Source organism: Rissa tridactyla, chromosome 6 (assembly GCF_028500815.1).
Source record: "Rissa tridactyla isolate bRisTri1 chromosome 6, bRisTri1.patW.cur.20221130, whole genome shotgun sequence".
NCBI classification, from domain to species: domain Eukaryota; kingdom Metazoa; phylum Chordata; class Aves; order Charadriiformes; family Laridae; genus Rissa; species Rissa tridactyla.
This window is the reverse complement of record NC_071471.1, coordinates 63,928,925-64,416,360: the sequence shown is the minus strand read 5'-3', so window position 1 is coordinate 64,416,360 and position 487,436 is coordinate 63,928,925. Positions and strand designations below refer to the sequence as shown.

General features: G+C 42.7%; 6 protein-coding genes across 44 annotated transcripts; 3 read left to right on the top strand and 3 right to left on the bottom strand.

The window, feature by feature from the left end:
- Positions 1–17,662: 17,662 nt before the first annotated feature.
- FHIP2A (FHF complex subunit HOOK interacting protein 2A) lies at positions 17,663–54,104 on the bottom strand. 3 transcript variants are annotated; one of them, XM_054205860.1, is made up of 19 exons: positions 53,967–54,104; positions 50,402–50,516; positions 46,045–46,123; positions 43,960–44,129; positions 41,769–41,873; positions 41,298–41,420; positions 38,702–38,740; positions 36,628–36,921; positions 35,585–35,781; positions 34,300–34,414; positions 34,118–34,194; positions 33,812–34,004; positions 32,429–32,598; positions 31,385–31,528; positions 29,574–29,664; positions 27,715–27,858; positions 23,267–23,407; positions 22,077–22,180; positions 17,663–21,984 (listed from the first exon to the last, which is right to left on the bottom strand). In XM_054205860.1, exons 4-19 carry the CDS (start codon positions 44,077–44,079, stop codon positions 21,879–21,881), a joined length of 2,163 nt encoding a protein of 720 aa, XP_054061835.1. In that variant the 5' UTR covers positions 44,080–44,129; positions 46,045–46,123; positions 50,402–50,516; positions 53,967–54,104; the 3' UTR covers positions 17,663–21,878. The 3 variants fall into 3 exon arrangements, with proteins under 3 accessions (XP_054061835.1, XP_054061833.1, XP_054061834.1); XM_054205858.1 differs by lacking the exon at positions 50,402–50,516 and having other exon boundaries at positions 53,967–54,101; XM_054205859.1 differs by lacking the exons at positions 38,702–38,740; positions 50,402–50,516 and having other exon boundaries at positions 53,967–54,101.
- Positions 53,949–279,931, top strand: ABLIM1 (actin binding LIM protein 1). 28 transcript variants are annotated; one of them, XM_054205884.1, is made up of 24 exons: positions 53,949–54,084; positions 54,949–55,069; positions 56,193–56,276; positions 166,932–167,066; positions 182,602–182,785; positions 185,357–185,466; positions 201,227–201,353; positions 202,505–202,598; positions 223,552–223,639; positions 228,324–228,382; positions 230,787–230,849; positions 233,206–233,253; positions 237,261–237,338; positions 239,717–239,872; positions 244,747–244,782; positions 246,055–246,184; positions 256,263–256,367; positions 258,648–258,695; positions 260,954–261,100; positions 263,307–263,401; positions 263,536–263,632; positions 265,792–265,853; positions 266,163–266,223; positions 267,193–268,525. In XM_054205884.1, exons 5-24 carry the CDS (start codon positions 182,679–182,681, stop codon positions 267,228–267,230), a joined length of 1,749 nt encoding a protein of 582 aa, XP_054061859.1. In that variant the 5' UTR covers positions 53,949–54,084; positions 54,949–55,069; positions 56,193–56,276; positions 166,932–167,066; positions 182,602–182,678; the 3' UTR covers positions 267,231–268,525. The 28 variants fall into 28 exon arrangements, with proteins under 28 accessions (XP_054061859.1, XP_054061860.1, XP_054061861.1 ...); XM_054205885.1 differs by lacking the exon at positions 53,949–54,084 and adding an exon at positions 54,275–54,402; XM_054205886.1 differs by lacking the exon at positions 53,949–54,084 and adding an exon at positions 54,429–54,653.
- Positions 279,932–293,463: 13,532 nt separating this feature from the next.
- On the top strand, positions 293,464–363,833 carry AFAP1L2 (actin filament associated protein 1 like 2). 5 transcript variants are annotated; one of them, XM_054206814.1, is made up of 19 exons: positions 293,464–293,769; positions 335,401–335,529; positions 336,058–336,135; positions 341,046–341,137; positions 345,527–345,617; positions 351,787–351,989; positions 352,557–352,736; positions 353,304–353,393; positions 354,181–354,265; positions 355,473–355,577; positions 356,227–356,438; positions 358,157–358,302; positions 358,897–359,008; positions 359,709–359,948; positions 360,037–360,214; positions 360,455–360,622; positions 360,882–361,111; positions 361,699–361,827; positions 362,189–363,833. In XM_054206814.1, the coding sequence occupies exons 1-19, from the start codon at positions 293,754–293,756 to the stop codon at positions 362,213–362,215; spliced, it is 2,511 nt and encodes an 836-aa protein (XP_054062789.1). In that variant the 5' UTR covers positions 293,464–293,753; the 3' UTR covers positions 362,216–363,833. The 5 variants fall into 5 exon arrangements, with proteins under 5 accessions (XP_054062789.1, XP_054062790.1, XP_054062788.1 ...); XM_054206815.1 differs by having other exon boundaries at positions 293,465–293,769; positions 351,784–351,989; positions 360,882–361,063; XM_054206813.1 differs by having other exon boundaries at positions 293,465–293,769; positions 351,784–351,989.
- Positions 363,834–369,745: 5,912 nt separating this feature from the next.
- On the bottom strand, positions 369,746–397,696 carry VWA2 (von Willebrand factor A domain containing 2). Its single transcript, XM_054206449.1, has 14 exons — positions 397,668–397,696; positions 390,867–390,925; positions 390,131–390,205; positions 387,961–388,094; positions 385,309–385,418; positions 380,606–380,800; positions 380,098–380,228; positions 379,260–379,392; positions 377,468–377,523; positions 376,023–376,130; positions 374,658–375,239; positions 373,772–374,323; positions 370,576–370,698; positions 369,746–369,879 (listed from the first exon to the last, which is right to left on the bottom strand). The coding sequence occupies exons 2-14, from the start codon at positions 390,913–390,915 to the stop codon at positions 369,746–369,748; spliced, it is 2,382 nt and encodes a 793-aa protein (XP_054062424.1). The 5' UTR covers positions 390,916–390,925; positions 397,668–397,696.
- A 3,219-nt stretch (positions 397,697–400,915) lies between these two features.
- On the bottom strand, positions 400,916–428,373 carry TDRD1 (tudor domain containing 1). Its single transcript, XM_054205978.1, has 25 exons — positions 428,357–428,373; positions 427,546–427,646; positions 426,055–426,125; positions 425,709–425,856; positions 425,153–425,258; positions 423,934–423,994; positions 422,189–422,293; positions 421,663–421,845; positions 420,896–421,042; positions 419,781–419,952; positions 418,175–418,258; positions 415,924–416,100; positions 414,637–414,744; positions 413,031–413,198; positions 411,361–411,609; positions 408,918–409,040; positions 407,846–407,956; positions 407,489–407,659; positions 406,211–406,456; positions 405,588–405,704; positions 405,250–405,360; positions 403,929–404,096; positions 403,329–403,550; positions 403,172–403,218; positions 400,916–401,623 (listed from the first exon to the last, which is right to left on the bottom strand). Exons 2-25 carry the CDS (start codon positions 427,574–427,576, stop codon positions 401,531–401,533), a joined length of 3,219 nt encoding a protein of 1,072 aa, XP_054061953.1. The 5' UTR covers positions 427,577–427,646; positions 428,357–428,373; the 3' UTR covers positions 400,916–401,530.
- Positions 428,374–436,001: 7,628 nt separating this feature from the next.
- Positions 436,002–476,273, top strand: CCDC186 (coiled-coil domain containing 186). Of its 6 annotated transcripts, none has more exons than XM_054205084.1 (17): positions 436,015–436,131; positions 436,845–436,971; positions 452,272–452,965; positions 455,377–455,503; positions 457,870–457,998; positions 458,941–459,153; positions 460,628–460,747; positions 461,294–461,398; positions 461,742–461,840; positions 462,603–462,689; positions 463,499–463,641; positions 466,766–467,021; positions 467,674–467,863; positions 468,976–469,056; positions 470,122–470,332; positions 471,400–471,619; positions 472,327–476,273. In XM_054205084.1, exons 3-17 carry the CDS (start codon positions 452,286–452,288, stop codon positions 472,408–472,410), a joined length of 2,745 nt encoding a protein of 914 aa, XP_054061059.1. In that variant the 5' UTR covers positions 436,015–436,131; positions 436,845–436,971; positions 452,272–452,285; the 3' UTR covers positions 472,411–476,273. The 6 variants fall into 6 exon arrangements, with proteins under 6 accessions (XP_054061058.1, XP_054061059.1, XP_054061060.1 ...); XM_054205085.1 differs by having other exon boundaries at positions 436,026–436,131; positions 436,877–436,971; XM_054205083.1 differs by lacking the exon at positions 436,845–436,971 and having other exon boundaries at positions 436,002–436,131.
- The last annotated feature ends 11,163 nt before the right edge of the window (positions 476,274–487,436 follow it).

The window sequence follows — 487,436 nt, the reverse complement described above, 5'->3', positions numbered from 1 at the left end:
ACTATATTACACACAAGGAAGAGGAATCCAGAAGCAGTGCAGCTACCCCCACTTTTTCCTCATTCCCTGCACTGCTGAGCGAAATGGCCATGCTGTGGAAAGCCCCAGTCCAGATGAGTGGCAGCACAAAAGCTAATCACTCATTCCCACGCTTCAGCTTGACCAAACAACCTGGTGTAAAAGGCCAAAATGAGGAAATAGCATAGCAAGCATTGTTAACACTGTTCCTAAAATACTGTAAGTCCCCATTAAAAGCTTAGAACCTCTTTGTACTCATTGCCTTTCAGGTGAGGTGCATGGTAATGCATCATAATCATCACCTGTTATTAAGAAACGAAGTAACACATGTAAGAGTCGGAGGCATTTTATCGCATCTCGAGTGCTGTCTCTCTGGAACACTCACAGAGACAGATTGCATATCCTGACAGCAGTCCAAGGGGGAAAAAAAACAACTTTGGGAAGGCAACACAATCTTAATTTCTTAGAGTTGAGCCAACAGACAGATGGCAGGAACTAAACGTCCTTAAAAAAATCCCATGGCCGTGGCCGTCCTGGCGTCAGTCTGATACTCTGCCAAACTGAGAGCCCCAGTGAATGAACTGCAAGGAGCTTATAGTTGTTTCAGTCCAAAAGAGCTTAAGGGGGAAAGAATTGGAATAGATGAACTGCTGCAAAAGACAGCAGCTCAGAAAGTTGATGTGGGAACCTGCCCATTCAATACTGGCAGTGGGAGAGAGGGACTCTAAAAGAAATCTGTGATTTGATAGTCATATTAATAAGTTATTTTTCAGCAATAGCGGAACAGTTATTGTAACTGCTCCTTGGCCAGCAGATCCAGCTGCTGGAAACTTACCTCTTGCGCAGAAAACAAAGGAAAGGCTTTCCCCCACTTAAATCCTCAAAAATAAAGCTTAAATTAGATTTGTCTTGGACATGGCAGAAGCAGATTTATGGAATAGCAGCCTCTCTGCTCTCCCCTCACTAGGGCTGTCCGCACAGCACACAGTCCTGGGCAGGTACAGCCGTGCAGCACTCCCAGCCACCCATGCTGCTTGTGCTACAGCAGAGTTTAAGGATTTCTCTTTCAGATAAATCCTATTAAATAATGCCTTAGCTTTCCCCTGCGTTTTGGAGAGCAGGAAATACCAGCTGGGGGGAGGAAGGCAACCTAGAATAGCAGATTGTATTAAACAAGACTTGTGAGACTTTTTCCTCATTCTTTTAAGTACAGCTTAATGGTTCAGGTGACTAAAAGAGGATCTGCTTTCCTCTTGAGAAGGTTTCGTCCAGATTTAGCTTCAAAGTCCAACTGTTTTAACACTGAAAACTGTGGGTTTTGTGAAATTCAGCAACACAATACACTTGCTTTTCTCCAGAAAGCTTCGCATTGTCTGACCAGCAGAAAATGATAGTGGACCCAGACCAAATGCTCATAGGAAGATGCTTGTGTGTCAGAGAATCACCATCATGTCTCCAAAATCAGCTGTGTGTGCTTGGGGTCGGCAGCCAAAGCAACTGCCTTGTATGATTGTAGTAAGCCAAGCTTCAGTTCATAGGCACACGCTCCTAGATGTTTCTGAAATCTTCTGAGCTCCTTTCAGAGGTTTCATGGGGCAGGGAACAGATAGAAAGGATGACCTTCCCTCAGAAGCCCTTCCCTCAATGGGTAGAATTGGCAAAGTCTCCCACTCCTAATTCATATTTCCATCTGTCCTCCCATTGAAGGATGAGGGTGAAAACATGCCTGGGGGAAGGCTGGCCACAGACCTATTCTTGGTTTTCCCTGCATCATTCCTGTCCAAAGTGAAGGAAACATCCTGGCTGGTTACAGGCAGGCAGGAGGGCCACAAACACTTACAAACCACTGAGCTGATTAAACTTGCTTTGATCATCACAGTAATTCTGCATCAAAGATGCTGTGGCAAATCACTGCGTTGGAGCCATTTGTGAGAGAACATTTTTCTCCTCAAAGCCTGCAAGGGAGGGGGCTTTATTCCAGAGTAAAAGCTATGAGTTTGAAGCCAACTATCGGAGTCTGAGGGGTCTTCTCATTTCCACTGCGGCCAGCCTTAGAGAGCCAGTCCAGGCTCAGGGAGCAAAGAGGACACTTAAAGCCACTTTTCTACTTTCTGGTTTTGATTGCTGTGTGCTTCTTGCCTGCGGATCCAGGCCTTTGCTGTTCTGTTTACCCTTCCCAGAAGTGCACTTAGCAATAAATGGAAGATTCGAATTCAGACATTCACTCTGGGGAGAAGGTAGGTTACAATAAATAATGGTTGCAGGTTAAGTCATCCAGGTATTGTGTATGCTCTTAATGGATATCAGAGGAAAAATATGCCATAATTCTTGCAAATAACATTTTTTCCCCCAACAACGTCCATTTTAAATTATATCTCATGAGAGATTTCAGCTATTTTCTTTCCTTTCAAACACAGCTTCCCTCTGTGTTTCTGACTCTGAAGTAGAGAGCTGAATTCAAACAGCAGAGAAATCTGTTAGAAGATGCCTGGAGGTATATGTGGCTCAAAGACACTGGAACTTTATCTTCTTTTCTGGCTGCTCTGAAGTGATTGTGAGGATTAATGATTTATCTCTCTTTAAAGAACTCCTTGGAGCTACATAGTCTCAAATCAGATAAAGTATATACCATTCCCTGACCAGGCACCTGCCAATTTAGGTTTAGCCTCTAATCTGGGCACGCGTAGTTTTATAAAGATTTGACTTAAAGAAAAGTTTCTTGTGAGATATCATCAGTATTCATCAGTTTTCCAAAACCTGTATGATATTTCTTCTGAGAGCCCTGCTAGCCTGGGATTTTTTTGAGAATAAAAGAGAAATAGCAGAAATCTACCTTTCTGCTGAGAACAATCCAATACCACACCTCTGTCCTGGGTAAATCCCTTGAACAGTGTGTAGGGCTTGAGCTGGCTTCTGATACAAGGACAAAGTTTGCCTTGGAGAGTATCACAGCCATATTTCATCCTGCCCTCAGGACCAATGTAGGTTATCAGCAGGTACAGAGAAAGCAGGCAGCTCCCTCATCGAATGAACATCTGTTCAAGTTTGCTGCAAACTTACATATCTGCGCAGAGAAGGAGTAAGGGATTGCTCAGAAGCAGAAATACACGGCATTGGTCCGTAGACAAGTCTTTAAGAGGTCAATACGGGTGTTTCTGGAAATAACCAGGGACAATGTGGCCCAGTGACATTAAATCTGATTATTGACTCCCTTGTAACAAAGTCAGTGGGAGTCATCTTGGTGAAAGCATGTTTGGACTAGACACTTGTCTGATTCATATCCTTATTTATATGGATCCAAAGTGGGATTTGTTATCTGGGGTAAAAAACAAACCAAGCAGTTAATTCACATATACAATAAAAAGGAATTCACGCACAATCAGAAGTCTGCCAAATGCAAGGCAGCTCCAGAGAAAAATGACATTGTAAACCACTTCATAGCTTAAAAGAAAATAAGCTGGGCGTACAACAAGGTAGGAACCATCTGCTTGGCTTCAGTGGCAATTTCCCCAGAGTAATCATTGCAGGGGTGGATAGATCATGAAACAGAGGAATTTTTTTCCTCCTCTCGTAATTAAATTTACTGGGTTTCTGTGGAACAGTTCCTGGCACAGAGTAAGACATGTATATGTAATACCTCATCATTGTAAGGCTACATAATTACCGTGATAAACAAGCCCATTTAGTTTAGCAGAGTCTGACATTTCGCCTGATTGACAGACCTTCATTTGCTACAGATCATAAGTCCATTTTTTGTACTCATGTCAGATTTCCCATTCAGCCACTGCTCCATGCACCAAAATGCCTTTCCCTTTTTGCAGCATCCAAGATAAATATCTCTTTGATGTAGTACCAGATTTCTCTAGAAAGCTAAAATTTGAAGGGGTGACCATATTTGCTTCATTCTTCTTCATGACATTCAGACTAAGCAGTTGGCCTTTACACAGGTCTTCTCTAAAGCTGGGAGCAGAGAACATGAATCAAGGGGGCAGAGGTCTGTATGACCTTGTAATAAATTGATGATGTCCTTTGACTCGATGCTTTTGGGCCTGCACCATAAATTCTTGATCAGGATGTAAATTCAGACCTACTCCTAGTTTGCTTCTGCTGTGGTATTTGGAATTAATATTGCGGGTAGTGATTCTGTTCTAATGCAATTGGAGTTAAATATTGCTGCCAATCTAAGTACATTTAATTAAACAATATTTACAGAGCAACTGGATGTTCTGAAAACTGCAATATAGTGACCTGGAATTCTTCAAGTCCGTCTGTGCTTCCTTGCTTCCTTCCTTCCTTCCTTCCTTCCTTCCTTCCTTCCTTCCTTCCTTCCTTCCTTCCTTCCTTCCTCCCTTCCTCCCTTCCTTCCTCCCTTCCTTTCCTTCTTTCTTTCTTTCCTTCCTTCTTTCTTTCTTTCATTTCAGTACTTCCTTTTGCATTTCAGCTTCTTTTGCACTGGTAATTTAACACTGTGTCACCTCCTCACAGCTGACCTTTAGAGGACAAGAAGCTGGGACCACTGTATTGGTTATGTGCTTTTCCCCTTACATTTTCAAATAACACATATTAGATTTACTTTTATTTTCTATGTGAAATGAAACCAGCCTTGAGAGTTACACAATGTGAGAAGGAACATTTTGTTGAATCTTTTTGAAAGTGGCAAGCTTTATTTTTCATGTTCCCATGCTAAGTGGAAAAGGCCAAAAGAAATAACAATAATTGCCCAGTATTGTCTGTACTATTGATTAAAAATTAATAAATTACATGTAAAAACAAAATTTATCTCCAAGCAGTATGCCTGACAAGGAAAATTCATATTCTGGCTATATTTCCTCAAGATACATCAAGTAAAGAAACTTACTAACTCCCACAAAGCAGTTTAAAATTATGTTGATTATATATCTGTAGTGTAAATAGAGTCAGGTGAGTTGACAGAGAGAGAGAGAGGCAGACAGAGAAAAAACAGAAATAAGGAAAGAAAGATTTTTAGAATAGGCTTTTATTGTATCTTTTGCAATGTTTGATTGACTTTCTAATGTCCTCTTAAGCAGTATCATTCTGCATAATCAGAACCAGAAGGAAAAATTATCAATGAGCAAGGCAATCTAATCAGTGTTTTCCTCCATAGAGTGGTTAAAGGAACCGTATAACCTGTGACAGGGGTTAGTACTGTTCAATATCAGACCCCGCTTGGAGACACTGGTCAATCAATGAAACGAAGCTCCTTAAGGGAAGGGCAGCAGCTTGTTTAGTTGATTGTTTATGGACTCAAATTTTGGTCATCCCATCCCAACGTTAATCAGGAAACATCCCATGTTTCCTGATCTCTAAAGTCTTACACTAAATACACTACCAAGATTTTCTAAAATGCCCCACTCTCCGCCAGCGAAGAATCTGAGCCTCAAGACTCTGACAGCGTTTTTCCTTCCACAAACACAGTGAGGATTTTTGTGTCTCGTGGCTGTGGGCTGCGATGCGCCGAGGCTGGCCGGGCTCTCAAGAGGAACCTGTGAGTCCTCAGATGAACCCAGAACTTGAGATTTTGCTCCATTTCCTTTTCACCAGGCAACCTGGTTGTTGCATGTTTAGAAAACATAAATGTTAGATGAAGTTTAGTTGGACTGTGAACAACCTTCTCATTTACAGGGTAGTCCCGCTGCTTGAATCCATCCGTAGAAAGAGTTCTCAAGCTGGCGTGTACCCTAACTCGCACAGTTTTAGCGGTTTAAAGATACTTCTGTGTACATAATATTTGGGCCCAATATGACTTTTAGGGAATGCATAGCTGCATGGTACCCCCCACAGTCTTCGGTAATTTCACAAGTTCTTTATCAATCTTTTGCACTAACACAATATTTTGCATTGACAGGCTGCTTAAGAGGACTCAGATTCCAGCTGCCATTAAAATTAAGCGGAGCAAAGATGTTCCCGTCTTCTCAGCAAAGCTGAGAGGTCCGTCTGTCCATCCTGCAGGGCAACATGGTTGTGCTACAGTTCTGCAGGATATACCAGGTGTATTTAGGGCAGTAGGTGGCCTGGGAACCGGGGTAGGTGAGGAGCAGATGCATCATCCCCTTCTGTTGCCTCTGCTCTGGGGACAGATAAGCTGGGGGTGGTGGGGTGGGCGGAGAGCAACCTCTTGAACGGGCACAGCAGAAATCCCCAAGGTACTGAATCTGTGTTTTGGATCATTAGAGTGTTACAGATTTTTTTCTGTAATGCGTATTTTGAGATAAATACCAGTTGCAGTGAAGCGTCTTCTATGAAATAGTCTGTTAGAAAAGGGTCAAACTGCTGATGTACCAATTACCATTATAAACCACCACTGGCGATTGTCCACGCAGCCACGCGGAACGTGGCTCACACAAACTGCTTCAATTATGATAAAACACTCAGATATACATCGGGCTGGATTTAACGGCTGCAAAACTGCCTGGCAATGAGCAGGGTTTGCAGCCTTAGACTGATGATGAACTGGCTGCGTAAGCTTTAATTAGCCAGCGACAAGGCAGAATAAGAACAACTGTTTTACTGGTGCAAAGTAAATACTTGCTCTCCTGCTTCCCCCATCCCTGCAATTTATTGCGCACTTGAACATGTCCACATCTGAGACCCAGGGAGGCAGATGCTGGGGGAGTGAGGAAGAGGTTTTTGCAACCTGACCCCTCAGGAGGAATAGCTGCAGCTAAGCCTTTTACGCTGCCACATTTTTCTGAAATATTTATACCCAATCATCCGTAGTCGTTTACCTCATGCTCTCCTCTCCTTGCTCACCCCGAGCTGCCTTATCAGACAGCCTCCACTGTTTAGGAAGCACAGAAAAAAAGTTAGGAGTCTGAAATTAGGGAAAAACCTTTTTGACATGCATTGAAGCATCCACTAAGAGAGCTGTGGAGAAATAATTGGGCAGGCAGAAAGGGCTGGGAGTGGAGACTGGGGGATGCCCCGTGGAAGCATGTAAAGGGCAGAGTTCCCCTTGCCTCGGTAGGCCTGACTGCTGTTGATTTGAGGTGCGTACTGCTTTTCAGGACCAGTTATTAACGGCCGAGTGGTCTGGTGGGTTGTTTCACACAATCCACGCTGGATGCTTTCCCCTTGCCTACTTGCAGAAAGGGCAGGCGCAGCCTCGGGAGCAGCCGCTCACAGCAGGGACAAAGGGAAAAGCCTCAAAGCAAGCGGCAGAAACTAGGTTAGTGCTGAAATGTGTGAGTGGAAGCAGTGTTCTTATAGACATCTTACAGACTTCTGTATGTTCACTGTGTAGTGGCTGAGAAGCAGATGACACTTCTTTGCATCACTTTCAGTGAGGAGGATGCTGAACTCCCACCCTTCATGCTCTCCCCTCTGACCTGTCTAATTACTGTAGGAGAAGTGGAGCCCAAAGAAAGTCAATGTGGAAAAAAAATATGTTGGATCCTGATACCGGTGAAACTGCTGGTGGAAAAGTGCAACCTCCCTGAGGTCATAGATTTAGCTGAGAACAGCAGATTTGTCCTTTTCAACAAATTTGCAAGATGAGGTGCTTTTGCTGTGGGATTTTTGGTTTCCTTTGCTCAGTTGTTGCGGTTTTCTTACTGTGTCTAGATCCAGGCTGCCTGAAGATAACCATGGTGTTGCGAGTGATTTTAGTGTAATAGGAATTTGATCTTGAAATACACTGAGTTCACAGGCTATATAAACTATAATATTTTGTACATCTGCTCTTTATCCAGACAGCCGGAGGGCTGAAGGTACATTTCCCCACTGCAAACAGATCTGCTAAAAAGCAAGAAATAGATCTTGATTTATAGGAGAGCCACCATCGCTGATTCTGTGTTGTACCTTCGATGGGGAATGGAAGGAGAATCATGATCAAGCACACTTTATTGACTTTATTCCTTCCTTAACTAACAGGCAAACTTCTGAAAATGTGCACAGTAGCCATTTTATGAAATATGAAAGCAGGGACTAAATTACAATCCTCAAATCACCAATTCAGAGCCCTCAGAAATATTTTTTTTTTCTATTTTTTCTACTATAATTTCCGGGCTGGAGCTCGAGCCATTAATAGCAGCTACATCATTACACCGCCGTGACACTTCAGCAGCACCCTCATCCATTTCAGTCATTGATCCACTAATGTGCACCGGATGAAAAAGGAAAAGGTCCAGCTCATTCATCCTCCCCCTCCTTTCTCCTCCTCTCACCAGGTGGCAACCGCTCACCCTTTGCTTTAAATCCCGATCAGATTTCAGATGCTCAGTCTTAATTGTCTCAGTACAAGGACTGACCCCAGACAGTGAAACTAAAATTAAAGTAACGGGGCCATAGAAGCGGGTGAAATGCTACAGAAGTGAATGGATCTGCAGCTGCCCCCCTTGGCCCACAGCCTGCTGACAGCACTGGAAACGACAAGTTAGAGGTGGAGCCGTAAAGCACACTTGTCGGCACTGGCTTCTTCCTGGAATATGAAGCCAAAGCAGGAAAAGAGTAGGAGAAAGGCTAAAGAAATTAGGCAATAAATAGATCAAAGGTACAGCAACGTGCTGCTGCAGGAATGGCACTTTAAGTAGCATCAGCTGCACAAGTAATTCTGTAATTCCAGTTGCATATAGAGGAAAAAAGTATCCTTCCTATGGACATCCATGGTTAAACCACATTGCAACTCTGTGTTTATCTGATTTTCTGAGTTACAAAGCTGGAAGGTACGTTGCCTATGCTTGTAGCTTGTTGAGGTTTTCTAATCCAGCAACCTATTTTGTTGTTTTGTTTTGTTTTGTTTTTTCAATCTATCCAACCAACCTATAGGCACGTTCTTGCTTTCCCTTTTCCCTCTTTGCTTGGTACATCTGTTCTTTTGTTCTGCTTTCCCTTATCTTTATATTGCTCACTTTGGGGATCAAAGGATAAAGGAAATAAAAATCCTGTTAGTTTTCAAAGGTCCACACAGCAGTAGATAATTGGTTTCCAATCAAGCCCAGACTGTCTTTGATCTCGGAAGCCCTTGCAAAGAACATTTTGCTAAGACACAAGCATATGTGTTCTGTAGCACTACCAGGAGATCTAATTTTGAAAGTCTGCAATTACCTGTGCAGTGGCACTTATAAAGATGAGAGGGACTGATAACAATGCTGTGTTTTTATACCATCTTCCATTAAACTTGCATTAATGAGACGTAACTACACCCTTCTGAAGAGATAGTTTCAGGAATATTGCTCTAATGCTGTAGTAACAGAGGTGATGGGTTGTGCAGCAGGGTCAGGGACGGAAATGAGCTTTTTTCTGGCTCCCCAGACCGTGGTTCAGCCACGCGACCATCCTTCCTTGCCGGAGTTTGCTGCCCATTACCACCCTGGTTCATCCTTCCACCTCCGTGCAGCATTTTATGACCTTTGGCTGTGCTGATAGAACCTTTGGGGCTGTGTTGCAATGATCAGTGAAATGGCTTTGTTTGAAATATATGGCTTTCAACAAGAGCAAAACTTGATGCCTGGCAGCTAAGGACAGGAAATTTTTTAAACCAGCTTTGCCACCAGAAGAACTGTAATGTGAAAGTATACCCTTGTTCATTGTTCAAGCAATTGTTCATTGTTCAAGCAATTAATCTATACTGTCATTTTAAACTTTAATGCCCTTCACTTTACCTTCCCTTATTCACTAAATGTCCTTCTCTCTTCTCTCTCACCCACTCTTAAACCCACCAAAACATATGAAAAAGCAAAGTGTGCTCATGCTAGAAAAACATGAGATTCTCAGAGTGAAGTGACTGATCTTGGTTTTGTAGGAGTTTTTCCTTTTCTTTTTTTTTTTTTTTTTTTTTTACCTTCTTTCTTTTTATTTCTTCCCTTTTATTTTTATCTTCATACCAGGGCTGGCCACAAAAACCAGATTTTTTTTGCAGGTACCAAGGCAGAATTACGTTGTGCAAAGTGGAGAGGCAGGGCACAGGAGACACACAGGTATATGCTTACGTATGCACACCAAAATCTGTAACTGACTCTGCTTCTTTAAATAAACAATATACATTCATTTAGCTTAAAATAGGACGCCTGTCAAGCTCTTGCCCTAGAGCAACTACCAATTGCACTGTCAAAATCACTCTCTGTGGTTCTGAATAGGTTTCTTAATGAAAGAGCAGCATTAGCTCTTTAGAACATTTTGTCCCTGAAGGATGCAGCAGCAACAGCCACTGAATGATTTCTGGCTCAGACATGCTTATAAATGGTAGGAAACACAGTGGTTTAAAACATGAGTATCAGCTCCCTGGAAATGCTTCGTAACAGTGATTCAGGGAACCAAGAGACAAATGGATACTCAGAACGGTACCCACTGATGAGCACTTTGTTTCCCACGTGCACGCTGATCCCCTTAAGAATAATTATGGTGTGGGTATATTGTCACTGAAACAATGTCATAACCGGAGAATGAAATTATTTGGGACCCAATCCAAAGAAAAATATGTTCTGCTAAAATGAAATTTTAATGTCTGCTGGCTGCTAGATTAAATAATGATGAGCATCCGAATGAAATTCTGTGTTGCTATTTTTGCAGTCTGGTCATACCGACTGCCATAGTGGTCATTTGTTATTCCAGTTAAACCTGGAGGCAGTAGCAGAGTAGAATTCGACTTGGGTAGAGATGTCTAGATTCAGACCAAAGAAAAAGAGCTTTTGTTATAAAATGCTTGGTTGGAGGCAGGACTCAGGTGTTCTCTTGTTTCTTTAATAGGGATGATGGGGCTGTGCTCGGCTAAAGTCTCCAACCCAGGGCTTCAGTGCCATTTAAATGTTGAAGAATGATATTTACCAACATCATTTACCAAAGCCTCATGCATATCCTCAGTCTCAGTTCCAGACAGATTTTAGATCAAATGTCACTGTTCTTATGCAGGAAAAACCTGCAAGCAGCTTTTCCACAGCATGGAGGGTATCGGGATCAAGAACAACTATAAAATAGATGACATTTTTAATCAGAAGATAGAAGTATCTGTCCCTGCTTTGTCAGAATCTTCTCCCTGGCAGCAGGAGAATGAACTTTTCCTCGTGTGTTTGATCCTCTTTGCGTTTTTCTTTTTGTAGTTCTAAAATGTATTGTTACTGTTATGCCCCAAAATTCATCTATAGGCAAAGAGGAAAAGCATCTTATATATGAAGCCAAGAATTTATTGTAAGTATAGTTGAAATCCTTGCGGTCTGTTCCATGAGCTAATATTACTCCAGATCTAATTATAACAGAAAGTAGCAGCTTTGCCTAGGCATAAAAAATTGCAATGCTAATAATAAACCTGTTAAAATTGCTCTTCCTGCGTTCTTCCCTGTTTCCTGATGTTATGGCCCCCTTCTCCTTGGGACTCTGAGGTCAGAGCTGTCATTCCGAGGCGGAGGGGCTGCTGCAGCAGGTCATCAGCACCTGGAGTCTTTCACCAGGAGCACCATGATGTTCATGTTGATAGTTTTGTCTTCTTCACTCTGAGATCCACTTGGGTTCATTTTCGTATGCTTGTTAACTTGTTTTACACCTTTCCTCTTTCTTCGTTGCTCTGCAGCTCTGCAGCACATCTGAATTATCCCTAAAACCAGTTTTGTCCAGCTCCAGGTCTGCGTTTCTTTAACGGACCATGGGTGAGTTCATCACTGTGGGGTCTCCAGCGCGAATCCTGTGCCCCGTCTCCTTTCTCCCCGTGCCAGTATTTCTCTGCTCTAATGCTCTGAAGGCCTCAGCCTTCGTACCAGCCCCATATTTCTCTGTGTACTGCGTTACGTCGTTAGAGAGCAGAACTACAACAGTACTATTGCAGTGATAAGTAAAATAAAAGAAATTTGCCGTAGCCACCTACTCAGAAGAAAAATTGCTGTTACAGCTAAATTGAATTAAAACAAAGCTGCAGGCAGGTCAATAAAAGTTCAGATAAAGCAAGCCTGACGCGCCTCAGCCCTGAGGCCTTGCAAACTCAGCACAAAACCTGCTGCCTGTTACTAGCAATAGCAACACGATACAACAGGGCTACACGGCTGTGTTAGTATTGTGCTATTCTTAAGTTTCTCCTTTGCTTCCCGTCCAACACAGACACTGCTAACACCCAGCTTCATCCCCCAAAATAGGGAATTGCAGGCACGGGGATCAGCCCAGCATCAGGGGTTTGCTGTTCCCCTGCCTCAATGAAAACCAAGCCATTAAACGCTGCATGGGGGATTGGTGCCTCCTGGGCTGTGTTTATAAAATTTCATGGAGTCTCTGGAATAAATGGTACTGAATTAATATAAAGCTATAAATAGGTTAATCAGGTGGAATCTGCTGCTGCTGGAACACTTGAGTTACACAATTACACTGACCTTGGCTCGTGATGGTGCAAGTTTTCTTTATCGAATTTCAGTTTCACCCTGGAGAAGATCTTTACCTGGCATCTGGGTCAGCTTGCTCTTGAAGTCCATACTTTTCCACTGAAGCAACAAACCATGGGGCCAATGTTGGAGCAATTTCTTGGGGAGTTCTGGTAATGGTTCATATAGTTGCCGAGCATAAAAAGTTTCTGTAGAAAACCGAGTCAAGACTAAGAAGTCAAGCCCCTTCTGCCACATGGTTTAATACCTAAAGAGCTGAAAAGATGAATTGCACCTATATAGCTTGTACTTTAAAAAGTTAAATAAAGTCTATAGATGTAATTCCTCTGTGACAGCTTCCTCTATTAATAGACTAAGTCATCCAGCTGTCACATGGAGAAAAAAACCTATTTGTCACTCGAAACCACAAACCCAACAAAATTGCTCAGATTACTCAGCATCACCTCAGTGTGTGGATAGTAAGCAACCTGCTTAAAAATAGCTAAACAATTAGCAGAACAAGACACAGTGATTAGGGGTAAAAAGTAATACGGTCCTTGAAATGGCACCAACTGCTGCATGTGCAGGCTGCAATCATTAACATCATATTATTTAGAGTTCCCACATCAATGCTTCTTTCTGAAATAAGATGAAACAAATAATGCTTACAGGATGAGTCTATATACCATAATCCCAAACTATCCATCATAATGCACTTCCACTTTCTACCCCACAAGTAAAAGGTAGGAACTTGTGTTGCAGCTTTCCCTTCTCGGAAAAAAACAGCCAGAACATTCCCTGTCAGCATCTCACCTGAGAGACATGGACTGGAGAGCGGTCTTGAAGCTGTGGTACCATCCCACTGGTCGAACAGACCATGTTTAATCATATCAAGGCATTTATTTTTTCATTACTTAGTTTGGTCGATATTTCAAAACAAAAAGGCAACCCTATTTTAGAAATTTGGCAATTAGATTCATATCAGTAGATCAAATTGACATTTGGAATTGATTATAAAAGGGGGAAAAAAGGGTTTGTGCTCACTCTTGATCTTTTAGAACTTAAAAATAAGGTCTGATAAATCTAGTTTCCTGCATATTTGCCATCTTGGAAACATCAAGGTTTATTGTGATTTGTTGGTTGATACTAAACCAACTCCTTATTTAATGATCCAAGCTGAGAGCACGGCTCCAGAGAAGCAGACATTTAATACATATAGCATGAAACTGCTCGCACAATTTTGATGGATGATTTACCCGGTATTACTATTACTTTTCCTAAATTTCAGCAAAAAGTCAGGGAACAGCAGAATTCTAAGCTGTTAATGTAAGGTCTTATTTACCCACAGCAAAGCTGTCTTCTGGCGCCTGGCTCTGAGAGGGTAATATTTCAGTTCTCCCCGGCTTAAATGTATCTTCGCTGTTCCTGACAAGTTTTTGCCTATGTAAGCAAGGCCAAGAGATTCGGGTGACTGAATTGTGTTCCCAAATTCTTCAGGCTTCAGTTCCTTAGGAATTTATGTTTGATTATTTGCACAAAAAAGCACCATGAAAACAATAACATTTTGTGCGTTCAGAAATATGAACTATATGGAGTATATATTTCCTGTATCTATGAAATATGGTCCCCCGGTCCCTGGCTTATGCTTTACTTCTGAGGTAATGCTGTAAGATCCCCTCTGAGGGTTACGAACTCTCGCGCTTCCCTTGGTCCAAGACACCGGTTGTCCCACACCTGCTCTGGCGGACGCGTGTCCCCTGTCCCTGCGCTGAGCTGCCATCACGTACGGCTGTCGGCAGGCTCAGAACTGAGCCAGGTCGCCACTTGTGCAGACGTGCCCTTTAAATCAGTAGAAGGTGTCTCCTTAAATGTCTATCTTTTAAACACGAGCAGGCTATAGTTTTCTTCAGGCATCCCAGGAAACCCATGAATCCCATTTTTTCTTCTCTGATCATTTTCATTCCTGTTTTCCTTCTGAAAAAACGTAAAACATTATCAGAAATGCCCAAATGAGTTTGCAAAGCAGGGAGTGAAGACTTGGCATCATTTCTACAGATGGCAAAATTCCCATTGATTTCGATGCGTTCAGCTTTTCCTTCTTGATCCACCCCACCACATTTGCTACGTAGATGGGATTTCCCTTGCAGATCCCGCAGCTGGAGCTGGGGGGAAGGAAGCAGCTCCGCTTTTGTCTGCATTGTCCTGAACACTCCCCGCCTGCCGAGCTGCACAAACTGCTGACTGCAGAATCCCCAAGGTGAAGGACAACATGAAAAACATTTTCAGGGATTTGAAAGGATGGAATTAACAAGGCAGGAGAACATGAGTCTCAAAAAGCAGGATAAAGAATACACAGATTTCTTTTCTTTACGGGAAGCCGAAAGGAAAATTGGCTGGAAATATGCAGAGTGTTGATGGACATCCCATGCACAGTAAAAATAGGAGTCTCCAAAAACCTTAGGAAATAAAAATTCATGACCCAAATTAAGAACTACAAACTTGACAGGTGCTTCCTGTGGATGCGGAGATGAGGGAAGCAGAAGTGGGTTTCTCAAGTGAAGGATAATGATGATTCAGGGCACAGGTGATTTGTTTCTTCTCTCCAAGGCAGCGCAGCATGGGGGGATCCTGGCCCCGCTAATCAAGCTGTACCGCCCGCCGCCTGGAATGGGTGCCGCTTCGGCAAAGAGCTTGTTATCTAAGTGAGTCACAATTTGGAAGGCTGGAAATTGCTTTTCTCAGATTGCAGCAACTTTCCTGATTGGAGACGCTCAAGTGCATCAGGCCACCTCACTCTTTCTAGCAGAACAAATACAAGTTATTTATGAGCGGTTAATTAGCCAGGAGACTGAGGATGTAAGTGCATGTTTACTTCGTCTCCTCACCGACACAGGCTGGTTTCCTCTTGTAACATTCTATGTTTTGCCCAGTCTGGTTTTAAAAGTGCGAGGTTGCAGGCTCCTTCCACTTCTCCTGGTCTAGCAGCTTTCACGGTCAGGAAGTTTGCCTTGACAGTGAGTATCAGTTTTCCTCAATGACATTACTTCCTTCTTAATTGCATTCTGGTAAATTAGGCTCCGTAATTCCTTCAGTCTTGGTGCTCAAGGCTTTCAAATCTTTTTTATTGGGAAGTAATGTTCCTCTAACCCTAAGCCATAATTTAACTATGCTAAACTTACTTACCTCTGTTGCCCTCCTCTCTTCAATCAGTTTAATATCTTTCACTGTTTCCTGCAGAACTTCCTGTAGTCTTGGTACATGTTTTTACTCAACACAACGACTTACATTTTCAGCTGCTCCATCTCTCCGAACTGGGAATGGGATACTCTACATCCTGAAACATATAATGCAAACGTCTCAGTTCTGCTGTCCCCACCGCAACTTTCTAAAGCAGGTTTATACTTTCCTCCTAGGGCGCCCCGTGGCAGATACCCTCCCTCTTCAACACGTGTTATTTCAGAGAACTGTTCACTTTAGAATACAATGAGGTTCACCTTTTTTGAAAATGAAGATGATTAAGAAAAAGATGCTTTTCTTCACGTTCCTACAGCCTACCGCTGTTATGGGTTCCTTCCTTTCACATGTTTCCATATTTTTCAGTTCATAAAATGTTTTACCAGAGGGAAGGGACACCATAGAAATCCCTACTGAATTATGATGCCGTAGAGCAGAAAGGCAAAGCCAGCAAGATACATCTACTTCATCAAAATTACAAGACACAGACAAAGTTTTCAGCTCCGCAGTGCTATTCTAGCAGATTTTATATCACCAGCAGCATTTATTGTAATAACCAGCAGGAATTTAATGAAACATAGTTCAGAATATATACACCATCCTAGCAAGGGGAATTTAAATAGCCTGGTGAGATAGATACCGCGTTCCAAGATGCGTCTTTTTATCCTCACAGATCTGACTCCAAAGGCAATGCCAGCAACTGGTCCAAGCTTGTAAAATTTGACTTTTCACTTTCTTTTTTGGCATTCCCAAGAAGTTTATGACACCTGAAAACTTTAATCCACCATATGCTGCACTCAATTCCTAAATTGCTCTTCAGTTCTCTTTCTCACCCTTCAAAGGGAACCTCGGCTGATAAAGGATGCGCCAGGAACATACGGGTTTAGGCTGAAAGGGCTCATACAAGTTGTGACAGATTCACTTCTCTGAGCATTAATCCACTTTAATCCAATTGGATCACATACCAAACTACCAAAATCCTTGAGGCTTTGACAGCACCAGCTCTGTTAATATTTAAAGGTTAACAAATTCAGTAGATCCTGTGCTACTTGTATCTACATGGAGAACTTTGACGGAGAATCTGTAAAATGAGTTAATGAATATGAAGTAGAGACCACACACTGATAATACTCCATTTTTTTTTCCAATAGGATGTAGAGCCCCAAAATCTTGCATCAGAATGCAAGTGCCGTAACATTATCATGCTTCAATAATCCACTCATTTCAAAGATATCAAAGGAAGAGAAAAATACAAGAAGATATAAAATGTGCAATTTTGATACAACTTCTTCGTTGCTTGAGGAAGCAAAGTGTCCCTAAATCTCTAAATGCCTCATGCAGGCACAGCAAATACATGATCTGGGGTGGGAGATGACAGTCTCTGAGGCCCAAGAGGATGGGGGAAAGATGCTGAGAGCTATAAAAAAAAGCTGTCAAGTGTATCATCTTGCTGCAGCGCTCCTCTTGTTAAAGATGCAAGAGCACTTGCAGCTGTTAAATACTGAGAAGGAGAAACAGCTTAACATCCAAGTGTAGCCCTCAGAGGGGATCCTACAGAGCGATAAGATTTTTAAAAGGCTGATGAAAACCTGAAAGACACCAAAACTAGACGAGATACTAAGAAAAAATACAATTTAGAAATATATAACAACCTATGTATAAAAGCCTTTCTCAAAGGCCCTGAAGTAAGAAATGATGCTTACTCATGGACAGGACGTTTGTATCCAATTCAATAAACTAATGCTGTGACTGACGCACTCTGCCCTCAAATGCAATAGAAAACCAAGATCTTGACCGGCTGCAGTCTTGAAAGATATTAGAGCTCTAGGGAAGAGCAGACGTCAATCCGTGTTCAGGAGGAGCCCATCCCGGCTGTTTCCCTTAGCTTCCAATTTTCATGGGCCAGAGTATGCTGATTCTCTCCCAGCCCTGCACAGTGCGGCACGGCACAGCACAGGAAACGCGTTCATCCCAGAAGATGCTGCAGCGACAGACTCAAAATAAATGAAAGGACTTCAGGATCAAAGGCATGATGTAAAATGTTACAACATTTTCGGTCTCAAGGTCATCCACACAAAACCTGTTATGGATTCTGTAATAATAGAAGCAGTCTCTTCGTTGAAATTAATTTATTTTGAGAATATCCCTTTTAATCCTCCATGCATTTTTTAGCACAAAAAGTTGGTTTTTATCACAACCTCCTTCATAAAATTTAATATTGTATGCCTGGTAAGGTGGCTGTTTCAACAATTCCTCATTGGAAATCCCACACCTGCGAAACCTTGGCAACACTGTCAGTAAGTGACCTACACAAAGTTTAATAGAAAAATTTTACTCAATATCCTCTGTTTAATGTAAACAAGGCAGGAGGCAAAACAAGGAGTATATATTTTATATAGTTACACTATTTTACAGGGCACAGAAAGCACTGAGGATCATGGCTTGAAAACTCTGTATGATATGCAATATCAGATATGGATTTCCCATGTAGCCCCAAGTCTACTCCATAATCCTTCGGTTTTACCTAGCACTTCGGCTTCAGCATTTCTTTTAGCAAGACAAATAGCACTAACAAAATGTCATCTGTGAAATTACACAGCAGGTTATGGTAGAAATTACCATGCATTTGCAAAGCCGTTCCATGGTTACTTGTGCCCTGTAAAATCAAGTGCGACGATCTTTACACTAATCGTAGTGTAAGCAAGCTCGGGATTCTGGTCCTTATATATATATATATATGTATATATATACATAGGTGATGTACAACCAGACTCAAGCTGTGTATCAAGCCACAGCTTTTATATTGCACAGACAAATACAAAGTAAGAACGTTACACAGACAGGATCTGAATACCGGGAATATTACAGTCATATGAGAAACTAAGGGCAAACTTGTTCTACCAGAGCTAGCGCATGGCTTATTACAAAATTTTCTACATTGGAGTCTAAATCAAATACATACTATAAATGGAAAAAAAAGTAAAAATGTGTCTATTTACAGACATGTGCATCAGGATTAAAATGTGGTTTGGATCCGCTTTTTGAAATACAAAATTATTCTAGCATTAGCTCTCAAGTATTTCAATCTACTACTAGTGGCCGTATTTTCTAAGGTGATAAGCACTTGCATTTCCCACCGACATCTGGAGGATCTGCATTTGCTGTGAGCTTCAGGCCATACCGTTTCTCGGGTGTCCATCTCTGGGTAATAAATAACCACATACAAACACACACACACAGAAACAAAATGGGCACCTCAGTAACATGCATAGATTGGAAAGGTGAAAACATGGACCTGAACTAACTTCTAATCTTTTTTTTTTTTCTAAAAAAAAAAGTGCATGAAAAATATCACCACAAAAAATAATTAAACGAGTTCCATCTCTTAAGGAAGATTAAATCACTTTTACAAAAATAAAGGTCATTGTCACCATGTATGGTAATTAAGGGTTTGTAGGCGGCACTCACAAAAGCAGTTTAGGCTAAAGCAACTTTAGGGATTGCTTCCCTTCTGTCAGGATGGATCCATGTCTTACAAATTTATCAGCTAAATAACATTTGGTTTGCAAGAACATCACCAATGTTGCTGGAGACTGAACAATTCTTTCCTGAATTTAAGAGCGCTTATAGTTGCATCTACTTATTTTTCTCAGGGACAAGCATGAAGGAATTAGGTTTGCAGCTCGGTAGACTGTTTTGCATTAAAATGTCAGAGAGGTTGCAGCAGTCCTTCCAGAAGCTGACTGATACAATTCCTTAGTGTAATGAGCTCAGGTACCAGCGAAAACAACAACAACAGAGGTGATGTTCATGTTTTCAGTTGAGATCAGGCATCTCAAATGAAATGGCTTCCTGAATTGTCAAATTACTTGGAACGCTCGTGCAAGTTTTGTTTAACATTTCTCTCGCTTTCATTTCTAGTAGTATTATCACTTCCGGTTTCCACTGAAATTGGGACATTAGAAGTATTCTGGTACATACACTTTAAAAAAAATAAATAATGAAAATAGAAAATTTGAGGAAAGAGTAATTAAACTCAAGCAAAGCCAACAAAGACTCAAATTCAGTAAAGCATCAGCATTTGTGCTCAACAGCTTAACTTTGTTCATGTAAGAGACTGTCATTTAGGAATAAAATCCTTGAAATTAAGCTTTTCTTTAACTGCTTTGCTGAATTGGGACCTTATTTATAACAAACGTATGTATTAAACATCACTCTGCGTAGACATTTACATGTTCTAGACTGTGTGTCAGGTACGTTACCTTAAGAAGCTTCTAACACGGACTGACTGCGATACCCATCACCAAAAGTTATTTGCTACTTTCAAGGTATGGGTCTAAAGAACAAAAATGAAAAAAGTGTCACTTTTTTACACCTTACCCTACTATGCTACTAGGACCTGAAAACACTTCAGGGCTAAATTCAGCAAAAAAAAAAACCAACAAAAAAAAGAAAAGGAGATGAGGAAGGAAAACATACTTTTGTTTGCCGGATGGATGCAACACTTTGTACAAAAGCCTCCCAGTATAGGGGGCCGCTGAATACAGGTTTTATCTGCCAAAAGGTTTCCCCAGTTCCAGAACGGCTCTCTCCAGCCAAACCCGTACTGGAAGCTTTTACAGCAGGACCCTCTTCACTGCTGTGACAATTAAATTTAGCCCATTAACTGTGACACTCTTCTAATTAACCTGCTAACTTAAAAGGCCTCTCAACATCCAGGTTCCAAAAATATTAAAAACAAAAACAAACCAAACCTCAAAGGCATGGATTCAGAGCAGAGTCTGATTCTAGGTACAGTCATGTAAATCCAGAACAATTCTAGTCAGCGAGTGAAATAGTCCGTATTTGTGTATGAGCAATCACACCTGAATTGGGCATTAGCTGTGCAAATAGGAGGGGAAAGACAAACAAAGAACTACGATGTAAACACAAGGAGCTAAACTCTACCCTGCCTGCCCGTGCCGTCACGCTCACAGGAGGGGAGAGCGCTCCGACACCCCTGCGCGCAGAGCAGGGCCGCTCTCTTGCCCAAGTCGCTCAGTGTGACTTGAAGGCTGAAGCGCAGCCACTGGACCCTGCCAGTGCGTAGGTGGCAGTGAGCAGCAGGAAGTGTCAGACCTGCAGGCTGCCGTCACGCTAGAGAAATCGAAGCAAAGCACGCTGAGGTCCGAATGGCCCTCCGCTTGCAATGCAAATGCCTGGCCTGGCTGATAGTATTCACATTGAAAAAGACTCAGAGAGACACTTCTGCATCCCAGCACTATGAAAAGCAGGGGCAAATTTTGGTCCTATATATGGTATCAACGCTTTAACTGAGTTGGCATCAGTCAGTCTTTTGCTGGGCACCGCTGCGATGGTTAGACAAGCAATAAAACGTTTCTAAAAATGACAGAACGTTTATGCTTCCAATCTTCAAGGCACAAAAGATTCTTAAACCAATTCAGACTAAATACCAATTTAAATGAAATTAAAATACTGTTTCAGCAACAACTACTAATGACCTATAATTAACTTCCCTGTAAAGGTGACATGAGTCAAGCAACTAGAGTTGACAAGCAAAAACGTAAAGTAAATCTAGTTACACAGATGACCTGAAGAGCAGTCACTTGGAATGACAGATACAAACATGCTAGGAATACATACACTTCAGGTATATTTGTTACGGATGTGATGCTGAATGAGGATTAATTTCATTAGTATTGATTTTATACTGATATATCTCCTGGAGTAATCCATTGGGGAATCAAGCTCAGAGTTGTCTTTAAGATTCACCAAAACAAAAATGATTCCTCATTAATATATCCCACTATATATGCATTGGCGGATTTTTTGAACCTCTTCATTTTTAATAATATACATTTCAACTATAGTTGTGATTTCCTTTCATATATCCAACTGAAAAGAAAAAGAATTAAGACATAAAAATGTTATAAAATTACTTTGCTTTTTAAAAGTAATATGGTCACAAAAAGCAAATTGGCGCATGTGAGCCCCAGAACATACAAAAGACCCAACTCTCTAAACATAGTCATTATAACAGAACAACCAAGGTCTGATGTCTGCGGTTCTTCATGCAGCTTTGCAGCTCTTCACACAGTGGCTAGAAATGCTATGTATTGGTTTCTCCCAAAATGCCTTCAATCGTATCCTAGGTCCATTCGAATCGCTCTCTCTTGCAATGTCAACATCTGGTGAAAGTAACTTGTCTTCCAGTTCTGTCAAATGTCAACCGACACCTTGCCAGGAGGCACCACCTCTTCTCATCTGGGTGCTGTCAATAGACTGAGACGGGCTAGGTGGTTTTCCAGCCTGGCTACTCAGCAAGGCTGCTTACGGTGTAGATGAGGCGTGATACTTCACAAATGCAATCGCTGCCAGCTCTTTGCAGAACTCTTCCAGCACAATCACGCCCTCTAGTAACGTCATGTGGTCAATGCTGAGAAAGAAAAAAAAATCAGCAGAGAATCAGGACTGGCACACACAGAAACCAGCCGTGGGGCTTGGAGAATATGCAATGTATTTACTCACATGGGCCCTTCCGGCTCCAAGCCCAGCAGGCGTTTTCTGACCAGCAGAAGTTTGGGAGTGAAATCTGGGATGCGCTGGATCCTAACCATGAGGTCCCCAACGACCTGTAAAGCACAATGCCATCAACACTCACAGTTAACACCTTTGCAGTGCACCTGGCAGCAAGGTTGAATGACAGCCTTCAGTCCCCACGATGCAGACCCCCTTCGGCATCCTCACAGGCTCACAGAACAAAATGCGGAGTAGCTGCCCTGCCCCGAAAAAGGGTGAGTGGATGCAGAACGGAGAGGGACACAAAAGGATCAGAACTCTCGAGCCTTACTAGCTGTTGCCACAAATGTTACTACTTATTTTAATTATGCCAGCGATTAATTTGTCTTAGTAAATGTTGATGCAGGCAATTGACCAGTAAATTCCTGGATTTAGGGAAAGTGCAAGGGGACAGAGTGAAGATTAGATTTTGAAATGGGGAGGGCTGCTGGGAAAAAGGGAGCTAAGCCCTCCATTAGTATTGGGCAAGCATCATTAACAGGCTCCTGACCAGCTTAATAACAGCTGGTGCGTGGGGTAGGCAAGGGATCTCTGACTGAGAAGACTGCGGAGTGACAGGCACCCAGCCAGCACTTCTAGGATGCAGGTCTGGCAGGAAGAGATGGAATCAGAGAGGCAAAGGAAGGGGACTTCCGATAAATCCAGGACTTCATTGTCAAGAACAGCCTTCATCAGAAAAAGAGGATGAGCAGAGATACGCATCCAGGCACAGGGTATTCAAGAGCGTCCTTTGCTTGTGTGTGAATCGAAGCCATCTCTTCCCCATCCAGGTGCAAACCTGTACTTGGCCTGTTCTTACAGCACTACCTGACGCTGCCTGCAAGTGACAGCAATGTGACCCAGCCCAGTTTAAAGCAACCTCGTTGCCAGAGGGGATATTCTGCATCTACACAATGAAACTAAGCAAACAATTCTCAAGACATACAGGATGAAAATAAATGCTGGGAAATAAATTTTTCAATGTTTTTGGTACAAAAGGCATAATTCTGATTTTCAAATCAAGAGCATAAGTATTTATTTTCAGTGACAAACCATTTGCGAACTTAAACTAGCCAGAAACTACTAACACTAACTACAAAGTTACTAAATATATCACTGCTGTATGGCCATATGTAAATATTAACCGTGTGTTTACTCACCCTGACAATAACAGAGAAGAGAGACCTGCAGCCAGAAGCCAGGTTTACATAAGGATCCAAAAGGTATTCGTGGATATGAGGATGGGGAAACAAGGACAGTTTGGACAACACTGACGTAACTTGTAAATTTACATCATAGGGCTGAAAAAAAAAGGAAAGCACGGTGCTTAGTTATTTTCATGCTGGCTTCTTTTCATCCAGCCAGTGTTTATTCAACTACTAGAACCTTATACACAGGGTTATGAATATATAAAGATAAAAAGTTAGATAAGAAGAGAGGCCCAAAACTTCTGCTTTCCACGACAGGGGTGATGCGAATATGACAGTTAGCTATTAAATGTTATTATCTGTATAACGGCTACAACCACTTAAAGCTTTTGCACGCTTGTTTATTTTTGGGTAAGTCCTCTTCCCGTGAAACATTTCTTCAGCTCAGTAGCTAAACAAATAGCACGGACTCAGCCTAAATTAAACATCTGCTTGCTTCTCCTGCATAACTGTAAAGTATAGGAGCTGAGGAAACTGAGACACACAAATCCATGTTTAGGGCTAATATGGTATTTCTCTTCTACTTTCTTTTTTCTTAGAAAGAACCATCGCAGAAGGCCCAGTCACGTTGTGGCAGGATGCTACAGGAGATGAGACGGTCCTAGGCTGGGAAAGAAGTATGAAATTCTGAGCTGCTTCTCCACCTCCTTTCCCCAAACCAACCAAATGGGAGAGGCAACACTGTCAGATGCTGGAAGACGCTAATCAGTCTGAAGAAAAAAAACAACCTACCTAACTTTCTAGGAAAATAATAGTGCCTAGCTTAAAGGATTTTACCTAAAAGAAAGTATTTTCACCCTAGCTTCTTTATGTTTCAAGTACTTTTTTTTTTCCATCACAGTGAAAATAAGCTGACATTTAATTCAGCCCAAAATTTGCAGACTAGTGCAATTTCCTTCCATCTATTCAGTGGCGGAACAGACTACGTTGATAAGAGATGGCCAGGCATTCCCTTGGTACACACCTATGCCAGTCTGAAGACGTTACCGACACCCAGATGGCTTAACTTCACCTTATTGATTTCTCCTGAAGTGGATTACAAGGCCCTCACTCAATCCCTTTGATTGCAAAGTGGCGTAATCACGTCTAGAAGGGGATGATTTCATGGGCTCAAATTATCATCTTTATGCTCTCAAGTTAGCATCCCACTGAAGAATCAGAGCACAGATTCTTCCCTTTTCCAGATTGTAAGATTTGGAAGAATTCAGCTTCAGATTAAGACAGATATATTTAGATGTGTCTACACGTCTAAACTCGCATTAGCCTACTCAACAGAAATCTGACACTTAATACACTTGCCCACACACAAACATCTCGTGCCATCTCAGATGCTCAGATGCTGGTCTCTTGACAGTTCCACAGAGCATGGATCCTGCAAGATCGGTGTTGTAACCGGAAGCTTGTGAGACAGTCTTGGGCATCACAAAAACGGCAACAGATACCTCAGTTCAGGCAACCGAGTCAAGTTTTCAGTCAATACAGTCAAGGAAGCTGAGATGGTGATTCACTTCACACTAAAAGAGACACCTACTTGCTTTGCAGTCTAACAGCTCCAGAGACTACCGGGGCTGTTCTCACAAAATTTCTGCTGACTAGACGTAGACGCCTAACTAACATTTAGGTACGTTATTCCTGAATTCATTACCACACACTACTGCATTGCAAAGGCAGCTGTCTTATAGACCTTTTGAAGTGAAAGCACGCATTTCTCCCAATCAACGGCAGTTATTTCTGTACTTGATATTCCAATAATAGATTCATCCCAATCTTCTAACAAATGAAGCTTTCAAAGCCTGGACCAGGGATGTTATAGGTAAAAGAGATGACTACATTTTGAGGTATTGTGTAAAAGTTACTCCGCAGACAGAGACGCAAATTCCTTCCATAAAACCATTCCACTGCCTATCTAGCCGAACTGTAGAGCTGAGTCACTCAATTCATTAGGAAGCTTTGAAGCCATGAGCATTATCTGGCGTTCACAAGAAGAGAAGGAAACAAAGTAGTAACATGTGCTGCATTGTTCACAGATTGCTGTTGCGATTTGAACTAATTGAGAGCATTAAGGAAAGCTGCTTCTTCACACAGAGCTTTTATTTCTGTCCATATGTCAGCAGATTCAGTACAGGCCTTATATCAGATAACATCCTAAAAAACTGCTCTATAACTAAATTTTTAGGAAATTCTTAGGAATTCTTAGGAAACATAGAAATGTATAATAATAACAAGAAGAAGGAGCTACTGTCTAGCAGATAAGGTACTGGATTTGAACAGCCTAAAACAAGTTACTTCGCTTGTGTGCCTCAGCTGTCTTCTGTCGGAAACCAGGCAAATGATACCTACCACCTCTGCAGAGTTTTCCGACATCTACTGATAAAAACTGATAAAAACACGAGAACTACCTATAGTATTGCAACAAAGCAAAAAAGAATCGAACACTATCTGTAAGTAGTACTGTGTCCCCACTAAAGGCTTTTCCACATTTTTCACTTTGTCTGGACATTAGCACCCATTACGTCAAATTTGTCATTGATAGGACTCAGGTTTTGTTGGTTTGGTTTTGTTTTTTATGTTTTTTTTCTCCTGTGTGATTTATGTGTTTTACTGTGAATAACCCCTAGGAATTTCAGTTTGGTTTTTGCGACAGGGGTTTGGTACGATGTAAGTAATTTACCCCTTCTGTCCAATTCAGGCAGTTCATTTTAATTCTTCTGGAGTCAGGAACCATTTTTGACACCACAGATCGTAAAACTTTGCTTGACTAACCCAAATGTGTGTCATGCTGACATGACAAAGGGCACTGTCATGGGTATGTCACATGACAAGGGTATATCAAAAAGGGCACTGTGCTTCCATGCCAGCTGCTATTTTTGTTGTAATCATATGTATCTGACACTCAGGTGTTTCTTGGGGGATGTAACTTGGGTCCTTCACTTTTTTGTAATTTATGTGTCATTGCTCAGACAAGGTTTTCATATCCAGGAGGCTTGTTTTTCCTAAGAGCTGATGATGCCCCGTTGTCTTCATGACTCCGATCTATAACCACTTCAGCTAGTGAAGCATGTAGAACATGTTTACTGGTAGCAAAACCCTGAGAATACACAATATAGCAATGGAAGTATTTGGCTTTCTTTTTTGACTTCTGAATTATAAAAGTTGGTACTCTCAACCACTCTTCTGCCCTGAACACTCACAGAGCTGACCTAGGGGCTACTACTGGCTTCCTGACATGTTTCCTATGCATTTATATGTTCAAATGGTTCTTGTCCTGCTTAGGAACAGGAAATCTAGCACTACTACAGCTAATTGTTTATTCTGTAGATAGCTCCACATGCAAACCAGAAAAGAATTGTACAAACTTATGAAACTGGTCATAACTACTGCATCTGTAGCAACTCCAGCTGGTGTAACAGGGAGGGTAATCTAGATTTCCAGGGCTTGTTTCACTGGCAAGAAAAGTTATCTTCTTGATATAAAGCAGCAACGTTGACTTGACTAACTTAAGTCCACAGTTTAGACAGAGGAAAGAAACATTAAGTTTTCACACAGGGCAACCACCTTTTCACCTCCCTGAGCCTTGACTTCACTTCTCCCCAGAAAGACTAGGTCATGCAGGCTGGCTAAATACAGAAACAGACATCAGGAAAATTCACTTTCTTTAAGTTCCTTTGTACTAATCTGGGTCTGACAAGTCACACCTCCTTTTCAGAACAAGGAGCCAGTCAGATCACGTCTCATTGGTTTGCCCTTGGCAGCTATATTTTTATTATTTGAAGATAATGAAACAGGAAAAAAAACTACTTTACATTGCAGATGGAAAAGGATACCTTCTAGAAACTTTCCATGCACTGATAACAGTTTTTTCTGGGGAAAATGTTAGCAGTGACGCAGTAAGTTCTTTTCATCTTACACAGTGACATAAACTGTTTCCTGAAGAAGACTCCAGATTGAAATTCACTGAAATGTGGCAGAAAGGAGCTGTACAGTATTTTATTTACTGAAAAATGTACATGCTTTCTAAGTGTAAATGCTGGAAAATGAAAACAGAACTGACTGAATGATTCCTAAGACGCTATCTTAGCTACATCTTTTATCTTAAGGATATTCTTTTCTTACTCATCAATTTCAAGTTGTATTTCTGGTCAAGAAAACGTTTGGTACACAAAAAGGTGGCTAAAAAGATAAGAGAGTTTTTGTTCTCTACTTTTGTTAAATTGATAAACTGATCACTATAACATCCTGCAATCTAGAGAGACCTGCACCAAGGACATGGGTTATTACACAATAATATGATGCTATAATGGGCAACTGAGTGATGGGAATCCACGGGACCTTTATGGAGATTAGCCCTTTAACAGTGATGAAAGTACCAGAAATGGAATTCATAACCTGCTTTTTCTTACCTGATCAAGAATCCTGCCCATTCTTTCAAAAAGGACTTTTAAGAAGTGTCCTTCAAAAAATGATGCTTCAAAATTGCACTTTTCTAAAGATCTGGGAGATCCAGGCCACTCCCACCGTAAGCAGATGACACAATAATCCCGGAACTAGAAAAAAGTAGTGAGGAAAAGAGACTTAAACCTCCATGGAAACCATTTAATTTCCTTTTAACTGTCCACACACACCTTAAAACCATAATCTGTAGCTAAATGATAAATCTAAGCTTAAAAGGAATAGTCATTCTGAAGTAAACAGTATCAGTTTCTATGCAGGCACCTCATTTTCTTCTTGACATTCCTGCTATTAGGGTAGTTTCAGAAACAAGGAGTGGAGAACAGAGCTCCCAAAAAGCAGCTGGGGCCAAAACACAAAGCAAAGCCAACAATACAAAACCCAATCCGGGTTATTCTAAAGCAGGAATTGCATTCGTATACATTCTTGTTGTCAGTAGTTACCCCACTTTCACCGTATTATGGGTAGCTTATCTTGCTATCCGATCTTTACTCCTCCCTAATTCCCAGGACAGGAAAGGCAGGTGTATATGCAGGGGATACAAATGAAAAGTGCTTCAGGGCTTCTTCTTCCCTCTCTTTGTTTCCTACCCCCCATAACAGTCTTTCTCAACCTCTGCCTCGCTGTGGGCTGCCTGATGTCTCACTTCCATACCTTGAAAGGAGCACAGGTTATAGCAGCGAAAATAAGAAACACAGGAATAAACAGTAGCAAGAGCAAGACAAAACAGGCTCAGAAATTTTTCACTGCATGTAGCTTACCTACTTGTGCAGGCTTCCAGGAATAGAAATATGGGAGCAGAAGAGCTATTTGGATGTAATAACAGCAATAGGCAGGGCTATTCTTAGGGGGAAAATATTTTAAGAGTAGCCATATCATTGTCAGGATGCGACAGAAACCAAGTCTGTTCTCTAATAACTCCCAGAATACTCTTTTCCCCAAGGCATGAAAGAAATACAAAGATGATATGTGTTTTCTGGCATCCAAGAACAGAACATAAGGGAATATTACATCAACCTTTGTTTCCTTATTCTCTATTTTCTATTCCCTTTTTTTTCAGGAGAGACTACAGATAAAACAATATAATAAATACAGAAATCCAAGCTTCCTATCCTAAACTGCTGATATCAGAATTCAGAGGTTATGGAATTTTTGAAGTAGCTACTAAATATAGCAGTCTCAGTTACTATACTCCTTTGCATCATTTTTTCTATTCTAGAAGATTCACGGGGCTTCAATAAGAAAGCTGCAAAAGAACTGTGATTGTCCTCTGACAAAGGAAACTTTAGATTATGTTTGTAAGAACAAAACCTGCATTTATTTCAAAACAGTAAATCATAAAGCTTTCCCTACCTACCAAACCTCCCAACTTCAAACCTGAAAGCCTTAGGCTGCATGCGCGTTCTCTGTGATGAGCCTTTATTTTTAAAGTCCCAGATTGCGTAACTCCTATGCAGCATTTTAATTTCCCTTTAGTCCTTTCAAACAGCTTGGCAGGCAATTCTCCAAGAGAATGCAGATAAATGCAAAGCAAATTAAGAATCTATCTGCAGTTCAGATTTTCTCTCAGTGTATTTGTTGTATGAATATTAATGCATTTAATGTCATCCATTATTCCCACTAGAGTAATACAAGGTGGATTCACCGTCAAAAGATCTCCAAAGGTAAGTTTTCATTAGAAAATAAAAATTGAATTTTCCCATCTTCCATTACCAAAAGATGCATTTAGTAGGACTATTTATAGAACCATTTGTATTTTCTCGCAAGCATTTCAAATTCTCAAGGACTAAGGAAGACTTCACTGACTTACTTGTCTGTGGGCATCTCTGAGGTAAGTATCATAACCTGTACCCTCCACATGGTATGATGACTTAGCTTCATCAGGTACAAGACAGAGAAAACTAAAGAGGAAAAAACAAAAAAGTACATTAATGAACCCCTAGAATCTACAGAGCACTAAATCAATACTTGCTCATCATCTGTAACAGTGTACACAATACTGAATTGTCTGCCCAAGTAATCCACAGATTCTACCAGAACTTTATGAGAAGAACAGAGAATACAAAATCTATTTAAGCACATCTATTCTAACGACGGTTTATAACAACGAGTTGTATACTTCAGAACTGTTGTATCTAGCACTAAAGGTAAAAACCTCAGTGGAAGCATTTTCTGAGAATTAGCCAGACAGAATGGAGATGAAAAGGAATATTCATAACCAGGTTATGAATTTGTAAAGGTCAGACTCCATCTTACTGGAGCATATGGAAAATATACTGAGGAATAAATGAGCCAAAAGAGAAGGAGAATTACAGTTAAAATTCTTCTTAACCTACTGCATAGGCACTTTTATTTACCATAGTTTGTTGTGGTACAAAATGAACATCTAAGAACACACAGGAATATTTGCATATAAATATCCCAGTGCCAGGTATGTGGTGCAAATACTATATGTCCTTATTACTTCACCAACAGCTGACCTAAAAAGCATCAGGAAATTCTGAATCTTATTAGAGAGGAACTGTCTTTGAAAAATAAATATAAAACCCTAAAATTTCTGGACAGCAAAATACAACTCAGTCTTTGGAACCTACTTCCAAACTTCAGCTTTCTCCACACCCCAAGAACTGCTGGAGGCTCCTGTAAGATTTATGTGCAGAAATATGTAGCAGCTGACTTTTCGTATGGAGTTCATCTTATCCAAAAAAAATACAGATTTGCAAAACACTGCAAAAACTGAAAACATTTCTATTCACTGATGGAGATCACACGAGGTGAATTTAGGAGAACGTTCTTTGCGTCTTTGCTCCAAACCGTGTCCACCATAAACTATATATAGCAGTACTGGGGGAAAGAGGGCAAGAAGCAGCTATGCCATTCTACGCTGGCTGTCCTCAAGCTGTTTGCCTCTTTAGCTAACACCTTCGATTACTTCTGAGTAAGTAGAAAGGTCATCACTGAAATACCAGTGCTGCTTTGCTACCATGTATTAACAGAGCAAACAGCATTTGTCCTAATATTAGTTGCTAAGAGAATTACCATCACTAAGTTGCTTAGAGCAGAGTCTGTCCTCTTTGTGATATCCAATTTGCAGAACATCTAACATGCACAACGGTATGTTACAGGTCACAGAGATGCCCCTGGATTTTCAGGGAACAGAGGGTTCTCTCTAGCATAGCAAATATTTCCTTTTATATATGTGTTTAAGGAACTTTAAGACCTTTTAGGTTTTATGGTTTTTTCCCCCTAAAACGTTTATGGCAAGACTCCCCAGACTTCTCCAGGAAGGTCAAGTCTTGTAACAGCAGTTTAAGTATAGCAAATATTTTTGAGAAAAAAAAGTTTTATAATCAATGAGGCTTTCATCATGAATTCTGAGTATTCAACTAGACTATTAGCTGTAAAGTTCTTCTATTTTTCTCATTTATGTTGAATAATTTTTACTTATTGTAAGCTCTAATCTTTCAGGAGTAGCTTTCTGATAAAATGCCACATAATTTCCTTCTGTGGAGTCATTTTACCAGCTGGCAGAATAACATCCATTACAGCGTACATTTAATTTGCACAGTGTGTGCAGACACCCACACATTCAGATTTCTTTAAGTGTTTGTTTCAGCTTACCTATTTACAATTTTATGAACTTCAGTCTTCCCATCATTTTTTGGATGTTCTGGACTGACAGGTGGAGAAGCACTGAGCCATTCCTGAGCTGATAACGTGTTATCTGGAGACAGATCAGTAAATAACGGATCTTCCTCTAGGTCTCTGTGAGATTATATTAGACAAAATCATTATTCATAGAATGTTATGAAAGGCCTAATCTCTGGGTCAAAAGGCATGCTTTCTATTTTCCTTCTCTGAACAACTAGGATGTTTTCCAGATCACTATCATATGCATATCTTTTTACCTAATTAATATGCAGAAATACCAACCTTTACAAATACTCAACAAATTTTATTTTGAAGAAAAATCATAACTTCTGGATCTGAACAAAAGAGTAGACATTTTTGACTCGTACAAAATCACTGCATTAAATCACTTAAACTCTTTAGCCACATTTTTTACAAGAGAGAGAGTTATACTCCAGGAAATCATTAGACGTTGTTTAGATGACTCAGAAATATCTAAATTAAAATGCCTAAAATAGCTGGTGTGACTAGCTCTCACCCCTCCATGATTAAAAAAAGGAGTTAAAAGAGATACGTAGGGTACTTAAAGGACTTTACATAAAGTGTTCCAGAAAAGTTCATCCATCAAAAAATTATTCAAGACCATAAATGTAAGCAAGACACCTTAAATTATTGACTTCAAGACTAATCTCACTGAAAACAATACAAACATGCATAGACTTAAGCTAAGTAGATGCATAAGTAAATTGATATATGAAGACCTTTGAGTATCTATTGTTCTGGAAAGAGGCTTTTGATAATTTTCTTTTCTGTTACTGTTCTAAATTAACTTTTCTGTTACTGTTCTAAAAACTGCTATAAATTACTGATATAATAATTTCTGCATCACTTCTGGATATGGATTAATACATAGAGCACTCATAGTGCTATCTGTGCTCACTTTTCTTTCAATTACTGAAAAAAACCTCTGTTTTGTTTTAAAAATAAGGATCCAAGTTCCCTGTTGTGAAAACTTCCCTTAAAAGAGAAACTTACACTGCTCCTGCAATCTGTCCATTTTCTACCACATCTTTATCTTCTTGACAGAGAGGCTTGTATTCCATATAGTTTCTCTCTTCTAAATTTCTCAGAACCAAATTATAAAGGATGTGTTCATTGGGTTTTTGCAAAAGGTGCTCAAACATTCGTAAAGTCATTATGCTGATCTGCAACATAAAAAGTAAAAATTCAACAAACTGCTGCCTTACACTTTTTGCCTTTTATCTGGTTTGTACATCCTAGAACATTGCCATTACTTATTTACATTATGGAAGGAAGCAAAAATCCTTACAAAATTAGGAAATTGTTATGCTGAATGTGGTATAAACATGTATGAAGAGTTAACACATATTTGAAAATCAATATCTGGATGTATTTTTTTCCTGTAAAACAAAAACTGTTCCAAAAATCTGCCAAAATAACAATGCAAAGAACATCCGTAGAACTTACAACTTAGCTTTCCATATTACAATCAGATCCATGCTGGAAGATGGTTATCATTGTGCAAGTGCGACACAGAACAGGACTTCCAGAGAGTAATAAATACCCAGAATAAAACAAAGTAATATTGGGATATTGTGACTAGAACTATAGGCTAAGATTTTTACATGGAGATATTATGTAGGCTTTTAAAAGGAGACTGACTTTAAGCAATACAGAGACTGTTTTTAAAGACAGCTTCAGAGTGCTTAGCTTTGCAAAGAACAAGTAATTTATACAGATAACTCTGGGTGAGCAGGTAAGCATACTAAAAAAAAATGGATATATGAAGGCATAGATCTGTATTTCAGGCAAGCTTCGTTCTTATTTGAAAAAGTACAGGGTGGAGGTTGTTTCATGGAAGAAATGAAAGCAGCTCCTGAGGAGGGATTGCACCGAAGTAAATTATTTTAACGACGTCTACTGTGTGTAAAGTGCTTAAAGTTATTGTATCATCTTTTAATTGTCATTGTGTATATTCCCTGACCACACTTTATATAAAAAATAATGTTTTAAACTATACCTTATGTGATAACAAGACAGGATTGACTCAACATGGAAAATAACAATGATGCAATACATAACAAAGCATGAATTAAAATGCAATTACAGAAACTGATTTTGCCTTATCTTACAGATGAGCAAGCCGCACTAGATATACATAGGGGGCAGGCAAATTTAGCAAAGAATCTTTATTAATGCGAACAATGTGCTACCTGGAGAAAACAGCTTGACTTTCATTTTTTAAAGGGAATTTGAAGGGCTGGCAGTCCGAACTCTTCTCCTTGGCAAAAATGTTCACTGACATAAATATGAAAAGGCCTCACAATGACGTTTTTACAGACTCTACGCAAGACAGAACTGGCTGGCAAACATTGTTAAATCATTACCACTTCTCACCTCATCAGAAATATGATCACAGTGTTCGATTAATCTGTGTCGCAATGGATGTCTGTTGATATCTGCCAAAGTTTCTGGCTCTCTGTTTTCTCCAAGTATAAAATAAACTACTTCCTGCAGCAGGACATCTGAAGTCACTTGACGAACAATGCGATGCAATAGTGCCGTTGATGTGAGGATTCCGATCTCTGAACTGAACAAAAAATTTCCTGTCAGATATGTAGTGAATTTCAGCTGAAAAAAAAAAAACAACCCACCAGCTAAATTCAGATTCTGTTGGTTGTGTCTTGTAGGATTGCTACGCACGTTTGCATCAGCTGGGGTTCCATAACATCAATGAAAAATCGTTCCCGCACAGCTTTTGCCATAGCAACAGCAGCAGTCTGAAACAAAAGTACAAAATAGTATGTCTCAAACTCAAAAGCTAAGAAACAACTGGAACTACTTATTTGCTGAATATATTTGTATCATCTGCAAACATTTCAAACCTTTTGTGCTTCTTTGATGAGCTGATCACAGTAGTCAAACCATGAAAGAAATGAAATCAACGCTCTTTTCCCTGGAAAAGCAGATGCATCTTCTTTATGGCTATAGGAATCCAAACTAGAGAACACAGGGAAAAATACTTATTTAGTCTACAAGTAATTGAAGAATCCTGGACTTCATTCTTATTGAACTTAACAGAATAATTAATGATCTACTTGCAATGAAGTGAACACTAAACTAGCGTTTTTGCCAGTCTCTACTCATCTGGCAGTGCTACGATTACACAGGTTTTCTCTGGCATGCTAAAGGATACGTAGCATGTACAGCAGAACAGCTCTGTTTGTTTAAGTATTTCTTGAGTTAGAAGGGAAAACTGATCACCTAGTCTGTCCTCCCAGGAAACACAGACCACAGAAACCGAATCAATAACTCCTGTAGTCAGAGAACCATAAAATGAAGGCAATTGTTCTCCTCTACTCTGTAACAACCTCAATCAAGTCCACCAAAACCACACAAGTGAACTAGAATTGAACTAGATTGTATCTTTCAGAAAAAAGCATGTATCTCAATTTATAGCCTCTACAGAATAACAAATGCGCCATTTTCTTAGGTAAAGCAGCCCAATTATTATTTATCCCACTATTCAAAGTTGTTTTTTCCCTTCTAACTTCAAACTCCAGCCCCTAGAAATTTTGGTAGTTATTTTGCATATACCTACTTTTTGTCTCAGCACTAACAGATCACGAGCAATTCATAACAATGAAAGCAGAGAGGGGAAGAGAAGAGTTTTGAGAATCTAACATGCAAGCAGGTAGGATAACTGGCATGTAGCTTTTGCTTCATGCTGATAAGTTATGCAGTAACTCTTTCCTTCTTCTTTCTTACTGCAAAAGTTTTGCAACAACAGCCCCCTGCAACAGGTTACAGTGCTCACTGTGTACAGTGAAAAGTTTGTTTCTGAAATCCTTAACATCTGAAGAAGAAAATAATTTGTACCTGATACTGCAGCTACGCCGCTACAAATTGTTAAAGTAATTCAGTGGAAAAACCTGGCCCCTGAGGAATCTCTGCAAGGGACTGGCAGCCAAACCTGGCCCCGTGTCAGAAATCACGTGGACTCCCGAAGTCCAATGTACCACTGCGCTGTGGCTGGGATCTCAGCTCTGCTCTTGAGACTTTAGCATTGGGGTGTGAATATTTTATACATCTTATCTACCTATAGAAAACTAGTTTCAGGGAGGGGTGTAAAATCGCCTTGGGTATTAAATACAAAAATAAAGTTCTTACCCCCAGTTAATTGCCTCCACTGTTTCAATGTCTAAGGGATCCAGTGACTGAGGCAGGGCTTTGTAGAGGGTGGCCAGCCTGTCTGTCAACAATTCACATAAACAAGTGTTTTGAGTCAGGCACTTGGCAGCTGCTGGTTCTGGCAAACTCACCAAAAGCATGAGGCCTTCACAGGCCTTCACTGCTATCCGGCCGTCCTGGCAGAAGGGCATGGAAGAATTAATCAGAGGGTGAATGAAGCTCACTTGAAATCAAGAAGCAAGCACCTCCCATATAAAACCTCTCTATTTCCCCACAGCAAGCAAATGCGCTTATTTTTGTTGCCTTTTCAGTCATTAAAACTTCATTCTAGTAGATTTGGATGGTACAAAATAAAGAATCTCACCTGAATCTATGTCAAATACTATGAATGCAACCTTCAGCTTGACAGAACTAGTGCTGTAGGTCAGCTTAAGATCAACATATTAGAAAATGTAAAATATCACTTAATGATAACGAGTATATCGGTAGACTCAGTTTTCTGCTCTCAAGACTGCTGTAGGAATTACAGGCTGACCCAACCCTCCTCTAAGTTTTCTGAAAGAGTCTGAGTATGAAATTGAGGATGGAACTGGGTAAGACATGCAGCAGTTGTTTTTAAAAGAAATCAAACCCCCCAGTCCACTTATAAAAAAAAGGGGGTTTGGTTAAGTCAGTACAATTGAAAGTAGTTTTTTAAATATTCTCTTGTGGTATATTTAATCTAATGATGATCCTACGGAGCATGTCTGTGAAACATGCAGCATCCTATATAAATTGATCAAAACCCACATTATGATTAACAAACTTAATTTTCAAAAATAATATTTTTACTTTAACCTGAATTGGCAAAGAAGATTACCAATTTACAAAAACCACCTGCAAAACAAACCTCATTTTACTTTTTATAGTTAAAAACCAGCATGTACATACATGTATATTCACTCCTGCTTCCCACCTCGCAGAGCATTCAAACTATTTCATCATTTTATCACATTAAAAAGAACAAAAAAACATCAACTCACGGGACTTTTGGTGAGGTTTAGTAGAGAATTCACTAAATTATAGTCTTGATTTGGACAAACAGTGGAGGACTCGGGTGATGATGTGACATTTAGTTCATCCAGACTGAAAGAGAGATCATCCGCCTGTTGAGGGAGGTCATCTTCCTTCTCCATCTGCTCCGCTCCAGAGGCACTAGGTATTTCTTCAGGCTGAAGGGGCTGTCCTGTGTCTGTTGTCAAAGAGTCTTGGCCTTTTAGCATGTCTTCTGTGATTATACCTGCTGATCCCTTGGAAGCCATTGCTTTTAACTTACTCTGCAAAGCATTTTGTTGGAATTACATGGTTGCAATTACTGTTCATCCTGAAGCAGAAATTTGCTAAAGGCCAACTTTTTACACCATCATTTGAAGTAGTTCCCTACAAGGCTGGATACAGTAACCACATAGAATGTAATGGGTTGCAGGAGCGTGGGAGTCTTTAAACCTAGCACATTTTTTAATCTGCTAAAATTTCGCTAAGGCCTGTACCATTTTGCTTCAAGGCTGAATATGCCATCTACAAAGAGATGGCATCTTTTTCTCTCCACCACTGAAGGCACATATTCACTTGATTTGCCCACTATTTGATAGAAGTTTTTCATTTACCTTATGAGTGCACCTTTAGACCTTAGCACACACTACAAAACATCCCTTTCTAGGTCAAGGCCTCAAATTCATCTAATGTTTGAAACACCATTTCCAGTTGGAGTCATACAATTAAATTCATTCTAAACTTCTTGAGATTTTATCTTCAACAGGAAAGGGAAAAAAACACCTTTTATGACAGCAAAGTACTCTCAAGTTGTGTTTCTCGTGAAGAAAAAGTTGAGCAGATTGAATGGACAGAAGATACTAGAAGTTAGCATTGGGCACTGGATAACAGATATAACAGATCACAGAGAACCTTCTCGGAATCTACAAACCATCTCTACTTAGCCTGAAAGAAACTGTCTTCCCATAAATCTGTCTCCAGCACATAAAGGCATTTAAATTTGTGCTCTGTGATACCAAGAAGAAACTCACAGCAAGGCAAGATTCAGTGTTCTTCTGGCATAAGCACAGGTGAATAATACTTTATTAGAACCATAAATTAGACTTCAACACAAGACATTTCTTCAAGTGAGTACAGTAGGGAGACTATAAATCCAAACGGTTCCCCTTATCTATGATAACACCAAAAATATTACTAATATATGTCAAGCATTAATAATTTAAAAGAGTAACCATTTGGGGTTAATGGCGTTTAGTACATACAAACCAGCAGGTACTAACAACACAACAGTCTCGGGCAGCAAACGAGAGAACTGCTGTGAATGCTTGCTTGATAGATGTGCATTCGTTGTGGCGAATTTGTACTGAATGTTGTGATACACTCATATAACCAACTCCCTGGAGGGGCAACCCAGTGGTAAAAGCAGCACACTGCATGCTATAAAGTAAGTATGATTTTTCACTACAGCAGAAAAATTACTGCTTCCACACATATATTTTTTTTTTTTACAGTCTGAAATGCATAAGGCTGCAAAGCAACAAAAATGTGTCTGTCTGAACCACGTCTGTCTATCCCTAAATCTTCTAAAGTCTTCCAGTATCCTCCCATATATTTTAGCAATACACAGGAATATCTGAATCACAACGATGAGCTTTGCACATAAAGCAGTACTAGGGGCTGGAACTGCATTTCAGTCCTGGATTGTACACTGTTGCTGGCACTATCCAAGTAGCAGACAAGGTTGCCAAAGAGAAAAAGCTCCTTTTTTCAAAAATGACATAATATTTTGTAAAATACTTGTTTTATATTACATCAGCCTATTGCCTCATGGCTGGACTCTTCTGTCATTTGAAAAGCCATTGTTTGTTTAGCTAAGGCATCGACGAGAAGACCTAACATATATAAATACATAAATGCCCCTAGAAATTAGTCCATAGCTCATTACTCTTACGTTGGCAGGTGACACAAAGCAGTCTGTACATTGAACAACACACAGGCAGAGTTTTTGCATGTATTTAAGCTTCCTATTGTTTAATCATGCAATTCTGCAGCTTAGCTGCTCACCTGCCTCTTGTAAACGCGCAAAACAGGATCCTGAATGACCTAATAGAAAAGGTTACATAAAACACATATTCAGTGCCTTCTAGACAAAGTACTCCTCTAACTGAATTCAGCATCGACAGAGAGCAGACAATATAAAAATACGTTTTTACATTTTCGTGATACATAACTATCGGAGTTTAAAAAACTGTGGGGTATGACGCTATGTCTAGATTTATGACAGATTTAAAAAGATACACAGATATGACAGATTTAAAAAGAATTCTGTGAAAAAATTAAGTGACGTCACAGCTAATGAGAATCTCTACTTAATTCATGGTGAGAAATATAAAGCTGATAATTTGTAGTAATGAAAATAGAAGTGAACAGTGAAACTACTGTTCATTTTATAAAATGAAGGTACAACTCTTTAATGGACACTACTATACTAGAACTTGTTTAAGGTCTCAAAAGCTGAAATTGAAACACAGAGAATCAAGTGTCCCTTTGCATGGAACACTCAGTTGGAAGGAGTATCTTGCATAAGATGCGATGAGATGAGATGAGGCAACTAAGGAATAAACGAATAAGGAAAAACCATGAGGTAACAAGTTTACCATAAAATAATGGCTGAGAGAGAGGTGACAAGTCAAACATTCCTATGTATGTTCTTTCTCTCCACACAAGAACAAGGAAAACTCAGCTTAAAGAAAAGAATAAATTAAAGCCAAAGTAAAATTAACACGTGGATTTTAAAGGTTTAACAAAGTAGAATGCAGTTGTTCCAGTTCTTATTTCCAGAAGAAAAGTAACTTGCCCGAGAGATAAAGTGATGCCTTATTGGTAAAGCAATACATGTGAAAGATTTTACTAAAATATAAACACCATTCTATCAACAAACTATTTGATATGGAATCATACAAAGGAAATCCTGGGTTTGTACATACTTGAGTTTTTTCTGTTCATAAAATACTGTAGAAACTGATCAGGAAAAATCAAAGAAGGAAGCAAAACTAGCAGATACACACTGTTTTGGAGAGATGTATCTGCATTTCAGTTTACACGTGTTGAAAATTTGAGAGAGAAACGCCACACAGGATTCTGTAAATTTACCCTTTCATGTATTTGAAGGTCAGAAACAGCTATGAACTCACAACAATAGCACCTCTAAGAGGCATAGATGTGAACAATCAGAATATTCTATTCTAATAAAGGACAATTCTGCACCCCAAATACCTTATCTGGAAACAACTATCGGAAGTTGCAAAGACATATGCTTTAGGCTATGACATTTAGAATAATGTGAAGGAAACAGGAGCTACAAAAAAATGTTTTTCAGCTTGCCTGAACCCTACGGCCAGCATTTTGTGAAACCAGAGAACTCTGAAATTTGGAATTATCTGGTTTTCCATGTATGATTTTTAATATTGTGATATTGCTATTTTGGGGAAGAACACTAATGTCTGACAAAATACTTGTGGTTCTTATGACTGGGGTTCTCAGGTTTGATTTCAAGGGCATTATTTGAGTATAACAGTCGTTCAGGGGGTTCTTTTCAAACCATACAACTTACATAAATAACACTAAAAGTAATCCTGGTTTGGGCTTCTACCATATTCTGCATGTAATATATCTAGTAGTTTGCTTCTGAGTGTTTCTTATGTTTAAACGCTGTCTTTTCAGTCCTTACACCATTGCTACTGCTTGTACAACTACAGTGGATACAATCACAATCGGGGTGGTATTTAATTAGGGTAAAAATAAACTCAAGATGGATTCTTTACTACTGACTTATAAGTGATATTCATGTTCCCAATGGAAAACAACTATCTTTGCACTTTAACAGAATCTGCTGTTACAGATCTTGTTTGTGGAAAGCTTGTAAAATATTCCTTAAAGGCACTATACCTACATCTTTTCACCTGTGTATCACATGTTTAATAGATACTGTGTCACCATAGGAAACATTGCAGTGGGAGCAGGAGGCATTTCTAAATGGACTTGTACAAATGAAACTTTTATATGCTCCTCCTAAATGGGAACAGAAAGCCAGTCTAGAAATTCTTTCTCCTCCCACTCTGATTTCATCAGTGCCACATGTTAACTTTGAAGAGGGAGTAAAGATATTTGGCTTTCTTACAGATAGAAAATAATGTCATATTGTAGATTGTGAGCTGGCACTGCAGCTAGACCATATGTGCCACTACCAAATAAGGGCCCAATCCTGCAGAACACTTAGCAACTTGCAAGGTTTCAGTGCCCCACGCAATCTGTCCTTTAGTCTTTATTGGGCTGAAGACAAAACAACATAAGAAATCCAAGGTCTCCCTCACACAGTGCTTTACATTACAATTCGTATCACTACTCTAAAGGCACTTTCACTACAAAGGATAAGGACCTCATGCGGGTATATTTGTGAGTAAATGAAATTACAATAAAAATAATCAGATGTATCAAGTCTCTGAAAACAAGACAAAAACCCTTCTAATATCACAGGAAAGAAAATCACAGAGCGAATGAAAACTAAGCTATGAAGCACAATGTGATACCTCCAGTCCTCTATCAGATTTTGTCTGTGACACTGTAAATACACCTGCAAAATTTGATTTGATTTACTCACCTCAAGGAAGAAGTTGACCAGGTATGGATCCTGTTTCAGCTTTGCACATACTATGCAGAGAAACTGAATTTCTTCATTTTCTGTTGGTGTTGCCAGAACTTCACCACACAGCCTGATTAATTTCTATCACATAAAGAAAAGTGAACGATTAAGACAGGGAGTAAGTTAAGAGCTTTTTTTGAATGATGGACTGAATTCTTTTTCTCTATACATACCACAATGATGTATGATTATTGACTTGAACATTTGCTCCAGAGTTAGATTGCTATGAACAAGATTTCTTTATTACTCACGACTTACATTGCAGTGGCAGTACAAGGCTCTAATCATTAATACATTAAAACCAATACTGCACTTGAGCAGTTTCTTTAACTCAGTCGACAATGGAAGAATTAAAGGTACCATTAGTTACAGCAGAATAAGAGAAACTTGTCATACAAAAATATATTTTATTTAACATTTGAACAGTACCTGCACTGGCCTATGCACATTTATGTGGGGAAGAAGAGGTTGCCGTATTCTTCCAAGAAGTTTTGTATAAAAAGCCAAAACTTGCTGTTTCATTCCTGGAGGACACTGAAAGAAAAACAGATGAACAATAACAAAAGTGTAACAAATGTGGAGAGAAACATAGATGCAAGTTTGTCACTCAAAATGGCTAATTTAACAGCAATAATTTATCCAAAGTATTTTAAAAAAAACCATCATCTGTTAACACATTACTTTTGTCGATATTAACAGAGATCAACAAAAAATGTTGCATCGCGTTACTGTTTTCTTTTTCAAATTATTCACATTTTCAGTAAATTGCTCTAGTGAACACTTCTACCAGTCTTTCCAGGAAATATTCCCTATCAACACAGCAACGAGGGGAAATTAACTCTGAATGAATCGGCTACAGGTCTGCTGTCTTTTACGGTATTGTGTCACAAAACATCTACATGTCTACAAAAGGTTTTTAAATTCACGAGCAATTAACCTTAGACAGGTAAAGTGTTTATAAATGCACAGATGTTCCAGGACAAGAGAAAACTGTTGTATTCCCTGAGATTCAGCAGAATATAAATCACAAGTATCTTTGGAACATCCAGACCCATGTTCTGCTGTCCCTCATGCCCCATGAAAGCACTTTCTTATCTCCATGAGATCCGATTCTTGTGGTTCTTTCTGTACCTTTCCTTCTAGCTAAATTCCCCCGACTCTAATGTGCTCTACCACATTAATAAATGCTGTCATTCCAGAGGTTAATTTTAACCCACGTCATCTCCCTCATCTGGTTCACTGCACAAGTGAATGGAGCATGGGTGGCAATAGCCAGGAATGACAACTGCCTAGTTGTTCTCCTTCCAAGGTAATTATCCCCAGATTATTAATACGTAATTATCACTGAGTTGTCAAGCAATCCGTTGAAAAGAATGACAAAATGTGTACCACCAGGATGCATCCACAATAATGCAGTAAGTCTAAGTGGTTGCTGTGAAAGGATATTATTCTTTTTGCAACAGATCTTTGCAACATCTTGCAAGCGCTGAACTGTGTGTTTACTTCAGATGTATCAACTCACAAGTGGCAAAGTATAAAGACAGGCTGCACAGGAATTGCTGGTACAGGCGTATTTGCATGAGTGCAAAATGACTTCTCTCAACTCTTAGAAACATCCTACTAATTACCCACTTCACATATGTCACCATTTCATCTTGGTTTCTTGACAAAGTTTATAGATTACTGAACTAGCTGTATTTCTGAGCAAGTACTTTCAATACATCAGGTACCTTAGCCTGATTGCAGGACAGCTGGTACAGTAACAGGAGTTGTAGAGCTCTGGTCCTTCCAGAGCAAGGAATATCCCAGGCTCAGACAGCTAGTACCCCACATTGTCTATACATGTAAAATCCAGCAGACTAAAAACTCATGACAATGTGTAAAAGACTGACTGAGAATGAAACCACGGTGAGCTCCATTTATTCTTGGAACAGGATACACCACGGTTTCCTAACTGCACCTGCATCGTGATACAAAAAGTTCTAGCGCAAGGGCTGCCAAGTTAATTTTACCCCATGATCCATCCAACCCCATACATTTCAGCTCATAAGTCTGCCAAGAAAGACAGCAACAAGAATGCATCAAGACCATGAAGCTAATTTCACATGTGCCACAAGGCAGACATGAGAAGAACCAGACAAAACTGCCAAGGGCTGCATTCATACCAAAGACTTGGATGTGAAAGCTGTCTGGGGATCAGCTTAAATCAATGCTTTCTGACATGGAAGTCTTTCTGAGCAATAACTCATCACATTCAGAAAAATTAAAATTTGTATTTAATACAGCACTTTTCACCCAAGCAGCTCCCAACACTTAACAAAGGACAGAGAGGGATAACACTCTCTTGTAGAAGCCAGAAAAATTCTAGACTGAACAAAAGCTTCACAGTCAACATTATCAGCGTGGTAAGTAACAAATCTCAGGGTTCTGTGTTAGTCAACATCTCACTGGTTGTCTCACTTTGCTTACACTTGTAAAAGACTGTTATTTGTAATATGTTGGTAACGTAAGTAAACAGCTATTTGCTAGAGTTCAGTGTCCCACACTACCACCTACTGTAGAACTTCAGTCCCTTTTACAATTAGGAGCTCACACACTTGCTCTGCTGAGAAGTACATACATCAGCTTTTCCTAGTGTGTAGAGTGTCTCCAAAATCTTGTGATGTAGCAAATATTCCATACATGGTCCTGTTTCGCCTGATTCTCTCTCATTTTCTTCTTGAACTAGAATATCCAACATCTGTTCCAGGTGAGAAGGAATGTTGGTATCAGTCACGGGAGCTTTGTCATCTAAATAGAAGAGATGTGCAATTAGGAATTATTAAAATATTGTCCTCACTTTTCTTAAGTTCAGTTACAAATTTAAGATTTAAAAACAAGACCACTCGTTTAAAGAATCTTACATATAGTAAGTATGTTTTTTAACATGTCTTAAACCAAATTTTCAGAAATGTAAACTAGAATATGCATTAGGCAGATATCTAACCTTGCAATGGGGAAAAGGTGAAACGCCAAATTTCAAAACATGCATTAATTACACAGTCAGAAAGGAAAACTTTTACACCAAGCTTAGGGAGAGAAACACCCACTCTCAATCTTCCGGTTAGTATCCACCCCATCTTGATAACTTCCTCTTTGACTCTTCACATTGTATTCTGAAATCCATAAACAGCCTCTAACTTCAGCTTTTTTAAAATCATGATCAGTTTCTTTACAAACTAGATAACTAAATAAATGTTTTTTTCTAACAAAGAAAACACAAACTCCATGCTGTTTATTCTTCAAAAGTTTTTAGATTTGTCTTTTATACTTTATGCATTAAGAGAGCATTCTCTCAGACTTTATGAAGGAAAGGGTAAGACACTGATTTCATTACACTGAAGTCATGAAACTGCTGTGGATTTATGCCACTGGCAGTGGGAGCTGGCGTTAACATGTTGTTGAGCACATCTACACGTGGAGATTTCCCTTTTTGTTTTTTCAGCTAAATTCTACTTGAACAACTATCCCACTAGGGAAATGATTACTACTTCTTACGCAATAATCTAAAAATAACTGTCACTTGCATGCCAACGGCAACAAGATCACAAAGGAAAACTGCCATGTCAGAGTGATTTTGGTCTCTACCACAACCTAATCTCCAGTCAGCCTAGAGTGTTTTGCGTGAGTTTCCTAGGCATAATACTGCTCCCACTGCAGAGGAGAGAAATACAACTACTGAGTGGGAACTTGTTTTTCACAAGACATTTGAAAGCCTGGGAGAGAGGTCAGCTTTTATTCTGCACCATATAATCGCAAGTATCAGTTTTCCCCTACCACCCCGTCATTTCTACCTTAGGGAACATCACATAGCGTTCCAAAAGATGGGTATTTAGAATCAAGGGTCGAGTTTCAGCTTGTAAGAATAAATATTGATATAAACAAGATCACCAGTCCCAGAGCCAATAGCTACTCTAGCAGAAATGCAGAACTAATAAGACTGAGGAAAGCATGGTAACATTCACTTTTAAAACGTAATAGTTTAATAACTAGGACCAAAAATTAAAAAATTAAATGTTGCGTAACTGTTGTAGGAAACCAAGGAAGAGGTTAAGAAGAAGTAACTACAGTCCTATTTCATCAGAATACACATTTTTTAGAAGAGCAGAATAAGGTTTGTATAACTTCTAACAAAATGTGTTCTGATTCTGCTCACAAATTCACTTTCCAGAGCCACGTTATCAAAATACCTTTCATGGAGACAAGACATTAAAGAAAAAATACCTAATGCTGAGGCCACAGAATTCATATATGTCTGGGAAAATGTATGACCACAAAATTACTTTTGTTAAAATCTTGGAAAGAAAAAGAAAATCCCTGATGCAAAACAATAAAAGAAGTTAATAACAGGGACTACATTCCTGTAGTAGTCTGTTCAGATTAAACAGAATATGTGAAGACAGAAATTGGGTCGGACGTGAAAAGATACAATTCTCTTCGTGGTACTCAGAAAAGAAGAACTTCCCTCCATCATTGTTCATGCCTACTTTTATAGAGATGAATGGAGGTACACAATATTTTTAATTATTAATTATTATTGTTGGTATTTTGATAAGAGAAATGACTCATTTTAGCATTTCTTAATCTTTAATTTTTAACCACACTGAAATTGGGAATTCTAGTTTTCACAATAAAGACACAAACCCAGAATGTTTTCTTCTTTTACCTGATGTCTCTATGTAGTAATGGGTGATTGCTTTCCAGTGGTAAACGAAATCTTCTTGTAATGGAAGGGAAGGTGCGAGCTATGGGGAAAAAAAAAACCAAACAAAAACCAGTTAGGAATTAAATAAACATATTTCCCCAGAGATTAAATTGAATTTTATCTTATACTTGGAAGTAACCTGCTACAGACTAGAGCTACAATTCTTACTCCGCGCTCTTTTACCTTTAACAAGGACTACATACATTATTCATGACATAAGCCCCATGTCATATTGCCTGGCTTGTGAACAGCAGTAATAATCTCTGTGATGTCTCTATGACCAGACAATCTATTTGAAGCAACAAAAGCAATTGTTCATACAGCAAATCAACACTAGAAATGTGGGTTTGAATTGTTTAGATCTCAGAGTTCTGTCCTTCAAGAAAAAATCATGTTACTTTACATCTACTCTTGCTGCCCTCTTCCCTTTCTGTATGCTCTGTTCTCCTCTCTCCCTCTGCTCCCTTAAAAATACCCATTAGCTGCTTCACACAGCTTTTCCCACGCCTTTTTTTCCTGTTAACCACAACTTTTAAAAGATGATTATTTCTTTTTTTTTTGCACGAGGCCCATCCCCAGAGCTTGACATGTTGTTCTTTTTATTTAAGAAATAAATTTCTTATGTCATTTCTGTTTTTCTGGAGGAATTTGGGATGGCTGGTTGGGCATGACTGGCATCCAGGAACAACATGCTGCAAGAACGAAACACAGCCTCCTGGTCAGCCAACATCAGTACTCCTTTTTTCCCCGACCTTGAGACCTGGGTGCCCTGCAGCCCATGGCACCACAGGCGGCATGTGATAAAAGAAGGACCGTGATCATTTTACCACTCTGCTTTCCAAAGTGAGAGTTGAGGCAAACATTGAATTTACGACCACAATGTAAAATGTTCAGAGCTGGTAAAATCAGGGAATCTATAGGGAATAACCCCACCGCTCAACAGATCATATGAAGGTCTGTTGTTACTGAGGCCTAATCCTACTTGCTTGATGCTTTTTTTTGACAATCAAGTCCTCAAGTCATTCTTTTATATGTAATCCTGAAAAAAAGGATTATCACCTGACATGACGGTAGCAATGAGACCTGTGGGCAAACAGGAAGAATGCCCTGTGTAAGTTGCTGTGTCCATTTTGGGAAGAATAAGGAGCTGAAGCATCCCAACAAGCTACGGAGTCCCGTCCTTCACAGAATCACAGAGTTGCTGAGGTTGGAAGGGACCTCTGGAAGACACCTGGTCCAATGCCCCTGCTCAAGCACAGACACCTAGAGCTGGTTGCCCAGAACCATGCCCAGACGGCTTTTGAATATCTGAAAGGATGGAAATTCCACAACCTCTCCAGGAACTTGTGCCAGGGCTCAGTCACCCTCATAGTGAAGAAGTTTTTTCCCCAGAAGCTACAGATACCACATTTGAAATTAATAACTCTGAATTCCTCTAGCGTCTCCTCACAGGGCCTAAAAAGTGCTGAGTTGCCTCAGTTCTTGGACAAACAGACGCACAGGGCTCAAACATCTGTATACAGAAAAAGCCTTGGAGGTTTTCCACACCAGTCTTTTCTTTCCCTGGAATTTAACGACACTTATTATCTTGGTAAAGACGTACAGCCCAGAATATGAACAGCATGCCCTGCTGTGATAAGAAAGTGGAATGCTAATTGTTAATGACCCTTTGCACACAGGACTTTGAAACGCCAAGACTTTAAAAAAGTAGTGGTGCTTGGTAACTATCTACACCTGCATCCTGTGTGGAAATGTGCCCTCACAAATGGCAACCAGGAACTCAAACTGACATTGCTTATCCATTCCCTGACAGTCTGCGGACTCATTAAGTCTTCCATATTTCCACAGCTGGACACTGAGAGCACTTTAGCACACCAGCTACCACAGAGTAAGTATAAGGACACTGCACGCTGGACAAAACTAGTTTATTTTACTATGAAGTTTACTAGGTTATTGAAATTCAGAAGAACAACTGAATAAACTGAAGATGCAGTACACGGTATTTTGTATCATGCTTCATATGTCACTTTTGCTTCTGTAGATGTGTATTTCAAGCAATGTAATGATCATTTTGCATCTTTCTGTAAGAAAACTATACTGAAAACTCAACTCTGGCTGATGAATGGCACAGAGACGACTTTTGAGGAATACCAGGCCTTTCAGACCACTCTATTTCCATAGTAACACATGATAGATAACATTAAAAATTTATCCTTGACTGATGTCATTTTCCTCTCCACTCCTTCTGGCCTCATCTGCCTCAAGATGAATTTAGTGCCTCTGAGTAGTGCCAGGAAAAGGATTTCAATTCTCAGCACTGTCAATAATTTATCCACCGCGGGAGAGAACTGTGGATACAGACATTCTCCCTCCCACCAAACGCCTCCAGGGACTCCTCTCAGAGGTGAAGAGGTAATTCAGGGACAGGTTCTGCCCTTTTTAATTAAAATACTCAGTGATTTCACAGAGTCTTCTCTGACCAAGGACTGCAAGACAGATACAAAACAGAGATACCATTAGCGTGTGTGCACCTATGCTTTTGTGTACATGCATGGCTATTGGGAATATACAATCAACCCTGCCACCGACTAGACACAGTGACACAGAGTTGTGGCAGCTTCGCCTGCATTGGGCTACCAGACCCAGCAACTCCTAACAATACTAAAAAAAATTGTATTTCCTTACTTGTTCAGTTAAAGTATCCCCACCCCCAAATACTCCCCACTCCCCAAATTCCTCTTCCCACTGCAGATGGACCTACTATAAATCTGCTTTTTTACAGCACAGCTATTCCAGTGAACAGAGATATAACTCCAGCAATGCTATGTATTATTCTGAGAAAAGTGTTTTACTGACAGAAATGAAAAAAACCCCAAGCCTCTTAACTCAGTTATTTAGACACAAAGTCAAGGTAAAGACCAAGACTAAGACACCAGCTTAGTCCAGCTGGTATCAAACAAAGCCCAGCACTGGAAAGCATTAGAAAAACGTAACCTCCCAAACACTTAGTTGATGTGCTTTAACCCTGCTAGGACAGATAGTTCCAGGATGAAGTTGTAGTTTCTATTTTAGGATGAATTATTAGCTACCAGCTGAGATGAAATACATGTTACAGTTGCCAATCTGAGTGATCACCCTTTTGTAAAGGTACGCATACTTGTATAAAGATTCTGATGCAAAACACAATTCATTGTGAATGCCATTAATACCTGCTATTTGTCTAATTTGAAGGAATTACCTTAGAAGTGCAGTTATTCCTAGCAATTATATTAATTAATTTTGATGTAATTACATATGTTCTTATTAATTTTGAGCTATTGATTCCTAATCTCCAAGTGAAGTTCTCCTCCTTTGTGAAAAAATACCCCAACATCTTAAAGACTGCGGTGTGGGTGCTGGTATGTCAAATAGCCAAAACTCACTGCACACTACTAAAAACCAGCCCATTTGAGTAGACATTGATTAGCTCTTCCATCTGGTCCCCAACTCCAGCAGTCAAGCTTCCTGGGAGTGAGCAAACGAGTGTTCTCATTTACAAACTAAACTTAACACATGCTGCCTTATCATCCTGGTGACAAGACGTTACTAATGATCGAACCCCACTCCTTACAGAAAAGTGCTGTTCTCAGGAGAACTATAGATCTCTGACCAGAACTATAGTCTGCTCGTTATATAATCTGCCCAAAATACAGTTCCAGGTAGTTTTCAGAAGTATATAGAATTTGTGTTTAGGCAGGAAAGAAAAAATAATGTCAAGAGCAAAGAAACCTATAAATATACAGTATTTAACAGCAATTCCTTTATGCATGTAAAAATCAGTCATATTTTTCATACATGCTTTTTCAGAAGTGCAGTTCACTACTGAAAACAATGGAATCAATGGAAGCTGGTGATATCCCTCAAGATCTTTTGGACAAGTTCACAAAGTAAAGAAAACACTATAAAACAATAACGGGTACTGGCTGGTCAGATGCCAGATTAAAAAAGAAAGCGGAAATTGGGTCAAAGAGAAATGAAGGGGAAGTGCACGCACACTTCCCTGACTGAAACACGGAAAACTACAGCAGACGATGTTTTTCTTCAATCTTACTACTTTACCAGTGTGAAGGTTTGCCCCGAAGGAAAATCTGAAAAAAGACTAATGCTGGAAGGTTTACTTTATTTCTTCAGCTGCTGAAGGCACAGAGTTTATAACGGTCACTGCTTTCACATATAAAATTAAGACTGCACATGCTTGCAAGCCATGCATTAAATTTCACCATCAGAATTTGTTAATAGCAGCACAATGTTAAAACAATCAGTAATGTGAGGTCATTACGTCAAATAAAGTGGGTTCAAGAAGAAGAAATCCTGTTCTGAGAAGTTATGCAGTCAATGATTTTGAAGCAGTAGCTGTGGCAAGTGACTCAATATCTTTCAAAGCTCAGTTCTGCCTGAAAACATGAACAGAAAAGAAGCTACTTAAAAACATGTTAAGGTACTAGCGTAAGAGATACAGTGGAATCGTTGGTAGAGAGGGGTCCCAAAAATGTGCAGCAGACACCAAAATCTAAACTCACTCCCAGATACCAAAATCATGATACAAATAATCTTGTTTGACAGCAAATTGCAAAATTCAAAACAATCAAAATCATGTTTTTCCTGCTCCAGGTACGCAGCTCAAAAACATGCTTTTGAGTTCGCTATTAAGAGGAAACATCTCCTGAAAGCCCAAGTCAAACACAAACAGAAGTTCTTTGAATACTGAGTGGCCCCTTTACAGACAAGCTATTTTACAGACAAGCTACTCTAGGGAAACATGAGTGAAGAGCACAAGGTAAGAGAAAAAAGTAAGTCTAACTTGCTGCTTTGTTATTGTACACTCCATTTTTTGTGCTGCTGAGAGTGTACCACTCCTGGAATATGTTTCGATAAAAGTATATCAGAAATGCATTGCAAAGAGAAAACATTTTGGGGACAAGCCATATATAAACTGTCACAGGTTCATTAGTATTAGCAACATTTCTGTTCTGCGCTGAAGTAAGGTAACTGCAGTCAAAGACTGCAGTCCCCTCCACCGTTCTCACCAACCCACCCAACGCAATTCAATGATGCTCCGTTGGGATGATACCACAGTGGTTCTTGCTCATCTGGATGCTGCAGAGAAATCCAGAAAGGGCAAAAATATCTGAAATACTGGCAGGATTGACATATGATTAGAGGTGGCAAAAATTAGGATTCAGTTGTAATGAAAATCGAGAATATGATTTCACACACTTGGACAGTTTAGGCAGAAAAGACTAAAAGTTTTGAGTTATTCAAGGAAATAAAAAGCAACTGGTCCCTTATATTTACCTCATCACAGTCCTGCCATGAAGGCAGTCAATTAAAAAGCGGTACACTCACAGCAAGTGAAAGGCAAATATTTCTACGTGTATTAGACTGTCAACCTTTGGAACTCCTCGTCATAGTTCAGAGACATGGCATATTGAGGGTAAGGTAACAATGATTATCTAATAACATAGGAACTCCTACTATTTAAATGCATCTCTGTAAAGTCTGCAGGCCTGTGGGCCCTGAGGCAGGACAGCAGCTTTATATAAGTGATGTGCAAGAGAAACGACAGGGGAGAAGGGTTACCCGAACAATTCTGATTTAAAAGTCATCCTACCAAGGAAAGCTAAGCCCAGGCACTTCTTCAAGTTTAAATTTAAATTTAAATTTCCAGCTCAGCTGATAACTGTTCAGCTGCAACTGAATTCCTCTGGGAGGTAGGCACCCAAAACCTTTGAGAGTTTATATCTTAGCTACCAGTTCTGTTGCTGATATTCAGGGCTGAAACCAAGTCTACTCAAGGCTGAACGAGCTATACTTGCTTTGCAGCAAAAACAGCAAATAAAAATGAAGCTCCAAATTCTCTAGGTTCTGAAAACAGCAGGCAGCATCAAGGTGGACTTATCTAATATTTAGGATTTACACCAGTTTCATTTTCAGAGTAGCAAAGCTAACTAGCCCACATACTTTCATTAAAGAGAGAACGAAACAATGATCTGAAGTCATACAGCCACAAAAGCGGTTAAAAGTTTCTATTTTTCAGTTCTGTGTTTGAATTACTAGGTCAAACTTTCTAGCTAAAGTAGGAAATGTTCTTAACATCCCCTTGCTTTTGTGATCCCATGTTTCCTTCCTAGCATGTGGTGCTCGGTATTTGTCACAACCCTGTAAATGCAATTCAGCACAGTATTTATTATCAGAAGGTCCATCACAGGGGTGTTAGCAGGGTGAGGCAATTAAAAAAGATGGCCTGGTCCCTACTATCTCTACTTTACCCCTTTTCCATTCAACTTATTCATTTTTCCTATTTTTTATGGATCTCAAATAAATGCAGTTCTTTTTGTTTATTTTTTGTATGCCATCAATAATGTAAACATTCTTCTAGGAGTAACTTTTATTAGATATCTTGAATCACTAGGCCTGAAAGAATAATTTCTGCGCTCCCGTACAACTCAGTTATCCACTCTTATTCAAAACATGGCACAGCTCACCGTAACAAGATTCCTTTAGTCGGGCAGTCACTCATTTCTGTTTCTCCTCCAATGTCTATTGAAGGCATTCATATGTGGTCACAGAGAATTTTCAAATAAGTCGCTTCATCATTATTTAAAACATTCCTTTCCAATTGCCACTCTACCACTAAAAGAGCAAACTAGGAACCTGCAATTAATTAATACATGCTTAACTTGAAAACCTGAACAGTCCTGCCAAAGACTGCAGAACTACAGGCACACATAAAGTCAAGCATATGATTAAGTATTTGCAGCATGGAGGCATACATCAATGCACAAAGGGTGCCCCTCACATGAGGTAGGATTTGGCATCTAGGCTCTTTTTTTCCAACCATTTGAACCATTTTCCTTCAACACTTTCTGCCTTTGCTTTCCGCAGTATTTCACTGCCAGTTTTTAGCACCTAACCAAAGATGCACCTCTTCAAACTCCGTCCCGCAGCTGTCCTGCCTTGCGGGGAAAGGCGCTGAAAGCCAGAGACATTACTGCCAGGACCCCACCTTGCCAAAAAGCAAACAAAAATAAATCGTGCAGACAGTAAGTGACTCTTGATAAGCAGGATAAGATGAAGGCGGCCTAGAGAAATGGCAGCTTCGGAAATAGGCCGTGCTGCTTTCCTCTCCCCTGGGCGGCGATGGGCACCGACGTGCGAGTCTCCATGATGAAACCCAGCCAAACACACACAACCCCACATCCCCTCGGCCTCCCTGTCCACCCTCCCCGAGTTAAAACAAAACCGGGGACAAAAACGCTGGTTTGGAAGCGACACCACCACACAAAAGCACCGGAGAGGGCGGCTGCTGTTGTTGTCTGCCGGCCACGACAAGCAGAGAAACCCTGAGGAGTTTCCTGAATTCACTTCATTTCTTATTTGCTTCGCAGAAAGCAGCCGGCGCGGCCGGGCAGGGGAAGGGCCGCCCTCACGCCCAGGAAGGCCGGCTCCCGGCGGTGACAGCCCGGAGGCCGCTCCCGCCGGCGGCGAGGGCTGCGCTAGGGCCGCCCGGGCCCGCCGCGGGTAGCGGCCGCTCCCCGCTCTCCCGGCAGCCCCGATCCGATTCGCTCCCTTCCCGGGCTCCGCGCGGGGCCCGCCAGGGCAGCTCGGCCTCCGCCTCCCTACCCCGCGGCAGGGGCGAGCCGGAGCCGGCGAACCTGCCGGCTCGGCGGGGTCCCTCGCCGCCAGCCCTGCCCCGGCAGCACGCCCCGGGGAAGGGGCACCGCGCTCAGGGAGCGGTACCGAGCCCCCCCCAACCCCGCCGCTCCTCCCCGCGGGGCCCACTGGGCGGCTAGGCCCGGCTCGCATCCCCGGCGCGGCGTGGCGGGGCCCGCCGGCGGCCTTACCGCCTCCACGGCGTGCTGCAGGATGGAGGTGAACTTGGAGAACATCCTGTCCCGCGACTGGAGCAGCCGCTGCCGGGAGGACCGCGAGAGCTCCTCGATCCGCCGCCGCCGCTCCAGGGTGAGGGCTGCATGCGGCGGCCTGGCCGCGGGGATGGATGGGGCGGGCGGGCGGCCGCCGACTCTGCCTCTCGCTCCCCGGCGGACACCGTGGCACTGACACCGCCGGGCTGCGGCGCCGGCTGCCGAGGCTCCGGGTGTCCGCCCCGGCGCGGCCTGCAGGGGCCGCCACCCCCCGCACGCAGCAACCTGCGCCGCGGGGAGGCCCGGCCCGCTCCGCCCGGGGCCGTGGGCCCGGGCAGCCGGGAGCGTCGTCCTGCCGCCCGGCCGTGCCCTTGGCATTGTCGATCGAAGCGGGCCGCCTGTGCCGGCCCCCGGGGTGCGGGCGGTGTGGGACACAGCCGGGGCTGGGAGCGCACGGCGAGCTCGGGGTGCCCCGGGCCAGCCCCCCACCTCTGAGGGCAACCCCCGGGCACGGGGGGCTGAGGGGGAACAGGCACCCACTATCACCTCTGTCTCCGTGCGCGGAGGCCCGCCATCGGGCTCCCACAAAGGGCTCTGGGTCTACACATGCCGCTCTGTTTCGTGAGGCGGCCACCGCCTCCACCCAGGCGCAGCGGAGCAGCCTCGGTGCGGGTGGCTGAAGGCCTGACTGTCTGTCTGCTGGGACTGTTGGGATCTGTCACCATCCCCAGGGACTGCCAGGTCCTCAGGGAAACATCGAAATGCCCGGCTCCCCACAAAGAAACGTCAGGGTGATAAGCTCAGAAAGTCAGTGACATCTTGTTGCTGGATGAGAGGCCGGTGGGGTTGGTGGCATGGTCCTGGCTGACCACAGTCCTTCTGGGCATTGCCATGGACAAGCGTGAGGGGGCTTGTGGCAGTGCGCTTGTTACCTCTTTCATGGCTGTTTTTTTTTCCCCAGAGCTTTGAAGGAATCACAGAACCATAGGAGAGACGAAGAGGGCTTTACTTCACCTCAAAGCCAAATATTTCAGCGGAAAAGATCATCCCTGCCATCTTCCCATGCTGCAGGAAAAGCAGAGGTGAGGGCGGGTGAGCAGAGGTTATGAATGTAGCTGGCGGGCGGTGTGGTGTTTTGGGAACAGCTACAATTCATGGGACAGTGTTAGGGTGCTGGGCAAATGGAAGTAGGGAAACAGGGTTGATTCGGTACTGGGGGAGCAGAGTGAAATCTTAGGGAGGTGACAGACCAGTATGGAAAAGGGAAGCGAATCTGTAGTACCAAATGGAGAAAAACTTTCTCATTAGTTTTTGGAGATTAATGAACACCATCTTCCTCATATGCTAGAGCAAGCAGAGATGAATCAAAAGGCTGCTATTTAACTCCTGTGTTTTAAATTGTGTCATCTGGAAAGTCTGACTATGTTGATCCTGGGGTGAAGTCTTACTAATGGTTCTGCTGTACTGACTGTTGTTACTGCCTCCATGCTTTGCAGGCACGGAGAGCTGCAGTCCAAGTACTGTATGGAAATAAATACTAGTTGTATGTGGACACCTTTGCTGAAGTTGCTAAGGAGCAGACCTAGCTATTTTCTTCTCAAAATCCAGACATATCAAATAACATAAATTTGAAAGGCAATTATGTTTTTTTAAAAAAAAAAATTATTGTGGGTTTGTCAAGTTATATTCTGTAGATGTTCTTAGGAAATGTAAATTTTCTATGTGGGTAGTCATATGATGAAACGTATGTACCATCTCTGCGTTTAGGTAATTATTAACTGGATGGATGCTGCATTTGGAAGGTGCCTATCTTCTACGATTTAGCAGAAAAAGTTCTATTAGAGGTTTTAAGTGTGCTCTAGGAGGCAAACCCTTCTTCAGATGAATTTCAGTGGTATCTACTATAGTTGTGCAATACATCCAGATTATTATTTATATTTATTTATATTTTAAATATTTAAATACTTACATTTATTAGTATTTTTAGACTGTAAATACAGTTCAGGGGCTACATTCAGCCTACTTACATGGTTTGTATTGAACGTTTGTATTGCTTTCATTAAAAAAAGAAAAACAAATAACGTGTTGTAGATTCGAATGCAAACATGTTGTCAGCAAGTGGGCTGAGTAGTGGTACAGCTTTTCTCTCATTAATGTGAGGGTGTTTACCATGTTAATGGGGACCTTCCCATTCTCTCACTGTAGATACCATTTTGGAGCCTGCGTCGCTTCTGAAGAAAATGTGGATTTAAGGCACACGTGTTTGATGAAGGTGTCTAAGAGAACACGGTAATTTAAAATGCTCTTTTGAGTGTGCCTGGGCCTTCCCATCTCTGAGCAGCATAATGAATAAAGAAACAGTAAGATATCATGAAGGTATAAAAGGAGACAGTTTTATAACAGTGAGAGTATTCCTAAGCGTACTTCACAGTTTATGAAATCATAAGTCACCTCTTCACAGATGGTGAGGTAAAGCTTTTCTAATGCTTGAGGGCCTCTTATTATTCTAAGAGCGCCTGATGTATATAAACCCATTTTTTTAAAACAGAACATTTAATTGTGGTTGGCATTCAAGTTTTGGTTGTAAAAGTGACTTATTAGGACTTCTCAATATGAAATGCCTTGCAGTAAAGGCAGCAGAGAAAATATCACAATTGTATAATCATCCCTAAGCTTATTAAACAAATTGAATGTCTGCAAATAACCCTGCATTTACTTAACAATATATTGAGCTTGAGTTTTTAGCCATACTGCAGAATCCAGTCTGTGGTGCTTATATGTTTTGAAAATTGTAGAGATGGGGTTTTTATGCTCTTTAAAGTAATCTCAAATCTTTCAAGTGTATGGAGGTATTTCTCACTGCTGGGAATATTAGATACATACTGGCAGACCAGTAGTAATGGAAATCACTGGAAACCAATGGAAAAATTATTTCACCAGTGTGAGTGCAAAAGAATTTGGCTGAGATTACAGTCTGTTTGGATACTTCTTGTTCTCATTGGAGATGATTCAATTCGATATGACTCGGTTATGGACAGGCTACCAATAGCCTGTCATGTCATATGCAACAATACTCATGCTTGATGTTGTTTCTACTGAAATAAACACAAGTATTACTACCTATTTTAAGACTCTTGAGAGCAGAGTTCTGCTGGTTTGGGTTTGGGTTGGATTTTTGGCGAGGTAGTTCTTTTTCTGGGGTGGCACATGCAGTCAGTGTTCTGCTTGAACGTGAGTTAAGACACAGCTTGAAAGCGAGGCTATTTTAATTGATTGAGCTTTTGGGAACTTTTCTCCTTCTTACAAATTAATGAAATTGTCTAGATTAAATCAATTTAAATGGAGTGAGACAGTGAGATAATGTGCTAGCTGAAAATCTTTAGATTGATGGCACCAGGCCAGTCTCTAATGGATGTATTTGTCTACATTACAGAAGAACTTCCTGCATTCTGGACTTTTGCTTCAGAGAGGTTGAGGATTTGGAAGGTACATTTTTGTACCCCAGAATGAAAACATGCCAGTAGAGCTATGCATAATACCTGTTTATATTCTGCACAGGAATTTTTTGTGTTTATAATAACCAGATTGACATCTATGTTTTCAGTGAGTACTTGGATGAAATAAAGAATGAAGTGTTAGTGGCTCAGCATGATCTCTGCTTTTGAGGAGGGCTAAAGAGATGTTTCCAATCAACTTCATGCTTTCTGATTCTGGGCTTTATTATAGAAAGCAAGAATTCTGTGCATTGGATACTGAAGAGCATACAGTGGGCTGAAGTGCAAACTATGCTTCTCCCAAGTTTAATCAGTGTCTTATATGTAGTGTCATACATGCTTTTGTTGGCTGTCATTTTCCGTCATGAATTTTCTGGTTGTCTGTGCTCTCAGCTGTGTGCAACACCTCCCTCCTTGCTGATTTGCTAGTGGCACCACGTAATCAGCTCATGCAGTATTTCTTTAAATCCCATTTTCAGGCATTTCCTGATCTGTGCACCCTGCTCCACATCTGCACGTCTACTCCTTCTGTAGAGACATTAATTTGTTTTCTAATGGGTTAAAACTTCCTAGTCATTAACCTATTGTGCAGTTGCTTACCAGTCACATCTGCAAGTCTTTTTACGCGTCACTCATTGCTACTGTGGAAGACACGATACTGGGCTGGATGGACAAATCCGTGTGCCCAGTAGGCTATTAGGCTATGTCTTATGTTCGTACTTCAGTTACACTGTCTGTACTACCCTGCTTTAGCTTATATAATGGGTTGTTAAGGAGACCACAAGGAGGTCAGAAGTACGCTTTGTCAGTGAAATGAGACATTTCTTTTCCAAACACATCATGTTTTCCTCAAATGTTTCTATTCCACTGGAAGTGTTATAATCCAAGCTTTCCTCTAGAAGTAAATATATGAATGTTCTGCCATAGGGTATCTGCAATAATATATACAATTATATATAATTACGCAATAATATATACAATTATATGTAATTATTATAAATTATTACATATTTACAAGTGCACACAAATATATATTTGTATAATTATATTAATGTATTGCATATATGTTATTATTAATATAAATTATTGAAAACAGATAAAATACTCTCGAATATGATCCGTCAGAGCTTAGCCAATTTCACTGAAGTCTGTAGGTTAGCAGGACCACAAGTTTACTTGTTCTCGTAGCAATGTAAACTGAAGCAAAGAGATTAAGGATAAACTTCTGGGTTTATGCTATATTGCAGCTGTAATGACTGCAAGAATCTGAATGTGGTATAAATAGCCATAAAACTGTATTTTGCACCAAAATATTGGAAAAAAAATAATTTGAGCAGGCCAGCTGCTGTAAACTGGTTCCCTCAATCTTTTATGTGTGTACTTGCAGAAAGGGAAGTCTAGCAACCAGAATCTGCATGTGTTTCTGGGTAGAATTTAGGTGCTTAGCCTTGACCCTACTAAGAGATTTCTGAGTAATTTTCAGATCAGGTCTGACTGCATAGTTTGTTTTCTAATGCATAATAAGATTTCTGTGTTAGTTACATCTTTGGATTTAGGGATATAATCTGTTAATCCCTAAAATGTCATCAGATAATCTGTTTAATCATAAGCAAAAGCTGATCTTGATAGGCAATATGTGTTATGCAAAATATTTCAGGCACATTACTACTATGCAAGTATAGGAACTTTCAGGTCGCTCTTTTGCATTAGTCCGCAATTAAAAGTAGGTTTTTGTCAGAGTTTCAATTAATATATCTTCTTCCTGAGGCATAATTTAAATCTTTCATGGAGTCTGATATTAAATTTTGGCATTGTAAACCGTCTTAATTTTGAAGGACCTAAAATATTTATGGTGTGAGGTACTTGGTAGTGGCTTCATGATTAATTTTAAGTTATTGATAGCACTATTATATAGAATGGCCCAAATACTAGTGTCACAACGCTCTCCGGTGTTCACAATCCGTAGAGTTACACGACAAAAGTCCAGTGACGTTCTTCAGTATTTTGTTACACCAGGGAGGTGGCCAGTGACACCTGTGAGTTCCGTTCGTGGCTTCTTGGCAGGAACCTGCTTGCACCAGCAGAGGGCACAGATGACCTGGTTTCATCTGTTGGACACAGCAGCAAGGTTCAAAGAGACTCCCTTGTAGCTATTTTTTGTGAAAAAAACAAAAACAAAAAAAAACCCCCAAAACCCTATGTATCCTGTGTAGAATGAATTAGTATACCAACTAGTGATGTTACCTCTGGGCTTAAGTGCTGTGTGTTACTTGGCTCGTAAAAGCTTTGGTTGCTACACGACAGCAGTTCACTTGTCCCACTTGATTCTCAAATGATGTTATTTGAAGCTACAGGACTGGTTTGAGTTTACAAAGACACTGACTTACCCCCGTGGCTATCACATCCCACATGATATTTGCATCTTTGCAACAACTAAACCCCGATGAATTTAGGGAGGGTCTTGTATTCAAACACTTGCCCTTGTCAAGAGACAACTAACTAAATTCTTGTGTGATTCCCCAAGAGGTGAGAGTGACCCTATACATCACCATTGCATTATTGTACCTATAGGTGAAAGTAGAGGGAACCATCTGAACACTTCCATTTAGAATTTCATGCTCAGAAGCTATCCTTTGAGCCAAACTGCATTTCCAGAAAAAGCGTGTACAATTTGATCTTCTGTAATTCTTTTTGAGTCATCATCCCTGTAGGAACAAGCGTCTGCACTTGGATGAAGCCTTTAAGGAACTGAGCTGGAGGCACTACTGACAACAAGCAAAGCAAATGAAGTCTGTAGTAGACCCAGGGTCATCCAGAAATGTTTCTGTTCCTCATCCCTGCTCTTTTGCCTGAGGCTGCTTTGGACTGGTTTGACATTCAGTCCTCATGTTGTGAAATGCTGAAGTAAGCAGACCTGTGTTTGTAATATGCCTAATATAATGGAACCTGTTCCGGAGTAGATCTTGGAGTGGTGCTGTAATCCACTGTCCTCGATTCCTGCCTGGCAGCTCCTGTGCTGAGTGAAGTATTTCCATCCATTTGGTTTCTCTGATTTTATGTTCAGAAGCTGTTATCCCCAGTCTCTGGGCCTCCTGGGAATTCCCAGGTGGAGTCATATTGAGCTGTTATTTGTTCCTGGGGTGTAATCAGACGTGTGCAGTCTGTGTTTCCTTCTCCCTCTCCAGCAAGAACAACCAGGCAGCAGAAAACCAATTGTTATATTTGGCATTACATGTACAGCATACGTCAAAATTCAGTGTTCAGACGTAGAAATCTTGTACTGGTGTTAATCAGTTTCCATGAGCCGCTGCAAAACAATTCATCCCAGTGCTCAATGGTAGCCCGCAGAGGGCAGCCTGGCCTCATGTTTCACTCCAGCGATGTGCGCAATGGGAGAATTCAGTCATCTGCTGGCAGCTCTACTGGTGCGACTCGCTGTGGAATAAACAACTGAATGTTGTGGAGAATTAGCATCAGCCCTAAATTCAAACAGATTTAAAAGTGGACCAAAAAACCTAAAAATCGCTTGACTAAATTAAAATTTCTGGTATTTTTTTTTTTTTTTAACATATTGAAAGGAAAAAATTGCATGAGAAAACTCAGCTAGACCTGAGCTTAACTATCTCACATGGACAACAGATAAGTTTTTGGTAGATGTCAACAAGCAAGAGAAAGAAAATATCCTGAATAATGGTACCTGAATGTACTGGACAAGACTAACAGGAGAAGAAAAGTGTTTTTCTTTTTTTTCCAAATCTCTTCAGGATTCTTTGAAGATTCAAGTGACTGATCATGGCTGTAAGACTGTGCCTCTGGCTTCTTGGCCTATGTTGTTTCCTAACTGTGTCATGAGTCCTTGTGAAACAGCCATTTTCATGGGAAACATTCACCATCTCAAGGAGATTTCGTCTAAGAGGATGTGTCTACACGCAGGCATGTGCCTTAGCTGTAAAACTGAGCAGTGCCAGGTTTGGAACTAGGGGTTGCTATCTTGAGTTAGTATGACAAGGAACAAGGCATTCAGTTCCTGAAAAAGAGCCAGTACTTTGTGTCTCTCAAATCAAATTGCATCCACCAGCTAATTAAGGACGGATCTTGATGTGCTCTGAAGGGAAGCCTGTCCGCTTCTATACTTCTCAGCCAGAGGGCCCTGCAATACAGTGTTTAGAATAGAAAATACATACAAAGAAAATAGCATTTGAGGAATTAAGACAGCCTCAGCAATGTGTGAATTCCAGGAGTACGGGAAGAAACCTAAATATCTGTTATGATCAGATGTCAAATTACTCACTCATGTACTTTCACATTGATTCAGATAATTAATTTCTTTGGCCCCAAACTCTCTACCCCACATAAGCATGGCTGTTCACAGCAGAATGTATACAATTCTCAGAGTTTGGCTCATTGTCATTGCAACTACAAGTGAATTTTTGCTCCTGATTCCTTATACTTTCTCCATGTATAGAAGTGCTGAGAGATTTTGACTCTGGTTTATTCAGAATATTCTTTGCTATCCTTGTCATGTTATTCGTAAACAACTTTGCTAATGTGAACTTTGACCAGTGAAATATCTGTCATGTTTTACATTGATAGCATGAAGTAAAAGTTGCTCTATATAAAAATGCTTGCACATTTAACCAAATCCGATTGCATAATTTAGTTCAGTTTGGCCACAGCAAATGCTTTGAGGTGAAGTAGGGCACACAGTGAGACAATACCCTTACTTGTTGCATATCTGAAAACTCTAATTTATAATTAACAACAAAGGCAGTTTCTGGGATTGCCTCTGTATCTCCTGAAGGCATACACTGAATACAAAATTAGAAGAAAAAATTATTTAGGAGTTCTTATTCATGGTACATTCTTCATACGTGAGCCTGTGGGAACCTGATGCAAAACCTGATTAAGTTTCTGACTCTCAGCTCTCTGTTGGGATCTTCCTGATCAGGATATGCACATAGCGGTGATGCCGAAGTTCTTCAGCAGCAAATGCTGGCCAACATTTAGCTGATCTTTGCAAACCTGACTCTTAGAAATGATTTTGTCTTTTTGGCCCTTGTGCCCTAAGTTCCCACAGGTACGTCAGCCATTTTGATGCAAGAGCTATATAGACTAGATATTAACAGGCTCGTGTGAGGGCTTTTCCTTAACTGCCAGGATCAGCAATATTTCCTGGTTACATAAAAGCTATAGCATTTATGCGATAGCATGATCTTACATAATGTGTGAAAATTTTGGGGTTCTTGAGTCCAGTAGTCAGCACTGGCTTAGGATAACATAGGTTCAATATTATATCTTTTTGCCATTAAAGTGCATATATCGGAGACAATGTGGAGGGTCAAATAACATGCAGAGGATTCAGAAAACTGGTTCTACACAATGAAAAAAATAAGGAAGATGACTTTGGGATTTGCCTCAGTCAGGGAACTAACTTTTTGATATTTTTTTTTTTGTTTGATGGTAAAATCTCTTTATATATGTATATGCGTTGTGGGATATTTGGGGGAAAAAAACTTCAGTAAAGCATTTCTATTAATGTTTACTGTGAGTAATTTGGAGCTCAATTCTCCTTTGAAAGATATAAATGTGAACTTTTCTTAAAAGAGATTAGTGGGAGCTGCCCTTGAAGCTCACTGAAATCATTGAAAGGCCACGTATTTATGTCAATATGCTGCCCATTACTGACTAATTGCAGATTATAGTAAGAGTCTCATATTGAAAGTGAGAGCTGTCTTGCTTTCATGTCATTCATGTCACAGAGAATTATTTATTGTGAGCTTATCAAAATTCTGATGAAATCATAAGACTTAGCAATGCTGTAGATTTTGTTTCTTTCTAGCGTGACTGCTATAGATCTGATTTCCCTAAGAGCGGAGCCAGTGGAGTTGTGGTGGAGCATGTGCTACAAACTTGTAGAAAAACCCTCTAGTTTCTGTCATCCTTCAGCATCCCAGTTTCGGTTCAGTGAAAAACAGTTAAGTATTCAGGCCAGTCCTAGCCATCCTTGCTGTTTGCCTTGCCCACAGAAATTATTCTTTGAAGCCTGCTTCTGTAAGAATTTGTCTTTTGTTCCAAAAGAACCCCTAACTTTTGTCACAATTATCGATTTCAAGAGGAAACATACTGTGTTGTGTAAAGACGGGTATGTTCTGACTGATGAGTTATCTGCATCAAAGATGTCATGCTGACTTCTACCTGCTTTTTCATCCATGCTAAGTCATTCTCCCCTGATTTTAATGAAAAAAACCCCAATTTACATACAACTGATAGGATCTTTATTATTTTTAAAACTACTATCCTATTTTCCTATGCAACAAAGTGGTTCAACAGTGATGAGGGACAAACAATGAGATTATAAACCTCATTTTCCTGGGAATCAATGCTAAAAATATCAACAGTTTATTTCTTCTTTTCGAGAGGATGGGGAGAGGGTAGGGAGAAGGGCAGGGACTGTAGGGACTGGTACCAGCAAATTGTTGGAAAGCCAAAGCACAAAACTTGCAGGGACGTATTACACATATATAACATATTCCAAAGATGGTTCAGAGTCTGACGTTAGGTGTCTGAGTCTTGGTCCAAAAGCTACTGAAAAGCAAAGGGAGAGAGCCTCACCATGTTGCTGTGCAGATCACGAGTGGGACAATGTATTGGCTGTAAGAGTTCAGTAACAATGATCAATGTTTTCACACTTCAGACTCATGGGTTAGCTGGACATTATCATTCTTTTAAGAGTTTTCTGTTTACTTAATGGATGGAAAACTGAATCTTCTTTCATACACACAGAGGCCAAGTGACAGCACAGAGAATACAGTCCAATATTTAGGATACTTTTCTTTGAAGATAAAGGTTCTATTCTTTGCTCTGACATAGATTTTCTCTGTGACCTTGGGCAACATACTTAGTTTTTCAAGGGCATTTAGGCATCTGAAAATACCAATAGGGGATTTGAAGGCACCTATTGCTTGGTAAAATATAAAAATCTGTTTGGGCATTTCAAAAAAAATCCTGAGGTGCCTGTTTCCATCTCTTAAAGACCCAATACCTTTAAGAAATGTTGACCTTAGTGGATGCTTTTCCTCCAGTCTAATTTGAGTTAGAAGCCTAGGCTGTCTGTAGAGTCAATAGGAAAATGTAGGAGATAGGATCCTGCTTCCCAGTTGACTAATTCAGAAGCCTCAGGTAGATGCCTGAAATAAAACAATGTCAATCACTGCTCCTTAATGGACTTCTAAAGTAGTCAGGAAATGGCTTAGTCAATCAAACAGCTCAACAGCTTGCTGCTGCTCAAAGGGATCATCTCTTTTCCCTCTAATGGTTCCTCCTCACCCCTTCCTGGCTGTGCAGTTCTACACTTTCTGTCAGCTCCAGTGTTTATCTGAGCCTGTGGTTTCTTTCTCTATTCTTCCGTATCCTTATCTGGCAGAAAGCTAACCCAGGGCAAGAAAGCGAGCAATTCTTTGCTGATTAATGAGCTAAAGTAGTTCCTTGAGGGTTGGACCAGTGGTGTTGGTGCTGCAGTGAGAGGAGCAGGAGCAGATGGGTTGGAGTAAGAGAAGAGGGTACGTGACCACCCCTTGCAGAAGCAGCACTGAACTCAATTGGCTTGTCCATCTTATCTGATTCAATATCTCTTATCTGTGTATCTGAGGTCATCATCTGTAAAATAGTAATAATGGTGTCTCACTTCTCTGTACCTCCCTTTCCCACCCTCTTAGCTCCCTTCCGCATTCCCTAGATATTGCCAGGATCTGAGACAGCAACTGCAGAGGCTGATTCAGCTGCACACATGCAGATTGCCTGACTCCTGCTTGTGGTTAATGGACACATGTCCTCCAGAACTGCTAACTGTTGAGTTCCCACTGCAGCTTTTCTCCTTCATTTTAATTTCTCATATTCTAATATTTGTGCTAATTTCTACAAAACTTGTAGGGATGTAGAGCTTTTTCTGAATTATGCCTTTTAGGCAACTTGAATTGAAATTCTCCATATTCAAAACTGAAAATTCTTGGAGGGGACTTGATGGACAGACAGGAAAATAAAACTCTATCAGCCACAGTTCTCCGGAAATGCAGCTAAAAAGCTCTTTAATAAATGAGTACTGTGTGTGATCCATTTTAACATTCTCTAACATGTCTGTTGAACTTCTCCGCCTTAGAGATTTTAAACGGTAAATGGAATAAACTCTTTATGTTCTATAGAAATCCAAGTTACAAATGTCTTTCCCTTCCTACTTCCTAGCAGTATAAAGAAAGGAAGTTCTTCATTAAAAAGCCAATTTCTGCATGTTCCTGAACGTTTTTTTTAAAGCCATCTATTAAGTATCACGCAGGAGAACCCTTGATTGTGCTAGTTAGAAATTCACTGAAGGAAGTGCATAGGAAATTACTCAATTAAAAATACAAAATGCTGTCATACTACATTGACTGAGGAAAACCTTGGCTCTTTTGGACAAGAAGAAAAACTTGAGTTGTTTGCAAGTGGAAAACTTTATATAAATTTCAGAAAAGAAGACAAGGAAAGGAACTGTTTTTCAAGTGGATGTCAGATCACCAACCAAAGATAATTCCATAGGAGCTGGGAAGGAGAAGAACTTGAGATTTATTTCATTCCTGCTGCAGGATTCAGAAACATTTGCAATGGGCAAGAAAACAGAATGACATAGTGAGTACAGTTGAACTGAGGTGTGGGAGACACTGGGGTAGCCCATGGCAAATAGAGCTGAATGTACCTAAAAGTCACTGCTGTTGATTCATTTTTTGTGCATGTATCACCCGATGAGAAGGCAGGTGTGTGCTGTCCATTCTGCTGCTGCTTCCATGCTTTCTTACACCCTACTCAACTGGCACGATGGGGAGGGTGAGTGGCATAAAAGCACTGCCAGAGGGTTGGTCTATTAGAGCAGATACACTGGCCAGTTCCCACAAAGGCAGTGGGAATGCATGCTACATCTGTTACTAGCATCCATTTCTGCTCTGCGGACACGCTGGGATGCAGTCTTTGCCACCTCTCTTAGATACGAAGATTTTGGTAATTGTTGGGGTTTGGTTTTTTTTGATGGAAAAATTGCGTAGGCTTCTCGCTAGTATGGAGATGTATAGTGCATGGTAGAGCAGAGTGGGGGAGTGTGATTCAGTCTCTCTTGTCATTTAGTTTGCATGCTGGCTCCTCACTGAACATCACAGATTGCGCTTTCTGTTTCTGTTCATAGTTGTCCATTCTGAAATTGATAAGAGTCTGCTCTAATGTTTTAATTTCACTATTCTGATGTGGTCTTCTAACCTGTTATTCTTGACAAACTAGGCTGTTGTTTTGCTTAACTCTTGCTAGCATCTAATAAACCGGTGGCATGGGGGTTTTCTTTTTAGTGTGGCTTGGGAGTATTTGGCTTTATTGGATTGCAGGTAAGGCTACCGTGGGGAGGGGTGTCCACTAGATACTGATCTTGTTCTTCGGTGTCTTGCAGTTGGTTGCTTGCTGCTTTTATTAAGGTGCCAGGAGGAAGCTGAGTACTCTTTTCTGTGTGTTAATGCCAAGATTGTTTTGCGGACAACATTGCTATAATTTTTATGTTTATGTACTATTTACATACAGATACGCAGGCGTATAGTTGCTATGCTCTGTTGCTGTTTGGTGAGTGAATTTCAAGTTGTGCCACACTTTTCAGTGTCAGGTTATAAATGCGCTGCATTGCTGTCGAACAGCACTGAGTGATTTTAGAAGACGCGTCTATGCAGCACTTAAAGGAGCAGAATCATAGACTCATAGAATGGTTAGAGTTGGAAGGGACCTTAAAGATCATCTAGTTCCACCCCCTTGCCCTGGGCAGGGACACCTCTCACCAGACCAGGTTGCTCAGAGCCCCATCCAGCCTGGCCTTGGATGCCTCCAGGGATGGGGCATCCACAGCTTCTCCGGGCAACCTGTTCCAGCGTCAGAGGAAAGAATTTCTTCCTAATATCTAGTCTAAATCTCCCCTCTTTCCGTTTAAGACCATTACCCCTTGTCCTATCGCTACACCCCCTCATAAAGAGTCCCTCCCCATCTTTCCTGTAGCCCCTTTACGTACTGGAAGGGGCTATAAGGTCTCCCTGGAGTCGAGTCTTCTCCAGCCTGAACCACCCCAGCTCCCTTCAGCCTGTCCTCATAGCAGAGGTGCTCCAGCCCTCTGATCATCTTCGTGGCCTCCTCTGGACTCGCTCCAGCAGGTCCATGTCCTTCTAATGTTGTGGACTCTAGAGCTGGGCACGGAGCTCCAGGTGGGGTCTCACCAGAGCAGAGCAGCGGGGCAGAATCCCCCCCCTCGCCCTGCTGCCCACGCTGCTGCTGAGGAAGGTCTGGCCGTGCTTTTCCTAGCGCTGCTTTCGCAGCCGGTGCGTCTCTCCCCGAGCCCATCGCCATGCGAGGGGACGTGCCCAGCGCACCCCGCCGGTGACATTTCCCTGTAGCCCTACCCGCAGCCGACATCGCCTCATCCCTCTGTCCCCCCTCCCCTCCGCCGCCGCCCCCAGCGCGCAGTCCCGCCCCACGGGAGCCCCTGCTCCCTCCACGCCCCCCCCCCCCCAGCCCCGGCGGACACAGCCACGTCCACCCACGGCCGGGCACGGGCAGCGCAGGGCGGCGCCGCCCCGCACCGCGGCGCGCAGGGAGGGAAGGGGGGAGGGAGCGCGGCGGCGGCGGCGCGGACCCACCCGCCCGGCCCGGCCCAGCGCTGCCGCCCCCCCACGCTGTCCGCATCGGCCGCCGCGGAGGGCGCAGGGCGGTGCGGGCCGTCCGCCGCTGCTCCGCCGCTCCTCCGCTCCTCGCCCGCCTGAGCCATGTCTGCCAGAGGTGGGTCTCCGCCGCCCCGGGCTCCGCGTCTCTGCTGGCCGCTTGACCTTGCCGTGCCGCGGTGCTTGGGCGGAGGTTGCGCGGGCGATTTTCGGAGCAGGGCGGGGAGGCGAGATGTTTTTTTCCACCTCCCTCCCCACCGGTACCGTTTTGCAGCTCGGCCGGGGAAGGGGCTCCGGAGCGGGCTGCAGCAGGGCTTGGCGCCGCAGAGCATCCTCGGGGGACCGGCAGCCAGCCGCACCTGCGGGCCGGGCGGGGAGACCCGGGGGGCGGCGGTTTGGTGCGGTTTAGATGGTGATGGGAGCGTGTGTATGCAGAGAAAGGAATATGGTGGTGGTGGGGTGGGGCGGTTAGGGTCAGAACTCGGTGGTTGTTACCGCTTAGGAAATACTAAGTGATTGGTACTGGTGTGGCTGCCGGGCACTGGTGAGGCATCGGGCTCGGTCTGTCATTTGTAAAGATCCTGTTCGGGTGTGGTGGTGGTAAAGCCAGTCGTCAGATTATATACTTCTGGTGGACATTTGCTTCTGGCTTGAAATTAACATTTTGAAGTTTTGCTTCAGATTTGCATTTGTTTTAATAACGGCCTAAACTTGACTAGCCTTTGTCCTTTGCATGCGGTTGTGCGTAGGCTCTGGGTGTTTGGTAATTCTGGGCTGGGGATGAACAGATCGGCCCTCGCTGACTGCGGACCCTGTCTCGTCCCAAACTTCCGCTTCTGATTTGAGAAACTGATGCAGGTGTGGCCTAAAGGCTGATGCTTTTAGCTTTTTGATTATAGTTAGTGCCAATTAAAGAACCTGAGACACGCAGTTAAGCATTTTCCAAATGTTGTCGTAACAAAGCAGAAATACTTGTAAGCACCTCTTTCCTTTTTTTTTTTCCTTGAAGGAAGAGAGAAAATTACCTGCATAACAATGACAAGTAAAACCACTCCCTGGTTATCTCTGGATTGAAAAAATACTTTGTCAAAATTATGTATTACAAATTAACAAACCCCTGAATGTAGGGGTACGTCTTATTTGTTCACCCCTTTATTTCTCTTCATCTCCATGTATTAAATCTTGCTCAGCCTGGACCAGCTCTTTCATTTGCTTGGATTCCTGTTGATGTCCAGATGAGCTTCATGCACATGGAAGGCATCATGTGACTGCTGAAAGGTTGTCAGCATTTTGTGGTTAGGACTATCTTCCTAAAGCATCACACCCATTTTAGATATTAATAATAAATGGTGTTAGAGCAGCATCATTCTTCGTGGCACAGTATTATTCTTGCTTTTGGAAGAAGTGGACCGTATCAGTCTCCCAAGAATCCATTTCTAGAAGAACACTGAGTATATGAGCATCAGGGCTGTGCTAAGACTGCATTAGTACTTGTGGGGAAAACCCAGCAAAGCTTTATGACATGGATTACAGTGTTTGTCTTCAAAGGGGTACCTGGATTTGAGGAGGTGACAGAAAAACCTTGCAATTTCATCTCTGCAGATGACTCCCCAAAACCGAACCATCCAGATTGGGAAGCCAGGGAATATTTCCACTGGCTGTATTCCTTTTTCCTCCCCCCACCATCCCTCTTTCCTATTCATCTGCACAACACATGATGTTTGATGCCTGCTAGATTCTGCTGGAGAGCTGCCTGGAGAAGAAGGGTGAATTCTTTCTCAGCCTCTTCTCTGCCATCTATTATTTTCAGAGTAATTAATTGGAAAGAGAGAGAGAGAGTCCACAGGACTTTAGGGAAGTAGTGAATAAGATTCATAAAAGAGATTAAGATAGTAATTCCTATTGATATTTGCTTTTCAATTTTAACAAATGGACTTAGTTGGAAAATAAGTGTGTCTGTGCAAGTAAAGAGTTATTCAGTACTGAGCAAAGGCTATTTGTGTGTAAAGCACTATAGGCCATTATTATTAACCATTTTAAACACTACTGCTGTTAAAATCTTACATATTAACTTACTTTTACACGCTTCTGTGGAATGATGGGTCTTAATGACGTTACTCATGAGAATGTATCTCAAGTAAGAAGGAAGTCTTTAAGGGATTAGGGCTTTGTTCAAATATCAGGTAGGGACCCTTTGCTTATGAAGGCAGATTACCTCATGCATATGCAGTCCCATTAAAACCACTGAATCTTTAGGGTCTGCATGCTCAGCGGATGTTGATTGTTAATATTTTATGTTGTGTTAGCTGTCCAAAAGGTGATCATTATTATTCTGAATGCATCAGAGACTCGGAGCTGTTTGCTTGTTGATTATATACCGAGCATACCAAGAATAGCAAAAGAGTTAAACATTCACCTGTGCCATTTTCATTACTAAACTGCGAGAGATATTCAAGGGATAGTAAAAAACATCACAATATCATCAGTGTTCAATCTGTGCGCTCTCTATTCACCTCTTTTGCTCCAGGAGGCAGCATGGTCTAGTTAACTGACTGCAACAGATGATAGAAGAAACTCCTGAAATCCAGCGATACCTCTGTCCTTTTGGACTGTTCCTTTTAACTCTTTTGCTCTAGTTCCCTGTCGTTATTTAACCAAAAATACCCATATAGGCAGTGATGTTATGATAGATTGTAAGTCAATATATGAAGTGTAACTGATAAATCAAATCCATGTAATTTTGCCTTAAATGGAACTCCAGATGAAGAGTTTTATGCCTCCCTATTTGTACAATGGAAATAATGGTAGCTAAATTTCAGAGCAGTTGCTGTGAGGACAAATGGCTTACCTGTGCTTTAAGATGAATTTTCTGAAATATTCCTTTATTTCCTTCCACCCTTCACAGAGCAGGTTGTTGCAGCCCTTCACACCTGTCCCTCACCTCTCTCTGTTACCAAAGTGTAAGGTCTCTGACATTCTTCTACCGCTCTCCTCAGAGTACAGCTCTAGCACATGTTTTGACCAAGTGCCAGATGAAGCAGCACAGACGTGTATTCCCAGAAGCTTGAACAGATAAGCATTTTGGAAATCTGGTGATATAACTGGGAGCTGAAACGAACTTTAAACATCCCTTTTCACTTCCCTGTCAAGTTGGAGTCCTTCCCAGGGCGCTCTCATGACCTGTTCTGCGGCCTGTTGGGATCAGTGGGGAGCTGCCCTTGACGTCAGTCGGGCTTTTCAATTTTGCAGTTTGCAAAAGGCTTCATATTGTACTTTCAGCCGTTGTTAAGTAGTTGTTATTAGGACTCATACATAACTGAATTTGGGTGTTGGAGTAAGCCTTATAGATTGTTGCTAACCTAAGGGCTTGTTTGCAAAGAGCTGTAAATTCTCTGGATGAAAGACGTTTTCCTAAAGCCAAGTATAACTGTGACCTACTTGTGCATCTTATCTCAAACTGCTTAAAAACTGTCAAAACTACTTGTTATCATGAAGGTTAATGGAAAAAGGGCTATTTTTAACTGTTATAATCTTCAGTTATGCTAGAGCAAACAGGCACAAATGGGAGTGTTTGCTATGGTCAAATACGAAGATCTTTGCTAATTTTTTTTTTCTAAACGGTGAAAGAATTAGCATGAGCTGTATTTAGTCCAGTAGGCAACTTCTTCAGGAGAACATAGGCGTGTAAAATAGGAGGTTTATCAATAGTGGTGTCTTTTCAGCCTTTTTTGTGCCATAATAAAAATCACTGAATTTTGACAGAAGCCAGTGTTAAAGAAATATTATTGCTGTCTAATATTAACAGGTTGTACTGTGCTGCTCTGATGCTGTAAGTGTGGGTGTTGTAGAGAAGGTAATTACATTTTTTAGCCTACTCAATAGTCAAAGTAGTAGAGTTGTTTAGCTAAAGAATTTATTTTATACTACAGTCCTTATCTTTTCCTATTTGATTTTCTAACAAATGTAGATCAAACACTTCTCAGTCTAGACAAATAAATCACCGTTACTGCTGGTGGGAGGGAGGTTTTTTCCTCATTTTACAGGTGAGACAAGAACCGAAATGATCTTTTTCCTGAGTCTCAGAGCCAGGTCAGAACAGGGAAATTTCTGCTTTCTGGGCCTCTTCTCAGGTGCCTTGTTTGTTCTTACACAAGTCAAGTCAATAATAGATTTCTGACAGAGGGTGATAAACTTCAGCTCATTATGTTTTGCTCTGGTAACAGTTCTTTCTTCATATGCACCGCACACATCACCTGATTGATCTGTCTCACAGTTGTGAACTTCTGTGTGAGGAAATCACAAATTTTTCTGTGAGATATTTACATACTAAGTCTTGAGATTCTACATATTCCACCACTAACTTTTATTTTTCAAATCTTCTAGTCCTCCTCAAATAGCCATGGCTGCTGCTGACGATAGTGATGGTTTTGGTTGAGGTCTCTGCTGACTGGTTTAAAAACTAGCTGCTGGGAGCTTCTGGTCAACATTTTATTCTGGTCTGTGATTCTCACAGTAATATTGCTCATACCTAAAGGAACTAGCCACTTAAGAGGTGGCAATATTGTCTGCCACATCCTTTTTGAAAACTATTGCTGTGTTTTTCTAGTTGTTGTCACAGGTATTTCTTTCAGGCCTGTAATGATCTGTTATTGATTTAATTTGTGGCGTGACTAGTGCATGGCTATCACCGAACGCATGTTTAGAATAGTTAATTATTGTAGCTTTAAATGCTGCCAGCCCTAGCGATTTCCACCATTTTCCTTGGTATAACGCTCCCTAGCCTGCAGGAGCGCGTTCCTGGCAGGGTTGGGTGCTCTGCAGCATGACCTGAGACAGAGCTGGCTGTGCAGTCATGCCGACACAGCTCTTTCCCACTTTCAATACCTAGGCAGTGCAGAATTTCGAAATGCCTCTCAAGGTTCTTCTCTTCCCAGCTTTTGTCCTGAATTTCTTCTGTACTGATTTCATACTGTTATTTAATTCTATCTGTACTTTCTGTTTATTTCTTCCAAATACATGTAATGACTTTTTCTCCAGTTACTCATTTTAGGGCTTGAAGCTCAATTTAGTGGCTTAAATAGCTCAGGATCAGCACCTGGATTGTCACTGCAAGCTGTAATTGTCTGTACATGAGAATCAGTAGCTGCAGCCAAACGTTTAGAGCTTTTGTTTTGATGGGGAACAAGAATATTTTACTGAGGTATCTGACTTAAACAGTAGTATCTCTTTTAAGATGCTCCTTTTTAAGTTTGTCTCTTCATCCCATCTTTTTTTCCCCTCAACAAAGCTTAGTCTGTGCTGTTTAACTTTTGTGATTAATGAAAATTAGTCCTGAATGCATGGAAAAAGTTGCATAGACTAATGGCAACAACAAGAGGAAACTGGGACAATGAGGTAGAATCTATTTTAAATGCATGGCTTTGAAAGGAATTGCACAGAAGGAAAATAAGCATCAGCTTATGGATGGAAAAGCCAGCAAAATTGCTTTTAGTAGAAAACACCAGAACCTCATGTGTTTTGCAGTCTCTGAAAACAATCTTTTAGGGATTTTTTTTTTTCCTTTTAATAGGTTCGAATTGAATATTTTGAATTATTTTAAATCTAATCTGTTAGTAATTGAAAATGAAAACCACACATGGTTAGTTCATGTGACTGATGTAGTATTTCTTAGTTTTGCAGTGTAAAGGCAGAAACACACCGTCGAAAACAGACTTCAGTCTCTAAGTTCCGAGACCAGCAAGTAGCTCATAATTTTTTTTGTCACATACTGTTTAGGCTATCATGTAGTAGGTGTTAGTAGGTGTTGTTCTTCATTAAAACCCAAGGAAAACTCCTAGACATTTTACAGTAATAGCAGATAAAAACTCTGAGAGACACGCTTTTTTTTTTTAAATGCTCAGCCCTTATTGTGGTGTGTTTTCAGATGGAACTTCATTTTTAGAAGCTCAAACCCAAATAAGAGTCCTAATCCTGTAAACATTATTGACCATTGCATTCGGTATGTTTACCAGTCCCATATGGTATGTAGGGAAATCCTTCATTTGCAAACAAGGTTGGACCAGCCAGGCTTCAGCAAGGTACCCCTGTGATGGACAAGTCTTGCGCTCTTCTTTTCCCATTTGTAAGCCGGAATTTGCACTTTGGTGAGTCAGTTTGTTTCATGTAAACCATGAAACATGTCCACATCCACAATGCAGAGCCTGCTGTTTATGTACATGCACTGGAGTTAGACTTAAAACTTAGAGTGGCGAGTCCATAGAGCTTTAGCGAGAGCTGAATATGAGCTACCTGTCTGAGTACCTGCCCAGTTTCTCCGGTAATTGCATAGCCTTGGAGTTACTTTCCCACAGCTAGAAATGATTGCACACACTTCATGTTTGTTGAAAACTATTAATATAGAATCATAGAATCTTCATGGTTGGAAAGGACCTTTGAGATCATCAAGTCCAACCATACACATACAAGAAAACCCAAACCCCTACAATCTCTTCCACTAGAGCAGGCCCTGAAGTGCCACATCTAGACGTTTCTTAAACACCTCTAGGGATGGTGACTCAACCACCTCCCTGGGCAGGCTGTCCCAGTGCCTGACTGCTCTTTCAGTAAAGTAATTCTTCCTAATATCTAATCTAAACCTCCCCTGCTGCACGTTCAGACCATTCCCTCTGGTCCTGTCATTATTCACCTGGGAGAAGAGGCCAACACCCACCTCTCTACACCCTCCTTTCAGGGAGTTGTAGAGGGCAATGAGGTCTCCCCTCAGCCACCTCTTCTCCAAGCTAAACATGCCCAGCTCCCTCCGCCTCTCCTCATATGACCTGGTCTCCAGACCCCTCACCAGCCTGGTAGCTCTCCTCTGGACACGCTCCAGCACTTCAATGTCCCTCTTGTACAGAGGGGCCCAGAACTGAACACAGTACTCAGAGGCACAATCACTTCCCTACTCCTGCTGGCCATGCTATTCTTGATACAAGCCAGAATGCTGTTGGCCTTCTTGGCCACCTGGGCACACTGCTGGCTCATGTTAAGCTGGCCGTCCACCAGCACCCGCAGGTCCTTTTCTGCTGGGCAGCTTTCCAGCCACTCTTCCCCAAGCCTGTAGTGTTGCTTGGGATTGTTGTGACCAAAATGCAGGACCTGGCACTTGGCCTTATTAAACCTCATACAGTTGGCCTTGGCCCATTGATCCAGCCTGTTCAGGTCCCTCTGTAGAGCCTTCCTACCCTCAAGCAGATCAACACTCCCACCTAGTTTGGTGTCATCTGCAAACTTACTGAGGGTGCACTCAATCCCCTCATCCAGATCATTGATAAACATATTAAACAGAGCTGTCCTGAAAACTGAGCCCTGAGGGACACCACTGGTGACCGGTCGCTGAGAGGATTTCACCCCATTAATCACAATATGTTCATCTAAGCTCTACATTTTGAAGTGGAAGGAGGATCTGTTGTCATTATAAAAAAGGCTGATGTGTTAAAAAAAATTATGATGAGGCAGGGTGTTTTGTGGCACCAGTGTGCTCTCTGCCTCCAGAGAAGAGGTGTTGGTGTTCCTGCTGTGCTGGTGGGATTACTGAGAGATGCCTGGTGCAGCTGTGACTGAGGGGCACTCTGGACAGAAGCATGAAATAGGAAACATCCAGAAGACAACATACTCAAAGGTGAGGCAAAAGGTACTTTTTTACCCCTGTGGTATATTTGAAGTTTCAACGCACAGGGGGGTGAAAGAAGAACATCCAACTCAGTCAGCGGATTGTGAGGTCTGACTCCCTGAAGCCCTTAGACCTGTGCTTCGCTCGTTCTGGAGCTGAAGAGTGCAGTGCGTGTCGCTGTTCAGCGGTGAAGCCAACAATGTCTTTTTCTCCTTCATGGTCACAGATGTTTTCTTGGTAACTTACCAGCATGGCGCTTAGTGGTGATCCTCTTGGAGATAGGTCAGAGAAGTGAGTGGTCTTACCACAGTGGACTTTCTAAGGACATCATGACAGGAAGAAAACTCCTCGTTTACTGCTTCCTTATTAATAAAGATGGTTTATTCTATTTCTGAAACTGCACAAGATAGACAAATTTTAATCCGAAGTGCAAAGCTGAAACAATTTCTGTTAACATTTTCTTACTATTTATCATTCCCTTTGCTGTACCTGGAACCTTAACTTAGTAGTATTTAATGTGCTTTTCACTACTTTCTCCTCTAATGTAAGTCTTGTATGACTAAGGCCTGTGGGATTTCACTCAGTGGAAGGATTCTGCTTTAATTACTGTTATTTTAAATCTGATCTTGTTTCTATTGCATCAGGCTCGTATGAGGCATCTTTGATCAACAGAAAAGTCAGAAAAACTGCTGTTCAAATTACAGTTTCCTTTTAACTAGTGATGAAAGCTTTCAGTTCATTTTTGGCATTAGAAAGGCTGGGAGACAAGCAGGTTAGATAAGAGCTAAAACCTAGTTAATGATGAAGGAACGTAGCTACGAGAGTACAATAACAGCTCTGAAAACGATGTTCCAGCTCTAACTCTCTGTGACCCTACACATACAGAAAATGCCGAGCAGTTTATGCCAAAGTAGTGGCTTTCTCTGGTGTCCTAGACTCCTTGGTCTACATTTGTGGAAGAGTTAGCTTCAATAAAGGCTGTGTGAGGTGAATGAATTTCATAAGAATTAGGGTGTAAAAGAAGAGATGGATTTAGGACTTGCTGTTTCATTGAAGGTAATAATAAATACCTTGTTCAGTGCTGAGCCTATGGTCAACAGACAATGTGGAAATCAATGGTTTTGTCAGAATAAAAACCTAAAGGAGAAAACCCTTTTTTTCTTGAATGAAAGCACACCTCAGTGAAGCACACATCTAAGCACCTTTTAAATTAGGTTTGGTTGCAGAAGGAGTTGTGCTGACTATTACCCATGAAGTAATATTTTATGCCTATTAATGGAAGTTCACATAATGTGAGTATACTAATTCTCTGCCGAGGACTTTCTTTGTTCCAGTCGGAAGGGTGTGTATATGCATGAACAGGCTGTGCCGAGGTGTGTGTGTATGTCTCTGTTCCCCAAAAGGAAATCTGTAGATGTCTTGAGTGGTTTATAATGAGCAGAGCTGTAAGACCTATTACCTTTCACTGGAATTATACCCAGTTTTATTTTTTAATCTTAGTTTCATGAATATCTTCTGCATATGAATGCAGATACACAAGAGAGGATTTGAATGTTTCTATGGCCTTCTGCTGCTGTTGTATAATTTTCTCTTTTATTGTCCTAGTAAGCCAATAAAACAATTAAATGATAATCAGACAATCCACTAAAAACCTGTGGCATATGTAAATAAGAACAAAACTTATTGCAAGAAGATGATATTGTTATATAATAATGTGGTTATCCAAAAGTGTTTATTCTACTTCATGAGCTGGAGATAATCCCAAAATTATCCAGTCCAGACTTTGATCTAAGGAAGAGTAATAAAACTTTGATCATTGTTGAATTGGCAGCAGCTATAAAAAGCCTATGTCATATTTCTCTCTTAGTAACACTGGCTAAATCCAAAATAACTGATAAAAGAATTTGATGATTGCAGTTTAGGGATGTTTTCTGACTTGACCTGAAGTAATCTCTGTCCAAAAATATCCAGAAAATATTTTTTTCTATTTTCTCTTGCCAGATGTTTTGATATTTGAGATGAATGTTTTGTGTACTTAGATGTGCAATGCACATGTGGAGTCTAGTGTTTCAGAGAAAGAGGCCGTGGTTAGCTGGTTATGTTCATACATGATACAAACAATATAATTCTGATGCCATTATCTTGTTCCCATCTTTCTGAAAATGTCATTTAAAATTTAAAAACTTTAAATGGCTAATGTATATGACTGTATTATAGTTACCCCAGTGATACCATATTTCTTTCCAAGCTTGCAACATCGTAAATATTTTCCTACTCCTGTTTGTGTAGGAAACACCACTTGTGATGTTCTTCCTTTAGAACTGCAGCTGGACAGCGGCAAATTTTTCTAGGTTTAATATTTTAAAACCTAAAGGAGATTGTGGGGGAAAAAAAAAGAAAGCCATGTAACCTTTTTTTTCATCATAAACTGAGATTTTTGAGAATTCCAGAATTGTATGGGTCAACAAAGCTCACAGACTTGTACAGTTGCTTTGGTACTTTTGAGTTTCTACCGTAATACATTCAGTAAAGAAAAGGGCTGAAAACTTAGACTCAAATGGCAGTTGATTTTAGGATCTTTAATGTATTTTGTATACCTAGATATAACATGACCTCAGTCCCTAGGTAATGCAGGGCTTTTTCAAATCTGCGTGGCCGGGATGGTGAGAGGTTTGTGTAATGTTTGGTGCAGTGTTTCAAGAGTGAAGTACCATGAGAGGGCTGCAGCTTGTTCTTCCTGCGGCCAGGCTGGCCTGGCACTGTGCATTCGCCGCCTTCTGTCCAGTTTGTGGGGGTGCGGGAGTTCAGCTGGGCAAGATTCAACCTTTCCCTTCTTTTGCTGTGAGTTTTCCTGCTGTCTGGCTCCCTGCTCGGTGCAGATAATCTGCAGATCTAAAGTGTTGTTTTATAACGCTGGTCTTGTGTTTTGGGCAGTAAGTCCTATTGAGTTTAACATGTTCAGGATTTAGATTTGGGAGATTGTGTGCCTTTTTGCAATAGCGATTTCCCCTTCTTTCTCTTGTCCTCTGGTGACAGCTTTGTGGATACTGGGAGTTCTCATTTTTCCTTTCTGCAAGGCACGGAGGCCAAGCAGACCAGTGCTAGAAGATGCACTTTATCCTCTGTCCATTGTTGCCACTCCGTATTTATCAAAAGCAAAAAGACTCTGTGCCTGAAGGGGGATTAAGAATCCTACCATCTTGCTATTTATGATGCTGAGGAGGTATTTTTAGTACAGGTTGTTGGCGCTGCCGCCCAAGGGAATGGCTGGGAGAGGGTAGGTCAGGAGGCAGCCAGCTGAAGCTAATGAGCGCTGTGGCTGGAGTTGCAGGGAAGTGGTAATCCCAGCAAAGATCCCCTTGGTGGCTGGGTGCGTGCGTATGAATGTGTATGTGCACACATAAACAGATTTGGAGCCTACCTATAGAAAACAACTAAAGAAACTATAATCACCTGTGCTCGCTGCAGCCATTTGAAAGAGGGGAGGTTAATTCATGCTCTGTTCCACACAATTCCCATTCCTGAAAGATTATTGGACTTACATGGAATGTTTTTTATATCATACTCCGTCTTCATAGCTGAACCCTCCCTCCAAACGTACAGGTCCAGAAAGATCTGGATGTTGCTAATAGAGATTATGACTCAGTTTTCTAAGGAAGCGAGGTCAAGATTGAGCCTTGTCCTGCCCTTGTTAAATTTGCTTCCTGCACATTCCTCTGGAGACTGAGAAGTCAGGAGAGCAGCGGGTGAAGGAGCCAGTGAGTAACAGCTGGAGAGAGTGGAAGCAGAACAGAAGGGCATCTGAGAACGGGGAGCAAGAGAGGCATACTTACAGCAGAGTGAGGCAAGAGGATATCTGTGGAAATCCTTCTTCAAGCTGGTACAGAGGCAGAACTGACATAGACCAGAACTGTCCCTGAGTCTAAAAAAGATTAGAAGAGATGGGAGTAGAGAACACTTGGAGAGTTACAGATACCTCCCTAGTGAAAGCAGTTGTCAATGTTCTGATGTCAACAAGCTTTTTGTTTTTATTTCTTTGGTTCTTGGACACCCTAAGATGCCTAGCAGCCAAGGGGAGTGCCTTCTGGAGTAACTGTCCTTACAATTGCTGCAAATATTTTTGTGGTTTTCTGAAGGGAGCAGAAGAAAGTACTGGTTTGAAATTGCCTGAGGTAGAACTCTTAGCTGCCTAAAATCTCTGAACGCTTCACAGACTGATCTGGGAGCTGGTGCTCTGCCAAATCCTATTTTTAAGCAATTAGGTTTCTCTCCCAACTTTATGAAGTTATGCTTCTCTAGCAATATCGCAGAAGCGCGAGGCCTGGAAAGGGAGCGGGGAGCACATGTGCAGGCATATGACTTTTCAGGGGAAAAATATAAAATTAAGTTTGGTGCCATGTTTCCGTGTTTGCATAGCAAAGAGCTGATCTGCAGTGAGACAGAACAGCTCCAGCCCGCGTGTGCTTCCATCCTGCTGAGTTACGCAGTCCATGCTGCTGCTTTAAAGTAGAAGCTGCTGTTTTCCTTGAATACATATTCTGTTAACGCTTTCTTAGCACTGCAATTTGAAGTTTCAAACAGAAGTATTAAGAGATTTCCTTGGGTAATTAGGAAACCCCATCAGCTGGGGAATGTAAAGAAATTAGAAAGCGTATCACCAACAGAAGTCCTGTGCTAACTCGCTGGGAATGGATTAAAGATGAGATCAGCTGCGATGTCCTTTTGATTTCTGACATGTCTAAATAGCCCCAGAGATGCAGCCAGAACTGATCAAAAGGGTTTTCATGAATGTAACAAGTAGTTTTTCTATTTGCAAATTACATTTCATGTAAATGAAATTGGGAAGACAGGAAGAATAACTAGAAAAGAAAATAAAGTCCACAGGAATCACTGCTGCCACCTAAACATTTTAACAGTTCCAAACTTACCAGTTTTAGTCAGAATATTATCTTCCTTCATGCTGTCAGGAAAGCTTAGTTTACTTAGTGTGTTCTGACTTTCTGATTTCCAGCAATAAATGTTATATCAGAAGAGGACCACATAAGAGAGAGTGTCTGAGAGTTTTTCAGGTTCTAGGATAGAAAAAATGATGGTTTTGGCACCCATATTGGGCATGTTTGTCCATTTAAAACGCATGTTAGTGTGCCTGCTCAGAATGTCTTTCAAAGTGTGCAGTTCTTAGTAGAGCATTTATTGATGTTTCTTCCCCAGACTGTATTCCAGAAACAATACTCATCACGGACTGAAATATTTCTTGACTACTATGAGGTTTCATTTTCTGCCCCACCCTCCTTAATTTCTGCAGTGCAAAATAACCTTTAATCTTTAATTCAGCTTTTCATTCTGTCCAACATTATTTATCGCTAATATTTATGGGTTCTATAAGCATGCTACTCTTGATATTAGTTTGTCTTGGGAGTGCAAATGTTTAGCATCAAATTCATTTTCCACTAGGAACTGTAAGTTAAAAGCCTTTCTAAAATGGTTATTTTCCTGTTTTATATGTCTTGAAAATGTCAGGCATGTTGGTTGCATTTGAGCATAGTATTCTGCGGTATCGGAGGGTGACACAAACACAGCAATTTGATCTTTCCTAAGTAAGTGCTTCAAAAAATAATCAGCATGCCTTTTATTCCTGTTCTGTTTCTTGCCTGAATGACTGTTTAGAAACTTCAGTGCTTATTTTATGGGCAAAGAATATATTGACAAAAAGTATTTTTTGGTAGCGGAGCTCTTTGAAGACAGGCTATACTCTCTTGTGTTGTGTAAAACTAGAATAACTGTGGAGGCCAGCAGAGTAATTTGTGCTAATCAGAGAGATGAATTGGTCAGATTTTTGGTCATGATATGAAGTAGTGGAAGACACTGAACAGAGGAATAGTTGTAGAGACAGTTCATCCTGCCTTGAGGCAGGAAGAGGCACACAGCTTTTTTAAGTCCCTTTCACCATTATTATTTTGTAACTTTAGGGTTCTGTGCTATGGGACATATGGGTTTATTCATCCGTGTTCAGTCTGAACCCCTGTTTTGGAGACTTTCTTTAAAACAAGGGGGGTTTGCGTGTTTATTTGTATAATATATTACGTTATATTGTTTATTTGTTGATTATGTATATGTGATCTTTGGGGAATTGTTCATCCTGGCAGTTACAAGAGTCTAGGTAAAATCTGTGTTTCATCCACAATCTGCTTTATCTGATCTAGGACATGCCATATAACATGCTATCCTAGAAGGAAGGTGTGAAAATTACTTTTAGCTCTTTCTAGAGTGTTATGACTGATGTCAGATGTAGGTTAGTTCAGGGAAGAGAAGTTGTATAAAACTGGAAATTGATCCTACTCTTAATGAGTTCCGGTTCTGTATATTAATCAAAATATTGCTGTCCCTTTCTTCCTCTCTCCCTTCCTCCCTATGGGCTAAACCCTGCTCTGAACTAAGTAGCTCAGCTGAATTCTCTTGCCATCCTGGCAACCACATTGGAAAATGGCTGGAAACATGAGGAACAAATTGTATGTGCATGTGTATAGATGTTTTTATTCAGTTATTCATGATCAGCTGCTGCTGGTCATGATTCCTGGGTTACCTGAACCACAGGAAAGTACCAGTTTTTTCGCATAGTGCATAGTTTGCTTTCTAGTCATGCCTTGTCTTCTCTAAAGAAAGTGCAGTATCTGGATGTTGTTATTTAGTTTTAGTACCTCTTTGAAATAGCTTGTGTGCCAGTAGGGGCATGGAGGTCTTACCCCTAATCTGGAGCACGGTGGCATTCTGTCCTGGAGGACATAAACACTGTCAGCAGGATGAAGAGAGCCAAGAGGTTGTTCGGTAGCTAGGGGCAGAGATTTTAGCTAGGGGCAGAGATTTATAGCATGTTTTTATTACCTTTGCATCTTTTCATTACCTTTTACAAGGTAAATACCTTGTAAAAGTGAGCTCCAAAAGGCAAGGCAGCATGTTGCATTATATTTTCTAATGCTGAATTCATATTCCATCTTTGATTTAATCTGTAATTCTTTTTTTTTTTTCTTTTTTTTTTTTTTTTTGTAAGTAGAGATTTGGCAATGGCTGTTTTTCAATTTATTTGACGTTTGGCCATCTGGAGCCGAGCAGAGCTTTAGTCACACGCTGTGTTAAGTGGAGCAATGTAGGATGTAGGGGCCATATTCTACTCTAAAGTAAGCACAGTGGAATTAGCAAAGTTACATCAGGATTGGACTGGGTCTTTCAGGTGGTTGTTTGCTATGCAGGTGACTGAGAAATTTCATCTTCTTTTCTCAGCTCTGGTGTGAAGGTGCTTGGGATGCTTGGGATAACTTGCTGGACAACTAAACGGAAACCAGTCAAATAATTTTCAGTATTTTGTTTCTATCCAAGTTCAAACAAATAAGTACTTCTCCCTTGGTAATGCTCTAAGGCGCTTGGGACCTGCTAATGGCCCAAAGCTAGTGCTTACAGAGCCTATACTTCTAGGCTGCATTTAGGGTGCATCTTATTCCCTAGGTTTCTCCCTAAGCCCTGCATTGCTGTAGTTCTCTGCCCCAGCTTTTCCAGAAGGGATGGCTCCAAAAGAACAGAGTGAATATAGCTTTATTAGGTGGTTGAATGATTTACTGCTGTGTTGTGTGTTGACTTTATTTGTGTCCTGGGTGCACGGGGTGGCATTGGATTCAGTGGACAAGTTCCTTTATGTGGGTGTATTTCTGTTTCCTTGAAAATGAGGCTGTCAACAGTCTTCTGGGCAAAAGTGTATATTCCACAAACATTATTATTGGTGAGGTCTTCTCCCGTGATTGTGATGCCCAGCTTCTTTCTGGGTCACGCGAGCAGCCCATAACTGTTTTTTGTACCTCCTGAAACGAGGCACCAGTGGGCCTGTGTCTCCCATCCGCTGACTTCAAAGCAGCTTGTGTTCTTCTCCTTTTTAGGTTATGAACCTGAATTCTTTGATATCAACTCTATGTTTCAGGTGTATCTCCATGTAAGACAGAATATTAATTTCATGACGCTTTCCCTCTACTTGTTAGTTGTCCTGTGAGTGTGTTGTTAGGACCAGAACGAGATTGTTGTGATTTCTTGAAGGCAGATATCAAGGCTGAGCCTGGTTAGGAGACTGGAAATGGTGCCGTGTACAGCAGTATGAACTCTATTGCTGTTGTTGAAGTCCAGGTACATGGGAATCAAAGCCTTCTGTTGCTCCTCTCTACAGATCATGGGTGTGATTGTAACTTGCCATATGACCTGATATAACATCTTGCATTGAGATAGTTTGGGTAACAGTACGAGGGAAGTCACAGTAGCTCGAGTTTTAGGAAAGGACCTGGACGTTTTGGTGAATAGGCTGAGCCGAAATCCATATTGCTGTGACTTAATTGTTGTTAGTTCACAGGCTTCATATGAGTTTGGGTATGGCTACTGCTGCCCTGGGTATGCTTTTGATGTGGTTTTAGGCAAGCCCCAGCAATTCATTTCAGAATTCCTGTATCCTTTTTGGTTGCATTCTTGCAAATTTCTACCCAGTATGCTTCCCAGCCTATCATTGAGATTTTCTCCATGTGTGATGCAGCTGGACAGAATGAAAACCAGCAGGATTATAAATGTATATAGCTTCAGGTGTTGTCTTAATTTTGTCAACATGTAGTCTAGCTAACACCTAGTGACTTCCTTTCCTCTTGGACTTTGGTTTCTCTGCTGTAGACAGCTGCTCACAAACAGCCATGTTGGTCCATTTTACAAAACTTTGAGGATTAGTGATTTTAATGTACAGGAACTTTGGTAAATCAATGCTCCTTCATTTGGTGATCAAGCTCTTTAATAATTAAAATGATTGCCCATAGTGGTTTTCTGTCTTTCTTGATGTCCAGAAGAGCATTTCTAGACTTCACACAAGTGCTTCTATTCTTGTGCAGATGAGCTGAGGGCTGAGCCTAATGGCTTCCATACGGTGGGGTCAGGAGCTGCAGAACAACTTCCCTTTCAACGGCTCTGATAAATCTTCAGGCAGATTGTAGAAGCTGGTCTGCAAAATCACCTCAGCTGTATTTACAGGATTTCTGATTTGGTATGGGAGAAATGGTTAAGAAGTGCAAATTATGGGAGATGAATTATCATGTAGGCCACATACAGAATCACTCAGTGAGAACATGTGCTTACACTTGTGCTAGTGTTAGTGAAGTTAAGTGTAAAGTGTCTGGTTAGCAGGCATTTCCTGACACTTATGTGCACCATCGTAAATTTTATTGCCAGAAGTCAGACTGGGTGATGGTAGATGCCTTAAAATCAGTGAATTGTGGAATGAAAACAATTTGAGACAACAGTTACGGAACACATTTTGAACATGACCTTTCACCATCATAGTCATCAACTGTCACCTATGAGTTGGTCTTTTCCTTTGGGTGCAAAGTGTCATGCCAATCCAGTGAACAGAACTGCCTGTTGAGGACGTGGGACAAAAGAGATGGCTCAAGGCCTTGCCTGGCAACAGTTACTCTTATGGTCCAAACTCAGACTGGAGTTTGTGCTGTGAGGTGGCCTGCACCACTAGATTTTGGGGATTTTATTTCAGAAGCATTTATTACTTAGTTCTGTCCACTTCCTAAGTGAGCCTGAATTTGTGGTCTACTAAGCCAGTATGTAATTTAAAGTAATTTGGTCTTTATAGCAAGTCATTGTTGTTAGTGTGTGTAAGAAGACTGAGAGCACCACAATTAGGAAGTTTTTTGTCTGTGTTATCGCTGATGTTATTCAGAGCTGGCCCTAGTTCGGTGATGCTCCACTCCTAAATACAGGCGAACTCAGGCTTTCCTCAGTGCTGCAGCTTCTCTCTTACTCTGCGATTCAACATGTGAGATGCCAAAGGTTAGCATGATCTATGATGGCAGGTGCAGGTCAAGATATAAAGGACGATATATAAGATGAGGCGGTTATATCCAAGGGGGTTAGAAAGCACAGATGATAGCATAACCTAGTAATGCTGTGTTGTCCCTTCCCTGTCATCTAGTCCAGCATGCTAAGCGTGTCTCCCATTACCTAATCCAGAGTGGTGCTGTCTCATTTGCGCAAGAAGAACGTTAATGATATTTGGAATAGGCTTAAGTAGGATTTAAGTGTCATGCAGATGTGGGCTAATCCTTTGCATGGGGTTGTAGTCAGCCTTTTATGCAAACACATAGTTAGCTTTTTTCCTCAAAAGTAGATAGATAAGAAAATCAACAGTTTTGAATTACACTTGGTAGCACAGGGAATGTCACAATATCTCTAACACGCTGTCCCGAAATGATGTAACAGACATTTACCACAACATTTCGTGATGCAAATCTATTTCTAGTTAGGTGTGATGTGATTACAGAGAAAAAGAGAGAAGGGTAAACCCTTCTTTGAACAGGGTAAGTTAAAAGATAAAATCAAGTTTTCCAGCTTTACTGCTTTAAAAGAAAATATCGTTAGAAGAATCTCTGTAAATGTATTGCTCTTACCCACCCAGTCACAAATTGATATACCGGATGATCAACTTGGAGCAAAAAAAGTACAGGATAACTTACAACCAAAGGCTTGTATCGAGGCTGCATTAGGGAGCAAAACAGAGCAGGTTTAAAGCTGTGTTTGGATGACCTTCAAATCCCATCTGTGGATTTCTTTTTAGCTTCAAGTTTCAAATGTCAGCTGCAAGTAGATCATTGCACCAGAAACACATAGGCAATAAAAGATCAAGGATGTCCTCTCTTTGCATTTGTTTTAGAGGAGAGAGAACTGTGTTGCCTCATTAGGAACTGCTGTCTGTGGGTAGACCGATGTCTCTGGGAGGAATTGGGAAGTCTCGCGCACTGGATTGATACATTAATCAAGGGGGAAAATGGGAATATCTCCACTAGCTAAAATAAAAACATTAAAAATCCACTATGTTAACATATGATAACACATTGCTTCGGTCTGGTGTTTGGTTTTTATGTCATGAGGCATGAATATCCATGGCTAAGAGCTGTACAGCTTTAGAGAGTGTGGGTGTTGGGGGATGAAAGCCAAAACAATACTAGGGTATATAGATAAGTATATTTAACCAGCACTGTGATCTTTTGTCTCCTTGAACTACAGAATTACCAACAAATCCCCAAGGCAGGCTGAAAGGAGAAATCTCCCCCCATCTCCTGCTTTAGTTGTGGACTTGCCTCTTGTGCTTTCACTGCTTACATGAAAGAAATGGGGATAAAGGGGAAGTATACGCAAGGCACTGTTATTTTAGAAGCAAGAGCTTAGGTCAGAGGTTTCTGTCAGCCAGGATGATCCTTGAGTCCAGTAAAAACATACTGAGCCTTAGCTGCCTCCAAGAGGCATTTGTCAGAACCGAAGGGTTGCTCAGAGAACTAAGAAGCTGCTCTGAAGTACTGTAAAATCTTCAGGGGCTTTAATTGTTACCACTGATGTCGTTCAAGTCTGATTCCCACTGGAACTTCCTTTGTGTTAATTATGGTCCTGAGGATGATAACTTGGCAAACGCAGCTGCAGCATTGCTGTTGCCTCAGTTAATTAATCACCCAGGCTGGATTGGAGAGAAGATGTGTTTCTTTACTCTCGTTAGAAACAGCTGTAGAGAAATGGAACGGTTTTGATGACTGAAAATCCCTTTTCATCTGTGTTACAGTGTGAGGGCTGTGGGATCCTAATACTAGTGCGCAGTTCTCATATGTTCATGTTTTCAAAGGCATGGTGGTGCTTTTTCCCAAAAAAAGAAACATGAAGCACATCAAACTCTACAAAATCTTTGACTCCTCAGTACAGCTATAAGAAAAAGCTTTATGAAATAAATTAATCCAGCTTTAATAACTTTTTTTACACAACTGTGACAGGTGAAGGAGACAAATCCTATTAGAAATAAATTGAAGATACCCGGAGTGGTTTTCTTAGACAAATGTGGAGAGATTATTTCTGGGATGGCTTTGGGAATAGTTTGCATGCTCTGGTGATGCTGATTTCACTGTAGGGTTATTAGTCTTTCCTAAGTGCTGCACGCTGACCTGCTGCCTGAAACAATGCAAACATCTGAAGAATACAGCTCACAGGATTCCCAGCAAAGCCTCAGCTGTAGGAACGTGGCCTTTGAAGTGACCTCTGTCAGTTCACCCCTGCAATGATCTGACCATCTCTTTATCTGGTCCTGGTTAATCATAAGGAATTTGTTGTCTGAACTGCGAGCCGTAGCATCTGAACGTTATTTCAGCTAAACTTTGAAGCTAATGAGATGACATGTATTTACATTGCTGAACTGGGTCACTCTTTTTCTTTGTGAAATTTGATTCTGAGCGTGCTTGGGAACAGAAGTCACACTTCTCTAACACCATTGTTTGGTTGTTTAGGCAGATAAAAGCCTCAAGCTGCTTTGTGTAACATGCCTCACAAATCCTCATGTTGGCTTTTTCTAAGGCAAAAATAACTTCCAGAAATGTCAACAGAGGTGAAAAATGATTATTTTGGAGCTTGTAAATTAAACTAACTGCACTGAAGACATGTTCTTTGTATGTGCTGACAGGAAACAGAGATAAATATGATGACATATGCATAGTGATAAAGATAACTCTACAATCTGTAATTGCGTTCTTCCTTCTTTGTTAATTAACTGATTTTCATGGCATTCTTGTTTTATTAGTAAGGGATTGCAGATTTTGGTTTGTGTCCAGTGATCTTTCAGGACAGGCCTGTGGCTAAAATAGTGGTCTACATTGTCTGTCCTTGGGAGCACAGCTGAGTCTGGAATGACCTTCCTTGTATTACCTGGGAAAACCTCTTGCTGTGCCGCGTGCTTGGAGTATTCCCCGAGACGTGCTTAATCATGCTACAGAGGACCTGCCTTTGTGGTGATAAATTAAAATAAAAAACGACCTGGCATCCTGCCTTGTAGGGTGCTGAGGTATATGCTAGAAGGGCTCTGGTATCTGCTGTTGCAAAACCAGTAAGATTTGTAAGATATCTGTGTTAAGTTCAGGCTTCCTAAAAGATGTTAGGGAGAACTGCATTTTGGGAGCCTCTTGTAATCCAGAATGAACTGTTGGGAGCTGTATGGCTTTAGATGTACCTTTTCTTCCAAACAGTAAATCTAATTTCAGTGTTTTAAGATGGACGTGATCAAGGTCAATATATTAAAAATAAAAAAATAATAAGAATTTCCAAAACCATTGTCCCTTCTTTGACGCTAATCTGATCTATGAAGGCAGTGATTTTCTCAGTACTATCTGGTTTTGTGTGGTTTTTTGCACCCAGTTGAGGTCACGTACAGTGAAATTGTACTTTATGACCGAAGTAAACCTGCCTGCTCTTGGCTGCACTCGTAGGGTCGTAGGGATTTTGATGGTGATGTGTGAGAGATCACTTCCCAGGCAGATGAGGAGGCTGAAGATACACGCAGTGTGAAAATGCTGCACAGATTCCTTCCTTTGGAGTGGCCAGGCCACCTTGGGAGCCTATGGCTGGGTATGCTCTGTGGTGGACCTTTGCCGGAGCAGTATTTGGCACCATTGGTCATGGCCAAAAGTGTGCTGACAATCGTGTCTTTATTCCTACAGCTGTTTTTTTTCTTTCAGGTTTTTTTCTACTTGCTGTAGCCTATAGTGAAGATTGACCATAAAAAGCTTTTCCTTTTACTCCTTGTTTTATTATAGGCTACTTTGTGGTATGTGGTGATTCCCTGCATTAACGTCTGAAAATGTCAGTTGCTGAATGAAGAAATAGTGCTAGTAACGAGATTAAAAAATCCTGGCTTTTTTTAAAGATCTGGATTTTGATTATCAGGAATATACTTCCCATGAAAAGTTTGTCTGGTGCATTTAAGAATTAACTGCAGAAAAATCGTAAGCCCAAACTATGACAGAATCATAGAATAGAACAATAGAATCATTTAAGTGGACAAGACCTTTAAGATCATTGAGCCCAACTGTTAACCTACCACTCACAAGTCCACCACTAAATCGTTTCCCTAAGCACCACCTCTACAAATGTCTTTTAAATACCTCCAAGGATGGTGACTCAACCACAAGCCTACTCCAATACTTGACAACAATTTCAGTGAAGATGTTTTTCCTAATATCCAGTCTAAACCCCGCCGGTGCAACTTGGGGCCATTTCCTCTTGTCCTATTGCTTGTTACTTGGGAGAAGAGACCGATCCTCACCTCGCTACAGCCTCCTTTCAGGTAGCTGTAGAGAGCAATAATCCTGAGTCTCCTTTTCTCCTGACTAAATAACCCCAGCTCCCTCAGCTGCTCCTCATAAGACTTGTGCTCTAGACCCCTCACCAGCCTCGTTGCCCTTCTCTGGACCCACTCCAGCACCTCAATGTCTTTCTTGTAGTGAGGGGCCCAAAACTGGACACAATACTCAAGGTGTGGCCTCACCAGTGCCGAGTACGGGGGTGACAGTCACTTACCTAGTCCTGCTGGCCACACTGTTCCTGATACAAGCCAGGATGCTATTGGCCTTCTTGGACACTTCTGCACACTACTACCTCATATTCAGCTGGCTGTTGACCAGGACCCCCAGGTCCATTTTGCCACCAGGCAGCTCTCCAGCCACTCTTCGCCAAGCCTGTAGCGTTGTGTGGAGTTGTTGTGACCCAAGTGCAGGACCCGACACTTGGCCTTGTTGAACCTCATGCAGCTGGCCTTGGCCCATTGATCCAGCCTGTCCAGGTCCCTCTGTAGAGCCTTCCTACCCTCAAGCAGGTTGACACTCCTGGCCAATGTGGTGCCATCTGCAAACTTACTGAGGGTGCACTCGATCCCCTTGTCCAGATAATTGATAAAGATATTAAGCAGAACTGTCCCAAATACTGAGACCTGCGGAACACCACTCGTGACCGGCTGCCACCTGGATTTAATGCCATTCACCACAACTCCTTGGGCCCGGCCCTCCAGCCTGTTTTTCACCCAGTGAAGAGTATGCCCACCTAAGCCATGAGCAGCCAGTTTCTCTGGGAGAGTGCTGTGGGAAACGGTGTCGAAGGCTTTACTAAAATCTAGGTAGAAAAAAATGCACATCCTTTCCCTCATCCACCTTGTCATAAAGGAGATCAGGTTTGTCAGGCCATGCCTTTCATAAGCCCATGCTGACTGGGCCTGATCAGCTGGTTGTCCTGCATGTGCTGCGTGATGGCACCTAAGATGATCTGCTCCATAACCTTTCCTGGTACCGAGGTCAGGCTGAGAGGCCTGGAGTTCCCTGGATCGTCCTTGCGGCCCTTTTTGTGCATAGGTGTCACATTTGCTAACTGTGATTTGACAATCAACTGGGACCTCCCCGGTTAGCCAGGGCTGCTGGTAAATGATGGAGAGTGGCTTGGTGAGCACTCCTGTCAGCTCCCTCAGTACTCTCAGGTGGATCCCATCTGGCCACAGAGACTTGTGTGTGTCTCAGTGGTGCAGCAGGTCCCTCACCATTTCCCCCTGGATTATGGGGGCTTCATTCTGCTCCCCGTCCCTGCCTTCCAGCTCCGGAGCCTGCGTACCCAGAGAACAGTTGGTTTTACTGTTAAAGACTGAGGCAAAGAAAGCATTAAGTACCTCAGCATTTTCCTCATCCTTTGTCACGATGTTTCTCCCGCATCCAATAAAGGATGGAGATTCTCCTTAGCCCTCCTTTTGTATCTAATTGTCCTGGTTTGAGGTAAAAGCAATCCGGCCAAAACCACAACACTAATATATTTACAGAAATGTTTTTTTATTGTCTTTTACAGCAGTAGCCAGGTTAAGTTCTAAATGGGGAGGCATAATACCATTTTGCTAGTGTCACAAGGCTTCATTTTTGAGTAAGAACAACCTTTTTTGGAAATGTGTTTAAGCTAATTTAAATCTGTTAAAGGCTTTTTTTTTTTTTACATTTTTAAAACTGTAGAGATTCCTTTAACACTAGTTGTATTGGGTTGACCTAAGGGAAGCATTGAGTTTGTGAACTACTTTTTTTCTTTGAGGAAACCGACACTAATACACTGACACTTGACTAAGGTGGCATTTACTGTGTCTGGTCTGAATGGCTGCTGAGGAATAAACAGCGTTATTCATCCTGAAAGATATATGACAAGGATGATAAAGGGTGATGTTCATAGGTACTTTTTTATGTTAATTGGAGAGAAAGCGTTGATGATTTAGTGGGGAGGAGATGCTTATCTTCTGGGCAACTACTGATAGATAAGGTGAATCTTGCACTCAAAAAAAAATGCTTTACATTATTAGATTCGCGCTGGGAAGCCCAGCGAGGCTGGGGTGAGTGATGGGCATTGTGCTAAGTACCATTTACACACCGTGAAAGATCAGTGCCCGAGGACTTGCTAATCTAAATAGACAGCAGAAATGGAGGAGCAGTTTGCAGCCTTTATTTATTTACTTATTTTTTTAATAACACAAAGTACGTAAAGCTTTTTTAATAATTTGGACTCCAGTAAGCTGTTGTAAAGCAGCTGGACTGGCAGGCAAATTGCCGAGTTCATCAGAGAAGCACAAATAAACACAGTTCATCAAATGGATTAACCATGACATGTATTATAGGTAGACGTAAGATGTTGGAAAATGAGTGGCAGACCCTGAATCAAGTTAATAAAATTCACTTTGCATGACAGAGTAGTGGATTCTTTGTTGCAGATAAAGGGAGACGTGCCATTTTTCGGGGAGTGCTTTTAATCAGAGGTATGTGCTGGTGTTGTGCTGCATTAGGAGGGCTGTGAGACAGACTTTAATATCTGCCTGGCACATTTTTAACTTTGGCCGTTACAGTCTGCTACATAGAGAATCCATGTAAAAATGCCATTTAAAATCAATTTCTTTATTCATAGCAGAAAGTTGAAACAAAGCTACACTTTGCATGATTTTAGCTCTAATGAACCTACGGATCTGTAGCAAAGCAGTAAGAATCATGAGATTTAGACCATCGGTCTCAACTATATTTTCCACAAAACCTGAAAGCTGAAACTGATGCATGGAGGCCATCTGCCATCTTCAGATGGTGGCCACAAATTTATGTCACTTCTGAGTCTAAGTATTGAGGCTTAGGGAGGACCCGCTAAGCTTCCCTCTCACTTTGCTGCAGGACCCCACCATTAACGTTTTCTGCACTCAGAACTGCAGCCAAATAGTTTTCAGCTTTTTGTTGCCCTTCAGCTCACCCATCCCTTTTTTTGCATAAGCTCTTGTTCTTCCCTTGTAGTCAGTTCCTTGTTCACCTCTAATTTTCCCATCTTCTCCAAATACACTCATCTTTTCCTTTGTGGCACTGTATAAAATTGCTAAACTACATATAGTGAATTTTCCTCACATAAAAATAATTATCTGAAAAGATATTGGGGCACAACCTATTTTTTTAATAAATTTTATTCAAAAAGATAGTGCATTTAGGTCAGGAAACCAGGCTTAGAATTGTTTGGATCTCTGTTTTCTGTTTCTTAACCACAGCTATGATTTTTGTTCTTAGGTGTTCTTATGATATGCCTCTGATTGAATAGATCATTAATTTTTTTTGCTGAGTAGTTTCTGATTTTTATATGCTAGTCCCTTCATTGTTCTAAGATCGTCGGGTTCTGGTTTGAGCACATACACTGTGTGTAACGTGTCCCTGGTTTGGTTGGAATTTCCCATTTTGTACTAGTGTCCTGCTTGGCTTTCTTACTGTATTGCCTGTATGTTTAGCACTGGATGTTATCAAAAACTCAGGTGAAGGGATTGTTTCGATACTAGACTGCACGTACTGACCTCTCAGAGCGTTGGACCAAACTTTCTGACTGCTCTTTGCTGGGTCCGTCTCCGGTTACATTGAATACTTGTTCGGGGTTGAGTGCTTACCTGGGAAAGTATGGAGCCTGCCCGCATCAGATGTTTTTCATCCTGCCTTTCATTGTGGATAGTTTTGTGCATGTTCGTGTGTGTATTGAATCTCAGCATCCTCTGTGTCAATCTGCAAAGCTTGTAGATCTCTGGATGTCTCTAAGTAGTTCTTTTAGTTCACCAGATTTGGACTTGTGACACTAAATAGTTGCAGTCCTATGGTTGTATTTTCACTCACTTTAATCCCCGTGCTTTCATGCTGTTCTAGTGTGTAAACAGCTTACCCCTTGGGAAAAAATGAAGGTCTTTTTGCTGACAGTTTGTAGGTAGCGATTTGATTGGCATTAGCCCTCCCAGAACTCCTGTGAGATAGTTTTGCATTCCGAGCTATAAAATGGGTTTGAATGAGAGAAAGGCGAAATGACATATGGCCACTGTCAGACGTTCTTGTGTCCAAAGGAACTTGCTGCCTGCAATTCAGTTTCTGAAGTCTTCTGGAGCTGCATCTGCAACTCTTCTGCAGGTGGCCTAGCCCTGGAGCAGGTAAGCTTTCGTCTTTTTTGACTCCAGACATCAGAGCACGGTAATTGCACCTTGTGACCTCCTTGGAGCACCTCCATCCTTCCAGGTGATGACTCCAGAATTACAGGCTTCTCCTGTAAAAGGAGTGGGCAAGTGAGTTTTTCTAGCAAGAGGCTCATTTTATTTCACAGTGTAGTAGGTATAAGGAGAAATTTTAGGCTCTACAGATCTCACAGTGTTTCACAAGTTCATTTTCGTCTTGCAGAGGGGAATGCACAACCCAGATGCTTTTTCAAAGTCGTGTTCCTTCTCTGGCTCTCCCAACTCCTTTAATCACTTTTCATTTCCTTTGGCAAAGGGGGTCAGTGTCCTGCGTTAGGAGTAATTTTCTACAGCATCTGTGTTTCTCCCCCGTTAACACTGAAGCGTCGGGGGTGAGCAGTCTGCCTGTCAGGGCTAGGCTGGGACCCTCACCCCTCCCCTCGGTTGTGGAACTGCACATGCTTCCAGGCGAGAGAGTGAGCAAACTGCAGTGAACCTAAACCAAAACACTAACACTTTGCTGGACTTCCCTATACTTTACCCATTGAATCGGGCTTTTCTTTGCCGAAATAGATCTGATCTACCAGATAATGTCGTACTGAAGCAATAGGGTGGGGAGGGTATCAAGGTACTTGCATCTGTCTTGCTGTAGTGGTATTTTTCTCATTGTTAAATTTCCTTTTTCCTGTTACTATTCTTTGGTGTAATAAAAGCAGCTGATATTCAAACAGAAGAGAAAATTTTTCATAGTTTCAATAAATAATTGAAAACAATTACAGGTTTTATTTGGATCTACGCGCATCCTGTTTCTACTGCTTGTGGCAGAGAACAGCATGAGAGGGATTGTTAAGATTGTTTATATTGCTTTTTCTGTTGTCAGTGTGAACTGGTGGCCTGCTGGGATCCTGTCTCCTGTGCCCCCAGTTCTGTGTTATGGGAGAGAATCAAGTAATACTTTTTTGGATCTCTCAGGTTTGGTTAAACGCTCTGGCATGGATGGTATCCCTTTTCTCTGTCTTGCGGCCATTTGGCGGTAACTTGTTCTTTCATTCTCTCAGCAGAGCAGTCTGGAAACCTCCAGCTGATTTGTTCTATTTTCCTGCCAGTGCACAATTTCAGTGGCAGTAAGGGAGCAGGTTCCTCTTTGTTTTGCGTAGGAAAGCTCAAAACTGCAAGACAGTTTCACAGCAATATGTTACATAATACTGCGCAAAGCGAGAAGTAATTAATGTGGAGGTGGAAAAGATACCCTTACTACTCAGTGCAAAGCCGGCTTGCCTTTCCGACAAAGATAGTTACCTCCTACCTCTTCATTTCCATGAACGGCTCTCTTAGAAACCCAAAGATAAGAAAGGGTAATTGGAAAATTGACTTTAATCTTTAGCAGAATCTGGCAATGCATGCAAAAGGTTGAGGCTACATTATTCTGTCACCTCAGCTGCTTAGTATTTGGAAGCAGTGAGGAAATAAATGAAAAAAAGCCAGTGCCCCCTCCTAAAGACTGCAGAGTTCTACATTTTTCATCAGACCAGCCACATTCTCATCTCGTGCCGCACGGGAGAAAATCTGAAGTAGCATTGTGAAACTAATGGATTTTCCCAGTACAGATAAAATCACAGTGTCACGGTGTATGGGACTTAAGGAAAACTTCAGTCTGTTTAGCTGCAGTTACTACTGAGTTACTGTTATTATCACAGTTTCTAAAGAGATGAAGCTCTCCTGAAGATGTTCGCTGCCCAAGAAATGATAGAACTCCCCAGTTTTCTCTGTTATATCGTTTCTTAAGCGGCCCTTCGTAAAGATTTATTTTGCGGCAGTCTGCAAGAACAGTGTCTGGCTCAGCCTCCTAACTGATGCTCATCTGACTTAGACAATGTATAATCATAGATTAAAAATACCCTGAGCTTGGTTACATCCTAAAAATACTCTTCAAAGTTCTTAGCAGCTGTTACTAGAAATAGTTTACTATTGGCTAGGAGGTACAGTAGAAGCTGAAAATGTAAAGACTAGGTTTCATTTTTTCTCTTAAATATTCATCATGAATACTCTTCAGATGTTCAGATTGTGTGTGTTGAAGAACACATCTTCAGATGTGTTCAGATTAATATCTTGAAAGCACTTGCTCTTCTTAGGCTGGTTATAAGGACTGAAAAGGCAAGTGAAAGGGGGCAGGGAATAGGGCATATAAAAAGTACTGTTCGTTTATATTGATGGTGATGCAGGTTTTCCTGGAATGTTTTTCTGATCCTCCTGGAATGTAGTTCTGATTACTTCATGGTAAACTAGAGGGAGTTCAGAAAAAGGAGACCAACATGATCTATGCTGGAAACACATGATGAAAGACTAAACCCCCCTGGGATTATCATTTTAGGCTCCATTCTTCATCCCCTTTCTGTGTCATATCAGTAGCTAAAATTATAAATGACATAGAGGAGATAGATAAGGGCCATCTATTTTCTTTCCTCCTGACAAAAATATCAGGGCACTCAGTTAAATACAAATCATGGGGAACCTGCTGGGGGGGGGGGAGAAAATGAGAGTGCTTGGTTAGACTTTGAAACTCATTGCAACAGGCTTTTGATGAAATCGAGAAATTAGTGAAATGATGAAAGAAATTGAGTCTGTGAGACTAATCTATCCAAATGCCTGCTTTTACTGAAATTAGAAAATTATTGGTTCTGAAGTCCGGGTTATAAGATGAGGGGTTATGCCTACACATTGTCTGAAGAGCTTTGTGAGACTGAAGAAAGTATGGGAAGGTGCTACAGCTGTATCTGGTATTGCATTTTTTTAAAAGTTAAGAATAGGTTTTAGATACCTGTACACATGCTGGCCACAGTTTTGGGTGCCTGTACTGCGGACAGCCCTGGGCATGGCACCTGTGCAGCCAGAATTGTCCAAATCTCAGCTGCATTTCTTCTCTGAAATAAATCTCTAGAGATGCAGCTGATCAGGCCAGTACTTTTTCTGCACATTGCCATATTCTCCCTTGAGTAGTCTTCATATGAGCCTTCTTTGTGGAACCCTGAAAACTATGTAATTGTCTGCATCACAAAAAATGCCATCCTAGGAGTTTGTTTATCTGCAGAAACACTTTGTGTGTCCTAAAGTCCAAAGAATTGTCACTAGAGTATTAACATCAGCACAGTGGGGTTTTTGTCTGAAAAATTCTATATGTTTGCTTTTCTTTTTAAAGTTTGAGGCTTTGCTTTTCATTGTAAGAAATTACTTTAAAATCCAGAAAAGCTATGTATTATGTATTTATATAGTATTAACTTTTTTTAGAACAGTTTTTTTCTTCTTTGATTGTTCCCCCAGGACCGAATTAGCGTACGTATTTTGTAAATGTCACTTTTACACAATTTCTGCCTTATGACACATCTTTTAAAATGTGTTACGCTCTTCACAGGTGTGTTCTGAATATAAATCCAGTTTACTGGTAGACATCCTATAATCCTCTCAGTTGCCAATTCACTAAAACAAACTGTATTTTGTGGAAGTCTTGGCAGAAAGTGCCTTTTGTATACAGTAAAAACAGACGATGGCAAGCATGCTAATCACCTTAAAGAACATATTGCTCAGTCGGTACTTTTGGGGTATTCTGAAGGAGTAGCAGCATTAATCTTGTTACCACCTCCAAATTACATTCACCTTTTGCCTGTGGAAAAGATGCTTCTGTTGGCAGACCATAGACGTGTTGTGGAGTGGTGGGGACATGTGGACATGAACATGGTGTACTTTGCATGAGGGTCCAAGTGGTCGAATGTGCTGTTAAATGCCTGCTGTACAGCACCCTACAGGCAGCTGCATTTGCCCAGTGATTCCTGTTTGTTCAGGGGCTGTAGGAGTGATGGCGCTGCGTGGAAAGAGGACGCACAGGCTAAGAGCTTATCAACTGAAGGCTTGTATGCCTCCTGCCACTTGCTGGCAGTCTGAAGTGTGTCTTGGCAGCTGGTGAATTCTTCAGTCCCCTCCTATGTCTACTTTCTCTTTCTGGGCAGTGGGGATGGTGCGCTCCAAGCTATGTGAGACCTTTAACTTGTGTGTTTTGGGATTAGGAAGCTCAGGAAGCCCGCCTTGGGTAATTGCTGGTACTTTGAAACAGAGGTGCTTCCATTCTGTTAGTAGCATTTAAGAGTTTTCCATGTAAGGATTCTAAACTTCCACATGCTGTCGACTGCAAGCTTAGAAAAAGAAAATACAAAGTGTATTTCAGTTACTTATGTGTTCTTCTAGAGGTTAAATCTTCATGGAATTATGTTGTCTGAAAAGCAGTTTTAGAAACTTCCTTTTAGCTACTGATCTGTGGCAACGATAATGTTTGCATCCTGTGTCAAATAATTGATGTTCCTAATACTAAAGGTGAGATGAAACAGGCTTGGGAATGACTTACCTTTGATTTTGGAAGTAGTTTTTTATGAATCTAAGGGGCCTGGAATTACAGACACGTAAAGCAGATGTACGTTTTTCATAATCTCTTATTGACCTCTGATGAATAGAAGGGAGAAAAGAATATTTTTTTCAGGACTGTTTCTAATGCAGAGTTATTTATGTGTGCTTTTCATTCCTCTTTCCTAAACACTGACCAGTGTTCTGGTTGATTTTTTTTTTTGTTGGTTTTTATTTACTTATATATAAATTCTAAGCACGGTTAGATTGCCATACTGTTCAAGCTCAGGGAAGGCTGCCTTTAGTGGCAGATAATGCCAAAAGATGACTTCACTGCTAGCAAAATACTTGTAAGATTTGGGGCATTTTTCAAATAATTTGTTAAGTTTGTAATGCTCTCCGGGATTCGTTTGAGCAAAAGAGGATAAACAGTACATCTGCCAGTTTTATCTATTTCTTCTCATTGCAGTTTGTATGTAACTTTGCAGCAGAGTAGAAGCTTTGTGAGAGCTGGGACCATAGAATACATACCTCGTTACAAGTAGCTGCAATTATCAAACTTGTTCTGAATAATTGTTATCTATGGTATATTACATAAGGTAATCGATAATCTCTTATCTTCCTATTTTTAAAAATACTGATATTTAAAAACACTGATCTGTTTTTTAAACCACTGTGTTTTATTTCCCGTTCAAATGAGAGTAAGAAGATTACCTTATTTTTGCAGCTGCATGCAAATGAATGGTATTTCATTTACGCATTATAAAAGGGATTTGGCGAAAGGCAGACTGTACAGTAGCTGCACGGTTAGGTGACATTAGAATTAGGGAGACTGTGTTTTCTTTTTTGTTTTAAACCTTGCATCTCTTATATCCTTAATTTTTTGCTTTTGATTAATTATCAAAGTCATAAATGAAAGATGCCTAAACCTGTCTGGTCTCTTTACAGCATGGACTCTATAACTATACAAAACCTAGGCCAAAAAAAACATTTTCTGTTTTAAAGAGAGTAACCTTACCCCCAGTATTTTTTTTTTTAAAACTGTAACTGCACCATTTTGAAAGTTCAGAAGCCTAGGAGCTGTGAAAATTGTGTGTTTAATAGTTGTGTTACTGCAGTGTAAAAACCAAACAGAAAGAGTGGGCACCAACATTATAGTATACAGTTAAGTTCCAAAAAGTCGCAGAAGAAGCCAAGGTGAAACCTTGCAGTTCATATAGGAGAAACAGTGCATAAATAGGCAAATAGACGGGGTCAGCTAAGGAACTGAAAACCAGAAAGATTTAGGAATATTCCCCTGCGTCTTGGCTGTCTGGTTAAATTAGGCAGATACTGCTTATGTGGCTTTGTGTCTCTAGTGCCTAATGTTATTTTATCTTGTCTAGAAAATTCACCTGATGAGTGAAGATGTACACGTTTAATGCCAGATTTATAAGACTTTTCTCTCTGCTGTTAGAATTCCCTTGCTGTTGCCCCACGGAGTTCCCAGAATGCCTGCAACAGGGAGGAGGATTAGGCGGTTGTCAGCATCACTTTTCTTCATTTCAGAACAACTGACTTGCCATTGTTGATAACTCTGACTTCTCTCTCCTATTTTAAAAATTTAAATAATTGGTGTCCTTTAATTAAAAGAAATGCACCTTGCTTTAATCCATCGCTAGCGAAGCATACAGCTGCTATCAAGAGTCTGGCACTAATATATGTAAAATAGTATAACATGGGGTTGAGAGAATATGTATAAGCCTGTCTGTATTTCTCCAAAGATTTTAGGGTATTTTGCAGGATTTAGATATTAATATTGAAAGCTGCTTTGAACAAATTTGGGTACTCCGCTGGTTGGATCCTGCAGTGACAGTGCGATAGGAAGTTGTAAGGGAGTAGACAAGAGAGCAGCATTCTACAAAAGAAAAAGCTGGAGTACTAAAGAGTTTAAGTGAATACTTGCAAATTATATTTCTGTCTGTATGTGCATTTTTTTGCCTTGAATTTTGATTTAATTGAAATGGAATGGTGGGAGTGGGTCTTTTCTGTCCCTTAAAAAAACTTTAAAAAACGTTTGGCTAAATTTTTCAGGATACCTACTAAATTTGTGTACCATCGTTTCTGGGTGCCTATTTCAGATAGATAGTTAGAATTTGATTTTTGAGAGGTGACATACAGACTGTCTTTAATCAGGCAAAGCAAGAGATTAAATAATTTGCCTGGAAATTCTGATTTCCAGTTCTTTTGGTATCCCTGTCTTGTTCCTTTTCCACGCTGAATTGCCTGTTTTAAGCAGTGTCAGGGGCAGCCTCAGAAATATGAAAATGGTGTTATATTTGACATGCTCTCCAGGCAGCCTTCTCATCCAGTCCTGTATAAACATTCATTGACAGAAAGAAAATCATTTAAATCAAATGCTTTAAAGAAGTATGGGCTATGCATCCGTATTTGTCAACCTTTTTTCTAAATAAATAGTTCCTGTTCAACTGAAACTGTCCCTCAGAAATGTCTTAAGATTAATCTGTACCCACGAGCAGGATTACTTGCCAGCTTTACCTGAACATTTGCCGAATACTGGTAAGGTGAAAGGAGGAGCAACATCACCTATGTTTTCCTTATGCAGATATACATTACAGTCTCTGTTTTTGCCCATGAAGATGATAAGTACAAATGGGTTTGAATTTGAAACTGATAATGCCAGCAACGCTTAGAAGAGCTTTTAGAATTTGAGACTTAGTTGCAAATTACTGATGGAACAGAGTGGAGAAAAAAAAATAAACTTACCGTTTTCTCTTGAAGTCTTGTCATGACAAATAGCATTTTAGTTTCCTTAGACTTGCGTCTTTCCTTCCTTCTTCAGTCTTCTCAAGAGGAGAAGGGTGCTATAAAGTACTGGAGTACCAAAGCCAGTCAGTCTGGAAGTGGTACTTCTAGCAAGTGTTTGCCTGCCCGTTGACGAGGCTAGAACTACGCTAGAATAATAAACAAACGTGATAGGGGAAGGAAGACATAAAATTCACCCCACTGCGGGGGGTGAATTGCTTCTCATGCAATATTTGTGGTGTAAGGCAGTGTCAGACTTGACTCATCTTCGAATGAGCTTGGGCAAAGGCGAAATGATGTGCCCGGGATTTCTCAAAAAGTCGGACAGAGGTGCAGTTTAAGCTCAGACGTCTCGGATGCCACTGCAGGCTTCTCCTGACCACCTTCTTCTTGCTTTTCCGTGCTTCACTCTTGCTGCCTTTCCGCTCAGAGCTGTTTGCCCGTAATATTGGCACTTCCACAACGGGACATAGTGAAGTAATGCTGGAGACAGAGAGGATCACTATCACCCCCTCACGCGTAAACACACACACTCATGCATGCATACTTGCAAACCCAGAGTAATTTAAATAGTTGGCAGCATAAGGAGAAATTATCCTGGGTTTATGCTATTTCAGGTTTTACTGACAGTACAGCTCAGACTCCGGAGTCCGAAAAGTTTACACTCATCTGAATTTCAAAGTAACTGGTGAAGCCTTCAGTTAACACACTACCATCGAGCTGGTTTTCTGTAGGAAGTCAGCATCACACTAATTGGATCGGTGGAATGCTGCTCAACTTCTCCAGTGCTCACGGCTTTGCAGATGCATATGGCTAACTACAGATTCTTGGCATATATAAAAAAGCTACTCTTCCAATTAGTCGAAAAGGTTGTCTGACTAATTGTGTTCTTTTAGTAATTCTGTGAGAGAGAAGGTGGTGACTTAAAAATCATGATCCTAGGGAAGATGCGATATTTGAGAAAGTGGGAAATACTGCTTACAGCCTGTTGTGGAAAACATTAGGAAGATGCTTGGCAAGCAGCACGAGTTTCTTCTCAGCTTGTTTTGCCTCCCATCTGTCTGCTTGACTTTGTTCCACTCTGCAAATGTAACTTCCTTGCATTGTCAAGTGCTGAAAGGGTGTTGTTTGAAGGAAATGGTTCATAAAAACTTCATTAAAGGTTTAGGGGGAAATGGCAAGAGCAGTAAATCTGTCAAAACAGGTTATTCCTGTCCCCAAATGAGGCAGCTGGCAACCCTGGTTGTAAGGAAAAGTCTCAGTACTCAGCTACCTGATCCTTGAGCCCATTTCCAGCTCTGAAGACTTGTGTAAAGTAACAGGCTGTTTTGGTTAATTTGCTTTGAGCTCCTTCTGTAGTCTCTGTGTATAGTCTGCGCTTGAGGAGAAGCTGAGGGCTGTCGAGTGCAGCTCACATTGCAGTTGGCATCATCCACAGGATTCATCGGCGATTGCCTTTGGAGCGAGGCCTGACAGATGCGTCATTTGCTTTTGCTGCGTTTTGTGATGTGAAGGCATGGGACCCTGTCACTTCTGACACCCTGTGTTCACTGTCCCTTTCTGACCTCCACTCATGACCTAACTTTTTCAGGGGACCGGGGGTGGGAGAAAGGCTGCACCTAGCTATTGCTAGTGTTGCTCTTCTGGAGTACACAAGGCTTTTGCTGCCAAGTATTCGTGGGAAATAGTAAACAATTCCCACTTTTCTGCAGTGCTGTAACTGCAGATGGTACCTGGGTGTGCTGTCCCACTTCTATTATCAGTACAAAACCAGCTCTGGTAATGGGATTTGGGAGATAGTGAAGTTGGATGACAGGAGGATTTTAGATACGACATATTCATCAGTTGTTTGCTGCTCCTGTCATCGGCCTGAGACCTTCCTGGGGAGTTATAAGGGCCCAGAAACTTAAGCCCTGGAGAAGAAGCTAAAATATGTGAATGGAAGAATGGAAGTGCTGGTCTGAGCAACCCAGTGGCAATGTGTCACTTTCAGATATTTACTAGGATATTTTCCCTTTATCCAGAACAGTGAGTTTTACAGCCATGGTTACTTTGGTGTTAGAAACAAGAATATAACAGCCTTGTGCAAGAGGGTGTAGTGTTACAGGGGGCTCACAGTGTAATGACCAGGGAGATGATGCAGGTATGTTTGTTTCTCTCCATTTGTTCTCCAGCCTCACAGTTTGACACAGTCTGATGGAGAAACACAGGAACAATTAATCCAAGTTAAATAAAGATGTGAATTCAGAGTTGAAGGGACTCTGACTGATCTTAATTTATTCTTGTAATGAGCTAACTGAAATTGATTAAGGTCACTCTTACTTACGAATGAGAGTGTCCACAAAAGCCTTTAAAGTAATTTCTGTAATACTTTCCAAAAGTTAATTTGAGTTAATTTTCTGAAATGTCTGCAGGCAGAAAACCCATTACGGTCCGTATGTGAAGACTGCAAGCACTCAAAAATGAATCTACCTGGCTACATGTCCTCAGTGCCACAGTAGGTAATTACTGTAAAGAGGGAGACGCTGCAGCATCCCAGCGGGTTGCAGGCGGCACAGTAATGCACCCCAGTGCCACGTCCCCAGTGACCCAGTCTCTCCTCTGTGCGAAACCATTGCCTCGAGCCTGCATCAGGGGAAGGACTCCTTCTAAATCTGATAAATTTTACCTGCCTCCTACTCACAGTGTGCAGTAATTTACAGTTGCTTCGCCTTGGCTCTGATGTATGCCACCTTCACCCACAGCTGAGAGAGCAAGTCTTTAAACACTTTCTCCAACCCTTAAGCCAGGATTATTCTGTGGTTCAGCTGCTGGGTGAGACTAATGCCAGGTTCCCCAAGGAACAGAGGCACCACCTGGCCAATGAGCTCCAGTTGTCTGGCTCTGTGCCTTGAAGGCTTCCTGTGCTGCCAGATCCCGTCGGTTGGTCCCAGTGTGTAATTTTTTGTTGTTGCTGCTGTTCTTATTAGTGACTCAGCCAAGACTGTTTGGAAGAAGCTGTTATCTCCCTTTTAAATTCAGGAAGGTTGTGGAAAAGGAGGAAAGGATGGGTGCATGGGAACTGCTCTGAGCTGTTGGTGATGTTCCCTCTCCAAATTACAGCTGGAATATCACTTGTGCCACTCTGCCACGTGGAAAAATTGTTTGAGAATATTCTGACAGACTCCTTTCTCTGCTGCTTGGAGTAGAATGTTTGAACGTCTCTTCAAATTCAGTGCCCTGTCATGTGCCATTATTAAAGGATTGTGCTGGTCACAGGCACTAGTTCAGCAGCCCAGGAGATCCCTTTTATATTCAGAGCTGCCTAGAAAAGGCCTCTGCTTTTATGGGGCAATTCTAAGTGATATGCAGACGTGCTTTTTTTATCTTCTGTCTTCTCAGATGCTAAGTGCGTTGACTTCCCAAGAGTCGCAGTCCTTTGCTATTGAATTGATTGTTTCCACAATAGCACTGCTGTGGAATATGACAGCAAAGAGATAGGCTGCAATGAGGTGGTGCATTAGGACCACAAATAAAGAGCTGGTCTCCATTGTGACAGACACTACCAAGTCATAAAATATTCTCATACCTTGAAGCCTTGCTTGTGAAGCTGTAGCCACACTGGGCTGAAGGCTGAGCCCATGCATAGAGTTCTGTGTGGAAGGGGTCCAGGAGCTGAAGTCAGTGTAGACTGTGGCTGCCCGCTAATTAAGTTGTTTTTGTTCCCGCGGTGCCGGGGCTGCGTGCTGGCAGGCTGTCAGCAGCTGCTGCGTGCCAGCAGTGGGCCAGGCTGGTTAATGCCTCTCTGCTTCCCAGCATTCTCCCAGAGCATGGCGGTGCCCGTGTAGGTGTTTCTCATACCGTTCTGAGGACGGCTAAGTCTTCTCTCACGTGTTGCAAAGGCAGAGGCATTTGTCCTCAGTTCTGGAATAGATACTGTCACCTCAGAACACAATGCTTTTTCTTCTAGTCCTCTGGTGGGGCAATCAGGGACACAGCCTGGAGGTCACTTGGACTGGCAACAAGAGCTTGTTTGTCCAGCCCTAGTTTGTGAGTCTGTCAGTATTTGTTTGCAGAGACCTTACTGCTCCTGTGTGTAATGGGGCTTACGCAAGGGAAGACGTTTAAGTGTGAATTCATTTAAGGAAAGATTTGGAGCCATCTTCCCCAAGGTAGTTTTATCCTTAAGTAGAATTTTTTCCTCCTGAGCTGCAAACCAGAGTTGTCACTGCAGGCAGGTCTGGAACATGCATTTCAGCTACTTTTAAATAAGCATCTGCATTATTTAGTTCTAGCACAGGACAGTTAATTACCTCTCCAAGGCACTGGAGCCATTTAAAATATTTCCAAGGTTACTTCCAACTCACGTCCCGTCAGATTGTCTTACGATAGTTTTATTCATAGCATGCATTTAACTTATGAGAAGATGCCTTTAGATTTTGGGGTGTGTGTTTGTGTTGGAAAGCAGCACGTATTCTGGTATGGCAGAGTTGAGTAGGAAGCAGTGCCTTCTAGACATCCAGGATTTTTCATCTGCTTTAACTGCATTATATGCTAGAAGTTTTTTTCTTTTTTAAACAACTTCAATAAGACAGAAGCACTTAGCGTTTTTTCTGGGTTTAGTGTGATTTTACCCCAAAGTAACACCATTCGCGTAGAGGAGTAGTGTTTTTAATTTCTGACAGTGTGAATAAAATGTGTATCATCAGGATATAGGTACTGCTGGTTGTTCCCAGGATTAATTTTTCTCTTTTCTTATGTGATTATAATTGAAGAACAGGAACAATGACTTTCTGTGATGCCCCAGCTCGTTTGTTTAGTTTGGAAGCTGCCTGTACTCTCAAATTTGCTAAATCTGACTTTTTGGAAAATGTGACTCTCATTCTAGAGTTCCAGGAATTACTGCTTTGCAAAGTAATTGATTATAATAATGAAGAGTATGTCTGTGTTTGTTGAGCAGGCAACTAGGAAGTGAGGGGGGAATTTGTATGGTCAGATCAGCTGGAGATTTTAAAAGACAGTTGTATAAGGTATGCTGGTGCCTCTTGGAATAAGGTATGGGTGGCCTGGAGATGGGCGAAATGAAGTCTCCTATCTTTTGATACAAAATGACCTCTTTTGGATTTGGAGTCTAAAACTCAATACAGCATTTAAGGGTTCTGGTTTTGTGGTTTTGTTTCTTTTAAAAAAAAAATAAAAATTGATGGATAACGCCATGGTTTATTATTATTTTAATATTTTAGATTGATGAAAAAAGAATAGTAATTGTAAATTTAGTCCAGAGATTACCAGGAGAATTTTACTGGCACTGCAAAAGCATGAGAACAATCCAAAATGCATCTTTAAGTATACAATAAAGTTAAGCCTAGCAATGAGCTGGAGTTTAAGATTAAAAATAGCATTCAGTGTGAAGCTGAAAATAGTTCTGAGCTGGAAAAATTAGTGACACTATAATAAAGCTATCTGAAAACTGAGCTTCTGAGAATATGTGATCCATGTAAAGGTGTCTACATAAAAAGACAAATGCTCAGAGTGGAACAAAGGATTTGTGTTTCCAGTGGAGGTGTCTGTAAGATATGCGTTACCCAGCCTTTCAAACCTCTGATCAGAGACACATACTCTGGGTGGAATTTATTTTGAACTGTCATCTTTGGCAGCACAGTTGACCTTGAGTTAGGCTTCTGATTCCCTTTAGTGTACATAAACAACCTGCTAAACGGCCAAATGATTTCTTGGTGGTTTTGGGTTTTTTTTTTTCACTTTTGATTTGTCATGGAACGAATGTGAAACTCATGATAAAAATTAGTAGCATTAGTGTGGGGGTGTCATCAGTGTGCATAAATTGCTGACTGAGTGCTCAGTTAAATGCCAGCTAAATCTCATTGGCTTGTACTAAATTTTGTTCATAAAACTGTTCCATGGGTTCTCAGATGCCAAAGGGTGGAATTGTTTTCTGATTCATCTGGGATGGATGGCTAACTATAACAGCTCATTCTTTAAGCAGAAGAAACAGACCACATCTCAGCTGCTCTCTGTTCTTTGCAGGAGAGCGGATTAATTAATAACACGAGAATGAGGTGTTAAAAGGCCTTGCTGGTATCCCTTTAGTGAATATAATAGGAAAAAAATGGACAGGAGGAGTAAATTGGTACTAGTGATATAGGGGAGAGGGAGGAGTTCCCAGTTGGTGACCCAAGTGTTGGTCGTTCCCATTTAAGAGGCAGGCATGTAAACACCTCAGGCTTCTGAAATGATGAAACAGCTTTTATTAACACAAACTACTGCAAAATTTCAGCCATTAGTGGTCACCCGTTAACCTGTTCTGCGCGGACTTTGGTGTGTAGCAGGGATGCAACTTTGAACTTGAGTGTGCTTGCTGTTCTCCAAGCCAGTACACAAAGAAATTAATCTCCCATTGCATATTTATAGTCAGCCTGGGGGTTATGGACCAAATGGGTGGACTACAAGGATTTGTGAAAAACTGACTAGACCTTCAGGCTCAAAGTATCAGTGTGTTGAACGAGCAGCCTACCAGCCTGTGACAAGCAGTCATGGGGCTTGATGCTGGAGTTACTGCTGTTCAACATCTTCATCAGTGACCTAGATGGTGGGGCAGAACGCCCCTTAGCGTGTTCACAGATCACATCGAATTGGGAGAAACCATCAGTGCACTGAAGGGAAAGCAGGGCTGCTCTTCAGAGGGACTTAAGCAATCTGGAAGAATGGGTCAGCAAGGGAACTTGCGATGTTCAGCAAAGACAAATGCGGTCTTGCACACTGGATGGGACAGCCAAGCAGACTGGGAGCAGCTGGCCAGGTGGCACCTTTGCAGAAAAAGACTGGTGGGTCCTGGTGGGCAGGTTGAATGTGGTGTGCCCCTGTGACACTGGAAGCTTACTGCAGAGTGCAGTAAGATGTACAAGATTTGCAAGAACTTAGCTGGCATATCAAGGAATGTGATTACTCCCCTCTGTTCCACACTGAGGGCGTCCTCTGGAATGGTTTCCATTTTTTTCCAGTTTTACCCCCACCCTCCCGTGCAAGAAAGACCCTGACAAATGAGCAACTGAAGCACAGTGCTGATTAGGGATCTAGAGCTTGTGACCTACATGGAAAACCTGAAGGAACCAGCTTTGTGTAGGCCTTGGGAAGAGAAGGCTAAGGGCAGATATAATTGCTGGCTTCAACTATCTGAATGGATCTGTGTTTTCTATGTATCCTCCTTTCCCAACTCTCCTTGGTGCACAGAGAAAGGGTGGAAGGCAACTGTCACAAATTGCACCAAGAGAAATTTCAACTAAATAGATTTTTTTCACAATGAGTGTGCCTGAGCCCTTGATGAGATCACCCAGAGAGGTTGTGCAAGCTCTGGAGATTTTCAGAAGTTGATGGAAAAAGGCTCTGAGCAACTTGATCTGGTTCTGAAAGTAGCCCTGCTTTGGGCAGAAGGTTGAACTAGAGATTTCCAGAGGTCCCTTCCAGCTTGATTTATTCTGTGATTCTCTTTGAAGACTCTGGGATTCTGATGGCAGTCGACTGTGAATGTAGGGGCTCCTGCCCTTCAGCAGTCTGTGGTCTGAGTGGGTAGGAACAGGCTGTATGTTTTTTAGGCTCAAATCTTTTCATCCTTACTCAGATCTTATGGGACAGTAAGGATATCAGTGTGCTGCTTGTAAATAAAGCACTAGCCATAAGGCAGAATCTGATGCTGGAAGAGTTTCAGCATTCACATAAGCAATGATGTCCTCCTCCATCCCCCAAGCATTGCCTTTGCTTGTCAGGGCTCTTCCTTTTAAACTCTGTCCTTCAGATGGTGACAAATGAGTGATGGTCAATGTGAATTTCCATATCTTTCATCTCTTGTCCCACATGTAAGTCCTGGCCAGAATTCTGCGTACTTTAGCAGCAAATTTGGACAGAATGGAGCAAGGAGTTGCACTCAGATGAGCTCTTTGTCCTCCCAGTGTGTGGTTTATAATGTGTGGGGCACTGAGTAATAGGAACAGCAATGTGGAACTACTGGATAGATATGGCAGGTAAGAGTGGACATGGTTCTCAATTTCTGTCCTTTGAAACACAAGTAATGAATAAATAAATAGAACCGCTGATTCTGCGAGGCATCCTTTATGCATTTTAACTAGAGGCAAATGCCATTGCCCTACTTCTAAAGAAAACTTGCAGGTATAAAAGCATCTGAATGTGAGTTAAAAAAATAATAAATCTCCCTTTCTTTTGACTTAACAGCCTCTATCAATTTGCAGCCTGCTGTCATTTTTAATCCTGCATATTTCTAACTGTTTAACTTTCTTTACTGCTTATTTGTTAGATAAACTGAGTGCGCGTGCTCCTGAGGTCTGTTATGCTAGCACTTTCAGTTTTCTCTGCTTACCATAACAGAAGAACAACAAAAACACAAAACAAACCAACCAACCAAACAAACAAAAAAAAGAAAAAACTCCAAACGTTATTTACTCAGATTCACCAGTGGTTAACATTCTGATATTTCCAGTGAGGCTATTGACTAGACAGGTGTTGAATTTAAGGCTGTAAAAAACAGCTTTTGTTTAGGTTTCTGTATCACCTTGCTTTAATCACTGTGGCAAGAGAGATATTTTTGTGGTCTAGAGTCACATCTCTCATGCAGTTATTTCGGTAGTAATAAAATTTTAATGAAAGATTTTTTAATATAGTCCAGTAGGCTGTGATAAAAATTGCCTTGCAGCAAAAAAAAAAAAAAAAAAAAAAGAGTTATAAGGCATCATTTGAATTCTTCCAGCATTTTTGCCCGTCAACTGTGCTTTATACATAAAGCACATGGAGGACTATAAAAGCCTTTAACTGCTTCAGATTTGCCCCTTCTAGCAGATTTTTGAGCCTTATTCTTCAGTTATATTGGTGATTTACCTAAGCAATAGTTATCAGAGATATTTATTTTTTAGTTGGACTATATTGTTCATGTGTTCTCATTTTTAATATTCCCATCAGGTGCATCTGTACTTCAAACAAAAAACCAAACAAAACTGAAAAACTATCTTGTGGATTCCTGGCTAGAGTGTTCTAAGGCCTCTAGGTTCTTCATCTGGCTTTGCTACTCATCTGTGGTGTGCAAATTTAGACTAATTAATTCCTTTCTTTCTGTGTCCTAATTTTGTCTCCTGTCCAGTGGTTATCATTTCACCTGTTCAGATTTCAATTGGTACCGGAATGTTGCTATTTTTTTTACAAATCTTAGCCCAGTAGTGTCTTACCCTCAGTAGAAGCCTGTAGGCATCATTGAAATAAAAACGAAAATGTCTACGCTTCTTGTTTCCTCCTAAAACAATGCTGTGGTTATTCTGGAAATGTAGAGGATGTTAGCTGAATTGGACGCTCATTTGAAGAAATTCTTAAGGACAGAACATAACCATTGATTTATTTTTCTTTTACTCTGGGTACCGAATGCTCTTGACGCAACTTGAGCCACCAGAACAGCTTAGTGCAAGGGTGACTGGTAAGGGGTCTTTTTTTGACATGGTAGTATATAAAACAGGGCAGATGAAATATGGACAAATTCATAAGCTTTAATATTTATTCTTGAGAAATTACTAATTAAGGTGGAAGGGATTGCAGTTCGTACATGAGTTGTAAGGTGTACAAGAGAAACAAAGGGCGTCTGCTAGTGGAGTGCGCTGGTGACACACATTTGGGAGGCATATTCAGTGTCAAGTGGGAGCTGGGATATTTTACAGAGGAGTTTAGGGCAAATTGTAGAAATAGGTTGAAATGCAGTTTTATTAAGACATCTTTGTGTGCTTGGGGATTAAGAAGAAAGCTTTTTGCTGTACAGTAGGAATTTACCAGGGGGAGTGACTCTAGAGGAGAATGTTGCTGCCTTGTTTGATGACAGGATGGTGGTGGGTGGGTCCCTAAACAAGGATGTGTTGCTTCAGCCTAACAAAAGAGACAATGTACCCGTCAGGACACACATCCAAAAGTATATGACACTTGTGAAGGGAGAAGCGCCGTTTTGAATCCCTACCCTAGCCTTCCAGCGGAACTTGTAAACATGACGTGTTTTAAGTTGGAACTTGATCAGGTTCTGTAAGGAGATGTGTGGTGTTATAGCCTGTGATTGCTGACAGCTGAATGTGATATACTGGAAAGTTGCATCCGTTCCTTCTGTCTGGGTATGGTAATTTTCTGCTCAGTGCCACACCTAAATTTCTTATAAAAAAGAACAGTGAAGACTTGGCTTTAGAGATTGCATTAGCGTATTCATTTAATTCTTGAAAAGGATGTAGTATCACAAAGACGCTGGTAAATTAACTTCCATTTTAAAGACTCCCACCAGGCCATGTAGGAAACCAGCTGCTGAGAATGGGCACGGTCTCAGGAACCCCTAATACCGAGTATTGCTCACGTCCTGCTGTGTCACGTCGCGGACTGAGGAGTTCCTGACCTGACAGTCAGGTGTGATGTGGTGTAGTAAAAATCCTGACACAGGAGGAACATTTGCAATATTGACTGCTGCCCGTCACTGTTTATGCTGTGGGCCAGCAACTTCTACATTTTCATGCAGGTTTTTATAGAGAAAATTGTTTTTACTTCCCTGTTTTTCTGTGTCTCCTTGCAGAGCATAAACAGAACCCCGCCTCACTGAACAGTACTCAGAACCTAAGAAAAAGTTTTCACTGACATTAATGAAAAAAGTGGACAGGAAAAAAGGAGGCTCTGTTTAAACTGTCTTCTTTTTTAAAAAGACGCTGTTATCCTTGCAATGACGTACACTGAAAGTAGTCTTCTGCATTTCTACTCTGTTTTAGCTTGCTGTAGCAAACATTCATATGCGCAAGATACCTGCCTGAGCATCCCTAAGTTTTCTTCCATGTACAGTGCTTACAGGCTTTATTTTAGTGTCATAGAGACGAATTTTTTGCTTTCTGACAATCTTTACAGCTATTACTGTGAATTAGTCCTTCAGCCAGGCCTTTCATTTAGGTCTTAGCTGACTTCTTTGAGGGTTAAGAGTCCTCCTTGAAAAAATCAAGGATGTAAATATTATTCTCCCACTGACAGAATGTAAATATTTCACTTTTCCTTGAGAATTGTTTGGCAAGTGGGTCACAGTTGTAACCAACTTGTATCAAAATGGGGACCATTCAAAAAAAAGGTGTGGTAACTTTTTTGAAGGCAATGATGGAAACAAGAGATCAGGATTTCCGTAATGTAGCACATCATTTAGTAACTCCCCAAAATTGAAAGAAAAAAGATGGCAAGAAATCAGGATTCAGATTATCAGCTGGTGTAAACTGATCCCTCCACTGACATAATCTTTCTCAAAGAGAACAGGTTTTTTTTAGTATCAGGGGACAAAATCAACCATAACTAGCTGAAGATCTGGCCCAGAGTTATTTGTTGTAAAGATGTGTTAAATGCCAGCCTCTGATGGTACTAAAAGTCACTCTAAGCTTAACACACTTTCATTCTGAAAGAAAAAAGCCATTTGCTTAACCAACAAGAGGCCAATAAAAAATAGGATTATAGAAAAGTTAATTAATGGGATGATTTTAATAGGTCCTGTTTTGTTTCTTGGCAACAGAAAGCATATGACAGTCAAGTGTCTGCCAAATGTTTTATCTTCATGTTATCCATTTGTGATCCGTTGCCTGGCGCCTGAATTAAAAGCCAAGTCAGGGGAAAGCAATCAGTATCAGCAAGTTCCCAAGCTACCTTTGTGTGTGGAGAAGCAGAGGGAAGTTGCACGTTCTTGGAGCTTTGCAAACACTTAGCTTAGCTTAAGGAAAGACAAAGTTGTTAAGTAAATCTTTAAATGAAGTGTAATGGGAGACTGCCATTTTAGTCTTGGAAACTATTTAAAAGCTCAGTGTATCACAACTGGAATATTTGCGTTTCTTGCAAGTGTACATTGAAATCCCAGTCGGATTGACTCAGCCTCCTTCCTTCCCTCATGGATATGTTGGGGAGCATCCAATTTACTCCTTCTCTTTGCCTCCTGATAATGATTGTAAGGACAAGGATGCCTGGGCTTTTTCATCAGGGCTGTCACTAGCTCAGTGTGTGACCTCGGAATACAACTTGGCATCTATATGGGTGGAATTTTTGAAACTAGATGCCTAAAATTAGACATCTAAAAATAAACAGCTTGTATTCTTGCAGATGTAAACTCTCATTTCAGATTATTTTGTTGGAAAAATCTGGCTTCTATTTTTGTTCACCTGTAAAACTGAGTGGTGTTGAGAGACACGATAAAATATTCAAAAATCTTTGTGCAGAGAAAGCATGTACCAAATGATTCTTCACTTTATTTTTTTTTTAGTTTTGTTTTGTTTTGTTTTGTTTTGTTTTGTTTTATTTTGTTTTATTTTATTTTATTTTATTTTATTTTTTCCTGAGGATTTACAACTTTTGGCCTCAACCTGATCACATCAGCAGATGATGGGCTTAAAAGCAAAAAAAGCTATTTTGCCCATGTTTCTTCATATAACACTAGAATACAGGATGGACTCACTACTTCAGAGTGTAAAGGAATTAAAAGGAGGGATGTATTCCAAAAGGAATTAGAAAAAAAATAGAGAGAATAGGTGCATTGGTAGCTGTTAAACACTGATTTGGAGGCAGTCTCCGGCTAAACCACCATTTTGCTGCAATGTGAGAGAGAATCTAGAAGGATCGCTCAATATTTGCCCTGGTTTATAATCTTTTTCCCTTAAGCACTTCCTCTTGACTACTAGCAGGGGCATTGCAGGTTTTAGATCTTTATTTATGCCTTACCTAATTAAAATACTGTGCAAGTTAATTAATGTTTTTAAAACATTGAGATCATCAAATGAAATGGATATGCAAGAATTTCAAATGATGTCTGAAGGGGGAGGGAAGGTCTTTATCTAACTACAGAGATTCAGTGTTCTGCCGTTGGCCCAAGTCTCTCTCATAATGAATTTATCCACAGGCTGCTGCACTGGATTCTGGAGATGTCTGAGTACTGGTAGTCCTGTATTAATATAGGCCTCCTTTTAAACCGTGTGACAGCTTACAAAATGCTCTGGGATACACTAGGATGAAAGGTACATAAATACATGTAAAATGCTATAATTTAGATGCAATTAGCAATGCACAAGAAAGGAGTGTTTGCCTGGCTGCACTTTATATGTCTATGAAGTTACATTTTCTGGAGCACGGAATACCTGGCATTAACACTTGTTTTAAGCAGTTACACTTGAAGATAATTGCTGTGCACAAGCTCTGAGGAAGTTATTGTAAATCTGTTTCTGCTGTGAGACAGAGGCATTGACAGTGGTGCAACAATTTCACAGGATGGGGAAAAAATTCTGCAGGAGTCACTACTGGAAGCGGTAAATGAGAAGGAGAATTACTAGCAATCAGGAGTCTCGGCCCAGATTGGGAGGTGAGGGAAATTGTTAGCTGAAGTAACAAGGAAGAGTCTGCTTGTAATTTTCCTCCTGTGATCTCTTGGTTCTGCTGCTGTCACTTACGAACCAGCTCTGGTGAAAGGGCTGTGGCATCTGCAGGAGCTGAGAAGGGGCATTTTCTGTTATGTGGAACTTGGAGTGAGAAGAAATAAGGAGATAAGCTATGAAGGAACAGGGTAAGTTAATTTCCTTTGATAAGAGCTTATTGGTCTCCTTTAAAGTCTTTTTTTTTTTCTTCTGTGGTTTTGTTTTGTTTTACAAACAGAAGGTGTAATGGCTAGACCATTGGGTTGGGATTCATGAGACCTAGATTCAGTTTCTAAGCTGGGCATAGAGTTTTGTGGTCCTGGATTGATCATTCAGTTTGCCTGGTGTTTTCCTCCTCTGTAGTATGGAAAGAACATCTCAACAGGGATAAAATCTTCCAGGGAGCAGGCTGACCTAATACAGTCTAATGTTGTGTAGGAAGAACTACTTTCGAAACTTGAAGAAGAAATTGTGATGCCTTGCGTGTCTGCCACTAGACACAACAGGAATGTGCTGCCTTCATGGACCCGTGGCTCTCTGAAGTGGCTGATGACATTTGTGATTAGTAGGTTTTCTGATAGTAGGTAGTTTGTGATTGTGGGCACTTCTGTTTGGGTTGCATGGAGTCTGGAGGAAAAAAAAAAAAGGCAATAAAAGAAAATGAAAATCACACAAACAAGCTCTTAAATTTAAGAAATGTCAGATTGTTGGTCTCTCTAATGGACTCATGGAGAACGCTGCTGTCTTTCTGTTCTTCTGGCACCAGTGCAGTTCTACATATCCCTTGCAGCATGGGGATTGATTATTCTCAGTCATTTTGTAGGAATGGCAATAGGCCTGAGAACTGTGTAGGATGGAATAAGCTAAATCCGATGAAATTGCTGGAGAACTAATAGCCAGGAAGTCTCTGCTGAGCTTCAATAGCCAACGAAAACATCTCTCTGCTGAGCATAATTGACTGCAGTATTTCACAGTCTTGTCACTTGGCAAGTGGTTTTTTTCATGGGAACAACATACAATGTTTATGGCAGTAAACTGGCAGGTTTCAAATTCTCGGGAGTTTCTGGAGGTTAGACCTTCAGCATGAGGAAACACGTACAGAAATTCCTGAGATGGGACTCGGGACTAGTACAACGTGTGAGAAGTGACCACTTCTCACATGGTGTACAAAACTACTAGGTGTGGTCAGTTAATTTAACATAAATGAAAATCAACATATAATGAATTGTATTACAGAGGCGATGTGTATGTACATGCATAGCCATATAGAGGACTTCAGTATTCATGTGGCTCGAATATAGCTTCTAATGCTATAGCTACTAATAAAACATAGCTGGTGCGAGTGTGATGGCTTGTACAACATGTAGATGTGTATTGAATCATTCTCATCTTCCTCCTCTTTCATCTCTTCACCTAAACAAAAAACATATAAATGTGGTTAACTGCAGAAGTCACACTGGCATGCTTCAGGAACCTGTCTCTTAATGAGAACAGAAGAACTTATTTCTGGACCCATAGAGCTCCTTTTCACAATTATATATGAGACATATACACAATATGCAATTGTATCTAGGAGCAGAGTAAATAAAATAAATTAGTGCTAGTGGTCAGCACTTCCTGGGAACATGATACTTAATTTTTTTTGTCTGTAGAAGAGGAATAATTGTATCTGCTTACCACATCAGAGTGGTAGTAATGGTAATTAAAGCGTGGAGTGCTTTGATTATTAAAAAGAAGAGTGGGGGCGGAGAGAAAGCAGTGTTTCTGATGAGCTAATCGGTTTCAGTCAGGCATGTTAAAGTCCAAACGGAGTGAACGCCCTGTCCTGCACTCCACTTAATTTGGCAGCAAATAAAATGTATAAAGCCAGAGGAGGAGAATGCCAGACTGAGAATAAAGGTAGAGAGACCAGATTCTGTGCCTGTGTTTACATTTGTCTGTGCGTCTGCATGAGTGTGTATTTTTAACAAGCTGGCTGAGAAGATGACAGTTCATTGTGGGAAAAATGAAGTCAAGAGTTCAGGAAATTCAGGATTTAGTGTTTGAAGCAGGGAATTAAAAGTAGTTGGCCAAAATTTGGTTGGATTTAGCAGTTCCCACCCAAGAACCTGAAAATTTTTGTTGGTTTCTGGCATCTTTTCATACATGTTTAGAAAAGAAATTTGCCATCTAAAGTGAAATCTTAGGGAGAAAATGGGATTTTTGTTACAGCGGAATCTTTCAGCCCATAATAATGTACAGAGGAGAGTATGTGTGTTCTAGAGAGGGCTTTGGGTTGTGAATTGTTAGCTTCTGCACCTTGTGTTTGGCTGCTTTTCGATCTCATTTCCTAGGACATGGGAGTTATACGACTGCTCTGTCAGTCTTCCCTCTCTCCTCCGTTCAGGGAAACAGAACTTAAAGGCATAAATCAGTAGTTGGGGTGCAGGAGAAAGATTGGGAGGGTGAAAGAAGAGAGTGTGTGGTTTAGGAGGTATGGGTGGAAATCAAAGATATCGAAGCAGTTAAGGAAGACAGCTTAAGGGTTCTGTGGATGGATTTAAAGGACACAGAACCATAGAATGGTTTGGGTTGGAAGGAACCTTAAAGGTCGTCTAGTTCCACCCCCTGCCCTGGGCAGGGACACCTCCCACCAGACCAGGCTGGTCAAAGCCCCATCCAGCCTGGCCTTGAACACCTCCAGGGATGGGGCAGCCACAGCTTCTCTGGGCAACCTGTTCCAGTGTCTCACCACCCTCACAGTAAAGAATTTCTTCCTAACATCCAATCTAAATCTCCCCTCTTTAAGTTTAAAACCATTACCCCTCATCCTATTGCTCCACTCCCTGATAAAGAGTTCCTCCCCATCTCTCCTATAGGCTCCCTTTAGGTGCTGGAAGGGGCTATAAGGTCTCTCCGGAGCCTTCTCTTCTCCAGGCTGAACAACCCCAGCTCTCTCGGCCTGTCCTCACATGGAGAGGAATTGGGAAAGCAGACCAATGGAAAGGAAGTGAAAGTATTTCTGGGAATAGTATTGCCAAGAGGATGTCACATGGAGGCAGGGCAAACCCGATGGGTGTTGAGGATGTTGGAAGAAAATCTGACAGGAAAAAAAAAGATTAATTAATTCAGCTGCTCATGGAACAGTTTGTCTCTGGATATGTACAACTGCGTAGAAGGAAATGCCTGGAAGTCTCCACTTACAGTCAGCCTAATTGCCTCTGTCCGGGGGGTGTTGTGGGAACCTGGGGAAGATGCCTGGGACATTGGCTTTCCTTGCTGTATAAGTGTGCGTGGAAAGAGGCAACAGTGTTTCTTTGATCCCCATTTTACTCTTTCATTTAGGTGCAATATATCCGTGCAAGAAAAGCAACAGAGTGGAGATGAGACACAGAGTCAAATAGAAAACAGTCTCAGGAAGAAGTCAGGTCGGTTTGCAGTGAACCTTTGAGGCTGGTTAGGATCCTTCTGTGTGAAAAAAGTTATCGATAATAACAGTTGCTTTGAGGCGGTCGATACATTGGAACACGTCACTGTTTGAAAGGCAGCATACCATGGTCCTGATGACTAATAGAATATCTAGAGGAAAATACTCACTCTTCCTTTAAACTGTTTGGGAACACAGACACACCTATTTTGCTGGGGCCACTCCCCGTAGTACTGTTCAACCCAGGAAATACGAGGAGTAGAGCCCTAGGGTGAGCCACCTCTGGAGGATCTCGGTTGTTCCTCCAGCTTGTCATCTGGACCCTGAAAGGCTGTAGCTTTTGAGGTCCAGAAAGAAACATTACTGCTTGGGAGCACAGATGGAACTAGAAATACATCAGAGCTCCACAAACGGCAAAGGTTTGTCCTGGGCTATAGCTCTGCTTTGTAAATCTCTACTGATAGATTACGTAGGTTAAGCCATCCACAGGACATGAGGTTTTGGATTTACAGAAGGAAGACAGGCTGAGGCAGTTCTGTTGGACTGAAACTGGGATGTTTCTGATAGAGCAATTTCTTTATTTTAGTTTTTTTCTCTTCGCCGATTTAACAGTTAAACACCGTCCCAGTCTGGTGTATTTTATGAACGGTGGACTTTGTTACGGGACTGAACAGCGCGTGCACCCACGTGCTTCTCCCCTGGACTGGATTTTTTAATATATGGAGCAGAGCACAACTCAGGCTTATTACCCAGCTCTGTCTCCACGTCCATTTTTGTGAGAGGTACTTCACTGCTGTTCCGCAGTTTCTCTGTCTTCTAGGTAAAGGTGGCGGCAGCTATTGCTATTGCTGTGGGGTAGGTTCTGTGTAAAGAGGTTTTAGAATTTTGTAATGGAAGGTGGCATAAAATCTCAAAGCTTTGTTGATTAATGCTTTGAATGAGAAGCTGATAACCGATCTGTTTTCGGTGCTGTTGAGGGCAGCTTTCTTTGGAATTTAACCTGAGGAAACGTTGCTGTACAATCTGTGACTTACTGCCTGAGCACACCTACGAGTTCTTGGCCGTCCCGCACCCCGCTGTCACTGCTGTTTGCTTGTGCTCAGAGAGACCGGCAGCAGGATGCGGAGCAGCTGGTGCTGGTGAGCAGTATTTTTCCTTGTTCAAAGGTGCTGCAGGTATGACTGTGCAGCGCAGAATGCCAGCGTGTAGCAACCTGCAAGGAAGTTACCAGGAGAAGATAAGACTCAAAGTGTCTTGCTTCTAAATGCCAAAAGCACATTCAGCAGAGTTTTGGTGGTAGGTTACAACAAAAAGTGATACAAGGTGGATACTCTTGGATAAGAGGCATGCAAATCTTAGTTTGCTTAGTAAACATTTCTCTTTTTTTATACCACAGTCTTAGAAAAAAGGCGGGGGAAGAGGCGTAAGTGTAAAAAGCTATATTTAGCTTTCTTGGTAACTTAAGTGTGGGTAGTTGCTTTCTCTGTTGTGCTCGGACAGATAAATAAACCCTTGGGGTACCCATTTGGCTTCAGGGCTTACAGCTGGAAGAAGTAAAGTCTTATTTTTTTCTCTGCATTGTCTAATCCAGTATTTGTCTCTTAAAAATACTGTCTTACACGGATATCATCTATCTTTATGGGTCTGGAGTTTCAATAATGTGCAGGTACACGTATTAAAGAACTGTATACATCTCTCTATGAAAAGTATCACTTCACCTTAAAAAATCCCACAACCCAAACTTTTTACCAACTGTTTATAACAACAAAAAAATATTTTTTCCATTGCTAATTTAGTCTTTTTAGGCCAAGCGCTTAACCTAATGTTGAACTAGATACACCTGTTCTATTTCTGTTGTTTCTCTCAATGTGTGCTGAATTAGGTGTGCAAAATGACTTCTTTTTCCTTCCTTATTTCTTTACTATTTTATTTTTAAAATACTATTTTGGACTTATTACACTAATATAAATTAATCTCCACAGAAGCACAATGCAATAGCAATTGGTTAAAGTCAGCTGTTTCTATATTGTTGTGATGTGGGAAACTGCCGTATCATGATGTGAACGACCGAAGGACCATTTGTCCGTGTCCGGTGGGGTTTCATTCTAGTGAGGTCAGGCTGAGAGTCTGGTTCTGCGTTCCTGACCAGATATACTGAGAGCTGCGGAAGTCCGACTCTGTCTCTGCCTGCTTTGGCCAGTGCAGCTGACCTCTTGTGTGGATGTGGAAATCTCTTCTCACTGCCGGGTCCTAGGAGATAAACTCCTGATGGCGACACTGATAACGCAGAGGAGAGAAGATTGATTACTTCTCCCCGCTTCTCTAGATGTGTGCGCTTTCTCTTCCCTAGCGTTAGGAGGAGGTTGAGTCTATGCCTCTAATCTATAGAGGCATATATAGAGAGATGTAAATTTAATATATAGAGAGATACTTTTGGGGATAATAGTTTGTCATTTCATTACAGTGGGTAATGAAAGCAAATTTTTCTTTTAACTTTTGTTTTTAATCAGTTTGACATGCTGGGTTTCACATTCTAGAAAAATGATGCAGTGATTTTTTTTTTTGTCAGCTGTCTATTTGGAGTTGGAAAGACTGACCTTATTCTGATGATAATCCAGTAAGCAGCTGGAGAACTGAAATTTTTTACTTCTTCAGAACCAATTAATTGATTCTAGGAAAAGTATTGGGAGGATTTGGATTCTAAAGAAAGCATAAATGTGGGGAAAAAAACTCGATAACAAAACAATCAGAACACCACTACAAAATAATGCATTATCTTGTAATTCATTCATAGTTACAAAGGAAATAACTGAAAGCTGCCAAATACTTTCAGTGTGAAAATATGCATAACATATGTTTATAACATAAGGTTCTCTACTGAAAGATCCTGTGGTGGTCAGCACCTGTTTTAACTGATTCATCTGAAAATATTGCTCAGTGCTGCTAGAAGTTGTTCATTAATCAATTTTTTTTCGCACAGCCTGATGGGTTGGCTGGCTTGCCTACTTTCTTTAGGTGGTGTTGTTATTGTTGTTTTGCTATTCTCAGTTGCAGAACTATTCCTAAATCATACCAGGGCAAAATTTCAACCGAAAAACTGAAGGTGCATAGAGAGTGTTAATACCAGAAGGGATGTTGAAGCTGAACTACATGGAAAAGGCATTATTTTTCTTGGTCATTGATTTGTGTCAGTGGTAAGTCTGGATATTAAACAAGTACCACAGTGGCAATGTCAACACAAATAATAGAAAACTAAGCTTTGCTCTAGACTGAGGGAGTGTTTACACTTAAAAAAAACCCAAACAAACCAACTTCCTAGTATGCACTAGTAATATTTGTTTGCACTCCACATAAACTAAAGAATCAGACCTCCCATTGTGGAGTAACTGTATAGATACAACATTTAATGTATTGTAAGTTCCAGGAGGTATAGAGACTCTGTTATGATGACTAAGAATGCGGCGGCAGATTGGCCAGGGACATCTTGACTTCACATTATGTTTTACTTACAGTTTATTTAATAATAATTAAAACCCCACACTTTTGTTTCAAGTTCATCTGCTGGAAAATCTACTTTTGTTAGTAGACCACGACACATGACCTTAACTGGCAAAAACAAATAACCTCAATAGATGGCATTTGCTCAAGCAGTGGCAGGATAAGATCAAGAAATTCTTGCTGAAAGAATACTGCTGTGAATGGTGGTTGCAAATACAGTAGGGTAAATATCAAAAAAGCAGTTGACATAGCGGACTTAGATTCTTTGTAGCTATTCCATTTGACTCATTCACCATTCCTATCATTTATGATACCACTGGAACAATTTTTCCCAGTGTTGTAAGACGGAATTTCCTACCTTCTATTCCAGAATTGTAGCTTGCTAGATGCCGAATGCTCTCTGCTTCCACTGCAGGATCAAGACTCTTGATTTAGCACTATCTTTGAATAACTCTCATAGGATTTGATAGGCCCAGCTTCACAGGGAACATGTCAGGGAAATATCATGAGATAAGGCCTGTTCTGTGTTGAGTGTCACTGGTAAAGAACAAACCCAGCTGTACCTGTCATCAAGTCAAGGACATGTTTCTCCTTTTCAATCTCCTGTCAGTTTTGGAGCTTTGGTGTGGTTCTCTGACTGTTGCTTTTCCTGTTGGTGACAGATTACAGAGTTTATTTGAGTGAATCTACTCAAATAAACTATCAAGAAAACAAGCAAAAAATAATAATAAAAATAAAGGCAAAAAAATCAAGAAAAAACAAGCAAAATGAGGCCGTGGGGTACCCAAGAGGACCAAAATCTCAGTTTATCAAATACTAGTAATTACAGGGTATGTTTTATGTAATTTCCTGTAATGAATAAATTGAACTAAATTCCGAGTCTTTCATCTGCCCCATCAATGTATTTTTAGATGTGTGCGGGCCTCAGTTTTGCCTGTACAGAATGTGATCCCCGTGTGAGAAGTGAGCTGCGCATGGAGTCATAATTTTGCTTAACTGACAGTTTTTAATGTGGCTCTTGATCACTTGTGTGTGTGTGTGCAGCTGATTTAACCAGAAGATAGTGCTGACCACAAGAGGAAGGGTTCAACTGTGCTGTAGGATTTATTTAATTACAAAACAAAGATTAGCCAACACAGCATATTTAAAGCTGCTTTTAGTAGGAATGTTGGCAGTGGATGAACTGATCTGATGTCATTTCTGGCGTCCTGTAGCAGTGCCATACTTTCCCCTATATAGAAAGGTAACCTCCTATTCTTAGTTTTGACAGACATTGACAAAAAGTTTGTACTGGCTTCTGGTAGGTACCTAAATTAGTCCTTATAGTATGACAAAGGAATCTCTTTTAGGGCTTCACTGAAGCTAGGAGGGGTCACTATGACTGCAGAAGTTATCCTTTTAGAGTTATGCCATGCTCCAAGAATGGCTGTGATGTTGGAGACCTTGAGGGTTTGATGCAGCAAGAGAAATACTCAGTTCTTCTTACCATCATGTGTGCTGGTTCTACATCTGCAGTAGAAGATCCGCTGTTGGGAGAGAATGGGGAATGTTAAACTAAGATGTCCAGGAAGTCCTGCAGTGACCTAGAGAAGGCTTTCTTCTAATATACGTAATTCTTTGTTCGGTGTTTGAGTAAAGTTGCTGTGTACATTTCTGTAATCATGTGACTTGTCAGAAGAGAGAGTGTAATAATATCCAATTTATTTTAATACATAACAAGAGGAGTGGTGCTTTCTTTGATGTCATGCATGTAACACATCATTCTTTACAAAGGTACAAGAAATAAATACAAGGATTGAAACAACACTGAGCTTTCAACTTTGATCTCTGCTTCCCAATTTATTTCTGTCTCAGTTACCATGAAGTTAACATTGTGAAGAGAATGTCACAAAGAGTTTCTCCTCTCAGCTGGAAGAAGAATGTCAAAGTTCAAGAAAGAAAAAGTCAAGAAAAAAATCTGATTAAAGAAATTACATTATCTTGAAAGTCTTTGCTCACTTGAAGCTACCTTTGTGATTGTCTGAAAAAGCAAAATGAATATGAAACACAATGGGGAGCTATTTTAATGAACCATCTCTAGCTCTTGGGGACTCTAGCTAATATAATTTGGTTTTGATTTTTTTTTTATTTATTTTGATTGTTGTTCTTTAAGTGGTTCTTTACAGGCTGTTAGGGGATGAACTGTTGACCAGAAGTAAATAAAAGAAAATCAAAAGTTTTAAATGATTTTCCGTAGTACTTCCTTGCTTCTCAAATATCTGTTTAAATAAAAGGTACCTAAACATTGCTGTGGAGTAGAAAAAAAAAGCCAGTTTCCCACTGAATATCTGAAGGACGGCCAGCTTCTGCCAGGATCCTTTTTACTAATTATTCCCTAGAGTGGTTTAGGCGTCTCTTTAACTTCAAGCATAGTGCACGGCCCCACAGAAGTCCTGGGATTATTTATAAGCTTTGAGATAGGCCAACACTTCAGTCGTTGTTGAATCATGCACTCTTGGGGGTGCAGCAGGTTTTTTTATTTATATTTCATATAGCTCTCACTAAATCCTAGCTACAAAATTGCATCAGTTGTCAGCAATTACAGTTGGGTTTTTTTCCTACGTGTAAGTAAAAAGGGTTGGTTTTGCTGTAAGAATACATACTGCAGTGTTCTTGACATTATAGATCAATAGATTAGCCTTGTGCTGCCAGGAAATAAAATGCTGAGCCACCTCATCTTATAATAATGCAATAGATGGATCCATTAATGGATCCATTAATGCACACACTGTTATTTTTTGTCTGAAAATAGTCGAGGGCAGAGATTTTTTTTTTTCCCATGACTAGTCTGAAATCAACATTGGAATCGATAAAGTAAGGTAAATAGCCTTTGGTTGAATCATGCCTTTTGTCACAACCCGATAACTGCACTCTTCTAGTCACAGCAACCAGAGTTAACAGGGATTTTGCTTGTTTGGGGCAGAATAGCTAAAAATGGAATTTTCAGATCAGAGAAGATGTACAGAATTAGTTATGTTTGCTTTCTCTGGTAACATGATTCTCCAGGGGAAATGAGCACTTTTGTTGTTAAATAAGGGCTGCAATCTATTGGAAAATCATTAAGAAATATGGTAATGAAGTTGGAAGGTAATTAAGATCAAGGAGAAGCACTCGGCTACGCATTACATGACCTCTTTTTTTGATGCTGACCAGTTAACTCCCTAGTGTTATTATCTGTGGTACTTCTATAGTTTCCCTTATCATAGACTCTGAAAACTTCAGTCTTTAATGTACCTATTGTTACAAATCCCTCGTGAGGGGGGAAAGTGATCTGGGGAAACGCAATGAAAGAGATTAAGGGAATGGCTCGGGGACGAACAGCAAGTCTGTGGGAGAGCAGAGGCTGCATGTTTCTCAAATCCCAGATTGGCATTCCAGCCCTTCAGCCTTACTTTCTTACTCTTAATCTCACTATTTATTAATAATCTGAATATTTGGTTATGGAAGCAGATATTTTGGTAGCTGTGATGGCATTAAATGCTAAAAACGGATCCAGCAAATAGTTTTGCTGTTTATTTACATAGACTAGAATAAGATCTCCATAGACTGTTCTGGATGTGGCAGTAATTCATCTGGATGTTAGTCACATTCTTCCTGGTACTAGTTACTTGTAGCATCATACCTAAGGCCTTTGTTCATTAAAAGGAAAAAAAATCAGCACTGCAGGTGCAGTGTCACGGGAATCGCTCTTCATTCCTGGGTAGTGGCAGTAGCCAGCCACGAACAGGGCACAGCGGTAAATGGAATGGAGACCTGGGTGAAAAAATGCCTTTAGAGATAGGTGTTGGAAAGCAGGGACACTTCAAGATTCAGTAAATGTAATTATTTTTTTTTATACAGCCAGAACTGTTTGCAGAATTCATTTTGCATGAAGATCAAATCATGGAAAGGGAGTGATGAAGCCACTTAGTTTGGTTCCTTTGGCAGATCGAGGTTCAGTTCTGAGTACATGAATTTTCAGCTTTCTGCTTCCAAGGGCACTGCCCGTTCTGTATCACAGGTTGGGGATTTAGTCGTCTGTCTCAGCTTTAAACCTGGTAGAAGAGATAATTTTTAAAATGAAACTGGATAACCTTCACAGATATCCATTTCCTGCAAAAGGTAGAAAAATCATTTGAGAACCCTTTTTGGTAGATTTAAAAAAATGTTTCAATTGGTGAGTTTGGGAATTACAAGGAAGGTCAAAGTTGGGTGGTTTTTTTTTTAAGTTTCACAGAACAGTAACGTAGAAAGAGTATTTTGTTTTATGATAGTGAACTTGAAGTTCTACAGATTGTTTTGTTTATTACTTTTAGATAAGCTTAATTGATACTTTTTAAAAACATTTTATGTTTATTTATTTGCAGTATTCTTAGTGGAACTGTATTATCCTATAGAGAAACTATGTAGGTATGAATTTCATTTAAACCATTCTTCCATTTAGAGTGGATGTGTATCTGATCCCTGACGGTGGCCTATACCTGATGCTCGAAAGGAAAGTTTTAAGGCTTTCAGAGGGAGTAGGCAGTACTTTGCCAAATGACAGTATTGGGTGTTTTTTTTCCCCCGGCATCATTTAAATATTTCGTTTGGTGATTGATTTTTCTGTGTACTCTTTCAACCCAGGTAATAATTGCACATCGTGGTAAACGGCTGGTGCTGCTCTCGCTTTTGTCCAAGAAAAAGATGATTAGATGTAATCTCAAGCATTATTGTTCAAATATTTTTGTTTGTTTAATCTTAGTGTGCACTGCTTCGCTGAAGGATAAACTTGGTGGATGCTGGGGTTTAGGGAAGTGAGTCAGATTCAATTTCTGAACGTCCAGCAAAGGGAAAAGCATTCCCAAGAGCTTGTTCTGCTGCCTGTCCAGCTCTACAATGCACTGCAAAGCTGGGCTTTTGTTATCAAAGGCTCATGTGCCATGAGAGTTATCATACGTAGTTGATAACAGGAAGCTGAGCACAATGGTTTAATTCAGCTCAAAGATTTTGCAAATGTCATCAGTTGGGAAAGGAAACTGTCACCGTGCGGTCATAGTTAAGTCTCAGATAGAAATGTAGTACTGTTTGCTCTTGTGTTTTTTCTCGGTTGCAAATTGTAACAGAAGAAGAAAGGGCGAGGTGATGTTTCATGTATGTTTTGGAATGAACACCGAGAAGAAATCAATACATAAAATAATGTTTGCTTTCTTATTTCTGAATTAGTTTAACAAAATAACTTGTGCATGCAGATCTTGCTGATAATGTATAAAAATGAGATGCAATTTGCAGTGTGCCACCTCGGGAGGTCCCCAGGTGGGTTTTCAAAGAATTAATGATTGATGCGGTGTGAGATGATACAAATGTAGCTCCATCCTCCTCAGACTTGAAGGTGCTACTGTCCTTTCACACAGACATTCACGGACTTCATGGACTTGACAGACGTCGTAACAGTTCTTCAGTGCCGTGTTTTGCGTGTGTGCGCTGCGAAAACAGGTGTTTTGGATGCAGTTTGGCTAATGAGTAGTTAAATGTCAGTTGTTATAGCAGTGAAGAAAAATTTTGACTTGGCGGCTTGATAACAAGCTTATGTGGGAGATTCACGCTTATTTGGGTTGCTCAGCTGAGTTGTAACACAAATCGTTTTACTTTTGTTACCACTTTAACCTGAGCTAGCCCTCTTCAGCAGGCCACTCTTTTTTTGCCAGCGTAGACGTGCCCTGTGGCTTTGTGGTCTTTGTGTTCCTCCTGCAGTAGTACAGCTTACTGTACAGAACCCTCTGTGGGTTGAAGCCAGGAAAGTAATTTGGTAGAGACCTGTGGACTGTAAAATTCATATCTGTGTGGATCCTTCATAGACTTTAGCACAATAAAAAATACCAAAGCCTCTGAGTTCTTTTTAAAATATATCTTATGCTTAGATTGTTGAAGTAATATTAAATATTAGTAACTAGGCTTTTCAGTCTGTTGTGAGTAAATCTTACATGTAGATGTACTAGCACGGATCTCTTTTCAAAGTAGCTACTTAGTAGGAACAGTACTTAATACAGAAATCCGCAGTCATTATATGATCTCTACTAAATATTTTTTCATGGGTGGATATGATCTTAGTGAGGAAGCGCCACGCATTAAGTGAATGGAGGAAAAACAAGTGCGATGGGCAAGGAGCATGTCTGTTCACGAGGAACAGCTCTTCTTCATTGGTAAGGGTCGCCTGAGTCGAGAGAGTGTAGCCCAAGCCATTCTGCAAGTATTTAGCTAGGTGGGTGTCATTGATTGTGTGATTTGTAGTGGATTTTCTTATGCTTTTTCTCCCCTAGTTAGTCTGATGGTGCTCTGCCTTTGTCTCTGAAGAGCAGAACAGAGACAGGTATGTGTGGCTACCACCGTTGGCCAGGAGCAGGACTGCTGAGTCAGGTCTTGTGTATTTTCTTCTCAGCCAAGATAACAGCAAGATTAGATGGGCTTTGTGCTCCCATGAGTGAGCCGAGGAAATACCCTCCTCCTGTTGCTCCTGGCCGTGGTGCCGTAGTTCTGAAATACATTGCACTAGAAAGTACCAGAAGATGTTGTGATGTTAGTACCTGGGCTCTTTTTCTGTCATAGCCCCCAGCATTGAGAAGTGGCACATGGTGATATATGATGAAGTAGTGGTGCTCTTGTGGCAGCGGACATGTCTGCTTGCTGGAGTATGTTATAACACATTTCAGTAGCGGTAATTCTATTTCTGGGTTTGAGCTGGGTCAATATTTCAAATGTCTCACTGATCGGAGCATAATCCCAATGTTATTTCCCCATCTGCAGCAAGAGAACGGATTTTGTTGCAATTTGAAAACATTTTCTGTGAACTGGCGGAATATAATAAGCTGGGATGCTTTTTAAGGACTAAAACATGATTACTTCAAAAGCCACAAAGTAGCTTTGCACTACCGGTTTTTAAAGCTCAGCAAATTTTAAGTAGTACCTGAATTATTAATGGCGATAAATTGGAAGAGGAAGCTCTGTTGTCTTATCAGTCTCAAGCAAGCAGTAGTTGGTTGACTCTGCAGAGAAAGGCAGCTCCTTGTGAAGCGATGAGTGAAGAGGTCCTTGGTGAGGAGCCCTACAGGGAGAATGGCTTGTGTCAGTACGCCCAGAAGATGACTGCCTGTTTTGGACATTTAGGTAAAGAAATTAAAGATGTGCATGTGGACTTTTTGCTCTGCGTTATGTGGATGAAGTGTTTCCTCAAATTTACAGTAAATAGCTGGGTGTTTTGTACGTCAGCCTGCAGTTCTTCAGTAAGTAAATTGTGTTTGTCAAAAGTGAAAAAGCTGCATGGATGGAGTCATTTCATCACAAGTAGAAAGGTTTTGTTTCTTTTTTTTTCCTATGTGAACTTCAATGTTGGAATGATTTTTTTGCTCTCTCTTGCTTGCTCGCTCATTTTTCATTTATGTGAAGGCCCCTTTTTTTTTTCCTTTCTCCTTACTCTCAATATCTGTGAGAATTCTTACGTGGGAAAAGGAGATAATCCTGTTGCCTTGGACAGATGCCTGAAACATTATCTGGGGCTATCTACCTATGCAATAAATGTGTTACCCTCTGAAGTGGTATGAGGGAAAAATAAATATTTTTTTTTTATTTACCTTATTATCTGTGCTTTTATTTTGATTTTTCATTGCAGCTAGGCTTTGCTGAACTAGTACGACTGACTTCAATGTCTTGGGTTTTTTTGGTTGGGTTTTTTGTTGCTTTCAATGCAAGAATAAAGTCACTCTGAAATGCATTTGCAGGAAGTTTAATTCCGGTGGCAGAAGCAATTAAAGACAGCATTAGTGCACTACACATTTCTGCCTTTTATTTAGCTGAAGGGACAGTTTAATCCTCAGTGTTGCTCGGGAGTGTGGAAGAATATTTCTTCTACTATGATTTTAGCCCTTGGTGTCTAATTTTTGCTATTATTCAGTGCCTACTATTCTGTTGTGCAACTTATTTGTGGATTGCAGTCAAATTTTTTTGTTACTTCTGTTGTCGTTCTAGTAGCATTAGTACAGAAGCCTCTATGCCTGGTTGTATACGAAACACATATGTATTTTTAGCATCCGGGCAGCCAGTTGGTTTGGTGAATTCAGAGGGGATGGAATAGGAAATGGTCTTGAGAAGGATGAAAATATTTATAAATATAATATTTATAAAGTTGGTGATGAGATAAAATATTTAAAGTAGATAATCTGCCTAATTCCTGTCTGATACCCATTCCCGTCTGAAAACCGCCAGTCTGGAAGGTGCCCATACCTCAAACTGTGCTCTGGGACGCCTCGAGTCCCCAGCACTGAATGCTTGGATTAGGCATGGCTTTGAATTGGCAGTGATTTAAAAGTATTTTGCTACTTGGCAGATCCTGAGGAAATTTCCTCAACACTACTTCTGGGTTGGGCGCCCTGGATTCCTGAGAATGTGTTTCAAGAAACATAAGGACAGGGTTGTGCCCTTGTGTTTTCTGCCTTTTTCTTTTCTCTTTAGCAAGAATATGAGAAATCAGTCTTTTCCATTTAATTGAGTGCTTGACTTAAGTGGTAGGAGATTGCCGCTGTGTTTTTGATTCTGTCTGAGGCTAAATCCCACTGCTTAGTAACAGGGTGTTATACGAGATGTCTCAGGCCTCGTCCTTTACCTTGGACACCAGGATCTGACCCTCAGACCAACTGCTCCAAACAGCCCTTCGTCTGAGTCGGGAAGCCACTGTGATGCTTCCTGGCCTTGTTTTGCTTGCTTCTACCTCTTGTATCTTCTCAGATTAATTAACAGGATGGAGGCTCTTTAAAGATATACCCTGTACTTAACAAAAACACTAACAACAAATGATATTGCTTTGTGTTACAAGCAGCAGCTAGTATGTGGTCTTTGAGATTGTGGTTATCAGACAATGACAGCAATAGCCAGGGCTGGAAAGGGGCATCGTTAGAGTAGTCTCTCTCAGAGGAAAAAAGACCTTATTTTTAATTAAGCAGGATGCTTCTACAGTGACGTGTCAGGGTCACAAAAGGCTCGTCTAAACTGAACTGTTCCCATGGCCCCCCACCAAACCCATGCGTCTTGGTGGCGGAAGGTGCCTGGATTGCACTTCACTATTTGAAATAGCATTGGACCCTTCTCAGCGGTCACAGGCCGACTGCTTCTGTAGTGGAGATATCGTGGGAAAAGGGTGCTGATCTTTGCTGCCTCCCAAGCTAACGCTGGAGTTGTTTCAACCTGCGGAAGTGATTCCTGCCAAGTGCAGGAACGGATCCCTGCGTGGGTGAAAGGGGGTTCAGCCTCTCGTGCCTTTGCTCTGGCCTCTCGCCTCTATCACTTGGTTGCAACTCTTCTGGGCAAACTGCAAGTTAAAGGAATCGATAGAGGCTTTGTACAGCTTGTATGGTGTTTCATTATGTGGGGGCAGATATTGCAGTTTCTTCTGACTACTGCTACACAACAGATCGTACTAGTTTAGTACTTATTGCAGTGGCTGGTGTAACGGCTGTCTGGGTGAATATAGCTGGAGGGTTGGAATCAGTATGGCTTCAACAGAACACTGGGAGTCAGTCTTTAACTAGAGCATTCAAACCCCAATGAAGGACAAGCTTTTCTTCTAGGGTTTAGGCAGCCAAGCTGTAGCAAAGGTTGCAATAGTTTGAAAAGTTACTGCAGAGCTCACCTTTCTGCTTTCTGGGGGTTAACTTCCGCAGCAGAGTTAATGTCGGGGCAATGTGTGCTTTTGCCTCACCTATCTCAAAGGGCAAAGTCCACCTTGACGTGTTGGTGAGGCTGGATAGTTGGCACTGCTCTTGTCAAGTGTCAACATCCTTCACCGATTATCCAGCGGCAAACGATACCCTGAGAGATACTTGTGTTAGGGTGCATCCGGCCGTCTCCTGTGAGTCATCCCGCTGCTGTAAGCACAGGGTGGTGATCCACCTTCAGTTGAAGTGCTGGAAGCTTTTGGAGTTTCAGAAGAACAGTCTTTTCCACTGAGTGGCTGTGGTGTGCAGGTCAGTAGGTTGTGAAATCTGGGAGAGATTGAAAATTGCTGCAAAGCTTCACTTCCTAGGGGGAATACTTAAAAAACAGGGTTTGCTAAGATTTCTGATCTGGTAGAAGATAACTCTGAGGTAGAACTTGAATTGCTGTGTTTATGGACCCTTCCTCAAATATCCATAAGCATCACCCCGTTAAAATTAATACAGTAGTGCAGATTTATTCTGGCTTTGTCCCACTGTGTCCGTGATTGATTATAAAACCCAGGAGAATGGCTCTTTAAGGGGAGCTGTGATTTCGGGCTTGTTTTCAAGATAATACAGAAGTCATACTACTTGGAAAATAAAAAGCAATTGACCTTATAGGAGGTGTGTAATAATAGATGATCAGTCTGGATTTGTGAGATGATGTTTTCTCTTTAAAATAGTAAATAAAGCAGTCTTCTCTTCAAAGCCTGTCCCCATCTGTAGATAGTGCTTGAACTCTGTGTTTTGAGGGAGGAATTAAATGACAGTTTCTTGCTGTGCTCAGTTAGCCTGTTGGTGGGTTTTTTCACCTTCTGATTTAGCAAAAGCCTTACTGGAAGCAGTGCAATTATTACACTGGGTCATTTTGCAGTTATAGGCAACTTCTGTGTGTTAAGGGGAACTGAAAGCTTGGACCAAACACTGTGTAGTTGTCTCTGGAAGTTTGGCTGAATAAAGAATCTGAAGTTGTCTCTGAGCAGGTCCTGGTCTGGGGTCTACCTGTAACTTTCTCTTACAGACGATGAATATTGGTTTAGGTTGTTTGTTTGTTTTGGTTTTTTATCTTTCACTTTGGAATTTCCTGTGAATTTCCAGTGCACCGTTGATGATTAACTCTGCCTTTACCCGGGGAGAAATATTCATTAGATGATTAGATTAGCAAATCACTGGAATTGGATTAATGTAAATACTTCTTCCAAGTGAAGCAGGAAGGGCTGGCAGAGTATCTGCAAAGCTTCTCCTGTCAGCTACACAGGAAAGCGGAGGGGAAGAGCACAAGCAAACCAACCCTTAATAGTTAGGAGAAAGCCGAAGTGCTTTTGTTTGGAACAGGCAGTGAAAGCTGCAGAAAGGATTTCTCCAAAGAAATCTGCTTATGAATTAGTCCTGGCCAGCCTTTGCACATTCTTCAAAAAGGAGGACCGACATGCTCTACCTTTACTATAACCTTTCGCCATAGCACACGTACAGAGCCAGCATGGCACAGGGGAATGGGAGATTAAATGCACAGATGTGCGTTTGTAGCTTATGATGATGATTCTTCCGTAATAAGATTTCTGACACAGCAAGGTTTTTTTGATTTTAAACTAATCCTCTTATGTACCTCAGTTATGTTCTTTCTCTTGTCCTGAACATTAATCTGATTTTCAGATACTCTTTATGGTTTTGCTTCTGATTTTTGCATTCCCAGGGATGAGTTGCAACTGATTACAATAGTTTTAGATGGCAGTCACCTGACCAAGCATACTGACATAATCTCTTGAAGATAATCACTAAAAATATATCTTCCTTAATCTCCTTTGCTGGATAAGAGAAAAAGAGAAGGATTGGTAAGGGCAGTGTGCCGGGAGTAGTAGACGGACTACGCACACTACGAGTTGCTTTCCCCAGCTGCTTCCGAGTAGAAATGCTGCCTTTCCCCATCTTAAACAGCTTTGGGAAGCTGTGTGGGTCAACTAAAACGGAAGAATTGGTGCTGGAAAAGGTGAAATTCCGAAATTCAGTCAAAAGGATGTCGATTATTGAAGATGGGGATATCGCAGAGGTCTTGTATCTCATTCCTAAGCAGAGCTTGCTGAAGCAGCTGCCCTACTTGAATCCAGATGACTACTACTTGTGCGAGCGGTTATTTGACACTCCTGAGGATCTGGGTAAGTGAGGACAGGCATCCGATCTTGATTTTGGGTTGGTGAATAGGCTAAATTGCTTTACAGTTAGCTTATTTTTTGTGTAGCAGCAAGATGCTTTATGACAGCAGGTGTGCTCAGGTGTGGAGAAATATTTGTCACTGACAGAGAGGAGAGAAAGAAGAATAAAAAGCCAAATTAGAATCTGAATAGTCAAAAGTAGTTGATGGGTATAGGTGCAGCGCTCTCTATGTGGCCATCCTGGGAGAAAGGGGGCCTTAATCTGCAGAAGTACTCGAGCTGGAAACATACCTTTTGAAAGCACAACGTCCTGTGGTGGTGTGTTCCAGAGCTTTCCTATGGGTTTTATGAAAGGATATTCCCTTTTGTTTGTTTTAAACCTATTGCCAAGTAGTTTCCTTTGAAGCTGCCTCATTTTTCAATTGGAAGAGGTGATTAAAAAAGTCTTTCTGCGTTCATCTTCTTCTTGTCACTTGTGAGTTAATCAGAATTCTGTTGTATCTTTTATGCAGGTACCTCCTTTTCCAAGATAAGCAGTCCTAATTTATTTAGATGCTCTTTCTGCAGGAGCCAGTCCATGCCTTTGATTATCCTTTTTACTTTTATTTTTCTAATTCTATTGTAATCTTTGAAAAATTGGGGAACAGAACTGTATTCAACACGTAGCATAACGTAGATATATGTACAGTTGTAACAATGCTCTTTCTTCCTCCCAGTGGTTCCTACAGTTTGGTTTGTGTTTTTAATTAATATTAAACACTAGTTTATTCCTTCATGGAGCTATCGGTGGTGAGAGGACTTAAATCTGGAATCCATCAGCTTAACTGATTTGTTACAATCTGTTAAAAATTTAAATTAAAAAAAAAAAGTTTCTGGAAACTCCAATGTATGAAATTAGCTATAAATGTTAATCTCAAGCTTTCAGATAAATTCCAAAGAACCTGCTTTATGGACCTCAGTTTGATAACCTGAACTGGTTTTGTGCTGGAATTTTGCCTGTACTTAGCAGATGAAGAAAACTGCTACATATTTGTCACTCTGCTCAGCCCCTCAAAATGTTAGTACTGAGTGGTTGGATATAGTAGGCAAGTATTTTTCAAAGACCTACTTTCAGGTTTTTTGTTTCAACAGTGCCAGATAACACTTTTTTTTTCTGCGCAAATAGCTTCTTGCTACTCAGCTCTGTACCTAATGAACCGTAAGAGTATACTGGCCAAAACCCATATACTGTTTTGGATAGTTACTGCTTCTGAGTAATCAATTATTTTAAAACTAAAATTTTAATTAAGGTGTTGCCAAAACATGAAGCAAATATACAATATGGCTGTGAACCAGAAAAAGCAACTATCGTTATGCCTTGCCAGCCCCCTCCAGTGTTTCACATTGGTATTCCGGAGAAAACCTCTCCTGACAATTTAGGCATTTTTATAAATCACGGTTAAGGGTAGAAAATTAATTGAATGAATAGTGACCAGCTGTATGATCAATCCAGGCAGGACTCCAAAGAAATTCTTTGCCATTCGAGCAGGCTGGGAGCCACCGTTTTGCACAGGTGCAATTTTCTTCTAATTTGTATGGGGCTTAAATCAATCTAGAAATCACAATTTTGCAGTTCTTCACTGTCTTTGTAAGCAAGCACAAAGATAGTGGGACAGGTTCTCATTAGCATTATGCTGCAATAGATAATGCAAATAACCATTGGGGCTTTTTTCCTTTCATCCTACAATTTGGGTGCTATTCAGTAGGATGGGTATTGCGGTCCTGCTTTCCAGCGCCACAAATAGTGCTGGCTGAAATGTCGCAAGGTGTCTGATGTCTCAGCTTTACTTAAATTACGATAATTGGAATCAGAATCTCACCTGCTTAGAACAAAAAAGTGGAATGGTTATTGAAATCGGGATGGTTGTAAAAGCTGTATGTGACTTTAAGATGCGGAACGCATGAGTCTGTCCTTAGGCCATGTGCCTGCTTGGGGATTATGGTGCCTCAAGTACTACAAGATTTAGCAGCTTAGATACCCTGCTGAAAGACAGTTGCTGTCTGTATTTGGCTTTTCAAACAGAGATTAGAAATTACTCTGTTCAAGGCATTTGGAGACTCACTAAATATTTTCCTTGCTGCTCTAAGTGGAATCATAACCATCAGGAAAGGTCCATATTTTAGGTTTTGGAAGGTTAGGAATTATTAACAAGTGCAGAGCTATTTAGTATTCAGGAAGTGAGTCTCTTGGGTCTCCCTGTTTTAACCTGTGACTTGCTTTTACTTGGCACACATATGATGAAATTCCATCCCCTTCATAAGGGGAATGTTGCAGGTTAAACTTGTCTCATCAGGATAAACGGTGGCATGATATTGACAGTTAAGAGTAATCAAAAAATCAAAGAAAAAGGGAGTTCAAAAGAGGCTTTGAATTACTGAAAGGCTCCTCATTCTGCATTTTCCTTGAGTTCATTTGGCCAAAGACTGATGAGCCACCTTCCCTCCCGTTTCTAGGAGAGGTGTTAAGGGGCTGCTTCCCACAGGAGGGATTTCTGGCCGCATGCTTTGCTGTAACAAATCTGTCTTAGCCTAGAAGGGCTGACTCAGCACGTGGCTTTGATTCTCGGGAGGCCAGGCTCCGATACAAAGGATTCTGTGGAAAAATGCCTGATGTTCAGGACTAGCAAAGTTGAAAGTTGGTTGCAAGAGAGCAGTGGAATTTTAAAGCGAAAATTGGCTTGTAACTGTGTGATGTTGGTTCTTGTATGAGATACTGTCATCTGTTGCTTATACAGATGAGACCGTGTGCACCCCTCCAAACTGATCACTCTTTGGATGCGACACCTGAGGGAAAGGAGATATGGACCATATTATCTAACTGACCTCCTGTATGAGTTTAGTAACTGTTTATGTAACAGTCTTAATTTAAAGCAGTGCTTGTGAGAATGGCTGCTTGTGTTGGATCAGTCGGACGTAAAGGAAGACAAAAGGAACCTGAGAGGATGAGAGAGGCATGGAGGGGACCCAGAGAGCATTAAAACGACTTAGTGGTGAGCCAGGGAGCAGACTGGACTGCTGCAGGAAAATTTATGAAGCACTGAGACCCTGTTTACTCTTTGCTGGGTTAAAAACTGACTGGAGGGCCAAGCCCAAAGAGTTGGGGTGAATGGAGCTAAATCAAGTTGGCGTCTGGTCATGAGTGGTGTTTCCCAAGGCTCAGTACGGGGGCCAGTTCTGCTTAATATCTTTATCAGTGATCTGGACGAGGGGATCAAGTGCACCCTCAGTAAGTTTGCAGATGACACCAAGTTGGGTGGGAGTGTCAACCTTCTTGAGGGTAGGATGGCTCTACGGAGGGATCTGGACAGGCTGGATCAGGTTGGACTTGATGATCTTAAAGGTCTCTTCCAACCTAAATGATTCTATGATTCTATTGCTCTCTCCAGCTTCCTGAGGAGGGGAGGTGCAGAGGGAGGTGCTGATCTCTTCTCCCAGGGATAAGACGTGGGAATGGTTCAAAGCTGTGCCAGAGGAGGTTTAGACCGGACATTAGGAAGCATTTCTTTACCAAGAGGGTGGTCAAACGCTGGAACAGGCTTCCTAGAGAGGTGGTCAATGCCCCAAGCCTGGCAATGTTCAAGAGTCATTTGGACAATGCCTTTAATAACATGCTTTAACATGATCAGCTCTGAAGTGGTCAGGCAGTTGGACTAGATGGTCTTTGTGGGTCCCTTCCCACTGAAATAGCCTAGTCTAGTCTGTTCTATGAGAAATGGGAGTCTGGGGAAAAGAAGGTCTGATTTTTCTGGGAGGAGGGGTTCAAGAGATCAACATGGTGATGTGAGGGAAGACACAGAGGTAGGGTGTTCTCGAGAGGAATGGGCTTTACAGATTCGAAATCAAAGGTCTGATTATAAAATACCAGCTGCAGCATAAGAATTTCAGTCTTTGCCCACTGTTTTACATCTAAGTTCCCACGCATCAGCTTGCTTGCATCAGTGGGGTTTTCTTGCTGCGTTATGGCAAGAAAGCTAGAGCCCCAGCTGGGGAAGCGAACAGACACCGTTTTGTGCCCCAATGGCATTTCCATTCTTAGTACCAAGGAATGCCCAATATCACCCTGAACACCAGTCCCTGTTGTTACCTTGAAAGAAAGAAGGCAGGCACAGATGGGAAAAAAGAATTCCTATTTTAATCTTTGGTCTTACTTGCCAATGGTGTTCATAGTAGCTCCCCACAGAACGTGTACTTAATGTGACCTACAGCCATAGGATTTTAATGGTGCTGTGTGAACTTGTCAGGTGTCCAAAGCTAAGCAATTTTGAAGTGGTGATATGAGAGAAAAAATCCAGGTTCTGTTGGCACTGTAGTAGGTTGGTACTCTTGCAGTGCTGAGAGGTGCTGAACAGACTGCTCGTGTACTTCCAATAAGGGGGTTCTTCTTTTTGATAGCTTTTCAAATGTGTTCCTTCAAGTGAGCAATCTCTCCTGGCCTCAGTCCCTATAATTAGTTTTTTTTAATAATACTGATTTACAGATTATATGATTGAATAGGGAGCATGCTTTTAAAGTTTGTGGATATCCAGGTTTAGAAGCATTATTGCATGGCGGTGTCTGAATTCAGAATAGTCCTGATAAGGCAGCTAGGTGGTTTGAAATCATGCAGTTGAATTTTGGTGAATGAAATGTAAAGTGTTGGACTTGCACAGGTAAGAAATGGAAAATAACTAACACTACTCCAGAAAAGCATATGGGAGATAATGATACTTATCACAATGTAAATATTTACAATTTTATAATTATGTAAATATTTACTTATCACAATGCTGCAAAAAAAAATCCATTCTTTTTCCGGGATGTGTTAGCAGGAGATCTGTACAGCAAGGGACATGATAATTTTTCTCTGTTCCTGAAGAAGACTCTGCTGCATACTGTCTCTAGGTTTGGACATTGCATTTTGAGAAAGATACTGATAAATTGGGGAGAAACTAGTAGAAGGGAGTGAGAATAGCATTAGGAAAAAAAACTTATGAGAAAAGATTAATAGAATTAGGTTTCCTCAGTCTAGAAGAGTGAAGATAAGTGAGGGATTTAGTCAATCTTCAGATGAATAAGGGGCTGTCAAACGGAGATGTATTCTGTATTGTCCTGAGAAGCACAGAGAGATTAGGTGCATTTGCAGCAGGGAAGATCCAGTTTGCATAATGTGAACTAACTTTCTAGATACAGAGGCAGAGAAGCGGAGGAACAGTTTGCCTAAGCACGTTGTGCAAACTTCTTGGAGTGTTTTATGAATGTCACAAAGGATGTAGGTGCTTGAGCCTACCCAGCACAGGAGTGTGTGATCTCTTGAGTCTTTTAGACTCTCTTTCTGTGGTTACAGATCACTGTTAGCTAAGGACCTGGTTGAGTGCAATGGTATTTGCTTATTTTTTATTCTTGTCTTGAAGAAGCACATGGTCCTGGTGTCTTCAGATTTTGGGAAACTGCCTTTCTCCCTCCTTGAAGTCCCATTTTTCTTGGGACAGCGTTGCAGTAGGCTTATTGTGCTGTGTGCTTTACGGACCAAGCATGTTGTTGAGTTGAGGTTTTCAGCCTGGGAGCAGCCTCTCTCTTTCAGGTGCTTTTCACCAGCTCTGGAAACTGCTTGCAAACCCACTATGATACTAGGGCATCTCTGGAGTTCAGCATGAAGGGTCGCATGTCCCTGATAAGGACCAGCCAAGCACAGCTAAGCCTCTGTCTCCTGGGCTCCTGCAGTCGGCGCCATTCAAACAATGACCATCACGGAGTGAGAAATCTTCCTTTTGCGCGTGCTGCACAATGCCTCGGTATTACCAAGGACTTTTTTCACAAACAGGGCTCACAGGTGAAAGTTCTCCCTCTCCCTCCTTCTCTCTGTCTTGCTGATAAAAACTGCTTTCTTCTCTGCCCTTTACTACAGTAACGGTGCTGATGTGGTTTTGGTCCTGCCATGACAGCATGTGTTGAAGGTGGCGTTGCTTATTTCATCAGCTTTACCAGGCTGGGGTGGTTTTTCACTGCTCACCTGTTAGATCTTAAATGCAAGCAGATGTTTCTGCTTGTTTTACTCCCAAGATTCACAGACTGGCTGCTGTGGGAAGAGTTCACCTGATGCAATTGCTTCAGTTTTGTCATACTACAGATACATCTGCTTGTGAAAAATGCTGAGTAGTGGTTTCATGTTTGAGTAAGAAGTATAGCTGAAACTCCCTGTCTGTGCTAGGCCCTAAAAATCTTTGCTTCTGTAAATAAACACAATTAGCTTGATATTTTTTAAAATCAAATTTAAAAAGAAAAAATAATTAATTACTACCAGTTCTTCATTCTCTGCCCGTTTGCAGTATCTCTACTCCAGTTCAATCACTGCCACATTTTTACCTAAAATATTTGCATTTTTACTGTCTTCTTAACCCTTGGCCTCCTGTTTCAGCTTTCTGCTGGCTGTGGGACAAGTTGTTGCCAGTGTTCAAGATCAATCCAAGCTAATTTGCTTAGTAGTACATCAGTGGTTTAACATTAATCTGTATTAATGATAGCATGGTTTAGAGCAACTGAATTCACCTCTGTAGGGCTCACTGCTCCCTCTGCCTAAACTCTTTGTTATCTGTTATCCCATAAACAAGAACAACATTGCAGTTCATACCTTTACTAGATGCTAGCAAGAGAGATGAGCTATATCAGCTTTAAGTAGAAAGAAATAATGAAAATCATAGAATTATAGAATGGGTTAGGTTGGAAGGGACCTTAAAGATCACCTAGTTCCACTCCCCTGCCCTGGGCAGGGACACCTCCCGCTAGACCAGGCTGCTCAAAGCCCCATCCAGCCTGGCCTTGAACACCTCCAGGGATGGGGCAGCCACAGCTTCTCTGGGCAACCTGTGCCAGTGTCTCACCACCCTCACAGTAAAGAATTTCTTCCCAATACCTAATCTAAATCTCCTCTCTTTCAATTTAAAACCATTAACCCTTGTACTATCACTACACTCCCTCATAAAGCGTCCCGCCCCATCTTTCCTGTAGACCCCCTTGAGGTACTGGAAGGCCACTATAAGGTCTCCTTGGAGCCTTCTCTTCTCCAGGCTGAACCACCCTAACTCTCTCAGCCTGTCTTCACAGAAGAGTTGCTCCAGCTCTCTCATCATCTTCGTGGCCCTCTGTGGTCTTTTGGTTTCCTCTGCGGCTATATACACGGGCAATAGCAGTAGTGTGAAGATTGTTAAAGGGAATTGAAGCAAAGATGTCACTTGCTCTGTGCCTCCATAATACCGAGGGGTGATGGCAGCTCTGACCGGAAAGAGCATATTGTGGCTACACATCCCCCACTGTTGTTTACAAGGAGTCCTGCTTTTGTTCTCTATCTGATTGAAACTTCCTCCCCTGCGTCTGTCATTTGCTGTTGTATAACCTTGGTATTTTAATCAAATAACGAGAGAGAAATGCCGTCCCCTTCCTGGGCAGGGCTGAAGCAGGACCGCAGGTGTGGCTTGCCCTCCACCGCTTCACGTGGCAAGAGAGCGTCCCCTCTTCCCGCCGTCTGTGGGCTTGCAGAGCCACCACAGCCTCCTGCAGGCAGGACAGACACAGGTAAATCTGAAATCTGAAAAGTTCTAGCCTTTCTGCCAGTGGGTAAAATACCAGTGGCACTGGGATGGAGAATACAGAAGTTGCTATTTCTTGTCCTCTGAAAGCTGTTCCTGGGGCTTGCTCTGCTTATCCAAAAGATGAAATACTGGGAAAACTTCAGAGCAGAGAGAAGAGCATGGGAAATGCTGTCCTCACTCGCTCCAACTTTGACTTTGGGGCATGGAGGGAGTAGAAGAAGAGAGAGAAGCTTGGTACATGGTCTTTTTCCTTGCTTCATCCACTCCCGTACGTGCCTTCCTCCTGCTGGCTGGGGAGAGGATGAATGCTAATTGCTGTTGGCTCCTTCTCCTCCTTTATGCCTGAGAGGTGGGGATATCGCGAAGTAGACTTTTGTATACAGAGACCTTAAAAGTGGCTTTTAGTTTGAGAGAATGACAGATGTTTGTTAGACCTCCGTGGGCTTTTTTTCGGTAAAAGGGCAAATAGTTCATGAGAGGAGAAGGAAAGAAAGGGAAGTGGGAATGTTCATTACCCAGGTGATGCAGACAAGGTGAAGCTGAGAGGGAAAGAAAAAGATGTTAGAATGGGAGATTAGGATTGCAGTTTTTGCATTATCCTGCTTTTGATTTTTCAGTTCTTTTCCTTTAAAGAGCAGGTCTTTATGGTGGGAAGCAGAAACTGTGGCACCAGGGAATGTTTGTCACTGCTTTGTTACCACATGAATTAGACAGTGGAACAGTAAAACATAGAAGCATTAAACTGTAAAATGCAAAAATATAAACCCAATTAACTTATCGGTATACATCAATGCTTGGAAGATTCAATATTGTTTGTTTATTTTTTAAGTTGGCGAACTCTCCTTTGAAATATATGACGCCCTCCTTTGGAGCAGAGCACTAAGCCATCCGGTTTGGTGTAAACTGACTGTGAGCAACTCCTTACGCAGCAGCAGCAGCAAAATAGCTTTTGTAGTTTTCTTTTAAAAATTCCAGTCGGTGTGCATGTTGAAATCCGTTACGCCTACAATGTTTTGATTAGCAATTTGTTGTAGGTCTGCTTAATATTTTTGTGACGATCCTACTGTTGAAACAGCAACAAATAATATAAAAGAAAGATTCAAATATGTAAGTTTTTACATACTGAAGTAAGTGACCTCCCTTGTTAGCAGATAAAATCACAGAGACACTAATAGAAAAGCTCCAGAAGCTGGAGTAAGGTGGTACAAAAATTTGTTTGTTATTAAAGCTTGTTTGGATATATTAATATTACACTATGTAGCCAAGGTGTATCTACTTAGAAAGCATTATTTATTTATTATTTTTTTTTAGGTCCTCTGTGGTTCATTTTGACTGGGAAATAACTGTGGGAGTGAGATACATTTATAGAACAGATTTAGGTGCCTTTTTTTTAGACCCCTATTTATAGGTTAGTGTGGAATCAGAAGAGAAGGAATTTTTCATCTGGCACAGTGAAAATTGATTAGTCCAGTTTAAATGGTGGTAAAGGGTGTTTTAAAGGGTGGTATATATCCAGGGTCCACGTGATGGGTGGCCTCATCTTCAGGGATGGCGGACTAGCATTGGTGTGTGCTTTGCGGTGTGTTGTATTGCTGAGGCATACGCTAAAGGTTGATGCTTAGTGAGATACTCTGCCACGTCTCTCGAGACTGCAAAACAAAGAACTTGTTTCTTTGCGCTGCAGATTAACTGATCGGTGGGAAGCTGCTTCGATCAGGTGTTTCATGGACCTCTCATGGAGAAGCTCTTTAGACTAGTGAGTCTTTACTGCTTTCTTGATGATTTCACTCCCCAGACAGGCTGTGGGGGTTATTCTGCAGAGTTAATCCAATTCTGAGGTGGATTATCAATATCAAATCTCCTTAATCTTAGGGATGCACTGTAAAGTGTGACGCTTGCATATATGCTTTCCTGTTGGGGATTCCTGCCTTCGTGCAAGTTATTTGCCTTTTTCATCAGTAGTTGTGGTTACTGTCAGTAATGGTTACTGAAAGTACACTCATGGTTTTATCAGCAACAGTTCTGCTTGTGGTCATGATTTGGCTAGGTGGATTCAATTTATAGCAGGTGAAGAGGGGTGATTTTATATGGCAGTTTTAAAAAAAATACTGAGTTTGAACCACTGTCACTACAGTGTATTATACTATATTTCAGTTCAGTGTCAAGTATGTGTGCATAGTGTAAAAGTTCACCCAGGTGTTGAGAAAGCATGATCTCCTTTGTAAGGATTAGCGATAACGTAAGCAGTCTGGAAGCCAGTTATGATATCAATAATATAAATGTGTGTGCAGAGGTAAATGTTTGTGCATACCTGCAGTCAGAAGATTACCCATCAGTGAGCTTTGTGTATTTTTGGGGCCACTGCAAAGAAGTGTAAAGTAACCATCTTTTCTCATCTGTTTCTAAAGATGATCTGAAGGTTTCAGATGCTTTTTACATAAGGGTGTGTGTTATAGGCTTCTTAATGTTTAGAGCAAAGCCAAGTGTCCTTGTTTCCTTATTTTGTTTTGCAATAAATTAGCCATTGCTCTTACTATTTTATCTGTATTTTGCAGGCTAATACTGTTATGCAGAATAGCAGCTTACTAAGAAAATCTTGCAAGAACCTCAGAAAATCAGATTTTGTTTTAAGAAAGTCAGACTTCTTGATAGATCAAAACCTGAGAAATGTTTTATTCCGGAGGAGTCTGATTTGGAAGAATATTAAATAGTTCTGTTAAAAAAAAAAAAAGCACTAAACCCCCAAGTCCTGGCAGATCAGAATGAATACACTATGTATTTTGCTGAATCAGGGAATGTATTTGGTAAATTTTAATTTCATTTACTCTAAAAGAATGATGACACGTGATTGTAAACATCAGTATTACAGGCTGATTGTCTTCAAAATAGCATGACATAGGCTACAAAGAAAAGCCCACCGTAGTGGAAAAGTTGTGGGTAGGACCCAGACCAATCGGGCGTTATTTGCTCGAACATCAGTCTTATCAATAAGGATATCGTGATTATCCCAAGATGTCGGGTTCCATGACTGTAATATGTCCTAAGAAAGAACCATATTCCTCTCTGGTGGGTGTGTATACTCTCCTCTAGACTGTTTAAAGCTTGTGATAGAGGGTCTGAAGTGGTGAGGTCAGTCAGTGGGGCCTTCATAGCTCCTTAACATTCTGCTGGTTCCACACAGGGCAGTGTGGTGAGGAGACAGGGTTAAGGAGAGGTTGGCAGCCGAGGGCCATTGCACAAGCATGAGGTCATTATAGAGCAAAAACCGTGTGGAGGGTATAAAAATGCTACAGGATGACATGACTGCCGTAAAGGAGCTTCCCCTGAAGCCTTGGGAAGACTAGCAGATTTATGGAGGGGTACTGTAAGAACCTGGAGAGGCAAAAGAGCAACACATGCAAGAACAGTCTCACTAAACACCTTCTGTCTTTCTTCAGGAGCAAACACCCAGCTACTCACACCTAGTGTGGGGGACAGTTTTGTCAGGTGCAGGCTGAATTCTGCTCAGCAGTATGTCTGGGTGAATCTGAAAAACTCCACCAACATCATCAACTTTGCCGAGTCAGTTGCCTGCCTTCTTTCATACTACAGACCTTAAGGAGCACCGCTGCTGGAGCCGTTTTCAAATGATGGAAAATGTGTCAGTTGTCCAAGTGGATGAGGGTGAGGCGTCAGAGGAATAGACTGCTGGAGCAGGGTATGTTCAAGGGGAACAGAAGCCAGGAAATACTTAATCATATAGCTTTTGAGAATGCTAAAACTGGAAACTGTAGGTTTCCCCATCAGGGCACTGGGACCGCTGCTGGGGCACACGTCTTTTGCAAGAAATCCCACTTTGACACTATTGGTTTTCCTCTGAGCAGGCACAGTTAAGTCAGGATAACAGTTAGAGCAGGTCACCTCTTCTTTAAGAGCATTAGAGAGTGGGATTTCCTTCCTGGAGAAGGGACCAATTTGCAAAATGCCATAATCAAGACTTTATGGAAGTGATGGCTCTCAGTTGACCTAGGTTGTACCGTGGTTAAGCTGTGGAAGCCCGTGGCAGCCTTTCTTGTCAAAACTGTTTGTGCCAGGCTTTTTGCCGGAAGCAAGGACATTAAACAGAGGGTATTTTCCTGGATGTTATTTAATAGAACAACTTCTCCCCTTTCCCTTTCTGTTTTCTAGCAGACTGTTTCCTTCATTAGTTGATGAACAAGAGATATTGGTCAGTTTTGAAGAAACTCTATAAAAACTGTGCGCTGATACTTCTAAGCCATGATCTCATCTGTGAAGAATGAGAACAAGATAAAAATACAAAAGCCAGCTTTTAAAATGAGAATAACAAATCTTAAATCATGGCTAAACTGCTTAGTATCTTACACATACTTTTTCAACATTATCAAGGTACAAGAAAAAGCAAAACAAACCGGTTTAACTCTTTGCCTTTGTGTAGTGATCTCAGTCGTGCCTCTTGCTGAAAGCTCAGGATGTTTTTCACCAGAAAATAACAGCAACGTAAGCGTGTTGTTTAGCTCTAGTGTATTCATTGTGACTCTTCACTCACACCCTGTTCAAGGAGAGATTCTCTATTTAATTTGTGCAGTGCAAAAGGTTATTTAAAGAAAAAAGGTTATTTTGCTTACCTGTAAAATATGCTCCTTTAAATAACAATAAGTCCCGGCAATTTGTTTCTAGAATTGCTATGTATTCCTCTTTCACCTCCAGTTTAGGGTATCTGAGTAGATTCTGAACTGTATAGCAGGGTAAATTTTAGTCTGCAGGCTTAAAACAATGAGGTTAAAACTAAAAACCCTCCTGGTGTAAGAAGATTTTATTTACAATACCAACTTCTGCTCTTTCTATCTCTTTACGCAGGAGTAAATTACATTTGACTCCTAAATCTCCAGTATAATTTACTGCAGTCTGTATTTTTAAATTTGTGTTTATGCACATGCTGTAGTCTAACATCGCGGCTTTCCATGGCTGAATGATGTGAGGAAAGGCTTCTGTTCGGCTGCGGGTGAGATGAGATACAGCAGTGCTAATCTCTAGCACATGTGAAAAATGGAGGTAATGAACTCGGAGAACAGAAAGTCCAGATACCGGCAGGCAGCTTCTGTGTCAGCAGCTGCTGGAACAAAAAATGAATGGTAATCATTGCGAGCCTTTTGAGGGTGTCTGAGGATGACGGGAAGGGGTTAACAGTGTCCATGCGTGTGTATCCATAGGCTGTGCTCTGCACATCGGATCAAATATTTATGAATGAAGGTCAGATGTGCCCCTTTCAGGAGGCTGTCCCCTAACTGTTTACAAAATACTGCTTGATAAAGAGCACAGCCAGGTTGAGTTACAACCTGACATCTCTCATGTGTCAGATATGTGACATCATGGGTTATGCCCCAGCGTTGGTGGGGTTCAGCCCGGATCCCCAACTGAGCCTCAGGCGCTATTAATAGTAACACACTGAGTCACAGAGGCAGGAATGTCAGCCTGCCTGCGCTGCGCTTCTCTTACACGTTAGACTGCTAACAATAGAAAGCCAGCCTAGATTTGTTAGAATGGAATAACTATTTTTTCCCCCCATGCATGTGCCTGAATCTCTGTGTCTCTCTCTCTCCATCTTAGTTGTTTATTTATTACAGAATGTCACTGAATAAGAGGGATCTTTTGGGCGAGGCAGATTGACTGGTTTCATTTTTTCTGTTGTTCTGGGTGGCATTGATACAAAACATTTTGAATTTATTTACTGCAAATATTTTTAACGCTGGATGCATGCTCTGATTTTTTTTTTTTCCAGCAGGTATCAGCCATCTGCTGCTCTGTCTGGCTGGTGCCCACAGCTTGTTTCTTTACGTTAATTTCTCTCTCCCTACATATAGTAGCAATGAGAAGGAATGCCCTTGTGGAGGTGTGAGCTCCAGTTCAAGTCCAGCTCTCAAAAAATAGGGGTTCCTTCAGCTCTGGGCCGAACCATAGCTTTTGCTTTAGGGTGCAGTATAAATGTAATTGCACCTCCATCATGTAACCTAAAGCACGTTTTGCATTGAGTTGTGGTCAAGTTGAAGCTACAGCCCAATGAATCTGCCTATAATCGAGCCCAGAATATCTTTATATTTGATCCAGTTTGCTACTGCGGAGGTCTCCTCTGTCTTTGGCAAGTCAGTTCATTTCCCTTTTGTCATTTTCTCTACCTCTAAATCACAAATACTAAAATTTACTGTCCAAGCAAAGGCGTGATGGTGTAGGTTTGTATTGGTGAAGTCGCTGGTAGCTAGCTAAAATGAGGAATTAAGTCATTTATAAATAAGGAAAAAGTGGCTTATAGTAGTAGTGATAGAGGTTCCCCAAAATTCTAGTTATGGCAGTATATATGTGTTAAAAATAATACACGTTAAGTGGTTTTTAATGGGCATTCAGGGTTTTGGTTAATCATATTTCCAAGCTTTTCTTCATATGCTAACGAAAGAAAAGCTTAGTTTCTCACCTGACTCTGACCTGTATCTTTCGATAGGAAACAGAAATATTTTGATTCTTGCTATAAAATGATGAGACTTGGCAATATTGTAAAGAGTTGGTTTGTTTAGTTTTTAACATCAGCTTACTGACCAGTCCTTTCTCAGGTAGTGCCTGGAAAAAACATAAATCGGAAGGTCAGTTTGATGCCCGGATTTAACACCAGTGCTTTGTCTTGTTGGGGGGTGAAATTCACGTGTAAGTGCTGCTGTTTCAGTGTGCTGTTCTCTTCTCAGTTCCCTGAGTACTTATGGCTATCATCTCAATAACGTCAGAGGAGTTGTAGTTTACAACTATTTGGTATTTCAGAATACGGCGCTGACCTTGACTCACAGCAAAAATTTCATCCGTGGAACTCGTGGCAATGCTTCTAAGCCCAGGCGCTTGCTGAGTGGTGACAGTTCTCATTTTTATAATTTTTATTGTTATTTCAAGGAAGCGAATAGAGTCGGTATTCCCAGCTTGCAGAGATTATGTGTTACTCTCCTCCGTGCTATGGTCAGAAGGCATTGCGAGACTATTTATTAGCATGTTCTGTGGTCTGGTAATTGGCGTTTGGTAAGAGGTTTAAAGTAAAACCAGGAGTGGGTAAAGCAGTGCTCACCATAGAAAAGCCACTGTGCCGCAGCCTGCCTCAGCACTTGTTCATCTTGTGTTTCCCCCCTTGATCCTGGCTCAGTTTGAGTAAATAAAATATTAGGAAACTCATAAATGCCACTTTAGCTTTCTGCGTGCGTTTGAACAGCTCTCCTGTCCTCTCTCGCATCGGCTCGCGTGCAGTCTTTTGCCAGTCATTCGGGAGCGAATTGCTTTGCCAGCTCGGTTCTGCGAGGGCAGAGGAATGCAAGGTGGTGTCAGTGGCTGGAAATGAGGGACGTTGGAATTCGGCATTTGTTCCACAGCAGCAGCTGTAGCGGGTTGTTTCAGCACAAGGGGCAGAGTCCGCAAGCAGGGTAGGAGCTGCCATTAGCCATAGGAGAAGACCAGAGTGGGAGAAGATAAGAGGCACAAGAAGAAAAGAGACAGTGACGAACAGTCGGACCTGATCAGATCTTGTGGGAAACTTCACTGAAGAAGAAAATTATCTGGAATAAACTGCCGCCTATTTTTTTTTCCTAAAATCCACCTCAGCCAAACACTGCTGGATAAAAGATTGTGTTTAAATTCCTTCAGCTAATTCTTGCTGCTTCCACTAAGAGGAAAATTTGTTTGCCATGGTGAAAGAAAAAGGTAATTATATTTATTGATAGACTGGAGCTGAAACAACCTAATGTGCCAGCCATAATCACCTGAGGTTTAAACCTTCAAATTTAAAACGCAGCATGCTTTGATTGACAGTTGTTGTTTTCCTTTCTATAAAAGTGATGTGCCAAAACCTGCAGTGGATTGCATTGATTATCTTTGTACCTGTTTTAATGAGGGGAGAATCTGGAACACACCTAATTTAGAGTGTTTGCACAGCTGGGTGCCTTCTGTGTGTACATGTATTATTTTTTTTCATGTGATTTAACCCAAGTTTGCTGTTTTTACCTCTATTTTTTACAGTTCAAAGAGCTTTGGCCACCAAAGCAATTACCTGAAAATTTTAAAGCTAAACATTGATATATTCAGCAAGTTTGGACTTGAGAGGGTCATATTTTACCTTCTAATGAAAAACTGGATTATATGGGATTTTGCTTAATGTTTGAATTTTGCAGCAATAAATTAGATATCAGTTTCAATTACCTATAAATAACATTTTAAGCCTGCTACTGAAGCATTTACTAGTCAAAGATTTTAGAAATGGTTGTGGGGTCTTTCCTTGCAGTAAGAGCGGTCTGTATCATTCATTGTGTTACGAAGAGGTGAAACATGTTCTGAATTGTATTTGAGCAGCGGGGTGTCTGAGGTTTTGGAGCATTATGTTATCACAGGTACATTCAGACTTAGTCTCTGTTTTGTGAAGAGGAGGATCGGTGTTTACTTTTCTGAGGGCTCTGTAAAAGATAATGTGGGATAAATTCAAACTAGGGAAGAAACAGGAATAAGAAGTAGTAATGTTGCGCAAGAGTGAGCAGTTTTTCAACTCTGAACACCCACATTAAGTTTGGTGTTTGTTTTTTTTTTTAAATGCTGTAAATGAAACAAATTAAGTTAATTTAGCTTCATAGATGTTTAGATTGAAGAGAGCAGGACAAATGCCTCAGTAGCCTGCCGTAGTGTGTCAGATGTATCAAGAGAGTTACAGTCATAACCATTATACAGTCTACTGATAATTTTTGTTGACAAAAAGCATTGGCCCAACATAAATAGTATTGGCTACTTAGCAGATTGGAGATTCATTACTTCAGATTTGCAGGATCATTTTTATAATATCAGTGACGAACTGTTGACCTGCTACCAGTATCAATAAACCATACTAGGGATGATTTAAGTAGCTATTTCACCCCAAATCCTTGAAACTGCAGGTTTCAGAATCATTTGAATCAACTATGCCACTCATCTTTTCACAAGAGTACGTGTATTATCATTCAGCTTATAATTGTTGCTTGTTTTCTAAGACACATTTTGAAATTGGGCAGCTGGTTTTCTTGAAGCGTACATAAAATACATGTAGCCTTTTTAGCTGTGTGTTCAATTTTGGTCCTTTGGTACGTTTCTGCTCCCCACCCAGCTGATGCTGAGTTGGCTGGGCTCCCCGTTTTACATGGGGCTGCACCGTAGGAGTACTCTTTAAATACAATTTGGCATCCTACACCATGAAAGGTGTCATATACCTGTAAGAAAATTAAAACAAGCCTGTCCTTTTTATAAAAAATGTCAGGGAGAAAACCTTCTAGAATTATGGGAAAAGACAATAAATGGTTGAAAATGTCCAAGACTTGTGTTTAAATGGCTTCATTTCCCCCTCCCCACCAAGTTTAATGTGTTATTTACAAAGGCTATTAATATTGGTGTCGGATATATTTTTTTTCCTGTTCACACAGATAATGGGCTAAAATAACTAAATGCCGTCTTTAATTTTGTTGTACAATTACTGATATTTCACATCTCATGGCTGCAGAGTGTGAAAGGATAGGACCTGTTTAGTATTTTGCTTCTGTACCTTATTACTTTCAAATAATTTCTCCAACAAACTTGGTGGGTTTTTTTCTTATGTCTTTTGTTTGTCCCTTGCTGCTTTTTTTTTTTTTTTTTCCTTCCCCCTGCTTTAGTCAGAAGGTCAGGAGTTATTGCTAGTTTGAAGCTGCTACAGATATCACCGGCTGGAGTGATACGCTTGCAAAACGCAGGCCAGTACAGTACAGCTGGTACCTTCCCTTCCAGCCGCTGCCTGAACTGCTGTTTGAACAAGCTGAAAATGTGTTCAGTCCAGCGTCAGTTCATAAACATGTTAACTAGGCACTGGAGGGGCTGGTTTCAACTAGGAAAAATGCAATTCCAATTCACTGAAGTGCAAAATGGTTAGTAACAGTTTTTAGCAAATTAGCACGCTTCATTATGCTCATATTGTAGGATGATTTCAGTGTCTGCCTGGTCAGTTCATACACAAAAAAAATCCTGAGGCCAGGGTGTTTTCTGCTGACACCAAATGGCACTTCCTAAATTGTGTTTGACTGATACCACATTTTCATGACTCTGACTGTGTACTTATCTATTTTCAATTACCAGCCCTTATTATCTAGTAAGTCACCTAAATTATTGTCACTGCGTTGCATCCAAGGGCAACTTCCTCTCTTTATATGCTGTAACAGAAGAAAGTTTACATACGCATATGCATGTCTTCTTATTAATTCTCTTCTGCAATTTAAAGTCTATATTGAATAATCTGCATTCTTAGTGCTTCTATGTTGTGGTGGATGTATGAATCATGAGCCTGCTAGCCACATTGGTGGATGGTGTAAGTGTCCTAGCTTCATTTTTACCTCCATTAGTTCACATAAGCTGAGGATTTAGCCGTGGTTCTTGATTTCTTGAGCAGTTGATAAGAAGATGGTCCTAGCATTCACCTACTAGGCTGTGAAAGCATATTGGGAATCATCTTTGTATGTGGTGAAATCTTGGAGTGGATCATACATGGGCAAACCTATGGAAGTGGATTAGTATCTATTCATGTCAAACTTCTCCATGCTTGGAAGGATAAGAGGAGAAAACAGGAAGGGCTGAAGATTTTTTGGATTAAGGTACCAGTTACGGAGGCTTTATGATTTCTGTTCTTCATGTCCAGATTCTGTTGAAGGGCAGGTGCTGGCACCTACTGGGTACCAAGTTGCAGTAAGCTAGATGGTGTTCCCATGTTCTCACAACTGTCTCTGTGGGTATTCGGTTGGTGCTGGCTTTCCCTGTTTGCAACACAGAAAATGTAGTGCACCAAAATGTTAACAACGTTTCTCATATGATTTGGCCTATGGTCTAGTTCAGTCTTGCAGAGAGATTTAGTTCCTGGTTACTTTTTTTTCATACTTTTGGTGAAGCATGATACTGATACCCCTCAAGGTTATGACCAAGAGGACTATTTTTATGTTTGCAGTAGCTCCAGTCTTGTCTTCTCTTCCATTTGCATATCCCAAGAGCAGTGAGTCTCCAAATCAGCTTTTAGTCTAACTTTTTCATTTGATATAACTGCTTTAGATGGGATGACGCTTGAAAAGCATGCAAAATGTTACCTGTGTGTTAATTTAAAGGTGTTCTCTATCTGGAAGACTCTCTCCCCAGTGCTCTGTGTATTTGCAGTCAACATTTATTCCCAGTGTGAATCAAGAAAACATTGAATAATGGGATTTGTGTCCTGACGCTGTCTCAATGTCATGGTTGTTAATGAAACATAGTCTTGATCTGAACTCATGACTTTGGAACTTTTAACCCCAGGTGACCTGGGAAAGTCTCCAAGTTTGTTGCTTTTGGGGCACATTATGAGATTATACAATCATACTTCGGCAGGGGGGGATGACTTTATTTCTTGTTGCTTCAGTTTACTTAGTTTTAAATTTATTTCTGCTTGACAGTTTGCTTCTGGGGCTGGAAATTTTGGGTTTTGTTTTGATTAAGTCAATGTGCTACCTTCTACAAGTCATAGAAAAGGCATTTTGTAAATATGCATAGTAGTAGTTGTTAAAAAAATACTCTTGTAGTTAAAGTACTAAACTATAGAACGGTTCTGTGTTAGAGACTCTTAAGGTGACCTCGGGGAAGTAATTTGATCTCTCCTTGTGTTAATCTGTAAAATGAGGATAAGAACATTCCTCTTGTCTGCCTTGGTTATTTGAATTAGAGGTCTTTGGAGCAGAGAGTTTCTTTTACTTTGTTTCCCTGCTATGACAAGGAAATCTTAGCCTTAGGATTTAACTACTTCCCCTTGTACAAAAAAAAGAGTCCAGTGGTATTTGAATACCTTATAAACATCTTATTACTTTTTAATACAAAACTGTAAAGGAATTATGTTTTTATTGGCAAATTTATGGTGTTGCTTGTTCTGTACTGTCTCCTTCTAAATTTATTTTTAATATTAGGTTTCAAATTGCAGTTCTGGTGTGCAGCATTGATAGTGAGAGAAACAAAAATAACCAAGGAGATGCCAGCTCAGGCACTGCATGTTTGCTGGAGATTTTTTTTTTAAAATAGCACTTAGTTCACACGAGGGTACGAATATTCAAATCCAAAGAGTCAGGCGAGCACAGTGTGCAGTCTTGCCGTGCCTGGTGGCTTCCCGTGTTTCCCAGTAGTGAAATTCCATACATTCTTTGCATCCCAGTTGCATGTACGAGCCAGCTCTCTGAAGATACAATGGCAGCTATTTTATATTGAGAAACGAGAGAACTTGTGCTGTTGATCTCACTGGAAGGGAGGGCTTAGTGGTTTTAGTCATTAAATTAGAGACTACAGAGTTCATGGGTTCAGGCAGCGGTAGAGGTAGTTAAGCTCTTCCTCCATCTGAAGCAGTCAGTGTTGTGGGCCAAACCCCCTAGTTTTGAGTAGGGGAGTTTCAATCAATTTAATCTATTGGCAATTAACAGACTTTTAATTACTGATTCTGGTGTTGAAAATAAAAGCAAGCAAACACACGCTTGGAGAAACACACCTCAGCTTCCCTCTGGACACTTCTCCTTCCCCTTTCTGGTCTCCAGTCCCCATGGCACACATTGTACTCGGGACCTTTGGTGAGGCGAGTGTGGCGCAGGAGGCTGGGGTGGATGCGCTGTCGTTCCTTTCATTTTGTTGGTCCTTTTTTCTTACTCAGCTATTTCACCATGGGTTCCTCTGTTCGCCCCAGTCCTTTTGGAGTCGTACCTCCTCTTGAGTCTCCTCTCTGTCCCTGCTTGGGGCAGCTGGTCTACCCCAGGATTTCTCCTGCCCTGCTGGCTCTCCTGCCCTGGCATCATTTTTGTTTCTCTCTTACCCCTGCTTTGGTGTCTCTCCTGCACTGGCATTGTCTCCTGTTTTTCAGCATCCCTGGTGCTCTGGCATCTCTCTTGCATCTCCTACCCAGTGTCCTTTCAATTTTTACTGCCCTTTTCTATGTATATGTTTTTGCGGAGGTGCTATATGCTCCTCTGGTTCTGTTTTGATGTGCAATGGGTCCGTTTTGTCCATTGCTGAGCTGGTTGGAACCAACTGTGACCAGCATAGTGCAGTCCATGACCACCTCCTACACATCACCACTGCAGCACCCTTGCTACCAAAGCCCTGCTGGTTATGTTGAATACAAGTGAGTAGACTACAGATTATACTGTTGGTTTTCTTGGAAAAGAATTCAAAAGGCAAGGCTTTTAAAGATAGAGCCTTGGCATAGTGAAATTGTGCATGTTTGAAATAAATTAAGCTAGGGCAATGAAATATTTTTCCAGAGGGGAAGGTGGGAAGCTTGGTAGGAAAGAACTTGCAAGTTAGGATGGTAATTTGGCCTGCCACTGTAGGAGAGTCTGTTCTTTTTGTGGAAAAATTAATGCATACCAGGGGAAAATACCAAGTTCCACTAATCAAAATGTGCTTTGCCCTTTGGGTGGGAGAAACCAGAGAACAGGATTTCGTTGTTTCTGAGGGCAATCCATAACTAATTTTAAAAGGATTATTTATAACAAAGTTGGTTTTCCACCTAGAGAACAGTCAGTATCCCCAAAAGGATGATTAATCCTTGCCTTCGTTGAGCCTGGATAGCTTTCAGGCTCACTAGGGATCTGGCTGAAGAGAACACTCAGGCGTTGTCTTAAGCCTATTCTGTTCAGCAGAGTATCTCGTTGACTCTAATTGAATCACTGGGATTTAAAGCTAAGTAAGTGCTTCAGCGTTGTCTCAAAGTTGGGCTCCATTCTTGGAGGCTTTGTGATATTTTTGAGCAAAGTCATGTATATTATTAATGGTGGCCATTTTGCGTGGTATGTTAGCTGCATTGTTGTGTAAGAGACAACAATGAGAGAAATAATGCTGGCTTTTATATGGGCTTATAATGAGGTGCCGTAAGCCCAGAAATGATAGGTGCCTTGTGTAGGTCAATAGCGTATGTTACCTGTTACTATGTTCCATATAGACAGGAAAATAGGAGCAGGAAAGCTGAGGAATCTCCTCAAAGCTACAAAGTGAGGAGCGAGTGCTAAAGTAAGGTTCAAACCAAGTAACACCAGCTGTTCAGAAGTGAAGTGTTTTTGCGTTTATGCTACATGAGAGCCTAATAGGCAAGGGTCTATGAACAGCCTCAACGGGATAGCTCTCTAATTCCCAGTGCTGTCAGCACCAGTTCCATAGCCTAGATGTTAGTATAATCTATGTGGCAGTATTGTAGAACTTTGTATTAGTTAAGGTACAGAAGCAGAATCTTAAAATTATGTCAAATTATAATTGAATTAAAGAAGTGATACAAATATAAATGCAGCCTTGCAGAACAGTGAGTAATCTTTTATTACTCTGGGTCAAGCAAAATTCAATAAATGTCTTGTTTGTTCAAAGAAGCAGTTGTATTTGTATTTTTTTTTCTCCAAAGGCACCTCAGAACAGGATTTGATGGCTTTGAGAGCATCTACTGGCTATCCAGCACTTGAAGTGCCAGCCAGAGAAGAGGCTGTATTCAGGAGTACTGTATCGGTCGTTAGTGCTTTCTCTGTGATAGTCCATACCATGTAGTGTTAAAAGTTGATAGAGTTTCAGAGCACACCATTATTTATTGTTGAAATAATATACCTCGAGGAATTTACTTCTACACTGCAAATGTTTGTAAGGTCAGGGTGGCAAGATGGGCACACCAGGGCACCCAGGGCAGGGCCTCTGAAATAAATGTCTGCTTTACCAGCACCGTACCTGCGACGTGAAGAGTTATGTTCCTCGTGAATGTGGCTGTCTAGTTTTAGTTTGAGGCTGTGTAGCTCAGTCTTTAGAAATGCCAGAAGTGAGGGCGGTACTAAATGACGGGCATTTACAAGATCCTTGATTGAAGGAGAGATTGTAAGTGTGGGGGACAGAGCTTCCATGGTTTAAAAATGATGGCTGAGGACAGGTCTCTGCAAGGGTCTTGTACGAAACCCTTGGTGAGATCGCTGGTGGTAACTGAGGGGAGATTTTACTACAGATTCTGTTTTGAAAGATCCTTGTAACAGGCCTATTTCTGTGTGGGCTTCCCCTTATCTTTCATACACACATCAGACTGCAGCAGTGATGTGTCATTATGAAGATGCCAAAAGGCATCTGGGAGACCACTGTCTTAAACAGGTCAGTAGTCCTCCTCAGATAATCTCAGGGTAAACAGCAGGAGAACTGGTTTTTAAAATTAGCATTTTTGTATTGACTTACCTCGAAAGGGAATTCAGTTCCTTTTGCTGTATGGAGTACTTTTGGCAGCCTCGAAAAAGGGAGCATAGGGGAACTCTGACTAGAGTTTGTTGCTGCTGACTAAAATCCCCACGTGGGTTGCTGTTAAGGTAGCTAAAAGGCCTGTTTGACATTGAGTGCTATTACGGGTAACCGCCACTCACCAGTAAGCCAGAATTTCCATGCTGTCTGGAAAAAGCAGTTGCTCTTTCTGCTAACTTCAGCAACTGCCTTCCGTGCAGCCTTGAGGACCCTTCAGGATTTGCAGTGAATAATTTGACGCTTCTGTTTATTCATTGTTTTGAGTAAGATTTTGATATGGACATCAAGTGATGCGTATGAGATGGTTGCTCAGGTTACTCTTAGCAGCTCTTGAATTTCTAATTACTCTATTATTGTCCTATGTAATAAAAAAATCCACCCAAAACACTCTTTTGAAATAGTGACTGGATCTTCTTGTGTACGACGGTTGTCTTGGAGGCATAACTTAAAATTATTTTGCCCTTACAAGGCTGATCAACAGTTGCTACATGTTACAGACTCGCAGAGGTTCGGCGTGAGAAACATACGCTAAGCACGATCCTCCAGTCCTTCAGTAAGGAGTTTTGAAGGGTGAATTGATTATCTTGAAATACTGTCCCTTAGTAAGTCGCTCTGTAAGTAAATGCAGAGAACTTTTGCAGGTGTGATGAAGATCAATAAGGGCATTCTCAGAACACTAGATAAGACAGTCTGGCTTCACTATCTTTTTATCATCCAATTTGTATCGTGATCCATTTTGTGAAAAATTACTATGTGCTAATGTAGAAATATGGCAGACTATATTCACTTTATGCTTCTTCCCTTTCGTTTGCTAACCACTAATCAGTAATCCATCTGTTAACAATCATGTTGAGTAATGCAGTTTTGGATGCAAAGACTGGCTTAGCTTAGTCAACATTTGTTTCCACATCATCTGTTTCACAGCACATCTTAGCTTGCTGCATGCTTCATTGTAAGATTAGTGCCTTTTCATTTCTGAAAATAGTTTTAAAACTGCCAGTTGCTTTCCCTGTTTGAGCTTAAAACAACTTCTGATCCTACTCAATTAACAAGCTGTACATGACTCTTCTTTGAAAGGATTATAATTTTTCTTAAACAGTAATTGTCATATAAGATCTGTCACTAACAAATATAAATGGAATAATTTTGTCAAGTTATTTTGTTTCTGGAGTATAGATGCTATAGAATGTGCTCTTGTTCACCTACCAAGTGAGCAAAGGCAAACGTGTGGACAGACATGGTGGAAGCTGAGCAAATGAAGGATAGTACTGCTGCTGTTTTAGAGAATGACAAGGAAGGGACCTTAAAGATCATCTAGTTCCAACCCCCCTGCCCTGGGCAGGGACACCTCCCACTAGACCAGGCTGCTCAAAGCCCCATCCAGCCTGGCCTTGAACACAGCATCCAGAGCTTCCCTGGGCAACCTATCCCAGTGCCTCACCACCCACACAGTAAAGAATTTTTTCCTGATATCCAATGTAAATCTACCCTCTTTCAGTTTGAAACTGTGATCCCTTGTCCTATCATTACACTCCCTGATAGAGTCCCTCCCCATCCTTCCTGTAAGCCCCCTTTAGGTACTGGAAGGGGCTATAAGGTCTCCCTGGAGCCTTCTCTTCTCCAGGCTGAACAACCCCGACTCTCTCAGCCTGTCCTCACAGCAGAGGTGCTCCAGCCCTCTGATCATCTTTGTGGCCCTCCGCTGGATCCGTTCCAACAGGTCCATGTCCTTCTTGTGCTGAGGACCCCAGAGCTGGATGCAATACTCCAAGTGGGGTCTCACCAGAGCAGAGTAGAGGGGCAGAATCACCTCCCTTGACCTGCTGGCCACACTTCTTTTGATGCAGCCCAGGATGCGGTTGGCTTTCTGGGCTGCAAGTGCACATTGCCTGCTCATGTTGAGCTTCTCGTCCACCAGCACCCCCAAGTCCTTCTCCTCAGGGCTGCGCTCAAGCCGTTCTCCACCCAACCTGTATTTGTGCCTGCCATGACCCAGGTGCAGGACCTTGCACTTGGCCTGGTTGAACTTCATGAGGTTTGCATTGGCGCACCTCTCAAGCCTGTCACGGTCCCTCTGGATGACAGTCTGTGATGTAATCCTCAGTGCGTCCTGATAAAGTTATAACCCTTGAGTAAATGCAACCAAATTTTCTTAATCTCTCAATCACTATCCAAAGCATGGCAAACTGGATCCATCAAGCACATTTATTTTAATCATGGATCAATCACAGGTTTATTCTAGCATATAGACCTTTTATATATGTTGTAGAAGGTGATCACTTTTCAGATATAATCAAGCAGGTGCTGGTGTTAAATATTTCCCTTAATACTGTACCGTTCATATGCATAAATCTTTACAGGGCTCAGGCCTTAGGCCCTGATCTTGCAGGCTGTTCTGTGGGGAATTAATTGCAGCATCAAAGTTCTAGATAACGGAAGAGGGTTGGGGGGAGGATAGGAAACAGCAGGCAAAATACAAAGAAAATAATCGTGTTTGTAGTTATATTCTAAAACTATGAAACAAATGGGATTTTTTTTTCCCTGCTATGTTTTGAAGCTCATTATTTCCCAGCCTTTTTACGCATTTGTATGTGTGTGGCACAAAGCTTTTTATTTGTAAATAGCATAGGAGTCTTCCCACTTTGATTTCAAGTTACAGTTTTTAGTGTTTTGGGTTATTACCTGGCACTTACCTTTATAATTTTTTTATTTCATTCTATAGTTGCATCAGCTCTAACTGAAAAATTGATTTCTGCTATTGAAATCTTTCCATCCTATTTTCATGCAAATTAACTTTTATATCTTTACTTACAACGTTTTCTATGAACTATCCTAACCTGTCATCCTAGCTTAATTAGTTAAACTTTTTAAGTCTTTATCACTTATTTTTCCTGTTAAAGAATCTATTTCTCAAGGTAGCAATGCACCCCATTTCTAGGCTAGACACGTGCCTTGTCCTCTGTTGTTCAGTGTTTTGTGAAAATCTTGCAGTTTCTACAGTACCTGCCAAGGGGTGTGTAGTGTGGAGTGGAGAGAAGTGATACAAATCTGTTCGTTACTGTCTTGTAGTCAGCCCCATGTCTGGCCATGAGATGCTATTTTGAAGGTGAATACCTCTGCTGTACTTTGTTTATTCTAGCTGAAGAACTGGGGCTGAGAAGCATATGTTATGGAGATAATTGATTAGGATACATAAGAAAAGTATTGTTTTTTCTTAGGCGTTTCCCTTGTTAAGAAGTAGAGCGTAAGAGAGAGACAGAGGCCTGGGGGATTAGTAGTACTTCTTTCTGGATCTAAACCAGAGCAGGCATGGGTTATGCTATCCATCTTCCCAGGACTTTCTCACATAATCCAGCCTTCTTCCTTGCGCTGCAATACTTGCTAAACTCTAACTTCCATCCCACCAACACGCCGAAAAAAGGAGTGAGAGTTAACATGGGGGAGAGCTGCTGGTGTGCTGTCGGTATGAATTTGTTGGCCAGCTGGTATGCTCTGACATGTATATATATATGTATGTGCCCTGTAACACTGTGATTAGGGCACTAGCTTTTACAGTGCCAAAAGACATACTGTCCTGCTGTGTTCTGATTGCTACTGTGGTCCTCTTTGCATGTGCAGCCTGTTTTCAGCGGCAGGCTAATTGTAAGGGGAAAATAACAATACTTTTATGGACAATATCAGAAAACATTTAAAAATTATGGCAAATAACTATAAGTTTAGGAATTTTTTTTCTGGCTTTTTTAAAAATAGCTACTCTGGTTATAAGTAGACAGCAAAATTAGTCTTAAGACAAATTGGCACACTGTAGGAGTAATACAGATAAATTTACAGGGTGAGAAAGTTTTATAATGAGTCTTCAGATAGGATTTGAATGGCAATAGTATGAGCAAGCTACAGTCTAGGATTTTGGCTTTTTCATACATGTATGGGCATGCAGCTCACTATTATCTCTTTATGGGAGTGCCTCCTTCCGCGATATCGTGGAATTCCCAAAGATCCCTGTCTGGTACCTGTGGCTAGTGATTGCAGCAACTTCTTTATCTGTCCTTGACAGCTGGGAGATTTGATTTCACTCTCAGTCACTGTTCTGTCACCTTAGCTGATACGATTCTTACAGATTTAAGATTCAAGAACTGAGTCTGCAGATAAGCAAAATGACACTGCCTTTTTCATCCCATCTTTTTAATAGATGTGTCAGTAACTCCTCAAGACTCCACTTTCTGAAAGAGGAATTCCTCAGAGAATGTACAGGCTACAGACAGGCAGGCTTTACAAACCAGAGGTTACAGACATTCACCTCTGCGAGAAACACAAAGGACAGGAGAGAATTACTACTTCTCCTCTCTCTTTACAAAGAGAGCACGGAGAAGAAGTGATAAGCCAGATCTGGTTCTTGAACTTTGTTTGCTGGTGTCTCTCTGGCCTTTCATCCCAGAACAGCTTTTTTTTCGCAGCTCGTCGTGCTGTGCATGATGCCTACCTGCCTACCTCTGTCCTCTCCCAGGCAAGCGGCTGCCCAGCTGCAGTAGCAGTACAGACGCTTGACAGCGCTTGACTGAGGGAATTTTTATTTTGAAACATTCAAGTTTTGAACTTCAAATCCTTTATATTAATTTAATTAATGATGATGTCCGCCAAAGCTGTATCAGGTATTAGAGAGAGATGTCAGAGAGCACTGGTGCCTGTAGGAAGATTTGGTTGCGTTTACTGCCTTGGCAATCTCTGGCACAGCCATCTTATCTTCATTCCTGAAAGCAGAAAGGAATGAGGAAATTTCAAACAGGCTACCAAAACACTATGCAGTAGTTTCACACCATTAAATCTTTGCTTTATTTTTCCTTCTTAATAGTTCAGTCTTCAGCCAAGAAAACACAGCAGCCAATTGAAAGTTAGCATTTCAGAGCGTGCCATCTGTATTAGGCCACTCTTAAGATAAAAAGGACACGGCTGTCAAATCCAGAGTCCCCTTGCCTGTGCTGCTATGGGCACAGCATGGTCTCGGTGCTGTGCAAAAGAGCCCAGAGGTTGTGGAGCTGTAAGTCATAAAATTGTATATCCTAGTGCGAGCTTTGAAGTTACACCTGCTACAACATGGTTAGAGTTGACTGAGCATAACTCCAAGTTTATTTGAGAAGGTACGCATGCAAACGTGAGAACGACAAGCATTCACTTTTAAAAGAACAATGGCCTACATCTTCCTCCTGTTTAAATTTAGAGGAAACTGCTTTTTACTTCAGTTTAGAGCAGAACTGAACCCAGCATATTCTGCTGTGACCTCTGCTTTGCAGCGTACGTGTAACAAGGCGTTTCCCAGAAGCTTCTTTCTGACTTCCAATAAAAAGCTGAAGTATTCTGTGGCTTGCAGCAGAGACATGGAGTCTTGCCAGCAGGAATCTGCAGCTAAGAACCACTTAGCTTGAGCCTTTGGTTTCCTAACGGTTCGGTGTTCAGGGAGAGAATCATCAATAAGGGAGGCTGCAGTATTTGTTTTCTGTGTGTTCTTTTATTCAACAACCGTTACTCTTCAGGTAGTTGCTGGAGTTTCCTTTTCAGAAGGGTGTGGTATGAGTACCGAGGTCCTTTTTCTGGATGATGCAGCAAAACATGTAATTGCTGTTAAAACTTTGTACAATGATCTCCTTTCTGTAAAGAAGCACTGACAAGACAGTTTTAAACTTTGCCCTGCAAATTACTTGCTTCATTTTGCTCAGAAAGTGCATTCGGTTTCTCATATGAACATTGGGTTGTTATTGGTCTTTTCTATCTCTTTCTTTTTAATTGTTTCTTTTTCTTTGCAGATCTGGGATTATTTTGAGATGTTTTGGTAAAATGCATAAGTGAGTACTCTCAGGCTGGTAGAGTTGCTTTGAATTTACATCAGTGTAGTGCAGTTGATAAATGTAATGAAATCAACATTGCATGAGTCACAAGGGAACGTAAGGAATGACAAAAATCCTGGTGATATGTGCGTGGAGTGATGTTAGCAAAATCGATACTCCAGTGACAAAGACTGTCTTCCTCATAGAAGAAGGTGCTATTGATTTTTATTTTTTCCCTTTTCTTTTCCCCCCGAGTTAAACAATGTAATCTAGACTTCCCAGGTGTTCCAGTCAGTGTACGTGTTACTCTGGGTAAATTGGATATTTAATGGGACATTGATTTGTCTTATTGGAAACCTAAATGAGTTTAAGGAAGCATTAATTATTCATTTAAGCTGGTTTGTAAGCAAGAGTGGAAGTCTCAACCTAGTTTGTCTTGAAAAGTTCTTCTGTGTATATCTCATGTTATACACCTTTACATATTTTGTGTATGTTCATTAATAAAAATAAAATAAAAAAAAAGTCTCCAGGCAGTGCCCAGCAGCATTGGAAGTTAAAACTGTTACAGAGCAACCTGAAACTTTTGAAAAGTTTTATTGATGATCTCTTGCAATTGGTCTCTGTAAAATTGTAAACTTAGACTTCTACAGGTACTGTAGCTTCCGTAGTTAATCTTGGAGAGTGCTGAAGGAACAAAAATAAGACTAAATATTCAAGGAAATTGTTGCACCTGTTTGATCTGTATCCCTGCTTCCAGCATCCCTTTATTTAAGTGTAGACACTGCACAAGTTTAACTAGAGCCGGTTTAAAAAACCAGTTCACTCAGTAGCCTAGGTACTCTTGATGGGATGACATTTATTTGAAACTAGATCCATTGTGTTAGTGGGCGTTTACACCTTGCTGATGTGAGCTAGACCGATTGATACACTGTGTTCAGTCTTACACAAAAGGATGCGTGCACCTTGTTATACTGGTTGGGCTAAACGGATATAAAATCACATCTTGACTTAATCTGACATGATTTGTATGTAGACAAGTCTCAGTTCCCATCAGTATACTGGCACTGGTAAATACTTGACTTGTGTTTATATTACACTACCCCTGCAGTAAGTGTGAACTTTATGATACGAAGACGATTATGAGCCCCAGTACTGAACCAAGAACATGTTGCACTGGTGGCATCTCTCAGAAAGCTGTTAATTTATGTTCTTCTAATTTGGAAGATAGTCATAGTGTTAATATATTTGGATTGGAAACTTCATTAAAGGCAACGCAGCTCCTCAAGTTAGTGTTTGTCTTCTGACGCACTTCCCAATGAATGCTGCTTCCAGAAGTGTGGCGGATGTGGCATATGTGATCGTCAGGACTGTCTTAGGTGCTTATGTGACTCTCCATCCCAGTGCCTGGGAACCTGGTCATCTGTATTTATTCTCACAGTAGGGTGAGACTGACAGCGCTGGTACACCTGGTGTACAGTCAGGGACATTCAAAGCACGGAGAAACTAAAACATTCAGATAACCTCATTTTCAGCTGGTAGGTTACAAGCTCAGAGACTTGTCTGAGCTTCACTGTCTGACTTCAGTCCTTTAGAGTTAAGGGCATGCCATCCAAAGAGCCCAGATATCTGTTGCAGAGCAGGGGTTGGAACCTGGGTTATCCAGATCCTACATTAATGTCCTGTCACCGATTATACTGGCTGGAGTCTGGTTTTGTCTTAGTCGTGATACAGAGTTGCCTTATTGCAGCATTGCTGCTGGCACATGGTACCTGACAATATACCCTCTAGCGTGCGGTTGGTGTGGGGAGGGTTGGTGCAGGCAGAGCCGGAAATATTTGCTTTGTCAAGATGTGAAATGCCCGTACAGGGATGAGCCTGGCTCCTAGCTCAGGGTTTTCAGATGCAAAGCAGCTCACAACTTAACAAGTCCAGTAAGCTGGCTGGGCTTCAGTCGGAAACATTTAAATAAGCTGCTTGTAAAGGTATTCCTCTTTCTTTTTCTTTAGTTCCCTGTTCCGTCCTCACTGGTGACTATAAAGGGTCACCATCTGCTGCTGGGAAGCCTCGTGTGTATTGCATGTATCAAAAGGAAAAAGCTCGCAAGCAATTCCTTGCAGTAGAACAAAAATCGATTACTCAGTCTTGACCTGCAATGCCAAATTGAGGCCAGTAAGACAAGCACCATAATTAGCTGCACTTAAGAGATCAGTCTTGGAAATAGCAACTAGCAGTATTTGTATTCATTTAAATGGCTATAAAGGCAGAACTGGAAAAAAAGGTCCATCATTGGACGAGTGTTAAAAACGTTTATTTGCTCTCTTGTAAAGAGCAAAAACTTGTCTTTCAGATCAACACCAGAAGATCAGGATGCTGGCATATGTTAGGGCGCCCTCCACATGTGGGTTTGAGAGAGAGGAATATTGCAGGTACAGATTTCAAACTGCAGCATTTAAAATCTAGGGAGCATTTGCCCAAATCCTTGATCCAGTTCCTCATTTGAGCAATTTAAAAATTCTGTTACCTTTTCTTCAGTTGGCATCAGGCCTGTCTCAGGCTGTCTGGATCTAAGAGGAAATTTTCCTCATAATAATTTAAGTTGCTAGCACTTGTCTCTATTTTTGTCTCTTATTTTCTTTCTTTCTTTCTTTCCCATTGCATAAACTATGTGTTTCCTTGGTTACAAGTTAATAGTTAATACTCTTGTTTGGAAGAATTATAACTTCCACTCCAGAAATAGTATTGCATTGCAGACTATTAGGTGAGGTTCACAAAAGGCAAGGCGTTTACTGGGCCCTTACTTCAATGGAGCTACTAATTGAAATACTGGTTTGCACTGACAGCTGCATTCTGTTTACCAGTATGGGCTGAATAACTGCTTAAGGGAAATAGTTGAAATGAGGCTACCAGAGCAGGAGGTATTAAAAGCTTTGGGCTTGAGTAGTATTCATCCACCACCTTTGAAGATTTGAGGGGTGGGGGGTGAAGAACAAAATAGCAGCTGTCATATTAGTTTGGCTAGACTTACAGCAGAAATTATTGCTTGAAATATTTGTCATCCTCTGTTCTTGATGCTGTTACTCATAATACTGTAATCACGTATTAGGCTTTTTTATTATCAATCTTGTATTTATATAATGCAGAATGATAGCAGCATTTCTTCACTGAGGCATTTATAAAGGAGAGTAATGTAGAAGGACTTCGTGAAGCCGTGGGACTTTTTCCCTAGAAATTCATTGAGGGGGAGGTGCAGTAAATATGAGCAAGGTATCTGTTATGTTGCTGCATAAGCAGTGACCTGAAAAAAAGCATAATCCTGTCTGGGGAGATGTTAGGACTTGATCAGGAAAGGAAAAAGAGAGATCCAGAAAACACCGACATAAAATAATGATGATTCCCAGTGACAGTGAGAACGATGTAGGTGTATCAGCAGTCAGTCCTTTGCTGATAGTCCTGTCCAGGAAAAGCAGGACAGGAATGGTATAGAGACAGAGGCGTGGGTAGAGAGGTATGTTTTCTCAGAAACGTTCTGATGAGCATCACTGGTTTTAGAACAATATTACAAGGAGGATAACTTTCCCCTGCTAGAATGGGATGTGGGAGGGAGATTTGAAGGAACATCGTTTTCTTTGGGAACATTCTGAGTAATACTTTCCATTTCAGACAGTACAGTTGGGACTCAGTCTTGCTCTGGCTTACACCCGTGCATTTCTATTGGGGCCCGAAGCTGCCACAAGACACATTGGAAGAGAAAGTTAAACATTTTTAACAGAAGCCAAATGTAGAGCAATAAAACTTTTATTATGACAATGAAATACACAATAAAGCTGACACAAACCTTTCCTGTTACTATCCAACCTCTGCTCAGGGCTGTGGGATAGCTGATCAATTACCAGTACCTGGAATTTTGTCTCCCTGACTATATTGCAAATGATTTGGTCGTTTCTATAGACTCATAATATCCCTAATTTGCATGCAGAGAGGTGTTTCTGCTAGAAGTAATGGGAGTAGAAACAAATAACTTTTGCTTCTTTTCTCTTCAGATGTGCTTTCCCTATGATAGGTATGTGCTGTAGCAAAATGGAGGTGTTTGTAGTTTTTATTTAATGTAGTCATTTGTACGCAAAGTCAGGCTACCTGCTTCATCTGTTTTCCCAAAACATGATTTGGATTTGCTTTCCTTTCATTCTGTTTGCTGGGATTGTGTTCTTTCTTGGATTAAAATAGCCCAGTTCTTGTTGCCTTGTGTGCTCATTGAATGGTTTACACACACTCGTGTTCTTGGAAAGAAAAGCTTAGGCAGTCTGAAACACTTTGTGGCACTGAAACCATGGAGGAAATTTTTCCTTGTCTTCCATGGCAGCCTCAGTGGAAAGAGGTACTAGTTGACGTGAATGGCTTAAACTACTGGGTTATGAAAAGGCTGTATTTAAAATAAGTGATGGTGACTTTTTAGATGAACATAAAACATGAACAGATACATTTTTATCGTGATGAAAAGTGTCTGAGAACACAGATTTATGTACAGCAGAGAATATTATTTTTGTCTGGGTTTAAATCATATCTTTTTTCTTTACAGTGGCCCATCCTCAGGAGCCTCACCACCCCTCTGAAAAGCCGGTCATCCACTGCCATAAATGTGGGGAGCCATGTAAAGGTGAAGTACTCCGTGTTCAGGCCAGACACTTTCACATCAAATGCTTCACCTGCAAAGGTAATACCTTGATATTCGTCTGTTAGAAATGAGTCAATTTGTGCAAATGCACCTTGAACCAATGGTGAGAGGTCACTGCGATCTGCCAGTTACAGGATAGTCAAGTTGCTCAGTATCTGAAGGATTTGTGGGTGGGGAGGGTAAAGAATGGGTGTCGAATGGCTGAATCACACATATACAAGCAGGAAGGTGATCAGCACCACACAGAATAAATTTAATATGCAAACATCTACAATTTAATTGAAAGATTATATGAGACATTTGATTTTGGGCAGGATAGATTTGCCACCACTAGAAGACTCAGAAGAGCATGTTCTGCTCTGAATACTTAAATGCTCGTTCTTTTTCTTTTCTTCTGTTCACTGAGTACAAGCTACAAAATAGATAATTGTACCTGAAAGAGATGAAAAAAATGTTATCTTTCTATTAATATTATTTTCAGTTTTATTTGCTTCTCACAGTTCTACGTAGACAGTCAGTTTCACATATTTCCCGAATAGTGAATTAAGACATTAGACTCTGGCTGCTTTCCTGATTTGTTTATTAGTTTTTCCTGTTTATTTGGGAAACAGTGGAACAACACTAAACATGCAAGATGAAGTGCTCTATGGAGAATCAAAAAAACATAGGAGGAGAAAGTATAGTCCTAGCAGCCACTCAGAAATCCAGCGTAAATAGCTGAGTTGATTTCAATTGTTGTACTGTATGTATTTCCTGTTATTTCCATTATGAGGTGAGCGTATGTTGAGATTGTATAGTGTGATGTGGTGAAAAGAGATTTAGCATAAGAATACTTAGGAAAATTCTGTCTTTTTATAGTTCTTGTTCTAAGTGCTTTTTCAAGAATTTGGATAAATCTGGATTGGTTGGTTGGGGTTTTTTTAGCTGTTAATAGCAACCACTACATTTTATTAGGGATAGTTATGAAAATTAAGCTCCTTTTAATTGACTTGATTGCTGAAAGTAAGTACCTACGTTAAAAAAAAAAAACACAAAAAACCTCCTTGATGGATACTAAGATCCAAGAGAAGCATGCAGGGTGGTCGCTGAGGGCTGCGTCATCCTTACAGAAGGGAAAGGGGCAGGAGACAAGGGATATCTCTAGCAGCCATGCTGACACCATGACCCTTGGAAAAAGAAGCTGGAGCTTTTAAGTTGAGTGGCAAAAAAATTATTCTTTACTTAGTTTTCTTGTGGTTGGATTTTGCCTGTGGGCCTCCCTGCCTCTCTAGGTCTCTACCTCTGTGGGACCTTATCCTCTGAGCCTCCCGCTGCTTCAGGCCACCCTGTGTGAGCCTCCCTCCCTTTCCGGCTCCCCCTCGCTTGATCTCCCATGCTTTTTGGGCTCCCTGACTCTCTGGGCCTTCCTTTCCATGGGCTGGGATTTTCTGGGGCTCCCTCTTTTATGGAGGCCTCCCCTTTTTTGGACCCTCGTTTGTCTGGGGACTCCACATGTGAGCGCCCACTGGCTCCGGGCTTCATTGACTCTCTTGTTTCAGCCTCTGAGGGCTTTGAGTCTCTGTGCCTCCCAGTTTTTTGGAGGGCAGCCAACCATTTTGGGCCACAACTCCCTACAAGCCTCCGTGATGTGAGCCTCCCACTGTTTTATTGGCTTCCCATGGTTTTAGTCATCTTACTCTTTTTGGGCTCTGCTTCCCCTCCCCCGTAGGCCGCACACACGCACTCATGGGTCTTCCACGGTGAAAGTCTCTCCCCTCTCACTGGGTCTCCCCCTCTGTGGGCCGCCATTTTCTGTGCCTCTGCCTTTTGGCCTGGGACTCGTAATCTTAAGGACCTCCACTCTGTGAGTCTCTCCCACTCTCTGGCCCGGCTGCTCACTGGGCCTCCACTCTGAGCCTCGCCCTCAGGTGTAAGTATCTCTATACTTTTACATCTGTATTTATATTTATTTGCCTAAAAGCTGTAAGGGAGCCGCATGGCAGGCAGCTGGCTTCCTGCAGAGCTTTGTCCGTGTCAGGAGAGGCCTCTGGCCGGCCCCAGTTCTGTGAAGGTTCTACGGCTTTGGCCCCCTCAGAGCGAGGACCTGAGGAGCTCTCAGCACCTTCTGCTCATGCTGCTGAGCCCTCTGTGACCACAACAAGGACTCGCTGTGTTTGTGGCTTTTTTTTAAAGAGGGGTTTAATGAAGCATTAAATAATTGTAAAGTCACTCTGTGAAGTCATCACCTTTGAAGATGAGTGTTCTGAATCAGGAGGTAATCCTGACTCCCTCATACAGTTTCTGTTTAATGGACAACAATGCAGAGTTGGCTGAATTAAATAACTCTCTCACCACGGTATGTAGGATGAAAGGTGAAAATATGGAGAAATATATAGGCCAGGGTGAAACAAGGGAAGGGTTGCTCCTTGTGTGCGCCTGCCACATTCCGTCCTAGCATAGCATAGGACAGATACAGTGTCCTATAGGGCTTCAGGCTTGAGGTGAACATGGCAGAGCTGGTGGTGAACACAGAGAAAGGGGTAAATCAGAATAACTGAGTAACTAAAACAGAGTAGCAGAATCTTTACTTCGGAGTTTTTCACTTCCTCTAAACATAAGTTGCCTTTTCTGAAAGTCCCTATCTAGCATGCGTACTGCAGACTCAGACTTCGAAAAGTGCCTCAAGCCCAGTCCCTGAGTTGCACTTAGGTTTTTCCTGTTCTAAATGTGCGTGGATTAGTATAGTAGCGTGATTGCTATAACTCTGTGCTTCTGCTTCCTAAATAGATGGGATATAGCAGAAACTAGGGATATTTGGTTTTGTATCTTACTAAAGGTTTATTTAAAAAGTCACTTGAGTTATTTGCATGCTGAAAAATGAGTGGCTAGAATCTAAGAAATTCTGTGTTTGTTTTACCTGTGTTTTTTAGTTAAATACAGCTGGATAGCTCAAAAAATACTTAACTTTCTCATGGATATTGATGGCTTTCATCTGTGTCAAACTGGAATGGTATCAGGCCATCATGGAAGGCAGAGAGGAGCACTATCTGCACTATTCCTGAAACGCTTGGGCTAACACCTATGCCTTTTTGATTACACTTGCTGCATTTCAAGCAGCGCTTGATGTCATATAATCCCTAAGCAGTTCAAAACCAGCAACGAGTTGTCTGTTTTACTGTTTCTGCCCGTAGTGAGTTAGTGGTCTCAATTTACAGAATACACTGGATTAGGGTATTTCCAGCAGCAGGCCAGCTGAGACTCTGAGTCATGAAGGAGAACAGTAATTCAGGCCAGGTGGCAAACAGGGTGCCTAGGACGTCCTGATAAAGCAAGGTGGCAGATGAAACTGGGCTCTGGAATTGTTCTCCTGCATGAGATTAATCTTGTTGGGTTTTGGGGGTCTAATTTCTTCTTTTGCTAGTTCCTTAGTTACTTACTCATATGCTGCTTGTGTGCTTTGACTGTTCTGTGGCAAGGCTGGGTTTACTAGGATACTTTTGTTTTTTAATTATTTTTCCCCTCCCCTAGGGCAGTATCTGAACTCATTGTGACTTCTGTTCAAGGAGGTATTTCCAAGCTGATGACAGTTTAATATTCTGTAATATTATTGACTTCATGACTGCTTGCATAAAGACAACCAGAGAAAGGAGTGCTATAGAAATATCTCTCTCTGGTAGAAATGAAACTATAATTTTTATCATTAGCTTGTTAAGGGAACATTGACGTTGTGGAAGGTGACTGGTTGTATGTGTTTGCTTATTGTTTAGGAGAGAGGGGTGCCAGTGTGGCTTCTGCCTGTCTGTAGTATCTGCACATCCCAGTTTGAACTGAGAGGGCCCGTGCTGAATCTTAGAGACTTTTCTCTTGCTGTTCATTCAGTCTGTTCCTTATTAGTTGGGTTTGCCAATAAGCAAGTGTCATCTTTTTTGTGCTCATTTGTCCTTCACTGAGAGGAAGGAGAGGAGGGTGTGTGGGTGGTTGCTCCAAGTCCTGTTTTGAATCTTATACCTGAGCTGCAGTGCTTGTTTATTGTTGGTTTTTCATATTTAAGTGAATGCACTTTTTGTTTAAACCGTATAGTTATTTACTTATATTGCATGTTGTCTGACCATATGGTTCATACAAGTGGGACACAGATGTTCAAGTAAGCACTTTTTTCCTCTTAATCTAATGGATTTTTAATTTGACATGACGGCGACTCTACACAAGGTGGAGTTAAACCCCCTCAGTCTATACAGGATGTTGTTAGCCAGAGGAAACAACTCCTGATACTGGGACCAGAATGTACCAGACAACCAAGCCACCTGTAGATGCAGCTTTTTCCTTTTTGTATACTAAAGTTTGGTCTCGAGACTTCAATTCATATGTCTACAGCGTGAAAGACTCGAACAAGTGCATACCTGTCTGACTGCTGTCATACTTGCTGAAAATGTTTAAACTTTCACTGACAGGCTCGGTCTGATAGTCTAGTGAAGGTGTGGAAAAAATCCACTTCCTCATAAAGCTGTCACGCTGTTTGGATAGTAGCAGGGTTTCAGTGTGAACCTGTTCTTATTTTGCTCTGCATGGGATTCCTTTTTTTTTTTTTTGGTTGCCATCCATGCTCTCAACTTTGTATTTACATCAATAAGCGTATTTGATATGATCATAATGCTGCTTCCCTAGGTTATGTCAGAGGCACATAAGCCCTCCGTGATTGCTTGGCATGCGTCAGTGGTGGTTGTTGCCCTGCAGGAACACGGTGACTTAAGCCTTCACGCTGCATCAGCCAGCTCAGGACATCCATATGTGTCACATAATGTGATCAGACAATTGTCTTCCCCTGTAGTTTGGTGCTGCGTCCATCTTTGGAATTCTTCTTAGAACAGGGTAACTGCTTCCTGACAAAGATGGCAAGTAAAACTTTCACCGATTGATGTGTTCCCATACTCCCATGATAAGGTGCAGCTAACTGTTTCTCCCTGCCTGTTGAGAACCAAGTGTATACAGCTGGTTTGTCCTTTCTGCCTGGCAAGGCTGGCTCATTCTATTTGTGGCTCCAGATAAAAGCTGATAAAAAAAACCAGAGCGCTGAAAACGGTGTGGCCTGTCCCCCAGAAGGTGAGCTCTGCCGGCCTCTCGATAGGCAAAGAATCTCAGGCAGGCAGCAGCTGACTCGGAGATGGAGTTAACAGGGGAATGATGGACAGGGGAGGGATAAGAGACGCTTAGGAGTGCAGATCCGGGAGCACTATTCAGAGCAGTTGTCTTTGGCTGTTTTGTAACAAAGTCACTTAGCTTGCTAAGGAATTACACTGTTGTGCGTTACAAGTGCAAGATTAATTGGATTCTGCGTTATTTCCGATTATAATAAATAAGTTTTAATTTCTATTTTACCAGGAGTACACTACTCTTACCACACCAACTTTTTCATGGTTACCAGGCAATGGAAGCAACAGGCTGAGAGGAGGGGAGGGTTAGGTGAGGAGTTTGGAGGGAGAACAGACTGAGCTGGAGCCCTCATTGTTTTACTTTTTGTCTTTAATAGCCATTAACATTAACAAGAATGAATTAGAAGCTTATAAAGAAGTAAAAAGTTTCTATGTACATGAATAACTTTTCTGGAAAAACTAAGACTATTCACTGCAATGTCTTTTACATATGTAAATGTGGGTGGGGTCAGGCCCTAAATTATGATCTGCATGAGCAGAGATTTTAATATCTCAATTTAAATTGTGATCTGATACAAATGATAATTTTCTATTATTGTCAGTTGATTACAGTTCATTTTACCCTATTGCATGTACTAGGAGAGGAAACTTTTGAGGTTAGCAAAATTGCTATAATAAGACTTTATTATTAAGCTTGTGATTCATCTTCTGGGTTAGAGGGAAATGCTGGTTTCAATACAGTGTATTGCATAACAGAACAAGCTTTAAGCTTTCATAGTAACAACCTACAAGTTTACATAGCTTGATTTTGGTACATGTAGAGATAGGTTGCATTATCTTAACAAGGTGATGTATTTCAAATAGTAGACAGTGTTCCTGTTCTTCATGTTGAACATAAATTGGAAAACATAGTTAGCTTCCATATGGTAGCCTAAACTAAAAAAAAAAAATAAACCTCATAAATAAGTAATCTTGCCATGAGAATATGGATGGTGTCCTAAAGTTTTCTAGTCCTCACTATGTGGCATAAATGTCTGTGATTTGATTCAGCTGTGCCAGGTGGAAATGTTTCACTGTGTATGAATGTTTTACATGCTATAACAACATCAGATATCAAAAGGCAATTACTAGCTAATAGTCTTGCTAATTATAAGGCAAAGCCAAGTCTTGGCACACAGGAAGCATTCCACACACCCAGAGTATCCCATGGAGAAGGAACTCTTAGGTTCTGTTAAAACATTGGTATAAATTAGCATAAAACAGTTTCTTAATTGTGGAACAAATGTGCTAACTTTCCACTTTTGAGTTAAATGTCTTTGAAGCTTATTTAGGAAAGCCCACACCAATTTGTACTTCCAGAATCCTTTGTGGTATGTTTAAGTTCCAGGAATGGGTCTGTTTCTTTTATGTGATGACTTTTGCAAGGCTACATCATCTGTAGCTCAATGAGCTTGACAGGGAAGGGGGAGGGCTCCTAAGTTTAGATTTTGGGATGCTCTGTAATCTTTGACTTTGAACTGGATCTTCCTCCCTTGAAGGACTGGGAAGAAGTTAGGGTCATGTAAGCAGACACCGTATCAACAGGCTGGAATGTGTTTTAAATCATTAGTTCTTTGACCTTTGATCTGTCATCAGATTCCTTCAGTGGCGGCAGGAGGAGGCTGCAAACTGTCTGCTGGGAAGTTAGTGCTATTAATAGTTCAGTGTCAGTGGATGGAAAGTTTAAATATGAGGACATTTTTGCAGTAGATCTCCAGTGCACTGTTTTAAAGATTTCTGCATTTCCACAAATACTTCTGAAACAGAGACTGGTCTCTGGACATGGTAATGTATCTGGTGGGTAGAACGTGCTTCTTCCTGACCATTAGGAAGTTGTATGAGGTCCCCTGAAGCTCTGAATCACTGAACCAAAGAGCCGCCTTTACGTAAAAGCTCTCCAGGCTTGTAATTCTCTTTCAGTACACCATGGTTCTGCTTGCCATCTTGTGAACTCCCTTTTTCAGCTTGGTTATTGAAACAGCCTTTAGCATTATCAAGTCTTTTGATTTTTTTGCAAGAGTGTTTGTATTTTCTTTTTCTAAACCTCGGCTTTCATTTAAAGAAGAGGGCATTTCTAGTCATTACAATATAAAACATTGGAAAATATGAACCTGAAATGCTCTAACAGCAGAATACAAATAAAAAGGACAGAAATGTTACAATATCCTGGTTTGGATAGTCAGGACTTCGGGGATCTGACTCAAGATCTTGAAGGATTGCAACTCTGCATCCTTTATCGATGGCAGAAAGTTCCATGGAGGCAATCAGGAAGAGTAAGTTGAGATTTTAAGGGTGAAAATGAGCGAAATACTTGTTGCTGAAGAAACAAGTACACAAACCAAGTGAAAAAGGGGACATGCTGTTAACTGTGTGCACAGGGGGACCTTATGAGGCACAGTGAGAACATGTTTAGGAACAGCAAATCAGGTTTGAGCAATTTAGAAAATCCAGGGAGCGATGGCATTCTGCTGTTCCCAGGAAGCTATGGAGGTTAAAGTTTCTCCCATGACAGGAAATGGGATTCAGATGTGAATTCATGTGTTCAGGTAGCTTGATATGAAAGCAGCCTCAGTTGCAGCTGTGAGAGTAACTGCCCTTTCTATATTCTTATATCTTAGCTGCTGCGTCTTGAAGCCTGTTCTTTTTCTTGCAGTGATTCCTATTGGTATTTCACTTCAGGTGCAGGTAAGGGCCTGGGAAGTTTGCTGTAAGATACCTTGATTTCTTGCAAAACGACCCTAACCCTCCCATAAGCAGCAGGGAGAGGTCTGTCTCTACTTGTTTGCAATAGCAATGCCCTATTTAATTTGGGCCTTTTTTTCCAAATTATTTTTTCTATTTGCATATAAACCCCTGAATTGTTAATTTTTGCTTTAGATGTTGTCAGGAAAAAAAATCCCAAGCAGTTTCATCCCATTCTAAAGTGGATCCTTGTTTTACTCTTGGGGTTTTGATGCTGTTAATGGCAATTGGTTGACACTGATCTTAGTTTAGCTGGGCCTGAGGTCTCTTTCAGTGACCAAATATTTGACAGGAAATGAAATTAATTGCACTACTTGGCTGATATTGATGAATGCTGACAGATGCCACGTCAGATTTTAACAAGCTACTGGATCCCTTTGAAAGTAGAAGGTCAGCAGGATGCTTTGCAGGTGTATGAGTGTGGCAGAACATCCTTACGAGAATTTGGAAAGTTGCTTGGGTTTGTTGTCAATGTATCCTTCATTTGCCTGACTTGTTTCATAACTCTATGGATGAGGTAGATTTTGGTTTTGTTCTATTCTTAATCCTTAGTTTGCTTATTTATAATCTTTTTGGAGAGATCTCTCATCTAGATAGTTACATTTTAACTTTGACATTTTTCCACCGATTGCATTTTCTTCAGGGTTCATTTCCCACAGACCCGTTAATTACTTTGATCTCCACCTAGTGCTTAGTTTAATGTGAAAGGTGTTTTAAATGGTTGAATGATTCTTGACATTGTTTCCATCCTGGTGCACAAAACATTGATATTTCATTTGGGAAGCTGTCACATTGCTACATTATATATGGCTGTTGTTTGCTTGCTGTTGGGCTCAGGTACTAGCTATTGTCAGAGTGCTAGAAAGACTGAAATATATGCATGTCAGGTGCAGGCAGGACAGTCTTCCTGTGCAGTATTGTTTGTATCTCCAGTGTTAAGGAGAAAACCAAAGAAAGCTGACCTCGTAGGACTAAAGGCAGTATCATGGTGTTGATTGGGAAGTTGATAACTTAAAATTCTGAGCTCATTTGAAACTCAGTCATCACTAGTGGTTTCAGCTGAGTGAATGCTTGCATTAAATGCTTAGGAGTTTCATTTAGGTACCCCACTGAGAGTTACTTGTGTCATAATGACAGTGGCATGCATTAGTCATGCAGGCAGGACATTTGGAATGTTTTTCATTCGATAGGTGTTTCAAGGGAAGAGGAGAAGGGCCTGGCTGGAGATGAAAGGATGCTTCTCATGGGCATCCCAGAGCCATTTAGGGGAAGAGGGGAGAAATGCAGTCTCATCTTTTACTCAGGAGGTATTTTAGCTGCTAAACCTTTCTTCCAGCTGGTGACAAGATAAAAAAGCAGATCTTTGATCTGCATGAGGATAGGGAGGGTCTACAGAGAGACTTGGATAGATTGGATTGATGGGCCAACATTAACGGTATGAGCTTCAACAAGGCCAAGTGCCAGGTCCTGCACTTGGGCCACAGCAACCCCATACATCTCTACAGGCTTGGAGTGGCTGGAGAGCTGCCTGGCAGAAAAGGACCTGGGGGTTCTAATTGACAAGCAGCTGAATATGAGCTAGCAGTGTGCCCAGGTGGCCAAGAAAGTCAATGGCATCCTGGCTTGTATTAGAAATAGTGTGACCAGCAGAAGTAGGGAGGTGATTGTCCCCCTCTACTCAACACTGGTGAGGCCACACCTTGAGTACTGTGTCCAGTCTGGGGCACCTCAATACGAGAGAGATATCGAGGTGCTGGAGCGAGTGCAGAGGAGGGCAACGAAGCTGGTGAAGGGCCTGGAGAATAAGTCTTATGAGGAGCGATTGAGGGAGCTGGGACTGTTTAGTTTGAGGAAGAGGAGGCTGAGGGGAGACCTCATCACTCTACAACTGCTTGAAAGGACATTGTAGAGAGGTTGGTGCTGGTCTCTTCTCATAGGTAATTAGCGATAGAACAAGAGGGAATGGCTTCAAGCTGCAACAGGGTAGGTTTAGAGTGTTCATTAGGAAAAAATTCTTCACAGAAAGAGTGGTCAGACACTGGAATAGGCTGCCCAGGGAGGTGGTGGAGTCGCCATCCCTGAATGTGTTTAAGAGTCGTTTAGATGTGGTGTCAAGGGATATGGTGTAGGGGAGAACTCTGTAGAGTGGGGCTGATGGTTGGGCTCAATGATCCCCAAGGGTCTTTTCCAACCTGAATGATTCTACGATTACCTGTGTTTCTTCCATGTATATAAAGCTCTTTTGACTTCCCAGGGTTATTTCTAAAGCCAATCTGTTGAAAAGAGATTCCAGAACCACTGTGAATGCTGGACACAGTTCCAAATAGCTTGGATCAAAATGCGTCTCTCATCAGTGTATGGCAAAAAAAATCTCCAGTGACAGGAGTGTGACAAACAGTTTTCAGGATCACTGTTACAGCTTTTGCAAATAGCTGTATGCAATTTCTTAATGGTGCTTTGTAATCTTTCTGCAGTGGTAGCGCTGCAGCATGGCGTCTGCAGTTTAGCCTTCTCATGTGGTCTTCTGATGATACTTTGATGTACGTTCATTCTTTAAATGACTTAAGGAACCAGAGGTTATGCCATCAAGAAAAGCATTTTATTCTTCTTATCAACAAAGGCAGAGAAAGACTTACTTCATTTGAAATGTGGAAACTTTAAACTTTAATGAGAACACGAACCTTGCTTTCGTCAATACAGGATTTGTTAAGCTCTCTCTCAGGCAAAAAAAAAGAAACAGATTTTTCCTGTATATTTGTTTAGATGTAGATGATAAACTGAAACATTGCCAAATTCCTTTCTTCCTTCAAACAAGAAATCCATTATGTCCTAAGAAATAAATGTTGTATGAATATTTCCCCACTTGAGAACAGCACCATTGTTCTATGAAGCTTAGAAATACAAGAAAGAAATAGAACCCCAACAGGAAATTGAATTTTCACCTTGTTTAATGCATGGTGACGAAGCGGATCATTAAATTTTTGTTAATGAATAGCATTCACTTATGCAAACTGAGAGCCCATGCTCATAGAGTCTGCTTGTGTGGCTTTGTTTCTTCAGCGTTGAAACAATTTTTACTTAGGGCCTGGTTTTTCAACTCTCACTGACAATAACCCTATGGAAATCCTACATAATGCTCAGTAGGATCAAATCCTACTTCTATGCACTTTGAAGAAATCTGATCTCTTCCTTTTCATCATATCCGTTAAACCTTGGAAGTGACTCAAGAATGATCTGAGTCCCTTGGAGATCACGGGCAATTGGATTGCTCTTGAGCAGCTGCCTTTTGTTGTAATAGCCCAGGCTTGCATACGCACAGCCTGTGGCTTTGAGAGCTGACAGCAGCACTGACGATATCTCCAATCCTTTTGTGCTCCAAGGATGCAAAATAGTAGCTCCAGAGAGTAGTTCAAGAGAGAAAAAGCTTGTAGGTCTGTGATTTCCGTATCATGTAAGGCAGGACTGTATTCCAGCTTATTCCATTCACAAGAGAGGCAGGATGGTCTGTTTGGAATATGAAATCCTTTGATATACAGACTCAGAAAAAGGTTGGGCTCCTCCAGGAGCTCTTGAAGATAATGATTTTCTTTTTTTATTTAAAGAAAAATGCTGATTTATTTTTGTCTATGCTTATGGTACCTCAGAGAATAGAAATGCTTCCCAGTGTCTCCTGTTTGGGAAGGGAGGTTTTGGTCATGTAAAATGGAATTTCTTCCTTCATATCGAGTAGGAAGAGTTCTGGGGAAATGTTATTCTCCTGTAGAAGTATTTCCATGTGATGGATGTTTACAGAATACTTCTCTCCTTTTGCCATCTCAAGCATGATTTGTGCATTGCGAGTGGCTCCACTAATTAATTCTTTCCATCAGCATGGGAAAAAATAAAAGAACATAATTTGATGTTTCCTATTAGCTGTCGTCACTTTGGTATTCATTTTTCTTCGATGACGTGATATTTGTATCACAGCAATTACCTAGATCACACTATTGGGATTTATTGTACGTACGTAGTGATCACAGCGGGTGTCTCTTTGTTGCCTCTGTTTGTGGCATGAACGATGCTGGGCAGATGGTCTTTCTTTTTAATAAAAACAATCACGATTCATCCATCGTTCCGGTGGTATTTCTACAGTGGTCATAAATATGTGTGCTAAGGCAGTATGTTTAAGCTTGAGGGGATTTGTTGTCAGAACCATGACTTCTGCACAGTTGCAAAAAGGAAAAAAAAAGCAAGCTGTTTAAATCCCTTCCTTGTTTGCACACCACATTGTACACCAAGTGTGGATACAGTCATGTTCATCCTTTATGATTTGATCTCTGACTCAAAGTGAAAGCAGCCTGCTGGAACAGCATTTTTCCAACCATGGATGTTAATAGCCTGAGTGACCCTTGTTTTGCCCACGTAGCTTAAAGCTGTGATTAGGGATGGGAACACATGTGCTAAATTGTCTGCAAAAATCCGTTGTAATGTGGGGTTGCCAGGACTTGTCTTTAATTCTTGCAGATTGGTGTGTGCTTCCTGCTGTGAGTACGCCAAAGATGATGGATCTGCTGGTGGTTCACATCAGAAGCAGTTCTGCTTGTGCCTGAATTCATGACTTGCCAGTATGAGAGAATTTAACTTATTCTGAGTTACTGACAAAAAGAACGAGAGATTGGGTGGAAAGGAGACTTTGTAAAGAAAAGGGCAATAGAGGGAGCTTCTTTTTAATAACAGTAATTGCTGTCTTTAAAAGACTTGCCAAATAATTTTATGCCCCATTTTCATCGCAAGGCTTGAATCCCTGTGGCCATGCAAAAGGGATGGACCTTAATAATTGTGAATGCTTTCATTCAAAGTTTGTGGTGTTTTTTTGCAAGCAATGATCTGCCACAGACCTCTGTATGATACATTGATACATTGAAGCTGGATTTTCAGAAGAAGCTGGAACAGAGGTTGCATTGAAAGTTACTTTTGATCATCCTATCTTATTAGACCCATTCCTAGGCAGGTAAGGAGAGCCATCATGACTAAATGAGTTTTTCAAAAGGTGACTCATCGGTAGAACTGGGGACCATGTTAAAAAGCCAGAGAGTTCATATATGCAGCTTCTGAGGCAGATCCAGCACCATGCTTAGTGCCTTCAGCATGAAGGTGAAATATGTAGAGGCTTGGACATTAAAGCTGCAAGCTGAATTACAAACTAAAGGAGGTTAGGAAGAAATTCTCACACAGACACATGAGTACTCCATAGCTCCTTACGAAATTTAGCAGCTTCTGAAGCATATAGTATTGACTGCTTCATGAGAATACTCCAGATCATACAGCGTAACCACAGGATCTAACAGTCTGAATACTGACGTAATCCCTAACACCTTTTTGGCATTAAATTAGAATTCTCAATTACTCCATGATCTAATTGTAAGGATCCACCAAAGGTAACTTAGGGAAGCAAACCTATTGTAAGTAGGCTTAGGCTTTGCCTCTGGAGCTCCAGTGCAAAATGCCTAGATGGTCCCCAACTCAGGAAGAGTCTGAGGTGAAGTGGTGATGTGGTGTAGAGGTCACAATATGTTCTGCCTAATGGTTAAACAGTATTGTACCATTAGTTTGAAAATAATATTTTAAACAAAATGGCGATTGGTAGAAGAAAACGGAAGAATGAAAGAGGGTTTTTTTCTGTAGGTGTACCTGAAAACCATCTTAGAGCATTTTGCAGCACTATAATAGAGCCTTAACAATAGTTCTCTGTAATTCTCCTCAGTCACTGGTAATTGAGTTTTGTCTGCTTGTGGATTTAATGCCACCATGAAATGTAATTTGTTTGCACATGAAATATTAACGTTGTTCTATGCAGAAATGTGAAACCGGAAAAATTCTAGCACTGACACTGCTTCAATTCTAAGTTGTGTTTTACTGTATTCTGTTTATTGTTATTCTATTAATTATTGTTACGGTAACACTCATTAGACTTCTGAGACTTGGCAACAGGCAAACACAGAGAATTTGCAATCACTGCCCCAAACACCTTGCGATTTCAATTTTCAAGGCAGGTAGCTAATAGGATAGTAGCGCATTGCAACAGGGCAGAGAATGAATGTTGTGCATGACATTGTGCTTGGAATTTGTGGCAGAGAGATGAGTTGAACCCAGCTCCCCTGATAATCTTCCTGTAATTCATATTTTAATTTTTCAAGGACTCAGTAACTGCAGGGACTTAGAACGCTGCTTCTTTATTTTCCCTTAATAATCAGAATTTCTGATATTCGATATTTCTGATACTTGATCTGAATGTACTTGAATGTTCTGAAGAGGGATGAGATGGAATTGCTTGCAGAGTAACAGTTAAGCTAGTATCCTAGACCACTGTAGTTTCTCTTACTGAATTACACAGATACAGCAATATACAGAGGAGCAGTAGGAGTGGCTAAAACCAAAGTGCCTGGGAGCTGTCATATATATATATATATGTATTTGTTTAAGAATTTAACTAGCAGCTCCTATTTATGCTTTCTTACTGAGGTGAATAAAGAGAACTTTTAAAAGCTTGCATGAAGCAAGTAGTATTTTTGGTGCTAGATAGGTGAACATTAGATAGGTTCAAGTCCTTTATTCACACGGAGATAAAGCAGAAGTGTTAAATTCAGTCTCCCATGGCTGTTCTGGGATGGATTGCTTGCTTTCTCCTGTGTTGACCAAAAATGTCAATGTAGCACTATGAATATTTTTTTTAAAACAAAACAGGCACCTGGTTGTGTTGTATTTTGGTTTGGGTGAATAAGCATTTAACAGTGAAAAACTGTTTATCTTAATCCATGAAGTACAGGGAGTATAGTATGTGAAAGACTAACAGAAGACCAATGCAGATTAGGCACTCAAAGGTAATAGTAGTTTTTGGGATATTAATTTGTTCAGAATACAGGGGGGGAATACGCTATATTCAATATACTGTTGTATAGTTTGGCTGCATATATCAAGAAGTATGTATAGTGGAGATGTGGCTAGATTTTTAATGCTTTATTGTCTCTTCACTGCAGCTTATTCCCAGTATTTATGTCTAAATCAATACTGTAAAATCCAACTGAACATTTCAAAGATCATACTTTTTAGAGCAAATGAAAAATATTAATGCAGCAGTGGTGAAGCTCAGTGTTATCTGGGGACTGGAGGAGTTAATCTAAAACACACAACATTTCTAAAATAGTCATTGTTTCAAAAAGACACAGCACCTGGAAAGCTTCTTAAAATAAAGCACGTGGTTTCAGGAAAAATGTATGCTAGTGTATAACATAGTAAAATCTGTTCTATTTATGGAATCATATATTTTCTTCTGCTCACCTCCAGTTCCAGAAGTGAAAGAGAGATTGCATTGCTACAAATAATTCTGATAACATGATTACTAGAAGATTGGAGGTAACTGAGGTCTTGGCCAGGACCAAGCACATGGAAGTTATGATTATGTAGATTCCTCCAAGGAGAGTCTTTACTACAAGCTCTCTTGTAGCCAGAGAATACCAACCATCTGTTGGGATGTCAAGGCATATAGTGATAGGAGGAGAAAGTAAAACTCTGATAGAAGGGAGCAAGACCACCAGGGTCATCTCATTTGTTGGCAGCATAGACTATTGCTGACATCCTTAGTAGGTATATTTTTCCAATCTGTTTCTGTGGTTTTTATCTTTCAGTGTGTGGCTGTGACTTGGCACAAGGAGGATTTTTCATTAAGAACGGGGAATATCTTTGCACCTTGGATTACCAGCGCATGTATGGTACCCGCTGCAACGGTTGTGGGGAGTTCGTGGAAGGCGAAGTAGTGACAGCTCTGGGAAAAACTTACCATCCAAGCTGCTTTGCCTGTACTGTTTGCAAGTAAGTCATCCCTTTCAACTAACGTGACATTAACCTAGCACAAGGAAAACAGGGGAGAAAGTATCACCATGAGACACAAAGCTCAAGAGGTATTTCTCTTTAGGAAGCCTTTGGTTTAAAAAGATCTGCTCCAAGTCTGACTTTGATGGTCTTCGAAGTACCACTCATTTATTTGGGGGATGCAGCTTCTCTGTTACCTATAGTTTCCTGTTCTCAGAAACTTACTGTCACATATGAAAGAACTAAACATCAGGCTTACATGTTCAGATGACGGACACGGGTTAGGTGAGCTCAGGTGATCAGCTCAGCTTGATAGGAGAAACGAGGTAAAACAAAATTCTGGATGCTACAATAGAGAAGTCATTTGGACTACAAGAACAGTTAAACAATTGAAAACATACTACCAACTCACTTTCACATCATGTGGCTTTGAGACAACTGTGGTCCCCGTCTTCTTCCCAAATACCATTTCCTGTCCCCAGTAAGAGAACCAGGGAATAAAAGGAAGATAGCTAAGGCTATGTGGATGGGACAAAAGGTGACATTTTTAACTTTTATTTTTGTTTAAACTCTCACTATTAATTCAGAATTTAGGAGACTACTGGGCCTATGTTCTTCATGATCTCATAGCAATTCTATACTTGAAAATCTCAGCTGAGTTTTACAGCCTGAACTGAGCCCAAAGCCTCTATGCATAGTGTTCTCTATGAGCTGGCTTTAGGCACTGAGGCTATGCTAGAATTTAGGCTGTCTTAGCATGTACCTTGTTTGCTATCAGTATAATATTTTGGATACACTAGGGGAATAAAGCTACTGTAGGTTTTTATAGTAGTGGCACATTTTTATAGTACTAAAAATAATCTAGACATAAAGTGAAATTTAAGTGATATGGTGTCATCATGATTCTACAAAAAGCCAACTGTGTTATGTGTATACTTACTATTTACGAAGCTGGAATGAAAATGACCATCAGGCTGTTCATTTCTGCTGTTCTCAGCCCTGCAAGTAAAACAGAACTTTTCTTAAATAAGTTTCAGTGTAATGCCTGAGGGACACATAAGAAGCATCAGATAGAGATGTAAGTAGATTTCATAGAGAGGGAGGACCCAAAAAATGGCCTGCTCCTTTGTAGTCTTGGAGGGAAATAGGGGAGTGCAGTTCTCCAGAATTCAGAATCTAACACAGTTGAATGGTCTAAAACTTAATGCAGGAGGATGACGTGAACAAGAAAGGCAAGAATCTACGTTCTGAGATAGTACTTTGTTGGACATCCCATCATATGATGTGTATGGGTATTAGTGGGTAGACTTGCCAGGTGCTACCCTAATCTTTCATGGCTATCTCTGATGAGTACTTTGTCCTATAGCCTGGTACATTTTTTCAAGACCTTTTCCTTTGGAAGTATTTTGATTGTTTTTCCATTTGATTTTAAATAACGTGTGAATTTACTGCGTGTCAGTAATCACATGATGTGTATGTTTCAGATTTATTTCCCAAGGACAGTGTGAAAGTAGATGATGTAGTATGAAACATGACATCACTTTTCTGTATATAAACTTACATCAATCATTTTATGTTGAACGAACAGATGAGTCATTGGAATAGATTCATGAAATACAGTATTGCTGATGATTTATTTATGGCTGACTTAGGAATGGCAGTAGAAGGGAAAGTAGAACAATGCCTTAAGCATTTTGTTTTGTGGGAACAAGCAGATGTTCATCTGTTAAGCACACTTTTTGAGTGAGGTGTGGTGTAGGGGGGTCTGTACTTAGCAGCTAAATCTACTTACTAAAGATTCGGAGTTATTAAAATTCTCATTTTAATGACGTGCTCATACAAAATTTTGTTCATGCTCTGTTTTATACACCAAATAAGAGCTAACAGCGATGTCAGCTTCTGCCTAACACACATTCTTAACATTTTGTTAACATTTTTGCAAATAATCTTAAACTTCCATAGCGCATTCAGCCTTTACCTTTCTCCTAACATCATCTGCACAGGTGGAGCAATTACAGTGGTGGTTCTGTAATGTAGATACCTATTTTAAAGCTCTAGGAGAATGAATGTGGATAACATTTCATTTTTTTGCAAACTGCTACATCCACTGTAGTATAGTCATATATTTCATTGCTGAATACAGATGAAATTAGTGTATTTATGAGAGACTAGCTCCATATTCCTTCACTAGCCTCAAGCCCAATTCTGATTCTTCCTTTGAGTTCTCTTGTGTACCGTTTGCTACCCACAGCATCACGCTGAGACCATCATAAACGTAGCTGTTGTGTCTAAGGAGATTTCACTGCCGTCTATTCTTTAGATAAAGTATGTTTGATTGCTTTTTTAAACCAAAATATAAGGCAAGTCTAACCTCTGCTCTGCTTGCATCCATGGATTGGATTTCTTCCAGTGCCTGGCTTTGCCAAGGCCACATTGCAGAAACTATTTGGCCTGAGTTTCTGTAAAATATTGCTTGCACTGGGGGAAGGCAGCAAAATCAAGGCATAGGGAACAGAGGAAAATTTCTGGCATAACCTTTGCTAAGATACATTTTTCTCTTTAACTCTCCAGGCGTCCATTTCCACCAGGCGATCGAGTTACCTTTAATGGAAGGGACTGTCTCTGTCAGATGTGTGCTCAGCCAATGTCCTCCAGTCCGAAAGAATTGTCTGCCTCAAGCAGTAAGTATGCCATCTTCTTTCTGAAGCCTCTCGCTTTCCCAGGCTGATAGTCATTTAGTTGAAACTAATTTAACACAAACTTTTGGGTTTGTTGTTTTCTTTTCCTCACCTTTAGAAATACAAACTATCTCTGGGAACCATGTTTTTTCTTTCTTTTTTTTTTCGTCATTGAAAGCGTGTGGTACTACAGGTGGGAAGAGACACTTACACATTTCAATATAAAAACCTGACTTTTTCCCCATGACTGCATTTTTTAAAGGGCTGGTTTTTCCTTTTATAGACACTTGAAAAGTAGTTAACTGATGAAACCTAAGGTTTCAGAGTTGATAGATTCCCTTTTTTTCATGTATAATTGCATAGATTTAAGTATTCAAAAGAGGACAAAGTCAGAGGAAATTAAATTTCTTCTACTGTTTAACACTTTAATTTAATTAAATTCTCCTTCAAAAGGAGTACCGCCAGGATTATGCTTCCAGTAGACTGATACCACAATGATACTGTGATTAGAACCCCAAGAAACTACTATAAAAAAGAGAGAAAGCAACTTAAGGGGAAAGGGAGAGAATGAAGAAGGTTTGGGAAGAAATTAAATTGGTTTGCTGTTGGGTTTTAATGCTTTTAGAAGATAATTTATAAATTAATGATATTAATCTCTGCCTCTGGTTGTTAATTTTCTTAATCTTTGGGGTTTTCTGATTTTTTTTCTCCAACTGGTGGATTGTACTCAGTGCTCTAGTCTGTAATGACTTATCCAGTATAGTTTTATAATTCAAAATGGTTACAGATTTCCTTGTGACACTAGGTAGTTTTCCACCAATGTTGGCTTCCATCAGGGCGACACTGTGTATTTTGTACTGGTACTTGGCTTTGAGATCCTAGGATTATAAAGCGCAATAGCGTTTGTGCCCAGCGGATGAGTCGAGTAAATCTCAGGTTTTCTGATTTGCCTGAGAATATGTAATCAGACACTTACTTAGCAAAATAAAAAATGAGAGACTTTTTTTTATCATGCCTTTCATGTTAAGTGATACTTTTCCACTATAACTCTGGATTTGGAGATGAAAATGCACAGGCCTAATCAGTTAAGGAAGAATTTACGAACCTGAAAAAAGGCTTACAAAGACTTAAAAACCAACACAGGAATGTATGAGCTACTTCAGGCACTCAGAGAATCCTTCTTAGACAAAGGAATTGTGTGGAAATTGTATTTGGGAGGCATAATTGGCAAGGAACTGCGAGGCACAGGGACCTTGGACAGTACTGACATTCTTTTTCTGAGCATGTCACGGCACTGGCTCCCAAACGACTGGTCTTTAATGACAGAAGTATCTGGGTCTCACTACATCTGGTTCTCAAAAAGTGGCTGACTTCTCCAACAACGTGACTGGCCACTTCCCGGATACGTGACTCCAGGTGTCAAAATCTCCCCTAGCAACTGATAGGCTAAAGTTGTCTAATAGTGAGCAAGCAAAAGAGCTGAAGAGTTGCTTCCTGATAGCCAAAGTCTCTGCTTGAATTGCTGCTTGGGTTCCACACTGAAGTCATGGGTAGCAGGGATTATAAAACAATCTTCCCTGCTACTTGCAGTGAGATTTATTTTTTCTTTTAAATCAGAATTGGGTCCTGCTGCTCAAACTGCCTTACCAGTACACAGCAAGAGAGCTCCTGCTCGTAACAGTTTAGAGTGCACTACTTCAAAATCTGCAAACACCTGCCACTGTGCATCTTGCTCTTCTATGGACAAAGACTTGTAGAAAAATATCGTTTCCGGTCACTTTAGAGCAAAACTTTCCAAAACAGATAAACAGAAGTGAGACCAGAATGCATTTCAAAGTTCAGAAAAACTCAATTAAAAGAATACTAATGAATCGTCCTCTGTCTTCAAAGACATGCCAGCTGCTGCTTTAGCTTTGTGCAAAAGTTGACTTAGATACGCTGGCACTGAAGAGTAAATTTTAATTAGTGTAAGCTGTTCCAGATTGCTTCCACGTCTCTCCTGCTGGCTGAATCAGACACATCATTTCTTTTCTACCACTTCGCCCCTTTCTGAAGGGATTTTTTTTTTTTTTAATACAAGTTCTTTTAGAAAAGAATCTCATTCGTGCTATGCATCTATTTTATATCCTATATTGCCGTCAGTTTCCTCTGATTACTTCCAAGTAGATTACTAGAGGAGGCTTTCCTTAAAACAAAGTAAGTTGGAAGTGAGAAAATTCAGTAGACTGGAAGTATATCAGGTTTGATTGGTTTATATAATGTAAAAGGAAGCCTTCTACCCACTAGAATGTCTGCATTAATGTTGACATGCCATTTTCTTATTTCCGTTGCTTCACATAAATTAAAGGCTTATTGACAGCTTTTCTTGTATGACTTCAAGAAACACCAAATGCCTCTGCATACAGGAGTTAACATCTTGAATAACACTGTTTTATATTACACACCAATGAAACTCAGAAGGAAGAATACTGAATAATTAATTTTCCTTTTTTTTTAATATTAGTTGGATCCATGGTACTTCTTTACCTTATTTATATTAATAATATATTTATTTCACTGCACATTTATTACCTGGAATAATTACAGCTATTTTCCTGAAGAACCATTTCAGTGACTTTTTTTTTTAATTTTAATTTTCTAAGACAGTATACAGATGCTATAGAGTAATCATAATTCATAATTTAGTCAACCCTATTCTTCAGACGCTCCTAGATGTACACAGTGCACTAGCTTTGGGGTATTCATTTATTCAGCAGGAAATCTAATACCAAATACCTGTGAATAGCTTTGCAGACAAATGAAATCAGTGGTGTTCGTTTTTGTTATTGTTTTATTTCGTATGACAGCTTGATAAATGAGATGTGATCTGTAAAGCAAAGTGACTGGGACAGATGTAGAGCAGCACAGAAGCAGGGGACAGCTAGATAACACTGACTTAAAATGTGGTGTTGATGGCTTGAATAGGTCAGGGTTTTCAAGGTTCTGCCAAAGACAGGAAGTTATTTTTTTGGGGGCCCGATAAAGGAGTAGTATTAGGTAATGTATCTTGGGAATTACTATTTATGTTTTAAACAGTGTCCAGGGTTTTTTATACAATGTCATGATTGCCTGGTTTGTACTATCTTAAGCTCTTTCCACTTTCTGTTGTCTTCTAACTACATGCATACACACCTGTGTTTGTTACGGTCCATATTGTCTTTCCAGAGAAGCGGTTGTGCAGGCATCTATTATTTCTAAATTTTAGGCAAGACTGCAACTTGTATGCTTGGCTATTTGGCGATGAGTGCCCTGCTTCCCCCACCCCTCACCCCCCACCTCCTTTTAATTAAGATCTCCTGTATTGTGTCTCTGTTCCGTATATGACAGCCTCATTTCACTGTCCCTCAGCATTTTGTATCACATATTTAGTGGACTGTTTTTGAAGGCCACCTTTAAAAACCTGCAAATTATATGTATTTTTTCCTAATTTCATGCTGTAATTTAGAGTGAAGAAGAGTCAAACCCAAAGTCGTAAAGCCATAAAAATTAGAAAATTTCTGGGTTTTAACTTGTGTAAGGAGAAATTCAAGAACCTAAAGTCTGCCTAAATCCTTGCTCTTCATCCATGTTAGTGTTAGGTACCTTTGAAAGACTAGTGTGAGCTTTATAATACGTCTTTCCAGCCCCCAGCATCTCAAAATATTTTATTCCCCTGACGGCCAAATGAGTAGTGACTGAGGGTACACACTCTGGGTTTCTATTAGTATTACTGTGTGAAGCAGAGGCAAGTAGATTGGCCACATTCACAGGCTTACCCTCTTTGATACTTCTCCATTTGGGCATTTTATCAGTGAATTCTCACCAAGGTAGCTGGTAAGTGAACCTATGCAGACATTTGAACCGAAAAATCCCTGGTTTAGTCAGATCTTCATTTTAAAAAATACAACACCGGCTTGCATTTCTTCTTGAACACACAAGAGGTGTTGTGGAAAGTACAGCTGAGAGCAGAGCGACCATAGAGAGATCCCCCACACTCGGGGTAGGAACATGAGGTGGTGCCAGCAGTCTGTGCTGGTGGAGCTCGAAGCGGCAGTCTTCTGGCTCAGGGATCGTCTTGGAAATTCTGAAGACTCTATGTCTCTTTGCACAGTTAATACATTTCCCTCTTCCTCAGAGATTTTTCCCTTAGGCATTCCACTTCACTATTTCCGTGGTAAAGCGCTTCAGTAATAAGAATGTTATTTCTCCACCTGACATTGAGCCCTTTCTCTGTTGGTTCCTTGTCTGGGTGCTGGTAAGGAAGTTTTTGTTATTTCTGATTACCTTTTTGCTGAAAGGTTGGATCATTTTAGTGATGTGCATGAACTAATTAAGAAATTGCATTTAAAATAGAAAGTGGGCTTTCTAGATGGATAGGAAAAAACTCCCTATCTGAAAGAAACGGAATCGTTACAATCACCTAGCAAGAATTTTCATTTGAAAAATTTGTCTTCTTTTAAAATAGTGGTGTTTCACAGTTTCCTTTTTTTCAGTGAAATAGATACTTGTGTCCTATATATGCCGAGATATCCGAAGATGATGCTATTTGGAAAGAAGCACAGGGAAGATATGTCGACTCCCCTTTCTTTGTTAACAGTCTCTCCTGTGAGTTAGGAGCATTATAGTACAGCCAAGATGCGGACTAGAGTTTTCAAAATGGCCAGTGTTACATGTGCATAAATAATCTTTGGTGCAGCTGTTCCCCGACCAGCCAGTGTCCACGTGGAGATTTCACAATACTGTTTTGTATGTTTGACCTTGTCTGGTTTGCACATTGTGTTCTGGTTCAAAGAATGTAAGTTCTCTGGGACAAATGCTTTCATGCCTATCAGTACAGAGTCTAGCAGAGTTGGATCCTGGCTCACAACTGGGGATCTTAGCTCTATTGTGATATAAATAATAAGCTTAATGCTTAATGAACTTGTGGGAGAAAGATATCTTTGTTAATTGTTCAATAGCCTTATCTCTTCAAATAAGATGCAGTCAGTAAAGCTCCCAGTAAATATCTGAAACTTCCAACAAGGTTTCTGGTAATGCTGAAATAGAGCAGAGCCAACATACATACCTTACCTGTTGAAGAAGCGGTGGGCAGGAAAAAATGGGAATCATCTTTTGCCTCACTGCCCAGAAAGTAGGGAGAAAGTGAGATTGTTTGGCAACAATGAAGCACCAGAATGGAGATGATGTAAATCTACTTTGCCGTCCTCCTTTAAAGAATCTCTAATTCTTAATGCTTAGTGATATTCAGGATAACCGTCCTTTCATTAGATAAAGATATAGGTGGTTGTTGCCGGTATTCAGAAGTAATGTCTGAGCTGATTTACAGGCATCACAGACTTCTCCACTAGAAATGAGCTGAGTGGATAAAATGGATGCAAAATTCCTTTTAATCACAGTTCTTGCAAGAAGTCTGCAGCTAGGATTTGTAACTGTTTAGCCACATTTGACTCAGTTTTCATTATTTTGTTCTTTATCATTTTATTTTTTTTTCCTGAGCTGTCTGAAAACTCCTTCAAGTCCATAGGGAAGACTTAAAAAGTGAAGGGGAAGAGTTTGCTGGCTGTTTGTAAGCAAGCTATCTGCAGTGAATTTTGGCTTTAAATGGTATTAAGCAACATCCAACACATGATTTTGAGCTCATTCTTAGGAAATAACCTACAATTTCACACTGTATGTCAAAGCTTCATAGTATATGCGTATTGTACAAATACTTGGCAAAGATGTGGATAGACTTAGTGAGTAAGACACTGAGCCCAGTTTTGCCTTAGGGGATGCACGTTTACAGTATCCATAAACTTCATCAAATGCCCCAGGGACCTTAGATGGGCCCAACAATTTTGGTTTTGAACATGCATTTTTAAAATGGAATTTTTAAAATCCTGTGTATAATTTTGAACCTTAAGGGTTTAATATTTTTTGTGTACTAGAACATTACGATTTTCTTGTTTTCTAATTCCTGGGTTATCTGCTAAAGATACAGAAACACTTACATAATCTTTGTGGCATTCAAGCTGCATACCTATGTTTAGGTACTGGAGATTCCGTTGAGAATTTTGTGGACTTGACAGAAGGGGCTTATGTAGTCCCATATCTCTCTTCTTTATTGTTTGTTTACTGTAGAATAAAGACATACCACAGACATCATTGTGGACTGATTCCAAACACTGTGATTTAAATCACTGATTTTAATCATGGTTTACCTAAGAACCCAGGGAACCTTGATTACAATAACTGATTGTAACCTTGTTTTACATTTAGAGTTTTAATTATAAAAGGCTAATTGATAAGCATGAGGATACTCCATATCTGTACATGTTTACTTAAACTAATATAGCTCTGCATAACTTCATCATCTTCTTTAACATCTATATTTTTCCCTAATGACTATTTTTGCTCATAATTTATTCCAAGCTCTATTTGAATCGAAATTGAAAATTAGTTAGAATGCATAAAATAGCAGTGTGGATATTTTTTATTTCAGAAACTACCTGAAATCTGCTAGGCACATAAAGAAAGTAAATGCATTTAAATTAATTTTGGAACTGCTAATTTGTTGAGGGTCTGTAGCTTATACAGCTGCTTACTTTGTAGCACCATGACCTTAAAGATTTTAAAAGTGGCAGATCTCATCATACCTGATTTTGTTCATAGATAGGAAGAGGGAAGCAAGTTTCTTCTCTGTGTTTTCAAGATTGCATTTGGATTTTTAACTTGGATTTAACTAAATTTAAAATTTTAAATTTTGTTTTTAAATAAAAGCCTTTATTTTTTAAATATCAGTATTTAATTCTCCTTACTTTAAATTTGATTGTAATAACCCTGCAGGGTAACTACATTTATGACTTAATGTATTGAGCATATAGTGGGTCTAAAATTTTACTGTGCCCCCCTTTTTAAGAATAAAATAAGCAAACAAATATGAATGAAATGATACAAAATTCAGCGAAATGATGCAAACCCAAGCACAGTTCCTTTCTTGCAAAAGCCATTAGATTATGTCTAAGAATACACAGCTCTTGACAAATCCTTCCAATGACACTGGCCCATTTGCATGATTACTCCAAGAAGATTTATTCTTTTGAAGAATGTTTGCAATTTTTGAGGCATTTTCATCATTTGAATAGCTTTCTTGGATTAATTTTAGTCCACGCTTATGTTTTATAACAATGGCTAAATTACTCAAGTAGCCTCCATTTATTCATCTATCTCTTATTTTACAATAATAAGAGATTATTGGTATTTTCACTGATGCTTTAAATTTGCCTTAGATCCTTCTCTGGAGGAGGGTATAAAGCATTGTTACAGACTTTTGGGTGGTAGAGACAGAGCAGCGACTGTATTGAGAATATAGTTGTGGCAGGGCAGAAAGTTTCTGATTTACAAGTTTTCTATAAGAAAGTGTTCTCCTTCATAAAAATTACTGGTTTTCAGGAAGGTGTTTTCAGTCTGGTTTGCCTGTTTCTTTTGTATACTTTTGTGTTACATGTAAATTAGGCAGAAACAATTGTGAATAGACTGTATGAGTGTACTAAATATCAGTTCTTATTTCTCTAAGCGTAACCCCATCTTGAACTTGGAAATCAAAACATTCCATCTCCTTAGCTTTTACCAGAGAAGTACTAATCAAAAGGTAATTCCAAAGAAAGTTTTGGGGAAAGTGAAAGGAATTTCTCAGTAGCTTGGAAAACACAACTATTGTAGATCTCCAGAGGTAAGAGTATCTGGGAATTGTCATATTCAGAAAGCTTGCCAGGTGGTAAGTCAGGAATCAGAAGTCACTTAAAAAGAATGTGAAAAGTGAATTAGTTGTTAGCTAGACCTTAGTTTGCCATGGGTTCTCAGGGCATAAAAACCTTCCTAAAAGTTGTCGTATCTTTCATTCCTGTTGTTGGAGGTTGTACCCTGTTGGAATTGCTTCTTTTCCAAAAGTAACAATTGAAAATTACCCAAAATAGTCTGCAGATGACGAGACACAATGTACTATCCATGAGATGGGTATTAAACAGTGAAGCTCATTTGCTAACCGAGCAATTCACTTGGGGGACTGCAAGTTGGAATTCTGAATTTGAAATCAGCTGGAATTCTGAACTATAGTAAAAGAAATAGAAGGGTGAACACTAGCCTCAGCTTAGATGTATCGGGCTGTGGTTTATCCTTCCGAGTTGTTTTACAGCTGGAACTTTTGGGGTTGTAAGCTGGAAAAAAAACCAACCAAAACTCTTCTCTTAGATAGTTTCACATTTGCTCTTTCTTCCTCCTTCTATTTCATTTACCCTTTGGTTTTCAGGTCAGACACCTGTATGAAAGATTGGTTTGAAGAAGGGACTGAGCTTCATGTTACGGGAAAAGGCTAACTTGGTGGTATGTTGCTTGCAGGGACAGTTTGCAGGAGTAAGAGGTTAAAAAGTCAATTGGTTTGGCCTCCTTTGGGAAGGAGGTGTAGAAAGAAGGGGAATTCTGTTTCCTTTTCCTATGTAGAAGACTAACACAAATGCTTATATCAATGCAAAGGGGAAAAATAGAAACTCCTTTGATAAAATAATGTCGTGTTAACAGACTAGAGTTGGGGAAGAGCATTCATATTTCCAAATCACTTTAAATTGCATTGGATGATGAAAGCGCTATTTACAGTAACGATATATCCAAGATGTATTAACCTGTTTTTCAAAAAGGCAAGTCAATGTTAGGCACTCACAGATGGTTAATGGGGACTTGTGTTGCAAGCAAAGAATGCCGTTTCGTGCTATTGTGATTTCTTTCCATGTTTAATCAACTACAATAATTCTATTTTCTTTAAATATTTATTTTGAAAATATCAATTTTTCCCAACTTGCCATTTATAGTAAACCATCAAAGCTATACTTACTTCCCATGGGAAGTTTATTTCCCTCCATTGTATGCACCCGGCCTCTTATTGTTAGATTTCAGGAGTACAAGGCTGCCTGCATGGGTATGTTTTGCCTTTAGCGAAAGGGCAATAGTGCATTTTGTTCTGACAAACATTTCTTATCCTTGCATTGGCAAAGAGGAAGGGTCTGGCAGCAGATTTCTTGAGTTACATACTCTGATCTAAATCCTGGATGTGAAATTCCCAATATTGTATGTCCTTCTCTGACTTGGAGAACTCATCACTGCCCTGATGATCAAATGGTTATGCTTTAAACATTGAAAGCATTTATCGTACTGTAAACAGACAGAATGAGTTTGGTTTTTTAGCTTTGACAGAAATATCTTGATGATCTGGAAAAGCCTGTGTGGTATCTGTCACAGTCAGTCAGTCTGTCTGTCTCACCTCTGTGCCTGGCAAGATCATGGAGCAGATCCTCCTGGAATCTCTGCTAAGGCACATGGAAAATAAGGAGGTGATTGGTGACAGCCAACATGGCTTCACCAAAGGCAAATCGTGCCTCACAAATTTGGTGACCTTCTATGATGTTGCCACAGTATTGGTAGATAAGGGGAGAGCAACCGACGCCATCTACCTGGACTTATGGAAAGCATTTGACACTGTCCCGCACAGCATCCTGGTCTCTAAATTGGAAAAGCATGGATTTGATGGATGGACCACTCAGTGGATGAAGAACTGGATAGATGGCCGCACTCAAAGGGTTGCAGTCAGTGGCTCAATGTCCATATGGAAACCAGTGACCAGTGCTGTTTAACACCTTTGTCAGTGACATGGACAGTGGGATTGAGTGCACCCTCAGCAAGTTTGCCAATGACACCAAGCTGTGTGGCACGGTCGACACGCTGAAGGGAAGAGATGTCATCCAGAGGGACCGTGACAGGCTTGAGAGGTGGGCCAATGCAAACCTCACGAAGTTCAACCAGGCCAAGTGCAAGGTCCTGCACCTGGGTCATGGTAGTCCCAGGCACAAATACAGGTTGGGTGGAGAACGGCTTGAGAGCAGCCCTGAGGAGAAGGACTTGGGGGTGCTGGTGGATGAGAAGCTCAACATGAGCAGGCAATGTGCACTTGCAGCCCAGAAAGCCAACCGCATCCTGGGCTGCATCAAAAGAAGTGTGGCCAGCAGGTCAAGGGAGGTGATTCTGCCCCTCTACTCTGCTCTGGTGAGACCCCACTTGGAGTATTGCATCCAGCTCTGGGGTCCTCAGCACAAGAAGGACATGGACCTGTTGGAACGGATCCAGCGGAGGGCCACAAAGATGATCGGGGGCTGTGGAGCACCTCTGCTGTGAGGACAGGCTGAGAGAGTGGGGGTTGTTCAGCCTGGAGAAGAGAAGGCTCCAGGGAGACCTTATAGCCCCTTCCAGTACCTAAAGGGGGCTTACAGGAAGGATGGGGAGGGACTCTATCAGGGAGTGTAATGATAGGACAAGGGATCACAGTTTCAAACTGAAAGAGGGTAGATTTACATTGGATATCAGGAAAAAATTCTTTACTGTGTGGGTGGTGAGGCACTGGGATAGGTTGCCCAGGGAAGTTGTGGATGCCCCATCCCTGGAATTGTTCAAGACCAGGCTGGATGGGGCTTTGAGCAGCCTGGTCTAGTGGGAGGTGTCCCTGTCCATGGCAGGGTGGTTGGAACTAGATGATCTTTAAGGTCCCTTCCAACCCAAACCATTCTGTGATTCCCTGTGATTCTGTGATATTGTCAAAACTTTTAACTTTAAATCAAGGCTTTAAAAAGCATGGCCTGATCTGTGGTTAAAGGGTGACTGAGGAAAAATTGGTCCTCCAAACTCTATGAGAAATTATAATTGTGCAACCTTCAAATTGCCACAGAAGAATTATTGGGATGCAAGTTGTTTTCCAAGGTGGCTAAGAGTTATTTACAATTAGAGATTTCTTGACCTTGACTTCAGTGATAATATTTGCCTCTCTTCACTTCCAATTCGCTGTTCCGCGTAGCTTGCTCTTTAGGTCCAGCTATGCTTGACAGTGTATTTCTGTGTAAGTCCAATGAAAATTTGTTTGTTTCTTTTAAAAATTAAAATATAATAATGATAAAAGTCCCCCTCATTCTGCCTTGCTTTACCTGTTTCAGGGCAGAAGCTTGCTGGTGTTGTCTTTACTGTGTTTTATAGGGACTGGAACACTAACAAAAGTAGTGTAAAAACAGTATTACTCCTGTGACTCAAAGAGGTTGTGGCAGCTTCAGACTTTATCTAGACATGTGTTGCTTACTAATGGCCATCAGGATCGAAAGGAACTTTTTGGTGACTTAATTATGCATCATCAAGTCAGGCTGCAATTAGCTCTGCTCACGGAGCTAACCTTGCACAGAGCAGAGTTAGTACACTCACATAAAACTCTCCCTGCGCATGAGTTGCATAACCACGTTCATTAGGACTAAAGCAGGTAGAGGTGATTTCCCTTTCGTAAGTTATATGGGGTGAGCAGAGAATGTGAAATAAAGATATAATTGCTAGTAAATTTTCCAAGCAATCCAAATGGGAGCGGGTAAAGTCATATGCAGTGTGCTTAGGGTTAATACAGCTGTATCAGCTCCGAGCCCCCGGCCTGTGCTGTGATCAGGGCTCTCTGCTATTGGCTGAGAGCAGGGGAGGGAGGCAAAGGAAGAAAATCCAATGCTTAATTTAGGCAGTGACGAATGGGTTGCTGTGCAGGATGCTTCACTCCTGGATGTCTGGGGTGATGCAGATGCTAGAAAGGGAAATGCATTTTCTCATTGCATCTTTACAAGCATGGTGTCATGGGTGGCAGCTCACCCTGGGCTACATCTTTTAGTGAGGCTACTTAAGATGCTTGGGAGGTGGAGGTCTTAATCATATGCTTATCATAGTGCCATGGTACTTTTCCTTGTCCTGTCCCCCTACTTTTCCATGCTTTTGGGCTGGCTGACTCCACATCACAGTCCTTTTGTCCAGGCATTGGCACTTGCTTTTGTGTCTGGACACATCAAATATGACATCCTTCTGGGCTATTTTATTCCAGAGCTGTAGCTTAAATATGTTAGGATTTATCTTCAGAGTGGGCAGGCCTATACATAGTATGTGAAGTCACAACAGGTATGTTTAAGCATCTCTGGCAGAGAATCGTGTGAGAAGCTTTCGCTTGGCTAAACAACGGTGCTGTCATCTAATGCTGTTATGAGAGAGAGTGAATACAATTTTTTATACGCAACGTCTGAGCAAGTGGACATTGATTGTCGAGGCTGCAGCTGCTGGTGTCACAGGCGGCACAGGGAGGCTGCACTGTGATTTGGGTAACTATCTGTCCAGTGCTCTCAGATAAAATCTTTTTCCCTGCTTAGGATGGATTTTGGGGGGAATACATTGTTTTCCTGGCATTCCTGGATAACCTTATAATGATTGGGTCCTTATTTAAGTCATACTGCAGTGCTTTTATTGCGAAATGGCTGTCATACAGCTGAAGATTCTGGGGATGGACACGACACATATGAAGTTACTTCCCATTTCTTATGAGAATCAGTGCCACGGAATGTTTCTACTCTTAAGTCTTGCTTCAGCTCAAGTGTAATTTCACATAGTGTTTTTTGTGGTATACTTTTCCTTAGACCATATGTGCATATAGGAACTGTACCGGTCATTCTCCATTTTACCAAATACACTACATGCACTTTCCTCCTCCTCCTCTTTGTTATACTGGCACAGCTGAATGTGTGGATGTCCAAGGAATATGAGTAGAGAAGAATCTGGGTTATATGACAAAAAGAAAGCACAAGAAAGCTCAAGGTCAAGGGGTGCAGTCTGTTAGACCCAGGTATGAAAACAGAGAGAACCACGGTGGGAATCATTACACAAAATTTTGGGAAGGATTTTCAGATTTTTTTAGTACAAGTCTGCTCTGGCATATGGTTGCAGATCTCATGGCCCCTTTATTTGCGGTGTGCTGGTTATAGGTTGTGCTGATGCAGATTGTGCTTAGTGTGATCCTGAGATCCTGCCTGCATATGCTGTGTGCTGATGATATTCAGCCGAAGGCTTTAATGTGCCTCATGCAGGCCTGAGATCATAAATAGCTTTTATTTGTAGAATTCAGATGAACAAATGGTCTTTTCTTAGCCCAGCCCAGCCTTATTTGCTTTCTATTTTAGGAGATAATGATAATTGCTAGCTTTTCATGTATATACCCGACTGTTTTGCCAGAGTTAAAATCAGGTTTAGTTAAAAGCCGTCTCAGCCTATTAAGACAGTACTGGGCTATTAGTTTACTTTGGTTCTAGACATTCAGCATATCAGTGATATTAGCAGAATGGAAATAAGGGTGTTAATTTACTCTTGCAAAACACTTCAAGGAATCCAGAACGAGTAAGTAGATGTATTGTTGCTATAGAATAATAAAAGAATGTTATCAACCCCTTGTATCAAACGTGAGCATAAGAGTAAGTGCAGCAACACCACCTTTGGCTTACAAGAAGCAATTAAATAGGCAGGGAAACTTCATGGATCCCTACTTTCTCCATGTAACTGGTTTTGGCACCAATAAAGATACTGGACTTTTGTGTAAGGCAGTTTTTCTATTCTGACTGCTTCAGAAACCCAGTTAGAAGCAAAACTAAGTGCTTTAAAAATCTCTTCCTTGATTCAGTATCTGAGAAATTTCAGCTTCCTGAAAGCTTCTTCGATAAAGCTGAAAAAAACTCATGGGAAACACAGCAGATTTTTTGAGGGATTACTGTAACAGGGAATATATCACAGTTTGGCAGGACCCCAGGTCAGGGATGTGGAAGCTGGCGCAGGAGGGGGAAGCAGCAGCGTTAGGAAGCTGAAAAATGGGTGCTCTTGAAAGCTGCAGTTCAGCACCCACTGAGGCTGGAGGAAAAATCCCATTTGTTGTCACAATTGAAAGGCAAATTTGCATGGTTTCAGGTTTAGCATAAGAAAACACAGACGGGAAGGGACTTCAAGAGATGGTCTAGTATCCTCCCACAACCAAAGGCAAGATCAGCATCCCAGAGCCATCCTGACAGATGTTTGCTTGTCCCCTCCTCAGCTTCATGCTGGGAATTCCAGAGCCTCCCTCAGTGATCTGTTCCAGCCTTTGCTGTTGTTCCGGAGTGGCATGGAGCCTTGAGCTGGCACGGAAGAGCAGAGGGATCTGTTACATGCTGTCAGTCCTTGTCATTTCGTGATTTCAATTTGTAACATTTGTCCTCTAGAGCAAAGTCCTAGTATTAGGACATCTCAGGGCTGCTTTTCAAGTCCAAGTTGTGTCAACAGTCCATGACTTGCATTTTATCACAAGATACCATGGTGCTTAGTCCCTTTTTTTCTTTAGGGATTTTAGAAGGGGAAGAATGCTGACAGGTAGAGGGTTGTGCTGCAAATGGTGACTTGGATAGCAGGAATGCATGGCATTCCTTTTGGGGCTCTCTTGGTCCATTATCCAGCAAACAAACGACAGGCCCTTTCGTGTGAAAAGGAGTGACTCCCTCATAATCAGTTGTGATAAACTTGGGCTCACCCTTTTGCAAGGTGTAGTGTTGCCTGGGCTGTAAACCCACAAGGAGATGAAGGTTTTCAGGTTGTACCTGTTCAGTCAGCTTGAGCAGTGCAGCCAGGATGGTCTTTTCCCTGGGCTTTACTGCCCAGATTGTTCTGTTACTGTTGGTCTCAATTTGTTGCTATTTGTTGATGTTTCAGGCACGTGGAGAGGATGTTGCATTCACCAAAGGAACACTGAGTTTGGGGATAATAAAATATGGAAAATCCTTTGTTCCAGGCTGTCTCCTTTGTGGCTTCCATGTGTGCCTCAGCTGATGGACATTCCCTTTCTGCTTCACTGGTCTTCCAGGCCTTCTCTTCCCTCGGTCCCTCTGTCCCCTGAGGCTGGGCACAGAAGCTGTAGCACAATCCTTGCAGTTCAGTGCTGTCTGCCACATCAGTCTCTTCAGATCTTACCATGTGCTGAATTCCCCCTTACCAGGAAATCTCTTTGAGTGTTTTATGTTTGAATGGAGAGGAATGGGAGCTTGGGGCTGAGCCAAAGATTTCTGGTGTGACATAAGACGTTGTGGCATCCTCTGGGACAGAGGGCATTCAGGGCTCCTGGCTTCAGGTTCACACTGCCATCAAAGAGTCTTTCAGAATTGCAGTAAAAAGTGAGTGTCAACTACCAAGGTAGTACCAAAATCCCTGCGAAAGATTCCTTATGCCTATTACAGACACCAAGAACTACAGTTTCCAACACCTGCAGGTGGAGGACAATATGCCCTGCCATGCAGCCGACACTGCTGTCAAACTGCTGTCACCCTTGCCTTGGGCCCTCCCTGAAAAAAGGTCTCTCCCCCTGGTCCCGGCTGAGATGTGCCACCGCCCTTGAGTTGGGTGGACACTTTGGGCTTTGCTGCCACCCAACGGGGAAACGCAGCAATCCTGATGATGCTCACCCAGGCCTCCTTATTTAGCTTCATGTAAGCAGTCAAGATTTTGCTAAAAGGAAAATCTTGAAACAAACATTGATTGCTTTAGAAGACAGGAACTTTTCTGAGTGATAATTTAGGTAGCTCATTCCTAGCAAAATCTGAAGTTTGTACAGAGCTTGCCTGGCAGTCTTTGAATCATAAACAGCATGAAAACCAGAAGAGGTACTTTCCCTCTTCTGCTGAGTATGTCTATAATGATGAAGACTGAATCTTCATACAGGACTCAAGAATTGTCTGAGGAAAGGAAGACGTATCTCTGCATTGGTGTGTAATTCTCTCATTTGGTTACCAAGTGTAGCAATTGGTGGATGGTTAATGAGGATTAATGAAACAAGTAACATCAACAAGTGGATTTGTTTGTTTATTTGCAGATTGTGCTGGCTGTGGAAGAGACATAAAAAATGGACAAGCATTGCTGGCTCTGGATAAGCAGTGGCACCTGGGGTGCTTTAAGTGCAAGGCCTGTGGGAAGGTCCTAACTGGGGAATACATCAGCAAGTAAGTAACCTCTGCATCTCTTCTGCACTCTTGGCATGAGTTTGTGGTGCCAATGAAGAAGAGCTTGCAGTAAAGTTAGCCTTTTGAAATCCAGGTTTTACTACCTTTCTGTATACACCAAAATCTTTGTTCCCATTGAGAGCTGAGTTGGGAAAGGAAAGTAAACTGAAAAGAGCAACTGAAAACTGGTGTTTAATGATAGTAGTCTATATTTAATACCAATACAGAAGGGGATATATCTCAATGTTCCCACAAAGGATTAGGTGAATTCCTGCATGTCATTTCTGTGTTAGCCAGATAAAGCTTTGTGCCATTTTGCATCCAAACATGTGAAAAAAGTAAGAACCTGTCCATTTCTTGTCTTTGCTAGAGAATAGAGTAAATGTGATGCAGTGATTGACCTGACACTGTGTTTCTCATCCCCATACAAGAAACTAACAAAGAGAGTTTTGAGCAGAATGAAGTGTAGAGAAGGAGAATGGGGAAAAACAGTGTAATGATAAAATAGAGGGAATGAAGATAGATACAGTCTCCGTTCCCCCCATAAAGAGAAAAATCAGGGAAACAATGTATGTTTCACAAACCTGCCATTAAAGGGTTTATAATATTTAATAAAAAGTAGCATCTGCAATTTCTCAAAAGAAGTTCAGTGCCTGAGAAATACTCCTAAACTGACTAGTATTTCCACTTTTACTATATGGTCCTTGTTCATACTAAAAGACTACATAACCTTACACTTACAAGTTACTGCTTATACTCTTGCAGACTAACAAAGATTTTTTTTCTGAAGTCAACAAAAAATATATGCCTATGATAAAGACTCGGTTCTCCTCTCATCTCCCTGGACATAGTTCCACTGATTCCCTAGAATTGCACCACCTGTAGGTGGAGGGGGTCTGTTCTAAAGAATGAGGTACACTTCGGTGGTTTGTACTGGATGCCTTTTTTCAATGGGAATTTAAGGCATAATTCTAAGAGGCACTAATGAGAATTTTTTTTTTCTTATACTACAAAATATTTCCCTTGAATTCACTCCCATTTTGGTGTCACTGTGTGTAGGAGTTCCAGACTGAAGACAAGGGAAGAGTGTAAGTCATGCTGTAACCTGTTTCTGAAAAGGTGGTTTGTAATTTGTGGATTTTCTTTTTCAGAGATGGCGCTCCTTATTGTGAAAAGGATTATCAAGTTCTTTTTGGAGTCAAATGTGAAGCATGTCACCAGTTCATTACTGGGAAAGTCCTAGAGGTAGGTGTTTTGTAAACTAGAGTTTAAGAATTGGGCCATGCCCCATTATGTCTCATGCAGTTATGTCTGGCACTAGGCTGTATGGGTTGACTTCAGCTTCAGTGGTTTTTAATAATGCACTTCTGGAAAAAAAGCCTTTGCATAATAAAGTTTGTGGAAGAAATGGGGAACCACGAAGAACTTCAATTACAGGTGTATTTTGTGAACAAGAAACTGGATGTACTGGATGTTTTACAGTGAATAACAGAAAATAAACCTCAAAGTACTACAGAAGTAAAAGCAGCTGGAATTTGCTAGTTGAATGTGTATTACAGGTTCTCTTCTTTGTGTCCAGTCTACTACATATATAAGATGTGTCAACCCTCACGGTTACAGGTTTGACATAGAAGTGGTAACAGCTTGTGATTTTAGTTCTGGAGGTTTCTCTGGTTCAATATTCAGAATGTTAACCAGGATGGTAGCACTAAATGAGGGACTCAGAACATGTGTGGACACCTGGTCCCTTTGTCACTCCATCTACTGAAAGGAAGTACAGTTTTTTTAATTAGCCAGGCTCTTAGTCTGGCTCCTTTGCAATGTGTATCTAATTCCTTTGGAGACCCGTACAGATAATTAGTGAGAACAGTCTGAGTTTTCCCTTGAGTAGGAAGGCTGTGTCTCTGGCTTGAATCTAGTGGTCTACTACCATCTGCTTATCTGTTCCCGTCTACTGGTGACTACAGTTTAGTACTATGTATTGGTGACACCATAGTTGCATTCCAGTGCAGGAAGCACTGCAGGAGAGAAGTAATTGGATTTGTGAGCTTGGGAAGCATAAAATAATTCTAAAACTGTTTTAGATGCACATGATAAGCGCTCTAACATACAAGCAATGCAACCTATTCAGAGGCATGGAGATTAAAATGATAAAAGAGGAGGTTATTGAAGTCTGTGGAGAGCTGGGAAGAAATAAGATATTCCTATTTGCAGCCTTTTGTGTAGTGGATATGACTCTAGCAAGGTTGCACTCATGTTACTAGTGAGAAAGAAGCCTAGCTTTTTGAGAGGATCGTGAGCTGTATCTTTTCAGAATCGATTAAGTCAAGACTAAGGAAAGATTAGTTCAACTGAACTAGGATTTAGCTGTTCTTCATAATCTAAGCTAAAGTTTGTGTTATCAGAGACATTGTGTCCGAGGCAGAACCTTAATGCAGTCATTTTGGCCCCAAAGTTGGTTTCTTACTCCATAGTTCTTACTCTTCTGATGGATATTTATTATCAGAAGAAGAGACAACATTTCACTGAAGCAGTGAAACGTGTCCGGCCCCTTGCAAGGATCCACCTCTTCTAAGAGTCAAAATCATACCAAAAAAAAAAAATTTTTTTCCATTTGAACTAGCCCCTGCAGAATCAGAATATGTTGATCAATTAGAATCAGATCCTTTGAATGATCTTACCAATACATGGAAATATTAAGCATGCTAAGTTCTGGGTAAGACTAGAAATTTTGCTTGAATATTTGTGGCTTTCATTGATTATCAGAGGCATAACCTATAATAATACAGTAGAGGGCAGCAGTAGTTCTCAATATGTAACCAAGACCAAACTCCTCTAAAGCCTGTAGAAGTTGAATTACTCATATAGTGCCACTCTTTTGTGATCTGTTTAAATGACATTTGAAGGCTGACTGCTATCTGAAAGGTGTAGAATGGACGAGTCCTTGAACCTTTCACCAAAAAAAATTAGTACTGTGGCCGTTCAGACATTGGCTTAACTGCATTACAGTATACATTAGCAGCCTGGATAGTCTATCAGTAGAGTTCTGCAGGTATCATCTGGGAATGCAGATGCAGGAGAGACATTCAAGCACTGTCTGTCATTAAATGGCGCTTAAAAAGATTAGAAGATACAGGTGAGCAGCTAACATTCAATAGCTAACAATCAGAGCAATTTATCAGAAGTGTGGGCTGGTTTGGCTCCTTCTAGAACCCTTTTATGTTATTGGAGATGCACAGTTCCAATGCCTCTAAATTAGACTCAAGGAACTAATAAGTCAAAACTTATGATGAGAAGAATCATGTGTCAGCACATGTGTCCCTTTTGGGCAGAAAAGGTAGCCTAAAGGATGACATAAATCCTCTGGTGACAACGGAGATGAGAGAGCGGAAGCAGCCATGGGGCCATGGAAGATAATTCACAGAACAGGATGCCACAGTTCAGGGCAGGCAGCAGACCTATTTGAGGCAGGACAATTAACAATCTCCTTATCCGGTACAGGAAATCACCCACAACCTTTCAGTACACCTGAAGTTTTAATTTAGATAAAGCTTGAGATTCTCACAGGAAGATTACTGTTTTCTTTGTTACTTTGTTTTCTTTGGCAACGTTTCTTTGGCGAATTTGGGTATTTTTGATGATTTATATCATGTGGGTTGTCTCTTGTCCTGCTGCCTCTCTTGGGAAGGAAACCACATTCTTGGTGTGAAGCAGCACAACTATATGAATTGTCTAGGTAGAGGTTATGGCATCACTGACCAGCACAAGGTATACCTACTAACTTCTGGTGGGGAAAAAAAAAAACAACAAAACACTTTGTATTTTGCCTTTGTTAATAAAAATGGTGGTAGTAAATTCACTGATCAGTATCTTTCATTTTATTTGTCAATAAAATAGTTTGTTATGTCAGGAGCAGAGTATGCTGTTTCATCATCTTCATCCAAAGAAATGGTTAGAAGAGGCTGGAGGGAAGCATATAGTACATTGTATACAAACACTTCCCTCTAATGGATCAGAAGTGATTAGCAGCATGCCATGATAATGCTGCTTTATTTTCTGCTTATTGTATCTGGTCCAGTCTATAGAAAAACTGACGGGAAATGAAAGCATGAAACTTAGCTTTGGGTTCACAGAGGCCGATGATATCTATTTTTCCAGTAAGAGTTCAATTTTTTAATTTAAAGAGAAATGGAAATTATTTGCAACTTTGCAGGCTTGGAGCTCCTGCTCATTTTTGTCCCTCAGTATGGCTTAGCAGCCCTGAAAAATCAGGCATTCAGCCTTCTGCAGTGAGCAACCAGCAAGAGAGACAACCATGCCTCATGTGGACCTAAGAGTCCTCATCTCAGAAGCAGCGATGCTGGGCCCCTGGTAGGTGCCCTCAGCACAGCCTGTCAGAAAGGCCAAGGTTTGAGTACAAGCCTTGAGAGGATGGACTTCCACCAGATATTCTCTAGAGGAGATCCCTCTGCTCACTTTAGAAATACATTACTAGAAAACCAGCACTTATTTTACTAGTATCCACATATCATGGAAGAATGCTCTTTTTTCTAGGACAAAGATCTAACAACTTTCAGTAGCCATGAAACTATGCAATAAAAATACCATGTGCATTTAAGTCAGCTCAGATATTTCTCATGTATTATTTGGCACGTAACTTGCTGTGACAAATAGTCACAGATGATAGATGAATACATGCCAACACAATAATGTGGTAAGTATCCAATGTGCAATAGATATTGTAACTTTCTTGAGCATACCAGATACTTTAATACCTGAGTATTTCACAATGTTGTTGTCAAGGCAACAGAGATCAGTGTTCTTCCTTGGGTTTCTCCAGCAGAAAAGAATCTTTATTTTTGAAAAAATATTAATTTCCAATTAACTCTGGTGAAAAAAATGTTTTTATCAGGCAATAATCAGGACTTTCACATAGACTTTCCAGTAAGCTATTATTTTCATAGCTTCAAGGCTAGCCTATTGAAAGATGCTCATCTGCTTCTGATCCTGTGAATTTCTGCATAGACATGTAACTCCACAAACCTAAGTAAACTTGACATATTTAGCTATTTCAAGAATCATAAAATGGTTTTGGTTGGGAGGGACCTTAAAGATCATCTAGTTCCAACCCCCTGCCATGGACAGGGACACCTCCAGGTTGCTCGAAGCCCCATCCAACCTGTCCTTGAACACTTCCAGGGATAGGAAAGATGCTGGCCTAAATAATTTATGTCTAATGTGGTTATCATACACAATATAACTATTCCTCTAGGGCTTAATTCAAAATATGTTAAATCAATGAGAAGCTTTCCATTGACTTCAGAGAATGGTGGATCATGCCTATATCCATGTAATTAATCTCTGCTTATCCAAAGTGTTTTACAAACCTTCTCTAGTGGTACTCTTTTAGTTCTGCAGAAAGAAGACATCAGGGCAGAAACAGGTGGATAATTTGCATGATGTCATACAGAAAGCCCGAAAATAAGATTCAGGTCTTACGATTTTCACTTTTTTTGGCTTGTTATTGGTATGAACAGGATTGAATCTCATGATCTAGAGATCGAGATGCATGTGTCTACTATCAAATCCCTCAGCCATCTTGCTACTCTACCCATTTATTTTTATAATACTGCTTGCTTAATATTCATGTGCAAATAAAAAGCCACGGTGGGATTTCTCCTGGCTGCGCATAGCTCGAGTTCCTGTTCTGATGGGCTGCTGCCTGCCCTGTGTTTGTTTCCTGTGCACTGCTGAAACTTGCACCCCACCTTGTAAGTGGTGGCATAATGCCATTTTAACAGATGGACTTGAAAAGAGAAATGCCAGGGCAGCAGAAGGCTCCCTTGACTTCAGCCTGCAAGGTCAACTTCTAAATGTGTTTTGATATTGTAATTTATGCTGAGCTTCCCCTGATTTTAAAGAGGAGTAGTAATTTACAATGTGGTATTTAATGTGAAGGAGGTTTAGTACTTGTAGATGCTGTTACTGTAATGTCAGAATTTTAAGATGGCTCATCTGTGCTGCAGCTAACTCGGAGAGATGTCGATTCTGAGACACCTTGACGTCCGAAAGTAGAAATAAGTAACTATAATTATAGGGGGTAAAAGCCAAAAAAGCAGTGAAAGCTGCTATGGTTGTGTAAGGAAACTGTATCCATATTTAAGAGGCAAAAAATGTGAACGAGAGGAGCCTGTAAGTTTCTTCAAGTGTTGTTTTCAGAACTAGGTTTAGAAACATGTGCTGTGAGGGATTCATACGAGCTTCTGCTGATTCTTCACATGTGAATGAGTCTGTTCTAAATAAATAAATAACAAATAAATGACAGTAACAACATTGCTGGTTCCCATAGGAACTATAAATGATTTATTTGAACAACACCTGTTTATGTTGTCCAAGGATGTGCCTTCTGCCAGCGCTTAACCATGCAAGTGACTTTGCTCATATGAGTATTAGTATTCAGATTCTTCAGTTGATTGACTTTCAGGAAAACTCAATAGCCTACGTGTTTAAGTAATTTATTTTAAGGAGGTTTAGGCTCACAGCTCACATGAAAACATCACCCTTCTCTGCAAAGATCCATGGAGTATAGAGTTTAGTTAGGTACTTCAGTACGTTCATGCATCTGATCCTGTGTTCTTATACCCGTACGCTTTGTAGATTGAGAGTCTCTTAAAACAGATTGAGATTTATTTCAATTCCATTCAGAAATGTTAAATGAAAAGCTAACATTTATTGTTATGCTGAATGTAATGTTTAGCAAGGCTGTTTTCATAGTGGTTATGCAGGAAGTATCACAAAATGTGTCATTTACTGGATTTTAATGATGCAACCTGTACTGGTAATACAGGTTGAGGTGATGTAAAATTTTAAACACTTTTATAAATGAAGCAATTGATGAGTTGAACAAAGACTGGTGATGTGGTGGATCCAAACAGGTTTGGATTTGGTGGTATGTTAAAGTTATGATAAAATAACATCCCTGAAGAATGCATTACCAATCTGTTTTCATAGTACTAGACATCTGCTGTTTTGGGTGTCTCACAGGCTTGGGAGAGACTTTGCTCTTAACCAGTATCTCCCAGTCCCTGTTGTCATCTTCACACACCATAAAAATGCAGGGGAAAAGGCTACAGAGCACATGAGAAGAAGCTGTGGAGTTCGGTGCATGCTTTGTTAGTGCTGTGATTTGCTTTGTTTGTGTCTAATTTTACTGCTGTTACAATAAATGGGAAAACATGAACATGTTGCCTGAATGTCCCAGGTAAATGGTAAGAAAAAGCAGAAGCGTGTGCTGTGATCGTTTGCCCTCTTAGTCAGACAGGTATATTCTGCAGTCCACAGCATTTTTTTTGATTACGGAAAATACCCGTCAAGATAATCAGATAGGGTCAGTGCACAGGGCCCACTGTAAATTCATCAGATGTTCATAGAGTGTGTCTGAAGCATCATCTCACGCAAAATGTGCAAATAAGCTAAAGGGATACACATACCAGCATGAAAAGTGGTCCCAGCACTCTGCCTGCTGTAATCTGGACTACAGTACAATCTCACTGTAGCTCTTTCTGACAAAACTAGACTAACACCCAGGAGGCTGTATAAATTCTTCAGAAGCCGTGGAAGTAATATTTAATGACTTCCAAAGGAAGAGAGCGCTGATTTCATACTCACCAGATGCCTCTCCCCAAGGGAAAAATGTTCTGAGTTGTACTGACATCAAATTGTGACACACAAGTGATGAGAAATGGTCCTGCCCCTGCCTGGGCCGGTGTTCTTCCCCCTTTGCTTTTTACAGAATGGGCTGGCTGAGTTACTGCTGGAGTGGGTTTCATGTGCGGGGAGGATTATTTGCTTGTTTTGGTGGGTGTGTGCAGGAGGGCGCGCGAGTGCGAGCAGAGGAGGAGCGAGACTCGGGGCTGGGTGCAGTCCCAGGCACTTCACTCTGAGCTGGTTCGATGAAAACACAAGGCATCTGCACATTGCTTCTGGTAAAATTTGAACAGAGCTGAAGGGAGTTTGCCTGCCAGGCTGAGGAGGGAATGGATTTAGACTGAAGAATTATTGTCAGAAGGTAAACCCCTTCCTGTGAAACGAGTTTTGAATTGGAAGGGGTCATGGCATTCTTTTGGGGGGGATAAGGGTGTGCAACTTTGTGATGTGACTGAATAGTTTGCCAGTGGTGTCATAATTGGGTACTTGTACTTTTGTTCCTGTGCACCAGAAGGATTTTTTTAAAAGGCTGTGAGTAATTCTGTGGTTTAGATAAAGAGTGCAGCTAACGTATTTTTAAACTGCCAGGAAGAGAGGAGAATGGCACAGAGCTTGGGCTGTTTCTGATTGCAACTGATTGCTGATGTATGGAGGAACAATACAATTCTTTATCTCAAATAATTCTTAATATAGTTTGTTGACTCTTTTGATCACTTCTGGAGATTTGTTGCGTTGAAAAAAGGTTATGGTTTGTTTCCAGTTTCCTTGCCTTTTTGCTGAGAAATGTGTTTTATCAGTTAATGTAGAATGATTATTTTTTTTTTTTACTGATGTCGACTTTGTTTGCATAAAAATGGGGAAATGAAAAGTTTAATAATAACTCAGGATATGGGTAAATGGTTGAGACAGGTTGTCTATGTAGCTGAGTAGCAGCATAGATTTAACTAAATTTAGACTACTGTTCCCTGATGAAAAATATGCTAGATGTAATTGCCTAGAAAACCACAGCATGCAGAGGGTCAAAAATCTAGAATAAAGATACTTCCAGAAAAATAACATAAATGTTTCATGTCAAAATCTTTCTAACTAACACCCCCTCCCCCCCAAAAGATTGAATTTGTCAAGAGGGATATCTGTAGTTGGGAAAGATTTGACACATAAAGATGACAAAAGAGTGTCTGAAGTTGACAGAGCCCTAACAGAAGTTCAGTTGCTATGGCAGCATAATCACAAAGCATTAACTTCTCAGCAGTGGTTTGGAAGCCATCCTTCAGTCAATTTGAACATCAATAGGAAGGGGAGGAATGCTAAGAGGATGTAGGGACGGTGAATAAGAAGAGCAAGTTGTAACAAGTAATTTGAAAAAATAACTAATTAAAGCTTCCTTATTGCCACAGAGAGATTTGTGAAATCTTGCAGGTGCTTATAAAAATATGGCTTCTCTGTATAAATTGCTTTCTTGCGGACAGTGTTGTTGATTATGATCTATATTTCCTAGCACAGCATCTTTAGCTTTTGCCTTTTTGATTTAGTTAAATATTCTATAGTGTGTTTTATGCAATAAATATTACTGAAAAACTTTTGCAGGCTGCTCAAAATACTTTAAAATGGCATTTCGGTAGAGGCTTTTATATTAGCATAAAAAGTATCTTGCCACCAGCAGCAGCCTTTGTGACATACAACCATTGCATGTACTACAGTAAAATACAACAGGTCCTTAAAACAAGTAGCTTTTTCATGTCTTAGAGTAGAAGAGTAATTTACCAAGATTACTTTTTTTTTTTTTTTACATAGCTGTATTGAGAATTCAATTGCATGGTTGTCATTGCAGAACATGTCTTGTTCTCCTCTTGGAACAGTCTCCTTTAGGGAAAACATAATATTCCATTTTTATTTTGTATCTCCCATTGCTTCTTCTGTTCAGCTTTTAAACCATTGCATTGTGCTAGTGCTACTTGACACAATCACCCACAACAGAGATACAAAATTAATAATGATTCCTGCACCAAAGTGCTTGCACCGAAAATAAAACTTCCTCCAGTGTCACAGTCTCACTGTGAATTGGGATTTAGTGATAGGGGAGCGTGAGAATGGACTCTGTAGCAATACAAAATTATTTCAGCCGGTTACTTTTTGTTTCTCATGGACTGAGATCACAATGAAAAATGGAAAAGTGGTGAAATATTTTTTTGCAGGATTGTGATCTTTCATTTTTAAGCCCTGATTTAAGTCCTGCTATGAGTGGAGAGTTTGCTACTGACTCCTAAAAGAGCAGGATGGGACTTAGATCTGTTCCCCATAAAACGTAATTGTTGGGAAGAATGCAGCAATAACATGTTTGAAACTTGAGAAGAGAAGAGCTTGTTGGGGCAAGTCTGTAGCTGTCACCTGTTTGTAACAGGCTCCATCCGGGTATTGTGCTCAGTGTTCGCCCTGTGAGAACTCAGCCCCCTCTCTCTTCTGTCTGCTTTGTCAAGGTGCTTTCCTTGGCCGGGGCGGGGGGGTAGAGGGGAGAAAAACAGAAATGAAAGATATGTCTGGAATCTCTAGGGACTTTGAAGTCCACAGAATTAACACCTGTCTTTGCTGAGCAGGTGCTTTACAGATGAAGAAATATAATACATGTGAGTATTTTGTGGGTGATTAAATGTTTGAAATGACTACCTGGAGCACAAAATGGGTAGATTTTAAATACATGCTCATGCTACATTAGAAGATCATACAGGTCTAATAGTTCTTTGCATAGATATCTGGGATGCATGACATTCATTATAAGCCTTTTTCTTTGTAAGAGAGGGGAAAAAAACACATAGAAAGAGATGCACCTTTTCATCACAAGCAACACAAACACTCTGGCATTCAAACTGTGAAAGTAGCTTGGGATGTTTTGTGTTTTGCAGAGGTCTCTGAAATGAGCATCATAAATTGTTTGAGTATGCTCTAAAATGTTAAGAAATTGACTTTTACATGTAGGATTTGGAGAGAGAGATTTGTTATGCGTACAGATGGAGCTGCTGCTACTTTGAAGTCTGTAAAGTAGTTGCATCTTGGCTGGAAAATGTTTTTTCCTAGCAGAGAGGAGAGTAAGAACTGAGGCAGTCAAAAACTTTAGTCAGACTTAACCTCAGCAGCACCCTTGAACTACTGCTGAGGCAACAATCGTGGAGCCCCTGTACTCAGTTGAAAACTGAATGGCACCAAATGATGTTAGGTATGCCTTTCTGCTTTATGTCCATCACCTCTTTCCTGTTCATCACCATAGTCATATGTTCCATCATAATTATTTTGTTGAAGTAGTTTTCCTGTGGTAACTAGAAATCTTGATTTTATACAGAGCTGAAGAAAACAACGTAGGATGTAAAATCCTTGTGTCTTGGCCCTGACAAACATACTGTGATGGGATTTTTATGTCAGCTAGGATTCAAAAGTACGTTTGCATAGTTTTGCATCTGTAATTGGAAATCACATGTATCAGCAGTGAGAAGACTGAAAAATAGGACAAAAAAATGTTGGTGGTCTGACATTTATTCAAAGTTGTTCTATTTGAAGAGGAGACAACTGTTTCTCTGCATCAACTATCCACTGGTTACCTTGGTGTCCTTTGATATTTCCATTTTAAATTTAGTGTAACATAAACACGTTGGCTAGAATTGAAAAATGAGGATTCCTGAGAAATGTCTGGATGTAGTCAAATCCAGGCTCCTAATTACATATGAGTGACTCTGGAGTTAAGAGCAATGTGATTGGGAAGAAAAACATTTGAAGAAAATCTGCCCCTTCCCTAGATTGTCATCTGTTGCTTGTTGTGACCACTTGCTGGAAGAGGCTTCCAAAGGTAGCAGGTAGCATTGCAGTTAATCAAGGGTAAAACCCGTTCTTTAGACTTTTTAAAGTGCTATCGGATCAGAATAGTTGGAATGACAATGACTTTTAAGATCAGCTTGCTACAAGAGCAGGCTATAGTCACTAAAAGAAAAAATATTCCCTGCTTAATTCGATCCTAGCATGTTCTCCTGTTAGAATAATTTGTGATTCTACCAGGTACAAATTAGCATAAATTGAGTGTTTCGTGTCTACTTTGTTCCTTACAGGCTACCTTTTGCTTTATATTCTCTGGTTATTTTCAACGGATGTACTGTGTGTGACCTCATGCTTAGTTTCTTTCCCCCCTCATTTGGCCCTCACAACTTTTATTTCTCTGTTGTTCTTGGGACGCTCCCTCTGAACCGAATGCAGACATCAGAATGGAGACTAGGCTTTGCTAAATCGCATGCCAAAGGTTGCACAGTTCCTGAAACAGCTTTCTGACAGAAAACTGGAAAGACAGTTTTGTGTTAGATGAACACGAAAATCAGCTAGAGTTATTTGGATCTAGTGGTGTGCTACGTGGAGGTCCAGCAGGGCTGGGAGTCTGAGAGTTTGAGTTCTCTGCTTGGCTCTGCTGCAAGCATTAATTGTCATCCAAGGTGAGTTGCTTAATCTTTCAAGATCTCACTTTCTTCATCAATAGGAAGTGGTTAGCACTTGCCCTCTGAGTAGGTTAACATGACTTTCGCCAAGTGCTACACTGACCTCTTCTCTCAACCTTCCCCATGCTGTAGAGCCCCGACTCAGTGCCGGACTCTCTGGGTCAGTAGCAATTCCAGTGCTGATGCAGCACACCTGACCCCAGAACTTCTGGTGTTGCATTTGAATTGTCTGTCTGAACCACAAGCGACATCAACAGAAGCTCCATCCTAGCAGCAAAGCTCCTTCAATACTAGGAATTTTGCTACTTGGCCAAGACAGCTCTCGGTAAATTTTTCAGTGTGAACTGATTTAACTCTATTGGAAGTTTTTCCAGTGGAACCTTAGACTCTGACTTTAATTATTCTGCTGGTTTGGTTCAGACCTGTGCTCATGAAAAGCAGCTTGATGCATGTGTGAAAGCTGCTCTCTATGTAAAGCCCTTTGGAATGGAGGTCAGGGGGACTGCTTGACCTTCTTTTGTCAAAATCATAGAGCTTTTCCCTATGAACCAAATAAAAACTTATACTTCGGGCAATTATCCTGCAGTGTGATTGTAAGAACACAAATTTTCCCTCTTACTGCTTAAGTTACCTTTACTTTTTAGAAACTTCATCTGATTTCCAAGTTAAATTTGTGTAACCAGCTTTTTGATGTTCTTATAGTTTTTTTTTCAGTGGGATTGAAAAGCTCATGCTCTTTCCTGCTATTATCTGCTTTCTTTGCTTTTAATCGCCTGTCCGCTGTGAGCTAATCATCTCTGAAGCCTCTATCTGAGTAATGATTTGACTCTGAGTCCTTCAGGTTTGCAGCTTAAGGCTTATGTTGTTTTGGTGGTTCTCCATTCATCTCTATTCTGTGAACCCAATGCATCCCCTCGTCCGTGTTATAATGGTGATGTTGCAGTATCTTTATATTCTTTGTATACGTTAAATGCTCAGAAGGGCCAGCTGTTTCAGGTACTCAGAGAGCATTTTCTGGGAGATTATTAATGATGTTCTCAAACCACATCTCTCCGTTGCTGTTGCCCACCACATGTCCCTCAGTCTCACAGGGCCTTGCTTTCTTAAACATTTTATGTTATGTTAGACTATTAAAACATACGTGTTGGCTTTAGATAGCTTAAACAGGCCTTGTCTTGAGTCATCAGCAGATTTACCAGGAAAGGTTTTGTATTCTTGTCTTGGCCAGCAGTAGAGGTGCCTCATGGTGTGGGTAGAAGGAAGTCATCTCTGAGGGGTCTGGCTCAGCAGAGCCTCCCCTGCTAACACATCCATCTGTCAGAGAACTGCCCTGCTAAGGTTTTCTTAAGGCTTCTGAGTACAGATTATTCAGGTCTCCCAATACGTAAATGTTGAGTCATGGCAAACACTATTTAAATAAATCTTGCTCAATAAACAGTATCAAACAGGAAAAATAGGTCTTTCAGCATTGTCAAATACAGACCAGAAAGATACATGTCCTGAATACTCCTGCCTTTTCTGTGTCATCTTTCATCATTTTTCATCTACAGCTCACAAGGGATCTTTGCATGATCTGTGATTTAAAAAAAAATAAATTCTTTTTTGTCCCCATCATGCTTTAATAAAGACTCTTATGTCTTTAAACATATTTTCCATAGTTATTTCCTTGGTAACTTTAGCGTTCTTATCAGTTATCTTTATTTCTAACTTCATGACTTAGTCATTGCCTTTTTTTCTTTTATTGTTAGTTAATAGTATCTCAGTTCATATGATTTTTCTGTGCATCGAGCATATGGACCATGATAACTTTTTGTTTGTATTTTACAATACATAATTTGGGATTTGCAGTAGGAATTCTTAAAAATTCCTGAGTATTCTTTTATGGTTACTTTAAGATCTAGGAATATGTATGTTCCTTTAAAATTACATGTGCATGTATATATATGTATGTGTATGCACATATAACTGCTCTTTATTTCAGTCTGTCTACAAATGCAATCAAATCGTGATCAGAATGTAGATAATTGCAAAGCAAATAACCTTTTAATGTTAGGATGAGGTCTAATATGTATTACCTGCTGTCAGGTTTCTGATTTATAAAGTAATTCTCTTGGGGTTTTTTTAAGATACAAAGGAGATTTGTTACTGACTTTTCTAGATAAATTTCAGCAGGTTGAAGTCAGCTATAGTTCTAAAGTGAAAGTTGTTTCTGAAAACTAGTAATATCTCAGCCTTCCGAGACACTTTCCATTGTTTTGGAGATATTGTTGCAGCACTGCAAACACAACTCCACTTAACGTGATCTGCTAATGCATATACATCAATCTCTGTTATTAGAAACTCAGCCAGAGGGATGGGTTGAGGGACTAACAGTGTCTTCATGCAGAGAGTTAAAAGGAGAAGCGTGGTTGTGTTTCACTCTTGGAACTCACGTATTCCTGCTAACTCAGTGGTGCTGTTATCACCTAACAAAAGAAAACATGAAGATGACTTGGAAAGTGGGAGATTCCTGGTGTTACAGAAGATTGCATATCATATGCATCCGATGCATAATCTACTCCCAAAACTCCATGCTGTCCCTTGACTTGTGCCATATAACTAACACTCAGCACCAAACCAAGCTAAGGGCTTTACTTTGCTTTCAGCAGGCTGGAAGCTGGGGCTGGAATGGCTTCCTCGCCTTGCTGCAGGGAGACTGATCACTCCACTGTACAGCTCAGCAGACCTACACAAAAGTCTTGGTAGTCAGTAGAGGTGTTTTTCTGGCTAGTTGAGACAAAGTTATAGTTACACCAGTATTAGGCTGTTTGAAAAGTCCTCTGGCGCTGTGGTGAGGTTACTATAAAGTAGCTTTGCCGGTTGATTCTGATTCTAAACTAATCCAGCAATATGAATGTGTAATCAGGTCTTTAAGTGAAGTATCTTTTCATGTCAAAAATCCATGCTGGACAAAGTGCACACAAAGTAAAGGAATATTTAGTTCTCTAATGCTTTTTGAAACTTAAAGATCACAGAAGACATAGAAAGTCCACACCTGTACTTATGAACTGGACCTGTTCCAGCATTGTTGAGAAATATAGGAGGGATTTGTATCACGCCTTGCCAAATACTTGCTGTTGAGAGGTTCAAAATTAAAAAAAAAAAATCTGTGCAATAAATACCGTTTAAGAGAGGATCTTGCCCTCATATGTACCTAAAATAAGGGTAATGAAGGCAGTGAATTCACAGATTTGTATTGTAATTAGATTAGAATGAAACTTTATCTCAATATATTTCGTCTGGATTGTTTCTGATTAACTACATGTTCAGTCACTGGGATTAGATTTCTCTGTGCATAAATGTAACCCAGGATCTTAGCAGAGGTGGTGTTGAAATCCTGGCAATAGGCAATAAAGCTGTGTTTGCTATTGCTTTGCTCCTCTGTACCGCCCACAGTATTCTAACCAGCCACTTTGGGCTACTGGGGGTACATTTCTTAGTTGAGTGGAATTACTGTCTTTGTACTGACCTCTTGCTGTCAACTGTGTAGGTAATACAAGTTCTTAACTTTGGTCCTGTGTGTAGCAATAGGTGGATTTGCCCCATGAAGACAGAATGAATAGCTCCCATAAAGACCATAGTTGGAAGTTAAGCATTTCACCTGTGTGCGCAACTTGCTCAACATTGGATGTTGCAGGAAAGTAAGATCTCAAAGAAGAGCTAATAACTGCAAGGATCTTAGTAAAGTAAGTCCAGCTGATAATCAGCTGCCATGAGGACTTTCTTCATGCCAGCAGAGCAGTTGCACAACTGGGGATTTAGCCTGAATCATTACTCACATCTTTACGGAAAAATTATATTCCAAGCAGCTAATAATTGCATTGCTATTAGCAGCAGCTACTGGGTATGACAATATTGTATGCTGGCGGAATTAAAACTAATAACTTACAAAGTTTATTATAGTCCGTCTGGTAAGGAATATACTAGTATGATATTGGCAGTCGCTGTCGGGATGCTGGGAAGTATTTTTGTATAAAAATCAGAAACCAGGCATGAATTAACAGTGGAACTGTTGACAGCAGCAGGACAGCTGCAGTTTTGGCTTACCTAAGGCAGCACAGCAATCAGTGGAAGGCTTTGAGGGTCTTCGATGTCTCTTGCATGCACGTTGTCATTCAGATTTACAGTCACGGCCTCACGCTCCATTTCCCACCGTCCCCCAGTGTGGTGTCTTGTGTCTTGCAGCCCCATCAGCCTGGGAACTGCCAGTGTGAGCTCCGCTTCCTGCTGCTCCGTCCTCTCTCAGGTTGAACAGAGACTGTGCTGAGAGCTGTTTCTGTTGAGATATTGTGACAGTTGTGTTAAAAACAGCTTTAGAAGGTCCTAGTTCTAAAGATACGTATCAAACAAGGATTTATCAGGCTAGAATATTTTCAATGTTTAAATTGTATTACACTTTCCTTCCTTTGGTAATAACAGAGAAAATTAACATAGATTTTGAAGTCCTTTGGAAGCAAAGGAGCTGCGCTTTTATTTTTGTATCTGAGCACAGATATTTGTAGTGACTTGCTAAACAGATAAGAGCCTGGGAAAAATGAGTGGACAGTTTGGGTCAGGATGTTATTAGAGGCAATTTTTGGTCTTTATAGTGTTTGTGCTGTTCCAGCCGCTCGTGAGATCACAGAAGCATGCAGAGAAGGAAACAATGGAATTTGATGTTATACTGAACATCAAAAAGGGTTGAAGGTTCTGTGACCTCTGCACATAATTAAAATAAAGCTTCACTGGAAAATGGTAGGCTACTGCCATGGTTCCTGTTTTAACAATTCACAACATTCCTTTAAGGGGTTTAAAAGATGAGTCCGAATTATTCTTTATGCTACTCCGTAGTCGTTAAGAGAGTTAAGAAATCAGGTCATTCTCCTCAGACTCATGGTAGAACTAAATATTTGATTAGGTTTGTCCATCAAATGGGCCCATTATATGTGTTCATAAAAATTTTAAAAAAGGAAAAGGAGGGGGGAGGGGGGCTTTTACTTTTAAGTGTACTCTTTCAACTACATAGCAATTTTTGTGGTATTTAAATAATATTAGAAAAGTAAAGCTTTCTACATGTTTAATAGCTGTGTGTCAGGTGACTGCTAAGATATCTTTGAATGGAGAGTGAGTGCAGCTGTGCAAATGTAACGCAACAAATATGCACTTAATTGTGTCCTTTGGCCAGCAGAAAATGTCTGTTGGTAATTAGTTCTTCCTCTACCAGACCCGCTGGCATGTGAGCTCTCCTAGCGGGATTCTTGTTATTGTTCTCTCTGGCTCTTGTTCACTGTTGTTCTGGAAGGAAGGACAGAACTGAAGGCATGAGTAATAGGAAATCTTAAGCTCTCACATTCACCAAAGAGGAAAACATTTATTTAATCAGACTAGAGCTCTACAAGCACTCAGAGAATAAAAGTTAGTCTTGTGGAAAGTGGGGACAGAGGGGATGGAGTCAGTCCTTGGCTTTTGAAGTACTGTTGCCATGGGGTTAAAACTGTAAGTGTGCTCAATGCAGGTGCTGTTTTTTATGCTGGGTTTCTGGGGCAGGTTGTATCAGCTTGCATGCTGCTTTATTTGTAGCTGCCGGGTTGGAATCGTTCTTGCGATACCCATCATTGCCTTCCTTGACACCTACAAGTAACGGTACAGTTTTGGCTTCCAGAGGTCCCCAAAGGAGTCTTGATATAGTGAAGCCAGATGAGTGTTGTGAACATTGTGAAGAGGTTGGAGCACCAGCGGTATGAGAAGGGCTTGTACAGGAGCTCAGTGCGTTGTGTTTAACTGGTGCTTCAAATACCTCCCTACCACCCAGCCTTTCGGTTTAGCTTTTAAACTGTGAGAGTTCTCTTTAAGTTTGATGCAGGCAGTGTGTAATGCAATGGCCATGTTTGGCAACCTTTCTCATTCCGGATAATTGTACAAGGTTATTACCCGCCGTTAGAGGGAGCCTTCAAAGCCCTCTGTAAACGGTACACAGTGCTTTTTAAAATGGCATTGCAGGCTGGTTTAGTCAGGAGGATTTGTATGTCCGAGTTGAAGTCATTTGAGAGAATAGTCGGCTGGAAGAAGGCTGAAAATTGATAGCTGCTGCATCCGAAAAGGTGATCTATGAAAAATTTGTTTTCTCATTATCAACTATTATAATAGGCCTTGGTAATGTTATAATACATAAGAGAGCTTGTACTTTTGCTTATGTTACTTGGGACATGTCCTCTGCAGAGTATACACCGCCAGCTCCCCTATGTAGCCCATCATCCATGAATCCTCGTTACTGTGCCTCCAACCATCACATGTAAGCCCTAGAGGAGAGGTGATTACATGGTTTTATTCTCTGAACTGGTCATGAGGAATACATTTCTGTAATGGTTTTCCTTGGTAGTGCTTCTCCGAAGTATTTTATGAAGGACATTAAATGTTACTTAACGTTCTTTGTAGACTGGGAAATGGAAGCTCAGTGTTGCTAAAGTCTTGAAATTATCAGAATAAATAGAACCTGAATACTATCTAAAATAACATTAAAACCTATTTTCTGTACATGAATATGCATATACAATACATATTGGGTATAGTATATATATTTAGTAGTATACAGAAAATAAATAGAATGCATATATCGCTTGTCATCTGCAAATCAGTGAGACTTACAGAACCATGGAAAGCTACTCAAATTTAACATCTATATATTTAAATTAATATCAACACTTATAATATACATTTGGCCACTGTTCCTTCATTCCGCAATTCTAAGGCTCTGGAAGAGTTTGGTAAATGAGTGTATACTACTTTTTTTTTTTAAATCTAAATATTTCTGTCTACTGTGTTCAAATGGGATTTAATCTAAGAACCTATTTTAGATTTGTCAGTGTGGGTAGAAGATAAATAGGAAAGTCAGAAGAGATTGTATATTGTTTTAAATTGATGACTGATGTTCTTTGCTTCTACTGCAAATGCAATTGCCAGTTGATTGAACAGAGAATTTATAGGCAGTGACAGTAACACGTAGGTTTAATCACAGAATCACAGAATGGTTCATTTGACAAGAAATTGCTGTCAATTCATTAAATTCCATTTACGAATTTGTATGCAAAGTAAGAGTAATACTGTTCAGTATTATTTTGGTTAGTTTTAGCACTTCTAGCTAAGCAAAACCAGGCTGTTTACAGCAACTTATTCAGCTTATTCAAACTTAGTTTAGGGACAGTCCTCTAAGATATGAGTCATCGTTTGCATTTGATGGTTTGGATTTTCTTGAAGGCCTCAACCAGAGCTGAAATAATTCAGAAGGGATCATAAGCAATATGATGGATCAAAACCTGGTGGCTGCATAGCTGTATTTTGAACAAGAAAGTGATTTGTTGCTGCTGGCAGGGTGCAAGATGCCATATGAGAAGTCCTTGTGTAGCAAAGCTAACTGTAAAGGATTTCTGGATATGAAGTGAATTTGAGAAGGGGTAAGGAAAGCTAGCCATAGTGAGAAGACAAGTGGCGTTAACCCTCTTGCACCTTGGCTGAAGAATGTTCTAGGCAAATGTGCACTGAATTAATGTAATGTGTTACTGCCAACGGGATTGAGATATAAACCTTACAGCCCACAGCACAGTAGCATAAGATTACAGGAAGCTGCATCGGACATATTGAATGACGGTTTAGTAGCCTGAGAGCTGGGCAAGAGCAGATGTGTAAAAAGTGTGAATATTTCATCCCCTTGCAGATCCAAATGGTTTTCCTAATACATTATAAATGACTGATTTTTAGCAACCAGTTTCCTCAGATGATCATAGCAAGTCAGGCATGGCAAGATTAGCCCTGAGCTAGTTGAGATGCAGATTGTTTTCCAGTGGATACCCACTAAAGGAAGGCTTCTGCTCCCGAGTCATAGAAACATTACTGAGGTGAAAAACTCATGGAATTGGTTTGGAAGTGTTCAGCAGCAACTACAACTGCTGTGGTATGTAACTCCCCAAAACCTCTCCATCTCCAGTGCAGGATGTGTTAGTACTTTGACCTAGCAAGCTTGTGTTATCTGGGGTGTGGTGTTCATTCATCATCACTCATGCTAGGCTAAAATTTGGCCAGTTGTTTCAGCCTTGGGGAAAGATTCAGTAAACTTGAAATCGGTCTCTCTGGCTGTTTTGAACAGACATGTGTACGTCATTGAAACTCTATTCTCTTGACAGTAGCGTAACAGAAGAGTACCAGAAATTTGAGCTCTGTTAAGCAGTGGCACAGTTACACTGCAGAGATATTCCTTAGTTGGATGAGACAGGCAGAGCCCAGAAAAGACTCCTGTTTTATTATTTCAAATCTGTTTTTCAGTTATTGTCTTCCTGTTTGGAGAAGGTCCTTTCTGGCAGTGATTCAGCCTTCTTAGGAATTTTTTATATCTCATTAACTGGGAGCAGTTCCCAGGACATCAGATTTGCCATCATCTTCAAATCAAATACGCCTGAAATCACTTGTGACAAGCAGCTTTGTGGGCCCCACTCTGCTGAAGAACTTCAAGAATGCTCAAAAGTTGGGATTTTTTTTTTTACTGAACGCAGATAAAGTTGCTGTTCCTCTGCATGTACAATATTGTTTGCGTGAAGCAGAAAGTGCAGAAAAGGATGTCAGCTTCTGCTGAGTACTGAGCTATCTGAATTTGTGATCTACATTTGAACCCTGTTCAATATTCACAGCCCTAAGCTGCATATATATATATATACACACACAAGTACTTGTTCTTTGTATGTCTGCATTCAAGATCAAAATAGCTGTGGTTTGATGCCAGCGTTACATTTCACACACGTTTGGAGTTTCTTAATTTTCTTTTTCTTAAATTCCAGTCTTGAATGGAACTGATGGGACACCTCGGGGGTTAAATAATTGCTAGAGAGAGTCAGAGACAGAGAGGACAGTCAGTAATGAAAACGATAGAAAGAGAGTGAGCTTTAACTGTGTTTTTCCTTCTCAGTTCAATATTGGTTTTGTTGCTGCAAGTCAAGCATCAGTTCCCTGTTTCCTCCTTCATTAGCTTTTCTTCCTTGAATAGGCACATCTTGTCGTGACCTTTCATTCTTCCCTTTACCAGAGCCCCTTTTTTGCCTGGTAAGTCTAAATCTGCTGTGCAAAAAATAGCAAATCAGATTAGTCTCCCTGTTTGGCTGACGCTGCCCTCTAAGGAGCAGGAATCAACAGCAAAGGCATTATCTGAGTAAGAGAAGTGCAGGTTTTTTGCAACTGAAGAGTGAGTGTGTGGGTAAACTAACAGCACACTGAGTCCTCTTCTCTGGCCTCGTATTGCTGAAATTCCTGGGTGGGAATTGTTCTTAGTGATAATGAAAGATGATTGATAGTCATGTCCACAAACACCACTGTCTCTATGAATAGCTACCTTTCCCAACCTTCCCTACACTACTACACTACTAAGGTACTACACTACTAAAGCAGGAACAAATGAGAATGTCAAAATTAAATGGTGCGGCTTTACCTGTAGAAGGGCAAGGAATGAAATGGCAGGTTGAAAACTGTTGTTCATTGTCTAAATTCATCCATAACAATGGAGCCACTGAGAAAATATGTTTGAGAAAATGAGGAGGCAGCAGTTTTACACAAATATCTGACTGCAGTGTGACATTCATTGCCTTAGTCTGTCTAGATGGAGATTTAAGAAGGTGTTGGGCAAATCATGGAGAATAGTTAGATTATGATGTATCCTCTAGTGACGAAATCTTGATTACTTGAATGGGAAGGTGTGAAGAGGTGTTCTGTGTTGTCCATTCCCTTTATCCCAAGTAGTCGCTGCTGGCGCCTGTTGAGGACAGGATACCGGACTAGATAGACCTCTGAACTGAAGCAGTGTGGCAGATCTTGGATTCTTGTAGCTCTTGTCACATCATGAAGGCAATGTTGTATCATACAGGTGAACTAGAAGAAAAATGGCAGCGGTCTGTCGGCAAATAATGAGTACTCACAAAGCAGTGCAATGTACTGATCCCTCATTTCCCTTTTTTATTTTTGTTCAGGCCGGTGACAAGCATTATCATCCAAGCTGTGCACGATGCAGCAGGTGCAACCAAATGTTCACAGAAGGAGAAGAAATGTATCTGCAAGGTAAGGATGTCTCCACTCCAAAACAAGAAAAATGGACTTTGTAATTTTTCTGTCACAGACCTCAGGAGTTTATAAACCATCTCCTTGTAATATGGGCAAGGAGGACTTTAGCCATCCTGTCTTCATTACAGCGTTCTCATGCTTTTTCACTTGATACCGTTTCACCCTAGTGGGTGGTCCTAATGGTGGCTTTGCAGTGACTCTGCAGCCTAGCTGCGGCAGACCGGTTTTTTCAAAAGCTGAGTAGCAAAAATGAAATTTATTAGTCTGCCTCTGAATTTGGCATCTCACAGATAGCTTAGCACACAGGCTGGTATATGAGATACCAGACAAAGTTAGAGCATTTCCCCTGAGTTCTGCTGATCAGTTTCTCTGCTTTTCTGGACCACACTCCAAACTGTAAAAGGCAATGGGAAAACTTCCAAAAACTGCAGTGAGCTTGTTTTGAATCATGTAGATCTCATTCCCCATGTACATTGACAAATTGTCTCCTCCAGTTCTTAAATCATATTTGCTTGCCTTGCCTATTTCCTTTTTATCTAGTCACATCTCTCTTTTTATTCCCTTTATTTTTATGTCTTTCTATAGTCATTTCTTTATGTTCATTTTCATGTCCTGTTTCTTATTAACAGTATTACACTCCCAGGTATTGCTGGGCATGGTTTTTTTTCATAATCTTTTCACATAAAAAAGAACGTGCTCTTTTCTTTCATGGAAAAGTATCCTTGATCTGAATTCTACCTGCTCTCCCAGAAGGTAGCACGTTAACTCTTAAGGTTAAGGTTAACTCTAGCTGTAGTATTAATGTTGGTAGAAAGACTTATAATACCTATTTTTGCAAGCCAGAAATCAAAGTGAAAAAGGCAGATACATATTGGGATTTTGTGTATTGTGTTTATGTTAGAAAACTTGCTTGATATACCTGAAAGGACTGTAAAAGAATGGGGGGAAAAAAGTGAAAGTGTGATGACAGCCACAATCCTGAGAAATTCCCTCTGGATGAATCCTGCAATCCTGAGAAATTCATTCTGGATGAATTCCAAAATAAGACAATATTAAGGAATTCCTTTGAAGCTTACTTATGTTATTTTGTAGTTTGTCCTCCCTAGCAGTCCATCTCTCTCATCTCTCACCGACCTTACACCTTAGTCATCTTATTCCAGTTGTGTGCAGAACTGGATCTCAAATTGTGTAGCAGCTCTGCAGTGCAAGAGCAAGAGAGGCTGAAAGAGGGCTGGGTAGGAAGTGCTGCTTTCTGGTGGCAAATTGGAAAGACTAATTTGAAAGCAGCAGTTACAGCATCTGACAACTGGTAACCTTCTTAGTTTGCTCTCATCATAGGATGATAAAGTACAGGCAGAGTTAAAGGTGAGCATCAGTTCATCCTTCGCTGTTATTAATAACAGCTATTTGCAACTGATGCCATTTGCACCAGTCTAGCAGAGAGTTGGAGTTCAGGCTGTGGTGTAAATTTCTGCAGATCCAAATAAGACAGAAAGCATTGCTTCTACGTAAACAAGGCTAGATTTTCTCCTGGCCAAGTTCAGGTGATATGAAAGAGGAGAGGAGAGACACCTGTCTCCTCGATCTGCCATCATTCTCTTCTTGGCTGTATCTCCCTTTCTGTGGTTGTGAATTGACGTTCTTCATGCTCACTCTGTCTCAGAGGAGGAGCAGCCCAAGTTGCATTGCTTTCTTGTTCACAAGCTGTTTTCTGCCTGAATAATGTTATTGCTGAGTGTGGTCCAGACTGTCCTGCCAAAGCTTTCCTTGCTGAATTCAGCATGTTTGCAAGTGTAAGGGACCTAAAAGCCTTTCCTGTGCAAAGTTGTTAGTTGAAATGTATATCCTGACTCCATCCAAATCGTTTACCCTAGGGTGCAGAATAAAAGCATTCCAAGCATTTCTCTGAAATAAAAATACAAAACCACAGCACTAAGGCTAGAACCAAAATCCCATTATTGATAAAATAAATGAAAATGGGCAGCTTCCATCTCACTTCGAATTGTCCTCTCCACAAGACTTGAAAGTACTGTGTTGGTATTGCTTTGTATAACAGAGAAGCCTAGCAGGCTTGTGCTAGCTACTTGTGTTAGAAATGTGTGGAAAACCTGCAAAAGGAGAACATGGTAAAAACCAGCTATCTATTTTGGAGCTTTCTATGTTAAAGATGGTTTTAATAGTGCTAGCAAAAGCACTCTGGCTTTGCCCTGCTCCAACACAGGACAATGAAGAGGAAGCAGCATCAGAAACTTTCTCTTTCCCATTGACTTCCTATTACTGTATGGACTGCCCCAGAAGACTGGTGCTGAGCTAGGATGTTGCTCAGCATTTAGAGGGATGCTTCACTTCCTTCTCACACAGGCTTCCATCCTTATTCAATGTGTAAATAATAGCCCAAGTTACTGATTTTTAGAGAGCTGTATGTTGAAACGATGGTATGTACGAAGTAAAAAGCTGAATAAATGAACATGTTGGTTGGTGTCTGCCAAGTGAGCAAACAAACATATGTTAAGGATGGGAATAACCATGATTTGATGAATCCGGTAGGAAAAAGTGCAGCGACGTAGCTTGAGAATTTGCACTGTTCCAAGCATTTAAAAATATATTGATATGTTTGGATGAATAAAATCTACAGTTTTTAGGTGGCTCAGGGTTCAAGATCATGACAAATATTTACATTTAACTTCTTAAGCCTCCTTTATCTGATTTTGGTTTTTAAATTTCATGTATTTCAAACCTCTTATCATTTTGTGGCAAAAAACCCCAAAAAACAAACAAACAAACAAAAAACAAAAAAAACCTATAATACTTAGCTAAGTTTCACCATGAAAATGATATCCAGACTCCCTTGCATTTCTTGTTCACTTTCAGCAGATCCAGCCTTCTCCTGAGGTGCGCCTAAAATTGTGTCACTTTGTGCTAAATACTGCCTGAAAGTGCAGTGACAGCTTTTTCTTTGACGGTGGGGGTGGTTTAATAGAAAAGAACTGAGGTACAGAGGAAGAGAGATCACTTTTTCTCAGCGTCGCACAGGAAGCTCACAGCTGAATTTTTCAGAACTGAACCTAAACCTTCTGAGTTTTAGTTCATCAGCCTTGTAACATGAACTCCCGTCCTCCTGAGAGCTTGGATCTGTCTGACCTCCTAAGCGAACGCACAGGGCATGCTTCTCTCCTGATCTCGCAGGCCCTGTGGGGTCCTGGCTCTGAGGCTGCTGTTTGTTTACACAGAAGGCTGTTGGTTCACTTCTCCCTGTTGTCTGATCCTTTCCCCCTGCCAAACGCACAGTTTCTTCTTCCTCGGCTGAGACTCAAAGCCAAACATCTCAGACCCCTGATCCGGAATCACAGCGTTCTCTCCAGTGTCCTGATGATGATTATACTGTGTGCTGCTGGGAAGTGAAATCATTCCTGCTGGTCTTCACTCCTGTACTGAGCCATGCAAGGGCTCATTAGAACAAAATTTCCAGGGGCCCTGACCCGTACCTCTCCTGGGCTCTGAGGGTGGGGTTTCCTCTGGCTGCACTTGAGCTAATAGTCACCAGCAGGAGTCCTGGACTTGGCTCCGTTTGGTTTCTTTGCGGACAGAGTGAAGAGGTGATGTTCCCCCCTGCAGACAGACAAGGCTCTGTATTGGCGTTGCAGTGACTGGAATGGGGTTTGAATTTGACTGCAGCTGCCGTCTGTGTTAAAAGTCAGCATTAGCTTCTGCTCCATTTCAACTTGGCTGATACCTGCCAGCAGCTTCCCAGTAGTGACCGCAGTTTACACTCTGTTCCAAGGTAGAATTGAAATGTGATGGAAGTGCCCCTTGCCCCTGACACTGCTTGGCCCTTGGGGACAGCTGGATATTTCTATTTTTACAGCATAAGAGAGAATCCCATGTTTTGGGACACAAACAGCAGAGACTTTGCCTTTTTTAGTAGGATGTGTAGCTGGAATATGCCCTGTGGAAATGCCAGTGCAACACATGCTGCTGACCTTGCAGAGCCAGGGGTAGAAATTATGTGTGTGCCAATGGCAAGTACGGTACACGCTGATCTGCAGAGAGGCTCTTTCACATGCTGCTTTGTACCACCTGCCCCGTACTGGCCTCTCCACCTTAGTGCAGTGGGTGAGATACCGCCCTGACTGCTGTGTTGTGAATTTTCTAATTCTGCTTTTCCTGTTGCATTTTGCATAAGTGTAGGGGAGAAGTTGTCTGAGTAATACTTTACAGTAACTGAATATGACACCTATTGCTCAAGGAAGTCGTAGGATTTTCCGCGTATTAATGGACTTAGAATCTGAACTTCCTTTTTATGCAGTACATAAGGGGAGAACAGATCAGGTAACCGTGGCCCAGAGGAACCCTCTGTCTTTCAGTTCCTCTGACTGGTGCTTGCTAACTTGCTGTTTGAGGCTGCTCGAGTTTTTATTAAGAATGTGTGCAAAATGCTTTGACAGCCTCAAGAAAAGACTGCTGTAGATGGGCCAAGGATTTGAATATTATTTTTTTTGTTTCACTTGTATTTGTGATGAGCTAGAATTGAAAGTTAATTACTTGCATAGTTCATACAGATTCACCATCTGATGCAATGAAGGGATTCTCTTTAGTAACTGATTTGTTGTGACCAGAAGTCACCTGCTTTACTCCGAATAAAGATTTTTTTTTTTTTTTTTTTTTTTTTTATTTCGCTCAGGTTCCACTGTCTGGCATCCCGACTGTAAGCAATCCACTAAGACTGAAGATAAGCTACGGGTAAGCTGAATTTGTGGCCATGATACACCAGATATTTTGCCCACAAAATAACTGAATGATGTTTTTAAGAGGGTGACTTTTCCCCATGTGTTGTTTTTTTTTTTTGCATAGCTGACACCACTCTGGCAGAATAAACAGTGGAGGCACTTCAGAGGTATTGCTCTGATTTTTGGGCTCACCACATTCACATGCCTGTCTCAGTGCACTGCCTTAAAAAGAGTATCATTTCCTGACATGCAGACATGGCAAAGTCACTAAAACACTTCATTTCATATCTCAGTTATTGTGAGAGAGACTCTTAAGGAGAAAATGTGAACATGGCAAATGCTACAATCTATTTTAATATTTTTGCACATCTGTATAATTGCTCTATAGTTATCCCCTGTTCTGCATGGTTATTTACAGCATTTAGACAATATGGACTCTTCTTCCTGTGCCATCCAGATAAACCTCAGCCTAAAGTGATCCAAATTTGAATGCCAAGAGCAGTTACCCTTGGAGCCACCTCAGTATATCCAGGAAAACTTTCTGGATCAAATCCTTGATGGCAATAATGCTGCACTGATATATGGTGGAGCCTGCATTTACATGCACGAGGCAATTCTAAGCTGATTAATTCACTAATTCATCTTCTGGACAATTTGGTCTTTTTGATGTCTCAGTCCTTCAAACTTTCGTAATTTTTCTGGATATGACTATTAGAGAATGTATATGAAGAAAATGTCTTTCAGACAAGGAAACTAAGAGGTGCTGACATGGAGATACTTCCTTTAGAATTTGTTCAGGTGCACTGGTCTGTAAAACATCCCCGCAGAGAATTTACTAAGATCGTAGGTAATGTGCAGATAAATTCTTGTTGAGCAGAGTTCATGTTAGTGTGGGCTGTACTGATCATACAGAAGTATAAATGGCCCTAGATGGGCATGGGATCTGTCACGGCCAAGCATCACTGTAGGTACCATCCAGCATTTCACATTTTTCTGTCCTGACTTTCTATAAGAAAATGGAAAATTCTGCCAGACTGGATTTTCATCCTCATTTAACGATTTGAATGTAAGACAGTGTTTTGGCCCTCTTCAGTGTCAGAACATTTGTGCTTTGTAGTGAATGACTGGGGTACAATACCTCCCTTTCACTTGGACCCAGGAGTCTTATCAAAGCACTTCTGACTACATTGCTGCCCTTACAAACCTTCTCCAGATGACCTTATAAATTAGTTGGCTTATTTCCATTCGCCATGGAAATGGCCAAAGTCCTTTTCAAATATTTTCCTTTTTTTCTGTCACACATTCAAGCGTGTCAGTCTTTTTCCCCCTCAGCTAATTTTAATTGAAGTGAATGAAGTAAATTAATTCATCCACCTGCAAGACTTTGCCTAAGTGAGTTCTTACAGGAAAATGAAGTGAAGCGGAAGAATGCATAGTAAGGGAACATCTGAGAAATGTTATGGCACAGCTATCCAAGATCGCCTCGTTCCTGGATGAGAGTTTCTTTACAGAGGTTTAATATGTCTTTAAAAGGCATTGAGAAATGCACTGTACTGAAGCTAGCTGGAGGGATGGAGAATTTTTAGCTTCAACTGCATATCACAGGTAGTCTCTATCTACTCTGGTGCAAAGTCAGACACCTTATTTTAAAGTCAGTTTGAGTTCACTTCAATGACTTCGACGCATGTTTCATTCTGCTGACTCGAAGGCAATAGCAAACAGGTAGGTACAGAAAAAGTGAAACTGGGGAAACTGTGTGCTATTTGAACTTGTCACCACTAAATTATGAACTGTACTTTGATTGACTTTCAATTTCTTGATGACATACATTTAGACCTGATGTGAAAATCAGAATCTGGTTTGTGACTTGACAAATACATGATATAGCCACTTTCAGGGTAAGGCCTAGATTTTCTGGTGGTTCTGCAAAAAGCCAGTGACACGGCCTCTTTGCTCTGCTGGGTTTCCTTTCCCCGTAGAGCAAAACAAAACAAAAAACCCTTTTATCATTGAAATTGCTTTAGAAGTTTTCAGCAAGTTCTGTTGTCTCTCAGTAACTGAATCGTGATATAAACTAATCAGCAATCTAGCTGGTCAAGATCCGAAAGGGACTTCGTAAAAACAATGGTTATTTTAGATCTTCCTCCCACTGGATATTTGTGGAGGATTACAAAGCCAAAACAAGCAGAAAATAAAGCAACCATATATATATTAAAAAATATACATTGCTTAGGATTTTTTAAACTGTCTGGTGGTTCATGATTCTGCAGGGATTAGTAAGTAACATAGATGATATAACACACAGTGTTATCTAGCAAGTAGGTATTAGTAACTTGGTTGAAAAAAAGAGCTTAACCATTGAGCTAGAGCAACTGCTTTCCTTTTCACTCTTTTTTCCCTTTTGTGTTTCATGACAGCATTCCTCATCTGAGTTCTTTTATCCAAAGAGTCTGGTTCTTCGCAGGCCACGCTCTGCAGAGGTTTGCTGTTGTGTTTTCATAGTGTTGATAATGGTCTTCTTTACTAAGAAGATTCTTCATTATTGTCATTTGCTGCGCTTGCTACTACTTCCGCCACACAGCTTTCCTGCTATCACTTGCCACCTTGGGCACTGACGCTGTATTTTGCATCATGTGGTGCAGTGTTGTTTGTTAATTCTCACGTTTTTTATTTTGTTTAATTAAATGCTTAATATTAATTTTTTTAGATTCAGATGAGCTTTTGGGGCCTGTATTATTGTTCTTCTGGTGTTACAGAAAGCAGTTTGTCTTCTAAAACAAAAAATTAGAGTGCAAATATGAAGCAAATGAAAAAGGTGAAAAGTGATGATTAAAAAGAAATAGTTTTTCATGAACAATGGCTCATGCTTTTGAGAAAAAAAATCCCATTAGTTGAATCGGTTACTTTTTTATATGTGTTGACCAACTACATATGAATACTTTAGTTGAGAATATACTTACAGAATTCCAGGTTTGGACATGTTCTATGTGCTGCCTGAGAGCATTTGCCTCTCTCTGACCCAGGGCATATCCACATCTGAGGTAGGAGGTCCTCCCTGTCCTCTTGATTCTGGACCTCCTACTTTCAGACTTCCTTGAGTTCCTTACAGTGCTACCCACTTCCATTTCTTCTCCTTCAGGACAGTGCTTATTGATTAGTTGTGCCTGCTGTGGGGGGACATGTGGCTGTACTGCATGCAGACGCACCTGAGGTAGCTTTCATTTGATAACGAAGTAAGAATGTACTGGCGTGGACTTGGTACAGGCTAGCAGTAGGCAGCCGGACCGATAAGAGTCCATGCCACTGGATTTCCATTGTGTCTGCTCATGCTGCCTTCACATCTCTAATTGCAAGGTAGGCATATTCGTATCATCAGTCAGGGATGTTTGTGTTAGATGCAGTCCGCAGGATAGCGTTACATGGTTGAACCCAATGCTGTGATTCAGTGGGAGTTCATGTGCCCTTTGTCCTGCACAGTACATTCGTCAGTTAACTTTGGATGTTTCAGTGCATTAGCCACTCTTGAACACCGCCCTCTCTACAGAAATATGTATGAAGAAAATACAGCTATAAAGATGGGTTACCAATGCCCCTAAGGAGGGCAGTGTCTCTGCAGTCCTAGGCTTTATGGAATCAAATGTTGGAGTCTGAGAACATCAAACTGTGGGACCATTTCACTCATCTTTTAGACCAGTGTAGTGGCTTTTTGCATTCAGCTTAGTATGCAAGAGTCTGAGTTTCTGGTGCTGAAATCTGTGAGCCTTAGAATTAAAAAAACAAATCCTATCCAATGTATTAGAAAAATATGCAAGGCAAAATAGGAGCAGCACATATCAAAATAAAGGTATGGTCTCTTTCTTGTTTTGTAGACCGTGCAGGACACAAATAGCTTAGGGTCAGGTGAATATCCTTTTGTGTAAATTTGGTCAGTATTAAATTCTGCTTAGATTTACATGCTGATTATATAAAGTGTAATTCAAGTCAGATTTTGGCTTCAAGTGTAGACACCAAGATACTATCATTGCTGTTGCTGTAAAGATGAGCTAAGGGCTGGAATCTTCATGAAGATTGTAGGTTGAAAATTGCAGAGTGAAATCCTGTGAATTCTCTGAGAAGTTTGCTGTTGAATTCAGCATGTTCTGGACTTCTCACTTTACTTTCTTCTCCTTTCCACTTAACTTACTCTTGGTGAAGGCTATGTTTGCATGAGTAGTCTTGTAAAAGTTTGTTTGGTAGCAATGTGCCTTCAATGATTATCTGCTGAAAATTCATTCTCCTGTCTGGCCTTTGTCTAGAAAGGAAAGAAAGATTAGTTGTAACCTATTAATATGTGTGTCTGTGTGAATTTAAAGTAAACCTTATGACTAGTTTTGTCTTGATGCATACAATGTGTAGATTTTTTAGGCAGAGAAATAATGAATGCATGCATTTGAAGGAAACATGCAAGGAGAAGGGTACAGTTTAACTAGTGACAGTTTAACTAATGAATGCTCTAACACTAAGGGTGTTTTATTGCTCTTACATATGGCCGCTGAAAATTACTGAAATCCATAGGAAGCCTGTGTTTAATGAACCCTGGTTGCAAGTGCTAAATAACAGTAAAACCTTGCAGTAGATGAAGCAGGTAGTCAGAGTGGCAAGTGTTGTACTGAGAACACCGAATTCCTTGCTATTGCAAAATTGTATCTATCTGCCTAGTAGAATAAATTACATCTTAATCTTCTATTAGTTTATTTATAAACATGCTTCTCTCAAAGTAGGTTCTGAAGTTTAGAGAATTTGCTTAAGCTATAATGTTAAATGTTATGAAGTGAAAACATATTCGTTCCTCTGCAGCTATTATCACCACCTTGCATAATGAACTCTATCAAAAAACTAAGGCAGGTACTGTAAACAACGCTGACGATGCCTTTGTTAAGCAATAGTGCATCCGTTTGGCCAGATGTTCTTTGGATCAGTTTTGATTTGGTTGCCTGCATCTATAAGTTTTTGTAGAGCATGATTCTGAACATCTGCACTTGAGAAAGCCAGAGCCACCACATTCTAGCAGCATCTAGATGATGTGAATGGCTCTAGTGTGAATTATTGTTTTTTTAAGAAGTTATTTCTTTAGATGGTGTGCCGTGCATGATGACATGACAAACTGAGGTAAATGCAGATGAACATCTTAAGCTTTGCAATCTAATATTAAAATAGCAAGTTTATCAATTTGGGGCATATGCATGGGTGATACGATAATTGAGCATTGAAATTTACAGTGAACCAAATAGGATGAGCATGACAGTTGGTGTTACCTCTGCCCATCTGCAAATGAAGTTGGTAAGGAACTTTTGCACTGAAGACAAATGCATGGAATGAAAAGAAAAAACATAAAAATAAGAAGTCTGTGATAAAGTGGGAAATACTAAGAAGTCTTGCAGATACTATAGATGCTTTGTGATCTGGGTCTTTCCTCTAGCTCCTTTAATGATATGCATGAATTTCTATTGACTGAATTTCTATTGGTTTTTTCATGTACTTCATAGACTTCCTGTATCTGGTACAGACATCCCGTATTGATATATTTACTACTGTTCCATCCATTTGGGTGGAAGAGAAAAGAAAAAAACAGATGACTCTTCTACTGTCAGAAAATGTGGAGAAAGGCCATGCACCACAAGAAAGGAAAAAAACATTAGTTGTAGTTCTTCATAGAAATTTGCTTTAAATTTCTCTGCACAAAGGTGGCATTATGAAAAGCTCTGTTTGAATCCTACAAGACCAATCATATAAAGTGTGGTCCAGTTCTGTTTGTAGAAGAAGTAAGGCAGCTTAACTTATTTTGTCGCTGGGTAGAACAAGTGTCACAGGACTATTGTGGTGGAAGGAAATACTTTTAAATTAATGCATTAGTATTAAAGGATGTTTCCTCTAATTTCTTTACTGGTCTTCTTCCAACAGTGTGTGCAAGATAGATATGCTCGCATGACATCTCCACTGAAGGTTAAAGGTTAAATCAGGGGTAGATGCTATTCCTGTTTCACCTGTGCTGTGATCGGCTCTCCTCTAGGGTGAAATTTACACCCCATTGCAGTTACATCAACAGAGAATTTGACCTCCAGTGTGTCTCTTGCCACCTGTTTGAGATATAAAGTCACAGCAGTGGCGCACAGGGTCAGGGATTCTAGACTGCTAATGAAGATGTAATGTACTTTCTAATAAAAGCCATACCCTGACACAGATTTTCAGTCGGGAGGTATTACAGGTCTCTTAGGAGAGGAGCCAACCATAGCAACTAAAAGTATGCCAAAGGAACAGCTTATATCAAGGAATCTTTAGTGTATGTTTGTTAAGGCAAGCAGCACAAATGTTTTTAAGTGCAATGCAATTGTCTTTAGGGGAAAGTGCAAAGCTGTGAAGGATTCCAGACCATATGGGAGCAGCAGAGTAGGAAATAGCCATCTGCGATGGAAACAGCCTGTGTAATTCAAAACAAGAAACAGGGCAAAGTGAGGCAGGAGGGGTGAGTAGATGTAGAAGTCCTCTTTTTCATGCACTGTCTTCAGGGGTATGTCGTAAACTTAAGCAAGATATGGGACTGGGGGCAAACAGAGGAGCCACAAAGTTCCAGGTCTGCTTGGATTAAGCTGCTCAGGAGAGGAACGGTGTGTGCTCAGGCAGTGGCTGGCAGGACGGCGTCCCGCCCAGGCAATGTGGAGCTTTGCAATAGACTGAAGGTAAAATTTATGTATGCAGGAAGAATTACAGAAAATAGAAAACTGGTTTTAAAGGGTGTCGTATCTGGCTCATGGCCGTGTTAATGGGATGGTAACGAGGAACCTGGAGCAGAAACGCAGTGAGGAAATGAAGAACAGATGCTACAACTTGCCAGTCCGTTTGAAAACTGCTCCTGTGCTCCGGGGTTAAGAGCACTAAAGAAAGCTGTTAGCAGGATGTCTTTGAAACTATCTTCTTAAGGTGTCTAACTTTATTAAACAAATTCACTGAAGTGATAAATGCAGGTGAATTTTCCCTTTGCTGGAAAGGTTTTTAGCAGTGACATTAACAGATGAGACTAAGGAGGTGGACTGAAGGCTGAGAGTTTCTTGTTTTCTGAAGTGATTATAAAAGATCCGGAGCAAAGAGCAACCCAGAGGCCTGCCAGGTGGGAAGAAGCCGTAACTGCCTCTAACGCTTGGTTTCCTACAACAGGGAGAATTGAGCAGACAAAATTCTTAAAGTATGTCTGCCAAAAGCCAGATGTAACAGAAACACCCCTAACAGTACCTCAACTACTTAATACTGTTCCCTATGTTGTAATGAAAACAATTGTTTTCCATAGCAACTGCAGCAACGTGTTACATGTCTCTCCGCTCAGACAGTGGTGTGAAATGGCAGAATGGAAGGGGGAATAAAGGGAATAAAGTGTTTCTCAACAACCGCCAGATTTTCCAGCTTAATTCTTGTAACGTTTCCATGAAACAAGTGGTTGTTGTTGATTTTTTTTTTTTTTTCTTTGATTGCATCATGGGAGGAGCTTAAGGGCAGCTGAGAAATTTCTGTTCCCTTTTGGGATGTAGGAATTTGCAGATACAGAGAGAAAAGGAAAGAAACACATAAAGGTCCAGCTGAGAAAGTATTCTCAGACATGCTCTGGAGAGGATTTGTGACTGTGTCAGGCCATGGCCACATCTGCTCTCTGTTTGATCTGAGTCTTCACGTTTTTTAGTGGAACGTGTTCAAAGCCTTTTATTCCTCTGACCCTCCCTGAATGTGGTGATTTCATTTCCACAAATGAAATCAGATAAAGCCTGCTGGATCATCCGCGACTAGTCTTCAGTGTTTTTAATATGGATGGTTCCAATAGATTTCCTGGCTATGAAATAAAAGGTAGAGAGACTCTAAGGCCTGTTGAAGGATCCTTTCGGGAAATGTATGCTGAGAGAGAAAAGAAAGGTCCAGTAGCCTTGTTGTGTTCACTCTAGATATTTCCTAAGACAAATCAGCGAGCCAGGCTATCAAGCCTTGTATCTCTTCAGTATGTGCCTGAAGGTCCCTTAGTTCAATGTCACAAGCTGACAAGATAAGGACTATGTACAAAGATTTTATTTTCAGTGACGTTGAAGTATCGCAGTGCACTAGTGTCATCAGAGTCATTTGCTAATGCGTTGCTTTGTGATGGGATTTGGTTCTTTGCAGTCAATTAGGGAGCAAAAATTGTTCACAGCTTCTCAGTTGCTCTGTAGGGGTGTGACTGCTCTCATGAATTTCAGTTTGCAGGACATTGTCATTAAACATCAGCACTTTTGCAGTATGGGGAATCATGATGTTTCAACCAAGGCTTTAGCTTTCATGTTGCATCTAGGTTGTGCTGCAGATGTAGGGAACAGCTCCAAGCCAAGGATTTCTGGTCCTTCTACTTAGGAGGACTGAATTCTGTTCTGTATTCATAATGGCAATCGAGTGATTGAACATCTGAAAAGCGATAACGTGTGTGCTGTGCTCTCAACAGTTTCGTCTGCTGAACTGCTGATACCTTTAGCTGTTTGTGAACTAATGTTTTGACAAAATGACCAGCAAGGCTATCCTGGACTGTACTTTGTATGGCTCCTTGCAGTGTCTCTGGCAGGTGTTGTTTTGTTTTGTTCATTATTGTTGTCAGTCTTTTACATTGTATGGTTTAGAAAACCTCTTTTCCCCTCTCACAGCACCCCTTCCCCTACCAAAAAAAAAAAAAGCCCACCTGACTCACCAGATAGATTGTGAAATTTGCCAGAATGCTTGCATTTGTGTTGACGTTTTTTCCTAAATTCAATTAATTTCAAGATGTATGCAGATTTCTTCACTTAAAACCAAAATTACCAATGTGAGTGGCTTCAGGTTGCTCTAATAAGTTACTTTTTGTTTTTCAGCCTACAAGAGCATCATCAGAAAGCATTTATTCCAGACCAGGTTCCAGTATACCTGGCTCTCCAGGCCACACTATCTATGTAAGTATTCCTTCTGATGAAAAAGCTGCTGATCCCTTGCTTGCACTTGAAGTACTCCACGCTGAAATAACTTTTATACTGATGCTAATGCCTTCATTCTAGTGAGTGGGTAAATTGTTAACATTCTTGTCATGACAGGTGTATTTTTTATAACTATAGAATTCATAAGCAGGGTAGGCCTTTTCCAGGTCATGTTTCCCTTGGAAAGATACAGTAAATCTCTTGAAGTCGCTTGGTGATGTGAAGAGGGACAGAAGGGGTGCATCAAGAAGAGTGTGGCCAGCAGGTCGAGGGAGGTCATTTTTTTTCTTGGCAGAGAAGTTCATAGGAGCAAAAAATTACCATCTTTTATGGCTGTACTAACCCAGTTCTAAGGGGGAAGAATATCAACTCAGATGTACTTGGGTGAACAACTTAACAGCTCAGCCTTCTCAAACTTGCTGTATTTCCATGCATATAGCCTACACTTCCAAAAACTCACTTCCATTTAAGAGTCCTGTTCCTTGAAAGTCCATTTAACTTTTAGCCTCATACTAAAACATGCTCTCAGATAACCTGCACAAAACCCGAGGCAGAAGTGGAAGATAACAGCTAAGGAAGAAAATCACAGGCAGACAAGTTAGTGAGAGAGAGGCCGTTATTAGGGGAGCAAAGATGAAGGTATGCTGGGAAGAAGAGGCAGACTACAGGGCAAACATACTTTTCTGTTACCAATGCATAATGCTCAATCACTGGTTTTATAGATAGCCTTATGTTTATATAGGTGAAAAGGTAGTGTAAGATACAGAAACTTATCAGGTACATATATAGTAATGCAGAAAAATTACCAAAATTACAAATGTCGAGTCCTGGGTTTGAGTTAAATACTACTTGTTCAGTGCATTTCAACAAGAACAACAGCAAAAATTAGCTATATTAAAAATATTCACACTGTAGACATCACAACACAGAGCATGTGCTGGAGAACTGCCATTCTGCTGGAAATATCAACTTCATAAGCTGTAGCCTATGAAATTTAAGTGCTGCTCAACAGCACAGTCTGTAGGGCAACATGATGGCCTAGACCAGGGTCTACAGAAATATCTACAGTAATTTATATTGGATTAAGAATTATCCAGACATATTTGCAGCTCATTACAATGTAAAAATATTAGAGAAATGACGTACATTAATATACCTACGTGTTTTAAGGGTTAAATTGGCTTAAGGTATTTTATTATATCTGGTGAGTAAAAACTAAACAGATTTGAGGCTATTTTAGAAAATGAATTTCCGAACTATTTCAAACCTTACTTATTTATCAAAAAATGTTTTGTATTGTTTCTGATATACGGCATCGTGTAAGAACCAGCAAGACCAATGGTTGTTAGGAGAGCTTGGAAGGTAAATACACTTTAATCTGAAAATACTACGTGCTAGTACTCAGGAAGAGCAGAACTGAATGCGAGTAGAAACAGATCAGCCTTGTTTCCTTGTGCAGCCTACTACGAATAAATAAAATATCTAGTAGAAGAGTTGAAAACCAAGTTGAATATTATCTTTCAGTTTTAATCATCAATTGTGTTTCTGTAATATAGGTAAGAATGTATGACATTTTTTAAGGAAATATATTCGCTATCTAAACTGTAAGTAGGGCGTCTTTCTAGCTCCTTCTAATGAGTGCAGCTGTCTTTGGAACTGATTTCCTACTTCCTCTTTTTAACTAGTCAAGAGCTCCTTGCAGTTTTAGTGGGTAACTATCTAGTGGACAAGATACTAAGTAGTCAATATTAGTACTATGTAGTAAGCAGCATATGCCTTAGTCAGAAGCTTGGGTATAGGCTGAGTGATGAATGCGGTACGATAATTTCAGTTGGGAGTTTGGATACCGAGTCCTGACAAATATTCCTGCTTGCCTTTTTATTTCCTTGTAATAAGTTGTATTTCCTCTCGTGTGCACAATTGTAATATGAATTTCTGTCTGTGGTCTTCTGCATGGAATCCTCTCATAATCTCTGTAAGCTGCAAACTAAATTAATTTTATCACACATTTTATATATGGGAAAACAAGAGCAGAAAGGTGAAAGTACTTGCCTGAGGCCACAAAATGAGTCATTTGCAGAGCTGAATTTTCCAGCTCACAACTGGGGAAAATAAACTTTTGTGTTAGATCTATATATGCCATGTCTTTCTTTCCTAAACTGAGAAAGCACTGTGTGCTTTTGCAGAGGAGGCCTATTGGAGAAGAACAAGAAGCAATTACTTCGCATGCAGAGTGCCAAAAAGGGTTTTCCGTAGCAACAGCGTGACAACAAATACACAAAAATCATAAATTGTGTAAAACAGAAATTACCAGTGCATTTGTGTAAGTTAATTTATCTTCTGTCTTTGACCTTCAGGCAAAAGTAGACAATGAAATCCTTGATTACAAGGATTTAGCAGCCATTCCCAAAGTCAAGGCCATTTATGACATTGAACGTCCAGACCTAATTACTTATGAGCCATTCTACACTTCCGCCTACGAGGACAGACAGGAGAGACAGAGTCTTGGAGAGGTAATGAACCGACAAGCCACTCATTCTGCTATACGCTTTATTCAAAGCCTGCTTCGCTTCTATCCTCTTTTGAAACAGTTTCTAATTGACACTCCTAGATATTGTTGCTGCTGCTGTTCACAGTGCTTTTTGTCTGTTTGATCTGGGTTTAATGGGAACAATCATGATGATGCCTCATGTGCGAAACCGCACAATTAAACACCTACATTAACAGCAGCCACTGGCAGAGGAATGGCCGGGGGGAGGCTTGGAGGCTGTCTGTATGTGCATTCTTGTAACTCACATGGATGTCCTACTCTTCGGGTACAGCAAAGTCCAGAATGTGAGGCAAAAGCCAACCTGGTGGTGTGCCGTGGAGCACCAATATTCACAGGAGTGTGGTGTACTGTTCTATGGCAGTAGATTAAGAGCAGCGGGATGCTTTCTCTCACACGTATTAAAGGGAAATATATTTAGGGAGCACGTTGCCAGACACTGGATAAAATGTGAACTAGGTCAGAATAAAGTGTTCTTCCACCTGGGAAAGCAGGTTAGTTGTGTTATGGAAATAGCTGCCTCACATTTTAAACTGCTGACATTTAATAAGATGCTTGTATTCTGCAAAACGATAGAAAAAAATGATTAATTTATTCTCTTAAATTTGTATTAAAAGATATCTTTCAGGTTGTAGGGTCCCCCGGTTTTCTCAGGTGAACTTCCATGCCTGGAATTATAATTTACATGGTTCCAGTGCAGATCATGAAGCAGGTTTTGGCATGTAATACCATCTGACTGTAACTCAGACTTCCTGAATGCAGATCTAAATGGACATGGAAATGGGTTTACTTCCTTGCAATCTCAGTGACTTTACTGACTGTAACTGAATTGAGTATGAAGATGAGCTGAGGAAAAAGAAAGTACACTAAATCATTTAGGCACCAATGGTCTGAAGATGCCCACATCAGTGACTGATAATCTGCTTTCTTAGCAAAATGTTTTGCCCACCAATAGATCAGAGCTGCCTCAGTTTTTCTCCTTTGTTCTTTAATGTTTTATAGGATTAGTCTTTTATATTGTTACATGAGCTGGAAATTCAGGAGACTGTTCAGCTGGGGAGTAAGATAAGAGATTAACAGGTCAGAATATTACAGAATTTCCCCCCTCAAGTTTATATTGGTAGTGAATCCAGCTGACATCTGGTTTAAACCCACTGTGAGATGCATTGGTGACCTCTGAGCAGTTCCAACAGGCCTGACCCATTCCACAAAACTCTCTACAAACACAAGTCTCTTGTTAGTCACAGAGGAGGAACTAATCTCACCCGGAGAAGGTGAACTATTTGTTAATCGTTAAGGGGAAGCTTCTCACTGACAAAGCAGTGTGTTGGAAGCTGATAAAGCAGGAAGGTGGAAGCTGTCTGCTGTTATGCTTTTTCTGGGGATAAGCAAAAACCTTTGGGGTTTTCTTACCCCATATTTTCAATCCAATTAATCTTTGGTGACCACAGAAATTTGTTCTGGGAACAGAAGGGCTCTCACCTTCTTTTCAGAAGATCTGGGTTTTCCACCCAATGCTACTGCTGACTTCTGTCACCTTGGGCAAGTTACCTCACCTCTTTGTACCTGTTTCTCCTCCCTTCCCTTGCCCTAATGAGAACACAAGCCCATTGGGGTGGAGTGATCTCTTACTTTGTGTTTGTGTTGTGGTAATTGAGTGGCAACAACCTTGGTACATAATACATCAGTCACCATCATCTTTAAAAAGCAAAGGAGGTGACGGGTTTAGTCATGGCAGGGATTTGCAGACTTTGAGTGATTTAACCTGCGTTCTCTTCCCAAAGTGTGTGTATGTGGTGGTGTTAAATAAAAGGGGAGCCTGAGTTTAATCTTCTACACTAGAATTGCCCTTCACCGTGATTTTAAAAAAAAAAATCACCAAACTCAGCTAGGAAATATTTCTGGGCATGCAAGGGAGATGTGCGAGAGCCACCAAAATTAATCCAGTAGTGGAGACAAACCTTAATTACAGGGAATGGGCTACAAGAAAGTTATAAACTTTAACCATAGAAAGTGAGAAAACACAGCATGAGACTTTCCTCTGTATTGCAATGGAAGGGAAATGCTTTGAAAAGTTTCTAACTCACGATCTCTCTTGTTCAATGAAATCCCAATCTGGTTTTTCTGGAAGTCTGTGATGAAGAATGTTTTCATGTAGCACCATCTAGCGGGACCAGGCATTTTAGTTACAGACCCACCAGCAGCTGGCGGGGGAGTGAAAGGGGGCTCATGAAGAGGTGGTTTAGCTTCTAATATAAAAGAGACTAAGATATATGAAATTGAGATCTGTAGATGAATTTTCTTCTACTGAGACTGACCCTAAATGTAGTGGTAACGTTTCCAGAAACTGTTAATTATTCAGGTTCTTCATGTCCTATAACTTCTGCCCTGCTAGCAGCAACCTCATTAGCGCTGAAATTGTCTTTTCTTAGCTCTGACGTTTGCTGCATAAATATTGAAAGAAGCAGCATTTTACCTGTGTGTCCTTTGTTTCTAGTATTCTGTCTGTTGAAAGCATGGAATGTCTGTAACAGTTTTCAGTAAACAAGGTGTTGTAAAATTAGAAAAGATTTTTTTTCTAATGTGATAGAGGCTTCAAAATGGAGCAGGCACCCCCCCAGTAGTTCAATAAAAAGACAGTTAAAATGAGGTTGGTACACAATGCTGGAACTACCGTTACAAAATGACACCTGTAAAAGTTTTCAGAAATTTCCCAGAGCACAAAATGACCTGTCTGAGTTCAGGTATTAGAGCAACCCCTTAGATCAAAAAGTGACAGAGCATTGAGCCTGTTGCAGTAAGTAGAAGTTGTACTGCAAATTTGGTCAGAACAAGCTCTCTCCCCGGACTTTTTTTCCTTTTTCCTTTTTCCTTTTTCCTTTTTCCTTTTTCCTTTTTCCTTTTTCCTTTTTCCTTTTTCCTTTTTCTTGTCTGAATTCATCACTCTGTATTTAGAGCTTACTATTCTGGAACTGAGCCGTTTCTTCTCAGTCTGCTGCACAGTGTATTTCAAACTGACTAGTGTAGACTTCTGTGATAGACCAGATTTTAAAAGACCTCATAAACCCTGAAGAACCGAGCATTTTGTGGCAGACTCAGAGTTTGAGATATGGCAGTTCATCTGTGCATGATAAAACAGTAAGTTGGCTGCAGAGTGTGGTTCCATTTCCCAAAAAGCAACGAGATGATGTCAGATAGTGATGGAGTAAAAGTACATGAAAGGTCGGTCATGGATTCAGCACGTTACTTTCTGGGATGCCTTCCCAGTCTTAGATTCCTGTGACTACCTTTTACAGTAGTCAGTACCTTAGCATCTAGGCAACCACAGCAGATTATAGAAATTTGTTTATTTACAGTAACACATAAGTAACTAGTACAAAAATATGGGAGTGCACATCACAACATGTGCTTTTTTCATTCATATTGAAAGTTTTAGATTAGCTCTCAGGTTTTGTGGAGAATGATGCTACAACGCCCTGTGTATGGTATGTTTCGTGTGGAGCAAAGTTTCTATGGCTGCTGCTATTAGATCCTTAACGAAATGGTGTTTTGCTGTATCAAACTTGTGCAGTTATAAGGATTAGGAAAACAAGAATGTAAAAGACATTCAAGGCTTTGATGGGAAGTAATGAAAGCAGTCTTTAAAAAGCTTTACGGAAACTTGCTGAAAAGGAGATGTTCTGTACCCAAATAAGAAATGTCACTCCTTTGTTTGGATACTTTGCAGCCACAGTCTCACCAGCTCCATGGGAGTTAATGGTCTCTCAATGCAACATCTGTAGCTGGATATTTATTACCAGAAATTCTGCATACATTTTACGCTACTGCTGTTGTATATTACTGTAACAGACCAGAATCAGCAGTTTTACTTCTCAGACATTATCTTAATAGCTGCATCATTCTATAATAATTGTGGTCTTATTTAAAAGAATAATCTCTTGCCCATTTTATTATGGCAATTAAATAATACTGAAGTTTAGTGCATAAAGAAAATAATTAAATCCTGATCTTCCAGCTTCAAATTGTCTTGTGATTAAAGGTCACGTAACTGGTAATTATACATAGCCTTTATTCTTGTTCATACCATCAACGTATGCATGATCTTATGCTTCATTTCTAAAGGTATTTCTTGCCTCGGTTTCCCTATCTCTGCAATGGAAACTTTTCATAATGTTGTGCATATTTCTGCCCACTGGCCTTTGCGCAGTTCTTTCAGTATACACGCTTGTAATTCCTGTCTGTTCTCCTTACGTACCCATTGAAGAACACAGACTTAAAGGAGATCATATCAAAGAAACGTTGATGACAACTGCGTACTCCTTTGCATGGGTATGAAATGTAAGGCCTTGGGGAGAAGCACATCTTTGCCGGAGTATGTGTGTTGGAGGGAAAACATGCTTCATCCTGGAGTTTCTTCTGTATTTCTGATGCCATGCAAAGCTCTGAGTTAAGATTATTTACTTTTGATTTCCACTTTAAAGATTTCTTCGTAACAGGCATGGTTATTAAATTAAGAACCCTTTCTGATTTTGATCTTCACAGCTATGTTTTAATTACCACAATGATTAGATGGCTGAGAGATGATGTTGCATGATATTTGACTGAATTAATCACGCTTATAAAAATTCTCCCAGAAACTTTAATTGCTTCAATGATTTATGGACCTGTTCCTGAGCAATGTGGAAAAAGCAAGTTGCAGTGCTGCGATGGCCTCAGTAATTTCTACATTGCTCTTTTATGTTGCCTTTATCTGTGTATCTGCAGCAATGTTTAGATTGCCATTTTCTGGACCAGCACATGCAATGTTCTTTTGGTAACCTTATTTTTATGTCTTTGCAGTCTCCGAGGACATTATCACCTACCCCTTCTGCAGAAGTAAGTTTGGTGCAACCTTTGGGGGCAGTATCTTACTGTGATTAGAATTATTCCCTTCAGCAAATGCAGGTGTTGATTTTGTTATCAGTCTGATCCATCTCTGTTTGCCACATAGACGTGTTTTCTGAATATTGAAACATAACAAAAAATAACTCTAAAAAGAAAACATTAAGTTCTTATTGAGAGATTGCACAAAAAGATGAAGCTACCACTCCTACCCATTTGTTGTCTGTAAAGCACAGTTATTTCTCCAGCAGAGGTCACTTCTTGTATATTCGTCCTTCTTGCGGCACAGGCAGACTCGTATCTCAGGAGCTGGATGATTTACATGAGCTAAAGTGCTGCTCTAAGCATCTAAATGTTAAGCCATGTTTGCTGCTAAAACATGTTCCATTTTGTTTGAAGAAAACATAACTAGGGTTTGGTTTTGTTTTGCTTTTCCGTAGCAGTTAATTTGAACATCAAAATAACATGCCACATTTGGGAAGTCACTTGTCAGACTACAACAGATGCCACTGCAGAAGCATTATATTTTGGGGTTGGGGGTTGTTGCTTGTTTGCAACGTAGAAGTTGTCATGGTTGCTACATGTTAAAAAAGTGACTATAAAGTTTCTTGTAAATCTTTGTGCATTAATATCAGTCCTGTCCCTTTTGTCCTGGTTTGATTTGGGGGGTCTTGTGGGGGTGTTTATTTGTTTTGATTTTTTTGATTGTTTGTTTGTTTAATTGGCTTTTTTTCCCCCGAGAAACCAGGTAAATTGAATTATATACAAGAAAGGGTCATGTTTTCAGATACAAAGGGGTAATAAATACCTTTTGATGTATCAGGCAAGACACGTGGTAAATTAAGCCACCCAGAGCTCCGTGCTGTAGCTGTTGAACTCCTGCTGGTCTCCAAGTTAGGTAGCTGAAGGCTAGCTCATGTGTCTTGTGGCATACACTGCATACTCTGAGTGTACAGACATACTCTGAATGAGCTTCCCTTATGGAGTCACGGGAATGTGGGCAAATCTAGGATTGTATAGAATCTAATAGAAACTACAGGTGGAGTTGGAGCTTTCCAAGATTGAACTCCAACCCAGACTATCAAAATGGATTGGAGTCTTTGGAACAGATCATTAGAGAACAGTAATAGTGAAGTAGGTTGAAAGCTTAAGGGATATTGCTATTTCAGTAGCTTCTGCAGATGTCTTCAGATCCGTGGAAGTTAAGTGCTGCTAAAAATGTGTAATGTACATTTACATTTATTAGTGAATGCTTCTGTTCTACAGGGTTATCAAGACGTTCGGGATCGCATGATTCACAGGTCTACTAGTCAGGGTTCCATTAATTCTCCAGTGTACAGTCGTCATAGCTACACACCCACCATGTCACGTTCCCCTCAGCATTTCCACAGACCTGGTAAGGGCAACTGCCTTAGAAGTTTATGTAAAACTATTGTTTCTTTATTATGTCACTTACTGGTGATGTGAAGCACTTGTTTCTCTTAGCAGTGAAAATTTAGGATTGAAAAATTGTTGCGTATTTCAATATCTTCTTTTGCACCTGTTCTTTTGTTCTTGATTGATGCAGTCTTTTGCACTAGGGTGATGAGTGTTTCTTACATCATAAATATGGGTCATCTGGGGTTTTTTCTGATTAATTACATTTTAAATCTCTGTATGTTTCTGAAAGCGAGCAAAAATTTGCAGCAGTGAATCACAAACTTCATTCTGGAATTTGGGAAAAGTATCGCATATTGGAAAGAAAAATTATGGCTTGACTTTACAGAAGTCAGTAATGTAGGATTGCTCCCTCCTAAAAACCAATTCATTTAAAGATTGGTGTAGCCATGGAATCTCACATTCAGAGGCAAAACCCCCAAATATTCCAAATTGCTAGTCATTTTTTAAAACAGACTCATGGTTTGCAAAGTAGATTTCTTAATTAAGGCCATAGGCAATTGCCTGGGATCATTTAAAAAACACAGACTTCATTTCCTAGTTTAGCAGTGATGTACGAGTTCTGTGTACAATATAGAAAATGTACAGGTCATTCAGGGTCCCAGTGCACGCAAAATTACCAGTTATGTATATAAAAGCAAGGTATGAAAACGAACTGTTCATCCACACCCAAACTGCATAAAAATTTATCTCTAAATGCTATTCATTGAATACTTTTCAAGACTGATTTTATTGTTTATGGTAATGAATTACATCTTTGTGATCTGTTTTTAAATTAAGTGATACAATTGTGCAGTTCCATCTTCCTTGGTGATTACAGCTGAACAGTTCGGATGCCAAAAGCCCGTATACAATAGGAGCTGCATTTTTAAAATTAAAGATTTATAATAGAGCCACCACTGTGGAACTTGAATGCTGTAGCCGTTTCCTAGTGGGGGTGGGCTGAAAGCAGCTAATTGTGTCTGTCAGTGAATGCCTTATTTAAAGGACCCAAGGGAGGTGGGACAGAAGCAAATTGTGTCTGATACTTAGTGCTGACAGCATGACTGTGTTTTAAGATGACGTTACAACTGAAACCGAAAGAGACTTAAAAGTGTGAAAAAGCTGCAAACTTTTGTTTCTTGATTCTGGCAATTCTGGGGGGATTTTTCCATTTGTATCAGTTGTATCAGGGATATGAACAAATCCAGGCCCTGTTCCAGACTTTACTGTGATACTTTATTGTCTGTGTTCAGTCAAGGACCTTCCCCAGAAGCAGTCTCTGTTTATGTAACTCTTGTGATGGGCGGATGGGCTCAAGCCAGAGTTTGGATCTAAATGTAAAATCTTCAAAAGTTTGCAGCCTGGGGGATTTTCTGAGATGATATTTGTTCAAACTTATCTCTGTTCAGATGATCTCATCTTTGGCTCACCTGTTTGTTTCTCATATGACACAGAAGTAATTCTGTAGAACTTATCATTTTGATCGTTGCTGCCCTGCTTTGGGGTAATTGTTAATGCTACTGTATCATTTTCCTACGTAATTATTCATGTTGAATAATAGCACATGTATATTTACCATTTTTCTCATAATGACACTTCTTATCACCATGTTATTTGCAAGAATAATTTCTCTGTGAATAAACACAGTGGCCCCAGATAACTTCTCTTTTGCTCCCAGCTAGCCCTTGAGAAGGAAGTGAACCTCTGTGTTGACGTTGTCAGCATAAGGTTCTTCAAAAATTTGAGTGCTACAAGTTTTGGAAAAGTTTGCAGCCTTTTCCTCCTGCAGTGCTCTAGCTGATCTTGGCAGCATTTTTGGAATGTCTTAAAACAATAGAAAACAGCTTGCATGCCTGTTGACTGACATTTTTTCGTCAGACACTTTTCAAAACAGCTGCTTTCTTAACTAATTGAGCGTCAATGTGTGTGGTGTTTGCATGCTGGTAGCAGGCTACTTTTTGGTAACAAGGCATAGATCAGAAGCTCGTTAAGCCAATAAATGTTATGCCAAATTAGCAATGCAGTTCAATCTGAGCCTCTCTTTCTTCTAATACTTCCTGTAATTTTGTCTAACATTTATGAACCCTTCTGTAGGTCTTTAACCTTTTTTTTTCTCCTTCCTTCTTTTCAGAATCCTAATTGTTCAATGCCTTTTTTTCCCCCTTCCTTTGAAGCCTCCTTCCCTGCCTTTCTCTTATTGTTTTTCTTTGTTTTCATTTTGTTCTGCCCCCCGATTCCCTGCTGCCGCAGAGCTGCTCTCTACTGGTGTGCAGCGGTTGTCATACCTGCGCACTAGCAGTCTCAGCTCCACTCACCATGACTCCCGCCCCAACTCCCCTTTCCGACACCACTTCATCCCCCATGTCAAAGGTAAGGAGCCAGGCCTCCCCAGGGAGTACCCTCCAGGCTGGAGATATATTAGCATTCTGTCAAAGCTAATAAGGTGTATCTCCCTAAGGTTGTCATTGGCTGTATAGCTGAGCATGCCTCGAAATGTGCCGTTACACTTAAAACGACGTTAGAGTAGACATAATCTCCTTTTTTTCGGAGGAAATATGTCATTTCTAAGGGCCCTAGTTGAAGAGTCATCAAGCAATTACCTATTAGAAATATACAGGAAAGCATTATCATTTACTGTTCAGAACCTATATTTGCCTAATTTAGCTTCTTTCTAAAGCAGTGCATAACAATCACTACAGCAGTTAGCATATCAAATTTAATTATTATTTCCACGTTCTTAAAACATGCATTTAAAAATTGACTACAAATCTTGCCTGGATGAGAGCAAGGTGATTGAAAATATGGAGAAGTAAAGAAAAAGATTATATAAAGATCAGTGGCAACGAGGAAGTTAATCATTGCTAATGACATTGGCAATAATTAGTGCCCAACGAAGTAAAACTAAAATCTCTAGGCCTCTCCTCAACTAGTGAGAATCAGCAGACTCTGCTGAAGGCAGTAGAGTTGCGGGGATTTACACTACCTGAGGATCTGGTCATTTCTCTTTTTTTCAAGCTGTTATTTTCCATGGTTTGATTTGGGGGGAGGGTTGTTCTTTCATTGTGTCCCTTCAAGGAGCTTGTTCAGCTCAATAAGCTTTTAGTTTTGTTTCTTGCTTTCTGTGAATGTGGTTTTACTTTTATTTCTATTGGAGCACTCTCTGGCTGTGCCATCTCTTCCACTGGGGGAGAAGGTCATAGCTTATATCACCTACGAAAGCTCAAAAAGAGGCAGCTGAGTAGGTTGAACGTCGATTCTATTCTGGCACCACTGTAGGTAATCATAAACCGGAGATAATAAAAAACAGTTGCAAGGAAGTTGTTGCCATGATCTTTCAAGAAATGCTAATAGATCTCAATGTTACAGCTCTTCAAGCATTCAGGTCACCATTACTAATTTTACTCTTGCCTTTTCGTAGATAATTTTTGTTAATATGCACTTTCAACTTTCCTACTATGTCACTATAAAAAAAAAATCACTTAAAAGATTGGGACCCTTAAAAATAGATACACTGCTCATTTCAGCATGCAGTTAATTCATAATCCTTGCAATTTCAACATTTCTTTGCTGTAAATCCAAATTAATGCTCACACTCTTTCAAGTGGCATTTTCATTCTTTTTCTGTTGAGAAAATAGCTTCTTCAACAGACAAATCAGAAGAACTATTGGAAATCCATGCCTGTTGTTTTCAGATTTCAAAGAATTACCTGACATGTAGATTAGGCGTGGGTCTCAGTTATTGGTACGAAAGGCCAAGTGGGATTACAAGCACTGTAGACAAAGGGGTAGGTATGGTTCTTTTCAGATATGTCACATAAGACATTGTAAGATTCCACGATTTTCTGAAAATTTTACATTAAGGTCTTAGGCCTGGACAGCATTTATGTGTCATAACTCAGCAAAGCTCCTAAAAGCTCAAGTCCATGTCACTGTGACAGCGTACACCATCTGAGGACGCGGTACATTTGAGAAGGGGCAGGTAGCGGGTACCCCCATCTTGTAATTTGCATGGCTGAATTGAAAGAGTAGTCTTTTAATAGTTGGTTGAGAAAAAGAAGCACCTTCTTATTGTGACCTTTTTAGTGCCTAGGGTAATGTAGTGGGAATACCCCCATGATTTTAATTTATTTTTGTTTTTCCTCCCTGTGGGGGAAGGCAACTACTCAAAAAAAACCCAAACATACACTTTCGCGGTTCAGTTCAACACTGCAAGCTGAGTTCCCTCAGAGCATTGACCTAAACTCAGATTTATAAAACTTACACAGCTAAATTAATTTGGGGTATTTTTGGTAACGATCTGGAAGAAACGTGAAATAGCGTTGCTGAGTTCTCTGGTGGCATGGAGACTGGGAGAACAGCAGTCAATAAAGAACATGAGCAACAGTTTTCTCAGTGAACAGGGTAGCCAAACGCAAGCCGTGCTTCAAAGTGATGTTGTCTGTCTGTACATGGTGGGGAGAGCAGTGACCCTGAAGAGGATTTGACTGTTCCCGTAGATGGGTGGATAGGACAGCAGAAAGAGATGCTGCAGCTGAAGGGCTAAGTAGAGATTTTAGGTACTTGAATAAGATCTACAGGGAACTGAATTGGAAATTCCCCAGTTGCAGCAGGATGAGTCACATAAGAAACACTGCAGAAGCTTCAGAGAAGCGCCATCAAGTAATTCCGGATTTCATAGTGAAAAAGTTATGGCTGTTAATGTATTAATACTATCAAATGGAAGGATTTGGTAGGGAATTGTTCAGTGTCTGTCTATCTGTGTGGCGGGAGAAGGTTCTCCCGCATAGCAGGCAAAGATACAATAAGATCCTATGTTACACTTAAATTAGATAAAAATCATCATTTCTCTGACTTGTTCAAGGTGAGAATAAGTAGCTATTGAAACAGCTTTGGAAAAGTTTTTGTCTTTCTATTACTACAAAATATTGAGAGGTACAAAAGGTCAAAAGGCCTGAAGACCTTTGTAATGATTCCAGCGTGTTAAGTGACCAACGAAGCACTTACAAAACATTAGACGAACAAATGTTCATAATGTTCCCTAAGTCAGAGCAAATTCTGGCTTCTCCTGTAACGGGAATATGATGGAAGATAGTGCTTAATCAGATATACTCTGAAAATACACATAGTTTATATATGCATTTATGTACTAACAGTGCACATGCACTTAAAGACAGGATGACAGGGACTAGTCATATTTTTGTTAAATAAACCTCTCTACCATTACAACGTGTAGATGTAAGTATTTTCACAGGAAGAGATAATATAGCTTATCCAGTATTTCATTCGGGGGCGTTCTGGAGGCCTTTTTAAAAAATTTGAGTAGTATTGAATGAAGTCCAGTTGCACTATATGGTGTGTCCCCTTCACTACTTGATGTTCATAAATGCATATTTTGTTACCAACTGATGAGGTTGATCTGTGTTTCCCACATGGTTCTTCATTTGCCCTCCTTGCACACCACGTGTGTCCAAGTGTCCCCTTTTTACATCTGTGTGGCAGAAAAGAGAGATTAGTCTGGCACTGGCTGCTCCTAATGCAACTCCCTGATATTCTTATCTGTAGGGGTTTGTCTTAGGTATTCTAGGTGTCTGTTTTCAAAGTTTAAAGAACTGCATTATTTTACCCTGGAGAGTCGGCTAGGGAATTAGACCCTTGTGAATATATCTGAGATGAGAACTATAGCATTGCGGGGGTTAATTAGATGTGGTAGGTACATTTGCAGTGATTCGAAGAAGAGGTATCTTGTGGTCTCATTTGTACTTAGTTCAGCCTTTCTCAAAGCCAATTGTACTTTTAGTAGGAAGGTGAACTTGGTGTAAATTTTTAAGAAAGATTTCATAAAGCTCTAGTTTTGGATATTTTTCTTTTCCTTTAGGAGTCAGAGGATATGGATCATGCCGAAACTGCTTTGGTAAAGGGGCATAGTTTCCAAACAGCATAATGATAAGGAAAGTGGCACATGACATATTATGCCTGTGTTATTTTGTATCATCAAGCCAGAAAAGGACATTTAGACCAGTTTCAGCGTGTTTTCATGCAACATAATGCTTAAACAAGCATAACGCTCAAGCTTTGTAGACAAGGCCAAATGTAAAGAACTTTGAGGAGTGAAGTGGCTAAATGTGCCTCAGAAAGTCTTAAGAGTTGGTTGGTGTAACATATATGTTGAACGAGCTGGAAGAGGGTGTAATAGGCATGGACTTAGACTTCATTTAACCTCATTTGGACTCTCCATTGAATTTGTTCTTGTCTCAGTAAAGTACTGTCTTTGCTATGAAAGAATCAAAACAAGTCTGTGAATGAAAGAAACCCTGACCCTACTGAAATCAGAGACAAAACTCTCATTGAGAGCCAGGATTTCATCTCACATGCCTAGAATTTTTCAGAGGCATTCAAGAATATTGCAAAGCCCCCGTAAGATTTCCACATAAAAAGAGCTCCAAAGCAATGTGTATTTCTCTGCTCGCAGACCTTCCCATAAGGAATCTACCCACCTTCATAGTGAATCTGGGCCTTGCTTTTCACAGGTTCCTGCTTTCCTTCCTGGAGGCAGGTCTCTGAAATCAAATGCTCTCTGTGTGTGATAACTATTTCCAGGGTTTTGTGGTTGCAGCTAAAAGCTCTGCTCTGGAAAACAGGCGCGCTTTGGCTGTTTCATGGCTTTCAGTTTTGTGCGGGAAATAAGAGCCACGGGTTCGGACAAGATGATGGATGATAGTTTGACAAAACCTGAATAGGACTTACGGTTTCAGGTGCTGTTCAGCTCTTTTTCCTATGTCTATTCAGAAACAGAGCAACTAAACTGCAAGTTGACAGAAGGCTCAGTGTTGGTTGCATATGGGATTTTTGGCCTGATTGTGTGAACTTGTGAATCCCACAGTGAGCCCAGTGGTGAACACTTCAGAAGGCAGCAGGAACCTGCATTACGAGGTGCTGTGTATAGGCAAACAACTATATTCCTGGCTGCTAGGGCAACCTCCTTAGCAAATCGAGCTATAGAAAATGGGAACTACCTGATGGAGCAAACAGAATGAAGGAAAAAAAGCCTCTGAATTTCACTTCTGAGGCTGCTGCGCTCAAGTGATTGATTTTTTATATTAAAGTTACTCCGTTATCTCTTAACATCCCCCACCCACCTACACAAACGCACCTTCAACTTCCTGCCAGGGTGTGGGAATTAGTTTCTCCTACAGTGTCAGTGAACTGGAATACACTTGTTGCTTTGTGGAGTTAACGCTAGTTATGGCATATCTGAGACAGTAAGAGAGACTTTTCCTGTGTGGGCACAGCAAGGAACCCAAATTCAGAGGATGCCCAGCCCCTCCTTTTATGTAAAGCTGCAAGCAGGCCGGCCATGGGGCCCTGGGAGGCAGGTGCAGGCAGGCTGGCAGCTCTGCTTTCCTGTGTGCCCATGCACGTTCCACAGATGCTGGCACTGCTTTCATAAATCGTGGGTGATTTTATAGCAGCATCTGAAGCACTTAAGCCTCATTATTAGAGTGGGCTCCTCCGGGATGAGCTAATGAGAATCTAAGTAGATGTACCATTCCCTCCTGCAGTGGTTGGAAGTAATGAGGCTGCTATCCTAGACAGTGTAAAGGGGAGTCATTTGTCAGTACTAGTAGGAGTCATTAGGAAGAGAGAGATTGCGCAGGAACCCCAGGAAATACAAGCCAACAGAGATATCTGTAAAGCAACACGCGCAGGATGATACCACACTAATTGTCTGCCTTGTACTGTATGCATTATACAGCATTACCAGTTCTCTACAAACATTATTTGTGTACCAGATACAAGATTAGCTGGTGTACATTGTGTGGATGTGAGCATGCTTATTTGTGTCTAGTTGAGATAAAGAGGTGGGTACAAGAAGAGTTTCTTCCCTGTATTTGTAGCATTGGTGACAGAGGCATTGTAAATTGAACATGCTCACATTTTGACTACCAGTTCCCAACAGGTGAAATGTACTTGTGACTCCTCTGCTACAGCAGTCCACAGGTCAATAAATCCCATTTGATTCTTCTCTTTCATTGAATAAACTCATTGCCAGTGGAAGCGGAAAGGCAGAATGACATGTTTCTATAAAGGTTATAAATTTTAGAATTGATTATATCTTGAGGCCATCTCAATACTGTATTTTTTCCGCATAAAACAATGATTTTGCTGAAAAGTAATTCATCATCTCTCAATAGAAACAAAAGACATGATTGAAATCATCTTAACCAAGTTAGGTGTTTCACCATCACAGTATTTCAAAGGCCGGACAAGTAGAACACAATATTGGAATTGCCAAGTAAAGGACCATAAAGTGAGATATGACAATATTATTTTAAATAATTGTTCATACTGCTTTTCAGAGTTAGTAAACCTAGCACTCGGTATTACCGGGCCAGAAGCTCAGCATTGCTGCACATGAAATAGAAAACCACCATCAACTCTTGTGGTTGAAAGAATGTCGTGTTTGGGGGATATCATGTACATTAAGTCATTGAGGGCTGAAATCTGAAATATCCAAGTGGTAAATATAGAATTTTGTAGATGCATTCTTCTGGGCAAATTTTGTACAGCCAAGACCCCTGAACTGTGCATGTAATTTTTAAAACAAGTATGTGCAGATGGATTAACTTGAGTACTGGCAGAGGCCTCTGTGGCACATCTCTCTCAGGAAGGTTTGTAATGAGTATTTCTTTTCTCCCTTCTGGTGCGTTTTACATTGGCAGATGACTGTTCAAGTAAAAGAGGAACTTTTGTGTAAAGTGTAAAGAAAACTTCCTTTTTCCTCCCCTCCCCCCAATACGTACATAAATGTGATGAGTCCAAGGTTTTGGGTCCTCTAATGGGACATAGGAAACCTGTAGCTGAAAGGAGACCTGCTTTATAGCCCTCCTCTACTTGTGTGTCCCCCCCTTTTTTTTCCTTGCTTTGTTAATCAGCTTTTCCAGGTTTTTTTAAGCCCTCGTGCATACCTGAAAAATGTAAGGGGTTTGATGTTCCCCTGCTTTTCACCGCCACACACACCCATGTAAAATAAGCATCCGTGTGGACAGATTTTGCTTCTGCGAGTTTGCACTAGGGTGAAGAACGGCAGCAATGTTCTTTTATGGTGCACACACAGTCATGTGTTTGGATATCTGGCTGTTAAGTCTTGATGCTTGGGGATCAACCACCATGTTCTGCAACAGCCCTCTTGCCCTGACACACACGGGAACTTTCAGGGACGTTGGATTGCTGTGGTGGATTATTAGGAGGCAAAGAAATAGTCCTGGTAAGAGCAGTCCTACAAATGGAACAAGCCGTGTGTGCAAAATGGAATTTAAGGTTTTAGACATTAGATTCAGATTTGCTAAATCAGCAGTGGCGAAGTATTGTCACCAGAGCCAAATTTGTCATTAACAGAGGTTTGGGGTGGTACCAATGATATGGGCGCAGCCACCAGATGGGCTGCTTAGCTTTACAAATTATTTTGCTATATCACAAATTTCCTACTAGAGAGCTAAACCAATGAAAGAGTGTGCATAAACAGTTATGGCTTTTGACATGGGCCAAATGACCTAACAGCTATTTTCCATCTCTAGCTTCTGTATGCTTTTGGTTTAGGGAACTGTAGTGACTGCTTCTGCTTCTATCTGCTTGGGAGTTGCTTTCATTTTGGGTTTGCATATCAACTACTATGCTCTGTGCCTGCGACTTTTAACTCCAAATATCAGTCTCTGTACTAAATCATTGCCAAGTAACCTTCCATTCTTCTTTTCCACGCTGCCCAGCAAATCACCAGCTGTGAGCACACAGCCCCTGCCTGCATGCCATCAGAATGAGTCTGAGCTGCTCAAACGTCAATTCCAGCCTGAATTTTTTTCTCTGCAGGAATATCAGGAAAAAAAAAAAAAGCCATCAGGGCTACCAGTTCTCGTTATTGTTTGTATTTATGTTTTTGGTTCAACTTCTTTTGTCCCTGGAGGTTTTGATTCCAACAATTTCGTTTGGGTTTGATTGGGCTTGCTTTTTTTTATTGCTCTCCCTCTTCTCATTTTGTTTTCTCCATTCTTTCATTGGAGGCAATGAGCCGTCCAGCGGTCGGAACTCCCCTGTCCCCTATCGGCCCGACAGCCGCCCTCTCACTCCAACTTACGCTCAGGCCCCTAAACATTTCCATGTTCCAGGTAGGAGCTGGCACTGTATGTGTCTCGGTGTCCTGTCACAGTGTAGAATGTAGCCTTTGTAACTTTTGTCTTGTCTCCATCGCTTCACACTGTTTACCATGGGGTGCACCCGCAGGGTTTGGAACTGCTCCAGGCTTCCTGAGAGGAGCAGTGAGTTAAGAAATGGGGGGTCAATTGTGATTTTTACCTATTGTGTTGGTCAGGTGTATCACTGTTAGAATGCCTTGGGTTTCGGGGTCTGTTGATGGCCTGTGAGCTGGATATGAGCTACGTAGGGCTTGATTTTTCTCGCAGTTACACCAGCTGGGCACTGGTATAACTCCGCTAACTGTAGAGGAGTTGGTGTTCATTCACAGTGACACGCAGAAAAGATGTGAGCAGTGAGCTATTACGTATGTTGTTCATTCAGATTGTTGTGACTTGTTTCGGTCTTGCACCAAGCAGTTCTAGTTTAGTGTTCCCTTTTTTTTTAAAGCAGATGAGGATGTTTCTTTACTTGTTTTGTGCAATGGCTTGATATTCTCAGAGAGACCTGCAGATCCACAAGCATATGTATGCCTCAGGACATCCTCTCCATAAAGAGCAGTCTCTGTTTTGAAGTGAGCCACACAGTTGTTTCAGCCTTGGAGAAGCTCATCTGTCTTGGATTTTGATTAGATGAGGGTGGTGTGTCCCTAGCGTTGTGCTAGCTGAAAGCCTTATTATATCCAGTTATTCTTCAGATTCCCTTTGGTCTAGTATCCCTTCGCACTGCCAGAGGTTACTGCCCTTCCTCAGATCTGGCAGATAAACTTCTTTTTCAGTCAGTGTGACCTGGCTTGGCTAAAGTAGGCTGTTTTAACTGCTTAACCTGGCACACTTTGACTTGCGTAAGCTAAAGCACGCTTGCATGAATGGCTCCGAGTAATAATCTCTAGTGTGGTGGGAGAGTTGTCCTCTTCAGCTGGCACAGTGCAGCCTCAGAAGGAGCTGTGTTCCTGTTCTTCTTACAGCTTTTCTGGTATAGATGTGCGCAAAACTACTGCATGACTTCTCCTGTAATTTTTATACCTATTTGCTGGTCAAGTAGCCATAACAGATCGCTAACAGGAATGAAATACCTCAGTGTCTTTGTGTGCAACGAATTTGCCTGTTTAGTCAAGGGTGTAGGGTTCTGCAGGGTAAGATTTGCCTCTCTCTCCACAGATTTCTAGGGTTAACGTTCCTTAATGCCAAAGGCTAAGTTGGCTGCTGTAGCACTTTAATTAATCTGCCGTACACAGCATGTATTTCTAAAATGCTTTTTCATCTTCCATTCTAATGTAACTGAAAACTTTTTTCAGGCAGCATGAAGTAGCAAAATGGGTTTCTGACATTAATTTTCTAGTTCCCAATATCTCATTTTGGTCTTCTAATAAGATTTTGACAGATTTTGCACTGTAGCATTGATTTTGGATTAACTTTTGTATTTGTAGCTGTGCTGAATACATGAAGTGTTGGCTTGGGTGGGAAGGTAGTTTAGAACAAACTGGTTCCTGTCTTAGATCATTACTTGTAAAAATATTATATATATTAGGCATGCGATAGATTTACTGCATTAGAGTTCCAGGAAGTGTTTTTATTTAGATTTACATTGATAAAGTGCAATGTGGAGGGCTTTACATAAAAAAAATTACAAGAAAGAAATGAAATCTGTCCTTGTGGTTTGAGAATTCATAGTACATCAGTTAACACTGTATAAAGTATCCCTTTGACTCACTGAAGTGTAGCTGTTGTTGACTGTTCAAAACAGTGTATTAGGCAGCTATTTTGTTCTCTGGGTTTTGAATTGAATTGTAGGCTCACTGCATACTCCTCTACTCAATCCAGGCTGTGAGTTGGAAAGAAACTTGAGCTGTTATGACTGAAGCACAATTTTCCATAAAAGTTATTTGGGGTAATTTTCCCCAAATGGCTTGTATGTTCACCATTGAAGTGTCTTGCTTGTTTGCATTTCTTCTCTAACTTTTGTCCCACTGATAATCTTCTGAATGTTTAAAATGTTCATGTCTTGGATGCATCCACATGTTACAGAATCGTCTTCAAAGGACTTCATACCACATGTCTTTTGACTTTTCACTTTCTCTTACATTTTCTTTTCTTTAAATAATCTGATTCTGTACGATACTAGAAATAGCTCTTTGGCTTTTTCTTGTGCTACATCCTTGATTTGGTCTGTCTATTGTTTAAGTGTTGGAGTTATCTTTATCTAGGGTTGAAGTAGTTTTCATATTCCCATTTTTCTGTTTCTCAATTTCACAGATCAAGGTGTCAACATTTACAGAAAACCACCAATCTACAAACAACATGGTAAATGATCTTTCCCTTTTTATTTCAAAACTGGAGTGTCAACTAAATTTAAAGGCATGCAGACTAGTGAAAAGCATTCAGTGTTTACTGTGTAGGCATTAAAAATTAGTAATCCAAGCTTGAAACAGCTGTTACTGCACGTCCTGCTGAGTGGTTATGTTTCAAAGCATGTTGTTTCATTTGGATCATATGGTTTAAATCTTGGCCACACTGTTATTAATGGCAAAATTGCCATTAACTGGTATTTTACTGTCTCTTTAGCATTATGATGCCTTTCTGTTTTTCACTTCTTACAGTTTATATTTTCAGAATACAGGTATTGATCATGTTAAAATGGATTAACTACAAACTGCTCTTTGACAGGGACTTCATGGAATATCCTTATTTTAAATAGACAAAGTACAATAATTTATTTCAACAGCTAAGATGGAGATGTTATTATCAGACTGGAATTCCAAATGTACCTGTGGCTTTAAATAAGAAAGAATCTTTAATTATTGAAGATAATATAGGTGACTTATCACTGACAGGGATAATTTGATTCTCAGGCCCTGTGATGTAGCTCAAGTTTTCTGGTTTTCCAGATGTTTGGATTCTGAGTTGGACTGCAGTATTACTGCTCTGATCTTTTCAGTGTAGGTGTTGTTGTAGCAAGTCTGGAATAACAGTGGTGGCAGAAGCCCATTGCGTTGCCAGTCTTCAGGACTGCGGAACAAGGTCCCTGTTATAATGGCGTGTGTTCACTCCTCCCTTCTGCTCTGAATAGAAAACTTTGAACAGGAGACGATTTTTACGTGATGTGGTGAAAGGCGGATGACTCCACTTTTTAAGGACTTTGAGTTTGCATCCCTTTGCAGACAGTTTATCCAACGAAATGTATTTAGCGTTAAGTAGCAATTTAGCAGTACTCTACGGGGTTTAGATGAACAGTTGGCTGAGAGCCATTTGGGCTGAGAGGATTAGGAAAGTCCGGGAAGTCCGTCCTGGAGCGAGCGTTGCAAGTGACACTGCTGTGGTTTTACATCAAGGTTTTTTCCTCTTTCTTTTTTGAGTTTCAAACCATATGCTCATTTTGGAAAAAGTCTTAACATTATTTTTGTTTATTTTTACGGTTTTAATGTATCTCCTCACCTCCCATTAACATGTGAATGTTTAACCACTGACATCACCAATTCTAATACGTAAGTACTGTTTGAAGTCATGCTTTTATAAACTCTGACCATACCTGCAACTATGCTTAGAGTCTCCCAGTCATAAAATGCTCAGACATCCCAATGATATCTAATACTGATGTTCCTAAACTGCCCTGAAAGTGTTGGATGAGCAACACAATGCTTCACTTCATTAACAGATGTCTTTCTGTCTAAAAAAAATGAGAAAGGGAAAAAAAAAGTCCAGAATCCTTGCTTCTGGTACGATAGCTTCATATAAGAGAAGGTGATTTGAGCCTAACAGTTTGCAGATAAGAGGTCATTAAGGCTGGTTTTAATGTAAACTGAATCCTATTGGATTTAATTGTTTTGAATGTCAAGAAGTGAAAGCCATAATGCACATCGTCACATGCTTTTAATAGACTTTGGCTTAGACTGAAATCTTAAGTGGATGCCCCATTGCTGAGATTTATCGGTGAGGTTCATTTCATTGCAAGTGCCTTTCCCTGCCAAGTTGATCTGAATGGAGTTCAGTATTTATTAATAAATTCACATCTGCTTTTGCTACTACTGCATGCTACTAAGCAAGGGCATGCAGCAGAAAAAAATTCACTGATTAAATAAACATTTGTTTCAGATTTCTTTTTTGTTTTGCAGCTTTTCACAGAAACATAGGAAATAAGTAGCATCAGTAGAGTTAAAATTAATGCTGGTCCTCTGAACTGTTTGTTTTCGTGCCCCAGAGAGAAGACAGATCAGTACATAAATCTGATTTCATCTTCATTAATAATCAGCTGTCCTTAGGAGATATTGGCAAATACTGTTAGATTGCATTTTCGTACTCTTGCCTAATCATTCTAACACTGTGTAACCCTGATTTGGGGTTATTTTGGGGGTAGGGATAAGGGAGGAGCGGAAGGTTTGATTCCAATCTATTGACAAGAGAAAGACATTACTTTGCTTCAGATTGCAATTAGAAAAGCAAAACATGAAAATGTTTGCTTTTGAAAATTAACTTCTTGTAAAGTATAAAATTTTGCCAAAATAAGGAAGACCTTTATATTGATACATATTATTACATAGCTAAGTTCCCTGATTGCCATCTAGATGCAGCTGCTTTGGCAGCACAGAGCAAGTCCTCCGAGGATATCATCAAGTCCTCCAAGTTCCCAGCAGCTCATGCACCAGCACCCAACGAGATACCAAAGATTGAGACGGACCACTGGCCAGGTCCTCCCTCCCTTGCTGCCATAGGTATGCAAAAAAAAAAAGTGATGCAAGAGATGCGGCTTAAAAGGTACTGGTAACCAAAGTAGATTAATACTGGAGCTGTAAAATGGGTAGTGAAGATCGCACGCCTGTGGCGATCCAGGTGTTTACCACAAAGTGCAGTTCTTCTGGTGAGACCTCTGAGTGTCTGTGAATTTAAAACTATTGAACAGCACTGAGAAGAGGTTTCATTAAAGGGCTTTGAAATTGGTCACACAGATATTAACACATAGACAAATTAGGTGAACTCCTGTGCAGTAGTTTAAAAAACGCGTGTCACGCAAGCCTGACTTCTTTCAGTTATTGTCTATTTAGTCTTTTAGTCCTAAGATAATGGCAAATATTCCACAGAAAATATGATTGCTTCCAACCACACGTCTATTTTCATGGCAAGAAGCAATGATAGAAGTGGAACAGTTAATGGACTAAAAAAGTCCTGATTTTCAGAGTTACTGTTTCTACAGACTATGTATTTTTCTTCTGTGTTGTTGCACTACAGGTATCACATTTTCTTTTCTTTAAATCATGTGCATGATCATTTTTAATTTTTTTTTATTTGTATTTTTTTCTCCGTTAATTTTTATTGACCCCCCCCATAGCATAAAATAAGTTATCTAGCTTGGTTCATTTATGAAGTCATATCTGAAAGACTGAAGGTGTTGCCTGTTTCAGGTTTCCACGAAGGAGTGTATGGTTTTCAGCACAATGGGATTTTCATAGAAGTGCTGGGAGAGAAGACCCAGGGTGGGAGAGCTCAGTGACCAGTTGATGGGGCTGCATATGTGGCAGCGATTTTTTGATAATGTCCTTTATATAGGATTGCAGCCTGACAGACGTTACAGTCACAGCGATAACATGGACATGCTCGAAACTCCCCTGACAATGCCTGTGATAACTATGCCATTATTATGCCGTATCTCTGAGGTGGAGCCTTTGTTGGAAATCTTGGCTCTCAGCTCAGTCTCTAGGCAGTGGATGGCAACTTTTAATAGTTTCCAGTAAAACTGCTTTGTATATTGGCTATCAGGTAATTTTGTTACACCTTAGAAACTAAATAGAACTGTTTGGAAACTGTAAAGATAAAAGATGTGCTCATGGATATATTTTATTCAGAAATAAAAAGGCATCATGCAAGATGAATCACTGAAGAACAAACCCACAAGCCCCAGGTTTTTCAGCTTGTTGTCTGATTTTCTCAGTGTCATATTTTACTTACAGGACTAGAATGAGCTCAGATGACAAAAAGAAAAATAATGAGTATTACTGCTATTGTACTGAAAAGTCTTGCAAAAGCCTGAGTCACCAAACAAAAGAATACATCATTTAAATTCAAATAAGTAATTTCTCCAGAACTTTTTGTCTGTCCCCCATTAGCATCAATTTAACACTGCTGTACAAAAACATGTAATTGACACAAACCTTCTGTTACTGCAGTTGCAAAATTTAGTCTTCATTCGAATAAACCACTGAGTTTGTCTAGCATAAGATTGGTGAACAACTTTATCAGGATATAGCCTGTGCAGAAAAAAATACAACTGCTGTCTAAATACTTGCAGCAATATCATATTCTATATATTCATGGAGGTGTCCTGATGTCCAAATTGGACCATTTCTTAAGAGTGCTCAAGAAAATAAAGATTATTCAGTAAAAAGAAAGAAACTAATGTAGAACATGAATTGGTTTGCTTCCTTTTAGACTAAAAATAATGCCTTTTTTATTCTAAATATGAATTTAGGAAATTAATGTAGTTTAATTTTCCATTTGAAGTGTTAATTCAGGTTCACTTTTCTGAGGCTAGATAAAAGTATCAATGTAAATCAGATTTTACGTTTTCAACCATGGGTACAATTACTGTTGCCATTAAAGCCCCATGTTTCCAGAACTAGTAATCTGAGCTCCTTTTTCTGTTACATTGATTCATGGATTTTATATCCAGGACCGTTGCTTGGTTGGAAACCCACATGCAGTTTAACTTCTTGTTAATTTTATAAGCAGCCTGATAGCCATAGGGCAGGTTATCTGAGAGAGTTTTATTAAGGATGATTTTTGAAATAGTCTTTTGAGTCTGCAAGAAAATACTGCTTTGTTTATTCAGTAAATTAAACTGACTAGTACTTTCTAGCATTGAAATCTTCAAGCTGCAGTCAAACTGATACACAAAGCTCTCTCTGTACTGTGGTTTTATGGAAGCAGGAGCTGACATGAGACGCAGATCAAGTGGAAGAGAGGAAGATGATGAGGAGCTACAGAGACGCCGGCAACTGCAAGAGGAGCAGCTCATGAAGGTGGTTATAAGCTTGTCTTCATGCTGTTTCTGAACACCATCCTAAATGTGCCCCTTTGTTTTCTGTAACCAATTTCTACTAATGCTTCGATCGGCTTTGTTTTACTGATGTATTTTTTTAATTGCCATTTATAGCTCAACTCTGGTCTGGGACAATTGATATTGAAAGAAGAGATGGAAAAGGAGAGTCGCGATAGGTCAGCCCTCTCTGCCAGTCGTTACGATTCTCCAGGTAATTCATGTAGGCAGTAAAGCTAATAATGAACAGTGAATAATGAACGCCACATATACACTTACCAAGCAGTCTCCCAGAAGACAGACCACTGTGAAGACTGCTTGATAGATGTGTATGTGATGTTGTCCCCTGAAAGAGCGGCCTGATTCATTAGCTGGTTTTGGTGAGAGGAAAAGTATCATGGTTGTTTTTTAATTAGAAGAAGTAGGAGGTTGAGGATTTTCAGGCAATTTTAAGGAGAGAGATTTTCTAATATAGATAAGGAGTGAGGTAAAATATTCGGCACCTATTACATCCCACATAGGCTAATAGGCTAGGTTATTAAATTACAATAACACGTTTTGCTTAAACTGGTGCTTCCCTGTCACTGTTTTGTTTCTCCTCCCGGTGACAGCAAATCAGCAATGTTTACCAGTAGGGCTGCATATTCCAAACACAGCCAGTGTTTTGGCCTGGGCTGACATTTTGATTGGGATCCAGAAACAGAGCACAAAAGTCAACTTTGGTTAATTGGTGGCTTAGATTCTTGGCCTCGTTGCACATTTTTATACACATCTGTGGCCTTCTCAGATCTCTAGGGAAGAGTTTGGGAGTTTTATTTCACTCTCTTCATCCACCGGTCATTTTAGCACAGCAGCTGTACTTTGAGCCAAGAAGGGACAAGATGAGTCTCTTTGGAGTCATCCACTGGAGTAGTTGCCAAGCAAACTAAGATTTCCTCGTGTTCCCTGTTGTGTAAGTGTGTTGCCTCTATTTATGGTCATGGAGAAAATGTTTGTGGCTCTCCCTCACTACCTGTAATGTTTTCAGGGCCAGAGTCTACCTGCTCAACTCAAAGCTTATGACTTTTTATTAACCTTAGCACAAGTTGGAGGACTCCTTTATTGGAGGTGCATCCGTCCCTCTTTGCAGTGGTAATCAGTGCAGTCATCATTTGCCTTTCGTGCAATCACTGGTACCTTTCCTAAAGGTGTTTGTTGCTGGCCACAACAGTGCCTCAAGTTCTACACTCCCTGCCTTTCTGTGATAAAAATAACATTTAAAAAACAAAAAATTGCATTCTTATATGGAGGATCTTGTCTAAAGTGGCTGTATTAACTGTAGAGGTGCTATTGATCATTATGCTGACTCTGTTTCTATTTGTCCATCTTTTTATCTATATTTAAAAACACACTCTTAACATTTCCACGTTGTCTTTATCTTACTTATGCAATTTCTGGGGTTGGTGCAAATGCTAAGTTAAATGCCCTCAGACACCTTAGTTCAGTTTCATTTCAGATGAAAGCAGGAGTCACAGAGGTCTGTTGAATCATGTCATGTTCTCGGAAGTGTCACATTACATACAGGATAACTATAATTTTGGATCAGGATGCCAAATTCTCAAACTTGTTTGAATTCACTCAGCGCTGCCCATTCTGATCATTCTCCTGGTGAAGTCAGTACCAACACATCTGTCAATTACAGTATTACAGGACCAAAACTAATAGCTTTTTCTCCTGCGTAGCAAAAACCAGCAAGCTGAAGCATGCGTATACAGAGAGAATAGAGTGTGCTAGCCATATGTATCTTGGCTTGTGCAGTAGCAGAAGCTGGGAGAATAAGTGCAATAATAGTTGCAGTAGGAAAGATCGAAAGGAAATTCATGAAAGGTTCAGAGGGATATAATGATATATAAACCATGCGTGCCACGTAGGAGAATGGGGTTGACTGGACCTTGCTTGGGAGACTTAACAGGGAACCTATCCAGTCAAACGCTGCTGATCTTGGATTCCCCTTGTCCTTTATCTTGGTCCCATCATAAGGTGCACAGCAATACTTCATCTAGCCAGGGACTAAAGAGTTATTTTGCCCTGTTGTCTGATCCTTGAGGATTACTTTTAGCTCAGTGGAAAGCCTGGCAAATCACAATGTCCCTTCTTGATGACCTGCCACCACAGCATGATAAAGCTGCATGTAACTTCCAGAATGTATGGAAGGTTGTGGTGATTCTAGGGCAGAGGTGTTCATTTCTTAAAGTCAGTGTGTCGCAGTTGGTTATGTATATGCTTAGCTCTTTTGTCTGTGTTTTTTTATGCTAGTTATTCCTCAGATGTTCTTGGTTTTGAGTTTCTATGGTATTTTTCCAGTAAAAGATTTTTCCCTTCCTCATTCAACAGCACATGCTTCAGCCTCCAAAACCTCTTCTCTCCCTGGCTATGGAAAAAATGGACTTCACAGGGTAAGGAGATGGAGATTTTGAGAAGCAAAAGGTGGCTTTAATTATGCATGCTATTTATTTCCATATTAACTGTATTGGATTTTCAGTTTGATCAAGATTTCTTACAAGACCATCTGAAGTCAGACAAAACCTAATTTCCCTTCCCACAAACTACATTGTTAAGAAGGCAGGAAAGCAATGCAAGAAACGTTGTGAAAATTGAGGTGGGGGGAGAAAGGATTAAAGCAATTTGTTACTCCCCATAAACCAACCTGCTTGTGAAGTCATGAACCGTGAATTTATGTGTGTGTCCCTTTTTTCCTGTTACAGCCGGTGTCTACAGATTTTGGTCAGTACAACAGTTATGGAGATGTGAGCGGTGGTGTTAGAGGTAAGGCTGAGGAGCCTTTTTACATGCCACTTCATTACTGAACATGTTATGATGTTTGATCATTTCTGCTGTTTTATTTTAAGATTGTGGATTTGGTTACTTTGTATTTGCTCAGTACTTCTTAACTTCCTCTGGTAAACTTAACTCAAACTCTGCAAATACCAAAGTTTGGGTTTATTTTGCTAAATCTGCTATGTGGAGCTGATCCTTGTTTATCCCAAGGGACTGCCTTAGCATTGGTGCATATGGAAAGCAGGTGACGTGTATATTATCAGGAACATGTACTGAGTTCTGTTACGGTGTTTTCTTTCTCTGAAAATTACCATCCACGACACGGTCTGAAAGAAAGTGCCACAGTGAAGGAAGGAGGATAATGCCTTCTAATCCCTGTTGCTGCTTATTATTTTCATTATGACTTTGAGCTAGGTGTGATATCATTCATTGCATAATAAAAATTGATCATATTTATGAAAGTTACGAAACTTTGAGAGTTAATGTTCTGAAATGGTTTGAGCTGAGAGAGTCTAATTATCTCCGAAGTGAGATTGATCCCGACTATGTTAGATACAGGCATCTCCTGTTGGTGCTTGTGTCTCCTTATAGACTGTGGAGGAATATAGATAGCCACCTGATGGCAGAGGTTGGGTGAGGTGAATCCTGCTCTACACATTTGAATTTTAATTGGATATTTATTCACTTGATTGTGGCTTTGTGTCTCTTAATATTTCCAAAGTGACTTGATTTTCCTGAGTGAGAAGTCTGCTCAAAATGAAAAGGGCTGTAGTGTTTGTAGTGTTTGACTCTTTACAAACTAAATCTAAAAGTAGGAAGGTTGCTGGCCTTAGAGAATCGGGCGTGATTTTGAAATGATCAGGTAGACCAGAAGACACAAGGATTATCTGATAGACTGTGACTGATTCCTGTTCTTCCACACTCTAAAGCTCATGAAATTTCTCTTTTGCTTTTCAGATTTCCAGGTAGAGTACAGGTTTTCATCCATCAACTGACAACAGAACCAAAAGCATCTACTTTCTTGTTGAAGTTTGAATTTCTGCTACAGGGGAGGGTTTCTTAAGACAATAGCTTTGATTTTCCTGCATGTTTAAGCATAATCGCCAATGTAGACTCTTACTGACCAAAAAAATGGCACAGCCTCAGATTCCTCCTTGTTACCTCCCCAGAGCTGGGTTGAGACAGCTCACACCAGTTCTGTGACTTGCTCTGTAACATCCACTGTCTGTTGATATATGAGTTACCTGTTTTAGTCCTCCCTGGACAGATGAGGGTGGATTTATTTCCAGCCTCCCTAGTACTGACCCCAGAGACGTAGAGCCTCTTCTGGAGGCAGTCTTCTCCCATACCAGGAGCCTCGAACTCCACATTTTTTCCCTGGAATTTGCTCTCCAGACACGATGTCTGATCAATAGTTTTCTACAGTGCTGCCATCACAGATGAGCCAGTAAGAGGCGTGCTTGCGAAAATAAACCCTTTTACTCCAAATCCTGTCCGCAGGGTTTTTTCCAGAATGCTTTGAGTCTGGCTGGCTCCTCAACACGATTGCAATTTAAGAAAGAGTTTAATTACTTGGATAGTTTTGTTAATAGCGTATCAAAATCATGATGATTGGAAAGAGAATAAGATTATGGGAGGAGAGAGGACTTGTCCGTGTATTGTGATCAAAACGTTATTTCGTCAGGAACAGTACCTGTGTCAAAACAGTACCTTTTTACCCTATCCCTGTTTGTGTTTGTGGTAAAAATTTCCTATTGTAGAGACAAAAAAAAAAAAAATCCCTCACCTGATATAGTAAGTGGCAGGAAGGAAAGCCCAGAGGTGTAAGTGCTTTGTATGCTGTTGGGTGGGATCTGAATTAATGCTTCTGCATATTTGTCTAGGGAAGAACCCTATTTAGTCACTGGGGTGGGAAAGGGGCCACTGCTCTCTTGGGGTCCCCAGGTCCACTTGGGAAGTGATGTTGGTAGTCTCGGTGGGGAGCTATTGCCAGCCTTAGCAGTGACAGAAGGCTGTGGTGACAGAGAGGATTGAAGGATCCCTCTGCATGCCTCAGAGAAGTGGTAAACAGTAGCCGTGGCGAGGATCTAAATGATAAGACTAAATATTAAGACTTGAAAGAAGTCTCAGGGCAAATTCACCTTTGTTTTCACCACTATTTGAGTGCCTTTACCCTCTGTGTGTGTAACCTTTGTGTCTGATGTATACCTGTATCTGATGCAGTCCCTTCCGGATGGTCATGTCCCTGGAATGAGAATGGACAGAGGAGTATCTATGCCTAACATGTTGGAGCCAAAGGCAAGTGCAGATATTATTCACTTTCCTTTAAGACAGTGTAATGCAGATAAAGTGCAAGAAATGTCTGAGTTCCCTTGTTTTTCTTTACCTCACCTCAGTCCCTGCTCCTTATGTGCCAAACCTCTCCCTTTGTTCTGGAGTTTGCCTGTTACAGGTGTTAGTACTCAGGCAGGCTGAGGGCAGCCCAGGTGTGCTTCTTGGGTTAAGGAGGCCTTTCCAGAGACAAAACAAAGATACTGAAGATGCTCAATAGCTAGTTCTCTGTCAAGCTTCCACCAGCCAAAACAGGAGACCAAACTCAATGGGAAAGTCTCAGACCCATCAGGTTGGAAAAGTGATGCAGAGTATTGTGGCTCACAACACACTGTTGAGGCTGGCTTGATTTAAAAACTAATTAAATACATGGATCTTTGTGTCAAATTGGAAGTTAGAAACCTACGTGTCTGTCTGGATCTGTTTTTTTAGCTCTCAGCACTGTTAGCCTGACAACCTTTCAATAATGTTGAATTTCTCATATGAGAAATTCTTCAGTAGATTTATTGGAAAAAGAGGCAATGTCAGCTGAATATAATTTAAAACGCTTTTGCAGCTATGCCTAGAGATATCTGAGTCAAAAATGAACATAATACACAGATTCAACCAGGGCTATGTTTTAAATCTTAAAACTTTCTCTGTTGCTGGTGAACCTTCCATGAAATCATGATTTTGCCAAAGTTACAGGGATCAGCATTTCTGCAGTTGTGAGGAGCTCTTTTTGCAAACCAGATATTACTACTTGTGCTTCCGAGTCACCTCCAGACAAACTGTACAAGGCAATAACCCTAGCTTTATAAGCTGAGTCCCCACTGCAATGTATATTATCAAGTGTTTTTATGTATTATATAAATAAGACCTTGGGGACATCCCCAGCTCCTGAGATACTACTTTTTATTCCAAATAATTTCTCTTTCAGTGCAATAGAAATTCTTACAGCCATCACTGCTGTTGATGCACCCAGTGATTTGGAATGTTATTTTGGGTGACAAATTCTGTCAGTATTATTAGTGATAAAATTTATGAGATTTTTTGTGAGATAATATATCACTTGCTGTTGACGCTTGTAAAGGTGATGCCAGACCTTCAGCTTGTGTGAATTGGCAGTATTTTTATTCACGTCAATGGTCCAACACTGACTTAAACCTGATGAAGTAAAAGAAGCCAACTCAAAGTCAGCACGAAACACATGAAAAGTGAAAATTAATATACTTAAGAATGACCAAATCTTACCAAGTAGTTCTCCAGAAAGGACAGAATTTGTGCATCCTGCCACCCCAGATTGAGACATGCCTTGTTGTGAATATCTAAATTATAAAATGTACTTATGACTGTAGATCTTGACTTAAACTCTGCCTGTTTAAATATGAAAAGTTACATTTTAGTTTCCTATAATGCTGTATATGGTAGCCGTTTCCAGTATCATACATAAACAATGTAATTCAAAGTATAGACTTAATTGTACAACTGTGACAATGTCAAAATCTCCTAAGAATCATATCTTACAATTGGTATGTAAGCACACGTTCTTTTAATCATTATTACTTACAATAAACTCAGTGGTGTGTTCATTGATGCCTGAATCTTATTTATTATATTTCTGAAAAGTTCGTTGGGATAATTGTTGGCAATGGAATGACTTAATTGCCTAAATGTGCATAGAAGTTGATTAGGTTGAATTTTCTTCTGATGTTAAAATAATTGAATTAATAGCATTTGATAATAGCTCCGCTGTCTCTCTAGGAGGCTTTTGGGGGTCTCACTCTTGTTCCCAATGGGCAAGTAAAACGAGACCCATAAATAACGGTAAAGGCTGAGCCAATCGCTGCTGAAGTCTGTAGAAAAACTTCATTGGCTTCAGTAGGGGTTGGATGAGAACCTCACCAGGAACACTCTTTTCCCGCTCAGCAGAGACATGCAATGAGAAGGGCTACAGAGGGGCTCTGTCAGATGGAACATGAGCTCTCCTAAGTCATTCCAGGCATTTATGGAAGTGTCTGCCCAAGGAAAAAAACCCTAAACCAGAGTTTTATTTGCCAGGGATGATTCCAGAAACTGATTTTAAGGCACATGGTTTTCTGAAATCCTTTCTAAGCAGCATTGTTTCCGTTGGATTAAACTGATTTGGCACCCACTGACAGTAAACATTTTACTTCAAAGAACCTGTAAAATAAAAGTAAAATAATTTCTGCATTCAGGAATTGATTATTGGCCAATAACTGATTTGTATAAATTCTGGATGTTCTTTGCAATGTAAAAGGAAAGCGAGGGAAACGTTAATGGGAGATGTGCTGGACACAAACTCTTCTGAAGTAGATGAAGACGTGTAAGACAAATATTTCTACAAAATTACCTCCGTTAATCCATGTATGCATTGCACAGCCACCAAGCACAGTGGGTAGTTGTTTGAATTCTTTGACTGTCCAAAAAGGCAAGGAAAATCATGTAGTGAATCTTGATGAATGCAGTGGCCCCCACTGATCAATATTTTGCTTATTCAGAGTTGCTGCTTTTTCTGATGTACTTTCATGTGGTTCATTTTTAAAAGTCCACTAAGTGTCTGTTTCATTAGAGCTGTCCACACTTTGGCAACCATGAGTTGGGCCAATAAGTGCCAAATTTATTTACCTTAATAAACTCTGGATGAGAAAGCATATTGACTAGAGAGGACTGTCTGACCAAAGTCAGCTGTATTGTATCACCATGAATAGGGGTAGGCAAGTACGCAGTGGCTTTACAATATAAGGCCGTTTGATACTAACAAAGTTCTTGCTGTGCAACTTTAGGGGACAAAAAGTGCTGTGATTTCCTTTGAAAAAGGAAATGTTTGTGTGGTTATGAAAATGAGACACATTGTGTTCTTTTTGCTTTAGAATGTAAATACATCTCTTTTTCCCCCTTTTATACATTGTTAACAGATTTTTCCATATGAAATGCTCATGGTGACCAACAGAGGGCGAAATAAAATACTAAAAGATGTAGACAGAACCAGGCTTGAGGTAAGAGAAGCAAGTTCCTAAATGCTCTTTCCTGCTTTCTTGAAGTTGTTTGTTGTTGCACACTTGAAAGCTCAAACACTGAAGTGTGGGCCCCTGTTCCACTGGGAAGATTTCTCAGGACTAAGCAGGGAAGGAGGAGTGCAACAGCTGCATCTCCACAAACAGTGCTGGGCCAGGAGTCCCACATCTCTGTTAATATATACTTTGAAATGGGTAAAAAGCCCAAAAATTGGTGAAGTGTTTCGTAGTCGTAGGATCCATACTGGAATGGAGCAATACTTTGTTTGATCTTGGATCATTTTTTAGCTAAGAGTCAGTGTCAGCCATCCTTGAGGACCAAAAGTCTAACTTTCTTTAACTCCTCCACGAGTCCTGTGAGTTGGCCGATATCCAAAAATATAAGGATTTAAATCTCTGCCAACAAATAAAAATTGTTTACAGCTTTGTGGATTAGAAAGACTTAAGCACCCAGTGAAAGGCTGGGGATGTTTAAGTCATTCGTAGTTAGTTATTCTTCCATGGAGATAAATGGAAGGGGCCATAAAAATTTGGGTAAGTAACCATTTATGCATATTTTTAGACTAGTAGATATGTGATCACTGATCAGAATTCAATGCTGTGTTACATTAGTGTCAGAGGGAGACACTTTCCCCATCCAGTGCACTCGAAAGCAGCTGAACAAGAAGTAACTTGTGCACAAGACAGCACCAAAAAATGTTTCATTGGCAGTAGAGAAATGTGCTGGACAGTTAGTCTGGGCAGACATCATCCTTCTCAGAACTTCAAATGTAGCATGTCAACCTGCAGCCTTTCTGCAAAGCTCTCCTGAAACCCGCTGTCTGGGCGAACGTTCCTATATAGGCGGAGGTGACTGGCTAAAGCCTGGCACAGGGGCGTGCAGGAGCTGGTTCTGTTCTCTGATCTGTCACTGCTTGTTGGCTCGCTTCAGACAAATCATTTTTCTGTCTCTTGCTTATTCAGCAACTGAAATAGTTCTCCTGGTTTCCTTTGTAAACTTCTCAGACTTAACAAATTGCAAAATGTTATTGGTTCACTGCGCACCCGAGTTCATGAGGATTTGGATATGTGTTTTGCCAAAGCTTTATTATTTTCTGCAATGGCTCTTACGCAGTGACATGAAATCCCTAAGGCACTCCTGTCTCTTCTTGTGTCTCTTTGGCTTTGACTGACCATTGCCTTTTCTCCTTTTTTTTTTTTTCTCCCCCCCCCCCTTTTTTTTTAAAGCGTCACTTAGCTCCTGAAGTTTTTCAAGAAATATTTGGCATGACGATACAGGAGTTTGACAAGTTACCTCTCTGGAGACGCAACGACATGAAGAAAAAAGCAAAACTCTTTTAATCTCCCTTTAAACAAACCAACAAAAAATGATGCATAGGATATTGTATCGTACAGTCCAAACTATTTGGAAGCAACTACTTATCCACCAAAAAGGGAAAATCGCATAGTGGCACCTCTGTACACAGCAATTGAACAAGACGAACATTTGCCCTCCTGGAACACAGAGGCAAAATATCTGGGCTCAGAAACAACAGTGATAGTTTTCAGAGGTGTTGACCTGTTACATGATATTATACAAGATAGGAAACTGTTCTGTTCTTCTCCCTCAATGATATTCCCTTTACTTCTCTCCACAATACGATGGACTTTATTGCTAGAGCCAGGAAGTGCCCTTAGGATGCCTTGTAGACTAAAGTAGTTGTAACCACTCCAAGAACTGGAAAAGAATATATATATATATATAAAATATATATATATGTATGCGTGTCTGCGTGTGTGCGCACATGTATTTATATCTATCCATCTATCTGTGTGTGCGTGTATGTATGTGTATACATGTGTATATATATGGAGAGGAAGAGAGATGCTCTGTAGTGAAGGAGAAGCCCTTTGTAACATATCCACATGGTCACATTAAGTCTTTCACACAATTATTTCTTAATTGGCACTCTTTTGAAATGGCATCTTCTTCATGTGATACAATCTGCAAAGGTGGGCGCTCCGCTCACTTTCAGTACATACCAGTTGAATTTCTGGAAAATGGACTCCTTGTACTTGTATATATTTGCTAGGATATAGGAAGTGAATTGCTGTGTCTGTTGTCAGTCTTCCCTCTTCCACACTTTCTGCTTGAATTAATAAGGCTGGATCTTAACCAGTCATTTGGATAATTTAGGATCACTTAAGTAATGGGAACGATGGAGAAGAGTCAGTTTTCTTGTAATTTAGTCCAGGAGATGGGTGGATGGGGGTGGGGGTGACAGAGTGAGAAAATGCTTTTTTAAGTGTGCCCTGGTTCGCACCCAGAGATTTCGGGGCAGACTCCCTGCTAGTACTTACTAGTACAGCTCATCAGACTGCAGGGGAGTTGTAGGATTTTACATTAGCAGGGAAATGGTTCTCTGCAAGCTAACACACAAATGCATCCCTCTGTGGGAGGAATGTTTATGAATTAAAAGGTACCATCAAGGTGCCATGCTCTGCCAATAGAGGCTTTTTGATTAAATTGCAGTTGCTGTTGTCAATATGGCACAGTGCATGGGGCCAAGCACTCTTTTTAGTTAATGTAGTTTTTCACTTGTGCTTGGAAAAGAGGGCACAGACTTTTTTTTTCCTCTCTTGAAGCATCTAAGCTCCAGCCTTGGTTATTTTTATTTCCCTTTGTGCCTGACTTGGTTTTTGAAGACAGAGTAATCATGCAAGACAGTTTCTGAGCTGCATTGAACTCCTTATTGCTTTCAGTCTTCTTCCAATATGCTGCAGCATAAAAAACTGCCTGTATATACCTTAACTGCTTCTGGGCAAGTCCTATACAGAGGAGGACATGAGCACCAAAGTAACTGAATGAATGCATTGTGGCTGCAAGGTCAGCTTTCTCTCTTCCTTGGTGCTTAACTGCCAATGCATACTGCACTTATGAGCCCGTCTCCTCATACGGGAGAGGGTCATTTAGGTTCTGTGTCTGTCAAAGAATATCAAGGTTTCATTTTTAATGCAGAAACTTTTGGCACTGGAGACATCAGAACCTTTGTATTTTCTGTTATATGAGACATCGGTGTTAAAATCTGGAAGTCAGGAAGGGGAAACACTCCTATGTAGTTGTGAGATTCAGTGTCACTGCGTTGAGTTCTCTATATCACCAAATGGCATTTCACCATGAAATGTGCAGGACAGCCCAAATCCTGCCTCCTCTTTGCTGGTTTAGGAAGTCCTGTTGCAAGAGATCACTGTGGTTCCTTTGATAAAATCAGAGTTGAAGATTCAGTTTATGAGAGACAGATAGAAGGGGTCAGCACTTGCTGCTCCATGTCCCTAGAGCTAAAGGAATGGTGAGTCTATGGGACAAGCTGGAGAATATGCCACCATGCAGGTCTGGTATCACAGTCCCCACTGAACAGAAGTCCTCAGCGAACGTCCTCAGCGAACGCTGTGACACACGCGATTGTGAGTAAGCTCTCTGGACTTTACTGGGATTGCAGCAAGGATTAGTTCAACATGTTTTACTTCATTTTTCAGAACACGCATCTGAAAGGGTTTTAGAGGAACACTGAGAAGTAAATGGGAATGTTAGGTGCCCTGGCAGTTTGAGATGCATTTTTGAGTGGCTGCTGAAACCAAATCCATATGAAGAAAGAAGAGCAGTGTTTTACAGTCACAGGCATTCTGAATGCTGGAATCTCAGAAATTCAGTGTTTGTCACCCACAAGGTGTGGCTTAACTTTGAAATGAACACTTGAGTTTTAATGCATTTAAAATACTAAAATTCTCCAAATTTTGTCAGCCCACCTCCTATAGACAATACTGTGTTGCTGCCTCTCAGACGTAGCAGGTATTATGAGTCTTTTAGCGCAAGTCACCTTGACAATAAACCTTTTTGATCCGAAGACTTGCTCTCTCAAGGATGTGAGCTGCCAGTCTGCATTTTTCTATCCCCATCTCTAGATTACTATTGAACTTCTCACAGCATATATGAATACGCTACCCAGTCATTTCAGAAATGACTAAGCCAGCTTGTTTTCTCTCCCTCCTCTCCAAAAAAAAAAAAAAAAAAGAAAAAAAAAAGAAAAAAAAGTTTAAAAAAAAGAAAAAGAACCCAGCCTCCTAGCCTGTGAAGAATGACAGGGTAATTTGTATCTGCCTCATCATCTGAGAATTTAAAGCTGCAGTTGTAGCTTGGGAAGGAATGAAAAGAAGCCAGCTTAAATTCTGCAGAAACAATTGGGCCACTGCTGGTTCACATCTCACTGGTGTGGAACACAGTCAGTCAGTTCACAGTCCTCTGCACTAGACTTAATACTGCTTTATTTCTGATTGAGAATGTGAAGGGTTTTCTGAGCTTCAATTTCATGCCTATAGTTAATTCCCCTTAACTACCCCAACCATCTACATGTAGACACACCCCAGGAGATCACCTGTCCATAAAACCCACGTTGAGCCACGGGGGGTGGGGAGGTGTTTTCTGCAGTGGGCTGGTAGCGATTGTCACTGCAACATTTTCTCTTCTTTCATCTGCCCTTCCCACCTAATAAAAACAGAAATGTAACCCCAGGAGGAATTTTCTTTGTAAGCAATGAATCATTTTCCTAGTATCAATAGGATAGTATTTTCTTGGGCAGTTCTTTGTAATTCCCCTCTTTAATACTCTTTTGAGACATGTCAGGGATTGGACTGTGTTCTTTAAAGGTCCCTTCCAACCCAAACCATTCTGTGATTCTATGAATATGCCTTAAGTACATGCTTATGTCCTTCTATCTCCTGCAAGCCGTTTGAGCTTCTGATAAAGTCCCGTCACACTCAGTGCTGTCAACAGAATGTCATTGCCAGGAGGACTGCAAACTGGGTGCTTTTGTCTTGTTTTTTCCCCTTTTCTGCTTTAGGAGTGATGTAAGAGCAAAGACCTGTCAAAACGTTGCTAAATAACCACACGTGTGCAAAATGGGCTTATGTACACATGCAGGTTCTCAAACACAGGTGCACGTGTAGCACCCACACTCCCCATTCGGAGTTGAGATACTATGTGAGTAGTTAACCTGGAATTTCCAGTTAGTGTGTAGTGTTGACTAGATAGCGGTCATTAAGTTACGAAGGTTGTCACTTGCATATGTGCTTGTGTCTGCGGGGCTTGTGGCTATCTGTGATGTATTGAGTGTGCAAAAGGCAGGGTCAGTTTCCCACATCATGGAAGTGCCAGGTTGGCCACAAGTGATACCATCTAAAACGCTTCCTCAGGCGTATGTGAACACTTGCAGCAGCCATCCCTGGCGGTGCTGAGCTGGAAGGGTAACACCCTGTGCAGTAGTCTTCGTACTAATGGGGAATCCAGAGATCTGACTTCCTGGGTCTTGTGCCCTCTCCAGATACTGGTCTGATAATTTCCGTATGAACAACTAGAGAACTGTTCTGCGTTACAGTGGGAACAGCTGGCCATACCCTCTATACTTGTGCCTTAACTTAGCGTAAGTTCCAGCCTACTGCAAGTCAGAAGCTGAAATAAATACACTGAAATAAATATGTTGTTTATCATCTCTTAAGACAGTAGAATTAAGCCAACTGGAAGAGCAGATTTGGGAATTACTAAACTGTCCACTATTTCTCAATGAAGCAATGTGATCTATTGTGGCCTCAGTTCAGGAAGCTGAATGTAGCATCTCAACTCTGCCAGTTTCCTATCCCAAACCTGCTAAACTTTCTGTACAACTGGAAAAGTAAGTTCTTATGAAGCTTGCTCCCAGAATTTCTTTTTTCTTTTTTTCCCCGTAGTTGTTTGTTATCATCTCATGCTGGTGTCATTTAAGACAGGTTTTAGTGGCATCTCAGAAACGTACTTGTTTTCAGTTTCATTAGTAGCCTTTCATTATGTATGGTTTGTGATGCGTTGTGGACATAGCTGCAGCGTGCTGTGAAAGGTTAGACTAGGAAAACAGTAAGTTTCTTAATAGCTGTATGTGGGACAAGCTAGCTCTGTGGCTCCGGAAGTGCTTTTACTTCTGCAAAGGTGTCATCTCTTCTCACAAAGCCCTCTAGTCCGAAGTCCTTGGGCCCAGCACTGAAGTGCTCTCTGCCCTTTCCCTGTTGCGATTCAGAAATCCTTTCTCAGCCATGCAGTTCAGACGTCCTGCTGTTCAGGGGAGGTCACCAGGACTCTTGCAAAACTTTTGTAAAAAGTCTGTTACGCTGAAATTAGACACATTTTAAAGGGAAAGCACATCCTTGCAAGCCATACTCCTCCTAGTGTATTTATGCCATGTCAGGTAATAGCGATGCATGGAGAAGGGTTAAGTTCTGGGAAGAAGGGCTGGCATAAGTTCGATTTCTCCAGGGTTTGCCACGGTGGTGTTCAGCGGACTTAGAAGAAAACGCAGGTATGAGCCTGTGGTACTTATTTCAAATTGGGGAAGTCAAGTTTGGAGCCCCCAGCTTATGAGCATCTACGCTGAAATTAATGGTATAAAGCCATTACAAGTGACAGAAAAATTAACCCCCAAACCCCCCAAAATATGAACATCCCTTAAACTCATCCTGGAATGACTTATCTTGGCTCATCCTGACTTAGGGGGAGATCTTGGCATATTTGGGCCGTAGCCTTGTAGAACAGACGAAATGGAAACCGGCCTTGCTCCCACTCTATGATTCATTGTGTTTCTTTGGAATGTATTTGTGGAGGAGGATGTCCACATCCTGGAAGTTACCTATGGCAGTAAAAAATACCAATTAATGATAATGCTGATGCAATAAAACATGTGCAGGAAACAAGAAAATCAACTAATCTGTCCTGAAATGCCAGTCATCTTTCCATGTCAGAGAGACCCTTAGGGATGACTCCACAGCCCCCATCCCCATTCAGGTAGCCCCAGGTCATGGTCCAGTTTGTGCCCTGTCAAACTTTTTGGCCCTGTCAACACACCTGCTGGAGTCCAGCATAGTCTTCAAGGTAGACGCATAGCAGGGGCTGGTTTTGACAATATGTGGTATGTTTTTACCCCATTGCTGCGTAATGAAGAGCTAGAGAGAGCTTCTGAGCACTGTGATAGTAGTACAATGCACCTTTCTCTTTTAATGTAACTTATTGCTGTGGGTTGCAGGACTGCTCTGCCTGGTGAGTTTTGCCGTGTGATTCCTCCCACACACCTCTTTTGTGCTTGGTAAAATAAGAAACAAAAAAAACTCTATCACAATGCAAAGATACAGAGTTTTTAGTCCGACAGCTCTGCTGGCAGGAGCTATGTGATGCGTGCATTTGGCAGGGAGAGAATAAGTATTATTAATTTTAATGTAAGCATCAGTGCAGGAAGTGGGAATATAATTGGCCATTAATGTTGTTTGCCTGTATGCAAAATAAATTATTTGTTGCCCAGAGGGCTTCTAACAGGGAAATAAATTTCTGCTAATGATTTGCTAAATAACGCTTGTCCAAGTGAAGAGGTAATCCTTCCACGTGCATTGCTATCTTTCTTTTGAGGTGAAAAGAGACGACTGAAGGCAAACAGTAACCTGTTCTGTCAGGATCGCCACAGTTAACACAGGTGTTGCTCCCAGGACTTGCAAAGCTGAGGCCCACCGGACCTTGCTCCTAGGTGTTAGGAAATTAAGTATTTCAAGCAGCAGAAGCAGCTATGGGAATTCCAGCGGTGCCTTACCAGGCTGAGTCTCTAGCTCCCTTAGGCGCTTTGACAGGTCCCTCTGGACACTTGCCTGGGCTTTTGTCACACTGCACCTTTCAGAAAGCACTTCCCCCCAGATGCAAACCCACTGAAATCAGTGGAACCTCTCACTGACATCCCATACGCTTTGGAGCAGGCCCTTTCTCGGCTGGCTAGACCAGGAAAGCCTCTGGCTGCTGTGTATGCTCACAGCAGTGAGCTCTGTATGCCACTACCGGCTCAGTCCTGTCCAAGCAGTGTGGCTTGGTCATTGCTGACAACTCTTCCTGTAAGGGGGCCTTACAGCTGGGAGCTTTTTTTTTAAGCTTTGGAAACTGAAACTAATTTTTCAAAGGTGTATTTTCCTTCAAATCAGTAGATTTTGGCAATAGGATTTTTTATTATTTTATTCTTGTTTTCTCCTCCTTCCACACGTTACAAACCAGCGTTTTGGGGAGGTGTCCCTGTGTTTTCCATTCATCTGTGAGACAGCTCTCTTTCTGAGTCTCTGTAAAAGTGAATCAATGTCTTGTCTGTACAGTAAGTCTGCTTGTATGCATAATGAAAAGTTGAGCTGGGTTGCCGTTCTGTACAATTAGTGTTTCCACTGTCATACCGCAAACAGCACATATTGCACTCCTGTGCCACTGTAATCTGCATCACTGTTGTACTCAAGTCAATGAATAAAGTTTGGAGCTTTATTCTTAATCGCTGGATTCATGTTGCCTCATTTATTTGTGGTTTTTTTTTCATCTTGCAGAATTATATCAAAGTCTTCTCACAAAACAGGATGTGCTTTCAAGAGAGAGAGAGAGAGAGAGGGGTGAGGCATGAATGACCAGAACAAGACAGATGAACGGTTACACAGCTCCAGTGAAATTTATGATAAAAGGTTTGAAAATGCGCACCAGGCTTCCTGTAACTAAGCCACTAGAAATAGACATTCATACAAACCACATAGGAGTGTTAATTTTATGTGGTCAATTTGTGGTTTAAAAGGAGCTGAGATATCAGCAAGGTCAACTGGGTCATGCTGTTACATCAGCTTCACAGGCTAAATGGTTTCCTTTCTTTATCCTTGCAAGTCTAGCTAAAATTTTAGTCCCCAACTTGAAAAGATATTTATGTGTCTTAGTTAAGTCTTTGCTTAATTACCTGGAGTTGTAACCCACCCAGCCTTGGTTGGGGTGTAGAGAGTAGAGGACAATGCCATTCAAGGAAATAGGGCTATAAAACACCTATGAATGTGCTGAATGCCCGAGTCCCCAGCAGACTGTAGTGGGAGCAGAATTAAGCACAGTGCACCTCAGAGGAATCTCTAGCAATTCCTGTCAGTGCCTCAGAAGGCAGACATGTCGAGGGACTTCACTCGTTATTGCATGTAGATATCCCCTGGAAAAGGCGGCACTCATACACAGCTCTCTAGATGACCTGCCGAACATCTTCCCTGAATTAATTTGAGCCTCCTGCAATTATGGGACCTGCAGCAACCAGAGCTGGAGCCTCATTAGGATTGGCCTCTGGGCTTGTTTGTTAAAGGGGAGGGAGGTGTGGTGGTGTTACTATTTGAAGTGAAGCCACTGGGAATCAATCCTAAAAAAAAAACCTTAAAGGGGGTGGGAAAGAATCTTGCTTCAGGCAGTTGATCATCTGAGCTGTAGCCCTCCGTTCAAGGGCAGGAACGATGCAGCGCTCATCCTGCACAGCGTCCTCGAGCCTACAGAAAGCCCCTGCAGCATCGAGATCTGTGCCCTGCAGATAACACGTTCCCCATCTCTTCCACTCCTCAGCCCTCTGAGACTCATCCCTGCCTTGCCCTACCTTGATACTTTACACAGGTTCTCTCTCGGAACGAAGGTGGAGTCTCCCCCAGGGTTTTACTTCAGTGTACTGCATTGGGTATATGTAAGGATTGAGTCTCAGGTTCCTGCTTGGAGAGACAGAGGTGGGGAATTCAACACCACCATGAAGTTAGCTGTTAGGAAAGTTCGTATCTTCCCTTCCCAGGCCATGCCTAGATTTTTGTTGTGTTATGTTTGTGCTGGAACTTACACAAGAGAAACTTTTCTGTGGGTAAATCCACCAAAGCTACTTGGAGGCAGTTAGATGCTTCCTTTCTTTGGATGGCTTACTCCAGAGATTGTACTTTTGCTGTAGGCAGGACAAAATCAAATCAAAGTCAGAAAATCACATTCATCCATTGCAGCTGCTGGAAATATGACACGGTGAGGGGCAGAAGCACACTGAAGCAAAATATTTAAACCCAAGTTTTTTGTTATCTGTATTGCTGTAGCGCCTAGCTGTAAGAGCCCCAATCCTGAACTGGACTGTTGGTAAGTATAGGGTGGAGATGACCCCTGCTTTGAACATTTAATGGTCTAATTTTCAACAGGCATGTAGGCCCATGGACTTCAGCAGGTCAGCACGTGTTCCAGTATCCCTTGTTTCTCTGTTCCCTCCATGTTTATAGGCATTTCTTGCCCAGCCACTTCACAGCCTTCATTGCTGTCAGACCAAGTATGAATGAGAACATAAAACCCCATTTTCTATCCTCTTCTTTCTAGCACCAGCACTGGGAAACTTCAGGGTTTTAAGGAAACTGTTTCCTCTTGTGAGCAAACCCCAGTTGATAGCACATGGTGCTGTGCACATTAACGGTGGGAAGTGCTGGGCAAACCTGAGCCAGAGAAGAGTTAGGAAGACACAGTGATGGTTTTAAATGCCTGCCTGTTCATCTGGAAGGCAAACATAGAATCTAAGCGCGGCCTTTCTTCAAAAAAGTTTGCACTGTTTAGTTCCCCTTCCCGTGGACATCAGGGAGATGTTTCCTCACTGCTCAGCAGGGCAGGACATTGCTCCCCACCTGCCTGCAGCCCTCAAGCCGTTCCATGTTAGGTGCTCTCTGGGCATCTGCCGGTAGCCTCCCTGGGCATCTCCACTCAGGTAGGGAGCAGGGAAGGTCTCTGCATGGAGTATCTGCTTACACAAGTGGAGGTCTATCTGTTGATGCTGGGAATTTTCTAAAAAGTTTCCCAACCATAGAACAGAAAAAACTGAAGTTTCCCTTTTGAATCAGTCTCACTTACTCTTGAAAATCCACTGCCTGAGTCTCGGCTCCTTCCCTGTAGTGACAGTCACCTTGTGGTGCCAGCCCTAGGACATGTCCTGCCAGCCCACGCTCTGGAGGTCCTAAGCAGCACTTCCCCAGCTGGGGATCTTTGACCCAGCAGTTTAGTGGCGCGGTTGCTCCGTTACGGCCTCTCCAGCCCAGAGCAGTTGGGAATATTATTGCCATAAATGCGCTCCTATGTGTAGAGCAAATTCACGAGGATCCATTCCAGTCATCAGCTCCACAGTGAGACAGTGACAGCCAGCCTAAGTGCATTTTTAATTTCCCTTCAGTTAAATACACAAGGCCAGTGAAATCTAAGTCCAGGGTTTCTTTTTTCTTTTCATTTTTTTTTTAATTGTTAGACCGTTTTCCCCTGCTCCCCTCCTCCCCACAAATAATGTGAGGTTTATGACCCCTGAGTAATGACTGTGGAATGCACTGCATCCTACAGCCATCCCAAGGCATCTGGCAATGGGAATCTTCACAGCATGTCAAAAATACACAGATAATACCACTGTAAATAGCTCAGATCAAAACAAGTCAAATGTCAATGCTAATTTGCTGTCAAGTATATAGCCCAAGACCACTTCCTCCTGCAAAGAGAAACCCAGTTCCCAAGTGTGACTTGCTCTGCTGTCAGAAGCAGCTTGTTCCCTACCAAAAATCTCCCCAAACTCTGAATGAACAAGAGTGGGGGTTTTCCCCTTGCGGTTTTATTTTTCTGTAGCTTTTGTGCCTGTCTGCTGCCGAGTCCAAGTCTGGGAAATTAAACTTCAGTTTTGCCTGCCATTTTTCTATTGTAAAAAAAGGACTCTTGGGAGAGATATTTACTGTTTTCTATGGCTCAGTCAGAGGGTGAGAGAGAAAAGTTGTTCCAGGAGTTCCCATTACAAAGCATTTTTTCACATAGGCTTACTTTTATTTTTTAAGGACTGGGAGATTAAAGAGCCGGCAGCACTGGAACAGGAAGTTTGCTGTACGTCCAAAGGTCAGGTGGGTCTCAGACAGCCACTGGTTCCAGCTCTCTTTTATATACACACTGCAGATTAAAATGTACACCCCGGACTGGATGTAGTAGTCGTGGTAGTGATGGGAGCCCAAAGGTTCAGGGGAAAGGAAGAGAGGGGGAGCAGGGAAACGGCACAGCGCAGTCTCTCCTCGGGCTGTGATTTCACAAGACAAAGCACTGGGCGGCTGTTCAGCGAGCTTAAGGTATTCCCACGCCCCGACAGCTTTTTCCTGCCATCAGATATGTCAGCATGACTGCTTGTGGGGTCGCTCTCAGTGACATTCGGGAACTGATCCTGCTTAAAAAAACATTTTTTACTTTTTATTTCATTGCATAGAGTTGGGGTTTTTTTTCTTTTTAAGTGGAGTCAGTTCCCTGCTTCGATTTAAGCAGTGGCCTCACAAAGCAGTTGTGCTGGCATGAAAAATGGGGTGGGCACAAGTGGACAACTGGGTCTGAAGAAAGAGTTAGAACAGAACACGTTAAACCGCGAGGGATGTTGCTCACTTTGTATCGTGAAATCACAGGCTCAAGTCCATGGCAGAGAGGGCAGGTGGTCGCCTTCCTGTAGCTCCTTCAATTCCAGCAGTACCATCGCACCTTCTGTTACTAAGAAGTCAATTAAGACGGGTATAACTGTATGGGTGTTGAGGGGGAGGGAGAATGGGTTGAGCCCTGAGACCCGTACAGTCTGCGCTAGATTAACGTCCGGAGCCGAAGATGGGAGAGAGCCTCTGCTGGGCACTTGTGTCTTGGTGGGTGTTACGATGTCTTTGCTAAAACTGGAGCAACACTGTTTGGAAGTCTGGAGAAGGCAGTCTCCACAGATTTCCCTTAGTGAAATTCCCAGTCTTCAGCTGGCAAGAGTAGGGGGGCTGGATGTAAATTAATACTGCATCCCCAGGTAGCCCAGTGAAGAACCATCAAAAGGCAAGTCAGGTCTGGCGGGAGCTGACTGACTTGGAGCCTTACTGTGCTGGTGGATGTCTCCACATCATGCTTGGGAGTAGATCCGGTGCTTATTTGCTATTATTTGGGCTATCCCTGGCCCCATAGCACCAGGTATTGGAGAGGAGAGTTGGGGGTAGAACCAACCCTCACTTCCGGACTAGCCCAGTAAGGCTGCCAGAGGGAACAGTGCTCCCCTTGGCTGATTCTTCTGGATTTAGGCTGGATACTGCAGAGAAAACAAAATGCAGCTGAGCCCATTCAAGGAATTCATTGACAAATGCTTTAAGGTCTTTAAGTGAACCTAAGTGTTTGCTGTGAAACAGGAGACAAGCTAATAATTGAAACAGGTTTTACAATGAATGAACTGCTGCTGAGAAATGCCTGCTTTACAGCCTTGATCCCGTGCTGGATGTTAAATGACTGCCAGGAGCAAACTCTGCGGTGTCTCAGTTAGCTCTTACCCTAATTATCGTTTACAGAGGAGCCCCAGCTAGATGAATGAGGAATGCAATATAAAGGACTGCAGTAAGATTTATCAATGCGGCTACATGAATAATTCCCCTTGCAATGATGCATTTAAGAGCATGGATATTGTGGGAGGAGGAAAGCCAGTGTTTGATAGTTTGAATCATAAAAAGTGTGTGTTTTGGTTTTTTTGTGTTTTGGCTTTTGCCGTTTCCTCTACCTGCCCCCCTTCCAAAAAAGAAAAATAAAGGTTTAATCCTCTTACTGGCCAGGTTCGTGAAACAACAGTAGGTAACTGAAAGTAAACTTCTGCTGAGGCCAGTAAATATTGGATCATCTAAATGGTCTGCCACGGTGCTCAGGCAGCCCCGAGCACGCCGCTTCAATGCTCTGATGTTGCCTGAACTCTTGGCACTCAAGGTTTGGTTTTTCCGTAACTAACTAATTGTTCAGCTTCCTGAAAAGTGCGTTTGTGCTCTTTGTCCCTCGGGAGCGATCCCAGCAGAGGACCCTCTGGAGAATTTTCCTGTGTTCTGCCAGCTCAAGCAACAATGGAGTTACCACCAGGGTAGGCAAATTGCCCATCTGAGTGGAGGGAAAAGCTAGCTGAAAAACTGACGCTGTGAGGAAAAAATGAGTAGCTTTTACTCATATCAGCAAGCCAGCCAGCCTCCACGTGCAGCCAGCCGTGTGCCAGTCACTAGTGCCGGCACAAGGGAAGGGGTGAGGGAAGGCATTGCCATTCAGTGGCAACATGTTTTTAAGCAACTTGAAAACACCTCTAGCAGTGCAGGTCCCTAGAGACATAAGCTGAAGTCACCGCGGCTGCTGTCCTGCCAGGCAGCCCTGGCCGTTCCAGGTCTGCTGAGGGCCAGGCAGACCATATGGAGGCCATGGTGGAAGACTGCCCTGAGCCACCATGACTGTGGGCAGAGGGAGGGCTCTGTCCTATGCCACTTTCCTGCCACCTGGGTCTTCAAAGGAACTTGGAAACCATTCATTGAAGACTGGAGTCAAGAATGAGCCTTCGGGAAGGCATCTCCCTGGAGACAATCTTGCCCTAGTAAGGGCTAATGCTGCCCAAAGGATCCCTGCCTCTTGCTGCTGCCCCCATTCTGCTCTTGCCTCTGGAGTCAAGGGTGGGGTCATTCCTGTGACTTCCTTTTCCCCACAAACCCTCCTCTTCTTATCTTTTCCTTCTTTCCTCAATCAGATTGTTACATGTGGAGGAACAGGTCCATTACCCTGCTTTATCTTTGCCTAGCAGACTCCTAGCAGTCTGTGTCTGCTCCCATAGGCTTGGCCCTGCCCCACCACACGTCCTGGGTTTCAGCTTAGCCTTCTCCTCATGGGGACACCCAGGCAAGTTCACCCAAAATTAACTAAACTAAATTTACTAATCAACCCCCACCCTGGGCATTTTCAGCCTGAATTAAAATGTCTTTAGTCAGATTAGCTCACTGTGGAATGGAGTAAACCAAAGCAAATTAAAGACACTTAGAAACTGAAGGTTTGGTAAGATGTTCTGCAGGTCTCATGGGAGGTACTAAAGCCATTACTGCTCTCCAGCTCACCACCACTCTTCTGCCGTATGTCACCACCTCAAGCTGCAGCACTGAAACAAATGAAAGTGTGAGCGCTGCGTGCAGACACAGGCGGGTTATTTCAAGCAACCTTCCTTGGTGGTTGAACTGTGGTAGGTTTCTGCTGAGAACAAAGTACCACGACAACAGTATTTGATGAGTGGCCAGTGAGAAGCAAGAAGGGGGCAGAACCTGCACTGAACAGGCTCCTGGACAGGATCTCTTGATATAACATTAGTACTCAGCATTGACCGTTAGCAGAAACCTCTTCCTGTAGCAGGAACCCACATGTCCCCTTACTGTATCTGTCGGTGGAGAAGACTGGAAAGGTGCTGTCCAAGATGGACCATGTGCACTTGTATAGTCACCTCCCACCCTACATTGTCTGTTGTGGCTGGAGCTCTGAGCTCCCTGGGGATGGGCAGAAGATGGCTTGGATGTACAGGGTCCTCAGGCATTACGGGACACTTTGCTCCTGCCTCTTGTGCATGAGATGACACACCTAGGTTGCCTAACTTAGCCGGTGGTGACATTAGTGGCCTGTGCCCCTGGGCGACTCTCCCAGTTGCTCCCCCCCTCCAAAAAACCCGTTTCTGGGCACCTGGCCTGCAGTGTGAAACAGCCTTTGTGTGATATTTTGTCAGCTACAAATAATTGAAAAAGGCCTACATAAAGTCCTAATTGTGTCACAGAACAGGCTCTTCAGTCATCCATCTTCCTATTAAACTTGTGAATTTCAGCTACTCAGCCCTGTTGGAGTTATTTTCCCCTTCCCCTCCTTCTTCTTTTAAGCTTCTATTTATATTCTCTCAGTTGTCTCTGCCAGAAGATCTCATGTGGATACATTAGGCCTTTTCAAAAGGAAAGTTGGATTACAGCGATTTTTCTCCCCGTAGGACACAACAGCTTCATCATTCATAACAGAGCAATACACTATAACTTCATTATAGATGGCATGAAGCTGGCCTATTTAAACGGAATACTTAATGATAGTCGGGAAGGCAGGAGAAATTCAGCTCCATGGGTCTACGTGGGAAAAGGGAAGCTGCATTTTTTGGTATTTATTGAGACGGATTTCTTGGCTCTTAATTAAATCTCTTTTCACAGGAACAAAAAAAAAAAAAAGTTGAAGATTTGACTGACATTGGGTGAGAGCTGTTACCTGGTAGTTACTTCCACTTTGGTAGTTTGACATACCCCGAGATCTAATATTAATAGCAGACGTGGGGGCTGGGGAGGAAACTTGGACTCCTCCATAGTACTTAGCCTCCACTGAAACAACTTGCAGTTTGTGGTGCTCTCCTGCATGGACCACAGGTTCTCCTTCTTTTCCCTTTCCCACTTCAGCAGCGCTGACCTCAGAAGTGTGCTCTGCTTATTGACTTTGGCTGAGTAGAAGTGGTTTAGGCCTAAAGAAAAAGCTGCGGACTGGAAAAACCTCCTTTTTGGGTAAATGCCAGAATAAAAGGCCTTCTGTGAGCTCGCAGTTGACATCAGACCACAGTTTGCCGTGATGATGGGGGAGGCTTAAACAAATCCCAGGGAAAATGTAGCATGATGTAAAAATTAATGTTTTCCCATATTTTGCTAGAACTAGTTTTTCCTCTCGCCCGGGTAAGTTTTAGTGGTGCTGAAAGGTGGCAGGAGTTCAGCTCTGTCGCGGCGAGTCCTCCATTGACAGCTTGATACTCCACCCAGGTTTTTTTGTAACAGCTTGGGAGAGATTTTGATCAATATTAGTTTACTGGTAAAATCCGTAAGTGTGGATGAAATTTCTAATATTTGTTCAGCTGAAAGCCATGATTTCCTACCCAATCCCCTCAAAAACTAGCATCATGGTTTGTTATGTGTCAGAAATCTGTATCAGAAACTCATAGGAAGCTGAAGTCCTGTGAGTGTTACATGCCGGAACACCGTGTATTGATCCCCGATGAGGCCTGCTGGTGTGAGCATCCCCATGTGGAGTTTGGAGGGGGGGGAACAAAGAATACTTTTTACTTGTGTTGAACGCTGTCAAAGGAAAGCTGAGGGACTTCTCTGGAGGAGGAAGAGGGTCTGAAGTGGAAAATAAATGCAAGGAAGAAATCGCCCTGGCTGTTGAGCGCACTGTCTGGTCAGCATGTCTCATACTTTGGCCAGAAGAAGGTACTCTAGCTGTCGGGGGAAAGAAAACAATTCGTGCTATTAGAGCTCCCTGTAATTTGGTCTAGAAGCAGTTTGGACTCAACAACTGAAAAGGATATGTCAAAGAACGGGAAGCCAAGAGAAGCTCATCAAAAAGACATCTGGTCCTGCTGTCCTTAATAGGAAATTCCCCCCTCCCTCCAGCCACCCTCTTCCCAGCCATGCTCTTTTGAAACAGTTAATGTCTGAGGGAATCCAAAACATTGCTGGAATGTATCAGCCACTAAGCTTTTGTATAGCTGAGCAGCTAAACAGCTCTGGGTTTGTTTGTGTTAGGGCTGATTGTCTTGCCTTTCATCGGTGAAAGTCAGAAATGGCTGGACAGAAGTCAGCAGAGCAACACCAGTGCGAGACCAGTTGAAGCTGGGGAAGAATTTGGTCATCTCTTTTATGGCCAGAATCATGAAGCACTTCACAGGGAAACAAGAAGACCTCAAAGGGACACCCATAGACAGGATGCTTGCAGATCTTGTAAGGTGGAAGATCTATGTCCTGTTCTCCAACAGAGTACTCACTCCTCTTCCACCGAGTTTTGCTTGCAACAACCGTGCTATCCCAGAGAGTGTCCCATCTGCCTCTCTGTTTCTTCTAGACCTTTCTTCACTGACTGAGCTCTGGCAGGCTCCCAGTGCCTTCCTGGAACTGAAGAACTAGTCTGGTCTGCTATAAAGCACCCATAAAGGTTATTTTTGGGGAAAGAGGTTTCATTGCTGCTCATGCTCCTGAGTTGATATCCTGGGATCCTTAACACATTTCTGCAGCAAGCCACATGGCAATGTCATTTATGATGGCTCCTCTCAGAAAACTGTGTTCCCGGGGCCTGGGTGGCTCAGGGTTTCGGCACGGGATGTGGAGTCTGACCATATGAATCAGGACAGTTAGTGGTGTCCAGCTGTCACAAAACCCACCTCAGCTCAGATTTCTCTTGTCAACTGCTCTGAAATAGACTGTCCACAGGCACGTTCCATCCTTATCTAAACAAGTACCTGAGATGATAATTGGAGGAAAAGAGGACAGCAGTGCACCACCATTGATCTGAGCACATCTCACTGCTAACCTTAGGCTGCCAAGCCTTCTTCTTTCGCCAGCTGTCCTCCAGGTGCCTGCACACATGGAGTATTTGACATGGCTCCACATCTTTCAGGAGCTTAACGAGACCAGGTTAATTTTACTTCTGACTGAGCTTGGTCTAAACTCCTTTTCACTGCCTTGATAAGTGTATGGGGAAGAGAGAAAGAAAAGCCCTTTGAAACGATAGATACCCTTCATGCATGGAGGAAACTTCTACCTTTTGTTCTGCCAGCTGAAATATTTTCCCTGAAGACGGGCAGAAGCCTAGCCACTATGGAGTGCTGCAGTTGTGATGAACAACATCTGGGAGAAGATACCCCGGGGAACAGCTCCGCACAGTCCAAGTCAGGTGTGATTCTTCCTGACAGTCTCCATCAAGCATAACTTCTCTGAAGTTGGTGGCACCTGCACACAAGCTCTCATGGGAGGATTCCCTCCAGCTTTCACAATGGAGACGTCCGTAGCTTTTACCAGCCTTTGACTCATGCTTACAGCAGGGAACGAGCAAGTCAAGTGCAACCAAAGAGAAGAAAGTCATAGCAAAGATTTAGACGAATCTTAGGCATTAAAGACTTCGCTGATGCCAAAAGGTAAGTGTAACAGCAATAATATTAATGAAGCAATGTACACCTGCTTAGTGTCAATATCTGGGAAAAAAAAAGAAAAGCATTTAACATTGCCAGTGAATAAAAGAGAGGGGATCACGCTTCTGCACAAGGTATTTAGCAAATGATTACAATTGTTTAGAGAGAGACTTATAAATTTATACTTGATTTAGAGACTTGATTGGTTTAGAGACTTACAAATTTATACTTGATTCCTTCTCTGTTTCACAGAGCAAAAGTGCTTTATCACTCTGCTTCACAGGAAGCAAAAGTGATAAAATGACAGGATGTAAGGCCAGAGAAGCAGAATCACATTGGTTGAAAGCCACAGCGTGGTACTTGAGAACTTTAGCCAAAGGTGATAATCTCCCTAGTGGTCAGACTGTCTGTTAATACAGCATGAATATGCGGGGAAAAAACCAGTAAAACATGTAATCTATAGTACGACCCTCTGCAGTGAAGGGTAAGAAGTCAGCCACATAGAAAAAGAAAAGGCTTGAACAGGATGAGCTTGGCCCTCAAGGCTTGTCACGCCTGAGTCATCCCTAATAATGATCATCACTAATAATAACCAGGGGAAAAGCAAGGAGTACATGGGTACACAGGTAGATGGCTGTTATTTTATCAGCTTCAAGAAGCTCCACCAGGAAAACCAGTACGCAAGTATTCGCTCTAGCTGAACATAGTGGCAAACATCCAGACTTCAGCACCAACTCTGGGAATATTAATTCCTTGCACTAAGCAGGGTCTGAGTATTTCCATTTTATTAATCCCCAGAACACAACAGCCTGTTTGAAAAAGAGTATCCCAAAGTATTTCAGGTACTTCCTACTGGAAGAGGAAGGGGACAAACAGGAAGAACTTGTATTCCTCTGGCATTAGTATTTGTCTCATTGCTGCTTGCCCAGCAATTGCCATGGGGCTGGCCAGCAGTCCTGGGATTCCAGAGCATCCTTATCACAGCCAGGAGAGGAAGGACAGGACAAGCAGGGGATGGAAAGGCTCTGGGGCCCGAAGACAGGAATCACAGGTATCTGACGTCTTGATCTTTCAAATCGTCTTTAATTAGTTTGTTTAACTGGTATTATCCTTAATTAGTCTTGCTGAGTTCAGAATGACTACTCACCTGCTTCAAGATACAGGCACACTTCAAAAGTTTGCAAGAGTGGGGCTTACCATGCTAGATCTTGAAAGCTAGAGCCAAACGGTAGCTGGAAAGAGCTCTAAGTTGGGAAATATTCCTACATGACAGATATATTTATTTAACCTGTGTTTTCTCCAGTCACTGAAGACTGCTATCTGCTTGCTGGATCTGATGGTTCAGGCGTTCGGCTTGCCTGTCTGTTTGTGCAGTAGTTACGTACTGGCAAGAGACGAGACGTGCTCCAGCTTCAGCTTCCTTGAGTGGCAATAGCCCTTTATCTGTGCTTGTTCTCACATGGCAAGGTGCCATGCGGCAAAAGTCACTTTCCGGTTCCACCAGACACACAGATCCTCTGGGAGGTGTCACCCCCATCAAGTGCAGCCTGGGAGGGTGGGGGGCAGGGGGGGCACGCAGGGACCCGATGAGCGGCAGGACAGTGCTCTTCCAGCCCGGCAGCTCGCTTCCCTTGTAAGCCAAAAAAGCCTGGTTAGGGATATATTCCGAAAATGTGAGGGGGCCCATATGATGGAGGCTTGGTGGTTTTTTCTACATACATGGCACTAACATTTCCTAAGGCTGCCTTGGACCACAGATGTCAATGGCGTGTGTGCTGCCTGGCCCAAAAATTGGGAAGTATGTATCTGTGAGCCTCTTGTTGACTTTGTCTAACTGCCTTCTCCTTGCTGACACCATGACCCAGCTATCGCACAAAACAGTGATGCTCCCCCTGCCACCTTACTCAGATGGACGTGTGGAAATTAACATTTGAGAGTACTCCAGGCTCTTTAGATGCGGGTTGATGGCCAAGAGCTTGTCTTACAGAGAAGAGTCAGTGTGCAAAGGGGCTGTGTGGTTTGGGGAGTCCACCTATCTGCCCCTCAGCTCTCTGCAAGAAAAGGTTCGTTTCCATTGCAGGCCACACCACCATCTTCCTGTCCACACTTCAGCTAAGTTAAAGTGTGGCCCCTAAGCCAGGCCCCAGCTCCCTTTTGCCCAGACACCAAAGCCTGTGAGTTCCGTGAGGGTCAAGGCAGTGGGATGAGGATTAACTTCAGACCAGTGTGACCTTCTGTGACCCTGGTGTGACCTTCATCCTTCAGTGGAAGGAAGACTAGATCCTCACACAGACAGCCAGTGGATATGGCTCTAGTGCGTGATGCAGAGCTGACTTCTGGATCCTTATTTTTCATCTCCCAAGGAGAGCTGTTGATTTTCTGGGTAACGGTTGTATCTCTTTCCATGGGAACAGTGGAGCTGCCTGTCCAGGTCAGACACCCAGCCTCTCCTCTTGCCAGAAAGGCCTTGTAATAGCCAGGTATGTCTCCCTTGTCTCCACACTAATGGCTGAACCTTAATTCTCAAGAGAAAAACTTCCTCTATAATCCTTGTGTACCTTGTCTATTGTAACTTGTTTTCCTTATTGATATAAACATTAATTTTCTGCAGTGTCTCCAAAATATTGGCTTTGGGACAGGACCTATGCCTTCTGTTGAGGTAAGACTGGATGCCCACTTCTCCATTTGTCATTATTTGAGCACTTTGGGGACACTAGGTCTGTCTGTGGTGGTGGGAGTCGGGCAAGAAAAACATTACAGGAATCCAAGGACAGGGACATCTTCCTGTGAGATCTGCTCTGTCCAGGAGGCAGCTCCTACCAGGAAGCCTTAGTGAAGCCACTGGAAAGGGAAAGTGCAAACTCACTGGCTCGGGGTTACCACCAGCAGCTGCCCTGGGAAGGTGGAAGGAGAACCTGACTTTTCAGTCCGCCGGCCCAGAGCGGGGCAGGAGGTGGGTCGCTGGCTGGCTCTGCCTGGGGTCTTGCCACCGGGAGCCACCGGGAACACACACGGCTCTCCCGGGATGACCAGGGCCTTTCTCTGAATGTGCCCAAAGCCCTGCTGCAACCAAGCACCGTCCTCGACACAGGGACGCCAGCGCTGGGGAGCAGCAAGGGGCCCCAGGAGCCACCCCACGGCCTCAGCCCAGCGCCCCAGGCACCCTCCTCCTCCTCATCTTCCTCCTCCTCATCTTCCTCCTCCTCATCTTCCTCCTCCTCCTGTCACCCGCCCTAACTCTCCTCTTTTCCCAGGGGACCGGCAGCCGGAGCGGCCCCACGCCGACGGGGAGGAGCAGTGCCGTGCCGCGCCGTGCGGGACAAGACTCGGGGCCGGTCCCCGATCCTCCATCTCCATCCCGGACCCGGGTCCCCGTTCCCCACCCCGGAGCCCCGATCCCGGCCAGCTCCGCGGCTCCGGGGCGGGGCGGGCGGGGCGGGGCGGGGCGGCTCGGCCCGGCCGGGGGATCCGCCGCCGCCGGAATAAGAGGCTACAGGAGCGCGGCGGCGGAGCGGAGCGGAGGTCGCGCTGTGTCCCGGGGCTCCTCGGGAGCCGGTGGGCTGCCGTCCCCATGGACAAATACAAAGGTGAGGCGGCGATCCGCGCGTGTCCGCGGTCCATGCCGTCCTGCCCGCCGTGGGGGGCACGGCGTTGGTGGGGAAGGGTCTGTGGGGGGGGGGGTGGCAGACCCGCTGACACGGGGCCGCTGCGGCTTGCTGTCCCCACGCGTGGGAAAGCGCGGCGGCGGCGGGCTGCGGCGCTCCGGGGGCGATGTTTCCCGAGAGTCAGCTCCCGGAGAAGGGGGTCGCCGCGAGTGGGGCCCGAGCTCAGTTCTGGGGCGATTGTCCGGCTCCGGAGAGGAGGAGGTGGCCAGCAAGTGGGGAGGGGAGCCAGCTCCTGAAGGGGAGGCGATCTCAGTGAGTGGGGCCAGGGATCGGAGTCCCAGCGAGTGGGGCTGTCGGGGAAGCGGTGCCCGTCAGTGGGGCCGGGGACGGTGTGGGGATGTGAAATCCCCCTGTACCTGCCTCGGGCGCTGGGCAGCGAGGGAGGAGCCGGGGAGACTCGTTTTACACAATCTGGGGATTTTTTTTCGCTACTTAAAAGCAGCGTTTCGTTTCGTTTTCTGCAAGCCCCTGAATTTGGCTAACGTTGCCTGCTCCGTCTTTCTTCCGAAATTGCCCCTCTGCGCGGACTTCCCACCCTCCCGGGTTTAACAGGCACGACATTGAGTGTCCTGTTTTCTAAATGCAAATGGGTTTGGTGGTTATGGAGAGGGGAGCTGAGCTGCCTCCCTGCTTTCTCCCTGGCAGATCCCGTCCGGGCTGGTGGTCACCCACGGCCCATTTATTTCCCCGCAATCAATGGCTCTGACGCTTCCTGTGCGTTGCTCCTTGGTCATTATCACCCAGAATGGCTCATCTCGGATCTGTAGCGCTATGGGCAGCTCTTGGAAACTTCTCAAACTCAAGTGCTCCTTGCCAGCTGAGGAGGGAGGAGGTGGGGCGAGGTGCCCAGGCATGGGACAGTTGGGCGCGTGCGGGCATTTTGCCATTTCTGCTCCTGCTGATGTGCTGGTGGAGGAGGTGGACCCAGCACTGGTGTAGCACAGAATAAGTCTGCAGTAAATGTTACCTGTTGAGAGGAAATGTGGCTCTTTTTGTAACTGCTGTCCTCCGTATGGAGCTTGAACATTTAATCAGGGAACTTGGTACTAGACAAATATATTCCTGCCTGACCCCACTGGGACTTGTTATGGTCAAACTGGCAAGGTTTGGTTAGGTCTCAGCAGATGCAGTCAAGCTAATAGCCGTTATTCCCTAATCCTTCTTTGGTGGGGACTTTATATGTCAAGGTATCATATTGTGGGCAGTTAATATTTGCCAGGACTGGGTTGTTGGGGGGTTTTTTGACTATGCAAGTACTTAGTATTCTGACAGGGCTGGCACTGTGCTGCCTGTTGCATTTTGATCCTTTTCCTCCTTACAATCGATACTTTATGGGCCTGATAAGCACAATAGTAACATACTGCAGAAGTGATGTTAAAGATTATATTACAAGTCAAATACTGTGTAGTTTTTTGTTGCATGGTTTGTTTTTTTTTTTCCTAGTGAGGTCTGTACAATTCCATTCAGTTCTAGTAGCAAAGGAGTAGATTCATTAAGATTCAGCTATGTTTTGTATATTGTCTTTTTAAATATGCACACTACTCCCTCAGAGCAGCGGGGATGTGTTCTGCACATGTGTAATGAATAGCAAGTGCAACTGATTGCGGAGCCTTGCCAGTCCTTTTTGTGTTACTGGTAACGAATGTGCGCGCGTGGGAGTGGGTGTGCATTAATGAGGGTACGGAGGCATCTCCAGCTCTGCAGGGCAGCCGCAGGTGATGGCAATAGCTCATTTAGTGGGTGGGAGGTGTCTCCAGCATGATGGGGTGGCTGGAGTCACCTGGGGATGGTGAGGCGGGTGGAGAGGAAGGGCTGGGCTGGGGGAGAACGTGTGGGAGTTGGGAGCCCTGAGGAGCAGGTGGAGAAGGCAGGCAAGTAAGCTGTTAATAAGCACAGGGGATATGTGCCTGTTCTGGTGGGGATATCTTGTTGCTGCCATGGCTGGTATGGGGAGCCTTCATCCTTGCCACTAGCCAGGCAGAGCACTTGTGCAGGGAAATGCTGTAATGATAGTGATGAATGGACTCAAAGAGGGCTGTTGAGCAACAAACTGGTGTTCTGGGAGGAGGAATAGGACTACAAGATCATTCCTATTACTTAAGAAATGAAGGTTGCAAGCATCAGCAAACAGCAATGTTTCTTTCCCTTAAACACAGGCAGGGATGTGCTTTAATCCAAGCTGTAACCTGGCAGATACGAGAGGTGTCCCTCCTGTTTCAAAGGCAGGGTGAAGCTGCCACAGGAATCTGGTCGGGTGGAGTGTGCAGGGCCAGTTGGGGTGCGAGCCTGGGAGGCCAGGGCTGGTGGCCGGCAGGGTGGCACCTGTGGAGCGGGAAGAGCTCAGGCTGTTGGACTCGCGTGGTGGGAAGTGAAGGAGGGATTGTGAAAGTCTCCTGGGAATGGCTTTCCTTTCCCAGCCTCTGCAAATGGGGATGCAAGGCCAGCTGCATAGGAAGACATGGTCTCTTGACTCCTGGTAGGCTATTAAAGCTCTGAAGGATGATCTTGGTGTGTGGCAGGGTGGGTTTTTTTCTGCCAGGCCACAGTAAAGAGTGTCTTCTCTCATTGGTGAAGACACTCTTTAAAAATCTACTTTCTCCCTGTGCTTAAGGAAGTATGTGTGAGGCATAAAGAGCAACAGACCCAACAGGGGTCTCCTTGCCCTGCATAGCAGATGTGGCTGGCTGGCCTGTGACCAGCCATCTCCAGACCCTGGATGGGGGGGAAGAGGTGCTGAATGCACTGAGGGGTGTGCTGGTGGCACCCATACTCATCCACCTGTCCCTGTCAAGTCCTCTCAGACCAGCTCCTTGTCACCACAGTGACAGGTGATTCCCCTGTGATGCAGCCCCCATGTGTGTAGTCTAAAATGTTAAGTGATGTGAGCCTGGAGAGGTTTGTAAGATTATTATTGTATTTTTAATGTGTTAGAGCTCTGTAATGGAAATGAAAGTGACTTGCAGCCCAGTTCTTCGAGGAAAGGTGTTTGGCATTCTTGTTTTAGTGTCGCTGTTGAGCAAAGACACAAGCTTCGCTTTTTTATCTGAGGGTCTCCCAGGGCTCATGTTTGTGGTGCTCCTCTAAGGAGAGGAGCATTGTTTGTCTATGGAGGAGAGGGTGTCTTCTTAACAGAAGCCAACAGGCTAGTGTTGATAAGGATTAAAATAGTGACTTGGTAGAAAGACAAGGTGCTTGCTTGCTAGTTAACGTGTTTTAACTGGGAGGGGAAAGGGGTGTGAGTCTGTTTGGGACTTGGGCACGTGTTCTCTTTAACAAGTTCTTACAAATACAAGGAGATATGCTTGGGATTAAGCCGCAAAGTGTAGACATGGATGAAAGACACAAGCCCACTTAAGAATCTGAGGCCCTTTGTAAACTCTTGTTAATCAGTTGGAAATGGATTGATTCATATTAACATGATCTAGGCTCTATACAAACATATGTGGTTTCCTCTCAGCTGAGCATCAACACAGCTGTTGTGTTTAGCTAATTGTCTTGGTGTAATTGGCAACTGAAGAAAACAGGGCGATGTACTGCCCTGTACCAAATCCAATACAATTTTCAGCTGCTGGGCTGCGCCTTCTTTGAAGTGCAGATGAAAATTAATGTCCTGCATAACCTCATAACATATACATTAACTCTCACTTATGTGCGAGTGGTGAGTTTTGGAGATGGGAAGGGACTTTGTTGGGGAATAGGAAGCAGGACTGCAGAGTCATTTACTCAGCAGGGATTTAGGAGATGAAGCCTTTTTCTGTGACTGAAACCACAGCCTTTCTCAATTATACATCTGCTGGGTCCACCCTACCAAGCCATCCTACACTGTCACCCATGCCAGTGTAATATTTCTGTCTCTTCTAGCACAGCTGCATTTCTTATGTAAACAGGGCACCTGAGGATGCTCTGAGTTGTGTTGGGTGCACGTGAGCCTCTCCACAGCAGGACAGGCTCACTGAGATGGGCACGAGACTGTGGGGATGCTGGCTTCAGCCCCATTTGATGAGGCTTGCTCTCTGTGTGTGTGTGTGTGTGAGTGCCAGGTCTGGAAATGCTTCTTTTGCTGCCTCCAAAGGAGTCACTGGGGCTTTCTCCTTCTCCTGAGTGTAAGGGGCAGGGATCCATGCAGTGGGAGCCACTCTGGGGTCTGTGCTCTGTCTGTGTCAGTACCATTGCCAGGAGCCTGCTCCTAACGCTATCAGTGCTCACACGGTAGCTTGAGCTCTCTTTGGGCACGTGCTTTTGGAGTCCTCCTGGCAAGGCACGAGCCCTCGTTTTTCTCATGTGGTGTTGACTAGTGTGTCAGGCAGGTCTCACTCCTGTTCCTCCACACGCCTTCGCTGCTCCCCTTAGCAGGCTCTGTGTGCCCTGTGCCCGGCCAGGGACCAGAGATACCATGTGAATGAGTTTATTGTTCAGGGGTTTTCACTGATCGCTTGCATTGAGCACCTGCAGCCCAGGAACACAGGGAGTGTCTATGCAAAAATGCTTTTATTGCTCCCAGCAGTGGTGGTGGACTGGGGGCAAGCAGGCAACTGGGCAGCCCAGGCTCCGCAGGGCTGCGCACCGAAGCACTGCAAGCTTTTAAATCTAAATTCTGGGTGCTTGCTCAGCTGAATACTCGCTCAACCATGTTTCCATCTGAACATACATGTGAAGGATCTAAATGACTTCACTGAATTCCTTAGGATTTTATGGCAAATCCAGGACCTGAACCCCAAGCTCCCTAGCCAGTGACCAATGCCTTCCTTACAACCATCCTGCCTGGACCAGGGGAAATTAGGGATGCTGTTCTCTTGAGAAGTCCCTGTAAACCCCAATTAATCTGGTGTACCCTCTGGAAAGGCAGGAGTCATCTGAGGCAGGGAAGTGCATCTTCAGGCAAGAGCAACCAGAGGGCCCAGAGCTGTAGGGGACGTCTTGGGGAACCAGAAATCAGAGGTGCATCTGTGATTAAAGATGGTGTGTGTGCTCTGCATCTGGGACATAGGTGTTCCTCTCCGAAGGTGCCTGGATGAAGCATGTATCCAGACCGAGCAGGTAAACTGGGATCCTGCAGTCACACAGCCGGTTTGACGACCTGTGTGGTGTTGTTTACTTCGTCTTGGAAGTTGAGTCATTTGTGCTTTTCTCTTGGGTCAGCAGACAAGACAGACTGGTCCAGTCTGTGCTGCAGTGTGTCAGCACAGCTCTGTGGGTCAGAGATGTGTCTGACATGGCCTTGCCCCAAGGAGCTGCTGGTGCAGGTGCCGATGGAGCCAGTTTCTGGGCTGGAACCACTTATTTGGCTCTGGTTTGGGGGTGGTGGGGAAATGTCAGTGAACAGGCAGTGAACAAGTTCCCTGGCAGTAGCCGGGAGAAGGTGTTTTCATCGTAAGACTGATGCTGCAATTTGAAGAGAAGTAAAACTTGGGAACTTCTTGTTGTGTGCTATAGTGTAAAACCTGTGTAAACTGGAGGAATGACTGGAAAATTTCACAAAAGAAGAAAATTATTTAGAAATGTTCAGTAGGAAGGCGCCGATCTGGTACCCGAAGTTCTTATTTAAAAAAAAAAATAATAAAAAATTAATTGAATCCAGGGAGCAGAGTTTTAGGAGGAAAAAAACCTCTAAAACAAACACAAGTTGCTAAGGGTGGCCAGAAGAGCTAAGCCCTTTGAGAAGCTGCAGCGAAGCAGGGCTGCTGCCGTGCCTGCATGCACCCCTTCTGCAGGGATCAGCCTTCGGTCCCAATCCGGCTTCCCGCTCCGGCTGCAGCAGAAAGAGAGAACAACTGGAGCCGAAACCACTGAGAGCAGTTAAATTTGTGGCTGGTGGGCCAGGATGGGCATGGGAGCAGCTGTCGCTGAAGGCGGCGCGAGCGTGGTAATTCCTGCTGGCAGGGAGGGCTTGGCTTGCCATGTCCCGGGCTGGGGAGCAGCAGTGGAGGTCAGTCCGGGCAGCGCAGGATTCGTGGTGTGGCAGGGTGCTGCAGAGGGGAGGCATGGGAACTGCACTGGTTTTGTCTAAAGTTCAAAATATGAGGGGTCAGGACTTGCTAAAATACTTATTTTATTATTATTTTTTTTTCTTCCTGCTGACCTATTGCCTTCTTCGTGGGCAAAATTCCATAGAAAGCATGTCTGAGGATGGTTTGGTGTATGGCAACATTGTCTTTGGTTATAAACAGCTCTGTCTGGAAGTAACTGTCTCAGAATTATGGGATCAGACTGAAACTCCCACATAACGTATGGACTTGGCCACTTGCAATTTAATAAAAGCTGTTATTTTCCCCCCTTGGGTGGACTGTGCTCTGTCTTGCATAAAGGTTTTTCTGATGTCTCTTTCTCTTTTCTTTTTTCCTTTGGATCCACTTAGGATGAAAGTGTAGTGCAAGGCTTAGAAAAAGCCTGGGAAATAGGGATCCACAAGCTTTAGCTGCCAGTTCAGCCCGTGGGCTTCTTATTTCTGAGCGTAGGCATCTCCTCCTGAGATAACCAGGAGCAGCAGCCGCCCCCAGGATGGGGGCGATGCATGTATTTTCCCACTTACTCTTGTGACTTAGACTAAATCTTTTAAAAAATATCCTTAGACTCCCAACCTCACTAATAATGAATGCATTTAGGCTCTCCAGAGTCTTTGGCACTGAGTTTGGGGTGCAGAGGTGGGCAGCTAAGCAGTGGGGATGCTTTTTGAAGAAGTTTGCATAACACTTTGGCAGCGCTGCTTTGAAAGAGGTGGGTCTGAGCCAGGAGATTCTTGCAGTTCATGCTCAAGTTGTGGCTTGAGCCCTTCCCTCTTGGACTGAGTTTGATGGGGAGCAAGTCTTGGGCTGCTGTGAGGAGAGGATCTCCTTCCCGGAGCCTGCGTGTGCTCCAAGGCAGCCAGCTCAGGCAGGTGGCGGGGGGAAGTGTGTGTGCAGGCTCCTGTGAGCTGAGATAAGGTATCTGCAAAGAAATCTCTGATCCCAAATAGCTCTGCAGATCTCATCGTTGCTATTTATCACTACGAAGTATGACAACTATTAAGGCTTGGGAAGAAAGAGCTGGCTCACAGAGAACATGAGTTGCACAAGGTTTTGCGATGTCACTAGTGGCTTTAGCTGAAAGTCTCTCCACAAGTGTGTGTGAAAAGTGGAGTTTTCTTCTGCTGAGGAATGCAACAGAGCCAGCTGCAGTCCCACAGCCTCCCAGTAGTGCCATTGATTTGTCATTTCTGTGGAATAAGCCAGTACATGTGTCCAGTCAGTCCCAGTACCAAACAGCTCTCACTTCTGGTGGTCCCACTGTGAATGAGCTGAAATCAGTAGTAATGCAGAGATGCTCTTTGGTGTCTGCTGGTTTCATGCATGCAGTGGCAGCAGTTAGGTGGCCACCCCTTGTGGTAGCAGGATATCACAAATGTAGACGTTGGGGCTGCCTTTAAAAGCAGAGATGTGTCAAGCCCAGACTTTCGCAGTGACTTGTGACGGCTGGAGGCCATCTGCCCCATCCATCCCATCAGCAGCTTCGGCCCTGTGTCTTGGCTGCGGAGCATGTCCTGTCTTCTTGAAGACACCAGATTTAAACAAAGGATATTTTCTGTTTTATTGCAACCTCTGAAAATCTGCCTTGTAGTCTTGAAGGGTGGGAACTTCTGCGCTTCTTATTGTCATACTTTTCAGACTTCTCCATCGCCCTGGGGTATACAGAATCAGGCAGAGAGCTGGGATTGTAATGTACAGTTCCACATCTGCTATAGGATGGCCTGATCTTGGCAGCTGCTGAGGTATGGTAAAGCCCTGCTGGAGAAGGGAACTGCTTGGACTAATTGGGCTCAATCTACAAAGCAGCTGAGATCTTTCTACCTTGCTGTAGTTAGTTGGGCTGAGGGGTGGGAAATGCGTCCATCTCCTCTAACCACAGCCGAGTTTCTGGTCCCTGTTAGGAATTCAGGGCCCACACGCTCGTGGGTGAAAGCAGCTAGTTTTGGTAAAAGAAGAGGAGTTGTGCATGAAACCAAATGAACTAGGTCTGAGTGGAGATGTGATGCAAAGGCAGGCAAGCCTGGCTGCTACCTGTGGGTGGGGAGCCATCCTTCCCAAGCCTGAGGCCACAAAAGAGCAGGCCACGTGCTGAGACGGGTGGCTCTCATTCCACCATCTGTTGCTGCACAGGTCTCAAGTCTGCTGGGCAGCATGGTGGCTACGTGCTTTTTCTCCTGAATTTTTTTCAGGCCATGTGGGTGGTTTGCCTCACCTGGGACATGTTGCGGTGGTGCCTGGGGCTGTAAGTGTAACCAGTGCTGGGGCTGCAGGCACTTTTGGAGTTCAGCAACCTCACCTGTCTCATTGAAAGATGGTCACAAGTACCCCAGAGCAGCGCCCAGTCACCAGTGAAATGTGTGTGTGACTGTTGTGGGTGGTCTTGGTTTTCCCTTGCCCCGGTATCTGTGCTTCCCTCTTCTGTGTTGCTTCCTTGAGCAGCAGATGAATGCAGTTGTTGGTGACTCTCAGCCTATGCGCAGTCGTGGTATCTCTAAAAGCCTCTGAAACAAGTCATCTCTGCAGAGCAGCTTCTTGTGTGCTCTGCCTCCATCACCTCACCAGTTCATCTGGTGACACCTCCTTTGGCCGGTCTGTGAGAAAGATGTAGGCAAATGAGAGGACTAATGGTCCTAATCAAGTGTTACTGGATTCCGTCTATAACTTAACTAATCGTAACACTGAGGCGTTAATAATGCAATCCCAATTCTGTACCCCAAGCATGCACAGAGCTTGTCTGCTGACAAGGATCTGTCTTGTTGCGGGACCAGGGTTGTGTGGGATAAGGAGCAACCCAAATCTTCTCTGAGGGTTACGGTGAAGATGCACTCACCTTAATACAAACCCAAAAGGTCATGTTTCTTCTTACTGATTAGAAAATAGAAGTCAGCTACCATGCCATTCAGCAAAGCAACACTTGTAAATGATTTATGCTTGAGTTAAGCATGGTATTATTTTATATAAACACAGTTCTTATTACTGCTTCAACTTTATCCCATCTTCGCTTTTCCAGTTATATTATAGGACGCATACACTTGTATCCATGCACGGCGTCTTTCAACCTTCTCTAACGAGCAATGCTATCTGATGATATTATCTAGTTGCCATGTCAGTTTAGTTTGCTGCAGCTAGAGCTTGGAAATTGTTCCCCCAGTGAGATGATACTTCTTGGAAACTAGGTTGTCTTTCAGGTGCTGAAAGGAATTACGGACTTGTTCGGTACTGGTTGTCCTAATGCAATACTGTACAGCCCCTGTATCTGATTAAAGTGTGTCAGAAACATATCAATGCTTCCAGATGTGGTTTGGCTTATATCTGAGTCTGTGTGAACTCCAAGGTCTGGTTCTAGGAAAATTCCTCAGTTTTGTAAATCAGTCTTGAAGTGTATTTATTATGCTAGCCTATGCTATTGATTTCTGGGATACGGAGTTGTAATTCTGTCTCTGATCGTGATCCGTGGCTATTGAGACACTGTTAATGTGGCCTGTCATCTGGGTGCTTGGATCATGGTAGCTAGTCACACTTTCAGCTCAGTGTGCTCTTGATTTACTCACCTGTATATGCCAAAATACTGATCAAATCTATTTAAATGGGTTACGCTGGCTTATCCTGATCCAGCAGAAACTGGCAATGTATGAAGCAGAACAGACCTGGGCGAGCATCTAGTTGCTTTAAGGCTGTGTCTGTTAGCACTCTGCACTAGTTAACTTCAGTGAACGTCGTTTTCGGATCAGGTTGTTCAAGCAGATGCTCTCTTTGAGTGTAGAAGAGGTCTATTTCTGGAAATTGAAGTGGGAGTTGGCGGGGTGGGGAGAAGCAAAATGGCAATCAAAATTCCCGTACGCTATCCTAAAGGCTGATTTCCCATGTCTGGCTGAGAAGAGAAACAAATGCTTTCTAGACCCAGGAGGATCAGCATTCCCCAAAAAAAGAATGATTTATTTTTAATTCTGATAGTTCACTGGAGCTCTTAAACCAAAAGAGCAATGACAGCTTTATGATACTGCTCAGACGAAGACCCTGGGATGCTGTAGGAAGGGGGTAGAGGTACAGCCGGTCATCCACACCGCCTGTGAGCCCAGCCCAGCCTGAGCACAGCCGGGCGCTGGGGCAGCATCCAGGAACACGGCACAAGATTTAACTTTCATGTTTCTTTGGACCCACTACGTCAGCCTTCCTTCAATTCTTTGGCTTAAATAATGACATCCCCCTCACGGTTATGTGCTGGGTTTTTTGTTTTTTTTTTTTTTTCACTCACCACTGGTAGCGTTTCAGCTGTGGTGAGTCTTTTATTCTTGTGGTGGTCAGTCACAAGTCCCACAGGGATGGCAAAGCCACGGGGACCAGCAGGGGCACAGCTGGGTGTCGAGCACAGAGAACGGTACTCGTGTGAGAGGGTTTGAAGATCATAGGTAGGGTGTCCTATTAGTGCTGGGCACGTCACAAGATGGAGTATCCTTGGAGTTAACGTAGGCTGTTTACTGTGAAACTAGTGTTACTCCAAAACCAGGATAAGAACCGTGGACTGTTGTGTACCACTTCCAGATCCCACGTACTTTTGTCAGTTGGCTGCTTGGTGTCTCTGTTAAGAAATGTGTAGGTCTGGAAGATACTCCAATGCTTTCTTTAAGGTATTCTTATGACGTTTAACTCTGGTCAGACAACCTCATGCTGACACTCCTGATTGGCTACAAAATCTTTGCAGTCTGCTTTTGTTCCCATGCCGGACCGAGGTTTTTGTTGGAAATGCTCTGTTTTCAGCATATGTTCTTGTTTTTCCTGATAAACAACAATGTCTGTTGGCCCATATTTAGAGGAGGTGGGAAGGGCCAAATTCATTCCTGGTGTCAGTCCAGCGTAGTCAATGGGCTGACCACAAGGATCAGACTGGATCTAAGATTTATATTAGGTTTACTGCAAGCTTTACCGATTTTTATCGATACATTACTTAACCATATTTCTGGTGCAATCGATAAAGGTGCCTTTGACATGCCAGAAAATCTAATTTTAACATAACAAAAGCTGACTCCTGATAGAGGAGGAACGCAGAGCTGGCAACTCCTTTGCCAAACAGAAATGCTAATGGTTCTGGGTGCTAATAGCACAGACGCGTCTGACCCTTGCTCCAGACATAATTATTTGAACCGTGAAAGATGAGGAGGCTCTACCGCACTGGAGACGCTCTTTATGAAAACGCAGCCAAATGATCTGTGGAGATCTCAGCAAGGGCTGAGGGCCCCTGGTGTTGAGGGGTGCGGAGCTGATAGTGGAGCTTGCACCACAGCACAGACTCCATCAGTCCACGACATCTTCAACTTCTCTGATGGCTTTGGGCTGGAGCTTCTTCAGCTGCTGATGAAATGGTGCTCCTGAGACTGTTTGCTAATCCCAGATTATGGGGTGGAATTTCAAATTTTCTTTCAACCCTTGATTGTACGACTGCCTTCCCTCCTTCATACGTTCACTTTTTGTCTGTTATTCACAAACATGCAGACTTGCTCTCCCATAGTACAGCAAGAAGGAAGCAAAATATTCCATTTTGAATATGTAAAGGGAGCTGCTGCTTAGCATAGACAGAGCTGGCTTCTAGATGAAAGTGTCAAATGCCAAACTGTTTTGTTTCAATTTGAGCAGGAGAAGCTTTGATCTAGAGGAGATGACTCAGTAGCAGGGAACAATTCTTTATAGTGAGTTTAGAAATAAAACGCTAAGATTTGAGGCTACGATGGCTTTGACACGTCAGTCATAGTGTATATTATGTGAAAATGAAAACCATAACATCTGAAATGAAGTGTGGAGGCTTTTCTGAAAGAAAAACCACACTTCTGATGTTGGTTGCCAAGAGCTTCCTGAAGCCAGAAAGGACTGGGGATGGGGGAAGATCACTCCAATTGAGATAGGAATAATGAGCAATGTGGACAAACCAGGAAGGGGAAAGACTTCCTGCAGCACAGCTCAAGCCAGAGCTGTGGCCAGGATGAAAATTTGGGTCTCCTTGCCCCAGGTCAGGCTCCATAATCCATGTATGCTGCCTCTTCTTCACCCTGACTTGACGTGTCCCCTTTGTCACCACTCGTAGCACTCTGGATGAGAAGGCAGACGTGGCCAGACCCAGCTCAGTCACAGGGTCAGCTCCAGTTGCGTGGAGCAGGGGTGGCCAACTTCTTGCTACTGAGCTGCTTTTATTTGGAGCCAGGTGTCCGGACCCAGATCAATGCAGCTGTGTTTTGTGGCACTGCAGCTGACCGAATAAACACAGCTGGACCCGGTCTGGGTCTCTGTGCCTGCCGCAGCGCACAGGCGTAGAGGGAGCTGTGCGACTTAGTTGGCGTGCTGCGTGGCCAGGATCCTGGGGATGTGGTGAAACGCATCTGGCTCAACACAGCAAGCTGTAGGCAATTCTTAGTATGAACTGGTGTTCATTATTTCTGCAGCTTTATTCTAGATCCAGCCACAGACCTACATTTTGTTCTGTGCTACTGTCCTCTATATGCTAGCAACAAATGGGTGTCTACCTGGAGACAGCTTCAGAGAACACTTCTTCATTCTTTTTGGTGACTGCATGCAGTAGGTGATGGAGACTTCTTTGCACAGTCGGAGACTTCTTTGCACAGTCAGGGACTTGTGAAGTCTCCTGCTATCTAACAGCTTATTCCTGCTGAGAAGGATGTCCCAGCCCTCAGCATTACAATCCCATCTCCTTGCCTGCACCATCTCTGGCATTCGCTCTCCTCCTCGCTCTACCAGCAGACAGCTACTAGCTTTTTGCCAGGTTATTTTTCTGCTGGCTTGGCTCGCAGGCAGACTGGGCTGCAATGGGAGCAGGAGCAGCGTGCTGGGAAGAGGGACCAGTCTGGGTGGTGATGCACTGTTAAGTGGGCTCACTTGGGATGTCAAGGATGTGGAGGTCCTTCAGAGATGCCTGGCAGCAGGGACTTCCTTGGTCTGCATTGTAGCCCTCCCTAGTCACATGATCTGTTATAAAATTGTAAACTGATTAGATAGCCCAAGCTATGCAGGAATAGGGGTGATAAAATTGGAGAAGGAAAAGATCCTTTAGATCATCTAGTTTATCCCATGCTCCAGAAACTGTATGTCTTCTGGCATTTTCCCCATTTAAATGTGGAATATTCTAAGTGGAGTGGCTTGCCTCAGTTCTCTCAGGGGTTATTCCATGGTCTGTGAGGTGTCTTTACTCTTAGGGATATGATTTATAAGGGCTGTGAATTATTAGTATTGGATATATATATAATGGTAGAGTAAGATAATTTCCTTTCTCAGCATGGCAAAAAGTCCTGTTTTCACTGATGCCAAAGAACAGCCAGTGCTGTGATGTGAGAACTGGAGAAGGCATGTCCATACCAGGGAATGTGCTGAGGATGCAGCTATCCATGTTGCATGCTGTCACCAAATTGAAACCATCCTGGGTGTCACAGCCAACCTGTGCTCAGCAGGCAGCTGCTGTCCTCCCATAGGTCACCATGCAGTTGGTCAGGCTCATGCATGTGTGAGCGCGGAGGCTGTGCTTGGAGATGGTTCAGAAGCTCAAGGCTTGCAAGCAGAAAGTGGGAGAGAGTGTGGTTGGAGGGAAGCAAGGTCCTCACTGAGCTGGCCTGTGGGCGGGCGGCAGGGACTACCCATGCTTGGCTAGAAGGGCTCTCTATGCTTGCCACAGCTCATGGGGAAGTGGGCAGGGAAGCCCTGTCTGCCTCTGGAAGGGCGTGCAGGTGAGGGACTGACCTCTTGTTGGTGTGGTGCAGGGCTGATGGATTGCATCCCTTCCTTGAGGAGAAAGGAATGGGGTGGCAGGTGCTTTCACCCTGGGGTGTATGGGAGGGAGATGGCACCTGCTGCCCATCCTACAGCAGAGAGGGCTGAGAGCTCCAAGGTGTCACCAAATCCTTCTCTTCCTCTTCCAACTTCCCTTTGTACGTATCATTACTATGGTTTGTTTTGCTGATGCATTTCCAGGAACTACCACAGTTTTCAAAGTCCTTGTAAAGACCAGAAGGGGGATGCTTTCTATGAAGGTTGGAGGAGCAGATGATTGCATTATTATTTATTCCTGTATTTGCTATAAAGCAGTACTGTGAAAATTAATGGCTTTACCCAGTGGCACCATGTGAATGTTAAAGGAAAAACATTTCCTTGTGAGTAGCACTGGCAAAGTGTATATTAGAAAAGAGGCTGGGAATGTGGGCTCCAGTCCTCCAGGAGATTGCCAAAAGGACCTAACCAGAAGTTAGGTGTGAGTGTTATCCGAGTGGAGCCACTGGGAACTTGTGGTACTGTCACCTCTTGACAGAAACAGTTCTGTCTATTGAGTGAGAGTATTCATCTACAGCTAACCTTTGCAATCAGTTGGGGTTTTTTTTGCACAACTTCCCAATCTCATAAAAATTGATTTTTATGAATTATAAATAGCAGTAAATGTGCCTGAAAACTTGGGTGCCATATCAGTTATTAACTACTCTTAACCTATGTTGAGACAAAATGTAACTTCAGTCCAGAACTGGCAGCAATCATCAAAGCTATAGATGTGTCCAATGCTGCGGTCTTGTCATGGAGGTCTCTTCTGGATGGAATGAAATTGATGTGATAAACATTGTATCAAAAAAACCAAAACAAGTCTGTAGAAATTTCTGCTTACAGTGAAGACTATAATTTTAAGTATAGGACAAAGAGAATGAATAATACATCCAGCAGGGAACAAGGAAATCATGTAGCAACTGCAAAAGATCCAAACATATGGAAAATTCAATTCTATGGAGAATTAAGTCACTATTATGTAATTGGGATCAATGGAAATGAGCTGATGTCAGTATTGGACTGGCTTAATGCATGGATGGAAAATTGTGTCCTCTCAGAGAGACCTGCTAATAGGAGTGGAAGCTCCATGCACGCTGCATTTCCATTAACTTTCCACATACCTAGGAGGGGCCTGATCCAAACCTAGCAGAAGTAAATAGGGTTTTCACTAACCTGAAACTGATTTGGGGTCTAAACCTAAAAGATCCGTAGAAGATGGCAAACGGGAAGAGCCTGTGATGAACATCTACCTCATACTGGTTGTTTGGGGTGAAGCTTACCCCTTTCTTTCCATCTGTCTGAGCCTTTTGCACTAGAGGCTACCTGCTCGTTCCTTCAGGCAGGCCTACAGTGGCCTTGGAAAGCCCTTGCCCAGGTAGGGATTCCCTTCCCGAACCCTCAGCTGTGGACTGGAAGGGGCTGTAGCTGGCTGCAGGAGTGAGGGCTGTGCCCAGAGCATGGAGACTCCAGCAGTGTTGCACACTGATAGTGTTGCAAAAGTGCCCAAAGACCACCCAACCACCTTATAGCATGACTGTGATCCCACGAGATGGAGCATGTGGTGGGGAAGGGGTGTAAAGCAGCAGAAAAGGCCCTGCAGCTGCACAAGGTGTCCTGGAGGGGATCATGCAGCCACCGCACCCAGGAAGGTCCTGTGCTTGGTTTTCTGTTGCGACAGCAGCAGCAGTGTTTGGAGCTTGTCCCTGAAAATAAGCCACCATTAGCCTGGCGGCTGTGCAGGAAACACCAGAACATGCTCTTTGGGGCGAGCACAGATGTGGAAGCACACCATGCTGCAGAGCCTCCCTCCTGGAAGAGCTGCTTGGGCTCAGCACAGCTGAGCAGCCCCACTTTGGCCACCAGTTATTGGGCGCTTTGCTGACCCTGAGAATCCAGCCAAGCATCCTTGTTGCTGATTCGAGAGCCAGGAGGAGGTTTTTGGAGGTTTCTAGGGTTTGGTGGTTTTGTGTGTTGCGATCCTTCTGGTTTGTGAGTGAGGATAATGAGGAGGACGCGGCATGTAATGGTTTAATGAGAAGTTCGTGCTCTGGGTACCTCGGACATTAAGATAGTGGTCAGGGCACTGCACTGTGACTTACTGAAGGTGCAGGTTAGTGATGAGATTCAGCCACATATTAACTAGAAGGGATCTTCTGGTGGGAAGCAATGGGCTTCATGAGGGACTCTTCCCCACATGAAATAGGTTTAATATTCTGGAGTGTTACTGTGTAAGGAAACATGCCTCTGAATCAACAAATTAGGGAAAAATGTCAGCTGTTAAAGGTTAGTGATGGAGCAGTTGCATGAAGTGTGTGGGTGGTTTCGAATTAACAGATGCCAGAGGTGGGGAGAGAGTAATGTGTAAAAAAGGGATGGGATATTCTGACCTTTGACAGTTTCCAGTCCAGTGAGAGCCTGAGGGGAGTGGGCGAAGTGAGTGTGAGGTCTCCAAGGGTGCTGTCACAGGAGAGGATCTGAACACCTCACACCCCCTGGAAAGGGGAGCTGCAGTGTGGGCCCTCAGCTCTTCCCCTCGCCGGGCACTTCTGCTGCTTGCTCTGTGCCTGCCCTGACAGTCGACCCACCCTCTGAGCCAATTCACCCGGCCAACCTAGTTGCGGGGGGGGGGGGGGGGCGGAGAAAACCCACAAACGAAATTTTGTTGCTGTGTATAACTTGCAGTGAATTAGAGCTGAGGTGGGTCCGCTCAGGGTGTGAGGGATGCCATCCCAAGTGCAAGGGAGGGCTGAAACTACGTAGCCGAAGGAAGAGGCAAGAGGAGCACAGGGGTCTCGTTAGCTCTATGGGCTCCTCACTTGGAAGGTTTCTGGGACCCTGAAATAACGTTGATATTTCCCAAAGTGAACTCTTGGAAAGGATATAGAGGGGGCTATGACGCGAAGAGAGCAGACTTCAGTTCCATAGATGCTTTTCTGCATTTCTAGTAAAGCCTGTTCAGCTTAACTCCAGAAATGTTTTCTGTGCTGTGGAATAATCACTCTTAAAATGGTGCTAGAGAGGTGAAGACACCCTTGGCTTTCTGAGCAACGTTAAAGTGATTGCGTCTACTTCCTGCCCTGCAACTATGCAGATCCGCTGAAAGTTGGCCAATGTCTTTCCTGAGAAACAGCTGCTCAGAAATTTGGGAGGAAAAATATTTTATTCCTCGCGTTCTGGCGGATTTGAGGCTCACCAGCTGGTTGCGAAGCCTGCCAAGGCTCTGTGCTGTTGTGGAAATGTACAGTAACTGGGCATAAGTAGCTCTAAGCCCTTTTTGGACTTAAGTGTGAAAATGTCTTAATGCTGGGAAGCTGTTGAATGTCTCTTTCAAAGTAGAAATAAATCAGAAGGGAATTGCTCTGTCTGCCAACAAATAAACTCATTCTGGGGAATTTACCGTTGCAGTTTCCACAGCACCTCCTGGGCTCTGCCTGTTGGCTGGAGTTGTCCAAGCCCTCCAAGGCCCTCATGCTGTTAATGTCGGCGTTTGAAATATAATATTCAACCTAAACCCACTGTTCTTAAATTGGAGTTTTGACTGATTTTTATCCATAACTTGTGTTATTTCAATTTGAGGACCGAATGCTCGCTGTATTGAGGAGAGTCTCCCATTGACTCCAAGGAAATTAGACTCTTGTTCTAGCAGGCTGGGTTAAACAAGGAGAAGCAGACAGAAGATTTCTGTCAAAACAACTTTGCACTGGCAAATGGAGTTTCTGTCAGTGTTTTCAGTTTTTGGTTTTTTTTTCTTTTTGCCCCAAGTAAACTGTTCTGATTAGCTTTTCTCAACTCCCTTCCCACCCACAACATAGAGAAAAGTTGATATGAAGGATTTTGTTTTACTGCTGTAAAGCAAGTATTTTCTTTGTTGTAAACTGAAAAGAAATATGTTTGCCCCGGTCTTAAAGCCTGTCTCTGGATGGAAAACTGGATATTTTGTGGCTTAGGATGCAGTGGTGGTACTCAGCCACAGGGGCAGCCTTGTCTGGCTCAAATGTGTGCCCAGGTTGGGTTGTTATCATCCGAGGGGGTGGGCTTGTAGATAAGTAAAGAATTAGCTGGATTTTTGGGCTGAAGAAGAAAGATTGTGGGTTTTACTCTACCTGAACTCCTGCCTTCACGTATGTGGGGAGGGCCCTTGCCTGCAGGGAATGGTTGAAGGCTACATGAGCTGCACTTAGCCATTTTGTGAGAGTTCTGCGTACGCATCCTATCTGCTCTTATCTCGGCTCAGGAGCTGCCTGTGTGTGGCTTTTACAATGGGATAAAGATTGTGTGTGCTGCCAATATAGTAAAGGATCTCCAGGTAGACTTTCTTCCTCTGGTTGGAACAGACCAGTCTCCTTGTAGTAACCCTGCCCGTTGGTGAAACTCAAATCAAGGTTTCCTTAACGTAAAGTGAATTTTGTTCTCTTGGGATGTAGTTCAGGCTGCAAAAGGCCAGAGCTTCTTTGGATCTCATCCAAGACTTTAACAAAGCAGCATCAACCTATTTGTATGCTTTTTTTGTATACGCTATACCAAATTTCTGGACAAGATGTTCTTCTAATCCTATGAAAAGAAAGGTCAGGAGAGAGAATGTGTGATGCACTGGTGGGAGGCATTCAGATGCTGCCAAAACGATGTGATGTAATTTGATACAGCGCCAATGTTTCAGATGTAAACTGAATGCAGGTGAATGCTGATTAAAATGAACCTGCACAATATCTATCTACTGCATCTGTTGTTTGGTTTAAGGTAGCATCTAGAAATACAGGAGAAGGAACCAGATTCTATCTGTCTGGTGATATATGAGCACTCTTATCTCTGTATTTTAGACCTAAACCAGAAACGCAAACAACCCACAGATATGCAATGTTACTTACTCTAAATAACCTTAACAAGAACCCCAAATGCACCTTACTGCTTATGGTTAGTTTTTGATGAGTAGACAGCTTGGGGAAATGTTGACTTTATTTATTACACCCTATCATCTTGCAGTCTTGAGGTGTGTAAAACTTGGATAAGATAACAGCCCCTAGGTGGCTGAGGGGAGAGCAGTGGATGTTGTTTACCTTGACTTTATCAAGGCTTTTGACACTCTCCCATAGCATCTTCATAGGCAAACTGGTGAAGTATGAGTTAGAGAAGTGGACAGTGAGGTCAGACGAAAACTGGCTGAACTGCCATAGCTCAATGGGTTTTGACTGGTGACACAAAATCTAGCTGGAGGCCAGTTACCAGCGGTGTGCCCCAGGGGTCAATACTGGGGCCAGTACTGTTGAATGTCTTCGGTAATGACCCAGCTGAGGGGGCAGAGTATGTCCTCCGCAGTTTTGTAGATAACACAAAAACTGGGAGGAGTGGTTGATACTCCAGCTGGCTGTGTTGCTGTTAGGAAAGACCTCACTAGCCTGAAAGAATGAGCCAACAGAGACCTCCTGAAGTTCAAGAAAGAAGGGCAAAGTCCTGCCCTTGGGGAGGAATAACCCCATGCACCGGTACGTGTTGGGGCCAACCAGCTGGAAAGCGGCTTTGCAAAAAACCACTTGGGGGTCCTGGTGGACACTGAGTTGAACGTGAGTCACGAGTGTGCCCTTATGGCAACAGGCCAACAGCCTCTGGGGCTGCGATAGGCAGAGTGTTGCCAGCAGGTTGAGGGAGGTGCTTTTTCCCCTTTATTCATCGCTGATGAGACACATGGGAAATGCTGGCTCAAATGCTGGCCTTCCTGGCACAAGAAAGAAGTGAACATACTGGAGGTTGTTCAGGAAAGGGCCGTGAAGATAATGAAAGGATTGGAGCATCTGTCACAGGAGGGGAGGCTGAGAGGGCCGGGACTGTTCAGCCTGGAGAAGAGTTCAGGGGGATCTTATCCATATGTATAAGTTCCTGGTGGTGGTGGTGAGTAAAGAAGATAAACAGGCTTTTCTTAGTGGTATCTGGTGAAAGGACAAGAGGGAATGGGTACAAACTGGAATACAGGAAAATTCCATTTTAACATAAGAAAAAGCTTTTTTCCCGGTGAGGGCTGTCAGAAATGGGAATGGGTTTCTCTGCGTGACCTGCTGCAGCTGACCCTGCTCCAAGCAGGGGCCTGGATTAGACAGTCTCCAGAGGCGCCTGCCCACCTCATCCATGGGAGGAGCGAAACCTCTTGGTTGTCAGCGCAGTCCCTTTGAAGGGATTTCTGTGATCGGTGAGAAATCCGGGATGGAGCGTGCATTACTCCAGCCCTAGCAGCTGGTCATGTTAGGTACACCCTTAGTAACAGGGGAGGAGCGTGCAAACCATCCTACGGTGCCTCTCCATAGAGGCACAGTCTGTATTGGTCAAGGGAGTTTTAGCTTCCTGGAGCAGGGCCTGTGTTCCCTTAGCACGTGACACAGCTGCATGGATGAACACCCACCCCATCGTACTGCATCGACTTTTGGCACACTCCAGGTATCTGTGAACTTGTGGCTCTTAAGCTATTCTACAGATGAAAATCTGTAGTGTTGAGAGAGTATTGTCAGGGCTGGGAAAAGAGGCTTTTTCTGTGCTAATGGATTTATTGCTTCTCTGATTTCCTCGAAGCACCGCTAAATGTGTCATGCAGAAAGGTGGTTTCATCAGCAGCTCTGCTTAACTGTAGGGAAAACACTATCTTATTTGACTGGTTCAACATGAAGTCTCTCTTGGCAGGTCAGGCGCTTCCCAGGCGCTCCCAAGCCGCCGTTTTCTGTTCCTTTGGTGTGAGCAAAAGGTGAGCTCCCACCCCTGGCCAGCTGTGGTTGATGTGGGCAGAGCTGCTGGCCATGTTGCCCTTGAGCTCAGCCAAGCACGGTGTTTGCCATGTCAATCCTCCTTGGCTGCCCTCTGCTCTTAGAGGTTTGGAAGTGTCTCTGGGATGTTCCTCTCCAGAGGATCTGGCATGTCATGTCTCCTATGCGTGCTGGAGTTCAGCTGGGCAGGAGGGACTTCTAGGGGAAATGCACATCTGTTATTCCTTAAGCATGACCACTGTCAAGGTTTCCATCCCTCCAGAAAAGCAGTTCTTAGCCAAAGACTCGGTAACCTCTGATTTTTCAGGAGGAGAGGGAAAGGGAGTAAGTCTTCAGGATAACTGACTTTTTTTTTTTTTTAAACTGAAGAGATTAGTTTTGTTTTAAATTACAGTATATTGAGTCAGTGTCTTTGACACCCACAGCTGTGTGGAAGGAAAGCTGCTGGAGGACTTGGTCGGGCTGGATCCCACGTGTCTTCTCTAGCTGGGTGCAGGATGCACCTTGCAAGGAACCTTGCACAGCCGCTCATGGAGGATGCCGCATGGCTCCCATGCCTGGCTTTGCTTCTCCAGCGGGAGCATTCCTGTCAGAGGGTGCGTGTCTGCCCAGCAAAACAAATGACATTGTTTTCACATGGTGTAAAACCGCTCCCTCCACCTTCCCCTGCACCGCTGCCCGTATCTCGGCTGTAAATCCTGAGGGGAAGCAGCAGGCTGAGTCATCTGGCACCATGTGTGTATTTACAAAACAGAAAGGCTGGAACACTGCAGAGGCCGGGAAGAGAAACCGATGCACAAAAGATCTTGGCCAGAGGTGGTAGGTTCCCCCCACACTCCTTGCCTGTCCTTGGGCTTGGTTGCTGACACAGATCACCAGGTTTCAGCTGTGAGGTGATTGGTAGGAGCCGGTTCCAAAAAAAACCTGCCATTGATGAGGCATCAAACTGTTGGGCTAAATTTGCTTGCATTTTCCTTGAAAAACCTTGTTATGTGAGCTCAAGGCAGGGACTGCAGCATCAGCATGGAAAAAGACTTGCACTGGGAAGGGCTTTGAAGATTTGCGATGCCCGCAGCCAAGATAAGAGGGTTGGTTGTGTTCACCCCACAGCACCCAATGTGGCGGGGTGGCTGCCGGGGTAGCCCTGGCCATTTCATCTGCTCCTTGCATTACCTGCAGCCACCTAACTTTGATCTGGCTTGCACACAGGTAAGGGAGAGGGAGCACCAGGGCCGCTCCTGGGGCTGCTTTGCGGTGGGGTAGGGCTTGCAGCCTGTGCAGAGACACAGAGGGACCGACACAAGCCTGGCCCTGCACCCTCAGGGTTAGCTGGTTGTTTTGCAGCCTCCCCATGTTCCCTCCTCTCCCTTTTCCTCCTGGAATAACAAAATCAGAGCAGGGAGGTTTGAGTTGCTCTGCTGGGTCTCTCCTTCCTCTGCCTGCTCCCGCAGCTGGTCTCCTCTTAATGAGCAGAGTTGCCTGGGGATGCCATTTACCCAGGGGAGGCAGCTCCCCCTGCACTATGGCATTGATTTCTTGTGGTAACCGCGTGTCCAGCCTCGCTTGCGGGTGCTGTTGTCTCTTTCCATGCTTTTCCCTGGAAAAGCTGCTTTTCAGCAGAAGGGCTGTGTTTGCAAGGTTCCCCCTTCCTGGAAGGGGCAGGGTGAAGTGGCTTGTGGGCCTGTTACTGTATGAGGGAAGGTGGAGACGGTGGAAGAGAAGTACAGTGGGGAGGGATCGCTCCTTTCCTCTCCGTATATATCCCACCCACACAATGAGAACAGGGAGTTTGCGGCTGAGGCAACTGGGCAGGAAATGGGAAATGAAAAGAGGAAAAAGCTCCTCTGCTGCCGCAAGTGCGACCTGTGGGACGTGCTGCTGGGGCCAAAGACTGGCTGCTATTAGCCAGCTTTTAAAAAGGGCTCGCGAACTGGATGTAACCCAAATCTGCCAGACCTCAAAGCAGTAAGTCTGCAATCGTGCCTCGTGGCTAGGCACAATCAACCTGCCCGCTTGGAAGAAGTACAAAGCAAGTATGTCGTGGGCTCCTTGGGCTTGCCGGGGGTTGTACAGCAGCAGACGAGGGGCTGTGTGGTTGTGCGGGCAACACCTGGAAGGCCTGAGCCTGTCCCTCAGCAAGGCAGTGTACGCCTTGCTGACCTCTATAAGGTACACTGGCAGTATCTCAGTGTCCCATCTGGTCGGGGTTGTGTGCCATGCTGAAACCCAAAACTTGTTACGTCGAGACCCCAAAACACAGATCCAAGCGCTGAGCCCTGTTCGCTGATTCGCAGGGGATCCGCTCTGCCGTGGAGCGCCAGGTATCGATTCGGATGTGCTGGCCCCATGATCCCCACCACTACTGCATCCCTCCGGCTCCCCGGGGTCCTGGTATGGGATTTGAAGCCAGGGGATTTCTGTTTGCTTGTTTAAGAATGTTTTATTCATTTATTCCTAATCGCATACAGTTCTCATCATTGCTCAGGCTCTGTGGCTCTCAGCTATCTTGAAATGAAAAGAAAATACATGTTTGTCTTCCAGCACCTTGGGAGCCAAGGGAAGCCTTAGCCAGAGCCAAGATGTAACGTGGCAGTACAAACACTAATATCCGATGTTCCCCCAGATTTGTAATTAAGAGCCGATGATTTTCCCAAGGTTACCAGAAGGACACTAGCCTACAGGACCCAGTTGTCTGGCTGCCATAACACTAAACCTGTTCCTATGGCGATGAGCTGATTGCTGTTGGGTTTTGTGCTGATTTCAGGGGATTTTGATTTTTTTATTATTTTTTTTTATTTTTTTTTCTTACAATGAGGGCTGCTCTGTATGTCCCTTTTTCCTGACGTAGCCAGGATCGCAGCACAATTTCTTGGCACTGCAGCATCCCGTCAGGGCCGCAGGCATTGCCGGGCACTCTGCGGGGACGTCGTGAGAAGCAGCCCTTTTCCCAGGGGTCCGTCAGTCCCAGTGCCATCTCGGAGGTGAAGGGAACCAGCGCAGCTCCAGTGGCTTCTGCAGGGGGCTGCACTGGGGCTGCTACTCGGTCATTTTTTCTCATAGTATTTTTGTCAGAGGAATGCACCTCCTGACCCACTGCTTGCAGCGCTGCCTGGGAGAGCGGAGTGCCGGGAAGGGGGGTCCCAGCCATGTTCCAGCTATGGCTTGCCAAGCTGCTCCTATTTTGGGAATGGCTGGGTGTTTCCAGGTCCCCTGGGTACGTGCTGCATTTGCCTTCTCGCCTTTGTTAATGCTGCTTGGACAATAATGAGGACCTGGAAACCAGTTATAATTTATGTTCTCTTTTTTTTATTATTGGTTAAGCAAGAGACAAAATGCATCCTGCTTACCCGCCTCTCCCTCTTGCAGAAGGGATGCTTGTGTGAGTGGGAAGCATGCAGGGAGGGCTGTGTTGGTGCAGGTACCAGCCAGTTTTTTTGCCTGGTTGGTGCTCCCAGGCCACACTTCGTGTAGTGAGGGAAAGAAAAGATATTTCTGTCCGATTGGAAACTTGGGTCCTGCGTGCAGCCTGTACGGAGAGGTGAAATGTGTTAGGAAAGAGCATATGGGACCTCCTCTGTGCTCGCTGGTTGGGATGCTTTGGGAGGTCTTAAACTAACTGCCAGTTGGGAAAGCACGGACATGCTCCTGCCTGCTTTGCTGCTGAGACGTCCCTCCCCCAGCCTGAGCACGGGCTCGGATCCCATCACAGGCTTGCTTAGAAGGGAGTTGTGCGCACACAGACACGCTGTCAAGGGATGGAGTTAACCACATGCTTGACTTCTTTAGTTGAATGAGGGCCATAAATAGGCCAGTCACAACAGTCCAGCATTTTGTAAATGTCTGCCCTTCTGACTTGCTAAAAGATGGGCTTATTAGTCATGGATTAAGGGAAATAACATGAATTTAACACAGCCTTCAGATCACCCACTTGCTTTGCTTGGTACATGCATGGGATTCAGGTTACGTTTAAGTCCAACAGCTGTGCTGATGGGGATAACCATGAGGATGGTTCCCTCGGGGCTCTGCAGCTCCGATGCCAAGTCCTCCCTGCGCTGCATGACTGCAGCAGTGTGTCCCAGGCTCCTCGTTTCCCTCTTTTGTGGGCATCCTGAAAAGTTTTTGTTCAGCACAGCTCCCATCTGAAGTCCTTCTGGAAACCAGATGTGTCAGCTCAGCAAGACATCCTGCCTAAATATTTTCAAATAGAAATTTAGGGTCGCCTTGTGACTTTTGGTTCGGGAGTTGTTTGTTTTTTCAATGTTGGTTTTTGGTCTGGTGGCTATCCCTCTGCATCAAGGCCAGATCCTGATCTGATACTTAACCAGTCAGAGCAGGAGCAGCTGGTACCGAGTTGGGTGGCATGAAAGGTGACTGAGAATACAGTGGCTGTTTTCTAACCCAAATATCAGCACGGGGCAAGCCCCTTGCAGAAGCCGCTGGGTCCCACCCTGGTAGAGTGTGCTTGCTGGAACCCCAGGCAGCAGTGGGAGAAGGGAAGGAAAGCAGGCACGTTAGGACATCAGTGGCATTTTTCTTTCTCCAGTAAGAAAAAGGAGATCGTGGAGGTCCTTCTTTGCAGCAGCCTGTAATTTCTGAGATGGGCTGGGATGTGCAGGAAGAGGCTGGTTTGGGGGTTCCTGGCTGCAGCTCCATGTGGGGGCCCTCACTGTGCATGGAAGCAGGTTTCCCTGTGGGATGCTGCACCGGGATGCAGGCTGGCGTGGCCAGCATTGACTCCTCTGCTGGAGAGACTACTGCCTCTATGAGATATGAACTTAAAAAAATTTCCAGGCTTCTCCTGTGACTGGGAGAGTAAGGGATTACTGGTGATGCAGCTGGAGTTCATAGGCCAAATTTATTGGTAATTCCCAGCTGCACTGGGCTTTTGGGCTAATGCAAAAGGGCCATAAACTTAGTCTGCTAGTGCAGTTAACTAGGAGCTGTTAGGGCTTTGTAGCACCGCTCTGGGATGAAGTTGTTGGAGCTGCCCTGGTGAGTCTGGCCCGGGGAACTCTACTGGCATGAAAAAGTCTGATGCTGGTATCCTCTTGCACTTACAGCAAGTAGAAGTTTTTTCTGCTGGACTTTTTTTTTTTTTCTTTCTTTCTTTCTCCCCCCTCTCCAGAAAATCCTGACCCATCAGAAACTTGCTGGTTGAGGGTTTTTTGTTTGGTTTTTTGTTTGTTTGTTTTTTTTCCCTAAGTGAAGCTGTACAAAAGTATTTTTCACAAAAGTTCCTCGGGTCTTGGCTGGTATTTCTGATCATGAACAGCCTTTGTGGTGATGGTATTGCCCAGGAAACCCAGGTCCCCAGGCCTAAGCCTCCGAGATCACTGCCTCTGTCTTTGCCCGGGGGCTCCTACCCCGAGGAACGGTAGTAACGTGTGTACATGTCTATGTTAGGGGAATGACTTAAATGGGAGAGAGCAGCTCCAGAGGAACTGGTGTTTGGTATGCAGTGGAGTTGGTGCTGCACAATCTGAGCTCAGTTTTGGTCCTCAGTCCCTCCCATCCTAGAGGAGAGCCCCAGCAGCCCAGTGAGGTTATTGGCTATTGAAGGTTGGTGGATTCCGTCTTTTCTTAAAAACAAACAAAACCCCAAAGTTCAAGCTTCCAATTGAACATGGAATGGTTTGTGTTTCCCATTTCAGTGAAACGCAGCTTGCCTTTTGTTTCACTTTCATCTTGGATTTTCCTCTGATGTTTTGGGATCCCAAGAGCTGGACATCTGGATCCGATGTGAAATGGGTGATTTCTGCGTTGTCTGTTTATGCCTGCATAAAACAGGAGTTTCCTGATAAGAGGGCATCCTTCTCCTCTGTGCTTAAATTAAAACTGCTTTGGTAGGGTTCAGTGGAGCTGCATAGATCTACACCAGATGAAGATACAGCTCAGGAAGGCATCTGTGGTGACTGCACGGCAACAGCGAGATCTTTATGTATACTCTGAGCATTTCTGTGCTCTCAAAGGAATGCTGCTTTTATATGTAACCCAATTTATTCTAAACCCAACCTTCCAACTTCCACCGCAAGTCCGAAGGTCCAGGTGGACCTGCCTGGCCCCTTGAGCTGACATAGCTTAGGAACACCCAGGTATTTGGGCCAGCGTGTCGAGTTGCCTTCAAATCATGGCCCAAATACCTAGGTGGCTGCTTGCATATGGGTCAGGCTGATGGTACCACTGATACCTCCTGGAGCAAATTTTGAAGTGGTATCTTGGCTTCCGTAGCAAGATGCCTTTGCCAGTCTGCCACTATGTCCTGAAATATGGCACCCTTCATCTACCTTCTTGTGACGAGTCCTCATTCAGGAGTGGCTGCGCTTGTGCAAAGATTGTTCTGTTTCCCTTAAAATTGTGTCAGGATCTTGTGAAAGAGAGGCCCCGTGAGACCCATGGGGATAAGTGACATAGGGTGAAAACTTCCATTCCTTTGAGATTACGGTAGGATCCACAAGCCTGAAGCAGATGGGATCCAACGCAGCTTGAACTGAATTCACAAGGAGCGTTTGAATGCCGAGACAATTTTCAATAAATACTTTATTATGACATCCTGTGAGCTTCTTCAGAGTGTTACTGGAAGCCTGGTTAAGCTTGCCAAACTTCCAGAAAATTATTTTTTTTTTAAACACTTGACAGATAAGCAACTCAAGTGCCTTAACTGCAGTGACCCACTGAGCTGGGAGCGGGGCAGTCTGGAGGAACCAGTGCCAGGTGCTGCTGCTCGAGCTCATTCCTCCTGCCTGACTCACCACATCTCACCTGCACCCAGTGAGACACCACCAGCCCTGTTTGCCTTCGGAGGGCTGTTGACTCATTGTAGTTGTCTCTGTTACTGTCTGGATATGAACCATCGAGAAAAAAGTCTCTGCAGTGGGGGAAAGGGTCAAGAAAACGGGCATTAATGCCTTCAGGTAGGGAATAGATGATGGGAAGAAATGGCTTTGATGGAAACCAGCTTTGGCTTTGCTCCAGAACTGCAAATCTTTTGGCCTTGGGTTTTATTGCAGACCTCTGGCTTTGGCTTTTGCTTTCCTAGAAGTGTTGAGACGTCTCAGTGGAAGGGGCTAAACGTTGAGTTTGTTGTGAGCTGCTTCAGATTACTCAGGAAAACCAGAACAGAAGTTTCTGCTGATTTCGGATGCAATTTTGCTGTTGCAGCCTTGTGTTTGTTTGAATCTCTGTTTCAAAACCTCCTGTGGCATAGCAGAGATCTCAAAAGCAGCGGAAATTTAGCGATGAACCTTGGTGACTGGAAACCACTGAGTTTTGCGTTCAGTTTGATCTCTTAACATCACACCTCTCCTACTGGAGTAGCGCTCCTGACCTGGCAGGTCAATCGCTGCAGAGCAAACATCAGTGCTTATGGACCCTGGAAGCCTTTGAAGCCTTTTGCTTCAAAAAAACCCCTGCAATGAAGGAAGATAAACTGTGGCATATACAAAACCAGTCCTCTCAGAAACGTCTTATCTCTGAGGGGTTTGCAGAACCCCCCTCCTGTTTGGGAATGATGAAAGCACGACGGCTATTAATAAGCTGAAAAGAGACATTTGGAGCAGGAGGCATCTAGTTTTTGATGGTGGCATCTTTCTCATGTTTTCAGCAATTGCAAGTGTTTTGTGTTTTCTGTAAAAATGTTTTGAGGCACGGATATTCATGAAACTGTGTTTAATACAGGCTAGGGAGCACTGGGAAAGCTAAAGAAACTTTTTTGGCAGCAGTTCATCTTTCTTAGCCTAGTGTACTTGCCCAATCTGTGTCCCTTTTAAATTCTAATGACTTCCTCAAGCACCACAAACACTCTGGCCTTGTCACTTCTCCTTTTGAAGTTTGCTTCTCATAATGCAGCCTTTTCTGAAGTGCTTCTGCTGTCAGTCAGCTAACTAGTCCAAAACACTCCCCTGCTTCAAAATCACTTAATTCCTTTTCAGTTACAAAGAGCGACTCTCCTGTTGCTGGCCGCTGACTCATGCGGGAAAGGTAGCGTGCCGTGTGCCAGCCAGGAGGGCAAGTTCTTGCAGCCACCTAAAACAGGGCAGAAAAATTGAAAAGAGAGATGGCGGAGGTGGGAAGCAGAGGTTTACGTGGAGTGAGGTGTGTTAAGAGGAAAAACATGTCTTGGTGAAGCCGGGGCCTGAGCGTCAGTCAGTGCTGGGTGTGTATCTTCACAGAAGCTTTGGGTATCAGCCCCGTTGCTGAAGTTTTTGCGCTGTGACCTAAAAGGCTGCCTGTGATGAAGGGTGAATACTGAAGAAAGTCTCTGAAGTATTTAATTGCACAGTAACCTTTCCCAGGTTTGCAGGACCGATTTGTCAAGTGTTGCAAAAGGTGAGTCTGCGGTTTGGCCCAGAGATACCTAAGCTAGCAGAGAGGCACAGGTCATGAACGCCCTGCTGCCCCAAGACACTATTTCCAGGATCTGAGCATGGTTTCTGCATGGTGCCGCGATGTGTGAGCATGCTGGCCTGCTCAGGGCGAGGTGGAGATGCTGCAGCATTGAGGGATACAAGTGGTCACACGCATCTTTCTTCACTGACCTTCCTCATCCCCCTTCCTTTATCCCCTGCTACATCTGCCCGCACCTAGCGAGGGGTAGACTCACTGGTCCTCACTGAGATATCTTGGCCTGCATTAGGGCTTTCACTTGTCTTCTCTTGCTTTATACCAACACGTAACACTCCTCCTCAAATGCCCTTTTGAGATGGCACCCCGAGACAGGCATACAGAAGATGTGGGCAAAATGTGCTGGAGCGTTGCCTCCAAAGCACTCTGGGTGTGGATGGATAATCACGGGTGGGGAAAGTGCAAAATACTGTTTCGTGGCTGAGAGGTTCCTATAGTTCCAGTTTCTCTTCTATGTCTCTGAAACAGTTTCCTGCACTTTCCTTGCCCCCCAGGAGGGGGAATTTGTAGAAGCATGAGTTGGCATGTCTCACCTGGAAATTTCAGACAGTTGTTATTCAAAATGGAGAGGAAATTTAGATCATACATTTCTTGAATACCATGGAGGAGCTGAGGTGTTTGATGGCTTGAGCAGCCCTCAAAAGCTTGGCAGTTCTTCTCCCTGTGGCTTTTGGTCTGTATCTTGTGCAGTGTGTGACCTGTTCAGCAGCTGTAACAGATGTCTCTGCTGAAGGCTGAGATGGAACTAGTCGCTGCTCCCTGCCCTTTCCCCCTGGCTACCAGGCCACACGTTTCCCCTTGGGTAGTTTTTCACACAGATGAGAGTCCAGAGCCAGCAAAGTCCCATCAGTGCCAGTGTGAGAGAGCTGACTGCCGGACAGAAATCTTGTTTTAGGGGCAAACAAAAGATCACAGAATGGTTCAGGTCGGAAGGGACCTTAAAGATCATCTAGTTCCACCCCCCTGCCCTGGGCAGGGACACCTCCTGCTAGACCAGGTTGCTCAAAGCCCTGTCCAGCCTGGCCTTGAACACTTCCAGGGACGGGGCATCCACAGCTTCTCTAGGAAGTTAGAATTAGTGGAAGGAGAGTCAAAAGGCTGAGCAGATGTTTGCAGTGGCGGCCTGCTATTGCTCCCTAAGTGATATCCAAAATGTACTGCTGCCTAAACAGGTAGGCAAAGCAACGTCCCTGCCTCCTCTTCTTCTTTGGGCCATCGGCAACTTGACAGGCTAGTGGGTTTTGGTACTTTCTCTGCAAAACTGGAAGGCTGCTGGTGGGCTATGGCTGGCTGTTCCTTACCAGCTAGCCGGCGGTTGTGAGGATGCGCATCTCCTTATGCCTGTGAGCACCAGAAAACGATCTGGAGGGCAGTTCCTGCTCATGAGATGCTAATCGTGTCCTTGATTGAATTGCTGCCAGCGCTGGAGGCAGAGCAGGGGACTAGCCAGGCAGCGCTTAGCGGTAAGTAAATAGAGTTCCTTCAAGTTATTACTTTCATTAAAAGCCATTAATTTATTAGTGCCAACGCTTAACTATATTATGTTAACCTTTTGGATGGAAAACAGTGATGTGGCTTTGAGCAAGGGCAGAGTGGCCTCCCCTGGCCCCAGGGAGCTGGGCACAAGCTGCTGATCCCGAAAACGCTGCTGCCTGCTCATGCTGCTCCCCTGGGCAAGTGCTCCCCGAATAACCCAGGTGGGGAGGGATCCTCAGTTACTGAGGATGACATAAGTGTTCATTAGCATGTAATGCTGAGAAAAGAGAAATACTGTGCTGGATAAGTCATAGCCAAGCTACGAGGATGCCTCCAAAGCCTGTTAAGAGGGAGATGAAAGAGTCAAGTGTGAGTTCCAAAAAGCTCTGAGGAAGCTGAATTTGCTGGAAGGCTTGAACTCATTTATCAGCAGTTTCTTGTCACAGATTTTCTGCTGAAATCGTAAATGAAAATAATGATCTAACTCTTAAATCTGTGATGGGATTAGTGATACCTTCGGCATATTTATGTAATGGGTTTCAGAGATTTAATTCAGAGTATTGTTCCCAGTCTGGATAACTGGCTCTCATTCATGTAAACAAAGTGCAAGACAGACAAAGTAAGAAAATCTTTTTTATCCGGTAAATGGTTGTTTTGCTGGTTTGAGAGCTGTCTTTCATTTCCCATGCCTCACAGTCGGGATAGAAAAGAAGTTTTCCAATTCACATGATAAAAAAGAAACACCAGTCTTTGTCCTGGTTCTTTGCTGCCTCAGCCACCCTGGGCTCCTGTGGGGCCCTGCTGGGGAAGAAGGCAGAGGTGTGATACGGTTGTCCTGTCCTGAGCCTCCGCTTTCCCACCTGTGCATCTCCGAGTTTGACTTGCTGCTCCTCAGTGATGAGGCTCAAGTCCAGGGGACAGGTGGTGGCTTCTGCTAGTGGTAAAACAAGGTTTGTTCCTCAGTCCTGGCAGCTGTTTCGGTGCTTGCGTCTCCCATGCCTTGTAAGAGACTACCCTATGCAGCAAAGCATCTGTGGGCAGTGGGACAGGTCCATCACCATGAGTCAAACCAAGAGCCACCCATTAGGTAGGTCACTGCAGAAGTTGCTTATCTCAGTAGGTAAATGTCCATGGCTTCTCTGATCCCTGCTCCATGAGTTTATCACATCGTGTGGGGCTTGGACCCATAGGGAGATGAACAGGATTTCACATTGTATCTCCTTGTGCTATGATGTGCAGCTCCAGCAGTCTGCATGGCACTGGTATCCTGACCCGGTATCTCCACTGGTTCTGTGCTGGTTTCCATATTACTGCATCACTTATCCCAGTATGCGCCTGGCTTATGAGACGTGTTGTATCACCGTTTTTCCTCCAAGTATTGTCACCCATGTTACCTTCACGTGGTGGATGGGACCTGTGTTGGAAGAGTAATGTGTGTGCAGCCGTTGCATAAATTGGGCGGCTTGGGAGAGTCTCGCTTCTGAGGCTCTTCCCTGTGGGTGACACTTGTTTTCCCCAAGGCAGCCCATACTTGTTTTTATGAGTATTGGACAGAGAGGCTCTACTAAGAAAACATATTTGGGAGTTTCTTGGGCAACATGGATTAATAACACAGATACCAAATGGTACCAAAAACTTGAACGCCATTTGAAAACCTGTTGAGTGATGAAAGTAATGTTTGGGGTGTGAAGCAAGGCAGAGCCTCTGTTTCTCTGGAGCATCGCTGCAGCATTAGGAAAACATTGGTGTTTCCCCATAGGGCACGTGTGTCTCGAAACAGCTCATGTGGTGCCCAGCTGCTTTGGAAATCCACAGCGAACAGGGGAGCTCCCTGCTCCTGCGAGGCTGCTCTTCCTCCCTTGACTTCAGTGAAACTGTCATGTTGGAGGTGTGGGAGGGGAGTAAAGATGGCATCTCTTGAATGTAAGAGCAGGGACATCCAGCCCTGTCCTCAGGTCACCTTCTTGCATCAGTGCCCTCCTGGTGCATGTGGGAGGGTGGGCGGGAGCTGTGGCCTCCTGTGGTGGCAGATGTTGGAGCCCTGCTGGGAGACACTCACTGAGCACTGGTGACTCATGGCAGGAGAGGGTTTGTAATTTGACCTCCGAAGTACAGCGTAGTCATTCCTAAGCCTTCCCTTTCCACACCTCTTAACCCTTAAATGAAGTTTAGTAAATATTGGTTTGCTTTGACCCTTGTTGTTAGGAAAGGGCGTGAGCTTTGGTCCGTGGTGCTGTCTGTAGATTGCGGGATTTTTGGGGGGTGGTTTTGTTTGGTTGGTTTTTGAGCAAATTTGTCTGCTGATGATTATACCCTGGGATTCCAGAGAAAACTGATGGTTTGCATATCGCTGCATCAACACTGCTCGGCACCCTAGCTGCATGATGCTCCTTCCCGATGATGAGGTTCCCGGGTTGCCTTGAAGACGATGGCTAAGGCCTGCACGCAGTGTTTGGACAAAAGATTGAGCAAGCTTATTAAGAAAGAAGTCTAGCAATCAATAATGATGTTGCTGTAGACTCTACTAGCCTACCCTGATATACCTCAGGATACTTTTAAAACCTGTTTTTCCCCTGCACTAGTGCAATAGCCTTGTGTAGCAGTTCTCTTTTTCAGCTGTAGGAGCAGAGGCCCAGCCCTGGCTGTCATGGCCAGCATGGCTGGAAGAGCCCCTGGTGCAGAGGAAACAGCAAGGAAAAGACTGGGGACGCCAGGGCTCTGAGTCCGTCTTTCTCTCTGACCCCGGAGCTCTTGCTTTTGCTTTCTCAAACATAATTGCCTTCCCCTTCTGTTATGTTTCTATTGTTCATTGGAGAAATGATGCCATTAGATCAACAGAGAATGGTGGGAAAATGCTTTGATATGAGGCCTTCAGAGGGGGGGGTGTGTGTGTGTGCATGTCTTCTCAAAAAAAACACAACCCTGTGTGTATCTGGCAGCTTCCTTTAATTTGTGTCTTGCCTGAGAGAAAGAAATCCATCTCCAAATATTTTTGGCAGTTAACCTCCTTTATTTGTATTGAAGTGGTACAAACTCTGGGGTGCTGTTCCAGGGCTGTCGTTCACCATCATTGTGATAGCTAATCTTGTTAGGATCTTGCATTTTCCCAGTCGCTGTTTTGGGAATGTGGTATCCCAGGCTTCCTTTTTCCATGGGAAAGATGGGTCCCGTGGCTGTGGTCTCTGGCAGGGATTAGGACAGCAGTGTACCCGCTATTCTGTAATGCAGAGGGGAGTGGAAATGTGTTTTCGTCTAGACGTATCTGTGCAGAGCAAGGAACAAGGATGATGCCAAGTCTCCCACAGCATTTTGACTGCAATCATGCTCCCTAACCGAGGATCCTTGGCAAAGACCTGAGCTGAGGTGCAGAAGCGTGTGTTGCCACCTTTGTGGAGCAGAGACCGCATTAAGGCAGAGGAGAACAAGGAGCGGGTGGCTGTGTGATGCCTCCTCAGGCTGGATTTGAGCAGTAGAGCCCCACATGTTTGTGTCACGTAGTTGAGGTTTTTTGCATGTTTCTCTTTCTTGAAAACAACTGTTTTATTTGATAAAACGCCTCTCGGTAGCCCCTGCCTGGATATAGCTATGCATGACATTAGAGAGCAAACAACGGATGTCCTTTAAGTTGCAGGTCAGGTGGTCACCAAGCCCCCAGTGAAGTCAGCTGTGCAGTCTTCTAAGGATCGAGGGATGGAGAGGAAAGCAAAACTTCACAAGACTGAAAAGAACCAATCTTAGCAGAAAGCTAAAGGAATAAGGGAGGGGAAAAACAGCAGAAAGGACTGGGGGGGGAGAAGAGAATCAATGGTGGTGACTTTAGAGGAAATTGTGTGTCTCTGTCATGCCACTGTAGGATTCAACTCTGGGGCTTGGCAGCAAACAGGATTTCTGGTTTGTAAGAATTGTTGGGTTTGTTTTCCTCCCTGGTAGGAAGGGAGCTCGCTGGGGCCCACTCTTGGGGATATTTACCTTAGAAAGAGGACCCTCTTAAACATCCTGCCCTGCCTGACTTCGTCCAAATTTTTCTAATTGACAGTTATCTTCATTTGGTTTGATCCTTACTGATCCTCTTGGCCACTGCGCTGATGTTTCTTTAGTTGCTTCGCTGATGTTTTCCTAGGTGGGTTCTGCCCCAGCTGGAATTACTGTATTACGCAAGTGATATGTGACCTGGTCCCCCGCGTGCTGAGGATGCAGCACTTCCCACGGCGACAGTCCCATCAACTCCAGGTCCTAGCACGGTTTTCCATGGCGCTTTGATATGTCCCCGTTTGCTGATGATACATGCATTGCTAAGCACCTGAGCAGAGACCTTTGGTCTGTAGCCTAGTAAAGCTTCGGGGATCCCCTGAGCTTGATGGGCACTCTGCTAATACGGCACGCTACAAAGGGAAGAGTTGCCAGCTTCTTTCAGATGTCATCCAACAAATTTGTTTGCTAGTGTGAGACCTCCAGTGACTCACCAGTTGTGCTGTCCTGGAAAGACTGAGACCCTTTGCAAAGACAGACGTCGCTGTATTGCCCCTGAAGTTTCATGCATATACCCTCTATTGCATATAATAAAGCAATACGGCACTAAAATACAAGACTGATTAGTAAATACTCCTTATGACACAGTGATTTTCATATTTTGCTTCTCTTCTCTCTTCCTTTTTTTTCTTAATTTTTCTTGGATGCTGTTTCCCACCTTCCAGCGGAGGAAAGAGAAGTCTGTTGTTTGCTCAGCTAACTGAAAAAAAAAGCTTTGTGTGCATTTTCTGCTGCCGTTTTGTTAAAGTTCAGAGTTCCTAGGTTAGAGCTGCCGCTTCTCAATATGGGTCTTGTTCAGGCTTCCAGAGCAGCCCACGCAGGGCTGCTTGGGTTCATCTGCGCAGTTCACAGCCCACAACCAACGAGACACATTGTTTGCCTCCCTCCTTCCATGATTCATACTTTGCAACAAAGAGGAGCCTAATGCTCCCAACGCGAGTGTGAAGCCAGGCGGTACTGGATTTTAGGTACATCAATAGAGGCAGTCTGGGTGGGTTTTCTTTCTTTCTGTCTGTCTGTCTGTCTTCCTTCCTTGTGAGCACTCATTATGTCTGAAAATCAGACAGTTTTGTGACGGTGGTCATAAATGTCTGATACTTGTCTGGTTTAATAGGGAAACCATGATAGGAGGTCTCTAATTTTACAGTTTCCTTATTCTGAGGAATTTTAGCTTGTCTCGGGTTTGTGAATCTTGCCTCTTATTTTGTTTAATCTAGCAGTGATTCTCCAATGAGGAAGTTCACTGTTCCCTGGAAGCTTGGTGGTTCGTTCTTTTTTATGAGTGGTTTTTTTTTTGTCCTTTTTCTTTCCTTTGATAAACACGGCATCATTTTGCTTTGGGGAGGTTTCTTCTTTTTCTACAAATATTTATATACTTATAGTTATTTTTCTGTAGAAAAAAAAAATGGAGGAGTTTCAACTGGACAACAATGGGCTGGGCTTCTTATTCTTTTTCCAGCTAAAAGAAGGAAGGCTGGACAGTCATTGCAGGTGCAAGCGTGGGAAGCGAAGCCTGGTTTCTGACGATCAAAACCAAGCTGATAAACTTTAGTCCACGCTTGTCAGCATTTTTTTTTTTTCCCCTACTCATCATCCTGGGTGAATGCTGGTGGGGTCTCCGCGTGGTGGGGATGCGTTTTGGAGGAGCAGCCTTCTGGGGTTCAACAGGGATGTTAGTTCCTCCTGGCGCTGTGTCTGGATGAGCCGTTCACCACGTGTCCTTCCTTGCAGAAGGGACGAAGCATTGCTGTACCCTTTTCTCTCCTGCTCCTCTGCAGGACCCTGAAGCCGACAGGATGAGGAGGGTTGGTTTGCCTGAGGAAGGATCCGCTTTGCTATTTTGGAAGGCAGCCCCACGTTGGGGGTCATCCAGCTGTTACAGCTGTCACCATCCACGCATCTGCCTTTCCTCACAGCTGGGGAGAATGGCCTTCTCTAGCTGTCATCATGGGCCACTTTTCCCCCTTGCAAAGGCCGACTGTTACTGTAAGACTCCAAATTAGCCGAGGAGGCCTGGGCTGGGAGCTCCTGCTCCGCTGACAGCACTCGCTATTCAGCAGCCTGAATGCCGTCTCTGTGCCCGCCCGTCCCCTCTGCACGCTCGTCAGCTGCCCTATTGATTTAATGCGGCGACGGAAAAAAGAAACCAGGGCACGAAAGGAACTGCTTTCTGCCAAAGCAGCCCCTGGGGAATCCCAGTGCTGCCAGCCGGGGCTGGTCAGCGGGAAATGGGGGACGAAAGGCTGCCGTGGGATGTCCTGAGTGGAGGAGGGTCTTGGGGGCACCTCAAGATGCCTCTCAGGAGCCCCTCCGCTCCTGCGGCCTGATGCTTGCATGAGTCACAGCGCTCTTATCAGTTTCACTATCTCTGGACTTTCCAAGGCTTTTGAAGCGAAATCTTGGCATGCCACAGGCTGCAGGTATTTACCAGGTGCCTGAATCTGTGGTATTTGCCAGCAGCTCAGCCCAGCCCCTTCGAGGAGGGGTGAAGCTGGAAGTACCAAACCCAGATCCTGCTTTTGGCAAGAGGTTGGGAAATCTCCCAGCGCTTCCACATCCAAGGAAGGGTCTTTTGGGAGTGAGATCTGCCAGCTGGGACACAGGAAAACTGGGTTGTATTCCTCATCTCCTGGAGAATACGCCCGTATCCTTGGACGGATCGCTTAATCTCTCTATGCCTTGGTTTCCTGTTAGCAAATGATACTCCTTATCTTTCACCTCTCATCTTAGTGGAGGAAAGAGTTTGTCTTTTAGTATGTATCTTATTACAGTTCTTTGTCCGGTGGCTGGGGCCCCTCTACCTTCATAAAATAAATAATTGAATTTAGATTAAATGGTCTAATATAATCCTGCCCAGTGGTTACTAAAACATTTGAATGGAAGTTCATTCTGAGCCTGTCTTTCCATTTCCTCATAAGGCCAAGACATGAAGTAATTAGATGTAGACATAGGTTGTTATTGTAGCACAATGACAAAGATCGGTGGTTATTGGTAGGAATGGCTTTTTTAATCTAGTTTAATGGTCATTTACCTTTCAGTGACCTTGATGTCAGGCAAAATTGGCAGCTCTTTTGCAAGGAATGTGCTTCCTCAATGGGGCTTTGCAAGCTGCTGCATTTTTGGCTCTAGCTTCACATGAACTAGGATAGACAGCACCGCAATGCAAGAGACTTTCTGTCTGCAAAGAAAGGCTGTAGACTCCTGCCAAAAGAAGCCCTTTTCAGTGCCGTCCTACTGCCGCTGAATTGCTGTCGAAACAGATCAGTTGTGTTTCAAGCAATGCTTTGCTTATTGCTGCGACCAAAGCTGCAACCCTCAAAGAGGGAGTCTGCTCTGGTCAGAGGGCTGCCCAGGAGATTCTGTGAAAAGGGTTTGCATTGCCTTAGAGTAAAAGAGGGAGAATATCTCTCACCCTCCACTTCAGTGCACGCAAGAGGAGCTGGTAGTTCTGGTTGTAACCCCCTACAAGTCCTTACTACAGTAAAGATGTGATATTTCTATACGCCTTAAAGTTCAGTCCTTTCAGTGGTGGTCATCCACTCACTGCAGATGCAAATCAGCCAAGTTTTCTGTTTACTACGATGATCCTGCACCACTCCCCATCACATGTTGCAAAATCCTCATGGTTTTATCAAGTGGCTGATACCTGTGGCCATGGAGAAAAGCAGCATGATCTGAGCTGTGCTGCACTATCTAATGGTACCCCGTACGTGTGGCCATGCTTTGTAAGGAGATGGAGTAGGTCATATCCTGGGACTTGGGAGGACTGGATTCAGTAGAGGTATTCACAGTGACCCTGGCTAACTCTCGTAATTCTTCTGGGACAGTCTTAACCTTAGAGGTCATCTCCTGTTTTCCATGAAGTAGGCTGAATTTTTGTAAGTGCTATGGAAGTATTTATTTGAGATGGTGTCAGAAAGATTACTTGAATCACATTGTAATTGAGGGTTCACAAAGAAGTGCTACAACAGTTGAGACGAGTAACGTAGGAGGTTTCTCAAAAGCATCTCTGAGAATTGCACTGATTTGTGGCTCTGGCTTCTGTCTACTTCTGATCTCTCATCCTGCTGCTTGCAGACATTTGATTTTGCAGATGTGTTCCTTGCACCTGTAACTATTGCCCTGCAGAGCAAGCCTGCCTACGGGAATCATCTCTTTACATGCTCTCATTTCTAAACTGCTAAGATAAGGAGAGCAAAACAATGCACCTTGGAGGGAGAGCCACTTGTTCCAGGCTGCTTTGGATAACTACCAGCCTGGTTTTACCATGAGCGTGTTCAATGCCTCATCGCCACAGCATGAGATCAAGCAGTAGTTTCCAGCGTTCAAAATCCTGAGACGGTTTGACGTATGTGGGCTCTCAAGTGTTTTTAGTCCTATTCACCTGCTGGGACCTGCTGCGATTCTTGCTTGCAGAGAGGATCTTATAGACTCCCATTGTAGTAATTCTTCTTCTCATGTTCATCACTCCAATAAATATTGGCTCGTTCTCCTTCTGATAGGAGAGAATGAATGGTCGCATTCATTTCAGTGGCAGTTTATTTTTGCAGGTATCAGGTTTGGATTGGGAACATCCAGCTGAGATCAAAGCGATACTTGCATAGAAGCAGATGGTTTATATGCTGCTTCTTGCTGAAGAAGAGCAAAATTAATCTCTCTTGAGTCCCTGAAGCCTGAACCCATTGAAGTCTGACAAAGTCTTTCCACTGACCTCTGTGGCCCCAGGATCATGTCCTAAATGAATTGCTTTGAGTCACTAGAAGTCTGAATTCAGCTTTGGTGGGCTGGAAAATGTAACCTACTGTATGGGCTGCGCTATTCATAAGAGCTCGGCCCTGTGTGTGTGCTAGCTGTGCATGCCTGGGAGAAGAATAAAGTCATTTTCTGCAGTCGTGGGGGTGGAGGAGGGAATGGGAATTATACCCCTTTCCCTGCAAACATGGTATCGTGACTTCCACGCGGGCAGCTGTTGGGAGCTGACCCACTTCTGAAGCTTCACATTAAGATTCAGTATTTTTTGTGCTGTTTCTTCTCATATCATCCCCGACACATAAATGTCCTGTCCACCAGGATGAACTAATAGGAACATACATTTAGGCCTGACCAGCAGGAACTGACCTCAATTTAAATTTTCTCAAGTGGGATGCCAAAGCACATGAGCAAGTATAATGAGGCTGTGATTTACCCCAGCGGAGTTTCCTTAAACTTAAAAAAAGCAGGGTCCTTGAAGCTTGAGAGAAGCCGGTTGTGAGTGTGTTTGACACCAAATGCTCACAGTTCATTGTTTGATATCAGTGACGTGTAATCTTGTCGTCACCAAATACTACCTGTTTCCTTACAGTTTATTTCTTGAATCAAGAAATCACTTCTTGAAGGGATTCTTGATTTCTCTGGTTTGCAGTGGTTTATAGATGGGCAAAACAGCAGCTAGCGAAAACACTCAAGTTCATGCAGCATGATACAGGCATTTTCCATTCCCTACTCGTCTTAAATCAGACCACAAGAGAATTAATTTGATGTAGCAGGTATAAAAGGAAGTGTAAAGAACTAACAATTGGCAGGTTCCTCTGGAGCCATTATTGATTGATCCGGAGTCATTACACTGTTTTACAGTCAAGCTAGTGAAGATTAATACAGTTTGAGAGCAGTAGCATGTTATTCAATTAATAGCTAGCAACATACACCTTTACAGAGCAATTTATGCTTTATTTATCAATATTCTAACATGTATTCATCTGAGAAAGGGTCTCCTGGTGGCTAAAGATCAGGGAGTAAGGCAGTGATGGCTCTCTCCTGGTCTTACACAAATGTTCTTTGTGACCTTCGAGGTGATAGCACTTAAACTAGATATGCTTCAGATGTTTTGCCTTATAAAACCAAAAAATTAACACTTTTCCAGCTCATTGGTGTGAACTGTGACTCACAGGGGTACCATGGAAACACACAGCGTGGAAATGCTGTAAGTAAAGGGAAGGGAGCATTGCCCCAGTTAAATTATCCGTATGTCACATTCCTCAGTGGTGCGCTGAGGAGTCACAGCCTGGTTTGCAGCCTGGTGGGGACAAAGCCAAGCTTGGCTGCCCGCGTCCCCCAAAGCTCCTCAGCATCAGGGAGTAATGGAGTGGGGTAGCGGGGGAGCCTCCAAAGGGGAGGAATGGCCCTGGCTGGGTTTCCCGTGCTTTTTCCCACACACCGTCATTCTTGCGCGGCGCTTCCTCTCTCCACATAATACTCTGTTATTTCCTCCCTGGAATGGGCTGCTGCCACTGCTGCTAATTAGTCCACGATAAACTTCAGCATGAACAAAAGCAGGCAATTAAACGCCTGTTGCTTCACTGTGAGCCCTGTCAGAGAAGTGATTTGTCGGTGGCAGAGCTGAGTAGCACCTCTTCGGGAGGAAAACAAGCCCATTAGCCTGGCTGAGCCGTCGGTCGGGGCTGGGGAGCGGTGTGTCCGAGTTGCTTTCCTGGCAGTTTCCAAGATGCTGCTTAGTCTTGGGCCTTCAGTTCCAGGTGGTACAATGATCTCTGTGGTCAAAACCCAAGCAAGTCAGCTTGAGAAATTACTGAATTATGAATTACGTACATGCTGTTTTTTTGGTCTTTTTTGGGGGACACATACATGAATGTTTTCAAATCATTACAGATAGGGAAATAAGGAGGAGGCTTGGAAAGAGAAACCAGGAAGCAGAGTCTTTGGTAGATCCAAATCCAGATGAGGTTTGAATGATGTTTGCCAGGACTCAAGATTCAAGTGTCAAGATCTTGCTAGCTGCTTTTGTGTAATCTCAGCCCTAGCGCTCAAAATCCCTCCAGGCTTTTCCCCTCCTTGAGGAAGAAGTACTATAGGAAGAAGAATAAATGTTTACATGGGATTTTACTGGTGTGTGAATAGACAGAGGGAAGTTGGAGCCTTATTGGCTTTGTGACACACTTTCTTTTCAAAACTAGAGGGAGGGTTCAAGCTGGAAAACTAAATATGAATTATTCCTGGGCAGAAAAACACAGAGGATCTTGGAAAATTCAGAATTAATGTATGTCCTCTTTTGAACTGTCACCCAACTGCTTTGCCAACAGTTGTCTCTGTTGCTGTTGTAGCTCTCGAGCAGCTGCTCACAGAACTTGAAGATTTTCTGAGGATACTGGACAAGGAGAACTTGAGCAGCACTGCCGTTGTGAAGAAGAGCTTCCTCTCTGACCTCCTGCGGGTCTACACCAAGTCCAGTGGTACGGGCAAGGAAACCGAGCATGGGGCGATGGGGTCTCGTGGGAACTGCTAACGGGGTCTTGAAGCAACATTTTCTTGGAGGCTGGTGGGAGACGGAGACATGAAAATTAGAAGGAGAAAATGAAACAGAGGTTATTTTTGCAGTGACCTCTAATTGTTTATGTAAAATTACTATAGTTATGTGTCTAGCTTTATGAGCAAAGGATTCCCAAGATTCCTGATACTTTCTGTTTTCCTTATTAAACCTTAAGTTTATTTAATCCACTTTGTAAGATACACAGGATGTACTGTTTGGCCAAGCTAATGTTTAAGTAGAAATTTTAACTTGTGGAATTTCCTGACTATAACGCATTTAATTTTTCCGCTTTTTATTATTGCTGGGGTTTTTTTCTGCACATTGTCTCAACCAATGTACTCTTCCCAAAATGTACTCAACAGAGATGCTTTTTACATCTGTCTTTGTGGAAAGACTTAGCAACGTGAAAGCAGCAAGTGGGTAAGGAGATCACTTTTCCCTTTGGTTGCAGGTGGCGATGAGGAATACATTTATATGAACAAAGTGACCATCCATAAACAGCAGGGTGACCAGGAGAAACAAGACAAAGGTAATGAGGTGAAGATTAATGGTTGCCTCCTATCCAACGGGGCGACGAAGGCACGTGTGGTTAGACCCTTGCTTTACTGGGAACGGTGGAGGCCCCTCTGGCAGCTCTGAGGGACAAGGTAGTTGATGGTGTGGAAGGACTGCAATTTTCATTACATTCCTTTGGAAATCATGGTCCTTGCCAACACTGTGAGGTTATTCCTGGAAGTAGCACTTTGGAGAGCGTTATTTTGGGATAAAAATGTTGCCTTCTAAGGCTTGCAGCTCCAGTGCCTGAAATATTTAAGGAAGCCCTCATGTTTCCTTTGGCCACAAAACATGTCACTTCACCTCTTTGAGACCTTGAAAGCATGTGTCGTCTTTAGCGCGTTGCTCTGCTCTAGCCCAGAGGGTCTGCAAGGCAAGTTCCCAGGCGCAGCCTGCACCCTCGCCATCTGCACAGGCAGAGGACCATCATCTCCTGGGGGATGCAAGAGTTCTGTGGTGTACAAGCCAAGAAATTAAACCTAGATAAAATACTCATTTCCAATTTAGATTTCCCAGATTTTGAATTTGTAACATGGGAACGAACATAACTCTCTAGAAATGTTCTTGGTCTTTGAAGTTCATCACAGAGGCTGTTTTTGAGAAATTGCCTGGAGTGAGGTTATTACTGACACACATCTCCTTAACGTACACGTAGTCAGAGGCTGACCCTACCCCACAGTTTCTGATCCAAATAGATGAGACAAGAGGACGCATCCGTGCAGCCTGCTGTTGGCCTGCTGGTCCTGCAATAGTTGGGATAGCTCCATTTCCAGAGTTGTTTGGTTTGGTTTTATTGTTCTGTGGTGGGTTGCTTTGGTTGGTTGGTTTGCTTTGTTTTTTAAACTACCTGCAGCTGAATTTAGATTAACTTCAAATAGCCCTGAAGACAGGATATCCTCCCAGATTACGCGTGCAGCCCCAGTGTGATCTCCAGACAGGGCCCTCTGGGTGATGCTGTAATGCTCCATAACAGGATCGTGCAGCCTCCCAGTAGCTCCTGGTGGCTGAACAGAGACAGAAACTTCTCTTTATATACGTTCTCCTTTGGGTGGGTAAAACACGACTTGCACTGATCTACCATGCTGAAACACGGGGGCGTATTTCAGACAATTTATTTTTAGAGTTGGTTCTTTTATTTCAGACTTTTCCCTATCAAGGCCATGAGCCTACCCACTCAGTCGCTCCCTGTGGGACCTGGCGCTTCTCTCTTTCCCTGTTTTCAACAGCCTCCCTATTCCAAGTAAAACTTCTGAGTTATTTGGAAACGCTGAAGTCAGTGAGACACATGTATGGGATCTTAGCCATAGCTGCAGCTGGATGTACAGCCCTGATCCTGCCTCTGTAACTGCACAGGGAGTTCTGTGCCTGCCTGGCCAGAAGTGGGACCTGCAGGTTCAGAGTTGGCAGATGGAGGGGGGCCTAATATCCACTGGTGCTAGGGGGTGTGATATGGATCCCCCAGTGATTATGCAGCTCCCTTGACCCCTTTTACCCACTGCCGCTCGGTGCACTGTGTTTCACTGAAAGCCTTTGGTGGGATGTGGTGACCATGCTTTTGTGGCTGAGGTCAATAGGACCTCCCATGCCCTGTGGGATAATACGTTGGCTCTAGAAGTCCCCTCTGCAAACCTTAAAATGTGCTATTTCTGCAAAAAACGTATTTCGCTCACTACTTCCAATTCCGTCAGTAAGGATTTAAGCTAAACACGCTCCTTTTGAGGTGCCTTTTTATGGTACAGCAATTGAATTCACTGCAGCGAGTGATGAAGGCACCATCGCTTACTTAATCTGATTTACTTGAGAAACACAGCAAGTATCTACCTTGGAAATCCATGGGACTCTTCAGTGAGCCAAATGCCATCTCCTTGTGGAAGTCAGCACAGAGGGATCGAGGTGTGGGAGCCTGGGAGGTGGGACCAATGTGCAGTGTAGGCCTCCTGGTGGTGGACACTGTGATCCTCTTAGCCCAAATACCAGGAGGGATTCACTTTTACAAAGAACAGAGAGCACTGATAAAAAACAGTTTGCACAGAAGCGAAATTTAGTAGGCTTTTGGCTATTTTTTTTTTGTTCCTTCCCTATTCTAAATTCTCTCCAAATTCCAGGGTTTAGAGAGACATCTTTATGAGAAGACACCTGCAAAGTGTTAATGCTTGTCTAGGAAAAAAGTACTCCTTTCCTTCCCCCCCAGTAAGGAAACAGTCTGTGATTTGTGGTGCTGACGTGTGTAGCGGGAGAAGGAAGGGGTACATATGTGCAGCACGTGCTGTGTGGACTTCCCATACAGAAAGCATGCCCCCAACATAGGATGGACATAGACCTGTTGGAGCGAGTCCAGGGGAGGCCACGAAGATGATCAGGGGGCTGGAGCACCTCTGCTGTGAGGACAGGCTGAGGGAGTTGGGATGGTTCAGCCTGGAGAAGAGAAGGCTCCAGGGTTCCAGTACCTAAAGGGGCTACAGGACAGATGTGGAGGGACACTTTATCAGGGAATGTAGTGATAGGATAAGGGTAACGGTTTTAAACTGAAAGAGAGGAGACTTAAACTAGGTGTTAGGAAGAAATTCTTTACTGTGAGGGTGGTGAGACACTGGAATAGGTTGCCCAGAGAAGTTGTGGATGCCCCATCCCTGGAAGTGTTCAAGGTCAGGCTGGATGGGGCTTTGAGCAGCCTGGTCTGGTGGGAGGTGTCCCTGCCCAGGGCAGGGGGGTTGGAACTAGATGGTCTTTAATGTTCTTTCCAACTCTAACCATTCTATGGTTCTATTAGGTGCCTGTCCCCATATGCTGGGCACAGTGATAGCTGCCCTCTGCAACCTCAGAACAGAAAACCCCATAACATGTCCCAGGGGCCTTTCAGGATGAAGGTTAAGGGGGGGGGTTCCCACACAGAGCCTGAAAATCAAAGCTCCATTGCATCCTACTCTGCTCTTCAGCTGGAGTACATGGGTGTGTGTCTATGGAGGTGGGCAGGTTTCCAGCAGGGTGAGGACCAAAGCTGTGGTCTCCGTCCCATGCTCCAAGGTTGGTGGGAGGAGGCGGAACTGCTGGTACAGAAATGAAACAGCATTTTCCTGGCATGCTGAGGTTCAATGGGATGATTGCTAGGTTTGCTGTAGAGTCCAGAACAGATGGCCACTACTTGCGAAGGGTTTGGCAGTGGTTTTTGCTGTTGCAATTTCTTCTCTGTGGAGCTGAGCATGGGAGGTTCTGCCTGGTGCAGGAGGATGTCAGTTGGCCTCTCAGTTTCTCCCTGCCAAAGAGGCCCCTATAAAGTTCCCTGTGTGGACAACTGTGAGTGTGGAGATAATCCCCTCTTGGATGGTAGCCCAAGGGCTTTAGGAAATCTCAGACTTGTTTCTGGTCCTTCCAAAAGCAGCAATGGCCTCAGCAGCTGCTGTTGATGGAAGGTGTCTGCCCTCAAAGCACCATCTCCTTGGTGCTTTACAGAAAAGGCCAACCTCCAACAGCAGCCTGTAGAACCTTACAAGACATCCAGCAGCCCTTCTTGTGAGGCACAAACAGCTGCTTGGCATCGGTGTCCATTGATCCATGGGTCTCTGCGTCCTCCTGTCTCACTGAAGTTAGCCAGTGGTGATGACCAGACCTGTGTCACAGGGAGCGGTTTGTCACGAGCGATGTGTTTTGAGCTCTTGCGCCGTCAGGCCGGGAGCTGGCTGCAGCCTGGCAGGGTAGAGCTGTCATCGTGGCTTCCAAGCCCCAGACGTGAACAAAGTAATGTGGTTTCCAGCTTCTATTTTTAAAGCCCAGAAATATGCAGCAAAGTTCCTGCCCGCGTCTTCCGAGCGCAGTGCTAACCGCTGCTGGGCACCATGCGATGCCTTGGCGGTTTCTGTGTGTGCCCGAGGAATGTGGCTGGAGCATCAGCAGGTGACGCAGGCAGCTAGAGCATCCACTCCCTGCAGATTTGGGACCCAGTTCCCTTTTAATTTGCTGGACTTGCAATATCTGAATACCTTAGCCTCATTTCTCCCAAAGTATTTGGCAAGAGACGCTCTGCAAAAGGGAGCTTCCCCTCTGCACAGTATAATGCCTTCAAAGTTCTTCCTTTTTCAGCCGTTTGGCGCCTTGCTCCCACTTGTTCCTGAGCGTTGCTGCATTGTGCTGTCTCGGAGGTCATGGGATTTGGGCACTTGTTTGAGGCCACCCAGGAGTTCTGTGGTGGGGGAAGAGGGACTGAACACAAGTTGTCTGAGCCTTTGCCGTACCCTCCAGCTACTGAATCACTCTGCATTCAGCTGCTTGGAAAATCTGACTTTCCAGAGGCAGACGCAGATCGCCTGGAGCGGTTCTGCTGCCATATGCCCTTTCGCATGTTTGGCCTGGGCTGCTTTGAGAGCAAGTCTTCCTTCAATAGCAATTAAATTACTGTTCCTGGCTGGCTCTGATAAACCATCGTGCAGCAACCTTTGCGGTTCGCTCTGGGAGCAGGGTGGCATTAGCTCCAGTTTTCTGGAAAGGCAGCCGAGGTGGGGACAGTCACCGATCTGTCCGCTTGCAGCAGCAGGGATCGGAGCTAGCAAGGGCTGAAGTGCTGTGGATTTCCAGACACTGTGTAGTGTCTGCCCACGCTGCTTCTCAAGACCCTTTAAAGTTTCAGCAGTGGGTCTGGGCTTCACAGTTTTCCCTCCAGAAGGAAAAAAACTGCCCCAAAACCAGAGGCCAGTTCTTTCGCTGGGTCTCCAAGTGCCACATTCCTGGGTATGGCCTGAAATGACATGGTGGCCCTGCAGCGCTGCCTGTAATTGTCACTCTGGTTCTTACTTGAAATAGCGCCTCGCTGTTCCTGCACAGACCCGGGTAGCAAGCGCTCTGCTGGGAAATGCCACGTGCCATCGATATAATTGTGTTTCTGCCTTGCAGCGCTGGATCGGAGAAACTCCTTGACCAATGGAGACTCAGGACTGCATTCGTCCCCTCCTCAGAAGAGCCTCCCGGACCTCCCCCCTCCAAAGGTAGGTTTTGCAAATCCTTTGCTTTTTTGCTGCCCAGCCCTCAGCCTGGGCAGATGAACCCTGTAGCCTTCACTCTCATTACGTACTGCACAGCACGGGTACATGGAGAGACCTCTGCCTGTGTATGTTAGCGAGACTAATAGTCCCGGTGAGCTTTATTTAAAAAAAAAAAAAAAAAAAAAAAAATTTAACCGGGGGGGCTCCCTATTGTATGAATTTCCAGCTATTCGTTTGATGTGTACGAACGCTGCAAGTCAGTGTATGGCTGGTGGCCCACAGGGTGGCTGCGCTCCCGGGGCAGCTGGGCATCCAGAAACCCCTCTGGATCTCAAAGCTCATGCACAGATGGAGCAGGCAGCAGTGGGAGCCTTGGGCTTCCCATGTGCGTGCAGGAGTTCTGCGCAAAACGGGCTGTTCCCTGCCGGGGAAACCCACACCCATCGCGTGGCGATCCAGGCTCAAAGGAGGAAGAGAACTGAGGTTTTCCAAAGAAACAGAGGTGAGGCTTGCTTTTAACTGTTGTTATGGAAATATTCCCCACACTGTAAACCAGCTTTTCCCGGGCCACTGGTGTGAACTTATAAAAGCCAGAATTCCTTTGGCGGTGGGGCAATCCCCAGGCAGCACCAGGATCTCCTTCGCCAGCAGAGCTGTGAGCAGTTTGGCCATTGGCAGAGAAGATCAGGTTTGCTTCCAGTTGAAGCGCCCGCTGTTGTCTGTGCATTGGGTGACCGTGCCGGGCTTTATGCTGGTTGTACATCCCCGTGGGTCTGTGAGAAGGAGTTGCCAGCACTGTAGATTTTCCTGTAGGGCAGCTATAAATCTGGTCAGGGTCCAGCTATAAATCTGGTCAGGGTCCAGTTATAAATCTAGCCAGGGTCCAGTTCAACACCATCAGCTTCCAGTGGGATTTTGTCTCTGTGCCAGCAAGCCAGCCCGGCTGTCCTCAAGAGACATGGGTCATCCTTGAGACCCCGGATGTTGCAGTTCAGTAGTTGATCCAACGTGGGAATCGCTGTAGCTGGGATGTGAAAGGAAAGGAGAGCAGGGAGCCGTGCATGGGGAGGAGGGAGAGGCGTGGAGGAGGACGGGGCGGTGCATCCATCAACCACGGAGAAGCGTCTGCTCCTTTCCCAGGAAGGAGGATGCAGGGTGAGGCCCCAGGACTTCTACCGAGAAGGGGCTATGTGGCTCAGCTGGAGTTAGCTGGAGCTGGGAAAACAAGGGAGTAGGACGGGATGCAGCTGGTGAACCCTTGGATGCAGTGCAGTTGTCTGCTGGGAGCTGCTCCAGCCCTGGGGGGCTCTGCCCACACAGCTGGACAGGGATACGGCGCTGGAGCTGGAGTTGCCTGGGAGCAGTGACCAAAGCAGGAATCGCTGTCTGGCTTTGGTTTTCTCAAAGCCAGAGGGGGTGGTGGCCATGGCAGGGAGGTGGGCAGGAGGACAGCAGTGCGGTGAAATGAAGGCACAACCAGGGGAGCAGCCGCCAGGTGTCCCCAAGGCATCTCTGCTTGTGCTTGGTGCAGCCCAGCTTTCTGATAGGGCAGTCAGGAAATTAAATGAGGGAATTAGAAAAATAGAGTCTTGGATGTTAGCTGAGAAGGGTACCTAGGCCAACCATCTTCTCCCAGGCCTGTGCTGGGAACTGGCTTCTTACCTGCTTAGCACTGGAGCTAACCTCCCTTGGATAAAGCAACCAAGTACCTCCTCGCTGTGAGCATCTGAGTCTCAGTGAGCTGTTGGCAGCAAAGCTATCTGAGCATACGTCCAGGGGTGGGGCTGGGGAGCGCTTTAATGTGGTCCCAGATAGCATGTGGAAGTTGCTGCTGTGGGGAAACAAATCTTCCCTGTCCGTGTTTGCCATTCCTGGTGCGGGCAGGAGCCATGGCCACCTGGGCAGTGGAGGAGAAAGCGCAAGTCTTTACACAGAAACAGGGAGATTCGGAGAGGACCTCAGAATATACCTATTTTGGCACTGTGGAGTTTTCTGTGGTTTGGTGATGTTAAAGCACCCTGTGCTGTTGCTCTACGCTTGCCTTTAAGGCACAGGAGAAATTTGGTGATAAACTCTGCACAGCAGATTGTCCCCAGTATTTACTGACACCAACAGTCAATAGGCAACCCGACAGGGGTGGCCCAGCTGGATCCCACTGATTTCTTTGGATTTGTCCCAAAGCAACCTTTAAACAATGAGTCCTGCAGGCTGCGGCTCAGACATCGGTGACCTTTACTCTGCGGTAGCCCTGGCAGCTCTGCCGCTTTCCGCAGCCGTCCACTGAGAAAGTCACACGGTGCAGATGCCCAAGATGGTTTGATTTGCATGCTCCGTTGTGCTATAACGCAACAGGCAAATGTTCTGCAAGGACCAGCCTGGGTTAGATAACACAGCATGTGCTCTTTGGCTTAAGCTAGAGACAAAACAACTCCACGCCTTTAGAGAAGAGAAGAGAAAAAATAGCTTCTGGGGCAGCTGAGGTGCAGTCCCACCTAGTCCCTGTTGGCTTCCATTGTCTGTAGGAAACAAAACAGAGCAGCCCCTTTCCCCGCTCCCCTCCTTCCCTGACACTTATGGGACAGTGTCAAATAAACCCACAGCGTTTCTTTGTGTAGGCAATTTGTTTATGGTCGTAGCACAATGTGAGCTGGCTACACGCAGGAGGCCACCACAGATGGCAATTGCAGATGCATTCTCTGGCCAAAGAAGGGATTAAGTAAAGCTTTGGAGTGGCTAGTTTGTTTTTATTTCTTTAATTTAACACATCAGAACAAGTTCCTAAACCTTTAAGTGTTTGGAGGCAAGTGTTTTCTGGCAGTGTGTCCCACATGGAAAGCAAGCTCAGAGTTTGCGCACAGCATCTGGCAGACCCACGTAGGAAGCAGTTTTCATCCAAGACACTTAAGAAGTTTGCGAGGTTGGCAAAGCCATGGGCAGCTTGCCCATGTGGGAGCACGAGATGTATGATTTTGGCCTGTGTGGTCAGGGTATGCATTCCCCTTCGTGGGCAGTTGCTGGCCAGACCATCTTTTCCTTCAAAGCTTCCTTTCTACTTCCGGGCAGCAGAACCTGTTGGTGGAAATACCCAGAGCAGGATGGATGGCTTTGAACCTGCATTTCTTGGTGGTGGCATGACCTACCTTAGGCTGCTCTGCAGTGCTGGTGTCCAGACCCTCTTCTCCAGACCACCAGGGGCAATCACATAAACCGACATGAAGGACCGTGCGTGATCCATGACCTTCAACATTGCTGTCTCTGTGAAGAGAGACAAGCTCTTTCGCCTGTCCTCCTGGGAGGAGTGGGGCTTTAGCCCTGCACACACTGAACATCCCATCCAGGACTTGCACAGGTCTTGGTCAGAAGCCAGTTGAAGCGGTGTGAGCCAGAGCATGCCGTTGTCAGATGACAGGGAGTGGTGTGACCTGGGCGAGGAGAGGGGACAACTCACTGGGGAACGGGGGGATGCTGCTGTCGGATCATGATGGGAGAGGTGGGATGCCACGTATTTTGGGAAGAGTGTAAGCTGTGCGCTTATCCTACTGTGATCTCTGGCTTCGCTGTCTCGCGTTCAACAGCCATGTGAATTACTTGAAAAGTAAAGAGTTTGTTCCTTAGCTTTGCTTCTTTTCTTTCTCGTGTGTTGGTGTTTCTAAAGGATCAAGGCACTGTTTTTCCTGCCAGCCCTTGCTTGTGTTTAGGGAGGGGTTTGGCAGGCACCACAGGGATTTTCCAACACTTGGAGTCTTTTCAAAGACTTATTTTCCATCAGTGTTGTTTATCCATTTCCTTCATTTTTTTGCTCAGAGCACAATTAAAGATTCCTGATATAGTTCCTAAAGCAGAGTGTTTTAGCTGTTGGTTTGCTATTAGTCAGAGACTTGGAGACACGACCAGCATCTGCTTGGGCTACGCTTTTCCGCGCAAAGCCAGGATTTCACCAAATGTCTGCCCTTCGGGTCCCCTGTTCAGATAATGGGTAGCACAGAGGATCACCCCCAGTTACGATGAGGAGCCTGCGGGGAGGTCAGTGCAGCAGGCAGAAGTCCTGGTTCACAATAAGGCCAATGGGCTGGAATTGCTGCTTTTGAGGAAAAGCATGAGTTGATCTTTTCCCAGGCCTTCGAGCAAAATTAAAGAAAATAATATTTATGACACAATTATACAGTAATTTCAAAGAAGTCCTTTATATTTGAGCTAACTATACACTAGAAACCCTCCATAGTCGCTTTCTTCACTATTATCTCAACCAGTTTACGTGAAAATCCTGGTGTACACATCTAAAAGGTCTCATCCACTAGGATGCGCTTCAGTCCTAACAAAAAGGATGTCCTGTTTTTTTCAAGTATTTGTTTTTACCTTAAATCATGCTTCTTTTATGTATTTATTCCGCAGATTCCCGAAACGAAACAACCTCCGGTCCCCAAGATTGAATCCCCAGAGGGATATTACGAAGAGGCTGAGCCATATGATGTCTCTGTAAATGGTATATCACAGCTAACTCTCCGGGGGGGTTCACGTGGGAGATGGAAGACTTGAGGTTTATGAGAACGAGCAAACAAAAGCGTGGACGTTTCTTACGTCTTGTGTGACAAATTTGTTTTCTGATGGTGGTCACGCTTGATGTTACAGATCTAATTCTAGTTGGAAAGAAAAGGCTACTGAGTTACTCAAATTTTTAACTTTCCTGTAGAAATAAGTAGTATGCCTGGGTTAATATAATGTCACTGTAAAATATTATAAACCATTGTGGGTTCTCTTTGTCTTGATGGTTTTCTGGAAGACAGGCTGTAGTCAAACACAGGTTTCTATTACAGAGTGAGTGGTGAAGCTGTGGTCGCTTGCATTCATGTCCTAGTGCTCTAATCGTCCCTTTGGGGCTCAAAATCCCCGACTCTGTTGGTCTGTTAGCCGTGATAACCGTTTTTATAATTGACTATTTACTCAGCTATGTCTCTCGTGGCAGTTTAGCCATCTGTAAACTTGATTAAAAAGCCACACTTCATGTGAGGGGACAATGTGCGGGTTCCCTGTGCGCACACTCGCTCGCTGCCTGGGTCGGCACCTCCCAGCAATGTCCTCGGCAGTGCCACCGATAGCTGTCACCCGTGGGCTCCACACCCCTTCGGGAGGAGACTCTGAAGGCTGAACTCCCAGGTTGTCACTTTTTAAGATGTATTTCTGCATCCTTCTTTGGGTGAACACCCTTCATGAGAGATTACCTTCCTCTGACCCGATAGCAGAGCTGATCTTGTCATGGCTTTATCATCCCTTTAAGCACAAAGGAGACAGATTATATCGCTCTGCTGCAGAAGCGCATCTCTGCTCGCCAGCCTCGACCGCAGCGGAGCGGGGTTCAATGGTGTGGTGGGGCAGAGCTGAGCGGGGAGAGTCGAGGCAAGCAGAGACGTGAGAGTTAAGGGGGAAAAAGTTTGGATCTAAACCCTTGGCTGTTGAATCTGAGATGTTCACGGGAGAAGCTGAGTGTGCACCACCGGGCTTTGAAGCTCCCTGCCAGGGAAGCACCTGCTTGAAGGTGCCGGGGGTTGGTGTATCGGAACAGCCCTCGCTGCGTGCGTGTGCCTCGCACCCCCGGGCAGCTCGCAGCTCCGTGTGGGGCGCTGGTCTCGCAACGGCTGAGGAGTTACAGCGCTAAACAAAAAAGGGCGATGTAGAAAGATCTTTGTTTCCCTGAGCCATCCCGTTTTGACTGCAACCTCATTACAGTGGTGAATGGGAAGATCGTGCCCAGCTCAGGTGGGAAAAGGTGCAGGCTCACCACGGCCGGGGTGAAACGTGCCATTTGGCGAGGAGGAGAGGTCCCCCAGCTCTGATACCTGTCGTTAGATGCCAGCTCGGTTTTGCCAAAAGGCTCTGGGTGGTTTGGCTGAGGGCAGGGCTGTGACAAGTGGGGTGCAGGGGAGCAAAGCCCTCCTGCGGCCACTGCAGCCTTGTCCCCACAGGGGGGTTCCAGTTGCCTGCACTGTAAGATAAATGGACTTTTTTTCTCCCTGCTGCGCATTGGGAACGAGGATAACGCACTAAGAGCCATGGCATGTAAAGACATACACGGGATTAGCTGGAGTACAGCCACGGATCTGAGCGCCGGGAAACCCAGGTTATGTTATCCAGACAGCTCCATAAACTCGCGTTGCGTTGAGAGGCTTGGCTGGCAGGAGCGATAAGCACCCACCCAGCTTAAACCTCCACTTTTCCTTGGTAACCTGCTGCTCAAAGATGCAAATACCCCCACGATCCGCTGAAATCCAGGCTGGTCAGGCGCCTAAGGAAGTGAGAGATCAGAGCCCTGCAAGCATGGCTGAAAAAAAAGAGGAAAACCCCATATGAAGGGTTCACTGTCAAAATGGGGCAGTCTGTGGCTGCGATGAATGAGGTGCAAGCCCGGGCAGTCCCTCGCCGCCGAGGTGTGTGGTGCCTTTGCCTCCCATGATGGCTCAACCGCCGGTCCCCTCTGCAAGCCCCAGCAGGTCCCTTCTTCTACACAAACCACTTGGTGTGCGATAACGCCGATGGCTTTTACGGTGGTTTGCATGAGAAGGAAGGCGGCATCGTGTCGCCGAGTATCTCTGTGCTTTTTGGCAACCTCAGGCTTGAGGAGGTGCCTTGGGGTGAGCGGGAAGGAGAGGCAGGGAGAGATGTGGAGCAGCAGGTACGTGGCAGGAGGAGGCTGTGGGGACGTGGGAGAGGGTGAAGCGTGGCACGCCATGCACAGGGTAGGTCAGGCAGCGATGCTGGGAAGCTACTGGTGCCCTGGTTTGCCTCGAGATCAGGCTCCAAATCCCATGGCACAGGTCTCGGTCCTGCCCGTTGGTTCAACGGGTACAAAACTGGGCTCCCCATCCCTTTTTCCCCCCCTCGCTTTATCAGATGGCAATAGTACCCTGTACCCATCCTGCCCAGAGTGATGCTCATTGCTAGCAACTGCCTTGAGACCTTGGTGCACCTGGTGTTGCTAAAGGGTGGTCTGGGCACGCATGGGTTTGCCCTGGCCAAAGATGCTAAAGCCTGACCCCAGTAACCCCCCAAGCCTTCTCTGCCCACCCCCCTCTCCCCACAAGCTGGGCAGGGAAGGGACCAGCGGTCCAGGGAGCTGCTGGTGGTGTTTCCGACAGAATTACAGCGTGAGCCTTGGAAGACACCCATGCATCTCCAAACAAATGGGCGTAGTGAAATCAGACAAAAATAGGAACATCACTAAAATGAGTGGGTGTGCTGCCAAGAAGGGACATCAAAGCAAGCCTCCAGATGGGCTGAGGAGATAGAGGATTCGTGCAGCGTCAGAGGTGGGACTGCAAGGCACGGCAACAAACTGTGGGTGAATTAATTAAAATGGAGCGGGCGGGCGAGACCGCTGGGTCTCGGGGTCCCTCTTTCATCCACAGGATTCCCGCCCCTCCACTGGGGACGCCTCTGCCTTTCATTTTACAGCTCCGGCAAATGCTGCTGCTTCCTTTTCCTCCTGGGCTGAAATGTGTTAAACCGTTATCGTCCCCGTCCTCGGCTGCATTTGCATAATTGAAGGGTGTGATAAGAAACAGAGTGAAAACACAAGGGGCAACGTGACTGCCAACTGAGCAATAATTATTCCGGCTGAAACAGCTCATCTGCCCTGGCTGATTTTAATTACGATGACGATGATTCTGTTTGAAAGGGAATTGCCTCGTTTGAGGGGATGGGCTGAAAACGTTGTCCCTGTTTGAAGTCTCACCATACGGCGTCTTCCTCCGCCGGCAGCGGGGACGGGGCAGCCTCGCCGGCCGAGGGGGGAGCGTGGGGCTGAGCCGGATGATACCCTTGTTCTCTGCATTTGCTTATCTGTGGCTTTCTCTCTTTGTCTCCCTTTCTCTTTCCTTTTGACTGTGCAGGTCTTTTTGGTAGGCTTGCTGCGGCTGGACCCAGGCCAGGGTTGCAGGTTACTGAGGGCGTTATTTATGCCACAATAACGATGGGTATGGCGTGCTTTCCAAACCTCAAGTGCCTTTTTTTAAAAAACAAAACAACAAAACACCAACAACTCAGTTTTAGCAAAGATGCTCAGGTGCCTCCCCCTGGCATTGCCCATTACATGCATGGAGAGTAACCACCTCTCCCCTCTCTCTGCCCATGCTGGATGTACACAAAGCAGCATTATTTGTGCCTTTCCCTGTGCTCAAGACAACAATGAAGAGAACTTCCCTAGCCTTTATTCCCCTGGTTCTGGTCACTGATGTGGAGCTGATGTGCGGTAACACTTGCTGTATTGATAAGGAGCTGTTCAGGGAATGTTGAAGGTTCGAGGAGGAATTTCTTTACTTTGAGGTGGCAGAGCACTGGCACAGGCTGCCCAGAGAGGTGGTGGAGTCTCCAACTCTGGAGACATTCGAAACCCGCCTGGACGCGTTCCCGTACAACCTGCTCTAGGTGACCCTGCTCTGGCAGGGGGGTTGGAGTAGATGATCTCCAGAGGGCCCTTCCAACCCTGTGATGATATGATTCTGTGATTTGATGATTCTATGCTCTGCTTGGGCAGAGGCAGCTCTGGAGTATGAGATGGTTGGAGCTTCCTGTGTCACGATATTGATTTAGCTCCCTGGGAGGTTGTGGGAAGGCAAACAGGAAAGCAGAGGTGGATGAGATAAAGACATCCAAGAATGTGGCTGCCACTGATGTCACAGCAATGAGAGGATAAAACTCTTGTCTTAGTTGAAACTGCCAGTAGGTGGAAATGGAGACCTTGTACTGAAGCGTCTGAGCTGTATGAGTTGGGATTGAGTGAGCCTTAGTAGACAGAGTTGTCTCAAGTCACCCAAGTGAGGTTTGTCCCAGTTTGCCAAGTACACAGCCTGGAAAACGCTTTTCCATCATGAGGCCGTAGCAGTGTCACCAGGCCAGCAACAGCTGCAGCTCTTCAAGTAGAGGAGAGCCCATCCCGTGAGGCGCTTGTGACTGTGGCTGATGCACAAAAGAGCAGCCAGGGCTCCTGCTGAGAGCATGGAAGAAATGTTTTTGCACCAGGAGAAAGGTGGCAGCCTGAGGCCTAACACCTAGGTGAGGGGCACCAGAGACACCCAAAAGGGGTGAGAGGGGCAGTTAGCGATAGCCCCGTGTTGATAAGGAGAGAGATACAGAAGATGAGGTTCCCTTAGGCACCCTTGCTGCTGCGTACGGAAGGGTCCCTAGCAGTGCAGAGGTTCGGCTTCTTGGTATTTTTAGGCACAAGGAACCTCGTCACTTTTGCTCCATCTGAATTTCTGCTCGGGTGCCTGTGGACGAGGTCTGCATAGTGGTAACGCTTTGGGGGGTAGTGCTTTCCCATAAAAGATGGACTGTCTGAGACGCTGAGGGGATGGAGATGGTGAGCCAGTAGTGTGCTCTCAGCACCATCCAGAGACTTTGAAAAAGGGAGTATTTGCTTTTTAATAAGTTTGTTTAATTGGTGCAGCTTTGATCGCTTGAGGGATGTTATAGAATGAGATTTCACCAGAGGAAACTGGGGGAAAGGCTGTAGCTTTGTTACTGCATCTCAGTTCCTTTCATTTTAAGAACAAATAAACCCAATTTAAGAAATGGTCTTCAGTGAAGCTTCTAATGCTTTTTTTTTTCTTCTTTTTCTCTTTTCTGGCTGCTTTTTCTCTTTTTATTTTGCACCAATCTGATAGTTACTTTTTTTGTTGATATTAAGATTTGATGAGAATCAAAATTAGATAAAATTCTGGTGAGAGAAACTTGATAATATTCCTCCGTGCTGTTTGGTAGGACAAGAATGCAAATCCCGGTACAGATGCTGCCCACATGTTACCATCTTGCGATGTGAGCTTACCTTGCGAATAAGAGCTGTACTGTAAACGGCAGCAGAGCATCGCAAATTCCCCTGCAGTCAGTGGGAATGTTTTCATTGTTTCTGATGAATCTGGTACCAACGACCAGCTGTTCCTATCAGCTGAAAAGTCCAATAACCTGCAGTACGTTAGAGCTGGGTATTGAAACTCCCAACTCATCCTAATAAAGTAGCGATCCATTTAAGAATGAACATGAAAAATGTGATTACGGTTATTTATAGCTGCCACTTACAACTAATTTTTGCTGCTGCGACAGCGTATTACTCCAAAGCCCCTTGCTGTCCCCTGGATGCTGAGGAGGGAGAGAGACCTGTTAGCCCAGAGAGGGAAAGCGGAATGACATCTCAGATACAATAGATCATTGCTTGCTGCATGGCCTCGCAAATACCAGTTTTACTTCTGACATTCAGAGGACAAGGGTTCAATTGTGGCTTGCTGTTGCCTTAAACATTGTGAGTGTTTGGCTTGAAGGGGAAAGTAGAAAAAGCATCTTTTTCTACTGTGTGGGGGGGGAAGCAGCAAACATCAGAAAATGTCTAAGGGAATGTTCTCAAATTTGTGGTAACTGAGAAGTGTCTTTTGAGCGTTTGCTAACCGAGACTATTAGCCACAAAACATTGCTATGAGATTAATATTGGGCTAGAAAGAAAAAAGGATCTATGAGGGTTATTTTCCTGTTTTTCTGTAGGAGAGCCTCAAAAGACACATCCCTTTGCTGGAAGCTTTTGCATGTGTGAGCATGGCTGAGGCAAGTGATAGGCTCAGAGTTGTCCTAGGGACGTATTTAATGACAGAGCTCTGTTTTTGTTATAGAAGATGGTGAAGCCGTTAGTAGCTCCTACGAATCTTACGATGAAGAAGAGAGCAGCAAAGGCAAGTCAGCAACCCATCAGTGGCCATCCACGGAGGCCACCATCGAGCTGATGAAGGATGCCCGCATCTGTGCCTTCCTGTGGAGGAAGAAGTGGCTGGGACAGTGGGCAAAACAGCTGTGTGTTATCAAGGACACCAGGTTGCTGGTGGGTAGATCCTCCACTCTCTGCCTCTATTTTCATGAGCTGGGGAGGGAAGTGGCTCCTCAGGCCACGTTAACTAGCTGGCAAAAACAAAGTACCTCTAGAAGCAATGCTTCAAAAACTACGTCCCAGGGATTTGGGGATCTCATTCTGTTTTCAGAAGGGCTGTGGGCATGGGGCTGCTGAGGGGGACACAAGGGCACATTTGTGGCCAAAATCCCAAACTACCAAAATGCCTAGAGATGTTTTTTGGGGAAACTTTTTGAGGTGGTTAAGCAGAACGGATGCTTATCCCACTGGCTAACCACATGCTTGACCCTCTATCAGTATCTCTGAGAGGTATTTCAGACTATATATGCACGTACATAGACGTATGTGTATCTCTACGCATATAGAGATGTCCTGTGTGTAGTCTGTGTAGACGCTGCAGCCTTGTAGGACCTTCTTTTGTGCAGTGCACTTAATGCATGTGGTTGCACTGAGCCACTTCTAGAGGTGAGTTCACGCCAGCAAGCGAGAAGGAAGGCTCCTCCTCAGCCTCTTACCTGCCCTCCCATCTTCCTTCCCCAGTGCTACAAGAGCTCCAAAGACCACAGCCCTCAGCTCGACGTGAATTTGCTGGGCTGCACTGTCATTCACAAGGAAAAGCAAGTGAGGAAGAAGGAGCACAAGCTGAAGATCATCCCCATGAACGCCGACGTCATTGTGCTGGGGCTGCAGAGCAAAGACCAGGCAGAGCAGTGGCTCAGGGTCAGTGCCGCCCTTGGGGCTCGCCCCGCTGGTGCTCCCATGCTTCTACTCTGGCTTCGCTGGGAGACCGTATCTTATCTCAGTCCTGTCCTTGTGTGCTCTGGCTCCCTTCCTCACTGCAAGCCTGTATATAAATACACCACTTCATTTTCATGTCCCGGGATAGCTTCTCCCTGCAGTGCACGGGAGGCCACGAAGGGACCTCCCAGGCCAGCTGCTGTGGCAGGAGGGATGTCTGGGGTGGGTGCCCAACATGGCTGAGGACAGGGCGAGATGCAGCCCTTTCCTTGAGATGGCAGCAGGAGAATGAGCCTTGGAGGACCCTGGGATAGCAACAGGCTGCGAGACGCCAGGGCTGTCTTCACTGGCAGCATCTCTGGGGCTGACTGGGCTCCAGCAGTTTCTGCTGGCTGCCTGCTGCGAGACCAGCAACGTCCCCTGGGTCGCAGGGCGTGTAAACCATGGGTCTCCCGGGCTGCTGTGGTTTTGCCTGTCCTGGGTGGGGGGAGAAGTAGTGATCCTGTTACTGCAGCTCTCTCACAGGCTATGGCTTCCCCTTCTGTACAGGTAATCCAGGAGACGAGTGGTCTGCTCTGCGAAGGAGGCAGTGAAGGCAACCAGTACATCCCAGACTCGCAGCGTCTCAGTTACCCAAAGGTACACCTTGTCTCTACAGAGAGAACTAACACTTAGGCTTTTCCACCCTGTTCCTTTAATGAATAATAGTTGTAGCTGCAGTAATTTTACCTGAGCAAAGACTGTGATATGATGTAACCAGGTTACTGTTCTGCTGAAAAGGAGTATTATTAGAACAATCTTAAATTTGCTTTGCAATCTTAATCTTTCTGCCACATCTTTCCTCCAAAACTGCCTCAGCATTGGGCTTTCCTCCATACAGAGCAGCAGCACTGTCTCATCCAACAAGGCAGATGTGCTCACCAAGAGCTTTGGAAGAGCCATAGACCCTTGGGCGCCAGGGCTTGGGCCAGTCTTTAGTCCAGGTTTAGGTGACAATCCCCTGGGGGCAACTTGTTCCAAAACAGTGGGAGGAGACAGAAACCTTCATAAGTCTCAAGCGGACACGAAAAGGACCTGTTTTGGCCCCTCTGCCTATGCCCTCCTATGGGGACTAGCAAATGCCCCCAGCAGCCAGGCTGCAGGGCAGGAGGCCACAGGGTGGCACTGGTGGTGCCACCATGTCACCTCAGAGATGAGCCCAGCCAGGGCAGTTCGTGTGCCCGATCTGCCCATGCCAGGCTGAGAAACAACAGGGAGGGCACGGTGTGAGTGGGTGGGCAGGGGGGATGTCTTTGTGAAAGCACCTGCTATGGAGAGGGTGGGACCTTGCAATTTAGGAGGTGGGAAAAAGGCACTTGTAGTGGGTACTGGCTAGAGGAATGGGTCATGTGCATCTGTGGAGCTTGTGTCTGGTGCTTGTTGACAGGTGGAGGTATCCGAGAGGTACTCTGCAGCCTCTGAGAGTGGGAGCAGCACGGATGGGCACCCAGAGATGGCAGAGATCAAAGATGGTAAAAATTCACCCTGGGAATGAGGGGGAAACCGGGTCATCGACCCTGTATGTGGAGTGAGAGTTTCTGCAGCGTCTCCTGCCACCCTCACCCCAAACTGACCTGATGCAGGGTGAAAGCTGCCTGTGAATTCACTGAATTGATTTCGGTGCTTTTTTTCATAATGAAGCGACAGGTGGATATTGGGATTTCTCAGCAGTTAGGACAGGGCTTAAGAAGCCTGGGTGTGATACCTGCCCTACCGCACAGATCCTGCATGACTCTGGGCAAGTCACTTTGGGACAGTTTAACAAAGCATAAATGCAACCTAAGTGACTTTGCTCCGAGATCTCTCAGAGAAACTTGGGAGTACCTGTGTGAAATGCTGAGCTGTCTCCAATGGGAGAGTTACACCTTTGCACTAGGGCATCCGACTCTGGACTTTAAGCTCCATTCTCCAGCTATAAGATGGGGCAGGTAAGTACATATAAGAGGAGATGCTCTGTTAGAAGGATGATGGGACCCATTTACATATCGGAGAGGGAGAAAGAAATCCATTCTGAGGACTTACTGGAGTCACCCAACAGATGGAGCTCAGCTGCTGAGTTCCTCTACACTAGGACTTCATCACTTTGTTACGCTAGAGAGAAAGAAAATCTGGAGTGAAAACATCCAACTTGATTTCTTACCAGGATTCCCTGATGACTACACAGCCACAGCCATATTCATGCACTGACTGATGCACTCGGTGGGAAAGGCTGAAGAGGCTCTTTGGGCATAAGCTTTCCCCCTCTCCACCTTGAGTCCCTCTTTTAGAAAGGAAAAGACTTGAAGGCAGTAAATATTTATGGGTAATGGTTTTTAATTCAATTTTTTCTTACACTTTGTAGTGTAAGAAAGTGAAGGGAGGCTGGCACCCGCGCAGCAAGACCTGTGCAGCCTTTCCTGCAGCTCTAGCAGCCACTGGTGCTTGGACACCATATAGATTAGGTGTCTTCGGCAAGTCACTGGTGCCATCTTGCTCATCATCTCCGTGGCCTTTGGACTATTACGGCCTGTCCCCGAGTCGCGGGTTTGCCCTCTACAAGGGACGTGTGTGCCACAGCGCTGCTGGCTGCAGGACGGCAGCACAGGCAGCTTTGGGGCAGGACACCCAGCTAGGGCAGCACGCTGTGTGTCTGGCTGGGAGTTGGGAAAGCCACACATATGTCTCTTTCTTTTCTGGTAGTTAAGAAGAAGGGCACAACCGGCCTGAAACTGAGCAACCTGATGAACCTCGGGAGGAAAAAATCCAGTTCCCTGGATAGCCCAGAGAGATCCCTGGAGACTTCCAGTAAGTGGCAACGTGAACTCCCCTGCAGGGACTTGTCTCAGGGCTGGATCTTGGTGTGCAGGGCAGGATGAGCACCAGGCATCCTCCTCCTCAAACGCGCATGTGCCAGGCTGTCCTGCTGGGGGAGGCAAGAGGCCACGCTCTGTTGGGTCCGTGCCAGTAAATCTACGCAGATTGCAGTGCCTCTTGCACATTAAGGTGACTGTGTGTGTTACAAGGGCAGGTAATAGCTCACAGGGTGACCCAAAAGGGCAGGTAACACCAAATGTGCACACAGAGGGCATCTGTCCTGCTCTTCCTGGACATCAACCCAGGGTATAGGAGTCTGCAGGGAGAGGGTTGTATGGCTCAGCTGGTATTCACCATCTGGGACTGGCTTTGTCCAACCATCTGCAGCCAACTTGCTGCTCCAAACCTAACCTGAATTTCAAAGGTCTCATTTTGAACAGATTTTTACCCTTTTCACCCTGTTTCGTATGGACAGGGGAGCTTGTCTTTCTGCTTTTGCTCCTTGTTGTTGCCTGTGGCTTTGTGTTCTGCGGTGATCTCAGAATTTACTCATCAGACATCCCTGTGCATGCAAATGAGTTTGGATTTCCTCTCCCTGTGGGGTGGAAAATATGCCTAAGTAACCTGTGCTTGCTTGCAGGTTACCTGAACGTGCTAGTGAACAGCCAGTGGAAGTCCCGCTGGTGTCAGATAAAAGACGGTCACCTCCATTTCTACCAGGACAAGAACCGAAGCAAACTGGCTCAGCAACCCCTGAGTTTGGCAGGTTGTGAAGTTATCCCAGAGCCAAGCCCTGATCATCTCTACTCCTTCCGTATCCTGCACAACGGGGAAGAACGGGTCATTCTGGAGGTAGGGTGTATATGTCCAAGCAAGCTCTGCTTTATGTCATCAGGTTGGGTGTCTTAGTTGGACTGAATGCTAGTGAGGTCCTCCAGAGGAACCCTCAGTCCAGCAAAACAGAACTTGAAGCGTGAGACGTTGGTTCGTCTGCCTGTGGTCACCCAGAAGGTGTCCCACCTAGCTGGTAATCCAGGTTCTGTCTGATGCTGGCGCCTCCAGAGGACCGTTCAGCCTTCATCTTAGGCACTCATCTTAGGATGGGATGAAAGGTCCTCTGGAGGTGCCCATCTCTCTCCACTGAATATAGGATAAGCTTGCATGATTAAGGTACATGGGATGTATTTCAGATGGCTAACGTGAGATGAAAGGAATGCCACTTTAGGGATTTAAGTCTGTGGTTAGGAGGAACAGAGAACTTCATCTTCTGAAGACGGAGACTCCCAAAGCCATGGGTCGTGCATCCCAAGTAAACCGATCACAGATCTGCCCCTGAAAGTGCAAGTGAATTCATCTCCATCTGTTACTTTCCTTTGCCTGCATCTAGGACTGTTTATCTCTAATCTTAGTTCTCTCTGACGACAGCGTGATTATAGTAGGAGGTGGACAATGTGAGCAATTTCCTGTATTTTTCCAGTGGGTGGAATATTTATAGCTAAACAACTGACTTTGAGTGCCTGCCATGAAGTTTGAAGGTGTTTTTGTTTAGCTTCTGATTCAGGGTATGTCTGTGTCTAAGAAATTTTGCCTAATTACAGATGTGAAGAAGAGGTGCTGGGAAAATTTACATTATGTGAATGGAAGAATCTGTATTTTGTTGGGATGTCAGACTCAATGTACAGACTGGCTGGCTGGCTGGCTTCCCAGGGACTGAAGTCTCTGCTAAATAAAACAGATTGGAAGCTTAAAATATACCTTCCAATTTGGGATTCACTTGCCCTGGATTTCACTTTGTGCTTACTGCTCTAGCTCCTCAAATCAAAGCAAAAGCTGTAAAGACGGCTGCATCGGCCCACTGCTTGCTCCAGGTAGAAATCCCCCACTACTGGGAAGTGCATGGGGCTGTTTGCTAGAGCTGACTTCGAGGCACCATATTTAACCGTATTTTGCAATATGTCAAGACCGTTCACTGCAGCTGGGAATTTGGTACTGACTGTGTTAAAGTGAGGGGCTCTCTTTGAAATTCATCTCTGATCCCACTTTAAACTCTCCCCTTCCCCTCTGCAAACAGCCCTAGAAGGGGTTTGGGCTCCAGCGTAAGGAGCTCGCAGGCTCCCTGGTGTGCTCGGATCTACTTGATCCAAGCGAGTGTTTGGCAATCCCATTGCTGCGCTCTGCTGGTGCAAAATAAAACCCGCACGTCCCTCTCCAAAGCCAGCTCCCCACCAGCATCTCCAGCCACGGAGACTTCTCTTACTCATGTGGGCAGCTGAGTTGATCGTCACTGAAAGGAAAATGCAGACTGTCTAGAAATTCTAGGAAGGATTTAAGCAAAGAAAGAGCTGCATTCGATGTCTTCTAAATTTTCAAATCAGTCCATATACAGAGCAGTACTTCTTTCTTCTTCCAATGTGGACTCAGATTTAATATAAATACCTGGCTGTTCATCACCCTTGCAAGCCCCGAGGACAGCCAGCATAGTTCCCTACAGGAGGCTAAGTCAGCGACAGCCTTGGGAGTGCAGAGAAACTGCTGTTGCAACCTGTGCTGTCTGTCTGATCACCTCACAGGCGAAGTCCTCGGAGGAAATGGGGCACTGGCTGGGCCTCCTCTTGTCGGAGTCAGGTTCGAAAACAGACCCAGAGGAATTTACCTACGATTACGTGGATGCTGACCGGGTCTCCTGCATCGTGAGCGCTGCCAAGAACTCTTTCTTGTACGTCAGTGGTAATGTGCGGGGCTGTGGGGACTGGTGGAGGGGAAGCAAGCTGGAGTGGTGGGATCCCTTCCCTTGCGAGAGCTTGGCTGCCTCAGGGTTAAGTGGTGCATTCACAGCTGCAACTTGGTCACTTTCTTTGAAAGCAGAGTGTGGGACAGAAGAGCACTTCTTGTCCCACCATGACATGTCTTAACCTGAGCTGCAGCTACCGCAGGATTAGGGGCACATGCCCAGGTGGCCTTTGCAGTGGCAGGTCGGCGGGGTGGGCTTGGCTGGGGGTGTGGGGCCACGGGCAAGCAGCCACGGCAGAGCTGCCGTGTCACTGGGACAGGGCCGTTGTGCTGCTGTGCCCCAGGGCTGGGCGAGAAAGGAAAGAGACCAGGGGAAATGTAACCCCTCTCTGGTGGGCGCTGCTTAATGGGCAAGGGGAGCAGTGATCGCATTGCTGCACGGCTCTACCTTCTCATCTCCTGCGTCTGGCCATGTGGCCCTGCCCAGACCCCAGGACCGCTGTGTTCAGATGCCCCAAAATTAAGCACAGTGCAGCAAGACCCGTCCCTCCTGATGGGATGTCCCGCTGCCTGTTCACAGCTTAATGCAGAGGAAGTACTCTGAGCCCAACGCCTACATCGACAACCTGCCAAAGGGCAGGATGCAGCAGGAGGAGCTATACGACGACGTGGATCTGCCGGACCTGCCTGCGGTAAGATGCCCGGCACCGCAGGCGGTTGCCCCGCTGCAGCGAGCTCTGCAGAGACCGTGGGCAAACATCTGGCCAGAGGGAGACTCCGGCAGTGAAGGGGAGGGTTGTCAAACTGCGGCAAAGGGGATTCACAGCCTCTGGGGAAATCCAGGCTTTTGCAATGGGGCAGAAGCAGGTGTTGGAGAGGAGTTGGTAAGGAACAGGAGAGAGGGTTTCCAGCAGGATGCTCTAGGGATCCTCAGGAAGCTGGGATGAAACCTCACAGTTTCCATTAGCAAACAGCACGGATTATTTGGACGTAGATAGTGGACGGTTTGGAGTCTATCAAAATTCCTCATGATGTCTGTGAGATCAAGGCCTGCATATAAAGAAAGGAAAGATGGGCCATGCTGTGGAACAGGGCTGTTATCCTGGGAAAGGCGAAGGATCTGGCAGGGGCTGCTAGATGTACAGCAGTGTGAGATCCTTGCACGGCACTGCTGCTACCATTGGAAAGACCTAGTGAAGGAAAGCAGGAGGGGACTTTCCTTCAGTGCTCCAAAAAGCCCTATAAGGAATGACTTAGTTTATTTAAAGCACTTGAAGGTTTATGGAAAATGCTCCAGATTGCCTGAGATGCTGCTGCTCTGCAGTGAGACTTTGCCTGTACATCTGTCTGCAGCAGATGGTCCCTTTTCAGAGGAACTTTCTCCTTTGGCAGGAAGAAGTACCCAAGAATGAGAGCAAAGTGGAGGGGGACCAAGACAGAGTGTACCTGGATCTCACCCCAGTGAAGTCCTTCCTACACTGTGCTGGCAAGAAGTCATGCCAGCCTTCACCCCTCAGCTCACCCACTTTAGAAAGGGCCGCCAATAAGTCTGCAGCAGAGAGCACACCTGAGACAGCCCTCATGGCTAAGGAAGCTGAGCCCTGTAGCAAGGCGATGGAGACCTCAGAGCAGGTACTGTCCCGAGCTGCAACGCGGGGCTGGGCTTCATCAGTAGACCATATCCCCCTGCCACATCATCTCACCTTGTTTCCTCCTCCAGAAACCCCCAGAGAAGTCAGAGCCCGACGAGGCGCCGCCACGGATGCCCAGCGTCAAAATCCAGACCCAGCAGCAGAACATCGCCTTCCCCCAGCCAGCCTCCGAGCTGCCAACAGGCACAGTGACCGCAGGCAGTCCCCAGCTGGTGCCCGCGCACCGGCCCAAGATGCCACTGCCGGGTGAGTGGGCTGCACAGGCAGCCAGGGGTGCCTGCTACCACAGGGGCTTGGAGGGAGGTGGTGCTCCAGGCATGAGTTTTGCCCGTTGCTATACGGTAGCTTTACAGTGCCCAAAGATGATGAGTCTCCTGGTTTGTGACTTTCCAGACCCTCATTCTTTTTGTTGCTAAGCACCTGGAAAGGTTTTCCTTCCTGCTTTTTCCACTGGCTTGAGCTTGTTTCGGTGGGTTGTGTTTCCAGCGGCAGCAGTGGAAACCAAGCTGGGCAAGAACAGGACGGAGGCGGAGGTGAAGAGGTTCACAGAGGAGAAGGAGCGGCTGGAGAAGGAGAAGGATGAAATCCGGGCTCAGCTCACCCAGCTGCGCAAGGAGAGGCGGGAGCTGAAGGAACTGCTCGGGGGCAGCACAGGTAGAGCAGGGCAAGGGGTGATGTGTGGGAATGAACCAAGGTGGGACCATGGGGCAGGAGGGGGCAAGGAACCTGGCCCACCTGGGACCAGAAGGGGCAGGGGGGAGACCTGGCGCTTTGAGCCAAACCATGTAGCCCAAATTGCACTAGAGGAAGAGCTTGCTCTGTCACAGTCCCTCTTGGGGCAAAATATAAGGACATGCCCTGGTCCCTGCTCCCCAACTTCCCATGTGGCACCAAGTTACCCCTCCCTTCGCAGACAAGAGCCTGGAGCAGAGGCTGAAGGAGATAGAAGAGGAGTGCAAAAGGAAGGAGAGCCGGAGGGTGGACCTGGAGCTCAGCCTGGTGGAAGTGAAGGAGAACCTGAAGAAGGCAGAGTCCGGCCCGGTGACGCTGGGCACGGCCGTGGACACCACGCACCTGGAGAACGCAGCCCCCCGGGTATGTGGGGGGCACCCCCGGGCCGCACAGCAGCTTCCCTGTAGCCAGGTAGTTGCACCATCTCAGCACACTTGATAATATAATAACTAATAATAATATATTATTGCAATATATAATTTTTATATTTATGGTTTACATTTCTATTATATTTAAATACTATATTCATTATTACCTAAAATAAAATAATATGATAATAATATAATGAATATAATGAGATAAAGGCAGCAATGGGGAGGTGAAAGGGGGCTGGGGCTCAGGCTGTATTTCCCTGTGGGACCTTGAGCAACAAGGGCTGCGCAGGTCTGGGCTGAGCTCCTTCTCCACTCAGCTGAGCCAAGGGGTGTTTTCCTGGGGCGGGGGCGGTGAGATTCAGGCATCTAAATTCCTTCCTGGGAATTTGGTTCCCATGAAATGGAGATGGTCACCACCCGAGTCCTGCTCTGTGCTGTACCTCTGCCTGAGTCCTCAACACCCACCCACATCACGGTGGCATTTTGAAATCAGCATGTCACTGCAGAACACCTCTCAGTGCAAGCAGCCTGTGACTGTTGAGCTTTTCTAGGAGATGGTGGTGAAAGGCAGCAATCGCTCTCCATAGTCTAGAGTCAGCACAATATCTGCTATTTTTATTGCAGATTCAGGCAAAAAGTGCCAGTCCAGCAAGTAGTGCAGAGAATTCACCTGTCAATTCAGCAACAGCTTTAAAAAACCGGCCTTTGTCCGTCATGGTGACAGGGAAAGGAACAGTCCTACAGAAAGCTAAGGTAATGTGCCAATTGGTACAGGAGAAAAATCCATCTGGGACAGTCACTGCTTTTTCCTCCTGGCAGTGGAGCAGAGTGGCTGGGGTGGGATGGGGTTGGGGGGGGTATCATGTCTCGGTCTGGGAAGCGCCACTCCAAGCAGGGCAGCCTGGTTTTCCTCTGGCTTTTTCACCTGGGCTTGCCCCGGTTGCAATTTAAATGAATAAACATGTGCATTGCTTACAACAGCGAGACATCCCTGACCCACCCTGTGGCCAAAAGCACTCGGGTATCAGATGGTGGGTTTTGATCCTGTGCACATTATGGCTACTGTGGCTTGCCAGATTTGCCCGTTGTCTAAATTACCTTTATTCCTTGGCAGGAATGGGAGAAGAAGGGAGCTAGTTAGAACCACGTTTTTCAGAGATGGACTAAAGACTGGAATTGCCCATGCGTGGCCAAGGGGATTCAATCATCTGCAGGTGGAGGTTGGGTGTGCAACACAACCACACACCAAGCGCCTCCTCCGTGTCGCGCCAACTGCTCAGACGCAGCAATGGAGTCAACAGCTGCCGATATGAATTATCCCAAACGATCTTGCTCTTTCCAGACAAGTCCCAATCGCGTAGCTAAACCAATAACAACCAGTGGCAATCCTTGCAACAAATTCCTAACCCAGTTGATGTAAACAAGAATGTTACTGTACATAGGGGTGTTTTGTGTATTTCTACTCTGAAGGTTTATCAATGAGTTATTAAGGTTTCTATATTAGTGACAGTAGTGGGTTCAGAAGGGGCCTCCGCTATTCTTTATATCCTGGTGGGTTTCAGCCTGTTGTCGCAAATTGCAGTCAACTAAAGTCTCGCCTGTCTTGCTGCCAGTCATCACTCAGCTGCAGATCATCCAGCCTTCAGTCGAGGGCGATACCCACACCTGAGCAATGCTTGAGACATGAATGAGAAGCACACAGCAACCTGTCCAGGGGATTTTCAGTCTGTGTCCCAATGCATCCCAGCATGTGCTTACTCCTACCAGCCTACTGCAGATTTGACAGAATATCAAGAAAGATCCCTGCTCACCTTCTTGTGGTGTCAGCTCTGCTACAGACCGGTGGCACCAAGACCGCTGGTCAAAGAAGATCTGCCAAGCAGATTCAGTTAATTTTCTTGAAGATCTTGATCTACGTCACCTGAGGAGTTTGTTCTGGGAAAAAAAAAACCAACAAACCATCGTATTTGAATGCTTGTTAATAATTTATCAAAGGCCCAGACCTGCTCATCTGTTAGATGGGGAAGCTGGATCCCAATGCACCCTTTGGGGCTCGCCTTTTCCCAGGAGACGGGAGGTAAAGTCATCCCTGTGGCTCCTGCCCTGGCTGTGACCACCACTTTGCTGATCCTCTCTGGTCCCCACAGAGCCATGGCAGGCCAAGCCAACCCCACAGCTGTACAATCTGCTGAAGACATCCCCATGCGAAAGAGGCCCCTCCACCTGGGCAGGGCTCTCCTCTAGGCCCAGCAGGCGAGGTTGCACCACCATCTCTGGACGGCTACTGGCCATCTTGGTGCTGTCACCCTTATTTCCAAATTATTAATACAGCCTTTGGGCCCTGGCAGTGTGACCCACAAAGCCCACCCCTCTCTGTCCTCACCGAGCTTTCTAATGAAAGATGTTGGACATTTGGGACAGCTAAACTTAAAAACATTGAAATCTGAAGGGATGTAGGGAGGTTGTCACAAATCCATGTACCCTCTTCTCCCTGTAACCTGCTGTCATGTCAGATGGCCTGGAGATACTTCGAATGGTCCTTCAGCCCTGGAGCCCAGGCTCAGTAACCGGGTTGGCTGTGTGGGTTGGGCTGGCAAAGCTAAAGCAGTGCTGGAACCCTGGTGAGGTTTTTCCTGGGGTCCTGCAGCTACACCAATGAGCATCACGCAGAGCTGAGGTAAACACAGACAGGCAAAATGTACCTTCCTAGCCCTTGAAAACCTTTCACAAGCTGGAGGCCACCTCTAAAGGTATGATCCTTCTGCCCTTGGTCAGGGTAGAAAAGAAAGGTGCACCTTTGGGTTTTTTTTTACTTTTAAGGTCTCTGCTGCAGTGCAGATGGAGGAATTTGCTAATCCCAGGCCTCAAGAGGAGTTCATCAACCCTGGCTGTCAGGCCTGTCCCTGTACAGGGTTTGCACTTAGGAAAAACTCATGCAAATAAACCACTGAAACTTCTGGCTCAGGACCCAGGGGCCTTTCCTCTCCAAAGCACAGGGAGGCCATGGACACCATGAAGCTTTTGTTTTGCCCCATCATGAGCTGGCAGGAGACCCTCTCTACACCCTAAATATATGTGTAATGTCATGCCCTCACCACACACACTGCTGTCGTCCTCCAGGAGTTGTCCAGACATTTCACAGTGGTACTGAGACAGCGATGGATGAGAGCAGCTCTGCTTTTGGCTCCACAGCCCGGTCAGCTTTGGTGGTCCTGCTGGGATGTCTCCATCAGGGGGTGGTAAACGTAGGCAAATTCTGAGCAACACACATTCCCCAGACAAGAACCGTTAAACAATGTCTCTGTGTCCCCATTGTTTTCCTAACTCAAGGCATTTCCTTTGTTGTAACTGTGACCTATAAAGTGGCGCTTTAGAGGGTTTTATAATAAAATGTTGAGTATATGATGTTACCAGTGTTTTTTTTCTTTCTAACGTAGCTTGTCCCTGCTCTACTTCCCATAGATTTCAAGCGCATCAAACCTCTGTTATTACCACAAAGTCCCTTAGCTATGCAATGGATTATATCTTGAATACAACTGCAGTGGATTATATCTGGAATAGCTTAGTCCTCTACAGGGACTGCACCATCACCCAAAAAAATTTGCGGATAGCTAACCCACTGAAAAATAGCAATAACCCTGACAATTTGCATGACTACATAACAGGCTCCTGCCCGTATCTCAGTAGCACAGTCCTCTCGCACAAAGCCAGCAGAGAAAAAAAATGCATCTACTACCTTCCTCTGGCCACTAGATAGCAACCCTGTGCAACTCTGAGGGCCTGCTGCAGCCACTGTAAGGAAAACCGGGATGGGGTTTAGCTGGAAAAAAAAGGAAAAGAGTTAGTAAAGAAAGTGGTTGAGGCCTGTCTTTACAGAACAGACACCAAACCAGACACCTTTGTGAAATATCTTTTGGTGGCTGTACTGTTACTAGATCCACTCCCACAGAAAGCTTGGGAAGGCACCATAGCTATGGAATGAAGTGATGGAGAAAGTCCTTCTCCCCTGCCTTTCCTAGCCCATCCATTGACACAAATCTGTCAACAAGCCCATGGGCATCCCATCAGCCTCTGAGCCCAGGAATCCCAAAAGAACAACTCGATTTGGGACTGCTGTTTTTTTACCAGCCGAAGGGCCAGCAGTTACTTTTGCCGGCTCCAGCTGTCCTCAGCACACCTCTGCCTTTCCATCCCTGTGGAGCATCCTGGTAGCAAACACCGGTGCCAAGCGTCATGGCTGCACCCAGACTGCAGGGCTTGCTCACCCCGAGCACCACAAAGCCCTCCAGCCTGACCCAATGCAGTCTCAGCCCACAAGATACCACATTGAAGGCTTTGGCCCAAAGACACAGCTATGTAGAGAGGCAGAGCTCCTACTGCTACTGAACCTCTAACTCACAATTTAATGTGTATTGTTATTGCTTTGTTAGTTCTTCCAGCCTGATTCTCACCTGCGCACAACACAGACAGGCCACCATGGGACCCGTGGTGTGTTGCAAGCAGAAGGCCATATTCTTCTGGAAGGAAATTTGCTGCGACAAACCATTTTTCTTAGCAAGTTCCTCACCCAAGCACCTTCTGTTCTTGCTTTGGGTACCTGGAGCAACCCTAGAACAGCTACTTGGGGGGGGTGTCCTGCCTAGCGTATCAAGAGAGCTAGTGGGTACTTTAATTTTCAACTAAGATACAAGTGCCAGATTTTAAAGGAAAAAAAATAATAATCTGTCTCTTAACGGTGGAGAAGTTGGCCTAAATGTTTATATAAGTTGTCTTGGGGTATGAATCAAATTAATTTACTTCTACTAAAGAGAGTAAGATGGCAGGTGCTTTGCACGCTGAAGAAGCCAGCTGGCTTTAGGGAGAGCACCACCAGACCCGGTGCCAGCGCTGCCGGTGTCTCTCACAGGCTGGCCCGGGGTGTCTGTGCCCAGGGAGGGTGGCACAGCGGGGTCCGAAGTTCCAGCTTCCCTGCTGCAGCCTTTACAGTACAGGCACCAAACGCATTTACTCATGACAAACAGGCACGATTTTGCCTACCGAGGGAAGGGGAGAAATTCACGGCACTTACTTAAATCCCAGTTTCTTAAAGGAGAAACAGGCTCTCCCCTGAAGTCAGCACATGGCCCGCTCACCAGCCAAGGCTCATACAGCAATCCTACAGAGCGAGAGGAATTCACAGCTCCGTTAGTAACAGCACAGACATCTAACACCAACCTGGCACAGACGGCGTCCTCGACTCTCCCCCGATGCCAGACAGGATTAGTGCTAGCTTCGCAGGGACCCCAGCTCCTCGGTGGCCGTGCCAGGCTCCAACATCAACCCAGCCTTTAGGGAATGAGCTCCCATCAGGTAAATTCTCATTAAGTGTTTCTGATTGAATCAAAGCAAGCCTGTGAGAGTGCATTTAATAAGGAACCATGTCAGAGACCCAAGTGACCTACTCTTTTTTAATTAAAATTTGCAGGAGAAAGGGCCTAGAAATCAGCCAGGACCTTCAACTCACATTTTTAAAATGAAAAACAAAACCAAAAGAAAACAGCTCCAACAGCTGCTTGGCAATGTCCTGCTTGCCCATGGGATCAGCAGGTCTCTCCAAGACCATCCCATATAATCTGATGCTGTTATCGGCTCAGCTTTTCCCATCTCCTCCCAATGGCCCAACACCTCCTTACCTTGCAAAGTGCTTTGTCCCATATAAAAGGAGAGCTGGTGGGTGCCGCCGCTGCCAGAGTGCACTTGAGCAACCATCCAAGGCTTCAGTGTTTGGCCACATTGCGGAGGAAGGTCACAGCCACAGCATTCAGATTCCCGGCACACAGGGATCCCTGGGGCATTTCAGGCATGGAGACCTCGGCCAGATGCACCCAGAGGCCAAGGGCTGGGTTTCTGGAACCAGCTTTCCCAAAACTCCTCTGTGAGTTTCAAATTTCTCATACCATCTCTACTCGAAAAACCGATGCACAGGGCTGTACGTATCCCATCCAGCATTAAAATGCTGTCTCCAGCATGAGATTTCACAGTCTGTGATTCCTGAATCAGAGAGGTTTGTCTATCTGTGCTTAAAATCAGCAAGATGATACAATCACAGATTTTCCCCCAACTCAGGACCCAGGGAAGCATCCTTGGTCTGAGTAAAGCGCGTGCACTCTACAAATGTACTTAACTAGCTACGTAAGTACGCTATGTAAGCTAGCTATTAAAATAAAAAGAACTTCCAAACAAAGATTACATCCAACCCCCATTTGCCACATGCCAAAGTGCTCAGCAGCACCGTACTTCCTATCCTGCAGGCAACACAGGTACAAGGAAACGGCTTTAAGCAGCTGTACAAGGCTGGAAAGCACCGCCCAGCTCCAGAGCTGCGTGCCAGGCAAGGTAAATATGCTTCCGTTTGGGAGGGAAGACTGACCCCGCAGGGCACCAACACCTGTGAGGAGTGAACTAACGATGCTGTTAGACCAACTACAGCAGAGAAATCACCAGGAAGATGCAAACCCAATGACATGACGGGGGAGCGAGGGGGAGAAGTCGCGGTCTCTCTGACCCCTCAACACCACCAGGAGGATGCGCTGGGAGGCCCAGGAGAGTTTTCAGAGAAGTCTGGCTGGAATCCAGCCGGCTCCACGGGCACCATAAAATACAAACCACGTCTTTGGGTGTCAGCTGTGAGTCGGATCTAGCCCATTCTCCCTACAAGAGACGACTGACAGTTTTACAGCAGAGGCAATGCTTAGCCACAGCCATGCCTAAGTAACATTAATAGATTAGTTTCTCTATCTCAAATGTCAGCCCTTCTACTAAGCCTCTATTTTGCCATGCCTTAGGCACCAAAGGACACAAACAATCTACTAAAGTGGCAGTGAAAAGAAAGAGGAAAACTCCTTTCTCCTGGCCTCGTTTCTCCCACAGGGTAAAATAGCGCTGCTCCTGTCTCGGTGCCAGCTTTCATCCCCCAGAGTGCTTCAGACCATTCTTCTTTTGACAACGAACCTGCGGAGTAATTTGTGTCTCTCTTTGTACATCTAACATTACTATTCAAACACGGGGCCAGGACATCTGGGTGAAGGGCTTTTTCTTCTTCTGGGAACAAGAGATGCTATTTTCACGAACGCTGGCAGTCACAGTTACCGTCTCTGCCTCAGGCCTGCCCCGAGCTGCTCCTGCTCTGCCCAGGTGATGGACGCCATGGGAAAGGCAGCAGAGAACAACACGGCACTGTGAACCACGGGCCCCAGGGAAGCAATTACAAAAATTTTACAGCTTCATGGGCAAATTGATCTAGTGATCCAGTGAGACTGATGCTCTGAAGGATGCAGGCATGTGGCCAAACTGTCTCTGGAGACACATGTGAACCATCGCAGCCCACCAGCTTGTGCTGCAGAGATCGCTGCTGCGCTTGAGACGAGATCAGCTTAAAACAATGACGGGAGGCAGAAACACCGTTCAGCTCATCCATCTGGGTTCAGGCCAGGACAAGCACCCTGTCCTCCCCAGCCAGCTCCAAAAGGAGAGCAAAGCAACACGGTAAAGCTGAGAGCCATGGAGAGAACACCAAAAAGAAGCGGTGAGACTTGCCTTGGAATGGGAAAAAAATAGAAGGAATAAGAAAAAACCATAACACTGTCAAAGGAGACAGCAAAGAGCTGGCCAGGAGGAGGAGAAAGGAAAGGGTGGATGAGATCTGGGAGGAGAGGTCCTTCAAACTGCACGTTGCCTGCCATGCTCTGCTCCCATGCAGGTGCTCAAGTTGTCCTGGTCCTGTCCCCTCTAGGCCAGACTGTGGCTGGCAGGTAAGAGTGAGGCTGGGAGGGGAGGAATGGAGTTAAACCTGAAAGCAGATAGACCAAGGTCCAAAGACCAGCAGGATGGTACAAACCACAGCTCTGTCCAGTCTACAATAGCCCAGACATTTGTTTGGAAATGATGGGGGGGGGTTGCCTTTACCTGATGTGTTTGTAGCACAGGTAACTGGACTTGACTTGGGTCACATCTAGGAGAAAAACAGCCAATACACCTACTAAAAACAGCAACACACAGTGACTGTCACAGCTCTGCCCTGGAGTTGCAGAAACCGTTGTGTGCTCTTGCAAAACCAATCCTTTTCAAACCCCTCCTTACCAAAAGTATGCAGGTACAAAATGCCATGAAGCTAAGCCATATTAGATCACTCCAAATAAATTCAGAGGAGAAAGCGGCATGGGCAACTTAACAAAACAGAATGAAGTTCATAATGACTTCTCCTTCCTCTTCCTCTCTTATTTGTCTTATTTGTAACGAGCCATTCACTCCAGCACCTGCCAGTGCATAATCTATGGTATCCCCCTTCAGCAGGAGCTCCAGAATTGCTCAGGTTTATACATATTGTCAGACTACCTCAAAGATCTCTCAAGAAGTCTGTCAAAAAAAAATAATCACATGGCACTAGAATCTGTATGAGGAAATGCAAAATTCCAATAATAAATACTTAAACACAAATATTTACTTCAATTAAAACAGAAAGAGAGCACTGGGAAGCCCAGTTTGTGCAATGCAGGAACTGGGAATGGCCTCAGCACAGCCTCTGCTGGAGCAACTCAGTCACTGCCAAGAACAGGGCTGGCTCGCTGCCTCCTGCCTGTGAGAGGCAGCAAGGGTTCCCAGTCAGAGAACTGGAGCACTCAGCACATCTGTGTTAGTGTCTCTGGTCCACATGCCTTTTGGTGTGCCGGGGGGCTCTGGAGAAGTGCCACAAACCAGTTGAACTCCGCTGCACATGGGAGTGCGGAGGAAGGACCGCGGATCTCAGAGAATCGCCCCGGAGAACTCCTGTTGCAGAAGAGAAGCGCAGATGTGGGATAAAGGACCAAGGGATAAGCTCACGCTCAGTCCATTACAACCCAACAAGCATCCTCTTGGCCTTAGCTGAGAGGTGTTAGAGGCCATGGGGTGGATGTCAGAACTCCTGGGCTCCGGTAAAGAGCACAACACTACGGGGGGAAACCACATAATTGAGAACTTCTCACTCTGGGCATGGGACCACCTCTAGGGAGCCGGAGGCTCACCACCTCCAGCAGGGCCATTGCTCCCTGCTGAAGAGGAGGAGGACAATGGAGAGGCTTTTGCACCATGGAAAGCACCGAAAGCAATAGAGGGTCACACTCCAACAGAGGCAGCTCCCTCCCATTAAAAGGGAGCCAGAGCTTTCTACCCCGGGCATCAAGGGGGCTCGCTTCTTCTAGCAGGGCAGAGGGAAAAGAGGAACAGGACAGAGTGGAAGAAGATTACCAAAATTATTAGACCTTCTTGGGGTTTCCTCACAGTGAATGTGTAAAACAGGGCACAGCTCCCCTCAGCAGCCTGAACCTTTCCACTTCCCATGTGACAGAGGCCACATTAGCACCAAGACCCGGCCACCAAACAGCTGTCCAAGAGTTACAGACACATCTCTGCTCAAGGAGATGTGGAGAGGTGGGACACGTTCAGAGGCGCTGGACAGAACGGATGACATCTGCTGATCCTTACTGCTCTCACAGTGGGGTCCTTCCCAGCCGTGGCACTCGCACCGGTAGCCCCCGGGCCTGAGGATGCATACGCCCTGGTTCATGCACGGGTTGGGTTTGCACAGGTTCACGGGGCTTTTTGCTTCTGCAACAAATACAAACAGAACAGAAGGCTCAGGCACATCTACAGAGTATTAATAGCTAGGACCCACATCCACCAGGAATGCTGCAAAAATAACAGCAACTATATATCCCAGACATCAGAAAACGTCACCTAGGGCTAACGGGATGGGCAGACCGCATTACCGTGGCAGCACCCACAACCCTGTCAACACAGAGAGCAAACTCCTCTGTGTTTAACCTGGAGAAGAGGAAGAAGGAGGACTTTGCCAGATGTTCTGATCTGCAGGCGAATATTCCTAAAAAAGCTTAAAAGAGTGACATCACATTAGGCTGAATGTCAAAGAAAAGCAAAATGAAGCGTCTTTAGAGCTGTGCATTGAACACACCAATGCAGAGCAAGACACATGCCCTGCCCCAAGCCCTGCTTTGCCCTGCAGAGGACCTGAGTTCCCACCAGAGAGAAGCAGGGACAAGAAGTCAGCTGGGAAGCAGGGATGGCATGAATGGAAAACAACACAGGAAAAAATTCTGGGCTTCCTTTCTCTCAAACCTCCTAAAAAAGCCTGCAACCGCAGCTAAAATTCTTATTAGCCCTGTTCTTGTGAAGTATGTGACAGCTTTCCCAACCCTCTTAACACAGCAGAGCCCAGCTGTCAGCAGGGCTGGCAGCGTTTCATGCTGCCTTGCTGTGAATACATTAGGTTAAGTAGCAGCATCCCAGAGGGATTTGCTTCCAGTCTGCTGGAAGCTCCACCGCAGCGTCGGTGAGGGTGTGAAATTCCCCCGCTGAACAATTACGTGATGCAGACTCTGGACCTGCTAGCCTTGCCTTTTGCTCTGCGGTAGAAAAAGCACACAGACGGCGTAGGAAAAGGGGAAGAAGGAAAGAATATAAATTCTATTGCTATCCATCAGGATGGTTACTGCGGCTTGCCGCATGTTGTACTCTTTCTCACATCAACTCTCAACCTACACCTAAGATAGGCAAAATTCACTTTTTCGACAGTCAAATTCTAGGTCTGAGACATCTCAGTTTTTAGTTCCTGTTGATTTTGTATGAAGCCAAGTTGGGTTTAACATTTTTGTTGTCATGAGACATCTCAGATGGGGTCCTGCCTGACAGTGTATCCCCAGGAACAGGCGCTTTTGTTTTCATCATAGGAGCTGCTGGCAACAAAAGCTGGAGGGACCTCTTAGACCAACTACTCTTCTTCCAGCTGGTGGCTGCTCCCCAGATAGCTCTTCCATGGAGCTTCGCTCCGCATGCCATGCGTCCACCTCCACAGCTGTCCCACAGCATAACCTCATGGTCCTTGTTTGGGGGGAATCATGCTATTCTGCCCAGACGCCATTTCTCTGAACTCAAGCCTACTGTTAACACAGAAACATCTTCAATAAGACTCCTGCACTTCAGGGATTATGCCCTTTGATCATTCCAAGAGTCTGTATTTCCCTTAATCAGACTCATATATATTTAATGCTTGGGATCTTTTCTCCTAGAGCCTGGATCATTTTTGCGGTCTCTCTTCAGCTGAGTCTCAGAATAAATACAGTATTTCAGGTGTCTAGAGGCAGGGTCTGTTTTTCACATACTTATATCATGAGTCATAAATTGTTTTAAAGTCCTCTCTTTCACAGACAATGATTCTGTTGAGTCTTAGACTTGGAGTAGAAGACTGAATGAAGGGCTTATCTTTACATCGCCCTTGGTCCCAGCCTATCTAGTACAAACAGCGATTACCTGCACATGAAATGAAAGCAGCGATTCAGTCTCAGGAAATGATATATTATTACCCTGACTCAATGAACCTTGCCGTTTCTTCCCCTTCATCCATGGGGTTGTAGTTAATTTCATGGTACAGCAGATTTGTTTTTATAATAACACAGCTGAAAATACCACTGCAATAGGAGCACACTGAAAAGCTCAAGGTAGGAATCATCTGCAGAGCTTGCCAGGAGACCAGCTCCTCACCCCAAAGAGACGGTGCTGGAGTTTTTTCTAACCCCGAAGGAGCCATAAGCATGCCGAGAGATGAAAAGGACCTTTGATTGTGCTGAAGCTCAACATGCTTCTTCATTTGATCTTACAAACGGGTTAAAACATAACAAAAGCAAATAGCTAGATGTTAAACTTGGACTATTTTGAACAAGAAATGTGGCATGGCATTTTAACTACAAGCACTTTTGCCACCACTGATGTCTGCAAACCAGGGCTGCTATCTTTTCTGAAAAGCTGATTTCCATCAACTCAGAGGCACTCACACTCGGCACACAAGTGCTTCACACTTGGTATCAGCGTCAATTTTTTTCCCAGTTGGGGACTGGCCCTCAGGGCTTGAGGTTTTTGAAGAAAGTACATTTTTTTCTTTTTTGTTTTTTTTTTCTTTTTTTTGGCATAAACATGAGTTTTTACATGAATATTTGCAAATTCTTCCCTCCCGCTTTGGAGACAAGGATTTGGTCCTGCAAACAAAGTTAATCACAGATTGTCTGAAAGCCCCAGTTTAACAGTCTGCAGGCTTCAAAATGGGGAGATTCTGATTTTAAATCCTGTGCAACACACATAAAATCTTGAGACCCTACATGATAACTTCAGTAGCAGGATGCTAAGGAGGAACAGGAACGATGAGGTTTCAGACCCGCCACTTTGCAAACACCTGGGCACAAACCTGTTGAACAAGACAGCAGAGACCTCAACTCGGGGAACCACCACAGCTGGCTGCAGAAGCCTGTCCCATTAAGCCCCCCCCAGCAACACTGCAGGGGGCACAGCAATGCACAGCAAATTCTACAGGTTTAAAGCAACATCAGAAAAAGAGCAAACCACTTCTTCTTTCAGGGAAGGTAGAACCTAGACCTGGCAGTGCTGGAAAGAGCCAGTGACATTAAGCCCTGTCTCACCCACTGGACTGAATCTTAGGAAAGTTGGTTCCTATCCCTATAGGATTGCTTTGGACAGTCATCGTATCTCTATGCCATAGTTTACCCATCTGTAAAATGCAAAAGATAACATCAAGCTCACTCGGTAAAGCATCAGAAAACGTACAATAGCAATGGCTGGTAGCATGAAGAGTGGGGATGGAACATTCTCTCACCTTCACATATTCTTTCAATGATAAGGTCTTGGTAATACTGCAGGTCTTCATAGGAGGAGATGTGGACCAGGTAGTTGGGAGACCCAGCAACCCTCAGCAGCGTATCCCTCTGTGCATCCCCAATGACAACCACAAACACCAAGATGCCGTTGTCCCTCAGCTGCTGAGCTGGGGTGGCTGCATCCTCCATGCCGCCTCCATCTGTGAGCACCACCACCACCTTGTTGACACCAGGTCTTGCTCCTTTCTGCACTGTCATCACATCACCATAAATATGCAGCAAGGCGCTGCCAGCAGAGGCTGAGTCCCCGAGGAAAGGCGCCTGGTCGATGGCTTGGAGGAGAGCTGAATTGCTCGTGTGGGTGTCCAAAGCGAACACAGTGTGAGGTTGGCTGCCATAGACCACAAGAGCAATTTGGGTGACGTCCCGGTTGATGCCGAAGTGTAAACGGCTGTTCCTGACAAAGTCCCTCAGCCATAGAAAATTCTCCAGGCCAACTCCAGCTGAGGCATCCACTGCAAATGCCAAATCCAGAGACTGTGCCTGGCAACCTGGATAAAAGAGTGTAAACATGGTGTTTTTCAGAATATATACGTACTCCTTTCCGAGTACTCCTGTTTTTTTAAAAAAAGCAGGGTGGAAATGGTGGGCAAAATTAATCACTGCTTGTCACTAACTGTGAGGGGTGATCTATGACCCTTTTACACCAATAGATAGACATCCACCATAAAAAGCAGTGATGGAAGTTTATTCCCTGGATCTGTGACTGGCACAAGTGAAACAAGGACATTCATCCTTCTGTCCTTCCCTCCTCCCCAGTGGAGTTCAGAAGACCTCCTCACGGTTTGACAAACTCATCCTGCAATGCCCATACCACAGTCTTACCTTCAGGACTGTCCACACCGCAGATTCTTCTCTGCAGCTCTGGGATCCTGTTGAACAGGTCCTGGGGGTCTGAGTAGACAATCGTCTGCTTTGGATTGCCAGTTACCTCGGCCAGTTCTGCTCTCACAAAGCTGCTTCCTACGCCGATCAAGAAGAGACCTCGGTCCCTCGCATACTTAGCGGCTTCTGCCACTGGATCCTGGGACCTGGAGTCAGTGAGCAAGACCACCACGCGTGGGAGATCATCCTGCACGTCTGCAAAGACTGGGGTGCTCCTAAAACCGTGCTGTGCGACATACCGCAGGGCTCTGCCTGTCAGGGTTCCTCCACCACTGAAATTCAAAGCATCAATGCTCTTCATGAAACTGAGTGCATCCGTATGTTGCCCCACTTCAATGGGTATCCTGACATTGTTATCGTACTGGGCCACCCCCACGTTCATTGGCGAGTCCCGGCCCATCACTGCTTGAAGGAACCTCTTGAGGAACGCTTTGTAGCGCAGGAACCCTTCCAGCGTGACCCCCGCCGAGCTGTCCATCAGGAAAAGGAGATCCACGCCGCACTCGAGACTCAGCTTTGGTGCTGAAAAGGGAAACAGCAATTTGTCACGTGCCAGGCACCTCAGCTGGGGCCTGCTGGAATCCCTGTGGTGTGGAGAAGGGACCCTGCATCCAGTAACCTAAATGGTTTGCCAGACATGTCATGAGTTGGAGGACAACTGTGCCAGGAGCGTGCTTTATTTTGTTTGGATGCCACATTAGCCTTTAGAGACAGGAAATATCTGTGGGAGTCTGGGGGGATTCCTGAAGTTTTGGAAGGCAAAATTCAAATTAGAAATGACAGCTCCACTCTTAGTACTCTGGAGAAAACACTCCAAGTTTCAGTATAACGTGGAGAAAAGAGAGAGTACAAGCACCAGACCCTCATCTTTAACACCCTAAGATACTTTACAGGGGGAGTCCGGATTCTGAGGGAAGTCAGTCCAAAGCACTTTCAGGAACTTTCTGGGTTTCTTACATTGAAGCCTCCAAATCAGGAGAGCCTCCTGGGCCCATGTGTGCAGGGAGGGGACCAAAAGATATATGTACGTCTCTCCCAGTTTTCTCTGCTCTCCTGTTCACATGGCACCTGCATTTAGAAACTAAGGCAGCCATGGCTGGGTGAGGCTTTCAGTGTTGGTGCTATCCATATGCACAAGGTTTCTGAGCAGCGAGACCCAGTCACTGGACCTGACAGTCATAACCGCATGAGAGAAAACCCAGCCTGTCTCCTGGAGAAAAGCCCAAAGGCTGCAGCCCAATCCCAGTTGTCCCTGGGCAGGACACGGCCAAGAAGGAAGGAGGGAGAGTGCAGGTTCACACCTACCGCAGTGGATGTCTCCTCCATACCCCACCGGGCAGAGGCAGCGGTATTTGTCCAGTCCCTCTGGGACACACGTGCCCCCGTTCTGGCATGGCTGGGAGTCACAAGGTTCTAAAGGGGACCAGGGAAGGGAAAGACAGGGAGTCAGCAGGGAGCCTGCCCCTTCCCGTCCTGTGCCAGGGCAAGCATCGCCATTACTGGAAAAGGGTCAAAGCTCTGCCCATCTTGCTGCAGAGTTTGAACTAATCATAGAATGACAGAATCGTCTAGGTTTGAAGAGACCTTTAAGATCATTGAGTCCAACCATCAACCTAACACTGCCAAAACCACCACTAAACCATGGCCCTCAGCACCACTTCTACCTGTCTTTTAAGTACCTCCAGGGATGGCAATTCCACCACTTCCCTAAGCAGCCTGTTCCAATGTTTGATAACCCTTTCTGTGAAGAAATTTTTCCTAATATCCATCCTAAACCTCCCCTGGAGCAACTTGAGGCCATTTCTTACCGAAATAAATCCCTGAGCATCTGACCTAACTACGAAGCTAGAACTGCTTTGAGCTGGAGGTGGCAGTCAGTAACTCCCAGAGGACCTTTACAACCTAGGTTTTTCCCTAATTAGATGTCTCACCTTCCCTGTATTTAGTCTTTCTGGCAGCCCAAAGTGCTTGTACAACCATGCAATGTATCTCACAGGACTGATACCGCTCTTTTTCTTAAGAAAGAGGACACGTGCAACCTCACTCACCTCCATGGCAATTTCATTTGGGGATGGCTCTCCAACAGGCAGTGGTGAAGAGAGCAAACCAGACTGTGACCTCACTTCATGTCCTTTGGAATAACACCAATGAAGTCACATTCGTGTAAATAAAGAATTGCTAAAGGTCACACAGCCCTTCCAGATTTACACCAGCAATGAAGGGATCAGAGTCTGGCCTGCTGCTTGGACAATGTACTGACAAAGAAAATAAAGCTACTGTCATCTGAAGCAGCAAAAGGATAGGGTTAAGGGCAGAACTCAAGGACCATAGCTATTTCCAGTGTCACAAAAACAGTCTGGCAATCAGCAAGTGTCAACTTCCCTGCTAAACTGACGATGCTCATGGTACCAAGTAAATGAATGGAGGCATCTCACTGCATACTCCCCTAGCTGGAGAGCCGTGGGTCCCTGCAGGCATTGGGAAGCAGGGCAAGCCTCTGCCCCAGGACCACAAGCAGACAAGGATTAACTGGCTCCTCAAGCTGCAGGAGAAATGATGGGGAGATATTTTAACCCAAAAGAACTCTGGTCATAGATACCCATAAGACAAAATACCAGGACATAATATCAACTTCTTCCTAAGGATTGCACTCTCTCACTCAGAATAAAATTTTTACAAGTGAGAATAAAACCCCATCTTTTTATTCTTTCCTGCTTTTAAGTAAAATTTTAAAAAACGCTAAGTCCTACCTGGACATACAGTTCGGAAGCATCTGGACGGGTGTTTTATCAAGACTCTCTTCCATCTGAAACAGGAAGAATAAAAACCAATCATGAATTTAAAGATTAACACGGTATCTTCAAGGCTGACCTTACTGTGTTTTCAATGGAACAAATCTTCCTTTGAAAACGTAATTTTTCAAAACAAGTATTTCAAAAGAAAATAGCCATTCTGAGCAGAGTGGCAAAATTAAAAACATCATTTCATCAAATCTACTCTTTTGGGTTTGAGTTCTACTTTAACTTTTTACGTTTAAAGATTATGAATGTATTTTTAAGGCTCCAAATGATTATTTTTTCAGTTGCTACTGAAGATATGTTAAACTTTTTGCTCTGAATGGGAATGAAAAGAAAAACTTACAGCAGTGGGAATTTCTTATTCAATATTAATTCTGCCATCTAACTTATCCAGCTGTAACCGGTGTACAAGCAAGGTTTAGACTGGGAAGAAATCCTCAGTCCTCAGCTGTGCCTCCCAGTGGGATTTTTCAACTTCTTCCATCATTCCCCTGCACTAAGGTGACATGAAAAAAACCCAGACCCTCGAGCAGAAGCGTATATTTGTCACAGGTAAGAAGGCAGGTAATGTTGGTTCCTGACAGTGAGATGATTTCTGCTTTTTTTCATCCCTCTATTTCTCCAATACCTGCAGCTTCAGCATACCACTGATTTTCCAGTGCTCTGCATTACGGCTGCTCAAAACTGCAGCAACTGTGGCCAAAACCATCACTTTTGGGATGCTGTAAGCGAGCCACGAGCTGCTCTGCTCTGCTCTCCCACATTGGCTCCGAGGTACAAGTATCTGGAAACGCTCACAGACATTAGGATATGTCTGAAATTATCCACACAATCATCCCCCAGCATATCTCTGCAGCAGGCTATCAATGCACAGCCCAGATCCGGGGTGATTTTCAAACATCAGTCTGACCGTCTGCTATTAAAACAAACACATGAAGCATCTCTTCAAAGGAAAAACAATTCCCCCTACCAATTTCTGTGCAATACCACTTTCACTCAGCTATTTTTATCAGCAGAGCATGAAGCTGCCTTTCCCTTCACAGCTCATTTTTACAGCATTTCTCCCACTGTACCAACTGCAGTGACAATACTATTTGAAGGATCTGACATGCTTTATGGCTTTTCAGCTCCAGCCTCCTGTCCTCGAGCAAGAGGACATTTCCCTCATGCAGCTCACTGCCATCGACCTGACAATACAGCTCTTTGTGTGCATCCCGGTTTTGGCACAGCCACACTATGACTGGGAGGGTATTTTTTGCCAGTGACTGGAGCCTCTCCATATGACAGGCCCTCCCAAGCCTCCCAGGGCAGCCAAGCGAAGGAAAAGGGGCTTCCCTGAATGGAAGAAAGCCTGTGTGGATGAACACATGACTAGCACCAACACAGGGAGCCAGACCTAGAAACCCTCTGCAGCACACAGTCAGTACAGAGGTGTGAACTGCAAAGCATCTCGGTTCAACAGGCAGGAAACTAATCCCAATTCTATTTATAGTATTTATGGCACTCCTGCGCTAATCATCTTCTGCCTCTTTGTCTCAGTTCCACCTCTTACCCTTTGCTTCCCAGACCAGACAAGGGTGAGAGCAGGGACAGCCTCTTCCTCGGTCTAGAGACCATGTTTGCATCATTCTCCTGAGGTATCTTCATGCCAGTAAAGAGTCATGGTCAGATAAAAGCCTTATTACTGTATCTCTCATCTTCTCTCAGCCCCATTCCCTTTTAGAGATGTGGGTGTCCAACTCACCTGTAGAAAGGGCACAGCGAAGCCCGCACGGCATTTGGCTGCTTTGAGCCTTTCCAACACACGTAGTTTCCAGCCAGCTCTTTCACAGTCTCTAGGGTCCTGCGTTCACAAGGGTGGGATTCAACTTTGCAGCCTGTAGCAAAGAACAAATCCACGTTAGGGTCAATTGCCTCAAAATACAAAGTCTGGGTGGCAGTGGAGCACCACTTTGAAATGGGTTAGTTTTCCTCATCTACCTGCCAGCAGCATACCAAGCAGTGCTTTAAACAGCTTCCATGAGACCCCAGAAGAGAAATTTTTTTGTTGACAAGCTCACCAGCCTACCCCACTTTCTGGGGTGCTCACTATTCATCCTCCTTTGCTTTGCTATAAAACTCACAGTGCTGAGTTCAGGGTTCAATGACAACTTTTCAGCCCCTCTGGTGCTTTCATCATTCATGCACTTGATTTTCTTCTACCCCTGGACCACTCTAGTTCTATCTTTTCTATCTCTTGGGAGCCCCTGGGGGCCTCTCCTTAACACACAGCCAAGTCCATTAGGAGATTTAACGTAGATGTGTTTATCCCTCCATCCCCCATGACACGAGCAAGGACCAATATTCCCATTTTCAAAAGTGAACCAGGACACAGAAAGACTGAGGATCCTGCAGCTCACAGGTATTTGGAGAGGCAGCTGGCAAGCATGCCATCCAGTTTGGGCACCAGAAGCTGGTTACCTCAAAGCACAACACCTGCCAATTCCCCTGCACATTTTCTGACACTGCCTCATCTTTCTTGCTCAGTGACATGGTCCAAGCTCAAAGCTTGGGGGTGAAGGAGAAGCCAGGACAGGGGTTACCTGGAGCGGTGGCACTGCAGACAGAGCCGGTGAGGGTGCTGTACAGGCCGTTGGCAGCATCATCGGCATCTCCAGCAAAGAACACGTGCTGGTCGGTGGGCTCACTAGCCAGCACCTGCAGCTCCTCCCACCTGCCGAGCAAGGTGGGCTTCAACCATTTGTGTAAGAAGACCCTTAGTCATCCCCAAAGAATTGAGTATCAAAAACAAGCCCTGTGCAGCAAATAGCTGATGCAGAACCATGACACCCTTCAGTTTTCAAGATCCTGGTGTGTTTAGTCTCATGCAGTAGCGTAGCTCTACTGAGTGGAAGAGCTTCCTTCACCAACTTTGGTCCTCCTTCCACACCAGCCACCAAATTAGTGTCTCCTCCATGCCTGTGTTACCCCACAAATTCCCTTTTTCTCTTTCCAAAACTCATATCTAGCACAAGAGCACCCCTCACTCACTAAGATTTGCCATTTGGCTAGCCGGGCCTCCCCCTTCCAACTCTGTGGAAAGCTTCCTACCTTGGAAACTTGATTCCCACTGCAAAAACTGTGATGTGTCTCTCCTTCACCTGCATTGCAGGCACTGTGGTGCTGCCCTGGGACTTCCCATCCGAAATGATGATCAGGACCTCAGGGACACTTGAGTTTCTGCCACCAGGGAATCCCTTGCGGAGAACGTACTTCAGAGCCCGACCTGTCTCTGTGCTCCCTCCTCTAGAAAGAAAGAGGATAAAATCAGGATAGCAGAAATCAAAGTTCTGCTCCTGCTAATGAATTTACCATTTGATTTTCAAATTTCCACCCTCTGTTAATGAGGAACTTGGCATATTTCTGCCTGTTGCCACAGAACACATCCACATAGATGTCTAATCCTGTCATTCTTGTCATCTTTCTACCTATAGGTCCCATCTACTCACCCTTACCTCCCTCCTCTCCAACCAGAGCGGCCTCCAGAAGACTTTTAACACACAGCAGAGCGTTTCTGCAATTGGAGCAGGAACCAGAGCTCTCAGATATTAGAGTTTTATTTCCAGCTTCGACAAATGTCTCAACTGCTTCTGTTATTCCATCTGAAAATCACAGTCAGTTCTTCAAGAGTTGTGTGGAAAAGCTGTTTTTCAATAACCTCTTGTATTCAAGTCAGAAACACACAAGTGGGCAAAAAGAACACAGACCAGCATCTCAAAACACCTTCCTTTCTCTTGACACATAAATGTGCTATGAATTCTTGTCACATATCATCTCTTTCCCTCCACGGGACCTTCTGCTGTTCTTAGACCAAGACCTAATGCAGGGAGCTATGCGTCCCAGCTTGTCACTGAAAGTCTGCAGTCCAGCAGTGCCCAGGGAGTCCTTGGCCTTTTTCTCCCTGGCAGATCTGCAGGTTAATTTGATTTTCTACAGAAAGTCATTTGTCCATCCTGTAGCAAAGCTCCTGAAAATACAAACGCTGAAAGCTTCTTAGCGTACCCCTAGAAACTCTGAAGGACTGAACACAAGGTATGCTTTCTTCAGGGCTTCACCAGTACCTTTTACACTAGGAAAGTAAACATTAAGAAAAGCCAATTGATGCTCCAGTTGTCTAAACCCACGCTAAACTCAATTAAAAGCAATACCCTCATCTGCTAGGTTGCTTGCCAGCAGTGCTAGTATGATAGAGAAGGTGCACCAGCCACTGACGTTCACACAAGCTGTACCCCTCACTTCTCGTTTTGGAGATGGGAGCCAGCTACCCCAATATTTTGGCAGCCCTTGAATTCTGCCCTGGAGAAGGAAACATTTCTGAGGTAGAAAGCGATTAGTTCAATACTCAGCAATCCTCCCACTAGCAAAGTACTGAAGCCACACACGGACTTGGTTGCCAAAGGGGGCACATTCCAGTGGCGACGTAAATCAGCGGGTAAAACGGGCTGCTGCTAAGTGTTAGGGAATGGCAGACATCAAGCATTGCAGCAATAACTCCCAAGGAAAAGCAACCTTGAATGCAATTTTAGTAGAAAATAAGCTACAGCTTGACAGAGAACAGCTTCAGACAAAGATGCTTTAGAAACGCTAAGACTCATATCTTGTGAGATTATAAAGAATGAGATTTGCTGGCTGCTGGGTGCCTCCTTAACCCAAGGACTGCCCTGCTGAGCCTGTAGGTACTGGAGCTGCCTGCTTGAAAGGTACACCGCACATCAGCTCAGAGCCCTGGGGGGGAAAAGAGAGGTCCCTCTGGCAGCAGAGAGCACCCAAGAGAAGAGCTGCTCACTGCAGGCCCACGGGGTTATGGCCAGTGTCTGCACAGCCCCAGGGTCTCTTTGGTTATGGCATACTGGATGTGAACTGGGAAGGAGCACCTCATTGCTGAGAGTGCCGAAAATAAAGCAGAAGGGAATAAAAAAAAGGCGGAGTGCTATACTTATGCAGATGTCTAGGAGGGCAAGGAGAGGGCATGGTTGTTTTTATGGGCTATGCATTTACTCTAGTTGTTATTTCTTGCTAGTGAGCTTTGTGGGGCGCAGACTTTCCTCCTTTGCTTTCAAGGCTTAACTTTAAATGACTGTTAGAGATGTCTACTCAAGACTGGGCTCCATGTCCTATGTACCATGAAATGTCATCAAAGTTATATATAAAATTATTATCTCTGTCAGGCTGAGGCAGGAATGATTACATCGTGAGCCAAACACTGAAGTTTTATTTAAGTAAAAGCCATGGAACCTAACAGATACTCTGGAGAGGAGGTAGGAGATGGTCTCTCCTTCTTTTGCGGGGTGAGGTTTGGTGGACTGTGCAGCTGGATCCCAAGGTGGCTGGGTGAAATCAGCCCCAGCCCCCTACCCACCTCCCACACTCAAGAGACTTAGGCTACCCAGGCACCCCAACCCCAGCCCCTGCTGCCGGCCCCATAACGCAACCAATTCAAGCTTCACATCAACCACCTACGGTCCTCACCCAGTCATCACAAGGCTAAGACCTAGCTACAACACAACACGCTGGGCAAAAGCTTTTTGTGCCCTGTAAAAACCAAGGGCAACCTACGCCGCAAGTTCTTCAGCTATTGTCTCCAGCTTTGATCCCTGCCTACAACATGTTATCTCTTTTTGTTGTTGGAGGGCTAAACATTTGCTTATCTCAAAGGGGTAAATCCTGCATGGACATGAGTCTCCCTCTTCCTTTGTTGGTAGTTCTCCATCTCCACGACACGAGAGCTCTGTAATGTGTCATCACCAACTGAACGTTTGATACCAGAGAGAGCCCAGCTCACAGGGAACACACCCCAGTCCTGTTGATAATCAAGCCACTATATCAGAGGAGACATTTCCAGCTGCTTTTGCTTTGAACTTCTTTATTTAGGTACTTCCTCCTCTGCACTCCACCATTTCAAAGCACCCTCAATGACCGTGTTTCCATAATATGTCCAAATCTGCGTTTTCCTGACCAGATGTCAGGAGCTGTCAGATGCTTCAGTGAAAAGTGCTGTGCGTGAGGGAAAATATATTGTGCATAGTCAGGTTGATGACTGGATCTTGATGAACTCACTAAGATGTACCCATTTGAGCCCCGAGGATTAGAAAAAAGTTAATAATAAAAGTGTCTGCACCAAAGCTCATTACATTCAGTTTCTTATTGATTTGCATTTGGAGGTTCGCTGGTTTTTGACACAGCGGATGTGTGTTTAAGGAATTACTCATACAAGGATTTTCTGAAGCCAAAGGAGATATGAACTTTACCTGCTGCCTTTCCTCAGGAACAGCACTAAGAAGGTTTCTCTCTCCCGTAACCAGCCATTGCCTTGTATGAAAGAAACTGGTCATAAATTTAGCATTGGAGATCACCGCCAAATTATGTTGAAATTGGCCAATAAACTCATAAGCTATTTGAATGAGATTCACAGAGAGAGACCGGCAGTCTCTGCCTAAATCACAAAAGCTTCACTTTGGTCTGGTGCAGCCTCCTTTAAAGCGCCTCCGCACCCGGAGCATAGGGCTGAAGTCGGGAAATGCCTCGCTGGCCAAAGGCTTATCAGAAGCACATCAAGCAGCCTCTCAACCGAGACGTCAAACACACCGTTTTTCCGGAAGCCAACTGGAATCCACCCGTAACTATTTTATCTACTTTGAAATGTCAGCTTTTCATTAAACTAGATGAAACGGCCGAGCACAAGGTCATTATTTCTGTTTGATCTGTCAGCATCCATGTGTTATCATCAAGGAATTTCAGTGCCAGACACCAAACACTGCTTCACTTTCTCTGCTCTCACTGATTTTCAAGCAACAGCCAAAGAGGAGGAGAGTATCTTGTTTTCTGGCAAGTTTTTCCTGTAACATTACATGAGAGGTTTTCTTGATTTGATAAACTTATCAAAAGCAATACAACAAAACCCGAGCCAATTGATCTCGCTTGAAAAAGTCAAACATGATCACATTTGCTTGCAATATGTACCTCATGCTAAGAGCAGCAGACATCCATGAGAAATGCTGAGCTAAACTTTAGCCCTAATGCAAATCAGCTAAAGAAAGAGTAGCCACCCGCAGGCCATACCAGTACCTCATCTATCACCAAAACAAGTGTTATTTTGGGGTGGTTGACAGATTCTCTGTAGATCCAAATGTATTTCTCAGAGATTAAAAGTCTGGATTTTGAGAGACACTAAGGACAGTGCTTCTGGCTCCATTTCCTGAGGTCATGGAAAGACATCCAAGTCTTAACATCTTAACATTCAGGAAGAGAAAAGGTTTCCATCTGGAAACCTGATCTTCTTGAATTCAGCAGACACACATGCAGATATCTAGGGGCCAGCAATTCGTCACTACCTCGTAGGACAAAGGAAGTTGTAACCACCAAAAAAATGAAGACGCACGCTCTCCTGCCTTTGCTCAGCCATGTGGGAACGCCACACTTGCTTTTCCCTGGAAGGATGTAACCCACCACCTGGCACAAACGGCCAGAAAAACCTGCCAGGAGGGTCATGGAGAACTCTCCCCTATGTACTACGTTAAGGTACGACACCGAAAACTTTCTCCCCTATCAACTTCCACTGACAAAGAGAGACCAGGCTGCACATTTTTAGGGGACTGTTGATTATGGACCACAGAAAGTGTTCATCCACCTCCCTCCCCGGGGGCATCACGTCGGTGTACGCACAGCAGAAGCGGAGGTGTCTAGACATCAAAAAACCCTCAGTCCAGAGATCATTCATAGCCCAGAAAAAGAGAAGAGCTGTAAAATAAGCTGACCTGAACACAGTCCTCTTGATTCTGTCTTTCACTTCTTGTTTGGTTAGATACGAATCCAGGGGGAATTCAAGGTGGGGAGTTGAGCTAAACTGTATCATTCCCACGCGGACCTAAAAGAAAAGGTTAATCATAGATTATGAAAGGTGCCTGTGAGAGTTTTACTCTTTTGATCAGTTTACAAATTTGGGAGCACCACACTGTATTGAGACAAACACTGGTTTGCGTGTTGAGCCACTGGCAATCTAAATGAACTTTAAAAAAAGAGAAAAAGAGCATAAACCACAGCCTTGCCTATACAGACTATAAACAAGGCAAAAAAAGTTCATCTGCAAACAATGGGAGCCTCTGCTGCAGTTACAGGCAGCTGAACACCTATATTTATCCATTCAGAGCACTAGTAGCCTCAAGGACGGTAAGTTTATAAATAACACCTTTTATACCAAGCCATTTATACACTGTGCAAGCAATCTTTCCATTACTAAAAGCAGCACCCTCTGGCATCGAGCACAGCAGGCAACACAAACCAATTCTTTCTCCCACTACCTCCCTAAAACCATTTTCTATACTTGAAAATACAAACAGACTAAATGGTCTGTATTTGGCAATACATCCAGAATATTTCACTGAAGCCTTACAAGAAGTTTTATGGAATGTGACGACTTCGAAGGTGAAAAGGCTACTGATTTTCAGTCCAGACTATGTGAGGATTAAGAGAACGACTAGGGGAAGAGTAGTATTTAAGAAAAACAACCCACCAAATCTGCAAATATTAAACGTTCAAATTCTTTTGCCTAGGCCTACATTGCAGTTGGTTCCTAGATGCAAGTCTCTACTTTCAGTCAATTTAGTATGAGCCACGAAAAGACAACGCCCATTTCACCAGCATCTCTCAAAGCCTCACACATGCACTTTTATCTCCTTACCATCGTCACCCAGGCTGCAGGAAGCCTCCTGTGCTGTGTGGCTGTAAGCTGAGATCTGAAGGGTGAAGGATGGGGAGGGACTCTTTATCAGGGAGCGGAGCAATAGGATGAGGGGTAGCGGTTTTAAACTGAAAGAGGGGAGATTTGGATTAGATATTAAGAAGAAATTCTTGACTGTGAGGGTGGTGAGGCACTGGAACAGGTTGCCCAGAGAAGCTGTGGATGCCCCATCCCTGGAGGTGTTCAAGGCCAGGCTGCATGGGGCTTTGCACAGCCTGGTCTAGTGGGAGGTGTCCCTGCCCAGGGCAGGGGGGGTGTTACTAGATGATCTTTAAGGTCCCTTATAACCTGAACCATTCTATGATTCTATGAAAGATTTCTTAGATGAAAAAATGATGGAGAGGAACAGTGATTTCAGCTTCAAAGGACCCTGAGAGAGGGACAGAGCAGCACTTTTGATTTTAGGACCTGGAGCAGTGGTGGCAGTTGATCTGGAGGAGGTTTTTGGGTAGAAGTCTAAGCAGCCCTGCCATGGGAACCAGGAGCAAACACAAGACCTGCCTCTCTTCCTTTGCTCCCAGACACCTCTGGAGAATCAGACATGGAGCAGGGGTCCTCAAAGCCACAGCAAGCCCAGGATCACTCTCTGTCCTGCCTCAGATTCCTCTTCCTACTACGGAGAGACCTTGCATCCCTGCCACAACCTTCCTAAAGACCTGACATTTATTTGGAAAGGCTCTGGCAGGGAATCATCCCAGCCCACTCCAAGGGCCCTGGCTAGGGATAGCGTGATGTGGGACTAGATGCACAGCTGGAACTGCAGCTGGGTCTGGCTTGAAACCCCCTCAGACAAACCCCGGGATGTGTCATTCTGTCCCAGAGGTGCCTCAGGGACACCTCCAGGAGCAGGTAAGACCTGAGGGAGCCCAGACTGTGGTTACAGCAGCACAGCTCCCATCACTCATGGCAGGCACACAGCACCCAGAATTAGACTTTGATTTGAGCCAAGGTCCAGAATAGGAGTGGACAAGAAAGAACTTGGCATGGCTACACTTGTTCATTCATCTTAGCGTGTTTTATACTGGGTATCTGTAAACTCCAGCTGCTTGGACTCCATCTGGCAGTCCCAGCTGGTCAGTTCTGTGCTCTTCTCTCTGGTGAGCACCAGGATTAAACTCACTGCACCATTAGCAGGTGGAGAGGGAGGTGATATCTTGGAAACCTATGGCAGCATATGGCCTCAGTATATAGCCAGTGTCTCACAATGAACTCCTTCCCTTCTGCCCTTTTGGCTTATTTTGGAATAGAGACCTCCTAGGAGAAGCAGAGCAAGCAGACTGCACCATTTACCTCTGTACAGAAAGGTGATTAACTTCCCAGAGACTAATTCTGCAACTTTCCAGGGAAAAACAACAAGAAGATCCAACCATTTTAATCTATAAGCATCCAAACCAAAATAAAAATGAGTAAAAAAACCCCAAATCATAATCTTTAACTTGAAAGATTATGTCTTTTCTTAAGACCAAATGGAACTGCTTAAAATCTGTGAAGAATCAAGTGTCCTCCAACTCCACCGCTTCACAAACCTTCACCGCATCTTCTGAATAAATACTCTGGCCCCATGGTAGCTGCTAGGTTGAATTTTGCAGTTTCACTCAGCACGTTATCACTGGCCTTTCCACATGTTGCCAAGCTGCTTGAAATAAAATGACACATTCCTGAGACTCACCCTGTCTGGACGGATGTCCAAGGCATCACAGAGCTTGCCTGCAAAGTGCTTAGACCTCTCAAAGCTTCCTTTGCCAATGCTGTAGGAGCCGTCCAAGAGGAAAAGGACATCTAATGAAGCAGAGCACTGCATCGCTAGGAGAAAAAGATACACACTGTGAAACTGCATTATTTATTAGTCTCACTCTCTGGAAGCAGATAGCCAAGAGCAGAAAATCCAGACAAATGGAGTTGCAGAGGATGGAGTGGGGCAGCCTGGTGGTCACAACGCCAAGCCCACACACACTCTACAGCGCCAGGTCAGCCCTCGCAGTCTGCAAGGCTTTCACCTGAGGTTTCAGGTCCCCAGCCTGGCTTCAGCAGTTCGGTGAAGGCGTGGGAGCAGCCACTCCAAGGAGCAGATGCAGTGCCACATCCTTAACCACAGAGAGAGTAGGGAGAGGTGAGGAGCCAGGAGAGGCAGCAGGCTCTCCTAGCCCAAGGCATGGATGAGAATCCAGAAGGCATCTGCACAGTGTACAGTGTACAGAGCTCCACGGAGCCAGATGTGTTTCATCTGCAGCACATTTTTCAAAACACGCTCTTATTTTTCTAAACACAAACTCTCTGAACAGCTCCGAGGCACTGACAGAAACACTTTCCACAAAAATCTGCCTTTTATCCTGTCTTCAGAGACATGTCCTTGTATCACCCCTGCCTGCATGGACACAACTGCTCCCAAGTACAAGTTCTTGACATGCTTATGCTGCAGTGGAAGTCCCTAACTTCACTGACAAAAAGTAAAACAAATAAAAAGGCAGCCTTCAGACTCTGAAGAGACATTTTCAAAGCACTTACACAGAAATTTTAAAGTTGCCTCTGCAGCATTTACGAGAACTAACTTCAAGGGAAACTGAACCCAGAAGCTCAATATAGGGAGCAAGCACACCGACCTTCTAAGAGCCCATTTGGCCTATGCCCTTTCTCTGTCCCCATTATTATCATCACCTTTTTATTATCACTACTTTTTTCAAAATCATTCCTGCTAGCAAAAAAACCTCAATTTATAATTAATTAGGCTTTTCTAATACCAGGTTGTGAGGGACTGAAAGTTGTTAAGCATTCCCTTCTGGGTCACTGGTTTTTCTAATATGGCAACCAGCCTTGCCCCGGGGCACCGCACTGGGGATGAGCTGCAGCATGGCCTCCTTGCCAGCGCCGTCCCGGCTCGTCAGCCTTGTCCTCGCAGCCGATCTGAATGTGGGGATGCAACAACCCGGGTGCTCGCCCGCAGACACTGACCCTGGCTGCCTGCCCCAGCATGCACAGAGAAAACTTCCACGCCCCCCATCCCAGTAGGGGCTCGGCACGGAGAAATGGTCCTCAGGTTGCTCTGGGGTTCAGCGGTATGAGGAGCAGGGATCTTCATATTGCAGCTGCAGCAATGCAGCTCTCTGACAGAGACTTGTAGGCAGGATGTCAGCAGCCCACCAAAGAGCTCCTGGTGGCGTGCGTTGGTGAGAAACACTCAAATACAGCGCATCAGGATGGAACAGCTGAGCTGAACACATGCTGCTATGGGATGGGGCTGCAGGGCACACCCGGCATAGGAAAAAACGTAGTTTATCACTTGACAGACAGACAATAGAAAATAAAGGCTAGCAGGAGAAAGCACGATACAGTTTATAAGTAACCGACTGCATGCACATCAAGGAAGCTGTAGGTGAACATGGTCCGATGGCCAGCCAGAGCCCAGTCATCCCTACTCACAGCATCGTGGCTGGTGCTGGCTTTACAGCCTGAATGAATCAGCCACCTGAGAGGGCTCTTCACAAATCAGGTCTGTAATTAAACATGGCTCCTTAAATCAGGAGTGCTTGAAACAGGCTCTGAAGGAACAGACAGAAACACCAGCCGGCTGGCAAATCGCCAGCTTGGGCAAAACAGAGCAGGCTGCCGTCCCAGAGGAGCTGATACCAACAAGGGGAAAAGCCAGGCTGGGGCAGAAGGAGACACAACGCTGTGCTCGCCAGAGCATTGCTGGGGACTTTACAGACCAAATGGAGTACAATAAGTTAAAAATAATTAAAAAAAAAAAAAAAAAAACAAACCAAAACAACAAAAAGCCCTGAGAGAAACAAAGAAAGAAGGAATTTGGAAAGTAGATTACTTGCTTTAAAAAACAAACTTACACTGGCCAGCAGCTGAGATCTTGCCAATCATCTCCTGGTCAGCATGAATTTTTTGCATACCCAACACCAGCAAAACTGTGGGATCAAACAGATAATCACTCATCAACACTAGAAACTGCCTTAAAAAAAAAAAAAAGAAAAAAAACTCATAAAGGTATGCAGGCTTTAACCTATAGCAGCAAAACCACTGTTTTGCTGTATAGATTTCACACTCACAAAAACTAATTTGGTGACACAGCACAGCAGTGTATCTACGGGAGGAAATTCCTTCTAGCCTGGACACATAGAGCACGAAAAACGCCAAGGACCTGACTCCAGCACACAGGAGGACACAGGGTGTCCCTCTGCCCACCACATGCAGGGATGCAGCAGCAGAATAAGAGCTAGGCCAGGCTTAGGCTCCAAAGACTGCAGTCATAAGCACTGGATACACCAAATAATTGCACTGGAGAAATCTATGAACTTTTAATATCATAATAGTAATATCAGCTTTTCCCATATCAAAGAGACTCTTGACATACAAATCAGTCACATGTGTTTGAATTCTGATAAAAGCTGTTTCTCCAGGTATTATTTTCTCCTCTTCTGTGTGAAACTATGTTTCAGAGGTTTATCTGTAAACCTCTTGGAGAGGCACCAATTTGACTCTTGCTCCTGGGAACGAAGAACTCCACCCGGAGACGGGGAAGCATCCGAGACAGAAACCACTGATGCAAAACAACAACTTTAAACATACCTTGGGGAAGCAGGAAAACGCAGATGGACTCAAACGACAAGATGGCCATGGTGACAAACCTGAAAGAAAAAAAATATGAGAGGAATGTTAATGCAATTCCTAAAGCCGGTTTCTCTACCTGCAGCTGATCATCTCCTTGCTGGTTGTCTCATCTGATGAGTTCAGAAACACTCGGTCTGAGGGGCAAAAGCAACTCCTACCCTGGGGAGAAGGTTGGGAAACAGACAGAAGGAAAAAGCATGAAAATGAGGGAATGAGAAATGAAAAACCATGAAAATGAGAACAGAAAGTCTCCCTACATGCTCATCTCCTTTCCCATCAAAACTGAAGAAAGCAGGCTTCGCGGGGGAGGGAGGGACTGGCCAGCCTCCCCTCCATGGCCACCCAGACGCTACTCTCCTCCCTCCACCTCCTTCCTCTTCACCACACCTCCCTCTCAAAGCCCAGTCCCACCATGGCCCCCGCTGCCCTTGCAGGGCCAATGGAGAGGCAAACACAGCTCCTCCGGGGGTTCACTGGGCAGAACCACGTCCCCCCGACCCCACCATCGCTCGGGGCTCCAGCTGAGACCTCCCTGCTGCGGAGCACAGCAGAGGGGACCCGTCCCGCAGGGCCTGCCATGGCCAGTGCTGCTGCCCATCCTCATCGCGGCTCTTCAACAATCCTCAGCCACAAGCTCCTTCATGCCTCGCGTTTTGTGAGGACTGGCTTTCTGGGGAGATGTTTTTATGTATGTGTCCAGCAAAGTCAATTTTCTGCTCATTTTTCCTTTGAAATCAGCAAGGCTGCCATCACATTGTAGGTGGACTTCAGTGACGCTTTCAAGCATGCCCAGATTTAGACCAAGCATGTCTGGCAGAGGCTTTGGCTTTCTATTTAAAACATGTATATTTATTTTTTCTCCAGACTAAAAGCACAGGGTGCACTCACTAGAGCAAATGTGACCAGATTCACACTGGGCCTCTGCCCCTCTCATTGCAAAAGCAGATTTTCTTTGTGTAGTTAAAGACAAACAAACACATTTTTGATAACCAACTCTATTAACCAATTGTTTTTCCAAGACAATAGAGGGCTTTTTCTCAGGGAAGACTTGTCTCTGCAGCAAATGATATATTTAATAAACAGATGTGAAGACGCGATGCTTGTTAGTGAAATTGCCAAAATAGGCCCATTCCCATCACTCCAGGTGACAATTTTTTGAAAGCATCATCTGGCAAACCTCATGCATCAGGGCACTGGGAGTCAGGAAACATCTTCCTGGGGTGTCCCGTGGGGCCCCCATGCTGCCTGTCCCGCTCCAGCCCTCCACCGCCGCCCTCGGACACATCTCTGTGCATTGGCTGCTACAGGAAGGAACACACTGAGTCGGAGGAAGGAGCCGAGCTGCAATTCCTCTCTCTGTCTTATTGTTTGACCCGGCACTTAACATCCAGTGGTGGTGTCTCACTTCCTCAGTTCCCCCAATCTTTGAACTCGTGTGTCAGCACCCATGTGTTTCCACAGGTGGGAAGATTCTCCTATGGCTACTCCCAGCAGGCCAGGGGCACGCAACACTTCAAACCCCATGACACAAGCCAAGCTTTAAGCAACAGAAACTTCTCCTCTGGGCAGGCTTTTCTCTTCAGAAGAGTGGGTGAGACACCTGAAGCAACGTGCATCCCTCTGTCTTGTACTAGATCATCAGTCCCTGACCCTTCCCTCTGCCAGGGGAACCCCTCGCACCCTTTCCGGTCAGAGCAAGGACCCATTAAGCCCATGCAGCTACCTGCACCTCACACCCCTCACATCAGACAAAACAAGATATCTGCAGCAGGCCACGCTCAGTTACCTGCACAGGTCCAGAAAGAAGGAGGGATTAAAGAAGTGTCATCAGGGATTACAGACACAATAACGCTCTGTCTTGGGGGTCTTTACCCAGTTCCAGGTGCTTTACAAGCATGACCCTTCAGCGCATCCTCCCAACACCACCACCAGACCACCGCTGCCAAATTAACAGATCCCAAGCTGGCTTAGGTAAAGGCAGGTAAACACAAAACATGACTTCATCAAGGAAGCCCTTGTGTCCCTCAGTACCTTCAAGCCCTGGCACATGCCACGAGGTAAGGTCATCCTTTTGCCATGCCCCAAGAACATTCTTTCTAGGAGCTAATTCCAGAGCACACAACACCCAAAGGAGGACAAGCCTCTGCTTGTAACCAGATGTGAGAGGTGTGGGGGAATTTCAGGTTGTTTTCATATAAAACATTGACAGGTCGAGATGTTTCTACAACTTGGTCTTATCTTGTGCTCAAATCAACTAATTTGCAGGATGAATTCTTTGTCTTTCAGCCGAGCTAGACTCTCAGCAGCAGGAACTGAAAGAAAGCTTCATCATCACCTGCTACTCATCAGCATTAGCCCAGGAATAGCAGCAGCCGAGCAACTTCAGACAGCAGCTTTGCTGGGGGATGGGGTGGTGAGTGAAGGATCTTTTCATTTTATCTTCTTGGCCATTAAGAAAGGGAATTTCAAAAACGTCTACATTAGTACTGGGTCAAAATTTTTTGTTTTGTTTTGTTTTTAAATCACGCTCAGTCAAAACTCCTATTTTTTGTACCCAGATTTTTACTTGGCCACATAAATACGATGACGACTTAAGTAAAGCTAAGTAAGAGTGTAACCATGCGTGCCTTATTTGGAGGAGTGAGACAGGAAAAGGGAGAGGTAGAGGGGGGGAAAAGCTCTTCTTGACAAGCATCTTCCCAATGTGTCTTTTGCCATCTGCAAAACATCTACGCTTGCTTAGTCTTACTAATGAGACAGTACCAAATTGTGAATTGAAAATACAGTGAACCCAACACCACCAGCCACTGTGGTCACCTGGACGTGGAACCAGGTCTGACAGCACAGCTGTGCCTGCAATGGGCCAAGAGCCTGGCTGCGAGGGGGTCCAAAAAATAGTGTGGGCTGGTGTCTCTGTAAGAAAGGGAAACGGGCTTGCAGGTGATGGCAGGTACCTTGCTAAACTTGCCTGGCACGAAACACCACCTCGAGATGCTGTCCTGTGTATATCCGTATGGGCACAGCCCACTTCTACAGACCGTAACTAGAAGGGTTGGTACCATGTGCACTACTTTGGGGCAAATGTTACTCTTGCACTGGGACAAGAAGAAGATACTTAAAAAGTAGCAGTCAGCCCCTTTAATTAATTACAACCTCTCCTCACCTCAGAGACCTAGCTTGCAACAAAAGGCATCTCCAGCTCATTTTTCAAACTGTCCCCCTTTTATTTAATAGTAGGGGAGAAAGCAGAAAAGATTATACTGCATATTGATTAAAGCGTATTCTCAACGAGCCAAGCAACCCCCTGTCACTGCAGCTGTCACTCTGTGTTTCTCTTCGGCGCTGCTGTCTGCTGGGGAGGACGTGGCACCAGCTTGCTGAGGGGAGACCACTGTTAGGGGCTCGTCTGACATTTAGGTGTAGGGAGAGAAGAGAGGAAGGTAATTTTGCTGCCCCCCCTCTTTCAGTCTTCCTCAGCCTGTTTCCTATAAGTAAATTTTACTTTTGTTCTTCTTGCCCAGGTTTGGAGGCAGTGGGCCACCTCTGTTGGGAACTCCAGGTGTCCCCTCCGCCTGGCTGCGGGCACTGCCTGGGACAGGGGGCAGCTAATGGGGGGAGCCGAAACTGAAGGGGGGAGGAGGAAGATGACAGGGAAATGTTTAACTTCTTAAAACAAGCATCACAAATTTCAGTCCAAAACTTTTGACAATTTTTTTTCTCCAAGTGGTAAACGAGATTAAATTTCCATAAGACTTTCTGCAAAACCAGCTTGTTTATTCAACCCCCTCTGGTTCTGCAGCAAGGAACAGTTTTGACAGGCTCTCTTCCCCTGTGCAATAAGGGCTCCTGCACGTAAAGAGACCTTGATCTTGCAGCGCCGCTCACGTGGGGTACTGTCAAAATCAACACACTGCAGATCAGGTCCTGCACGACCCACGAGTTATGGAATAAAAGACACTTTTCTGACCCAAGATCTTGTGCTAAACTTACTGCAGAGTTTGTTCTGACAGAAGTGCTCATGCTACTGACTTTGCCTGTGGCTAGAACAGCAGGATTGTCTCCACGGATGTCTCATCTTTTTTATCGTTTGCCAGATGCCACATGCGAGACCACCCAAGGGAGCCAGAGCCTGCCTCAGCATTGCAAGCGCTCACCGCAGCCCCTGCGGATGCTGGGGAGAAACGCCTTGTGCAGTGTCTGGGAAAAGGGGTACAGCCATCTGTAGGAATTGGTGTCTTAGGGCAAACCAATGGCAGCATAAGAAAATAAATACGCAAACAATATCATTATATTCAGGTTATGAAAGAATGCAGATGACTTGGTCGCATACCCTGCTGAGAACTACTAATTCAAGGCTATGGGTTCTGGTGCAATTACTGTAATTGTCCCCTTTCGCCCCCAGCTCCGAGCTGTAGAAACATGGGAAGGCTACAGCTGGGTGCCTGACCTGCACTGCCTTGCACCAGCCAGAAACATCCACACCTGAGGTGGATCAACTAATGATCTACCTACACCACGTGCAGGTGTGAATGGGTTCCAAAGAACGAGGCAGGAGAGGATCACACTCCCTACAGCAGGCAGCTTTCTAGTGCAAGTCAGCAGGAAGACATCTCTCTGCTTTATTCCTTAGAGGTACCACCATGCCACACAGATACCTTTCTCCAAGAGCTTCCCAGAAGGACAGGAAGACCTTAGGTTTGTCCCCTTGTCTCACAAGACAAAAAAAACCCTCTGTTATTTCACTTGTCAGCATCACCGAGTCCCGAGAGCCTCCTCCACAGGCAGAACGCAGAGGTGAGGTGCTCCTGGCAGCTCCCTGCCTGTGGCAGGAGCAAACCATTGGTCAAAGAGTATCACGCTGGTTGCTAATGAAGCCAGGCCTCAAACCGTAGGCACCTGCTGGCTGGCTGAGAAGGACAAGCCTCATAGTACCACAAACAGGAACAAGGATTTAAAGAGTGCTATGACAAGCCTCCCTCTGGAGAAAACAAAATTCTGGTCTGTCCTTCCCCAAACAGACGATACTGCAGAAGAGGAGGAATTCTACCTTTCCAAGCCAGTCAGTTGCTGTGATTACCTACAACAGAGGCTCAAGGGAGGGGAAACCCTTTTTTGACATCTCTGGTATTCAATTTAGCTCTCAGAATGTGAGACAGTCCGTCCTCACCTCAGCGTGCATGGTGCCAAGATGGTCCTGATCATTGCATACCAAGCCCTTTTTACAAAACTAACTGCAGTTCGCGCCTTATCCTCCTGCTGCATCTCTGTGAGCCCCAGGGACAAGCCCAAGCCTGGCAATTTTCTCCATGGCACCACTCTTGCAAGCACGTACAAGCTGTTACCTGCGTATACTTTCAGGGCAGAGGTCTGTGGGCCCTTCCTAAGGGAGCTTTGGAAAGTGGGAATCTTCCACAGTTTTTTTTTTCTGCAGCTCTAGGGTAAGGTCAAAAGAGATTTTTTTATTTTTTTTTAAGTCATTCCATTTACTTATTCCTCTTAGTGTCTTCTAAAAGACCCAGACATCTTCAGGAGCACACACTGAAGATGATGTGGTCAGCTGTCCCAGCACACAGTGCACGAGGAGTGGGTCACACACCCCCTCCAGCACAGCACCCCCCTGAAGAAAGTGGGAAAATGTGGTTGTATGTGCGAGTTGTCTCTTGGTGATGCCTCATCTTCACTACACAAATCAACAAACAAAATGGAAGTCAACTTAGCAGAAGCCCCTGTAAAACAATTTTCACAGTTTTGAGGTCACATTTTAATGTCTGTTCACATTTTCCCAGATAACTTGAAAGCTCCCTGTTTCCTTTCCATGACAGGCCACTGGGAAAGGCATCTCCATCCCTCTTTAACACACACAAAAATCAAGATACAGAAAGACAAAGTGACTTTCCCACAGGTGCGTGAATTTATAGCACAACTGGGAAACAGCCAGAAAGTTCTCCTCTAGCCATTATACCACATCAGGAAAAGCCGCTGTTGCATATACTCGAAGACAGGAGCTACTCTAATTTCTTTAATGAAGTACAAGCGTCTGGGCATATTAAAGGTATCATTCCAGGTCCTTCAGTCATTGTTTGATCAAGACTTGATCAAGTCGTCTTTGTGTCTTCTGCAGAAAGGTTTTCATTAAGGACATGAGACACAACCTGTCTGAAAGCCTGCCCTGGCAAGTTCAGCCCTTTCCCCTGGCCGCACCCCAAAATGGCTAGAAACAAGACAATTAAAGCATTACAGCACGGACTAGGTCTGGTTTTCTGGGTGATGGGTTTTTTTGTGGGTTTATTTTTTTTTGGTTATTTTAATAACAGAACATGGCACTACTAATTCATTAGAGTGAATAAATCCACCCCTTGTTCAAGACAAGTCTGACCCAACCCCGTTACCGAGTACAGGAGCAAATCTTGTGCTCTGGGGCACCGCGGCACCGGCAAAACACGCAGAGGCTTGTCCCGGGTGCCAGGTCTTCTCCTGACCCGGGAGAGGACCACGGCTGAGCAATGGGACTTCTGGGTGCCATCTGCCATCGCCTCCCTTGATCCCGACCGGCACTCGGGCTCGGAGATGCCCACCGGAGAAGCGGAGGGGACAGAAATGCTTCACCGCCGCCGGCACCGACGCGGCGCTAGCCCCAGGGGCCGCCCGGGCCGAGACCTCCCGACCCGCCCGGGGAAGACTCGCCCAGACGCGATCCCCCACTCGCCCCTCTCGGCGGCCACCGGCCCTGGCTCGCTCGCCCTCCCGTGTGGTGCTTACCCAGGCTCCGCGCACCCCGCCGCGGCCGCCGTCCCGTCCCGTCCCCGCCCGGGAGAGCCGGGGCGGGCGGAGGAGGAGCCGGGCGGGGGCCGCCCGCCCCACCGCCCCCTCCTCGCCCCTCCGCCAGGACGGGACGGACCCGCAGCCCCCCCGGCACACCCAGCTCCGGCCAGCTCTGCTCTCCCCCACGGGCCCTAACCGCCGAGTCAGAGGTTTAAGTTGTTATCCATTAAAAAAAGAACCAAAAAAAGGTAGCTTAAGTAGCATTTTACCTTTTCTCAGCAAGACTCTGCACAGCCCTTGGGCACCTGATGGATTTTTGAGCAGCCTCCTTCACGCTTGGATTTATATCGTGTTCAGCTGCGACGGCCTCTCCTCGTCCATCCCATCCTGCCACCTGCAATTACGATTTGGGAGGAAAAAAAAAAAAAAACCCTCAAGCCCAGGAACACCCACACTGCTGTAGGTTACGTTTAAGTCACACTGTTGTATCTGCTCATCCAGGAGTACAGCTGACAACGCCAGCACCCCTGGAGCACCCCTGCTGGGCCCAGCAGCAGCACGGGGAGTAAAACCACTGACTGCAGCTGATGCTGCACCAACAGTCAGAAAGTAACTTCATTTAGGAGTCAACATTTTTTGGAGAATGTTTTCCTTAATGCTTGTTTTCCATAGGAAACTATTCTCCACCTGTCAATAAACCTAAAGGAATTATTTGGTGGGGTGGGGGGGGGTGGCATTTTGAAAATTGCGACTAAAGTAGCAGATCCCATCCCTAGATCAGCGTTCCTTATTCTGCTTTTTCCCCCAGCAGGACACACGGTGCCCACCATCCCCTGGAAACAGTCCCTACCCTTGAAGGCTGAGCTCCTTCAGCCAAGAACTCCACAGCAAGAAGAGCTGTGCCTTGGGTGCACAGCACCCAGACCTTGCTCAGCTGTTCTCTGTCCTGCCGCAGTCTGACTTGGGTGAAAGGATGTGTAATTGGGCTAGACACCATAAAGCAGCTCCCACAATAAAAGCCAAGGAAGAAAGCGGCACCAGAGCAATTAATTTTAAATACAGTGGCACTACAGGATGGCCCAGCTTTGGAGAGAACGTTTCTATCTTACACGATCTTACGAGTTACCACAACATAGCTGTTAAAAACTTGTAATTCTAGAACATGAAGAGGTTCACTGTTACTGTACTTTCAGCCCCTCCCTACCAGGTAAATTTAAGAGATTAGGGTATTAACTAATCTAAATCAAGCCCTAGCTGTTATCTTGAATTTCTCTTCAGAGGGTAACACAGTTCTCAGAAGGTTACTGTAACCCGGCTGGAGCTCCCAAGCAGGGTCTGGCACAGCCTGATGGGTGCCAAATCCCACTCGGAAGTTCTCCCTGACCCATCCCAAAGGTGGGCTGTACTGCAGGCAGAAGGAGCAGCTGAGCACCGTGACACACGCACTGTGACTGAGCAATGCTCTTGTAAAGAAAAAAATACCTTCAGAAAAAGTAAAGGCATTTAGGAGAGGAGAAGGTGTCAGACCCACTTGTATCAAGTTTGAAAGTAGACAGCAAGACCTCAAGAGCCCAAGCCTCAAGTCGGCACCGACTTTCAAAAGAACTGTTACCACCTTAACCTGACAGGTTTAACCAGCATCTAACGTGTGCAAGTACTGGTAATTGCACAAGATTGAAAGCCTATAGTCAAAGAATATCTGGCACATTTCTTCCCACACAAAACTAAATAGAGATCAGTAATTTTGTAATCTGTACAGACAAAACACTTCCTTGCGTCTGCCTCACCATATGTAGAGTAAGAATGGAATGCAACACCAAGTGCTAAATAAGAAATAAAAAATTTCAGTCAAACCCAGTGAACAAAGGATACTCTAGTTCCTCCAAGTGATCCATAAATGAAAATGACATTTTAAGGATTAAAAAACCCTGTTGGTTTTCAGTGCCATGTAATTCTTATTGAATTTATACTACTTCCCTTTCAGACAAGCTATGTTATTCTAGAGTTCTAGTTCACTTTTGTTTTTCTGATCCAGAGAGGATGGAGAAGAGTTAAGAAATTTGATTTACCAAGAGCATGGATGTTACAGTTTCAGTGTTTCATATAATAATTTTTGTTCAGACAATCTCACATGGAAATTTACTTCAAAATTAAATTCTATACTAGTGTTTAGATAAACTGTCAGCTATGGATTATATTTATCACTTCAAGAACAGATTTCGATTACAGATGAAAAGTAGCAGAGAAAAAAAAAATAAAGCAAGATGACCCTGACACTACATCAAGAAGTCTAAGAGGTTTCCACATTTCTTGATTTGTCTCTGTGTCAATGTTCCCGAAGACTTCATCTGAAATTAAAGAGTGAAACTAAGTCCCTGAACCACATGAAGTCTCTTACTTCTCCCTCTCTTCCGCTGCCTAGAAGGATTACTGCCACATCCCTTTGTGCTGCACCATGCACACACCTTCAAGTGAAACACCAACCACTACCTTCCAGGGGTTTTTGCCCAAGTAGAACAAGAAAAGATTCGCTTTTCCTTTCTCCTGCTTGTGTAAACAAGCTGACCACTGCTTTTGACCGCTGCAGTCAAAAGTCACCTTCTGAAATGCAATGACTAGTTGCTAGGAGTACGTGGAAACAGGAACAAGAGCCGTGGGAGGACTAAAGCATCAGCGAGTTGCTTTGCATGCGTGCAAATGCTTGTGAAAGTCACACTTGTCCCAGGAAGTCAAAGGACACTCCAGACAGCCACAATCTTGGTTCAGAACCAGGGGCACAAAAAGAACTCTTAGAGACCCAAGTGCAAGAGCTCATTTAATTATCAGATAGGGCAAGAATACATGGCAACAAAAACTAAGAGGCAGGAAAACAATATGAGGCAACTTAAGTGTAACGAAACATTAATTCAAACAAAAATATTTTACTTTCACAACAAGTTAAATCTCAAGATCCTTCCAAACTTAAAATATGTACTTCAAGTGGACAAAAAAAGCTGACCCTGAAGTCTCAATAAGCGATTGTCTACGGCACTCTCTGAACAGTAGTTTGGCATTCCTTAGTAACATCACCACCGGGTTAGTCAGAAGTGACGACAAGGTATCAGCTACGTTTTCGAGAAATACTGAAAATCCATGAATAATTTGATTCAGTATTTTTGTCATATCCCAGAATGGGAATTTCCTATTGTGATGTGAAAAAACCTGATGGGGTAGAAATCCTGACAACATAGCTACAGACAAAAAAGCTCTAATACCAGTTACTTCAAAACATTATTCACAGATGCATATTTACACTTGTGCTGTGTAATAAAGAACTGTGCACATTTCAGTGTTTACTGATTTTAGAGAGAACTACCTATATGCAGTCCGAGACAAGATTCAGCTTTTAATGATACTGAAACCAAGTTTATGAAGAACAATTTTCAGTCTAACTTCAGACTGGAAATGAAGTTCAAAGACTAATCAAGATAAGATACAGTTTTTCAAGTAAAATTAATGGTACCAAAGTTGAAGTAAGCTTTACGATTACAATAATTTCAAATGTAAGTTTGCAGAATAGACTCTCAATGCAGTGGCCATTCCATAGTTATGAGCATTCAACAGCAAAAAAGCTCAGCAGCACACAGTGGTATAAAACAAAAACCCAACGGAAAATTTAGCTTGCAGCTTTGCAATCCCTCAAGTTACATATTTATTCCACAATAACAATCCAAGCATACAGAGAAATACAGGTACATAAAGACAGCAGGATTTCTACAAAACGACTCTAATTTTTAAGCTGATGAATACACTTGCTCTTCCAGAAAAAGAAATGGCAGCAACATGGTACACATACAAATGAAATGGCACATGTCAGAGACTTAGTGCTCCAACAGTTTTTTCATTTCAGTGAATCCATCTGGATTTCCATACTTGTTTAAAAGGAAGAGTAGGATCTGTTCATGCTTTTTAAGCTGTGGGATAAGCAGAAAGGATTAGAAATATACAACGCTTTTTTTTTTTTTTTTTTTTTTTTAAATGCTTGATTCAGATTAGGGTAGATCCTAAAACCACAAACTCAGCTAAGTCCCATATTAGTTCAATGAATATGCAGATTCTTTTTGCTGTAAAATCTTCTGGAGGGGGAAAAAGCCAGCAGAACTGTAGCTGGCTTCCCCACCACCACCACTTTTTTTTCCCCTGAAGAAGAAACTTCCTTGAACCAAAATGATGAAATACTCAAATTAGGACTGAGATCAGGATCTTAAACCTGGTTATTCACACATACCTATTTCCTGATATTTTCAGTTATATTGGAATCTTGGGTCTTTCTCTTCATCTGTCATGAGACTTTGAGCCAAAACTTATCCAAGTAAGGAAGGATGACAAAACAGAAAGTGACCAAACTGAAGTCAGAAAAGACATTAGGTAGATCACACTGGAAGACTGAAGAGATACAGAGGGTGAAGGGAGAAAGAGGTTCAACAGCCTTGAGTGGGACAGAGAAATCTGCTACAATCAGGAGCAGCAGTTTTACCGCCTTTCTGCCCCTAAACTGCTGGTAACTATGCTTACTCTGAAGCAGTGAAGGTCTAAACGACCCTGAAAAGAAATGCTCTCTTCCTACCTCCTAAATATCAATATGCATATTTTTGCTTTTGACCTTGCTGCTTCTGGCTGGGGAGAGAGGGGGAAGTTTGAACCACCCTTGAAATGGGTTTCTGTCTTTAAAATTCAAAATTTTGCTCATTCCTCTGACACAGATCCTCACTTTGAGGAAGGCTGATGCATCTTTTCTGGTAGACCTTAAGTTACTTCTAGTAGTCTAAAATTCCAGTTTTTCATAAATAGCCTAAGTTAAAATAAAAATGAGAAAGCCTAAAGCCAGAAAGCCTTCAAAAATTACAGTAATATACCATATCTGTAAGAGACACTTAATTCGTTTTCAAAAGGAAAATGAATAATCTTACAACTGGCAAACACTGTTGCAAATGCCAGTATTTTACTGCACTCAGATTCTCAGCCCTCGCTCCATGACTGAAACTGTGGCACATACTAATTTCTGCTACCTGAAATACACATTTTAAGAATTTTCTTACACGTGCAGCTGTCTACCAAGTTGTATCCACAGCAAAACACAGACATATTACTGAAAAAAAATCCAGCTGCCCGTTGTCCAAATGACACAGTTTATGCAAAACACCGCCACTACCTTCACACAACAGCCAAAAGCAAGTCTCCTGAGCCTTCCTACTCTAGGAAAAAAAAAATAAAGCTGTACGTGTGGCAAAACATAGACTTATGAAGTCTATGTGATCTCTACACTATCCTCCCTCAGTTTCAGGGTGCACTAATTATTTACCACATAAAAAACAAACTGAGAAAAAGCACTGGGATATTCACTTCGTGTATCTTCAATGTTCCGGTTAGCTATCATCTCCCTACTCCCATTTGCTACACACAGGGCTTCTTTTAAATTCTGGAAATGTAAAAAAATGAGTATTGTTTGGACTAAATCTTACTTGCATTTTTAATTCTGTGCAGCAGCATTTGGTCGCACATCCACTGCCTACAAAAAACAAAGCAAGTGAATGAGCAACATACACATGGACACTGTTTCCCTAATTTAAGAGGTTCTTCAAATTAAGTAATTTGAAGTAATTAAGTGGAAGTATGTACCTTGATGTTCAGTATGTAAGTTTTCAGCACTGCAGGACTTGACTAAACCTTCCATCACCAGTTTGTCAGCTACATTCAGACTACCATTTTCACAAAGTTTCTCCACTGTTACTAAATTAACATTTCCATTAATCCCTTTCCCTGTAATTGTGACGTATTTATTCAATAACATTTCTTTCAACCTGTCAAGTAATAATGGAGACCACTCAGCTTTCTGTATTCCTGCGGAAAAAAAAAAAGTACAGTCAAGTTTGTTCTATAAAGAATTCCTTTCTATGACTTGAATCTTATATGTAATGCCATCACTGTTTTTGAAAATACGATGCTAAGTTTTCCTAATATAAAATAGCTTACATTCAACAAATAATTAACTAGGAATATACTTTCTAAAACCGCTTTCACAGTGTTAACCAGTATACTACATCAGCAGAACATCACATTGTTTATCAGTATCAAGGAATGAATATTACCATCGGAATAGGTACAGATTTATAACGTTCAAGAAAACCATAAAGGGCTTTTTGGGGGTGGGTTTTTTGGTTGTTCTGGGGGTTTGGGGTTTGTTTTCTGCGTGTTGGTTGGTTTTGGTTTTTTTTTTACCTGCAAGTGAACATATAATTGTCTGAAAAGGCAGCTTTAAGTACGAATCAGTGATTGGTAGCACCTCTGAACGTGGTAACGTTTCTGTGTTCCCATAGTCTGCATATAGTACTTTCACTACAGACTCAGAAGCTTTTAGAACAAGAGCTCTGTACCAACAGCCATCACCTGGAAAGATTGGGACAAGAAGAATCACATGTGAAGTACCATCTTATAAAAACAGCTTATCCCAAGAACAAGAATTTGTTTAGTTTTCCAGGAATTTTTTAAATACTCTGGTATATACAAAAAGCCACTTGAAAAGAAGCAAGCCCACAGAAAAAGGGAATAGTTTCCAATTGCTGCATTCATAAAGACTGCAGAAAGTGTTGCTTTCAGAATTTTGCTCAAATAATACAAATAAGATTTTTCCTATAACACTGTTTTAAGAACACTAGCATACTGTATTTCTAGCTCCTTACTTTTGTTTTCCAATGCATATTAACTCTCAAAACATAACCAAAATACAAAAAAAAATAATCGTCTTTCCTCAATTGTCCTGAAGAGCTATAAACAAAAAATACAATAAAAAAAAATCAGCGGAAGTTAAAAACAACTGTCAAACCCTTAGCTATACTCTTGTGGGTCTGCCTAGTATTTTATTTTTTTTTTTAATTCATCTATCCTGTTTTCCATAAGCTGTCATCTGATCTAGCACCCCAGTTTATTTTCAGCACTTAACCAAATCTCCTGTAACAATCAACATTTAATATTTATGAGTCAACAGTGCTTTTTTTAAAAAAATATTGAGCTAATATATCAGCAGAGTGTCTCTTCTGAAAGACCACAACAATAAATTAAGTTCCCTCCCTGTTAAGAATATTTTTGACTTGAACTAACAGTTCACTAAGCCTGGACAGCTTGTCGGGCTAACAAGGCTGAATGATCAGTTGTCACAGCCAGGGTCACCACTCAGTACCCACGCAAAACAACAAAAAAACACCCAGGCACCCACAAACCAGAAGTGGATCCGTATAGATGCAAGCGCACTATTGCTCTGCCATGAATTTCATGCCTCTGTGACTCAAACACAAACAAATTTCAGTTTAGACAGTAACTAGCTTGCTTTACTCTTAAAGCTCCGTACATTTTGCGGGGCACAACCTTCTCTCCTGGACTGTCAGACCATTTCTTTGCCCTAAACATGCAGCCAGGCTATCCTTTGTAACAGAATTAAGATATCTGTACGCACTTTAAAGGTGGCATTTTACCTTCTTCTAAAGCAAAAACAAAATCTGTCTTTTACTGGTCAAGGAAACACAAGAACAAAGGATTGCCTCACCTGAAAACCTAGCACAACAGGCTTCACCCAATTTTGGCTTGAAGGGCTGCTTCTTACAAGATTTACAGTAGCGTTCTAGTTCAATCAACTGCCTATGTAGCTTCTCTTGATCTACAGAAAAAAACATTTGATAACTAACAACATTTGGGTATAAAGAAGAGCATACTTTTAAGCTCCCCTGTTCCCACCTTTTGCCTTTTTTTTTTTTTTTTTTTTTTTTTTACATTTTTCTAATGTCCAAGCTACATTTCCATGTGGTTCGGTTGCTATAGGCATTTGTTTTATCAACTAGCTTCCAACAGTGACTTCTATTAGGAACAGTGAACACTTTTTCTTACCCTTAGTTTGAACTGGCACAGCATAGAACAAGTCTGGGCTTACAACTTCTGTTACACAGACAGACACGGTTTCATCTACAGCCAATTCAATCGACTTCCAGCCTCCAAGTGAGGTTTCTAATAGAAACAGTAAGAAAATGCGGTGTACCACTTTCCTCCAAACATGCATATTATAAGTAACTGTTACAGAATATCTTTTTGAATTTTAGAGACAACTGCATGTCTTCACTTTAAGAAGAGAAATCTAAACCAAGGTAATTCTTGCTTAATTTGCTGTGCATAAGCTATTAGCATATAAAAGTAGCTAAAGTAAAAAGCACCACAGAAAAATAAGATATTGGAAAGTAAACATAGGAAAAAAGTTTCAGTTGTAGCAAGTTTGTAATTCTCTACTATCAAATAGTCAAATAGCATTCATTTAAGACAAACACAGCAATTTTCATCTTTCTCTTTTTGTCTGTAATGCCACCTGCAGGGCAGCTTGTGTTTAACTGTAAAAACTGACAACATAATCAAGACTATGCATGTTTATTATTAACTATAGTTAAACAGCAAGATCACAGTTAAAGGCTGGAATAGTGCAAATTCTTGTTCAATCTAAAAGTTAACATTCATTTAATTACCTTTTTCGTCAACAGATGTTTTTGGGAAGTTATTTTTATCTTGTAGAAGTTCCTTTACAGCCAATTTTTCAGAAGTTAATATCTCATTAATCACTTTTGGATGACCTGTGGAATTATCAATAAGCTCTACACCTGCCCCATCTCTGGAAAGGGAAGTTACTCTGGCTTGAAGCTTTATCCCTGCAGTGTACATACGAAGTCTTGCTGTAGCTTCTGGAATCCATTTCCTATTACCAGGCTTTATACCTAGGAGGCAGAAGAACTGTTCAAGATACCTCCATTGAGTGACCTACTTCAACAATTTATTTTAATTTTAAAAAATCCTTTCTTTTTTTTTTTTAAAGCACAGTTCAAAATACTGAGGCTACTTTTATTAGCTTTGGGATACATGTACTTCACTCTTTACTGGTCTTTCTCTTCCTCCTTTCTTCTAAAATAACACTTTCCCTCAGCACTCCGAAGTTTTCTTATGCTTTAGCTCAAACAACACTATTAATGCTATTTATGAATCAATTTAATACGGCCTTTTATCAAAGGAGCAGAAAATCAAAGTGTTTTAAGAGACAAAAAAAAAAACCCAAACAGCAGAAGACACCTTGATGTGTCGTCTTCTTGTGGTTTTGCGCTTTTTCCTGTTTCCACATTTTTTATTTTTAAAACAAGTAGACTACGTTAGAATGAAAGAATAATTCTGTAGAATTTTGAGTGATTTGGTGTGGAAAAGGAAGAGGCAGAGAATTGGTAGAAGACTGAGAAACAGCAGTACGGTGCCAAATTCTGCAGGAATCAAATGAAACATCACTATAGAGAACTGAAAGGCCAACTTGCTTCATAAAAAACAGATGAGCTCCTTTGCCTACAAAAATTTTGAGAAAAAATTAAGTTGTACAAAAGCACCTTTACTCCTAGCAAGGCAGCAACCAAAAGCTAGTAAGCACTACAGATGAAGCAGAACTAAATGACAAGTTCCCTTTGACTGGTAAATCAGGAAGTAACCTCCATGCGTATCACTCCACAGCACTGTGAGGAGCTCAGGGAAGAGCCACCATCTTTCTGTTAAATACCAGTCTGCTGTGTAATAAGGCTAAAACAACGGCTCCCACAATTTCCAGAGGCTGAAAGCAACACACATTTACTATAAAAAACAAAAAAATACCCACAGAAAAACCCCAAAACCCAGTTCTGTGCAGTATACCCTGCCATCACCTCCTTCCCCAAAGCAACAAGTCTCTAAATGCAATAGCTCTTATAAGAGAAAGAATCCATAAGAAGATCCACCTGAGAGCCAGCATTTAATTCCTTGAAATGGAAGTTTTAGGAATGAGGATGAGATCTGCCGTATTTTATCCAGTGGTACTTCCTCAACATTTCCATAGTCCACAAAGAATACTTTAACAGTTCCATCTGAAGTAACATTTTGCACCAAAGCACGGTACCAGTTACCATCATCTAATTTCAAAAAAAGTTTAAAAAAGAATAAAAATTACTTAACACATTTAGTAAGTTTACCAGCATTAACTTTTTAGTAAATAAATCAAATTCTTTGCTATCCTCTGCCAATGCAAACTATCAGCTCCTTTTTTTTTTTTTGCTTTATGTTCAGCGTGGAAAAAAAAATATTAGTCTGTTACTTACCAGAGAAAAAAGCACAGCAAGGTTCTCCATTCTCAGGCTTAATAATATTTGGTGGAGTTTTCTGACAGTATTCAGACAATGATTTGTTAAGTAAGTTAAGAGCAAGTAACTCTAAAAATTAGAAAGAAAAAAACAAAGACAAGAGCAACGAAATAAGCTGACTTGACGTTTATCAATACTGTTTGCTGTATAGCTTATTTATAAAAAAAACTGATGGGAGATATCTGTGAATTTTAGAATTTCATGAGAAATGTTGACACTAAGTTAAACTATTTAATTTACTTAGACAGACTTATTAGCAGGAAGAGGTGAGATAGCTGATATTTACTAACAAGTTAGTTCAGTATGATAGCAAAGTGACCAGTAATTCTTCCTGCTAATCCACCAAGCACACTTCACTCCAAAATCTAAAGTATATTTTACAGCCAGATAACACCACAGGAATTATCTAGTTCAGACAGTGCATATGACACGTTTTGGGATCTCATCCTGGTTGCTTGTTTATTTTTTGCATCAAGTCTGTTAGCCTGTTCTTTTTCTAGTAGGCTAAAAGCCAGCATCTATCAGAAGTCTTTATATATGCAAATAGAGGAAAAAGATTATTCTTTTTAGCTTATCCAAGGGGAAGTCAAGTCTCAAAAGCTGCATTCTCTCATTTACATGTTACTTTATCTCTTTTGAATCTTTGTAAGTTTTTACAAATTAGAAGAGGACAGAGTACTCAATGCAAGCTCCAGTAAATATTGTATGGGCACAGGGAACAAGTCTCTTATTTGCTATCTTTTGTTTAGATAAACTTTGCCTAGGTTATGGTAGCTCTTTTCACTTTTCTCTATATTCTTAGATTAAGGTTTATTCAACTGCTTACCTTCAACATTTTCAGATTTCAATCTCAGAGTCACTACATACCATGATCTAATTTCTTCATCATTCCACTTGTATTATTAGATAAAAAACCTCAGAGGTAAGCCTTGGTGCTATAAGCTCACTTGAAATAGTAATGCATTAGAACTATAATAAGTGACAAATTGGGAAGCAAACAAGCAGAAAGAAAAAAGCTGAATAAACTTACCACTGTTATTTGAAATCTGACAGTAGAATTCTCCAGGACTGTACAGCGTACACACTACGACATCTACTGTTTGTTTAAGAGTTAATTTACTCCACTTGCAAATTCTTTTGTTCGTTGTGTCCTCTAGAGAGGACAGAGAAGAGAGAAATAGAGGAAGGAAGAATTAAAAGATTTTTACAGGAAAAAAGATACATCCTGAATGCTCATTCATGTCCTCAAACTTCTTGTTATAAATAATCTAACAGACTGATTACCAGTGAAAGCCTCTTAGCAGAATAAAAGCAAGTAAAAGAAGTGTGCCAGTTGCTTAATGTATTTCATTGCTACTGAGAAGTGCAAGCCATAGATGAGCAGAGAAGGGTAATCACACAAAGAGGTACAAGACCAGGTGGCAATAATCTGAGCAAGAGGGACTCCAGGTAACCTTGGTTTCTGGGAAACAGGGTAGGGGGCATAGAAGAGGGAAACAGCTGTCACCAAGAGAACAGGAAATGGTCTAAGGACAAGAAAGAACAAAAAGATTAATAGAAAGACTGGTTGCAGAAATTTGCACTGTATATTATTATAAGGTACTTGAAAGAAGCTTATTATTTAACATAAGTTGTAGAATAGATCATATGAAAACTAAATTATGGCACACTGGAGAAGCCATCGTTTCCTCCATTAGCACATTATTAAATATTCCTGTATTTTTCATAGCTGTTAAGTTTGTTACAGCTTGTGGTAAGCAGCAGCATGCAGAAATATTGTCAGCCTTTTTAAGAGTCAAGTCCAAGTGGCTGGCCTGCGACTTCAGTAGACCTTCCCAGTTTTATGTGTTTGTGGTTTTTTTCCTGAAAAGGAAGCTCAAGAACATTTTGAGCTTCAAGGAAGACCACACTGAGATGCTGTTCCATCTACCCAGCACCGTGTCTGACAATAGATTACTTGAGGAAGTCATATTGCCCAACAGGCAAAGAAAACAAACCACAAAACCACCCCACCAAAAAAAAGAGTAATATCAAAACAGGCTCTCAATTCTTCTTTATTTTCAGTGGAATACAAGACTATCCTTCACACTGTAAGCAACTGCCAGATCCCTACTGGAAGAGACAAAGCACACTCGGCGTATTTTGAGAAATATGCTCGAAGAAATAGAAGCTGGCTGAATTTTCTACCCTGGAAGGAAGAAACATTGGCAAGAAAAATAAAAATTAACAAATGGCTCAAAGTTCAGAGAAAGCTTTAGGATGCTTAACAACTGTGAAATATAATTGTTTATTCTTTCATGTGATGCTGAGATTTCTTCTAAGTAGTTCTCTAAACCAAAAAATATACTGTTTATTACTTTCTGGCAAGCTTACTGAAGTCTACTCTTATACCTTGCTGGATCCAGCAATCACAGATTTAATCACTAAATTTAAATAAAGCAAACAAGTTAATGAAAAATTATTTTGCAAGTTGACAGATAAATGTATCTGTTGAAATTCCAATATAAAAAGCACAAGTTTTAACACAAATAAGACAAAAGTTGTTAATCTGTTTAGAACCTGCATTCAAAAGCTCCCACTCAGTGCAAGAAATTAAAAAAAGGTGAGAAGTAACAAAGAAACCCATGAAGTACAAAACACGTCCAGGATGATAGCCACAGAACAACACATGCTTGGAGATAACCATGAAAGTTACCATTCATTTGAATTTTATAAGAGATTCTTTAACCTCTGAACAAAGATAAGGAATAAGCATGTCCTGGCTACAAAGCATTTAGTGGGGAAGATGAAAATTAAGGGATATGGACATAGCCTTGACAAAAAGACTTCCCCCAGTTTTCAGTACAGACCAATAAGGAAAGAATATATAATTTTACCAGATACGGGATGGAAAAAAGGGGCTTAACATGCTTCATATGACAGAAGCTAGGAATCTTCCCACAATACAGAGAAGTGTGACGTAAAATTTGAAAATCTCTCAAATTGAAGCTTTGGTCACTAAATGCAAAAAAGGGAATTTAGGCATAGCCTTGAAGTTGTATAGGCTACTGTAGTCAAAAAAAAATTCAAGGAATAAATATGTGGATTTAAGTTTAAAATATAGGACAATGAAGATGAAATACTATTTGAGCTAAAGGACAAGGGCATAAGAACAAGCAGGTACTAACCAGGCATGACATACTTCTACTAGAAATTGTAAGGCTCCTAACGAAAGTGAAATACCAGTATGGTCTTCCAGAAGTAAGCAATTGCAACTTTGTTGTGTATGCACACATATACACATACATACGGACACACAAGCAAACACACAATTTCTTCATGGCAAAGTTGCCATGGCTAAACTTCAGAGCTGTGAAGGCTAGACTTCATGAGCCAGATTGGAAAGTTCTTACCAGTTAAGAACTTGCATTCTTTGTACCCACTCTAATAGGAGGTTAAATAATACCAGTTCAGCAAGATGTGCTGGTACTCACCATCTGCTTGCTTAACATCACTCATTCCGATTGCTGGAAAGGCGATCCTCGACTCCTCAGCTGCACAGCCTTTCTCTTTGAGACAGCTTGATATATTTATTATTGGAGTAACCGATGCATCTACAAGCTCCACCACAGATCTAATGTTATCTTTATCCACTACTTTTACTGTGAACACTTTGTCTTTCACCAGTTGGTTCATAAAAAAAATAGTTTTTGATGTCCAGGCTCCTAATGGTGGCTTTACACCTAAAAAGGTCACATAGTATGGAAAGGTTCTGAGGACAGCCCAAGTCTCAACAGTATGTGGAAAGGTACAACAAAACTGTTTAAAACAATAGATTAAGCAGCAGATATACCAAGTAACTTACCCTGACTCATGCTTGTACAAGATTACAAACCCAATTATCTAGATTCTGAACTTTTGTAGTACTTGGATTTAACAAAAGTCTGGCAGAGATCATGTATGATTAGTCTATTACACAAAGAGAATTCAGATTTAATTCTTCCTTAGTATGAATGTCTACGAAGTGTCAGTCTTTGGGTCTCATGAATACAACCTATAGTTTTGAACATTAACCAACTCTCAGCCAATGTATCTGCATCTTCCTCCTTAACTGTTTACTCCTTATGCTATTAAATTTATTTCTAAGATGCAAGTTATAACCAGAACTTTACAGTAACAGAAAGTCAGAAGTTGCCTTCCAGAAAGATATAATTTATGCAGCAGTAATCCTTGGCTCTAATCAGGAAACATTATCTGATCACTTTTTTATGTCCATGTTGTGTTTAGGACCTTTCTTGGTCCTAGAACGCTCATTAGTGGCTATAGGCATCGTGATTTTCCCCAGAAAAGAGATTTCTTTAGGTCACATTCGATATGCACTGGTTTCATCTCTACATACAAGGGAGGCACTGTTTTTTGTTTTCCTCCAAAGTAAGAAGCTAGAATGCTGCTCTGAACTTTATCAAAAAATTTGAAAAGCAGGTTAAATAATGAGTATTGTAAAGGACGGATAGACATCAAGTATTCTAAAGGAAGGGTAGGGAAGTAGAGGGGTGGACTATCTTGCATAGTGATGGGAACAAACAGAAAAAAAATTTCCAACAGCAGGTTAAGCTCTTGTATGTATGACATACAAGTATGTCAAAACCAACGGATTATGATCCTGGCTTGAGACAGAAGGATGAACTAGGAAGCGCCAAAGTCCCTTCCAGCTTCACAGATTTCACAAGCCTACAGAAAGGAGTTTACCAGTAGTTTCACTAGATTTGCCTCAGCAGAGGGGTACAGATACAGTTCTGAACTTCAATACATAAAATGAAATGTTACCTTCCCCTGCAGTGTTAGAACCACAACAGATTTAAGAATTCCACAAATCCAGTGGGTGACTGAATTTTGCTTAGAACAGAAGCACATGCAAAACCGAACAGGTATGTTAATACAGCACAGTCTTCCAAACACACAACTGCAGGTCACCAGGTACATTAGGAAAGATTTGTCACATTTTGTAGATATGCTACAACAATTAAGAATTACAGAAATAATGCTTAGTATTACCCCCACCCTTCCTCATATTTCATTATAAGACACTACAGATGTGATTGTTACGTATCCCCACTTATTTGGCCTCTATGCAGTTTGAAACAGCTTATAGTTTATTTCATACCTGCCAAGGTACATCTTATGGCTTGAGCTGGCAAGTCCATTAATCTTGGAATCATAGGACGAAGTTTAGTCAGTGGAAGAACTTCACGATTACCATAATCTATGTAGCCCACCAAAATAGCATCTTCAGAAACATATTCTATAACAGCAGCACGATACCAAAGATTGTCTTCTAGAAAGGAAGATACAGAGGTTCACTGTACTTGCTTTTAACTTCCGAGAACAGAATGATTTTTGGGGGCAGACCACAATAAAAATACAACGTCAATCTCAGCATAAAAACCAGCAGCATTACAGTTCACACAAACCTTCACAAAACCCTTTTGAACTCGGTATCTACCACCATCACCCCTTGTAGGAGTTGAGTGTTGCAAACTCATTCCTTCCCCACAGAACCCCACCCCTTCACAAACACATATTGCAACAAAGAATTGACTACATTATGTGGAGGTAGTGCTTAATTTCAACACATTTAGACAAACAGCAAACAGTATCTCGGCTGACCGCAGTTCAAAGGTCACACAACAGATCTAATAATGTAAGTATTTCACCTAAATTAAAATATTTGAGAAATACAAATAACAAGCTTACTCAAGTTTATTGAGGTACCTGAGGTACTGAACCGATCGCTTTCTCTAGCTAGGCACCTGAAACCAGTGCCAAGACAGCTTATTAGCAGTACTACCTTTTTCTGAATATACAAAAAAGCATTTATTTCAGCTTATCTGTTCAATCCCTGCAGCTAATCTATTCAAAGTAGCAAAACCACAGGAAATGTTTATCAATCAAATGACCAGGAACGTTTGTCAATCACATAAAGAAGTTATAGCAGCAACATTTCTGAAGAACAAGGCTCAAGAACAGCAATGTGTAGGTTTTTTTCTTGTCAAAAGCTGGATGAAAAGGAGAATGACCTGTGAGGAAAAGAGGTTCATCTTCATCCTACTGCACTCACGCAAACAGAACTTCAGATTCTAACACATAAAAGTATTTCTTTCATACAGACCTATCAACTCCTAGCACAAAACACTGCTTTATGCAGAATAATAGCCTATGTTCAGGCAAGATCCAGTTACGTCATGGGACTTACAGAAACTTGACATCAGTGATAACTATCAGGTGGAAATTAAGTTATGAACATACAGTTCAGGACTACCAGGTCTTGGCTAAATAACATTTTGAGAAGAAGTCTATCAGACCAGCATCATTACATATAATCCCATTTCTTCTGTCCCTTTTTTGGTGTCTAAAGTTTCTACATTTATTTCCAGCCACAGGATATAGTGCTCATCAAGACATTAAAAAAAAAAAAATCAAGTTTCTTCATGGTCTCTTATAAAGCTCGTTTATACAAAAATGAACCCAGTGGTAAGAGTTTGTTTAATGAAGGGACCATCTTATGGTCTTTTTTTTTAACTAGCATTTTACAGATGTCATCATTTGCTATTAATAAGTTTTAAAATCACTACCAAATGCTATCCACAGCTAAAACCAGACACAAATAAATGAACTCTATATGAAATGTTTCTAAACATAATTATAAATTGTGTTTATTTTTTGTAATAAGGTGACATAAATTAAGAGACGCATTTTCACTTCATTTTTACCTGTGAACTGGGCACAGCACACATTTCCAACAGCAGGATGGAAAGCTGGACTACTGGGAAATTTGTCACAATGTTCATTAAGAGACACCTGAAGTTCAGCAAGTTGACCTGTTATTAAAATATATAGGTTTTGGAACATACACTGTCTTGTAACTATTACAAAAGTACACAAATTTCAAGTTCAAAGCCTGGAGGAACATCTGGTAGGACAATGGAGATTGCCTCACATAATACCAAAATAGTGATGAGACTAGGACTCTTCTATCAGCAAGATCAAAGAGAGTCCTCACATGAGTCTGAGCAGTAAAGAGAATGGACAGGGAAAGTCAGTCACAGACTTTTTCAACACAGGAACAAAACTGAAGCCAGTAGGAATTGAAACCAAGCTAATGGAGGCACGCTAGAAAGAAACCAAGGAAGACAGCTCTTCAAACAATAGGCAGATTATAAGTATCACTTCTTGCCAAAGGACACGCTATGCGTCTACCCAAAACTCAAAGGCTGCACAAGTACACCAAAGAGAAACGCACTGTCGAAGATACACCAGATCACACTGAGCTGCAAAAGCCCTTTTAGCTTGAAAAACAATAAATGCTGGCTCTGACAGCACAAGGAGGACACATCCCACAAATTTACTCTGCTCTTATTCTACCCAGACATCTGTTTATGGGCACTGTGAGAGGTGTACCGGAAATCCCTGCAGCCTAGTACGCTGGCCCACTATAATGTTACTTATGGTCTTATGTTTTACTGTATCAGAAGACACCAAAGCAGGGGTTGGGCACTACTATCCGGCCTTCTCATACTCAGATATTCTCCCTATACTATGTAACAAAGAAGTTCAGTCCATGAACCCAGCTTATGAGGAAACACTTCCCTCCAGTGGTAACGCAACAAGGCATCACAGGAATAAACAAAGTAATTAGAAACTCACACACATTTCTGGAACACATGAGAAAATGTATTTAACATTAAATATTTCTGATGCAAAATGAATTCAGATTGTTAAAATCCATACCATATAATTTTTCTACTTTGCACTACCCAGACTGCCTGCAAATTATCACCTTACAGGTGAGTAAGTGATATTAATGGCTAATGCTGCCAAAAACATCCTCTACAGCACCATGGCTCTTAACTGACTGAGGCATGGCCTAATACTATGGAGAATCACCATTTCAGATCAAACTACACGACTAGCAACACCTCCCTCCAGCCACTCTCTACTGCAGAGAAGAAAATGCCATACTAGGTTGTCTTACATCCCGTTTTCAACGCATTGCTTACGGGCATTGTGTATCTGCTGACAGAAGAAGTCTCCTGGATTTCGAACGCAGGAAACCACACCGGAAAATGCATCTCCGATACATACAGAGACACACCCTGTAACTGAATTAGCACAGTGAAGAAATTCTTCATCTTCAGGTATTTTTTCTTTACTGCCCTTGGAATGGTTTTCTGACACTGTACATGGGGGGAAAAAAACCAAACAAACAAACAAACAAAAGAGATTACTGATTAAAGCTAGATGACTTTGAAATGTGCAACCTCACCAGCCAGAATTCAGAGACTTAAAAACTGTGCTAAATTAAAACTACAAAATTTAAACACTTTGAAGCAGTTTATTCTTTTTGCTGACTCTTTGAACTTTGAAAGCTCCTATCGTATTATCCATGAAATTAATGCTCACATAATCATCACTAAACAAGTACTTCATACTATTAAAAAGCATGGTAGGGGAACCTCAATCCATCCCACTTCTACCAGTGCCAGCAATAGACGCCCAGAGCCTGGAGAAGGATCACAGGTCAGCAGGAAAGCACCTGGAGTGCAGCGCAAAGGAATTCCAGCCACTAAGCCAGCTTCATCGGGGGCCCAACTTAAATGTCTCTGTGCAAACGCACATGGCATGGGGAGTAAGAGGAGTTAAGAGACATGGCATGCCTGCAGGGCTATGACCTTACTGGCATCACAGAGACACAGTGGGATGGCTCCTATGACTGGAGTGTTGGAATGGAAGGACACAGGCTCTTCAGGAAGAAAAGGCATGGGAGACTAGGTGTTGCCCTCTACATCAAGGACCAGCCGGAGCGCATAGAGCTCCGCCTGGGGATGGATGAGAAGCCAACCAAGAGCTTATGGGTCAGAATTAAAGGGAGGGCAGGGACAGGTGACACTACAGCGGGGTCCGCTACAAGCTACTGGTCCAGTCAGGAAGACAGAGCAGATGAGGCTCTCTACAGACAGATAGGAGCAGCCTCACGTTCCCAAGCCCTGGACCTCATGGAAGACGTCAACTGCTCCAATATCTGGTTAATATTCAAGGATCACCTCCTCCAAGCTCCGGAGTGATGCATCCCAGCTAAGAGGAAGTCAGGCAAAAAAACCAGAAAGCCTGCATGGATGAACAATGAGCTCCCAGACAAACTCAAACACAAAAAAGAAGCCTACAGATAGTGGAAGCAAGGATTGGTAGCCGGGGAGGAATACAGAGAAATTTTCCAAGCAGTCAGGGATGAGGTTAGGACGCTAAAGCCCAGATTTAAATTGCTGACACCAAGTTGTGTGGAGCAGGCAACATGCTGGAGGGAAGGGATACCATGAAGAGGCACCTGGAGAGGCTTGAGAGGTGGGCCCGTGCAAACCTCATGAAATTCAAGCAGGCCAAGTGCAAGGTCCTCCATCTGGACCAAGACAATCCCAAGCACAAATACAGACTGGGCAGAGAATGGATTGAGAGCAGCCCTGAGGAGAAGGACTTGGGGGTGTTAGTTGATGAGAAGCTCAATGTGAGCGATGTATGCTCGCAGCCCACTCTACTCCACTCTCATGGGACCACACCTGCAGGACTGTGTCCAGCTCTGGGGCCCCCAAAATAAGAAGGACATGGACCTGTTGGAGCACATTCAGAGGAGGTCCACAAAAATGATCAGAGGGCTGGAGCACCTCTCGTATGAAAACAGGCTGAGAGAGTTGGGGTTGTTCAGCCTGGAGAAGAGAAGGCTCCGGGGACACCTTATAGTCCCTTCCAGCACCTAAGGGGGACCTACAGGAAAGATGGGGAGGGACACTTTATCAGGGAGCAGAGTGATAGGATGACGGGTAATGGTTTTAAACTGAAAGAGGGAAGATTTAGATTGGATATTCAGAAAAAATTCTTTATTGTGAGGGTGGTGAGACACTGGAACAAGTTGCCCAGACAAGCTGTGGATGCCCCATCCCTGGAAGTGTTCAAGGCCAGGCTGGATGGGGCTTTGAGCAACCTGGTCTCGTGGGAGGTGTCCCTGTCCATGGCAGGGGAGTTGGCACTAGATCTTTGAGGTTCCATCCAACTCAAACCATTCTATGATTCTATGATAGGTGCTACTGTCACTAGTGAACTGAAGGAAGCTCCACTAGATGATTTTTTTAAGCAGGAGGTGACACTAGTGAACAGCTAGGATATCTACTACATTCAGAATATCGTGTGACATATGAGGACTTAAAATTCCCCAAGTTTTTACCATCTCTTACTAAGGAGTTTGATTTGCTTGCTTACCTGCTGGAGAGTCTGCTCCTTTGGCATTACTTCCGGGAGTTAAATCAGACCTAATTTCTAGAGGTACTTTATCTAGGCAGTCTCCTAAAATACAGATGTAATAAACAAAATTATTTATCATACAAGATAGTCATCACTCAGTTTCATTTCAGAAACATCTTCTGAGCCTGACCTATATCCCTACACAAGATGATCATGTATTACTTATTTGTTGAGCACTCATGCTTAGAATGCAAAATAAAAGCAGTTTCAGAGCAACTCAACTACTTGAGTTTTCTCAAGACATTCACAGCTTCAAGACTGTTTGAATAAATGAGCAAAGCGGTAACAATCAACATTTACTTGTAGTTGCTGAAGATTGTCGGCTGAAAAACTGATTACAGCTTTTCATACAAGGATTCACAACTTACCTCCATATTTACAACACTGAGTATGCAATGAATTACCAAGGCTTACAAGAAATCTTGAGTTTCTTAGCTGTTACGTATTCCATTTCAAATGCATGAAGCAGTATTCAAAGCTTTCAATATAGTTATTTTCAACTGAAAACCTGAATACAGTTGTTTAAGTTGCTTGTAAAGTCAGGAAATAAATGCACGCAACATTTCATGAATGCTGTCATATTTTTGTGATCTTCTCTCCAAGAGGTTGGCAAGTTATATTGCTTTACTATTAGTGTGCTAATAGCACACCAAAGCAACCACACGTGAAATATGCCCAGCACAACTTTGAATAAGTTGAATTTACACAGGATTAAAATGAGCCATCATTTTATGGACTGCAGGGATTATGACACGAAGATAAGCTTCCTGCACACCAGGAAATTTAGCAAGCTAAGAGGATCAAATATCATTTCCTTCAAAGTTTCTGTGGGCTGCACATCAACAACAAGAATGTGCTCTTAGCACTATATTTATCTTGCTCTGCAGACAGAAAAGAGCCAAATAAAATAGCCCCCCAAATAATGACAACAGGCCACACCTTCTCTGTATTGATCTGGCTCCATAATCAAAGCCACCCCTCCAGCTCAACTGAAAATCTGAATTCAGACTCCTCAAAAGGTCAGGTGCTCTGCTTGTCTCTATCCACTGAGGCTTGCTAGGTTAGAAATATAAACGTGCTTAGAGTTCCCCAACTAGATACAACAACATCCAGTGGTTGCACTTTCTTTGGGGCACTTGTGGAACTAGAAATTAGTACTATCATTTTTAAAGAGTTAAAACCACATGAGATGAAAGGAACAACGTGGTCCCAAATCTGCATGCATCTATTAAAACAGAAAAATAAACATGACAATCCAGAAAATACTCTATTTATTACAATTCTACTGGAAAAGTAACCTTACTAAGATTTAAGGCTATTAAGCATAACAAGATATTTGAGGTACAGACATTTTAAAATGACCTCTATATGGAAAGGTGAAATAAAATAAAATTTTAAAAAATAAAATAAAATCAAGGGGTAAGTTGGGAGAGTGACAGGAGGGAGGAGGGCAAAAAAACACCTCTCTCTTAAAGGTATTGCACAGCGGTAGGGGGATGGAACGTGAACATGAAACACTTATCAATTCTGTTGGGTATTTTTCCCCACACTACCAAGTACTTACCAAAATCTGGAAGAACAACATCTACAACAAAACTCAACATCATTTCCTCCTGTAATATGTCAACAACAGTTACTGAACAGTGCTTTCCCATGAGCTGGGAAGAAAAGCTGGTGATGCCTTCATTCCATCCTTTTTCTTTTGGATCACAATTAGCAAAGGAACACTTAATGGCCTGGAAAGAATTACAATTAGAACTACATCAGATAGGGCATTGTCTGCGACTAATAATTAAGGCCCTCAAAAACATCATCTTGCATATAAAAATTAAAGCTGCTGTTGGAATTTGAAGCGCTATCAACTAACTTCTTTACAAGAGAGTTAAGAATTAGGAAATTAAGTTCAAAATGTAAACTGCAATTCCTCTGATTCTCCCACTATTTATGTGGTTTTACGTAAGGCACGGTTGTATCACATGTCACACCTGACCACAGGTGCATGTCCTAACTTGACCTCCGCAGACACTGAGGGCTTTATGCCAAGATTGAAACAGCTTTCAAAATCTTTTATGGACCCAGCAGAAAGTCACATGAACAAACTATAAAAGACTATTCCAATAGCTGTCAGTCATAGCTGTCACTGCTTGACAGAATGCTTCTCTATTCTTCTTTGTCTATAGTTAAACATACTAGTTTAACTCACAGATTAAAGCTAGACCATCTAATTTGTAATGGAACACATTCACATAGTATGGCAATGAACTCAGACCAACAGCTGTCTTTACTCCAAACAAAGTTTGCCCAGACTACAAGCAATTTTTCACTACTGCATGAGACCAGATTAGAATATGCAGGCAGAATGTTTCCCTTTGCTGTCCCCTAGCATATAAAGGCCATGCAAACTTAACTGCCCCGCAGGTTTTTTTTTTTAATCAATTCAGAACCCAAGAATTCTGTGACTAGGAAGAAAAAAGCCAGGTAGCCTTCCTCACTCCTATGCAATAGCTAGGGAACATTTGAGAAAGTGAACCTTAGTGTAGTATAGCAGTTTTTACGCACCACTTTCACTGAACACAAAATACCATTGATAGTGACAGTCACACTGAGACACCGAGTTACACTCATCTCAGAGATATTCATTTAAAATACCTCAGTTACTTTTAGGAAAATAGAACTCACACACGGAGGAAACAACAGTTCAATGTCTTTGTGCAGAGCTTTAATGCAGGAGAGTGGAATATTTTCTTCATTTCCATGATCTATATAGAATACTTGTGCTTTCTTCTGCAATATATCCACATCTTTTACCAGTGCTCTATTCCAGGTCTGTGTAAGAATAAATTACAATCTTAGTAAGAGCACAACATATTTTGCTTTACTTCATCAGGTTTGTTTATCAACAAAGGCACTAACGAATTCTGAAGCAACTCAAATGAACACAACTCACTGTAGTGTTGACTGGCGTGAAGATAGAATTCTACTTCTATGGGTATTGGCTACTGTACAGTAAATTAAGGGGGAAGAAAGACAAAAGAGGGGTGGGAAGGGAAACAGGAGCTAGATGTGGCTATAGAAACGTAAACAGAAAAGTCAGGTAAGAAATGAAGTAAGAATAACTTCCTTATTAGCAGAGTCATATTCCAAACTGTTCTAACTACAGTAGTTTAGACTTGCTAAGAACACACACAGCCTTCAAGCAACAGCAGGACAAACAGTGCCTATACAGCTCAAGTACATATACACATAGAAGTGAACTTTTCAGAGGGGGCAAGAAAATCAGTGCCTTAAATGTGAGTTCCAAATGTTGTAAAGTTAGTTACTACCACAATTCCACCACAATAAACTGATCTCTAATTAGCAACCTCCGCTGGTAGAGACATAAAAGCAAAACATGCAAAACATGACCTCAACATAGAATGGTTATTTTATGGACAACCAGATATTACCTGATCCAAAGAACACCTTGCAACACAGACTTCCCCTTTGATAGCAATATATTGTTCTTGAATAACTGTGTTAGCGTAACAGTCTTGCAGTTTCACGTAAAGCTTTCTGATCTGGTCTAAAACTTCTGGAGAACTCATCTGTATATAAAATTCACTTGGACTCTTGAACTCTGTTACTGTACCCTAAAGAGAAAAGCCACAGCAGATGACGCTTATGCAAGAACAACCTACAGTATATTATTCAGAACCAGCATTCATTTCAACAAATGCATTTCAACCTATACCTGATTTTGTTCTTTTATTTTGAATCTAGAAGTAATTAAATGCAGGGAACAAAACCAGTGATGTTGGTCTTAACAGAAATAATCTTCCTCACTTACTCCCACTGCCCCCATCGTTTGCATTTACTCATCTTCATAAAAATAAAGGAATTTTACATGTGAGCAAAATAAGACGAATAGCTGGGGTGACACACAGCTATACATGCTTAACAAAGCATCGTAGGATTCTTCCAAAATAAAAGTACCTGAACTTCCATAGCTTTTTTGATCCCTAGAGTCTGGAGATCTGAAAGCATTATTTTCTTTATGGGCTCTTCTGTCTCGAGGGAATCCACAGATGTTGAATTATCCTATTTAAAACAGCTACAAGTTATGTTTAAACTGGAATGCTTCAGCTGTAGCTCCTTGTAGTAACAAATGAAAAAAGAACTTATCATTTCAAGAAGCATATGAAAAACTGCTTTTTTTGACTTTCAATAAGTCTTACAGAGTTTGTATTACTCTTGAAAATAACTTAAAACATTGTCATAGAGATATACTGAACAGACAATGAAAAATAAGTGCTGAAGTCACCCATTCACCTCCTCCTTTCACACGTTTTACAGGACAACTCAGATATATTTCCTGCTTGCGATGCTCTCACAAATAGGAGGAATCAAGTTCCACCTGCCTCCTTGTAGCCTTAACACACAGAGTGGATTACAGCTACTGCTTTAACTGCAGGCACCTTTTTTTAAAAAAACAAAAAAGATCAAAACATTTAGTGCAGCCTGCCTAATGCATACCATCTGTGCCTGTGACATCCTAAAAACATTATAAAAATAATCTTATACACATTTTTAGGGAAAAACTCTTTTACATTTCGACCAACGTACTGCAGGCAATGCACGATGACTGAGATTACTGTTAAAACTGCCAAATTAATTGTTTACTTGCAACTCCTAGAACATTTTCCATAAAAACACATCTCACAGTACAACAGCAAAATACATTTAAGATTGTTCAATACGCAATATAAGGTCTCTTCCTTCCGCAGAACTTGCTCAAGATTCAAATGGACCACGGAAAAAGAAAACCTTCTGTTATTTCAAAATAAGTTTGCTACAAATTGTTTACTCATATTGTATGACCTCTTGATATAAAGGTGCCTCACTATCAGTTGATCAGTTTTACCAGAACACAGTCAAAACTACACACAGCAGAAAGTTATCAGGATGAACTAACAGAAGTCTCATGATCCAAAATGAAGCCTCCTTTCTAAATTCCTTCAAAAAGTTAAGCAGATGAATGAGCTACTTCAAAGAAGTGTATGACAAAGGAGTTTTTTTGTACAGTGCAAACACGGGGCTAGTTGGAGATATGCCTATTTACTCGTTTAAATATCATCCCAAGAAACCATGAAGACAGAAGAATGATCTCCTGCAGAAGAGTTCATAGGAACACTACAGGAAACGTTTGGCCGAAAGTAAGATCAAGAGAGGCTTCAAAACATTACAAAGGAGAACTGTGTCACTTTTAATTCCTGCTACAGCAAAGAAACAAAAGCTTATCTGCATCTCTTACCATACAATACTACATTAAATGTATTTCTCAAATTTACAAGGCTCTAAGCATCAGCTCATGATCTGCAGAGAAAACAAGAAGATACCAGAATTTTTCTGAACTCGATGAGCTACATCCGTTTCCTTCCTAAAATGCTTCTCTAGCAACATCCTACATGTCTTGATTTTTAACTTTCACACAAATGTTTAAAAAAAAAAAAAAACAACCACCAAGTTGTCTGATAGCATTGCTAAAGGCTGTAGAAGTAACATATTTTTGAATGCTTCTCCCATTAACTTTTGATTTGAAGCACTGATCTTTCTAAAATGAGTAGATTATAATATTTGGAATTTGTTCTTTTCCTGTACAGGTTAAATTAAGCATATTGCAACTAGCTCACAGCAGATCCATTCAAGACAGTGAATATATATATATATATATTCTGTACCTTAAGATAAACTCCCTTCTCAGTTTTAGCAGGTAACTTGCCTCTATTGTTATTACTTACACTGTAATAAAAAAAAAAAGTTAATTTTGAAGAACTAAAGATAGACAAATAGCATTCATAACACTTACTTGCAAATAAAACAAAAAGGCTGTGTTCATAATACATGGGTTTTGTCAACACTTATAACACTCTCAAGAAAAACAATATGGTAGATTTGTTAGATCCCCATCATGCAACACTTGGTATGTTTTTCCTAATGCCATCAACAAGAATTAAATTGATTTTGATTAAAATGGAGAATGTTGTTGTAGAGCTCTGCTAACACTGTAATCCCAAGCAAAACTTAAGAACTATAAAATCATTTTAAAAAAGTGTTGCTATTTCAATTGAATACGTAAGTAATATCCAGGCAACTTATATACCAGATTGTTCCGTGTTCCCTCCATTCAGTCACTGTAGAAAAACTTGTGGGGGAAAGAACATCTCTCTTGTAAACTTTGATTATGGACACCTGGTTGCAGGTTCACTGAACTGCTATCGTCATGCTAGAGATTGTCGACTTAAATGCTCAGATCACTCCCCTAAACTGTTCCAAAGCCAGCCAGACAATTTGTTCTGTGTCATAACCTAATGGGTGCTTACTTCAATTGAAACAGATTAGAGAGTGATCTCTTGAGCATCTAAACTAGCATGTCAAAAAGCAATAACGAGCAGCTAGAGAATGGCCTGGCTGAGACAACTTCTTCTAATTGAGCTGTGCTCATCAAAGATAAAATATCCATGAATTTCATTGAGGCTACAGTTAGATTGAAAGCGTGCCTCTTCAGAGTCTGTTAAATGCAATCCATTAACTATACCACTGCTGAAAAGCATGGTCTCGTTTGTACTCCCTTCCCCACGTCATCAACAGCAATAACAAAGTTATGTGATAAGCTGGTATTCTTACTGCATACTCACATAGTTTTGACACAAGTAAAAATAATGTTTTTGCTTTAAATCACACTACAGAATACCTTAAGAACTCCAACAATATCTTTCAAGTCAACTTTCTAAAGCAGCAGAGCTGAGTTTTCTGACAAGTATGAGATAATGCAGTACTAGCCTAAGAATAAGCAACATATTTTACTGTAGTAGTGCTTTGACATGGTCATTTAATTTGTATTGGGACGGATATTGTCTTTCAGTAAAGATTATTTGGCAGAACTTTTAACAAACTTACTTCTGTTTAACTGGCTCACATACAACACTATGTGTTGACCAATCTTTCTTCTGACAATCTGCAGAGCAATAGTATATTTGCTTGCATTGGGAACATCTGAAGGATCCTAAAAAAAAAAAAACAAAACAAGAAAGTCAGAGATAAATATCTATTATCAGAAGAGACAACAGCTGTTAAGATACAGACTCCATGTATTATTTAATAAACTGCTTTGCTTTACAAGACAGTTCCACTATAGTTCTAAGCACATGCAAATAGATATTTGTATTCACGTATACCTATCAGACATTACTGCCCCATATGTCCCAAATTCCTTCTATACTTAAGAAGGAAAAAAGAAACCATTTTTCATTAAGGAGATGCTCTCTTCTGTTTATCAGTTCCATAACTCCAGCTATGTTCTGAATAGTTGCTATACTTGCATCTGAGAGAGAAAAATACACATCCATTTTAAGATATTTCTAAGCAAACCTTCTGATCTGGTTTCAAACCTTCTGATCTGGTTTCATTGATAAATACACTATGCATCACAGACTACAGGACAATAGGCACTTACCAAACAGACCACAACGATGGCAAGTCCTCATTTGAGGGGGTGATACTAATGAATTAAAGAGACTCTTCTCATAGCCAATAGAGAAAACATTTTCAGAGGAATATTGCAATTTCTTTGGCTTCTCATGAATCAAATCAGAACGCGACACCTGTGGAAAAAAAAATCTTAAGTGAATCTTACCAGAAAAGAAGGTGCCCATTCCGGTAAAAATATACTAACATGCCAAAATGTGACAATAAAGAGAGACAAAATTGCAAAGGTCTACAAAGAGCAATATACGCTGATCTTTTCTGCTTTCTAGATGCGTTCAGAATATTTGGGGCAATTATAAAGTACAATAACTCACAGTATTTCCTTTATCAGCTGCAGCTGTCAACAGCAAGTTCCCTCTGCCAGTTATGCCTTCCATGGAACTTCCTAAAGTAGAAATATTTGCAAAGGGATACGATTAACAATGCTAATGTATGCACATGTTATGGAGTATTTGTAGTAAGACACGAGGCTCTTATCTACTCCTACTATTCTGCTAGCACATTTAAGCAAATAGAGACGCTAGGACCATGTCACACTTTGGAAGTCACTTCTTGTTATCACTTCGGTACTATGTTTATTCAAACTTACCATCAGTGATATTATTAAAGCAACAGTTTTACCCCTCTGTGCTTATCACTCAATATAAGTCTTAATATTCTCCATCCATAAACTTGTTTCAATTAAATTTGCTCATCAGGGGAGAAAAAAAATAATTACATAGCCTCCAATATCCATAGGGCAAAAATTCAGAATAAGCAATTTTACAGTAGGTGAAATGGAACAAGTTTCTTTCAACAGTTGAACATATAGTCTATGTTAAGAGTATACCTATACATAGTTTTGTCACATCAACAAGTATGCAGAAACAAAATACCCTGAAACAAGAGATTCTGACTTTCCAGCGACTGCCTCATAAGCCTTGTTGTCTTTCCGGTGAGTTTATTCTTTTCAAACCACTCTTACAAGACAAACTTTCACCTAAGCCTGCATACCAATATATTAGGAACTAAGTTTTTGTAAGTGGGCAACTCACAAAAAACTTGTTTCAGATGGAGACTACACATGTCATTTGGAGCTTGTTCCAGTCTGGCAAGTTTATTAGCCCAAGTTCTCCATCAAGCCTATATAAAACTTACATGGCCTTTTTTCCCCACCTGGAAGCAAGTTAATTTTGTATACTTTGCCTAAACTAAAATTCTTGCCTAACATGAAATAAAATTTCACGTACACTCCAGACCTAAGGTGGCTGTATACCAAACTATCTCAGATCTCCCAGAATCAAGTCTTTCCCTCCCCTTTCCCCCCCATTAGGAGTAAAACAGAACGTGGATCAGACAGTACCAAGGCACCGATGAAGGCAAGAGACACTGCTGGAGGAACTCCGACTCCTGCTGCATGTATCCATGCCAAATTTCCCCAGTACTCCAATTATCCTGTTTTTATAATTATCTAAGACATTCCAGCCCACACAAGTTTGGATAATTAGGAGTCAGCTGTTATTTATAAGCCATACTCATACTGATGACGTTTATCAATAACCAAGCACATACACAATCACAGAAGAACAAAGTCAAGACACCTTTGTCAAGCTTTGGACAAAGTCTCTCTTTTATTACACTTGCACTGCAGTTAAAACTTTGTGTATTGTTTCAACACTTAGCAAAAAATACCCTGTATTGTTTGTTCACAAAATACTGACTTTTGTTAGGTATTTCAGAAATTGAGCCTCAAAACTAAGAGCTTCTCAACAGGAAGTTGGCAATTATGATTCTGCTGCTTTAACCTTCAACTGCAACTTTATTACCTTTGTTCTTTGCTCGAAGCGGTTCTGCCATCGCGTAAATGTTCAAATCAGGGTATGACGAAAGGTGGTTGTATGATGAAAGGTGGCTGTAGGCCAGGTAACTACAAGAGCATGGATTTAAAGATTAATTCAGGCAGGTGCACAAATTAAATATTAAAATATTTTAAAGTCATTTTCTGAAGCTATACTTTAGCATCAGTTTTGGAAGGCTAATTCTCTACTATTTCTTTAGTTTGTACTGTAAAAAGTAAAATCCTTTCTGTGTTAAAGATCTCCACAATGAACAGTCCAGATTAAAAATAAACAACAAAGAGTCCTTTATGAGAGGAGAGCACTGAGGAGCAGGGGGGCTGTCATGACCTGCACATAAAGCTTGCCAGAGTCACAAGGGCCTGTCTTTTTTGAGGACACCTCACTCTATTTTAGATAAGTCTTCCCTATATTGGAAGCTTATGGGCTCTAGGCGACTGGGAGAGCAGCCACAGCGAAGGCCCTGGGATGACCAGCCATTTCTGAGGGGGCAGAGCCATCGCCTGAGGGGCGACCGCTGTGCCAGGCTCTGCCAAAACTAAACTTTGGCACCTGCTTTCACAACACTAACACACAATATTATTAGTTTAAATGTAAGAATACTCTCTCGCTACACCACATGCGAGAAATCAAACTAAAATGAACTCGCAAATAAAGCAGAGCAGTCTTCGGGCACACAAACTGACACAGCAATCAACTCAACCACAAACAAGCTTTCGCAACCGAGCGGTACCAGTACATGCTATTTTAATTAGTTCAAAATAAAATTAAACATCCCTACCCCACAGCCCCAAGCCGAGGCTAGGCCGCTGCCGGCGCAGACCAGACCAGACCGGACCGGACCAGACCGCGCCCCTTCCCTCCCTCAGGGCAGCGCTCGCCCCCGCCGCGCCTCACGGGAGGACAGGCCGGCCCCTCACTCGAGGGCCCATCGGCTAGAGAAGAAGCACCGGCGCTGTGAGGGGAGCGGCGACTCCCCGCGGCTCCTCCCGCCCAGCAGCGGACCGGCGGCGGGGCGGGGGCACGTGCTGCCCGCCCGGTAGTAGCCGGCGGGAGCCGGCGCTCCCCGGCTGCGCCGCCATCTTACCCGGGAAGGGGCGGGCAAAACAACCCTCCTACGTTGCGTGGTGGCTGCCTTTGAGACGAAACGACAGGTTAGAGGGGCTGAGGAGACCCCCAGCTGCGGGCGGGGTGGATTGGTGGGTGGGCCAGGCCCCCTCAGCAGGTGGGTGGGCGGGCGCCATCACTGGCACCTCCTCATCGGTGCCACTCTGGTCACGTCGGTTGTCCCTAGGCTTGGGAGCCAGAGCTCCGACATCTTCACTTCCACTAGGGTATGGTTGTCAGAGCCCTGGCCAAAAATGTGTTAGTCATAAACTGTATTACACCTGGCGTGTTGCAAAAGACTGTTTTATTACTGAAAAGCGCCACTGACTTTCTCACTGTCTTCAGCAAAATGCGGTGAGGGACAGTGAAACCTCCATGGTTGCAGCAGTAAATCCATGTGTTCCTTGGGGATCCATGTACTGTACTCCTCTTACTGACACAAAAAGATTAGTAATTAAGAGTTACAAAATACCAGCTACAGAGAGCAACGAGTAGCACTGCCTTTAGCTCTTAATTTCAGGAAAACCTACAGGTTATACTCAAAACAGCATTGGGCTTCTCCCTGTTTGGCCTGTCAGTGCCTCACCGCAGCAGGCATACGCACATCTCAGGCCAAATACTTGTCATTCAGCAGCAGGAAAGGTGTATAGCTGCTTTCTGTAATTCCTCCAATAAACTGAAAATTCTCCCAGGACATCAGTTAGACAACCTTGTTTCATACCAATTCAGAAGGTGGCTGTAAAGCCTATGCAAGACTGTTGAAGTTTAATACATCAAATTGATGCATTTGTATTTTAAAATAATTGAATTTTGCCCTGCAGCCTAAAAAATATATCACTTCATCTTCCATTTTCAGCCTTTTCTCTGCTTTTATTTGCCTTTTCTCCTCTTGCTTTTCTGTACAAGGTGTTTTCCCCTTTTCTTCTTTTAACCCTTGTTTCCAGTCCTCATGACTCTACACTGGAAAACACTTCATCCTCCACACTGCTGCAGTTATGCTACTACTTAAGACATGCTCTCAGTCGTTGCCAGTGCTGTGCAATTAAACTTTCACCAAAAATAAATGAGTCTGGTCTATTTTAGTGCCTACACTGTTGTACTTATTATTAAAGGGTATAAAATCAGTGATGGGTTTTATTCTTACAAGTTCTGTGGTGCAGGGGATAATTATCTCTGTTCACAGAGAAGAAACTGAAGCACAGCTATTTTGCCTTAAAGTCATCTGGAGTCTGGCTGTGACACCGTTTCTGTCTAAATCTTCCGTGTTTAAGATCCTGTCTGCCAAACTATTATTTCCTCCTAAGCATTCTAGGAAGAGAAGGGAACAATACATCGAAGGTTTGCTGAGTTTTTTTTAGGTGGTTTAGATACTACCTACCAAAGTCATAAGAGAGACTCTTCTCGGCTTCGGTGAACTTCCCAGCCCTCAGCTGCAAACTGAGTAGAAGGTGACTGTATCAGAGAATGCTCTGAAAGCAAGAGGAGAAATTAGGTGGGATTTCAATAAATCCATCTGCCAAATTGCCCAGCGTTGCATATCAGAGTGGGCAGAGTTGCACATGGGAGGTTGTAGGGAGACGAGGCAATTATGATCATACAGCCTCTATTACCTCCCTGCACCTTTTTCCTCTGTCCCCAAGGTTAGCCCAATAATCCTTGTGCCTAGGGAGCACTATCACCAGTGAGGCATTAAGAAATACTTCTCTGTCATTCAAACCTCTCTCTCTCAAAAAAATTAGACTATCTTTGTGACATAAAATGTCCATGTTTCTAGTACATTTGGCTGGCTGGCTAGCCATTTTGGTTCCCAAGGCCTGCTGAATCAAAACAATGCTGCCAGCTTGAACAGTCTTTTGAAATGACACTAATTAACACTATAGACTGTGCTGGAAGTATATTGGCAGGATGCAATGAAAAGGAAAATGAAGTATCCCGCTGGAGACAGAACTTTATCAGCATGAAGTGGCACAAAGTTCTCTTGCAGTTAGAAGTTTCAAAGAACGATTGAGCCAGGGCAAGTGTTGTTTTCATTGGTTTTGTTTCTGAAATGTCAGTAATCTGGGACTTTCCATGCCTCAGGATACTGGAAGAAAGGGCAGGAAATGACAGCAGTAAAATTAATTCTAAAAAAGTATAGCAGGTCTGGCTGTAGCAGTGGAAAAAGATAAATGTGAAGGAGTGTCAGAGGGAACTGGGGAGAGTGGTGTTCGCATGGAGGCTGGTCATGAGCAACATCACAGGAGCTGCAGGAGGTTGCTGTGGCTTGGCTGTAATTTTTAGCAAGAGCTTTGGGCTTGCCTACATGTAGGTTCTGTAATAACTGTACCAGTGTGTCATTAGCTCTAATTTGTAGGATCTAAGTGCCTAGGAACTAGCTGGGACGCCACTGTGCTACATGCTGAACAAAGGACAGTCCAAACAACATATAATGAAAATAGGTTTTTCCAGGTATAACTTACTCAGAGCGCTTGTATAATCACAGTCACACTTAAGATTTAACTATACTGTGCAGAGATCAGACACGACAGTGGTGGCAAGGCCTCAGCACCAGGCCTGCAGATTCAGCAGTGCTGCTGTCCCTACCTGACACAGGGATGGTGTTCCCTGAAGATCCCTGGCAAACTGTGCTTGCTTAGAGTAAAATAGTTAGACAATGAAAGTGATTCCTAATGAAAATAATAACTTTTTATGTAATCTTGCCATGATGTGAAATGCAGGAATCAAATCAGCTCGCAGTAGTTACATTATAACAGACCAGCCTTCTGACGAATGCAGAGTATGGGAGTCAGGCAACCTGGACCCTGCTCCCAGCTCTTCCTCAGTAGTGCCAGCCCATCACGGATGGACTTGTGCACTTCATTCTTAAGAGAGAAGCAACAATATACATTATTGATATAAAACAGTGAGTTAACAAAGTTCAATGGTAAATGCGACAGTGGTTTAACAAGATTGGATGGCAAGGTACGCTTAGTCATTTACTGCATAGAGGACAGGGTCATACAAAACTGTCAGGGAGACCCTCTTATTGAATCCTGAGGTTCAGCAAGAACCCCCTTGCTTTCTAAACTCCTTTCCAGAGACAAGTCCAGGTGCAGCTGGCTCCAGTCCTAGTCCCAGTCTTGGTCAATGGTTTATGTCTAAAGGATTATATATATGCAATCACTCCTTCATATCACTTAGGTAAGATTTCAAAGTTTCAGCATGCTTATTCCCAGTTCACTTACAGAGTATCTGACGTGATAAGGGTTTTCTCAACCTCAAGGAAGAACCTTGCGAGCATCCCTACTCAAGGGGAGATCCTGTCGCACAGCTGGCTCTTGTCCAGGAGTGCTCAACAGGCCCTTGGCTGTCCATTATTTCTAGATTAAGATGAGTGCCCTATAGTCATATTTGCATACCAGCGAGACATCTAGGTCCCTCTTCCAGGCAGCCTTTGGCTACCATGTTTCCAGCTGTCTCCCAAGATCCAGTATAAACTGGATGCAGCCATCAGGACCCCCACTGGTGGGTATGGCTTAAGCCGGGAGCAGATCACCACACTCCACCCAGAGTGGTGGCACAGAACGTGAAGCACTGCTATTTGTTATTTGTTGATTTGTATGTTTTGAGTGGTTGAAGTTGGGTTATTTGTTTTATCATGTACAAAACCTTTATATGCAACATAATTATAGGCATTAAGCATATTAGAGTCTGCAAAATCACAACTGAGTGAAGCGTAAGATTAAACACTCCCCTTGCTGTTGGTGACCATCCAAGAAGAGTTTCCCATCAATGGTGTTCTCCATCCTTCTTCACTCTTGCCAAGACACAGTGTATCTCTTCTCTGTCATGATGAACGGTGATTAGAATTTTGTGTCCATTGTTTCTGACTCGTTCTAGCAGCTGACACAGGTCATTGTGTTGTAGTAGTTTATTCACCAACGTAAGATTCATTCCAATGGAGATAGGCAATAAATCTTGGCTCAATGTATAGTTAGATTGTAACAATTGATAAGACATAACAGGAGCTGAATAATTAAAGTCCCATCCTGTAACTTTAGTAAAGTTACAAACACAAATATTTGAGTCCTTGCTTGTATCTACAGTAATGTTATCTACGACTATAAAATCACAAACGGTTCTCATACAAACACATCATTTTCCAATATATACAAGTACAGTTTCAGGGGTTTCAGACATTTTGTTCAGTGTCAAGACAAATGTCTTGGGCTTTGATGGTGTTACTCTTACAAATAAATCCTTGTTGTTCCTGTACAGCACACGCGTTAACATGCATTAACATCAAGAAACAACAGTTTGTTTCCATTTTGTTGGGCCCACACTCAATGTTCTAATGGATACAGTTCCATTGTGATTTAATCCTAGTGCAATTATTTGGTATATGGTATATACCAAAGCTTGCATATGGTTAAGACAAAAGCTGTGGCCTTATTGTTGATGGTGTCATAAGTAAAATAGACTAAATGCCACCAGGATTTGAATTCTTTTTCAAATTTAATTGCATTATCCCAAATTACCTTTTGAATTTCAGTGGGTAAAGTGCCCTCTTCCCCTTCTCTTATAATTGCTGCTACCGTAGATTGCATCCACAGTTGAGCTTGGTTACAACTAAGAGCTAGAGAAACCTTATTTTGGGCTACACCAAGTGCATCCACAATCAACTGGTGATCCCTTTCATTACACCAATGGGTGTAAGCAGCATTTTTAGGGTTTGAGGTAGAATATGATCTGTATATTGGCACAGTTTCTCATCTTGAGGGAGTGAGACTGTCTGTAAAAGTTAGCAAGTGCAGCATGAGCAATTGTGTGTGAATGTCATACCTCTGTGGGAGTCTGTTAAAGGTATATTGTATTCCCTCCCAAGTGAAAGCAAACTTCTCTTTATCTTCCTCCTTCGAGGGAACCGTAACTAACATATCTTTTACATCTAGCACTACCATGCGTGTGCAGCTGCTTGCAGAGCAGCTGTTAAGTTTGCAATGTTTGGTACAGCAGGAATGTGGGGTGTTCAGCACCTCTGGTGTTTCAGCCACCTCGTTGTTCTCCCTTAGAGTGGAGTTGCTCACAGTTTTTTAGTTGAAGGAGAAACCATAGGATTCTAAGTCCCTCCAGTGGGCAAAGCTATAAAAATGCTATGTGTAATTAACAAACGTCACCTGGAAATTGACCAATCACATGAACAGTTACTTTTCTTTTTCTTAGATAACAAAGCACGAGGCAAAGACAGAACTACAACCTTTTGAAAATACGGGCCAAATTCTGCTTCTGCCTCTGCAATGCAGAGTTTCCGTCTGCAGCAGAAGGGAAGGCTGTTGTGTGTAACTGTCTGTATTTCAGATGGTAAGTTCTCTCACTCAGAAATTTACTTCCTCAGCATTTGTACACGCCAAATGAGAGCTATGGCTGGCTAACTAACCGTTACAGTAATTCAGTCATTCTTATTTAATATGATGATTTGGGGAAGGGGCTCTCTCTATGTCCTGTCATTATCCTTCACTAAGTATCTGTGGCTGCCTCCTGGGGATGAGATACTATTTACATAAAAATTTGGCCTAAACGCAGGTACTATAAGAGTCAGAACTGCCTAAGCATCCGTGCTGGGACTAGAGCCATGGGGAGTCCAGCTGAGAACAAAAAAATCCTTTTTCGCCTGCCTTTAAGGAAGAATTCAGCTAACCAGGCTGATTTTCTTAACCTGATTTCAGTCCTGCTGAAAAAACTGTCCAGAAAATCAGATGAAATTCTGCCAGGTCTGGTGGGAAACACTAAGCCTCATACAATTAACGCCAGTGGAACTGCAGACAAAGTGTACAGCAAAGCAGAAGCATAAATCTTAGGGTTGGGGCTAGACTACACTCTGCAGTTGCCTGTAAATAAGGGGAAGAGAAGACCAAATAAGAAGCATTTGGGCACTGAAGTGACGGTTACAGAGCAGCGAGGCTGGGTGAATTTTGCTGCCCAGCTGCAGAACAGGAGTAGGAGTGGCAAAGCAGCATTTCTGAAAGTGGAGCTCAGACTTGGGCTGCATGGCAATTAGCAAGTCAGTGTTGCACGGCACTGCTTTCTGAAAAAGAACAATTTTTGTTTATCTCTATTTCACACATGATTTTTTCATGTATTTTTAGCAATATCGAATGCACAGCATATTATGAGCAAAGCAATGGCTACATTTTTGCCTTCAAAATATTATTTGGAGGTTAAAGTGGAGGCCACGAGTTCTCTCTGCAACCTACTCCAGTTTATGCTCTCACCTAAATAATATTTTTAAAGACATATGCCTTCATCTGACTCCTTTGCTGCTTTAGAGGCGATGGTTAGGATATTAAGTGGTATTACCTTTCCCAAAATAATGAAAATCCAAAGGTTTATGGTTATGAGCTCTGAAGAGTTTGCAGATGGACTTTCTCTTAAGATCACAGTGTTGTTTTTAAGGATCTGTGAAAAGGTTTCAAGGGAGCATTTTCTATGGCCCCAAAATTTGCATTTGTGATTTTTGAAATTCCAATTACCTGGAAAGAATAAGGAAAAAACCAACTTGCTCTGAAATAACACACCCAATTCATGTTTGTGAGTAAACTTAAGCAGCACATTCTGTTTTTGAAGTCATCCAAGGCATGAACTGAAGAAATCACTGCTGGATTTTATAAAGCATATAGGCATGTGTTGGGTTTTATATGCATATAAAAGTAAATGAGCCACAATACAGGAGCAATCTGATCAAAGTTAGCCCTGCCGTGAGTAGGGGATTGGACTAGATAGATACACTCAGGAGGTCCCTTCCATCCCCAATTATTCAATGATTTTAGCTTGCTTTTCTATTATGTTTAAGAAGTTCCTGCAGGAAAGATGCCATTATTTACTTCACCTGATCTGGTGTAATAAATGCAAATGTTTTCACTTAACAGCTTCTCTGCCAACGTATTTTTTTTTCAATTTATTTTTTATTAAAATAAAATGGCATTTACATAGCGCTTCCAAGAGGCTTTGTGTTCCACGGAGAAATCGCGGCAGCGGGAGAGGAGGCGGCGAGCGGGGTCGCGCCGCCACCACGGGGTGCTGCGGGCTGCGGCCGCACTCCCTCGGACACCTCCGGGGAGGGAGATGTCCCAGCCCCTCCGGGACGCCGGCTCCAGCGCCTACCGTCAACACGTGGGGGAATTTCCTCCGAAGGCGAAGACCCGTGCTCGCTCCGGTAGCCCAGGGCAGCGCCCGTTCGCCCCGCCGCCCCCGGGGGCCGCCCTGCCCCGGCCGGGTGACGGCCCCGCCTGCTGCGGGCAGGCCGCCGGCTGCCCGCGCCCCCCGGCACGCCTCCTCCCCGCTCCCGGCCGGAGCGCCGCCCGCCGCCGCCATCTTTGTTGATGTGTCAGCTCGCCGGGACGGTCGCGCCGGTGGGGCGCGCCGCCGCTATGGGGGAGCTGCCGCCGTCCCTGCCGGCCTCGTAGCGAGCAGGTGAGCGGCGGCGCCGGAGGGCGGGCAGGCGGGAGGAAAGGCCGGTGGGTGCGTGGGTGCTTGCTGCCGGCTCCCCTCAGCCCCGCAGGCGCTGCCGGGATCCCTGAGGGGGCGGTGCGGGGGCACCGGCGGCCGGGGTGAGGCGGGGCGGTTCGGCAACCCCCGGCGCGCTCGGGAGGGGGGCGGCGGTGCCAGGGAGCCGCTTCAGCCGCCTCCCGCGGCGTAGTCGGAGTCAGCGGGCGGTGAACCCCGGGGGGAGGTGTCCGCGCCGGCCTGGCAGGGGCCGCGGGGGCGAGGGGAGGCTTCCCGCGGTGCCCCGTCGCCCTGCGGGGGGATGTGTGTGTGCAGGTGGGGACACTGGGCTGGCAGCGGTCCCGCCGGGTCTGTGGGTGAGGCGGAGGTTCCACGGGGAGGAGAGGGGCGAAGGGACACGGGGTCCGGGGGGGTAAAGTCCTGTCAGCGGCGCCATCTGAGTCGGGACCTCCCGGGGGGGTGCCTCCGGCTCCTGCGCTGGCTCCCGGTCTCTTTGTTTCTTGACAGCTTTCTTCTCCACCTCATTAACTAGGTTGTCCTCTTTCATTGGTTGTGTGTTGATTTCGCTATGCGGTTAAATAATTTGATAACAAAACCCAGCCACTGTTACACCGGTATGAAGGTTATTTTTTAGAGCCGGCTGCAGCGTTGCAGTAGAGTACGTGTCCTTGTTTTTGCAGATGGTATTTGCAAAAGCTGCTTGCCCTTCTAGGCTTGAATGCAGGAGGCTTTACTGCAACTTCAGCGAGATGATTATGATGTAGGCTTGCGGATTTTGGCTCTTGTCCTGGAAAATAGTCTGCACAGGTGAGTCTGGTACGGGTATCCTTCCAGTGAGACTCTCTGTGGACCAGGAGAGGATCTCTTGCAGAGTTGAAATCTGTGTGTAAGATTAGAAGGTAATCCGGCTTCATTGTTGGTTTGCTTTATCTTCTTTAAAACTGCTTTTCAGAAGTTAAAATGTTGCAGGCAGAATACACTAAAAATCTACGTGTGACCAGTGTCCCAGTATGTTTTGTTGTATAAGGAAACTGTTGAAACAGCATAAGCTAACAGCTGCGTTTTTATACTGGCAAGGAAATGTAATCACTGGCTGCTATGAATGCTTATGTTGCCATTGACTTTAGGAGGAGATGGTTAAGCTCTGGAAGTATGAGAAACTGAAAGTCTGAAGATGTTTCAAGAGCCTGTCAGTTTGAAAGGTCATCCATTTTATGAAAAATACAGAGAAGTAATCTTGTTCTGCATTGCCTTTGAAAAGAAGAAACTTCTGAAATTCTTCAATCATCTGTTCTTGACTTGGCTTTAAAACTATATTTTCTATTGTTGTATAAGACTTGATTTGGGGTTGTTGGCAGATGTTTGTTGATATTGTGAGTTTTGCTATTTCAAAGTGTTGAGAAAAGGACTGAAGAACCAAGTACAGAGAGTGGTTTCTTTGGTCGTCGTTAGCAGCTATGTTGCTTATCACTAGCCAAGGCTAATACTGAATTTCCCAAGGCTGGCTTTTTAAAGAGCTATGGAAAGAAGCAAGTGTTTTTCTGGATTTAGTAGTGTTATTAGGCAGGAGAAATATGTTAAATCAGTAATTGGTTAACATGGGGGTTCCAGGAGGCAATATCCTGTACACAGTTCTGCGTTGGCTTGTTCTGAACTTATTTTCCTGTTGCCAAAAACAATATTGGAAAGCCTTATGGATAATTTTTATCTTAAAGTCATAGACCAAGGCCCTGCTGCCTCCAATTGGGGGTGAAAAAAGTAATCTTATCAGAACCAAATCGGTGTCAGAAGAATGGAGAAAATCATGACCCTAATTTTAAGAAGTATGGGGGTTACTGATTATTTTTTTTATGCTTAATAATATTGTATATAATACTGCCTCATATTAATTAGCAGAAGCCAGTCTGGTGTAGAGCTTACAGGTGACTCATTCAGATCCTTGAAGGACTGAAGTTTTTTGCTTGTTTGTTTCCAGGGATACTGGAGAAACTCCGTAGGACAATCAGGTTTGAAAACAGTAGAACCTTACCATCTTCATGAATGGTGTTTTTTGGTTTGTAGTGGTCAGGCAGACAGTAATGCCATGGTTGGAATTCTACAACCATGTTGCGTGTTCTGGAAACAACATTTGAAAACAGCCACTGATAGCAAATATGCTGGAATTTTCAATGCCAAATACGCGAAGATGCATATCTTACCAATACTATGACACTAGAATTTTGTAAGAAGGTCTGCCAGTGCTCTCATTTTTGTAGTGTGAATGAGAGTTAGTTGTAGATGGAGAAGACCTGTCATAGAATGTATGCTTTGTCCAGGTTGTGAACTCATTCATGACTTTGATTTCTTCCCCTCCCTTAAAATGTTCTTTGCACAGGTGATTTTATCAGCGTCAGAACGTGAATGCAGATAGGGCAGTGGTAGTGACTAACTGGCTGGTACTAGCCTGGTTGTAAGCGGAGTTGAAGGCGTGATGCTAAAATCCTGAAACGCTACAGAACTGCCGTTGCTGGCGTTGCATCAGTTGCTGAAGGAGAGGCTGGTTTTCTTTAGTTTGAAGAGTAAGAGCTGTTCTGTGCTGAAGACACTCTACTAGCAGAAGATTACAAGTCTGTGCATAAACCCTTAGCTATCCAAGTCTCATTTGAAGTTCACGGTAAAAGGATGCTGTTGCTACTATATTGCTTTCCCCTAAACTTCCACGTTTGGGATTAGTATGACAAAAAATAACACTATTGAGGTGTACCCCATGACTTGTGTTGTGATGGGAACAAATCCAGTCCCGCTTGTTAAACCTTAACTGATGAATTGTATTTTGGAGTTGTGCTGTTACTTGACTCCATATGTGGAGTTAATATGAGCATAATATTAACCAATTGCATGAGATTGGTAGGAAACCTAGTGATGCCTTGAAGGAATTCACAGAATATTGCTCAACTATCTAACTTGTCGCATAAGCAAAGAAAAGCAAAGATGAAGTTTGAGTAAACCTTATCTCCTAAAGTACTTGACTCATGTTAAAAGAATTGGTAGAAGTGCTGAGCTTTGCACCTTGGCACTGCCATGGGGCTGTGCAATCTGTGTTTATATAAAGTCAGATTAAAAAAGAGAAAAATATTTGAGATTAAGTATTAAACTGATAAAAGCAAGGAAACCCTGAGAGTACCCACTGTGTATACTCACTGTTACGCTCCCCTCCCTTCAAGCAAGGGCATCAAAGCAAGTCTTTGTGTGAGCTCAATCAGGGAGCTGTTGTCAAGTTATGCCTTAGCTAGAGGACTCGGTGTCCCAGTACACGGCCAGCTTTACCACTTGTACTGTGGGTCACGGTTGTCCTGTCTGTATTGCAGTCCGCTGGCTTTTCTGTGTAGATGGGACCACAATATGTTGCATCTTCCTTCTCAGCAATACTAGGTGATATCCCAATAATCTTTTCTCTGAATTAGAGCACTATCTTGTATTGGCTCTTAGACGCAGTTGAATTGATGTTGGGAGAGCCAGTGTAGGTGGGACTCAAGTGTGTTTGTTTCCTGTATGTGTGATCTATAAACACAGGAAGGCCATCAGTCTATGAGACTTCAAGGCCACCCTCTATCTGTTTTGTATGGAATACAGGCAGTGGTGATCAGCTTCATCTCTTCTTAAGATGCTCTTTTTCTGGCTTTTTCTTAAGTGTTGTGATGCTTTTCAGTCCAGTTCATCTCTTTTTATTGTGTTTCATCACTTCCAGAGTTGGGTGGCTTGCTGCTCTGTTGTGGAGATGTAACCAAATGCACTTCAAACAGTCTTTCTGGCTTTGTGTTTATACATCTCATGCCAGATTTATGTAAAAGATCTGGCTTTGTGGACCTTTCTATCCCAGTCCTTTTCGATTAAGTTGAAATCTTCGATTTGTCCCTCTACACAGCGGGTATACAGTAGAGCTGCTTTTTGTATCCCGTCACATAGAACAGGACTTCAGCTGAAGGCTAATTTCTTCATGAACTTCAGTTGAAAACAGAATTGTCGGTAGGATTTGAGTTTATCTGGTGGTGTAATGATTAGTCTGGGAAAGCCATTTGTGATGGAGTTCTTATGAAAGATAGGCAAAATACAATTAAGTTGGGTATTAATTGGAAACAACAGGAAAGCAGTAGGCAGCAGCTGAGGATACGTTGCTTCAGAAAAAGAAAAAACCTGACTCAAGTGAAGTAGAAAGGTGTGTTCAGTCTGTTCAGGTTAGTTTAGGTGAAAAGTATTATCAAGATTACATCTAACGGCTAAGGCAAACTGTAAGATTCCTCTTCCATTTTATTTTTAGTCTTATTGTCATGTAAAATTTTACAAGAGTTCTAGTGCAATGACAGGTTGGCACTGACTTGGAGAAGCATTTTAGTTTGCTCACACAATGATTATTGTCTAGTAAAGATGTGAAAAGTTTTTGAAGACATTGTTTACAATGAACAACACAACTACAAGAAGAAAAAATGTTGTTATACCCCAAAATCAGTTATTTCTTTAGCAGTGTTGTTGGAATGTCGTTGTACATATGGTATCATATAAGCTGGCCTACAGTTTCATCTTTACCCAAGTGTAATAGGTTGGAAATTAAACCTGAATTGAAATGAGTTGGCAGCTTTGTGATTTTAACAGTTGTCTGGTGGTTAATTGTTACTTTAATGTCTCTGGTTTAGGATTATCTGTTTAAAGATAATAGAAAGTACTTATTATTCGATTGTGATTCAACTAAGATTATGTTTCTAATAGAATATTTTGTAGCATGCTATTAAAGTAGAGGAGTAGTCCTTTGTAGAACAAACTGTTCAGACAAATAAATTATGGTCTTCCTAATAAATGCTGTGGCATTTATGAAGCTTTTTTGCATGTAACTTTGTTAGACTTGCTTTGGTTGCTGGTTGCTTCATATGTGTGGGAATTGTCAAGAAAACTCTACAAATCACTGTCATTCTCTTCAGTATTCTTCAGTCAATAAATCCTAATGAACTCTTTGAAATAAAGTTCATCTCCAGTGTTACACTGTGTTATGTTCCATCTCATGTTAACATTTGCATTTGAAGACTGGCTAAATCACTTGGACTCTGTCTTTTTGTTGCCCAGGAGCCTGCAAGAGGGAAGTGGGTCTGTAAATGAACTGTTAAAATCGTGCTGAAGTGCAGTTTCTGCTTTTGCTGGTGTTTTCTGATGAACATCAGAGCTTTGTTGAGAAAAGCCTTTTGACTATTGAAACTTCAGTCATATGTTACTTAATTTCATAGATGCGTGAGTCGAAAGGTAAGGCAATATAAAAAAATCTTTTTACCGGAGCCTTTAGTCTGTACTGCAATGATTGGGGTAAAAGCCAACATATTATTGAAGTGTAAATGATAAATGTGGTTTTGTTAGCTACGTATATGCCTTTGCTTCAGTAGCTGCTTACATGAATAGAGGTGCTTCTGGGTTGATACTCTGCTTGAGTGTAATAACCCTCTTGTAAAAATCAATTGGTGGATTGAAATTTAATATTACATGTGCTTAACACGAGTGAATAAGAGGCAGAGTTGTTTAAATGGTGGCGTATGTATTGATTATGCATTTGCATGTACACTATAATGTCATATTACTCCTTTTTAAAATCACAGTTACTGTTGAATCACAATTTCTAAGGTGTGAGTGTGAACCTACTATCTCAGGATAGATTTAGGACATTGCCGATCTTTTCTTTATATGAATCTTTGAAAATCATGTCAGGAAAAAGACATGTTTTGAAGCATATTGCTCAGTATTACTGGATTAAAAGTCAGTCTTAGGTTGCATGCAAAAGTAAATGCTAGATCCCATCTTAGCAAAAAGAGATTAAATTCCAGCTCATCTACAAGTTGTGTATTTGCTAAAGAAGGGGAAGCTTCTAGTGCTGCTTGCTTTTCAGGTCAAGACATGGGCTGGTGTAAAGACACGTAATGGAGGTTTCTTTTGTAGCGGAGCCCAGGAGAGCAGTGTGTGTCAGGAGGTGCGGCTGGGCTGTTGCTCAGAGCTGTAATTGCTAGTTGGAGGGCTGGAATATTGGCAAAGTGTATTACAATGGGACTTGGGATGCAAGTGTGAATTTTCAAAATAGCTGTAAAATGCATGCAATTTCCTCTTGGAAATTTACATGGCTGCATTTTAATTTACTCTGGGCTGATTCAGAAAAAAAATAAAAATCAGTGTTTTCTTTGGTAGCTATAGTTCCATGAGGCTTTTCATTTTTTTAAAAAAAAGCCTGTCTTCCAGCCCTGCCAATCCTAGAATTAGCTTTTAGTTTGTATTTTTTTAGTAGCCTTCTTGTGTGTTTATGTGTCATTTTTCTAATTATTATTTTTATTATTGGAACAGCTTTGAAAGGTTGCACAATTAAGTTGGTAGTATTTCAACCTTTAGCTATAACGCATATCAATGAACAGACCTCTTGATGTTTAGAGACCTATTAGAAAGCTAGAGTAATGAAAATAGAGGAACCAGGTTTTTTGGTATGTGTTTAGGTCAGCTAGAGTTTCAGGTGCTTCGGTGCTCACTTTGCTGTCCGGAGAATTGCAGGTGAACAAACAGCACAGTCATCATGAAAGCATTAAATTTCGAGCCGGTTTAACTGGGGTATAGAATTTTCTGTTCATCTAGCAGCTGGGTTATACAGAGATAACAGCAATAACTTTCTAAATATGTAGGCAAGCTGTACGTCCACTTTCCTAAATTCAGCTTTTTTAAAACTGGAATGATTCATAAGTGTCTGTATCTGACACCTCCAATATTCCTCACTCACTCCCACAACATTGGGATCTGCTATAGAAAAAAAAAAAAATCTATGTAAACCCATAGATCAAGTGAGTGGGTTTTGGTTGAATTGAAGAGGAGGACACAGAGGAGGAGAGGTGTTTTGTGAAATAAATTGGAATCTGGTACCACAACACCTGGGATAGACAGCTGGTTGAGTTAAGTAGTGCAGCTCAGGTCTTCCGGCTTAGTACTAGATAAAAGAAGCAGTGATTTGCTTTCATTGGGCAGGTTGAGGATGTTAAGAGTAAAGGCCTTTTCTAGCTATCTTCATAAGAAGCTGGCCAAAGGACATGCATTATCCCTTCTCCCAGTAACTGACAAGGCAAACTGTACGCTAAACCTGAATTGCATAATAAAAGAGATAAATGAAGTTTAATTTACTTTAGTTTGCCATGAGTTCAGAAACCAGAACCAATATATGGAAGGTTAGTGAGTATTACAGAGCACCCTACTGCTGAAGGGTGTTTGCTTAGATTTTTATGGTGAATTTCTAGTGGAGTTTATCTTGAGAAGGGGCCATCTTGAAGACAAAATAAAGAGGAGCAGCAGCAATTTTGTGAGTTACAGATCCCGTACAGTTTGAGAAAGCACCAGGAAATAAGGATCTCAAATTACAGTGTAAAGAGAATTGCTCTGAAGCAATTTCAAGGGGCTTGTTTTCTAGGTAGGTTTTTTCCTGTAACACGTGGACTTTGTTTAGAGGTATGCAGTGCTTCCTTAGCAAGTTTGCAGCACAGACTACAGTGGAAACGCAACTATATGAGTGCTGAGGTGGCATCCATGTAAGAGTGGTAGGGATTTCTCGCAACTCGAACTGCTTGTGTTGGTGTCACCAGATTTTTCTGTCACTTAAATGCTTGCCTGGTCATGGTACTGAGGACCCTGCTGACTGTTGGGGTCATCTGTCCATGAGCCATGGAGTGCTTCGTCACTCCTTTCCCTGTCCCCTGCCTACTCTCTGAAATGCATCCGATCTGTATTGCAGCTTTGGGTCATTTTGAGACTTTGGTCTATTACTTAAAGGAAATTTGAGTATTCTACTGTGACAGATATGAAATGTAAGGGGAAAGAGGATGGTTTTGTAAATTTACATTGTACTTCTGTTTACAAATGAGCTTGTTTTGTATCCTATAAAACCTGCCTGGATACTTTTTACATATCCAGAGGTGAAGAGCATCCATGGTCTTAGCTGATGATGTAAGAACTGTGTTTTCACTGTTTTGTGGATTGCATGTATACTTGTTTGGAGAGTAGACGATTCCGTCTTTATCAGTGGCTCTGCTACAAGGTCTCTGCTAAGAGCACAGCTATGAGCAAATCTACCCAAAGATGATGCAAAACCCTTTCTTGTTGAAAGGAACTGACATAATTGACTGCTACTGGCCCTTATATGATGGCTGAATATCCCTGGTGCCCAGGGAACTGCATTTACTGTATTAACTTCTTGTTATTCCCTTTCAGAAGGTTTTGTGCCTCAGAGTCACTTACCTCAATGCTCTTCACTTTCTTTTAGAATCCACCCTGGTTAGAACAAGTTTTTATATATGCACACACCTGTGAAGCATTAGTCCCTCCTTCCTTTTATTTTTTTGCCCCTTTCTCTACAGTATGTTTAACCATTGTAGCTTAAATATATTTTTTTCTCTTAGAGCAGTGATTTTTATTTCTTGGGACCTTGACCGTCAGTCTCTTTGCTTACAGAACAACCCCAGGCACACACTTTTGTCATTCCTTGATCTGTGTATTGTAAAAGAGCCCCATTGTGATAGTTACTAGGTGACAAGGCACACGCTTTCTTTTTTTCTTTGTTGTTAGTGAATTCTTCTAGGCAGCCACACCTCAGAAAACGCTTCCTATAGTTGTCATTTGATATGTTTCTTTAGATGACATCTCACATGTACTTTGAAATTGGCTGAAACAAAGTCATTTCCTCCTTCTCGACTATTTACAACGTAAGTGTTGATAGTTTGGGTCAAGCTATCTATTTTATGAAATTAAAAGCTAGCATTAATAGTGCATTTGCTTAGGAAAGTCCTTTGTTGTCAGGGATTTAAAAGAATCCTGTTTGTGCACCATAAGAAGATTGAAAAGACAGGCAGTTTGAAATGGCGTAATATTGAATTAAAATGTACCAGAATCTCAGTGCATGCCTGTAATAACAGAATAGCAGGCTGTAGCTGGGAAGGGTTATGTTCTTAATTAGATCTGTGGCAGTAGGAAGCATACAGGGAATTGCTTTCATCACGAATTACCTTCTAGTGGCTGGGAATTAGCAGTATTGGAGTAGGGGGGAAGATTTTCAGGTGGCATAGTGGATAACCTGATGGACAGCCAGGGATAAGGGTGTCAACAGCTTCCTTAAAAAGTAAGCGTGTATGTACTTTTTGGCAGAGGAAAGAGCAGGATTGACTGTTAGAGAAACTGCTTTTCTCTCCATGCCAGTGAAAAGACTCTGAAGTGAGAATTTACTGGTAAAGCGTGTATGGAAAGGAACAACTTTGAAACTCCCTTTTTTTACCTTCCCTCTGCCTTCCACCTTTACTGCAGTGTTTTCTTTCACTTTATAGTGGGTAATGGGCAGAAAGAGGGGGAAGAAGAGAAGAGAGAGGGAGGGAGGAAGGGCTTAAATTTCGATTCTAAAATGGTAGGTCTTAGCTGTCTGCTAATACAGAAAAATATAGAATTCTTAAATTTTCAGACAAAGTGTTCATCCAGTGAAGTTGAACAGATGAGTTAGTGTGGTGGTGCGGTGTAGGTATTGCTTGAAGTATTTTTTTATTTGTAATTGTGTTTCTAGAATTGTACCTCTAGAAGGTATCCATTGCTGGCTTGTGTTGTGACATCTCTGTTTGATGTCATGTCTAACGGTATACATGAAAGGGTGATGCTAAAATGAGAATAATTAAACTTACTTCGTTATCGCATGCGAAAATTAATTCTCATAACCAAATTTAATAGAATATATAGTTGTATTAAAATCAAAATTTGAATTGGAGGAGCTTTTAAAATTAGTGGCATGTATCTTCTATCTGTTAATTGGCTTTTTATTTCTGCAGATAGTTGCTATGGTTTTAGTCCAGGCGCTAAATATTAATGTCTTATCACATACTTCTTACGCAGTTATTTTATGTGGTTTAATAAATCTTGGATTAATAAACAGTCAAATTCATGTTCAAACATGGTATCAGTGGCTCTTCTGGAAGTTCTCTTTTCATTTCACTGTAAAAATTAAATTATAAACAAGTGCCTAATAACCCAAATTATCATATTAATGATGTAGTGCCATTATTAGAGACATTATTATTTCTATTCCAGAAATCCAACTAACAGGATGTAGCATAGTACATACTCAGCTTGCAAGAGTGATACCAAATCTTACGTAAGGACAAGTTACTTGACTTGTCCTCTTAGCAGATTGAATGATTTAGTAGAAAAAGTCTACAAGTAGAACAAGAACCTTTGTCCTACGTACTGGTAGTTTCCAGAGCATGTCAGTACTGTTAAAATAGCTAAGTATTAAACATTATTTGACTTAAAAATTAAGTAATTTTAAACCTTGAGATAGATTACTTGCGGACAATAGAATGTAAATGGAAATACCCGGATAAATTCCAGTGGCTCGTACATTTTATTCATCTGCAAGTTTTACCTTTTTATATGCAATGATTCTGCAAGATTTTTTTATAGTTTTGTAACGTCATTATCTATGAATAGCCCCTGAGGCCAGGGCTGAACAAACACTCAGGATGACTGCTGTTGAAGGTAGCTAGAAGTACTTTTTCTTCTTTTTTTGGTGTGTTGCAGGACCATGTATCAAGTTTTTTGATGTTCTTCCTAGAAAATCAATACTTACGTTGTATCATGCTTCATTGATGAGCTTAAATGAATGATTGCCACATTTGTTCTTATTTTTGTCATTTGATTAGCAGTTAATAGAGGATGTTTCTATTGTGTAACAAAGGAAGTGGATGAAAAAGATATTATTTCCTGAGTCTTTGCTTTCCTTTACATACCTGTGAGGCGTTTCTGCCTTAAAAAGTTGGCGTGCTGGCCGCTCATTGAATGAGCAGGCTTTCTACTCCCTGCTTTTGAGTGCAGTCAGTTGCGCTATCAGCAATTTAGCAGATAAGCACATCTCAGTTACAGTAGTATGAAAAATGGTTGCAACCCTTGCCAGTACTAGCCTTTAATGTTTTATGTCCTCTGGCTGCAGTTTAACTACTTCTCCGACTACTAATGTGGTATTTAAAATGGACATAATATAGGCTGATGCAGATTTAAACTTAATTTTTGTGAATACCACGAGATAATGAGGAAAAGTATGCAAGCTCCTTGCTTCTTTGAAGAATACATCTATGATGAGAAAAACAGTGCCTGGGTGTTTGGTTTTTTTTTAAAAAAACAAACCCAAAAAAGCCCCAAAGTTTTGTTTTTTGAAGGGTACGGCTTGACTATATATTGCTGTAAAGGAAACTTGGCTGAGCTGTGTTCGTGTTCCTCATTCTCTGCTGCTCACATCACCAGGTTTTGAATTGATGCGTTTCCACTTGCTTTGCTTTGTATTACTGCATTGTGGGGAAACACAGCCGGCTGTCTCCTTCGCTTTAGAGTAGGGGCAGGAATGTGGGGAAGTTGCATTAGTGTCAAAATAATTGTGACCTGTAAAACAGAGGAGGAGGACTGGTCAAACCAGTTGTGTGAATGCTGAGAGTCCTGTCACAGCAGTAGAAAGTGCTATAAGCCAGTGACAGAAAGCTTTCCACAAGCCAGACTAGATGTCTGACAGTTTCACAAGGTGGCTTGCTATTCAAGGTATGCAGGCCGGCAAGCTTGGGCTGGGCTAATCTCAGGATGGTACTTTAAGAAGTTCCTACCCTGGGCGTTTTGAGTTCACTTGGTAGTGATTACATTCTCCTGTGGCCTATGCAGCAGAAGGGAAAGGAAACATCACATGGAGGGGACTGAGGAGCAAGGCACTCTTGTCATGCTGTTCAGATGATGATCAACCCTGGGGAAGCAGCAGAGCAAATGGTTGAAGGTAGAAGCTTAGCAAAGCAGTGCAAGAAGGTCAGCCAGTGCTCACCTGGAACTTTGCTATCACTCAAGTACTGTGTGCTGACCTACCATGATTTCCTTGTCTGATGCATTTACGAGATATCATTACATAAAACAGTTGATCTGCTTGAGTCAGGATTTGCCTTTTATGATTGCTTTTGATGCTTTCTGAAGACATCGTAAAAGACACAAAATAATGCACTAAGAAAACAAAATAGCTTAGTAACAGAGTGCTATCGTAACCTTATTACTTCCCTGATTTGGGGAGACTTACTTATAAGGACAGGTAGGATAAGATAAGATGGATATAAAATCTGGAAAGACATGGAGCTGCTATCAAATATGTATCTTGGTGTCCAAATATTATATGGGACTTGCTGTATTTGTATGCTTGATGTGAAACACATACTGGCATGTTTCATTTCAACTAGCTACTGCTGGGCTGGCAATGTTGATCATTTTAAGCTACTTTTACACAAAACCTTTTGCTTACGAAGCGGGAGCTTTTCTTTAGTTTTCCGTCTCTGGCCTTATAAAGGAGGTATCTGCTATATTCAGTTGTCTGAGGTAGGCACAGCAAACTTTGGGTATTTAAGAGACGTTTGAATATCAAGATGAACTTGCGTTGACAGTTGCTTCACATAATTTCTTTGTGTGAGTATTTCTGATGTGAAGATAAATTGTGGTCTTATGATAAGTTGTGAAGTTTTATTTCTGTTTAAAGATTAGTACTTGGAACATGAAAACTAGTACTATCCAGAAGCAGTAGAGAAAAAATCTGCTCAGGTCATGAACAGATTCAAATACATTGGATTTTAGCTCTATCTGCCCAAATCTATTGGAATTGGAAGGGCTGTGAACATTCTTAATGTGGTAAATTGTATTCTGGGTACCACTGAAAATTAGGTTAGGTCTGCAGGGAACACAGAATCATCATAATTTACTTTTCATGCTTGAACTGATTTGTATAGTCACCATTCAAATTCCTCATTCACTTGATACAAAACCTATGCTTTATTTACGATTGATATTAAATGTAAGATATTATGGATATGGAGTTAGAGGCATTTTATTGCTCTGCAACTAATTGAATTACGAAAATAATTGTATTTCTGCTTCCCCATAGATTTATCTTTCTCTCAACTACTAATTCAGTCTTATTTCCAGAAGGAGGTAACACAGCAAGATGAAAAAGTATCCTTCCCAGTGTGCTGTCTTAACAGGGCTATATTTTTTGCCTGTTATTTTCATATGAAGAGAAATACCATCCAGTTTACTGACTGGACGGGAGATTTCAGGTATGGTAACCAGCATGACAGTTCGCATGTCTGATTTTACCACTTCTTTTCTTGGAGTGGTGAACTGCAGCAGCTGGGCAATGATGTGCAGCTTTAAGCCAGTAATACATCAAACTACTACACATTTTTTGGGTTTTATAACACTTTAGAAAGTACTTTAGAAAAGGCTTAAAATGAGCCAAAAAACCCTCTTAATCATTCCAGACAAAGCATCAGCAAGAACTTAGACTGGAGTAACCGCTATAGAAAGAAATCATACCTCAACTTTGTGTTAATACATTCTCTTTCTACAGTTGAGTGTGTGGATTATAAGGTACCTGTGACAAGAGGGAACAGATACTAGAAGGTGAATTTCTCTTCCCTCTTAACTGCATCATTTGCAAATTATCTTGTGGTTATTGAATGTGTTAAATGCACCAGTCTCAAAACATCGGTTTTTCTAACAGCTTTTTAATTAAGCAGGAACTAGTATGTTCTGCTACTATCAAACTGAACGCCTTTTCTTGCCGTTATGTTCATTGTCTTTGCTTGCAGATTGAGATCATCCGTGGGTGTTGCTTCTTTTTTTTTGTTTTGTTTTGTTTTATTTTAGAATAACAGTAGTACATTGTGAACTTTCATTACTAGCAGAAGTTATCAAAAAGTAGATAGCTCGCAAAAGAGCAATTGTTTTGGCTGCAAAAACCAAGTAGATGGAGTTGTTGGCTCCATTGTTGATCTAAGCAGAAATCCTTTGATGCAAAGGGGAGTCAGATATTTTATTCATATCAGAGGAGATCAGTTTGTAAAATATGGAGTCCTTGTAGCTTCACATTTTATATAAAACTCACATTCACTATCTCTGTTCTCATTTGTAGCTTTCTGTACCATTTGCTTTCTGGGTTCTATTGATTTGCACTGGTTTAGAATCTGTAGCATTGAGGGGGTTTTTGCTTTGAAACCAAACAGGAAAAGTGGTTTGCTTGTTACTTAAAAATGTATAATTGTCATTTGATGATTTGTGATGTTGTCCAGTCATGACATGTTCCCTTCACACGTTCAGCCTTACGCTCAGTTTTCCTTATAAAATCATAGAACAGTTTGGGTTGGAAGGGACCTTTAAAGGTCATCTAGTCCAACCCCCTTGCAATGAGCAGGGACATCTTCAACTAGATCGGGTTTCTCAGAGCCACGTCCAACCTCACCTTGAATGTTTACAGGGATGTGGGGCGTCTACCACCTCTCTGGGCAGCCTGTTCAGTGTTTCACCACCCTCATTGTAAAAAAATTTCTTCCTTATATCTAGTCTAAATCTTCCCCCTTTTAGTTTAAAGCCATTACCCCCTGTCTTATCGCAACAGGCCCTGCTAAAGTTTGTCCCCATCTTTCCTGTAGGCCCCTTTAGGTACTGGAAGGTGCTATGAGATCTGCCTGGAGCCTTTTCTTCTCCAGGCTGAGCAACCCCAACTCTCTCAGCCTGCCCTCATAGGAGGCAGACTCCAGAGCTGGACACAGTACTCCACGTGGGGTCTCACCAGGGTGGAGCAGAGGGGCAGAATGACCTCCCTTGGCCTGCTGGCCATGCTTCTTTTGATGCAGCCGGGGATACAGTTGGCCTTCTGGTCTGTGAGCACATGTTGTGACCTCGTGTCCAGCTTTTCATCCACCGTGCTTTCCTCTTGTTGATTAACTGGCAGATGTAGCCCAATGATTGGTTTCAGTTACTGGTGGTAGGTTTTTTGTTTGATGGTGTTTCCTGGTAGAAACAGCTGGGCTGAGGCTGCTGCATTTTTTTCCCTACCTGATTTTTATACGTAATAGCGAAAGGTGATGGTGGTAGCAATTAGTCAGAGACCTAATGGGATTTATGTATCCCTCTGTTCTAACAACGTAAGCCTTAGTAATAAGTGTTGGTTAATAAGGCAGGGCTCTGGAGGAGTGAAACACAGCAGCAGAAAGGGTTTTCATTCAGACTGAGTCAAAGTGCAGGGCCTAGAGGGTGTAGCTGAATGACTCGGACTCTGTGACCAAGAGAAAGCTAAACAAATGAGAAAGCAAGTATGAAAACAAGCTTGGTGTTGCAACATGGCAAGGTTACTGCTTCCTTTGACATAATTGTTGGAATAGCAGAGTTGCATTTATAAACAAAAAATTAGCCTTGTTATTAAATAGTCTAATTTATTCAGGATCAGGGGATAGGGTTGCGTCTAAGTTATGACTGCTGTAATGAATTTCTTGTAATGGAAATGATATATGAGCTTCTTGTGCTTGCTAAAGATGACAGCAGTCTTTCCAGACACCTGACCATCTGGGATTGCTGAAAAAGAAGACACAGCATTATACCCAGGCTCTTCCACAAGTGTTCTGGGTATTTGCATCTCAATATGGTGTCCTTCTAGAAGAACACTTTCTACATAGCTTTTCAACTCCTCTAATGTTTGCTCTGCAAGCTACTTTTGAGAGAGCAGATCTGCCACAGGCCATCTGTGCTCTTCCAGCAAGGGATTTTGGCTGCTTGAAAGCAGATGGGAAAAGAGACTCTCACCCCCATCCTTCCCCAGCCCCTTCCTTCCCTTAGGTTGCTGGGTGCAGATACATTTTGCTGTATGGGTGGTGGGTGAGGACGTGACAGTAAGGAAGTTGTATATTCTGGCTGGATGAGGGAGCCACCCTGTGTTGTAAAAATGAGTAAGTCAAGGCATATTACCGCTTTCAAATAGCATATAGGAAAATGAAAGCTGTAAGGCTCTAGATTTTTTTTTTTTAACTTCCTGTTTGCTATCCTTGATTTCTCGTCTTCTAGAAAAACTTGTAGTGGAGCATGTACTTAAAAGTTAGGCTGGAAAATCAAGAAACTGTGCGTAACACGTATCTAAATATTTTTGCCCTTTCAATTTTACTTTCATGGGGCCTTTCTTTGTCCTCTTTCAATCTCTTTTAATTTTGATTTTGAATATAATATGTTGTGTACTGTGAATTCTACTTCTAGATCTCCAAAGGAAAATGATGGAAGCATATTTACCAGAAATGCAAAGCACGCTGGAGCCAGTTAATCCATTGGATGATGCCTCTTCCAGGTCCCCAGATAATGAGAAGTCTGATAAAACATCTGGAATGAAGGACTGCTCAAGCATAAGTTACACTGGAGATGATGCTGCTGTCTTGGAAAGGGAATCAAGGTTGTTGCCCTCGGATCAGGATTCGACAGTTCTTGGCATAAGCAGCAATGGGGCCCTGGCAGAAAGACAGGAGCAGCAGTGTGGAGGGGCAGACTGCTGTGCTAACACCGGCTCTGAAGGAAAGGTAGAAGGCTCCGCAAAACCAGAACATATATCTAATGAAGAATTTGAACGACGGGATACAAAAGCGAATCAGACAGAACAATCATTAATGGAACTACTACAGGAGCTAAGGGAGGAGTCTGACTTTGGGAAAAAATCCAGCGATAAAATCTATTCAGAAAGCCCTTACGACACAGACTGCACAAAGAAGCTTATTTCCACAATACATGAGACTTCCTCACAGGAGGATTTGCTAAAGGAAATAGAGTCTGAACTCTTATCTACGGATTTTTCAAAGGAACGAAAATTCCCAAATGGTGTGCGGAAGGGTGAACATGCCTTGGCCGTGTTTGAAAAATGTGTGCAAGATAAGTACCTGGAGCAAGAACAAACTATAAAAAAGTGAGTATTTGAGTATGCTCATCACAATTGGAGGTGTGTACTGAAGACTTTTGCTTGCATGTTGTGTGCAACTGCGTGCAACACTTTGGTATGACACACATGGTCTCTTGTGAGCTGTTTTAAGGACAGTTAATGAGCTTTTTTTAAATTACGTTCTTGAAGCGAGGAATTATTTTTACTTGCGGTATGTACTTACAAATAAATAGATGTGCTTAGATCTCTGAATTCTTGTGGAATTTGGCAGGAACTGAATAGCCAACTGTTCAGTTGAATAGCCTGCCAATGTCTAGAATTACTTAAATACTGTAAAAGTAATGGTGATATAAAAATAGTCCAGGATTCATTCAGTCCATCTATGTTTTTGGAGAAATGAACCTTAGTAATTACTAACTCCCACTATGTGCATTTCATTTATGAGTCTGAAATTACCTATTTCTTTTTCAAGTAGTATTCAGTCTCCTGTCATAATCCAGCTGAGTTGCTAATCAATTGAGAGCTATTTGAGTTGGAAATGTCATATATAAATAAACTACTGTCTTACCACATTTTATAGGAGGGCTTTTGAAATGCATGGCTTCTAAACTTTGCTGTAATAAACCGGGCTTAATAGTTCTACCAGGCAGTACACTATGTGAAGAATATTATGTTTATGAAAAGCCAGTTCATTATTTGATTTCTTGATTCACCGCTTAGTGTTTCATATTCCGTTACCACTTTAGAAATGTTTTTTTGCTAACAAAATGTAGCCTCTAACTTCAAATTTATTCCTGCTTGCAGAGCTGGAAATGAGTGTCCTAGTTTTCATATAAAGCACTCCAATACCATGGTATGGGAGGACATCAAAGGGAGGGAAAACCAGGCAGAGGGAGAAGAGGTGCCCAGGAGCAGAGTAGGGAGAGTGTCTCTTGCACTGTACCAGTTAACCTCTGACAGAAATCATAAATGTGAGGAAAGTCAGTTGATGACAGAAAAGCTTGGGAATGCATAGAATTCAGTAATTAAGGGGGAGGAGGAGTGGCAATCTGAAGTGGTGGGTGAGTAGATGGTTGTAATTCCAGGAGATGGTAAGTGAACAAGATATTTGGATACTCAAAGGCAGGTGTTTCCATCTGTGGACCAATTACTTTTAGCAGCAAATGTTTATATAAATATAAGTATGTATTATGTATACACACAGAAAGTTTTTTCTATAAACATGTCTTTGGTCTCTTTTTTTTGCCAGCTGCTACCCCAGCTGCACCCCTTTGGCTCTTGGGGACTCGCCTCAAGAGCATAAAAACTGCTGTGGAACACTTTATGTTTGGTCCAAGGAGCATTCTGCGTTGGGTTGGTTTTGTCCCTTAGTTTATGATCAGCAGAATTTCTTGTAACGTTGCTCTGGAAATAGCCCCGTTATCTCCTGTGATCAGGTCTAAGATATAACGGTGAGCAGCAATTGTGTGGATTAAGAATTTGTAATCCTGGAGTATTCATTAATAGATTAAAAAACAGTTCAGAAGTGGTAAACTGTCTTTCACTGATGGTTTTGCATTCCTTGTAATTTGTAAACCTGGCTTGTGTAGATTCATTTATGTATTTCAAAGGAGGGGAGCTAAAGATGAAAGTGTGTATGTAAAAGGTTATTTAAATATCTTGCTCAAGTAAGTGCATGCCTCCCACAAATTTACTCAATTAGTGGCCTAATATATCCACCATCGAACTGTATCTTTAAACAGTTAAATACATTCCAGGCTCTGTTTATTCAGCAGTTATAACTAAGTAACTTCTGAGTTTTATGTATAACTGTCTTCTGTTGCAGTGCTAGAAGGTCAAACTAAATACTTGTCAGCTTCAACTCAGGCTTCAAACGGATGAGCTGCAAAGGAACAAACCGCTGATAAAAATCTGAACTTTATAAGGCATGGATGCCATTGAAGTTACACGCCTACTTAGGACTTAGAAAATCAGGGTTCCATTTCTTACCAGGTTGTGAACTTCAAGGGATACTCTGAGTCATTCCGGTACACGAAATGAGTGCAGTACCTGTGTTTGCAGATGTTTGACTGCTGGAGCTATCTGACTGGAAGGTCTTACAAGTACCTTAAAATTGTTAGCGTTTACATTTTGTAGTTGTGTAGAGGTACCACATGTCTCACTTCATCACGGACAGTAATAACTCTAAAATACTGTAAACAAGCAGTTTGCTTACAAGGATGATGCTGTTTGCTGGTTTGGAGTTAAGTTTCCTGTGCACAACATACTGCTGTTTTGGTTTTTGTAAGGCTTTTGTGAATTTCGTTAGTGTTTCTGGCTGTAACTCCCAATAAAATTTGCAGACCAAAGAGGAGAAAAAACATATCTCAACATTAAAAACAAACAAACACAGTACTGAAGTATCTTGCACTTAATTTCGTGGTTTTTTTCCTTTACAGGTTGATAAAAGAAAATAAAAAACATCAAGAACTGATTTTGGAAATTTGCTCAGAAAAGGACAACTTAAAAGATGAATTGAAAAAACGAACAGAAACAGAAAAGCAGCACCTCAACATTATTAAACAGGTACAGATAACAAAACCGAAGTGCTGGTTACAGTCTCACCTGTATATGGTGTCACTGTTGCCACTATTTAACAAGGTGTCCTTGATAGCAGAGAGGAGAAGGAAGGAATGCCTGTGCTTGTTTTCCTAAGCTTTTTAAGAGGATAAATCTGCTCTTCCATTTCAAGAAATACTGTTCACAGTCTAAAATGTCTTTGGATAAACTGACTTTCTAGTTAGAGATCACTTAAGCGTTCTATATCTAGAAGTTTCTCTTAGAAGTCATGAGAGTTCCCGTTTCGTGGCTGCCGTGGTAGGTAGGTTATGTGTACCTTGGCTTCCCGCTGGAGACAGCGTGTGTTGAAGACCTTTTAGACCTTTTTACAAAATGTGACAAGTTCGGTCTTTTATCGTGATAGGATGGTTTATTCCTTGTATGTAGACATAAAGGAGATCTTAGGCAAGTGTTTTATCAAGGCCAATTTCTTCTTAATTTGTCATCTTCTGTTGTTAGCTACTGCATCTGCTAATAGAAGTGGATGGGTGTGTTACAGTTGTAAATGTTAACAATGTATGGAATGTGTATAAAGAGTAGAGAGTGTTAGCTGTGGTCTTGCACATCATTTTGGTATTATCGGTTACTATATGCAGGCATTTCCCCAGTGAACTGTTGGAACCATGACAGGCCAAAGAGGAATAGAACGTGCATTGGTGTGAGCTGGTTTTAGTGTGGGAAGAAAAGGTATCACATTGGTTTGTCTATTACAAAGTTATCCACTAGTGTTCCTACAGTTCCTTTATAAACTGATTACAGCTTAGAAATCTGGCAAGAGGTAGCATTTACATTACTAATTCCTGTTTGTCAAAGTCCTGGTGATACTACCCTAGTTGTCAGGTTTCTCTATTAATGCCTGCATCACACAGAAATCTGTTCTCAAAGCAGCGTGTCAGGCTTGTGGTGTTCCAGAGGAATGTATTGATGTAGGTAGAAACTTTGTCTTTGGTTAATTTCAAAGAATCTTTGAAAATCCATGATGTGGTTGAAAATGGAGTTGAAAAGTCGCATTTTTACGTTACAAATTGGAATTGCGTATGCCTGAATAAACCAGTCTGAGCAGCTTACTTGTTCTCTTTTGTCTGTATTCCCATGATAACACTGTATGTTTTCATGAAGCTATATTATGCAGCAATTCCTTATCCCATTCTGAAAAAAAAAGATATTTGTGAGGGAGTTTCTTTTGCTTTCTGATCAGATAAGAAGGATCTGTGATATTACACGCTTGCAGATGATTTCAGAAAATACTAGTTTGGAGTGTTATACTTTTATATTGTAGTTGAATATCACCTGTAAGTAAGACTACATTGCAGTGAAACACTTGAGTTTTTTCATTTGTGATGTGAATGTTTTAATGTTACAATTTCTAAATTAGTACATGCATGCTTGTATGTGTAAAACTTTGATTTCATAGGGGCGGTGATTTATTTGCAAAGCTGAAGAGGGTGTGATCAATTAATTGTGTGGTGACAGGAGCATTTTCGGTTGTTCTTGCCTTTTATGTAGCGGTTTGGAATTGCACAAAACTGTAAGATACTGACCCTGAGACCTTTTACTTTTTTACAACCCATCCACCCTGCCCCCCCCCCCCCCCCAAAACCAAACCAAACTGACGTTGGTGAATTGGCTTTCCTCTGGAAGAAGAGGAGTCACTGAGGCACAATTAGAACAACCTTTGGGTAGCATTACAGCTTATGTAGCCACCACTTGCTCTTGCGCTAGTGGTGCTGCTGCTGCTTCCTCTACTGAACCTGCACGACTGTGCAGTGAACGTGCTCTGGGAAGTGTTCCAGTTGAACATCGGTAATTATTCTTCAGCTGGATCACGTCTCTGACTTGGTTCACTAGGCAGCTAAAAAAAGTGCCAGCACAATGACTAAGCACCTCTTTATTTGCCAAGCTATTTTTCAATGAATTAATTCCCAGTCCAGTTCAGTATGGATGCGTGACTGCTTTGCTGGCACGGTGGAGGATATGGCACAGGGATAGCAACAAAAGGGTGGAAGGTGAAGCAACTTCAGAGAGGAGCCAGCTCTGCTCTGGCATCTCAGCATTTGCTATCAATCCAATTTTTTTGTGTAGGAAATTACTGTGCCTCATGTTGTACTTGATTTGATGCATCTGCACTCTCACTGAAGATGAGAATTGACATCTTTCGTGCTTGTACTGTAATGCAAAGCTAGATGCTGATATGGATAGTTGCAGCTTGACAAGTGTAAAATACAGGTAAATATCTGTTGAAGCATCTAATTTTGCATGAAATGTTTCTGCTTGTACAAAACATGATCAAAGTCTTATTTTCCCTATAATTATATCATAATGTTGTCTCTTAGCTGGAAGCAAGAATGGAAGAGCTTAACAAAGAAGTGAAAGCTGCTAAAGACAAACTTTTAACTCAAGATGCAGCAGCCAAAAATGCTATTCAGCAGTTGCATAAAGAGATGGCCTTTCGAATGGAGCAGGTAATATGGAAAACGTTTGATTATTGAATGTCATATGAACAAACTTGGTTCTTGTAGGAGACATGCACCCTAGGTTGTTAGATCACTGAGAAAGGCAAAGTTTTCCAAAATTGGAACTACTAGCGTGTGGTTATATATGTATTTTTGATAACTCGCATCAGTGATTTTCTAAATAGCTGTTAACGTTCTAGAGTGCCTGATAACTCTTTTTAGTGTGTATGTTTATATGTATGGAATTCAGCCCTCAAGGAAATCTCATTTTCCTTGCCTGTAAGCTGATCTTGGTTCTAAAGGAGGTAAAAGCTAGCAGTGGCTTTTTCCAGATGGGTTATCACAAAATTAATATTTTTCTCAACTCCAGCACAAAGCTTTTACTTTGTCTCCTGTATTACTGACAGCTGAGATGATTTTTATTTTTTTTCTCCTTAATATCATATTGTGCCAAGTATTATATGAATTCTAAAGCTCTGTGTCTAATTCTCTTTTCTTTGAAGTGGAATTTGTTAGTGCTGGGATGGGGGGAATCTGTGAAAATAAGCCATCTAAAAAATAAGCCACTGGATAATGATTGTGTAGTTGGCATGTGGATGAGGGACGAGAGGGGACTGGTACAGGGTATTTGCAAAATTGTTTTGTTACTAGAACTTACCAAATACATTTCTCTTCTTCTGAAACAACAGATTATATTAGAAATTACTACTGTATTGATAACTCATTTGAGATGTTTAGATGTGAAGCTGCAGCTGCTTAGGTATATATTTACTGTTAGAAGTACGAGAAATTCCAGTGCTTAAGTGGGATCTAATGTTAGTCTTTGCAAAACCGGAGCTTTTGAGTCCTACTTTATTTTGCTACTGTACTGCAATATGAAAGTATCCAGTAGTGTCTTATAAAAGTTAATGAAATACGAGATCAATTCATTCTATTTTAATATTTTTCAAGGCAAACAAGAAATGTGAAGAAGCACGCCATGAAAAGGAAACAATGGTGATGAAATATGTCCGAGGGGAGAAGGAGTCACTTGACCTCCGAAAGGAAAAGGAGATACTTGAGAGAAGAGTGAGAGATGCAAACAAAGAAATTGAAAAGCATACTAATAAAATCAAACAGCTTTCTCAGGAAAAAGGAAGATTGCACCAGCTCTATGAAACGAAGGTGCTCTAAGTATTGCTGTATGACTTGAGTGAATGATTAAAAGCACTATCAGAACAACCTTATCACTTCTTCACTATTGCACTTGCTGAAAGAAACCTGTTTTCATTTGGTTTTGCTGTAGAGCTGTGAAAACCCCTTTCCTCCAAGGGAAGGGGAAGAAGTTACTGAGTTCAGTCATCTTTTTGAAGTTTCTTATAATATTTTGCTGAATATTAGTTTATGAAACATTAGGGGATTTTTTTGACAAAATTGAAAAGACTGCAGATGCCTGGATTTGAGGGAATTTATAACTTGTTTGGTTTCTTTTTTTTTTTTTTTTAAGGCTGTAATGGCGTTAAAATATTGACGTCTGTTTTTGCTATTTTTCTGTGTTTTCACTCTCTATTTTCTCTTTTGTACTACTGAAAATTGCCGATAAAGCAATAGGATTTTTCAGGCTCAATTCCCAAAATTTGCCATTCTTTTTTAGAAGCCAGTAAGATTCCCACCAGCCTCTTAGATTATCGAGGTCATTTTGTATTGTGCTTCACAATTCTATTTCATGTGAAAGATCCAAAAATTGATATATTCATATTGTTCAGACTTTGACTTGGGCCTCTTCTGTGCAGTTGTACGATGTACAGTTGACAGGAACAGAAGGATCAGAAAAATGCATCTTAATAAAAGTCCTAAAATTTATGCCTCTGAAACAAGAAACCACCTCAGTGTGCTCTCTCACATGAATAGGAAGTGGGAGCATGACTTCAGGTTTCCTAAACAAAATGTAACTTCATAACTCCTGAGGATTACACTAGAGCCTTACAGGAATTGTACTGCCCTCATACAGTGCTGCTTTAAGCTTTTTTTGGTAAGATGAACTTATTACATCAGAAACACAGTTTGGAAATGCTGTGGTTTGTAGACAGTGGCATAGAAGGGTACACCAGCAATGTGCTTCTGTTAACATCCTTTCGTGACACTGACTTACAGGTTAGTGATTTGACTCGCGTACATTTTGCTGTCAGTGCTCACACTAATCTGCACCTGTATAGTTGGTAATACCATTCCATTGGTGTCACAATTTTTGTCTGTAGCCGTGTATAATATATGACCTTACCACTTTGAACCTGTGTTTCCTCATCTTTCTGCTAAAATAGAACAAAAAGAGGACTGTGCAGCTTACCCAGGACGTAGTTATTTTAGATCAGAACTCTAGACTGTGCTTTGCCTTTTAACAGATAAGTAACATGAAAGTATATTAGCAGTAATGCAGCCTCACCTCACTATTGAAACCAGAACACTGATCCCCCCCCGCCCCCCCCCCCCACTGGATTATGGGCTACAGCATTATTGAGCACTCGCAATTCTGTGCAGGCTTTTGTAAAGCTCAGACATTAAAGAAAACAACCATGCATTTGACGCTTGGGCAGGAGTCTTGTTGTAGAAGCACTGGATGATTTAAGTTCATAAAATAAAATCTATGAAATCTTCTTAGGATGGTGAAGCCACTCGACTCAACAGAGAAATAGAAAAATTGAAAGAAGAAATCAATTCTCATGTTATCAAAGTAAAATGGGCTCAGAACAAACTGAAAACAGAAATGGATTCACACAAGGTTAGTGAAGTACTGGTGCAATGACATGAATATACAGTCAGAGGAATGTAGTTTCTGTACTGTTTACTCTCTATATAGTAATAAAATCCATTTCTAAAGTGTTTTTATTTAATTTGAACACCTGCAGCAAAGGTCAGAATAGTGCTCTTAAACATATTTATACTAAAATAGAAATGTTGAAAGGATGTGAGGGGGGATATATGCGGAGGATTTTGTTTAATCTGGTGATCAACTTTTAATTTGTTTTTTGCATAAATTAACTGTCATCTTAGTTCAGTTTTTATGTGATAGATTTAAATCTATCATCTGAAAATGTGCATGGTGCATAACCAAGAAGTCTTTGTTGTGCTTTCAGTGTTGGAACAAACAAAATTGCATAAAATAATAGATGAGAGAAATAATGGAAGGAAAAATAATGCTGGACGTATTTATTTTGTTGTTCTTGATTCTTTCCAGACTGAAATAGGAAACTTGTTATGAGAAATGCTTTTCCCAGATTAAGTTAGATGAATAGGTTTAACCCATTATTTATTACTGGTTTTGTAGGAAACCAAGGAACGCCTCAAAGATGCAACGACAAAATTAACTGAAGCAAAAGAAGAAGCAGACCAGATAAGGAAAAACTGTCAAGAAATGATAAAAACATATCAAGTAGGCACATTTTCTTAGGATGTGAAATTAGTGTTCAGCATCTGAGCCTTCTTTTTCCTTCCTTTCTGTCTTAAGCTATGGCAGGGAAGAATTATCCTGTGCGAGCTACAAGGCTGAGATGACTAGGAGCTGATTTCTGTACTTGGGAAGTTGTTAAATAAAAGGGAAAATGTTTGTCTTGATGGGTATGCGGTGTGGGTGCCTTTCTTGGCATGTTCAGAATTGTTAGATATGTACCTAGAGGAAAGACTCGGTGGTGTGAATAGCTGGCTGTATGCTCATAAAACCAGAAAGGGGAACATAAAACTCTAAAACTGTACTTACGTATCTTCAATCCTTTTAGGAGTCAGAAGAAATTAAATCGAATGAATTGGATGCAAAACTCCGAGTAACTAAAGGAGAACTAGAGAAACAAATTCAGGAGAAGTCCGATCACCTTGAGGTAAATATGTGGTTTGTGGAGACAACACAGTTGGCAAATTAGTAGTTAAGAATGCCATGAGTTTTTTTAGTTTGAGAATCTTACTTTAAGGCGCTTACAATTTTTGCGAAACATTTTTCTTTTTTACCTAATACTGCAGTCCAGATGTCTGCCTCCAGCCCCGCTTTTTGGAGGATATTTTTAGCTATTACCTTGGATGCACTTTTTAAAATCAAAGTTATGGGAAAAGGATGATATAATGAGGACAAAATAACTGTTCTTTCATTTATAAACATGAATGTTGCTATAATTAGAGCACAAATTCAGATGATAGGCAGACCTTTCTTTGGCTGGTATTTTGCAAAGCTCTATGGCAAGGAGAGACCAGGAACAGCCTCCACTCTGTGTAGAGATTTGCTAGCCAAAAGTTAAATTCTCTAATGATTTAGTACCTGCTCACAGCTTATACATGTATACGCCATCTTCAGAGTTAACCAGGCATCAGTTTGCCTATAACTTTCCCGAGGAGCTGTTACGGCATAGATTTGTACACCTAAAACGAGTGTGTAATCTCACTTTTGTTCTCAGTTCTTCTTAGAATAAAGAAGCTTTTAGGCTTTGCTTTGCTTTTTGAGTAAGTAAAACAAACCTTCAGGGTACCTGTTCTGCCTCAAGCCCTCCCAGCTGTTGTGGTGGCCTGCATTGGCCTAGATTTTTGTTGACATCCCGGGAGATGCCACTGACCATTTAGATTTCTCAAAGACCTTCTCACTCTTTAATAAGGTGCATCATGCAAAAATAAAAGAACTGGAAGACTTGAAGAGGACGTTTAAAGAGGGCATGGATGAGCTTCGAACGCTGAGAACAAAGGTAATGTGTGCTCTGTTGGATTGCAGGGGGCTTAAAGGCGTAACGCTGGGTTTTGCAATTAGACTGTATTCAATCTGTTAATTGTGTTTTTACTTCTTTCAGGATAAACAGTGTCATTAGAGGCTGGCTGGCATGTGACTAGAAGGGATATGTAACTGTGACTCTGGGTAGCCTTTCTTAGGGAGTATCAGTTGATCGATAGTACATCAATGTTTTGTTTCATGACATACACCTCACTGGACTGAAAAGTTGTGAGAAAAAACTTAGTATACATCTTGTAAATTTAATAACATTAGAAAATGAAAAATACTTGTAAATTTTTCCTACCTGTGAAGCTAGCTTTGTAGACATCATACATGTGACTTCTGGTAAGAAGTATATGCTATTCATAACTTCTGAACAGTTTATAGATTAGCGTGCCAGTCCCTCTATCTGGAGCAGGATTTTAGCTCAACAGGACCTTATAAAAAGGGAGAAAGACATAATAAGGGGTTGGCTTGGTAACCGGGGAAAGATGATGTCTTTGGATCCTGGTCCATTAGATTAAGCTTGAGTCTTTGGGCAAAAAAAAATAAATAATGTTAATCACACTTGTTTGATTATTTTCTTTTTTTTGCATTTTTTTTGTATGTTTATTTTTCTGACTGTATTTGATCTGAAATATTTGGGATATTGTTCTTTGCTACTTGGAATCGCCAAAAAATAACACACAAGCTTTGTTCAACAATTTTGAAATTTGATCAGAGTAATTCATCTCTGAAGTTTGGGAGAATAAGTAGTTTCTGATTTTATTTTATTTTTCTATTTAGGTAAAGTGTTTAGAAGATGAACGTTTAAGAACAGAAGATGAGTTGTCCAAATATAAAGAAATCATTAATAGGCAGAAAAGTGAAATTCAGAATTTGCTGGACAGAGTCAAAACTGTAGATCGTCTGCAGGATCAACATCAGAGGTACAGCTATGCACTTTGAGGAGTGATTTAAAAGATTATTTGGGATATGGAAGGGTGGGTTTTTTTCAGTTGGAATTATTCATGCTTTAAAATGTATTGTAATTTGAAGAATCCCGGTTCTAAGTTAAGTGTTTTTCTAATTGAGTCACCATCCCTGGGGGTATTTAAAAGGTGGGTAGACATAGTGCTTAGAGATGGGGTTTAGTGATGGTTTTTGTCAGAGTTAGGTTGATGGTTGGACTAGATAATCGGAAAGGTCCCTTCCAACCTCGGCGATTCTATGATTCTAATATTGCTAGTACTGGAGACAACCTTGGTGGCCTCTTACAAGATGGGGGTATTGAGACTAATGCTTACATCTTTCGTTATTAGAATAAGAAGTGCTTGCTTTCTGGCATACTCTGTAGGAAGTTATGTCTCCTAGGTGTCTGCCCAGTGCTTATTTTTTTGAAAGAGTGTGGAAAAGCAACTGAACTGGAAAAATAGTGCTTCAAAATTGTAATGGATGAATGAAAGTATTTAACAAAAACAATTTTATATATTTGACAGATGCTGTAGTCAGATAGTAGGGTTCACTTGTATTTCTAATGGACTGGAATTCATTCTGCTGTGTCAAAGTTTGCTCATTTAAGAATGTGAGAAATGTTTTTCTCTGAGAAATAATCTCAGAGAAGAGTTGGACGTTTTGTGGACACTTCAGGAACGTCTGAGCATAGTCATGTTTCTATATGGTACATATGGACTAGAATATACAAATAGTATCCACTGATTGTAATGGTGTTGCATAAATGGAGATAGACAAATGTCAGATAAGCAGAACTACCCATGTGTCCCTCCTGTGCTTTTAAACAGTTCTTATTTATCATTGAAAAATATTTCAGTGATTATATGTCTTCCTTGGGGTTCAGAGAATGAAGCGTTTTCATTTGCTGTGTGCTGATCAGCTGTATTGGCACCGTGTCATCAGCCTTTCTAGGGAAACTGCAATCTGTTAGAGACAAACAAAGCTTATGCTTCGATCAATAACAGTTACTTTTCACTTGGGATCCTGCCAAATGAATTAAAATGACTGTGAGCAGAGTGTTATCTTTTCCTCTCAGTAGTTGAGACATACTTAAATATCTGTCTGTCTTTCAATTTGGATCAAATTTTTATTTAAGTATTCTTCCCATACAATGCTTACTAGGCCTACATCAAGATTCATATTGTCTGTTACTTCTCTGCCTTTAGCATGTACTCCTTAGAATGTTTGATAAAGTTGTGGAATCTCAACCAGAAATTTAAAACTTGGATGAGTAAATTCCCGTTATCATTTATGAAAGAGAAATCCTGGAATCTTGACCTCTGTTTTTCCTGTTGTTGTGTAGAATAAATAAAATTACTGCCTTTAATTTTCTTGGAAGCAAATGGCATTTCATCTTAATTCACACAAAATCTTACCTCTTAATGAGAAAAGAATAGAGGAGGCTAGTTTCTTTGGCCTAGGGAAGAGAAGACAGAAGGGAGATGTCCTTAAACGTATAAAAGGCTATTATAAAAGAGAGTGTTCAGCCATCCTTGTTCACGTGTTCAACGTATTCCTTGGTGGAAGGATAAAAATAAGAGTTTTGCAAGAAAGATGATTGTAGGTTGAATGCTAGGAAGAACTTTGTGGCTGAGCAGGATACTGATTGCCTCCAGTGTTGCCTGGTCTCCTTCACTGAAGAACTTTAAGGATAAATTAGAGATCTCTTTTAGGATGGTCTAAACATTTAATTTTGGCTGGTTCAACCCTGACTGTTAGCTGGACATTTCTACTGTCATAACGAAACAACGTATTTGGAAATGTAAAATATAAGCATAGCCTTCTGGCATAGGTTTTTAAATGGGAGCTACAGGTGAGATGTTTTGCAGCATAAATGACTGGGAAAAAAATACCAGTGCTGTGGTTGTTCAGTCTTAAGTCTTCTGAAAGTTGGAATTAGCCTAAACAAGACTCTAAAAGCAGGGTGCAATACGTTTGATGTTATCCTTTGGTAGCACAATGCTAGCTAACTTCTGTTGTCACTAACTACATTAACTCCTCTTTTTGGTAGTTCTAGTAGAATTCAGTTACTTCTACAAAATAATCGTTCTTTTTCAGAAGAATTACTAACTATTTGCATTGCCCGAGCCTCACCTCTGTTTGAAGAAACATGTTGATATGGGGTTATTGGTTTAAAGTGAATTAAGCCTCCGAGTAATTACACTGTCTGACAGGGAATTAAATGAGGTGTATGCCTTTACTTTGTGTTACTTTAATTTTATTTTTAAATTTGAATATACAATCTCCCTGTGAGAAAGAGGTGAGGGTTCTTCTGCTGATGTTGGAAGGTAAGGTTTTAGAAAGGTGCAGGAAATCCTATGATTGCAGAAATAATGACATAATATTGCAAGAGCGAATGAGGAGGACACTTTTAGTTTGCAACTTTGTTAGCAGCTATTTAATTTCGGAATAAATTTCAGTCACTTTCTTTAAAATATTGATCATAACTGAAGATACAGCCTTTCTCACTCAAATGGTTTGCAAGTGATAGATAAAAAGTCTCGTAATGGGAGTGCTTTGGTAGAAACGAAAACTTGTTTTGTAGAGGTTTGGGGGAGTAAGTGTGGGGTAAGACAGGTCCTTTGAATCTGAGCTGCATGGCTTGGATAAGGATGTTTCAGAGGTCACCGTACTGCTGTCTTGGAGAGGCTCAAAACTGGAGTATTTCCCCATCTTTTAAAGGCAAGTCCTCTTACAGAATGACCACTTTTGTTGGATTTGCAGACCTTCCTCCTATCTATAGGATCTGGTTTTGAGGGTTTTGTTTATATCCTGTACTGAAGCTCATGAAGTTGAATACAGAGAGATGGTCTTCCTTGAGGAAGCTAATGACTGCTTGTCCTTCTGAGGGATGCAAATACCTGTCACTTCAGCAACAGGTCATGAAATGGAATCTGTAAACTCCCTTGGCATTTAAAACCATCCAGTGACTAACAGGTGCCCCAGGGTTGTTAATTGTTCCCCTGCCCTGTTTGGTCTTGACCTGAATGCTTTTATTTCAATAAGGTTTCATATCTTTGAGCTCACCTTATCCCTAATAAGATATAATTGTTTTGACAGAGATGAACAAGAAATCAGTGCTTTAAAGGAAGAAGTAGATGGTTTCAATTCTCTGATTGCTGATCTCCAGAAGGACATTGAAGGTAGTCGGAAAAGAGAATCTGAGCTATTGGTATTCACTGAAAAATTAACCAGTAAGAATGCACAGCTTCAGTCTGAAAACAATTCCTTACAGAGCCAGTTGGATAAGCTTTCTTACAGCGAAAGAGAGCTGCAGAATCAGCTGGAATGTGTTCAACAGACTAAAGATGATCTGGTGAGTACAGCGTGCAGCTTGGGTTTTGCACTAGTAAGGTGCCTGATGCTGATAAAGATGTGACACATGAATTCCACCTTGTGTCCTTACTTACCTAACAGCAATTTCTCATTGGGTTTGCCAGTTTGATAGAATAATGGCAGTGGGATGTGTACACCTCATGTTTCTAAGGGGGAAAGAAATCCTGAGGCACACTGCATGGGAATGAGGGTGTGTGACTGTGTTCTTCTTTCCATCTTTCTGGAAGTACAGAGTTGTTCTCTGTGCAGCTGTCATTGAAAGAATCACAAGGTTGCAATTTGTCTGTAAAATCTATTACTGCAAACTGTTTCTTAGGTCCTGTTTGTACTTTGAGATAAATGTGATTTTTAGCAAACTTAGTGTGTCGTGGAAGGTAATGTGACCACACTGTGCAGCTCTGTGTGGCTCTGTACTGTATCATGTAGATGTTTTAGAGATAGTGCAGGAGTCTTACTCTGCAGTGTTGCACTGTGCTGCATGTTTATTTGCAGTGGTGGTGTTTAGCCTAAATAATATATGTAAAACGTGAATGATTCTCAGATGAAAAGTGGAGTTAGGGCTGTTGAGCGTACAGTATGATTAGGCTGGATTTTTTTTTTTTATATGACTGAAAATAAAACTACAATTTCAGGCCACCAAGTTGCAGAAGGAGGAGGATCAGCGAAAGCTAGAGGTTGAGACACTACAGGCTCAGCTAGCTTTGGAGCAGAAAGAACTAACAGCGCTGAAGACCCACGTGGATGAACTTAAAGATGAACTGGCTACTCAGAAGCGCAAGCACGCAGCAAACCTGAAAGATCTCACGAAACAACTTCAGCTAGGTTGAAATTATTTTCAGATATTTTTGGCCCCATCTGTAAGCCCCTTGACAGTGTCTGGTAGAGACTAGGGTCCTGTCTGTGTGTGCACGCCGAGTGTAGCCCTTCAAGCTCTCCCGGTCCCCGAGGACAATGAGAGTGAGTGAGCAAGTGAGGTATTGGGGAAACTGCAGTTAAAGGAAACAGGGTTTCGTGTCAATTTTCAGTCTTAAGTACAACTTCTGAAATGGGTGTAGACATAAAATGAAAGATTTATTTTGAAAGAACTCGGTCTTTGTTTGAAAGTGCTTGGTCTGTGACTAGTGAAATGCCACTGAGGGTACATATGGGTCCTGGTCTGTGTAGGAGTATGTTCAAAAGTTGGAAGAAGATTCCTAGTTGCTGACTGTATCAAGAATTGCTTGTGACCGATATTTTTTTAGTATATTAAACAGAGCACTGCGGTTTTTAAAGGTGAATATGGAGAGACTGATGACTAATTTTGTCAACAAATAGAAATCATTAAGTACCCAATAATCCATGTGCTCTGAATGCAAATATAATCAAATCTGTTTGAAATGCATTTGAAAGAAGAGATCCTGGTGGCATTGTGCAAGAAAAGTTCCATGGCTCTCTTTGTGTCTATATGAACAGCTGTGCACTTTCTCTCTTGATCCCTGTGGAATGAGCGGTGCTTCTGGCACAAGTGCTACACAGCTCCCAGTAGTGATACAGTTATGAGATCCCGGAACAGAGCTGCCATTCTGTCATTCAGTGGTTACTTACATGGCAGTCATAATCAGAAGTAAAATCGAATTTAAGTCTTGTGGTTCCCAGTTAATCCTATGTACGACATTACTCTCTTCAACTGGCGACTGCTCCAGGGTGTAGAGAATCCTGGTGGATGTTGCATCTGGGTGCTTCGTGGTTGGGGGCAGGGAGAGGAGGGGGGCAGTTTGGTTTTGGTTGTTGGTTTTTCCCCCTAAGATTTTTAGTTGCTACCATTATCTTTCAGTTGTCAAGCTGTGTTAAATTATTGCAGGTCAAAGAGGATTAGAGTTTTTGTGTGTTGTGTAACACTATGATTTTGGCGTTTTAATCTGCTGTTGGTAACCATCGTTTTACTATACTTCTAGCACGCAGGAAATTGGATCAGATGGAAAATGGTAATTATGACAAAGAAGTCAGCAGCATGGGGAGCCGTTCCAGTTCATCAGGTAATGTAGCACATAGCAGGGCTGCCAAAACAATCCTTCGGTCTTAATAAGGTTGCCATGGCGTACTGCCGTGAGCCTTGCTCTTTCTGTGGTTTGTGTATATGCAGTGTGTGGGCAGCTTCTCACTAAACCTGACAAAATAGCCTTTAAGCACCAAAATGCACTTGGCAAAATGCAGTTGTAGGTTCTTATTATGAGATTAAACGTTAATGTTTATATATTTTGGTTCTTTTTAAATGCCTACCTTTTTTATTTTGTTGCTTTTATGTTTGGAGCAAGCTCAGAGGACTCCAGTTTATAGAGGACCCTCTTAAATGCTGCCAGAGGCAAAACAGAAATGATCAGTGGCTTCCAACATTGTTTAATTGCACTATTGACAGTTGCAACTCTGTAAATGATAAATCAATTAGCATGTTTAGAGACATCCATGTATTTGTGTAAAATTCATTACTTCTAACCAGATAGAAAGTGGTTATCTTTAGCACTGAAAACAACATCTTTTTTTCTTCCTCAGTCTTTGGGTTTTAAGTTGGGTCAGTTCTGTCAGTGTCCTGTGATCTCCCTGTATGAGAGAGATAAATACTCAGAAGAATAGAAAGAAAAGAAAATATTTCAAGCTCTAAGTGATCAGTGCTGCAGAGTGTTTATACATAAGGCTTTTGTCAGTCTGTACGCAGTTATATATATTTTGTCAGTCTGTATACAGTGTTGTAATTTTAGTGGGCTCCAAATCAGATGTGTTTAAAATCAGCTCAGTCTTGTACAAAGTAATATTAATGAATATGAAGGTACTTACACAGGAATAAGCATTACTGAAGCAAGCTTATGCTAAAGGAGCTATGTCTGTGCTAGGGGACTACACTGCTGTTTTGTCGTGTATCATTTAAGTATTGGTATAAGAATTGTTTATATAAAAACCCACTAACATGTAACAGAAACTGACGTTCTGAAGAAAATACCCTAAGCTACTGAAATGTAATGAATGCATGCAGTGCACTAGCGGAGATGTTTTACCTCGTATATAAAAGCAAAGGAGAGCTCTTACAAATATGGATGTATTTGCAGGGTCCCTTAATGCGCGCAGCAGCAATGAGGATAGGTCACCTGAGAATACTGGATCTTCAGTAGCTGTGGATAGCTTCCCAGAGGTGGACAAGTCTGTCTTGGTTGAAAGAATACTAAGGCTACAGAAGGCACATGCTCGAAAAAATGAAAAGATGGAGTTTATGGAGGATCACATTAAACAACTGGTGGAGGAAATCAGGAAAAAAACAAAGTATGTTCTGAGTTCTGTTCGTACAATTTTTTTAGTATTGAACTGGTGCACTAGACAAGAGTTCTGAATTTTATGTAAGAGAAGTAATTGTCTAAGTGGAAATATTCAAAACAATGAAAATATTGCAGTGACAGTAGATCTCAAAGGTACAGTTAGTCTTGTTGTGTTTTTTTTTTTTTCCTTATCTTTCCCCAGCAGTTACAGTAACTGATGAGTTGTTTACTACTAAAATTTTTCAGGAGGAACAGAATAGTGCAAGTGGGTTTTTTTGGTAGCAAAATGGTCAACAGGTGGCTGATTTGAGGTGGACTGCTGCCACTGGTTAACAGAAGTGTCCATTCTCTTCATGTGCTTAAAAGGATGCTGACTGTAAGTGTTTGCTTTGGAAGGAGAATCGGCATAATTCCAGATGGTAGTCTGGCATGCATATCGAACAAACAACACGTCTGAGCCAAAGATAGTTGGTATTTAATGGGTGAGACAAGATTCCACTTACATGGGAATCTCATCTTACAGGATGATGTCTGAAACTTCAGTTAGGAGGGGAAGAAATTGTGGCATATACCTTCCTCTGGAAAGTACAATTGTCTGTTAAGTATAGCCCTTGCTTAACGAGCCTGTACATTTATGCCCATCTGATATCTGTTCATAGAACGTGATCACAGCTTGTGAAGACTCTTGAGCAGAGACTTTGTAATTTTTGTCTCATCTGTAGAAAGTTTAAGATTCCCTGTCTGTAGTCTTTCAGCAAAGAAAAGTAGACACACGTGGTTTTTTAAGTACCTTTTTTGCTCCAGTAGTAACATTACTTCTAAATACTAATACTAAATACTTCTAAATACATAGGCCTTGTGCATTGTAGTGACTCAGTTTACCGGCATCTCCTATAGCTCTTGTGGTATCTGAGATTTTCCACTGACCTAGAAATTGCAGGATTTGATTTTTACTGCCTTTTCAGTAAGACTTGAAAATAAAATTACTCTTACAAATGGAATCTGAAGTTACTTCAGTGTCTGACTCTTCACTGCCTTGTAACGCTATGATGTTTTTTAATTTCCACCCCCCAGAATTATTCAGAGTTACATTTTGAGGGAAGAAGCTGGAACACTGTCGTCAGAGGCCTCTGACTTCAACAAAGTACACTTGAGTAGACGGGGCGGGATTATGGCATCTCTGTATACATCTCATCCTGCAGATAGTGGTCTCACGTTGGAACTCTCCTTAGAGATAAACAGGAAGCTCCAGGCTGTGTTAGAAGATACATTATTGAAAAATATTACATTGAAAGTGAGTAGCTATGCCAGTTCTTCAGCATGTTCTTGTGGTTCTGATGTACTGCTTCGAAGTGATGCATGCTGTTAAAAGGAGGAGGCTTTTAAGAAGTCAGCTCCTTGTGAATTGGTGATGTTGATAGCATTGAGTTAATCAAAGAGCTCTTTAACATTGATATCTGCTGAACCTCTGGTTTGGGGCCCTTGTATTCCGCACTAATGGCCTGCTGTGTGAAGTAAATTCTGGGCTGCCTGTGCAGTCAGCAGGCAAGAGCCTTTCCATGCTCTCCCCCAGTCGCCTGGAGCCAGGGGCCCAGCAGCAGCTGGGTGCCCCGTTGAGCTGTTGGGGCAGCACATCTGCTGCACGGGAAAGGTGGCAGGCTGGAAATGTTGTGCAGGCTGCCAGCCGGACTGCAGTGTTCAGCAGAAGTTGGAGATCTCTTCCTGTAATTATCATTCCCTTTGAACACTATACTTTCTAGACAGCATGTAGGATATTAGTAACGGCAAAAAAAAAAAGACTTGCTGAGAACTTTGCATCCTTTATTGAAATGAGCTTGGTTTTCTCCAACTCTGTCTGATCACTTGCACTTGTGCTGGGTATGTGAAAGTATCAACCTGCTGACATAAACAGTAATTTTAACTTATTAGTGCATTTTGTGCTGATTGAGTCATTTTCCCTGTGTAACTTACCCTATCCTATTTTTTTTTTTCCCCCCAAAGGAAAACCTTCAAACCCTAGGAACAGAAATAGAACGGCTTATCAAACACAAGCATGAACTGGAACAGAAAATAAAGCAGACATAACTAAAACTTTTATGGAATAACCGACATGAAGATGCAGAAAAGGCAGGTGCTACAGACCACTGTTTTTTACATTTTTCTTGAAATTGATTGCCTGCCAGCACAAGCGTCTGGTATTCTGCGTATACAGCCTTTAACCATACAGGCTCACTCCTGTGAGAGATCTACAGGGTTTGGCATCAACATGGTTCTGGCTACCCAATACCAGCCTGAGGTGTTGCTGAATTTTGCTACACACTACATTTAGACAAAACTTTTCTTTGAAATGACATACAGATGCTTTGCAGTGCATACTATGTTTTGAGTGAGTTGCGGTGAGATTTTAATTTCTGCACTGTATAATTAATCAGTCTCTTAATGATGGAGCTTGAAAAAATAAAACAAATTACGTCTTAGTTGCTCTTGAACATATCCAGTGTTACTGAGCTTTAAGGGCTTTCAGACATTATTTCCTTTCTTGCATATTATTTCTGATATTTAGGTTGATTAAGCATTTTTGACATGCGCATGGAAGAATGCTTTGTCACTACATTTTGGGGTTTAAGTGGTGGCCATGATATTGCGTATTTTTGGTTTTAGATTAACACTCAACTGGTCAGTTTCTTTATCAAAAGAAGTGAAACAACAGTAAAACTAAGGGACTAAGAAACTTCCTGATTCAGTTGTTGGGTATGTGTCATTGAAACAAACATTAATTCAACAAATCCTGTAAACTCTTGATATTTAGATGTATGGATCTAAAGAAGTCTGATATCAGGTGATTGGTTAATAAAGTTCTCTGGCCTTCTGCATAACTAACAGCATTTAAAAAGTAGGAGTTTTAATTGCCCATTGTTATGTATGTACAGGTGGACACTGTGATTGCATCTGTTTTCAAAGCCAAATGGAAGCTTACTAAATTTTCTTATTAACTGTGGGTAGACCAGATAGTGAAAGCAATGGTAAGAAATGGGAAATATATCTAAATGGGATTTTAATTTATTGGTTGGAATGTGCCAGTGGCACAGAAATCTGTGCGACTCCTTAATTTTACTGTTGTGAAGAATTAATTGGTCAAAATGGCACAAACTGAGAACCGTTTCTTAGTCCTTCAGTGGCTGAGAGGGTGATGGAGGAAGAGAATCAAGGTGTCAAGATTCTGGTTAGTCACAATGTTTTGAAATCTCTCCATTCCAGCAGTAAATGCGTAGATTTCTGTATTTATTGCCTTTTGACCAAAATGAATTGACCAGATCAGTGTAAATATATAATTCGTGTTTTTATTGAATACTTGAACTTCCTATTATCATGAACAAAGATTCAATGTACACTTACAATAGCAATGCTTTAGCCATTTTAATTAGAAAGGATATTGGGGGGGATGCGATTTAGCTTACTGCAGGCACCGTTTGCATCATGCCCAAAACAAGGGGCCTGGAGCCAGCAGCACACAGGAGGATAATTTATCAAAGCATCTAGGGGATTTAGGGGTGTGCACTCCATTTTCAGGTGCCACTGAGTCACTTGAGCTTTGTAATGAACCAAATTGAGCAAAAGGGCCTGATTTGGTTTGAGCAGTTTGATTCAAAACAGTGACGCTTCCTTTCTACTTTAAAGATAGGTATCTCTGAAAGTCCTCATGGGTTCAAGACCTGGTCTGTGGTCCAGAGAGCTTCAAGAGTCTTGAATGGCAGGGTCCCTTCAGAGTCAAAGGTTTAAGTATTTCTTTAGCAAGGGAAGGTGGAAACAAATTATTTAAAACCTGACCGAGCATTGTAGAAACTATGAGCCTTTAATCTGGGTGGGGTTTTATACATATATTTTTCTAATTCCTGAGAGCAATGGTTATCTGAAGTCTTAGGCAATTTGGACCAGTCCAGTCATGGGACTACCTCTGCTTTACTGTTGTTTAAGTGATGTGAAGAGGAAAATACCTGGCTCTGCTGAGACAGATTTGTCACCAGCTTCCAGGAAGCGAACAGGCAGTTGTTCGTGACTGAACTAGACCTTCTGCTGGAAGAATTTAGAACAATTTGCATGTCAGAACATAGCTTAGCTCTTGTATGTTTGTGTTTTCATGCTTTAACACACCAGATCTCTGGATGTTTTCAGGCGTTCAGCTGAATGACTCCAGTATTTTAGATACCATGTTAATATTGTAATCATTTAATATACGTTCTCCAGGTGTACAATGTGAATGAAGGAGAGGTGTGGTGCAGATGGAATAAGTGCAATGACATTGTGGAAATTCTTATTTCTTTTTGGCATGGTTGTTTCTCCTTTTAAGTTATTTGAGAAACCTAGTTAGCTGTCCTCCTGCCCTGCTGGAAATGCTGCTTCCTCTCTGTAGCACTAGAAACTTCTCAGACTTATTTCCTTGGTTATGGAGACACACACAAAGCAGGCAACGTATCACATTGTTTATTTTTCACGGTGTTTTCATGGACCAAAGTACTCTTCTACAGGTGTTATTTTAAACGTACCTGTTAGAGATGGAAATTTCTAGCTCGCACATTGGCAAATGACTCTCTCTCCTGTAAGCCCAGAATGTGACATGACAGGGTCAGCCAGCAACTTTGCTTAATGATGTTGCTCATTCCTGAGAGTCAGTGGTGTATTAGCCAGAAAAATGGTGCTGGCAAGGCACCTGCCTGTTGTTTCCGTGGGGTGGATTGTCAGGAGTGTAATACTGGTGCACAGAACGAGAACACTGCTGTGGAAAGGTGTGTTTCCGTGGGGTGGTTCACGCAGGTGAGCACCGGCTGGTGCGGAGTGGGTGCAAGGCTTGCGGAGCCATCGCATTGCGGTTACCTGTGTGTTTTGGCAACTTTTTATGTTATGAACCTGAGATTGACAACTGTGCTCAGATAAACCGAATTTTAGAGATAAACTGATAAACTAATTTTGAAGGCAGCCTGGAGCAGTTGTCTACATACCTGTCGTTGAAATTCAATGTCCATTAGAGATGTAATTGCCACAGGCTGCTTTTGAAAATCCCAAGCTTGTAGCTAATTGTGTCCTACAGGCTTAAACAGCTGTTTCTTAAATACTCAGGGTGCTCTTTTAATTCAAACATCGCACATCCAGATGTTGTTAGAGGCCCTACAGGAAAGCTGCCTATGCTTTTCCACCCTCTGTAAAATACAGCACTGTTGTTGTCTGAAGCCAGACGCTCTGAACTGAAGAATACCAATTTATGCTATAGAAATTTCTGGCTTTCTGCCACATAGACTGGTGCAATATTTTTAATTTTAGTCTCTGGAAAACAGGGGAGATTGATTTGTTCCTCCCATAATGTTTTCATCATCTTCACTTGTTGCTGGCACCACCTGCAGCATCTCCAGCTACTAAAACTGAAGTTGCTCTCTTGAAATACTTTTTCAGTACAATATTTTGGTTCATAAATAAAATTTAAAAAAAATCAGATCTCTGGCTTCCACTGAACCAAGCGTAAAGCTGAGTGTCCGCATGCTGCAGAGCCCCGAATCTAGGAAGGGGTTCAGGGAACACAAGGCCTGTCCGAATGGGCCTTCGCCCTTCCTGCTGGCCATGGAAACATCGAGATGTCAGCAGTAGGTGGCACTAGAAATCAGATTTACCGTGTCTCCACAGCCACCTGAGCCCTGCCGAAGGGCAGAGGGCTGCGTTGCAGAGAGAGCTGGGTGGTATTTAGAGTTTTTCCGAGATGGATGGGGGCTTCCTTCCCATTTTCGTGTTCTAACTGAAACTATGTTGAATCTTCCAATATATGTATGTACCTTGTCTGAATATACACAGAATGTCTGTTGATTTAATTTTGTAGATACCTGTTTCTGTATAAAGTTTTTGAAGATATCGCTATACATTATGTATATATTGTACTTTGAAATAATAAACATACAAATGTGTGGAAGTCTGGCTTGGGTCTGCGTGTTGCACCACTGATGAACTCTGGGTCGCGCTGATAGCTCTCCATGAAGGTTGGTGGTGGTGGTGCCCGGCTGCTCCCTGTTGGGTGTTCATCTTCAGTGCCTGGGGGCCTCCCCTTCTGACAGAGCAGAAATGTCCTCGTGATGCTTGCGAACAAGTAACCGGGCTAAAAACAGCTTAAATGCCAGCAAACTGTTCTTGCCAGCTTGGATACTGGGAGGGCACCATTAAAGCTCCCTCTTGTTTCCCCTCAAGTGGGATATAACTATCTATAAGGATATAGTATGATCTGCAGGTGGAGGCATCGCTGCTGCCCACAGCTTGGCAGGGCACTGCGGGCCACCAGCCCGTACTTTCCTATTGCAGTGTCCAAACAAGAGGTGGCAGTGCGCCCTGCCGCATCGCCGGTTCTGCCGGGCACCTGTAACAGCGACGCCGGGGGAAAAAGGGCTGTGCGGCTTTCACACTGTACTTCATTCATCTCTGGAAATGGGTGAGACTTTTCCATCCTAAGGACAGGTGATAGGTGGGCTGCAATTAACTACTGCTGTGAGCCACTGCTGATACCAGTAAGCAGCCTTGATGCTGGAGTCCTCTTTTCCCTTGAGTCACGCAAATTTGACAATCCCACAGGTTTGACAAACCAGCAAGGGCTGGCTTTCTTGGCCACAGCTCCGCATTTGGGATACTATTTGCTGCTCTGGTTTATTTATTCCATTGCAGAGATCTAATGTAGCCTGGTTTTTAGCCATGATATTATTGGGGTCTTTGTTTTGCTTTTAAAAAAAGTGATGCTATCATGTTGCTGGCTGTTCATTGTGGCTATGCTTATATTAAAAATTTGGGAATCAGATTTATACGGGCTGTCCTGCCCTTGCAACCTGATTGGTAGGGAGACAGAAAAAGGGAGAAAGGAATGCCATGAAGGGGATAATTTAACTTGGCAGTGCTAGGTTAATGGTTGGACTTGATGATCTCAAAGGTCTCTTTCAACCAAAATGATTCTATGATTCTATGGAGTTTATTCTAGTATCTCCCAGAGCACCTTAAGTGAGAGAAGGAGGTGTCCTATTTTCTGTTGAAATTTAATGGCAAACTACCACTGGCTTCCCAGGGTGCGGGCTCCCAGTAAGTTTTCTGGTTACTGTTACCTGTATGACCCTTTGCTGGAATTGTTTTGGAGTTGACCATTTTTCTTCCAGCCTTTTCCGCTGGTAGCAGGCCCTCTTGGTGACGGACGTGACCAAAATTCAAGATTTATTTGCACTCCCCCAGTACTTTACCGCTGCTGTTTGGAAACGACAGCCTGAAGCTGAACTTCCTCACATACTAGTTTTGGTTTTGGCGGCAGTTGCGAGTTCGGCGAACAACTTCTCACCCCTCTGTATTTCAGGCTGACGCGGCACAAGGCTGTGCAGAGGAAGGATTCTCACGGCACAGCGGTGGTAAGCTCAGCCCTGGAGCAAGGCCGTCTCATACTGGAGCTGTTGGGTGATAAATACATAACCCAGTGCTAGCGGTTTACTTGTCTAGCCGACTGCGAAAGAGGAAGTCAGCGCTGCTATTTTTCTCTCCTTCTCTGCCCTATTTTGAGAGATTTTTTTTTTAAATAGAGAGGTATGGTCAGGTTTTTGCAGTTGCGGTTGTTTTTAGGCTATTTTGCATTAAACCACAGCGGGTCTTTGCAAGATTTTTGCAGGCATAAATGTAACCTTTGCAGTGGAAGAGTGCTGCCGAACGAGTTGTTCTCGTCTCATGTGTGTAAATAAGCAGTTAGATGTGTTTGTGGCTGTTCTGCTCCGGTGGATGCCCCGTAGTCAGGAAATCCTCTGGCCCTCAGGTTTTGCGGGGCTCTTGGCCATGTGCAGCCGCCTGCTGATCTCAGCGGGGCTGCTCTGATGCCTCGAGTGAAACGCCTCGTGGACTAAAAGGCTGAATCCATTCTCGTCTTAAACGCCTGTGAGCTTCTTAAGAAGTTTCTATGTATAAAATAAATCCACATGTGTGGAATAAGGAGGAGCAAATGAAACACAAAAGTCTGTGACCTCTAACTGAAATGCTGGTGTTTGACACACGTTAGGGCCACAAAGATGATCGGATGATCAGGTTGGAGCACCTCTCCTGTGAGGACAGGTTGAGAGAGTTGGGGTTGTTCAGCCTGGAGAAGAGAAGGCTCCAGGGAGACCTTACAGTGGCCTCCCGGTACCTAAAGGGGCAACGGGAAAGATGTGGAGGGACGCTTTATCAGGGAGTGTAGTGACAGTAATGGCTTCAAACTGGAAGAGGGGTGATTTAGATTAGGTATTGGGAAGAAATTCTTTACGCTGAGGGTGGTGAGACACTGGCTCAGGTTGCCCAGAGAAGCTGTGGATGCCCCATCCCTGGAGGCATTCAAGGCCGGGCTGGACGGGGCTTTGAGCAGCCTGGTCTAGTGGGAGGTGTCCCTGCCCAGGGCAGGGCGGTTGGAACATGATGATCTTTGAGATCCCTTCCAACCTAAGCCATTCTGTGAGTCTATGACAGAGGGTAGGAGAGCCCAGGCTAGCAGGCACACCAGCCTGCGGTTATTCAGGAACCGGTGCTGCCTTTGAAGGCTGAAGCAAGGTGTGAATGCAGGGCGATGCTTTTTCAAGCTGTGGTCTGTAGCCTGACAGAAGGGATTGTGAGGCTGCACTGTGAAAGCAGCTTGTTAAAAACGCTTTGAAAATGATTATGTCTGAAATTATTTTAACTCCAGTCGGTGCCTGGCACAGGGGAGAGGAAGAAGGTGAAAATCCCTTATACCAACACTGCGGGTAAAAGCAGCATATGGTCAAGTCACGGGCTGAAAAAAACAATCTTAGCCCTGGGCAGCCTAAACCTGTTTTGTGGGTCTGCAAATTCCCTGGAAACTTTGGTGAGTAAAAGAGGTTGAAAAACAGCAAACGGGCTCAGAGCTGTGACCTGTTAATGTTTTAAGTGGCTTGTACTGATCAGCTGGTCTGGCTTCACCTAACTAATTAGATTATCAGAGAAATCTTGATTAGATGGACTCTGGAAAATGTTTCACCCTTCTGGAGAAGGGATCTTCAGCCATAAGCCTGAAGTGAGAAATCGGAATGATCAGCTTGTCACGGGCTTAATGTCGGGAATGACACAGGCTGATGGCAGCCAGGCTCGTGATGCCCCTTCGCTGGTCCCTTCCCCTTGCCACACGTCTGATCTGGCCCTGGGGCTCAATCAGGCATCGGGGATGGCTTGTGTAGGGGACAGGACTCCACTGTGGTGGGAATGGAGACAGGACGGGCCTGGGGTGAGGTTATTGCCCACTGCTGTCCACCTGCTCCCAAGCTGTGTGGTTGTTCAAGTAGGTCCCGACCTGCTGCCGGTCACTGCTCAGCCTTATGAGGCGAAGCAAGGAGTCCGTGTTTTCCCCGTCAATGCTGTGCTGTGACCTGCAGCGTGTCGGAGGTGGTTGAGCAGCTCCCATGTCCTCCATGCCAAGGAGACAGAGCTCCTCGAGCGAGGCAGGACGGCTGGCAGGGAAACCCCTGCACTGCCCCAGGTAAACCCTCCCCCAGCATCCACAGCCCCTTGTTTCGCTTGGCTTTAATCAGAATTTCTGGGCTCTAGAAAGGTGCAGCTGGAGCCAAGCAGGCGTTTTCCATCAGCAAGGACTGGCGGAGGAAAGCTGCTGCTTTGTAAACCAGTCTGGTGAAGCGAGCAGCCATCGATCCGGGTATCTGCGGGCCGGATGCTGTGCTTCAAAGCCCTTGTGTTTTTTCTTGAGCCATCCAACCCTGATACCGAGTGCATCGAGATGGGCTGCCGGGCAGGGAATGACTACCACGCTGGCACTTCAAAAGTGTAGGTGCGCCTCTAAACCAGGACCTGACAAAACTTGGCTTGGATTAATTTCCCTTTGCTTCTAAAGCAGGTGAAGCCCTTGGAAAAGAGATGTGTCAGATTTGGCAGTAAGCCTGTAGCACGAGGCTTGCAGATTACATTTTTTTGTTACCTGACTTACGTCAAACCATTTCCCTCTCTCAGACTTTCCTTGCAATCTTCCAAGGCTGCTTGTTGACGGTGAAAAGACCAGTCAACTATTTCAAACTGATTTGACCTTGCTCGGGTTGGTGGCGGAGCCCGGACCTCGCTGGTAGTGGTCACCTTGTCATGCCAAATCCACTGCAGCGTGTCTCTCATTAAAGACAACGTTTAGGCAACCAGAAGCCATGCTCAGGCACGGCTGCGGGCGAGCTGCCTGCCATCGCACTGAAGGAGAGTGTGATTTAGCTTTCCTTGGATTTGGCGGTAGCTGAAACAATAGAAATGTCCCCAAAGGCCAGGGCATGCAAGCCAGCTGGGTTTCTCTAGAGAGCAATAAATGGAGGCACTTACGTTTAATTAATTGTGTATCACAGCAAACACTGGAAAAAACCCAAATCAACGAACCCTCCCAACCCAAAGCAGCGCGTTTACCACCGACTGCTGGGGGAGGCTTCTGCCAAGAAAGCAGCCTTGGATCGGACAGCAAGGAAGCGAGGTCTGTCCAACGGGTGACTCAGAGCAGCCTCGCAGGCTCCTGCGCTGGCGGTTTGTCCCCACCACACTGGACTGGGGCACAGAGCAGCAGCTACCGGCCGGGTACCGTCCCCTCTCCGGCTGCCCTGTGACCAGCGAGGAGCCTGTCTCAGACACGGCCGGCAGCGAGATGAGATGAGGTCCTGACCCCTCGTGTAAGTATTAAGATGAAAAATTCATACATTTTCCAACATGAGGTGGTTCCTTTGGTTTTTCAGCCTTATGGCCACCAGGGACCTGGTACATCCAGCAGCATAGGGACATTGAAGGACCTCCTGTTCCCTTACTGACCTGCTGGCTCATCAGCCAGGGCAAACCTTTGAGCAGGGACAAAGTCAGCCAGAGTAGTCAAGGCAGGACTGGAAAAGGAGCCAGTCTTCCCCAGAGAGAGACCAGACCTGGCTTTGTTAGCTGAGGCCATGAAGGCAACCAGAAAACCCAGTTTGTGCTGTCAGGAAGCTGGAGTACAGCCTGCAATGAACCTGTTGTTTGTGGGACTTTCCTACATACAATTTGCCCGTTAATTGAGGAATTGAGCTGGTCTATGACACTTTGAGGCTAGGCCTGAACAAAGACTTTATTTCTGAAAACATCATGCCTGCAAAAATAAATATCCGTGGTTCAGTTTGGTTTTGTGTCCTTGATGGGTCTCGGAAGAAGGCAGGCTTGGGCTGGGCACCATTAATGAATTTCAGGAACACGTTGGGTGTGCAAAAACACTGAGAAGCAGCGTTGTGAGCAGCCCGCCCGTGTGCTCCCCCCCGTCCAGCTCACTGCTCCTCCGGGATCCTCGGGCTGGGGAAGCTGCCTGCCCACAGCACACGGAAAAGGCTTAAAAATCGATGTACAGGGAGAGGAAAGGGCTGGGAGCTGGCGAAAAGCTGAGAGATGGGGGGATGCTAACAGATGGTTCTCCTCTGCAGAACGAACTCGGGGTGCTGCAAGCCCAGACCTGGAGCGCAGCTGCCAGCATGATCCTAACTTCTCCCTGTTCAACCCCGGGGCATCCAAAACATGCACTTTTGAGTGGATTTATATATGAAAAAGAACTAGAAAAGTCTGGCTGTCTCTGCCAATGTGGCACAGAAAAGGCTTCCACCATCTTGTTAACTTTGGAGGGAAGTGTCTGCCTGTGCTGGGCTTTTTGTTGGCTCCCAACACCATCAACTTTCCCTTCCCCTCCTTCTTCTCCAGGCCTCTGGGAGTTTGCTGCCGGTGTGGGATCCAGGGAACCAGCCCCTGCCGGACCTCACCCAGCTTCGTGATTGCTCACAGAGCATTCCCACCGAGGAGGAGGCCATGGTGGTGGCACAGGGACCGTCCCCCTGAGCCAAACCTTGCCCTTCCAGCACCGCTTTCTCCCAGGGTAATATCTGGGCCCATTTTTTTCCTGTTTCTTCCTATATCTTACGACAAGAAGTCATGAGGGCAGCACGTTGCTTGCGTTTCTAGTCTGCTTTCAGGTTCCTGGAGGCCCAGAGTTTGGTGAATTCCCACCACACGCTCTGTGTGGTGGGAATTATGGCATATATCACGCTTGCCCCCAGCTATCCTGGGAGAAGGCACCGGGCTTGCTGGGGATGTGGCAGCCAAGAGCCGCGAGCCTCAGGGCAGAGAGCACAGAAACAGCAATAACACGGGCAGGGGGGGAGAAAAGGAAGATGCAGATTCCAGCTCAGTGCCTTTATAGAATTTCTGGTGGGTTTAAAGGAGAAAAAAAATTGTTGTTGGGGAGCAATTGCTTCGGTTTTGTTTAACAAAAAGCACTGGCAAGGAATATAATTGGTAATACAAGAAAACACAACTTTGTGCTTGCAAAATATACATGTCTGATTTGACTGTCAGCTCTTACAAGAAAGGGAAGATTGTGTCATAATAGTATCGGGGATGATAAATGTGAGGATTTGAGTGAATCCGCCAAGAGCCCTTCACTAGCGTTGTGGGAAGCTGGAGACACAGTACTGCGAGGAGTAAGGAACGGGCTTTGCTAAACGGTCCAGGGAAAAATATGGTCCTAAATCCATGTTGTTGGGAAGGTGCTCATCCAGAGAAGGACAAGCACAATGAAGAGCTGTGTGTGAAGGGATGAAAAACAGTCAAACATACGTAGTTATCCTTCATGGTTCCTGCGGAATCCCTTTGCACAGCTGCTGACAAAGGTCTGCAAATGATTAGTGCCAACGATGCAGGTCTATCGTGCTGCGTAATGCTGCTTCATCATTTCTTGATGCTCCCGTCTCCCTGTCCACGTCCCTGTGTTGTCCCATGTGAAGGTTAGAGCAGAAGCCCTTGGGTACCAGGAGCGTTGGGTTTTGCCTGTGCACAACCAGGACAAGTTGTTCCTGGTCCTTGCCTGGATCTTCCAGGCACTCCTATCAAAAAGAAAACTTTAAAGTTTTCATTAGTATAAGGACAACTTTAATCCAAGATAAGTACTGACGTACGAAAATGAAAGGGGAAGAGAAATTGCGTTAGCCGTTGCGAACAAGCAAGGAAAGAATTGCAAAATAAGTACTTCGCAGTTTGGATGTGTGGAGGTGAGCGCAAGGTGCGCAAAAGGGGAACCGGCGTGTGCGGCGAGCAAGTGGATGGGTCTGCAGAGATGCCCGAACCACGACGCCAAGAAAATCAAACCTGCGGCCAAGAAAAACACCGTTAAAGTGATGCGATGACATAATCTAAATGCTGCTAGTGGAATCTAAATTACACGCAGAACAATCAAGAAGGAAAACACCGGCAACATTCGCTTGTGTAACAGGGATGTAGACCTCACAGCTGGCAGGCAGGAGAAGGACACAAAAGCAGACGCAAGTAAAACCAGTGTTAGAAAGAGGGACCTGACCCTACCGAAAGCATCAACAGGCCTGTTCCTGAGGGGTGATACTGAAGTAAGCATGAAAGCTGCGTGCTCAGGTTTGTAAGCTTGTAAATTTGTAAATTTAAAATCCACCACGCTGAAAAATCCCACAAGAACAGCCCCACCTGGTGAGCAGAGCAAGCCGAGAAAGATGCAGCTCAGCACCAGGACGCTGTGTCTTGCTCAAACAAAAAGCTGGATGAGGATGTGATTAGCATCTTTTTTTAGAAAAAAAAAAAAAAAGGGATACACTTCACCAGGGGCTTTGAGATCTCTCATCCAGAGAGGCCCTACCTGTCAGATATGGACTGGTGGTGGCACTGCAGGTGGGAGACAGATGCAGGTTATGTTCCCTACACTTCTGCTCTGTGCCTTTTATAGGCTGGGAAAAGTTTGTGGTGCCAGCACTACTCACGCAAGCAATGCAGCCAGGTTATAGAACGAGGCATGAGAAAGCGCAAATGGAGATCCACATGAAAATACAAACATCTGGGCTCAGACCCAACGCTCTGTTTTGCTAAAAAGCTGTGAACAAAAATGTCCTGCTCAAGCAGTAAAAGGCATTTTATTCACCCAGTGCCCTTTATTAGTGGGATGTGCTTCTGGGGTATCTACTGGTGAGCAGCATTTATTATTCATGCTTCACAGCTTCATCTGTATTTTAGACTTTAATATAAGCAACACGATGCAACCCCTGATAAGCGGCAGAGGGGAAATCCATGCACAATACAAGATGTTCCCATCAAAATTTCAGTTCCTCTTAATGCAAAGAGGACTTACAGGACACAGCGTTGCTAGGGCTCAAATACAAACATCCTATTCAGCGAGCATCCCCTCAAACTGGGAAGGAGAGACTTTCTGGTGGTTTTAAACACAGCTCGCTGTTCCCATGTCCTCAGAAATGCATGGATGACCGCCTGAGGCCCCGGGTCATGGGGATGCGGCTGCAGGCGCATTTGAGGCTCTTTGTGGTGGACGCCAGGCTGGACCCACCGCGCTGCCCTCGCCCCACGCCAGCAGCGGCTCGACAGGGACGCTCTCGGCAAAGACCTTTCAGTGTGAGCCTCCAGGAGGGCCCCAACCCACAGACAAGTCACTTCACACCCTGCCCTCCTCTTCCCTCCCAAAAAATGCTTCTTTGCCTGCGGCTTGGGGACCTACGGGTTTGCAGGCGAGAAGGGAGAAGCAGCACCACGAGTCGTCAGGCTACAGAAAGTACCCGAGAACAAAAGATTAATTTTAATGTCCCAGCTTCGACCAGGCTTGGCCGTTAGCTTCAGGAAGTCTTCATCATTTATGCAGAGGAGGAAGCAGATGGAAATTGCAGAATTAATCTGATCTGAAGAGATTTTGTTCTGGAAAAACACACGTGTCAGGCCCCATTACTCAAGATTTCAGGCGCAGGGACGGGACAAGCCACGTGTGGTGTGCAAGCGTGAGCATGCTGGATGCCCATCGGTGGCATCAGCTGAGCCACACGTTTCCTCAAGCGAAAGGCGCAGGTCAGCTTTGCACCCACCGGCCGGGTGGGAGCCACCCGCTCCCCGCAGTGGTGCCCAGAGAGTATGGGTGAGATCAGAAATAACCAGAGGAAAAGGGAGAAGAGGAGGTTTTGGAAGGGCAGTTCTGGGCCACTCCAGGGATGGAGATTCCACACGGGAGCCAAGTCCCATGGGAGACGCGAGTCTCGTCTCTCCAAGACCCCTCAGACCACACGTGTGAGCTCGACAGCTTGTGCTGCCTTTAACATCACGGGTAGCGATGCAGGCCCCGCTGCTCGCTTCTGTCCATTGCAGGGGGAGAGCAAAACCACAGAGAGGTGACACCTACGGTGACAGCTATAACCCCCCGGCACGGAGCCGGGGCTCTGCAGCGCTTTGGGTTTTATGCAGAGGTTGGCGGAGGTCGCAGCGGGCTGTGCTGCATTCCCCTCGCTTTGCAATTGCTCTTAAAAACATGGAGTTCAAGGAACATTTATTCTGAGCTCCATTCCCTGTGCTGCAGACGCTGACCCTGGCGGCTTTTTAAGGGGGATGTATCCAGTCACTTTGGCTAAATTTGCTTCTGTGTCCTTGCAGCCAGAAAGTCCACCTGGTCTTATAGCTCATGTGCAGGATGTTCGCAAAGGCAAACGCTGCGCATCAGAGACACCAGAGAGAGCTGCAACCTACCTACCACGGCCTTCCATGCTCCTCATTCCAGCTTGCCACCAAGTTGGCAGCTAAAACTACTCTTGATATGCACTCACTCCTCCTGGAGGTGATACCGATGGCTTGGTAGAGAAGTAATCCATTTGAATTTCCCCATCTCCCCAAAAGTAAGGCACTATGTTTTGTTGTGTGACAAGCAGACACGGGATCTCTCCATGATGCCTTGTTGTCATCTCCACACACTCTGCCCCAGCTGTGCTGCAGCGCAAACTCGAGGCAGGGTTTGACTTTTGTTCTGGAAGCCAGGAGCAGCAGCTTTTGGGAAATCAGAGCAAAGAGACTGGTCTAAAGGCAGCTGAGGACATGTGTCCCACCATGGTTTCAATGATAGTGAGAAGACAGGCCAGTGACCGAGCACCAAACTAGGTCAGGGAAGGAGGTTCGATTTCCCCTTGCAAAATGGGAAAACATTGCAGACCACAAAGCCTTGCAGACCGCAGCGGGGTCAAATGCAGAAATGTTCCTCCTGGTGCTTGGTCCAGCACCATGGTGCAGTGCTGTGCTTCTGCACGGACTCAGCTCAGCTCCGAGGCCAAATGCTGCACGTGAGATGGAACCACAAACTTCAGAACAAAGCTAAACACAATGCACGGGTTTGCCACCCTTGTGCTCTGCGTGAGCATGAAAAGGCCATGCATTAATTCACACGGTCGTGCCGGTCGGCTCGTAACACAGCTTGGGTCACGGCCTGTTGGGCAGCTGTAACTCAGCTGTACTTGCTAGCTCTCCCTTCCTTCGCACGAGGAGCTGCCTTAGTCCATGGCTGCCAGCCCTCCGGCGAGAAGGGGTGCTGCTGCGAGTCTGAGGCATGTCAGACAAAGGAAATGGGAGGAAAATTCCTCAGTTTATCCACAAGGCCAGTTTCACCTAGCAAACTCGCGTTATTTGAAGTGCCACCTCTGCGCTGGCGTGGGCAGAGGGGAGAAATGGTGCTTTTTGCCGTCAGGTGGAAGGGCATCCAGAGCAGGGCTGAGGCCACCCTTTCTCCTTCTCACCTCAGGCTGTGGTCCCACAAGCCTTCCCGTATTGCACCCAGCTAATCTGGGGAGATGGGGGCTCGGGGAAGGGCAGTGCTAAAAAGCTCAAGTGCCTTCTCCCATTTGGCACAGTTCAGAGCAGGGTGCGAAGTGGGTTAACGAGCATGGGTAGCCTCTCAAGATGCTCTAACCCACCCCTCTCTCAAAACAGAAGCATTTTGTAAAATGCAGCCACTACTTGAAGTGACCCCACAGGCATTTTGAGATAGTCGTCATCATAGTCTTGAAGTAGTTGAACAGTTATTGGAACAAGTGCATGATAAAAGCCTTTCCACCCCCATCCCTCCCAGCACCACTTTTGGATCCCATGATTTCTTCCTTGTTTAAAATGATTCAGCAGTAGACTCTCAGATAGTCTCCGTCTGGTTAAAAATAGTCACTTGCCTCATATGGCTTTAGCGTGGTACTGTCAACTGTAAAATGTTCCACCTTCCAAAAAAGTAGAGTGAAAAATGAAAGTGAGCTTTCACACAT

What these genes read in the sequence shown, in the direction of transcription:
- FHIP2A (XM_054205858.1), bottom strand. Translation starts at nt 54,011, where the DNA reads ATGTTCTCCAAGTTCACCTCCATCCTGCAGCACGCCGTGGAGGCG. An exon ending in TGCAGCACGCCGTGGAGGCG is followed by an intron (nt 46,124 to 53,966) that starts GTAAGGCCGCCG and finishes TTTTCCCCATAG; the next exon opens with CTCGCACCTTCCCTTCCATT. An exon ending in ACACACTAGGAAAAGCTGAT is followed by an intron (nt 41,874 to 43,959) that starts GTATGTACTTCT and finishes TTTTTCTTTCAG; the next exon opens with TGTCCTCCAGGAATGAAACA.
- ABLIM1 (XM_054205861.1), top strand. Translation starts at nt 133,380, where the DNA reads ATGCTGCCTTTCCCCATCTTAAACAGCTTTGGGAAGCTGTGTGGGTCA. An exon ending in GCAGGCCACGCTCTGCAGAG is followed by an intron (nt 230,850 to 233,205) that starts GTTTGCTGTTGT and finishes GTTCCTCTGCAG; the next exon opens with CTATTATCACCACCTTGCAT. An exon ending in CACCTACCCCTTCTGCAGAA is followed by an intron (nt 244,783 to 246,054) that starts GTAAGTTTGGTG and finishes TCTGTTCTACAG; the next exon opens with GGTTATCAAGACGTTCGGGA.
- AFAP1L2 (XM_054206813.1), top strand. An exon ending in AGCGTCTCAGTTACCCAAAG is followed by an intron (nt 353,394 to 354,180) that starts GTACACCTTGTC and finishes GCTTGTTGACAG; the next exon opens with GTGGAGGTATCCGAGAGGTA. An exon ending in ACTGCTCGGGGGCAGCACAG is followed by an intron (nt 360,623 to 360,881) that starts GTAGAGCAGGGC and finishes CTCCCTTCGCAG; the next exon opens with ACAAGAGCCTGGAGCAGAGG.
- VWA2 (XM_054206449.1), bottom strand. Translation starts at nt 390,915, where the DNA reads ATGGCCATCTTGTCGTTTGAGTCCATCTGCGTTTTCCTGCTTCCCCAA. An exon ending in GATCTCAGCTGCTGGCCAGT is followed by an intron (nt 388,095 to 390,130) that starts GTAAGTTTGTTT and finishes TTTTTCTCCTAG; the next exon opens with CGATGCAGTGCTCTGCTTCA. An exon ending in TGGACATCCGTCCAGACAGG is followed by an intron (nt 385,419 to 387,960) that starts GTGAGTCTCAGG and finishes CTTTTCTTTTAG; the next exon opens with GTCCGCGTGGGAATGATACA.
- TDRD1 (XM_054205978.1), bottom strand. Translation starts at nt 427,576, where the DNA reads ATGGCAGAACCGCTTCGAGCAAAGAACAAAG. An exon ending in CATAAGATGTACCTTGGCAG is followed by an intron (nt 411,610 to 413,030) that starts GTATGAAATAAA and finishes TGACCTTTTTAG; the next exon opens with GTGTAAAGCCACCATTAGGA. An exon ending in TGTGCCAGTTCAAACTAAGG is followed by an intron (nt 405,361 to 405,587) that starts GTAAGAAAAAGT and finishes TTTTTTCTGTAG; the next exon opens with ATCAAGAGAAGCTACATAGG.
- CCDC186 (XM_054205082.1), top strand. An exon ending in CAGAAATGGATTCACACAAG is followed by an intron (nt 460,748 to 461,293) that starts GTTAGTGAAGTA and finishes CTGGTTTTGTAG; the next exon opens with GAAACCAAGGAACGCCTCAA. An exon ending in CACGAAACAACTTCAGCTAG is followed by an intron (nt 467,864 to 468,975) that starts GTTGAAATTATT and finishes CTATACTTCTAG; the next exon opens with CACGCAGGAAATTGGATCAG.